This window comes from Strigops habroptila, chromosome 5 (genome assembly GCF_004027225.2).
Source record: "Strigops habroptila isolate Jane chromosome 5, bStrHab1.2.pri, whole genome shotgun sequence".
Classification (NCBI taxonomy): domain Eukaryota; kingdom Metazoa; phylum Chordata; class Aves; order Psittaciformes; family Psittacidae; genus Strigops; species Strigops habroptila.
Window position 1 is genome coordinate 33,750,176 of NC_044281.2, and position 576,716 is coordinate 34,326,891.

At 39.2% G+C, this 576,716-nt stretch overlaps 4 protein-coding genes across 33 annotated transcripts; 1 reads left to right on the plus strand and 3 right to left on the minus strand.

Moving 5' to 3' along the window:
* Nucleotides 1–18,580: 18,580 nt before the first annotated feature.
* On the minus strand, nucleotides 18,581–68,965 carry CCDC6 (coiled-coil domain containing 6). Of its 2 annotated transcripts, none has more exons than XM_030488905.1 (9): nucleotides 68,560–68,965; nucleotides 48,896–49,045; nucleotides 40,949–41,077; nucleotides 35,953–36,056; nucleotides 34,552–34,712; nucleotides 32,561–32,717; nucleotides 29,204–29,304; nucleotides 25,276–25,400; nucleotides 18,581–22,915 (listed from the first exon to the last, which is right to left on the minus strand). In XM_030488905.1, exons 1-9 carry the CDS (start codon nucleotides 68,860–68,862, stop codon nucleotides 22,724–22,726), a joined length of 1,422 nt encoding a protein of 473 aa, XP_030344765.1. In that variant the 5' UTR covers nucleotides 68,863–68,965; the 3' UTR covers nucleotides 18,581–22,723. The 2 variants fall into 2 exon arrangements, with proteins under 2 accessions (XP_030344765.1, XP_030344766.1); XM_030488906.1 differs by lacking the exon at nucleotides 18,581–22,915 and adding an exon at nucleotides 22,963–24,933.
* A 7,460-nt stretch (nucleotides 68,966–76,425) lies between these two features.
* ANK3 (ankyrin 3) lies at nucleotides 76,426–450,092 on the minus strand. 24 transcript variants are annotated; one of them, XM_032919982.1, is made up of 48 exons: nucleotides 449,941–450,092; nucleotides 405,928–405,966; nucleotides 223,837–223,938; nucleotides 223,299–223,397; nucleotides 222,814–222,912; nucleotides 217,810–217,908; nucleotides 213,677–213,862; nucleotides 211,786–211,884; nucleotides 198,677–198,775; nucleotides 190,624–190,722; nucleotides 186,239–186,436; nucleotides 183,937–184,035; nucleotides 181,887–181,985; nucleotides 180,511–180,609; nucleotides 178,135–178,332; nucleotides 177,512–177,610; nucleotides 176,677–176,775; nucleotides 172,948–173,145; nucleotides 170,782–170,880; nucleotides 161,774–161,872; nucleotides 161,586–161,684; nucleotides 161,098–161,193; nucleotides 158,278–158,350; nucleotides 158,013–158,075; nucleotides 150,521–150,644; nucleotides 148,739–148,750; nucleotides 147,490–147,577; nucleotides 141,541–141,647; nucleotides 137,508–137,540; nucleotides 133,690–133,914; nucleotides 130,485–130,639; nucleotides 123,455–123,666; nucleotides 121,456–121,663; nucleotides 120,776–120,872; nucleotides 119,413–119,641; nucleotides 118,712–118,837; nucleotides 117,844–117,966; nucleotides 117,334–117,360; nucleotides 115,503–115,584; nucleotides 103,527–111,218; nucleotides 102,816–102,890; nucleotides 101,826–101,957; nucleotides 100,652–100,795; nucleotides 97,666–98,338; nucleotides 94,604–94,982; nucleotides 82,588–82,671; nucleotides 80,494–80,586; nucleotides 76,426–77,823 (listed from the first exon to the last, which is right to left on the minus strand). In XM_032919982.1, exons 1-47 carry the CDS (start codon nucleotides 449,989–449,991, stop codon nucleotides 80,518–80,520), a joined length of 13,686 nt encoding a protein of 4,561 aa, XP_032775873.1. In that variant the 5' UTR covers nucleotides 449,992–450,092; the 3' UTR covers nucleotides 76,426–77,823; nucleotides 80,494–80,517. The 24 variants fall into 24 exon arrangements, 23 of the variants coding, with proteins under 23 accessions (XP_032775873.1, XP_032775874.1, XP_030344747.1 ...); XM_032919983.1 differs by lacking the exons at nucleotides 405,928–405,966; nucleotides 449,941–450,092 and adding an exon at nucleotides 384,665–385,506; XM_030488887.1 differs by lacking the exons at nucleotides 405,928–405,966; nucleotides 449,941–450,092 and adding an exon at nucleotides 283,648–284,065.
* A 7,161-nt stretch (nucleotides 450,093–457,253) lies between these two features.
* CDK1 (cyclin dependent kinase 1) lies at nucleotides 457,254–466,326 on the plus strand. Of its 3 annotated transcripts, none has more exons than XM_030488157.2 (8): nucleotides 457,254–457,511; nucleotides 458,732–458,782; nucleotides 460,181–460,337; nucleotides 461,468–461,591; nucleotides 461,957–462,127; nucleotides 462,693–462,856; nucleotides 462,987–463,128; nucleotides 465,980–466,326. In XM_030488157.2, exons 2-8 carry the CDS (start codon nucleotides 458,746–458,748, stop codon nucleotides 466,091–466,093), a joined length of 909 nt encoding a protein of 302 aa, XP_030344017.1. In that variant the 5' UTR covers nucleotides 457,254–457,511; nucleotides 458,732–458,745; the 3' UTR covers nucleotides 466,094–466,326. The 3 variants fall into 3 exon arrangements, with proteins under 3 accessions (XP_030344017.1, XP_030344018.1, XP_032775860.1); XM_030488158.1 differs by lacking the exon at nucleotides 457,254–457,511 and adding an exon at nucleotides 457,629–457,892; XM_032919969.1 differs by lacking the exon at nucleotides 457,254–457,511 and adding an exon at nucleotides 458,470–458,590.
* Nucleotides 466,327–490,900: 24,574 nt separating this feature from the next.
* Nucleotides 490,901–546,018, minus strand: RHOBTB1 (Rho related BTB domain containing 1). 4 transcript variants are annotated; one of them, XM_030487406.1, is made up of 11 exons: nucleotides 545,526–546,018; nucleotides 540,813–540,911; nucleotides 515,667–515,868; nucleotides 515,203–515,306; nucleotides 502,623–502,808; nucleotides 499,948–500,915; nucleotides 499,402–499,520; nucleotides 497,152–497,302; nucleotides 495,332–495,420; nucleotides 493,688–493,793; nucleotides 490,901–493,187 (listed from the first exon to the last, which is right to left on the minus strand). In XM_030487406.1, exons 3-11 carry the CDS (start codon nucleotides 515,856–515,858, stop codon nucleotides 493,018–493,020), a joined length of 2,085 nt encoding a protein of 694 aa, XP_030343266.1. In that variant the 5' UTR covers nucleotides 515,859–515,868; nucleotides 540,813–540,911; nucleotides 545,526–546,018; the 3' UTR covers nucleotides 490,901–493,017. The 4 variants fall into 4 exon arrangements, with proteins under 4 accessions (XP_030343266.1, XP_030343268.1, XP_030343270.1 ...); XM_030487408.1 differs by lacking the exon at nucleotides 545,526–546,018 and adding an exon at nucleotides 545,107–545,346 and having other exon boundaries at nucleotides 491,976–493,187; XM_030487410.1 differs by lacking the exons at nucleotides 540,813–540,911; nucleotides 545,526–546,018 and adding exons at nucleotides 526,805–526,944; nucleotides 527,091–527,274 and having other exon boundaries at nucleotides 491,976–493,187.
* Between the last annotated feature and the right edge of the window lie 30,698 nt (nucleotides 546,019–576,716).

Below are 576,716 nucleotides of genomic sequence, written 5' to 3' on the forward strand. Positions count from 1 at the left end.
CCCGGAAGGCAGGAGCGAGACCGCAGCTCCTTCAGGCTCACCGCAGCGGCTTCGAACCTGCTCGGGTACCAAAGGCAGTGTAACCGCTGCAGGTCGCGGATGAGCGCCGGCTCTCCGCCACCATTGCCCAAAGGTCGCAAACTTGCACTGCAACCAGCAATGGAGGTAGGGTACATACAGCACTGCTACCCCAGCCTGCTAGCTCAGGTAAGAGCCACTGCCTTTAGAGGCTGTTTCATTAAAGCCCTAGCCCGTATCAGCATGCATGGCACGTACAGTGCTGTTAGATGTATGACGAGGTAGTTGTCAATTTGTGCAAGTTCAGCCACCTCCAACTTTCACCCTCCAGACTGCAAAATCTGTTGTAGAAGCTGATTGAATACTCCAAGTATGAGGCTCTACCCACTGATGTGTGTTCAAAGTGACAGCACTGCTGCTATCTCTATCCAACTTGGTCAGCTCAGGTATTCACACAAACTGCACATAGAATTGCAAATATTCCCAGAGTTGAGTGGAATTCTGAGAGTTGAAATATTCCTAGAGTTGAAATTCTGAAGCAACCTCAGATGCTTACAGCCTATGCGGTTCCTACAGGTACAGCATAACTCCCCATTTGGACCCACAGTCTGTATTGACTCCATGCAATATTTAGGAAGGTTCATGAAATTCAAGTGTCTTTTAAGGTGTCTAGATCCAGTTCACAGTGTTCAGGTAAATATTAAAATTAATAGTTGCTACTTGAAGGACCAACAGAAGAATGATACAAACTCAAGAGTCACTTCTAAGATATCTCTGAAGTAAAAGGCCTCAGCTGGCATATGGTTCAATTTTGGGTATCTATCTCATTTCAAAAAGTGCAGCCAACTGAAAGGGGTGGGAGGGAGAGAATAAGAACTATCAGAGCTCCTAGAAAACTGGTCCAGAGAAAACTGAAATCAATGACATTTAACCTAGAAAGAAGGCAGTGGGGAAACATAACATTATTCAAGAACTATAAAGGAAAGGAATTAGTAGCTCTGCATACACTTTAGATAAGTAAAAGAAGTGAGTGGGCTTAAACTCCACCAGAAGATACTGCTTTGGATATTAGGAAAAGCAAGGCTAGCTTGGTACTAGCAGACACTTCTTTGGGAGAGGACAGCATTTTGGGAACACACATGCACTGGGTTGCTGAAACAAATGACTGAAGACAGCTGCCCAGATAGTAAAAAGCCCGTTTACTTTGGTCATTTCTTGGGCTCCAGGACACAGGCTGAAATCGAAAGGCTAACTGAACTTCTTCCATAGCCTCAGAAGAAATGGCTGGAAAACCACCATTCTGCGAACAACTGTGCAAGATGTGCTGCTTCCTACACTGCATACAAACTAATTAACATGATAAAACCTTTTTGTATACAAGTACCTATAAAGCTCCAGTTCCCATCACAGCACGTGATGTAAGTGTTCTGCTTTTTGAATTTTACAGAAGCTTAAAAAACAATGTTGTGGGCAAAATTAAGCACAGGACATTCACTCTAGCATCTGAAAAAACAGCAACGAAGAATATTTGTGTATTCATAAGTAGTCATTAGATTACTGTATACAAGAAGATTGGAGTTCATAATGGGATATCTATATAGGAATATTCGGATGAGTTAAGGAATATCAGTTACAATGTACATTGAAATACACCGGGTCTTTATGCAGAGGAAGCGGTTCTAGTCAGATGCAAAACAACTTTAGATCGCAGGCAGCTTTAGACCTGAACAAGAAACCCCACCTGAGAATAAAAATGCACTTTAAATGAACACATATTGATCCTAATTGCTTTGTTTTAACTTCTCTGGATGCCCTCCTGATGACAAGTCCTTGCCTTTAATTAACTCCGCTTTTCATATTAATATGCCAGTCATACCTAAATTTTGAGAGGTTAAACTTTCTGGGAGGAATCAGACCCATGAAAACAAGCCACAGAAAACACTAGAGAAAAAAGTCCCTTTGTGTCTCCTTTGTCCTTGGTTTCATAACAATCAAAGCAGCTCCCTCCAGGTCTAGGTTTCTGCTCACTTGACCTACAGTATTTTGGCAACTGCCATTTGGTTTAGGTTTCAAATCACTGGTTAATCTTCTCATTTCTTCACTTCAGAAACACTTCCTACAGGGCCTTCAAAGGCAAATGAATTATAACGTGCCACAGTCGCATCTTTCACAACCACACTTTTGTCCCACACATCACCAGAAGAATTCTTAGATCCTCACTTTAAAATAGAAAATTAAGTAAAACATTGAATAACACCTATAAATCCCTCCCTCCCCCAGCCTCCGGGCTTGAAGAATCTAAAGGATAAAGGTACTCACGGTAGCATGGCCAGGGATGAGAGCAGCACCTAGTTAAAAAGTTACCTTATTTTGGTAAACCATGGCGGCAGGATGTGTAGTTCTAGGTCACTAGCAGCTGTATCAGCATACAGGTGATCTAGAAACATTCTCTACCCTGCAGACAGTGCAGCAGTAGCAGCCCCTGAGGGTACAGAGAGGAAATTTAAAGGGTACTCATACAGCATCCTGGAAGTAGCCCTTCTGGCAAGGAATGCAGCTGATGTGCTCAACACCCTAACACCGAGGGTATCACCCTGGGCAGGGGGAAGGGGGTTTTGGGGGTTTTTGGTTGGTTGGTTTTCAGTTTTGATTTTGTTGGGGGTTTTTGGTTGGTTGGTTTGTTGATGGTTTTGGTTTTGTTTTTTTTAAGAAGGTACAGAATCTGCAACAAAGGAAAATCTCAAAACATAGAACAATTAAACAATTCTAAGTATTTGATCAACTACTGGCCTGTAAACTGTCGTCCAGATTGGGAAGCATCCTTTTGTACATCTGCAGTCTTTACACAATCTGTGTAGGAGGAAAGACTTTGGAGTGAAAGGGCCAAACTAATATGTCCAAAGTTCACTGTCTTCTTAGGTGTTCCGTTAACTTGTTTGTGAAAAATGTCCATTAATGTTTGAAGGGGAGAAAAGGTGAGGAAAGCAGACAGTATTTTGACTAGAGTTTAATTTAAGCAGATGTATTAAATATATGTGTACTTCCAGAGTCTAAAGGACACTCGTTTGTCTTCAGCAGCCTTAAAAGGCAATACTTCAGTAGTTACAATTTAACCCTTCATGTGAGAGGCAGAAAGAGCGAGGCTTGTCAAATGCATTTGACCACATAAAGCAGGATCATTTTACCTGCTCCCAGATCTCTGTGAAAGGGGGTAAGATCACTTCAGCTGCAAAGAATACAGATTTCTCCCAAGATGCCAATGAAGTACCATAAACCCCGCTGCCGGCATCACAGCTATGCTGGCAGGTAACTTTGCCTACATTATCTGGGGAGATGCAGATCTAACAGCAGAACTGCCTCCCCCAACCCATTCTGTCTGTCAGTGCTAACAGACAATGCAACGCATGCACACCACTGTCTTCTGAGGAGGTCCTATAACATGGGCAAGGCCTGAAGAAGGTGTTCAGATGAACTGTATATCACCAGGCTAACCACTGTCTGACAAAATTTAGCTGCTTACCTCCAAATGCTGAGTTGCAAATCAGTTTTCTTTGTTAGTCTTCAAATCTATATGTACATGCAGAATAAATATCACATGGAAACCTTCTGCAAAACTTGAAGAAAAAAAAAAAGACATGTAGCAGTCACTTAGGTTGAAAAATTATAATCTATAGACTCTTTTTTCACCTTTACATGGCTGAAAGGTGGTTTATTTGTTTTGTTTTGTGTTTTGTTTTGGTTTTTTTGTTTTGTTTTGGTTTTTTTTTTTTTTTGTTCTTAGACTACCCATACAGGTAATGAGAATATTAAAAGATTGCAGGAAAAAGTTATCTAAGAAAAGTAATTTTAGCTACTAATGTGGTTGCAAGGAATGTTCCAGGGTTTTTTTTAAGATTTCAGAATTAAACTTGCTCAGTACAAGTTTGTTGTAACGAACTAGGGACTATGACAATTTTTACATAATGTAATCTTCTGAATCTGCCGCGTATATTTGCATTCTCTAAACTGATAAAGGAACCATTTTGGTTTGTTAAATAATAATGTTTTATGTACTATAGCATTAAGGAAAAAAATCACAATAATTTAAAGCTGTTTTTAAAATCACATATACTTCAACTAATATACAATAGTGCACATGAAATGACAAATAAGTGCTGGCAGCATGAAGTGCATCTGCTACGACTGTGAATTGGAAATAAAATTAGTCTTGCATGTCTAAGCAAAGCAATTTATCAGTTTCACTTTCAGAATACAGAGCAGTACATTTCTATTATTGCATAGGTCTCTCATGACCTCTAGGTTTGCCATAAATTCACCAAGATCAATGCCAGTACAGACCACAAGTGCTGTTTTTACTGAGATAAAAATTTTCTGCTGTTCAACCCCATCTTCCTATGCGGCATTGATCTTGTTAAGTGTTCCTCACAGTAAAGCTAAAACCCAGTTAAGCCTGAGTGCATGTTATATGTTTCCTGGGCTGCATCAAAAGAAGCGTGACCAGCAGGTCAAAGGAGGTGATCCTGCCCCTCTACTCTGCTCTTGTGAGACCTCACTTGGAGTATTGTGTGCAATTCTGGTGTCCTCAACATAAAAAGGACATGAAGCTCTGTTGGAGCGAGTCCAGAGGAGGGCCACGAGGATGAAAAGGAGGCTGGAGCACGCCCTGTATGAAGACAGGCTGAGAGAGCTGGGGCTGTTCAGCCTGGAGAAGAGAAGGCTGCGTGGAGACCTCATAGCAGCCTTCCAGTATCTGAAGGGGGTCTATAAGGATGCTGGGGAGGGACTCTTCCTTAGGGACTGTAGTGGTAGGACAAGGGGTAACGGGTTCAAACTTAAACATGGGAAGTTTAGATTAGACATAAGGAAGAAGTTCTTTACAGTGAGGGTGGTGAGGCACTGGAATGGGTTGCCCAGGAAGTTGTGACTGCTCCATCCCTGGCGGTGTTCGAGGCCAGGTTGGACAGAGCCTTGGACCACATGGTTTAGTGCGAGGTGTCCCTGCCCATGGCAGGGGGGTTGGAACTAGATGATCTTAAGGTCCTTTCCAACCCTTACTATTCTATGATTCTATATGAGGACAGTTCAAAATGCACTCAGTGTTTTAAGGAAAGGATTCAAGTTTCTTTACAGATCAAAAGAAGATTCCTTACAGAATGCAGGCAAGGGTCAGAGACATCTTATATAGGAGTGAACTTTGCATATACAAGTAGGTATGTTTACATTACAGAACCAGATTCCAGTGAAAATATCAGCATATTAAAAACCTCACAATACGTAAAAAATCATATTACTTTTCCAGAAAAAATTAATAAAATATCTTTCCCCTTTCACATCTCTTTCTGAGCTACTGTATATAGAGCACATAAAGTGCTTGCTCAACTAGAGGGAGGCAGACTGGTTTGTGCAACTTCTGCTTTATTCTTTTTGATCAGGAATATCAGATCTCCAAGTTTTATTTTCTATTAGCTTCATGCCTTAAAAGACTAGCATAACAATCTTTATTAAAGAATTTATGATGTAAATTGGTTAAACACATTTTTACCATCAGCAGTGGATGGACAGAAAATAGAGAAGAACTGGACCCTTAGTATTGCTGAAAATCAGCATGAACTTGAACAAAGCAAGTACAAGAATGTCTCCTCTAGTCCCAGTTTACAAACTTCTGGGTGAGGGCTGCAGTAATTGGAGCTGTGGCAGAGGGCATGATGAGGTGGCAAAAATGCATTAAAGAATGTCCTTTAAGAACATAATGACTCATTTGTTACACAGAACTACCTCCAGCTTTTGCCTGTTAAGCACATGACATGGAGACGGCTGTTAGCAACCACATCACAAGCCTGCGAATTTCCCAATGGGATTTAGATCGTACAATACCGTGTCAGTTGTATGCTCTAGAAATCCTCAGTTCCCCTCCAGTGGATAGTTTTTAGTCTTTGTAAAGACTGTGTAAAATACGCTTTTCAAACATAGGACAAATAGATGACTTCATTTCCAGAGCAAAAAGATTACAATCTCAACATATCAAAGGCAAGTATTTTTGTTATGGTAGTCGCCAGGTAGAGAATGAATACTGGAGACGGCGCCTCAGAAGTACTTTTTTGCTTATTCCCCACTGACAATTCATCTACTTGCCGGTAGAGAATACTGAATTTTGATGGCGCACATTTATCAGGGCAGGAAGTAGCATAATGCATTCCTGTGAGACGCTGCAGAGTACAGGCATACACTTTTCATCTTGATTGAGTATTAAGTCATTTAATAGAGTTGAGTTAGCTTTCCCCTCACTTACTTAACTACATTAAAATACTGAGGAAGGTATTTATTTTCTGTCAATGGAGAGGCTAATAGTAGCAATACGAAACAGCCAGAGACCTAAATTCATCTCCGTGCAATCTCATTTCAATGCAAATGTTGTCATTTTTTTTTCCTGTTTAATGCAGTTCTGTCAGTTAAGATGTAGCCTTATTTCTAGTACTGCCCTTAGCCTAGTCTGGGGTCTTCACAGGCTGAGGCTGCGATTCCAAATTACACTGCATTTTTGTAGGTGTGCTTACGCATTGATCCGTTGGCAATATAGCACATGCTAAAGCAGTTCACAATTTGCCCGCAAATGTCTGTAAGGTGTCCCAAAAAGCCTACGTATTTTAATTTTGCACAGCCAAGACAAACTCAGCAAGTGAAGGGACAAAAGGGAAAGGAAGATTCCACAATGGAAGAGGTGTATTTTAAGCCTACGTTAAGCTGCCACCAGGGCTTGTCTAAATATAGATTTGTCCACAGTAAACACCCTTAGTCTGCATTTAGTGCAGACACACGCAGAGTTACTCAGCAATGGCAAGCAGGCTTTACATTCACACCCAGGCCCACAATAACTCTCAATCATAACCAGTTCCTGAAGAAATAGTTTGTAAGAGGGTTTTTTCATCCAAAGAGAAACATTAACCAAGAAAGGCTTACCTCCTGTGGGCATAATGCCTTTGTCATCTAAGCTTTCAAGACGAGAAGCAAGCTCACCAAGGGGCTGCAGCTTTCAGGCCCAGCTCTTCAACTCACCATAGTTTGCAAAGCACAAGTAGTGCAGACACATTTCTTGAGGTTCTGCAGCGGCTCACACACAACAAGGCAGGAAACAGCCTGTGCTGGGCAGGTGTGGGTCATTGCTCTGCCACTCAGAAATCCTGGCATCCATACCATGGTTTCCTGCTAACTCCTGTCCTCCACTTATTAATGCTTGCTGTGCCTCCAAAACATCAATCCTTGTATTCTGAGCATAAATACTGCGCTATACTGAAAACATTTATCTGAAGTACTGGTAATCTCACCACATCTGCAAAGACCTTGGACAATTTGCCATCAATAAATTAGCTTAAAATGTACTTGCTCTGACAACTACGATGTAAACATATCTGGTGTGTTCCACCACTGCAATGTGATACTCTTTCCAAGTTCATGTGAATCATCCCCCCAGTGACTGTGAAAAGAATTGGAAACCACTGTCTGTTTACTGATTATTTGAGCTTGTTTACCAGAAAGGAACAAATACAAAAAGTTATGTCTTCACTGAAACAACTCATGGACACCTCTGTAACTTCCCTGTAAGCCAGACCTAAATGTATAACTGTACCTGTGTTAAAACTTCGTTTGGATTTTGGGCTTTGCTACTTATAGAGTATATGGCAAAGATTGCCAGATAAAAGGATCAACATGCTGTATTTCAGTAGGCCAGCAGCCCAAGATCTGCCAGTGCTGTGTTCTTGTGCTGACCCAGAGTCAGAGTTGTGCAGTGTCAGCATTTGGGATAATTCCGACTTAGTGTAGCAGCTGAACCTAGAGGGGCTTTCATCTCTGATGTATGTCATCTACCAACTAACTTATGCAACTAGATCTATCTTTGAAACCTTTGCAATCTACTTTGAAATGGAATATTCCAACTTGTCTAACAATTACTATAGCAAGTAGTGGAACAACTAGGAAAATTAGAAAACCAAACGGTCAGTAGAATATAAGCTCGTTACATTCTCCTCTCTGTCTTGAAAACAGGCCAAGGAAGGTTTCTTCTTCTCAGCACTGCAAATGGCACTTCCAATGCAACAAATCCACATAGCAAGTCCTGACCAAAGCCCTGCAAGTACTCCTCTGTGATTTTATGAGTATCAGGATTTTGTTTACTTTCCATTGCCATTGTCTGTGTCTTTTTCCCACTTGAGGAAGACTCCATACACACAAGGGGTGCTTGTAAGATCTACAACAGGCCAAAAAGATACATATGAATGAGGCACAAGAGAATACCTCCCTGCAACGATATAATGTGTAGAGTGAGTGCATCTATCATGTGTCGGTTTCCTTTCACCTACAGAATTTCTGGGCTCAAAAACTGTGGATGAAACAATCTGTGCATCATGCATATGAGCAAGGCATCAAACAGCTAATTGTCTACCAGTTTATTTCAGACTAGGCAATTTCACCGTGACAGTGAGAACAGGAGAAAGGCTAAACCACCTGCTCACTGACCTCAATCTCAGAAAACCCAGTGCTATGACATACATAAATAGAAGTCCAAGTGATTGATTTAGGTGGCATTCAGAAATGTCGCTGGAGAACACTGAAGTACACTCTAGTAGGTATAAACGGGTCTACCTTGGAAACCCTGTAGCACGTTCACATTCAATCTAAATTAATTTGGAGAGTTTCTGGATAGAGATTGCTTTGATCCTCTTGCCCCTTCCAATAGCTATTAAAACCTGGGAAGCTTTTGCCTGAGCAGTTATAAATAAAATCACACTTCACATCTATACAGAGTGAAGCCTCTACCATGAATTCAAAAGGCTTTGGAGATTTTTTTTTTTGCTCCAAAGCAAACTCATGTATTAAACGCAAAGAAAACCCACTTCCAGCAGAAATCTAGAATGCTTCCTGAAAGGAGGCAGTCCTACCTTGAGCTGTGGGATTGCACCAGTCAGACCCATGACTGTGACATGAGACTGAAGGCTAAGCCACGGTTCTGCAGTGAGGTGCAACTTAGGTAGGTGAAGGCTGGGCTTGGTGTGAGCTCTTCAGATTCTTTTCTACTGTTAAGGATGAGGCTTGCCTGAGAGAAAGGTTCTTTCTCCATAGATTCATGAGGCTTACTTTTAGGTAATGGGAAATTCCTGAGAAGAGGCATAATATCTGCAAGGATATTAAAAGAATTTGAGAGTCAGGCAAATTAAAAAGTGTTCATTTGACAAAAAAAAACAAAACAAAAAAAAAAAAAAACAAACAAACCCAACCAACCAACCAACCAAAAAAAAACCAAACCCCAAAACCAACCAAACAAACTCATTTGGCTATACTTATTTTTGTATTTTGGAAATAGCTGAGACATCAAAGAAAGTTTGTTTTAAATATCTCTACTGAGGCTTGGAACTTATTTTAATAACACAAAGCATTTCTATACAGTTAATAGGTGTGCAAACTGAAACATGAGTTTCTCTTTCTGATTTCCTCCTAAATTACTGTTCTCTCCCACCCCACCTCCCATATAGTCATTAAAAGAAGTCTCTATACTTTGCGCAAGAGACCACTTGGCACAGAATTCATATGCAGCTAGACAGCATCCTAAATACAGGGCCAGGGTCTTCACAGAAAACGCCACTCCTTTAAGTTGCAGAAATACATATTTTTTAAAAAATATTATTTTATATATCTGCCACAAAGGAGAATAATCTTAGAACATAACCTTAGAATAACCTGGTTAAGAGTTGGGGTAAAACAGGTAAAAAGAGATTAATTTTAAATTTGAATAGGTCAACTGTGAATGAAATTTGCAGTAAATAAGTATTTTCCTTAATGTGAACTTTTCTGCTTTAGGGTAGGCTGACAAGCCACCTTAAGTTTCTCCAGTCCAGAGATGGAAAACATCCTTAATGGCTTCCGTTAACCTATCTTTGAAGTCCTGCAGTAATTATGTAACTGCTCTGGAAACAGAAGAGGCACAGCCAGGAACCCTGCCTCTGAGCAGAGCACTTGGGAGAGGAAAACAAACAGAAAAGTCTTTGCTGAACCTTTGCTCTTTGCCGAGACTTCCCTCCACCTCAGCCTTAGGCCAGCTTGGATGGGAAAGCTGCGGCAAGTGTCAGGCTTTTATTGTCTGTTCTATTTTTTGGGATTTGCTGTAGAGGAAGAAAGCGAAGCTTGGGCATCTTGTGCACAACTTTAATATCAGGCATAAACGCAGCGAGAACAGTGCCCTGGCTCTTTTTGCCCCTGTGGTAGTTACACTGCTGTGCCTTTCATTGAGCTCTGAGGCTTGGAGGAAGCGTTTGGTTTAGAAACCACTGTAAAATGTTCAGGAAGGTGTAGAAGATGTCAAAGCTAATTTTGAAGCCCACTCATCTGTTTGGAATTTGCAACCAAAACTAACTTCTCATTTCTGCTTGTCTAAATCCGAAATAACCTCGCTTTAGTTATTCATCAGCGCAAACAGGAACAACAGCTGACCCCGATATTTAGATAAGTGTCAATTTCAGCCCTTAACAAATCCAAGTATTTTGGGCGACTGATCAAAGATTCATTGATATTTGCCAAATTAGAGCTTAAAAGATTCCTTTATTAATAGATTTTAAATAAGGTCAGGTGGCAATTCATAAACGTAAGTGACACTGCCTTAAAAAAAAAAAAAAAAAAAATCAAATCATTACAAACTCCTCTCTCCAGAACAATTTTAAAAACATAATGTGGAAGACAGGAAGTAACTGAAAAGCACATGAGAATATGGAATTTGTACTGTCAGCAGCAGATGAGACCCCTACAGCATGACTGCTAAGCTTGGTAAGATCACCATCATCTGTGAATTACAGGACATTAGTATCATTAAAGAAAAAATCCTCTAAAATAAAGTTCTGCAGTGGTAAAGGAAAGCTGCCACAGTGATTACAGGAGACTGATGAAATGCAGCATAGACCAAATAGCAAGATTTGCAAGAGAAGCAAGCAGCAGGCAAATAAACCTGGCAGCATGTTAACCAAAAGAAAACCAAACCAAAACTACTCAATCCAAACAATGAAGACAAGAGATTTAAATGTATTTTCATTATAACACACACACACACACACACACAAAAGCAGGCTACAATTTTGGCTGCTTGTGCCAGTATAAACTATTCAAGATGTGAATTTTGTAACCTGAAAGACTGCCTCAGTCATGATCAGTTCTAACAGTGTATAGTTTATTCAACATTTAATGGCTTGACCTAGTAAGTCTTTAGCAAATTTTGAGCAAATTTTATTACAATCATGAGGCATCCTGACTCTGATCAATTAAACATTAGGATTCTTCAGGACAGAATCTAACTTACTGTTACAGTTTTCTTCAAAGAGGTAATCCAGGAAAATGGAGATACCTCCTTATGTTTAACAGAAACTTGAAACAGAGAAGAAATTGCAGAGTATTTCAAATATTTCAAAAGAACAGAGTTCTGTAAAGACTGAGTAAAGTGAAAGTAATTGGAAAACCCAAGCTATTTAACTCTCGCAAAAGTACCAAATCTGGTCCGTTTCCTATTACAAAGCAAGCCGGATTTCCCCCTCACCCAGTTATTAGGCAATGCAAAGCCAAATATTCTGTTCACATTGTGCCCTCTTCACCCTTATTATTCCCCTGGCTCATCCAAATGGTTTTCATGTATTGCACATAACGATTTGTTTCATTATTCAAATCAACATTCTGTAAAATGGAGGGCAGTTAAGTTAAACTGTTGAACACCAGAACAGAAACAAAGTCTTTCTTTCCTTGCCTGACAGTCCTGCCCTGGAAACAGTGCTTCATGTTGAATTTTAAGAGTTCAAAGTGTAAAAACCCTTCAGGGGTTTTTGCTCTTGGTAAATATGGGAAATGGTGTGCACAGAAGCCGGTTATTTCCTTCATGTTTTTCTTTCCGTTTTCCTTCTGTACGGCTCTCCCCTCGGACCCCTTGCACACAAAGATAGGAACAAGCCTGAACCAGTTTAACTGTGAAACAAGAGCCTATCACAAACAGTCTCCACGCTAGTCTCCAGCTTGCATGCTGGCAGTGCTAAAAACGTGCTATAGTATTCAATCCAAAATAGGTTTGATTTTGCCTTTCTTTTATAGATCAGGCAGATGAGTAGAGTTAAGACAGGTGTTAAAACTGGCAGGATATTAACGATACTTTGCATTTGCACATACATGCACACTTCCCCTGTAACATTTCTCTCTAGAAAAAAAAAAAAAATCATTATGCTCCAGACAAGCTTAGCAGGGTTATTGCTGTCAAGAGACCATGTTTTCCCAGCAGTTTAGGTAAGATTTGGGCTGAAATTATAGTTAACATGAATTTTAGGGCAAAGGGCCACCATTTCAATTAAGTGGATTCCTAAAATATATCATAAAACAGAAGTCAAAGTTTTATCATGCAATTTTGACTCACACAAATCATTCTAGCAATACATCATCCCTTAAATCATGGAGTCCACTGGAACAAAGGCACAGCATTCCCAGAGCATCTCTGGGAAGCTCTTGGGTGTTCCAGCTAAAAAGACAGTTTTCCCTCTTAATTCAGATATTAATTTCAGCTACACAGAATCAATATAGATACACTCAATAGCAGGAGATGCTTTAGTCTATACAGAAGGTTTTTAAAGAAACTCAATGATATTTCACAATATGAAACAGTTAACTTGAAACTCCTTAATTACCTTCAGGAACTAACAGCATTAGAAGTCTCCTTAATTAAACATTCAAGACAACAGCCAGGCTAATCCTGGAGTTTCTTAATAGTGTGAGGAATGCAGAAAGTTTTAACAGGTTTAATTCCTTGGTATGCTTTCATGGCTAACACTTGTTTTGGAAAGAAAACCCAGGTAAATAAATTTAAATAAAACTTATGACAGTTACAGTTCACTAAGTTTGCTGCAAGAATCTCTGCAGGAAACGTCACAGGAAATTCACGGGAAAAGTGAGTAGGTGATTTTAAAATTATACAGAAATATGTCCTGACAAGCAAAAGCAACATGAGAATGTATTAAGTTTAAAAGCTTTAATCATTTTAATCACCCATCCACAGAAACTCATTTCTAGCTACCATTTCTGTGAAAATTAAGATTCTGCTGATAGGTAATGCTGCAACTAAGGATTTGATCATATTTAGGAACTTCAATTTCTCTACTGCCACAGCTATGCTATATTTTTTTATTTATATTGGAGCCAAGATAATTGATAGATTAGTTCAAGAGGTAGATCTAAATCTACAAGACATGCAAAACCAAGCAAGAGAGCTGTTGGTCCCAAAACTCAGTGCCAGTCATTTCTTCCCCCATTTGCTAAAATATACACCGATATATACATTATGACTTATTTCAGGTAAAGAAGGATGCTTCATTGACAAGAGGCATATGCAGCCTTTAACACATCAGAAATTACATCCTGGGTTCTGTTCTGCCACTTACTGAAGAGGGGAAGGCGAGGCCTCCAACCTAGTGGGCTAACAGCATGCTTATTTACAGACCCAAGGGCTGCAAAACAACCTCAGCCTGTGCTTCCTGCATGCTTCTCCACACTTAGCTGCACGGGAAGACTCCCAATTGCCTCCGCATCTTTGGATCCACCCCATGGGGCACGAGACACCCGAAGGCTCAGAAGGTCCCAAGGCCATCAATCTACTTTGGGGTAATTAAGCATGGTGCAACTGTCCCAGTGCAGACAGGTATACGGGAAAGGGAGTAACAACACCTAGAGGGCAGTTATTAAAAAAGTAACCATCCAACCCTTTTCATATCACAACTACTGCAAAAATTCACATACAAGCAATCCAAAACAACTTGCCTTATTTGGTGATGCAGATTAGCAAACCTGCATATTCAAAAGAAAGTCAGGTACCAATCTCAGATGAACTGCAAAATTACTTCATATTACTAACCTTCCTTCTTTCCCTCACTAGGAAATAAGCAAAAGTAAATAGCATGTGCTGAAGAGCCAAAGAAAAATCAGGATGATCATAGCAGATAGAAAGATAAAGTACTCATTATTGGCCTCTTCACTGTTTCTTTTTTTAAGGCTGTTGACAGCCAAGACAGTGTTAAGATTCGCTACGGAGTTACAACCTGTTGCATTCAGCAGTAACTGTCAAAATGCACTCAGACCTGTAATGGCAAGAGCCCAGTTCACAACATTGTTTTTTCACACTGGATCAAAGAGGCCTTTAGTTACCGGAGAAAAGCAGAATGTAACTATATGGACTGAGGAAGAAAAGAGGTAGGAGCAGTGTACTTCTGAAGTACAGTCCCCAAAAATACATTAAAAATACAGCTGGCTACACACAGATGTTCTGTGAGGTTCCTGTTAATTTCTCCAACTCATCTCTAGTACAACAAAGAAAAGCATTCATGCTGTGTAGTTTAAATCAGTCCCACTAGACATCAGTATTTCCCTCCTTGATAGGAAGGATGGAGATGGTCACACAACAGATACTTGAGAATCCCACAGATCATTGTTCTGGTTTCATTAAATTCACATGCCAGATTTTGTTGAAGCCTTAGAGAAAAACAATATGGGGCATACTGTACAGCATTTTCGCTAATGCAAAGGATTTGGAACTACACTTGTTCCACTCTGCAAACACAAGACATATCTTGCATTCACTTTTCATTTTTTCTTGTAAATACTCCAACTCTTGCTCTGTATCACCCAAAGCAAAAAAAGTTTGCCAGTTCACTGGTTGACAGGAGGAGACTTTTCCCCATGCAGGAGAAAAGCCATATGCTGATTTTCACAAAGAGCCCTGAGGCACAAAGGCAAGGTTCCCATCTCAGTCTCCCCAATACCTGTATTTAGTATTTTCTGCATTCAAGTGAGCTAATGGTCTATACATACCTTCAGTGTCAATCTGGGAAATACAGGACTGACTTCAACCTCTTCTTGCTTCTGGGCTGAAGGATACACTGTACACCTTGGAACGTATGGAATGGCCTCAGAAGCACATGAAACTGATGTCCAAGCCAGCATCTTTACATACTGGGAAGAATTAGGCTTATTAAAATTGCTTGCTTTGCAATGCATCATCCTTTCTCCTGCTCAGCAGCTTACCAGAATTTCTAATTTAACTCCTGTAATGCTGTCAACTTGCTTTCCCAGCACCAGAAGAAATACGAAGGAACCATCTACAGGCAAAATCACCTGGACAGTACCACCTGAAATTAAACCAATCACATGCATAATTTTTCCCTTTTCATCTGGTCTTCTGAAAGTATTCAAGCAACATATTTCTGTTCAAACAAACATCAGAAAGAAAACACAAGACATGCATGAAGACAGACAGCATCAACAGAGCTTTTTTATCCAGTTCACAGACCCAGTGGCTATGTCATCCAGAGACAGGAAGAACTACTGATTGCTCAGTATTCGCAGCAGCGGAAAGAGTTGAATCATAGAATGGAAGAGACCTTAAAGATCACCTAGTTCCAACCTCTTGCCATGGGCAGGGACACTTTCCACTAGACCAGGTTGCTCAAAGCCCTGCCCAACGTGGCCTTGAACACTGCTAGGGACAGGGTAGCCACAGCTTCACTGTGCTGTGAGGGCAACCTGATGTAGCATCTCGCCACCCTCATAGTGAAGAACTTTTACCTAGTTTGTAATCTAAATCAACCCTCTTTCAGTTTAAAGCCATCTGCAATGCAGACTTTGAATAAAGACATTGTAAGAAATATTGTATGTGTTCTAGAAACACAGTAACATGGGTCAGCTATATTAGCATTCACTGAAGTGTTTCCGTGGCCAAGAACTTGCAGTCACCATAATACTGGGATTTTACTGGTCAAAATGGAATAGCATGCTTTATACTGCATGCAGAGGCCTGTGCTGACTAAAGCAGAGCATGCAGTCACATAGATATGCCTGAGTGGCAGCTAAACAACGAGACAAAGACTTGTTTGACAAAGTGGATTCAACCAATGACTTTAGCAAGACTCAGACACTGAATACAGGATAAGCACACATAAGTGCTACTGAGACCTTAAGATCTAACCCCAGAAACTTGGTAATACAGCCAGATACAGCAAGTAATACTTAAAAAAGCTACTGAGTATGTCACACAGGTGAGCTCCATGCTAAGCTGATGAATGAATGCATACAATAACAAGGTGACAAAAATGGGAGATTTCACAAGGGATAATACAACAAATTGCACAGAATTTTCACAAATGCATACTATCACCTCTAGGCATCGAAAGTGTAAAATTCAACTGTCAATATAAAGTTTATAATTCAACTATAAAACTGCAGTTAGTAGTACACTACGCCTGCTTTTCTCCTCTGTTTCTATCCAAAGACAGTTAATATGATATGCCACTACGAAGAAAGCACTCACTATAATTAACAGAAACATCCACAAATTCACATTGGTTAATGCTTTAATATTGATTATTAAATGCAATAATTGATTAATGTTTAAATAAGAAAATATTGCAAACCAGTAGAAATCATGGTGGATTCTTAAGACAAATCTTGATTAGAAAATGACTGAATCCATCAACGGTAGAAACTACTTCACTGTAATCAGGTTTGATTACAAGAAAAGCTGAAGTAGACCATCAGATACCATAACCTTTATTACTAAAAAGAAATAGCAAAAGCACTTTTTTCCGAACTATAAAATATACAGCATGCACACAGGTAAGAAAGCATTTTTTCCCTTCTCTTCCTTGCCTACTTAATATTAGATCAGAAAAGCAGCTGTACTGCTGCATACTGCTTTTGACTCAAAACACATAGGTTTTCCTGTAACTTTGTGCAAATACACATCTCTGTCCCTGTGAGCTTAGAAAAAACTGGAAAAAAGAAGAAACTGTATATCTCCTAACTCCCAATCATCAGAAAGCATCCTCAAGGTAAGCAGGCATACTAAGACCAAAAGATACTGCAGCTTTTGCTGTAGCCCTATCTCCCCCTGGAAGGCAGCTGTAAAAGGTTAAACCTACATGTTTAATTCAGGGTGAGAGAGATGCTCTGGAATTTTCCCACAACAACAGCTCAAGAAACATAGCTACGTTCTTCCAAGATAGAAGCAAAACTGATAGAGTCAACCATGCGTGATTATACTCTGAATAGTCACCTAATCTGAAGTGAGGAGCATCTCTTATGCAAACCTTATTATGTAACTACGATAATCCCCAGGTTCCCCACTCAGCCATTTAAGCGAAAATACCAGCAACAGCCCAACTAGAATTAAAGTCAGCAAAAATAAAGAAAAACACACATTCTTCTCCGACTCCTAGATCTCATCTTCCTCCTCTTCTTCCCAGTGATGGCAGACTGACAGATAGAAGGAAATATACATCCACCCCATAGTCTTTCATACAAGTAAATACAAAAAAATCAAGTGTTTATTGGAAATCTGCATGAAGGCACAGATGAGCTTGATTACAGACACATTGTAACAATTACAAATATATATGTAAACACCTTCAGATATACAACAAAGCAGTAAAACAGCTAATACAGGAATAAAATGTAACCTGCTTAAAAAAAAAAAATAACAAAACAAAACCCAACTTCTTTGTATCTGAGGTTCTTTCAACGATAAGCTCTGATTCACACCAACACAGTGTAATACTTCTGAAGTCATCACTTGGATTCATGCTCAACAAATCTGCATTTTGACCACTGTTGTTAACCAGTGGATTTAAAATTTGATTCAAATTTGAACAGGCTTCCTTCATGAGGATGAGAAAAACAGGAATAACCAGCTAGACACTCAACCAACCTGTAATGAGCCTTTGTAGATTCTCTAAAAACACAAAAGCAATCACCAAGGTACTGAAATTAAATGTAAGCTTCAGAAAAGCTCAAGGATGCTTGTTCCATTTTTACTTGTATTTGAGGAAATTGTTGTATTTCTGCAGGAAAGAAACAGTCTACAGCTGTCAGGTGATTTTTTTTTTTTTTTTTTTTTTTTTTCTTCCTCCCCAGGAGGCTTAGATTTCATCTGAAACACCTGCCAAAACAAAAGTCAGCAATCACAAACTAAAGTGCCCTGGACAGCTTAGGTTTTACCACTAGAATAAGATACCCTCGTTCATAGATACAGCATTAACTTATATCATGAGAAAACCTGCCTTTGCACATAGAAGACTACTTCCAATATTCCTGTGGAAAGGGCAATTGCCATTTTTATTTTTTTTTTCTTTTCTCTAACGTCAGGAACTTAAAGAACTGCATCACAGCTCTTTTTGAAAGGAAAACACACAGAAAAACAATTGTAGTTTCAGTGGAGGCAATTCCCAGGCCTAGCCAAAGAGTACTTTGAGAAGCAATTTACTACAGGTACACAGAGTTTTCTCCAACTCGACCTTCAACCATCTGTCCTAACTCCCCACTCCTCCTCTACAAAAGCTTTATAACCTCTGGAGCCCAGTTCCAGTGAGAAAAGACTCCTATCCAGGTAATAAATGCAGAACAAAACCTAGCACAGCTACAACATTACTGCTGACCCTGCGGCCACATCATCCCAACCTATGTATGAGGTAGTACTTTTCTTTGGAGCCTAACCAGTCAAATAGGAACAAGCACTATTCTCCCTAATGTAGCAGCTGTCTGCCAATGCAGTGCCAAGCTCCATAGTTTTATCTCCTCTTCAGAGCACACTACTAATGCAAAACCAGCAACAGCTGCTTGAAAAAAAACTACATAAGCACACTTGTATTACAACTGCATCTTAAAGGCCACAGTCTGGCATATTCAGTGACGTTCTCTAGTCCGCAAAGTGGCAATGACTCTTAGCTTCTCTTTGTACTGGGACTAGTGGTTATTACCCAAAAGGAACATGAAGGGTATCCTGAGTACTTCTTACAGTGAGAGGTGGAATTTAAAAAAAGTTAAAATATTAAGAACTCTAGTCCAAATCCAAAAAGGGCTGGGAGAGGAATTCAGCTCCTCAGGGAACTGAGGAAACCAGATTGTCTTTATGCATACAGGCCATTTGGTAATGAGGGGCTCTGCTTTCTCTCTCTTCAAAAGGACAGATCTTCCCCTTCAAGGAGGTTGTTGCAACATATGCATGTATTATAATTTTATAGCTTACACTCATAAACCTTCTGGTTTCTTATGAGATGGCTTGAAATGGAGAAACATGCTCTGGATAGTCCATGCTCTGTAGACTCCCAAGGATCAAAAAGAAATAGACTGCCATGACTGAAACAAAAAGGAAACATCAAAAAGAGTTGAACAGTATTAGAACTCATACTGCTTGTAAAATGAAGCATTAGGATCAGAAAAAGCACTACAAGACTTAAACAAGGTCCCTGGATGTAAGCAATAATCTTAGTAAGCAATAATCAATGCTGAGGATGAATGACTGAGCTTCTCTGACAAAGTATTTGAGGCTTTTTTATTTGTCTCCATGATCAGTTTCTATTTATTAACAAAATATAGAGTCTATATTGTCTCCTGTTAGCAGTGCAACTTGAACAGATCCCAGGAAGCTTCCTCATTGCTTCCAAGACTGCATTTTTCATTCAGCTGAAGTGCACAAGAATTTCATCCAGGTGGGTGGATTCCTGAATGGGAACGTTTTAACAGGAAAGGAATCCTGTTCTGTTCAGCTCCAGAACAGTGATTGCCAACAGAAAAGCACTGACATTTTCTTGAAAAACTCTGATAGCCCTTTCTGCCCTTGGGAACACACTCTCAGAGGAGTACATGTAATTAAAACAGCCTTCCCAGGCTGTTAGCTGGAATAGGATCTCCAAACAGTCCCAACTCTTTTTTCCAAAGAACTTCTCTGGAACAAACTGTGGATAAAATAAACAATGCTCTACAGAGTATCAGCTGCATTCCAGTGTCCGAGCCAGATCCCTTCAGAGAAAAAGTAAAAAGAAAGCTGCTTGATCGTCAGAGAGTATAGCACTGCTGAAACAGCTAGAAGATATATATATATGGGAGTTTTTTTAACCTTTAGCTGTAAAGGGGTACACTCACAAAATGCTAATCACAGCTCAAAATTGCTTCTGTGGCCTTACACAACTAGTGATGATGCAGTGTGCAACTGACAGGCATTAGTAATGAAAAAGATAACAAAAACCCACCCAGGTGCTTCTGCGCTAAAGAAGCCAAGCACTTAAGCCTTCATAGTAAGCCTGGACCTCACTGTCAAGTGAGTCTCTCCAGTCTACAGAATATTGGATAAAATCACAGCTGCAGAATCATAATTCATGAATATAATTCACAAGGAAAACTGAAAATCCATTTACATTTATTAGGAGATGGTTGTGCACAATGTCTCATCTTATTCAAAAAGTCTACAAATAGAGTTTAACACTTCTGATTGCAAGCAAATGTTTGTTCAATGTTCTTAGGTAAGGCCAATTTAGCGCCTTGTTACACTTTCAAGATTTAATATACATTTGTCAGTTCTTTACTTTCCTCTGGTAACAGTCCCACTGAATAGTAAGGAGAGTTCACTAAGACACTTTATAACAGCAGCTGAACTTGGGTTACACAAATTCAGTTTTGGAATATGCTTCAAATGTAAATTATTCTAGGTAATTTTCCATTTTAAGATCTTAAAACAACACTGTCAAAGGCTTTCCTCCCTCCCCCCGCACTCATACTACCACCACTGAACTTGTGGTCTGTAGAGTATGTCCAAGAATCTCAAAGCACTTCAGAAAGGAGGGTACCATTTCAAACAGTGGTATGCTTGGGCTGAAACCCTACTTATAAATGAACATATTTTTTTATTCGTCTTATGTTTACAAAAGGACAAGCGGCAAACTAAATCAATCCTATCCTGGCCTCAGTCCCACCTCTGACTGCCTGTAATTTTCTCACATGTAATCCTACCACTGATTCAGGAGTTCTGTTTAATTACAATGCTCACAGCTGAGTTACCTCTCTGGAAAGGTGAGCATCTGCTAGTCAATTATTTTCAGATGGAAGCACCGGTCAAATTTTACGTCTGTAACAATCTGGAGAATCACTTGATTGGAGAGTCACTACCATAACTAATGTGATTTGATAATGCACTTGATCCCATATTGGTTTAAGAAGTGTAATAGACTTGATATGCATTTCTCTACATTCTCTCAGAGCTGAAACTACATAGCTATCATGAAGAAATTCCAGTTTTGCCTTAAGCGGAACCTTTTACAACATTATTTTAACTTACTATTTTGATTTAGAGCACTAATTTTAAGAAAGATTTTCAGTTTGCAGTTCTTACTGAATAAGTGAGCGGCAAACATGAAAATATATGTACAAGTGTTAGTATACTACAGAATGCTGTACTTCCTTCTTAAAAATGTCCTTAATAAAGCATTAGGCATGTCAAACAAACTTTTGTAAACAAAAGATAAATTACTCATGTTCTGCTCTGATTATAGCCAGATACATATTCTCATAAAATAAACATTCTCTTGTCATTTTCCATGGCCCACATATCCATATATATATATGAGGTAAACCACTTAAAATCATCCATAATGTATAAACCTCAGTACTCAACAGGAACCTCAGAAAAAAATGTAACCAAGTAAGATGTCAATATCAAGAAGTGACACTTTGTTCCACTGCAAAGTGAAACCAATTTATTTGTGCTAAATGAATGGAAAGAATGTATTGAGAATACATTTCTTTTATACATTGTACCGGCTTAGGCTGCTAAAGAAGCATTCATTAGTGCCATGTTGTGCTACTTTCTTGTACTGTTTCTACCAAGCAATACAACATTTTGGCTGTTACGCCAATATATTCCTATATGCTCATATCTTACTTTTTAACAGACTTTTGAACATTTAAAATACCTGTTCAAACTTTGCTTCAGGGGAATCACAATTAATATATTTTAACAAGGGAAAAAATATCATCAGCTGTTCTCTACAATCACATTGCCTTCTGCAGCAAAAAAATAAAATCAAAGAGCACACTTTAATTAGCTATCAGTAACCTGTGGGCAGGACCACACTTACCAAACTTAATTGTGACAGATCACACAGTATGGGCAGCTTACAGGTTAACGTAAATGTCAAGTGAAATCATCAAATCTTAAGGTCCACGAATTCTACATTCCACAGACTCCAACAAGCCAGTTCCCTCACTGTAAAATTCAGACTGTACCATACATTTGAGGTGCTTGTAACAGAAGTATGGATGTGTCCTGTGTGCTGAATTAAGCTTATTTACTACACAGTAAAGTATGTGTCTTCGGCACTGATTAGAGTGTCTGACTCACTTTTGCACTAGAAGCTGTTATGAAACATAGTGCTGATTTTCCATAAGCTTGGTAAACACTGTCATGTTTCAGAATTTATCATAGAGCCCATCATGCCTTTAGTTTTCTGCAAATTGTCATGAAAAAATATAAAAAGGTATCCCTTTAATTTTACAAACCTAAAAGCCAGGAAAATGAAGCTTTGGAGCCAAGCAAAACGACATAATGCCGTATTACCAAACAGAGTAGCAAATGTTCCAGCCAGAGAATGGACATACATGTAGTTCAAGTAAACACCGATGGAAAACTTTGTTAAGTTAGTGTTGTAGACCCACAACACTGGCTGCATTTTATACAAACGTTTACAACACAATTAACAGTGAAGCCTATATAACCTCAGTGCAAATAAGTCAAATCCAAATATGCCAAGTAAGCCTTTGGCTTTTAGTAAACTGCTCCATGTTATGAGTCCACTTCTGACATACAGACTGCTGAGCACATGCACTAAGGCTGAGAGGAGGGATGCACTGAATGTTGAAAAGTGGCTGACTGCGATGCTGCGGATTGGACCGTAGGTTGCACAGGTGGTGGAGGTGGTGGCGGAGGTGGCTGCACTGGGGTCTGCGTGTTTGGAGAAGGAGGAGGAGTGGGACGTTTAAATTTGTCAGGGCTGTTACTTCTTCGTGGTGAAGGCCTCTGCAGAACAAATATTGAAATTATGTTTAACACACTCCTGAACAACATTAGGTGCAAGTCCTCTAATCAATTTATTGAGCTTGGTAAAGGAAAAAACAAAACAAAACAACGAAAAACAACGAACAAAAAAAAACCTGAACAATTCCATGGGAAGAATCCATTTCAGAACATTGCAAGAATCACAATACAACTGTTACATAAAATAAATGCTACTCTGAAACAAAATAGCAAAAGAATGGGGAAGTACTTCTGACAACAAATGGAACGTCCATTCCTTCCTGTCAGCTTGCAGGAAAGGAACATAAGACATATGTCCTGAAGATACGTTCACCTATGATGACCAGCAACCTAAAAAGAAATGAGAGATGAAGCAGAGACATCACCTCCCAGTTGTGTTTGGGCAACCAGTAGGTGCTGATGAACTTTTTTATGCTGCTGGCATATGAAGTCCAACTATGTGGCACCTGAGCATGGGTGGAAGTATTTCAAATGCCAAGAAGTCTGCCCAGAGTCTCTAGCTTTCTGAAAGACTTTTAGCCTGCACTGTGGAGCAAGACCAAAACATAATACAAATTGTTCTTTGGAGAACAAAAAAAGATTACAACCCTTTGAGCTGCAGGAGTAAAGCAGTTATAGAGAGCTCCCCTCAACAGAAACCACAGATTTTCAACAACCTGCACATTTAAACACAAAGATATAAAACCCACTTTATCTTTACAAACCAGTGGCAGGGGGAGGGGAATCTTCGTTAATGTTAGCAATGTAAAAATATAAACTACACTGCACAGCACTAATTTCTGTGCTTTTGAAACCAAAACACTCACTACTTACCTACAGTTAGCATTAATCAAGAACCTTATGGCATGACAAACCACCTGCCCACAATTAGTGATCAACCACAGACGATCAGCTCTGGGGACAAGCATGATTACAGTGCTATACAAAATGTACTACAAGTAAAGACAATTTGTTCTCTAATGGAGATTAAAAAAAAAGTCAAGAATCAAACTGCAGTTTTGTCAAATAATGTATATAACATCTATTTTTCTGTGCAACTGTGCACAACACATTAATGTTCTATGTGAAAAGCCAAGAGATTCTTGACAACTGATTGATGTCTCTGAAACATTTAAAATCATTTATTGCATTTGCATACATCTAATAATACGAAGAGATCCAGTTTCAGTACTGACACAAAGCCAAGAGCCACTTATCAAAACCTTTCTCAAAACAGTTAATATTTTGTCCCGAAGATCTTTTTTATAGTGACTCAATGTGACACCAACTAATTTACAGTTTCAGAAGGAGTACTATTTCACAAAGACTGAACAGAACAAATTCTTTGAAAGACCTATTTATAAAATTAGGTTCCACATTTTCCAGAAGCATAAAGATCTTCTTGTGACTAACTCACATGACACACAGCAGTGGGCTGAACCCAGACCAGGATTTTACCTTCCTGCTGAACTCCAGCTTCCCTCCTGTTCTAACCACTAGTGTAGAGTTCCCACCAATCTTTGCTCAATGAAATCAACAATTATTTTTGCCCATTCACCTAAGCAATTTTAGAAGCAACCATATTTTAGCTTTCTACTAAAAGTGCTATTGAAACATGTTTTCACATCTGAGAATGACAAGTATATGTAAAAACCTCGTAGGATATTTACATACTACCATACCTGTTGAGAAAAATAAAATGGTCTCGATACAACAACTATGAGGTATTTTGCTAAATAGTTAATATTTAGGCTCTGTTTGCTCATTGAGGTCCACAAATATTTAGAATTTACATGATTAAGCAGAAATGCATCAAACATCACAGGTAAAAAGAAATCATTCCAGCTGAAAGGAGAAATTGCCCTAACAAATGTTTATATTAACTTTCTTCTTTGCCAATGAGAACAGAAAATAAGAATTAACTGCCTGTTACAGTGACATGATGGTAGCATTGTGTGTCATCCTGAAGAAAACCTGAGCTTGGAGCAACCTCAGATGACTCATCCGTCAGATGGTGGAGACTAGGAGAAAAATGAAAGCAATGTTTTTACTTCCTGGGATAGGCTTAGTAGTTTAGAACATCACTTCTCACACCCTGCCTGCTGAGCCATAAGATGATACCTATTTACTGTCCTTAAGATGATAATACATCCTATTCTTTTGCAGAAAATAAGGTTCTCCAAAAAGAATCAGTTTCTGAGGGGTGAAGAGGAAAATCAGGATTGAAGAAAGCAGCAAGAGATATCTTGGAGTAAGGAGACAAAAACAAACATTTACAAAATGTTTTGTAAAAAAGCTTAAGGACAAGCAATTATAACTTTCAGAAAACAAACTGACAAGTATTGACTATTTTAAATACTTACTGTAATACCATGGGATGGTCCCATATGTTGTACATGGAGGCCTGGGGAATTGTAGTAAGACATTCCAGCTCTAGTCAGTGAAGTTGGTGGTGTGAAACCAACTGTGTGACTTGCATATGACAGACCTAAAAATGGTTAAAATGAGGTAACATCAACATTCTTGTTTATATTACAAACCAAAGTGTGAAGGCTTTTTAAATTTTTTAGTTCTGAATAAATGACAGGTTAAGAAATGGTAACTGCCACCAGATTAGACATCTAAAAATATTCATTGAACTGAAAAGTGTGATGCAGAATTAATTTCTTCTCCTGTAGTAAACTATGATATGTTACAAAACATACATTACACAAGGTTAAACCCGATTTTTCACTTAACATAAACGATATAAGGCTCCCTTGGTAGCTTGGTTTTAGTCTACAAGCATTTCCATCCAGCCTTCTCCTCAGAGGAAATGGCTCCCTGAACACATACAGTCTGAAGAAGCAGAGAGGTGGTGTCTAGAGAAGCCATCTAGCACTGGGGCGCTACAAGTTTCCACAAAGAAACTGGATGTAGGTGGCTCCTGCAAGGCATACCAGATCCACACCCAGGCTTCCCTCTGTTTTGCCTCAGTGTTTATAGGCAGGGACCCAAAGATCTTTGGGGCTGTGAAGTTAAAACATGCTGGGATTAGTTGCTAGCTGGACTAGGCTAGCAATTAACATTCAAAATTACAATTCCTTTTATCCACATTAAGGAAAGCGTAGTATTCAAAAGTGCAAATATCTAATTTTTCCACCTAAATATTTCCTTTCTCTAAGAACTAATTTATAATAATGCAGGTAAACAGAAACAGCAACTGCTAAGTGTTCAAAATTCAGACCTTGAAGTGTTCTCAACATTTTGAGTATTGCTCAAAACAGCACGTTTTCAAAACCTCTAGCTCATTATTGCTTTCTGATAAAAATGTCAGTAAGGTAGGAGACAAGACTTTTCTCAGCTTAGTTCAGTATTAGACACTAGCAACTGCTTTGGAGAATTATGACCAAGAAAAATGTCTAAATGTGTATTAAACTTCTACAGCAGCACACTGGATTTAACAGTTTTCACACTTCAAAACTAAATCAATGCAAAACAGTGTCACTACAGCTTCAGTACGCACCAACCCCCAGCTTTGTCCTTACCTACATATATCTGTGTTTCTGCCTACAACTGATGAGACAAGATCTTGGAGGGTGGGGGGAAAACCAAGCCTTAGATCACTAATAAAGTCATCTAAGAAAACATACTCCCCTTGCTTCCTTCAATTCAAAGTGTGATTCTGCTATACCTATAATGTATACCAGGTGCAAATTACAAGTGACTCCAATATAATCACTGTCCCTTTAGAGCAGTTAAACAATGCAGCTTAACAAAATTAATCCGCTTTTTGACTACACAATCCAATTGTATGTACAGCACATGTTTTATTAATAATTGTTTTTGTAAGTGCAAGGACAGAAACAAGATAACGTTCAGATAGATTACAATCTGTTGCAAGTCAGAGACAAGAGCCCAAAGCAGTAAAAGGCAGAAAACACACTGTAAATCGCCTTTGCAACACTACAATTTTTACACTGCTTTGGGATAAACCAGCTCCAAAAGTTTTACAAATGCAAGTCTATATAGCAGTCAAAGAAGCAATAACAGAGTACTGCATGTACATCCAAGGTAGCTTATCTCTGCAGCCCAAAATCTCTATCTAGCCCAGCTGAAGAAGCAAAGCATAAACAGTTTATCTACACTAAAGACTAACTGGTAATTAGAGTAATTAATTGCCAGCTGCCTAGAGTAGCAATACTTCCACAATCTTCGAAGTTCCATGAACTGTGCTAGAAAACTCAGCAGTATCTCAGCTTGAAAGAGTCCTCAAAAGCAGCATCTCAAGCCACGCAAGCACAAAGGACTCCGAGGTTCAGGAACCAGAATCTGGCCCATTAAACCTGACCGGCTATCCATATGAAATGATAGCATTTCTAACTGGTTTCAAATTCTGTTTCTACAAATTCAGGAACATCATTTCCCAAAATAAATCTGACAAGTCATATGATTACTAGATGCAAAATACAACTGTTGTATTATTCTGTGCTGACACTTTTGACAGTGTCTTACTGTACTACTTCATGTATCGAGTAGTCTCAAACCCTATGTTTTCACCCTTTACTGCATTCATGTATCCCAGACAGCTGTACAAAATTCCCAACTGATCTCATCAGTTCTCTTAAAAGCTACTGCTTCTATTTTTCTGAAGTCTGAAACTTCCCAACCGTGGATATCAATTTATCAGATGTGAATAATAATGTAGCTGCCTGTACAAAAGTGCTAGCCAGGAACCTTTACTATACCAACATTATCAAAATTGTGAACTCTGTTAGAAACTATCATTTCAGCTGTGTTATTTTTAACTCTGCTTCAGACTGTGTTTCAGCTTTGTGTTTGATCTTTTTTCCTTTGTCTGTGGGATGTAATTTCCACTAGAACACAGCACTGTTCTATCAACTATTGATGGGAAGTAAAGTCCACAGGCAACAAGGAATGTGCCTCAGTCCCAGCGTAGGAACACACCAACAGAGGAATCTTGCACTGACACATCAGCATCTAAACTGGGTCCATTTCTAGGTAATCTAGCATGCAAGCCTATAAGTGACCAGATAATATTTCCTACATGTAGCTTTAATTATAACCACTGCGTGGACTGCAGATACAATGTGCAGTTGAATACTGTATTATTATGAAGGCTGCACAGGTATAACCATCAGCGTCCACAGTAGTTACTCCAGAACAGTGGTTAGCACGACCACATTTCTGTATGTGCAGTTACAGGAAAAAGAAAACATGTATCATTTTCTTGGCAACATACCTTGCAGAACATCAAAATAATGCTCATCTCTAACAATGTAACATGGTTTATGGCCATCGCTAGTTTTTACACGTGCTTACTCCACATGCAACACCTGGATGAAAACTATTTGGAGTCCTTCTGAAAAACTAAAGTCAATCTTGAAAATTACAGTTTAAATAAATTTTATATGTTCTAGCAGACCTGCGCAATAGAACATCTCAATCCCACTGTGCAGAATGTGTCAATACAAAGCACATCTCATTTGCCCTTACTGTAGGACTCTGTCCAACAGGTTCTAAAGGTGAACCTGGGAAAGCAGGACATGTGGGATTCACTTCGTTATGTACAAGTGAATTTGTGATAGCCATACAACATCCACGGCCAACAACTTCCAATGAATGTGCAAGAGCAATTCTAAGGGATTTTAAATTTCAGTCAGTAAATGTGTTAGTAACAAAAATACATTTCCTTTAAACAAAAATATATATATATTAAGTAATTAAAAACTCAGAAAAGGTTAGCTTGCCTTTATTATACAAAGTACTAGACACAGGAATTCTTGATTTTATAGTAATTTATAGTAATAGTAAATAGAAGTAAAAAAACCATTTCTCTACTAAAGAGAAATGGAAATTGACTTTTTTCTAAACACATTTTAAGATTAGACTTCTATAAGAAGTTTTGATTCAGAGCACAATAGCATCCTTATTACTAGTTCATCACCAAACTCTAGAAATCTGTTTGAACTATGCAACCTGTTGAGCAACTTCGGGGAAGGGGAAGGCAGGCGGAGGAAGAAAGAAAGAAGAGAGTAGGAGAGAAAGAAAAGAAATAAAACTTCCAAGTGATAGCTACTTAACTGACCTTTAATATCTGTTCACAGCGCAAAACAGAACCATCCGAAAACATGCTGCACTAGAAGACATCTAAGGCAAAACTATTCTTACATTTATGATTTTTTTTTTTCCGCCAGACTAGCTTTGAAAGGCTACTGACCTAAATACATTAATAGGGCACATTACTATGTGATGCATACAATAATTTTAGAAACTGCGTTAAATATTTACCAGGTGATATAGGTCTGCTAGAACTTGGTGAGGGTGTATAAGGGATAGGACTGGACACAGTGCGAGGTCTTAATCCTTGTGCAGACATCTCATTAAAATATCTGACAAAAAAAGGTAAAGAATGATTAGATCAAACCTTTTAAAATGTGCCATGTTTTAAATGTTTCACTATGTTTTTTTCAATTCCCATAAAAATCACATTAGATTAATGAAGGAACAGTGACCTTTAAGAAGTCATGACAGGAACTCTCATCATTGTTGAAGGTTCAGATACTAGCTTAACTTCCAATGGAAAAAGCTGGACTTATCTTAATCATTTGCAGCTAAAATTGTACAAGTTGTGTATGATTACAATAGTACATATTAAGGCCAGAGGTATAAATCATGTCATCTGATCTGACTTAAACTACATTCTTGCAGTTTACACATCATTTCTACATTGAACTATTCAATAGCTTGTCTGGCTGAAGTCTATCTTCTGAGAAAGGCATTCAGCACTAATCTGAAATCATGAAAAGGGGGGCAAAAAAAGGAATCATTAAAATATTGATATTTTATTCCAATAGCTTATCAGCCTCACACTTAAAAACATAGTCTGTTCCCTACTTTAATACCTCTGGTGTATACGTTTAGCCATTTGCTCATCATGCTCATCTCATCACTGGAAGGGAGACATTTTGAATCGTGGACTTTCTCCCACCAAACGCACTTCTAGGTTGTGTTGCAAGACACCTCCCACACTTCACTGTGATAAACTGAACAGATCAGAACCTCAGGCAAGGCATTTTTCCCCACCTGTAATAATTCCAGTGGTATTTATTTGAACTTTACTCTCTGAATACAGTGAAACTTCATAGCCATCAAGTGCTTTCTACAAGAAGATAAAAATCACATCAATTGCTCCTAGTTGCCACTTACGGTTTTTTTCTCAAAAGTAATTTTATGTATTTTTTTCTACAGCACTAGGCTAGCAGCTTTGCGGTTGACTTGCTTATGCAAGACTCTCCACGTAGGTTTTTCAGTCATTGCCTAGATTAGAGGCTCCCCTACTTGCCGTCTCCTGCACATATGGTTGCAAATCAGTGCACCTGGGTTTATATTATTACATTTAACTGTATTTTATTTACTGTACTCAGTAAAGCAGCAGGCAAAATTAGCTATCTAACAGCCCTCTGACTCTTACTTGCCTCCCCTTTTACCACTATCTTCTCAGAAATTCTTAGTAGCTACGTATATTTCCTGATCACAGAAAAAAACCCCACAACATAAAGCAGCATTAAAAATACTCCTATTCGGTGGAACTCACAATGATGACTACTTCAAGGTCTGTGAGCCATTTCATAAACTATTTGAAACATATTTTGAAACCGCATCTTATTTTTCAAACCACGATATTCAGTTACTAAGCCACACCACTTAACACAGGCATTAAACTGCAGTGATATCAAAGTTGGTTGAAATTTGGGTGGATCAGGTAATACAAGTGGCTGTAATAGAGAACAACACAAAATTATCAAACTGGCAAGTTAAAGTTTAATAAAATTTAAGTTCTCTGAAGAGCTACCGGTGGAAAGGTTAGCAAAATTGAACGGACTAGGCCACCTCTGCAACACAAAGTAACTTGTAATGCAGACAGTATGTGTATTAAAGCAAGGCAGTGGTCTTTGCCATATAATCATATTTTATTCTACACAATTTTCTGTAAGTCTTCCTAGGACCTGGATCAGGTGATAATGGAACAGCATATCCATTTGTATGCTTGCTGTTTTCAGATATTTCCCTACTACTCCACAGAATAGGATGGAGGATTGAGAAGACAAAGCTATTGCTAGTCAGGAGGAAGAAGTTTTGGGAGAGCTGTGTCTTTTGCATTCAGTGAAACATCTAATCTACCCCCATCTACAAAAAATAAGTATCATCAGCTAATAGAATGCAACTGAAAAAATGGATATCTGATCCATCACCACCATCATTTTTAGGAAGACAATGTAAACTGACAAAAATTTACATTTTAAAATAACTACTGCACATAGTTGCATAGTTATTTTGCGTACACAGTTCTCCTAAGACTAACCACTCTAATACCTGCTTCATTCTTCCCTTTGCTTTGTATTATTTACACTGTGAATGCCTGTTTTGGAGTGACTGTGTCATGCTTTTGCAGTACCAAGAAAACCAACACAACAATGAAACTTCTTAGAAGTACAGAAGAGTTAATAAAATTTTCTAGCATTTTATTGATTACCACTACCTACAACTAAGGGGGTGGGGGGAAGAAAAAAAAAAAAAGAAAAAGATACTCTGCAACTTTGGCTTAATACTGGTAATTCACATAGATTCAGATTTTGACTGTATTTATATTACAATGCAAATACTGGCAGAAAAGATTAGGCTAATAAAAGTAGATTCAAACACAAGAATCCTGTGTTTCTATCAATTTATATAGCATCCACTACATCTTAATACCAGATGCTACTGCAACATGTGTCAGTTGCCTAGTATTTCATTCAAATGAAAACACTACCTTGAACTTTCAGTGTGCTCCTTGAATCAAAATATGTGGTACTTTGTTTCTGGTAGATTATGGCTTATATCAAATATACTGATGACTCAAGAAGAAACAGCTCAGTATCAAAAGAATACACAGCACAGGGTAATTTTTAAACTTTCTTTTTAAGGGACCACTATAAATCCAAAATAATGTAAAACAGTACAACAAAAAAAATGAGCATTTAATAAGAAATAAGAATGTTTTATTCAAAGTGTACTTAAAAACCTCTTTCAAGTTACAACACTCTCCTGTGACTATGACATGAGAAAACACTAAAAGGCATCACCAAGAAAAACTCCAGATGATGTGTAAGGCCAGCGCAAGCAATGTAGCTTGCAGTAGAGGAAAAAAATAAAAAATTTAAAAAAAAAAAAAAATCACGGATATTATGGTTTGGAAATCAAACCCTTCTGCAAAGGACTACTTAGGCCTAAGTAAAGATGGTGTGCCTAGCTCACAGAATTCCTTCCAGTTACCAAGTCAGGGGCAAAACAAAGGTACTACAACTGAATTATCCTGAATCTCAACTACACAGCTATATTTATTTCAATATGAATTATCAAAATCCTACGCAATCCTCAGATACAAATATTTTCTTTCTCATTGTTAGAATTAATGCAATTTCTATACAAGTGTAATACAATTCTACTGAAAATATTCCTGAGCCATGATGAAATCTGGTATGTAGATGAAACCCACATACAGGTTATTTCTATAAATACTTATTCTATAATATTTAAAAAGAAGTACGAGTATTGATTAAGAAGCTGAATGACAACATATCTGGATCACTAGAAAATACAAACCTTTCATCGTCCATTTCTAAGCTGGATTCACTTTCTGACAGTTGCCTGCAGAGTGCTTCCCTACGTTCCATTTCCCTCTGTAATTTTCTTTGAAGTCTCAAGTTTTCTTCTCTCATATGTCGCTCCTCTTCTAAATATTGTGCCATCTTCTCTGAATCTGAAATTCAGAATTTTGCTAAAATTTGATTGAAATTCAATTTCACAGAGAAGCAAACACATTGTGCTTAATTTTACTCCAGTACTTCAAGAAGGAGGGTGTAAAAATGCTCAGGATGTATCACTCAAAATTCTAATCTCTAACTCAATAGTTCAATGCCCAATTCCAAACAGTAGCTACTAAAATAAATTACTGGTTGACACTAATTTTGGAAATAAAAGGTAAAAAGCAAAAAAAGTTTTAAGTATTTACCTAAATGAATTTGAAAAAAGAAGGGGGAAAAAAAAAAAGGAAAAAAGTCATGAAGAAAATAATAAAACCAAAACCACGAAGAAGGAAGACAATGATTTATGCTCCATTAAAATAATGTGATTCCATGTTTACAAAGATTTTACTGCAACACATGGAAGAAATTATTTTAAAGATATATTTCCATTTCAAAGGAGGAAGCATAAAACAAATTCTGAAACCCAAACCACTCAAATTTGTATTTAATTGCTACCTTATATGTATTCTATAGCATTCTTTCAATTACACATTTTACCACAGAGGACATGTACTGATATTAAAAGCCAGGAAGTGGTTTAGTATGTACATCAAAAGGCAATTTGAGTTTCCAATTCTAAACAAGTTCAGCAAATATCACTTAAACAGTATTCAATCAGAAGAATATTTGTCACACAATATTCTAAACTATCAACAATACATGGTTTCTCTCTCTTCTGTGGAAATATTACCTCTAAATTTAACAGTATCACTTATTTAAAACTATTCTTTATCAAAACAGTTCCTAGACTAAAAGTGTTTCAGGAAGACTAAATGTAATATCAATATCAGAATTTAGTAAGCAGATTTTATTAAGTACTTATGAGTAATACTGGAGGTTCTCTAATGAACATAATATTGCAAACACCAAACTGAAAATGTATCTCAGTTGCACCTGCTGGCAGGCTAGCATATCCACCATTTCCATCAGTATTGCTATTCATATTGAAGCTTGGTTTAATCTGTTCATGAAGAGAAAGTACTTTTAAACCTAGATCTTATTTTCAACGAGAATTTGAATTTAAATGCTTCTAAATTTTTATTCTAAATCACAGAAATTCAAAGAGAAATCACTTAATAAAGAATACTTGAAATGAAATTAATTATGCTAGATTTGTACAAAGAATACTTTGAATCTAAGACCTTGCTCTCCTCCTGAAGTTCAGTTAAGTAAAGGCTGCAGTGCAGAATTGGGAAGTACAAAGATTAGCAGCCCTTATCTTCTTTTAACTGACACAAATTATTAATACCACAAACTTCTGCACAAGGCCTCTGCAAAATCCCATCATCTCTGTCTTTAGCGAAGGTCACTGCCTCTGGCAAGCTATTTCTCTTAACAATAGTAGAAATAGTCCAGTTAGCCTGTCAAGACCAGCACACCAGAGGGGGAAAACACTGCTCATTCCCCACAAACTCTTCTGTTGTGGTTAGGTGTCTACTTACTTATTAATTGAAATATAATGCCACTGACTCAGAACTAGGCACTAAATAATGAGAACTGATGAAACCCAAATAGAAATTTTAGAAAAAAAGATAAAAACATTTCTTCTGGCCCAAGATACTGAAGAAAAAATTGTTGATTCTTCCAGACACCTTTTTAGTAAAGCTAAAAACCCCCAAACTGCATATTAATACATCAAGAAGCAATAATACTGCAATTATGAAAATATTTTAATCTCAACCTGCCCTATTTTTTCCACTTTTACTTTAAATTCAAACTCATTAAAGTACATATAAAAATCTCACATTACACAAACCTAAAAAGATTTAAACCAAGTTGTTTACTCACGCTGTAACTGTGCAGCCCTCAGCTGTTTCTTCAACCTCTCCACTTCATTCTTTAAAAATCTGATATGCCTCATCATATTTTCTGGAGAATCTATTTCCATTGATATGTCTCTGGGTGATGGTGGAGCAGATACTGGCTGGTCTAATTTCTCCTGCAAAATTCTGTATGAAAAATAGTTCAAATTCACTTTCAGTTCTACTGAAAAGAAACCCTCTTAAATCCCCCAGAAAGCCACTGCAAGGATTCTGACAGGTGTAAAAGAGTTATTTTAACTACTGTCTTTGGGGAGAGAATTTTGGGAGGATTTATAAAGTTATCTTTTTTAACTCAAAAATAAAAAAAGGTAAAATTTGTTGTCTAAGCACAGATGGATTTTCTGAAATACTCAGACATGACACTTCCAAATATTTCTGCATACAGTTCAGAAAACACAAATTCTGGACTATATATGGTTATCTCAGTTCTATACTCAAACACTACTTATTCCACAAAATAATTTCTGATCAAATGAATTTAATCTCTTACGAATTTTTAGATTTATGTTCTTGGAAGAACACATATCGAAGATGAGAAGATGACTAAAGTATGTCTAGGGGGAAACACAAGCTTTTCTGTGTTTCACCATCACCAAAAGAGGAAACATCACTATTTTCTGAAGCATAGTTGAACAGTCTCTTTCCTTTTTTTTTTTTTTTTTTCCCAATCTCCAAACTAAAAGGGATCCTATATAGTCAAGGTTTCAAATACCTAAAAGCTGAAATAACTGATTGTAAATTCAGGAGTAGTGAACTTCTCTTATAATGAAATAAGTATATGGTAGATATTCAGTGTTCTAAATGATTACTTTTGGAGTTAACATATGAAGAATTTTTCAGCCTGAAAGCATGAAACTGTTCTTCACTAGAAACATGTTGATTGGCCATGATGATGACGTCTCTGCCCTGAAGAGCAGGGATAGCACTATGCAAACACAACATGGCCTAGTATTCACTTGTACCATACAAAATGGTACTAAAGCATGGTCTGACTCCACCATAGCTCCTTGTGAGAAGGCACACATTCTGAGATAAATTAAACCAGAAATGGTTTGGCTTAAATAAGGCTTTAAATCTAAGATGTACAAAAATCCTACCAAAGGCCCATCCTACTATGGATTTACCACTGTTGAATATCACATGTAGCTCTTCAGAGCACTTTGCACAGTAAAACAGAATTACAAAACCTGCAGTTCACCCAGGCTCAGGTATTTTCTGAGGGCCCAGTCAAGATTCAGAGTGTCACACTAAGAAAACTGTCCTTAAACATGTAGAAGAAAATAAGGTATTAATCATCTCTTCTCCTCCCAAAAACAAGAGTTCTTATAACATGGCATTAAAGAAAGCACACTGCAACAAGACAAACCGTTTTTCTGCTTCAAGCTTATCCATCCTTTTCCACAGACGATTCACTAGTGCTTCTTGTTCTTGTTCCAAAGTATTTTCAAGGTCAATCTTCTCACGTCTTAACTGGAGATGAAAAACAATCAATTTTTTCCATGGAACTGCTATTAGTAAAGATCATTGTTATAACATCATTTTACATGATGCTCTACAACAGCAAGGAGAAGGCGGAGACAAAAACCAGGCTGGTCACAGAGCCAGTGAAAAAAAACAAACTAACCCAATACACTGGTCACAGAGCAAGGGAAAAGTCAAGAGATTCAGGAGTTGCACAGTTGTCATCTTCGCAACAGAAATCTTTCTCACAGAACTTGTTGCCTCTGGCCAGCATGGGGGTGCTTGAAATCTGGACACACTGATGACATGACAAGCCTATTCAAACACATCTCCTATTCCCCACGTCTCTGAACTTTAAACTGAATTTACTACCCACTACACCAACATTTATTCTTTTGAAAAACTTCAACTTCTCCCACATCCTTTTAGTGGAAGAATCACAGTTCAGTAAGCCAGAAATTGAAGAGAAGCCATGTTTACCTTGTATTAGGCAAAGCAACATAACAAAAATAGTAAAGAAAAAAAATGCAAACTGCCTTAAGTGTTACTGTAGCAACCCTTACAAGCAGAAACAAATGTATTTCTATCTTGGCAAAGGCTTTATAAAAGTAAATGCTTAACTTGACATTATTCTCCTTCATTTACTGTGTGCACAAACATTCCTGATTCTACTGAAAGTTAATAAAAGCAGATATACTGTAGAACCACACATGAAGAAACATATTATTAGCATTTTAGTATAGATACAGTGGAAATATTAATGAGAATACATTAGAATACTAAAAGGCACAGATCTTATTCAGCAACACTGGCAGCTGAACTCCAGAAGTTACCAAGGCTGAAACATGGGGGAATAGATGAACACTTTCACAGGTTGAAAATAGCATGGAGGTATTTTTCCCAGCAAAGCCTTAATTAACACCACTTTCCTGAAGGGCAAATAATGCCACATTACAAAATGGAAAGACTTAAAACAGACTAGGCAATTTCCTTGCACATTTACTGCATCACTGGGTGAGGTGCTATCACAGCACCGAAATCTAGAAGGGCTCTGTCCTAACCACTAAATTAGTAATGAGATACCCAAACAAAATTTAAACTTATGCACTCCATGTAGCAGTGCAAGTTAATTGATGTACAACTTTCACCTTTCAAGCTCAGAGGAATCACCCTAAGTAAAAATAGACACATGCTGATGAGTAATAGGGAACATAATTAGAAAAAGAAACATTGTTTAGCAAATCTATCCATGTCTGAGTTTCCAGTTGTATATTAACAGTTGAGGGAACTTACACTTCAATAAAAGAGATGTCAGAAGTGACATGCTTCAGCCTCACACTAGGGATGAGAATTTGGATCATGACCTACACTTTGTTCCCCATACCAGCAGAGGCTGGAGTGGTATGAAGGCAAAGGGCTCAGCTCCGGTAGGTAAAGGGCACTTCGCCTTAGGGCACTGCTCATGAGCCAATTTGGCCAATGCCTGGGGCTGACAGCATTCAGAGGGAAGAAAGTACATAAAACGTCTGGGAATCCACACACAGTGCTTCTACATCACCAACATGCAGCTCTTCACTACATTGCTTAGCTACCTATATAAACACATGATGAAAAAGGTTTGACTGTGGATCACTACTTCTGCAGCAATGGTTTTTGCATCACTTCAGTGCAGCATAGTTTAGACTCACCGGCTCTGACACAGTCTTTTTACAACCATGTTATTGATCTAGCACCGAACAAATGACAAAAACATACTGGTGAAAATAAAAATACTTTGTTTAATGGTAGGAAGGAGAGCAAAAAGGAATTTGAAAACAGAGTAAATTATTTATAACCTTGAAACATTTGAAAAACCTACAATTACATTAAGTATTATAGCAACTATCACCAAGGCAGTGGAGTCCATTAATTAGAAATCTGCCTGTAGGTGATCATGCACAATGGCAAAACCAAATCATCAGCAACAATATACGGCTGAGCCTTGTGTAGTGCCCTGACATACATGCTCTGATGAAAACACCAAGTATATTGGGTTGTGAAAGAGATCAAAAATTTCACATTTCCAGCAGTATGAAAACACACTGGAAACAAGTATCTGCCTTTCCTGATTTTGAGTGTTGTCTCAGCTCCTCCCAGTGCCAGGACATTAAAGCTCTGAGGATGAACACCTTGTATTGAACCTACAGGAAAAGCAACTGCAGCATCCTCACCAGAGCTATGAATTGAAAGAATAGGTGTATTTTGCACTAGATACTTTCAGGTGTACTTTGGAAATGTAGTCTTAACACAAATCAATTAACTTGTTAGTAACATGATACAGTATTCTGAACTAAAATAAACAGGATGGGATTATATCTCAAAATCAAACCAGAAGCTCTGTAAATACTAGTATCATTCTACATGAGTTCAAAGTTACATTCCAATAAAACATCTTTTAATTTTTACCACCAGAACAGGTAAACAAGGAAGTATTGGTTGCTTTTTTTTTTTTTGACCTTCATCTTCCCTTCAGAGGAAAGGAAAAAACCTTTTTAATCTTCCTCACCATCCAACTGTGTTCCTTGTCCCCTTTCACACATACACTTACTTTACTTCAAATGCAGCTAAAATATCCATTGTCTCTGTATTCCTGCATTACTGCTTGTTCAGTCTTCCTGCCAACTTACAAGCACAACTGTTCCCTCCTGAAATGGAGACCTTCCACATCAATGAAAGTTGAATATGATCTCTGCCTAAGCCCATTCATCCCAAATTTCACTTCTCTTCTGGTCGTCTGCCCCTCCCCTTTGTAGCTTTCATTCTTTGCTGCTCTCCCAGATTATCTCTCCAGGAGATTTTACATTTCATGTTCTTCTCCTTTCAAAGAAGCAGACACAGATCATGATCATGGGCAGTTTAGTTATTATTTCTCATCTCCTAACTGCATAAATTCTAGTTTCTCACTGTAATGTATGAAATAGAAAAGAAATTAAAAAGTAACAGCAAGACTACACAAACTTGGCCTCTGTAGGACAAAACTGACAGCTACTCATTTTCTATCAAACCACTGAATATCATTGCTCATTTTAACTGAGACATTCAATTAATTAAAATAGTCACGTCATAAATTTCCTCACCATTAGCCTTCAGGGAAGAAAGTTCTGCCACTTCAAGCTGACTTAAGAAAATTAAGTCAGATCACATTTGAACCCTAAGATAATGTGAGTTAGTAATGACACTCTATGCAACCATCACAGCTACAAACTGGCTATCCACTCATCACCTGTGGCATAAGCAGCTCTGATGAGAAAAAGCAAACAGGAAGGACACAAAGCACAGATGATTTCTGTTCCATATTTTAAAAATAGTTTAGTGAACATATGTTGTAACTATCTGCTCACTGATTACAGTGATAGATCTAGTAATGCTACCCTTGATTATGTTCAAAGCATTGCTGAAATACTCCTTCCAAGCCCTGTTTAAACATATGTCCAAAAGGTTATGTTGCAGGATCGTGGCAATCTCTCTTACTTAATTCCTTAAGTGTACAATAAAGGCAACATTGCTTTCCTCACAACTTTTGGTTGTTTCTTGCTAGGTATGGCACATACCCCAAAGGCTGTTGCTTCAGCTGGTTAATGAGCTGTTGTGGTTTAGGCCCAGCCAGTAACTCAGAACAATAAGCTTTTTTTAATTTGTGTAAGAGAAGAAATCATGCTCAAGTTCAGAGTAATCTGAGATACACTATACTTTACTGTAAGAGAAAACAAAGGTATATATTGCATTCCATATAAATGCACATGGAATTTCTAAGTAAAGACCGACAGATAAATTTAACATTTTCATAAACAAAGTTAAGTTTTCAAGGTCAGATACTTGAAAGGCCTTTGAATACCCTTGCTTTTTGAACAATCTATCATTGATATTCAAATGTAGCAACAAGTTTCAAATTTTATGATTTCCCAAGTCTATCTGCCCAGAACAATGATACAAAAATAACTACCATTAAGACTTTAGCTCTGGCTCATGCCAACATTTCAAAGAGTAAACAAGCTTAATATGTAAGCTTACTTTGCATTTTGATTAAGTAGCCACCACCACCACCTTGTGGCTAAGAGAGTTATTTCAATTTCATGTTCATTTTCATATTGGTTAAAGACTTGCTGGCAACTACATCGTCCTACCTTTCTGGTTTTTAATTTGTTCTGTAGATCTCTACATACAGAATGTTAGCATAAGAGTCAAGAAAACCCATTTTAACATAAAGACAACCATTAATTAATTTATCCACAATGTCAACAGAAATACGAGTGTCATACAAAACTGGTAGTAATTCAAATTACCAGCAACATGAAAGTTCCACATCTGATGAGAACAGCAAAAAAAGATTAAAAAACACCCCCAAAAAACAGAAACATTGTACTATATTTATACCACCCAAATTACTGAACTTCCACAAGCCAGAAAAAAATGAAGTTCTTTATCAAGCCTGTATATTTCATCAGTTTGCCTTCAGTCAAAAGGACTTCTACTAACACCACTGAGATGTTTTGACGCACATGCCTAAGATTAACCATAAGAGCAGTTCCAATGTCTAAACTTGCAGCAGAAACATGACCAAAAAAAGTGGTGTTTTATTTCTGTAATTTTCACAACTGTCTTGGGAGAAAACAAGTTGGATATAGTCAATTCTCAAATCTTTTTAAGTATACACACACAGCTGACATCTCACAGTTCAAGTCCTATGCAATCCAAGCTGCCACAAAAAGGTGTTTAGATCACAACTAGACCACATGCATATTATCTACTGTTAAGCTTAACCTCCTTAGAAGTGACAGTCTTTCCCACTAGCAGTGTGAGAGTGGAAGCTGATGAATGGCAACAAGAAGCATGACTTAATAATTCTGAAGATAAGGAGTTACCTGCTCCAGGGTGAGCTGCTTTGAAATTGTATCATTTTCCAGTTTTTTGATCTTCTTCATCAGTTTGTTCACTTGAAATTCCTGTTCCTGCTCTAAATGCTGCTCCAATTCAGCCTTCTCATGCTGCAGCTAAAAATTTAGGAGACATAGAAGTATTTTAAACACACAAAAGTATGAAACATTATGCAGCTCTTATATATTTACACATTTATTCTTACTGCACATTAAATTCTCTACTGATAATTCTTCTTAAAAGACTTCAAAATGCACAACCTACCCAGCACCCCTTTAAAAACCAGTATTTTAAACTGTGTTCTATTTTCAAAGCACATGGAAGTAAAATACATTTCCAAATATTTAATAAAGTCAAATGAAAATAGATACATTATATATAACATAAAAATATAGACATTTCAAAAGTAAAAAAACTATCATATCATTCATGGAAGCATTAATTTTAATCTAAATACATCATCTCAAGAGCACCCAAAAGCATAAAGTGCAGGTCTTAGCACTTCCTTCTCCCAGGCAGCTGAAAGCTTAAAATCATAGAATCAACTAGGTTGGAAAAGACCTTTAAGATCACTAAGTCCAATCTTTACTCCAGGACTGCCAAGACCACCACTAAACCATGTCACTAGGGGCCTCATCTACACGTTTTCTGAACACTTCCAGGGATGGTGATTCCACCACATACAGCAGACAGCACACAGATTACCACCTAGCTCAAGGTACTTGCTGCACTTTCCTTCATCTTCATTTTCCTTCATTAAAAAAGCTAGATGCTTTTTTTATTTAATTATTACCTAGCTAAAAATTGAGACCAAAGCCAGTTGCTGTAATCAGCTTATATTTAATTAGCAAATTAAGCTGTGCGAAAAGGCACATAGACAGAATCTCCCACTCAGCCTAAAGCCAGATGCTGCTAACAGAAAGCGTGGTTGGGGACTGCTAGCATTTGCAGACAGTCCAGCGAGTCAGGCAAACCACACAGGCCTGTGAAGGCACCTCAAACCAACTTAACGACAGTTTCTTGCTCTTGTGTGCTTCATGCAAATGCAACTACCATATTACTTAAAACAAATTGAGCTGCAACAGCACAATCTTGCTTGTCAAACCATTCCTTCTAAAACTTGCCGGAATTTCCACCACATGGGAACTGATGAGGCTGCTGTGCAGATCAGGAACTGATCTGCAGCTGCTGTGTAGGATCTACTAAACCTTGCCTCAGGAGTGTGAACATACTTGCAGCCAAAAGACCATTCCAGCTGATCAGCTGCTAAGTGAAGCAAGGACAAATCTAAGAAAACCCACAAACACTTTCCCCTTGAGTGCTAAAAAGGGTTATAACATGAAAGCCCTCTTGGACATTCTGATGAACCTACTTTATTGTGCTACCCCCCTTCACCCTAGTATTCAGAGTAGAAGAAAATTACTAATAGTACATCCCAAAATACATATTAATGGTGCCTGTAACTCACAATTGCGTAAAATATTTTTTCTCTCTTATTTGCCTCGGTCATAAAAACAAACCAAAACACTAGAAACCCAGTTAGTGCTGAAACCCTAACATTGAAAACCAGAATTGCTAACAATGAGAAAACATCCACTGGTAAAATACTGGTGGACAGTGTTTATTCTATGCTTCTATAGTTTTACTTAGTAAGTGAGTATTTTCAAATTGTTTTTAATTATATGCCGCTATAGTAACAACTGTTTACAGATACACCTACAGCTGCCAGCTAAAGAGAAGGAAAAAGCGTGTTAGAATGTGTCACCTTGATGCCAATGTCTTACAGACCTTGAATTGCCCATGAAAACTGCAGGAGAGATACTGCAGCTACATAAGATCAGAGATGGGTTAGGTGCAAGAGAGACAGCTAATATTTTAAAGTGAGAATGGGGCTATCAAATACAAAGCAGCAGAAAGAGTGCATGTGTTACTTCCGCCAAGTCCTATAGAACTACAGTAATGTCCTTCTGTCTCCACTGAAATAAGTTTTCTGATACAATGTAGGACCACATTTATCTTACTTCCTTACTGTACTGGCTTATTCTGGGACAGCAAAAAGATGTTTCATGAAATAATGGAAGTAACAGATGAAGTACCCCTTAAAAATACAACCCTCATTTATCCCCCAGACTATGACCTTGTACATCGTTCTGAACAGCCTATTATTAGTACTCCAGCCCTCAAATGTTGTCCAATTCCTTCTTCGCTGCATCCTGAAAGTCCTATTTATTAACAAATCTGTATCAGCAGTTTGCCTCCTATTTATGTCCAGATGTTCATCAAATAAATGACAGATGAGCTGACTCTGTTTATTCTGCACAATCACATTTGCATCCTTGAGCTGACGCATCATATTTTGGAGATCAGGAAGGGTAATAGCTTATGTTTACACATTTTTGCAAGAATTGTCAAGAATCAGACTTGCATGAGAAACAGTTCTGTATAGCCTCCCAATTACTTAATCTGCCTGACTACACATTATATTATTATCTTGATATGTCAAAACATTTTACTTTAAAGGACAGACACTTGGACCAATTTGCACTTCCAAAAATACAAGGATATTGAAAAAAAAAAAAATCTATATTTGATTTTGAAAAGGAATGATGCAGAATTTAAGGAATAATTGTCTTTGTAAGTTCAAACAATATTAAAATTTAATTACTCTTTTGAGCAGCCTTGTTTCACAAAAGATAAAATTTTCAACATATACTACTTTAAATTTCAAAACAGAATCTCAACAAGTCCTTGTCCACAGCTGCAAGAACAGAGCCTGCACCAAAACACTTCTAATGATACTCTGCAAGATATTATTACCATTCTATAATGACTAGGGATAGAGGGCTCTAAAAATGCTGTTCCAAACTTGCCAGAGACTTCATCAGGTAGGCAAAAATGTCATTAGAGAAAGTAGATGGGAAAATATAGTGAACGTATATAAGGCCTGTAAGAACTTTGTAAGGAATGTATGTGATGAAAAGCTTCTGTCTACTCCAAAAACCTCTGCTGAGATGCATGTGCTCCTTCCTCTTTGCATCATTCAGCCTAGCAAGATAAAAATTATGCTAAACAAAGGAAACTTAATTAGTAAAAGCATAAACATTTATGGTAGAGGCAGTAAAAGGTAATGCCACACAGTTATAAACAGGTATCACCAAGCAATGGAATGGCACCAGAAAGCCTGGCAGAAGGAAGACAGTATTATTCCAGTGAAAACACCTTCTTTTATGTGCTACTGTGTATGTTTAGAATCAACCCGGCATACAGTAAAATGTTTCAAAATTAATTTCTTACAATATTGAAAACCTGATGTAACTGTGTTTTATAATAGCAACGCACATCATGCTGAACTGGGAAATTCTTGTTATGCTGTTAATGAGAAGCATGGCAGCTCATGGTCTGGCAGAGTTTTCACATTTAAAACATTTTACCATCCTGGGAGCTCATTCCAGATGCCACTCAATGCAATGCATAAACCTCTACAATTGTAACAAAGCTCTGACAAAGCAAGTAACACACAGGCACTGTGAAAAAGGTCCCTCTGCTAGGTGGCTTTCAACTGAATAATATGGCAGTAATTTTGACACAGCCACAGACTATGAAAAATTAAGAGACTATAAATCATATGCAGTTTACCAGAAGTACACCCCTCCCTCTGTTCCAAAAGGCAAAGTCTCAGACAAAACAAATTCATATGCATTTTTTTTCCCCCTTAGTCATAAAAAAAGCAGGAAGCCATTTGATGCATGATGTCTGACAGCATGAATTTTGCAAGTCTAGTTTCAGGTCAGACCAATGTTGCCTGGCAAACACAGAGATTAAGAGTTTAACTCCAAATAGCAAAGAACAGTGGAGCAATCAATTACTGCCCACATTTCCACTGGAGATACCGTATTTCTGGATGCAGACATTGGATGATGACAAAACCAATTCAGCTAGAATTCTCTCCAGAGCCAAGATACCAAAAATGGAAGTGGACATTTATCAATTTGTTATTAGCCTCATAACTGCTTCATCAGACTCGCATCTTCTAATAAAAACAGAATTGCTACATTCTAGTAGGTAATGGTAAGTATTGGCACACTCAAATCTCAGCAAAAAATAAAGTAAATTGTAATTACTTTAACTTTCTGTATCTGAAAAACATTAGGAATTTAGCACTACACCTGTGTAACAGGAAGAGTATTCCAAACTAAGAAAGATATCATAATAAATACCCAGTCGACCATGCGATGTGTGCTAATAACGTCCACAAAATGAGATTATTTGTAGTATCAAAAGTTTCTCTTCTTAGACTTTTTATTTGGCAGTCAACATGGAATATAATTTCCAGAATTCATAATTGAAAAAAATCAAAATTTCCAAACAGATAAGCTTTCTGAAAACAAAAATCCATGTCAATATTATTTTCAGTTCTATGCTACTTAAGAAAATTGTCTGCAACTCACCAGTATTCTAATATCAACTTACTAAATCCATGATCACTACAGAGATAGAAAATTATTTTTGTGGAAACATACTCTAATATTCAAATATTTCCTAATTCTACAGGTAAGCTCTTCAGGGGAAAGGACCATTTCCTTTGTATACTTTGTAAGCTGATGAGCATGTTGCTAGTGTTTAGAAGAATATATTTATATACATTTTTTGCATTTCACAGCAAGTTTATCACATCAAAAACATAATCAAGCCATGAAATGAGATCTATATTCAGCATATACACAAACAGAATATTAGTTTTAATATTAAACTGCTTGCTTTAGAACAAACAAACAAGTCCTCCACCTGTACTGCAAGTCTTGAGCGAGGTTTGAAAAGTCATCCGGATGTGTGGACTACAAAACCTGCTGAGCCAGCAGATTCCTTTGACACAGCTTAATTATGCTTTGCACTAGAGCTTTGATATATCCCTTGCCATCCTCTCCTCTGTGCGCTGCAGGTAACAGGTGAACCTGTAAGCAAGACAGTCCATGCCACTCACCCTCATATGTACAACCACTACCAACATCAACAGGATTTTGACACCTGTTCTTTTCTTCAAGTAAGCTGTGTCAATATTTAGATAGAGGTCAAACTCCGAATTTACTTCCAAAAACTGCTACCGAATGATGCTGAGAAAAACTCCACAGTTTTAGGACTAACAATTAGGAACACAGGTGCATTTAAGAATTGTCACCTTTTAAAACCTTCTGGTTGACACGACCATGTTTATCAAACACTAAATGAGACTTAACAGGAAGGCCACGTGAAATGAAGTGTAAGGCTGTAGGCTGAGATACTGTTTAATAACAGCAGGCGGTGGTCAGAATTCTACCTCCATATTATTATAGTTACAGCTATGTAGTTACTTTCTTTCAGCAGAAACTTGCAGCTTGCCTACTGAAAGCTGGATAGTATTTACAGGATAACGTTGAATCCGTAACAGGATTTTTTCCAGGTGCCGTACAGGAGAGAGTAACTTCATCAGTTTTATGCCTGCGCTCTGTTTCAGATTTATGTGCTTCTCTGATTATTTCTCTCACTAGTGAGAAAGAAGTCACACCCTTTAAGAGTCTCCAACAGACAAACAGCAAAATGCCCTTGCATTCATACATTATAACAAGGCAGCCCCTTGGCCATTTTGAGAACAGTAGATTGTTACTTTTTTCCTTCATTTGGGCCAACAGTCAAAGGATACTTTCTGAGAGTCCATAGCAGAAAAGAATAAAAATTAGTTGTAGTTTTAGGATGGCAAGAAGCTTATACTTATTCTTTGTAATGTATGAACCTACTTTGCATAATATTAGTGATTTAAGAACTATTAAAGATACAGCTTTAAAGTAATCTCAATCAAATTCTAGGAAAAAAGGCTAAGAATATTTTAAGCAATTACTAGATACAGCAATTTAGCTGCTGCAGAACTTGTGCAGAACAAATTTGTGTGCAAGGTCATTATATGAGTTCAAAACTCTTTGGCCAAACCAAGTGTAATTCATGCTTTTACTTCAAAAAAGTAAGTTTTACTTTGCTCTACACAATGTATAGAACAGTCCCAGGTAACTGGTTCTGTAACCAATTTCCACTTTCCCTTTCAATTAACTACCCCTTTCAATTAAACAACAATGCCTTCTTAGCTTCAGTCTTCAATGCCAAGGCCAGCCCTCAGGAATCCCTGACCCAGGAGACAGGGAGAAGGGAAGTCTTTCCCTTGGCTGAGGAAGACTGGGTCAGAGAACATTTAGACAAACTTGACATTCACAAGTCCATGGGCCCTGAGGGATGCACCCACGAGTGCTGAGGGAACTTGCAGACATCATTGCTAGGCTACTCTTGATCAACTGTGAAAGGTCATGGCAATCAGGAGAGGTACCCGAGGACTGGAAGTAGGCAAATGTCACCCCAGTTTTCAAAAAGGGCAAGGAGGACGACCCTGCGAACTACAGGCCAGTCAGCCTCACCTCAACTCCCTGAGCCAGGCTCTTTTTGGTGGTGCCAGGTGATGGGACGAGGCAATGGGCATAAGCTAAAATACAGGAAGTTCCACCTGAACATGGAGAAGAACTTCTTCACTGTGAGGGTGACTGAGCATTCAAATAGGTTGCCCAGAGAGGTTGTGGAGTCTCCTTCCCTGAAGATACTCGAGACCCATCAGGACACAAACCTGAGTAAAGTGCTCTAGGTGACCCTGCTTGAGCACAGAGGTTGGCCTAGATGGCCACCAGTGTTCCTTTCTAACTTCGACCATTCTGTGAACATCGCTCAACACATAATTTCCCCTTTTACTGGAAGAGACTTTTGTGGGAAACTTTTTCTATATCGATATTTACATCTTATTTCAATTAGAAAAGAACACTCAATGCCCCTATTTTACTACCATCTGCTTCTCTGTTTTTCATAAAAATGCATGACTTTGAAACCAAATGTATGTCTTATTCAGAAACATTCTTGTCAGTCCCCAATAATAGCAAGGGGAAATAGTAATACTGGATCGAGGATATTTTATCTTCATACTTAACTTACTATGTGATAATAGGCATCAAATAGACAAAGCCACAGACGTACCAGTTTTCAGGAACAAAAGCATTAGATAGGATTAGCTCTAATGTGGTTTACAAACAGCGTATTTCCTAACTGCAGGGCTAAACATGCCTCAAGACTCCAGCTGCAGAACATAATAAATGCTTACAACATACAAATTAGGTTCTTTCAAATTGACTAGTTTTTCATGACAAAGCTTGTAAGTAATGGCATGAAAAAATGCCATAGTACATCACACCAACAATTTACCTTAGTACCCGATCTCCTAAGAGAGAGGCCAAAAGCAGTTATTTAGGCAACTCTATCACAACAGGGCAAGCATGTACAACAATTCCAACAAACACTTACCCACTTTCAAAACATTAGCAACTTTGCTAATGAAAAGAAGTTTCTCTGCCATAAATTGTCCCAGCATCTTCAACTTTTTACTTTTAGCACACAACCGATGTGTTTTAATTCAAGAGAAGCAACTGTTTTTTTAAAAGTATGGATAAACTTACAGATAAAGTCTCCTTCAAGCATCACTGCACATTCTTGTACATAAAGTTTAATATGTTAGGACTCCTGTTAAATATCAAATATTCCAGCAAAAAAAGTGTCTGTTTCAATAACATTTTAAATTAACCAGTAACTCTCTTCTGTAACACAGTGAACACTTACTTTAAGCTACATCCATTTCTTTGCATCTCTGTACCAACTTTCAGTTTATCAACACCATGAGTTTGCTTTTTAAACTTTAAAGCAACATATTAAAAAACGCTTACTCACTACACTTCTTGTACGTTGCTTTTATTAAGCATCAGCTTTACGACAGCTACAACCTGACCACATCACTCTGCAGTCACACCAACAAAAAAGTTCAGCCACCAGTTGGTCCTGAGGCTCCTGGGAGAAACATCAGGAAAGGCATCACTTACCTGCATCAGTTTTCTTGAGAGCTCATTAGTGAGAAATTCCTCTTCCTTTTCATAGTTTACTGCAAGTGTTTCTTTTTCTTTCTGCAGAGCTTGAATCTTCTTAAATAGAGTGTTACTGATGAATTCCTCCTCTTGCTCTGCCCTTGCTTGCTGTGAGGTAAAGACACAGTTTTAGGAAAAAAGGGAGCAAGTTTCCACATTAAAAGCTTCAATTATTGTATTCTCCTTTATAAGCCCTCCCACCCTCCCCTTTCTATTTTTATTTTGCCCACAGTCCTGAAGAACAGTAGGCTCAATCTAAGTGCTGTTACCATCCATCCCCTTTTCTAACATAATAGCACCTTTCTTCCTTTTTTGTTCCCCATCTTTCAACTTGGGAAACTACAGTGGTGCTTTAAAGAGGCTTCTTCCCAGCCAAATGCAAGAACTCCCCAACCTTCTAAGCTTTATAAAAGCACTACTGATTCTCAGGGACCTACTTTTACCTACTCTATCGCTAAAAACAAACTCATTTCTAAATGCTCCATTATGAGCTGAAGCACATCTCTGAGACTGCTGCCTTCAGCACTGTGCCTTCTTTCCAGATCCCTTAGGCTGCAGCCCTGCTTTCTAGGAGTCAAGTAACACATTTATTCTTTCACCCAGATATGCCTTGCTTCTGAGCTGCAGGCAGCATAGCTCTTTCATGAGGATTGCCACCCAACCACCAGACCAGGAAAACATACTATTTCTCAGAACTGTTAGTTCACTACATACAACATCAACTTTAAAAAATGCCATGCGGTAGCTTTACCCTGAGGATTTCTAAGTTACACAAGAAGGGAAATACTCTGGAAATCTTCCCCAGGAAGAATCAGTAGAGAAGACAATTTCCATTTCAGCTCTCCTCTAGCACCCAGGCACCGCTCCACAGAAAGCCAGCCTATAAGCTCACTCCCTCACATTCCCTACAGTTGTTTGCATGGGGTTTTTTAATGTACATATTAGAAACTTGATAAATGGAACACAGAAGTTATCCTTTGGGATTTTGCTCTAAAAGGCCACAGAGGGTATTTCATATGGGCAAACAAAAGATCACAGCTACAAACTGAGAGACAACTCTTAATTCCACAGTCCAAACAGAGCCCACAACAGAATGACAGAAACGCCGAATTCCAAAGCCACCACAAATGAGACAGTGTAATGTTGAGGAGTGTTTTCATCCCCTGCAATAAAATCCACATCACCTGAACTGCAGATTTGTGATTTTCCCTGATTCTAGTAAAAAGATACAAGTTTATAGCTTACAATATGTAAAGATTAGTAAGTTTTATTTCAGTAAAATTTGGTAAGAAGAAAATTTAAGAACTGAAACAGAAGCATAAGTTTTACTAAAAGCTTAGCTTCCATAATCTTCTGCCCAAAGGTGCCAACCGCTGCCCCCCACCTCTTTACACACACTGTACACCAGAAAATACTCGAAAGATTCCACTAATGTCAGTGATCTTTTAACTGAATGATATGTTCCCTAGTAATCCAAGAGACAATTAAACAGAGACACCTTCCATGTTTACAAAAAAAACTACTTAAAGAATATAAATGTCTTTAAATTTGGTGGAACAATAGGACAACTGTAAATCTTCCTCATGATATCACCAGCATCATAAAATCTAAAGCAGTGATTCGGAAACTTCCCCATTGAGCCCTCCTTCCATTAAGTCCTTCTCTTCATATCTTTATCTCTGCCTTCTTGTATCTTCTCCCATCTCTATTGCTTTCTTTTCTTGGTTTACTATCTATCTGCCACCAACTCCCTTATGCCGTTACCAGCCGGGAAGAGAGAAGAATCAAGTGCATTTTATCAGTTTAGGACCTTAGGTCTTGCCCAGAAAACACCTCTCTAATGTTTGTGCATCTCAATGGCAGAGAACTGCTACTCCGGCACATTAGGCATTGGTATTATTACTTGTCACATCAAGGCAATGTAAAGTTGTCCAACAGCTCTGAAAAAATGCTAAGCTGTCAGCTCACATCTCAGAGGATTAAAAGTCAACAAATCTAACATGTCAATAACATCATCTATCACCTTCTAAATGTGGCTTTACTCAGAGCTACTAACAATCCTTTGTCTTCAAAGACATTTCGGAACAGAGTAAACAAGTCAAACTGCAAAGGTTCATTGTCCTCAAATCGTTAAAATTCATGCATGCTGTTCCAAAACCAATTCCTCCATTGCCTTCACTATACAAAATTTCTACTGCTGTCTGCTTTTCAATGGTTCAGGCAATAAAGGACAGTGACACAGACCAAGCTTACCTAAAATTAAATTAGAAAGCACTTGGTGTAAGAACAGAAAAGAATCAGGGTGTTTCTATGTTGATCCCTGTTCATCTCCAACTTGCACAGATTTGTTCTGCTCATGCTTTGTACCAATCAAAAACTCTAAAATCTCATTATTACAGCACCAAGCCTGCACAACACTTCGTAGCCAGATCCTGGTGTTACATTAATGATGGATATTTAGGCCAATGTGAACACAGGCTGCCAAGATCCCAGCCCACTCCTAGCTGAACAGCAATGCCCCTCGTTTGTGCTTGCATGGGTGCTCATGTAGGCAGGCAGCAGGCCAGCACAGGCAGGAGACACCCAAAACCTAATAATCCTTTCCGTTCCTCCTCACATTTTTCCTTCTTGGATCTGCTTCCTTAACAGGCATACCACACTGGCAGAGTGCTGGCACACAGAAACTAAGAATGAACAGCCACAATTTAGACCTGCTTAAATTGCTCCACAACAGCCCCCTCTGCCTACACCATGCAGGACACCGCCTTGCATTCAACCGGCTCAAAGAAAAAGTATGATTACATCTGCCTCCATTATACAAAGAATGTATTTCTCAACTGAACAAAAAGAAGAAACCATATAAATTTAAGTATGAACTGTAAGTTCCAGACATCCACACATCACATTTAATACAATGAATTTCCACTTAAATTACTCAACAGTCAGCAATTTCAACACAAACTTTTTAGTCAAAAGCCATCGTACAATTATTTAGACTGGGTACAAAATCACATAATGCATTACTGTATTTCTTCTAAATCCACGTTTTCTTTCTCAAACTTTCCTTGCATCTTGCTACTCATTACTTGGAGATAGTTCAATTATCTTAATAAAATACTTCACATTTACCTTAATATTTCCTAAAATCTTGAAATCTGTTACTCAGCCCATAATCAAACTGACATTGTAAAGCAGTCATTAAAAAATTCCCAGTTTGTAATACTATTTCCTGCACAGGCTCTGCCACTCCAATATTTTTCTGGATGTGTATACACTGTGTTTCTATATGGATAATCTGCCTTTTTATTAAGCATCTGCATTTGAAAAGAGGCTCTGATATGATCAGCAAAAAAAGAGAAACAGAACATGGAAATCAGAGACAGTAGGTCTTCTATGAGGGTATAGAGTTCTTGTTTCGTCTCTATTATCCATATCACATTCAACATCCAAAACCACTAATGGCAATTCACTCTGTTCTGTGTACCATATTACAAAATAAATTGCTAAGGCTCTGAGTGATATAAAATGATAACACCTGACCAGTCTATCTCTGGAAATCTGAAGCAAGCAATCTACTTCTACCACAGATTTTCTGCGTAACCACAAACAAGGTCCACCCGCCTCCTGAGTCTCAAAACCATGTGCATAGCTAACTAAGAGCATTTCATGGACATATTCACTAACGAAAATCTGTAATTATTGTGGACAAGACCAAAAATGGCAAAGACTTTGCAAGAAATCAAGAATGAAGGGGGAGGGGGAAAGCAACTCATGCACATAAGACACACAAAACCTGTTTTCTAAGAAAAATCCTATTATTTCTAATGTGAAATCCTGATCGCCAGCAGACTGATGCATGAAGTGTTGTAAAAACCTGTCCTTGTGATCTTACAATCCAATGAGCTAATTTTAAAAGAATTAAGAAACATATTTCTCCTAAACTTTATATAGTAACTGAGTATCATATTAGGAATTGAATCTCATCCAAAGTTACTTTTCCACATGCTGCATATACTAGCATAAACAGTGAAAAGTTTAGTGTTAAAATCTTTTCCTGCTCTCAGTTCTTCTTTCTGTAAATACACCTTTACCAGACCAAGTTCACACTGCTACCTTTCCCTCTGCCCTCTTGTTTTTAGTACATGCAGCAGCTTCTGCTTATAGCGGGACACTTTCTTTCGGTATCACTGATCACAACGCACTAGTGGCACTATTTTATGAAGCAGCAAAATCCAGTATTTCCAATGAGGCATCAGCTTAATCACAGTAAGAAAACCCATAACAAAAAAACCCCAAACAAATAAACAAAACCCCCCAAAAACCAAACCCACAACACCAAAGCTCTCTATGCTCCCTTTCCCCGCAATTAGTTCTTCTAGAAGCTTCACAAACCTTCCTGATACTGCCCAGTAAGTAAGCAGGTTCAAGTCACAATTAATACCTACTCCTTAGCATGAGTACACATTCAATGATCTGACATGAACAAGCTCTTGCATTTCAGTTTTCTCACTACAGACACAATTTCAGTAACAACTGTTTCACAAACTGCTCCGGTCACCTACACTTGACCACCTGAAAGCCAGATACCAAGCATGCCTGGTTTGCATGGTAACAAGGCATGACCTGTCTCCAGTAGCATCCACAGTAGAGATGACACTAGATTTCAGGGGATCTTGTTGGAAACAGCCTATCAAGTACTGTTTGATCTAATTCACTCTTGAAGCTCCCTCATGTTTACAGCAAGAGCCACCACAACCTCTTCACCATTGATCTACTTTTTTATGGTGCGTTTTCTGCTGACAGGAACCTATGGACAATAAAAGCCTGCAGATGGAGCTGAAGAGCAGTTTTATCTAGCTGCTGTGCACAGAAACTCAATCTTAGCTACTGAATATAGACTGAAAGGTTGAGGCAGCTTTGGAAAGAGATGATCTCAGTTGCTGCACACGTTACACTCAACTAAAGCTGTCACTTCAGAAAGCAGCCTTTCCAAAAGTCTCACTTAAAAAAAAAAAAAAAAAAAAAAAGAGTTAAAAAGGGCATGAAGTGCAGAAAGTTACAACTACATGATTTTAGAACATACACTTCTTGCACAAAATAAAATTTAATTTTCCAAATTCTTCTGAAGTATATACTCCTCCTCTAGTAATACTAACTCAAGTTACTGCTCTGGCCATACTTTCTGGCACCAGTTGAAAATGATATGGAAAACTACTGGTTTACCAATGCAATATTCCAGTGAGCTGATACTGTACCCTTATAGGAGGAACTTTGACAGTGCAGATCTCCCAGGCTGGAGCTATTTTTTCAGCTGCATCTGAAACGAGCAGACTGCATGCAAAGTATGTTTTGGAGAAGGAGAAACATGAACCACCACAAGAACAGAAGTCAACAGTAACTCAGAGCCCAACGGCTCACGCTACTGCCAACTATCACAACTGCCCAGCAGCACGCTTCAATTTGTAAGGGCTGAAGGACAAGGAAGTTCCATTGAAGTCCCTGTATGATGTGGGTGCAGCTTACCCCCAGCTAAAGGTACTTTTTCAGCTGGGTGGCCTGTCTGCAGAGAAGAGAGAGCAAATCCTCTTGTGGTTAAAGCGGTGAGCTGGAATTAAAGTTCTGGGTTCAATTTGTAGAGTGATTTTCTGTTTAATCTATGGCAACCCCCCAGGGTCACTTCCTCAGTTCGGACATAAAGTACTTCCCCCCCCTCCCCCTACTTCAAGATGCACTTTCAGGAGTAACAGCTACACAAATAGCAGAACCATGCATTTTTATCCTTGGATGTACAGTATCTCATAGAAGCCCCATACTTTTGAAAACAAACCAACAAGCAGTAATACCTAGGTATGTTTCCTTCAGATCTCCAAGCTGTTGGGCTTTTTTCTTTTCAAAAAACACACAATTGTGGTAGATGAAGAGGGAAGAGGTTGGTTTGTTTGTTTTCTAGAAAAAAAAAAAAACCCAAACTTAGGGGCTTACCAGATGGTATTTACAAAACACAGTAACAGAGGAGGGAAAAAAAAAAATAAAAATCAGTATTGAACCTCAGCCTGTTAACTTCAACTACTCTAAATGTTACCTATCATGTAACATTAAAGCCACATGCAGAACTGCCTTGAAACACAATTCCTATTACATTTCAGCTATCCAGCATGAGTTCTGCTGTAAGAGAAGAAAGAAATATCTGGGTTTTATTACAATAATGACAGAATATCTGTATGATAAGCAATTATTTAAGGTGTTAAAATACAGTTCCTTTTAATTTCCATTCCTACTTGGAAATTCTCTCTCTCCTTCGTTCTCCCCACCCCCTTCTTTTTTAAAAGGTCAATTAGGTTTTGGCTGGACATGTCAAAATGCTCCTGTCACAACACTCCTACTGCTAGCTCCAGTCACACCAAGTTTTTCCCTCAATGCCTACCAAGTGATCCAGCACATTGCCATATGAATCTACAACGGCCACACACTCACTAAAGAAATGAGATGAGTCAAATGATGCAAGACACATATTTTCCTTCCAGGTCAGTTTTAACCACGACCAGGTGTTTTCAGTTCAACATCACTCATGCAGCCTTATGAGACCTTCTCCTAAAAATTCAGTTACCTTCAAGACAGTGCATACATCTTGCGGTTTGGAAATCCATGCAAGGAATAGCACTTTAAAAGAGCTCTCAGAATTGACTAGCTCCCTAAACACAAAAGTTTAGTAGTATTAGATGTTAAATAATCTCTTAGCATCAGCAATGAAGTAAATTGTTTGACGGTATGCAATTCCATTCCACTTCAGATTTGTAAACACTTAAAATAGCTTCTCTCTGCATTTTGATGCTGACCTACAAGAGGCTTGCACAACTGAAATATACAAGTAGTGAAAATGAAATAAGCAAATTATAAAAAAAAGGCTCATTTCACAAACATAAATATTCGTAAAATTAATGCATTTGGTTCATTATAAACAAGATATAACAAGCTATATGAAATTCATAATACAATAAATTCCTGAATTTACTTAAATAATTTCAAATTCATTTAAATCTCTTTCTTCAAAACAGATAACAAATGAGTGTACTCTATTCAAGGGGGTTTCACTATACCAAAACACTGGCATTTAATAGTTAATAAAATGCAGCATATAAAAAAGCCACATTTTCAGTGATAAAGAAAATGTCAAGACAGAGTCTAGAAAAATGTATCAAACCCCAAATAACTTCTACTTAGTTTAACCACGACCACACACGGTTATGCAAGTCTTAATGTAATTAAAGACTATATGGTAATAAAGCACCACAAAGGAAAGGTAGTATGGTTGTACAGGCAAGCATAAAACATTTCCTATTCTGAGTGCTCGACTTTACAACCTTAACAATCTGACTATTCATTAGACACATGTTTTATAGCACTTATTTTTCAGTCACTTAAACATCATCATGTAGAACAAGCTCCCAGACCGTTATCAGGGCTGGAGTCTCTGCTTCTAGTGCACAAGAGCTGTAACCTGAGCCAACAGAAGTGACAGGCCAAGGCAGGAATGACCTAGCAGGAAAATTAAACCTAGCCCACAGACCTTTCCAAATGGCTCTGTTTCATAGGGTTGTTTCTCCATCTCATCACTAAGTCTACATTTCCTGCACGTCTTGCATTTTCAGTAGCAGTGGATTTCTGATACACGCGTATGTACATGACTACAGTGCATACAAGCAATAAGCCCAGCTTCCCCAAGTCCTCAAGTTCACTACATATAAGCAAAATCTTTCTTCAAAATACACATTAAAATGTTCCTCAGAATGATGGTAATGACTGCATGCGCAAACACAGCCAGGAAGGCATTAAGAATGGTGCCGTACTACACAGCTCCCCTCTCAGCCCAGCAGAGGCAAGTGACCATTCCCAGCACAACGGTTAGGCAACACCACTCCAGCAGAAGATACACGTGCTTTGCTAGGCTCTTCCAAATTTTTGTTAGTTTGTACCCAAGTGAAGATTCACAGTGACAAAGACAGACAATATGAAAAAGAAAACTACACTGTCATATCAAACACTAAACCAAAGTTTGAAATACCTCTCTGTATTAATCCTTGACCAATGACTACTTGAAAGAAGTTTTTGCTTTACTCTGACTGCCAGTGATGCTGCTGTTCTACTACTGAATTTTTTGTACTGTTAATAGTTTGCTAGTTAATCAATGCGAAAAACAGAATACAGAAGCACGTGGAACAGGTTTAGCTTTTGCTAAACCTCAATATAAAATAGCCTCAATATAAAAACTGCTGAAAAAACATCACAAGGATGTACATATACACATAACTAGATTTGTAGTTTTCTGTTTAGTTTGCCCGAGTTTTTGAACCTGCAGGTTTCTGGACATGAAAGACAGAAAACATGAAATTGCTTTTAGCTACTGCTGTAGCATATACTGTTTTGTTATTCGTGTTTGTTGTTTTGGTTTCGTTTCTTTTAAACTTATTTTCCATGTCCTGCATGATCATTAGAATTACCATCCTTCAAAATGCTGTGGTTTTATCTGACTTGCATGTAAAATATCCAAGTTTAACATAATCTGGTTGTGTTGTGCTACTTTGAAATGGATGATCAACAGCTTAAATCTCAGCAACATCACCACTCAGTACTAGAGCCTACAAGAAATACAGTACTGCAGCAAATTAGTCCAAATAAGTCTGTAGTATCAGATGTCTAATGTATAAATGCTTCTTCAGTTAACATTTTAAACATTTTTTGTCTGTTTTCCACCCACTGATAAATCACCATGTATCTTTGATGTACCCACACATTAACTAGTCCACTTTGCTGGGCTGACCAATTCGCAAACTCAATTTTGTACACTCCCAAAGTTTCAGAGCAGGAAAAACAAAAGAATCAGCAGAAGAACAGACAATTAGGTGACTAATTTACTATACTACTTCTGTTTTGAGGTATATATGTTGGTGCTAACAAGCACTGAGCTTGGCTTTAAAATAACAAACTTCTGCTCAAAACACAACCACAGCAAACTATTGTTAAAAGTAGCTTTGCTGCCACAACGGCTTCTCTATTCAAAGACAAAAAGAGCACAAATAAAAGCAGGGAGCAGAGATTTAATAGTCACACCCCCACCCCTCCAAAATAACCTTCATTAAAATCCTACTTCACTTCATGCAGATCAGGTAAGTCATTTCAAGTATGCAAATATGAAACACTTGTTTTTCTTCATCAGAGTATATAAAAGAATCAAAGTATAATTTTGTTACACCTAGCTTTTCCAGACGGAAGGTGTCAGACCACTGCCGCATGGCATCCCCACATAGCGGCTACTGGCCTGCCACAGGTATCAGCAACTCCCCTGGGCAGAAGACCACAAGTTTCCTCAGCTCTAGACTGAGTTCTGAGCTCAAACAACTGTGAACTCATCATCCTTCTCTTCTAGATCCTTCAGTAAATCCTTCTTTCAGGTTTGTATAACTTGTAGTATATTAGTATACCTATATTGATCGATGTGCCTTTAAATTTATTGAAAGTAGGGAGGAGGACTACCATACCAAAATCCAGTTCTGAGGTTTCCAAACTATAGCATAAGATGCTCACCATGTCATTTCTTGATTCATTTTCTTTGATTTCTTCATTGTTTTTTGTTTGTTTGTTTGTTTTTGCCTCGGCAGTTGGTTGGTTGAAGTGACTGGTTGAAATGCAACTTAGACAATCATTAGGGATGGCAATGTTTTCCCCACACTAGCAAGGTGTCTCTAGTCACTCAAGGTCACCAACCTCTTAAGAGCGCTCTTAAAATCTCCTGTAATTTCCTCTTACACACGCTGGCTTTCTAGAGAAACACTTTCCGGTGATCTAAAAGTGCTAGAGACAAAGCTTACTGATTATAATCGTACCTTAGTCTAAACCAACACAATCACAAAGTAAACACCACACTGTCCATCCCACTGTTAAGACACAACAGCTCTAACTCCATCACAGCAAATAAACATTTCTACTTATCCTTCCTAAAGGTCAGTAAGTGGAGTAATATTCCCCCCCCCTCCCCCCCCCTCCAGTTTGGACATCTTACAGTACATACCACAGTGTTCTAAAAAGCAATTTCCTTTCAAGGCTTTCAAGGCAAGAAACAAGTCTATCAATTTAGTGTATGAAAATATGACAAGGAATATGAAAAACCCCATCCATTGCTCTGTGCTCTCTGATCTCTACAGAGGCCTGTGGGGAGAATACAATAATCCTTGAATATTCGCTCTATGCAGAACTGGATAAGCAGGTGTAGAGAATGTTTTGGGAAATGCCTACCCATCTTTCCACTCCTGGAGCAAGAAATTTCCAGTTACATTGTCTCAGTTTTCACAGAAAATGAAGTGGGTTTTGCAGATCTACATCTCAGGTTAAATTTACTCTTGGAAAAGGACTCTGGAGGCGCCCCTTCTCTTGACCCAACCAGGATTTCAGGGACTGAGGACAGTGCTTTTGCCTAATGAATTGATTCCTGGCAACACTAGCCAGGACAAAATTTCTACTCTTCATTTTTAACAGATGTGAAAAAACACATACTGCTTAAAGCTCTTGAAAAAAGGTGATTAAACCCCCTACATTTTGCAAAATTCACAGTAACTGCTTTTGTTGTTTGTTTGAAAGTGAAGGGAAACAAAGTGGAAATCCCACTACTACCAGAACAAAAAACCTTCGAACATTCTCTGTTGAAAGTAGAAATTAAACTGTAAAGCACAAAGAGAAGCATAACTTCCTAATACAGCCCATTACACATTGTTGGGTTTTATTACGTGTGACTTGTTAAGAACATTTATATTTATATTCAGGACTGAAGTGTATCACTGTGGGAACTATTTATATATGTGGTAGGATTTTTAAATATGATTAGCATCAACACCAATAACGTAACTGAAAAGACTTCAGCTTTATGGTAATATGCAGAAACATCACATTTTTTTACAGTTTAAAGAATTAAAACATCTGAGGAAACTTTACAGCTGGCTGAAACAATGCTAGGCTGTTTCGATCTACAGCAGAGCTGAAGGGATTCCTATCTACCTCACACTGAAAAACACTATGTGTAACCTTAATGCACAGAATACGAGTTTTCAAGCAAAGTCAAATTCAAAGTTGAGAGGAGAAAGGCCTTATCCTAAGAGTTTCTGCAGCAATTAGAGTAAGAGTTGAGCTGAAGAAATATCGTCTTTTCCAGGAACAAAATTCTGCAATGGAAGGCATGATGGGATAGAGGTCTTTCCATAGCTGAAAGGATTGTCCCCATATGCAACAATCAGCCTACAATGTCTGTATTTTAACAGAAGAGTTGGAAAAAAACCAAAACAAAAAAACCACTCAAGTGTCAGGATTAAAAATTGCTTCAATGTTTCTGTAAATCACAGAATCCTAGAATGGTTTGGATTGGAAGGGACCTTAAAGATCATGTGGTTTCCAACCGCCCAGCCACAGGCAGGGACACCTTCTACTAGACCTGATTGCTCAAAGCCCCGTCTAACCTGGCCTTGAACATTTCTTCCATGGATGGGGCCTCCACAGCTTCTCGGGACAACCTGTTCCAGTGCGTCACCACCCTCATAGTGAAGAATACCTAATCTAAATCTACCCTTTTTCGGTTCAAAGCCATTCCCCCCTGTCCTATCACTACATGGCCTTTGCAAAAAATCCCTCTCCGGATTTCTTGTAGGCCCCTGTATGCACTGGAAGCTGCTCTAAGGTCTCTCCGGAGCCTTCTCTTCTCCAGGCTGAACAACCTCAACTCTCCCAGACTGTCTTCACAGGAGAGGTGCTCCAGCTCTCTGTTCACCTTTGTGGCCCTCCTCTGGACTCTCTTGAGCAGGTCCATGTCCCTCTTGCACTGGGGGCCCTGCAGCTGAATACAGTACTCCAGATGGGGTCTCACAAAAAAACTAACACACCTCTCTCCTTCAAAATGTTTTTAAGTCACTAGAGATATACTGAGTAAGAATGGCCATTAGTGTCAGTAAACGTTCAAACTCAACATAAAGCAGTGTTCTTAAAATAAAAGCTGACTACAAGCCAGTTCTGACATAAATTCAAGATACAACCTCAGTGAGACAGTTCACCTAAGAGAAAAGCAAAATTACTTTCTATGCAGAATAGCATACCTACAGTAACACCAAGAACTTTGCTTATTAAAAATTCCCAAATGTACTCTACAATCTCAGTTCTTATTTCACTTTCATCTCCGAAGTAATTCAGAGCAATATACCAGTATTCGTACTGACTGAAGACATTACACCATTATTAAGCACAGGAACATCAATAAAGTAACAGATAAAAAAAGGTAGAGCTGATGTGTAATATTTAAAGGCAAGCAAAACATAGATGGCTATCAGTTTGGTATCAACCCAATGGCAATATTGGAAACAAATTAATTTACTGTGTAAAGGACAGAAATATAAAGAGAGTTACTCAGCATGGTTTTATAGAGAAAAAGTTGTGGCAAATGAGCAAAGATTCATCTTTCAGGCAAGGACTATTTGTAATAAAGATAACTGCAAAGGTGTATGATGCATATATGGCACCTATATGACTTTCTGATTTAACAATACGTCATACATTATTTAAAAATGGTTATAAAATAATCAAAGTATACAGCAGGATTTCCAAAGTGGCTTACTGACTTCAAAATACTAGTCAGTGGGAAATTTCAGTAGAAATTTCACACCAACATGTACTAAGCACGATGTTCAAAATATTCGTTACCTATTATTCTTCAGTAAGTCATTCCTGATAAACTCTGGGAGACTGAGATCGGCAAAACTGTAAAAAAATAATAAGCAGACAGCCACCTTCACATTTTGTTTCATTTCAAACAAATTAATTCCACTGAAGTTGCACTTCTGAAAAAAAGGACCAATCATGCAGAGAATGGTCATGGAGAGAAGTAACAAACACCACCTCTGTATTAGCTCCATGGGTGATGCTGTAACACTTGCTACCCAACACATGCTAGCCAAGAGAGAGTCAGCTCACCTTCTCTTCTGTACATAGCAGTGGTGAAATTGGTAACGGGGGAGGTGGGGGTGAGGGTGGAAGAGGGGAGAAATTTAAGGTTTGGTAGCTCTTCATAATGAAAAACAGAGGGGTTACAGGTGAGAGTCTCAGGAAAAAAAAAAAAAAAAAAATCATAGATACAGGCAAAGTGCCTTTTCTGAGATTACAGCTTCACAATAACCAGCACCAAATCTACTGGACAACCTAGCAGTACAAATCAGACCTGGAAGAGGCACACGTGTGCTACTGCATTTCTGCCACATTAGCCAGAGCACACAACAGTAAGCTCACAGAAGATAAGTGACCACAGTGGATGAAAAAAAAAAACCAAAAAAAACAGTGCATCATATACCCACAACACATTAATCCAGCACATTAGATTTCCAGTATCTCAGAGCCTGAGAGCTTAGTTTAGTTTGTCAAAGTAAACTAGAAAATGCCTGTTACAGCCTGTATCTTTGTAAGGAGAAAGCAGCAGATCCAGGAGACCAACTGACCTAGCCAAAAGGCACAGCACGAGCCAACAGCTCAGCATTGGCAAGGCTGATGGGAAGAACCAGAGGCAGGACACCAGAGCCTTTCCAAGCACAGCGGTTCTTCCCCTCCGTGAGTCTCCAAATTAAAACCAGATACCCTTCCCAAAAACATATTTCACGGTAAGGTACAAGATTCAATGCAGGAACAACTCAGTAAAACACGAAGATGTGACACAAATCAAAGCAGATGATTTAGTAACCCTCTGAAGCCTTGAACCCCCTGAAAGTACAATCATTCCTGTTCATTAACTATTTCAGTCGAGTTTGAAACATCACCACTTTATCTGTAGTTTTTGTTTGGTTTTTTTTTCACTTGTATTGAAGGCAGCCCACACCATAGACAAATGGTACTATGCTGTTTTTCCACAATGTTTATTCCTGGGAACTTGATACGCTAGTGGCTGTGCATAACTACCAAATGGAAGTAGATGATAATATACCTTTCTACGATTAGTCTGCCAGCCGTGCAGCAAGTAGCACTGCTTTTACTATGTTAACCTAAGGCCAAAACAGTTAACGCTAAAGTGCATTACTAAGCTTCCTTTTTCCTTCACAGACATTTTGTAGAAGCTCAACAGAAACTTCTTGAGAATCTTAGGCAAATGTAAAACTGAAGTACGAGACACTCATTTCCTATGTGCCTGCTCTTCCTGAAAAATTCTGGATGGAGTTTCACTGTGCATGAATTTGCTAATCTTAGCAACAATGTTGTCTTTACTCTAAAATCCAGGTAAGCAAAGCATTTCTAAAATAAGTTATTTTTTAGTTAACTCTTTTAATTTAGCCTGGCTACAAACTAAAGTTACAAATGAAAGCCCCAAGCAGGTTTCTTACACCTACAGAAGACATCACAGAACAACAAGACAGCCTCTTTCACAGAAGCAAGACTGACTTTAAAATAAAGGGTAAATAATAAACTTACAGATACCTCTCAAAATATTAATATCTTTCCTTTCTTTGTTTGCTTTTTACCTCTAGCTGCTACTAATTGATTACTTTCTTTCCTACAAGTGCCCTTAAGTGAGCATCTTTTTAAAAGTTCATATTTCAATTCAGTTAGCCTATCCTGCCCTTTCTTCTACTATTAATAGACATATTCTGTTCTGAAACAGGTGTTCTGCTTTGAAATTCCAGTGCAAACTCCAGGAAAGAAAAAACCTGTTAAAAGGCATTTCTGCACGGATTTTTGACAATATAGCACGCCCATTCATTTCCCCCAAACTGTCTATCCAGCCTGACATTTTCCATGAAGACCCACAACAACAGACCTCATGCATACACACACAGAGAAATCCCACCGTGCACTTCCTTGAGAACAAAATGCTAAAATCATATTTATTTCCAGCATCTAAATCTGGTTATTTATTGAGAAAACTGTAACAAGTCTATGATATCACACAGGATTTTTCTGATCTGCAAGACCCAGAAAGCCTGCTTGTTTTCAGGAGATGGCTGTTACCAAAAGCAACACATTTCTTCAGGATTTGTGAGTAGGGGCGAGGAAATAGGAGCTGAGTAAGGTTTTTTTTCTTCCATTGTTTCTCCCAGCTGGTGGGAGACTATTCACATTGCTCTGCAGAAACACAGAGGAGACTGAGAAGCCAGAGGTACAACTGCTCTCTGCTAGTGCTCATGGAATAAAAACAGACAAGGTTAGAGCCAAGGTGCAGAGGCACAGGTTTAGCTACAGAGACAAGGGTAGCAGAGGTCTCACAGTAAAATACTGCCACTTGCAACCCACTGCAGCATGCAGCAGTCCCATGTCCCAATGCTCCTTGCCAGCAAGTGCTGTAGCAGTCACTACCAGACAGCGATAACACACAAAAATCAGCATCCAAGTGTTACTTATGTCATTAGCATTTTGGATCAGACTCTCTCCGAGCTGATGATCCTGTTGGGGATGCACACAGCACCACAAGTCAGGACTTCTAGAATAATTCCCTTCCTGACAAAGCGAACTGCAGGGAAGGAAAAAAAAAAACAAACCACAAAAAAACAAAAAAAACAACCCGAGAGGGAGAGAAGCTGGTCTTTTAAAATCTGTGTTACAAAGGATTAAAACTGCTACAGCATTAAAACTGCTGTATCAAGCATTCTGGAGCAGGAGCTTTTTTAAATTAAGGCTTCTCAAATACAGTAGTTTCATCTTGGTTAAAAAGGATAAACAACAGAATACGGCTTATTATACTTCAATTTTCTAACACTATAGAAGATGCCTGACTATAGTAGGCCAACTTACACAACTTACTGAATCCAACATCCAAGAGTAAGCATGTATGTACCTGTAGCAATCAAGGATTAAAACACTTTGTTATTAAAAGCGTGCTGTTTGTATGAGGCCTGTCAGTTCAAAACAATAACAAAGAACACCAAAATGCTTCAGTATCAGTTAAAGGTTACACGGCTTTCACTGAAATAGTTTGACTTTGTTATGTCAAACACTGAAAAGCAGAAAAAAGAAGTTAGAAATCCAAGTTCTACCAACTTCAAAAGAATTGTCCTGACAAAACATACCTACACCTGACTGAAGTATTTCAGCTTTTGTCACACACAACAATTCAATCTTTTGAAAAGCAGTCACCCCACCACCACCCAGTTCTGAAAGTATCCTTATTTAACTAGAGAAGTTGTGCTGTCCCAAACTTAGTCCATTAAATATGACACCTGCCTGATAGACCTTTTTCACAGAGAGGAGGAAAAAAAAAAAAAGAAAAAGAAAAGTTCACACAGGAAATCCACTCTGGCAATGCAGCACTGTAACCTCACATCTCAAAACTCACTACTTCACATCTCAAATACACAGCATCTCAGATCTTCAGGTGTGTGATTTTTCCCAGCCTAGGCACCGTCCACTCCATTTCCTAAAAAAGACCTTGCAGAAACATACCATGAGATCATACAGTTAAAGATTACTAAATACATATAAATGAACACCCTGCAAATGGGTCAAGTGATCTTAGTTATTTCTTTTTAATGCTTGATCTGAAACTTTGCATCTTGTAATGTACTGCTCTTACACTGCTAGATAACACTTGAAATGTACCTAGCTTTCTCCTCCCCGCTTTGCTCCCTCCCTCACACCTTGTTACCAGTAATAGCAGATGAGATAAAATTATCACATACATTTACTTAATTTCACAGCCTTGTACATGAGCAGCAGCATAATTTTACTTGTGTTTCAGGCTACTAGAAGGAGTAGAGTTCGCACATCTTTTTGGACATACACTTAGTCCAAGCTCATTTCACTAATTTCATATTAAAGCAGCACCTGTTTTTTCACAGCTTAGATGAATGTGCATATGAAGTTAGCAAGCATGCAAGCCTGCCAGGTCAACACCTTTTCTCAGTCAGTTTTTCCACATGCAATAATGTAGGTCTCCTACGCTTAATTAACGCTTATTTTCAATCCTATGACACAATAGTTAACTACAAAATAGAACAGGATCCTATGCAGCGAGCTATTTAAATAGTTTCCAAACCGTAAATATCCACACCAACACCAATAATACTATACACAAACACAAAAACAAAGATGATGATGTCATATTAAAACACCAGCACAGACAAACATGGAAGGAGGTAAAAGACCATTTTCTACCTGGTAAACCTTAAAAGGAAAATACTCAAAACCATTAAAGACAATGGTGGGAGCTAGAGAAAGTGAAGAGTCTCTGCAGCACCCGCACAACAGAGCTCAAAGTACAGGACAACAAAAGGGTCACAGATGAAGAGCTGCCTGGTTGAAGGAGTCACCTTCACCTACAACACATAGGTTTAGTCATTTCACCTTCTATTCTGGCTACCTGTTGGTTTCATTTGTGCTTCACAGCTCATCCTCAACAGTTGATAAAAATCAAAGCTGATTTGTGACATTACAATGTCTACAACAGGAAACTGTATGCAGCACCCATCTGCCAGAACAGCCACATGGCAAGGAACCTGAGCTGGCTGGTGGAGGAGTAAATTGACAAAGGTTTAGAATCACAATGGAGAAAATCAGAAAACTTTCTATTTAACTATATTTACATGCAAAAGGCACAGATTTCAACTTTCCAATAAAGTTCATCTTCAGTCACTTGTGTATTAGTAAGCCACACAACAAAGTATTTTGACTGCAAATGTGTTTATATTATGGACTACGTAAACCACAGCACAAAGTCTCAGTGGCCTGAAAAAAAGTTATGTTTTGCATTCATTATTTCACCGCTTGCTGAATTAGAAGTGGTTTACTCAGTTGTGCACAGTTTAGCATACTAAAGACAGAATGTCTGCTAAATATGCCAGTCTTCCAGACAGCCTACAGGTTGCTATAAAAGTCCAACACCTTTTCTCTCTTTATCCAAGATGTCTAAACCATACAGACTGGGTTTTAGATTTAAGAAAACACTTCCTTTTCTGTAAATTAAAATCTGATTAACACATAAGATAATCAGTCCATAGAGACAGCACCCAAAGAACTTTAATGCACACAAACATTTTTTCAAGTTGTTTTCAAACAATACACCTACCAGGGGTTCAGAAAGATGCTGTGTCTTTCTAACAGGCAAAGAGAAAATGTCTGACTGACAAGATGTCTTAGCCCCTTTCAACATTAGAAGGCACTCCACTGCTATCTAATCAAGACACATTCTCTTCTCGTAAAGTATTAACAAAGCACACGTTTCCTCGACTAGCACTATATTTGTCATCCTTGAATAAATTACTTCTGTATTGTATTTCATGCACTCTTCCGGCCCACATCCTGCTAGACACCGAATGCTTACTACTGGGAACAGATGAGAGGTTTGCCTAGACAAGTTCCATTCCTCTGCTAGATAAACCAACAATGAAAAAACTGATTATCAATTAAATAGCCATTATGCTTGTAATAAAGTAACCCCTGTGAAAATTCAGCTGAGAACGCGCAGAAGCAGGTGGGATCAATCTCTCTTGAGGCATCTCTATCTGCACTGGCAAGGCTGTGGAGGACAGTGTATACAAGTATCAGCATTACCTTTAATCGGACTTTAACATGTTACCTACTTTGTCTGCATACTAGCTATGACCATTACAGTATCTGAATGATCACTCTAACCACCAAACTAGCAAAAAACCCCTTTGTCTAAACTCCTAACTCCCAACTCATAGAGAAGAAAATAAAAAGTCATATTTATTGTATTTTCATATGTACTTTACTGAGGATTGATGCCTAACAGCATCATATAAAATGATGTTAAATATCAAGTTATCCTGGCAGTGCTCATAAACCAGTAGCTGAGTTCTTCCTGGGACAGACTGGTGTGTGTTACTCGCATTGCTTTTAAGGGGTTTATTTTAAATGAGTTTTTAAATAACCTCTTGAAATACCACAGCTAACGAAACGTTACAAATAAATCAAACACTACTTCATGACTAAGACGCTAACCTGCAATTCGCTGCTTCTGCACAGCGGCTGAAGAGCTGACGGCTGACAAGATAATCCGTAATCTCCGCAGATTACTTACACTCAAAGAAAATCTCTACTTTGAGAAACTTCAGGGAACATCCAGCATCGCTCTTCCCCTGCACGGCCCTACCGCTCCTCACCTCAAAACCTCGCCGAGCCGTTCCTTCCCGAGCCCTCGCCGCCCGGACGGCCGGGCCCAGGGGCGGAGGGGACGCCTCTCGGCGGAGAGCCGGGCCGGCCACGCGGCTCTGGGGCGGTGGGGAACCACTTCGGTGCCTCGTCGGTTTCCCTCCCGGTCCCGCAAGGACCCCAGACCGCACGGAGGGCCCAGGGACGGCGCGAAGGGCACGGGGTGACCCCACCTGCCCCCCCCACCCCCCGGACGGGCCGCGGTGACAGCCGGGCTCGCCTGAGGTAAACTCGCCCCAACCGCCGCCGCGGGGGGTGGGGAGGGGAGGGGGGGGAGGGAAGCCGGGAGCGACGGGGCGGGAAGGCCGCGACCGGGCCAGGGCTGCGGGGAGGGCGGCGGCAGCCGGGCCCGCCCTGCGCGGACACCCCCGCGGCGTGGCACCCCCACACGCCCGCCCGTCCGCCCTCCGGCCCGCCGCGGGGCCCGGCGCGGCGCTGCCCGCACTCACGATGGTGACGCTGGCCTTGCGCAGGTCGCGGTTCTCCTCCTGAAGCGCCTTGCACTTGAGCTTGTAGGTCTCCAGCTCGATCTTCAGCACCTTGTTCTCCTGCTGCAGCGAGGCCAGGCGGTTCGTCAGCTCTTCCAGCCGGAACGGCGAGATCACGATCCCGCCCGCCTTGCCCCCCGAGCCGCCGCCCGCCACCGCCGAGCCGGGCCCCGCCGCCGGCCCGCCAGCCGTCAGGGGCCCCGCCGGACCGCCGCCGCTGCCGCCGGCGCCGTCCGTGTCGCTCTCGCTGGCGCTGTCCGCCATCGCCGCCGCTCCCGCCCGCCGCCGCGCCGCCAGGCGAGCAGGGGGCGGTGCCCGCCGCGCGCCGGCGCCGCGGCCTCCCCGCGCGCCAAGAGGGGCCGCCAGCCCGCGCCGCCCGCCCACAGCGCCGCCTGCCGGCCCGCACCGACACCACCGCCAGCCGCGGAGCGCACCGCGCTTCAGAGCGGCGGGTAAAAATGGCTTTATCTTGCGGTAGCGCCGGCTCAGCCGGCCCCGATGGCACCGCTTCGGCGCGGCAGACTTCGCTTAAATATTAGGTTACGGTGGCAAACAGGCTGCAGGCAAACCCCGATTGGTTTACCTCAGTATGTCGGAAAACACGCGCCTCGCTCAAACCTGTGACCCGTGTGGGAAAACCTTGGGCCCACCCGGCAGCGCCGGGCTGGACCCTCAGGGGCTCGTTTACACACAGTTCAAACAACTGAAAACCTCTTATTCTTAAAAGAATATGTCTATAAAAATAAAGCATGAACGCAGGCAGTGCTGCCCAGTGCGGGAGAGGCCACAGGGCTGCCTCATGCCGAGCTGTACCTCTCCACTCCAGAGACCCCTTCGCATGCAGAGCAGCCAGTAGCCCCCCATTTTTGGGCACTGCAGGCAGATAGCGCCAGGGACACCCCAGCACGCCGAGGCAGGGCGAGCCTGGCAGTGGTCCCAGCCCCGGCCCCCTGCCCCGCTCCCCCTCACAGAGTGAGTGACAAAATGGCATGTCAATTCAGGCCTCCGTACATCTGTAAAACTGCTTTAAATTAAGATATATTAACGCCCATCTCTCATTGCAGAGAATGTATTTTTTGATTAGTATGTGCATTAGTTCCTTTTTTAAATTATTATTACTTTGTGAAGCAGCTGATTAAAGGCACAGGCTATAGCAAGATGTAACAGAGAGTATGCACTGTTCATTATAAGGCATAACGTGGTCCGTATTGCTCCTGGATAAATTAGTCACCAAGACTGTATAATTGGTTTCTCAATTATTTATGAAAGGTCTTTTAACAACAGTAATTTTTCTGTTAATGGCAAGTAAGGATTTCGTTATCTCTAACTGCGCTACCTTTTTGTTCCATGCCACAGTAAATTTCAAATTTTACTCTTTTAATGGCTGTAATATATGAAGGAATTCCATCTCTGTAAAGTAATTATTCTTTTTGCCTGCCTGGGAATATAAGTGCAGGTCATTTTATTTTTGGTCTCTTAATCACAAGAAAAGCAGTAAAAGGGCCGTTCCTAGTTTTCAGCAATGGGTACTACTCTGCAATGCCTGTCCATGTGTCTGACCTCAGCATGTTATGCTGCCATGCAAACGGAGCTCAAAATGGGGGATGAGGAGTGGAAATGGGGGTCCCCATTCAGCTCTGTGCCAGCCCTGTCAGGGTACATTGGCTCTGAGCTTTTAGGGCTAGAAAAGGTCCTGCACCACCTGCCTGGCCCTGTGGAAACTGAGCCATACTCCTGCATCCTGTTACCTCTGCACTGAGCTTGCTGAAACCATCAAAATGTAATAATCATCAGCATCAGCCACCTTCAGCACCACCCTGGGCAGCTGTAGCCCTCCCCCAGCTGGGTTTCCCAACCCTGTGCTTCGTTAGGCTGGAATTCCTCCCAAAACATGAGAGCATTGACATCAAGAGATGCTGCTATAGATGCACAGGTCTCCACAGACCAGCTAGACGATGTCCATGAGGTCTAGTAAGACAAGCCCTACTGTCCAGGGCAGCCACCAGCTCCTCTGCCCCACAACAGCGCCTGGGCTGAGCCTCTCTGCCAGTGCGGGCTTTGCAATAAAAAGCCAGAGGGATTAAAAGAGGATTCAACAAATAATGAGCACTGTTTTGGACAGGTCATTACAATTCAATATCATTGCTTTTAAATAGGTCTGCTGGTATTCGGGAAGCTGTCTGAACACAGCCGGGTCGCAAGGAAGCATTAGTCTATGTACACACTCCACAGCACTGGTGACAGCAGGCAAGCTGGTTTGCTCTGTTGCCCCTGTCCGCATGCACACATGCTCCTCAAAGCAAACTCATTTCTGAACAAACAGGTTTGTAACTTAATGTTCTTTCTTCATCCAGCTGACTGGCTTTGATCAGCCAGTTATTTCTATTGCCTTCAGTGGAACTGCTCACGTTTGGGTGTCTTGTTGAATCAAGGCCTAAGTATTTTGAAAACCTGCATCAGCAAAACATGCATCTGCTTCAGGCTAATCTTACCCAGCAAGCCCCACGGCATGCTTAACCTTAAGCCACTTTTCAGACCTATCAATGTTAATCTTAAGTGCTTAGCTGAGAGCACTATAATTTTCCAAAGGACGTGGCCACTGCTCCCTTGGACTAGCCTGAAAACGGACTGAGAGGTGCAGGCAACATCCTCAATCCAGCAACCAGGACAGGTCAGCTCAGGCGGGATTGCATCCCCAGGATCACACCAGTCAGCTGCTGGAGCTGCCTTCAGCAGAACATTTCCAGAGTAGGCAGAAGGTGCTACAGATGGTGGGTACAGAGAGGAGGGATCTTGAGGTGAGAGGAGAGCTTTCCCCTGGCAGCTTCACCACCCCTCTCTCCTGGAGTTGCATCAGAGATCCTGCTTCCAGCCAGCACGCCAGCTTTCATAACAATGAATTTTAACTTGGCACTTCTGTAGCACTCTCCAGTTCAAAGCCATGCTGAAACATTATCTAATTAATTCACACAATAGCCCTGGAAGGCAAGAAAGGGAGGTAGTGAGCTGAGGTACTTGCCAGTGACAAACACTGACTCAGCGGAGGAGTGGGAGGAAAAATCAAGGGCCCTTGATGTTTAGATCTGAGACAGCATCCTTTTTGTCATAACAGCATTTCAGTCGTTTTAAAAACAGCACCCGTATATTTAATTACAATTACAGCCAACTACTCCAAATTAATAGATTAAACAGGAGAGAAAATTTTATCCTAATTAGCAACCCCAAAATAATCACATTCTTTGCACATCTGTAAGATGTTAACCAAACCAATTAAAAAGTGTAACTGTGGTATAAGCACAATTAGCAAAACCCCCTTTTAAAGGCTTAGGGCGTGCAGCATAGGTTGCCCTGCATGGCAGCTTCAGGGCTCCACTGCTGGAGCCCTGTCCCCCACCACTGCATGTGCAGGACAAGGTCCCCATCCTCCTTGCCTCAATTTTTTTTTATTATACAAAAAATAAATGCAAAACTATAAGGGAGCAAGGGGAGGTGTTGGTCCAAATAAAGAATCTCAAAATGTCACCAGCACTGTAATAATAGCAGAGCAGCAGATACTCAAATCAAGAAGCAGCGATAAAAAGGCAGGGCTTTATTCACAGAAACTATCACTACAGGAGGTAATGAGCAATTAGAAACAGTGTTTCATAAACTCACATCAACATATAGAAATATTTGTATAAAATACATTGCTAGGCACAAGGGTTTAGAAGAGGTGTGTTCAGAGATTTAATGTAATCTTTAATGTAGTTCCAGAGGTCCATTAATCAGCTGGAAGACCTTCTATAACAATACAATTTTATTAAAATATTCAGTAGTTATAGTCTGAAGAGAAAAAGACCAACTGAAGCTAATTAACACCAGGAAAAATTCTGTATGGTTCTCAGAGTACCGAGTTGAAATAGAGGGGGGAAAAATAAAGGAAAGACAAAGTCGCATTAAAATGCAATTAATAGGAAACATTGCTAGGAAAATAAACTGAGGGAGTTTAAAAAAAATAAATCATGACCTGTATGTAAGAGAATATTCAAAGGGGAAAATGGAGTGCATATGTGGAGATTTTACCATTGTGGAAGGGTTGTTGAAGGGGAGAAACCACGATTGGAAAGATACTTGTATGAGCAGAAAAAAACCTCAATTTGCTACTGTTGTGGATTAAAGCATCTGTTGCTGCAGGATAAAACATGTTTTCTAATAAGCATTCAGGTGAAAATAATGCCATGTGATTTGCTTTTCTGACCAACAGTTCTTTAATCAGAAACCTGTATTTGAAAAGAACTCTCTGTGCAGGATAGAGTATCTGACTATGAAAAGGTCCTGCACAGTAGACACCCAGTATCTAACACAGCTTCAGCGCTGGGGCTTTAGTTTGTATCCTTGTTCTCCCAGGGAATTTTTTTCAGAGTCTGTACTAGGTTGGTCCTGCTGGTCTGGCTGTGCTGTAATGATATCCAGTCTCTGGAAGCCTTCCAAGGAAGTTGGTGAACAGGGGATCACTGTGCATTGCTTATTTTATGGCGCAAATGGCTCTCAATAATTGAACATTAGTGTGATGGGAGAAGTACCAGTAAAATTTTTATTATAAATCTTTGCCTTCCTCCAGGACTTAGGATCAAATAAATAAAGCCGTGCACAATTAGCATACTGTTTTTAGCTGTTAGGAAAAATGTGGCATATACGTAGTTTTTCCTTGAGCAGCTCATTTTTCTGTCCTTCACTAACCTTTTTCTCTCCCAGTGACAGACTATTTTTCATGTCAAGCACTTTGTAGCAGGGTGGGTCTAACTTTCCCTTCTTCCCTCTCCCTACCCTCGGGTCTGTGTCTCCATGGGAAAACTGCTGTGCTTTCAATGATGCAAGAATATTTTCCTCCTTACTATCACGATGTTTTCTCTCCCTAGCTCACTTTAGGGTTAGAAGGGAGTTGAGCTGGGAGCTCTTCCTCCTCCAGCTCCAGTTTGGTGGGATCTGCCCTGAAAACAGAGGTCCTGTTTGCATCCGCTCCCTCCTGCTGCCCCTGACAATCCCAGCACACAACCCCAGGGCCACAGGTGCAATGGGTCAGTGGTAGCCTTTTCATGTCCCGCATGTACCTAGGAAAAAACCCAAGCCCCTTTCCGATACCCTGCCCAGCATCCCTGTACCCACCTCAGCCAGGCAACCCCCAGCCCTCCGGCTTGCACCCCCTTCCTGGGGAGAGGGCTGGTGGGCAGAGGAGCTGCCCTGAAGCCAGCATCACTGCTCCTGCAGAGCCCTTGGGCTGCATGGAACCACACATAGCTCTGCAGCTCAGGCCAGGGCAGCAGCACCTGCTTTTCTCCAGGCCAAGCTGCTCGCATGGAGTTTGCTGTTATTGTACAGGTTGCATGATAAAAATTGCCACCAATGGACTTCACTGAGTTTCATCAGATTTTATTGACTTGATCAGCCCAAAGAAACCCCAGTTGCAAACTCCTTTGATAGGGGGCATGGAAATGGTTCTGGGGGTGCGTGCCCTGCATGCCAGGCTATAGCAGCTCCTGGTAGAACATATCTTGATTTCCTGCACAGTGTGTGGTATGGACAAAGCCTGTGTTAAACAACCCCCCAGGAAATTAGCATTAATTAGCAGGGTGCTGCAATCCTGCACGTGACTGCCATTTATCCCACTAATGTCAGATCTGCACTATTGGAGCTCTTAGAATTTCTGACCTTAAAACTATTACCGGCCACAAAAAAAACGTAATTGATATTCTTTCAGAATGGAAAAAGTATGGTAGGATACTCTGCAGCATTATTATTAGGTAGTGCTAAACCACGTATCAAAGCATGAAAAGAACACTGTATTTAGCAATCGACTTTATTTTAATACATGCAATAAAAGTCCCATGACTTACAAATTTGCCTCTAAGGGCAACGTTCTCACTGGAGAAAATATGAAAAAAAGGCAAAAGTTGCACATTAGAGGTAGAGCTCTCACTCACTCCAGGGCTGTCTTCACTGTTTGCTAGTACTGGCAAGATTCCTGTTTTCCTTTTCAAATGACCATTTATACTTCAGCCTTCTTTTTCCCAAATATCCTGAGCTACTGTTGGAATCAATACCTTCAGTGCAAAACAAACCAACATCCAGAAAATCCTGTTTCTGCAACATTTAATGTGAAATTTTAAACTCTGCAAATTAAGCTACAGAGTTCGTGTTCCAGCCTTTGTCATCTCTCTTGTTCAAAGCTTCACGGAAGGCAGCAAGCTGCGACATGACCGGCTGAGTTGGAGGACTGGGATCTGCCAGCGGTGGGGACCACCCTGCCTGGGCATGTATGGCACTGTCCTGGATGGCCTGAGAGGTGCGTATCCTGTGGTCACAGACTGTTCAGGCGCTGAGCACTACCCATGGCTGGCCCTTGCTGCAAAAGCATCCCTGGAAGCCTCAAGGTGAGCCAGTAGCTACTCATGTGTGCAGTCGTGGTCAAGACCAACTGCCTGAGCTTGAAGGTGCCACACAAACCACCACCAGTGGCAGAAGACCTGTCTAGATCCCCCCGCACAGCTCTGCTACCTGCACAGGCAACCCCACTTTTATGCCTACACAAAGAGAGCTTCTGCCGTGCAGAAGGCACTGCTCCTGCCTTCCTGCTGGTGGTCACCAGAGCCTTTGCTTCCAGCTGTAAAATCATGATATAATATTAAATACATACATCTGCACACCATTTACTGGAAACATTCTTTTTCATTCAGCTGATCTGGGTACTTGCGAGTGGGAGGGAGGCATCCAGTTGGCAAGGTCTCCAGGAGGATGATCGTTGCTGTTGGACTGTGACCTGCAATAAGATGTGTTTGTTCTCCAGTAGCGCAAGTGGCATTTGCCCTCCAGACTCTGGCATGAGGACCTAGCCATCAGCATCGTACTGGCTGTATCCTGACCTAGGTAAAACGTAAATTGCAACACAGACTGGCTGCTAAAATGACGAAAATCACTTTATGTGCTGTCACTGCTTCAAAAGCTGGCAGCCCTCACTCAGAAATGCTGACAAACCAACCTGATCCGCTCTCCTGAGGCCAAGTGCTTTCCAATACAGTCAAGGAGAGCTTTGCTGACTGACCTCAGGTGATGGCTGCTTCCTGTGTGGGTCAGCAGATAAAGCAGCAGACTGAGCTGGATCTGTAGCAGTGGTGCTTTCTCAGGTACCAAGCTGGGGTAAAATACATCATCGCCATGGTGTCTTGAAAGCCACGTAGAACTGAACCCTGAGTAGTAGAATGTCTTTACTGCACCCTAGCAGAAGCCTGCAACCCAGAGCAGTGTGTGTACTGATGCTGCCTACACCACTTTGTTTCATGCCCATTTGTTATGTCGTGGTCCATCACCTATGCCATACAGGAAGTGCATGCAATATACAGGAGATGTACACTTTATTTACATCATCTACAGTGGGTTAGTTACTGGTCTGACTGATACACACTGGGGAGAAAACTGCTTTCAGTAGTGTTTTTCCTGGGTTTTGATGGAACAAAAGAAATTAGAGGAGGTCCAGCGTTATCACGTGTTGGAGAAGAGGCTGCATGTACCCCTGTTGCACAGGTCCCTTCCCCACACCCATGGCATCTCTTGCATCCCACAAGATGGATTTTCCTTAGCTTTGCTGAGGATGTGCTGGCTGCTGTGTTTTCCTCCTTCTCCTCCACCTGGGGACAGCCTGCCAAGTGATGGCTGGTCACACTGATAAGACAAGGAAGTGGGTCGGACAAAAGAAACCAAGAGGAAAAGCAGCAAAAAGCCAGAGGTGGTTAATAGCTGGCCTTGTGAAGCCACACGGCTTTAGGGTACAAGAACACTGCCAAAAACACATTATCCAAGAGTTTTAACACAATTTATTTTATGCTTAAATAATCAACTAGATCATCCAGTGTTTGTCGTTTTCATACATATGTAATTAGAGCTATTATCAATGAATGCTGTTTCCATATGAATATAATCAACAAATTAAAGTATTTCACCAAAACCCAAATAAAAATGCCCTTTAAAACACAGCAGCCTTAACAACCTAATATTACACTGCTAGGATGATTACAGATGATTGGCTTACTGAAAGATTCTACATCTTATAGCCAGTACACAATACAGTAATAATTTTACAGCGTGCTGCCAGTCTATTAGCTAATAATTTCTCTTCAGTTCATTTAAAAATATCCCAAACTCATGCTCCTTGGAGCACCAACCCACTTCTAAAGCTGCAAGCATTACCCCCGTTATAAAGCGAGAACAGATAGCACCCCCCTCCCCATAATGCAACTACTGTATATGTTATGGGTTTTAGGTCATTTCATTGAAAAATTGGCAACAGCAACAAATATTAGATGAAGGGCTTTGTGTTTACAGATAAAATCTTATTTTTCATGTTGCGGTATAGTGTTTGCAAAACTGGAAAAGATTTAATCAAAATAAGGTGAAACACATGCATCAAAATATTAGTACTCTGAAGAAAAATTTTCACAGAACTACAGAATTCCTCATTTTGGGAATCATTTAAATTTGCAGCAGATTTTAAAGATTTTTTTAAAATCAAGCTAGCGTTTTTGCATATACAAACATTATAATTGCTAATATACAAGAATCTGTGAAGATACACCCAGAATATCCCTGTAGGTGCAGCCGTTTGAGACACCTAGTTTGCTCAATGCATTTGCAATATTCTGTTTGTGATCGAAAAGGCAGTGCCTTATCAACATTTATTCTATTTTGTTAGAATTTATACAGTGTTATTTATTTACAGCAAAACTATTGATGTTTAAAAAAGAAACAAATAGTGTTTTATACCCTGACAGTTTGGGTCCAAGAAAAATAAGGCGAGCTGTTCTGGATTTTAGTAATTTTAGTGTCTTTCCATGGTTTAACCATTTCGTCTTCATACATCCCCTCGGGCCACAGGAATTTATTTCTTTTGAGATGACATCAAACTGCTTGAAAGAAGCTGTTAACAGCATGGCATCTTGTATATACACTGCATCGGTAACTGCGCACCCTCCGATTCTGTGAATGAACGTGAATTTCCATGCTCTGTAAATTGGCTCATGCTAAATTAATTTTTTTCTTTTTTTTTTTCTTTTTTTTTGTTTTTGCATAAAACCCATGCGGTTAATGTGTGGAAGCAGCAAACACACGCACACTTTTATAGGTGAATGTTTAATTCCTGTTGATTTTTCTTCCACGAGTGTCCCTCTAGAATACTGGCAGTAAAAGCACACAGTCCTATGGAAAGAAAAGATGGCACAAATCATTTCAGAATATCTCATTAGAATCCATTTCACGCCTTTCCTTGAGTAAACAGAAAAGTTCTAATTGGCATTGTGGAATTCTGCAATAGGATAAATCACACAATTTCTAGGTAAGTAGGGACATTAGTGGAGCTCCTGGCATGAAGAGAAAACGCAGCTGCAGATGTCCACGTTGCTCGTGAACTGATTTACAAATATGTTTGCAACACACTGCATTTCATCACCCCAGACAAAGTACCAGCTCATCAGATCAAATGATGACAAGGAATAGGTTCTGTCTATAGTGGAAGAAATATCATGCTTTCCAGAATGAGAACACTGCTGCTTTCACAGCACATTTTTGTTTATTGTGCACAACCATCCCCGCAGTGGTGGGAAAACCTGCACTCCTTGCACGTCCACCTCTGCCGGTCGCTCAGGGAACGTGACTGGGAGAGCCAGGAATGTGGAGTCCAGCCTTTAGGAGGCTTGGCGAAGGACAAAACGAGGAAGAGAAGCAGCCCCATCCATCTCCTGCCTGGCTTGTGTGAGTGGCACTGCGGAGACAGGGGGTCCAGCTCCTGCTCTCTTGCCTACCCAAGAACAGTCATGCAGACACGCATGTAAGGAAAGCAAGTTAGTTACATCTGTTGTACAACAGTGATGTCTTGCAGCAAGGAGGCAGGAAGCAGAAATAGAAACACACCGGCAAAGGAGAGCTGGAAGAGCTGCAGGAGCCCCAGCACCTGGGCACAGGGAAGCCTGTTTGGGAGCATGGCTCGCACAGTGCCTGCGGGATTCAGGCTGGCATGGACATGCATGTTTATTAATCAGGTCACAGGTCCACACATACTTCCCAGGAGTGCTCACACTGTCCTTCTATGCTAAAACAATCTGTCCTTGTCCACATCTATGGCTGTCATAAATCTATCCTGTTGCTAAAAGCTGCCTATTCACATCACAGCACTCACGCCAGCTCGCACTGTGCTGTCCTGCAGAATTGCATGCAGAAGTTCTTGGCTTTTCCTTTCAACCTAGGTTTCACAATGGGTTTATTTGCAATGGTGACACAGATGTTTTTACAGTAAAATCTAGTTAACATTGTGATATTTTCAAACGTTCAAAAGAAAAGCAACATCTCTGCCTCCCAAACAAGATTTTTTTTCTTTTGTGATCAAGAAACAAATTGGTTTTCTATAACAATCTCTTCTATGCAAATACATCCACTTCTGTCGTCAAATAAAATGTTTTCAATAGATTCTTGACTGGACTCACAACTACTTAATGCATATTTGGTCATGCTTATCATATCAAAGTTTGGACCACTGAGATTCATCTTAAAGGATAAAGTTTCCCCCTGAGCAAAGGTTTATTATGTAAGGAAGACTATCCAAGTTCCTCAGAGGCTCTAGCACAGAAAAGTTGCCTACTGGAAATCAAAGGAGAAATGCATCAGTGGTCATGGGAGCAAATGTGTTTCTCAGGAACCCAAACTGTGGCTTTCTGAAGGTCAGAATATGTTTCACACATTAGGCAAGGACTGCCTTATTAATGCTACTTAGTGTTAAAATTAAATGCTTCTCCCTTATCCCCAATGTGTGTTGCATGACGTTTGTATGCCAGCAGGCTCTTTATCTGCACTGTTTATGGGATTCAGTGGCCCATCATGCCTTCAGTGCCTTTGGATTCACAAACTTCCGCTGGTTCCCCCCTGCAGATTGGCAGTAGAGAAGCACTGGAGCCGACCTGGGTCACAATTTCATACAAGCAGTGTTTGTATTTGGCTTGCTTTCCTCTGTTGACCTCTATGAAGGAGAAAGGTGTGTCAAAAGAATCACCTCCCTTTTCAGAGCAGCAAGTCGCATGCAGCAGTATTACTCTATTAGTCCACATGGAAGGGCTCTCAATAAAAGCAGGAATTCAGTGGTCATGCCAGGTGGACGCAGTAGGTGATTACCAGATGCTGAAAGCACACCAGTCACCTCACAGAGCTCGCTCCTTAGGGCTTGATCTCATAATGCCCTCAGCTAGATCCCACACACTGAGTGCTGCTGCTCTTAAATGGCACTACTCGTGCACAGAAAGCCTGTACAACCAGGTGGCTTTAGGGGCTACCTTACATTGCAGCAGTTAGAAGGGACTAGTGACTGAGGACAGACTCCGCTTCTGTCCTTTACCTCCACATCACTATCTGATATGTTTTCCAGGTCCTGTTTGCAAATACGGAGACACTTCACTGGCCCTTAGAAGGACGTTGAGTTGCATAACTGCCCTGAGATCACGTGCCCGACAATGGGAGAAGCTTTTCACTCCCAGTAGATTTACTTGTGTGCAGCTCCTTCGCTGTTTGTGTTGAAGTTGACTTTCAGGAGTAGAAAGTGCTGTGCATTCCAAGCACTAGACTTTGTAAAACTCCCAAAAAACTTACGCATGCCTCAGTATTGCTTTGCTTTATGTTCCAAGAAGAAAACCACAGTTTCTATACATGAACTCAAGGCAATTTTCTGCTTACAAGGTCAAGGGCCATATATTCAGCTTTGCAGCTCAAAAGCAGTGTCAAGGTAGGAGAGGCAAGCCATTGCGTGGCCCAGGTGCTAGCCCCCGTGCTGTGCAGCACTGTCCTGGCAAAAGGCTTTAGCAGTAGAAGAAAATTGATCACACTGACCATTCAGTGGTCGGCTTTCAGCTTTCATGAGTAACTTTTCTTCTCCACGTGTCTGACTTCTTTCTTTGTCTTAACCTTATAAGCTTCTCCCTGCTTTAAAGGAAAAGTATAAACATTAACATAGTCTGCAGAGAGCGCTCATAATTATAAACCTGCTTCCAAAACAGGATCCGCATTTTGCTGTAACAGGATAAGCAAAAAGCAGTTAAATCACATCAACACTTCATTTCAAAGGTACACACAACCTACTTATCCACTCTGCTGAGCTGCAAAAGCACAGGCCTGAAATATCATCTTCAAGTAGCAAACACAGGTCTACAATTTCAGCATGATCCTGGGCTGGAGAGTCCAACTGGCAGCCCTCAGCAGAGCCCCTGCCATCAACTGCAGCAAGATTCAGTGCCACTGTCAAGGAAAATCACCTTTCCCAACTAGCCTCCTGGGTCAGCTGGGATCAGTGGACATTTCCAACAGCACAGGCCATGGCTGCTCTTATGATGTTTCACAATGTCTGTGCTTTAAAGTGAGTTAGTAATGGAATAAAGGGAGGGAGGAGGAAAGCCAGCAAAACCCACTGCCACAGCAATACAGAAGTAAAACCAACGACAGTGACAAGCAGTGCAGGTTTCAGTGTCTTTAAAACAGCAAACCCCAAAATAAAGTTCATCTTTGCTCATTAAAAGCAGCTCAATAATCATCTAAAAATAAATACTCCGGTAATCACAAGCCTCATTCACATCAGAGAAAGGCGTCTGTTTACATGTGGTTATCGGCAGAATTTACCCCTTGGGTGATCCGCATTGATGTATTTGTAACTATTTGTAGCTTCCGACTAATTTAATCTGGTGCAGCAAATTGAAAATGTTCCCCCTTTGCTGGGCAGGATTTGTTTTTTCCCTGATAAAGGACTATAAAAGGGGGATGGAAATATGTTTGTTTCAACTCTCCTATTTCTGTATTGTCATCCCTCCCCCCTCTTATTTTTTTTTCTCTTATTTTTTTTTTTTTATTACCAGCAGATAAAGAGCACTTGTTATCTTTCTTTGTTTCTTAATCTGTTTTCACTCAGACAAAAATTCCATTAACCCCAATGACAACTTTAAGGGAGCAAGGACTTCCCAGGGCCATGTGCTGAGGAACAAGGCATGAGCTCCCCTGAAGCCATTTGTCTCCAGAGGTGCTGCCCGTTCCCCTGAAGCCTCCTTGGGACAGAGGACAGCTTGAGGCACAGCCTTCCCTGTCTGCACCTGCTCATACCCTCAGAGACCCCCACAAGATGGGCTGGGATGAACAGGCCTGCCCTTCCCACTGCCCTCCTTTATTTTTAGGGGTGCTAAAGGCTGGGCATAGTCTGGCCCTGGAGAAGGAATTCTGATTTTATTCACCAGGGATGAAATCTTGTCTTGGTGCTTGCCTATAGAGGATGCCATTGCTTGGATACCCTGCAAACCCTCAGTCACTAGCACACAGGTATTATGCATGTAAGTGAGAAGCCGGTAGGGACCAGACTGCAGGTCATTCCTTTGGGCTGGTAAAAAAGCAACACGCTACCCCTACAGGTGTAAGGCACAAGTTCTGCAAGGGCTTAACCAAAGCCAGAGACAGGGCTCATCCTGATGGCACAAACCAAGCCCCAAAACAATGGTTTAAGCCTGCTGCCTGTTATAAAGAAACAGACCTTAATGCTTCTGAAAGAATTCAGAAGCATTGACACAGCCCCTGCCTGCACACAGCACTGACAGAGACCCCCCTGCCCCATTACCCAAACACACAACTTGTCAATAACTGCAAACACCGCACTTTGCCAAGGCTTCTTGTTAAATGCAAACCCCCAGCCTTTTAGCAGCACTTTCTAGCAGTCAACACAACCCTCTGCATCTACTGTTATTTCCTGGTAGTCCCCGTTCCATTACCATTTCACCAACTCTCCTCTCATGGGGGATAACAATGCGTCTTAACACCTTCCGGGTGATCTGTAGGAAGCAATACATGAAAAGTATTGATTTTTTTTCCCCCTCGATTCTAAAGGGAGAAAGTATGTTAAAAGAAGTTACTTGAATGCAAAGAATCAGCAGTGATGTAATTCATTATTACTTTTCTCGTGATGACGTTGCCTTCTTCGTCGGTAAACTGTTCTTCTGTTACAGATTCACCAGGAATGTTTTTTGCTTCCTCACCCTAAAGAACGTGTTATAAGATTAGCAATACAGCCTATATTCTGTCAAACCCACACATACTTCCACACCAATCCAAGCAACAAGCACATGCTAGCTTCAACTTTATATAACAGTTTGCTTTATGTCACACAAATAGTATGAAAGCCTTGCTCATTTAGCATGTCAATACCTGTGCATTTATTGTACAGAATGTGTCCTTAAAACCTGTAGTGAGCTTCTAGCACATTGCTCTTATTAACTAATTCATGACATGAAGCTGCCCGGGCAACAAATCGTCTTGTGGTCCGTGTGACTCCTATGAGATGGAGGCACAAATTCCTGATGATACAATCTCTAATCAGATATCCATTAGTTTTCCCTAGCCAGTGGGTGCCCAGAAACATGGTCTAACACCAAAATAAGGTGGAGGAAATTTGGGATTTAAAAAGCCCTGCCTATAGCTTGCATCTTAAACACACGCACAAAAGACAAGACTTCTGAGTGTTTACAAAATGCAGAAGGGTATCTTATGTGACACTTCCTGGCACGGTAACGCCTGCTGACCTGCTGAGAAGCCCCAGCCTGGTGCATGACTTACTGAAATCAGCAGCACTTCTTGTAGTACCAGCAATTTATAGGACCAGCATAAATAAATGCAAATGCAGTTTCCTAACTGCTATGCTAGTGACTTAATGCCACTACAAGAATTATTGATCAAATTATAAATAAATCACATTAGAGTGTAAGGCTAGCTGGCAGTCATAAACTTATGCTCCATAAGACCTCTGGCAGTTTTACCTCCAAACCTGGTTGCTGAAGCAATCACTGCATTTAATGCTTTGAAAATATCCATTGACTGTGCTTACTTATTTCGTATAAATAAAACAAATATAATCATAATACAGCTGGCCTACATATGAAAAATTTCTACATATAAACAAATAAGCCTTTAAACAAACAAGCAAAAAAATCCTTAAAACTTTTATTCTCTCCTCACCCTCAACCCACTTAGTAAGAAATGGCAACTAGAAAGAGGAAGCAGAAAGAAACATTGCATAAAACATGTTATCTCAATATTAACAACAAAATAATATTTGAAATGAGATTATTACAGCTCAATATCAAGCTTTCATAATGCTTCCACACACTAAGTAGCACAGGGTAAACAAAATTCCTATTTACTGTCGTCTATATGCTACAGTCGTCTATATAAGCTCCTGGCACTGCTCTATAATGAACAAATATAGTGATGCTATGTTTATTTTTTTTTTATCTGTTTTGCCTACAAACACTCCTTTTTCAAAAAGTACATTACAGGAGGTTTGTATGCTATTTCTGAGCTCTAAACTGAATAAATCTTTCCTTTTGTTTACAAGCCATTTGTGGTCTTTTCTATTGCCAAGTTTTCCCATTTTCCTCGCTTCAGAGGGATTGCAGCAGGCAGAAGCCAGAGGGGAGCACTGAGAAGCAGAGCTCTGCCGCTACCCGAGTCCCCAGTCAGCATTTGTCATTATTCGGAAGTACAGAATTTTTGCTTATTTCGTATTGAAAGCTGTAACAAAATCACCGCTTGGTAATTAAGTAATTAAACAGTTTCAGACATTTTACATGTCTTTTTCCCTGCGCTTTCACAGGCTGTGTATAAACTGTAAAACTTCTTGAATTTTGATGCTTTAGTAAGCATCACCAAGAGACGGGAAGTTTCCGCAGCCAGGTGGACATCACTGCGTACGGACATAAGGATGAGGACCTGGATACATCCAGGGCTGAAGGGACCTGACTGAGGTCTCCAGGCCTGGGAATGGTGGTATCCCAAGAAGAAGCATGGCAGAACAAATGGCTGCTGAAACCTTTAGATGGAGCCTAGGCTGGGCCCATACAATTTGTTCTTCAGAAGGACTTTGCTGTGGGGCCAGGAAAGGAGAAATTACATACCTGCCTAAGCATTAATGTCAGCAGGAGGGAAGTAAAAGGCTGCCCCCCTCAGTGAGCGGGGCCCCAGCGATGGCAGCCCACTCCTTCCTTTCTCATGAGCGAGACAGCAGAAATGAGAACGGCACAGGGACTGCTGCTGTGGCAGGGAGGCGGTGAATGGGTAAAGGTTTTGGGAACCGAAACCTGTGGGGTTTCGTAGCCACAATGAAACAGGGGGAAATACTGATTCTGGAGACTTAATACTTTAATCAGAAGCATAGCAGATGGGGAACTAGCCGCAGTTTCTTTCCTGGCCTTGCACCCATGGGCTCAGAGACTGCCCAGCAGGGTTCCACACAGTACCCTAAGGGACAAGAAGGAACTTTGGCTCAGATGTCCCTCCTGCCCCATGGAGATGGAGATGTTTCCTCTCATGAATAGGATCTCCAAGTCACTACAATAAAAACCATGAAAATCAGAAATAAAACATCGTGGCCAGGAGCAAGGTCACCAGACTACCCGGCATGGTAATATTATTTATGTGTACTCGTCCTTTGACCCTTACTGCTGCTAGGAGCAAGGTTATTCCTTAAAACAAGTTAGTGAGAATTACTGTGATCAGCTTTAAAATGAAAAATGTATTGATGCACTGAAAGATGTGTCTTGGGGAAAAAAAAAAAAAAGGCAGTTTTAAAGCTATGATGAATCCTGGTTTTTAATTAGCTACATGCTCCTTTAAGTACAGTTTAAGGATAAACGCTGTAAATACTCAGCAGTCAGCATGCGTGAAATCCAGCTTTCACAATTCTCTTGCTGGTGGGTAGTTAAACAAATTGCAGGTGGGCTCACAATTGGCAGGAGGTAGATCTGAGTTACTGACATTTCTAATCCTATGCAGTTATAAAGATAGATGTTTGTTAGGAAAAAAAACAACAGAACTACCTTATCCACTGTCAGTTTTACTTATCAGATATCAAACCAGCTTTGGCACATTAGATGACCTTGTCAACAAAACCTGTTTTTAAACACAAAGCGGCTGCATCTCTCTCATAGCTAAAGAATAAAATTATTTTTGCTGCATCATACTTATGTGGGCTTTATTTTACCCTCGACCAGTTAAAATCACTGTCACAATACCAAGAGCTTTAGAAAGGCAGGGAGAAAACTTAATACCATGATTACTGGAAGCTCGGTTATATCCCTGGGACTAGACCATACAAAGGCTGCAGTCTGCGAGCCTGAGCCCCAGAACATGCCAGGAAGCTTTGCACAGCAGAGCGCTTTAATGTCACCCTGCTCGCTGGAGTGTAGTCCTGCCAAAACCAGCTGGTATCCTCTCTCTGCTGCTCTCCAGGGCAGGAGAAGCAAAGAGCAGCTTCCTCAAAGTCTTCCGCCAGCTCCAGTGCTTTCTTTAAGAGTTATTTGCAGATTACGGGTGTTCCCAGGGACCTCTAGATAAATAAAGTTATACAGTCAGTGCCACAGTATTGTGCCAAAGTTCGCTGCAGATTTGTCAGAGCTCTGGTTTTCTTTCATGTTTGTTTTGTTACTAGAGGGATAATAGTCCCTTTTGTACATCTAGTGTTGTTGTAACCGTGGAGAAAAAAGGTGCGGCTGGATGTCTCTTACCCAGACAGATAAAAAGAAATTTAAAAGCAGGCGGAAATAAACAAGATGGAAAGATCCTAAATGTTTAATTTCGCCAAAGACCAGAGGCAATGGTAACAGGAGCTGTACAGAGCGCTCAGACCTCTTCCCTTACTGGCCTAAGCCACCACCAAGACATAATCCTTTCAGCCTCAAGATCACATTCTTGTAATGCATGAACAGCAGCTGTGCCTCTTGTCTCCCTGGGGTCTCAAGCCTCTATGGCAGTGGCAGTAGAAACAAACATCTTTCATTAAGGTAATTTTCATTAGTGAGTTCTGCTTACTCAGGGAGACCTTGTTAATCAGATGCCACAACTCAGCCTGTGCCTGACTTGTAGATGTATTGCTAAAGCCATGGGGGCAAGGGGAGGGAAGCCCAACAAACCAACAGGCAAGCCAAGGAGACCTGAAAAGAAATGATGCTGCAAACGGGGCAGGGCATAGTCCAATACTGGGATCTGGGTCATAGGTCTGTTGCTTGTTGCATGGAGGATAACATGATGAACAGAACTTACGACAGCACTTGTAGTCTGTGTTTTAATTTACCTCTGTGTTATCTCACCGCGGCCAGCAGCTCTGACCCTACCGGTCCCTTCCAGGGCGAGGGCACCTATGGAGCAGAACAATTCTGCAGCTCTCCCAGCCTGGCAGGGACTGCAGCAGAGAGGCTGCGGCCAGCTGACTACACAAATGGAAGTGCTTCCCATGTGCCTTTCCTGGGGCACAGGCCCTTAATTCTTCTCATCTACAGGATGGCCACATTTTCACTTTCCATAAATAAGTTTCCTTTGAATAATAAGATAATGAAATCTGCTGGTTCTAGTTTTGACTGACTGCTGCTCAGGCTTCCGTGCCACTCCTGCAGTGCAGGCTGAACCAAACCCTCCACAGTCAGTAACAGGGGGTTTCATGGGCAAAATGCATGGAAAGAGACAAATCTTAACATAAATTGGCAAGAAATAACGAAAGTGCAAGGTAAAAAATGACATCAGCTTTAAATAACCCCTGCTTAGAAATCTATTTTGTTTTCCATTACAGAATTCCACCATAAATGTTTTGGCAAGAATCTTACTAAACAGTTTTTGCCAAAAATTTGTACCCATGAAAGATTTAACAACCTTTGAAAAGGCATGAAAAATTAGACACTGATTTCTGTCATGAGTGAATAAAAGGAGCTTTGGATCCAGCTCTGAATGTGCACATTGTGGCAGCACTCTTATTTTTCCCCTGTGTGCTAATTGCTCACATTCCTGCACTACCATAAAAACCCGCTTATTTTGCAATGTCCCATCCCATCAATGTGCTATGTGAACAGAAGAGGGGAAAGGAAGCAAAACCAAAACCATCTGCACTACCTTGAGGTTAGAATACGATCCTATTACATGTGGAAATGTGCATCAGCCCTTGCTTGTTTGGTTTTATGGGCTCAGCCCTCTGAAGTGCTAAATCCCATGGGAATGTGCTTGAGAGTGCTGAAGACTTGACAGGACTCAGCTCTTGGACTGCTGGGAAAATACCTCCAGGGAAGAGAAAAGCTTTTCTCCATATTTGGGATAGGAGAGAGAACTAAGGTAGCAGTTAAACGGAAATAATAGTGTTAGCAATAATGCAGAGTGGCACTGAAAGGAAAAACAAGTTGGGAAAGAAGAACAAAGGTAATGAAGCAATTCAGCCCTGACAGTAGCTGTGGAGGCACATAGCAAAGCCTTTTTTCCACAGGACTCAATTTATCTTCAAGGTTTTAGCATTACCAAATTTTATCCCTGCAGGGTACATGAGTACCTCTGTTGCTTTTAATGCAACATGCAGGCAGTAATGAATATATGCTATGGTAAAACAACACAGCTTCCATGTGCAGCTCTGCTCCAAGCGCAACTTCGTCCCCTCCACGCTGCTGCTGTTGGCACAAGCCACCAGAGCAGGCTAGCAGCATGGCCACAGCACTGCCATCCATTTGTGAAGTCTGCGGCCAGTTTTTTTCAGATGTTCTAACAGTTCTTATTCCAGAGAATGCAAGCTCCATACAGATTTCTAGGGCTGGCTCCTACGTAACCGTAACATAAGACGGTATAAGACAAGTACTCGCATGGTCCAGGTGTGACTGCAGAAAAGCCTTGGGGCATTTCATCATTAGCGTGTGGCAGGTTTGCTGCCTGGGGGACAGGAGAGCCAGAGGGAAAATACCCCTGCCTCCCACTCTGCATCATCCCCATAATGACTATTTGGCTAGCCAAGAGTGTCAACACAGGAGTAGAAGGAGAGTCCCATTCTCCTCTTACTACTGCTCCATGCAAGCGATGCCAGCCATGCTCAGTGCAAGCCCCAGAGCGGGAGTGGGGCTGTGGGATCCGGCACAGCACCCACTCGCCAGGCACGCAGGCACTGGCAGGCAAGAGCTTGCTGCTCCCAACTGCGGCCTGCGGCCCTGCGACAGAAACACAGGAGTTATTTTTACTCTGCAGGCCGTGAGCATTGCTCCATGACTCTGAGCACTGTATCCTGAAACTTCTTCCCTGAACAATTTACTGTTCTTCAGCCTGTGCATGCTCTTACAGTGATTTCAGTTCACCTAAACTGAACCTTGGGGCAGAAAATTAAAGTCCAGATCCCCACCAATGTTAAAGCTAGATTCTTCCATTTCATACCACCATTTCATGAACTTTACTTGATCAAAATATATTTTATTGAAATGGTTGTTTCCACTACCAAACTCTTCCTCTAAAAGGCCTGATGACTGCTGCTTTGAAAATTTTTCTTGTTCTAAGAAAAATTTTCTGGCAATGCAGAGTGGAGGATAAAAAAGAAGTTATAAATCATCAGAAGAATGACAAAAGTATCGCATGTATTTTCTAATCAAGAGAAAGGTGCAGTTCTAATCCAGTTCAGATCAGGCACGTTCTCAACAGAGCATGTTGAGCTGCCTGCAACTTGCCACGCACACTCTCCCGACTGCATCTGCACTAGCTGCAGGTTACAACACTGCATACACTGCTTTACCATTGCCCTGTTAAAAGTTCAACCCCAAATTACACCACAACATTTAAAAACAATTTTCTGTGCCTTTCTCTAAACCGTGTGGATGTACTTGGAAAGCAAGTGAAGGCTGCCTTTTATACACTTTCTGTTTTCTACTCCGACATTTCCTGACTCCAAACCAGCAGACACTAAAATAGTTCAGACATAAACTGTGTGGAGGACCTCAGCCACAGGCCAACTATGCAGCCGCTAAAACTTTCAGCATATGGACACTTTATGTCTTACCAGAAATGCTCTTAACAGCATTCAAGGATCTGTTAAATCACCCACAGGCCACCTGCCCTATTTGAAAATGGAAACCACATTCCTATTTCTTACTAGTCATGTCTTATCTGCAGAGGGACTTGCTGATGAAGGGTTATACCCTGACCTGCCCAGGGCCTTTCATGGAATGCAGCAGGTTCCGCCTGTAAAGATGAGGCATCAGACAAAACATTCACTTCTACTGAGCTAATTTTTGCAATTCCTGCCTTGTCCCAACTGGAAGCATGACTGGTTCACAGGAGTAGCTCAGGCTGAAGACAGTCAGAAATGTAATCCTGCCTTTTCCGAAAGTGTCTGTATCTTGGATAGATAGTAGCTGTGCGGAGCAACTTATCTGCCATCCACACCATACACAAGGTGCAGTGCCTGTATTGCATTCTCTTCTCCACTAAGCATGCAAATAAGCGTAATACAGATATGTGCAATCAGAGTGTCATGAATCATTACTAAAGTAACAATTCTATCTTAGGCAAACTCAGCTGGTGCTGTAATAGCACTATGGTGGCTGGCTGTCTTCTTCATGGCTTGACTGCATGATTTTCTAATAAGAATCTAATAAATCCTGTAAATTACTGAGGGATTAACATAATGGTTTCAAGTGCAGAATTATTTTCTTATGCTATATGCTGCAGGCAAATCATGCCATACTGTATGACCATAGAAGAAAAAATACAAGGGCAAAAGCAATTCTTTATACAACTGTGCTATTGTTATCAGTATATAAAGTATATTGTGCTGTAAATAAAGGCCATCCGTAAATAAATATACTAAATAAAGCATACTGAAGGCAATGCAAAGATTCTTATTAACTTTGGTAGGTTTTAAATCAGGATCACACGCTGTTTTGAGGAGGCTTGCCAGAACACACTAAGCACTTAGGACCACAAGTTTCAACCAGAGCACATGGCTAATACTCTCCTGTATCCCATTCGTGTCCATTCCCGCAATTTTTAAACTTGTGATTTAGAGATGTTTTTTATTTTTTTAAGAAAATAAAAAAAAATGTCACCCATATCTGTCTGTAATTGATTTTGCTCTACATCAGACCAAAACACTGCATCTAGGTGTCATCTTTAAGATGCCATGCAAAACAGTGGCAGTGAAGGGCACAACATGCCATGCAGCACAGTTGTTTTCCAGCAGAAGACAACCACAGACCTCCGGGTTAAGCAAGGAATGGCCACCTAGCACTTGGTTATAAATACATACTGGCAATGGAAAGCACACTCCCAGAGGGACTCCAGTATGCCAAACCTGACATTCTGACACAGCAGTCCAAACCCATGTACATGCCAAAGTCGCCTCAAGAATGCAAATCACAAAATACCTTCAGAATCAACCGCCGTCGATAAACTCTTGTAGTAATTCTCTGCTCTTCCTCTGAGCTTGAATCACTCTCAATCTCACTCTCACTGTCACTACATTCCTAATAAATGCAGTTTTAGTACATTTGAACAGCACATTTGCAAGACAGAACATGCTGATCAGGACTAGGAGAAGAAAACAGAGGTTATCATGGACAGTGTTTTTTCTGCCTCTATTATGTACATAATGACTCACCATTTTGCTCTTAAAGTACAAGGTGAGAGAAGGCCTTTTTGCTCCTCAGGATGCTGCAGCTTGATACCAGGTATGGAACATCTCAGCAGCTCTTAAGTCTTAGGAAAACAGTATTTGAAATGCATCTGACCTATGGAATTCCTAAATCTTATATAGTAGTTAAAAAATTGTGTACAAAAAAAACCCTCCGTGCTTTTTCCTCCTCAAAAATTAACATTTCAAACCAATTTTATGAATTCACAAGGTATGGGAAGTGAATTCCCTCATACAGTTACACAGAAAGATTTAGTGGAGCACCTTCAAAAAGAAGATTACAAATGAGCATTTTGAAGAACTTCTCCATGTAAATGGCTTTCCTGCTCAGTATTTATCCGCTTTTAAGTAACAGAACTGTAGTGTGAAGTACAATTATTCATTTTTTTAAGAAGGGAACTGGTTCAGGGCAATGGGGAACAGCCTGACACTGGTCTCAGCTTGGTGCTCACAGGTACCACAATTGCATGCAGGCATCTACTTTGTCCTGTTGCCCTCTGACAGCCCCGGTGTTTTCCCCTTCAAAACCTAAGGAGCTCTTCAGCTTTGGGACTGAGCAGCTCCGTGTGCACAAGCTTGGCAGAAGGTTTTGTACCTATGTACATGATGGACAGAGGGCAGAGCCTTTTCTCACATGATGTTTGGCTGAATCAACCTTTTCTGAAAAGAAAAATCTGAAATTTTTCTCTATAACTACTTAATGATAGCCCAAACCTGACTTTAAAGTCATGAATAGTGGATATTGCTAACTGCATATCTGTTTCTCTCTTTGAATCTGGCCCAAGACATCCCAAACAAGAAGCAGTTCTCAGAAATGATGTGTAAAATAAGAGTAGGCACAGGTGGGTGGAAGAGAAAAAGGACTATAAAACAAAAAGCATTTAGGGCAGGATGACAGTATTCATCTGCATGTAAAATCTCCTGCTGTTCTCTGATCCTAACTAAATATATATACATGCAAAGAAATCATAATCCAACCCTATCCAGAAGAAGTAATAAGAAGTAGAAGATTCCCAGAGGGCACAAAGGTTTTGGAGGAGGAGTTCTTTTTAATAAAGATCTTTAATAAAGAGTGGTTTACTGATGATGGAATTCTAACACTGGGAGTCACCTCGACCACGTGGTGGACATCACCTTCTTTAGGATAACAGAACAACAGTGCTTTGCTCCTCTCATTTGAACAGATCACTGGAATCTGATGCTTGAGCATTTGCAGAGAATTATATGGCCTACACCATTGCCGCACTGCTTTTGTAAACTCCTGGGCATTTACCTGGACTTGGTAAATGTCAGAGGCCAACAACTTGTTTCATCCACGTCACTAGGTAGCAACCCAATATCAATCATCTGAGTTTATCTCTTGCTGCAAGCTCTATGCCAAAACATTGACGCAGCCCTCAGCCTGCAGGTGGATGACTATTACTCCTTAGCTCTTTCCAAATGGGTCGCAGAAAAAAATCTCTTACTTTGGGAATTTATTTTGTTTCCCCTTTCTTTCCACAGAAATAAATCTGTTTCTTCCATACTTTTCTCTTTATTGAGCATTTCTGAAGAATGCTTGCCAAAAGACTGTAGTTGAGATTCTCTTTTCTATTTTCATGACGGCACATGAAGTGTCTCACTATGAATTGGACTGTGTTAGCAATTAAACTATTGACTTCAAGTTAATTCTTGAAGGAATATCAACAAGATATTAGAAACAATTCTTGTCATTCTAACAAACACTAGTTTGTTATCCATTCAGGTTTTGTGAGAGATCCACGTTTAGAAATGACGTTATTTTCTGATACCAGTTTATTCAAAGATTATGTCTATAAAAAGACTTGTTATTTAGAAGATAAGATTATCATCCGCTACCAGAAAAGCAGGAGTAGTGCAATAGGCACACGTAAGAAAAGCAAGATCTTATTCTTCCCAATCCATATGGGGTATCCAAAACTAAACAGCACACAAAAGGGGATGACAACTTATCTTCTTCCTGATGGGAATCTGGAGGGTGAAGTGCAGCACTGCTGCACACCCTCAGCATGTTAAAGTGTGCATCTATGCTTAGCCCTGCATTTAAATGTAGCGTAATATAAGCCTGAGGTCTGCCCCAAAGCCTACTGACACTAAAGGAACTCTGCCATCTGCCTTTAACTGCCTTTGCAGAAGGCTCTTACTTACATTTTTAAAGTATTCCAGCAATTAGTGAACATTAGGAAAGATCTTTGCTGTTTTAACTGTGTCACGAACTAATAACAAGATAATAACAATCATATGCTGCATAACTTCTGAGACTGATTATGTTACCATCTAATAAAAGAACTTTTGGTTGTATAATCGAAAGAATAGTTTAAAATGAACTAATTTAAACCTAAATGACTTACTGTAGCCCACCAGAGCCAACATTTTTATTGTGCTACAATAAAAAACCCAACTATATCATGTAGAAGCAATTCTACTGAAATATCTCGCTTCCAGAAGTTATAATCTCCTCCTGTATTACATGCAGGAAGAGACAATCTAAGCAGAGAGAGGAATGTAGAAGAAACTGCAATTGCCTTATTCAGCCTGGTTCCCTGCCGGCCCTGTGGTCTATTCCATGGCAACCCTCCCACTGCTGGGATGTGAGGTGAGCACAGCTACAAGGCTACAAGCCATTTTTTGAATCAACTTAACTTTTAAGCTTCTGGGAAATAAATATAAGCAACAGAGAAAGCTATAAAAATCTTCACTGACAGAAGAAAACTTATAACTGAGGTCCTGTAGTTAAGGATATGCAAGCCAGGCAAGGTAGAACTGAAGGGGAGTCCCTCCACAGAATTTTAAGAAGAAAGAACCACCACCTGGAAAAGTGCTTTACACATTTGGAAATATTTTGATTCCTCTTGGCTGGATGCACCATGAAGCTGGGATGAACAAGGCCGTGAAATAAAAAACATAAGAAAGAGATTAAATATTACCCAAAATTTATTTTTCTGCAAATTAACAGAGTGAAAAAATGCAGGGGGTGTTGGGGACAAGGAGCAGGATAGAGACTGAAGAGTCTCTATCTCTCTTCGCTCACTTCAATGTCACAAAAAGAGCGGAAACCAGTGGCATCACCTTACTGGAACAGATGGAGGACAGCTGAGCTGTTTGGTGCTGTTTGCACAGGTGGTATGTTGGGGCAGGAGAGGTGTCTGTTCCACAGCGATGCGGAACAGCAGTCCCAGAAGCTGCTCTAACCTCTTCCAGGGCTCAGGGCCAGTCAGGCAGAGGATTATGCAGTCCTGCTTGGCTCCTTTGCCTGCCCCAACTGCGCCTCATTCTATTCATACCACAGAATATAGATTTCCACTAGCTTCCATTTTTCTGAATTTAGCAATAAATAGAAAAGGCATAAAGAAGGATAAAAAAAAAAAAAAAGGAACCTTGTCACAAACAACATTTCAAGTCTTACAAAAAATTATGTCAAGCAATATGTCAAGCAATAGGGACTCCTCACACAGCTAATTATTACAGGACATACTGTACCTTCTGTTCAGACATTACTGCTCCCTCCTCCTCTTGGATGCTTGTTCTTGGCTTGCCATCCTCTGAAGTAACCCAGCTCATCTTCTTCACACTGACAGGCACAGATGTTTTGTTGCTTTCTGTTGTTGGCTTGCTAGTCTCTTCCAAAGATTTCTGATACGCTGTTGATGATAACATTTGCTCATCAGCACCAGCTGAAATTTGGGGCTTTGTTTTCAGGGCTTCTTTGTCACTCTGTTTTCCCACATCATTTAAAGATTCCTGGGTGAAGGATTTAGTTTTCGTCTCTGCTGTGGATTCAGATAGGCTTCCATTTGTTTCTGGCTTCCCTGCTTCTCCTTTGACATAAGAGGTAACAGAATCCCTACATTGGTCCGAACTATGAGAGAAAAAAAAAAGAATAGACAGATGGTCAGCACTTGAATCACATGCAGAAGGGCAAAGCACCGAGCCTCTTACTGAGCCTCTGTTCTTAGCACATACATTTCAGACAAAGCAAAATTTTAAATTCAGCTTGCAATCATCAATCTATCAAGGCTATTGCCTTGTCTTCTGCATCTTGATATCTTTTCAGAAGCAATGAGAATATAGTGTAACACTGGAAACAAGGCCAAATGTTTAATGTTAATCCCCTTCCACTTGGGCGTGTGGAGAAAAAAGAGAGGGAAAAATATAGAAAACCTACAATTTCATTTGTATAATCATGAGATAGAGCCCTGAGGCACTAATTCTTTAACCTGCTTTCTAATCAAGGAGGTGATGAAAGTATCTGTTACTGTGCAATTACCAGTAATGGCCAAATAGTTTATGTTATTTTTCACCCAGACTACAAAATCTGTACACCAGATAAGTCATGCCTCTTAAAAAATACTGGTATTTGAAAAGAAATCGTTAGATGGTGCAGATTTTCAATAATACACAAAGCCAAAGGCAAGGAAGGTTGCAACAGGAAGGACTTGGGGGTGTCTGTCGATGAGAAACTGAACATGACCCAGCAGTGTGCACTTGCAGCCCAGAAAGCCAACTGTATGCTGAGCTGCATCAAAAGCAGCGTGACCAGCAGGTGAAAGGAGGTGATCCTGCTCCTCTATTCTGCTCTCGTGAGACCCCACGTGGAATTCGGCATGCAGTTCTGGTGCCCTCAAAATAAGAAGGACATGGAGCTGTTTGAACAGGTCCAGAGGAGGGCCACGAGGATGATAAGGGGGCTGGAGCACCTCCCGTATGAAGGCAGGCTGAGAGAGTTGGGGCTGTTCAGCCTGGAGAAGCGAAGGCTGCATGGAGACCTCATAGCAGCCTTCCAGTATCTGAAGGGGGCCTACAAGGATGTTGGGGAGGGACTCTTCCTTAGGGACTGTAGTGATAGGACAAGGGGTAATGGGTTTAAACAGAGGAGTTTTGGGTTAGATATAAGGAAGAAGTTCTTTCCTGTGAGGGTGGTGAGGCACTGGAATAGGCTGCCCAAAGAAGTAGTAAATGCTCCATCCCTGGCAGTGTTCAAGGCCGGGTTGGACAGAGCCTTGAGCAACATGGTCCAGGGTGAGGCATCCCTGCCCATGGCAGTGGGGTTGGAACTGGATGATCTTAAGGTCCTTTCCAACTCAAACTATTCTATGACTCTATGAAGATAGAAACCTGACTCAAATTTTCTTCAGATTAACTATGGACAGGTTTAACCTCCACTTCTGATGCACCATCTTCTTCCCTTTTGCATTTTTGCTTGCTTTCAGATAAGCACTATGACTGTACACATAAAAATACTATAGCTATTTAGTATCTTATAAAAGATAGCAAAATGAATTAATCTAGCTAGAAATTGATACGCTATCTCCTTAAAGAAGCCTTTTTACTTCTAGAAGTGATGTATTTTACTAATTTAACACAATATAGAATGCAGAATAACATATTTGCTTAACAACAGAAATCGCACCAGTAGTAGATTATGTGCTTTACAGTCCTGAAAGACAATGAGTTTACTAACATCAATGGCTGACTTCGCACTAGATTAAATAAGAGAGTATCTAACGCTACCTGGAACTTTAAAGCATCCTGAGTCACAGCTACAAAGTATGTAAACCACTGACAGACAAACGATCACTCTGCAGATAATCATTCTCTGCTGATTTACAGCAGATCTGGCTCCTTCAATTAGTAATCATGGGAGCCACGTTCAAAACAAAGGCAGGCAGGAGCTCTTCACCCAGTGGGTACCAGTAAGGCTGAACACAGCAACACATACTGTGAATGTTGAAAGCTTATGTAGGTCCAAGGGGAGACTGGAAAAGCTCACACAAGAGAAAGGCATTGAGGATAAATATGTAGAAAGCATCCATCTCAGCAGGTCATTATGCTGAAAGCAAGTGGAGCTTGAGAGAGTACTGAAGGAAAACAGCATATATGTCCACTCTCCTCCTCCCCTGAGCATCCTCTGCAGTCACTGCTGGGAGACAACACATGGGACTAGACGGATTTGGTATCTCCATTCTTACCTTATGTCTTGTAACTCATCTCTTTGAAAGTCTAGTAAATCAGCATGACGTAACAGGCTTGAAGTAAGTGTTGTAAAAATAGTGACAATTTACCAATTGCCTTATGAAAAAAGTAACAACTATCTGAGGGAAGGCAAAGAGATGCAATGAAAAGGATGACTGCTAAAAAGGTACTTGAGAAATAAGAGTAATGTACTATCCTGGTTTCAGATATGGTACATTTTATAGTCCTCGATTCCAGTTACATCTATGCATCGCTTAGACTAATTAAAAATAGAAATACACAGGATAAAGAACACAAAAAGTAGTATTATCCACTAAACATAATATAAACTACTTCTGAAATACCTATATGAAGAATGAAACCTGATAAATGCACATTTTTAAAGACAAATATGTCTAAGGCCAAATCCAGTCAACTATTACTTTTTCTTTTATATACATACATATATACATAAATCTGTGTATTCTCATAGAATAGTGGAACAGCAGCCCCGCCACTGCTCCTGGAGGTAAAAGCAGCATGGGAAAGCTTGCTTGCACACACACACACTGCTATACAAAGGTGCTCACCTATCATCCAAGCGATCTAGCAGGCTTCCCACTATTCTCCGTCCCAAGGTTGATGGCTCAGTGACACTTGATGAGTCAGGCTGCCAACCTGTAATTGAAGACATTTCGAGTTCTGCTTGTTGAACACCTTTAAGAATTGACCATACTCTTTCTTCCGTCATCTCCTCAGACTCAGCTCCTTCTTCCAGGTGAATGTCCTCAAACAGAGATTTAAGCTTTTCTTCTGTCATCTCCTCATCAGTACCAGACTTTTCTCTCTCAGGCTGTTCAGTCCTTACTCCTGTTTTACTAGTCTCTTCACTCTGCTTTTGTTTAGCATCTTTTGATATCCCGCCATAGCTACCAAGATACCGCGGAAAATCTTTAAGGTCCATTTCCTCCAACTGGCTCTCGCCTATGGAAATATCTTTAGGTGTTCCTTCTCTAGGCACTGAGAAGTCAAGTTTGCTGTCATCCAGTGAAGTGTCTTCTTCAGTCACCACTGGCGGTGCTGCTGCTGTACCATCTACGTGTCCCTGGGAGGTCACTAACACATCACTCAGTCTACTGGGAGTTCTAAGGGGTGACTCTAGGCTAGAGGTGTCGCTAAAGAAATCGTCCTGGTGGAAAGGGGTGGGTGGCACGAAACGCAACCCAGTGGGAGTTTCCAGTTCCACTTGAATGGTGGGATAACCTAAGGAAGACAGCACATTTGGACTGACTGGGATGAAGCATGGAGCAACTAATAAGCAAATGTCAAATGATTCATGAGTCACATAAACTATGAAACGTATGGGGAGGTGCAGGTGTATAAGAACAAATGCAGTTCTGATAGATTTCTTTACTTTCTCCTAGATAGATGGAAGAAAAAATGAGTACTGCCAGTGACCAATACAGCGAAGCCAGTACTTTTGACTATTTTGTAAATAGTCTGTAGAGATTTCAGCAATTGTTTTTGCAGCCATTTAAACATTTTCAAGCTATAGTAGATTGTCTTATGAACATGCAATAAAGCAAATGTGAACCAGGGTGGTTGTCCCTTTATATCCAATATAATCTCTTGCAGCTGTATTGTGTAAATCTTTCATTCCCACTTTTTGGGGGGCTTTTTTTTTTTTTTTTTTTGGTAATTTGGAAGTTTAATAAGTAGATTTTAAAGACAGAAGTAGATCATAACATAAAACACCCCCTTTTTTGTCTGGGTGGGTATTATTTCTAAAACAGGTCCACAGTTTTAATGTACTGCTATATAAAAACACACAATACCAGCAATACAATGTTACTAATATATATCTCCAATTTAACCACAGAGCCACAAGAATGGAATAGTTAAAGAATGAGGAACAGAAATGGATCCTGATGAGGGTAGTAAAGAATAGTAGATCTAAATATACAGCAGGATAAAAAAAATATAAAAGGAAGTTAATGAAGGGATAAGAGAACACAAACACAACAAGGGACAACTATATGAATATTTCAGGTACGGTAAAGTTATACAGGTGAGAGGACTGTGATGAGTAAGGAGATCTTGGTGATCTTGGAGAGTGAGGTGATCTTGGTGACATGGGTACAATCAGATACACTGATCAAATAAAGAGAGAAAAGAAAACTTGATGAAAACATGGGAAAACCATAAAAACAGATTAAACTGAATATACACATTAAAATGACAACAAAATCTGAAATTCGCTTTCCAGCAAATAATAGCTTGGCTAACCTACGAAAGGAGAAAAATACATGCTATGGGGTTAACTTGGCATTGTGCTGCCTGCAAAGGGAGGTGCATTAGAGGGTTTGATATTTTATTTCCTGAATCAGCTGAGAGAAAGGCAAAGGTGGTCTGGTCTTGGTGAGGAAAGGAAGCTTGAGGAAGGTTCAGAGAAGAGGAGAGACAGAAAGCAATTGCAGAGAAGCGTATTTTTTTTCATAGAAACACTGAAGCTACTATTAAAAGGCGCAAGCAACATTTCAAGAGCAACTTTCTTAAAATGTCAACAGAAAATTATTTCTGTCATGCAATGATTCAGTGACCAGCTGCTCAATAATGGAGGTAAAACCCTACCAGAATACAGAGAGAGCCCAATACATACTTGAACAAACTACAAAAACAAAAGGAAATGCTACTTAGGAAGGAAAGTAAGCTATTAAGGAGCTATTTATAATACATGCGACAAAAATCAAAGTAAAGAATGTAGCAACCCAGTGCCTCTTAACTAATGTTTAAAAGAATTAAAAACAACGTTTAGCATTTTCAACATAGCGATAAATAACATGTACACCTATGGCAGTTTTGTTTTACAAGCAGAACTTTATCCTTTTAATTTGGCTCAAAATTAACCTGCACAATTCTGTTTTCAGTTGGTACAGCTTCCATGTGAACATTACACAATTCTACCCATTAGTAGACTGAAACAGATACTCTCTTATGCACTAATAAAACATTTTCTTAATTATTTACTGCCACTGTAGAAATAGTCCAAGTGAAAATCCTAAAGTAATTGATGTTCACTTGTCTCAAAGAGACTTGGTAGTAAACTGCACATTCATTTACTTTATGCAATTCCTAAGCACTTTTTTTTTCCCCTCCTTGCTGTTCCTTTTTCTTTGAAGAATTCTTTCTGTCACTTATCGAGACAGAAAGCCAAATAATATATATTTCCAGTAACTTGGAAAGCATGCAATACCAAGTACATCAAAAATACACATGGGCATACATCAAAGCACAACTATTGCAGGATAAGGTCCTTCCTTGTCAACTGACACTGAGGCTTGTGGGAACAAGCTTACTCAGGCCTACGCTTGTGGAATCCTGGGCTTTTTCTTTGAGATATTAATGTGCAACCTACGTATTGTACCATAAGCCTGCTTTATGAGAGGAAAATCCCTTCACATTAAATCAAATTATTTCTGTAGAACTTATTGTCTTTTTTTTAAAGCCTAGTCTATACAATGTTATTGTATTATTGGACATGTCACTGAACTAAATATGACCATGGAATTCAATTACCATCAATGGGATCATGAAAAACGTTATTTTCATCTGCAAAACTTCTGGTGCCTGAAATATTTCCATAATCAAATATTGGTCCTTCCAACAGAGTCACGATATCTATTCGATTAATTTTTGTCAATACAGAAGTTAAGGCATCGGCTGAAAAACAAACAAGATACATCAGAAAAAACTTCAGCTTTGCAAACTGGGTAATTGCTTTTCTCAGCTACATTCACATTGCATTAATTATAAATTGCTGGCATGTTTCTGTCCCAATACCTTTGGTCCTAACAAACCCCATCATTTATTAAGTAGTCATTCTGCTGCCTACTTATTCAAGATATACATCTATTAAAAGTCTTCCCTCCCCCCAAGTATAATTATATTGCAACACAAAAGGCACAAATAACAAGGTCATAGAGTTCTTAAAGAACATATTTACTTACTACTGAAACAAAACATCCTTTTACTGGAGCATAAAAGGAGTATAAAAATCCTTTTACCATTCTTTTTGAGGAACAGCAGAATAGGTAGCGATGTAGGTAATAATGCATATAAGGCTATTCATGCAGTACATCATGATATTTCATTTACAGTAATCTCGTTGTGAGAGGACAGCAACACCGTAAATTACTTTTATGGTGAAAGAAATCGAAGTAGACTCAAATACTATGTAGGAGTGTGTGGATTAGACAACAGTAACAAATGCCAATGACCTAACACAAAAATCAAAACCTCTCTTTCAATTTGAGCAATTCAAGTGAAATGCATGGCCAATCCAGCAGAATTAGAGCGGACTCAGCATCTCCACCACTCCTTACAAAAGGAGGTTTGGTCATTTCTTATAACCTGCAATACTGACTACCTAACTTTTTCAGGCAGCCTATTTCCATGTTTCATGTTACTTGCTATTGCAAAGTTTACTCTAATATTTTCTTTACTGGAGTCTAAGTTCACTACTTGTCCCATCAATTATGGATGTGCAGAATAGATTACTTCCTTCTGCACATATACTGAATAAATATGACATGTTTCTGATTTCTGGTGAAAATACAGCTGAAGCTTTTTTTCCCAGCAGTGGTTTACAAATGACATTCAAAATGTTTTCTTCAATTTAAGCTGTTTAGATCAGGCAACAGATGAAATGGGCTAAAACTTATAAACAACAAAAGTAACTACTTGAACTTACTTGTAGCATTTTTCCCATCTCTGGTGACCCATTTTTTTAATAACATGAAGCTTTGAGCAATAAGAGAATTTGGGTTTTCTACTCGGATTTGGTTTATTTCATCCACAGAAAAATTCAGTTCTCTTGCCAGTTCTATAAAGACAAAAAACAACGAAAAAAAAAAAAGAGAAAAGAAAAAAAAAGAAGGCAGGAAAGAAAAGAAGACAACAACAAGAACACCATACAAAACAAATCCTTCAGTCATCCTGCCAGGCTTAAAAATGCTATCTTTCTTGGGTCACACAGATGTCAACAAAACTACCTGATGCAAGCTTTACACATAACAATGAACATGACGTTATATACTCATACTTTAATTTCCTAAGACAGGCATAGTTTTGGATTTCAATTGTCTCTGTGTGCTATTATTGTATTTATACTCAGTAAGCCACTTAAGCATAGTGAAAAAAACCTCGATGGAAACTACCTCATTACTGCTAATTTATAATACCTGATCTTGCTGGTGACTGTTACTCCTTTGTGGGCTCACTGTGCAGCTCAGCACTGGTACTGTCATCACCTATGCCCAGGGAGAGCTGGCTGCCGCAGCCCTACATCCATGAAGGTCAGCTCTGCCCATCAACATACAGAGGTACACTGGGCATAGAATTGGGCAGCCTCATATATGGCACTGACTTGCTGATGCACTGCTGGGCTACCTGCAACATCCAGGGGCAGCCCTGAGCACAAGTAGATAGATCCTCTCAAACTCTTTTGAGAGTGAACATCTTGAAGCAAGAGCCATTTTGAGTTTCTGTTTGGTTTATTGCAAGACTAGGGGATAATTTTCTATTCGGCATCTTTGCCCAGCAACATGTTGCACGTTTTGGGAGGCTGGGCTCGCTCTGAATTCAGAAGAGCCTGATGTGGCCTTGCTGAGGCTTTTGGTAAAAGACTACTTGAAAATGTAATGGTGAAGACTGATTTTAATATTAAAGCAGGAAAGCTTACCTGTCCAGCTAAGTCCTAGGTGATCGGCTACAATTGCCATCCTTATATCTGTCCGTTCACATGGACTCTGAGGACCTGTGATTTACAATTTCTCGATTAAAAAGGTCTTGTACAGAAAACCACAATTCTGGACAATAGTTTATTATAAATAATAGCTTTAATTTGACTAAGTTGCCGGTGCTTATATTGTTTACTAGAATGGTTGTGTGTCCTAATAACCTACAAAGCAATATTTTTTTACAGCTTTTAGGTTTTCACCTGTGTAAAGCCAAATGTCAAACTACATGATGTCGTGTAATGAAGTCAAACATGCTGACAATCTAGCTGTTAGACTGTACACAAGTTGCTCAATTACTGGTGGAAACCACCAATAGCAGATTATAATCTATTTTCTCTACTTTGACAGAATAAATTTGCTGTCACAAAAGAAATATTTCAATTTCTGAGTTACATAAATTTTTGAGTTACATGAATGTCTTGCATGCTTCACTAGCTTTCTACAGTACAGGATTTGTTTGAAGGAAAAAAGAAGAGTATAAGACAGCACATACAGATGACAATGACAGAATGAACACTACAGTTAAGTCACTCCACAGGCAATCACAACAGTTCATGCACTAGGATCAACAAGTTGAAAGTTTTACAAACTAGGCTTGATCTCCACGAGGTGAGCCATGAGAGCTCCAGAAACCTGACTGCCTTCATTCTCACCAGTCCTCTTACTCCTCCTCCTCTCACTGTCGGCCTTTTCAATCTTTGATTTTATAGATGCTGCCTCTGTTCTCATGTCTCTAGCAGACTTCGATGTAATGGAAGGCTGGTAAACTTGAGTAGCTTCTGATAAGGATGTGTTCCTTGATGTACTGTCTTCTTCATCATCAGAGACCTCTGACTGCATCTTTTTCTCTTCATCAGATAGACGATCCACAAGCTTTAATGTCTCACCACTAATTCCCTTAAAATATTCAATAGAATGTTTACATACCTCCCTAAGCTGATTTTTTCTTACTTTAACTGTTGTCATGGTGACGGAGGTAGATCTTACCTTTACTGGTAATTTAGAAGGAAGCTGTTTTGGTTTTTCTTTCTCTACCTGCTCTTGTTTTGGCAGGGCTGGAGTTCTTCTAGCTAGATTACTCCTATGTGTATTTTTTACAGGAATCCTAGACCTTGCTTCTAGACAGGGAGAAGAATTATTTCGTTTTGCTTTGTCAGGCTTACTAGCCCCTCTCACTTTACTCCCTGTATTGCTTTGGAGATTATTTTGTGAAAAGACTTCTTTTACTGAGCTGGCCTTTACAGGAAGCTTTGATTTTCCTCTAGCCCCTATCAACTCTGTTGACTTTTGCTGCTCTCCGTGTGGTTTTTGCTTATCTCTTACTCTGTGTCCTTGTGTTGTCCCTGTACCTTTTCCTGAAGTGCTTTTCGCTTGATTAGCTTTCTGGAGGGAACATTTCGGTTCCAAATGTTCTTTTAGCACTACATTACGAGTAACATCATCTGTAGGGACAGCAGATGAATCCAAATTGTTGTTGTTATTAAAATTATCTTTTGGAAAATCAGTGTTTTCTGTTTGCCTACAGCTAGAAGCTGAACTCGCAATCACTGCTACATTTTCATTTTCTAATCCCTGACCACTTGGCATCACAGCTTCTATCTTATCTGTCACTTCGCCAGGGCCATCTTTCTTCAGAGTCATGGTGGAAGCGGAAATTCCCATTTTAATTGGTGTGCGCAATTTGGGATCGACTTTAGAAGCGTTTACTGCTGCAGATGTTTTTTCCAGTGAGTTACTACCGAGTGTTTGTTCCATGCAATCTCCACTGGCCTGGATGATGGGCTTATGTTCAACTGCTGTTGTTTCTACTGGTCTCTCTAGGTTTGTTTCTACAGTGTTGTCCCCTGCCTGTGGCTGTGTGATGGCAGTGACTGTATTTTTATCCCCTTCCCCCTTGTCCCCTGACTTCCCTTCAGAAGTATGCTCACCAATCTGAAAAAATTGGAGTCTTTCTTCAACAAAATCCCTCTTGCTCATGTCAATTGCACCACTGCGAGTCATCTCAAACATCTTCCCTTCATGAAATGGGAAGGGGTTGGGCTCGCTAGTTGGCGTACTTTCATCTGTTGGAGTTCTGGCTGGAGTTGTATCAGGTGTTGTTGCTTGAGATCTGTCTTCCACTGCCAGACCAAATGGCTTAGCCTCATCATCCCTTGATTTAGTCTCAAATACTTCATCGTCACCTCGGTTACTGGACCACGGATCAAAATCTAGACTCTTGGTGGCCACTGTTTTGAAAGGTGTTGCAAATTCTTCGTCTACTTTGTAACTGAAATATGTATCAGGAAATACAGTCCTGTCAGGGTGTCTGCCTTCCAAAGTGAAAAACTGTGCCCCTGACTTCTGATCGCTCTTATCTCTGGGTTTTTCAGAAGCTGGACCCTTCAAAGGTGCCTTGTCTTCTTCAGGGCCTACCTTGCCTTCCTCCTCAATGACTTCAAGCTTACTCTGGCTAAAGCAGCGATCAGTTTGCTTTAGAATGCCTTCTGTAGTCCATACGTCCTTTTTGGTTTCAACTGCCGGACCTGCAAGTTTAGAATCACTCTCAGTTAAACCATCATCTTCATCTTGCAAATCATAACCGTCAAGAGAGTCAATCTCTGTTGCATCAGTATCATGGGAGAATTCTGCAGTGGTTGCTATGGAACACTCTGTGACAGACTGGTCATTGTTACTCCCATTTTGCACTACATCATTCTGGGGCGAATCAAGCCCAATGTCAAGCTCATTAGGTTTCCCAGAAGTGGGATGACCTAACTCTTTCTGTTTCTCAATCTTTTCAGGGGCTCTGGGTTTTGAGGTTTCTTTCTGGTCATCTTCCAGTTCTCTCAGTTTGAATGTATACTTTTTAAGTGGAACAGGTTGATAGAGAGATTCGTCATCACTGGAGTCACTGACATCTGCTCCCAGTGGCACAGGAGATGGTGGCTGTACTCTTATGACAGGTTCAGCTAGTTGACATTTGTCATGTTCATCTTGCAAGTTCACTTCTGTCATCTCCATTTCACTCTCAGTGGAATAATGAGGCTTCTTTTCTGAATCGCCTTGATCTGCATCCAGTGGTGGAGGAGGAGGGAATTCAATGTAGGCAACTCTGTTACATTTGGGTCTTTTGTTAGAGTCCTTATTTATATGATTAAGTAATGCTTTGTCAATCTGTGGTTCCTCAACCTCTGCCTGTTTTACAGATGTTGACTTAGCATCTGCTTCCTCCTCTGATTCCTCAGATACCTCAGGTATAGGACTGGGCTTGCCTGGAATATAAGCTATTAGTGAGTCGGGTGTTTTAGACGTAAACTCGTAACTCACTTCCTCTGAACTTGGTGTTTCTGGTGTTAAAGGGCTTTTACCAGAACTATCTATAAAGGACACTTGTTCTAGTGTGTCATCTTCTGGACTACCTTGTGGAGAAGGAGGTTGTTTTTGCTGCCTAGCTGTGTAAAATGTCCCCCTTGTCTCTTGTACGGTCTTACTCTCCTGACTGACAATTTTTTTAATATTTCCCTGTTGCACCTCTTTCTCATATTGCTTTCCTACTTGAACAAAACTGACATAAACAGGTAAGGTCTTAATATCTTTTACTCCTTCAGTGCTTACTAGTGGTGCAACTTTACCCAAGTAATCACTGGCAGCAGGGTCAACTAACTCACTCGAAGGAAATTCCTTTCCTGGACTACATTCTAAAGAATCTGGTGATTTGCTAGGGGATGTCTCTGTTTCCTCAATAGGAGGACTTAGACCTATTGAGCTCTGCTGCTTGGTAACTTTTCTGATTTCTGAATGCTTTATTTTTTCATCTTCCACATAATCAATCTGCCTCTCAACTTTTTCCTTAATCACTGCTGATTGGGATACTTTAGCTGAAAGTTCATAGACACCATCAAGCATGGTTCTCTTCTCCTCAACAATTCTGACTGGAATATGGGACACAGCGATTTCTTCTTTCCTCTTGGATATTTTATCAGGCACTTCACCATTACGTTCCCCCTCCCTGACAACAAATTCTCTGTATAAAACCCTTTTTGAGGGTGATTTTACAGTCAGTTCCTTCACTTCTTCTGAATGAATTCCATTTGTCGCCAGTTTGTGCTCTGTCACAGTGATAAATTCATTTTTTTGGTCAGTTTTAGCTTCAGCATGATCAACATGGTTTTCTTTTACTGTATCTGGAACCAGCACATGTGAAAGTTTTTCTTTTTGTGTCTTATGATTAGGAGTTCCAGGACTTTCCCACGTCCTATAGATTTTTTTGTCCCAGTGTCCCTTTGTTGTTGAGTCTGAGCCATACGCCAGCTCTCTTGCCTGTGGTTCTGGAAAGTATTCTGGCATGCCTTTACTCATCTCAGTTCTTTGTTTTTGTGTGTCTGAAGCATGGAAGTCTTCAATAGCTTTCCCTTTACCTGGAACAAAGTCGTCTTGTATTTTCACTTCTCTTTGTAAAGCTGTGCTTCCATCAATGACCTCTACTTGCTTCGCATGTTTCTCTCTGGAATAAAACTGATACACGGGTAACTTACTTTCTTGCAATTTCTTTACTGGAATTTTGGACTGACCGTCCAGCTTTTTTTCTTCTTGAGGTATGTCCTTACTCCTTGGACTTATACTTTGTTCAAATTTAAGCCTAATTGAACTGAGCTTTGATTGCTTCAGCTGAAATCCAGTCTGTGAAACCTCAGGTACTCCAGTCTGCTGAGCACTTCCTTTGTGTTCCATAGTTTGTTTAGAGTCCTCTGCAGGTTGCACAAATATTCTTTTTTCAGGGCTACTGGGCAAACTGGATGCTTTTCTTTCCTCCACCTTGGGAAAGCATTTCCCATCATGTGCATACTGCTTCACTTTACTCCATTCGTCACCGGACGATGGCAATTCAGAGAGCAGAACTTTCTCAGGGCTGCTGCTGGCAGAGCTCTGGCTAGAATGTATTTCTTTGGTGTTTTTTTTATGTTGTTTTTTCTCTGGAGACTGTAGCTCATCATTCAACTTCTCTGTTTTATCCCGAAAAAACTGCGATACTTCAGTCAGTTTTTCTTCTGCCTCTTTAACAGTCCTGTCCACCCTGTCTTCATATATTAACTTTTCTCTACCTCTGTCTAATCTGTCCTCAGTAAAGCGCATCCACATCGCATGTTTTGGACTACTAACATCTCCAGTGTAGTGTAACACTGTCACTTTATCATAATGATCATCTTTAGATATTTTACCTACACCATTTTCAGATACATCTTTATAGATTTTGGAGAGAATCTCTTTTTTGGGGGCGGTAGCTACTTTTTCTCTGCATCGTTTATCAGACCCCTGTAACTCTGCACTAAGCGGTAGAGTATGGTCAGTAACTGACTCCTCAGTATCAGAATGTGACACATCTAGCTTTTCTGAAAGAAGCATTTTCTCAGCAAACCTGTAAGACTCCCCTCTTAGTTCTGACAACTCATCATCATGGTATTCTATTGAGTGCTGACTCAAAAGCTTCAGTGTTTTGTAAGAGTCATCAGACATGAGTTGAGCAGAACTAGGGCGACTGTCTTCTTCCTGGGACACAGGAGTGTTAACTCTAGAGGATTCCAGATAAGAAGGAAGTGACTCTTCAGCCGTGAGCTCCTCTTCTTCTTGCTGACCTTGTTCATCTGAACAAGGAAAAGCATCATGTTTTTCCAACTCTTTTAAGTTAATATCTCCCCGAGGTAAGTCTTTCTGATATACATACATTTCTTTTTCTGGATGCTTTTTTGTTTCTCTAATAATGACTTCAGTAGGTTCAGCCTGATTACCTTGTTCAATATGGACCTCTATTATTCGCTCCAGTTTGGGTTTCATTTTGCTGTCCTTCTCTGCATGTTGGGGTGAAGTTTCAGTAGACTTGCTAACATCAGATGTTACTGATGATTTATGTTCAAACAGACCTGCTAGTTCTTTGGAAGGGTCACGTCCAGACTGAAAGGCTTTCATTATGTCATGAACAGACATTGTTTCCTCAATTCTTTCAGATGTGCTTTCAGTGCATGGAGTTTTATGATAAACCATCCTAGTTGTTGTAGTGATATGAGTTTCTTCTTTTACTCGAACAGCTTTGCTAAGGACACACTTATGGTCGTCATCTTCGCTGCTGCTGGCTTTCATTTGAAAAGCTTTAACTTTCTCTTTAATAGATCCAGCAGGTTTTTGCTCCAGCTCCGTAAATGTAGGGGTAGGTTTTGACGCTGGCTGCTCCTCTGCTTTCTGCTCTGAAACTTCTTCCGACGATGGTTCATAGCTGCGGATAACATGAACTACTTCAGTTCTGGTTTCTGTAATGACAGGAGGGATAGGTACATCATGGAAAAGTGGTTTTGGCCCTGTGCTTTCAGCACTTTGGGGGGCAGAAGGTGTCTTTTCACTCCTTGTTTCAAAGCCACTGTCAGATAAGGGACTTTTATCTTGATCGTGTTGAGAAAAGTCATCTGGAGACTCTAAAATAGTATCTGTTCCAAAAAAAGAATCTGCAATTTTACATAACTCCTTTTCTGACGTCGAAGGCCTCATGGAGGCTGGAGGCATTTTAAGTTTATGTTCCTGCAAAGCAATAGCTGGTTTTAAAATGCGTTTTTGTCTCTCTTCACCTTCTTTTTTCCCCTCTTCAAACTTGTACTTTATGTTTGTTAACGAACTGCTACCGATATCATTTGCTAAGTAATCAATAACTTTTGACAAGCTATAATCCTTTTCCGACATGGTTTTAGTTTTAATTTGGACCTTCTCTGGAACAGGTATAGGAGGGCTTGTCAAAGCTCGCTGTCTCGCTTCATCAATCTCCTCTGTACTGAACTCTACCCAGTCATCCTCAGACAGGTGTCCTTGATCACTTTTGGATACTTTAGCAGACCCTTTACTTTCTAAACACACATCTTTTTTCAGTATCTCACTAACTTTTACTAAGTCCTCTTTTACTTTCTCAACAATTTTAAAGGGCTCTTCATCATCAATTCTACCCTCTTTCGGTATCTCAGGTTGGAACGGTTTGTCCTCTGTGACATCTGTCTGCAATATTGCAGTCATTCTTATCAGATCCTCTTTCATTTCAGCAACATCTTTCAGTATCTCCTGACTGGAGGATAAGGAAGATGGTGTGCACAATTTGAGAGCAGAGGGTGCTAAAAACAAGGATGATTTTATTGGAGATGAAGTTCGATTAAAGGGAGGCTGTGTGCGTGCCTCTGTAGTCAATGTTTTAATAGGTGACAGTAACGCAGCAGCTGATTTTGTAAGTGAAGACGACTCTGGGAGCTTCTTTAATGCTGGTTCAGACAAAACATTGACTACAGAATATACTGGCACTGTTATTGTCGATGAAGTTACTGATGAGGTAGTTGCAGATAGTGACCCAAGGGCTGTGTACAAAGCACCTGCCGGAGGAGTTCTCATTGACTGGAAAGCTGATGGTGCTGAAGACACATATGACCTGAGTGGAGAAAATGGCATTGTTGTAGCTGTTGAAAACACTTTCTCAGCTGTGTCAGCAACTGCATTAGCAGCACAACTTGCAGAATGTGCAGCTGCAGTGATCTTGTCTTGAAAAATAGCTGAAGTTTTGGATCCATTTATTAAGTTGGCAGAAGATGGGTATTTCAGAGGTGACACAGATCCATTAAGCAATGGTACATCTGTGTGCCCAGCTACATGTTTTGGTGGCGACGAGAGAGACGAGGCCATCATGACTTTAGAGGATGAAACAGCATCAACTGCTGACTTAGCAGGTGACACCACTGACTTTAGAGGGGACGATAAAAGTGAAGATGCTGATGTGATGACTGATTTAAGTGGCAAACTTGAAGAGTACATGTTAATGTTGGATTTGGGGGATGCTGGAGGCGTCATGGTTATGGATGATCTCTCCAAAAGAGATCCTGCTGTAGTCACTGGAGATGTCCGAGAGGGGAATGTGGTAGTGGATGCCAGTCCTTTCAGACTAGCAGCTTCTGTGACTGCGGGAGCTCTGACGAAAGAGCCTGAAGTAACCTGTATATTGTATGGAGGCTGCGATACCACAGTTTTTATTGGTGAAGAGATTGTCCGAAACGATCTAATCGGAGATGCTACATCACTAACAGATTTAACTGAAGATGTGGTAGAAGCTCCTAATGTGGATTTGATTGGAGAAGCAGAAGAAACAGACCATATTGATTTTAATGGGGAAGCTGTAGGAGTGTTAGAGGAAGAACTTGATAAGGAAGTGAAGCCTGATTTAGTTTGCCCAGGCACGGTAATTGGAGCTGTTGTCCATGACTGATATGGCCGTGTTGAAAAGAATGGCTTGTATGAGTAAGTAGCAGGTAGGGATCTTGTAGCTCCTGCACTCCGTTCAACTGTTTCTTAAATTGTTAAATTAAAATCAAACATAAAAATCAACAAAAATGATTGAAAAACAGAGAGACCAGAGAAGAAAATTGGTCAGTAAACGTTGTAATATTACAAAAAGCAAGTACAATTGTTTGCATGAGTTAGGATGAAGGAGGCAAAAGAAGATTTAAAAATGAAAGAAAAAATAGGAATGAGCCGTATACTGATGACTGGTCCAAACCAAAAAGCAATGTGAAATGAAAGACATAGCAACTAAATCTGCAAACAATGAAGAACAGAAAACACAAAGAAGGAATCCATAAGGTAAAAATAAAGCCACATCAAAATTTCTTCTCTTACTTCCTATTGACTTTCTGATGTGCTACTTCTGAAATATTCACATCAGTTCTATTTTGCCTGTTTTGGTATGTCTCTGCTTTGCACAACTATTAGAATTATCCTTTTAATAATTTCTGTTGTTGTTGTTCTATTCAGATATTGAACCTATACAAAATATAAACTTGAGTAAAAAGGACATTATATAGCTAAAATCTTTTTTTTTCTTAAGCCACTCAGAACTATTTCATGCAGAACCCAAAATTCCTTTAAGTGACAGGCAATTGATGTGCAAACTGTGAAGCAATTGGAATAAATTCAAATCTATATCTCCCATGCACAATTCGGATATGCTTCACACTCACAAAGCCAATAAGAGCAAGAGCTTTTCTGAGTCAATATCTTAAAAAAAATAATAAAAAGAAAAAAGAAAAGGAACTTTTGCATTTGTTTCTCATGCGATATTCCTTTTGTTTGGTAAAAACTAAAGTAAAACTTTATATGAAATGATTTTAAGAAGCATGTCATACATAAAATATGGAAAATATGATACATGATAAACGTGAGCAAGCAAAGCAACTGAATCAGGTTTTATTCATGCACAATATATCATGTCAAAACGAGCACACAGATTAATATCTGGTTTTATACTGTATTAAGCACAAATATGTAAACCTTACAAAATTATTTCACAAGAGGCCATTAAAAGAAGAGTACACTTTTTCTACAAGATGTAGTGTCTTGGTACCTTTTGAGGAGATTTCTTGTATCAGCTCAAAGACAGACCTCTTCAACTTTACATTTCTCAAAAGGTAACATTAGAAAAGCAGTCAAAGAACAATATATTATGCAAAAACTTCCTGGCAAGAACAAACCTGTTAACTGTTATCATCCCCCAGAACACTCAGCTTATTCATAGGCATTTCAAAGAAAATCATGATCAACCACATTTTGCATCACGGGAGGTACTTATGCCAGAACACAGTATTTCTGGGAATTCCATTACAATATAGATATCCTCTGATACAGCAATAACATTCAGAGAGTTGACAATGAAGTAACTTAGAGGGCTTTTTAAAAAAAGCTGCAGAAATGGAGCTAAAATAGCCAAACTTATTCAACATACCTTTCTCTGAAGTTATGCTAATAATTTGCCAAACCTGCTTGATCTGTCTTATAGACAGACAGTATCTTACAGTGAAAGAAGCCTAACAAGGCTAATACTAAACTGTTAAACTTAAAGAACTAGCACTCTTATAGAATTGTCAATATTCAGTATACCACAGGTCCATATCCTGCAAGGAGAAATGTGCTGGTCCTATAGAAGCCAATCAAAGCCCAGAAGGCAATGTGGATGGCTGGAGATATGGCAGTATGAGAACTTTTAGGTTGACGAGAGCTTGAATACTAGGCCTGACTGGCACAGCCTATGTCAAGAAACATCCATTTTTCCTTGCAATTTTATTTTTAATTACAAACTTACTTCTTCCTCCCCCAAAAGAATAAAACATAGTGTACTTAATTAAATGAGCTAGATGTTATTATGGACACTAATTAGCAGCAGCTGCTAACATTCACCAAAAGTTCACAGAGTCCCAAGTCAAAGAAACAAACTCCGAGATCATTCTGAAAAAACCTAACAACAAAACAACTTGTTCAGCAGTTTGTGTTTGGAAATGTCTTTACAGGGACCCTGCTGTGCTGTGATGAGTCAGTCTATCACAAGTGGCTAGTAAGGCAATCAAGCCAACAGATTTCCCTCTTAACTGCTCTTTCTCCTTTTAAATCATGGATTCAGACATGTTTAAGATGCTTTTCCTGTGCTCCTTATTGCAGTTGAGAAGACCCACCAGTAAAATAAAATGAAGTAATTTACCAGTGTGTGCAGCTATGACATAACTCAAACAGCAGGCAACTGTGCATTTTTACCATTTTGAAATAGCAAATAAATCCCCACAACCATGCAAGACTTTAGAGTGGGATATTCTAAATATTCTAAAGAGTGATTTTCTATAACAGTCCTTTTTGGCTACTGGACACTCATGGCCTTAACAGTTTCATTACTGCACCCAAGATTTTTTCAGAAAACAGATGTTAGACACTACTGTCTATGCACCAAGCCATACTTGCACCTGTCAATTGAAAGTGTTGAGTGAGCCCATACAAGCGGCCTTGGCTCAGCCTTGCTCCTGCCAGCAAACAGCCAGGACCAGGCATGTTTAAACCACTGCAGCACTCCTCTTCTCTGAGGACCTCACTGCTGGGAAGGGTCCTTTAGGCCCTTTCCCCAAGCAGGGCTAACTGGGGAGTATCCCATCTGCCTCACTTTCTTCTGCATCGGCAGTGTCAGGGGTGCAGAGGAAAAAAATCTGTGTGTGCACATGCACGCGTACATGAGCTTGTGTGAGTAAAAAGAATAACCCCTGCTGCTACCAAAACAGTGGAGCTGTGCCATCAAATTCACTGGAAATAGGTAGAGGTCCATCACTCTTATCCAATCACTGGAGCAAACGCCCTGTGCAGCAGCAGTCCTGGCTCTGTGTTGGGTAATATGTGCTCTCTGAAGGAGCTGCACCTCCAAGATCACATCCTCCCCTCACACCAGCATTGTGCAGGTTTAGAGCCAGTTGCTGATTACATGCTACCTGTGCACAGGAGGTGACGCTCAGGCTGACAGCCAAACCTCTATCTACAATCTTTCCTGGCAAATAAAATAATTTTTGCATAACCTTTTTGAGCTGCTCACAGCCTTAAGTAGTACCCATTGCCAAAAGGGATAGAATAGTTAAAGAATGGTCAGGAACTTTTACTGTGTTAACCCATCGGGGGTTTTTTGAGTTCAGCTCAAGTGGGTTTAAATTTTTTCCTACACATTTTGAAAATGAAACTCAATGGACCTTTGGTGAATAAATCAGGCTACCTTTTTTATTTTCCCCCAATAAGGCCTGAAAAACTAATTGTAAGTAATATACACAGTCATCAAACACCTTTCAAGCAACTTCCTTTCCCTCTCTCTCAGTTCCCATCAAGCCTTTGACAATACCTTAACAGTCCATCAAGATGTCTCAGCAGATCTGATAGCTTCTTCAGATGATATATGCTTGAAGTCTTCTTCCAGGCCTGAGAAGTGTAATATATTCTGGAGCACATCTGATCCAAAGAAGCCACAGATCTTATAGGATAATTAAACAGCAGCCATCCAGTGGGAACTCCCAAGACCCGATGAAGTTTGTCTATGGATTTTATGGAATTCTATCAAAGGGTCTGTTGCAGGGTAGCAACTGAGAAGTCATGAGGGGAAAAAAAAGGCAAGAAAAAGCCTGGGAATGAGGAACAATAGCAGTCAATCTCAGAGAGGAGAGGTGAAGGAAGGAAAGCTAAGCCAAATACATTATTGCATTTAACAGGGAAGGGAAGGAAAGGAATGCCACAGGTCTGGTCAAGGGGAACGTAAGTTTAAGAGGAAGCAATGTGTGGTGCCAGGGAATAAAAAGCATCTGCAAGGAATAGAGGAAGAAGGGAAGGGGAGGAGAAAGAAGAGGGAAAATATAAAATATGAGAGAGTCCATTTTGGCTAAGCATCTAAACATTTAAGTGTTTATCTGAATGGCATTCTCCAGCCTTGCCAAACTTTTGCATAACATTCCCTTCTACAGCAGCTCTCTCTAACCTTTCAAAGGGAAGAGGAACAGACTCTTTTTGAAAGCAGTTTGCAATCCTCCTACTCTGGACCTACATGGCATTTTAAAAAATTATTATATTTTTACTTAACTAACACATGTCATTTGCCAGTCAGGATTCTTCAAGCTCTCACAACACAAGAGTTCACAGACCATCCAAGAGTTTTGGTTTAGATAGCTTTTTTTTCTCTTTTTGCCTTTTTTCCAGGGTGACACCAAATACAACGTTTATAGAAAAAATGTCTCTTCTTATGAAAAATCATCTATATATGCTTTAGTACTTTGGTAAGAGCAACTCACTCATTCCAGGCTCAGTCAGATAGCTGTAGCGCTTACGTAAAGCAAGGGAGACAAAGTTCTGGCGCCGGTCAGCTTTCTCTGTCTGCAACAAAACATCAAACTGTTTAGTGCCTTTCGTATCACTGTTCCCCATTTGAACAGAACAATCATTGAACCTCAGCATGATCGGCTGCATTTTATGGTACACATCCCCACAAGGGAGAATAGATGTTTCCATTCAGCTTCAGGAAGACATGCTGAAGTCAAATCTGGGCAAGCAGGCAGGGAAGAGACAGAGCCGGTCTCCATTCCTGTCTGCCATGTAATGAGCATCAGGCGCTGTGGAGCAGGGAGCGTGGCTATTGGAGGTGGCAGAAAACTGCTGTGAATGACTATCTTTCTGAAGCAAGCAGGGGAGGGACTGCAATCCTAAGAGATAACCCCATGGGTTCATTCCTCCTCACAACGTCTCTGCTTATGAGGTAGAAGAGCTTAGATAGCTCATAATCCTGCCTTGAAGTATCTCAATACCATATTACTGCAATATCACTTAACAAATTGCTTCACACTACTAGAAATGTTATGATATTATTCATTGTCTGTAAAATAAACCACCTTTGGCTAGAAACAGATCAACACAAAAGACTACAGATACAGACATAAAACATTCAGAAGAGTACAACTTAGACTGATCGAATATTTGTCCCCAGATTAATTTGTCCTGAAAGCACATACACCACAATGTACACTGGCTTTAAAGTGAATACATTAAGGACAAAAAAAGGCATGGGAGAGGATTTTTTTTAATAGGCACAAAATGCAAAGATGCAGATTAGAAAGCAGACTACTACTGTTAACTAATAAATTGCATCCTAAGTCGCTGCATTCAGTGGCATAACTGCTAGTGTGATAACTTAGATATTAAAAGTCCTTTAGAGATCATGTCATTTGATTATGTGGCTAAAAATACAGTTTCTTTAGAAAGAAAACTATTGTTATAGCTATATAATAGCACACTGGGAACAAATCCTGCGGAGACAAAGCAATGTGGTTGCTATTATTTTTCAATATGTAAGGACTGTTTTGTTTTGGGTTTTTTTTTTTCATTATTATTATTATTATTATTTTAATCAGCAGGTGGGTACTGCTATTTATTTGCCACCAGGAAGAGAAGAAAACTTTATCAGTTAGATAAATGGGATACATTTATGTAGTTCCTTTTATAAGGTGACCTCATTTATTACTACCTCTAATGAGTAAAACCTACTCAATTTCCTGACAATCTAATGTTGCAGCTTCCTGCAAACAGTGGATTTTTAAGCTGCAAATATCTGAGGTTTATCTGAAAATAGATTTGTACACAATATTTAGAAATGGTTCTTGGCTTTTCTGATTTTTCAGAAGAATCCAGTTTATTTTCAGGAGTAAAATATCATACGTCACTACTGTGGCTTCAGTGATACTTTTCTTTTCAGGGACAGTTTACCAAAGTATTGGCAGTATTACTGCAAGAGGTAAAATCATATCCACTAAACTCGTCTTGATTTTTGCAAAAAATGGACTTGGTCTCATATTTATAATTATATCCTTTTTCAGGGGAAAAAAAAAAAAAAGTTAAATTTTAGACTGCTATTATTCAATGCTTGGTTTAATTTCATAATACATAATCATGTTTCTTCCACATATGTGCACTTCTACTGTTTTGCAACAGACTAAGATGTCGAGGATATAGTTATTCTGTCTGTATCATTCAGTGCCACAGTTGAAAGTAGTTGCCTGTTTTTTCTATAACATATTACTTTTCTTCACTAAATCTGAAGGAAATAAAAACAGAAGACAGTGTTTATATTACCTCATCATCTTGATCTGACTCTGTTTCCTTTTGGTCCCAAGATGCATTGCAGAGACAAGGAATATTATAATGGACAGCAGGGAAAAGAATATCAGGATATGAAAAGGACCAAATTGGGAGCACAAAATGCAAGCTGATTTATAAGGCAAAGCAAATCCAAAATGTCAACACAAAAGAAAAAAAAAATCTTACATCCAATGCAAATCAACACGTGACATTACTGAAAGCATAAACCTATGACTTGCAGGCTGAAGCATGAGCTGTAAACAGAATCATAAAAATTATAGGAACTTGACACCACAGTAACAAGAGACTTTAAAAGCACTCTACATACAGGAAACCAATAAAACATAAATTTAAAAAGCCTTAATCATATTTGAAAGCATTCTCATTACTGGCATTTCACAGGGTATCTTTACCACTAGCAGGAAAATAAAGGACAAAAACTAAAGGAGCAAAAATAAAACCAAACCAACCCTAAGAAAAATGTTTGCTTTTCCTAACAAATACCTTTTTGTGTGCTGGCAGAGTGATATTCAAGTTGCAAACAGCTGTTTGTGGCAGTCCTTTTGTAGTCTTTGGTTCTTTCAAAAATGATAATCGACCACAAGGTTCCTGGCTGGTGTCTCTTACCTAGAAGAGAAATTTTAATACAGTGTAGTAATATGTAGTAATTAAGATACCTAGAGGAGGTTTCTGGAGAGTTTCTCAGAGTTTCTTTCCACAAGAAGTGATCTAATAGGTAAAGACCAATGTGGCTGAGCTGATGCTTAGCCTACGGTGCTGAAGGAGAAAAGGTGTTACCTTGAAAGAGGAAGATCAGCCTGAAGCTCTCTGATGGTAAATCCACAAAAGACAAGATGTTGAGTGAGCCTAACCCAGAGAGTTTCATACAGGGATATCACCAACAGATGTTTTCTTCTCCCCTTCATTTTTTTCTGCTATGTTTTATACATGTGCTCACCAAAATGCTTAAAAACTTCTTTCGCACAGCAGCTATGATAAGCCTATGGAAAGTGAGCACGCATTCATGGTAATTCAGAAATGAACAGCCTGCACACATTTTAGAGGCTGTTCTGCTGTACAGTATGCTATTGAATGCACCTCCTTTGCTTACTCCCTGGGAAACAGTAATCTAACAGTAATATTCTGGATGTCTAACTTGAGATACAGTTTTCATAAAAGGCTGTGAATCCTTACCATAGGTTTTCTGGTCCCAGCTGTTTTGTGGCTTCATGCAAAACACCCTCTCCCTCTTACTCACATATTAAACAACGACACTTACATCCTCAGGGCAAGTTAGTCCTATCAGGCTGAAAAAGTGTTATCAATGTGGAGGGGCAAGTCAGCAGAATTATTTGGTTTGTTTTGCTTTTACCTTGATAGAGAATGGCAGTCTATTTTCTTTGAAAGCATAAAAATTAAAAACAAGTTGCTGTCCTCCTTTAGTCAAAGGGGCCAGATTTCCATAGCAATCAACGTAAATAGGTTTTCCTTCCAGAACCTATCAAAGCAATAAATAAGAGTCGATAAAACCTCTTTTCATAGTAGATTCATGCACATAAGTAAATGATGCTAAATCATAAGTACTCACTCAGATTAAATTCAACAACAAATTAGAAAATCACTTCATTATGGCAAGGTATTATGAGTGCAAGGAGTTTGGGAAACACGAGTTACATGAGTGTCTTTTCTGCAGTAAGAATGCATCATTTCCCTCAAGAAATGGTGTGCTCATGACTATGTATTCACCACAAACCTGCCCTGCTCATGACTGTGTCTGCTGGGTCAATGAGAAGGAATTCCAGGTCAGCCATCTGCAAAGCCCAACCAAGGGTACTCAACAGCAGCGACTGCAAACCCTAGCGCGGACTGTTCTGGGGCATCCATTTGGAGATAAGCCATCATGCTCTCCCCTGGCCTTGTCCTTTTTTGACCTCCTTTCAAGGAATTTTTTGACACAGCCTTGCGTGAAACTTGATTTTTTTGGGCTTATAGTGTTTTTTTGCAGGACCTGTTGCCACTTGGAAAACACACTGGCCATTTACAAAGAAGAAGCTGGCTGAGTAAGAGAGATACCTCAATGTCTTTGCTTCTTGCAACTTCTTCAAAGTTCTCTTGTTGCTCCAAAGTTTTGTCCACTTTGTCATCAGTCATGCAAAAGCAACGCAAATTGGATTCCACAGGGTCATTCATTTTGGCAAATATTACAAACTTTGCCATATAAGGAACGCATATTAATTCTCTATAAAGCTGTGTTGCCAGCCCAACAGTCTCTAGTACTTGATGACAGTCTGCGAGCCAAAATCTGAGTGGGAAAAAGCAAACCATTAAATCAACTTTTCTTTATGCTCAAACATTGCTTAAGTCTTTAAAGAGAAACCACATCCTGTGATCCTTGGCCATTTCGCATGCGTGCTATCGTTGCACACTTCCCAAAGCTGTAATTTTCCTTCTACTTTCAGTGGAGCTTTAACCATCCAAAAATGCGAATACCTGGCAATGCAATATTGATATATATATTTGACCCTTCTCACACTGGTATCTCATAAACCCATCTATTCTTAGCCTCCTTTGAAGCCAAAGTGAGGAAACTGTATTTCTTGTGACCACACAACATATAAAGTGCTGATGATTCACCGTACATTTGATTTGCCAAAACCTCCTTTATAACACATTCATACAGCAAAATCACATCTCCCATATAGGTTGAAGCCAAATATGCCCACAGTGAAGTAGCCCAAAGAGATAGATGTTATACTGTTATTTTGTCATCTTATGATTTTGATGACAATTTTGATACAAGTTATAAATATTTTAATTTGTAGTTTGTATGAGTCTTTTTCACAATATTTCAGCCCTGATTTAGTTGGTTCTTTCAGCAATTCTCTGTCTTTATAAAGCTTTTTATAGGTGTAAATGTTATGTACTGAATGGTAAACGCTTTACCTGGCAAACCACAAATTTTTTCCACTAGGACATGTGAGTTGTACAGATCCTGTTGAATGCCTCTCATCAGCATGTAAGTCCACTAAGTCCATCAAAATTCATTTCAAACCATGATTTTTTGGCAAATGATATTTTTGTGAGAGTAATTTTACATAATTTTCAACTAAAAAGCCCACGGCAGAAATGGAACATCTTTAACTTTTGAAACGAATACATTTTTATGAATCCACCCCATTTTTTTTAATTGAATGAGCATTTTAAGCTTTCCCTTTCTCTTGCTGTTTGCAGAAAAACAAACCCCTGTGTGGCACCACAGCCTTTAGAGAAACAGTATGTGTGATTGCCAGGAGACATCACAGCAGCAGAAAAGGTCAGGACAAATCTTCATGTGCAACCCTAGATGTGTGGGATGCTGATATGTAGTGACAAAGAAGCATCAAAGTATCGCATGAAACCACTCCCTAGGTGCATATGGCAAGCTCTGATACCATACCTGGCTGAAACATTGGTTGTGAATGAGGCACAGTCATTTGCAAATGTCAGTGGAGTGGTGCCTGTGATATCCTCCCACTGTGCAGGTGAAGTACCTCCTACATAAACATAAACCATGGAGATTTTCTTTCAAACACCAAGCATATACAGACTACATAAGAACATCCCTATCTTAAGTTATTTTGTTTCAATCATAAAAAAAGAACCTAGATAATAATGTTCTCCACAGCTGAGCTGCATGTTGTATACTACATCATATGTCACACACCAGAAAACGATGCTGATGTAAGTGAAGTACATACCTGCAAGTCAATAGCAACCCCTCCCCCCCCACCTTGATATCAGCTAGTATAGAATTATTTCTGCCAACTACTTTTACTGACAACCATGTTTAATAGCCAAGGCTGAAATTCTTTACATGGGCTAAATATAAAATAGCATTTAATATCTGTTGGCAGAATTCTTTTACAAAGGCATGAGAGCAGATTCAAAGCCCAGGACATCAGTGGGAGCCTTTCAAATGACCTCAGCTGGCTTTGCTCAGGAAAACTGATCTGAACTCTACTGCACCAAGCACACCAGTGTTCCCTTACTGGAAAGCATGAGTTGTACAATCATGAAAGTGAGCACAGTGGCATTGCTGTCACAGAAACTTTTGCAACGAATATGATTTTCTCTAACCTGTAATGCTACATAAGAGTCGAAGGCTGGGCGTCATGTCTCCTTTGTACCCATTGGTTACACCTTCTCCTGATGGAGGTGGCACAGGAATTGTCATGGTTATTGGCTTATGAAATTTTCTTCTTCTTGGCTCCACAGTGACAATGGGACTGAAAGTTGCTTTGTTTCCAAGGATTTTTTTGACAATCTCCTCTGGAACTGGTTGAGCCTGTCAACACAGGAAAAGTATTTAAACTAGGGCTACAAATTGGTTATAGACCTGCAGAGAACTGTTTTCCAAAAGATAATTCAATTTTCCTTTTATTTTCTGTAGATTTTTTTTTTTTCCCCAGGCAGTCGCCTTCTATAGTTCTCGAGGATGATTATTAATACAATTTATGCTTCGTATTTCTCAGCACTCACGATTTCCTAATAGCTAACTTGTAGAGTAAAACTGTAAACCTCAGAAGGCTGGCTGCAGTATTTGCTGAGTTCTTCATAGCATATTTGGGTTTTTAATTTACATTGGTGGGTCATATTAAATACAATTTCAAAATGCAAAAAGAAGCCTATTCTGCACTTGAGAAGTAAGGACTAGACACTGTCTTGGAGATGCTGAACAATTCTTAATTGTCTGCCAAACACAAATCCATGCTCCTGAGGAAAACTGTGTACTCCAACTTAGCTTTGTATTTAGTGCTTCCAATGCTATTCCAATATTGGTTATTAGGAAATGAATACTTCTTTGGCTCAAATTAATATAGAATGAATTAAGATACAGAGTTATAAGCAAATGTCAGACCTTCTACCTCCATTCTGTGCCTTAAAGGGTTTCCTAACTTTATATGGGAAGAAAGGAAAAATAGCTAATATATGAAGAAATGCTATAGAATTTTTGTAGTTTTTGTCACGTAAGATCCGAACTCAGAAGTGACAGACATCTTATGGGACACAGGGTTTTGCATCCGTTTGCCCTCCCTGCCCACCCCTCTTTTTTTTTTTCCCAATCTTTCAAGTCTGTTTCCATCATCTGACCTGTGACTTGCTGCATTGTTTGAACTGTGCAAAGTATTGTTATGCGTAAGTTATGTAGATACAATGCAATCTCAGCAGTGACAACACTGCATATGGAGACATCGTGCTTCCTTCACACTACAGAGCTCTGGAAAGGTAGCTGTACAACCATAATACTAGTAGAAGAGCAAAACTTCCATTTTCTCAAGAAAATAATCATTAGATGTGAAATACCACTAACAGAAATGTTCCAGTGTGAATTCCAAGCAATGGAATCCAAACCAGCATTCCTATTTCATGAAGCCATCAGAACTGTCAGGTTATTAAATAATTTTAAGTGATAATTAACAGAACTTAAAGAAAAAGATACCTTCTATGGAATATTTCTCCACTTTCTGTGCAGTTTGTTTAAGGAGAGTTTAAGCTGTCTGCTCTTCCCAGATTTCATCCATCACTAGAAACACCAGTGGTGAATGTCCTAAGCTATAACAGACGTATATGGGAGGTCTTGGACCCAGTAACAGCTGGCAAACAGCTGCATGAAATCCTTACCAAACACATTCCTATGGCAAAGGGCAGCCTAGTGACAATAATTACAAGCTGCTACTTCACTGCAGGAGACTGGGACTGCACAGCAGTTGTGCATCTCATAGCTGCTGGCAGCTGAGGCCAACAGGAAGATGGCAGACAATATCACTGAGGCTGTGGTGTGTGTCTTTGCTTTTCTCTCCATTCTTCAGATGCTAAACAATACTCAAAGTAATGATAAAAAGGGGAGCTGAGCTTTTGCCACAGGCAGGAGGACTGCATCACCTGCACCAGGGGGGCACTGAGAGCCAGAAAGCATGCCCAGGCAGACACATGCCAGATCTCGAGTGTGAAAGAACACTGCCCATCTTGCCATCCACTACTAAGGAACAGCAGGCTCTTTAGATGCAAGCCTCATGTATTAAGACCAGTGATGCACTTGTAGATGCTGCTGATACAAACACAAACGCATCTTTACCTGGAGCCCCACGCGGATTCTTTTGGTTAGAGCACCCTCAGGGAAGGATGCCTGGACACGTGGCACCGTCGTGCTGCTCAGCACTCCACCCTCTGGGCCGATCTGGTTACTCTCCTGTTTGATTCGTGAAACCACCGCGAAGTACTGAGGAAAATCCTTTGTGACAATCCTGCAGATACGCTTCTTCTCTAACTCCTCAATGCTGTCCAGCTCTGGTGGGACGAGACATTCAAAACATTCAGGCATTACCTGCCCAGGTTCATACCACACACATCTGTGAGTGTGAGGTTTTGAAAATGCCTAAAATGCTTGAGAAGTTATTTTTTATTTACTACAGGAGAAAAAAAAATATTCACTGCTATTAATTATCAAGATTTTGTTTGCTCTGTGAACTTTTGCATAAGTCTTGATGATGAGGGCCAAAGCACTGGACCCACATATCTGCCAGGACACCTGAGCACTAGGGTGTGACAGGGAGCTCCAACATACAGAAAACCATAGGAAAGCACAGTCTTGAACTATCTAACTTCACGCCAAGTGTGCAATCCAGAGTTTGCCCAGCTAATGCACTTGAGAAAGTTATCTCCCAGACTGGCATCCATATAATCCTGTCCAGACACTGAGCTCTCCAGCAAATGGTGGATGTGACAGAGCTCTGTCTGCCAGCGCTACTAATGAAACCATGGCAAGGATCCCTTCCTACATCAGGCTTTCAGGCATTCAGATACCTGCCCCAAAATAACTGTATTATGGTCCTCAGTTTATAGAGAAATCTAATCGGAACAGAAACAGGTCATCAACAATTAGTGCTCTCAGCCACATTTGCAGCTTGTACGGTCACCAGGGCTCAGAGAGGTGCATGGAGTATCCATACATATTAACAAATTAATAAGTAGATGACGCAGGCATACATGCACTGAGGAAAACTGTGATATGTCACAAATATAACTAAATGTGTGTGTAAATATGCACTAGTGAAACCCCTGTGATATAAACACTATTCACAAATGGATATAATTACACAACTGTCATGCATTTCTCCTATAATTTCCTGCATTTCATCTTTTTAGCTATTGTAACTGGGTTTCATTCCAGCAGTCTACAAGTTTCTATGCTTACTTACCTCCTTAAAAAGGCTACCACATTCCTAAAGAAGAATGTTCCTGGAAAGATGACAATTCTATCAGATGCAGCAAGAGGACCAGAAATGGTACCACGACAAAAGACCCTTGTAAAATTCTTAACTTTATGTGACTGAGACATTTTCCTCCTCTGAACATGTAAGCTCAATTACAGCTCCAAAACAATTATAATATAAATTTGGTAAAATGTCAGTTTTCCATTTTAAAACTTTCAGCAGGTAATTTGGATTAATTGCACAGTGTTGCTCTGGATACTATGTACCTATCAAAAGAGCATAATTTCTTATCATAATGTCAGCTTCCACTTACTTTGACTCAGAGATTGATATCTGAAGTTCTCTAATGAATTAGGTATTCTGCCTGCAGCCCCTGGAAACAATGGCTTGTGCAGGAGACAAACTGGATACTTAAACTACCAGGCAGGTATAATCTTGACTGGTACATCCTATGTATTCTCCTGTTGGTTGCTAGAGACTAAACCCACTGTAAAATGCTCACAGAGATGAAGGATAATTAAAATTCTCTCAAAGTAGAAAATCAGCGTTTTATGTAAGAACATTTCAAAATCTTCTGAGCCTGGCAAGTGCTCTCCTTTTGAGGAGGAAGATGAAAAGATTAGAGTGGCACAGAGAGAAGTTGGACTGTACAGAGTGAGGTTATGTTTGGATAATACACATATGAGCTTCTGTGTGAAGTTGCCCTCTAACAGGAAAAAAAAAGGAAAAGATGATAAGCAACCAAAGCACCTCTCTGACCGCACTGAGAAACGCAGCGTTAGCATGACAGAGTTAATGGAACAGGGAAGACTAGTTCTGAGAGAGGTCACGTTTCCCGAACACACTCATGCATTTTACAGAAAAAGCTATCATCATTACTGTTTTCCTCAGTTGCTGACACTTCATTCCTACGCATGTGTTTTAATTAAAAACCTCGAAGGATTTTTTGTTTGGTTGGTTGGATTTTGTGTGAGAGATTTTTAACCACACAAAAGCGTGCTACACACCTCACCTTACAGAAAGGGATGGCAAAACAGAGAGAGGTAAAGCAGAAAGGCAAGTGGCAGAATTGGGAAGAGTCTCCCTGTATCAGTGCCTCCCAGATTTGTGCTAACAACCCAAAGAACACCTAAGGCCATTAAGTTTTAGTAAGTCAAAAGAAAGGTATTGTGAATACTTTGCATGCGTGTCTTTCCCTGCCACCCAAGTGTAAGGTACACTTATCCTAAGATGGCTAGTGGGAGTGATGGAGGAGAGATGAGATGCAGATAAGAAAAGGAGGGAAGACCAACCCTGCTCTCTCTCTTGTCCATGCTGTCATGTAAGTGTTACATTAAGGTTCCTGGACAGGAGAAGAGAAACCCAGCCATGTCCTCCAAGGTCAGTGAGGGACCTCACATAGGGTGGCTCAGTTCAAGGAAAGCAATCACATCAGTTTTGTCAGGTGAGAGGCAGTTGTGGAACAGATTCATCCCATGTCTAATACCTTTCTTTTTTCAGATAAGGTAACACAGAACAAATATCTTCTGACTGGAAATAGCGTAAGAGAAGTCACAGAACACCTGGCTGTTTCATGAGCTTCGAGGTGGTTTTGTGCGATCTGGAATCTGATTTCCCTCACCAGGGCCTTAAAAGAGTTTTGCTAGCACTGAGAAAGAAAATCTCACCTGTCCTTGGCAGACTGAACAGCTCTTGGTTTTGCGACCCTCTGGCAGTACTGGCTAGAGCCAAGCTGGCCTTGTCACTGTGCACAGACTGAAAGGTGGGACGAGCATAGGATACCAGTTTCCCCCATACACAGATGTGCCCATTAAGAAATTGTTGCACCAGAAGTGGGGCACCTTGGAGGTAGTGCTCGGATGGAGAAAAGTACAGGATATAGATGGAGGCAGAAAGAGCACACGGGAAGGAGCAAGGAGAAGCTGAGGGCAGTGACACTTGTTTTAAAAATGTTGGTAACTAAACCCACCCTCCCAGCTTCAGTATTTCACATACGTAACTAGATGCTCCCAGTGCCACAAGGTCTCACCTTCAAATAATACAATGTCCCTTTAGGTGCTCTTTTGGCTATTTTTGTGCAGCCGCTTATCTTGCATTCACAACATAAAGTTTAACAGCAATATGTTTAAAAAATTTTCTTGGAAATGTGGCAAAATCGCTGTAGAGTGATTTATAGTGGTATTTTAAACTTCAAGCATAAACAATGTCGCACTCTGGTTTGATCTGTAGATTCAAAGTAGTTATGTAAAAACTCCTGCTTCCCATCTGAAACCACATTGTGCAGCTGCAAGCATATTGTAGCCACAAATATTTGCATTTCCTGGCTCACTCACTAGTTTGCAAATGCTTCTCAAAAGGTTAACTACTCAGTGTGTACATTTTTGCCCACAATTTGTCTGCAGGTACCTGTAAAGGGTGCAGGAATGCTAAAAGCAAACACAAGTTATATCTAAAAGAAGCCTGTCTGAAAATGTAACCTATTCACCAATAACAAGAACTTTTTTTTTTTACTTGATTCAAATTTAAATAAATGTAATATGGCTGAAGCTGTGAATTGCTACCTTTGTGTTTGGAACCAAACTCCTCCTCTTCCTAAAATTGCCAAGTTCCCCATATTCTCTCAGTGATGTATTTGCCTAAGCACAGCACCCTCTTTATAATAAAAAATATTTAAGCAGAGACCTGATGGCACCACACAAAAACTGTCTCTTCACATTACGGTTCATTGTTCTTTCATGATAATAAAAGCAAAGTTCTGCTCTTATTTAATCCTGCGTTTAATGCCCTGAAGTGTTGCCTCCTGCTCTGGATTGAGTCTGAGATGAGTTTTTCCAGCAGATGGTGCTGCTTCCAGTAAAGAACACGCACGTTTTCAGCAGTCCCCATGCAGGGTGAGGAGCATGGATGTCGCATCCCCTCTAGCTAAGCGGAAGAGCAAGACAGGAAAAACAAAACAAAGCAGCAAACTGCATCTTTAAAAATTCAGCATACTGCGGAGCTGGGAATAAAAGTCTGGCCTCCTTCACTACACAGATAGGAAAGAATTATCACAGCAGGTCTATCACAAAATGGACCAGCAGCTTATAACAGAAAAACGGCCACACCTGCAGTATGTTATGGCATTTAGAGATGACTGAGCAGATTAATTTTCTTGCAAAGACAAACTAAACTGCTGGAAATGACTACGTGGCTGCTTTTTATAGAATCATAGAATCGTAAGGGTTGGAAAGGACCTTAAGATCATCTAGTTCCAACCCCCCTGCCATGGGCAGGGACACCTTGCCCTAAACCACGTGGTCCAAGGCTCTGTCCAACCTGGCCTTGAACACCGCCAGGGATGGAGCATCCACAACCTCCCTGGGCAACCCATTCCAGTGCTTCACCACCCTCACTGTAAAGAACTTCTTCCTTGTATCTAATCTAAACTTCCCCTGTTTAAGTTTGAACCCATTACCCCTTGTCCTACCACTACAGTCCCTAAGGAATAGTCCCTCCCCAGCATCCTTGTAGGCCCTCTTCAGATACTGGAAGGCTGCTATTATTTAAATAAAGATTGATTCTGCCTCCAGAGTTCATACCTGGAAAAAAAAAATTCAAAAGTTACGGCTTCTGTGATGCAAGAGACTCTTTCAGAGCCAAATCTAACTGTGGTATTTTGTAATAAAACAGTAGAAGTTCAGATGACAATAAAACCAACCTGCTCTTAATTCTACAAATTCATATTTTTATGTCATTGCTCACTGCTTGGAAGACCTTTTACATAGAAAAGGAGTCATTTAACTAGAGCAGAATTTTGTCACGACTCTTGTACTATTTGAATGTAGGGAATTTTTTCGTTCTATTTTCCTAACTAGAAAAGAAGGATTAAGCTAAAATGAACTGAAGAAATAATCAATACAATGCTCTGGGTGTGTCTGCAGTATTTTTTCTCCTTTCCCTCTCATAAATGATTGTCTGGATTGGTAAAAGGCATTTCTGTGGCTTGGCTTTTAAGGTGCCAAATATTTTCAGTTTAAGGGAATAGGCCAGTGTCCATCATACCTTCTGTGATTCACTGGTTGTTCATATATCCACTAACAGCAGTTCCCCAGAAGGGAAGAGCCACCTGAAATCCTCAACAGATCAGAAAGTTGTACTCTGGCTCCAAACCGTGAAGCTTATTATTTTAGGCTCTAAGTACTGAGGGCTGCATGCCCACCTCTCTCAAAGTGTTTTTATTTATTGAGCTCTCTTCTCTGTAAAATGTGAATTTATCCATATGGCACCTCTGGAGAGCTCTTTCACAAGAGACGCAAGTTGAAGCACTTTAGAACAGTGGTTTTGTGCCCAGATTCCCTACCCCCAAATTAAACTATGCTCAGTTTGGAAAGCACATGAAGCAAATAAGCAAACTGCTGATCAGTTCTGACTACCTCACCACTGACAAGGCACCAATACTTCACCCAAAAGCCAAATCATAACTTTCTATCTTATGCTAGTGCACAGAGAAGGAGAGGTTGCTGGTGAGATTTTTCTTTCAGAAAGGCTGCAACTACTGTCTTCAACCCTGAAGCAATTCTTCCCCAAGCAATATTATCCTGGGCCATACTCACTCTTTTGCCTGTTCCAATGCTTTCAGGTACTTTTCTGTGATGAGTTTTATTGTATTTTTCCAAACCCATTGATCCAACATTTGCAGTGTTTCTGCCCTCCTACTTGATTGGTTTTTTGTCTTTATTTAAAAATAAACAGCTACAATAGATCATCATGTAACAAGCAGATCTTTGCTCTTGCTCTGCATTTTCACAAGCTCACATGCAGTTCAAGTACTTTGAAGTGAAAATACTACACAAACCCATCCTGCTGTTCTCATTCCCAGATGACCAGGAAATCAGTAAAAATGCTAAATCTCAGACATCCAGGGAGTCCCTCACAACACCGCTAACTCTCCATGTTTTCAAAGCATGCCTTTTGCTCCTCTTTGAATAAGGAGAGGCCAAGATCAAAGGCAGAGCCTGTACACAGATACCTCTCATAGCTTCCATCCGCAGCCTCATCATTTGCTTCAGATGATTTTGCTGCTAATCAACTTTTTGCTGCTAAGGTCTTTCCTCCTGGTTGTACCCCACCACACTGTGAATTTCCTAGGAGGTTATCCAGAGAAAATCCTACCATAAGCTATTTTCATTCACAATGAGATGCACAGAGCTCAAGCAATGGTTTATCAGAACAAGTACTGAAAAATACTTGCTAGGAAAAGAAAGCAGTGGTGCCAACAGATCACTGCAGCCTTAGCCTGGCTTTGCCCATAATGTGTCTGCAGGGACCATCTGTCACAGCAAATTTTGATGAATTGTGTAAACCCGAGTCTACTCATCTTAAGGGATTTTTACATAAACAGCAATGTCCAAGCAAAACAAGGAAGCCAGACTTCCCAGATGGGGATCAGGAAGACAGGTTGTGTATCTGTGGAAGACAACCTCTAATAATACCATTTCAAAGAAGAATGGCCTATGGGCTGAGGCCTGTATCTGTGGGAAAGTCTAATTTAACTGATATTTACACTTCATCGTTGTTTTGGAATGAACTTTGAGTGGCCTTGCTTGAGCAGCAGAAACATGCTTACCTCCAGCTGGGATGCTGTTCTCAACTTCACGCTGTAAAGCAACTGTGTAACTTTGCTTAAACTTGGCAAGACTTCAGACCAAAACTTACCACTCATTTCAGGATGTCTCCAGGCCACTGCTGAACAATTTCTCTTTACACTCTTTCTGTTAGTTCAATATGTAACGCACACTGTATTCCCTAAAGTCAGATATCCCCTGCCCTGTTTTACTTTAGAGTCGTTGGTCTGCTCATGTTAGTAAGCCTGCCCAAAGGTAAGGCTTGATAAAGCTTTGAGAAAATGTTTACCTTCATCCATGCCATTGAGTATTTCGGTTAAGTCTTCGTGTTTGCTGTCATACTGGTGCTCCTTCCACGTTTCACCATTTTCACTTCGAAGTACGATTAGTTCTCGTTCCTTTCCTCGCATTGACCCAAAATGCGGGATTTCCACTATGACAGGGCTAGAGAAAAAGGAATCGTATTATTTTTTATCCTGTACCTCCTCCTTGCCCTTAATTTCCTATGAGCATTAAGTCCTTAAGAAAACTACAGTCATTTTAAATAGTTAACATTGTTATGATAAAAATGTTTTGTAAAATTGCCAAAGCTGCACAATCCTTTATCATTTAAACTATAATTAATAACTTGAAAATATTAATATATATAGCTCATTTTTAATCTGTAAAACTGAAACAGCTGCCTCCATGGAAAAATAGTTACAACATTTGCTAAGGAGTGTTCTCCCTGCTCATTTATCCCTGGATGTAGGTGATCCAACCTGCCTCTAGCACACACAGGACTGCTGACTTTTAACTGGCATTAGCATAGTCAAAATTGAGATTTGGCTCAAGGGATTGGAAGGGGCAAAGCCAGTCCAGCTATCCAAATGCATGCAACAGCTATTGACTGCAGCAGGAACTGCGCATGCATGTAGGTTTTAAACAACAAACTAAGTCGCAAACTTTTCAAAGCTCTCCCTGGCTCTCTGTTGATGCAGCTCCTGTGAAACACAAGAGGTTGTTTCTCATTAGCTTCACTTTCTGGTTCTCATGCCCAAAATCACAGCTGCAATATCTGCACTGTAAACACCACTGGCGAATGTTTAGATCCTTTCATAATGTATTTCTCCAAGTTAAGCAACATCACAACCACATTTATATTAGTTACTGGCAAACATTTTTGGGGAAAGGAAAGGGAATGAGAAGGTGGTTAATAATACACCTACATCACCAGACAATGTACCTTCAACAGAGAGGACTGCAAGTGCATTACTGAACAGTTATTGTGAACAACCAACAGAAACCACCATTCACTTCATGTGCCATTCCTTAACAAAACAGACACTTTTGCCAAACACTTCACAGGCAGGATATGCATTTTAAAGTATGTTAAGACAAACCGACTGAAATCACACAGTAAGTGAACAATTATGCAGCTTTAAGACATTTAAATAGACAGTATCATTATTTTCCTACAGAGGTTGTAAAGGATTTCACTGCACTGTAATAACTCAGTTAGAAGCAGCATCACATGATGGGAGAATCATGCAGCATTTCTATGGTACTAGACACCTGCAAGGTGTTGGGTGCATTAACCAATTCATTACTTGAGCACGGAAATCACAACAGCCATCATGAGGAAACTAGTTGCAAGTCCAGTTTTCACATTCAATAAAAGGGGGAAGAGTAAGATAGTATTTTTCCCATGAAAATAGAAAAAAGATGTATTTTAGGTGCTTTTAATAACATCCAGGCTATATTAATCTTAATCACAAGTCCTTTAACAAGAAAGGAATGTAGCTGCTGTCTTTCATTGTGCACAGTAAGTAAACACCAAAAATTTAAATACATTGCTTTAGATATTTACTCTCTAGTTCAAAAAGAGTACAAACTGAAAGCTAACACTACAGTACAATCTTTGCAGGCTAATATTTCAGATACTGTCTCTGTAAATATTCAGAAACCACACAATTTTGTGCATGACATTTAACAAGAATACTCAAGTGAGAAGGTATTGAACAGGTTTGGAACGCCAAACACTCACCAATATTTTGAAAACCTAATGCAATAAATTTCACAATATGGTTTGAAAATAACAGCAAAAAAAATATATGGAAACATTCTTACGCTTTTAGACTATACACCGCAGTTTCTCTGGGTAGCATACTTGGCTTTATAAAGTTATTTTAACAAGGTGCCTCTTGCAGGTTGAAAAGATTAGTATTTCTTCAACCTTGTTGAATAAGTTCATTCACTCAATGACATTTTTTCTAAATAATCTTTCGTAAATAACAGACTTGATGCAATCGCATTTTACAAATGCTCTTCCTAAAACAGACTGACTCAAGGCCTGTAAATACCTTCTCTACCACAGGGTTGAAATTAAAGGACTGTCACTGTGTATTAAAATGTATTTGATGCAGTTGAAACACTTTAAATTTAAAAGATTACAACAGCACAGAAGTTATGAAAGCAGAATGCTGGCAGTGAATTTTACATGCCTATAAGCACAAGGTAGTAGCAGAGCTATATTAAATCAAGCCACTATGATTTTCTTTCAGTGACATAAATCAACTGAAAGCTTTAGAAAACTTAAAGAAAAATAAAATGGGAATAACAAAAAATTGGAAACAAAAGAAGAACTGTAGACATTCTGTATCTTTTCCGTACATATCCTACCCAATAAATTTTGTTCCTTGTGGACCAAGCTGCAGGATTCGGCTAACCATGCTCTCGCCCTCATTTAGAGGGGGAGGAGTTTTAGGAAGATGCAGTTTACTGAATAACATCCATGCAGCAGGAAGAGAAACGAGAAGGGGAAATTAGGAACAAGCTGTCATTCCCGACAGAACCAGCAGTTTACACCAGGGTGCCACTTATGGCAACAAACAAAATTTATAATTAGGAAAAAAAGCACCGCATCATAGTGGATTGTTTCCCTTATTTTAAGCTTTAAAAGGTCAGTTCCTAGCATGTGTACTATTTGATGCTCTACAGTTAATGCTCCACCATTGCTCTTGGTGGCTTTGCTCCATGGGTTGGAGACAGGCAGCTCCCAGCAGCTCTGGCAGGAGCCGTGCATGAGCCACAGCACAGGGAACACAGCTTAACATTTGAGTCCTTGTGGGTGACCTTAGGACACTTTTTTGTGATGTTTCTCTGATACTCTACAAGCAAGAGGGTCAAAACCTGTTCTCAGTTTTAGGCATGTGACTCCTCCTGATTTCAAAGGCAGGTTGCATGAGTAGATGGGGGCAGGACGTGGCCTCTTCATGGCTTTTCTTACCTTTAGCTCCATTCTGCAGCCATCATAGAGGCAAAGCTCCCCTTAAAATACAAGGGTGCTTTCTGGAAGGAATTTCAGGTTGGCATTTTTTAATATTTCAAGTTAAGAAGCCTATCTTACATGCTCAAATGAGGTAAAGTCAACATTTAACTACTTAAATCCATATGAAAAAGGAAATGAAAGATGCAACATGAGTGTAAACAATGAAATTCATAGAACAACTCACCCTAAAAATTGTGCCCCTGCTGGCCCCATTTCTACAAGTCTACTTGCTAATCCTTCTCCTTCAACCATTGGTGGTGGGCTGGCCAGCTTATGCCTTTTTACCAAGCGGCACGTGATGCGGGTTGGTGCTGTACACTTGCGTGGTGGGATAATTATTCTCATTCCATGATGGCGACTGCCCCTCATTGAACCCCCACGTGCATCAACCATAAAACTAACCAGGAAACTGTAGGAAAAAGGAAACATGTCAATGAAAATGGTCACAAAACAAGCAAATCAGAAAAAAGTTAACCACTAGTCTTTAAAACATTATTAGAAAAGTCCTCCCGATCCCAGCTAAACTAAAAAGAACATGAAGATTCTTCTAAAACTTATACTTACATGTTAACTATTGGTTATGAAAAGCAGGAATTGTTAAAGGTCTATGAACATCATGGTGAAATGAGTAGGTGCTACTGAGCAATTTGGATTAAAAGAGTACACAGATAGTTATTAATAGTGGTTTATTAGAATTTAAAAGCATCCCTCTGTTACTGTTAGCTCTACTGTCCATAGACAGGAGTAATTAACCTCACATGCAGAAAGGAACCAGACAGTGTAGAAAAAGGAGATTCAAAAATGCTTATTATTTCTAGGATCTCAGTCTTTAAAACCTCCTCACAGCCTCATTTGCAAACAATCCTGATGGTTGACAGAGCAAGTGCTGGCACCATGGGTGACAGTCAGTCCGGGCTACTAAGGGCTTCCACTGATGGAGAATGAGTGCGAATATCAAATGTGTAACTTTCTTTAGGCTACTAGCACTCTGGAGGAAATCATGCCATTACTTGTGTTTGAAGATGACACAAAGCAGTAAAAAGTGACATTAAAGAAAAATTGTGTTTGTCGGTGTCATTCCAATGCTTAATTTTCCATTTAAAAATAGAAGGGTAAGCAATTGTATTTGTAAATGGTGAGTGGTAGATTTTAACATAAAATTCTTTTTATTAGCAAAGGAATAATGACTATTAACAAGAATAATCATTAATAGCCATGGTTTATGCTATGAAATGCTGAAAAGCTGCATACGTGAAGTGTTACTGTCTTTAATGGAAGAGTGACAGAGAAGTGGAGTCTCCTCCCAGAACCAAAACCAGATTTCAGCCTGTTTCAAAATTCCACAGCAAAAATCCTTCCAATTTACATGGATCAAAATATACAGTTTCCTGCAGATCTAAATAGTTCTGGTGGGTCTCCACTGGTGCTCCAAAATACCCTCCCTTTTCCTCTGTACCATGAGCTGCTGAGAGAGAATAGCTTCAGGTAGAAGATGCAGTAACAGATCAGCATCAAGAGGGACACAAGTCTTCATGCCAATAATTTTGTTTGCTTGCTTCTTCTGTATGATATGCAGATGCTGACAAAGCTGGTGCATTTGCTGTATGGTTTCACTATTTTCAAGGCTCTTCCCAAAACTTCCAGATCTTAAGAACTAAACCTTCACATGATTAACAGGTGAATCCATTCAATTTCCTGGTTTCTTACTGTAAACTGAACTTAGGGTAAGGGCCAATAACCCAGGGAGGCCATGAAGATTCTTTAAAAAAAAACCGCAAGTGCTCTGAAGTATGAATAGGAATTTGTGTAAGACTTTTATCTTTGCTTTTGAGACCAGTAGAATATCAAAGGTAAGAGCTGACGTGGATTGGCCGGGCTTACAAATAAGCTGCATTAGGAAGTCTGCCCAACATGAGTGGGAAGAATCTGCACAAAAACAGGAGTGTAATCAAAACTTGGTAGTGGTCTGCAGGAGACAGACGGGTTGGGACACAAGCTGTAAATATATGAAGCACGACAGAAAGGTTGTCCAGCTGAATTCCAGATAAACAAATTGCTACATTGCCTTTCTTCAAAACAAATTAAAATTATTCAGCGAAGAATAATGGAGAGGTGAAACAGGCCTCTAAGGCGACCCTAACCCCAATTTGTAATTTCTTTGTGCCCCATACAAAACTGAAGCGTGGAAGAAAATTCATAATATATCATAGCAGTTTTCATACAAATAATTTGTATCCGCATTTCTCTCCCAGATAAACACACTGTACGCTACTGAATAAATCCAAATGTTGCTGCTAGGGTAGCCCAGTTCCTAATAAGAGGAATTGTTTTAGTGGGACAGGATCTTTGCTTAGTGACTAGCCAAGCACTTTCTAGAAATATTAGATCTATGTCAAAACCAGTATGATCAGTCTGAAAATTACAGAGTATATAAATTATGTTAATCTCAATATTTATAGATCACAAGATCTCTGTAAAATCTGTTGACTGGAACACTTTTCTGTTTGCTAATACCAAGGCTATACCAAGCAGAAACATCAGCTCTAGAAAGCCTGGACCTTCGGTTCCCTCTCCCCTCTGCTCACTGAGCACTATTACCATGTCAGTGTGTTCATGTTGCTTTTTCTCCCTGCAACTGCCCTATATTGTGAATGGTGAAAGCTGATAGTAGGAGGCAGACGCCACTAAGTATGTGGAAGGGTAGTCCAATGGTTGGTCTTCAGAGCTGGCAAGTAGCCAGCGTGTGACTAGCTGTGAAGAGAGTTCAAGACAATCCATTAAAATTTTCTATGAAGCAAAGTAAAATAGTAAGCAGGGCCCCATAGCCCTTGGTCATCAAAGGGAGAATACTGAAAGGAATCTCTTACAGCCGGTGCTTTGGTGGCCTTTTAAAAATGTGCACGGTTTTTGTCTGCAGAGAAAATGAGGCCACTTGAGATTACATGGAAGTGTGCAGGGTGGAGGGGTGGCTGGCTGGAGCATCCCTTCAGGGTTGATGTGCAGCATCTCCTGGGAGGCACATCTGGTCTGTGCACCACAGAGCAAGGAGGGGCCTCAGGGGAGCTTGGCAAGGCTGGGCTGGGCCTGATGGCTCTGTACAAACCAGTGTTTTGGAGAGCTGCCTATCATGTACGTGATTACTGGCATGTTAAACCAGCTCAGACTATAAAAAAATAAAGTTTTAATCTAATGCAAAAATGCCAGAGCTTGCACTCAGATAAGATATTGTCTCTGTATCTAAATAATTTAGATGACCATGTAAGAGTGGATTGCCAAAAATCTCTAGGCACCTGAATCAACTGACTTAAATTAATAATAGTAATAATAGTAATAATCATCATCATAAAAAAAAAAAAATTAATGTAAGTTAAACCTAAGTACCTATAAAAATTAGATGTTAATTTCTCAGGTTCATTTAGGCTGTAGACTTCAAGGTCAGTCCGACCTTTTCAACTTGGGGCTTAGCCTTTTCAACTTGGGGCTTAGCACTGCTAATGCACACTGCTCACAGCAAGGGTAGATTAACCCTTGACGTGAGTCTATGTTTCACAGCAGGAACTAGCCCATTGCAGCCAGCTTTGGTGTCTATACCACACTGTAGCTTTCAGTGAAGACAAAACCTTTAGTAGATCAGCCTTTATGCACATTGGTCCCATATTAAAGGTTATAATTGTCAACAGCATATTAATTCTTTCTTTAGTTTTCAAATTAGTAATTCACTGTTTAAAACAATAACAATAATTCCAAACAGCATTTCATGCACTTTCTATCAAAAAGATTAGTAGCTGATGCTTACCTAAATTAATGTTGCACTAATAATGGAAACTAGAATATGATCTCTAAAACACAACGCTAAATGCTAATGAGCATTTCTACTTGAATATATGGAAGGGATGAGGATGTGGGCGGATGCACTACAAACATCTACACACACTCTGTGGGGAAAAAAGTTTAAAAAAATAAAAAGAAAAGAAGGATTCACAGAAAGCACAGAGTTATCACCTTGAATCATACTGAGGGAGTGGAGAGGAATAGCTGCAAAATAATTTAGAAAGCAAATGGGAAAAATTAATGTAAGATAATTAGAGGCAAGCAACAGAAAATATCAATAATATGCGCAAAGGAAAAGTAACAATCAGAAAAATAACAAAAGCAACACATTTGAAGGCCAACCTTAGAAATTATTTGTCTTTTGCTTTGTGTATTGTGACCTGTGTCATATAAAATATGTTACACATGGAAAAAATCTGAAACGAAGTGTTCATTTAATCAGTCAGCACACGTCCATAATTTCTGTGAGCAATTCAAAAGCACACAGAGAAGAAAAAAGCATTTGCAATTAAATCAGGTCAAGAGAGAAATTACTCTAACACGACTTCTTTATTTCATTCCCAAAACATGCTCCACTGTGCCACAGAGAACCAATTCTTGCACTTTTCTATAGTACTTGGTTTTCCAAGTATAATGTATAAAAGAAATGTATGGCAGGATACTTGAAAGGAGTATCAGTTCATGCCATTCATTACACTGTTTTCAAAAATAAGTTCTTCTGCATGTACAGGATGTTGGAGTAAACTATAATTAATCTGATGTATTCCACCTTGCAAGACTGGATCCAGTTTTTCTGAGTTTCTCAATATGGAAGGCAGTGTGACACATTAATTTCTTTCTTTCAGCTAAGAAAACCAAGGAGTAAAACCAGTCAGCATAAAGAGAGCATACCCATATTTTATTTTGGGGAAGTTGCACAAGTGGGCTCACATCTGAAAACTGAAGGTCATTTGTGTGAAGGGTCCCTACCCTTCCAGAGGCCTCAAGATTCATGACACATTTCAATGTACTGCTTACGATGGACTCTGTTCTAAATATACGCTGGCAAAACAACTTACGTGAACTCAAAAAAGAAAAACATAAAACATTATCTTGGCTTAAAAAGAGGGAAAACCAGAAGAGTTGAAATAACTGCCAAAAATTCCTTCTTTCTTTCCCTTTCACCGCTACATTGCTGGATCTCCACATCCTCCTCCCAAAATTCCACTTCTTCCTCAGTTAAGAAATGGGAACAAAGTTTGGTGCTCTCTTCTGACAGTGGGTAAATGGGCAAATGAGCAACCTTATGGAACGGACTCCAGTGGAGCTCTGCAGCACAGCACATTGCAGAGTCTGTGGGAGGATGAGGAATGCACAGAGCGGTGGGGTCAGGCCCTGGCCTCAGGGCAACCTGGACTAGGAGGGCTGCTGACAGCAGGTGACCCCAGCCTCTAGCTACGGCCACAGAAGGAACTGGGGACAGAGCCAGGGATAAGGCACCATGAACAAGCAGAAAAGGAGTTGCTTTGCAGAAAAAGACTGACAGAAGAGAAGTGAAAAGTCATGATTCTCTGCATATCAGATGTGCTGAGGTAACAGGAAGGTGTGAAGGAAACATGGATAGACTGCCTCTAGATGAAGGTAACAGGGAAAACCAAATGCTATCATACTGTAGCATGGGGCCACAATTCAAAAGAAAATAAACAAGTGAGGGGTTTTTTCCTGTAACAAAGGAACTGAGTCACCAGAGCTTAATTTCTGATGAACTTTATCTGTCGAATGAGAAATGTGACTGGTCAGAAACGCTATACCTGTTTGGAGAATATTTTGGTGCTCAGATCCTCTCCCTCCCCTGCAGCTCTCCCATTTGCTCCTCTGCTACATGTCTGCAGCCCTTCCCTCTGGCGAGCAGCTAAGGCCACCTCTGCATTAGTGAGGACTGATGTACAAAGGGAGCAGATCTAAAGTAGTCAATGTGAAAGAGCCCATATTCACAGAATATGTTTTGAAGGGCTGGAACCATTAGTGAGCATGCTGAAGAACTAAGGGCAGACAAGTACTGTCCCAGAGGACTGGCAGGTTGCAAACATCAGACCTATTTTGTACCAGGATGAAAAGGAACTAGAAAATTCTAGACCAATCAGTCTAACCCAAATTACCAGAAATATTCAGGAATAAATTATCCAACAACCAATCCAACAATAATTTATCCAATTTATCCAGGAATAAATTATCCAACAATAAGGGCCTAAAGGATAATCAAGAGATAACAACTCACCTACCAGTCCTCAAAATAAAAACAAGCCAAAATAGAAGTGGCAAGAGGAACTCATGTCAAATGAATTTAACTTCCTTTGACAGAGTAACTTACTCTGTGGATGTGTGGAAGTACTGTCTTGGTATTTCAGTAAGCAGTGGAAGTACTGCATAGATAAGGTAAGTCATCTGAGAACTTACTTCAAAAGAGATACCATCAGTGCTTTACTGAAAGGAAACTTCACAGGGAGATTACACTGTGCTGTCCTAAGCCAGGTACTAAGCCAATGATTTGAACACTGGACAGAAAGAAGGGCTGAAAAGTCTTTGGAAAATTGGATCAGAATTAAAACTGTCTTGCTAAAATGGAAAAACAGTCTGAAACCAAAAAACCTGCAATACTGCAAAGGCAAACACGAACAAAAGGAAGAAGCCAAACATGTAACCACAAAACAGAAAAAATAACCAGACTGCAGAATTTCAGAAAAGAACCAGGAAATACTGGCAGATCACAAACATCCTTCAACAGAAACTGCAGTTACCAAAATGATAATTCGCACAGTGGGATTGCTTAAGACTAAGTGTGTTGTGTCAGACTGAAGAGGTAGTGATCCTGGCTTAAAAATAAACTGAAGAGGAGAAGGCCAGAGGACTGCATCAAGAATGTGGAAAGGACCACCTAGGAGGATCCTGGGACATTTTAGTCTATAAAAAATAGGATTACAGTTTTTCCAATACATAAAACATTGTTAAGAGACCAGTAAGACATTGTTCTCCATGACTGCTATGGATATGACAAGAAATAGGCTTAATCTTCAGCAAAGAAATTTTAAATTGTGTGTCAAGGGAAGAGATATCGTAACAAAGGATAGTGAACTACTAAAGCTGGGGGATTACAGAATCTGCTATTTTTAGTGATTATGAAAAAATTAAACATATTTCCTTAATGGCTTGACTACATTTTATCCTGCTGTAATGCAAATGGGTGGACTACCAGCTCTCTGAGGTCCTTTGCTGACATATTTTTCTGTGACGACCAACAGACTTCACGTTTTCATACTGCAGTTGTTGATATTCACCTCTAGCACTGATCATACGCAGTGTTTTATCAGGTCAGGACTAAAAAATCCAGATCTGTATAGATCTGTTCAGCAGAAGCAGGTGCTTACATATATTGTGGGACTTGCTGCTGTTTTGGAACTGAAATCTTTTGGTATGTGCTGCAGTAATTTTCATTACAAGAATGTAATTAGACACAAAATGGGGAAGTAAATTAAAAAGGATGTGAAATTTTATGTCCTGATCTTGAAAACTAAACAAAAAATATTTATCGTAGGCAATCTCATATGCAATGATTCCTTTCAGTTACACATTTATTTGCAAATTTTTACAATACACTTTCAAACAGTACTACTATTGCATTTAAATCAAGTCTTTGTGGTATTGTCTAGAAGCACCACAACTACAGTGATGACTCATAAGTAAATGAATAGCACCACTAAAATCAAACTACAGCTATTGGAGAACAGGCAGGTATAAATAAAGTAAAAGGTTAACTTAAAGCCCCACATTTTTCCCTCTATGAAAGAACAGAAATCATAAAACATTGTATCTCGGATTTCCTATTCCAAACAATTTAATACAATTTAAATAAAATCACTTTATGACACTTAAAAGCAAAGCATCAGCAACAGGAAAAGCAAAACAGGACTATTAAAAAGAAGCCTGTGGGATTACAATGTTTTGGCATTCAGAAAATTAAGTGTAGAAGCAAATTTTTGGTTTGATACGCAAAAATTTAGACTGACTCCTGTTATTAAGCATCCTCCTTCAAGTCGGTATGAATTTTGCTACTGGTTTCAACTGGAGCAGGAATAGGCACGTTATCTGCCATTATAGCAGGCTGTATTATTCTGCTAACAATACATTTCCACATTTAAAGATAAAGGAAATCTGTTAAGTGACCTACCCAGAATGGATGGGACTTGAAACAAGGTTAACATTGTCCAAGGTGTCTGCAGCCCAGCTATAGTGTCTGAGAGAATCAGAATCAAACTCCCTTTGAAATGTCAGGTGCTTAAAAACATAATAAAAGAAAAAGATAAATTGAAATTTAAAATTAACATGAAAAACACTTGTCTTAAATACAAGCTTCTTAATATAACTGTATTAAATTTAGATCTGTCTCCTTTCGTCATAACAGTGCTGATATCCCAGGTGTTAAATTACTGGAAATTCTGTAACAGAAACATGAAATCTACAAACAAATTAATCTTACACATCTTCAACCATTCTTTTTGGCCATTTTTCCCACTTCCTCTAGTTACAACTACATCTCTCTGATCTTGCATGTGCAAGGTTAAAAAGATTGAAAACAAAAAAATATTACCTTTGTACTGCAATCATACATCATATACGCAGGCAATACAATATCATCCCTTCCCTGAAAACAGGGGGAACAAGCTGTGAATAACTTCACTGAGAGTTTAATTGAAGCAGTGAACGCATGACCGAGCTCCTGCTGAGAGGAGGGTTTAGTTTGTATTTATACACGACAACCAACATGAACACTGTTTTCTGGAGTGCTGCTGTCCCTACTCATCTCTATAAAAATAGCTTTAACCCTGTGAAGCACTGGCACACTTGTGCTATAATTAACTGTCCCATCTGACAGACATTGGGGCGTAATTTGTTTCTTGCTGCTGCCTATGGACATGTATATGCACACTCATGCGCCCTGTGCCCTGCAACACGTCTCACGCTCTAAATCGTCTTATCTGTGTAGCAAAGCCATTCTAGTAAAACACTCCTTATTACTTGTTTCTTTTTTTCCTAGAAAATTAAACAAATTAAATCTTCAAATACTGTACACGTATATTTCCAGGATTATATGAAAGTTTCTAAACAATTTAAGAAGTGCTGGCAGAAGTTACATCAATAAAACCAAGTCAAGAAGCTATCATGCAATACACACAGACTAGCTTCACCCAAGATGGTGTTAAAGATGTCAGTGTTTCCTGTAAGCAGGTTGTTTCCTTCTTACAGGAAAATGCATCTAGAGAAAGCAGTCTGTTAAGACTAAAACCTCAAGGGCTGTTTTCAAATCAAATTCAGTGGGTTCAAGTCAAACCTGAGCCAAGCACACACTTCACACAGGGAAGTTTTATTATTTACACCTTTTTTATAAGTACTGGCACAAAGGTAGTGAAAATGAAGTATTTTTAATGGAAATATCACCATTAGTAGTAAATCTGGCAAAGGCAGTCATAAACACATAACAATACTTCTGCTGAAAAGCTTCCACAGGGTACGCAATTACATAGTGCTCCGTTGTTGACCAGAACCTAGAACCCTCCCATCACTCTGGGGTTTCCAAAAAACTTCTCTCTTTAGACATTTCTTTTATTTCAAAGGAGCATCACAGGTTTCCCTCCAAACAACACTGACATTGTAATTTACTGCCAGTCGATAGCAATATCTGAAGGGTACAACTTTGCTGTCTCATCTGTCCAACTCTGTGGCATGTCTCGATGCCTCCTTTTTTTGCTACCTTCACTCTTTTATTAGGATCTTTCATTAAGCTTTTTGCTGTAAGATATGTACTTGAGGCTTGATGGTTCAAGCACAGACAACAATAATAACGGGCAAACTTGCATATATTAAACACCAAAATACATCATCAGATATAAAAGATAAAACGAATGCCATTAAAGCAATGGCAATTAAGCAACAGCAGTGGGTTTAATTAGCACCATTTTTGAAAAATGTATCACAATTTAGTTTAATGAAGACAGCTTTCTAACTCTTTCCAGGAGAACACCAGCAATTCTCCTACATTCCCTGAAGAGCCTGCACTTTAGGCAGGAAAGTCATTGCTGTGGATTTCTGCTATTCCAAGTGATATCTAACTTCACAAGAGCTCATACTAAGTACATTATTACTTTTGACACCAAACAGCCTAACATGCAGAGAGTTGGTTTTAGAAGTTCTAGAAATTTAGATAAACAAAAATAAATTTATTCTTTTGCCTGGTGATTAACATTATCGTCAAAATAGGACAAAACAAAGAAACATAACAAATGTGTGAAAAAGAACATCACATTTTAGTGTCTGTCATTCAAGCCGTACCGGTGACACTACACTGAGGTCCAGGCATGCACGAGGACACATACATCAACAAATAAACACGGGATCATGTTTGCTGTAACAGATGAAAAATGTTGAAGTTCCTTCAGCAGTGTGATACAGAAAAATAAACATAGGGCCATGTAATTTCCAAGGAAATACCACCACTCTAAAATAATTTATGTTAGATAGATATGTTACTATGCTTACAAAGTTGCTGTAGGTTTGCCTGCATACACACATGGGGTACCTTGGTCTGTTCCTTTGTCCTGAGATACTGTCTGTGTATCAGGTGACTATATCTTTTGATGCATTACTTTCTGACAAAGTGTACAGATCTCCTGGACATATTTAGAGCCGGAAAAGGCACAACCTGCAGCCAATAGTTTTGACAGAGAAACTGAGTAGAAAAAGCTAAAAGCGGGACACATGCATCTTACATGCAGCACGCATCTGTTGATCTCATTTTGTCTGTCTGTTGAGATTCTGGATTTTCCAGGCAGGCAAAAAAAAAATCTTCCTGTGTAAACTGCAGTAACAGCAATCAAGAAGATGGTACATCATCAATGGTACCAAATCACAGGATTCATCCTGTGTTTGGTCAGGTCCCAGTGTTCTCTCCCTGAACTGAGGGAGATTAAATATGCATTGCTCATGGGCGTGGCATCGTTAGATGCAAATGCATGCATAAAACCACTGATGGTTCTGCTGGCAAGGATCCTGCTGATTGCATAACTGAATATACAGGCTGTGTAATATCAGAGTTCAGCAAACAGAAGAATTTATGTTTCCTCCCAGATGAATTTATCCAGACAGAGAAATTCAGCAAGCTGCTATGTAATGGACAGCCTGATTCATCCTGCCTTTGGCTGTTCAAATTCAGAGGCTGATGTAAATTATTCCATGGAGAAAGTAGTTCAAATTTGTTCTGAGTTGCTGCATCCATGGTAACACACCAGGACACAGAAATTTTAACTTTTCTCCAGCCAGGTTATGTGGCCTGGACTCAGACTTCCCTGTTGAACAGGATCAGCAATAAACCACCAAACGAATCAACGGAGAATACTGAGAGTTCTTAAAAAATTGTTAGAAACTCTTCTCTAATACCTAATGTGTCATGCTGGCAGTCAGGTTCAGTAAAGACTGGTTTCAAATCTTCCTCATTTGACTCTTTTTAGACACCCAAGTCTTCCAGTGATCTTGGGGAGAGGTGGACACGGGATCTTCTATTTTACATGATCAGGAGGTTGACAAACGCTCCTTGCTCTTTTATATACACATATTTGTGATAAAATTACTTCCCTTTACTCTTGGACTTTGCTGTTGACAGGTCTGACCTTTACAAAAGAAGAGAAATGGAATATACAGATAGGCAATGGCTCACTCCTTCAAAGTAGTGTGATACCCCAAACCAGCCTCAACTCACATCAGTTTCCAGATAAACTTTGAGGATACTGGGTTTGACCCACAATGATCTTCATTCCTTTGAATTCCAGTGTTGGAACACAAGGTGGTTTTTTTACCCTGCTTTCTACTGCCATACTCTAGATAATCTAGAGATTATCTAGAAGCCCAGTAACATGCAGAGGGAGGGATGAGAAGAAGAGATGCAGGGGTATTCCCCATTTCCTAAATGCACTTCTCCTGCTTCAGCCAAAGGGCTGTAAAGCTTACCACCATAGGGCTGGGCTGAAGAACACAAGAATTCCAGAGGATGGATATATTTTTTTGCCAGGACTTCAAGGGCTGCAGAACCCATAGCAGGAAATTTTAGCTGGGCTCCCTTTTTCATGAAGATAGTTTGTTGCTTTACTATCATTTATTTTTCAGGGGATCACGGGTTTCCTAACCTCTCAAGACAGTACTGACAGAATAACATTTACAACTAGATTGTCAGCCAGCACTCCAGCCTGGCTTCATTTTACATGACAAATTTGGACCAGCACTGAAGTGCAATCACATGTGCAATTGCACAATCATTGCTGGACAAAAACTGGAATCACAAAATTACGAATACTGTAAGTGCAGTGAAAACAGTGTACACTACTGCTTAGCACCAACACTGGAAGGTTTTCGTATTTATTGCCTTTTCAGCTCAAGAGTCAGCACTGCAAGAAACCTCCAGAAAGCTGAGAGGTCTCTTGTAGAGAATATGAAATTTGCCCTAAAGCAGAGCTGCTGTACATGATGTGGTGTCACTGCAACACCTCCATGCACAGATAGGTAATTCTTATTTTTCTAGTGCAATTTTGTAATGCAAAACTGGTTAGTGATGCGCACTTTGAACAATGTGCCTTAGGAGTTATTCAGTATAGGGCTGGTTTTAAGTCTTTTTAAGTCAAATGTATCCTAGCTGCTAAACCAATGTCATCTACTTTGATGTTAATTACAGAAATGGCCAGAATCATACATACAATGTAATATGTTCTGAGACTGAAGAGCCTGCCTCTCCTCTGAAATTTCCATCATATCAAAAAGACTTAATGAAGGTTTAGGAGTAGGAAGCATCAAGAGTAACTTCAGGTTCTCAGCCCTGAAATACCATTTCTAGTTTCCAGTGCCAGTAGTAGCAGATTTTATTTTCTGACTTCAAAACCAACAAAAGCAACAAAATTACTGCTATGCAACATTCAAAAACTCTCCCTAGCTGGCTGCTGCAAATCAAGGTTATTGGAGGGTTACAGCACTTCACTTGAAAGTAACAACCTAATAATAAACATTCGGTTGCTAAAGACAGAATCCAATTTCTGCCATTGTCATAATGCTACCAAAGCTGTGTGCAATAGCTGTATTAGAACTGGATAATTTATACTACACTAGAATTTACAGACTAATACAATCAAGGCTTAGAATTCGTGAGTCCGGCTCTGTGGACTCGTTCCTCCATGAAAGCATCCTCAGAGATCAATAACCCCCCATGCAGGAATACTTGCCACGGCTGAGAGGTACCTCTGTGAAAATGGCAGCAGAAAACCTTTGTTTCATTACAGTCTACCTTATGGTCTTCCAGGGAATAAACAACAGTTCCACTCCACAGTTCTTTAATTCCCAAGTAAAAATTTTTATGTGAATTTTTATTCAACTTCCTAGCAGATCTCTGGCTTCTGTGTATCAAGAAACTCTTGAGTAATTCATTTAGATTTGAAAATCTGAAGTAGGTCTACTAAGCAAAATGCTGAGGAGGACACAAACAAAGCCTACAGTGCCCCATCATCTCCAGCATTAGCTTTTGGAAAGACTTTCCCACGCCATAATTGGGTCAAAAGATTCTGCATTTGTTGCATTAGTCATTGCACAAACATTTGAAAGATACATAAACTGGCTACTGCATAATAGCTTAATCTTTACAAGGCCAAATTCTTCCCAAGGGTGGCAAAACAAGGACAGCAGTCGGAGTCCCCTCCATGCAACAGAGCAGGCAAACATAATCTCTGGGCTATACAATACAGACAAAAGTTGTTTAGTGTAAAACATATTGCTCCCAGCTTATCAAAGTACTCTAAGGATACACATAACATTAAGCTCACAGATGCTCCCATTGACTTCAATGGACACACTCAAAAAAGTAACTGGTCCCCTAAGACTGTATTGGTGTGGCACCCTATCACCCTGACTCTTGCAGAATCAAAATCACAATGTGGTAAACCCATGATTTCTTTCTCTCAGCTCCTCTCTTCTCCATTTTCAATAATCAAGAGAGCAGTGATAGTCTCTGCAAGCACAGCTGAGGGCTTCTGTGTCATCCCCTATAAATACAAAGCACAAATACCTGGTGGCAGAGACGAGCACATACCTGATCCTTTGCTGGTACCAGCAGTTCTTCAATCATCATGCTGTCTCGGGCATAAGAACTTCTGTTCAGCGTGTAGGACCTATCCGAACTGAAGGAGCGGAGGCTGTTGTATTTACCATATATCATAGAAAGTGCAGGTGACAATGAGGTGAACAAAAAATAAAAATAAAAAAATTAATACATGCAACTTCCAGGGATAGCATAAGATGGCAAAATATACATAATCTATGAAATAAATACAAGGGAAAAAATGGAATAATAAGTATTTGACTATAGTTAAATATCCCCTTCCTTACAATCAATATACCTAAGCAAAATCACAACAGATGTTTAATGCTTCGGCAGTAATGCCATGGATTTAGAATAAATCTAGAAAAGTGTATTCAAGTATTTAGATAAACTTTGATAAATGTCTTCACAGCCTAATCCTGAAAGGAGACCCATAAGGGCAGGTCCTGGGGGAGCTGTGGGTAGGTCACAGCAAGTGCCCATAGGGCTCAGATTGCTGAAGCTGTTTTAAGAGTGAGCAAGTTTTATGTGTGTTCTCTTTGTGGCGGAACCACTTTTGACTTTGTTATAAACACCCTAGTTATTCATTTAGTTAGAAATAAAAGAATAATAATTTTGATATGAAAGAAGAAATAAATTTGTTTATTGATGGTTAAATACAGATTCTAGTGCTTTGGGGATTATTTTGTGCATGTTAGACTATTTGGAATAAATTATGATGACTCTGAATATGTTGCAATTAAACCAACGTAGAAGTGTGTTACACTTAACCCTGGAAGATACATTATGGTATGTGCTAAAAACATGCTGCAGGTCTAGACATGCTTGCTACGTGACAAAAAATAAAGTAGTAAAAAACGTGAATTAATAAAAAGCAACATCCAACAACATGTTACACTTTGAACTAGCAACACTTTTCAGACTCAAAATTCTACAACTTGTTTCATGCATTTCGGAGTTGCTAATCGAACTTTTCTAGTCCCTTAGCACACATTCCTCCTTGGACTAGAAGCAGAAGTGGGATCTTAATTACACGCTGTAGGCATATGTTAAGCAGACTTTTATATGGTAAAGGGCATAAAGAAATCAAGTTATATTTGTTATAACAGAAGGATATTCTCTAAGACTAAGCCCACCACCCTACCAAAAAATAAAAGCATGTCACTTTCCAAGGCTGAATAAAATGAAGATGAGCAATGGCAGCAGCAGAAAGATGTAACACAATGCCATGCCTTCTTACCTGACTTTTGGACTAAAGCAATTTACAGTGGAAAAGAAACAGGAGAAATAGAAAGCAAAGAATCAGACAGGAAAAGCAAGATGTTATGGCTGGATGGCTTATATATTTCATGTGTTTATTTCTTAATGTTACACTCAGAATCAGTAGTAAGATACATCCACAGAATACCTTTTGCTAAATAAAACACTTCACAGGAAAAATATTGTATTTGTCTCCTCTGAGCATAACATGTGCAATGTAAAAAATGAGTTACACAGCAACAAATAGTAACGGCACTGCTAAAATCAGAAGCATGGGAATATTAGATTTCTCTCAAAGAAAAGATAACATAGTTGAACCCTCAAATCTATCTAACATATTTTGACCATGAAATTCTGCTCTCCTATCTGCACAGGGAGAAGTTAGACATGTGTGGGAAGAGTACTGGAATGAGTAAAAGGTGTCCTGTAAATCAGTGCCCAGCTCCATACACAAAGTGCACTCCCTCTCCACCATAGCTGTAGTGCTTCAGGACTGACCACATCTGATAGTGCTGCATAATGACCTTGCTCACACCTAGTTCTATTTAAAAGCAGCATGCTAGCTTTGTTAATTAAGTTTACAAACACATAAGACTCTCCCTTCAGATGTGTTTTGCTGATTTTCTAGCTAATGGACTATTTTGGCATTCCTCGTGAATATTTTATCATATATCCCTTATTAACTTACCTAAAAATTGTAAGTGAAGCAAAACATGGCTCGTCACTCCTAAAGAGCAAATTTGAACTGCATGCTTGCATTTCTAGCACGACCATAACAGACTGAAGGGTAGACAACTAAGCTTTACCTTTTGGGAGTTGCCATTTGCTGTTAGACAATGAACTCACTTTTTAAACCAGATCTTTAAACTACAGCATAGGAAAAAGTCCTCAGGGCTCTGGCTTATGAGGTTTAATTATTAGCTTCAGTACAATTCAACTGACAGTAAGTACACTGCAAATCCACAACTGTGGAAGTAATCTCTGCTCATACAGCTTTAGTTATTTTGAGCAACACACATTGCAGGCTTTAGCAAGATTCAAAAATGAAATCTAAAACGTTGATCTAGAAACACCTGAGCTGAAAACAACATTAGTCAGATATTATATTAAGCTTACAATATTTTATCAGGTTCACAGAAACTTTGGCCTGTTTCCTGTAACCTGTAATCCTGTACCCTGTCAAATGAAACCCTGCAACAAATTTAGGGTAGACCTACTTTTTTTATTTTTGAGAACATTTTTCTTTAATATTGGCTATCTCAGTTGGATAACTCACTAGCACCTTTAAAGAAATAAAAGCATCAAAATAGCAAAATGATTGTCATTCACTTTTTCTGGTATTTACATTTTTCAGCTGAATTAGTCCATTAAGGAACACTCTAATGTGAGTATCAATCTGACCTGCAGTAGTGAAAAAAAAAACTGGTTTTGCTGGCTTTTCTAGATCAGTTTCTAGACCAGTTGCAAACTGCTAGCAAAGAGGTGCCTTGGAGATGTTCAGAGCATGAGCAGTTAGATACCAGAAAAAGTAAATAATTCGTTTTCTGTGTCATTGCCATAAGAAGCCAGAATGGATAAAGAATATGAAATAAACCAGCAATGAACGTATGCTTTAAAGGCGCAGTATTATCATAATAAGGAAGCACACCCCCTCTACTTCATTTCGAAATAGACTCCAGCTCTCCTTGAAAAAGCGCGCTCGGTTTGTAAAAAACTTGTAACTGTGGTGACACGCAAACTCACGAAACAGCAAATACAATACCTGGCAGAGCGGGCTCCCAGGCTAAAGCCCATGTATCCCTCAGCAGGCAAGGAATCATCTCCCAACTCCTTCAGATCCTGGGGTCCGAGGTATTTGTCCGTATCGCCTGTCATTGCATCCTCACCTGTTAGTACAAAAGCCAGGCTGAAATCAGAAGCTCCATGTATTGCAAATGTTTGTGTGCTTAGTAAGTCATAACGCCCTGCTCTGTTCACCAACAAGGAATCAATCCCGTCACCCCCACTTTTCCCTAAGGCTCTTTCCATGTAGCACGTCAATTATCCACCCTCTGAACGGGCCTGAGAAATAATTTTATTGGGGCAAGCATAAGAAGCAAAACTCCACCTTGACATAAACCCATTAAAATTATACGAGGGATGACTTTTGCCCAATCGTTTAAGCATGCTAAAGGCTTCTTCCGTACTTTGCACCATTGCACTCACTTTTGCTTTCTTTACTAACAAGCCTGAGCTGACAAACGAGAGTCAGGTTATTCTGTAGGAAAAACAAAAACAAAAACTTGGCTGTGAGAGACAGCCTGTTTGCCCACCAGTTATGAAAACTGCAGCAGGCTTGAACGGACGCAGAATAAGAGGAGCGGCCCGCCTTCCTCTCTAGGTATTTCTCACTAACTTCTGCACGATTGAATGTAAGAGGGGTTACTTTTAGGGATTTGTTTTGTGATCTGATTCACACCGGCCCGCTGGCGTCCGCAAGGAAGCCCTTCGGACAGACACCACCCCCCCCACATACACAACCCTCCCTCCACGGCCCGGCGGGGCGAGGCAGGCTCGGCCCGGCCCGCGGAGCAGAACAAAGCCCTAAGCAGGAGCCCCGCACCCAAAACCCGCCCAGGCCTTACGGTCAGCCCGTCGGGAAAGGCCAGAGGGCGGTGGGATACATGGACACCGACGGAGGAGGAGACGATTAGTTTTGTTTTCAGAAAAAATGAAAGGAAGGAGGAAAGATAAATTTTCGGAGGGGAGGGCAGGCGCCGCAAAGGGTTAACGGAGCAGCTCCCTCTGGCTGGAGCATTTGCATAGCATTACATCATGCAAACCTACATTCCTGCATTGACAGAGCAAGTCCAAAATATGCCTTTTCCCCCCCCCGTTCCCTCAACAAGAGCGCACTCCCCGCAAGCTCGCTCCTCGCCGACATTCGCGCCCACTGCCTTTGTCGTGACCGCGCTTGAGGTGAGCGAAAGTTGCACAACCCCAAAGTTTCACAGCGTGTGTTCGGAGGTGAGTGACTCCGCGACCCCAGCTACACGTTTCCCACTTTCATTCAAGGAGTTTAGGCTAGTTTCCATTCACTTAACTCAGGAAACCACAGGCGAGCTCCGGTTTTAAACTAACAATCACATCTAAAAATACCCTTTCAGCTACCGCTCTGCAAACGGCACATACACAGACCGACTTTCTCCTCCAGCCCGGCAACAACCGGTATTTTAAGGTACGGTTTAAAAGCCAAAATGTTCATAGTATACCAGAAAGCATTAAAAAAAAAAAAAAAAAACAAAAAAAAAAAACAAACAAAACAAAAAACCAACAACAAAACAACTAAAAACCCAAACAAAAACAAAAACAGAAATAGAAACATTATACATTAAGTTGAACTTTTAAAAGTCTTACTGTTTTGGAAAGCCATTTTCACCAGCTTGGTCTATAAGAAATTTTTCCCTGGTGTTTCCAAGAATTCCTATTAGTCCTATTAGTCCTTAAGCAGTGATTTAAACTCCAAACCAGCACAAGCAAACTAATCCCTGTGGGTCATATTCGCTTTCCACTCAACAACCGAGATCTTCTTAACATCTTGATCTCTTCGTATGTATTTTAGGACATGTGCATCTTTGTCCTCCCAACTCAGATCAAAGTTCTTTACAAATATAAAACAAAATGAAAAATAATTACTATAGTTAAAGAAAAAATAAAAAATCCCCTTTTAATCAGTCTGCAGACATCCCTTTAAAGCTGCTGCTGATTGGATTACAGCCTCCCTTGGCAAGCCTCTTGAATAGTGACATAAATGCAGGCACTCCAGTTATTTGTATGTAAATAAGGGTGCTGCGAGGGTGTAGTTTTTCTGTAACTTGATACCGGGGTTGAGCAGGGAGCGCGGGGCTGCGCTCCCCTCCGCTCCGCCTCCCCCCGCGCCCGTCCCGGGCCGCCCCGGCGCGACTAGAGCCCTGCCTGCCCCCTGGGTGCCAGCGGCGGGGTCCGGGTGCTGCCCCACCTCCCCCTCCGCTCGCTAGCGTGGGATGCTTGTGTCCGGCGGGAAAGCTCGGGAGCTGCAGAAAAATGGACGGCAGCTTGGGAGGTGGGGAATGGCCCAGAGAGGGTGAGAGGTACGGGCAACCTTAAGCAACTACTAACTGGGCCAGTAAACTTGGAAACTTCTGCCCTTACGACACCTGAAGACAAGCGCTGCGCCACTGTAAGGAGCGAATAAGGCATTTTCTTCAGGAGCTGTAAGGAACAGACGAGGCATTTTCTTCACGAGCATCGTTTGTCAAAGGCAAGGTGAAGAATGATTAAAAAACTATGCCAGTTGAGCTGCAAAGTACATTAGATGTTATCCTGCTCTGCAGCTAATCCAGCCAGAGCAGGATTACTCTGATGAAATGTCTCATCAAAGGAAAAACTGCATATAGGAGTGGTAATTTCAAAGAATTCCAGACATTGTTCTGTGATCGTGGGAGGCTAGAGCAAAATGGGTGGTGCACGTTTCAGCAATCACGCTCTGTTTAATTAGGTGCCACAGCCTAATCCTCTGCCTTTCAGGTAAGAGCACGGTGTTTGCTCACAGCACACTGGATTCCTGCAGAGAGAGGTCCCATGGAAAAGTGAAGACAAAATTAATCTCTGAACACAAATGATAGAGAAATGCCCCAAAAAGTGAAGCACCCAGGAAAAAAAACACTGAAGAAAGGGAATACTGCATTGCTTTGCTGCGGTTGCCATCCTTCCCTTCATAATACCTTACGTATTGAAGAAAGATGACGTCCCTGTTAGCACTGGGCAAACAGAGCTATCATGAGTATCAGAAACTGTTCAAAATCCAGGAAAGAATAGCAGCAGGAGGTCAAAGCAAAGGCCCTTCAGTTCTGATATACCCTGTCTCTGACAGCAACCACACTTCAGAGAATAATACAAGGGCATGAAACAGTGGAAGTCCTCTGGGACATTTTTCTACCTGGAAGTGATGTAAGCACATATTTTCTAAACCTGCAAGTGGTTTTTAAACTCAAGAACAAGTTTTTGTGGGTTTTTTTTCTCCTTTTAAAATTCTTCCAGTTACACTTTGAAATCTTGTAAACTTTTTGTGTTCCCCGCACCAAGGATGTGTGCAGGGAGTCACACACAATTCAACTACCTGTTGCAGGAGGAGCAATGCTGGTTTGCCTCTTGCTGGTTTCACTGATGTCCCTTATTCCTGGACTTCTAGAGAGGCTATATGCATCACTGCTCACTTTGCCACCCACTGTTTCATACATTCTAGCCTATCCCTCATTCATCTTTTGCCATTTCCCCCCTTAAGAGTGTCCTACTCTCTTTACTGTTTTCTCTCCAAGAAGCTTTTCCACATCTCTCATCACCTTTGTCACCTCTTTCCATGTTTTCCCCATTTTTCTGGTCCCTCAGCATGTCTCCCACAGCTGGCAATGGCAGGAGTGCAGGGTAGGTGTTCTTTTTAGAGGCCAGCGAGAAATAGTCTCTCTGGCAGCAGGAGGGAAGGCATCGTGTGGCTTGGGAAAAGTCCCAGGCAAAATTTAATCATAGCCTGGGATACAAATAGGCATTTGTCATTGGCTTTGCTAAAGATCTCTGAGGCTTTTGCCTCTCCCTCATCACAGCCTGACCAGAGCTGCCTGATGGCAGAAGAGGTACAGCTACAGGGAAGAGCAAGATACTTCCAGTTATAGCCAAGGTTTTGGTTTCACACAAGTATGAAGAAAAGCCAAGACCAGACCACTGAAACTTTCATCAGTCTGTGAAATTTTATGGAGACAAAGAAACTCAGAAAACTGACCCTAAAAATGTAAAAAATCAGCCCCTCCCAAAATCATCAATACCAGACTTTCATGCACGGGGATGCAAAGGCATTGAAACTGCTGCATCTCAGCATCTACACAGGCATCAGGCAGTGTGCACGCATGTTCTGTTAAGACATCTGTCTAACCTACCAGGATTGATTAGCATGATATTTACTCCTACTAAAAGAGTAATCTCCATTAAATGGGCTTAAACCAGTGTCCATATTTACACCCGAAAGTTTATCTTCTGAAGACCAAATTAAAAAAAAAATAAATTAAAAGCTCAACAATAAGTGTTTCTCATAGAATCAACTAAGTTGGAAAAGACCTTTAAAATGGAATGGTTTGGGTTGGAAGGGACCTTAAAAATCATCTAGTTCCAACCCCCAATTCTTGACTAAATTCTCAACACCCGAACTGGTTTTTTGTTTGGATTTTTTTTCCCTTTGCTGCTCACATAGTCTCACCCCTCTTTGTATCAGATTCCATTGCTTGCTGTCCCTTGGCCTCCAGGACGGCAGCAGTTGGGGAGGGCTGTTGTGACAGAGCTCATTGCTGGGTTGTTGCAGTTGCAGCAGAGTTCCAGCTTCCTCCACCAAATTAAAGCTCTTGCATCCACTCAGGGGGATGCTCCAAGGCTCAGCATGTGACAGCAAAGGAGGGGTTTCCCTTCACGCCTTCAGCAGACTGCTCAGGTTGTGCTTTAGAATGGCTGATCCCCCCACTCTCCACCAGCCCCGTGGCCACAGGGTGCACCGCTGGGGCTCCCAGCTGCACAGGGTGTGGGTGCGAGCTCACATCTGGAGACAGTAAGAGGAAAGGCCCAGTTCCTGCAGTCTCGGGTTTCACATTTGAGAGATTTGCAATCTCTTTAAAAATAAAAGCAGAGGACATGTTCAGTGTGCATTGTAATTGCTCTATATTCTTCTACAAACTTTCTACTACACATGAAGATTAGCCTTCATTTTTTTCCCACAAAATCATATTCATGTCTTAAAAAAAACGCCATTTCTTTTTTGCGGTTTCCCAACATTTAATGTCTTTTGGGCAGACTTGCCAGAGTAGTCTAGGAAAAGGAAGGAAATCTCTCTCCTCTCATCCAGTCTGACTCCAAACCAAACTGTCCTTGCAGGGAAGAGAAATTACACAACTTTCATGTAAATACTTATTTAGTGGGCACAGCAAGCCATAAACACAAGGAAACAGTTTCCTGACTGAAACTCTACTTTCCAAGCCTTAAATTTCTCTTATGAGAGAAACCTTGAGGATTGTGGCATATTGAGAAATCATTAAAAAAGTTTCTCTCACTGAAGAGTTTTGCTGATGACATGAATGTTAGCCAAGTGAGGGAGAACGTGGATTTGGGTGGTAAATTTGTGCCCTTCTCTCACTTGGAAATTAGCTCCCTCACTGTGAGATTTGTTAGAGTGCATTCCCATCTTGAACATATTTATTTTGACTGGTGTGAGTGCATTGTGTATGAATATCCTATCAATATTGAGGAGTTGTGGGGATGGGTGTCAGTATATTGTCTTTACAGATGTGCAAGTCAGGAAAGAGAGACAGGCCAGCGGTTATTACCTCAGAGCCTGTAATTCATTGCATGTCTTGCACACTGGAATACTTCAACACAGATTAATACCTATTATTTGATTTGAGAGCTTCCTTGCAGTCTTAGGTTTGAAAATAACCTTGTTACATACTAACCAGCCTCTTAGCTCCCCTAGTAACAACATGGGTGCAGAACACAGTTTTTAGGTAAGGAATTGATTGCATTACCTGCATTCCTAATTTTCGTTTTTATTTGGGTTTTTTGTTGGTTGGTTTTTGTTGTTGGTTTGTTGGGTTTTTGTTGTTTGGTTGTTTTTATATTTGTAAAACTGAGAGTTAGTGACTATAAAAGCCTTCCACAGATTTGGCCTTAAAAATTATCCCATACATTAAAAGACACATTTCACAACTTTGGTTCTAATATTCATATTTCACATAGGAGTGTTCCTCACCTGTACCTCACCACATGCTGTGCAGTGGGATACAGCAATAGCTACTGCTCTATTAACTAACATGATTATGCATCAGTGTTCCAGTCAGTTAAAACAATACGCTACATATTTGAGCAGTACGATAACCTAAGAGTGTTATTTGGAAAACACAGGTGTATGGTAAGAACAGTATCCATTTGGAACTGCAGCAATGGGAACACAATGACAAGCTGAAAACAAACCAAAAGCCTCAATGCATGAATTAAACAAGAGCTGCACACAATGAACTTGCTAAATGTCTTTTACACCTTACTGCTTAAATGCTATAAAAATTAAAAGTAAATATATCACTAGACGTAAAGAAAGAGAGATTAACCAAAGAAACACAAGAAAATTGAACCCCATCACTTGTTTTCCTACTAGGGAAGAAAAACCTGCAGCTTTAATGCAAGTGAATGGGGACTCACAAAAATGCCTTCAGGGAACTGTCCTCTTCATCAGCTCAAGACCTTCCGGTTTCTGAATGTCACCTGGGAACCTAATCCTGCTGTGGCCTCTGGAAACCTGCAGTTCCTGGAGAATTTCTCACAGACTCCTGCACATCCAAACCAGGGAGGTCTGTCCTAGCAGGGCTTGTTTGTAGAGGGGAGGAAGCAGTTGCCAAAGGAGTTTTAAATACTTGAGGACCACTGAAGCCATATCAAACTTGCTCAGCACTGAGGAGTGAGCTGGGTCAGGCAGGTTGCTAGTGCCCATAGCTCAGGAGACTTATTTAGAAGCACTGAAAACAGAGGGCTTTATTGCCACTCAGTCTGCAGGATGATACAGACGAAATCTCAGCTTCAAGGTACTTCCTTAATACTACAAACACCAACATGTTGAGTCCAATGAAGCACCCTCCTTATTCAGGGCAAAAGTAATCTGATGTATTTTTACTGAATGTCATGACTGAAATATTATTAAAAAAAAAAAAAAAAACAAACCACCAAAAACAAAACCACAAAAAATCTCTGAAAAATACTTATTTCCAGGCTGAGAGAGTCCACTATCAATGTAAATCAACCATTTCAGAGCTAAATTTACATCAGAATTTAAAAAAACAACATTCCTTCTGCCATTCACTTTCACTATCAGCTGTTTCTCCCAAGGTGTTTTGATATCTGACCCTTTTGTCCAATATTTATTTATTCAGTTACAATAATAAAACAATTCTCCACTTTACAGAAGCAGCAGCAGAAGGGCTATTCCAGGAAAGTGAAGGTAAGTTGATTAAAAATTTGGGAGTAAGAAATTCAGAAAACATTAGAGGATTACCAGTAATAGCTCGAAGAATTTTTGAAAGTATTCTTAATTGTTAAACAGAAATTATTGTTAGTGAGATAATAAAAGAATGATCTGAAAGGATTAATTCTCTGACAGACGAAGTGAAAGGAAGAGGGTTAAGTATCACTGCAATACAAAAATGCACAAATACCTTCTTCAACATCTGACAAATATTCAGCATCACTGAGTATTTCAGGGGCATTGGCTTTACGAACTGTATGATTTAAATAAACAAAATAATTAAATAAAAGCATAGACTATCAATGTGTCAACAAAACAATCAATGTGAAACAATAACAATTGTGCAAAGACCATATCCAATTAGTACTGTTTGGTGGTTGTTTTTTTAAACAAACATTTCTTACAACAGCAAAAGACTCTAAAATAAGCAAGAGGGTTTTTAATTTTTTTAATACCTTCATCATCAGACATATCAAGAACTTCATTCATCGTTTCGGGTACATTCATTTTGTGCTTTTCTGTAACAGTCTGCCAAAGACAAAAAAATCATTTCAGAGTACAGGCATAATTTTTCTTAAAACTTACAGTTACTTTAAAAAGTAAATGCAAGGTAGGACATATTTTTATCTGCAGTTAGCAAACCAAGATTTCTTTTTTCTTCTTACTAACTTTCCTTTTTATAGATGCATTGAACTATATATTTAAAAGACTACAGAACGAGGCAATATTATTTGTGTTTTAAACTATATTCACATTTTCATAACAGAAAAACCATGAGCTGAAAGCCCAGAAGATGACAATATCAACAGAAGAAACAAATACACTGAAAAGAGTTTTTTGTTAAGGGGTTTAATAAGAACTCTTGAAATAGTTATCAAAATTTTGAGTGGGAATATGTAATCCCTATTTAAACTAAACTTTCTGAGGGAAGTCCTTTGTCATTAGAAAAATGCTGCAATTTGGGAGCAGGCTTAGTCTATGTGATTTTTTTTCAGAGGTGCCTCAGCATGAATTGTGTGTTTTTCTCACAAATGAGAACAATTGTAACCACATGCAGGCTAAATGATATCCCTTAAGGAATGTGTGCATGAAAGACACTCAGAACTGGTTGGTTGATTTTCATCCTAATGTTTATATCAATTCAGACTCAGAGACCAATATTAAAAAAAAAAAAAGAAAAGCAGCAGAAAAAAAAATGTTATGAATGCCTGAAATCTGTTCCTAGAGTACCTGTGCATCCCATGAATGACACACTTGCGCACATTTTACTCTCCAGCTGGTGTACAGCACAACAAGCACTGGTGAAGTTTTAGGTCACACCCTGCAGAGTTACCATTCAAGGAGTGCAGGGCAATTAAAAAAACCCAAATAAAACAAAAACCGAAGAAAGAACAAACCTCGCACCAAAAAACACTCCTACCGTTATGGGGGTTTTCTATTATATTTATATGTTTAAATATATTTTATATTATTTTTAAACACCATTAGTTCTCATCCTTCATATACAAATAAGAAATTATTAACAAGTTCAGGAGGACAACGTAGCTTTTCCATTTTCATGTATTTTAAAATATTTCAGTTTTTCTCTGGCCTCGTGAATAGTTATTTGGCAGTTTATGTTTCTGGGGCTACTGCCATCACCTGCCATATGCAGAAGAGCTCCTGCATGTTCAAACATCATAAAACTTGTAAAAAACCTCACACTTATTTCATTTTGTGGGAATTACTTGCAAAGATTTTTAACATATTGCCATTAAACTAGCAAAATCCCAGGATTTTTTTTTCAGGCACTTCTGGATTTTTTAAATTGGTGTTTGAGTATAAATTATAATAAAATTAGCTACATTTATCCCTGGTTTCATTAAATTTACCTTTGGGAGTTGTTTAGCCACAAGCCGCAAAAAATAAGTCTCAGCATTCAAACTGAATTTTTAAGACCATTAAATAAAATATATAAACCAGTTTTCATTCTAGGCTTCCAAAGTCCTACAATTACACACTTGTGACTGATAAGCAGCATATTCTGATTTTAATGGAAATTATTTCTGGGCTTCTCTTGAGAACAGGTATTTGGGTAGTACAGAGCTTTCAGCGTCTAACATTTCTTCTAGCATATTTCACAGCCTGACCCACCATCTCCCTACTCTTCTTCATCAACAGAACATAAATGATCAGTCACCTTATGCAGCACAAACTCCCCCAGGTTCTAGGTTCTACAAGCTAAGAATAACCTCATGATATTTAGGGTTCTTAGCATAAAAATGTGGGTTTACTTTTCCTGCAGCTACCTGGTTGTATACTAATCAATCAGTCAAATTTATGCTACCCTTATATATATATATATATCTGTCTCTCATATGCCTAAAAATACATATGTGCACATACTTATCTTTTTAATCAGGAAAAAAAAAAAAAGTTGCAGAAAGAAAAAAGCAAATTTGGAGCAAATGCTCTAAATTATGGTCTTAAGACCCAATTTTGGCTTTACTACTGTGGTGGTACATGGAGGCTCCTCACCTAAGAAAACTGTTTTCTTCATAGAGCAATTTGTCAAAATGTTAGTGAACAAAAGATGTGAGAAATATTTTGGATTCTGTGTATCGCCATTTTACTGATAGCTGGTAATAACTGACCACTGCTAGTCCCTTTAATATCTCCCAGCTAACACTGCAAAAAGCCTTTCTCAGAGGCAAGACAGATGAGCTGGAGTTCATGTATCTGTCAGCAAATGGATATCTAGGATTGCAGGAGCTGACTGTGGCTGCTTGTAGAAGACATCCTTTCACCATCTTTCGGAAGATGCCAGAAACTACACAATGAGTTGCTTTAAAGTCAATTCCAACCACTTCTTAGATTGGAATAGGTCCTCTCAGTCCAAATACAAACCATTATATGACAGTCCCTTGGTAAATGCTCTGAAAAGGCAGAAGCAACTTCTATTTACACAAATGTGTAGGAATGTCTTTTCAACCACAAACCGGCTCATATTCATGTGGTTTATGTCTTAAACAACAAGCTGTGTGGAAAAATATGACAGCTATGACCAGTCATTAACACTGTTGATTTTTTGCTCGGTTGATACTCTTTCTGCATACATCCTAATAGTGTCTACTGCCTTAAAAATATATTGCTCATATTTGACTTAATGTCCACTTTATACTGCTAAAAGGAAATAGATAGAAATTAAGCTGGAATCTCAGTAGACGTGTAACTAAACAAAGCTGAATACACTGGTTTAGGAAAAATTCTTCCATTCACTACCGAACTGTACTTACAATTGTAGTCACGGTCTCTTCTGTCACCACCTTCAATGTGTCAACGACTGAAATGTAGCCAAGTCGCTTTGCAATGGCAAGGGCAGTGTTTCCATTCTAGAAATTGAAACATTTATAGCAAAAGTTGAATGTTAGGAGAAGTGTAGAAACTGCTAATTAACTGTAGAAGAATGCACAATAAAGGCCAAATAAATGTTTGCATGTTGGTGACTGAAAAATATATTTTGGGTAGTAGGATATATAACTAAGTTTTTAACTCTTTACAGAAATGGACGAAAATGGAAAGATTTTCAGATGTTTGCTGTTATAGTTTGGAAGAGATGATGGCGTAGAGGGCGTGGGGGTGATGGGAATAGGCTTTCTCTGCTCTTTTCGTCTCCCACCAGACACGTTTTTTCACATTTCCCTTGCTCAAATGCCTTATGCAGGGTGGGACAACTGAGCCCGAGGGGGAAGCAGTGGCCTTGCAGAGACCCCTTTGTACTTACCACAGTGAGCTCGTTGGGCGACGCGCCGTTCTGGAGCAGGACGTTGATGATGTGGGTATGCCCCTGCTGTGCAGCCTGGTGCAGCGGTGTGTACCCGTTCTGCGGATGCAGGGAAGGGGAAAGGCTACAGTGAGCACAGTGCACAAGCTGCCTCCACATAATAAGTGAGACAGAAGCGGAAAACTCACCTTTGTTTTGGCATTAACTTTTGCAGAATGTTGAAGAAGGAAGTTAACAATTTTTATGTTTCCGTAGTGGCAGCCAACATGCAAAGGAGTGTATCCCATCTAGAATGAACATAAGCAATTAGAACATGTGAATATCCTACACATCCCATAACAAAAAACCACAGATATGAAACAGCAAGAATCCTGTTAAGTTTTATTTTTTCAGCCTATGCAAAAAATCCTCCAACCTTGGAAAACCCCCACACTTCTCATGAACGTGCCTTCAAGTCCCATTTTTAGTGAACCTCTCTGAATGCCTTGTATTTCTGTAATGTTCAACTCGTGCAATGTTGATTAAAGATTTCCCTTCCTGTCCAATGGCCAGACTATCAGATCTCTGGGACAGAGCCCACATTTTTCATAGAATCATAGAATCATTTAGGTTGGAAGAGACTTTCAAGATCAAGTCCAACCCTTAACTTGGCACTGCCATGTTCACCACTAAACATGTCACTAAGTGCCACGTCTTTTAAATACTTCAGGGATGGTGATTCCACCAGTTTCCTGGGCAGCCTGTTCCAATGCTTGACAACCCACAGAGAGTTAGAAGCTGCCTATCATCCTTCCTTTGTACAAGTCCAAGGTCAGCCCAGGGCTCAAGCGCCAACACTACACCACATGCTTAAACTGTGAGGTCAAGGCTGCTAGAAAGACAAAGGGAAAGGCAGGAAGGGAAAACCTCAAAAGTGAACTATTTCCACTAGTGGGAAGTTTCAAGTGTCCATGGGTTTAGACATACCATTTTCTTCATGTCATGTTGCCTCTGATACTACTTCACACAAAGTTACCAAATTTCAGTTGCATTAATACGTGCTAGGATATGGTAGCTGTGCTAGTTACTTTAAATTAGGGTGTGTATTTTTTCTTCAGTTAATTATATACCATTTGCCATCTAAAGAAACTATTAGCTTTGACAACCAGGACGAGTTAATCAGTGCCAGAAACAGCGCCGGATCCAAATTCCATTGGCATCAGCAGAATGAAACTTTCCATTGACTTATGTGATCATTGTATCACATGCCAAATGACTACGAGGAACTTTTCCCACGGAATACTTGTGCATAGTGGTAAGAGCCTAAGCACTAGCTAAAATGTAATCATCACGAACTGAACACTGGGACCTCATCTTACAAGTCATTGTTAGTTTAGGGTTGGTCTAATAGCTTTCTAGCAGTGCCCAGGGTCTGAATTTTATGGAGTTCCCTAAGCTGGCCAGAGTCTTGAGTCTTCAGCAGAATGCTGAGTGTACTCACAGCCATGTACCTCAAACACAGCTTCTATGGCCCCTGCTCCTACATATCCAAAGATAAATTTAAATTGAAACATGACCAAACTATCAAAACAATAAGTGGGGAAAAAAAACCCCCAAACCTGCTGTGAAACCTCCTCATATAAGAACTTAATCCCCTTCTCCCCCTTCAAAATATAGGCCTCTTAACATGACCTGCAAGGTCAACGAAAATCCAACAGCATAAAACCAACTAGTGAGAAGAAATCCAAAGTCAAGGGCCACCTGCTGGGAACCTCCTGCTAATAACCCTAAAACATTAAAATCTGGAGAGTAACGGAGATCCAGTAACAGCTGATATCAACCTTCCCTTTGAAGTGATCTGTAAAGGCTCCTTTCTTTAGCCTGTAACAATGAATATTGAAGAAGGAGCTATCAAATGGCTGATACTTACTGCAGTACAACATCAATTGCCTTCTACAATTTGTATATACAGAGATTTACATGTGGTACCTTCATAAATGGCTAGAGGAATAATTGCTGATGCTCTTTGCCACTCCTGACCAGCCTGCTGTTTAAATCAGAGACTAACAAAAAAAATTTTCTTCCTTCCAGTCCAAATGCATGGTTGAAATCGTAAATTTCTCTGGTGATATGGTCACTATCCTCCCTGTTAGAGCTCTTTGTGTCCCAGAGCTGAAGCTGAAGGAGTCTCCCCCCAAAGCTTTCGGTGCTGCTGGCCTGGTCAGGTATGGCAGATGGAGGAGCATGCACTGAAAGGCAGCTTCTCTGCCACAGGCATTACGCATGTCCCGAGGAGCGATGTAGACACCTGCTAGCCTGGTGGCAAAATACCAGTTTCTTGTCTGAGCTCCCTGGAGGGGCCCGAGAGCTTTCTTTTAACTTTGCCATACCCTGTGGTCATGTCACGTCATGTTGTGTTTGATGAGGCAGTGCCTAATGCAGCACACAGTCACCGACAGCAGAGCGACAGAGATCTGACATGGCGGGTTACATCTCAGCGGGCATATTAGACCTCATCAGCCACCAGAGGACATCTTTCATGTTTATAGTTTGTCATGAAGACATTGGTCAAAACAAAATTAATTAGCAAAATGTCCTTTTAATGCCCAACACCCAGAAAGGATATCCTTTGCTTCTCAGCTACAGCACAGATTCCAGCGTTCACATGTTTCTACCTCAGGAATGTATAATATTTATATATACATATCCCAACATCCTCATGGAAAACTGATATTCTGTGAACTTTTCTGAAACACTCCAACTGGCAGATTCTACAATTACACAACCAAATTAACTATAAAAGTAGTAATTCTCATGGATACTTGAGCTTGCTGCTTTCAATCTCTATAGAATTAAAATATAAAAATATTTTGCTTTGAAAGCCACTAATAATTTAAACAAAAAACAAAAAACCAAAAAAACCCCACCAAAACAAACCCCCCCCCCAAAAACCAAATCCAAACCCAAACCCCCCCAAACCCCACAATTATACACATTTCTGCAAAGCAGTTTAGGTTCAGTTATATTTACTGGCAAAATGCCGAGCGACTTATTAGGCATCTTAGTATTAAAGAAATCACTTCCAGGAAAATCAGGGCTTTTCTTTAACACAGCTCTAACGTGCATCACTTTCTGGCAGTCAGCTGCCATACTGCTTCTAGCTGTTCTAAAGAATGAGCAGCAATATGGGAGTTAGCAGCTGGGAAGGGCTTATCAAAAGCCAAAAGAATAAGTGCCAAAAAAAAAAAAAAAAAAAAATCAGAAATACTGAGCTTTTCAATTCTAATGGAACACACAGAGACAAAGCATCCCTTATTCTCTTGCCCTTAAATTCCTTTTTTCGAGGGAAATTATCACAAGCCTTGTATATCATGTCAGTGAATTACTTAAATATCTCCACTGGCAATAACCATAAATCTTAACAGCTTGAATTACTGCATCTTTCTAGTCATGCTGACTCTCAAGCTGCTCTGTTTTTGTTTCTCTGCTGCAAATGTCAGACAATGAAGCTACAGTGTTATTGTTGATAAAGCTAGAAAATGCTCTAGATCCACAGATCACAGAGGCATCCCGCCTTGATTGAATGAAACAGGCAAATCTATGTGCACATACACACTTCACTGCTTTGCTGAATCAGGGCCTAACATGTTGCGGTACTTTGCAAGGTTCATTATTGCACATTATTAGGCGGGAAATCTCCATGCAAATGTCTTGATAACAACTGAGCATATACCAAGAGCCAAGGGGAGAGATAATGTACCATCAAGATATACTGAAGATATCTGCATATGAGTGTTCTGTATGAAAGTGATTCTTCTCGATACCACTTTCCACCCTCCCAACCTCCTTTCTACCTCTTTCTGCATCTGAAAATTAGATATTACAATGGAAAAATTGGATTGCTGTTACAAACCATTGTAGCACTCAGGCTGGTATGTATGGGGCTCCTGCCAGAACAAGGCAGGCAGACCTGAATAAATCTCCCTGAATAAACCTGAAATAAAAGGCCCAGCTGAACCTGCAAAAGAACATCATGACCTCTCAGTTACCATTATCTCCTACCAATACTACAGTTTTAGGAACAAAAGACAGTTTAATACTGGATTTATTTTCCAGACAGTCATCAACCAGGGACTGTGTGTCCATCAGTTTCCCTGTCAGAAGCCCAGCACCAAATGCAGTGTAGCAACTGTCTGACTACAGTGACCTGCACTGAGATCAAAGCTCCAAATCCTGCTCTTCATCCTTGAATGAACCAGCACTCTTCTCTCATCAAGGTTTCCTTTGCCAGTTCATCGCAGTAACACTGTATCCTACAATAACACTATCCGATGGGATAAACAGTTGAAAAATGACATGTGGAGACCTGCTGAGCCATGAAACAATATTTACCCATGCCAACTCCCAGCACAAAAGCCCTGCAACAAAAGCAACATCACGTGTACCAGTATAACCTTTAAACACTCAACGTGACCACCAGAGAAGGATTATCTGCTTGCAGCCATGGCTTCAGATTGATGTTTTAACTCCCAATACTGTGCATAAGATGAGCATTCCTTAAGTATGATACTGTATAACACAGTTTCAGTATTGAAAACTCTTTAACATACCTAAATTCAGAAACACCAATGTAAAGTCAGAATGCACAAAACCTGCTGCCTTTGCAGGAGGACACTAACATGCCTTCTGTGAACACTACATTCAGTTTTTAAAGCTTTCTAAATGCGAAGAGTTTTGAAGCACCTCTGAAGCTTCACCACCTGAAGTACATTTTAGTGTTGCTATTTTTCCACCATTCTATTATTTGCTTCTTGCATATTAAGATAAGGTGTTTTCTCTGGCTTATCAACTGGAGCTCTGTCTAATGTGGCTAAGCTTAAAACCACATATCAAAATCTCATCTTCAAGTGGCAGGAGCAGCATTGTGGCCCCTCGAGCACTACTTCTGGCACACTAAATCACTGTTGTTTACTCTTCAGTGCTGAGACAGACTCCTGCAGCTCTGGGATTAGAAGCTATTTAGTTAATTGATGCAGCAGAACCAGAAGGATCCCATAACACCATCAATAAATGGACTTCAAATCCAGCAGCTATTCTTCCTTTCATGCCTTCTTCTACAACAAAGTTCAGTAAAAAATTTGCAATTGCTTGGGAGGGAAAATGCCTCAAGAAAGAACCGCAGCTCAGGTCTGAGAGAAATTTTCAAAATGCTCATGATTTTTAGAGCCAGAATTGATCTTAATCATACAGACTAATCTCCCACACAAGAGATTTTCTGTAGTATTGCATCTTTTTCTTCCCTGCAATAGCTTTGAGATACAAAATGTGTTTCTGTCCAATCTTCTCCTCTAATCACCTGAAAAAACCCAATTTCGTACATGGCCCTCAGAAGCTGAGAGGGAGCAAGTACTCCCATGTGTCAGAATTGCAAACTCTAGATATTTTCATAGGGAGTGTAAGTTATATATAAATGATGATTAAAGAACATGTACAAGAGGGGAATATGATAGCTCATTGGTCTCTACTCAAGAAGTTGATTGACCTGCTAAGACACTAAGCGTTCTCCCTCTATTGACAGATACTGTGCTGGAGTGACGTAACCAATGAACCTTAACTTGGGAAAAAGAGAAATATGATAAGGAGAGAATGTAAACAAAGAAAAAGCAATGACGACAACAAAAAAGACTACTGAATAGTCATCTAGACCACAATAATTGAGGCGACAAAAGTGTATGGATGTGACATGAAGAGAAGAAAATAGAAAGTTAGTGGTGATGCTGCTGGTAGGGGAGATCCCCAATGTAATGCCACTCTAAGCTACGCAGATTCACTGACCTTTAAGGCACAGATGGCCACATCTCTGCCATTTTATGTCCAAAGTAATGAATCTGAACTGGACATGCTGGACAGTATCATGCAAACATGCAAGTGTAGCAACAGTGCTTCTAAAGCCAAGTCAGCTGTTGCTGTATCTTGCTCCCCAATGCCTCTGGTTTTAGAGACAGCATGCAGACCTTTTATTCTCATAGAACAGTTAATCCATCTAAACAAGAGAGCTTGTAACTACAGAGCTGCTATTTTACAAGCCAATCAACCAAACTTCACCTGCATAGAACATGAGGTCAGGGTATGGTAGTTCTTACAGCATTACACTTTTCCTCCATTGTAGAAGTTCGGAGCTTGTCAGCTCTTACCCTAGGAACTCAAGATGATCATCAGTTTATCTAGAAACTATTCCATCCTAAATACATGGTACTGCATTTGGCACTTTTCTTATATCACAGGCAGTACTGAGTGGATATCTGGCAGAAAACCTCCATGTGTCTAACTATGTGGAGCCTGGAGGGCTCACTGCTGCACAAACCCAGCAGATGAGACTCTGCAGAAGCCAGAGAATAAACATCAAGCTCACTGCACTCTAACAGAATCCTGCAAGGCATGTAGGCACTTTTTTCCTAAGCAGACAGTCCTCTACAGCAGAGGGCAAATTAGCATGGTAGGCAGGAGAACAAGCCATTGCGGATGTTCTTCACCACAGAGGCCTACCTACAGGATTAATAATGCATGTTTTCCCAGACAGGTGGTTTGTCACACTACAAAGTACTTCTGCTTAATTATACCATGACTTTGTCTGACCTAAGAGCCCCTGCCCCACTTCCTGACAACTATGGGGCAGTCCCATGGAAGCAAATATGTACTGGGAAACTATTCTTTACTGTCACTAGTTCCATATTTAACTGAGGAATGAGGGTGAACAACATGGGACTTACTGTTGGCTTCCTTAAAATGATATGATTATTACTGATGACATGATTCATGCTGCAGACAGTCAAACATGGCTGCTTTTTTCCCTGTGCATGATTTTACCTACCAACTAGTTCAACTGTCAGAGATGCAACTAAGAAATTTAGCTCCCACCAGAGGAGATCTGTGAATTACAAACTGAAGCCCCTTTTCTGTCTGTCTCTACAGTCATGTGCATGCTCCACCACATTGCCACCCTGCCAGGCTTAAAGATCAGTACAAAGCTTGTGCAACTGCACCAGGCTGGCCCTGAGACCCAGCAAACACGCCCTGCCTCTTAGCTGTGAAAGTATCTCAGATGTTTCCGCCATGCTAATGTGACTAAAAGGCCACCAGTCCAGAACTGGATCCTATTTGGACACTGGAGAGCAGCAAAGGGAACATGTGACTGCCTGCACCTGTCCATGTAAATGTCTCCTTAGACTACTTACTATTTGTGGGACAGAGAAGAGTGGGAGAAAGGCAAACACTCACAGGCAAGTTGTACAGGCTAGGAGGCGATTCAGTTCTGACCAAGTTAAAAGAGCAGGTTACGCAATGTCTTGCTACAGAAACCAAAACCAGGTAGGAACTATCTCCAGAAAAGCAACCACATATATCTGAGGAAATCATGCAAAGAATGCACCAGGGCAGACCTCGTCTACTGCTGAGTGATTTAACAAATGATAAGAACCCAGACTGATTCATCTGTAAAATATTGGCTGAGGATATATTGCAAAAGAGTAAAACTGAAGAAGGTCCTGGGATTTCAGGAAAGCTATTTCAGTTTCATGTCAGAATAAGGGCACTGAAATCAGTAGGTGGTACAGATGGAATTACACAGTAGAAAAATCATGTAACAGTGACTTTTCCCTCTACCACAGATTGTAATCAGCTGAGCTGCAGCCAGACATGATGATGGATTAAGCCCTTTCTGAGATGTCAGTGTGATGATAGAATGACAATATTGCTGGACAGTCTGACACACCTGCACATTTATGGAATGCAAGCACAGCAGATGACTTGTGGCACACACCTAACAGAGTTGTGAAAGCTGCTACTCTGCAAAAAGTGTGCAGTTTCAATTGTGAGACTTGATTAATTTAGCTGATTCGATCATCTACAGTCCAAGTATTTGGTTACAGCTGATTTCTTACCCAGCTAAAGGAATGACTCTGAGATATAGACAATGCAAGAAGAATGTATTGTATGATCTCAACAGTGAGATCATCGTCATTAAATGTGGAGCACCGTATAAACCATTAGTGTGCATAAACCCATTTGTACACGAGCTTTTGGAATTTACTCATGACATCGCTCTTAAAACCAATACTGCAGAGTGGAAAGTGTCATTGCTTGGGGTCTCAAAAGCCACCCTGAAGCACCTTGGAAAACCAGGTCTCTTATTTAAAGTCCAAATATTTACTTTAGGCAGAGCTATTTTCAGATAAGTAAATTTGAAACAGACTGTCATTGCATATATGTATTTCATATCAGATAACTGTGATAAAGAATTTCAAATTTGTCCTCAAGAGTTAAATGTTTCATTTCTAATATTCTTTTCGAAGGTAGAATAGAGCAGTATCTGCTGACAACCTAATAAGTTAATGTTTACCATCAGGAGAACAATGGTCTAGTCTGAACTTGGGACAACAGAAAATGTCAGTTCCCCAGAATGTACCCGTATGATGAAATAGGTCACCTCACTATGCTTGGCAAAACAAAGAGGCTTAGAAATTCAGAGGCATCCAGCCATAAAGGCTGAGCCAAGCTGTAGGAGTAGGAGGTAATCGTTACAAATGAACAATGGGTTTACTTGCAGAATCATGTCTATGGATGGCCATTTAATATCAGCTCACGGAAAGGAGACTACTTCATTTCATAAGTCTCTTAAGTCATTGGAAAAAGTGTTAGCCACTTTCTAGCCAGGAATGCCTACACTGCATTTACATTGTTTCTCTTGCTGTAAATAAAGATGTTATAAGTAACTGTTCTCCTGTGTTTTGTTTCTACTGTCAGCTAAATGGAAAGTACATGCAACATGTGAAAAATAACAAAAGCAGGTGAGAGTATGCATATGGTAGAAAATTATATGACTCTCTGTAGAGGGAGATCAAGCTTTTCTGAAAGTGTCCTTACATAAAAAAACAGTTAATCACAATTACGTTCAGTGAAACACAATAGTAGGATACAATCTAAATCTATATTGATCTAAATATTTGGCAAGAAATAAGCTTAGTGCTCCAAGACTGAGTATAACCTACATACTTGAGTTTACATATCTTCAGTTTGCAGAATATACTCTATGATATTTTTTATAGGGAATGCTTCTCTGCTGTTATTTCAGCTTCACCCTGGAATTCATTATTATTCCAGTTTATAGGCTGATGCCTCCCTGAAAGGAAACAATACATGTTGGCAGTGGTTTTCTTACCTTGGTCTGTGCATCAACAGCAGCTCCTTGATTCACAAGAACCTCTGCTACATTGACCCTATCCTCTTGAGCAGCCAGGTGGAGTGGCGTCAGTCCACTCTGTAAATTAGGAGCAACAAGTAATAATCTTTAGAGGAGGCACATGAATACTAATATGCAAATTCAGGTATCAGTAAGACTCAAAACATCCTACTGAATTTAAAGAAATTATAAATTCCTCTTTCACTGTGTAATGTGCTTCCTAATAACATAGGTTGATTTGCAAGAAAGTACAATTTGAAAGCCAGTAAGATAATGTTTCCTTTACACAAGGAGTGTTTCTTCATGCAGTGTTAAATGTAGGATAGCAAATTATAGCACTTTCAGAAAAAAGTCATACAGTATGTTTTTACCTCCTGACTAATTCACTTTCTTAGAATGAGTAATATTTTAAAATAAACATTGAATTATTTTTTACACCTCTACAAGTTTTCTAGAAGTACCATTCACTCAGATTTATCATTACCTTTTAGTCCTCTACTTGGTTGTTTTCAAACACAAACAGAAAAGATAAAACTACATTTTTGTAAGATCAGGTCCATTTCTCTCTGCCCAGGAAGTATAAAGACTTGCTAGATGATGTGTACTGACACACTCATTTTTTGGATAGCTTATTTTTCTTATCTGAAACTTCAGATCTGAAATCCTTAAAACTTCAGAAAGCTGTGCAACTTTCTGTCACATAAAAGACTTCAGGTAAGAGGGTAGAAAACAGAATCTGCTGAGACGATGTTGTTAGAAATGGGAAAGAATATCCTTTACTTGCAAATCACAGCTCTTTCTCTCTCCTGTTCCTACTGCCTCTGGCACCAGTGACACAAGAGCAGCTGGAGCCTGGATATTATGGGCCAAGCCTTCTAAAGAGACTTAACAAGTGCTCAGTGCCCACCCTGGAGCTCTGAGCATACAACTCCCAACCATTCTGTGGATCCTGAAGAAAACAAATGCTCTTTTTATTCCTATTGCAAAATTCAAAGTTAGTGTGCTTTAAATATCTGGCTTCAAATGTAGGTGCTGAGCTTGGAGGAAACGAGCACCCCTCACTGAGTACAAGAGGAACTATTTTCAAAAAGTGGCAGGTAATTAACCTCTGGAGGAATTGAATCGAAATGCCAAGCAGCTGCAATCATGGTCTCTATATTAGCCTCAGCAGCAAAACTGTGATAGCCAATGTGACACAAAATGTATACATGGCAAGTTGCCCTGTGGGGATACAGAGTCCATCCTGCACTGCATAAGCCCACACACTGGATTGAGACTAGAGAGAAAGATCAACATCTGCCAGAGAACCTTCCTGAAGGAGGGCCCCAAAATAACCAAGCTATAAAGTTAGAAACAGGAAAACACAGCAGCCCTTTGCAGCATCACCCATGGCCTCTGAGGACACAGAGTTTTTCTACCTGCTGAGAATAAGAAATATATTCCATGAAAAATTTGTCTCTTGCCTTTCTACTCTAGCCACATAAATCCATACTGTAACCACACTTTACAACATCTCTGATGTCTAGTGAAGCATTTAAAGAATGAAGGCTGCACATTTCCTAGAAACATTACTGTAGAGCAGACTGACTAGCCTATAAATTCATACATATAGAAACTAAAATCTATCAACTTGTCTTTTCTGCCCCCAGGAGAAAGGGGGTGCTCTAAGGAACACCCTCTGGGGAGAAAGAATCACTTATATTAATGAACAAAATCTCAGACAAAGTTGCTATTATTATTCCATTAAAAAAATCAGCTTCCCTTAAAAAGTTAGTTGTGACCACTGTTTAATGGGCAGGCATATACCTAGAGACTCATAAATGACATGCGCCAACCCTACTAACTGCTGGGGAGAGGAAGACATTTTCTCTCTCATCATGTTTTGGTAGACTCGCATAATGTGGAAGGAAGCCATGTGCTATCATTAAAACCCAGGTACTATGAAATACAGTTCATTCAATGTGATGTGGCATGCTGCATGCTACTCTGCTAGAAGAAATGATGATGTGTATTCAAATACCTGCAGTGGCTTTCAAACTGTCTAGAATCACAGTGGACAAAATTTAATTGCAGGCCACTATCCTTCTCATCACCATGTCTGTTTATTGCCTCAGAACCAAGCAGGGGGAACACTTGAACACTTACCTTGTTGCCAAGATTTACATTAGCATTTCTAGTAAGAAGCAATGACACCATGTCCACATGGCCATCTTGAGAGGCAAGATGTACAGGGGCGATACCCTGTCTGGTTACAGCATTGGCATCAGCACCATATTCCAGCAGTGTAGTTGCTATGTCCATCTGGTTTTTCTTGGCAGCTATATGCAGTGGCGTATAGCCATTCTGTCAACAGAAAGCACTTCATTGCAAGCTACTCATTGAGCAATGTGATAAATCACTTTCCTGTACCTACCCAACTCTATGAAAGTAAGTCATTAGTTCTAAAAATCCTGTCAAATATAGTCAAATACAATATTAACTATTCGTACAAGTTAATGTATCAGAGCTTTAAGCAATCTGGTTTTGAAAGTATTCTACAAATAGGAGCATTCTGAAAGAAGCTTTCAAATTTGTGAAAAAATATCTGTTCAGAAGAGCGCAAGACATTTGCTACTTTTCCTTAAATGTACATAAAATCTTTGACAAACAGAAGAGCAGGATGTGTGTTTGTAACTCAGAACAGCTGTTGTTGTTTGGGTTTTTTTCTCATTTCCCAGCGTGAATGAAAGTATTATGTACATAAAATATGGCCTTTCTTGCAGCATTTACCCTAACCTGACAGGCTGTTTTCATTCAGAACAAGGGAAAATTAAAGCATACAACTTTAAAGTCTTGCATTCTTATTTTTTTATTCTTTCTAATATGTGTATCCAGTGAGCCCACTACTAAAAATAAAAATGCATACATTTTATTATTCTAAAATAGGATAAATTTGGCAGAAAATAGATAAATGGATATAAATATAAATAACTGATTAACACAATATACCAAAACAAGGACTAAGCTTTTGGTACAGATTGGGATGCCCATCTAACCAAGAACTTTCTGTCTTTCAGAAATGTATTAGCCTTCATTTTAAAGCAAATGGCAAATGTATACATGTGACTAAGGAAGAAGGTCTGGAAGGGAGGGAATGAGATTGCAAGCATATGCCATTTTATATGGTATCATAAGTACCATGTGCATCTCAGATTACACAGCCCAGTAAAACCTATCTAAAGGCACAAAGCATTCACCTGGCATGGCTCCTCCCTGTGCTCCATGGGGCAGCAGGACTGGACTATACGGGAAGGCAGGTCACAACAGATGCAGGGCAATGCAGGTAGGAGCAAAGAATAAATACATAGGGGCAGCAAATAATTACAAGAGAACTTTAATAGCAATCTAAAAGTGAGAAATGCACAGCACTAACTCCATGTAGAAAAGTTTCTGTAATCTTCAAAATTAAATTCAGATTCAGTTCAGACTGAATACTTAGATACTAAGGTACTTCCAAATGATACCCAGGAAACACAATGCCACAATCAATACGGGAAGTATATGGCCACTGAATTTTCACTTTGAAGATAAAATGCTTCAGGAAAAACAAACACAATCCTCGCCCTTAGACTTCCTGCACAAGACTGACATGAAAAACAGCCATTGCCACATGGACACCTACTAAATCCTAAAAACTACTTGCTAAATCCTGCATATATGCTAAACTGTGTGTATTTTAAATTGAGCTCACGTATATTTTGTAAAATGACAAATGCAGATTTCAAGCCTTTTCCTCAGAAATAGGTATACATTGCTTTCAGTGGAATGGAGAGCAGCAGGTTGCCAAGAGAAGGCAAAAAAAGAGCTGAAAAATAAAAGTTGAAATTCAGCTCAGACTCAGACTGCATTTTCTCCTCATAAGGACTCTGCCACTATGCATAGGTGCAGAAGGGAACAGAGAAGTTTGGAAGGAAGGGTATTGGGTTATTCTGGCTGCCAGGGAATAAAAGGGGAAAAGGGAAAACGGTTAAAGATAAAGGGATAGAGAAAAACTGAGGCTTTGGGGGTGGAGGAGAGAGGAAGAGAAACATTGTAAAGTGGATGCCAAATTAAAATTAGGCAGAAGCCTAATTTTGGCCTCTAAAAAGAAGAATGGTTCACCAGAATAACTGTTTGTATCACACCGCTGTATTATGACATGACCACTTCCCATACCCTTTCATTAATCATTCTTCAAGGCAAATGCTGCCAGGCCAGGCTAATGAGCCAATCTTAAGATCAGTGTTAAAGACAGGAGTGTCACAGAAAAAGCAACTGCTGATGAAACTAACTGTGGAGCCAGTGATGAGATATGACATAACACATTTATTTATTAGACCACATTTACAAAAGAAATGGGAAATCATCTGCTGTTATCAACATAAATTTTCAGGTGACTGCACAGTGGGTGCCGAAAGCAACAAACATGCTACCGTTAATTTTATTTAGTATTGACACTCTACTTGGTATGCTGTGGCTCACTTGCTGCAGAATGCTAACAAATGCTTCATTTTAGGAAAACTTACAGCTGGCCCTTGAAGGCCTGAAGTGGCAGCTGCAAAACTGTTCTGTTACAGATAGGGAAGCTAAGGTGACACACGAGTTTGTGCAATATTATTGCATAGTCTGTAGCGCTTCCACCTTGGTTTGGACAGCCCTGGGACAGTGGATGCTGCAATGCCTCCCCTTACGGGATGCACAGCTTCCACTGACAGTTTCTTTTGGTGAAAACTGGGTCAGGCCTTCAGAAGGCCCTTTCTTCCCCACAGTGGCATTTAAGAGTGCTGTGTTGCAGTAGTAAAAGATCAGAGATCACTCCAGTTCACCTCCTGGGGCACTGCTCTCCAGATTGTCACTATTGACATTATTGATTTTAACCTGTGCTGTTACTGCTGGCTATCCATGTTTATTTAATTTTCCTTTCCTTTGCACTATAAACTCTGGACCTACCATGTACCACAGACTTCATCCTCTTTTTTTAGCCATGCAGAAGGCCTTTAGTGTTATGGCTGTATTCAGTCATGTGTGAAAAGAAGGCAATCAAGGGAAGCTGTCTATCTACGATACTGGCTTTTCCACTAGCTCTCACTTTTCTAGTGAGGGTTTTTTTTTTTAGTGATTTTTGTAGTGATTTTTTTTGTAGGGATTTTGTAGTGATTTTAGTGTCTGGGTTGTTTCAGATGAGGCATTTACACTGCATTTACCCCATCTGAACCTACATGCACTTCCATCCAGTTTTACTGTTGTTGCTGTCCAACTATCGATTGTTCTTTCACACCCCCTGAAATCTTACACTATGCGTTGTCTTGCCTACAGTAATTTGCAATTAAAGCAGGGCTGAGACTACTTGTTTTATTCTCTCACCAGTACATCTACACTGTGGTAGAAGTATTGTGAAGCACATTAATAATTATGTACATTGTACTGAGAAACATATCACACCTCAGAAGTCATCTTGTGGCATAATACAGGAGAACTACACCCCTGTAGCAAGGCATCAACCACAAGCTTGCCCTGCACAGATGTTAAGGTGCAACAATATTCAGTTGGCTGGCTGGGAAAAGGCACAAAAGAGACCAGACAAGTGAAAGCAAGACACATTATTCGCCTAGACTGAACTTTATTAAACTAAAGATTTTAAATATTTCTACACCTATGTTTGCTTTTTTACTGCTGTTTTATTCACCTGTAGAATTATTCTAGCAGCTTTATGTGGTTGTGAGACATTAATAAACAAGGTCGCTGAGCTCCCTGTAATTGCAAGCATATACAGCCTAGAAAGAACAGAAGTAGACAGGGAATAAACTGAGACAAAAAGCCTAAGTATTGTTCCCCGAGAGTGGCCAGTACTTGTACCTTGGCAGATGCATGAGGTGAAGCTCCCTGGTCCAACAGTAGGAGTGCCACTTTTTGATTATCGTAGTGTGCAGCTACATGCAGTGGTGTTAAACCGCTCTAAAAACACATGCAGAACAAACAAGTGCTGTTACAGACCCTCTCTAGGGAAAACTTAAGAGTTTGGAGAATCAGAGGAGATAAGGTGAAAAAACACATTTGTTATTCATTCATATACCCAGAATCTTTGATAACTTTAGAATCAAAAAACAAAGAGAGATTTGAAAATCTTACGGAGCTGTGAAAGCCCTTTTCAATTATCCTAGGGAAGATGAACAGAGAAGCACGTATCTGTGCTGCCCTCAGGACAGAGCACGTAAGGAATTTTGACCCTGAGGTCATACCCTCGGTAATGTTTTTCTTTTACTGCAGTGGATAAGTAAACTGTCCCTTGGATCTGTAAAAATCCAAGCTGGGCTAATTTAAAAAGCTTGAAGTCCTACTAGGCTTTGCCCTGTGTGGGCAAAGAGACGTGGGGGAGAAGAGCCAGCTGCCTGAATACTCTGATAAAGACTGTAAATAGTCTGGGGAGGAAGGTAGGGGAATGGTTTGTCTCCATTCCCCTAGATGGGTACAAAAAGGACATCATTTTTTTGCCAATTAATGACAATAAAAGTCACTCTTGTCAAGAGTTTGCTGGCTCTTGACAGCCCCAGCAGGTACTGGAATATTACACGAAACCCATTCCCAACCTGTGTATATAAGTGTCATGATAAGTAGGTAAAAGGATATTATTAGACTATTATGTGCATTTAAGTACTTGCTGTGCAAGTGGCAGTGGCTTCTTCTGTCCTACCTTTCCAGAAGCATCAGGAGATGCATTCTTCTGAAGCAGGAGATTGGCTACCTCAATTTTCCCATATTTTGCAGCCACATGTAGAGGAGTAAATCCTTTCTGTAAGAGAAAGCAGTTATATAGCAGACTTGTGCACTCTCTTTCAAGGTAAGGTTTGTCTCTGATCTACAAGGGTACTGCTGTTTTCATCCATCCCCTTACATAGTCCTGAGTACAGGCAGCAAATCTGCAGATTACCATCTGCCTGGCAGGTCTGGAGGCCCTCCCTTGCAAGGCAAAGCCTTATCTACATTAAAACAACCATAAAAAGGGAAGAGTCAGTTCCTTTTTTTGCACCACCAAAGACCCAAGGACAAGGCTGGGCAGCAGCTTATCAATTCCTGTTAGGAATTTCTGCCCTGCATTTCTTTCTTTCCAAGAAAATACATGTCTGACCACTGAGATATGTTATACATCAGACTCTGAGGTAAAATAATGAAGCTATGTACCCTGTTAATAATAAAATGCAGCTCGTTCTTACACTATTTTTATGTGTATTCGACTCTTGCAGCATGTAATTCACAAGTAGCACTTGCTACAGGAATATTTTACTATTGAAGCTATCACTTTTGCAACTCCCTTACCTTGGTAATGATAGATAAAGATGCACCATGATCCAAAAGAACAGAAGCTACATCTTCATGTCCTTCTCGAGCAGAAAGATGCAGGGGCGTATAGCCAGATGTTGTAGCTGCATTTGGTGATGCTCCTTGTTGTAGCAGCTGCTGTACTATATCTGCTTTTCCCAGTCGAGCAGAAATGTGCAGCGGTGTTTGGTCATCCTAAACACAAAGGAAACAACAGAGTCCTACATGAGAAAATTGAGGCTCATATTTTGACAAAAAATACTTGCTCTGATTCTATCACTTTCCAAAATTGCAGATGAGCATTAATTCTACTGAGGTCAATAGTGAATATTGCACACTGTCTTTGTCATATAATAAAGATACCTTGTGCTTTGTTGATGCACCAGAAAATATGCCAGACAGGTATTCCAGAGCATTAATTCTACTGAGGTCAGCAGTGAATATTGCACACTGTCTTTGTCATATAATAAAGATACCTTGTGCTTTGTTGATGCACCAGAAAATATGCCAGACAGGTATGTAACCCATAACAGTAAATAAAGTGATCAATATTTTTTTTATAACCTGGATTTGCCTCACTTTGTTTTCCCACTAAGGTGCATAGAGTTTCCAGCTGAATTTGAGACCTTTCTTAAAATGCAGCAAATGCATAGCTCTATTCTTTACATCTAGATCTCATTTATGATTCCCAGCAACATCTAGCAACTTGTTAGTTGGGATGGCCTGAGATGCTTAGCATATTATTGCCTAGTAACTTGCATTGAGTATCATATTTTGTGCTTTTTTTAAAAAAAAGGTAAACAATTTGTTTGGTATTTTGCAGATAACTTTACAGTGGATGTAACTGAAGATAAAGCATGATGCTGAAATTCACTGTTGTTTTCTTACTGGCCATTCAGAACACAGTAATCGGAATAGTTTTAAGTACAGGGGTTGCCTTGTCGTGAGTCTCATTGTTTACTTATTTTCCTTCAGTGAAAACATTGTGGTTGTTTGTGACCTTGTTCTGAGTATTTCTTCCTGTTCCTCATAAATCTATTCAAACACCTTTCTGACCCCATTTTTCCCTGCTGAACTTCCTACCTTTTAAGCACTGCTACCTTATGTCCTGCAGCAGAGTAGTTCTGGGATGTTCTCTGTTAGAGACTTCTGCCCATGCCCATCCTACAACAGTGATTTTACACCTTTGGGATTTAGGATGAAAGTGTCAGGATGTGAATGCTGCTTCTCTGCAGGGAAATTCTGCTCTGACTGGTAGAAACCCTTTATGGTTCTTAAATGTTTCCAGTTTATGCCTGTTTCCCACAAATTTCTCATGGCTGATGTTAGCACTGGTGTATAATCTATTACTTGCATTTAGTTGTTACTTATGATAATGAACTGATCAAAGGCAATAGACGTTTGCACAAATTAACTAAATAGAAAAGATTTGCGTGATTGTGTTTCTGAGTGCAGGCTGTTCACTTTCGAGGCTGTTTTTGGAGATTTACAGATCAGATGATTCACTTCTGTTGTCAGACTGCTTGCAGATATGAAGTGTATCTGCTATAAATAATTAGTCAGAGTTCCTTGTAAGTAGATAATCTTACCAGTAACTTTATTTGTGAGCCAATTCACAGATGAGATTCACAACAAAAAATAGATTTCTTTGAAACTGTATCAATTTAATCACTATTTAAAAAAAAAAAAAAACCAAAACCAAATCCTGAGTCTACCTAATGAGATTGCTATTTATTGCACCCATTTATCTCCTTCCCTTGTCTGTTGCCTGGAACTCTCTTATTTCCATAACTTTACATGTTTCTTTAGTGGCTCTTGACCATTTCTTTCTCCTCCCCCCTTATAATCCTTAGTTGCAATTGTTTCTATAGGTTCTGTTTCTTCTTTCCAGCCCTATGTTACATCCCCTTACTGTGCATTCTTACTTTAGGAGGTGTTCTTTAGCAGTATAACTGGTTTTGAATGCACACAGGCTGATGTTTTAGGATCATGATGGGAGACACCAGCAGCCTAGGATTTACAGTTTTGCAGAAATAAAAGCAGATTTGAGGCGTTCCTCCCCCTCCTTGCTTCCCACCCCAAACCAAAACTCTTCAAACACGCAATAGTTTATGTTAAAAGCTGACCACCAACCCCCCCCCCCCAAAAAAAAGGGCATGGTATCAATTTGAAATCTCCTGTCTTCTCTCTTACATACAGACCACTCATGACTACAGTAAGAGAATACATAACAAAGTATCAGTGGTCATTACTTCAAGGCCCTTGGCTTCATCTCCCTTTCTCTTGCCGAAAGACACATGCGAGATGAATGAGATTCCTTTCTTTGCTAAATATAGATAATCTACGGTTATAATACCTGGACCATCACCTTACCTTAGCTTTAGCCTCCACTTGGGCTCCATTTTGTACCAGGTATCGAACAACCTCTGTTTGGCCAGCTCGGGCAGCCATGTGCAGCGCCGTTTCTCCTCTCTACCATGCAGCAGCAAAAAGAAAATATCATTAAACACACACTGCAGGAAACCCCAACATGTTTCGTAAATACAAAAATACTGGTGACCCAGTTCAGAATAATCTCCACTATAATATTTTGTAGTAGTTGTCTGTGAGCAAGATGGGAGATTAATTCAATATTTGACCTCTTAGATGTATACTACAAAGCAGTTTATTTCAGGGTCAGTTTCCCAAGACAAAAGTGCCTCTGTCACTAGTCTTTTGCTGAAAAGAGACAGTGCAATTTTTGTGTTTACTAGCATTTTACTGAGCGTTAAAATGGACCTCCATTTAAGTAGGGCCTAGTTTAGTCAAACAAAAAATTTATTTCAAATTTTGTATATACAGATACACATATATTTGGCTTTCCTCCTGCTGTGCCCTATGCCCCTACTGTGATTTTTTATCTAACAAGCACTGAGATGAGTGAACAAGAGGAAAAAAATTCATTACTGTGTACATCAATCTAAGGTTTCATTGATTTTATGAAAGAAAAATCCAAGGAAACCAGAATAAATTCAGGAGAAAAACTCTTTTTATATATTTGGACATCAGTATGTCTTTAGCAAACACCTGCTAACTTAAAAATGGTGTTGCATTTTTATATAGCCTAATAGTATTAGTAGATGCAGACCTTAATAAAAGCTTGTCTTCTAAATGCTCCTGTGTATGGAAGGTGAAAGGGAAATTTTAGAGGCCAAACTGTTAAAAAGAATCAACCAGTTTCTACTTTCCTCCTATTTCCCAACTTTCAAATATCTATCTAACAATGACTTCAGTTTGTACGCATGTCCTAGGAGCCTTAGGGCACACAGTGCACATCCAGTACAAAAGCACACTTGTACAGCTGTATGGACACAAGCAATATGTCCTGACAATCTGCTGCAATCTGTTGATAGCAGCAGAACTTTCCTTAAATGGTAGACCCCCAGGGTCCTGGGAAAGCAGTGCTCAACAGTCAAGTACACATCTCAAAAATCACATATGAGGAGCTACAGTTCACATTCTTCACTTCAGAAAATAAAGAGAATAGAGTCAGCTGAACATCAGCCTCTTCTGAGGTTTCCTCAACCTGTCAAGCGTCTCCCAAGTAGGAGTCAGCAGGCTGAACTTCCCCATGACTCCAGTAGGAGCCATGACTACTATGGAGGTGAATGGTAAACACCAGGTTTAGGTGCTTCTTCATGACAGTGCTGCTCCCAGATATTATAATCAATTCGCAGTTCTGCCATGCTGAAAGGAAATGTGTTACTCACCACGTTGGTAGTGTTGGGTGATGCTCCATGATGCATTAGCTGCGATACAATATTTACATGTCCCATGAAGGCAGCAACATGGATTGGAGTTAGGCCCGACTGAAAACCAAACCAAAATCAAACTTAAATACCTACTTCCACATTCCTTTACAAGAATGCCATGGTGAGCAAACAAGCTATTCCAAAGTAAGTAAACCCAAGTGCTTGCTCTTCTGAGAGGATCTTCTCAAAAACGTAATCACATGCTTAAACTAATTGTTAAACTGTTAAACTAAACAGAATTGGAAACACCTATGAGTGTTCTGCGAATGCAAAAAAGATGCAGCGTCCATTGTCCCCACCAAATCCAGTTGCTTTTGGATGAACAAGAAGGTCTATTGAACTTAGTGGTGAACTCCATTCCCACTATTTCTGCAGGAGAAAGGAAATTCAAAACTGTGGCATCAAGCCAGGGAGGCATAGACACAGATGACATGGATTAAAGATAATTCCCCCTTCCCTCAGGACCTTGTGACACCATCACCATCACAAATCTGCTGCACCATTGCCCTTATACAAGATATAAAAGACCAACTGGAGAGAGAGAGAGAGAGGGAGGGAGGGAGAAGGGGGAAAAAGGGAGCAGTCATTTAGCAGGGCATGACCTAAAGGATTTAGCTGTAGAAATCCAATCAATATTTAATATTTCTCCACATAGAATTACCCTAAAGCCTCTTCATAGAGCCTCTTCCTGCTTCTGCACAGCTGTACCAACAGTCAGCCAGAGGTTGCAGAAGGGGGTTTTGCTACCAAGAGAAGGAGAAAGCTCAGTGGATCTCTGGAAATCCCCTGATTTAAGCAGTGTCCTCATAGATGTACACAGCTACAACGAGGGTAGATGTGAGGAAAACACACTTTTGTTCCTTCCTCACACAGAACAGCAAACATAAGCAGGAAGGCAGAATAACTGGTTGAGTATGTTATTTCTTTTACCTGTTTCACGTAATTTAGTAAATGCTTTTAAAATAATAGACTGCAGGAAAAACGTGTGTCATCTTTGATCATAAATACTAACTAATACTAACTAATGCTTTGCATTTAAAGGGATAAAATTGAGTACATAATTTTTCTACTTCCACACTGATTAATACAGAGGACAAGCATTGCATCTCTTCTGTTAATGTTCTTTTTGTACTTCTCACTCCTTTGCTAATATGACTTCACATTAGACTCTGAAAAGTGCATCTACAACTAGGTTTTAAAAACTAGTCTGGATATATGTGACATATAGCAAGTGCTGTCTCTGTTCTTTCTCAAGAAAGTCAAAAAGGAGCTGTATGGTTTGCTACTGAATAATTAGTACAAAACCCCATGCATCAAATGAAACTCCATTTTTGGGAGATGAACTGCTCCCAGTTGTACCTTCTTTGATCAATGGAATTGTTTTTTTATTTTCTAACCTGGCTTCTTCCATAGTGGCCAGACCTTCATACATGTGACCTTTCCTCCTAACTTAGTAGAATATACATACACACAGACAAACCAAATTTTCCATAGGTGCGTAATTAATCTTTAAATTGTGCCAATAACTGGGTGTAGACTATCTCATGTTGATTGAAGTAATAGCATATTGATTTCTGTCTAGCTGATTTGTGATAACCCGTGACGGTGGGTGAATTTAACTTCTGTGTGGAAAGCCAAAACAAAATCTGAATTAAATCACCTTTCAAAAGAGGTCTTGAGTGAAGCACAGTCTTCACCTTGAAGTCCATAACAGGGTGAATTTCAGTGCATTACAGTAAAAAATTGGAGTAATTATAGATATTTTAAATATTTTAATGTTATGTTTCACTTTTTTTTTTTTTCCCAAAGCATATAAATTGTTTGGGTGTTATGATCTATTAGGATAACTGACTTTATTATTCAGTTTTATTATTTTGTAATACCTGGCTGAAAATAATTGTTGACTTGATTGGTACATGTTCTTTTAGAAATATTTAAATAGAATCAATATAGTCACAATCAATTTTGTAGGAAAAACAAAGACAAATGTGAAAAGACCACTTCTTACCTCAGTCACAGCTTGAATTGATGCACCGTGCTTCAGAAGAAGTTCCATTACTTTCATTCTGTTCTTCTTGCAGGCTATGTGAAGAGGTGTGAAACCATTCTGTAAATGAGAAAGAACATACTTTTTGACACTGCGTATGTCATTAAAAAGTAGAATTGGGTATAGAATACATCATAACACATTCCTCTGTTTTAACGAAACACCTCACAGATTTCTTTTGACTTCACTAAATTTTTAATGTAAAAGAGAGAAAAAAATAATCTAAAAAGAAAAATACATATTTTATAGATTCATAGAATGGTTTTGTTTGGAAGGTACCTTAAAGATCATCTAGTTCCAACCCCTGTGCCACAGGCAGGGACACCTTCCACTAGACCAGGCTGCTCAAAGCCCCATCCAACCTGGCCTTGAACATTGCCAGGGATGGGGCAGCCACAACTTCTTGGCATAACCTGTTCCAGTGTCTCACCACCCTCAGAGTGAAACATTTCTTCCTCATTTCTAACCTAAATCTACTCTCTTCTAATTTAAAGCGCCTTGCCCTATCTCTACATGCCCCTGTATAAAGTCCACCAACTTTCTTGCAGTTCCCCTTTAGGTACTGGATCTAAGGTCTTCACATATAGCCAGTTTTAATGATGAAACATTATATTATTTTATAATAAATATATCCTACTCCAATATATAATGATTTTTTTTTTTTCAAATTTTCAGTTCACCTAAAACTAGCAAAACCTTTATTTTCGCTTAACATATTCACAGTTAACTGGTTGAGGGTTTTTGTTGCAGTTCCTAATAGGATCTTTTTCTAAACTAATCTTACTTTTTTTTTTTTATTCATTACCTGACAGTTTACTATAATTATTTTGCCTCTTCTTTAAAAAAAATTCCATCTTATTTAGTGTGAACAGGAAACAAATAAAATGGGAAAATAAGCTGTCCATAGCATGCACAGCTGGTAACATTAGTGCACTGAATACTGATGCTGTTCTGTATATTCGTCAAAAAAGCATTTGCAGAATAATTCTGAAAAGAGCCAACAGAATCAACCCCTCAGATCTGATCAAAATTAGCACTTTTCTACATACCATATAATAAAGAATATTGTATGCTTTTGTAATGTGAGGTCAGTGTAATTGTCTGTTCCAGTTTAAGTGTGAGCAGCTCTCAACTCTCTCCTTAGCGGTGGACAATGTCCAGGGTAAGCTTAGATGTGTTTCAGGGAAGAGTGAGCCTGAGCTCCAGACACTGCACTCAGATTTCTTCTACTTAATCATCCTGAGTGGGGATCAGGACAGAATAGAAGGAAGCACTAAAAGATTTAGGGGAAAAAGGAAAATTGTGGCTGCCACTGCCAGCAACTCTGACAAGCTAAACCTGATGATGATTTGATTATGTCAGAAAGTGAAAATATATATTACAGGCTTACAAGCCTCCCCCCTTGCTGGTTATAGTGAACAAATCCCATATATCATAATACTTTGACCAAAGACACCTGAAGACAGGTTGATCTGACACAAAACGGAGGGGCTGAGAGAAGGAAATCTGTGGACCCTGGGCTGTTTTCAAGAGAGTCAATCCCACCTGGCTTGTGAGGGTTTCAGGAGCTCACATAATATTTCAAGAACTGAATAAGTTACTAGCGTCAGGGCTCTGAAACCAATAGTCAACCCAACTAATGTCAGAGCCTAAATTTGTTACTGAAGAACAAATCAAAAAGACATTTTAAAAACAATGGATTGCAAGTATAATTTTGAACAAAACGCAATAATGCATTGTTTGTATTACAGTAACAGATTTTGTTGCTGAAGTTGTTTTTAAAGTGGAAAGGCAAATTACTTCATTGACACAAAATACCGCAAATAGTTATGTTTCTTATTCCTACTTTTGACTGCTTCAGGTATTTGAGAGCTAATAAAAATTCTCTCAGTTTTAAAAGTTACTGTTTATTTTCTCTTTACAAACATTTAGAAAATGAGAATTCTCTCCATACCAAAAACTACACCAGTTATGTCTGCAGTTGCTTCATCTAGTCAGAATCATAACAAGATACCAGGAGGAAAAAGAGCTCTAGTTACACTAGAAATTCATAAATCACTGCTGATCGTCCATAAGCAAAGGTCTACTCTGATTGCATGATACATTATTAACACTTTGAACCTTGAGCATCCTCTCTTGGGCTGTAGCAATACAACATATCCTCACTGTTAACCATCAGCAGGCAGAAAATAACTCTCAAATAAGTCTCACTGCAACTTTGGAAGAATGTTTAGCTGTGAACAGTAACTCGCTGTGTACTTACCAGTGCTTTGGCATTAGGATTAGCTTTCTTGTCCAAGAGAACCTTGGCAACTTTATAGTGGCCACAGTGGGCGGCAACATGCAGCGCAGTCAGATAGTCATTAGTGACATCATCTACAGGCACGTTGTGCTGAATCAGAAGCTGAACACAGTTTAGATGATCTCCTTGTGTTGCCATGTGCAATGGAGACAAACCATTCTGTGAACAAAAAGACCCAACATTGATGGGTTATAGAATGCTCAGAGAAATGAAACTCCTTCACTTTGTTTTTAGAGCATTTGTTGTATGAAGAATTTTACAAGCCCAGAGAGCACCCAAAATAAACTTAACATGTTCAGTGTAACAACGAGGGTTCTTACTCTGGCAAAAGCTATGTGGAATTTGGAACTTATTTGGTTAAGAGTTTGTAGGCAGCTCAACATTAAAAAACCATTCGTACCATACCAGCAATGCTCTAAATGTAGCTTATTTCAGCCAGCATAGCTCAGATAAATTGCTCAACTTAGATGAATTGTGTGAAGAACAGTAATTTAGGACTTCAAATAACCTAGCGAGGAAATTTTCTGTTTTTAAAAGCTGCATTAAACTCACCACTCTAATGTAGACTGCATATTCCTGGCATGAGAGAGTAGGTCAGAGCATCACTCAGTAATCACTCCAACCTTTCCTCATCCCTCCATTAGTTTTTTCCTGAATTTGGGTTGTACGCATGCCTTACTGCATTATACACCTATGGAGACTACTCTTCCCAGACAACATCAGTACAACAGCAAAAGTTTCAAGTGCAACTGGGATAAAAATATATGAATGAGACCACTGCGATGTGACCTATCAGTGGCAGTGGTAAAGCTCTGTTTCATCAGGGAAACACCTGAGAGAGATTCATGTTTAGGAACAAAACCTGTACTAAGAATTGTGTCTGCAGTGCTTACAATAGTTAATCAACAAGCTACCGACATATATTACATTTCCAGAGTAAAAAATATGAGATAAAATTAACATAACATCTATAAATGACTGACAGTACACTGTGTTTGCCATCATGCAGAAAGTGAAACTTTTGCTCACAGATGTAGTGCCCTCGTGTGACGGCAGTTAGCAAAGACGAAGTAGCAAGGTAAAACCAGCTGAGATCTCAGGCTTTCTGAAACAGATGATTTCTTTCTTCTCCTTTCCCATACCCATATCATAACAGTAATGACAAACATTCAAAATAAAGATGGATATACACAGTGAAATAATTTTTTAAAGAGACAAGGAAGAAGGATGTTGAAAGCAAACAAGCTAATACTGTCAGAATTTGAAAGCAGTTTACATTCAGTACTGAGAAGCAGACATTCTTGGATACAGTTATATCTTTCAAGATCATCTCATGGGCATCTCACTTGTGATTTATATTGGCTTGGATAAGCCTCTCTCCCATTCCCAAAGGCTACTATAGGAATTATCTGCATGGAAGCTTGATACTAGCAATGAATTTTAAATGTTTTCACTGTCTTCCAGCGTAGTTAAACAGTGGAATAAAAAAAGATTAATTTGCCTTAGCCACCAAGCCCTCTTGATAGCAGTTTATAACTAATGATGTTTTTTAGGTGATAGTAAACATATACTGTTCTGTTTGATTTTTATAAGAAAGATCCTTCAGGTGAAAAGTGTCATTCTTCACAACAAGGGCCAATAAAATCACACTTATTAATGGAGTAAGAAATTGGAAAGATTATATGGGAGTCCCTTCTAGGAGAAACTGATACAAAAGAGGCTGGCAAGTGAAAAGAAGGGAAGAAGCAGAGCAGCCACATGTCAATTTGGGAAAACCGGCAAGATGCTTGACAAAAACCTGTCATGGATGAGAAAAGTCCAGCAACTAGCCAGACTTTACACAAAAGAGCAAGAGACAAGACTGGATGCTGAAAAAGTTCATGAAGATAAAATACCATTGGAATATTGGCTTTTGCTATGATCTAAACCAGGCTTGCTCTTCATTCTGCTGCAGTAGAAGATACTCTGCAATCTTACACAAGTCAGTTAATATTTCAATGCCTTCTCATTTTTAACATAAAAATACGACATGTAACAATGTTCTCCTGTCCCATATCCTTGTTGTGAGAGACAATTTACCAAGTCTTACTGTAAGAAGTAAGGACTGTAAGAAGATTTGGTACTTCAAGATGGAGTCACTATATAAACATTGTTATCTTACTGTTTTTATGAAGATTGCCAAGAAAATACTAAAAGTTGAAGTTCAAGATCAATCAAAGATGTTGACAGTCACATGATACCTTAAAAAACCCAACCAAAACAAAACACAAAACCCCCCAATAAACAAAAAACACAAAAGACGACCATGGAGATGAAATAGAGTATTAAATGCCTGACTGGGTAAACAACATTATCAGTGGTACACAGATTTATTTTGTAGCTGTGTCAAAGGACTTTAATCAGGGAAAGCGTCATTAACTCTGGGAAGGAAGGGAAAAAAAAAAAAAAAGGAAAAGAGCCAAACAAGCTGGAAGAAGCAGTAATTAAAAAAAGATGGACACTGATACACAGAGATGTCATTTCTCATACAGAAAATCACTAGCATACTCAGGACTAGAGTTCGAATTCTTTCAAAGATGTGCCCTATTTCCAATAATGTATGATTTAATTTAAAGAGAATGGAGACACTTATTTTTGCAGAGGACAGTACCATAGTTTAGTGCCAAATGAATGGATTCATTTATATCATTCAGAGGTATTGCTACTTCTTAGCGTACTTTCTGAGAACAGTAGAATTAACACACCAGAAGGAAACTCAGGAAGCGCTCAACTTTCTTCTATTCACTTTTTAACACATAACATTATTTTCCTTCTTTCAGAGAGGCTCCCATTTTGCTGAAGGTGCTTGTATAAACCTCTGCAGATGAACATCCAAAGTGCATCTTTCAGTCCTGGGCTATTTCAAACCAACTATCCCATGTTCTTGTCTGCCTGATTTTGGCTAGTGAACTCTGAGCCAGGCTGTGTGAATCTTCTTGGGAAGATGAGCAAATTAAAAACCTACATGCCTTGAAGAGCGGGTTAAATTTAGGGATAACACCTGACAATACAAAATCCATATTGAAAAGAAATGTAGTTCCTTAGGAGAGGTTCTCATTTATGATGGTGGAAACCAAAGCAATAGGGTTTATGGTTTGTTTGTTTTTTCTTTAAGTAATTAACTGAGCTACCAGAGAGTATGGAAGAGCCTTAGTCCCTGGAGTATGAGCTCTAGGCTCTAAGAGTGGCAGTGGTGTGGAGATGTGCCCGAGAGGCACCTAGACAGCCCCTTGCTCTCTCCCCCTGCTCGTGAAGTTTGCAAGTCAGGGCTGTGGGAGTCCACGGGTACTCCACATGCAAATGATGGGTGGATCCTGTCTGTCAGATTACCCATGACAGCACTTGCCAGTGACTCACTGAGCAGAGGAAAGCTGGTGCCAACCTTCCCAAACAAATGCTAAATATATTCCAGTAAGGGGGGAAAAAAATCCAAAGAAGAAGGAGAACTGCAGAATATAGAAAGGTGCTGAGACAGAACAGAACAGGATGACAGAAGAGAGAAAAGAAATAATATAAGGAAACAAGAAAAGTTGTTGGAAATACGTTGCTTACAGATGAAGAGAAAACATGTAGTGGAAGGTTATCTTGGGAAAGAACCTCAACAAATTGCACAATCCAAATGTCAGCCCTGAATGGGAGAGTCATGGATTGTAAAGGTGCTACATAGCAGGCTGCTGCACTGAGATTTAAAATCACCAATAAAAGCACAGCAGAGACTACTACCAGAAGAGCTCTGGCAAGTACATGCTTCAATGCCAACCCTTAGGTCTAAAGCAATCTGTACATGCTGGCATAGGTGATTTGAAATTCGATGAAGAATTTTGTGTGATAAACTGTAGGGAGATAGAAATTGGAGAAACTGGTAATCAGGCTAAGTTCTAAGGAAATATGAGCTGTCTCTGCAAAGAGACATCGCTCTATTTTTATCTCTTGTCTCTACTCTAGCCTTAGGGTAATTTGGTGCAAGCTGAAGATATATTGTAATCACCATGTATTTATTCCAGGACCGATACAGAGATTTTCAACTACTGAAATTCTGAGGGGTAAGGTTACCATACATGCCTTTTTGGTTGGCACAGAAACCTTTTCTTCTGTATCTCGATTTAACACATTTTACATATGCAGACGTGCGCTACATACGGCATTCACTTTGGAGATCTCCCACACAGTTACTTTAAATAGCTATAAAATAGGAAAGTTATTGTCAAATCCTTAAATAAATGAGACATGCAGAATTACACTAAAAAAAAAAAAAAAAAAAAAAAAAAAAGTACAAGGATTATCCCAGCAGAAAAAAAACCAGTTACCTTGGTTTTGGAAAGAATAGGGGCACCACGATCCAGCAGCATTTCTACAACTTGTTCATGACCACTTCTTGCTCCACAGTGGAGGGGGGTCAACCCATCCTGTGGAACACAAGTATTATAATCAGTTAGTTTCAGAGACAGCAGTAAAATCTTGTGCACTTTCTTTTTAAGTCCTATGATATCTTAAGGAACTAATTAATTCCTACAGGATGCTGCTCTTACACAACTGAACAGCTGAACCTGTTTATTCAAATGGACAGCGTACATTTTGACTCTGATTTTCTAAACATGTAAATAGCCATATCAAATTGGTGCTCATGCAGTGGGCTACTTTCTGGCCCTCACTATACACACAGTAAAGTCATAAGTGCACATATAAGAAAAAGATGAGATTGCATTTCAGGTACTTTTCGCCTGCATGCTTTTGAGAAAACTGAGTCTTTCTTTTGTCAGTATGCATCAAAGTCAATGGAAAGTCCTTCAGTCTGAGAGGAAAAAAAATGTTTCCTACTTAGACTTTTTTTTATTACACTGATTTTGACAGGTATATATTAGATGAGAAAACCATAACCCCAGGTGATAAAAGTGTGTTGGATTAACTCTGTCTCTTGTCTTGTAGACTGTACGTGTGTGAATTCCAGCTGAATGACTGGTCTAGAGTCAAGGCATATTGCCATTATCTCTTTCATAAGAGTTTGCTTAGTAATAGTTATAATCACATTAGAAATACATTCCTTAAATAAGAGGAAGACTCTTTTTATCATTAACAGAGTTATTCCAAACTGATTTGATTATTCTTTAACCTGTACCCTGTTTACAATGCTCAAGTAACCTACTGTACATGAATGCTACAATGAAAGGTAGCACATATGCCTTGAGTAACTCTGAGTAAAGTCACATGGAGCTTTTCAATGCCATACAACATAGTGATTGTTACCAATAGTGATATTATAGTTTCAAGAAAAATAAGGAAGAAAAATTAATGTTTTCAAAATTAGTAAGAGCGAACATTTGATGTGGTACAAGCAAAACAAATATACAGGAGATAGTGTCACACAGAAAAAATAGTGCATTTTCACTATGTCAAAAGAGGAGCTTTTATAAGAAAGGTTGAAACTAGTAAAGAAGAAAGATAAATACTTATTAGTTTTCCAAATACAAGTCATAAAGGAAGGGGCCTTTTCCCAGTGCCTTTCGGCACTCTTACAAACACACACATCGTACTATTAAAAACACATATGTTGTATTGTCTAAAATATGTACGTCACATCTTTTTTATTAAAAGGATTATCTAAAATTCCTTCTCACATCCTGTGCTCAGCAGTTCATGCACATGCATTCTGTTCATCTCTGTATGATAGCAAGATACCTTCTTAGACATATTTTCCATGTGCAATTACAATATTCTTTCTTGATAATTGCTAAACTATTACACTTTACTAGAACATCAGCTTAAGGACTGCAAAGCGTAGAGGGCAGCCAGGGAGAAGGAGAGAGACTTACGCTCTCCTGCTGCTACTTTCTTGCCCTGCCCCAATAAGCCTATGAAAGATAGCAGACAGAATCATAGAATCACAGAATAGTTTGGATTGGAAAGGACCTTAAGATCATCTAGTTCCAATCCCCCTGCCATGGGGAGGGACACCTCACACTAAACCATGTCACCCAAGAAATTGTTGTGCTTAACTTTTTCTGCTAGTGTCATTTAAAACTTGTATGGTTCTTGTGCATGTTCTTCCACTTAAGAAGAACTTCTTACTTAAGAAGTAAGGCATATGTTTTTGGCACAGATGAAGAAAAGACTTTGTTCAGACTCAACTTGATCAGGACTTGGAGTCATTTGTTCATGCAAGATGAACACAGTTTAGGACACTATGTTCTTACTGGCATCTCTGGAGCTGATGCTATTGTCATTTCTGCTTCTTTCTGTTATTTCAGCCCATGAAGTACAGGGAAGGGCATCTTGTTAAAATGATACTACACAAAGTAGAGATGTATTGCTCAAAAAATGTAAGTAAAGAGAAAGAGAAGAAATATTAAAACCCATGAGTGGTATATTTATCAGCTGAGTTATAAATGTGTTGCCATAGCTTCACAAGTGTTTAAAAAAGGTAATGCATATTTCCCATACAGTAGGTTCCACAGGCAAGGGCATAGCAAGTACTGAGCAGAACACAAACAGCTAATATAAAAATATTGCCTACACACACACATTAAAAAAAAACCCATGTATGGGAAAGAAAATAAAACCTAGCAAGGCTAGGTAACTAGAGAACTGTAGGCAGGAGATGAAGATCATGAACATTAAGTTGTTAATTCTTTTTACTTCCTATAATTATCACATTCTCCAGGAACATCAAAGAAAGATACTCAAGATGATCATGCACAAAACTGTAAGTTAAGGAACATTCTCCAGATTTTATACCCTTCCAACTCATTCCACCAATATACCAAGGGCAGTACATACCAAGCTCACAGAGGATGAGACACATTTGATCATCTTCACAAACTAGATTAGCTCCTTAAAAATTACTTTAGTGCTTCCCAGAGCACAATGTCCCAACTGTCTCATGGTGCCTACCCCCCAACCCCCAGCTTGTGCCTATGTCTGACAAGGTTCCTGTAGCGCAGGAGGCAGCAGGCAGTCGTGGTTGGCCAGCTAGAGCTTATTCTAGTCCACACCGCAGTCACTACCACCAGATGTATCACATGGCATGACACAACATTACAATGCAATGTAGGTGCTTGTTGGGACAGCCTAGCTATAGCTATAGTTAAGATGATGTCAGGACTCCCACTGTAAAGAGCAAATACACTTGAACACAGCTTATTTAGCTGCAGAGATCTTTCTTTTTTGTGTCCTGAAAAGACACTGTCTATTCACCTGGCTTGGTTAATTGCTATATGACACTTAAAGCATGTAAAGAAATATGCAGAGGCAACCTGAAGAACAGATCATAGAGAGATTTTGTTTTAAAAAAGAGAATCTGAGATTAAAAGAGACTGCTCTGAACTCAGAATGGCTTCACTGATTTTGTCAGGAGACTTCCTAGTTGCTTATTTACTGTTCATATAGACTATACTATGTGAAGCATAAAATATGGTACGTGTGTTAGGCAGCAAACTTGCCTTACTATGATAGTCTGCAATGGCTCAGAAAAACCATTACAAACAATTATGACAATAATCTGCAGATTAAGGACTCTATGCACTGACATGATAAATCATATCTGTATTATCTATCCCTCCAGAGAGCCTGAAAGCAGCTCCAGCAAAGCCAGGAGGACAATAGGAGGAGTTCTGCTTAGGCACAAGCTTCCCGTAAGTATTGCACACCCATCTTGGGGGCTGCTACTCTTTCTTTAGCTTTTATTTCAAACACATACCACACCCCTCCAATAAATGAGATCTAAGCGCTGTTACTGGCCCCTGTTGAGACTTGGATACCTGTGTAGCTTCCTGATCTTGTTCCTGGGGTCACAACTGGCTTAAGGTTAGCAGACGATGGTGCTGACACCTGAGCACCCCTGCTGCAGTGTGTTTCCCTGCCACCACATGTGGCTCTAAGGGACCCCTGAGCAGCATGTACAAGCACAGGTCAGCCTCCCAGTGCTCCCCAGCTACCCCTTCCCTGTCAGTGCTCACCTAGGATTTCCCTCACATAATGGGATCCTCTGGGCTGTACCCCAAATCCATGGTATCCTTATTACCACAACTCTCACATCAGCAAGCATCAGCTTCTAACCTAGTATATAAGCAATGAAATTAAGAACAACACTCAGTAAAAACTTTACTGTGATGCAAATATTCAGCAAGGGCTTGTCAGACTGAGCCAAATGGCCTTGGCAACAGGCACTCCAATCCCCTGAGCCAGAAGTAGAAGGTGTGCTTCCCCAGGGGTGCAATTACTGCTGCCTCCAGGGTTCAGCATCCCTGTTGCTGCTTAATAAGTCTCTGTGCATGTGCTTTAGCCTAGCAGAGCTCTGTATCTCATGGTCCCTCCATGCTCTAAGTCTACTGAATTCTTCACTTCATTGTCACTATTGCAAACTGCCTCTTCAGTACAACAGGGTGACAAATGAGGTTTGCTCTACATGCTTTTTGCATGTGTAGGAAGAGTGCCAAGTCAGCGTCATTCTTGTAGTTATTTTATATCTTAATATATGTGGCTTTTCTGGAGCAGCTTATGTATGATCTGATGCGCCTTAAAAAAGCATATCCCACATGTTTTCATGTAGATATGAGTGTTGGCCTGTAAATTAGCTGCAAAATCGAAAGAATGAAGATTATAAACACTGTTAATCCAGGCTAAAATTTGCTTGCTGCCTGCTTCAGACACAAATTCACTTTGGCATATACAGTATTAGACAGCCAGAGCAAATGAAGCTAATTTAACCAACCTCTCTAAACTCTCTTTTTTAAAAAGCCTTTTTTGGAAGATATAGAAAACATAATCAGGGCAGCATTCAATAAACATGTTACATGAGGCATTAATAGGTCTTTGCTTAGAATGTTAGTTAAAAACATGAACAATAAAAGCTGCCCCGTATGGACAAAAGCAGCACATAGGTTTTGAGGAGTGCCCTTAAGAATTTGGTACAAAGCCCCCAGGTACCAGCTGCTAGACATCTCACACACAAAAAGGACAGATAAACAGCTGGTTAAAATAAACTAAACAACATAAGCATGAACTAAAAGAAAAAACCAAAACAAAACCAAACCAAAACCAACCCAAAAATCATATGGCTGGCTCTCAAATAGTTGTAAGATCATTTCTGGAAATAACCTCATATGCTTACACATTATCTCAACTCCTAGCTACAGTTTGCAGATGTGCAATGATATTTGTGGTGCTCATCAAATCCTAGCCCTAATGAATAGAGAGAAACTGGGAGCTCATGGATGACTTTTACAGTGATTTAAACAGGATAAGAATTTAGCCCTTCACATTAACCTTTTGTGCAGTAGTTCGGCACTGCAGTTTTTAGGACCATCTGCCAGCAGCAAATGCAAATGCTCTTGGAAATGACTAAGGAGAAGAAATAATTAGTCTAACTTATTTAATACTCAGGAAAGGCTTTATGAATTTGTCTATAAAATAAGAATGTTTGTGAAAAATAAATATAGATATATACATGGAACATATTTCCAGTACCCCATATAGAGAATGGATTGCAAGAACAGAACACAAACTGACAGCTGAATAGCTAAAAATGTCACATCTAAGAGTCAGAATAGCAAATCCTTGCATTGTTAGTGTTTGGTCAACAACACAAACCAGTATCTTCTGCATACTCATTTAAAGGTGAAATACAGACCTCATACAGGAGAAAAAAAGGCCTAGGAATTTCTGCCTCCAAGCAAAACAAAGCAGCAATTTTCAAGAATTTTTGTCCTTTCATATGGGTACAGAACCTTTGCCATTCACCTTTATGAAGGTATTTTGTGTTCCACAACCAACATTTGCGATAATACCATGGTGTCCAAGACAAAATTTTAACCAAACAAAACAAAACAAATCTGCCCATCTCTTTAAAAATCTCTTGAAAAAGAAAGCATTCTCACATTTATAAATCTGGTAATAGGAGCCTCACTTCTGTCCACGTGCAAATCCCACCTATTTGTCAAGTTGCATGTGCACTTAGCACCCACACCTGCCTCTCACAGACCACCACAAGGCTGGGCTCTGACTGGGGTCCAGCTGATAAGCATGACTTGATACATGTATCAGAAAAGGTAGCCTTGACTGCCCTTTGCCTTACAATGCATTCAGTACTGGTGGTGATGTTGCAAAAAGATATGACTTAAACTTTGTCACCCTATATGTTCGTAACGCCACTCCATGTCTGTGACATTAAAAAAAAAATGGTGCCTAAAAAAATGAAATGACTGCAAAGTTGACATACCTCAATTGTTCTGCATTGGAAAACAACATTGCGTGGGGTAGGAATAACAAGAGAGATTTAGCAGGAACATGTGTTATAACAGCTCACAACAATTAATATTTGCTATTGAATGTGAGAACTAGGCAGACACTCCTGAAACATTGTCCTTTTTTCATCTAGCAACACATTACTTTCAGCCTTCCACTGCTTCTCCTATTGATTTGTAAATCCTCTCTGATCTGCTCCAGTGATGCTCTTCCCTTTTCTCAGCAATGCAGCTGCCTGCTCAGTTCAGTGAGCCTCCTCGGCAGAGGCACACGCTGCCCAGACCACAGGCTGGTAAACCCTTGCCAGGATGAGTCAGTGATGCCAGAAGCAAAACTTCCACTTAGTCACTAACTGCCAGAAAATGATGCCTCTGGTAATGCCAGAGAAGTGCAATGATGAGTGACACATGTACAACACAAGCAGGAGAAGTTATGCAAATCCCTTCTAATTTATGGAGAGGACGGGTGTTTAGGGAAACAGGCAGTCTCTGGGGGAAGTCAGAAAAACAAACCACCGCTTCATGAAACACACTCATTCATTGCCTTTCACCTCACTGTGAAGCTCTGCCAGACTTAGGAGCTGTTAATGCTTCTGCCCTCTTCCTGGGTCCTGTTTCTGTCCCAGCCTATATTTTTTAGTTACATAACTTATCCTAATGTCTGACCCATGAGCAATGTGGTATAGAAAACTAAGCAGATCACAGATTTTTGTAACTAAAAGAAAAGAACAAGCTGCAGTCCAACTATTTAAAGTAGTGGTCCCCAATGTTTTGGCTGCAGTGGGCCATATAAATACTTGCAGAATCCCTTGCCATGCCCCTTTCTCCCTGCTCTGGCCAAATCCACATCTGTCATGCCACCAAAATGTGTCCGTCCCCACTACATGGTAGACCCATGCCCCTCAGCCTGGCAGACCCCATGTAGCACATAGAAGACTGGTATTTTAGCCCAGAAATTATTCCCACTGTTCACGTTATCCATGAAAAGTCATCTCTTCCATATTCCCTAATTAGAGAAATGAGAAACATTTTACAAAGAAATCATGAGTGACTTCTAACGGTAAAACAGAAGAACAACTAAAGAAAAATGTGGAAAGAATGAAGAGATGACAAAATAAATTGACCCAGTTTCTGAATTTGCCACAGAAATAACAAAATACAACTATGTCTAACAAGCACTGCTGGAAATCTCAGAAACTGCTGAAACAGTGGAAAAGCAAACAGAAACCTGTGGATACAGTAATAGCTGTAGGAAAAAAATATTCTTAGGGTATTCCTTTGAGTTGTTTAGAATGATTCTGGTGGAAGTTTAAAAAATGTAAGATGGTTAGGTGATAAGCTAATTCACGAAAACTGTAACTGTCAAAAAGCTCCAGGTACAGCTCCTGAAGGTTACCTCATATGTGCAGGAGCCTGTTGCAAAGCCCACAGTGCCACTAGTTCTAGCTTTACTTCCAAATATTTGAACCTTTTCCTTCTCTTTTTGCCACTGTGTAAGCAAATAAAATACCCATAAACTGGTTTGATTGGGTTTTAGCTACCGCAATTAGATATAACCACATACATTGAGCTTCTCAGTCACTCAGTGGATAGAGTTAGGTGTCAACCTGATAGAAACTGTCACTATACCTGGCACACTTGCTGACAAATCTGAGCCAGCAGCTGAGCACCCAGTTAGAAAGAGGCTGAACTGCATGAAACTCATCAGCAACATTGCGCTCTGTGGAACTGCCCTGTGGATAACAAAAGGCGAACACACACTGCAGTTCAAAGTTACGTTTTTAGCATTCAAATTCTGAAATATCTGAATTGAATTCTTGTCTTTTAGTATTTTCCTGTACATTCACCTCTATCCTCAAGTAGCTTGAAGTAGCTTCTGATGAAATGTTCTGCAGAGAACATGGAAAATTGTTGGTTCTGAGCTTTGCCATACATGGTGTTTCATACATTGCTTTGAGAGATCTAAGTTCTTAGAATCCTACTGCAACCATTTTATAAAAAAGAAATGCAGTGCAGCTATGGTAGCCTGCCAGGAAGATGAATGATTTAAGCTGTACAGCAACTAACAGGTCAGAGGCAAGAATTCCACAGAGTCACTCACAACATTCACACTTAAGCTTACCCTCGTTTTGGCATCAATTTTAGCTCCTCGATCAAGTAGGAGTTTGACCATATTTGCATTTCCCCTCTTCGATGCAACATGCAAAGGTGTGATATCATTCTGTGGAAGAAAAAACATGAAAGTAAATATCCATATATCTTTCTTTCATGAACTCTATGATCAGTTTGCTCACAGAATAAATTATGCCCAATTTGCTAAAGCATAAGACAGTTTTGTTTCCCTGGGAGCACAAAAGCAAAAGGAAGTGATGTTAATCCACACATGTGAATTCCTGGCCTGATACTTTGACATACATATTACGAAGACAAACAATCAAGTTGTGGTTGGAATTATAAGACGTGACTGTGCCTCAGTTCTCAGCTTTTGTGTAAGGGTTAAATTTATGCAATTTTACTGACTAAACCCTAGCAGTTTAATTCAGCTGTGGTTGTTTCTGAGCAGGTTACAATAAGGATTCATACCTCACGATTTCATCTGCCTTGCAGGAGCCATGGAAAAGATACAAAACCATTGCATCTGTAGGTCTAATTCAAAAGTGACAAGATGCCAGTGCTATTTATTTCTGAATATCATCAGCAAACTCTGAAACCCTTGTGATCACCTTCAATTCAGTTACACCACTAATTTTGTCTAATGAACTTGTTCCTCTAATTGACGTAATATTGTACTTGAAGAGAGACTGTAAAGATGTATATATGCGGTGCCTTGGCAGGCCTGCAGCATGCAGCAATGCCGCACATCGAGGACAGTTACATAACCAGCATGTGCACATGCAAAGACACTGTTTTAACAAAATTTAGCTAGGATGTTTTCTTCATGCTCTGATGAATCCTTTATCTTGTGGTGTATGAAGGCCACATCCTGTATATATTTGATCATATGGAGCCAAGCAAAAATAAAAAGGATATAAATAGAGCATGCGGCTACTGTATGAAGACAAATAGAATTTTAAAGAACGTGTTTCTGTGTATTCAGGGACAGGCAAACAGCTGTCTGCATAAAACAGCTTCCCTGTGGCTGAGCAGAAAGCGGTAAATTTTAGTGAGCATGTGTCCTATGGCTGACTGAATCAGAAAGGCATCCGTAGCCTTGAATAGCTGGAGAGCAGCGCAAGCATCTTACTTGGCCAACAGACTGTTAACAATGCTTCCTCAAAACTGCAGGTGAGTGGAGTGATAGAAAACCAGCAGTGAAAAAAGATCCCCCTCAGATGTGACAAGCTGACTCACAGCTTAATAATAATGCTGAGTATCTAATCCAGTATGCTACATTTTCATTTACACAAAATTTCACTATGAAGCTCTCAGCTACTAGAAAGTACTAATTAATATTATCACAGAGGTAAAATACATTTTAGCAAGATGAAATGACAGAGCTTCTTTCTCCAGTATTAATGATCATTAGAGCATCAAAGTAACTACTATTCCAGGATAGCTTCTAATTTCCTCAAAAAATGAGGTAAAACTAAAAGATGCTTAGCACATTAAACAAAAAGTATGCTAAGACTCATCCTTCCAGGGATGTAAAACTATGTGAATGCTTAACTTATAATTTGTGAGTTGGTTTTGAAATAAAGAGTTAATTCTATTTGACTGGGAGTTGACACTAGATATAATATGGGGTCAGTATATTACTGTATCAGCCACAAATAGGACAGAAGAAGAGAGCAGAAAAACAATTATGAGGAGATACTTTCTGCTTTTCCTCTATTCTCAAGAGGAAAGATGTTACTGAGGTCAGAGGGAGAGAGAGATTAATTCTACTCTCCTGAGAAAATACGATAAAGGAAATAACTTTCACATCTTCAAGTAAACAGGTACTGCAGCTAATTTAGTCTGAAGGATCACTTTTTTCCACCAAAGAGATTAACTCAGTCTAATAGACTTCAGGGCTCTCTTAATACATAAAAATAATTCAGAACTAATAAATTACTATATCATACACAGACAAGAAGTGCCTTTTCTAACCATCAATAAAGAAATGGAAGAGAAGGGACAGAATTACAAAAGATAGAACAAATACATATTTAAAGTCTGGTTCTCATTCATCTTGACACTATGCAAAATCAATCCAGCACAGCACAGGGGAGGGTATAAGTGCATAAGAATGTGCACTTCGGATCTAATTGTTTGCCAGCCCAATAGTTCAAAGCTTCTGTTGCCTTAAATGAAGGAGACTTAATTTTAGAGTAGATGGATAAGTGCTGGCAGATAGACACCTCAACTCCAAAAGAGATGACTTCCACTTAGCAGTGAGGTTTAAGTCATACCATTTGCTTGCAATGGCAGGGGGTGTGTGGGAAAATTAAAATATCACTTTCATATTTAAAAAGAAGTCCTGTTCAAATGACCGTCATATTTCTGGTTAGTATTGAAACTATCAGGAGAGTGTTGTTCTCTCTGAGCTTTTGAGAGGGGCAAGCACCTTGGCTGGCAATGTAGGGAAATTCTCCAGCACCGAATGAGAACTGAGCTCACTTCTGCAAGATGGAGCAATCTATCTTTCCTCTATTTGATCACCCGTCTTTATGAAAAACATATAAATTTAATGTCTCTAGGATCTTGAAACCTTGAGTTACATTTGGTTGAAAACAGGTAGCAAGTTCATATTAGGAAGAGATAGATGGATAAAGGATGTGATCACACATTTGACACAGTTTGTTAGGAAAACACAACCACACACAAATAACCTGAAATAAGAAATTGAACAAGAGAAATCAAGCAAATGAAACCTTATATGCTCAGTGAAATATCTGTCCTTATGGGTGATCAAACTCAGTTCCCCTTTCCTGGGAAAAGAGCACTGCAACACTCACTCCCTAGGAAGGAGGATGCAGTTTTCACTGTACTCTACTAACCTATTCAGACAGTTCATAAAAAGAACTAAGAGACAAGGAAGAAAAAGTGTGGTTTAGCCTTTTTAAGCCCTAACAGTGCAGGAAAACACTGTGGGGAAATGAAGGGAAAAAGAAAGGGGGCAGGTCTGTATTCAGAACTTCATTTTGCCATTTAGCTATTCGAGCTTTTACTGGTAGCAAACAATATGAAGTAATAATTCTACAGACTGAGAATTCTGACTCTATACAGATGAAGAGATGCATTATGTGAATGCTTGAATAATTGTACACGGAAGTTTAGGGCAAGCAACTTGCCTTTGATTAATACCGTGTTGTGCCAAGGCTTAAAGAATTATACCTAAACATATTACACATATGGCCCCTTCCTGTCTCTCATCTGACAAATCAGAATGTGAGCTGAGAAGTGAATAAATCTCAGACTTCATTATTAGTGTTTCTGATGACAAAATGTAAAGCAAGCAATGCAAAATCGAGTTGTTTGTACATGTCACAAGACACTAGAAATAAAAAAAGCTTCATAATATATGCAGCTTGCATGTAGGTTATTAACACTAAAACTGTGGTATCAGCAAACAATATAGCTGCCAAATGTAAGGTTCTGAATTCTCCAGTAAATCAACAGCATCTGCTGTCTTCTCAGTCTATTTTTATCTGTTTGATCTTCTATAAATTTCTCCCTTTGTTCTTAAGATAGAATGGTAAATCAGGAAACTTTTGAACATGTTTCCCTGCAGTAATAAAGCTGAAATGCCTTCAAAAAGTTGCCATTAAAAGATGTGGTTCAGATCTAGAATGTTTGTTGGAGTGCTTCTTGCTCTCACTGTTGAAATAACAAATGCTGGATAATGTCTCAGGTAGATCCCTCAACAATGAGATCTGACTTGCCATTCAACTTGAGAGTTAACAGATTCTACAGGGAATATGAGACCTAACTTGTGAGACTAGCAACCTAAAACTATGCAATAAATGGTCATAGGATTATGAACCAGCATGTAGGCTTTCCTTTCCCTCTTGGCACATTTCCTGGGGTATATGACTTTAAGTACTTTGAAGCTGCATATAGCTCAAAGCGTGACAGATTAGACGCATGCAACTTTTTTTTTTTTATTCCTCACAACATTGTGGATGGCTGTTTTTCCTTTATCTCTATTCATTGTCTGCTACAGCCACCACCCTCTCACGCAGGGCCCATGCCTTCCTTTGGAGCCTCACAATATCCAAAAATATGATGGGTGAAGAGTGACCTGCTTTTACATTCAGTGGCTTTGCCTGTGTTTGATCAGAGGAAACACTAAGCTCTTTCAGCTGCAGATCTCTATCTACAGCTTCACAAGAAAATTCGAAAAACTTTGAGTTATCCTGTTCTAAGCAATAAGCCACCTACTTTTCCCATCTGAAATAAGATCAGCTCCCCTTTGACACATGGCATTCTCAATCACAAGTCACAACAGTAGTCAGAATTACTCCTTACTGTTACAAGTTAGCACCACAAATGGTTAGGACGTCAAACACAGTACATCTTATAAGTTTTATTTTAATGCATTTATAAGAATTCCCCATGGTTTCTGGTATGCTATGCTGTCCTAGGGGATTGCTTCTCTCTCCCATCAGACAGTCTGAGTTTACAAGCATAATGATGTTAATAAGAAGAAAAGTAAATGTTTGCACTTACAGTGTATTTGGCTCTGAAATGTACCTTTGAAAAATCGCACACAAAAAAAAGGGGCAAAACTTTCCTAGTCATGGGCTGCATTGTTTTAAATGCTGACTGGCATTGGTTTAAATGCAGACTGAAGAGGTGGGCCTGTGCAAACCTCAAAGTTCAACAAGGCCAAGTGCAAGGTCCTGCACCTGGGTCAGGGCAACCCCAAGCACAAATACAGGTTGAGTGGAGAACGGATTGAGAGCAGCCCTGAGGAGAAGGGATTGGAGATGTTGATTGATGAAAAGCTCAACATGAGCCGGCAGTGTGTGCTCGCAGCCCAGAAAATCAACTGTATGCTGGGCTGCATCAAAAGAAGCGTGACTAGCAGGTTGAGGGAGGTGATTCTCCCATTCTACTGGGTTCTCGTGAGACCCCACCTGGAGTACTGAGCGCAGTTCTGGTGTCCTCAACATAAGAAGGATGTGAACTTGTTGGAGCAAGTCCAGAGGAGGGCAAGGAAGATGATCAGAGGGCTGGAGCACCTCTCCTATGAAGACAGGCTGAGAAAGCTGGGGTTATTCAGCCTGGAGAAGAGAAGGCTCTGTGAAGACCTTAGAGCAGCTTCCAGTACCTAAAGGGGGACTACAAGAAAGTTGGTGAAGGACTTTTTACAAGGGCATGGAGAAATAGAACAAGGGGAATGGCTTTAAACTGAAAGCAGATAGATTTAAATTAAACATTAGGAAGAAATTCTTTACTATGAGGTGGTGAGGCACTGCTGCATGTTCCCCAGAGAAATTGTGGATGCCCCATCCTTGGAAGTGTTCAAGGCCACGTTGGATGAAGCCTTGAGCAACCTGGACTAGTTGAAGGTGTCCCTGTCCATGGCAGGGGGTTGGAACTAGGTGATCTTTCGGGTCCCTTCCAACCCAAATCATTCTATGATTCTACAACTGGCAGATCATGTAGATCTGGCAATGAGAAGACTCATTGTCAGCATTACAGGGACTTCATATTTCTCCTCGCTACCAATGAGAGAACTTACTTCCACCTCTGAACTCTCCTCCCATCCACTTGGTGGATTGTAGTTTTAATCAGAAATAAATCACTTTATTTGATTAAAAACCAAACCAAACACCAAAATCAACATTATTTTTTTTACAGAAATGAAATTTTCAGATTCATTTGGAATTTAGTAAGATTGTCCTTCTCAGTTCTCAAGTGAGAGCAGACTCTGGGAAGAGCTTAATATTGACAAAGTATGTGTGAATAAAACAGAGCTGAAAATAGACAGACTGCTAAAGAAGAAATTTCCTATATAGTCTGGAAAATCCCTCTATCATTACGGGTTTTTAAGGAAAGAACATAATGTTGGTTGTTGGTTGTCATATACCGGAATTGTCGTCAACAACACTGCATGTATATTACTGCTATTACCAGTTCATAGAGGTATGGGAAGATTATGCTTTGCACATGAAGACTGTCATATGCAGCAGTGCAGCTACATCAACATGTTGTATATGAAAACACTCAGTATTCTCTCCTGTATTTTTCTGCAGTTCAGAATTGGAGCTATAACACAGCAGAACCCCTGCAAAGTCTTAAATAGCAGTTACTGGGATCACCGAGACTTGTATAAGACTTTCAGAAATTAAAAAAATTATAGGTATAAACACACGATCAGATGCTTTCCAGGAAGCCTTACAACAGTGCATAATTTTTCAGCTTTTTTCTCCTCTACTTAATAAGTCTTATATTGTGCTAATTTGGTTCTTGTGGGCTTATATACTTATCTTTCTTCAAGCCTGAGATGTATAAAATGAATCCTGGAAGAAAAGAAGGAAGAGGATAGCAAGGAGCTGTTATGGCAAGCTACCACCAGGGAAGTAAAAAGATCTTTTTCTTTTATGTTACTGTCACTTACATGTTGCCTGCTGGTTTTGATGGGCTAATGGTGTTCTGCTTCTCCACCTCAGGGCCGTTATTAATGCATGCTGTCCTCACACCACCCTCTCAAAATTACCAAATCCTTTTTCAACCTTCCAGTAAGCAAACTTTCTGCAGGCAAAGCCCACTCCCAGTGGAACTGAGATCTCCTCTAGAATAAGGAGTGCTGTGTATCAGGAAGGCTGTTCACAGGGTTGGATGAAGTTTAATGGCACAGTGACTACCTACTGTTCGCTTTGGCAAGAAAGATATGGGCAGAGGTCATCTTCATGTAGAGGGTTCCCTTGCTACCTGAAACTTCTGACTTCTTCAAGTACAAAGTGGATGTGGGGGTCACAGAGGTTTCTTTCAGCTGTTGCTCTGGAACCTGCGGAGAACAATTTCTTCCTTCCTTCCTTTCCTAACCACCTTTCTCCTCAGAGACAGAGCTTCAGAGGCATTTCCCCACCTGGGCTAGACAGGTATTTCCACTGGAAGATAATCTCAGACAGAAGAATGGTATCTGAAGAGTCTGTGAAACCCCCTCCCCCCAAAATAGCTTTTTCCTAACTATAATTCACAGAAAATACAGTTTATTCAAAGCACCTTTCTCACCTTCCTGGTCTTCATCGCAGCCTTAGAGAAACAGTGATTTGCACATTCCTGTTGCTGAATTAACATAGGGCAGTCTGGACACACATCTCCATTGCAGCTGGCTGGGAATTACAGCAGATAAAACTGCCTGCCCTCCCTGTGCACTGCTCAGGGATACCCAAGCGAGGCCTGAATGGGAAAGGGCGGGCAATCTGTGGGGGCCTGATTTATAGCAAAAAAAGCTTTCTTGCACAGGATACCAGAGGTATAATCAGACTGCTAAGGAAACTGTTTTCTCATTCCTTGCAATGACTGTTACTTGCTTTAGCATGTATGTGGATACACCTTTCCAAGCCCTAGATATTAAAGCGCAAGGCAGTCTAGACCAAATTTGAAGGGATCAGTAGAGACAAAGAAGACGAAATCCTTCTGTGACCTGTCCTTTTCTCCAGCATCCCACCCACCCTTAGACTGAAGATGACCTGATTCTTGTAAAGAAAGTCAAGCCCGTGGCATGAAGCCCCTGCAACAGCACCCAATTCCAGAAGCAGCAGCTAAGATGGGAGCACAGCAGTTTTCACTATGCATATGGCCACTGTATGTCAGCAACAGATCTCTTGAACTGAAAACCTGGAACAGGAGAGCCCACTTGGTAGATTTCACTTCTCCGTACTAATCACTAGGTTAATAGTTACAGAAGATGGAAAGTAGACAGCAAATTTATTAAAACTCTAGGTAATGCACCAGATACAGTTTGATTCAAGGGCCAATGAACAATATTTTTATTAAAATAACAATTATTTTTTTGTGTTGAAAAAATTGATACAATAGATTGACTTAAAGGTCTTTGGCCTTTCAGTTTGTAACTAGGATTTATCCACTTCTTTCCAATGTCAGGTGCCATTTCCAGCTAAGAGAATGGTACCTGGAATTGTTGGGATCCTTCAAAATCCAGGTAATGACTGCACGCACTTTTCACAGTTTGGCTAAGAAAGGACTTACTTCACGCTCAGTTACCCTTAATTCTCTTCCTCCACTTCTCTAGTCCATATGTGATTGCCTCCCAGTTAAGTAAAAGGGAAATATAGTGATGCAATAAAGGGATTTCTTTAGCTTTGAAGGGTTTCAGAAAAGCATAGACACACACGTGAAAATGTACTACAGAAAAAAAAGATGATGAATAGACATAAAATGTCTGTTACTTCTACACTGCATATCCTGCCAGTAACTGTGGCAGGTTTATTGCCAAGTTTGAGCCCAAGAAATCAAGCAATTTGGAATGAGTACTTTTCCTTCATCAGAAAATGGCAAGCATCCAGCCCAATAGGAGATCTTGTTTCACTTGGATGCAGGTTATGAAGATTTCGGACCTTCCTCCCTGTAAACAGGTAGAATCAGGGGTACCACAAGCCCATTTACTGAAATGATCTCTGTTCATCTCAGAGGACGCTTTCTATGTTATGCCATCTTCCCTGCACTTGCAGCAGGGCTAGAGAAGAAAGCACAGACACAGAAGCACTAATGAGATTCAGTAGAAGAGCTGACGTGAAATCAGTCACTGGGCTAGAAAAGCACAAACCAAAAGCAGGTACATTTCTGACCCTACCAGCCTCCGAGGTCAGCAGGTACACAGGCTGACAGGCACTGTAATACCTGTAAGAGCTCCTGGAGCTATGCCTACTTTTCTTAGATGCAGTGAAAGAAGGAAACCAGTGAGTATATGACAGCTGAGAGGCAGGCAGGTGTATACCGGTGGGGGTGAGGGTAGCAGTTGCTACTGCATCTCTCTGGAGTCATAGTTTACTTACAGTACAGCAACACTGCTCACCTCCTCCCCAAACACGGAAAGCTGCCATCAAGCTCGTGTCTTTCCCTGCCTTCCTTGTTGGAAGCTCCTTCTTCCCTCAGGCCTCTCGGAAATGCACTGAAAACACAGCAGCTGAAGAGATCTCCTTCGCATCAAGTCTGCCCTCCTTTTTTTTGCATCCTTTCCCCAGCTCCTCTTTTTACCACACTTGCCCTTGTCCTTAAAGCCCAGAGTTCTGTCTTCATTCTACACATCCATTCACATTTTGTCCACCCTTCCCCACCTTCACTGCATTGATGGTGGGAGCTGGCGATCTATCCTGGACTCTCACAGGCCTGCATGTTGCCCCTTCCACACAAGCATCTTCCGCTACCATAATCCTCTGCTCTTGTTGAAATCTCTCCCCAGAACTGATATTTGCCTAAATAGTTTAAACATAAATTGAGACGTAAACAAATAGTGTTGATTCATATTTATTTAACAAGAACAAAGGAAAAATGGTTGATGGTTTGCAAAAGCACAAAGTGCATTTGATACCCCCATCCTGCAGTTTGCTCTTTGTACTTCTGAAAGCCACAGTACATACACGCAGTATGTTTTAGTTGGGTTACAGCCTTTCCGTATCTTTGCTCTGTTGCTTGTCTTAGATTGTCAACAGCTCAAACAAGGACCCTCCTTCCAGAAGGGAGACAGCATATCCTGGATAATGTTTGCAGAAATTAAAACAACAAGAGGCAATGAGGTGGCAGTGGTCCATGAGGCTGTACCTGTGGGTCATTTTTAGGACCTGTTCTTGTAGTATGGGTAGTACCTCTACCTGTTTTGCATTTGGAGGAATCAAGAATCAAGCAAGGGCTCTGTTACTTGGTGTTGATAATTGTAATTTACACTCAACTTATACTGGTGCTCTGTTTGCGTACAAATTCACTGCTCTACCAGAATCTAATTCACCTTTCTGTGAAGCGCTTTCATTACCTGCCATCTGATAAGCACTAAAGAACAAAATTCAACTCCATATTGCTGTTATTTATGCTACAATTCCTTCTGTCACTGCTACTTTATCTAGATTTGCAACCACCATACAGTAGAGATGTGGTCTCTGGATGCCCCCACCCAGCTATCACAAGCGCAAACAAGCCGTTCAACGCTCTGAGTCACAGCATCGGCCCACTGCTCTTTCAGGCCGATGCCATTGCATCTGCCCTTCCCCGGCTATCTGAGCAGGCTGCCTTTCTCTCAGGGAGGGAGAACCTGGAATTTCCGTATCTTGAAGAGAAGGGGAGGATGGCCTTATTACTTTGGGTGTGATCTCCATCAGTGCCCCTAAGCCAGAACAGAGGTGGCTGCTGAAACCTAAGATTTATTATTGGTGATTAAAATAAGCAAATAATGTTTAGTGGTACTGGTATTAAATGCTGCTAATTGCTGATGTAGTAACATTGCTAATTCCTAATCTTGTTTCTGAGTGGAAAAGAGTGACCCAAGACCTCACTCATCTTGCTTGCTCCTGTGATTAGTCTATCAAATACGAACATCAAAGCTTGCGACCATTTGAAATGCCTTAATTTTCTAATTTCGTCAGTTTAAGGACTTGGGAATAAGAAGGCAATGTTATTAGTGAAAGCAAAGCGTGCATAGATAGAAGCTTCCCAGAAACCTTTAACCCCCAAATCTATTCTTAGCTTGTGAACTTCATATGGATCCAACCTAGGACTCCTCTCTTGCCAATAATATGAAATACATTTAGTAATGAATGTGATTTAGAAAATAATTTATGGGCGATACATGAAAGCTGATCCTTACCTTTGATACTAAACTATTAGCTTGAACCAGTATCTGCTAATACTCTTCTCACCAGCGTTAGTAGGTACTGGATCATGAGTTATAACAGTGTCTTTTAGCTTTGGGGATCTAACTTCATTAATAAATCACTGAATGATGTTATGTTGAATGAATAGTGGCCAGTACCAATGCTTTTCATCTGCACTTCTACATACAGCTTCAGGAAAACATTCTGGGTCTGTCTTTGTTCAAAATGTCTATTCCTACTCTATCACACCCTGCACCAACTCACCTTATTAATTACAAACAATCTCTAAAAAAGAAATATTCAGTTGTTTCGGGATTTTGTGTTTGGGTTTTTTTTTTTTTGTGGGAAGGAGTGCTGAATGTGACAAGTCCTATAAGAAAATAAATAAAAAGGACCTGTTGAATTATCCATGACACATAATTCCCCTAATAATTAAACACCATCTTGAATACACATTGGGATTTTTTTTTTCCTTTTCTACTTTAATTGAAAGGTTGCTTCAGAATCTCATTATCAATATTTAATATTAATTATTAAACACTTATTAAACAATATTAATTATGAATACTTAATAGTAAATATCTAAAATTCTAAACATTTATTCATGACCACCTTATACCTATTTACTCTTACGTTAGCATTTGCTTTCAGTTTGAATGCCTCTTGCCTCCTTAAATTTTTCTCTTTATTGTCCTAGAGACTACTACCACGTCTCCTCCCTGGCTTTGTTTTGGTAAGATTTGGTGAGCCAAATCCTTGCACAGACTCAGTTTGTTTTGGTGGGGTTTTTTTTGTTCGGTTTGGTGGGGTTTTTTGGTTGGGTTTTGTTTGGTACCTTGGAAATCACATTTGCTTTTTGGGCCTTATTCTTTTTAAAACCATATCACACACATAACCCAGTGAACAACTACTATAGACACGTCCTCCCCTCTCTTGGTTGGTAGATTACTGCAGAAACCAACAGGAGAAATATGTGTATTCTTTACGCAAGTTTGACCTGTTTTCTAGTACAAGTTCCAACACATTTTCACATTCTGTTGCATACTTTCTGCACTGACAACCATTCCTGGCTGTGTGTCAGCAGAAATTCCACGGGCATTTTCTTATTCATACAGCCCAAGCCATTACTGAAGAAGCTAAGAAGCAAACAAGTTTTTTTTTAAACTTCAGTATGAAGTTCTAGCTTCAGCATTTTCCAATCCTAATCTATTTTAAATGTTAGCCCCTTTTCTATTTATCTGTATGCACCTAATTATTCTCTCTGCTTTTCCTCTCTTAAATCTTTGCATACTTTCATGGCATTTACTCAGCTTTCTGCCCATATCCTCTCTACCCTGCCATTCTCTAGCCCTCCATCCCAGTTCATTAAATTTTGTGTTACCTCTGCATTTGCTTTTCTTTTGTTTCTAGTCTTATGTCTGGCACAATGTCTTTCCCTGCCCTGCATATTACTGTATCCTTGTCCATATACATTTATTTATTTTCTTGCTCTTTCAATGATAACTTCCCTCTGTCATTTTCTGTCCTTTACACTTCTCCTGCTTACATTTTGTTGTTCCCACATCCTCCCAACCCTGACCACACTCCTTCACTCCAATATTCTTCTATGGTCTTCCAACAGACCCGACCCTTGACAGCAGATACAGTCAAACTTTGTCCCAGGCTTTAAGATTAAGCCCTGCTGGCACCAGGCTCATCCTTCCTGCCTGTGGAAGGATAGACCCACTTCCCAAATAAAACAACGCAGCTAAAGCCACCCATCAGCTGCTCCCCACCTAGGCCAGAATGAACCAAGGGGGCCCTAGGAAAGCCCATAACATTTCCTTCCTGGCTCCTAGTCCTTCTTCATACATCTGAGAAACTACCCTGTCCCTCTGTGGGCTGTGTCGTGAATTCTGTGCACAGCTTACAGGGTTAGGAGGGTTAGTTCTCCCACTCTTCTATGTCTTCTGCCCCATTATCAACTCCCCTCTATTTCTATACCTCATTTCCTTTTTTTACCTCTCCAGTTTCTCAGAGCTCCTTTCAATGATACGTTGAATTAATACATATTAATACATATTATCTGACTCTCATATACGCATAGAAGGCACAGCTGCTTTATTCACCAGTATACCTGCACTTTATGTTCATTGGAAACAACTGCATATTGAGGACAATTTGTCAGGGACAGCACTCCTGCCATATGTTAAAGCTACAGGTGGAAGCATTTATCTCACCGAACCCCAGCCTAGCTTTTGCAACACTGGAGCTATGAAAGGAACAGAAGTTTTGCAAGGTGAGGACTAGAGCTCAAGTTCAGTTCAGCAGCCCAGGGAAACTCCCTTTGCACTGTATGATAATGGAACAAGAGCAGTCAGGCCAGGCCCCTTGGCTGGCAAAAGCAATGTACCTTTCCACACTTTTGTGGAAAAAAGTGTTTCAGAGTGATAATTAAGCAAACTAAACATAATCAAGATTTCACACTTACCCTTGCAGTGAAGTCCACAGCAGCACCCCTATTCAACAGCAATGTAGCTACGTTGATGTTTCCATAATGAGCAGCTATGTGGAGAGGAGTGAACCCACTCTGGAAAAACAAAAGAAAACCAATAGATACTGGGTTTTTTTATATCTCATTTCTACTCCAAAATTTGCACCACATCACTGACAAAAGCTAGTAATAGGAGTATGCTGCAAGTCACCATTCCAATTCTGTACTAGTTTTCAGTCACTGACGTTTATTTATAGATTCTTAAAGAGTCTAAATAAAATCATATTGTTATGCAGGAGGGAAAAAAATTAATGTAATTATTCTAGAAGACCAGAAATCGGATAAAACTTTCAGTTATTCCATAAAAACAACAGCAAAACATTTGAGTATTAAAGCAATGATCTGTCTTCTATAAGAAATTGATTTCTAACTAGAAATATCTAGCTGCTATTGGTATTACGTCAGTCTTGCAAGTCAAATCTCTTAGAGATTCTTTGCAGAAGTTCAGATACAAATAATTTAATGATACTTGCTAACAGTTTTTTACAAATTCAAAGTAGATGTAAATGAAAACAACATCAAAGACAACTTTAATTATTAATATGGATTTTTTTTTTCAAGGGTTAGTACCATAAAGATCAGTCTCCCACTGTGGGCAATCACACTGGGTTATGTTCAGACACCACAAGTTACCACCCTAATTAGAAGATGCCTTACTGATAAAATTACTTCAGCAACTTATTTTCATATTTCAGTAGTTTCACTTCCTTTTAAAAAAATGCTAAAACATGCAGCAATTCCATCAGTCCTGCAAAATATGAAACCTTATGGGAACTAGATGCATTTCTAAATTGTTAGCAAGCCATGCTAGCTGCCACTGCCTCGCTTTGGGAGTTTTGCAGGTATAAAATCACTCTCAGATCATTCTATTTGCTGACACCATCAACGAAAGTGTCATGCAGAAGCCTATAATCAGACCTGAATGCACAACAGGACAGGGTTGTCTGCAGCTCTTAACACATCTGATAAACACATGCTTCATAAGAAACCCTGAAAACTCCATCTTACATAATATGGCTCTTTTATGATGGCAGTTAGTTCTTAAGAATGCTTACTCTTACTTTTAAACCCTAGTTTCAGCTGCAGAAAGCCCTGGTATCTAAACTACAGTCTTCTCTAGCACATGCTAATTCATTTCATCTAAAGCGGGTATCTATCCTATAAAAGGCGATGCAAAAAGAAGGAGGAAGAAATGATGCAGCAGCACTAAGTCATGAAGGAGTGATGATGCATATATATATTTATATATACCTCTGTTGTTCTATTCACCATCATCTAGGTTAACACATTTGGAAGCAAAGAGGGGGAAAAAATGAACGGTTAGTTCACCACTGGTGATATGGATGCAAAAAGCTTCATGATTGCTACATGGCATGGCAGCTCAGATGACAGCACAATCTGCACACAAAGGAAGCTCGACTGAATGGAAGCTGAATGACTGAGTATTTTGAATGTTAATTGTTACATGTTTACCAAAGTTCTTACAGTAGCAACTGCACAAATAACTAATCAAATTACTTAATTGTACAACACCTATAGCACACCTCTGCAGTAGTAATTTTCATTCGCAAGATAATAATTATAATAATATTTTGCTTACTATTTTCCACCTGCAAAGTTTCTACAGGAGAAATTAACCCCAATTTAAACAAAAGGGGAGAAAGAGGCAAAGGAAACAAATGAAATGTTATTCTCAATCACACATTAGAGGAGAAAGTCATGTGTAACTCTGCAGCAAAATACTTCACACTAAGGGAGATCTTCACTGAATGCAATACGTGTGGTCAGCACTTAATAGCATCAAACCTTTCTTGTTTTTACAACTGACCTTTGACTCCACATCAGCATTGTGGTCGTTCTGCAGGAGCAGAGCTGCTGCCTTCGTATCGTCCTTGCGAGCAGCGATGTGAAGGGCAGGAAGACGGACTTTTCCCTTTGTATCATTTTCAAGCAGCAGTGAAACCACCTGGTCATGACCTTGCTGCAAAGCTACTGCCAAAGGCGTGAAACCATCCTGCAACATACAACGGGGACCCTCAACACGTTACAAGCTTTCCAGGGGGTAGAAAGGGGAAGGGTAGAGATCTCAGCATTAGTAAAAGTACTCGCTCAAATTCAACTGTGAAGTGAAAATTGTGCTAACTAAAAGTACCCTGCAATGACATTGAAATTGGGGTAAAGAGTTAGTGAATATTCTGGGTTTGATCCCAAATGCTCAAAACACCTTTTTGGCACCCCACGTTTAAACATAAAATTATAAAAAACAAGCAAATGAAAATGACTGAGACTTGAGAAAAAAAGTGTGAAATTACTCATGCACTAACAGTTACATAAATAAGTATGTGTACAATAAGGTGTATAATTATATAAAAATGGATAAAAAGATGAAATATTTAAATTACAATTGTTAATGGTATCTCCATAAGAAATTATTATCCATTTCCCCCACAGCTACAGGTTAAAATCCATGGGGTTTAAGGGAAAAAAAAAACCCCAAGACTTCAGCTCTACCCTGTGATATATTTTATATGTGGATTTGAAATCTAATAATAGTTGAATACGAATACGATATTCCCCCAATATATCAATTATTTTACTACAACTTCCATTTATGAAAATTTATACAGATGTGATGGAAAATCCTCTTAAAAGTAGAAATTATTTCCTTTCAGACTAGCAGATAGCCAAAGTAGTAAAGAATACAAAAACCTGAAAAATAGGCGATTTTTGCTCAGCAGATTTTAGAGCGGATTCCTCAAATACATGAAAGGTACAGTCTGAGATGTTTTTATAATTTTATTTTTATGGATTTTTAGAAAACTAAAGAATGAAAGAGTTGTCATTTAGATTCTGCTCCTTCTCAAACATTTAAGTGGCATTCCAATCCAGGAACACATTTAGCTTTGCCCAAGAAAATACCCATGAATCAATCACTCAGAAAGTCACAAATGCAAATTGCTTTACTTGGGATATTTATTTATTATATTTGACTCTCAATCAACACATCCAATGCTTATATTACCAAACTTCATTACAATTGAGTGGTAAACACCTTCTTTCAGTTTTCAACTACTGCTGTCATGATGAAACTGTATCAGTGTAAAATGAAAGTGCAGCAATGACACAGAAGAATGAAGATCCTCACCCTATGCCAAAATTGTAGAGTTCAAGTGTTAACTTTTTAACTTTTGGAACTTAAAGGAATGTTTTCAATAAGGATTTTCTCTCTCTGGCTTACCAAACAAAGAACACTCAATTTAGGAGGAGAAACAGGAGGTGTTCTGAAAAAGAGCATTTATTTTTTTTTCCCCAAAAAATTTTGGAGGGGAAAAAATTAAACAAACCAAAACAAAACAAAAAAACAAACAAACAAACAAAAAGTAAAATCACTGAAATTTCTTGGGTCCTAACAAGCCTTTTCTTTTCTTTTTTTTTCCCATGAATTTGTTAAAACTCATTTAACCACAACCTTCCTCTTTGCCTCGGGTTCACCACGCTTTACCAGCGGGGTTGGCTCTGAGCTGTGAGGTCCCCAGGCCGTGAGCGTTTCTTGGGGTGAAACAACCACACAGCCTCAGACTGCAGGCAGAGGGCGGCACTGAGTGTGAAAAGTGCTGTGTGGCTCTGAAGGCCAAAATAACTCATGAGCACCCCCACAAGACGGCTCTGGCAATATAGCTATGCAGTACCTGCAGAAATGGAGGGGCTTCTGCCTGGCAGAACGCTGAGTGTGACAGCTTTCACCTTAGTGACCCAGGATGTTAGCTTCTGGGTCTATTTATACAGCATTCAGCAGTGGCAGTGCTTCACAAAGAAAAGTGCTTTAGCTATCTACAATGCCTATTCTCATTGGTCTTTCTCATCTGCTAAAAATGCTGCTAAAAATAACATATATAATATATTAAAAAAATAATCTTAAGAATACATTTTCTCCTTTTCGTTGGGGAAAAGGGAGTGGACAAATGGTGAAGAGAGCACTTCATTTCAGTTCCAGGACAGCTACCATCCACTATACCTCCAGTTTCCTAACTCTGATGAGAGCTGCCCATCATTTCAGTGTGCGCAGAGATCACTGTACCAAGGCCAAGCAAACTGCAATGAAGAATATCAACACTAACAAGAATGCATTTTCACCACATGCCCTCTGAAGATGCCAATTCACAAAAAGCAATTGCAAGCAAGTACTGTGGTATCAGTACTAGAATTAGCAACTGCATTTCAAAACATAAGGCAAAGCCTACTCCAGAAAAAAAAAAAAAAACACAACAAAACAAAACCTCCACAAACTAAAAACAGTGTAAAGAAAATAGTTGGTTCTACTTTATTTAGATTAAAATACCTTCGTTAGAGTTTCATTTTTAATGAATATTTAGCTAAGTGGCAATTGTTTAATAACAAAGGCTTTTGCACTTACAAAGATAAAGACAGATCAGATTTTTACGAAAACTTGGACCAAGAGAAAATAAAAAAACACCCATAAGCAACTTTCACAAACAAGTAAGGCAATAAAGGCAACATTGTTTTGTAGTCTGGTATCTTCAAAGGAATTCTCCATGGATAAAATTAGATTGCACCTTATCATCAAGCTGAATTGGAGAAATGCTCAACCTACACTGACATCCAATGCTCAAGGAAAAAACAATACAAACAAAAAAAAAAAAAAAAAAAAAAGAAAAAGAAAAAAAGGCAGCAAGTACCCATGCATATTTTTTATTTTTTTTTCCCAGAAAAATCATACAGTGGCAAGAATATTTTCAGAAGTCTGAATCTATTGCATATATTTGGGGGCCCCATGACTTCATTGTTTCCAATTTTTTACAAAGAAATTGAACTGTTGTGAAAACTATAACTTTGAATTAATTTTCCAGATTTAAAATATTTAATTTTGATATTTCTTGGCTTTCATCTCTTTAAGCATTTCCAGAAAGTAGTTTCTGATGCACACTTCTAGTTATAACTAAGTTTTAGTGTTTTGAAAACATAATTTTGATCAATTAGTGATTCCTTTTTTAGTGTTGACTTCAGAAGAAAAAGATTACACACACCCTCCCCATTATACAGTGATACTACGAGGTATAGTGATGTAATAAACTAATTTTGCATTGAATTTTTTTGCGAAAAGTAGAACTTCTTAAAATAAGCATTATTTCCTTCCTGGAAGTAGTTCAAATAGGACAATCATAATTAAATATGTATTAGAGAGAGCACATAATGAAATACCTTTTTTTTTTTTGGTAGCAAGATCTTGGAATTAAGACAACTGAAAATTCATCCGATTGAAAACCTATCTCAATGTAGTACATTTACAACTATTAATATATTTGCCTTTTTTTTTTCTTTCCTTCCAGGTTGCCTTTTCTGAGTTAGACTTGCTTTTAAAAATAAGAAATAAAAAGTGTTCTTCTAGAAAGTTCAGGGAATTTCATCTTTCTGTCAGCTTGAAATTGTCAGTGTAGGACCAGATGGAATAACTAGGTGCTACAGAGAAGATATCAACATGCTAGTTCAAAAAGCAGTTCAGAAAATGCTCCAAGAAGTAAGTAACCCTGGGTTTTCCCTAATATCCCACAGCTGGCTCCAAAGTGTAGGTACATGGTTGTTCTTGCTTTACCGTTGTCCTCCACATTATTCACTATTTTTAATGAAAGCACAGGGAACATTTATATTATGCACACAGCTTCCCTGTTCGAGCACTTAACCTGAAAGATTACCAGTTATGACTAAGAATGCATCTATTTTTAGAACTGTTTCTAGTTAAAGTAATTTTTTATTTTAGAAATGGAAAGAGATTGTTTAAATTGCTGAAAAGCCAGTAACTTATACTAATTAGCACACTTTATAGAGAGAACTTTTATTGCTCTTTAATTTTGTATTTAAAAGACTAGTTTGATATAAGGTAGAAAGAATCAATACTGAAGCACATTTTACTTTGCTCAGAAAGTGTGAAATTCAAACTTTTACCTCTGTGGCAAGGCTTTGACTGGCACCATTGTCAAGAAGAAACTTAACAACCTCCAGGTGGTTTTCTTGGGCTGCCATATACAGTGGAGTGAAACCATTCTGAAATAAGAAAACAAGAGTGTAAACACTCCACAAACATTTCATAGACCTGCTAACCTCAGGTAGATTAGGAGAAAACCAAACAAACTGTGTGCTCACATGCTAGATAAGGGCATGATGTCCCCTGATTTAAGTGAAGATAGGAGAAGGGTAATGTTATTTAAAAGAACACAGTGGAATTTTTCAACTGACCAGACACAATTCCCACAGCTAAGCGAGAATACTTCCACTTACATCTGTTGCAAAGTCAAACTAAAAACCCATTTGGACAGACAATTTGGTAGAGATGAGTTATAATTCCCAATAAATGCAGCCACAGCAATGGAAATGCAAAATGGGACAGGGAAATACAAGTCTGCAGTGAAAGCAAGGGCAATGGCTCTTCAAAATACTTTCCAATTTTTTCTCTTTTTTTCTGTTAGCTTTGACTTCTCTTTCACTTGTGCCAATCGTTATGCCTTTTGTCTCCCCAGAGAGCTGTCTTCTGAGCACAGCCTGCTTGTGGTCACTGAACTACTTCATATTTCAGGCACCAGGAGATCTCAGTAGTCTGAGATAGAGGCTTATCGGTGTTTCCGACCACATTAGAGCACTTCTCAAATTATGCTTAAGTGAGTGATTTCAATCAATGCAATACAAGCATTAGAGTCTGCAGAGCTTAACTCATTCTTTGGCAAGTGCTTTCCTCTTACTGTCAATGCTTTTGTCTTTGCCTTAACTGTATACAGGTCACAGCCTTTCAGGAATTGAATTGTTGGGGACTAACATTAAAGCAATGTATTTTTTGCTATTGTTCTAAGCATTTCTGAAATTCACAGCTTTTATGTCACTCACAAAACCAAAACAACAAAATGAAGTCATGAAACCTGTCCTGGGATCAAGATACCTCTAACGGAATTTACAGAAGTTGCTGATTTGCACCTGAGATTGCTTGGCCTTCATATAGTACTGCACGTCCCTCAGTCCAACAGAATTGTGAACTTGTGATAAATACATTTTACAGTAACAACTTAAAACATCCATATACTATTGACTGAGCAGTTTGGTACTGCTGAAGCAACCAAAGCAGCATCAGCAATAAGAGCAACAATCCCCTTCTCCTCTGATCTACCATGATACATGTTTTACCCTTCGTACTCCAGCATTCCTCTGCCAGACATACCACTTCTGGATTTTGCCTGATCCCTTTCCTTATGGTACCACATGGATGATGATACCATTATACGTTTTGGCCAGGAGGTCACTGAGGTTTCAGTGGGCCCTGTCTTTCTTCTCACTATCTTCCAGAACTCATACTACTGGGATTTCTGTGAACCTCAGACTTCTTTAAAGCAAACTTCACACAGAGTCAGTTGCAATGGAGGCAGCAGCTTCCCTCTCCAGCTACTCAGTCCTAAGACATCTCACTCTACCACACACCACTTCTGGTCATTACAACAGAGGGTAGGAAGGACAAGGATGAAAGGAAATACACAATAAAATAGGAAGTAAGGGGTAGTTGAAATTAACGGGTAAAACAGGAGAAGGATTTCATCTGGCCTAAACAATAGGTAAGTTCAGGAAATGCTTCCATATAACTGGGTTTTGCTGAGAGCATCAGCACTCTTATGTCTGCAATGTGGCCAGCGCACACATTTCAGCAGGGTGGAAGGCACAGTGGAAGCAGCTCAGCAATTCAGCTACAGCAGTTACAAAGGACACTGACTTAGATTTTGCAGGAAACCAATGGAGCCAGCAATCAGCTGAGAAAAGTTTGGCCATATATTTGTATCAAAGGAAAAACACCAACATTCTGTGCTCTGGAGAGATGAAGGGGAACCATAGCTTAAGACCTATAGCAGTTAATTTCAGCTGCGTTATAGTAGCCGCAGTGAAAACAGCTGAGAGACATCTGACTGTCACAGCAATGTGGCAGAGTTGCAGGGCACATGTCCAACACAGAGCACACAGGAGAATGCAGTTGACCTGAGGCCGAGCATGCAGGCTTCACTGGCAGCAGAGACAAATAGGAGGTCAGAAAAAAATACAGTTGGAGAGGAAATGGCGTGAACTGTTTGTTTGATCCAAGAGGAACTTTATCATCAACAAGACATTGAGCAGCTGTTGAAGCCACATGTTTACAAGGCTTGCACAGGCTGCAAGGTCTGTTGCTGTTCCAGTATTTTGATGATTTGGTCTCTATTCAGGAATGCATCCCTACAAGCATAAAGCAGGCGTTGAAGTTCTACTGGAGCCAAAGCTTAAAGTTAGCAATGTGTTAATGCACTCTCCAGAACCAATATCTAACTGTTTAGTTACTGTACAGTCAAAAATCTGCTTAATGAAAAACAAAGAAGCCAGAAAATGCCTGCTAAAGTACCTAATATGTCACATTACAGGTTGTTATTTTAGTGAACAGCAGTGTGGCATTTTTTCCTATCATTTCATGGCACATTCAGTATCTATTTACTAACTCAGCTGGAAACAAAGATTAATTTATTTTTTTTTTAGTTTCAAACATTTGCATTTAGAAAGGAAGCAGGAAACTATACCTAATTATTAGTTTCAGAAAAAAATTAATAGGCAAAAATTCTCAGAAGCAAGTATTATTAGCATTTGGAGACAGAGGAGAACCTTTTCTCCTATTTTAAATTACTGTATGGTTTTCAACATCTTTTCCCCCATACTTTGCTCTTTTTCTCTCTTTAAAAAGGGGATGAAACTGCCAGAGAGCCACAAGCCTAAGGAAAACATTGTTTTCCATAGTAATAAATAGGCCTTAGAAGAGGTACAAAATTCAGACTCAACAAAAATTAACTTTTTTTTTTTTTTAAGACAGGAATTTTGGGTAAAGAAGGCCTTGCATCCCTAAAACTGGCACTGTCAGCAGTGTAGAGCTGTTACCCTCAAGGGAAGAGGAGATAAAGTCAAACTCACAGAAAACAGGGCCAACATAAAAAATAAACACAAAGCTAAAAAAATCTTTGGCTAGTGTCTTTGTGGGTACATAAAATTCAGCAGAACTTTATTCTAAGCTTTAGAAAGGCTCAAGTGATGCTCAGTACCACAGACAAAGCTGATAGAGGGGCAGGGAGTTTCAGGGACCTCCCCAAAAGACTAATCCCTACTTGGGTACCTCACTGTCAGGTACTGGTATGGAATGGCCAATATACATGTCTCTCAAGCGAAGATGTCAAAGGCCTCCATAAAGGGGGAATAAAATTGCAATCTTTAAATCTCATATATTAGCAAAATAAGGGTAATGTGGCAAAACCTTGGGGTGTATGGACAATGCAGTTATATAAGATGTTTACAGTCTCTGATTATTTTTAGTTTCAGGGCTGAATACACAAGTTCTCGAACATAAGCAGAAAAGATCCTTTCAAAGCCATCTTCATTTCTTGAACAGAAAAACACTGAAAATATTGCTGCTTTTTTTTACTTCTCAACAGTCATAAAAAATTTTACTTAAAACTGCTTTTTGTTGTTCTCTTTAAATTCAAGTTACATGGTGCTTGGAACCAAATATTGCTGTATCTAAGTAGTATAAAAGAGTAAGAAAGGAGAACTGAGCCACAGGTGTAGGAAACATGAAATACAGATCACAATCAACTCACATTCTTGAAACAGATTGTATTAAACATCTCGTTCATACTATCTGAGAACAATTAAAAAAACATGTTTCTTTAAAATGTAAATTTTTTAATTTCCCTTTTTTAACAAACATTTTCTATCACACCCATATCTTTATAATACAGAAGAACAGCAATACTGGGCCAGATGAGAAGATCATCTTGTAATCTGATCCTTTTTCTGACATTGCCTGCCAGCCAGCCCCTGAGCAGGGAGAACAGCAATGGGGCAGGCATGAAGGACATCTCCCATGGCACAGCCACCTGGCTTTCAGCATTCTGTGGTTTATGCATTTAATTAACCAGAGTTTTACCTGTTTCATTTTACTGCTTTGCTCTTAAATCCAGCTATTTTCCCTTATTTCAAATTTTCTATAATTGACCTAAATATCCATTCAAAGGACTTGATCAAATATAACAGCTCTGCATATACTTGCAGTACCCCCTTGTAGAAGGAAAGGGGATGAGCTCCGTTAAGCCTGAGGCACTGAATTACGTGAAACAGGAACCCCTTCATTTGAAAAAGTTCTCTCCCACTCTCCTGTTCTATTAGTATCTCTTCTGACTTTGTAACAATTAGCAGCTGGTAGGACACCAGAAGGTAGGCGCTCAAGGTTACATGCTTTGCTGTGCTGCCTCTTACACAACCACGTCCAGTATCTTGCAATTGCTCCTGGATGTGCCTCCACATTCTTCATCACCAAGGGTGTGCATCTGTGTGGCTTCTGGACAACTTAAAACACATTTACACTGTTGGTGAATGAGCTGGGCAACTCAGTTAATCTCAACTGATGGTTGACATTGTATGTGGGAAAAGATCCAAATACAACTCGGGATTTCACTGCACTGTCATGCTTATAGGGCAAGACAAGACTTGATATGTTCACGATGCCTCTTGGTACACTCTGACCACATGGCAAATGGTAGGGCAGAAGGGGGAGAGCTGGAAGCATTTAAAGTTTTAATCAAATGTTGAGTTACAAGGTGAGAATTAACTCAGCACTATACTCACTAAAATGCTGGCTTCAGTAATAAAATGGCAGCTGTGTGTTTAAACTTTGTCTTTGCACCTGTTGTCAGTTACCTACGTGTGTGGAACAGCCAAGAAAGAATGTTTTTTAATATGTTCACAGGATTACATTCATTTTACTGACTCCATCAAACCCTGTTTTCAAAAGCCAGCATTAACATGATGAGATCTACAAAATATACTTACTAACATTATAGTTTACAAGGGAAGAATGTTTTTAATTCCAGCAAAGTTTTTGATAGTACCAGAGAAATATTACTTTACCTGAGACTGTGCATTGACATTGGCCCGATTTGTAACCAAGACTTTGACTACTTCTGCTTGTCCAGCGAGGGATGCTATGTGCAATGCTGTGTTTCCTTTCTGAAATGAGAGACAGTGATATTTCAAAAGAGTACAAAACCTGAGTTTGAATACATGACAATACTATGAAGAACATATTCCACTTTAAAACATAAGATTTCTTGCAATAAACAATACTCTTACGGGATACTTCTAATGCGCAAGTTATTCTAGAAGACATGGACAGAAACAAAGACAGGAATTTACGATCTGTTCAGTGAATCTCATCCCTTGTGTGACATTTACTATAATCTAAAAAGTTTCTATTAGATAATTATCGAAGACGACTACACCAGTGGAAAATGGGCAATTACTGCTGCAGTAATGTCTGCTGCAATCAGTTGGCCGACACCTTGTGCCCATGCCATCACTGTGAACAAGAGAACAATTAGATAGGCCTGACTGACCTTTGTTGCTGCATCCACACTGGCACCTCGCTGTATCAGTTCAGAGACAACTTCTACATGTCCTTCTTTGGAAGCGAGATGGAGAGCATTCAACCCATTCTGATTAAAACAGATGGAAAAAAGAAAAGCAATGGGAAAGACTGCCAAAGGTTTTTTCAGCATAGCAAACGTATCAGGAGACAAATTATTATATCCAAGTGAGAGGACTGATTCCAAAAACTACTCTTATGTAAACTTTACAAGAACTGTATTATAAGGAAAGAGTATGAATTAAGTCAGGATATACTAGCTCTGGGGTCTCAAGTTCTGTGTGTTGTCCCATGATCTGATGTAATACAAATGGAATGAAAGATAACATTAAAGAGCACAATATTGTGAAATGGTGTCTTGGTAAAGGGTAAAAAATAAAAAGTTTTAATAGATAAATATGACTCATCAAAAAACACAAAAGTTATCATTGATATGAAATGCAAAGAGAGATTAGAGAAATAGTGAGAAAGGTATTTATCCAGCGAATCTGATCAAATTATTCTTTAACCTGATTTGAAATATTGATGTCCACTCCATTTTTTAAGTAGTCGAGAGCCTTTTCCAAGTTGCCAGCTCGAGCAGCTCTCAGGTAACTTGCATTTGCATCAGACTGAAACAAAAAAAAGGAAAAGTCCCATTAGAAATTACAGCACAGTCTAAAAATATAATCCCTTGGCAAAGTTACTAATGATACAACATATTGTACATACATTTAACCACACATGAAAGGACCCCAAACTGCCTTATCAAATATGGACCAAATCCTGCCCTTCCTCATGTGTAAATAGGCTGTCCACCTAACTAGGAAGCACAAGATTTGACTTCATACATAAACATGAATTATGCAACACTGTCTAACATTTAAGTCTAGTAGCCAGGGACACATCTGGTACCCAGCACGGAAGACAAACATGGTGAGGCTCGGGATAGGGCTCCATGGAAATCACTCTGCTTTTTCCAAAAGTGCCACACCACCTTTAATGTCGAACCTGAACAGACTGGACCAGTACTGTGAGATCTCACATGACAGATTTTAAAAAATAAAAAATACTAAACACTGGACTGTCTGAATGAAAAAAACCCATAGTTTTACAAATTAAGGCATTTTAAAATCTAATGTCTGATTACATTTTGATTTATTGTCTCCATCCTCCCTTATTTTATGGCACATCTTATTTACAATACTGTCCACATTCGATGAAGTAGCCAGAAATCCCTAGGTACAGTGCCGTTATCTAAAGTGCATTTTTTTCTCAGATCTTGCTTTAAAGATAGCTGTGCAAATTTCCTCTATAATGACTTCAGCTTGAACATGAGGATGGCAGAAAAGATGGTTAAGTCATGAAAGAATCACTGAAAGTAATTCCTGTTCCCACAGGATTTTAACAAGTTATGCAAATATCCACCAAGGACAGTTTAGATAACGCTGATCCTGCCTTGGAGCAAGTGGAATGAACTGCATTAGCTTTCAGGAGGGACAAATGGTGTAATGTTTGATTTTACCTGTGCCATGGCTTTCCCTGGCATCTTGGACAGTCAACACTTTTTTTTTTTTTTTTTTTTTTTGTGCCCTCTTCGTCATTTGGTATAACAGGAATTGTCTTTTTGTTGCTGTTTTGTTTTGTCTTTTTTTGCCTTTTTTTAATTCGCCTCACAGCATCATTTCATCACAGGCTTACATCACTAAAACCTTAAGTGCTTTATGATCTTCTAAGGTTCTAAAAGAGTGCAACAAATTACTTTTAGAGAAAAAATTAAAGGCAGTAACTGCTGAGAGAAAACCCACCCTGGCACCAAAAGGTTATCCAGTAACTCTTGTTACTGGATAAGTAACTGAGTGAGCAAAAAATGTTTGATTTTTTTTATTTCTCATTTTCTGGATATGCTATAGACTTCCCTCCTCTCCTGTCAATGCAGCCACTTCAGTGCATGTTCTTTTCAAGCACTGTTTCAAGACCATCTGAAATCACTTTCATGCGCAGGATGAAGCAATCTGGGGGCATAACGACAGCAAAATGGTAAGTAGGTGCAAAGTCTGCTTTGCTCTTTGTACCAGTACAAGACTATTTTACTAGTATTTTCAATACAATAAGCTCTCTCTTCCAGGGAGAGAACAATTACTTATGGACTCTTCATTTTCTCCCAAGTTTTGCACATATGGCATTCCACCTTGTGGTGATAAATTACTGGCTTCCAACCTTCCCTGTTCTTAATGATTATTTTCCAAGCACGCCACACTGGTCATTACAAATCAACTTCTGTGATATGCTTCCAGCGAAACAGCCCATGTTTTGCTGGAATATCAATGTTTTATTAGGCTTTATCAGAAACAAGGTGCTGCTACAAACTACATTATCAGAACTGTACAGACTATGGAGAAGAACAGCTGTCTTGAGAGGTGCAGCAAAACACTTTCATGTGGAAGATCATCTGAACTGTGCAATGCAGATTATTACAGGAGACAGGTCATATTCTCAGTGCTTAGCAACAGCAGCCACTGGGGTAAAAACCAGGTCAGCGTTTTATCAGCATTACTAAAGGTACGAGGGAGGACTTAATAGACCGGGAGCCTTTTTTGTCACAGTGTAATGGCATGTCTGTTTGGCACAGTCAGCAGGTGGACGATAATTAACATTAGCTGTTTACAGCTGCTTCTGGGTGGGGAAGGGATGCACCAGAGAAGCTTGTTATGGAAAATCAGTTCCCCCCAGTCACATTAGTGCATGCCAGGCAAGAAACACTGCTCATACTCAGAAACACTTAAACCTTTCTATTTACTCAAACAAAATGGGGAGGGGGCAGGGAGAGGGAAGGCAGACTGAGTGATAAACAGCTGATATTCACATTAATAGCTAACTGCTGTTTCACTGTAGGGGGAGAGCAATGCCTTTTCAGGACTTCTCTTGGAAGTCCTAGCTTGCTAACGGGAGGAAGGACAAAGGTTAGGTCATGCTTCCAGCCTGGGTATGTACAAAACTGTTTCATATCAAGCTAGCTCTGGTGCTGCTAAGTGATGCATAAATCTATTCCTGAAATCCCTCAAGCAAACAGCATGCCCTCCTTTGCCAGTCACCACTCAAAACTCACTCCTCTTGATCAAACTGTCCAAAAACATCAGTAATACCAGCAACTAGGTTGTCTCCTAAGTGGTGGGGTTGGTGGGGTGCTGGGCACAGTGCGCTATTCACCCATCAGCCTGGGATCTCACCACTTAGAGAGGGACAGGCCTCCAGCATGAGGGGCCCTGTACTGAAAAAGCAGTGCCAGCACGTGCGGGCACTACAATAGTAACTAGGAAGCACCCAGAGAAGCTGCCATTTAACAGCACACCGGGAATAACACAAAATCTCCCACGCTTCAGCTGATCTGAGCTGGCGCTTCCAGTTTCCACGTTACTGGTTTCCAATTACTTGAACATGATGTGAGCTAGTGTATGAAACTGAAGGAGCTGCCTTAGTAGCCAGGGAGTAACACATCCCTGTGCACTGAAAAGGGGAAAACTTTTTTTTCTGACCTTGGCTAAAGCTCCCAAGCCCTCACACAGAGTTAACTCACCTCAGGCTGGTTAACTCACCCTCTCTGGGCCACCATACACAACCATTTTGAGATTTGCATGGAAGGATAACAGACTGAGGTTGTACAATTGTGCAAAAAGTTCAGTGGGGCTTTTGGGATTCTCTCTGTCCATTACTGTCTCTGCCATAAGCAGAAACAAGCAATACATTAGAGAGAAGGAGAGCCAACACCTTTGCAAAACAAACAAAATTCCAGCATCGCCAGCTTTCACTTCTCCTATAACTAAGGCATTACTTCAGGCCTGCTCAAACAGAGAATAGACTTTCAAGCTTTCTCTACCTTGAAAAATGCCTTGAATGCCCTCATTTTTAAGACATTCCACTTCCAAAACCAGAAAAAACAACAAATGCTATCCAACTTTTATAAAAGCTAACCGTAGGGGTCTGCAAAAATTCCACATTTCTGAATCTAAAATTTTCTCTATTTTACATTTCTATTTCTATTTTTGGCCTTTTTTTTTTTTTTTTTTTTTTCTTTTTAAGACCACATTAGAGTAGAAAAAAATGACATTTCTAATTGGCACTGTTTTGTTCAAAAGAAAGCCTCTTGGAGTCCCTGATAGAGCCTGTAATTGCCTCTGTATTGCACATACAGGAGCGGCATCAGAGCCTAGGCTGAAATCACTGAAGGATTTAAAAGATCAAACAAGAGTAACAATAACGTTAATAATTAATCTGGATTGCCATCATGCCTGGGAGTCCATATCAAAGACCGATCAAGGACCTGACATATTAAAAGCATTAAAAACACAGTAGAGGAAAAAAGGATTTTAGGTTTCCAGCCATGGCTCAGGACACCCACACAGGTTAAGTGCTCCCTCTGTGGGTAACTGTTCTCCAGATATACCCACTTCTACCTTCCACACTAGCTGGTGTTTGAAAACCCACACACAGACAGCATGTCTACAGGCCATTCCCTTAACAGACCTAATAAAAATCTTCTCCAATAGTAATTACTTAGATCTCAATATTCCTGATAGAGACATTATGTATGTTATCCATCTACTCAGATCCCTTTGTTTCTTTTTCTGGGTGTAATCAATCCCAACATGAAATGAAGATGAAAATCCGCTTTTGATTCTCCACTGTCTTGACAAATATCAAGAGAACAGTGGGCATGGACACACATCAAAGCACCCTGAATCTCAGATGTTCTTGAAGTCAGCCACAAGGACTGCAGCCCTTCCTGTGCATTTGCACAGGGTCCCTGTTGTCAGGCTATATCCCCAAAGCCTTTCCCTGCTCCCTCTTGAGTTCCCTGGGGATGCTACCTTTTCAATCTCTATATTCTGACTCAAATTAAAAATCAAAATTCTTGCAAGTATTTTAATTCTTGGAGAGACAGACCTCAGATCCTGTATACAGCATTAGTTCTAGAATGGCTATTCAGACAATATTTAACAAACAATGGATGTATGAGAGTACTAGTACTATTTCTAGTTTTAAGAAATGTGTAAATACAGATGATTGACTAATGAAAGCAGGTTTTATGCAATGGGTATTTCTTTTAAGTTTGTATGTTTCCCTTTAACGTACCGTGCTATAAAAATAGAGTTAATGTAAAGCAGGCTGATAAGCTTGTGGACTGTGGGCTGCCTTCAGCCCACAACAGGTTTTCCGGTCTGGAGCTCATTTCAACAGCCTTCATCCCAGAGACATCTCTGGAAAGGGCTGAGGTTGAATAAGCCGTGTTGGTAGCAGTATTCTGTTTCTTAACTCTTCTTTACCCTAATGTACTGTAGTCTGACAGATGATAGATGGCAGAGCCTGTGACATGTAGGGGTAAGACCCAAGAACCATTTCCCTATTTTGAGGAAAATATACATGAGTTAAAAATATTTCTATTACAGAAAAGATTAACTCCTAAGTCACTTGGATATTATCTTAAGCCTCCATTTTAAAACAGAAAATGCTGATGCTAACTCATGCTAGCAAATATGGATTCACTGCCATTTTCTCTAAGTGCTCCCAGTGAACTAAGAGACTATTAAGCAGGAAAAAAAGCAAAAACTACTACGAAATTTGCACTGACTGTCAACCCAGGGTCTGGCCTGGCTTTTGCATGTGATTAAAGAGGCTCCTCTCAGAAAACAGAGAATATGTACCAATTAGTGAACCCTCAAAAGTGCAAAGCCATTATTTCCAATGTGCACAAGCTCCCTCCCATACTGATGGTATTTTTATTATGTTCATCTCTCTCTTTTGTGTTCTGCTTACAGTGGCTTGTTTTTCAGATTAAAAATCCAGTCTTTTTTTCACATTGGGAGCAGGGTTTTGTTTTTCACTCCATCTTTAACAGTAGCTGTTGTGAAGGGAAACCCCCAGCAGATTCCCATTGTGCCAGAGCAGGGTGCATTCTGGCTTGAGTCCCAACAAAAAGATGCTAACCATGCCTAACATTTGTTGTGGGGGGAAACAATGACCTCAGTTTAAGGATGAACTTATGTTACTTCTATTTGGAAATGCGCTCAACAAAACTAGTCTTGAGGCAGCATGAGATGATCTGAAGAAACAGATTATAACATTTTTGTTTATTTTCATAAGGGTGGGCTTACTGCACCTTATGGCATTTCTTTTGCAGTCAGGCTCAACTCAGATGGGCACTAAGCACTACATGGCAAATTGGAGATAGTTGGCATTACTTAGATTTTGCTCCTATGTTAATTTAGAATTGTCTCCCAAGCAAACTCATGCTCACTTGGTAAGGGATGAGATTTTATTTCAAATACACTATACTGGCCAGTTAACAGCAGTGTCTGAACCATGTGAAATAAACCAGCCATATCATTTTCTCAGAGAGATTCTTTATCTGAGACTCCAAGTGGCTGTATCCTTTGTACCTCCCCACTACCTCATAACTAAATCTGTATTAAAAAAAAAATCACTTGTATCTTCCTTATTAGAAAGAAGGTTGGTTGCACTGGACGAGAAGGGGATCTTTGTGCAAACAATTACAGCTGTACTCATGCTTTACATACCATATTATCATACATGTTTTCTTCTGATAAGAATGTGACAGCCTGGGGCCAACTGCTGTCTGCAGTTCTGCTGTTAATTATCCTTCAGAGAGATGCTTTTGGGATCACAGCCTTAAACACAACCACAGGGCAACAGGAAAAGCTCCATTCCAACTGCCTGACAATTCAAAGGAAACATCTTTCAGCTAGAAAAGGCCAGCTATTTTGAATATGATTGCAGAAGGAGAAATTATTTAATTATTCATTGAAAACAAACAAACAAAAAAAATTCCTCTAGTTGTTTGCCCTATCATGAAACTTAATTATCAGCTTTCTTTGATCATATTATTGTATTGTGCATGATAAAGTAGCCAAAAATATTATTTTGTTTGCAATGTCCTCATACCTGGCCATATTCCAACTATGTAACTATGATATATTTTCCGCAAGTTAAAAACTGCACTGGTTTCAGGCTGTGTGAAACCCCTCTACCTTGTCACACCAGCAGAGACTAAATCAGCACATATTTCTGAAAAAATTGCACGTGAATCTATAATCAACTGTATTTGCAACAACTGAGTCTCTATCCCTGTACAGTAGTCAATCTTAACATGCTTGTAGAGAAAATAAAATGTTTCCTGAAAATTACACATTTAGGCAATTCAAAACAGAGAGGAAAACATATTTTAGATTCAGCTCCTTCTTCCCAGAAATTCTTGACCAAACAGGAAAACATCCAAGAAATAAGACTCTTTCTTTGCTAGACCACAAGACAAGGTAAGTCTCTGACGTGCAGGTTTAGTATATACCATTTTCAAGATCACTCACATCACTATCTCTGTTAGAGTCTGCCTTGGCAAAATGCTGAATCTGCACTCTCAGCACTGAAAATGAGCCACCTCTATTGGAGTGGAAAATGGTTGAAAAGGGCCCAGAGCCTGAGATCTTAAGGCTGGTACATTCAAGAGCATTTCACAGCTTCCAGTACAAGAGGTGTTTATCACTGCCTTTAACAGCACCAAGAGTTCTAGAGCGAGCTGTTTGCTTGTTTGCAAACATCTCCTATGAAGCTCTCATGCAGCTTTCTTACTGTATTAGTTGCCTAGATTTTACACATTCAGTCTTCTTTAGCAGACTATGAATCTAGCCAATCCTGTGACTTATAATACAACTAAACCAGCCCTTGGTGTTTTTAAATGCCTGAATAACTGTTCCCTAAGAAAGTTCAAGCACAAGATATAAACAAAAAATAGCTGTTATTCTTTTGATTTTCTACAAAAAGCAAACGAGATCGTGATTTCCAAGGCATAAGAAGACACAGAGCTAGTTGGGAAACCCTTGCTTAACAGTCACATGTAACACGTATAACATGCTGAACATAGCATCCGAGTTGAAAATGCCCCTAAAGCTGTCATTTCCATATATTTACTTATCACCACAGATATCCAATAAATACAGAATGATTTAACTGCAATTCTAACAAAATTAACATCTGACAACCCAACAGAATATACCTGAACTGAGAGCACACCCATCCCATAGGAACTATGTTCAGACAGGAGATGAGTGTCTACACTACACGCTACTTCCAATACTCTTTGCCAGTTCGCACAGATGCAGTTTTGAGATTTTGAAACGCAAGTTTGATGTCAGCTTCACCTGAAGAATTTATGAAAACAATTACTAGTATGAATGTGTTAAATTAGTAACACCAAAAACAAGATTCTAATTTTCCAGGACTACAGAATCAATGTACATCTGTACAACACACACAATGTTTCTAAGTGTATATGTACAACCAACCATAGAATCATAGAAATGACTAGGTTGGAAAAGACCTTTAAGATCATCACAAAAATTATTTTCTTTTAACAGGAAAATAAGATTCCTTTAATTCTAACTTCTCAGCTATCAGACTACCCTGTATGAAAAAACAAACTTGATTGACAAGGTAAATTGGGACATACATTTCAAGATCCCCAAACCAATAAAATCACTGGTTTCACCAGTGAAACATGGTATTTAATTAGAAGTCCACACTCAGACAAAGAACCAAGCCGTTTATGACCAACTCACATGTAAAAAGGGGCTTATAAAGAAAATGGGGAGAGACCCAAGGCCTGTTGCAATAGTATGAGGAGTAATGGTTTTAAACTGAAAGAACGTATATTCAGGTTGGATGTAAGGAAAAATTTTTTTACAATGAGGGTGGTAAAATACTGGAGGAGTTGCCCAGAGAGGTGGTAGATGCACCATACCTGAACACATTCAAGGCCAGGCTGGATGTGGTTCTGGGCAACGTGATCTACTTCAAGATATCCCTGCTCATTGCAGGGGGGTTTGACTGGATGACCTCTGAAGGTCCCTTCCAACCCAAACTATTCTATGATTCTATGATAATCAATGAGAAGGATCCAATACAGTTCAAGGCAAAAGATTTGAGCATCTAAAACTCAAGATTCATTCTTCAGGCTGACAGACTCAACTAGAAGTTTATTTCAAACTCTGCGAAGAAACTTCAGAGCCTGTAATGACTCATCTCTCACTCTAAAGTTTTCCTATCATACACTTACAAGTGAAAAATAAATCACTGGCTTTCATAACTGCTACCACAGTCACAAATAGCTAGAGAAGGGCTGGATGTGCTTCAAGGGTTTCTTCTTATGTTTATATTCACCTGAAGATACTAACTCTTATATGTCAAGCTAGATGAGATGCCATTGATCTCCTCTCTGCTATTTTTCCCTCAGAAACTAACCTGTGAGCATGGAAATAATTTCAGCATATCTCAGACTCAAATTTAAAACCATTTCCATGCTAAAGTTACATTCTTCAGGTAACTGTATGAATTCTATCAGCCGGTCCACCTCCTGTTCTCTGTGTGCATCTGATTTTAGAATCAGGGTCCAGAAAGGAGAGGAAAAAAAATCAGCAGCCCTCTTCAAGGCATTTTTTAAAGTGTATTTATCCATCTATAATTGAAGATAGGGAAAAAATTAGCATTAACCTAAATCAGATAATATTGCTGATTTTAGGGAAATAAATCTTTTTCATTCAAATGAGCTGAATCAGATGTGGTGAAGTAGAAGTTACTGGTAATAACATGGAGCAAACTGCATGTCAGTGGAAGAGTAATAAACAAATATCCCCTAAAAATACTATAGTAAACAAGCTATACAAACTATAGACAAGCTACATATCCTCTTCTGTAGCTAGACAATCTATTAAGAGCTTTCAGCACAGTGAATTCAGAAGTTTCCTAATCTCTTTTTCTGCCTTTCCATTTCATTCCCATTCTTTAATGCATCCCTCATTCAAAACCAAAATAATTCTGCCTTAGAAGTTTGAACATTATTAAATTGAAAGACTGTTTGATTATAACGAGTCAAGCCATTTCTGTGGCAGCAAAAATACATGCAGAAACACACCAGTTTACACTGCAAGTATTGCAAATCCCATACATACTTAAAGTTTACACTTCTGTAGGCTTAAGAGGCACTTGAACAGCTAGTTTTAAAGCTACCTACTAGACTTTGGGATTGTTTTTTGACACATTGTTCAGGATTCTGGCAGGAATTGCAAACCTTTTTCAGTTTATAAGTGCCATAGGTTTCCATAGCAGGGATTATGACCTCTGTCAGAAGCAAAGAACCTCTTCCAATTTACACACCTGAATACCCTGTTGAAGAGAGTCTTTGTCTGGAAAAGCCTATGTGGCTCATGTGACAAAGAATCTGAAGGGTCAGTGGAAATTATCTAAAGAGCTTTTAAGAGAACTCCTGAATTAAGATTTGCAACACAGGCATAAACCTGGTAGCAGTCAGTTGTGCAGGGCTGGTTAGAGGCATCACATGAGCTTTGTCTTTGCAGTTTACCTTAGGACAGCTTGTAACATAATAGAACAATCTGTCCTGACACCTCTTTGTGGACCTGCTGTGAAATACATATGCCCTGGTGCAACGAGAAAGAATTAACAGAACCAATAAACCAAAGGATTCAAACATCGCCCTAGAACCAAAGACTGGCTGAGGTAGTTTTGGTTGTGCAGGAGGAGAAAAAAACAACCCAGGAAGCACTTCCCAAACTCACGAGGGCAATTTCACACAAGAGACCTAACAGTTCTCAAATGCAGGAGCTGAGCAACCTGCTAGGAGACAATTTTAATCTTGGTCTGGAGGTGCACAAGACCTGTTGGAGAATAACATCAATGAATACTCTGGACTCTGTTGGCTTGGCCATGTTTTTCTACAGGAGCTGAATTTCCCTGCCAACCATAACCTGCTGTATATTATTTTCCATTTGATTCTGCTCTCATGGATATGACCCAGTAACTCTAGATCCATTCTGTGATCCACCACATTACTATAAACCACAAAGGCAAGGCAGAGCAAACCAGAGAAGTTGTTACACACATATTGCTCTTGGTTAATATGAGAAACATTGAGGAAAGCTTGTCCTCTTTCTCCTGGACATGATGTCATATTACGCTGGCAACAGCACTGTGTGGCCTGCACAGAGCAGTGGGGCCGGACACAGGAGAGTCACCAGCCTCCCCATTTCCCAGCGCTCCCTTTCTCCTCTTCCGCCCTGATTATACACTGACATTCATTGTTGTAAATTTGTGCGATGGCACAGAAAGTTCTGTAATAGCATTTGTTGGGGCTGTCTGGATGAAATGTATTCAGTGATGTACACAGCAAATGTAAATTTGTTTACAAGTGGTTTGCTCCTCACTCCACATGTTCCAGGTTAGATTAGTTCAGATTCCAAAGGAAAAATTGCTTTTCCCAGCCCAAGCACCAAAATCTGTGAGCAAAAACTACAAATCAGAGCCCTGCTATTGTTATCAAGAATTTTAAATTAGAATCAAATTCTGACTCTAAATACAAGATTCTGTTTTGAAACAAAAGGGGTCTAAACCACCACTGGGGTAAGACTAGGACCAGGACTTGCAGGTACAAACAGGACGACAACAGTAATAATGAGAACAATCTTAGCTGTAGAGGGTCTTTAAGAGTAACAGAGGAGGGAAAGAAAAGACAACATAGCTCAGTTTTATTCTTAAAGTGAGAAAAAAATTTACTAAATATATAGATAAATAACTGTAAATTTGATGGTGCCATTTTCACATGGTCATTTTTCAGTTACAGAACTGAACTACTATTTTTCTGGGTTTCAAAGCCACTGTACACCAGAGAGATGGAATTCTGTAGCAGAACCATGATGACATGAACATCTCAGGAAGGACTTCTAATTTTTTGCCAAAAATAAAACCAGCAGAACTATTTAAATATTTGAATTCACTACTTCACCTTAACCAGACTTCATAGTTTATTTTCATCTGAAAATTACCACTGTTTCTTAACATCAGAATGGAGCATGTTTGGAAAACAAATAATTGTTTAATCAAACAAAATAATGATATTTTAATATCATTAATAATATCATTTATTTTATTTTAATAATGAATTATAATTTCATTATAATGAATTAAGACTTTCCAAACTGGACTAAAAGACTTTACCTTTACTGTTTTAATAAATACAGATTTAGTATTAGTTTTTAGTTTAACCATTAAAGTGAAGATCAGTTTATTACACACTTACTGGCCAACAGTACTGCCTACCAGCCCTATGCAGTAAATTCCACTGGCATTTGATGATCAAATAAGCCATTACTATACAATATTAGTTAAAGTATCACCTCTGAACAGCAAATTTGCAGGTTTACTTCACTACACAGTGAAGTAGAACTTGTTTCTCCCCTACACCTAAAGCATGCATGGCAACCTATAGGAGATTTAAATATGCATAGAACAAAACCAGAATTTACTGTAAACAGCATTAGTAAGAAAAAGCTTACAAAACAAACATATACTCTACCCCTTCTCCATCGCTCCACTCCATTTCGAATAGCACTACACCTTCAATAAACAATATATATACTAACAGAAAGACCAGTTTCTATGCAACTTCTAACAACCCCCTGTAAAGCAAGAGTAAATACCATTCCGTTGCAACACAGCGGGGCAGAGCATACCACAGACCAGCACATTGCCAATGCCACAACTCGAGGGCGGCCAGATTTGCTCTACTCAGTTTGATCTACTTTCCAAACTGTTGCACACGGAAAATAGCAGGGCTGCATCAAGTTCTATGCTAGTGGGGCTCATACAAAGCATCAGCAAAGATGTTTATCACCCTGAAGGTTGATACTGTTGTGCTAAAAAACCCCAGGAGAGAGTAAATAATATTCTCAGGACTGAAAAAATAAGAGTTTAATCAAGTGCCACAAAAAATCTGAATCTAACAAAACCTTCTACAAGAAATCATCTCACAAAGAAGCCCCCCCCCCCCCCCCCCCAAATAAATGCTTTCATACTTTTGAAATAACTGCTGGAAATGAATTTACAAACAAGAATAGCATCACAAGAAAACAACCAGAGTTTCAAAGATGGTTTTTAACAGGGAACAACAACCCAGTCCTGTGTTGACAGCAAGTAAACAGCAACATACATGTTTAAAAGAACTCACTGCAGTATTTTTTCAGAGCACAAAGCTATTGCTGACATGGAAATTAGCTACTAAACTGCTGGGTCCTAACATCAGTAATATCTGTAACTAAGAAGAATACTGCCATTAATTGATGCTTCCACAAAGCTTGGCACTCAGCAATACTAACAACATGATACCACGCTTTCCTGGGAACCTGATATTTTAATTCTGCAGTAAAGCAGCCTGGAGAAAAATTGTTTTAAATTTGTAGGTTTTAACTGATATGAATAAATCAAGCTATTGAAGAACCTCAGAGCCTAGTGCACAGAGTACAGGGATGTCATTTCACTGCAGCTTACTCACTTGAGGAATTTTTAAATCACACAGAGAGCACCATGAAGGTCACTGGGACTATCCCTGAGAGTAAAAGTGATACAGGTCCCTCCTTTCAGGTCACTACTAGCATACTACACTACAGCAGGTTCCTTTTGAAGTTTAGTTGACCTATGGATTGTCAGTAGAAGAGGTATGTTATTTGATAAATACTCCCTTTAAAGCATAGATTTCCGCTAACTTTTTTCAAAGTATGCAAGATTCACTAAAACATTTCAGTGAACAAAATTCTTATGTATATCTAGGTAGTTATGGCCCTGATCCCAGAAAAAAACATTAAGAAAAGTTTCTGCAATTTTAATCAGTGTCTTCTATGGAGTATCCTGAACAGAATGCTGCTATTGGTAAGGACAGAGAATAAATAATTCCATATAACATTTGACTGTCACTTCAGCCTATACCATAATCCAACCATCACAAAATACACCAAACAAGCCGAAACATACCTCTTCCTACATCCAGCTTTGTCTCATACAATCCAACACTTAAAACACTAATACAAGAGAGTCGATATGCAGATTTCACTCTTATTTCAGTATCCACAAATGCTTACTTGTTCTGGAAAGTATTCTCCCTCTTCCACTGCCATTTTCTGTGGCCAGATATGAAACCTGATGAGTCAATTAGTTAACACTTTGGACACCGCAACATTGCTAAAAATAGCAGCCCCAGGAAGTGGTTGTCTTTTTTTTTTTTTTCCCTTAAAAAAAAAAAAGAACTAAGCACAGTCACTTGTTAGACTTCCCTTGGCTATTTAAATGGCAAAGGACAAACGATTGTAAGACTATTAAGTTAGTAACAGAGCGTGTCCCAGGATTCCTGGCTCACTTACCATATTTGCTGCCTCCAATCATTCCCCATGTATGAAATCATGATCTGTGGAATACCCAAAATAGCTGCAGCATCAGCTGATCAGAAAACCACTGCTGCTCGGAATCACTCATGAAACAAGCTTTTGTCATTCTGCTTATCAGCTCTTTCTAATGCAGACTACTTTGAACTATTTCTAAAGGCAACAATAACATCATTTTACACTCTGTGTGTTTTGAATACCACATATGCCTGCCTCCTACTCCATGGTAATTTTATATTTATTCAGATTTTCTGATGACTAATTATGATAGATTTGTGTTGTTGGTTCTAGAGGCTATCTTCCAGAACTAAAAAGCTTTCCAAATACTTTCAAGTTCCTAAACTTGAAAGACTAAAAGCAGTATTAAGAGCAAAATCATTTTGCTTCAGAAGAAAGACCAGAGAGATATTCATGATTTCAGTAAAGCAGATCTCTTCCTTTTCTTCCTTCAATGGAAGCTATCACCAGCAGCAAGAATTTTCTTCATGGTTCGCTATAGCTACTTACATTAGGAGTGGCTTTAAAGAATGTCCACCTTCTGAGAAAGGGAATATCGAAATTTCTTCAATGCACCACAAGCACATGCACAGCATGCGCTGCTCTTGCCTGTTTGCTACACATCTCACCTCACAAACATGAGTTATTCATGGATATTCACTGCTAGAGAACAGCAAACGGTAAAATAAGCAGAAAAAAAAAATAAAATCAAGGTCTAATATTTTTGTCAGACAAGATATGCCAAGTATCTCATTTGCCTATGAAAGAACATAAGCTACATTTAAAATATTACAAGGATAATTTTAAATTTTCAGGAAACATTTCTCCGTGTTTGCATCAACTAGAGCCCAGCCACGAAGCAGTAGCTCCGTGCTTTTGGGTTCTAATGCAAAACTTGTTGCTAATTATCTATGTGAAATCTTTCAAAAGTTGCAAAATTTGAGGTTCCAATGCATCACTAAACAAATAATGCAGGCTGTATACTCAGGTGATCTAGCTTGAAATGACTTCATACATGTCACTGATGATGCACTTTATTAACTGCTTCTGCACATTTTTGCTTATGGCATTATAGTATCTATGCTAAGAACCACTTCTGCCACTGACTAAATACAGAGAAGCTTGACAGCTGTCTGCAGGGGTGGAAAAGCCTCCCACCTCAATTTAAAGACAAGATGATGACCAAGTCAGTTTAAATAAATTTACCTTTTTGACATATCTCTGCAGAGCTCCCTGTAGCAGAGATTTCGATCATCTGCACCACGGCTACCTTGGCAATGTCGTTATTGCAAGCTGCTATAACAACACGTAGTACCCTGAAATAATAAATTTCTATAGCTGAATTTTGATTTAACATTACTATTTGTTTAGAGGACTAAAAACTATAATTTCAAAACAATAAAAAGAAACATCACAGTTCTAGAAAGCCAAGAGCACAAGGTTACTATCCCGTAACTGAAGAGGGGTTGGCTCTGAATAAGAACCAGGTGCCTGAATACCTTTCTTCTGCTTTTGAAAAGGTGCTTGAGAACAAAAGAAAGGAAATATGGTGATTTCTCTGATGGGATTCAAAGGAATCACATGAAATTTAAAACTTGCTGAATAGTTCTTTTTGTAGATAAAAGGATTAAATTGGGCAGTTTTATGGAAACTCACAAGAGTCCCTGCAGAAGACCAAGCCCATTGTGTGATGGCGTCCCCATGCTGCTGGGTGCCCTAAACTGCAACCTCCTATCAGGGGGTAGTGACTGGTGACACAGAATTGACAATTTGACAGCTATCCTAAAGCTGAATTACTACTTGTTTGGAAAGGAGGAACAACACGTTTAGAGACAAGGATTCAACACAGTCTCTGCATGTGTCTCCCTTAGTGGCAGGCTGTGCCCCTTGTCCTCCAGGACCTAGGCAGCCCAGGTCCTGTGGACAGTGCCAGCATGGTCTGGGTGACAGCCTGCTTCCTCCAGGAGCGCCTCTGAGACTGCTTTCCCCTATCCGCTGCTTGCTCATTTATCTGCTAGAGCTTCTTTGTTTTTCCAGTTACTGGTTCTTGACTTTTTGAGTTCACTTTAGTATGATGAGACCAGTGGATGATTGACCCAGACCATTGTCTATTAACCTCCACAAAACTGTCCTGGTTTAGGTTGTGACATTCCCACAAGAGAAGTTGTCCAATTCTCTCTCCATTAATTTTAAAGATCAATGATCAGAATTACAAAAGAAAAGCACTAAGAAAACTTAAAATCTACCAGCACCAGAAAGTCATCTTAGCACATCCACATCCATCAATTCAGCTCTGATTACTGAAAGCTCACATCATAAATCATAGCGACGCTATATTTTTTTTAACCTTGTGGATCAGTTTTACAGCATTCAGGATTATTTCTCACATGCATGCTGTTAGCAAAGGGTAATGAAGGAAAGACTCAATACTAATGGCAAAATCAATTTGTTGTAGATTTTGTGTAAAATTTGCAGGATCTTTTTGTTATTTTGTATCCTGAATTAGAATAGGCAAATTCCTGTAGCCATTCTTAGCTTGGGAAAGAGGAAGGGCCTTGGACACAATCACATAATGAGTAGATATGCAAGGAGGAAAAAAAAAAAATTAAATATCAACAATCAATCTCCTGCCCTCTTTGAAAAAGAAAAAAAAAAAGGGGGGGGGGGGGAAAGAAAAGAAAAAAAAAGAAGGAAAAACCCCCAACCTTTACAATCTCATTAAAATGGCAGATTTGGTACAGATGGAGGATTCTTCTAAACAGAATAGTGGAAATGTCCTTTTACATTATCACTACACTGCTCCCCAACCAGATGGAGTGCTTATGATTACTGGCTTGGAAGTGACTTGCAACAAAGCAACACATGGCAGAATTCAGCAGAAAGAAAAACATGGTTTGACATGAGATACAAACAATATAAAAATTTTCCCAAGAATAGGAAAGACAAGCTGAAATAATTTAAACCATAATCTGGAGTTACTGATCCAGATTTTGCAAGAAGAAATAGAATTTCTTTTCTTTTTTTTTTTTTCCCCCTTGAAATTGCAGTGGATGACATTTCATACAGTTCAAAAAGCTGAAGAGTCAGCTGAAGCCCACCAGAGCAGGGGATTTATAGCTCTGTGTGTTTCAGGCACCCTTTTCAGAGAGCAAATGGTTGACAAATAGCACCAGTACAGATATGTGCCTATGCAACTTACATGTAACAAAGGGTCCTCAGTTTTAGAAACTTCCTCTATCACAGAAACCAGTGGTAGTATCTGAGATATTGCATATAATTATCTAAAACATTGTTCTGTCATTAAAATAATGGCTAACATGTGACCCAACTGAGACTTTGAAACAGCAGTTCAAATGCAGACACTGCAAAGGCCACATACATCAACAAGATGTGCACAGAACTGTTATCTAAGACACACAGGACATAGGTTCACATGTGAAGCCAGGAAGGATGTATACTGCATACAGCAAGAGAGGCATAGTGAAGCTCATCAGACAAGAGACGCCCATTTCTTTCCATCCAAGAAACCCCATTACACTTAACCTCTATGGATAGCTACCAGGCTTTTAAAAAGCTCCTACCAATAGAAAAATGCACATTTACCCATTTTTACTTTAACTTTAAATTGTTAAAATTGTTGACACTGAGCCACAGGAAAAAATTTCCTTGCTATAAAATGCCAAAACAATCAGCTTAATTTGTGTATGACTATTTTTTTAATCTGCCTGTTCAACCACCATCCATCATGAAACTATTATGTTTGCTATACTACATTCAAATGCTGCTAGCTGAGATCATCTGCTAAAACATCCACAGAATTAGAAATCTATAGTCCGAAGCATACATTCTCTTTCAATGACACAAAAAAGATTAAATATGCTGATAAAATAAGGATTGGAAAATAATAGTCCCAAACATTAATTAAGTTGAGGTCACACAGCAAGATGACAATACGCACACTTTTTTCCCCAGAAAATCTGCTTTATGCTCTTGTGCAATCTATTGCTCTTGAATAGAAAGTATCTACAAAATCTGTAAATCCTTTGGTTTTTTTTTTCTTCTTAAGGAATATTCATCTACCATCATGCCAGATAATCTAAAGCTCTGCAGAACTAAAAAAATAAAAAAAACCAACAAAAAAGTAACTTCTGCTACAAGATACTTAAAATTTCTCTTTAAAGGTTTTTCCAAATGAGTGAACAAGAAGCTTGTGGTCTCATTCTATTCTCCTTCAGCAGCAGCAGCTCAAAGGCTGAAATGCAATCACTTTTAAAGGATAGCCTGCAGTAATTTTTCAGAAGTCTCCAAACACTTCCACACAGCATGCCTCAAAGCCAGCCCTGCTGTGACCTGTGAAATTTGGCACGTTACAGATATTCAAAATGTCCATGAAAGACACACACTGAAGTGCTGCAGTGTTTATTCTGTCAAGATCCGTAACAGCTCCTGTTACCTCATAGTCAGCACCTCGCTTCCCCCCTATATGCTGCTTCCAATAGCAGGGCAAGGGGCTCTTGGGATTACAGACTAAAATAAATGATACATGCATGCTATGAGTGGTATGCCCAAAGCATCTGAACTGCTATCTACAAAACCACTTCAAATTCCATTTCTTAACCCTGCATTGTTCCCTTAAGCTATCAGAGCAGATTACGGATTTCCGGTCTGCCCTGCTAATCACCTCAAGCTTTCTGAAAAAGCACTTTTTGTTTCATTTTCATCTAGTAACTGAGGTTTTCATGCCCAAGTTCTAAAGCACTTTTAACTTCCAGTGACCCTAGGGCTAAAAAATCAGCAGATTCTTCCCCAGAATAACCCCATCCCCTGGGAATAGGAACAGTGTGACCAAGTGGAATACAGACTGCTTAGATAAACCTAAACTTCCTGTCCAAACCAGACCATATATCATTCAAGGCTTCCACCAATGAGACTTCAGCAATTTCTTTTTCTCCTTTAATACAGTTGCTTTACATGAAAAAGGTGTATCTTCCACCTGTATCCTAAAGAAAGGTAATTTTGCAAAGCCACTGCCACAATATCACAGAAATCATATAAACAGCTGCTGTGTGAAAATGGAGGTTAAGATACTATTTATCAAGGCAACTTCTTGCTGTCAAGACCACTCTACACTCCAAATCATAAAGAACTAAAGAGAACAGCAGAGTTTCATTATATCGTCCTGTAAGCACCAAAAAAAGCAGCTTCACTTAAGCCAACTAAAAGCCCTTGGCTTTATGAAGTTTTCTTTCTCTCCCACTGACCACCTAGAAGACACTCATGCCATTGGTTTCCTACTGGCAGCACCTCTGGAAAATCCTGAGGTAAAAAAGCTGCAAGATGGAAGAAGCATTTACATAAGCATTGTGATGAAATTCACGTGATCGACTTCTAAGCAAATTGACTCTAGCATGCTTGAAAAATAACTAGTAAAAGCCTATTAAGAAGGCAAAACCCAGAAGTCTGAGACTCCAGGAAGACCAATGTTTAGTCAAACTACAGACCTCACATGAACTCTCATGGAAACAAAGGGAAGAGCAGGGGCAAAGAACTATGTCTGGAAAGCACAAGGAGACACAACAGAAGACCTTCCTATATCATCTTGAAGCATTGCTGATGTTTGCAAATTCTCTGCTGATTAATCAGACGGCTTGTTGCATGCGATGCATCTTGTTCCAAGTCATCATGAAAATTGGGATTTTGTACAAATTGAAAACACTGACTGCCTTACTCCTCCTTTGACATATCTCACTGGAGCATAGGATAACAGAAAGCAGAAATTATTTGGATATGAACAGCAGAGCTCAGCATTTCACTGAATATGGAACTTCTATTTGTTAACAGAAAATAATACTAGCAGGCTAGCAAAATCACTGACTGTTGATGGTCTCCGTAGGTGTGTAGGTATGTACACACATAGATAGGGAAATAAAAAAATCACATGCTAACCTTATTATTGCTACACAGCACAAGAAAATAATGAACAGTTCAGAAATAACTTCTTCATTTTTTTAAGAATATACCAAGAAACCAGTTGAAAGTATCAGAGGAACGTTACATAAAGTATACTATCTATTTGTATATGGCATCCATGTGACAAAAAGTTGGCTCTCAGTCTGGATCTTATTTCTAACAAATATCAATATTCCAGGATTGCCAGCAGCAAAAAATTAATCATTAAGATTCATGGCGACAAGAGCAAAGTATTTCGTATTTCATCCTAAAGTTGAGTTAAGCACCAGAAATGTGACTGGTGGCAAATAAGCCCTTCCAAACACTTGCTCTCTCTGTTGTCTTTTAGGCTTACTCTGAACATAACTGAGATATGAAGCCACAGAACTGCCAGATGGTTTCAGAATACTCAGCCATGGTTTCTGCACAGAAGAAGAAATTTCTATCATGTAATACGTTCCAAGAGCAATACTGCAAAAGGAATAGCTGTCTAGGATACCTGAAAACTGACCATCTCTGCAAGACCTTAGGCAAAAAAAACCCAACCCACTATTCATAAAATACTTGACTAAAGATCTTGATTTTGTTCATTCCTCAAGAACCATATAAAGGAACAATTCAAATGAAAACTGAAGGGTGCTGAATTAAAAGAGAAGTATCAAGAAGAGTATGCAAATGTATCCATTCATCACAGGCATATGAGGATGTCCAATGCCCTGTGAAATAAGCACAACCTAGTACAGCTCTCATATAGTTTACAGTGGTTTACTAATCTTCATTTATAGGTGGTGCAGGGCATTATTCAATAAAAGAAAAATGGAACCACTGAGCTAACTATAAATAATCCTTTGAATCTGTTCCCAAATGCAATGGAGACAACTTGATGGAACAATATTATGACCATGGCTTTTAAACAAAGGTTAGCCTGTTACTCACTCCACCATACAGGCTATGACCAAATTATTACACTGTAAAAATGTGTGCAGAAAAAAGTTAAAACTTTCATGAGAAAACTAACATGACAATAGCTTGCCTGTGAAGCGATGGGATTTCTAACATGTGCAGGGTTTAAGAACATTGGACAAAAAATAGAATAAAAGTAGGAAATTGTCAGGAAGAGATTAGCAAAGACTTTTACAGGTGAAGGTAGACAAAGGGAATTCTTGAAATCATACCCAACCCTATTTTCTAATGATTCTGTGCCATACAAGAGTATTAGAGCTCCTTTACTCAGCATCAGAGTTGGTGGGAGGTTAAAACAAGATGCAACTGAACACAAGCCCCTGGCCACGTAAAATCAATCTGAGCCTTGCTTACAGACACTGTATGAGAGAACATGCTGCTCGCATAGGGCGACAGCCTGCTGTTCTTCAAGGCGCTATCAGGACTGCTGGACCTTTCATCCTTTAAAAGTTAGCATTTAAAAATACTCTAAAATTTCTTCAAATTACACTTTGGAAGGACTTTCAAGGAAAATTGCAAGTTTAAAATCTCTCATAATCATTATAACAATGTAAAAATGTTACAATGCAATAAACCCCAAGAAAAATGAGTGCAACTGCCAGATTTCAGCATCACTCAAAAGTTACCCCCATTCTCAGTAATCATTCATAGTTATAGGGTACTATTCCCACTTAAAATATTAACCTTTATTCGCTGTGGAAAATGACCAAAATCTAGTTTTAACCCCCAATAACTGCTCTGTTCAGTAGGCTTCTCCCTATTAACTTCCTCTCATAAGGTGCTATTATTTTCAAAGGAAATGTGCGTGAAGGAGAAAAGACCATGAGCTACACAATCTTAAGTGCACTGTCCCTCTTCAACATAGTCTCAGCAAAATCTCAAATGATTTTTCCTACTCACCTTTCACTCTGAGCCATTCAATGGGATAAAATCAAGATGTGGACAAATTATAAACCAACATACAAAAATTCACTAAATATCCAGCTTATTAGAGGTAACTGCTCTGATCAGGTACAAGACTGTCCCCAGAATTAGCTCCACATTGAAATGTCTGGGAAAATATACGAGAAACTTCCACAAACTTTTCCTCCTCAGATTTTAGGCAGGGCAGTAATACTCAAGTTATATTGCCTCAACTTTATTCTTGCAACAGTGCTGAGGCTGCGAATAGTGTTTTCCAAGAACATGGAAAGCATTCAGAGGTAAGGTGTAATAACCTCAAGATGTATTACATTGGGAAGGGGTAAACATTATTCTGCATTGGGGTTATGTAGAAATTTCCCCCAAACAGAGAGAAAATTAATAAAATTTGAAAAAAAAAAAAAGTGATCTCATCAGGATAATTTCTGACACGCTGCTGGGGGATGAGGACAGCTGTGCAAACTGCGTTCCAAACAGGTCTTACATTTGTCAGCACAGAGGTATGAAAATGTCTCAGTTCTCACTGTAGTGCTGGCAGCTTGGCAAAATATTAATGCTGTCCTGGAAGCGCTGCTACTGCTTTTGCTTCCCTTTATGTGTATTACACACATGAGATGCTGGCCGCATTTAAGACAGATGCTTTCTGAAGTTGCATTAAAACTACAAAGGAAGAAAAAAGGGCAGTTTCAGAGACTGCATCAATGCTCATATGGCTCCCTAGGAATTACAGATGCGAGGGCAAGAGGAAACTGTAGGATGCATAATTCCTAAAGATAGAGCTGAGTTTTCAAGATGTATAGCAATTTGATAGTGGATCATACTGGGTTATAGTCCAACACTTTCCAGCTCCACTGCAGGTGTTTTAAGCTACATGAGAAATTTTGTTGTACAGTAAAGCAGTTCTCCTAAAACTTGTTCAAAAATATAGGGTGCCGTTTCCTTTTTTATATGCAAAATACGAGAGTCACAACTATTAATGGTCTTTATGAAGGACCTATGTACCTCTCTTTGCACTGCCTTAACTTATATACATCACACTTTGTATCTGATAGTCATGCTATACTTACCAAAATGTATTTCAAACTCTACGAGGTTAAAATATTACTAGGTTTCACCCTGGCTTGCATAGCTGTAATCTGTGCTACATCAGTGAAATAGTTTCATGGAACTTCTGACATCTGATTTCACACCAAGCATTTTGAGCAGATGCACAAATACACCTTGGAATGGCTTCATGAATAATGCAGTCAATTGCAACAGCACACATGGCCATGTTTTTTTTTTTTTCTTTTTTTTTCTCCTCTATCCTTAGTTAGCATTGCATCTCTTTTTCTTGGGAGAACCTTCAAGTCTGTAGCTACTGTTGAAGCTAGTTCTCACATTGCCTTTCTCTCTGTGAACTGTTATTTTTTATCTGATGTTACATAGCTTTCACAGGACTTCTAAAATTACTGTATAGCAGTAGTATTTCTTATATCTGTATCACCTACATGATGCTTAATGAAAAAGCAGTCCCTTGGCAGGACAAACTAGCTAGTGTTCACACTGCATTATGGAGGAGGCAGCAGCTGCTATATTTAGAGTACTGAATATCTTCTCCCATTATAAATCTATTTATTTTACAGATCTCAAAACTCACTGGTACAGTTGCGCCTTTTCAGATTGATGAAAATCCTGTTTAACTTTAATTGACAACCCAATCATTAAAAAGTTGTCATTTTAGCTTAGTAAAAAAAAAAAAAAAAAAATCACCCAAAGGAGCTGGGCTCCCACTGCAGCAGCATCACTGGCTCACTGTGCTGGCGATTCAAGAGGAGCCAGCACAGGGAAGGGTGGCACCCTGCATACCGTCTGCAAGGCTTGTGGAGGTTGGGGAGTCTCCCAAGCACTGTGCCAACAACACTGGGGCAGGAACCCTGTGGGGTGTGCAACCTGACTGCATTCATCAGTAGCAGCAGAAGTGTACACTCTGGTTTGGGGAATTCAAGTTTTGCTGACAACACATGGCTAAAATCACATAAGACTGAATACTTTTATCTTTTTCCTTGGAATAAAAAAAAAAAAGAAAAAAAAGAAAAACCAACACAGTTTTTTTTTAAACTGCTACAAGAATATAAAATCGAGCATTTAAGATGTTGTCCCAACAGCCTCAATTAAATTTTCCTTTGGCGAGTACATTATAGTTCCACAGACAAGAGCTTCCTATTTTTCCATAAAAATCTTTCATTTTCTGAGAAAGACATGAACAATTAACCTTCCTGAATAACACAGAGATGGCACTTTCTAATCCCTCCCCCCCAGCAGACATTGGTATTTAACATAAGTTTAGTATTCAGTATTTTATATTGCAGCCCAGAGCTTTATCCAAAATTATTATTGCATTCAAATAGCATGCTGGATTTTCCTAACTGAAAATGTAACTATCTCCCATGAACTGCCAGGACAAATTATCAATCCTGTATTATTCACCTTCTGTGAACAATCCCAGAGTCCAACAGTTCTTCCTTTTTTATTTTATTTTGGTTTTTATTTAATTTTTTTTTAATTATTATTATTTTTTCTAGTCTACATTTCCAAATCCTTCTCCCCAAGGCTAACTACTTCTAATCATACTGAGGCCATCTCTGTGTTTTTTTAAAAGACATCTAAAATACCACATATCACCAATCCAGTTTTTGTTTTAGGAAAAGTAATCTCTCCAATAACTTACCTATGCTTTTTGTAATGGTAAGAAGTGTAACAAATGTTTTCAAAGATTTATTTCTGTGTTTAGAAAAAAAATTCTCTGCACGTACACACACACACACACAGAGTCCATGTTTGTTAGATATCTATAAAAATATTCCTAATACATGCAGACAGATAGCTGCTGAAAACTGCAGAGAATAGAGTTGATCTTGAATTTAAAGCAAAAGGAAACTATGGAATTAACTGGAATTTATTGGCTTTAGCAAAGAGGAATAGAGGAGTAACATGCTCCTGAGGCACAGAGCAGTATAACCACTAAGTAAAAGACATCTTTTTCCCCATTAATAAATGAAGACTGCTTAGATTTGCACATGTACTACTCCTGCTCAAAGTTAGAACAAGGCACTTATGAATCTGAATACAAAATTTGACCCAACTCCCACATAATTTATTAAGGAATCTCATTGTTAATTGCCAGGCGTTATAAATTATTTTACTGAAAAAAATGAAAGCTACAAACACAATCCAAAGGGAAAATAAATGCACCAAAACCTGTACTTTACTAACGTACTCTAGTACCTGTGATTTAAATTCGACATAGTTTTTCATGCTAACAAATATCACGTATTTTGCAGCACGCAAGTACTCTCCACAGTAACAATAGATGTCATTTGAGATTTAACAGCAGAGAATTTAAGAGGAGGGGAAATACTTCCATTTTGATTTGAGTTGTAAGCACCATCTCGTGGAACTACAAAACCTGTAGATTAGAAGAAAGATGGGTTTATAAACTCCCCTCATAAACTAACAGGGATTGCTACCTGGACATAAAACAGAGAACAAAAAAGAACATAACTAATTCTCTCTCCTCCTCCAGACCCACAATAAAAATGAAAAGAAGGTCTTCTACCCAAACCAGTAAGGCAATCTTGTACCTACCTACCTGCATTCAAAGCCCTATGGACAGCAGAGCTGATCCATTTACTGACAAAGAATGGCAGATCAGGATTCCTGGGGCTATAATGAGAAACTACAGTCCCTCCATAATGTAGCATTCTGCTCCATTTTCCCCTCTTCTCTTCCCTGTCTCATAGTACTATTATAAACTGTCGTTTCTGATTTACAGAGAAAATCTCTTTCTCCTTAGAAGAGGGTACTTATCACAAAAGCTCAGCTCAAGCACTTTGCAAAATATTAGTCTGGTAAAATGAACCTGCATTGTGGATGCATAAAGCTAACTTTCATCAGGGGATATGTTGTGTCTGGGTTATGGAAGATGCCATTCCACAGACTGGATAGAAACGCGTTCTCCTTTCAGATTAAAATAGCAATATATGTATTGTAAATGAAGGAAAAATACACAGCTGCAGGATTTTATAGAGTAAGGCACATGCAAACTTCTGTGATCTATTTATTTCCTTAGTACGGCTAATGATATTATTAGTAATATTACTGTATCCATCAGCACTCAGCAGACAATTCTCTTGCTCCCACACAATTCCATGGAATTATTTGAAATGGAAATAGAAAAAGCAGAAAAGCTCTTAAACAAGGGCTAGTTCATCTATGAATATTAAACTAAAATGAACCCTCCTGGGAGTTCTGACAGACTGCTCCAGAATGGAAAACCATGTCATTACTGACATGAATCGTATTACATAAAATTAGTGGCAAGAGAGTGCTCTTTTAAATAAGCACCATCCACATGTTTAATATCACATCAGTATGTCTGACAAAATGAAAATTCATTATTCTCATCCTTATTATTAGGGGTTTTAGTAGAAATACAAGTGGAATGCAAATAACTAACATTCTGTATTTTTGTTATCAACTGCTTTAGCACTTTAATCTTACCATATGCATATAAGGATGAAAAATGACTTCTTAAAAGCTTACAAAAGAAGCAAAAGCGGTGGGCAGCAGCTTTGCCTCTTGTGACAATAGTGCTGGTGGATGTGCTGCTCCTCGTGGTGTCCTTCTGCTTAATTTAGCCCATCATGTAAATCCATACTGTATGAGAGTATTAACTGTGATATCAGGAAAATCACTGCACTGGAAAAGAATGATTAAACTGCAAAGAGGGTGGGATTATTAGGATGATACATACAGCCTTCAAATATCAGCAAAATTTGAGAGTTAAATTGTTATTAATTTGCAAAAACATTGTGCAAGTGCAATGACCATTTAAAAACGCACTGGATGTTAATTCAGTACATGCCTGTCACTCTATAATAGAATCATTTGGATTGGAAAGGACCTTTAAGATCGAGTCCATCTAGCACTGCCAAGTCCACCACTAAATCAGGCACCACATCTGCATATTTTTTAAATACCTCCAGGGATGGTGACTCAATCACTTCCTGGGCAGCCTGTTCCATTGCTATCACATCTGTAAGAGCTTGAAAGGATCATAATACCCCTTAGCACCTTATAGTCTTCAAAGATCCCAGCTTGCCTTTTGCAAACTTAGAGGTAAATGGATGCATGACCAAATTCCAGTTCAGGGAATTATGTTCTCCTTAACCCAGTTCCCAAAGCAGTGGCAATTACCTATAATCATTGTCTGCTGACTTCAGCTTAGCTATTGCTACATTTGCTGCTAAACATTAGAGGTTTCTTTTCTTTTTTTTTTCTTTTACTTTTCATGCATAGAAAAATACCAGATATAAACAACATATAATGAATTATTCAGTTAGCAAAGTCCTTCAGGATACTTCAAATGAAATTACACACTTTTTTCATGAAAAATATAGTGAAATAATGGTAGAAATCACCAAGGAAAGATGTAAATGAAGGCAACAGGTAAATGTTACTATACATTCATAATCTCAGGTCTGCCTGCAAAATTAGTGCAATAGCCTCACATGTTTGACTCACATTTTCCATTCTTTTTCAACTTACAAAACACTCAGCCTACTTTGAATACATACAGTATGATCAGAAATTATGACTCTGTAACGTCAGTTAAAACAATTAGCCAAGAAACTAAATACTAAACCTAAATGGCTTAGATTTTTAGCAATAGGGAAGAATGTACCTGGTATTTTTTGAAAGACATCTCTAAAGCTATGTAATATATAGAAGCCTAGGGAGAATATGGAAAACCTGTGAAGATGAAATGCAAAAATAGAGTTCCTTCTCCTTTTGGTACAGTTTTATTAATAAGGTCTCAAGAACTGCAGAATGAAATACAACTTCATAAGAGGGATTCGGTTTCCTCACACATACTCTGCAGAAAGTGCAAAATGGAATTTTCAGATTCCCCACCCCCAATATAGTCAGCTGACAGTGGTTTAACTAGCATCCTTGCCTACCAGAACTGAGAGTCCTTCTGCTCAGGCATTTACTTCTGTTACACAGGACAACAAAATGATAGACATAAATCACAATATTCTGATAAGCTCCCCCTCAGACTGGCATGGCCATAAGATACCTGCTGAGGATAGGATTTGACTGCATGGCTATGAGCTGTCACAACTTGGACACGGGGAAGCCGAATACCAACACACACAAAAAAGCAAGGTCTGGCACAGGCAGACAGACCAAGTTTATCTTGGACAAGCCCAAGTCAGCTTATGGAGATGTCACTCTCTTTCATAGATTATTGAGGGACATGAGGGTCCTAATTCAGGTGCCATGAATCTGATCCTAGTGAAAGCTGAAAGCTAGGTTGACCTCCTCAATTTCAACATCAAAAATGTTCAAAACAGTCCCTTTCCTCACTTTTTGTGAGCATGAGATGAACATCTGAACTGAGAAAGTACCCAGCTTTCTCTCCATCTACATTTTACCTGCATCATAACAGCAGCAAATAACAAGTGCTGAACTGAAGTATCTCAGGGATTTACAGATTTCATTTAACAGTCACTTTTAACTGTTAAATGACTAATGGCTAATTCCCTCTTTGGCACAAAGCCTTTACTCAGAGAGTATGTGAGACTTTGCAAGCTGTTTTTAACAAAAACATATGGGAAATAGTAAACTAGTCCAGGTTATGTTTAAAATAGGACGTTCTGTTGGAGTAATATTTTAGATACTCCGTTAGAAAACAAAAATCAATCATGACAGGTTTTAATGTTCTGTTTTGGACAGCAGCAGAATAAACATAATAATGATTTTCTTTTCTTCCTACTTAATCCTACTGTTTTCCCAACCACTGGATCATTACTCTCCTTTGTTACCAAAATGCTCAACCAAGATGCTGATTAGTGTCTCAAATGCTTGATAACAGGAACAGCAATCAATATCTCTGCTTTAGTCTGTTTGTGGTGGACATTTTGTTCCTTTACTTCTGGATACAGGCTCTGCTACTGTGATCCATGGCTTTAATACTGCCTCTAGAGTGGATTAGTGCAGAGCACTCTTCTTTAGCTATTCCTTATCTTCTCTTAATACACAGCATCACTGTAATAGAGATGTTGCCTATTTGCTGAATTTGGAAGTGCTGGTTTAAAAAGCTAAATCTCTAAAGTGTTTTGGATCCCAAAGACTTCTGCAGCTATCCCATAGTACTATAGGGAGCGACCAGAGCTGCAGCCCTCATCTATGGAGCTCGTGTATTTGAACTGCTGCCACTTGACTTGCCCAATTGCTCTGGAGTTTTAGTGGGGTTTTATTTTATTTAATGGTTTCTTTTAAGAGCCACAGTAGAAAAATACTTACTTTCAGCAAGTTAAGAGTGGACTTTCCTTTGGGCAACTGTAATACTGAAGATTTAGATTTTTCCCAGAGTTTTGCAAATAACACCCTGCACATGCTTAGCTTTTAAAGACATCTCCCTGGAGCTTAACAACAGACAGGTGCAGACACACTTCAGCCAAGTCCTAGTATTTACTTCCTGGATGTTTAATTTATAAACATATTCTGTATTTGTGCTCCATAAAACAAAACAAGTCTCTTTAAAAATCTGTTTCATATAGCTTTTTTTAAAAAAATACTGCATAGTAATAACACAGTGTGACTACAGCTAAATATATCTTCTACATTGCAGCTTTTACTGCATTATAAAGGCAGCCAATTTGAAGACAACATCAATAATTTAGAAACTCAGCTATGTGCAGCAGCCTAATTAGATTATCTTTACTTGGCAATTTTTTCAGTAAGACATTAGCTTCTTTGCTTTTATAGGAACGCATCGATGGAGGTCTTCCAGTAAATCATGTAACAATCAATCAATAGACATAAACTCACATGCCATTGTAAAACATTTCTTTAGCAAGTGCTTATCTTCTTCTCACGGCTTTGGTAAAAGGAGTGTGCTGTTCAAGATTAAGCTAACATAGTAAATCAGGTTTTGACACAAAATATCTCTGGAGATAGAGATTTAGAAAGCCTTCTCTAGAGACCTGCATAGCGGCTGCCAGCGCCACCACCTACAGGCACCAGAGAGCTGCCAGAACACAAGCCCTGCATTTCTGTAATGGAACTCCTCATGATACTTGCCTTCAGGAAAGGGCACTTTTAGCTCCAACTGGTTGAAAAGGTCCTTTTTCACCAGTGAGCAATTGGGGGTGAGCAGAGGAAAATATCCTTTTTTCCTAAGCTACATTTTGTACAGTGTAAGCAATAAAAGCAACATGATTTTGGACTGAGACAATTGCCTCTTGGTGACTAGAGAAAAGGCAGAAGAGGCATTAAGTCCCCAGGCCTCATGTGTCAGCCTGGATCCAGCCACAGCGAAGGCAGCCAGCCAGCAGCAAACACTAGAATCAGAGATTTAGGTGGGATACAGACTGCCTGAATAGAGTACAAACCAAGAGAATCTTGTGAAGTGCAAGGTCCTGCAACTGGGTCATGGCAATCCCAAAAACATTTACAAGCTGGGCAGAGACTGGACTGAGGGCAGCTCTGAGGAGAAGGACTTGGAGGTCTTGGTTGATGAGAAGTGCACACATGACCCAGCAGTGTGCGCTCACAGCCCGGAAAGCCAACCATATCCTGGGCTGCATCAAAAGAAGCGTGACCAGCAGGTCGAAGGAGGTGATCCTGCCCCTCTACTCCACTCTGGTGACACCACCTGGACTACTGCATCCAGCTCTGGAGACCCTGAATATAAGAATGACCTGGGCCTCCAGAGGAGGGCCACAAAGACGGTCAGAGGGCTGCAGCACCTCTCCTAGGAAGAAAGATTGAAAGAGGTGGGCTTGTTCAGCCTGGAGAAGAGAAGGCTTTGGGGAGACCTTAGAGCAGCTTCCAGTACCTAAAGCGGGCCTACAAGAAATCTGGAGAGGGACTTTTTACAAGGGCCATGTAGTGACAGGGCAAGGGGTAATGGCTTTAAACTGACAGAGGGTAGATTTACATTAGATAGTGGCAAGAAATACTTCTATGAAGGTGGTGAGATGTGGGTGCTCCACCCCTGGAAGAAGTCTCAAGGCCAAGTTGGATAGGGCTTTGATCAACCTGACGTAGTGGAAGGTGTCTGTGCCCATGGCAGAGGGTTGGAACTAGATGATCTTTAATAATGTCCCTTCCAACTCAGACCATTCTATGATCTTTTTCCCACAGAAATGTGAGAGGTGCTAACTTTTTTTTTTTTTTTAAAGAAAGTTGCCATCTCTTAGTCACCAGAAATGGATAGATATTAGGTTAATTGTGTGCATGAGCACCAATGCACAGTTCTCTTATTACCCCTGACATTTTCATCCAGTGCAAACAGGCATCATGAGGGAACCACCACCAGCATCACCAGGTGAGTAGCCAGTGTCCATCTGGTTAACTTCTTCTTCAGATGGAAGGTGACCCATTCCAAAGTCCCTGTAAGTTCACTGATTCAATAAGGAAAACTGTTGTGTTCAGGGATAATCCCACCGGGAATGGACAGGCCTTCTTTTGTCCAAACTGATTCTCTCCAGATTCAAGCCTACTCCGTGTGCATGTGGGCTGCAAGCCAGAATCATTTGCCAAATCAGGGGGATGAAGCTGTGTATTTCTGGGGGCTGATATTCTCTTCAGCACAGACAGGGGAAATGTGGAAAGTCCCTTCATTGCCTGAATCCAGAAAGGATTATTTGGGCCAGAGATTTTAATTACAACTGACAGTGCAGGCGTCCTGCTGATGGCAGCCATTTTACTGATGTGACGGCATTATCCCTAGTGACACTGGCAGTAAGGAATAGCTGCCAGTTGGCCCACATTTGGAGGTAGGACCTACTGACCTGAAGGAGACTGCTCAAGCCCAGCATCAACTGGGTCAAATGACTTCAGAAGAGCCATTATGGAGAAGAGATTTTGGTTAATATGCTGACTGACGTGTGTTCCTGGAGCTCCCGCTTTCCCTAGCACAGGTGCAAAAGATCAATACTGCCTCCTGCACTAAGCACCCGCAGTAGATTGGGAGCCCGGCTTCCCCAGGCTGTGAAAGGGAACCATTTGTGCTGCCAGGTCTGCAGTTCCAGAGCCCTTGTATTTCAATAGCACCCTGATCGTGGAAGCAACTGGGACTGAAGGTAGTTTTCACTGAAGCCTGTCTTCTCAGACAGGGGACAATGCGTGTGACAAGGACTGCACAGTGGTGAAGACAAGTTGCACAATCTGTCCCTTTCAAGCTCATGGTCAGGTGATGGCAATCTCTCATTTGAAATTATCTTGTTGACTCTTCTCCTTTTTATTGCACAGATACTCTATGGGTGAGTATATAGCACACTATATAGCAATTACAGAAATCAGGTATTTTCTACTTATTTTCATTTAAAGCAGCAATGAGAGGGAAAGATCACCTCAGCAGCAAATACTCCATGGACCTCTAATGGTTCACTGATGAGTGAGCGAGAGCCATTAATCTACAGACTCCATATGAATTCTGGGTAATGGCAGGAAGACATCAGTAGAAGTTTCCGCTACAGAGCATTTGCAGATCTGGGCTTGAGACTTCAGCTTCTGAGACTGTGATGAAATGAAAAGCCAGAGTTCATACGACAAGAAAAAAGCCTGGTTTTGACAGATGCACAGCTAGCACACAAGGATATGTCTTAACATCAAACTGCTACCTTACAAAATGCCCTAAGGTGCACATACTATACACAGTATGCTATTTAAAATGCCTAGCAATGTATTCTGCAGTATCCTCTCTGACTTCTTTCCTCAAGCTTAAGGGCTCACATGGAATCCCATACATAAACAGTGTTACCAGAAATGCATAAAGACCCACTGGCAGAGAAAATGGGTCTTTTATCTTGCCCCACTTCCACCCAGTTTTTTGAAAAACAATTAACCTATTTTTAGGAACATGGTTCACTTTGAAAGGTTGCATCTCAGTGCTGTTTTCTTGCACAAAAGATAACAGAGAACCATGTTCCCAAGAGCTATATGATACTGCTCTGTCTGCTATCTTGCATCAAACCCTAATGGCCTTTTAGAAATTTTAAGATATTTCTTGGAAAGATACTGCAGCGGAAAATTATCAAATACGACACTCACATCCACACTGTAGATTAGTATGCCCCAAGACATTTTTGAAGATTGGAAATTAATTCATATTCAAAATGACAAGCTCCATTATAACTAGTAGAATAAATATTTGTAATTAAGATTTTCACAGGGCAATTACAGAACTTTAAAAAAATAATATTCTTTTAAAAACAAAATGGAGCTGAAAGTGTCTTCAAAGATACACAAGTAGTGATGACACTGAAGCTCCCAACCATTATGATGATAAGAAGCAACCAGCGCACAAGTGGAATATTTTTATCAAATGACATATCAAGGGTGAAAGCCTACCATTCAAATAGGTATGTTCTCATAAGACTATTAGTAGTGTTTTTCTAAGAGCATTTGACTTGGCATACCTTTTAATATATGACTTAAGTGTTCTATTTTATATATAAAATAGAACATAGAGCTAGCATGTAGAGGGGATAAGATCATGTACAACTAAGACTATTAGTAGCGTTTTTCTAAGAGCATTTGACTTGGCATACCTTTTAATATATGACTTAAGTGTTCTATTTTATATATAAAATAGAACATAGAGCTAGCATGTAGAGGGGATAAGATCATGTACAACTAAAGAAATGACCCTTGATATTTGCTTTTCCATTAAAGGAGAATATATTGCAGGAACAGAAGTGGATACTGTAAACCCTGTCACTGACATTGCCTCCTGAGGAAGTCAGAGGGATTCAATCCCAATGCCATGAAGATACACACTTTAAATTCTAACACACTGCTCTGTATCATAAAGAACATGCTCTTCCCTAGACTAAGTCCATATTAAAATGGAATTTCTAAATTTCAGTGAGAGGAAACATTAAGCTCAAAGATATGCATGCTTTGTTGCATGTTCAATGGCCTGAAATCATCCCTCCTCTCTCTTCAAGTACAGAGAAAAAAATCCAGCAAATCCAAATGCCATCCTTTTGGCCTATCCTTATTACAACTGGAGATCCCCTTCTTAAAAGAAAGGCATTCAATAAAGAAAAATGTAAAAATGGAAGACAGGAGGAATGAGAGTGGGAAAGATGGAAAAGAGAACCAAGTACTCCCCACATCACTGACACAAGTTTTGGATGTAAAAAAAGATAAAGGAAACTAGACAAATTGTGGAACACACACCCTGTCTTGTCATTGAGATAATCGATATGAAATCCTCAAGATTAGCATAAACCAGGTTTTCTTCCCATTTTATTACTACTTAGTACTGAAGCCAGAAATAGGCACACCTGCTACACGTGCACTGGCAAAATACTAAAATCAGCAAGGGTTCTATTGTATCCCAGATCTAGGGTTTTTGGGGGTTTTTTTTCCTCCCCAAAATTTCATCTGCAGTTGTAATTTGTTGTCATTTGTAAAATGAACTGGAGCCCCTGCACCAGCCCGAGAGAGCAGGTGTATTACCAGCACACAGGAAAGCATCACATCTGGCACTGTGACCTAGGCAGCCAAAGTGGAAACAGGGGAAAGACTTGACACCATTTGCTGCTTTGCTCCTCTCAGTGGCCTTCACACACAGGGAACAAGATACCTCTCATGGTCCTAGATTTACACATAGATGTAGATCACAGAAAGTCTTTGAACATCTGAGATATCAAATTTCACTTTGCAGCTACTCTAAAAATTAATTCCAATGTTTATTGATGCATGGCACAGTAAGAGAATCCTTTTAAGAATCTTTTGCAAGGATATCTTGGTTTTCTTTAAAGAAATTAAGAGGTTGCTGGCATAAACGTCTTTGGATGCAAATCTCCAAGAAGTAGGACCTGCAATGTATCTTAGAAGACTATTATTTTGGAAGACAACTAAAATATTTGAGAGATGTCAAAAGCTGATTTCTAATGTGACAAATGTCATGGAAGAAACACTGTGGAATACTCCAGAAATTAGGTGAAAATTAGAAAGAGGTGGCAGCATCTTTCCTTTTTCCCTTCCAGTCCAGTATTTTCAATAACTAGTAAATAAGTCCCCAGATGCACTAATGGCTGCCATCCAGGAAATGCATCTGCTGTGTTTATGAGATCTGCAGTTCATAAATAATTGCCAAATATAGAATTATTCACTTCAGTGCTATCAGAGGCTGTTTTATAAGAAAAGAGAATATACCAGAATTACACTTATGAGGTAGATCAATCAGTTTGATTTAGAATTCATGTGCGTGTGTGCCGAAGGTTAACTTTTGTGGAAAAGGACCATTTACAGATTTTACATTAACTGTCTGACTGGCAATTGAAGCTTTCTGAGCCAAACACACTGCCACTGGTCCTTTAGACATCAGCATCCCTATGTAGGTGTACCTGTGTGAGTACGCTTTAGTCCTTCAGCTTATGAAAACCCTAACCCCATTTTGTCAATGATTTTTTACATCCTTGTGCTGTATAACAAAGGAACAGTTTCCAGGTTGTACATGCCAAATACCACATCCTGCCTTTTATGGCTCCAGACAGAAGGCTAAGGCTCCAGTAGCCCAGAATGACCTGATATTGAGAATCACCTACTGAGGTTAGTGCAAAAAACCTCACTGACTTCCTCAGGGACTGGATCATACCTGAACTGATCCAGGAATGCACAGGTACAGCGAAGGTACAGCTGCTTGTATGCTCCCACATTTAAATAAGAAAGAAATTTTCCCACTTATGACCTTCTATAAGGATTCAAAAGATGATGCTGAAAAAAAAAAATAAAAATCAGACCAGAGGAGGGGTGGAAATGTACTGAAGGTACATATGAAAAAAGAATGACAACTAAGAGAAAAAGGTCTAAATGCTTCATAACTGAGTACTCTGTCCCCAGTTTCCACTTCCAAACTGTGTTTATATCTATGCTTACAAAAGCTGGCCAAATTGAAGGGTGGGCAATCTTCTGCAAAGAAACCTATGCTGTCTTCACCTTTGATTTCAACTGGTTGGACCTGAATAAACTCTGCTGTGAAGGCCATCTCTTTAGATGCTGCTGTGCTCCTAGCACGGCTTTCCACATGAACACCACCATTGGCCATTGGAACACAACTCTGCCAAGACAAAAAGCTACACAGATATAGTCTACAATGCAGCCAGAAAGCTTGAGTAAAGACTTTACTCACAAGTTTCTGGTCCCTTCCCGGCTACTAGGAAAAAGCAAAGTTCTTAAGTTTCCTGGCACTAAGATACAGAAAAACATTTAAACCGAGAGGCCAACAGGGGTCAGCCCTGGCCTAGTCCGGCACAGTAACGCACCACTTCCATCTCCGCAGCCTGTGGCACAACACAGGCAAAAGCCACACAGGGCTGGAATAATTAATGTTGTGAAGTGATGTCCAGCCATGAAAAACCAATGAAACATTTGGCAGTGGGAGCCTTCCAAAGGAAGCTTCTAAGATCTCTGACATTAGTCCAAATTCCTCTCAGTTCTGCAATTTTGTACCTGAAAGAAGCATGGAAGAGATCTGGTGGGCTCAGTTCCCTTCTCAAATGCTCGCATGCATTCAGAAATAGAGTGACATTCCTTGTTTGCATATCACATCTAGTGGCTTTAGCACCACCTGGACATGGCAGCTGTAGTATTTTCTGTCTCCCCAGGGATGGCCCTTCCAAGACAGGCTTGGTGTGAGTATTCAAGGTTTCACCTTCAACAGTTGTGAGCCTTACACTTGCAGGCTCAGTACAAGACAATCAGGGTTTTTAATTAAAAAAGTCATATCATGAAAAAAGGAAAGCAAGAAAATCCTTTCTTGAGGAAGACTGAAGGCAGCTAATGGATATGTCTAATACCACCCTCAGGCATCTTCCACCATGAAAAGCATGAATGCTGCATGCCAAGGACTACATGTGGGCCACAAAAGCATAAGACAGAAGCTCAGACACTGAACTTAACACTGCTACCAGCTGAATATATAAACAGCCAAGAAGTGGCTGTGCTTGGCTTGGATGTCTCTATTGCTGTTCTAATTTCAATGACAAAATGCTTCAGATACAGCAACATGCCTCAAGCAGGCACGCACAGCACCCACTGATTGCGGTAGGAGCTGCACGGGCATGCTGAAGAGGAGAAAGGAACCCTTTGTGTCGTACCAAACACTGGAGCATCCACCAGATGATCTACTTTTTAGTCACACTTTATCTCATGATCAGCTGGGCTGAAATACTAAAGACATTGTCAATTGTTCAGTGACGGTAAAAATAAAGCTGCAGGCTGCAGTTGATATTTACTAAGCTGTTGATGAACCATTAATTTTATCAGGGCACAAAGCACTGCAGAAGAAATGCTGGAAAATGTAATCAAATGATGAAAGGTACTTAACACTATTTCTATGTCATTGTGACTGTGTCTTTTCATTGGTACTTTGTGACAAATATAGAGCATACCCAGTAACTTAAGTGTGTGTACACATATGCACATGTAAACTTATACAAATTGTAATTTGTGCATTTAAAAAAACATTTATTGTTTTAAAAAACTGGCTAATGCTAACCCTCAAAAGGAGTATAAATATTATGGTTTGCCTCAAATTTCCTTTGCTTACTGAAACATTGAGAACTGAATATTGCATGTATATTCCATACACTAAAATAACATCAAAGAGAAAGATGAAGCAACCCTGTAAAAAAAGTTATAATTAAATTTAAAGGAAAACCAAACAAAAAACCCCAAACAAACAAAACCCCAAACCAACAAAAAAAACCCCACCAACCACACAAAACAAAACAACAAACAGCCACTGTACTGGTGATGTGCTGAATTCCATAACAGTTCTGCAGCCAAAATGGTGTCCCAAGATCTGATACTTACTCCTACCTTCTGCTCAGTCTCCTGAGGAGCCACAGGCAATAAATAACACATTACCCATACAAGAACTTCAGTACAACATAGTTTCAAACCTTCCACTTTCATTCTAAAATGAATAAGTTAACAAACAAACCAAAGCAATTCCAGAAATCATTTTCTTGTATAATTACCAGAAGACCCTAGATCAGGGTCAATGCAAGAAAGGCTTCCAGATTAATTTCTGTCACTTTCATTTTCAGTTTCTGTAGTCTTTAGAGTTTATATGTGCTTACCTACAAAAACATGTCTGATTTTACTGCTTCACTGTGTATACTCTCAAAAATTTACATTTGAAAGTTGCTTCCTTATCATACTGCAAAAAAACCACCAAACCCCTAGCCTACACAATCTTCTTCTTTGAGGAACCAAGGAGTCGGTTGTTCCTTTGAAAAAATGATAATGTTCAGTTTCAAAAAAAAAAGGTGCAACTGGAATGAAATGTATTGATTCTTCTTCATACAGAGAGCAGTCTCTGCAAGCAACTAGTATACTCTATATAAGCAAAAGAAAGTTACATGGTTGCAAAGAAATCACACATTCCAGTTGATTCTAAGTAATGACAAGAAATCTTCGTATTTGGCTATTCTGATTCTTCCTTGTCATGTATATGCTTACTTGTAGGCCTAAATGGAAAACTCTTAAATCTTTCTTCCTTGAAACATTAAATAGGATAAACCTGCTTGCCAGGGTCTGTTTCTTGGAGGTTTTATACACAGTGGAGCCACTTACATCTGAATCAAAAGAGGTGAGAGACTAACCATCAACAGAGCCAAATCTTTCAAACAAACAGATAAATAACCACATAAAGTACAACATAAAAGTCTAAACTTTCCTCTCCTTTAATAAAAATAACCCAAGGTAGGGGGGATTTTTAAACCACTGCTCATGGTTTTTTCTTTTATCACAGTTAAGAAACCTCAGTCCTTCCTTCTGAATATATTTTCAGACACATTCAAATCTTTGCTTATGTTAAAACATCATTAAAGAGAAGAGCATTAGCCTATCTGTCAGTTTGCCACAGAAGAGCATTTTCTGGCATTTGGCAAGTCATTCGGCAAGTCATTCCTAGAGGACTTGTTCAACATATGGCCAAATGTTACACAGAAAGTAAACCATCATATGCTCAGCATCATGGAGGAAAGGAGAAGCAAAGCAGAAAGTATTGGTAAAAGTCAGTCTCTGATAGCATTCACTTCATTTTCCACAAAGTATCAAGTCTCAAGATTCTGTCTTTGTCTTCAGCTCTATTGCATTTGTCTGTAATGCAGGGAGAACACTTAGACCTACAGAGTCTGTAGCTTTCTCTTGAGCTTAAAACTCCTGATTAGTATTCACCGCACAGTCAGCCAACATGCGTATCACACCCGCTTTTGCCTCCTTCCAGCACATTGTTTGTACCTTAGCAAATGCTTTGATGTTACCGGTACTATGACCCATGCTTCATGTGTAGCAAAAGTATACCATCATGAAAGTTTTATCAACCAGCTTTTTTCAGTTTCTTCTTAAGAGAAAATTAAAACATTTTAATGTTAAAGCTCAGAGATTTAATGGTAACATACCTTTTAGGGTCAGATTTTCAAAATGCATACTGCTTTTTCACAGTTACTTCTGGGACCAAAAATGCAATCAAGTTTGTGGAAACAAAGATAACTGGGCTTTAAAGTTCTGACACCTGCATAATCCACCACAGCACAGAAACAAAAGAACAGCAGTGAACCCTAAAGCTAAAAGCAAATCACTGACAAGCCACAAAGTTCTGGGAGTTGGGTTCAGCAATGTTTTCTTTCTGTTTCCTTATAATTGCAGAAAAAGATAAGCCAGGTGATAGGCTGGGAACAAAAGGAGCTTTTCCAGTTGGATGTTTCCTACTAGCACAGGTAGTAATTTGAATTTCTGATGACAATGGGGAGAAAGCAGAGCCCGAATTGAGCCTATGGAAGTTTCACTCATACTTCTAATCAAACTGAAGCCATATTGATCACTCACACACACAGTTATAACAGATAAAAAAGACTTTTCTTTCTTCAAGGATTTTATCTGTTACCATCAGTAAAACACTGGGTGCATGCCAGGCACCATTTTCTACTTGAGAAATGTTGTCCTGTTAGTGATGAGGTTATTGAGAAACTGGAGATGTAGAAATGACAACTTAGTAACAAAAAACCCACAACACCTGTAGGCTAAACAAAGACACTGAGTATGTGTTTTGAAAATGTATTCTTTTTACCTTACATTTTTACAACTGGAACTACCTAGAGCTACAGCACAATCTGTGATCCAGTTAAGTGTTAGAGGTTGGATGATGGTTTTACTTCCATTGAACAGAAAAAACCAAGCCATAAGAATTCTGAGGGTGCATTTTAATCTTAAAGGTAAGCTGCAAGCCAAGAAAGGGTGCTCATGCACTGTGCTCTGCCTCTTCCATGTGCTTCTCATTCCCAGGCACATGGAATGAGTGCACCAGGCCAGCACTGCTGCACCCCTAAGTCCCTGATGTCTCTCCAAAGGTGAGTTGAACACCCGCAATACTAGCAGACAAATGCTGGGGATGGTGACATGGAAAAAAAAAGGAGAAGTTAAGCCCTGCAGCTTTCAGTGACAAGTGGCAAAATGAGTCTAAATAGCCTGTAGTCCAAGAAACATCCGGCCACGCTCCAAGATCACACTGAGACTACAAGTAGGCCTCTGACTTCTTTTCATCCATCTTAAAGCCCTGTTGCTTCTCCAGGATCATCAACATGTTGTAGCTCACAGCATGGTTACAGATATTGTCTGAAAGCCAGAAGATAGATGAACTGCTTTGCTGAAAATTAATCTATATTCTTGTTTCTTAGCACACAGTATTCAGTTCCTCAACAATCAATGCCATTAGTTATTACTGGCTGAGGAACTAATGTTGCCGGTTTCCTTCAGCTGTATTGATCAACCCTTTCTTGGTTTGGTCTCCAGACATCCACATTTTATCTGGAAAGGCTTCTTACAAAAAGCAAAACACATCAAGCCATGATTTTTATGAATTTTATCATAGAAAAGAATATCACATGTCCTCTGCAATCATTTTGCTTCAACTACTAACTATGCTGTTCATCACCTAGAATTAAAAACTTGCATCTGAAGGAAGATACTCCTCCAGCTGATTCAGGAGATTTAGTTCAGTTGTAACACCTTGCATGTTACTTTGGCTGGTAGAAGTCAAAGAGCACATTCCAGACTTCATGCAGAACTGGATCAAGGACAATCACATTAGCTTTGAACAGCCTAGTGCGTCCACTGTGAACAATGAAAAGCCCTGAAGAGAGAGCTGTATAGATCCTGGAAGCAGAATGTGTGCATTAGGACAGCAATGTCCTAATTATAGCAATACAAGCCTATGGCAAAGCTGCTATAACTAGATTCTAAGCAGCAATGGTCTGATAAAACTATATTGTTTCTGGAACAGCCATATGAAGAGCCAGGAGTAGGGCTCTCTGTCTAGTGACCAGTGTGTAACAGACATCTACAAAGGAGAAGGAATCTTCCTTTATAAAGATTTCCATTTTAATCTCATTGAAACAGCAGCTCCCAATTCCCTTCAGAGTTGGACCCTTGTCTTTGCTTACGCAGACTCCAGAAACCAACAAACCTTCCATTCTTGACCAACGAACTTTCAAACCTTACTTCTTGCAAGCTGTCTGATATTGTGAGATGGAAGAAAGAAAACCTCACTCTTTCATAACAAAGGTAATAAATCCTTTCTAATAGCAAGTTGTCACATCTACAACCGCTGTCAGAAACTGCTCAAGGCAGAGCAGCCAACAAAGCCAAGTGGCTCTAAAACTAAACAGGTAGGAGGGGACATTCCAGACCCAGGGAGCTGCTCTCCTCCTCAGGGCTCAGTCCATAGAAAGCTGAAAGCACAAAGAAGGGCAATGCCTGCTACCTACTGAACATACACTCTTGCACTCCCCTGCGCCTTCACCCAAAGCCCGTTACATTTTCTCTCACCCACTTGAACGCCACTAGCTGTCTGCAGCCAGAGCATCATGACCTGCAGCCAAGCTTCTGAGGTCATAACATCCACCCAGGGACTGTGCTCTGTGACCTTCAAACAGGAACATGATCCCTCAGAGGCGCTTTGGCCCCTTTATATTCATTGCTAGCCTTTGGTCAAAGCCACTTCATCTACATACCTACAACTGCTGAATGCCTATACAAAAAGCAGATAGATTTCACACACACCACATTTACCTTGCAAAGTGGAGAAAGGCCAAAGCCTTTAGTACCTAATTATTTAGAAAACACTTTCTGATTCTTAGTTAAAAGCATTTTTATCTAAAGCATAGTTTCATAATATGTATCTCAGGTTATCATATTAGGGCACAGATAATGGGATAAATCATGGTTTAAAATAGAACATACTAAGAGCAAAAGACACTTGGTAATTGAACAAGTCTCACCACAAAATCCATGGATTTAACTCCCTAACTCACATTTCTTTCCATTTGTACCTGGGCGCTACTCAAACTAGTTAGTAATGCAAGATAAGAACGGATGAGAATTCGATAATGATAATAATGATCCTGCAAACAAAACTATTATACTAATATTTCATGTCATGAACATGAATAACTTTGGAATTCTGAGCATTTTGCTAAAACCCCTCTAAACCAATAGCTTATTGTTTAACAGTTTGGGTGCACAGTGCCCACCAGCATGGAATGCTAGTGGCAGAGAACACTTGATAAGCATACTAGGGGATATCCAAAGTACCATTTGAACACATCTTCGTGTAATTCAAACAAACTATTTTACCACTTACAGTTTTGTATCTGATTGAGTTGTTTCTAGTTCAGGAACAACTTTTTATCATTTCAAAACGAATTATTCAGACATAATGGTCTGTGATTAAATATCTGTTCTGTAAGTTACTGCTAAGCATCTCTCAAATATACGTATTTTGAGAAACATAAATGCATACACAGTATACACATGTAAATTCCCACCTTTCCTTATATAATAGAAATTTTGCCTGCTTTCTTTCTGCAAATGAAATTTCATAGTTTCAAATGCATTGCCCTTGAGGGTATCGAGTAATGTGATAAAATAATGAAAGGTTTCTGCTGTTACAATGAAGGTCAGCATACAGTGGGCCATTTATTTTGCCTCACTTTTCAGGATGATCAGAGCACTGAGGTGATATAGGGAAGCTAGTGCTTTTTATGTGATGCAAAATCATCAAGCTGTATGTCCAGCCATTGCCTGGTGCTGCAGTGCAGCTCCTGAAACAAATCCTCGCCTGTCCCCAATGACATTAGGAGAACTCAGGGCCTGCTTTTATTTTAAAATGACAGAAGCATTTTCCCTTTAAGGTTGAAAATTTTCTTGATCACAGTATCTAACGTTATTGTTTTGAAAGAATCATCATAATTTATAATGGTATTCATTTCTTAAACATAAACATGTGGAAGTTAAATAAAGTGACAGGAAAAAAGTGTAAATAGTATGCATGGAGCCCACTGTGAATGCAGATGGAATTTCTATGGTTCACCTGTCTCTTGTCTCATTTAATGATGACAGTAAATTGCACAGCACAGTAACTGCATTCCACACTGCATACACCACCATGCAGCCGCTGCTACTGGGGACAGATATTCCCTTCCAGCTTTACAATATTCTCTCTGACTTAATCACCACATGGGATATTGGAGAATAGTCTCTAGGATATGGGAGGAAGTCTGTAACTTAAGCATAGCAACTAAACGGATAAGAGGAAAATCAGCAGGAAAAAAATCTTATTTTCCTCACCCCTACTCTCCCCACACATAGAAGTTAAAGAATAGATTTAATTCTTTGTCTGGTTGCCATGAAAACTAAGAGACGTAGCCTTACCTCAGAGGAAATGATGTTATGCTCACACAATGTATGAGAAATGAGAACTGCATAGTCCTACCTCAGCAACATAAAGCTGAGTCAAAAGAAAGTCTTTCTAAAACCCAGGCATGTGTGGATTCTAATCAGCTCTGTTTATAATGTCTGATAATAGTTAATTGTTCATTAATTCCACCATGTCATTTGTTCAGAGATTATACCCTCTACATAATGAATGTTTTGGGGTACTTTCCAGCAGAGGAAATTAAAATAGATAATAGCTGTGATTTTAAATAGTCTTCTTAGCAATCTTAGGTTTGAATTCATTGACCTAACCAGTTTTCAAAAAGGTTGGAAAACATTAAAAAATTGCCTATTCTCCTGAAAAAGGAAAGAGATGTGTAAATCAACATGTCTACAGAACAATGAGTTCCTCTCTAGTACTGGGCCTCACCCTGACAGCCACCTCAGTAAAAAACCTTCCCCTGAAGGGGATGGGAAGATGGAGAGCTTCAAACCTCCAGGTGCATAATTCACCCCCAGTTCAGCAGGCAGCCCAGATTTTAGTTACTTGCAGTTAGTATTAATACCATCACAAATGCTGAATGGAGCAGTCACTAAAAGAGCACACAGCATGACATACCTGTATTAATGATAATGGAGATGCTCACATTTCACTCCTGGATTTAGGAAGACACTTCAGTAAATTAACTTACTCTACTTTACAAAATGAGACATACTCATGCAATGTCACAAAGAATATGATCATCTGAATAACACCAATAAAGTATTTTACTACTTATTTGAGTCTCCAGAATCATGGATGTGACAAGAATGACAGTACATGCTTAACTGCCATCACCAGGGGCTTGTATTTCATTTCGCTTGCAGTCTTAGGGTAAGTTGATCCTTAATAGTTTTCATGAGACTGAATTTGCCACAGGGTCCTGATGTATTTGGAGGGCTGCAGCAGAGAGCGATGTTAGGGATTGAAATGGCTCTCTTTGCTCATAGGGAAAACGGGGGGGGGAGGGGGAGCTCACCAGATTATACAAAAATTAGTTTAGGAATCCCTTGCTGAATATAAATGACATATTGTAATCAGGATTTTCAGCTTTCTAAAACACTTGCAAATAAATTTCAAAACAAAGAAAACATTTAAAATAAAATCCTCTGGTTCAACATGCCAAAATAAATCTTTCAAGTGACTGTGGGCTTTTTCATTTTTCTAAATTGTTGGTTTGGTTTGGGTTTGGTTTTCTTCTTTTCAGAATGTGTTAATCTTGTTATTGACTTAAATTTTTGCAGAGTTTAAATCGAATTTGTGATATTAAGCATATTAAACTCTGCATTTTTCAAATAAAGAAACTCTTAGCTGAAAAAAAATGCCTGAATTAGTTGCTAGGCTTTGGACAGTATGTTCCAAATTTACATTAGTTTGTGGCATACAAATAACTGCCCAAAGGAGAATGTATATACTTACACTTTATATATTGGATTAATACAGCTGTAACACCAGCCATATAATGACTGAATTAGCTGCTTAATAACCATGATTAAATCAATAATACGAGTGCAATGATCAGCTGTGACTTAATGCTAGGTGGCCTTCCTTGCCTTATTTAATGGATTTATTGTTTTCATCTTCAAGGTTTTCTCACTGTCAGTGTTTGGCCATTGCTCACTGATGTATAAATGCTGATGACACGGGTGTTTTAAAAAGCAGCTATGAAGAAAGCAATGTCTTCGAAATGTCAAATTTTGGAGTTGATTAGAATCCCCAATATTTCAATGTGTTATCCAAGGTAAATGATGTCATCTCCAACTCACAGGTGTTCACACTCAACCTTGTTTGCACAGAGCTGGGATAACAGCTTTTCAGGATAGACCTTTTCTTGTAAAAATGCTCTCTACTGATGGGTAAGCACCATGGCCCCCATTCAACACACCACTTACGACTGGCCTAGGCTTTAAGCACACAGTGCTCCCTCTATACTCAACTGAATTACAAAGAAACTTAAATTTAAGTGCATGCTTAAGTACATTGTTGGATTAGTGCCAGAATATTTAACACTTTTGACTAACTAGACCCATGACAACAGAAGGAAAGATATTGTGCAGTTTGCTTAGTCATTTGTCAGCTTGGAGAAACAACAGTGTACCTTTTTATTGTCTCATTTTCTGACTGAAAGCAGAGGTAAAAATTAAATAAAAATTTCAAAACCAGAAGCTGCCCAAAGTTCTTCTTTCCTGTCAGCCCAACACATAAAGCCGATCAGCCTATCTAGTTGCAAATATTTTGCTTTCTGAAAACTGAAATCTCTAGCCAGCACATGGCATCACTTTTCCCTGTGCATTTCAATTGCAACAGCAAATACATCTTTTGAAGCTAGAGGTTTTTAAAATCAAAGCAACAAAACTTAATTCTCTGGAGGGAAAGATTTATTTAATTTCCTCTTTCTGACGAGATAGGTGAGTTCCTCTCATTTTGTAGGCTAAGCTACAAGTAGTTTGATTCCCTCCTACATGGCACACTCCCATTGCATCTGGCAGCATCATTCAGGAAAGGCAACAATGCTATGGTCCATGGGTCAAACATTTTTAAAAGTCATTCTAAGTACACTGTAACAAGACTTAAGTCATGCAGCACCTTTTAAAGTGCAATCTTAATGTTTGTAATACATCAGAATAGAAGAAAAATATTGTTTAAAATACCAGCACTACCTTAACAACGCAGGGCTGAAGGACCAGCCTTCCTCCACTAACTTCACTGGATTGTTAGTATGCGGTGTCAGGACAGCCATCAAGTCTCCCGCAAAATATAGCTGTGTTCTTCTCATTACAGATGGAAGTCTGAAATCCAGCATTATTATCACTGCTCTGCTATTGAACATTCTGGTTTTGCTATTTACAAAAAGTACATGTCATTATGAGGCTGGTTAATACACTCCCTCTGAGTTACCTCTGACCTTGTCCTTTCTTGCCGCTACTCCTCCCCTAAGCAGCCATTAATGTGTCTTCATCAAACAGCAGAATGTATCAAAAATAAGGTTGCTATATATTAAACCTAAATTGAACTGCTAGAAAATCCTCCCTAAAGCTATGCAGCCCTAATCTGTAACTGCCAAATACAAGAACTATAGACAATCACATTTATTGAATCACAGTAACTGGTTACCCATGAAATCAAACTGATTCCAGGCAGCCCTCATGTTAATAAGACTTCATATATTAATTCAATTTCTGTTTGCATGAACAAAACTATTCAAGAGGCAAAAGACTGAATATTCATGTGACAATAAATGCATAAAATAGCTGATACTAACAAAACCGACTGCCATCAGTTTCTAAAAATATGTATGTTAAAAAAAAGCAAAAAAAAAAAAAGCAACTGTTTTGAATAACTAAACCAGACAAAACTGAACCCACAGGAACATCCAATGTATTGCAAAGTTCCAGTCAGAAGCCTCCAAAAGCTCTGGAAGGGATTTTGCGAGATCTCCCCCCACTCTTCCTCCAGTTTTGTTTTTCGTCTTTGTAATTTCCTCAATCTTTCCTTAAGACACTGTTACATTTGAATACGAACGTAATCTGTGACTTTATTTTTCCTTTAGGGATATTATTTTTTCTCATCTTTCATGCAACACTTTCAGACAACTATTGTCTAGGAATCAGGAATGCGGTCATAGAGAGCATGTCTTGCAAAAACTAGGATAGAGATTCTGACTTGTCAAGAAAATGTGAGAAAATTTTACTGCAAATGAAAACTAAACACAAAGACATGCACATAGAAACACATGAAGCTAAATTTTGTTTTCACTCTTAAACCTTAAGAATTAAAATATATATGTATTTTGGTTAGAAGACGCTATTTTTGCAAACAATTGCTATTTTCTAAGTGTAAATGAATTGTTCATTTTGTAGCAAAAAAATCTTTAAACTGACAAGCCCTGATTAATTTGTGGTTACCTCTTTGTATGTGGACCTTGACAAGGCACTAAGCTACATACCCACAGTATAAATTCATGCAACCAGATAATGCATAAGAGATCTTATCTTTTCAAGGACTTAATCAGATGCAATTTCTTGGATGTCCTCCAATCAATTAAATTTCTCACCCTGCTATATAAAGCTAGAGGGTTTTTATCTTTTTGCCTACTTCGATGCCTGAATTTCTCCCCCTAACAAGCCAGCATCTCTGTCGGGGGAAAAGGGGTTCACAAGGACAACTGCAGTCCCACAGCAGCAATGCAATCAGAAAGCAGCAGCCCTGCATGCAGCCCTGTATTTGCTTGCTTGCAGTACAGCTAATGCTCTCAGGAAAAAAAGCAACCCTTTAGCCATCTTATCAGCCATACATCACCTTTACTGATCATGGAGCTTATCTGCACTGTCCTGAAAGGAATTGCAGGTCTTCCTGGACTCAGCAGGGTTTGGAGCCCAGTCCCCAGCAGGGACTGAATGTTTGCTAGCTTTGTCCTATTCTGCTTCCTCCCCTCCTGGGTTTTATCTACTGATTCAGCCTGGGCAAAACACTGTGGGTTAATAAGGAGCTCCTCAGAATGAGGGTTCATTTCCCAGCAGATAGTTACAGCCAAAATAAAACCAAACTTCTGGGTCAGCTGCCCCAGTCACTCCTCCTGTATCTCCTGTTTAATCGCTGCTCCCATTTCTACACCAAGGCCCTTTCTAACATTCTCATTAATTTTCTCATCTTCCTTCAGATTGACTTGTTTTAAAAATGCACCATCTTTCTTTGCTCATTTGCATTTGGTAGTAAACAAGGAGAAAGAGGCAGCTTTGCTGTTGAGAACAAAGAGCTACGGTTTTGAACAGCTTCCCTACAGTTCTTGTTTGGTTGCATCTCTTGTGACCAAAGCATTTCTTGGCTTTCTAACCAAAGGCAGATTGTGCATGTGGCCTTTCAAGCTGAATTTATTGCCTATGTTCAGTGGTTCTTCTAATTGGACCTGTGACTTGACCACAATTCAGTGAGTTTAGCTTCAAGGATAACAGGCCCGTAGGTCAACAAGATGATACACATGACATTATAAAATACACTACATTTAGCCATTTTAGATTGAACTCATGCACTTCTAAAAAGAGGGTTTGGACCATTTTCCTGTATACTGGGTGGGATAAACCGAAAGAATTCTGAAAGAGCTTTAAATAAATCTTTAGCAATAACACACATTTCTATCACTTAACTAGCATGATCAGTCATTCTAAAACAGCCTTTAGCCAATGGCTTGGTGTACTATATAAAAGAAAATTAATATAGATAACAGAAATTGGATATTTATACTGAATATCAAGGTCCGTAATGAGAATAGTTACCATGCATGCTTTCTCCCCACCAAAAGCTTTTTTAAAAATCACATACTTCTTTAAAAACCACATTTCTCGTCCAGAATTATGGCAAGACACCAGCAAAAATGTTTCTGAGAGCTGTGGACACAGCCAATAGGTCACACACCAGGGCAGCACTGAGCAGCTCTGAGGTCCTTAAAAATCTATAAACCCTGCACAGGCCTTATTTTGTAGCAATGGTCCTTATGAAAGGCTTGCAAAATGCATTTTCTATTAAAAATAGAAAAACAGTCAGTGCTTGCCATTTGAAGAGAAATCCTTAAAATGCATGAGAAATATGGAGATATTTTACAGAGAGGAAAAACAGGGATTAAATAAACTGCTTAAGATCAAACTGAAAGAGTCAGTGAAAGAACTCCCTACCCTTTGCTTGTTGCTTGGATGACTTGGAAGTTTGCATACTTTTATCTTTTGTGTGGGTAGTGTGTGCTGAGTGTGCAAAACATTTTTTAAACTTTCTTTAAGCATAACTAGACATTCTAATATTACAAAAAAGGTAGAGAGAAAAATATCAGATAGGAACATCAAACAACATACACTTTCCCATAACTGCTAAAAAGCGTTGGCTGTTCCTCAGGCTGCCCTACTTAGAAACTTTGATTGTGCACCCACTGTCATGAGAGATGTTTTTCTCTCAACATCTTTTTAATCTTTTCAGCCTGGTAGAAAACCAGCAGTCTTCAGTTATCAGAATTTTGATGTTTAACAGCTTCAAAGTGCTGGTGGTTTCAAATTAAATCAAGTGGTAGGAAAAACTAGGACTGCAGGTATCCAGTGCATTCACTGATTCTCCTTGAAGATGCTTTATTTGCTTAGATGGTGAAAACGTAATAAAAGCAGCCTTTCCCACCCACTTCTCCGCAATGTTTCACTACAGATGTTTTAACTTTTCAGATTCTTATATAAGAAAAAGGAAACTGTATACCAGCCACCCTCCAGAACATACTGTCTGCTGGCCAAAACCCGCCTCTTTTGAGAGACGCTTCCTCAGTACTACAAGAGAATGATGCATTTACTCACACTTAGATTGAGGCTCTTTTTTAACTTGCTGCACCATGAGGTGTTTGGTACACATATATCTCCTCTTGGGGGATCTTTCCCCTCAAGCATGGAGAGAGCTTATTTGCCTGTGCTTCAAGGTCCAGTCAGCAGTCTATTTCTGAATAATATCTGCATAAATTTTCCTAAGGTCTGGGCATGAAAACATTAGCCTCAGCACCAGAGATGATTGCTAGAGTCACACAAATCCGAAGGGGCAGGAGAACAGGTTTTAGACCCAGATCACACAGACACTGATATTTCCTCACAGGCCAAAGGTAAATTCAGCTGATGAGATGGTTGCAAATGCTAAATATTAAGCTAGTGATTACTGAATGGGAAATGATTGCAATTTCAGAGATACCATGGTAGGGTCCAGAAGAAGCAGTGATGCAGTTATGAGAAAAAGAAGAGAAAAGCTGTGTAGGAGAAAATAAAATTATTCAACCTATGAAGGAATCTCACCTAAAGCTACAAATGTCTATAAGATACTCTCATTAGAACCCTGGAAAAATTACTTGAAAGTAACACATAGGTAACTACAGTCAGTGGCTCAGTTCCACCTTAGCCTTCTGTTAGTAAAATGCCCTGTAAACTTACATTGGGAAGTGGAGGCAGTGTCACCCAGTGGATATTATACAGCTCTGCTTTTCTACATGTTCCCAGAGAACACTGGAGACCACCTCCAGATGGATAAGCTTGGGGACAACATACAGGAGATGCCACTGGGAAGGACAGCTAGCCAGGCTACCTGTAACAATCTTGATTAAGTGAAGGAAGTCAACAACAAAGTTATTCTATATCCTGACATTTAAAAGTAATCCCCCAGAAAATTAAACAATGTGCTGAACAGAAAGTTAATTCAACAACTGTATCTTCCATCAAAACCAAATAAGGCAGGTAAAAGTATGCTTTATTAGAGGGTACAGACAGGATAGCATCACTGTGGTTTCTCATTTTAGTACAGCCTTTAAGGAAAGCTCTTTAGAATATGCAAGTCGGTGGGAGCTAACTGAAAGGTAGATATCAAGAACTGCACTGACTTGTGAATTGTTCTGAACTTTGTGAATTCAGAATGTGATGCAGAAGTGGATGGTGATGCTGTCATCTAAAGAATTGCAAAAGAAAAGTGGCAGAAGTTTGAAAAAGACCATTTAACTTTTTATTTATTATATCTAATGACTTCTGCTTTCAAACTGTCTTTTCATTAAAAAAGGATTTATAATGCCTTTAGGAATCAATGACAGCAATGGAACAGAATCACACTGTAGGTTACACAAAGAAAAAAATTATTTATATTCACCCACACAGCGTACACTTCTGACAACACCACTGACAACTTTGCAGACAGCTTCTCCCTAAGGACCCCACAGCACTGGTGACAGGCTGAGCCTGGCTTTCCAGGAGCCACTGCATGGAAGCAAAGGGAACATGCTTCCTCTGAAGTTAAAGACCTTGCAGCACCACGCAACCTCTCCCTGTGTAACTAACTTCTCCATCTCCTAACACAGATGGAGAATTGCTGTGGGAAGCAGGCATGCTTTGGAGGTACCTGACTCGGGGCTGTGGACGGACTGGTGCAAGGCACAGGGAGTCCATCCTGTGCTCCCCCCTCCTGCTCTCGCCCTGCACACATACCAACTCACTCACACAGTACATGCATTAGATATATGTTTTGTTGTTTATAAATCCTTTATTTGCAGGGAGTTTTTGTACTTAGGCCAAACTCTTGAGCAATGAGAGCACAAAGATGCCATGCAAACAGCTGTTTACCACAGCATCATTCCCAACTTGGCAGATCACATCATCATTAAAGGAGAAGAGTATTTGTGTTACACCCCATGGTTACTCCTCAGTACTAGTGAACTATGACAGTATTTGAATTCAGATTGGTTACTAGTTTTTTGTAGTCTATCAAAGTTCAAGGATTTGCATAATCATGGTGCTTATTTTTAAAATGTGATTATGCATAAACAGCCACTTCAGCAACTCCAGGAAATCCTTTCATGGCACTCAAAATTCAGCAACTACCTGTCTCCTGACTTCCCTCCCAACTCTCTTACCCCAGCAGAGTCTGGATACTTAGCAACATCTTATTTCAAAAGGCAGAGGCCGCAGGGTTAAGGATGAGGCTGTAGCTCAGAGCTAAGCTGACGAGATTTCATAGAAAAAAAAAAAATACACTTTTCTGCTTTCAAAAATACCTTCATATTCTACAAAAATAAAAACAATTGACATGCCCTCATCCCATCTGTGCATATGTACTTAAGGGGATATTACAAATGAGTGGGTAATACATGAATGCAATTCAAGCTTGTTTAGTCACCAGTGATTTTCCTTCAATATGCACCAAAACTGGGAGCTGTTTGGAAATCCACTCAGAATCTACTAACCACAATTTTCTATGAGCCATCACAGACTTCTTTGCAGAAAGCAGGCAGTGATTTCCACTGACATTGGATCAGGTGTCAAAGTCATCCCTTCCTTCACAAGGGATGCAAGTGACATGATCACAGAAGGGTTTTGTATTTACTAATTATTAATTCTATGGGTGGAGCATGAGGCACATCTGTGATCCTGTCTGGCTCCTGGTACTAACAGAGATTCTGCTGGGATACCCTTCACTAGGCGCTGTGATACATGTCATATTACACCCATGACATAAATGCAGACATTGTGTCTGTATAACTTGACGTGATAGGGTAGTGAATACCTGTTAAGGTACAGATTTTCATTTCCTGCTTGTGCTCATGAGCGATCAGTATGTTAACAGAAGCCTTGGTACTACTACTTTTATCAAGTAACTACTTCTGTAAAGTCCTGTAAAGTTCTGTTAATTCCAGTTGGATAAATATGGAGTAAGATATATTCTGCATAAACTAGGATACCAGAAACATAAAAGTGAACCCCTTCTACCTTGTATTTTTCTCTTCAATTATGCATTATTTTCCATGAAAAAATAGGAAGATACTGAAATGAAACTCAAACTGAGTTTTAAAATTGATAGATAAACCATAATGACACAACATAAACAGAGGAAGTTTAGATTAGATATAAGGAAGAAGTTCTTTACAGTAAGGGTGGTGAAGCACTGGAATGGGTTGCCCAGGGAGGTTGTGGATGCTCCATCCCTGGCGGTGTTCAAGGCCAGGTTGGACAGAGCCTTGAGCCACATGGTTTAGTGCAAGGTGTCCCTGCCCATGGCAGGGGGGTTGGAACTAGATGATCTTAAGGTCCTTTCCAACCCTTACGATTCTATGATTCTATAACATATAATACATTAGACACTTCAGCTGCCCAATAGGCTAAAATCCAAAACTGTGAATGAAACATAGCTGAACAACCAAAAAGGTAAAATACATCACTCAGGTTGTTAAAACAAACCATTAAAACTTTTCTAAAATAATGTTCAGCTGAAGGCGACTATGCAGTACAACGTGTCTTGTGTCTTTCTGCAACTACAAAGGCAAAATAGAGTTTTAGTTCTTGTACACAATACGAAGGCATTAAACTGCTTGTGTACATCAGGGAACTAACAATCTTATATGGGTCAAATTCACATTAAACAGTCATGGCTTTCTAAATAATGGAGAATTCCAGCTTATTGGAAAAACTTTTTTTTTTTTTAATAAATATATCCCAGAGTGAATTTTCTTTTCCATTAGCAAAACAATCTTCTTATTTCAATCTAGTCCTCCTGTTCGCATTAGTCTTGAACAAATACTAAAAGAACATTCTGTTGGATTTCCCTTCCAAGTCACCATACAGTGATTTCAATCGTTATAAAAAGTAAAAACAAAAGCTGACCTCTTCTGTGGAGATCAGTAAGTAGCCACCTTGCTGAGCGCTGGCCAACAAATGGGAGCTCCATACAAATACCACACTCAGGCAACAGACATACAGGAAACATTTTTAAATGCTTTATACAATCCCAAACATCCACCAGAGATGCCAGGGATTGATCTGCAGAATGCCCAAAGCTCTCAGCTGAAGCTTCAGGGCTGGAGGATACTCGATACCTTTGAAAATGAGGACATTGCTTTAACTTGTCTCACACACACTGTACATTATCCTCTGAAGGCATCTACATTTTTCCATTTAATATATAGGGCTACAGCCTGACTCCTGAAGTCACGAACAATGTGGGGCAGAGGTATCATCTCAATTGAGACCCCACACATCCCAATCTTACAGAGAGGCATTATTTTGTAAAGTTGCTAAAAGGCCTAAGATGTTTCCATCTCAACAGGTACACTGGGCCTGATCAAACCCTTAAGGCCCAGTTTATGCCTTTACAAGTCAGTTCAACTCAATACTTGCCTCAGTCAGAAAATCCCTGTTCCCACTCTACCAGTGACCTAAACAGCTGTACAAAGTACTGAATAGCAACAAATCCAACCCTTTATTGTCCAAACTTCCATTCAAATCAATGTGGGAATATATCTGGCTTTCCATGGGGACTAAGTAATTTTTTTCTTTTAAATACAACTTATAATTCAGACCTTTTTTCTCTATTCCTTTCCTCTACCCAGACCACAGACACCAAGAGCCTAGTTCTTACCCTTGTTTCGGTCAAACCAAGTCTGATTGAGTCTAGCACTCCATTTTAACAGGTGCTCAGTCAGTTCCACTAGTCCATAAATATTTTGCCTCACAGTAACAAACCTTTAGTGAATGGCCAAGAGGAGTTGTATCAAAGTATGCACGACTTCTCCTGAAGCCATCAATTTAAGCAAGTTAAGAGCTTGAAATTAACAGTGCTTTGACTTTTGGTACAGGGCTGAATGTTTATGTCCTCATAAAGAGACTTATTTATTTATTTTTAAATCACTGTTCACCAACCATCATCTTTAAACCGAAACATCATCTGTAAACTTCGGGTTTGCTTCAGAAGCATCCATTTTCCTACAGAAGATAGATTTCCCACTCTCCCTCAGCTCTCCCAGAAAAAACCCAAATAAAACCCAGCCTCACTGGAAAAAAACAGAAGGATAAAAGACTATTAATACCAACCAGGTAGTTGAAACAATATTGATTTACACTCACTGAGAGTCCAGCTCTAGACCTAGTCACTGAGCAGGCTTACAATGGTGAGCTCAGCCATTGCTAGTCCTCCCTCTTCCCCACCTCCTCCCACCATGAGTTGGTAGCATTAAGCATAACATGGTTTATAACCCAAACTGATATTTGCATAATAATAATGGCCATCCGTTGTGATGGCACAATCCTGAGGCATCAAGAAGGGGAAGAGAAAAAGGTGAATTCTAAACTTGCCTAAATAAAAATGTAAATGTATAACTGCAAAATTTTTCCTGGGTTTATAAACAACAAAGTAAGACTGAGCAGTGCCCACTTCAAATGATGCTGTAGTGCTACCCACACAATACAAAGCAATCTTTTCATCCCTTTGGGGGTCATCTCCAAGGAAGGAATTGTTTTTCCAGCTGAATAGAAAAACCCTTTCATCACCAAACCCCATGCTGTTAAGACTTCAACACTGCTAGTAGATATCCCATCCACCAGTGCCCATAAACATCTACCAAAACCATCTTACATTTATTTAGTCAGATTTGCCTCTGACAGACCATCATGTCCAAAATCAAAGCTATGACTGAAATTTTACTTGCACCTAGGAAAAAAATCACGGATATAACAAGTTTTCCTTCAGGCCCTAAATCTACACAATGTTTTCATTTATCAAAGGTCAATGTTAGAGCAACATCTGCCTGGTTGTGCCTTAATGCTAATAAGTTAAGGAACAATTATTTATGCCCAACCTATCTACTACCTACTTGTGTCAAGTTCAACTGTTCAGAATCCATGAAACAGATCTCTCTAATCCTGAGATATGTTTAAAAATAATGAAATTAAAAATTTTTAAAAATAGATGGCGATTTGTACTTGTTATCTGAGTTAAAGGCCTTGAAGTTCACATTTCAAGCTTTAATTTGATAACTGGTATTGTTTGCGTGTCAAAACTGCACCAATTCCAACTTGAACTGCTTTGTAAAACCACAGGACAATTCATTGTAGGAACATGTGCCTGTCAGAGGAATAATTATCCCTATTTACCTTCAACCTGCTTAACACTGTAAGCCAAACTGAACAAATCACTTGCACTGAGGCTGGTCTGCACACAACCCTTTGCTTAAGTTAATTGTGTTGGTGAATTTTTTCAACCTTATGAGACTTGTACTGAAACCTTGACACAGCTGACTAAGATCCAGAAAACGTTTGTCAGCCCCAAGAGAGCTGAGGGGAAAGGAAACAGTGGGAATCTCCCAGCTAGGATATGATGATGCTCTCCTAGGGTCCTGCTGCCCCTGGGAGGTGTTTCCAGCTCTGCTACCTTGGGCAGTCCAAGCCATCTCCCACAGGCCCTTGCAGCTGGGAGCAGAGCCCAGCCCAGATGATGCACAAACTCCTCAAAGCCATGTGAACAGCCACACGCCTACAGCTTGATCACCCCTGACACAGCATTTCAAATTATACCCATTAGGAAATTGCAGGGCATTTTTTTCCAGCATACCTGAAAGTTAAGTAAAACCTTATGTGAGGCTTATGATGAAATTACCAGGATTTGCAACACTGGCATCCATTACTTTCCCTCTGCTCACAAGTTTGCAGCAGCAGAGGGTGTGACAGCAACAGCCTTTAACATCTCAGAGATGGCAGCAGCCAGGCTTTACATTACGCTCAAGCTATTCTGTGTTCCCAAAGAACATGCTAGCTCCTGAGCACTACATGCAAATGGAAACCACTTCAGTCCTACTGAATATTGTATACAACATAAATCATTGAGTATGTGCCAAGACCTGCCCTTCTCTTCTACTATGTACTGAACAGAGAACACAAAAAAAATTTCTGAGATTTCACCTTTATTTTAGGATTGGCACTGACTAAGCAGCTAATTTTTTCCCAGACATTGTTATAGGACAAAAATTTTCTAGTTTTCACAAACCAAACTATGCATGACAAAGCTGCATTTTAAAGAATCAAGCAAGACATCTTATCAGTCACTTATTATTAAGGGTGGCTTGGCTTTTTCTATGGTGCCATTTAAGGCTTAGGCCTGCCTTTGGGTGTACTCAAACTATTTGCAGTGTAGGACACTGCACAACCATCCAGAGGCAGAACTGCTTGAAGCTGTAATATAAACTTGAACAAAACTAATGGGAAACTTGTATAGTGCAGACCCTTCACTGTACTCTGTTCACTTGCTGTCCCCATCCCTTTCTCTTGCATGAGTTAAACTAGGTAAGCTCTGAACCTTCAGAAATGTCTTGAATTCAGGCAAACAGAAAGAGCGTGGTAGGCCCATAGGGCACAGAAGCACAGTGTCTCTACAGAGCAGTTTGAAAATATCTCACCTTGAAAATAAATGGAATTGAATATAATAGAGAGTTTTGTTTTGTGTGTATTTTTAAAAAGGTCATTTCTCTCCTACAAGTATTGAAGCAAGCCTTTACAGAAACATTATTACACTGTGAATTGCTTAATCAGTCAAAACCAGTGAAATATTACCTTCAGACTGCAATCCTCAAACTAAATAGGAACATAAATCAGCATGACTGCTGCTGGTATCATGAAGTCTAGGACACTGGGTGCTTCCACCAGCCTTACTTTCTAACCATTGGCTGCCTTGGTCTCCTTGCTGAATAAATTATCCAGAAACATTAGCACTTTGTTGTTCCAATGGGATTGGAAGACCCTAAAGGATATTTCTGTATACTGCTTAAGCGAAGGGTTAGCTTTGTGCAGTATCATGTGATCAAGAAAAAAAACCCTGAGTACTGCTTGCTTGTGGGTGGTGCAGAGGAACAAGAAGTGACTCACAACTCATAGTGGAAAAATTGGGGGGAAAATGTTTTAAATAATCAGGAAAGTACAAAATGTCAAACCAAAATTGTTGGACTTCCTATGCCTTATGTACTGGGTAGCAAAACCATGTCTTAGCTATAAGACTGATGGCTAAATGTATAAACGTTACTGGACAAATTGCTGCTTTATGCTCAATTCTCCTAGTAGAGAGAGTCACTACATGCCCTGAATCCGCAAAGTCCTGAAGAAACCCAGAAAGAAACTGCAATAAGTTACTAAATTCCAGCGTGACGTGAAGGGGTTGGGGATGGGGGAACCCCCAAAAAAGCCTCTGGTGGAGCATAAAGCTCTCTCATTCTTAAGATGCAGAAATAAACCACTGGAAAAAATCTACACATTTGAGATTAATAGGCTGATATTTCTCCATGTGCCACTCCGGTTGCTAAGAGATTTCATTTTTACAGCACAGTATTGTATAAACAATAAAGCATTTTTGTCCACAAAGCAATTGTCTCACCTCACTGAATCAAGAGCCTCTCACTGCCACATCCCTTCTATATTGTTTTAATTACAAACAGTGAGAAAGCACCCTCACACAAAGACAGTATATGGGTATGGCTGGGCAAGCTATTGTTAAACTTGAGCACAGTAAGTACAACGTGGTCTTCCTGCATCATGAGTAGAGTTAACTGAGAGACTATACATTTTAGCTCACAAGTCATAAGTAAATATGGGTTGACAGGCCAGCTCCTAAAATTCTTAACTGCTGGGGGGAAAAATCCCACCCTGATAGCTACATTACAGACCTGCACTTACCCAAAACAGCAAACAAGAAAAATAGTACTAATTCAGGCCAGTTTTAAACAGCAGCACCTCAAAATTGGCACCAAAGACAGAACCTTATTTTCACACTTTCTTTATATTGGCAGATGATTTGGAAGATCTGTATTTATACATTCACACAGAAAAAATACCTACAGTTAACATGCTGCAGTACATTCGCTGCAGCCATCTAAACAGTCTCCTAGTGTGCTCACTGAACAGAAGGCAGTGGGTTTTTTAGTGCTTTTCATTATGTATAGTACTGCCATGGCAGAGAAAAAAGAGAAAAGGGCAGAGAAATGCTGACTCTTACCCAACCAAAAGATGCACATATGTTAGAGGAAATCTACATGTCATTTAGGAAGCACATGCACCACTTCTCTGAGCATGTGAAGATTATCCAGTGCCCCCTTAGGGGGATTTCACAAAGGCACACAGAAATACTACATACCCAGGTTTCCACTAAGATAATCGGCTTCTTGATGTGTTCTTGAAAAATCATAATAAAATACAGCCAAAGACAAGAAGCCATAGCAGGGCCTTATTTCTATGAAGCAGAGTACAAGGTGTCATTTTTAAGGACATATCCAGAGAGCTGCCAAAGTGGCTGGCCTCTTTATCTGTCATTATGCCACAAACCATAACTATTTTGCTTCATACCTTAGAGGGAGAAACTGTAAGACTGGAATCACACAGAGGCTCCCTGACCTGAACAACGAGCAATGCAGTGCCTGCCGAATTTTTCAGATCTTAGTTTGCTGGAGGATTTTCTGCAGCTAAGACAAATCTACAGCAGAGAAAACCAGGCTCTGTGATCTCAGTCACATATCTCCCTAACAAAAGAAAGTTGCTAATAACAGATTGTTACAGCTCAATTCTGTAAAACAGCTCACACTTAGGAAAAAAGAGAAATATCATAACAGCTTATTTCTGTAACGTTATCCCAAAAATGGATGTTTCAGAAGCCAAACATGCGACACAGTCCCAACACAAAGAAAAAAAAATCTGCCTCCACACACATCCCTTTTAAGTACATATATGTAAGGCTAAACTATTGTGCTCTTAAACCTAGGAAAAAGCTCAGCATTTAACCTCACATCATGGTTACAAACTATTTTCAACTCACAGACAGTTTGCATATCACAGTAACACAAGTGATTTATCTGGGAAACGAATGTACACCTTCTGCATCATCACTGCAATCAACTAATATCCAATTAAACATTCAATTGCTCTGCAAACCCCACAGCCATGGTTATAAATGCTATTTTACAACATTAACAAATTAGTCCAACAGCTACCAAGTTACCTGCAAGAACAAGCCTTGATACTTCAATTGCAAGGTAAGAAAATTAAAACAAAAGAACCCCTGTCAGAATTTGGCACAGATCTAGATACCTTTTTCTTCCGATCCCGGGATCTTTTCCTGTGTTTTCTTTTTTTCTCATTTTCTTCCTCAGCAGCATTAATTTCTAATTCCTTGTTTTTCTTTAACTGTGATGCTGCGTGAGCCATAATGCATTAAAAATCCTTTACAACAATGCTCCCTTGTAAAAGGTGATTTCCTCGGGCACCTTTAGCCAGCCCTTACAGCAAATGGAAGGAAGTCTGTGACCAGAGCCAGGAACACATTCAGGATTCAGAGATCTCACAGAAGCTTGCAGTCACTACAAAAATACATAGTTGCAGATTTCTTCCTATACCTTTCTGTACCTGAACCTGTACAAAACAGTGCAGCCATCGTAATACATTTACTGTAATGAAAAAGACAGCTGGGACAGAGAAAGCTGTATTATGGCTGTATCCCCTGCCACCAGCTGGAAGTGTCTAAGTGACTCCACTGAAGGGGGAATGCTGAAAAGGAGCGCTTTCTATTAAAAAAATCCAGAACAATAACATATGCTATATTGTATTTTCTTCACTAATCCTAAAGCATGTTTTCAAAACCTCTTGAAAAATGCAGTGTTAATGATGCACATTTCTCAGCTGGTTTTGTATAGTAAGCTATTTAACCTATAATGAAATGGAGCAGCTCCTACTTTAGGTTAACTGCTGAGGGTGACAAAAAATAAAATAAAAATTTCTTCTTACCATGGAGACCCTGACTGCATTATGTAGAAAACAATGCATGCATTGCCATATCTTAACAGTGTGCCCATTATACTCATTTTTCAATTCCAATATATTTTGGGAGAGAGGATTACAGAAAGCCCTGTTGTCTTCCCCCCCCCCCTTTTGTTTTAAACATACTTATTACAACACATCATACAGAAAGAAAGATGCAATCACACTAGTGTGAGAAACAGGCATTTAATTCATGGGAGATTTGAGATTTCCTGGCACTGTTCTTTTACGTGGTCAGAAAGGGAAATCGGCACTATTTCCATGTAGTTGGAAATGTACTTTTAGGCTTTTATGTCAAGGCTTGCTTCAATCATCTTACTATTTTTGCCACCTGAGTCCTCAATGACTGCAGCTTTTGAATATTCATTATGGGAGGCAAAATAGCAGCAGTATTAAGGCCTGCAGGAGGATCTTTTACTAGGATGAACACAGAGCAAGTATCTAGTAAATAAGGAACCATATTTTTTCTACGCAAGTATGAACAATCAGCAGCTTGCCTCTAGACTGCTGTTTTTAACCTTTCCCAGTATTCCTAGTAGTATACTTTGCAGTAATGAAGATTAGCAGTCTGATTTCTTTCAGATAAGAACCAAAAGTCTCTACAAGTGAAACCAGTGTATTTTACAGGATACTAGTGTTTCTTTACAGATGAAAAAAAAAACCAAAACAGATTTTGTTGTAAAAATAAAATTCAAATTTGAAATGCAATTAGCCAAATCATATTGAATCTTTAGAGTGTAGCATAAAACCCAAGTTGTTGAGGTCCAGTAGGTGACATGCATCCATCGCTTTAATTTTCATGTAACATGGCTATAAGTAAAATAACATTTTAAATCTCCAAAACAGAAACTACTTTGAACACTCTGTGTGTTATCCAAAAGGCAGAACACAGTGCACTGTTTGTCCACTGTTCATGGGCTAACAAACTAGGTTTAAAAAGTTGCTTATTCGGGAATGACTTTTAAGAAATGCTCAGCGATGGAGACCACAGTTATGTGGCCTTAGGGACTTTTCTTCCCAGTGCAGTAAAATCACAGGTTCTTGCCTGTACCCAAAACGCCCTGTACCTACACACCACCGTATACCTCTCCCTACTCCTCCTCCACATCCGAAAGATTCCTGAAGACTCGTATAATGCTGCCTTTGTAAAGCTGTGGAAAGAAGAATGTTGTACTTGGGCAATGCCTAGTTTTGAACAAAGCAGCAGCAAATTTCCACTTCTCCATGTGCTACAGAAGCTTGAATAAACATATTTCTGCTTTTAAAGATGCAAAGAGTACACCCGAAGGATGTCCAGAACATGCTTTCAACTATAAGGCATAACTGCAAGCAGTGAAAGGCCACATTCAGGCAGGTAGCTGGAATTTGGCCCAGCTCTTCAGTGAAGCACAGGGCGGCAGTGAGAAGACTATTCTACTACAGAAGCACTCCTGGAGAGGGAAACTGGGCAAAGTTGCTGACTTAAGAGGGCTGGGGAAGGTATCTCAAGGAGGCTGGTGGAGAAACTATCCAGTTTCAGCAGGAAATAGACTGCCTTGTGCCTAGCTAAAAAAAAAAGGGGGGGGGGGGGGGCACAACAAAAAAAGGCAAAAAAAAAAAAAAAAAAAGGCAAAGAAAAAGCACCCAGGGCTTCACTTTTCACTTTCTAGCTGCCTGCATGACCTTGGAAGTTATTCTGTCTGAAGCTTAGTTCTTTCTCTGTAAAATAAAGTTGACATTAGTTCCCCTATCTGTCAGAACACAGTTATTAGGAGGAAAGTGCTTAGAAAATACAGCAGGACCAGAACTGAAAATGGATTTAAAAAAAATTCAATGGAATTTTTTTTGAAAGAGGATCCCCAGCACATATCCCTCTGTATTTGGAAGACTCATGAGCCCTTGCCTTAAGAAACCAAGTTCTTAATCAAGCCACAAGTGACTGTCATTCACCACTTGCTAGCTAAACCTTTTAGCCATATTAGCCTGTAATTTCTGCCTAAATAACCTCATCAGATGGAAATACAAATAATGAATTATAAACTGGTATATGTTTAAAACACTTGAAGCATACTTTTTAAAATGTTAGCACAGAAAGCAATATTCACTTATGCATCTTAAAAGCCCTAATACCACCTTATGCATAGGCCATATTCTATGCAAGTATAAAGCAGACCAAGCTTTTATTAATGAGAATAATTCTAACAAATGAGGATAAGTGAACTCACCCAATCCCTTGAGATGTGCATAAGTGCAAGGATTTTATCTGTCAGCCAAGGCTGCTCCATCCCAAGTATCCTTTCTGCCAATTAACTAACTGGACCTAACATTTAGATGTTTTTATTATGTGGACTACAATCGCCACTTGAACTGCAGAGTCCAAACTCCTCATGAACTAGACTTCAGGAAGAAAAAAAATGCCTTTTCAAACTGGGATTTTGAGAAATTAAGTCTTAGTAAAGCAACACTCAAAAAAAAAAAAAAATCCTTTATAGTTGGAGCAATACTAACTAGGGATAGTTTGTGTAGCTTGCAGGCTGGAACAGTCTCAAACAGAAAAGAAGTTACAAAAAAGGTGTGATTAAAAGATTCAGACCCCTGTGGCAAAGAGACTGAATATGTACAACCTCTGCTTTTGGGGAAATGGTGAACTGGCATCACTCACTGGAAGGTGATAGGGCACTGCCAGATGAAAGCTGGATGAAGTGTGAAGGTTTTCATGCCAGATATGTCATAACTCACTTCATAGAATCATAGAACCAAGGGAATTATGTACTGGAAAACTTCACTAAGTACTTCTTTTCAGACTTCAGTAAAATAATTAAGCTATTTGATTTCACCCTTAATTACAAAGCTAATGAAATGCCAATGAGTGTTTCAGCACAATCCATAAGGTCCTGATAAAGGAATATAAACTGTATCTTACTTGAACAATGGGAAATTTACACTTTCTGTTAGTGCAAAGATAATGTCTACTTAGTTTCATCTACTCATGAAGTTGTAATAACGGCTGGGAAGAGATGTTATCAACTTGAAAGTGAAGTGTGTCATTTGGTTTAGTTTAAGCTGCTAGTCCCACTTAAAAGTAAATTCAAGAGAGACTGCAAAATGGCATTAGCACAAAACATTGAGACAGATCTTGAAAAACCGCAAGTTACAGGGGGGTAAAAAAGTGTTTGTGGTCTAATTATTGGAGTTAATTTATCAATTAGTCAGCAGTTTATGGAGCAAAGATAGTACCATCACTTTTACTTTTTTCTTTTTTTTAATAATTATACAGTGCAAAAAAAAAAAAAAAAAGAATGAGACAATCATGAAAATATTGGTTTGCTAAGAATATGCTAAAAAAATGGATCTATGAAAAACTAAGCTCTTTTAGGGAAGATGGAACACCATAGAAATATTCAATATTTACTACTTAGATCACTATGGATCAGAAAAGGCGTATAATCACACACCATGCTAGAACGTCACTATGACAACTCTTACTGGTAAACAAAGTATCTTTACATTTTCCCAAAGATAAAAAGAAGCATTACATGTAGAACAGAAATAGAGAACAAAGGAAAGAAAAACACATGAAGAAAAATAGAGCTAATTCTTGTTAGGTTACACTTAAATCTTCATTTCTGAGTTATCTGATACAGAACAAATTATTAAAGGGGATAGGAGTCTATCTTTCTGCCAATATAGCCCTGATCTAGATTATTTTGTTGAGAAAAGTGGTAGAAGTGAAGAGAGAAGAAAGAAGAACATGACATACTAGAGAGAAGGGTAATATTGATTTACCAATTTATGAAAATAACACTTTGAGAGTTCTGGTTTAAATAAAAAAAAAAAAAAAAAAGAAAAAAGAAAAGCTATGTGAAAGTGAACCCACAAAAGAACCCTTAAAAGGAATCTCATAAGAGCTGTCTGCTCATATGTTGGAGTAGCAGGCCTTGTGTCTCAAAAAACAAACAAAAACCCAAATAGAGTAAACAACATTAAAAGCTTACTTAGCATCTAGTTTTACTTTTGTCTCATTTTCACACATCTGATGTCAGGGCAGGATGGACCCACCTCCAAACATGCAGAAAATAGAGGTCCCTAAGTTGCAAATGAATGGAAAATAAGAAAAGTTAAGGCTTGTTTTGCCTTTCTGTTCTGTTGCACTGAGTTAGCACCCTTCCCCTCCCTCCACACCCTCCCCTCACCTGCCTCTTCTAGCAGAATTCTGCTTTGGCAATAATAATCCCAGCAAACTCTGAGGAAACATGACAGAGTCAGAAAGGGATGCATGCACCACACAGAGAGAAGGGAAATACCTAAATTGCATTTTATAGACCACTTCTACAGTGCTTATCCATTCTTTGAACTTACTGTGTAAACTTTGGAATTTTGTTGAGTTATGTTTCATTTCTGATTTGACTTCTTTAGGGCACAACAGATTAAAAAACAACTTTGGAAATTACACAAATTCACAGCCAGATATTTGAAGCTGAGGGCATTTGTACTGTCCCACGAAGAGGCTTACTACTTCTTAAATGATCCTGCTGCCCTCACCAGGAATTTAAGTAGAAATGGTAACAAATGTAATTGCGGAAACAAACGAAGAAACAAACCAAACCAAAAACCAAACCACAACCTGAATGAAACAACCCACCCCAAAACCACCTCACACACACTCCCCCTCAAACATCCACACAGAAAACAGTCATGGAATTTGGTTTTCACTACATGCTCTCCAGAGGAATCACCTGTCTTCTGAGCTCAAAGCAGCGGTCACATTCAAGCTCTTAGAATTAAGTGCAAAATTACTATTCCTCTACGTAGGGATGACAGAGTTTGTCTTAACTGATGAAGTTAAACCTTCTGCAGTCCAGCACACTTCCAAAACAAGGATGGCTGATGTGTCTGTGAATTCATCACTAACTTCCAGTTTGAGGCATGACATTTAAAGAAAACCACTGCTTTCAGTTTGCCTTTAAGACTTAAGTTGTAAATAGGGACAGTTCAAAAGCTGACTCAAGGCTCACTCAACCCGTGGCCTCAGAGGCAGAAAAAAATGGGACAATAAATCTTCAGCTGCCCCAGGCCAGCACAGAGGCATGGTAAATCTGCCTGCAAACAGAGAGAGAAGCAATGTGCTTATGCACCAGCAGAGGAGAAAGTGCGACTATAGAAGACTGCACAGGACCCAGGACCTGGACATTATTATCTCTGACTTTCAAAACAGGATAATTTTGTTTGAGGCCTGTACAGAATGAAAGGGAAGTAAGAGTGACAAATTAATATTAACTGTTCTGCAAAGATGGTGTAAAGAGTTTCATCTATGACTCATAACAAACTAAGAAAAGGATACTGGTGTATATTATTTATAGATCCACACTAATTGGAAGATAGATTTTGAGTGGGTTCGTGGATGGAATTGCTGAGGAGTCTGATGCAGGGACCATGGTAAGAGTAAGATACATAATCTCTAAATTGTTGCTGAACAAACACTCAAAAAACTTTCTATTCTTCCTCCATCAAGAATAGTATTGCTAAAAAGCTATGTTTAATGGGAATGACTTAAATAATACAAGTATGCACTTTTAGAAAAAGTTTTTCTACATTTTTCCCTGCAATTCAAATAATAGACTACAACCAGGACTGAAATTCACATATATAGTATTGGTGTCTCAGGGATGCTGACAAAGACCACTCTAGGAGATGGTAATAAATTGGTTTCAATCATGTTAAGGGGTGGAAGTTATATCCCGGACTGATATTAGATCCTAGTTAGTGACATATTTCCCAAACCTGGTTTGGAACTACTTAGTAATGTTCTGAAACCATAAATTCAGTAGATGAACATTCCCCAGATTCCTAGTTTCACAGTTACTCTCTACCTAGTCCACCATGCTCTCCTAGTTTTGCTACTGCACATCCCAGTACACCAGGGGGACTAGGAAGTAGCATGGTGCTATGTGGTACCATCTGAGAGTTTTGATCTGGGAATTGTTAGATGTCTCTACAAATTACACCAACACAACCAGGAAAGTCTATCCCAGTGTATAGGATTATATATACGTGCAAAAGTAGGCTTTGTATCAGCTTTGCACTCCCACACACATAACTTGAACACTGCCTGTGATATGATCGGAGGATCTATGCCTTCCTGGTGAGCTCCAAAAAAGAAATGCAAAAACCCATTCATCAGGACTTTATGGTTCAGCTACAAATTTCACCCTGAGTGGACAACTAATTACTGCTGAATCTGTTAACTTCTGCTTCAACACATGAAAGCAGTAGCCAATTTGCTAATACATTCAGCAAACATCGAGCCTGTGGAGGGGTTTCCTTCAACATAATGAAAGCAGATATCAAGGGGGTCCAGTGTGGCTTTCAGAAGTGCCTCTGTCAGGCCATCCAGTCCCCAAAGAGATATAAGAGAAGTTATTATTCGCTGCTCATCTCAGATGGAAAACTCCCTGTCTCAGAGTGTTTCAAAAATAACCCAAACCAGCAGCAGGAACCGTCTTTGTGGTATTTCAAGTTACTCGGCATCAAGTCCCTGCCTGCTGTCCCTTTTTAGAGCACTAGCAATCTCCTAATAGTAAAAGCTTTACATAGCCACACCACTGCAGAACTGCAATACCTGCAAAGGTGTCAATAAGTAAATTTGCTTAAGGAAATGAAGCTGCTGAACGAAGAATGGGATGGGACTAACAGTCACAAATAGATGTAACACCTTTGCCCATAATTAATAGATAATTTTCCAATACCCTTTAATTAGAGTCCTTTGATTTTTGTTAGGTTTCAGTCAAAAATATATACTTTAGCCTAAAACAAATCTTGACTAAGTAAGCCTCTACAGAAATCATTGCACAATGTATATCCAGGGCTAGTAAGCTCCTTTGCCTTAGGAAGATACTGTGACCATGAAAATATTATTTTACTTGCCCTACCATGACAGCCACAAAAGGAAAAATATGTGTAACTTTGGACAAAGGCAGCACTTGACTGCCTTATGAAATGGGTTATTTCCCTCAGCCGCCTTCAACAGTAGAGAACTGCCCTAAGTGACCTGGTGCCCATATATTTTCCTGCTGCCAAGCTCTGCACATCAAGTGCAGCTTACTTGTTGTTTTGTTTTGAAATAAAAAGTTGCTGAATAACAAAGGACCCATCTGCAAAGGTCACAGAAAAGGCTTTCTTTGAAGTTTCCAGCATTTCCCAGTTGCCCTGAGACTTTCAACTGTAATTTTTTGTTGAATTCCTGTGGTGCAAAAATACAGAAAGTACAAGGAAGAAAAATGGTTCCTTTGCTTGTTTTGCGTGGCAGCTATTTTTAATTTTTCTGAACTACTTTCATACACAAAAATCCACTACTAACTTCCAATATTCCTAAGACAAGGAAAACAGGTATGTGTGGTGAGCCAAAGAGAGCTGCAGTTTTGGTTCCTTCCCTGTTCAGTGCCACACTCGGATGCTGGACCTAGGCTCACTTGAAAAGCACAGAGGACATATTTACTAACTGACTTCAGCTGCAGACTTTCTGTTTTAGCAAATCTAAGTGCAGAATTTTCAGTGAAGACCTTAATTCCTACCAATATACATACAATTGATCAAGTTTTAAGGAAATGTTTAAAATCAAAATTAAAAAAAAAAAAAAAAATTAAAAAAATTTCCCCAATCCACTCCAGCATAAGAAACTCATTTGACTCCTTAATTATTCATTATTCTTTTTCCTATGTTCAAATGACCATCTTTGTCTCATCCCCAAAGGATCCTCTCCATAATTAAGTCAGGGAATCATTAAAATCTCAACATGCTGTCCGGGTAAGATTTCAGCAATAAGTGTTCTGCACATTCTATGCAGCAATGAATTGACTTTTATAGAAAAAAAAAATGTTAAAAGCAGGAACATTAACAAGCAATAACAAGAGGCAGAAGGTTATCAAATGCATATTTTTCAGCTGATGTTTTTCTTATTTTCCCATAAGTAAATTCATATATCAGTCTTAAAATCTACAAGTTTACACTTAAAATAATAACGCGAAAATTTTCAGTTTTCTGAAAGTAACAAATAATATTATAAATCACTCATTTTACATTTTATTTGTGGGAAAATAAATAAATGGATACTAATTACAAAAAAAAAAAAAAAAAAAAGTCCAGCTATTAGAATTTCACTGCTAAAATTCTGCTGAAACAAATCCCTGGTGCAAGAAAGATCACTACCAGAGGCTGGTCAAAAGCAAAAAAATTTCACTGCACTACAAGGATTCAGAAGTGTTGTTTATGCATAAATTTCCCATAAAGCTATTAATGTCCACAGGAGGCCAAGTTCCTTCTTGGCCTGGCAAGAGCAAGCTAGCATATGAAAAAACCACTTACCTGCATAATAATTATAATTATCACAGAATAGGTGCCTTGATGTGACTCCTGAAAACCCAGGTAATATTAGTGCCCTGTTCAGAACAACGTAGTAAGAGGCAATTCCTGCCCTAATCTGTTAGTAAGCTAAATACACAGTGTACAGGGCGTGAGGAGGAATGTGTTACTCCTGTTTCAGAAAGGGGTAACTGTGAATTGGATATGATGAGGTTTTAGGGGGCTTGTTTTGTTTGTATGTATGGCAAATGGAACATAAGTTAACAGAAGACAAATATCATACTGGGGATGTAAAACCAGAAGTAGCAGCCTTGAAGACATAGGAAAGAAGTCTCTCTCTCTTACACAGTTTTGCCTGGGCCTCAGCTGGAACACTGTGTCCTATTTCAGACACTAAATTTCTAGGAAAAATTTGTCAGCTGGAGATGTGAAGAATTTATTGCTTTAACTCTGAAATCACTCTTCTTCACAAAACAATGCTGAATGCTTTTCTGAATCTGTGGTTAGCAATAAATAGCTTTGGACATGCTATTTACATGTCCAAACACACACTTAGCAAAGACAAGTATCAGTCAGCACTGCAATCTTGCTCATTCGCCTGCCTCCCCCTGCTCCCACTTTTTTACCCCAAAACCCATACAACTGGATGCAAACCTACAAAGAACTAAAGATGCTTTTTACTTTTTTTTTTTCCTTTATCTTTCAGTTCTTGTGTTTTGTTTTATTTTACAATAGTTTGTGGACGGGCTGTGAAGGAGGAAGGTTGAATGGAATTTCTATTTGGAAATAAATACCTTGTGTTTCTTTTCTAAAGATAGCATAAATTCTACTTGAAATGTTTGATGAACCTAAACTTGAAATAATCAATACTACACAGAGCAGAAGATAAGAAAATACAAGAATTGTGATCCTAGAACAGACGTGGAACGGCTTAAAGTGTACTAAAATAGATAGGTACATAACAACGAGGTGAACTCCATGCAGTTCATGCTGGGACAGTTGAATTACACAGGCTGAAGATAAAATTCCAGCCAGTATAGCTTTTTGGGTTGTTTCGGGGTTTGGAGGGGTTTTTTTGAGACTTGGGAAATAGGCGATATATCAAGATTGTTGAAGGGCAAACTTGGTTCTAAACTTGAAAGAACAGGGTGCAGAAGGAAAACTTGAAAGAAGAGGAGGTAACAAATTGTACACTGGTCCAGTTAATTTCCAGTCCAAGAAAAACTCTGTAGCAAAGAATTTGTCATCACCTGGAAGGTAATGGGATAAACTGCAATCACTGGTTTTGTCAAGAGGAAACTATATAAATTAATTTAATTTTGTTTCATGAAAGGGTGACAGGTATTAAGACAGAAGAAAAGCAATACTTGTACTAGACATTCTCATAAGAAAAGTGACATATGTTGATGAAAAGATTGTTAGATTAATCCAAGATCTGGTAACTGAACTCCAGAATGAGATATTAACATTCATTGTCAAAATGGATATTCTGCAAGCATCTGTTCTGACTTTGCTTCTCGACAGTGTTTTCATAAATGACTTGGGTAATAGAAAAGGAAGTTTGTTACCAATGCCACCAAAAGGAAACTACAAGAAATGTATGCATGCTAAAGACAGATCTTTAAGATCAAAATGATAACTGGGACCAGAGTAATGGTTTGGGAGTGGAAAGGGGGAAACAACAAAAAAACCCAGAATTTCAGCGAGAATGATGAGGTGGGAAAACCCCCACACTTGCAACAGGCTAGGGAACAAGTAAAGACTTCAGCAGTCTGGAGGATATAACATTGCAAGTTCAATATGGCACAAAAGACAAACAGCACAGTAGAATGTAGAAGTATAGCCTGCACAATAAAACAATCTTCTTTTTAGCATTTGCAAAGCTGCAGGTATACTGTGACTGACTTCTGCTATTCTGCTTCCAGACAGATATGAATGTTTGGAAAACAACAAGAGTAATCAGAAGTCTGTAAAACACATCCTCATTTAGCCTAAAGATGACTAATAGAACATGGCAACAGTCCTCAAGTCCATCAAAGCCTGCCAAAATGCAGAAAGAAATAGTCTGTTCTCCAGTATTACTATGGATAGAAATAGGAGTAAAAAGTATAATCTGCAGCAACACAGATTTGGTTAAGATACTATGAACATTTTCAGCAGTAAGAATAATGAAGTTCTGCAACAGAATGTAAGAAACTTGACAACTTCATTATTGAGCTTTAGGAAAGGCAAATAGGATCCATACTACAACAGAAGCTCATGAAAGTCAGCAGGACAATATCAAAAGCAGTAACACGTGTGCATAGCTGCTTTGCAGAAGGCAAGTGCTGAACCCTATCAAAATAGTTCATGCAGTATGTCCAGAGTTGGGAAATCAATAACATAGCCTGTACTTACAAAAGAATCATAGAATAGTAAGGGTTGGAAAGGACCTTAAGATTATCTAGTTCCAACCCCCCTGCCATGGGCAGGAACACCTTGCACTAAACAAGGCTCTGTCCAACCTGGACTTGAACACTGCCAGGGATGGAGCACCCACAACCTCCCTGGGCAACCCATTCCAGTGCTTCACCACCCTCGCTGTAAAGAACTTCTTCCTTATGTCTAATCTAAACTTCCCCTGTTTAAGTTTGAACCCATTACCCCTTGTCCTACCACTACAGTCCCTAAGGAAGAGTCCCTCCCCAGCATCCTTGTAGGCCCCCTTCAGATACTGGAAGGCTGCTATGAGGTCTCCATGCAGCCTTCGCTTCTCCAGGCTGAACAGCCCAAACTCTCTCAGCCTGTCTTCATACGGGAGGTGCTCCAGCCCCCTTATCATCCTCGTGGCCCTCCTCTGGACTTGCTCCAACAGCTCCATGCCCTTTTTATGTTGAGGACACCAGAACTGTACACAGTACTCCAAGTGAGGTCTCACGAGAGCAGAGTAGAGGGGCAGGATCACCTCCTTTGACCTGCTGGTCACGCTTCTTTTGATGCAGCCCAGGATACGGTTGGCTTTCTGGGCTGCAAGCGCACACTGCTGGCTCATGTTAAGCTTCTCATCAACCAACACCCCCAAGTCCTTCTCTGCAGGGCTGCTCTGAATCTCTTCTCCACCCAACCTGTAGCAGTGCCTGGGATTGCCCCGACCCAGGTGTAGGACCTTACACTTGGCTTGGTTAAACTTCGTAAGGTTGGCATTGGCCCAGCTCACAAGCGTGTCAAGGTCCCTCTGGATGGCAGAAGAAGGGAAAAAAAAAAAAAAAAAGGAAAAAACCACCAAACAAAACCATACACAAACTCACATACACACACACAAAACAAAACCAAAGCACAAAAGCAGCCCTGAGTCTGTGTCCTGTGGGTCAGATAGCCTGCTAAATAGCACTCTGAATCAAGATATCCCTGTGCCCTAAATAAACATTCGATCTACTTAATGCAACTTAATACATAAGTGAGCATTAGGAGACTAACGTACAACTAATTGTCTAAAACATAAAAATAACAACTAAATTATCAAATGTGTAAATGTTTATTAGAAACCTCCTATCTCCCTGCCTACCTGCCAGACTAGAAACCTGAAGGAACTACATATTAGATATTTACAAGGCTAGTTATCTAGCTATTTACAGACAAAATCTCTGCAATATAAAATTCTAAGTATGACTAGAATGGAAACTTTAAAGCTTTCCCTTCTGAAATATATATTTGGAAACATTTAGCAATATTTATGTTGGTGACACTCATCCTATGACCACCATACCAAGAGGACCACAGACATCCCAACTTCCAAAAGTCTGTTCTTAATTCAACCTTATTGTGACAGAACAAAACTATTTTATTGATTTCAGTGTTGCATGCTTTAGTAAGTTTGGACAGTTAGAAATATATTTTCAGTTCCTAATATAAAAATCTATGACCATTAGCATGCTTCATATTATCAGAAGCATTTGCTGCAGACCTCCAAATGAAGATCCAAATCAAAAGAGAACAGTGATGTGTCTGAATTATTCTGGTGAGTTTGAGAGTCTTAAAAATGTATTTTCAGTGTATCTAAAATAGAATAAAAAAATAAAATAGAATAAAAAAATAAAAGCTACAGTTATTTCGTAGGTTTAAAAATAAAGAGGAATTAAACACAAGAAACTACATAGAAATATACAATATACTAAGAAGTCTGCTTTAAATTACAGGCACATTACAGAATTGTACTTTCAAGAAAACGATGGGAGCCCATTACTTGTCCATTTAAAACTGAGCTAGAAAAATACAGAAAGGAATTGTAAAGAGCAATTCTGCATTTCCAGGATAATGGCTAAGATGATCTAATAGGCTTTTTCCATCTCTTATCATCGCATTTTGATTACTTCATCTATGGGGTCCATCTGTCAGAGAAGGGAAAGAGCATCTTTGGTCATAGGCTTGCCAAGCAGGTGAAGAGGGCTTTCAACTAAAGTTGCTAGGGGAGGAGAACCTCAATCCATCCCACTCCCACCAGTTTGATGCCAGTGCCAAAAAGAGATGCCCAGAGCCTGCAGAAGGATCACAGGTCAGCAGGAGAGCACCTGAAGAGCAGCACAAAGGAATTCCAGCCACTCCAGCCCCTAAGCCAGCTTCATCAGGAGCCCAATTTAAACGCCTGTATGCAAACACACATCGCATGGGGAATAAACAAGAGAAGTTAGAGTGTGTGCACTCCTGCAGGGCTATGACCTTATGGAGACGTGGGGGGATGACTCCTACGGCTAGAGTGTTGGAACGGAAGGATACAGGTTCTTAAGGAAGGACAGGCAGGGAAGATGAGGAGGGGGTGTCACCCTCTATGTCAATGACCAGCTGGAGTGCATGGAGCTCTGCCCAGGGATGGATGAGGAGCCAACCAAGAACTTATGGGTCAGGATTAAAACGAGGGCAGGGACAGCTGACATCATAAGAAGGACAACAATTTGTTCTGTTTTACCACACACACAAAATTGCAATTTTATATGGACTCTTTATAGAGACTATAACATTTTTGGTATTAAATTGCAAAAGCACTACAGAAAATTCCAGCTGTTTAGAGATATCAGAGTAGTTAATAATATGTCTCTTCTAAATATGTATTACAGAACTTATAAAAGCAGGAAAAATGTTAAAATTTAATTTGTAGCCTTAGAGCTGCTTTCTAGAGTTAAATTATATATTGTGAAGGGTATTCTCTGGCTGCATGAAGACAGGCTAACCAGTATGCAAGTTACAGAGGCCACAATCCAGTACAAATGCAGTTTGAGTAGCTGTGAAGTTGGCAGATGATACGGATACAGTGATAATGAAAAACAAGTTTTGGACTGCATCACAAGAACTGTGTGTTTGTGAACAGTAAATGAACAATTTACATACTATTTGGTGAAAAAAAAGAGCAACACTCATCAGAATCAGCTAGTTCGCATAGGCTTCAGTGCGTAGGCTGAATAATTGTCTCATCATGATAATAGCCTTTATGATAACCATGATCTCACCATTGCACTCAAAGATCAAAATGCTGCTGGTACTCCTACACCCACCACAAGGCACACTCAATTTTTGCATTTGAAGAATATCCTACCCTTGGCGGTAAAGCAGGCAGGGTGTAATCTTGTTATATTTCATGCCTTTGCTTTTAAAACACAGAACCTTTAAACTTTTTTTACTAGACAGAAAAGCACAGACTGGAATTCCTATTGTTATGAAGTCACCTCCCATTACCCCATTAATTCAAAACAAATAGCAGAGTTCACAGCAGTAATAAAAACTAGCGGTGTGCACCTCAAAGAAAATAAAAATTGAGATACAATTTCGTTTTCTGTGGCTCATTTTTTCTGCCTGCTTTCTGCTTCAGAAAAGCAGCAGGTTACAGTGTATTCTGCACTGGGACCAGAGGATAAAACATCCCTTCTGTCATCACCACCTCCCTCTCCATCCTATCTTTCTGGAGACCTGGAGCCATCTATTTGTAAGTATAGTTATATTGTTTTCTCTAGTTTAACAAAGCAGTGAAAATCAACACTAACCATATGTCTCATTAAGCATGCAAACCCAGGCAAAAGGGAAGCAATCATTCACCAGTGTTCCATCAACAATATCCAAGGCAAAATCCTAGGTATGAAAAAGAAAATCAGATGACAGTTTTCCATTCCTGATGGATAGAGGCAGGAAGAGCACCCATGCTGCAGTGTATTCACACTATGTACTGACATGTGGTCTGCGTTTGTCTCTTCTAAAACAGGGTGGAAACTACTGTCTCCATGATGTGTTACAAACAGCATATCCACATAACTGAAGCATCTCTTTTTACCTTAGTAAGGTATTTATGTTCTTAGTGGTGTAGTAACTGAGTTCACCCACAACGATAGGCCAAGGCAGAGAGAAGCACTTTAACTTCCAACAACTTAAAAGCACTGGACAAGATTTTTCATGAAAGGCTGTAAACTACTGCCAGCTGGATTTCTACCCTACAGCCTCCTTCACTCTCTTTCCCACCTGCTTTAAGCACTGGATACTCAGCCAGTATCCAAAACTCAATCACCATCCAAAACTTTACAAAAGTGTATCTATTCTGTTTAGTTTTTATGGCACATGAAGTCTCAGAAGGCACAGTCTTACTGCAGAAGGGAACATCTGCCACAGTGTCAGCATGTGCCAGTTCCTGGAAGGCTGCTGGAGCCAACTCTGGGTCAGCCCGACCTCCACAACAAAGGCTGGCTACTGCTGACTGTCTACAGAAAAAAGAAAAGCTCTCTGGCAGTTTGTTGCTGTGCTGTCTAGAGTATGGACAGGCCTGCCAGTACATGAAAGATATAACTAGAACCCACTCCGAAGGATACACTTAAAAAAGGAAGGATATCCTTAAAAAAAACCCTAAAATCATTACTATCTGAATTACGCTTTCAGTTGGATGTGCATGTTAATTCATTCCATGTGTATTACACATCATTTTTCATATTTAAACAAGTTGTTCCCTGAAAAGTGGAGCTGATTAGGTTTGATTTTCCATATCACCTTTCGATTGTATGTCTCCTCATTACTCCTTGCACAACTTTAGGTCCCTGCCATTTCATCTAGGCTGCTGCCACTGCTCCCCTGCTGGTCCCTTCCAGCCCTTCCCCAGTTGCCAGGTTACCCACCCTCACCATGCCTCCGGTTTCTTTCCACATCACTAAACCACCAGAGCTTGCAGTCCTCTTCCACATTCCCTATGGCTCTCAAGATGCCTTTTATGATTGTGTAACCTTCACTTCCTTAGGAAACGAGTAAAACTAAACACACACCACAAGCTGAAAAGCAGAAGCACCATGGAAAACCTAGATCTTTCGTTAAAAAAGTAGAAAAAACAAGTCTTTCTCTGTTCTTCCATACTTCACCACTACAGCACAGTTACAGCAACAGTAGGGACAGTTTGTGGAATAATGGCTCTCTGCATTTTATTTATTTATTTTAAAATTAATTAGCCCAGTAATATGTAAACAGGAAGATGAATTTTCAATGTCTTGGATAACCTTCAGAACAACTAGAAAAGATCGCAGTGAGTCAGGCTGCAGCCCTCAGAGTTCTCCAGTTAGCAGATTATTGGACAGATCTTCATTGTCTCAGTGGGGCGACTCCTATTTTCCAAGCTCTAAGTATGAGAAGTAACTTTTGTGATGCCAGAACTGGAAAGGTCCAAAGGGGATTTTGAAGCCAAAACGTATGGAGATTTAGAATAACGCAATCTCTCTTCTAAAGGAAAAACCCAATTTATCAATACAGTCAATATTGCCAGGTCATATGAAGAAGCTGATAAAAACCCCTACCTACAAAAAGGCACTCTTTCCGTGTTCTCCATACATAGATGCTCTCCAAACGGAAGTGTGGAAACACAGATGATCACTGCCTTTCAGAACACACCATTAAAAAGTGCACTTAAGTCAAAAAAAGATTTTATCAAACAGAGCTAGCAAGACATCTCTCCCTGACCCAGTAGAAGAAAATAACGATAGCCTTCTACATTGCTTCTTGTGATGCTTTCCTATATGATGTTTGAACATGTCAAAACCATTTTAAGAACTTCCAATTACAATTAGTATTTAAAAAAACCGCGCATATACAAGAGACCCCAATGTACAAAGGGGTCCCATAGGAATATCTGAAGAATTTTTAAAATTGCACAGTAAGGTATTTAATACATGGGGGGCAGGAGGGGGGAGGTGGTTTAAGGTCCAAGAACAAATCAAAGATGCTCTTCACCCTTGTTATGAAGTGTTATCAAGTCTACTAAGGAAAACATCCAACTGATAGACCCAGATGTGGTGAGTAGCCGCCCAAGTATATTGATGAGGACACAGCTTAATATCCCAGCAATCTGATCCAGGAACATAAACCTAGAATTCTGTGGAATTTTAATTTCCAAAGTCATAAAACACTTTTGATTCTTTCATATTTGTTAGCATTTAAAATAATCTACTAGGAAAAAAAAAAATCTCATAAAGCCATGCTTCTCTAGACAGTTTTTGATAACCCTATGCAAAAATCTGGTGAGTAAAAGAACTACAGTTTAGAAAACTATTTAGAAATTTGGACAATTACCAGCACCAACATCACAGAGAAAAAGATTTGGCTAAATTATATGCTCACTCACAAGAGATGGTTTTATGAGCAGCAAATATTGAGGCTTGTGCTATTCCTTTGTGCAAAATCAAGACCTTTAAATCAAGGGAGAGGAAGAAAGAGCTAGCTAGCATTTTTGTCTGAATTTCTTTTACAAGTAAAGAAGTAGGTGCCATGTTCAAATGGTTTAAATTCTATCTACATGCCTGCACCTAGTATGCCCTTCCCTTTAGAAAGGCCTGACCAAGCATGATTTTATGATTTATCTAGAAGGGCTGGCAATCTTTGGTCCTTTCCATGGAAAGGAAGACTAATGTTGATGCTTTGGCTTCGGTGTCTGACAAGTATTTTCAAGGCCTATGAAGAATGAATTGAATCTGTTGGATTCAAAGGGACAAACACATCTACAAAGAAATTAAGTAGGCAAGTAAGTCTGGAAGCAGAAATTGCTTTTGGAACCACAGATACTTTCTAAATTCAGAACTGTGCAGCAGTAAAATCCACACTTTAACTGTACCTTGCACATGGAAACAGTATTTCCTTGAAATTGTAGAAAACACTAGTGATTCATTCCCTGCGCACATTCTCCATGTCAGGCATGATTTTATTCACCTTTATCATATTCCCCTTTATTCATTCCTCCCTGAGCTATAGAGATTTAGTCTATTTAATTTCCCCTCATACAAGAAGTGATTTTTTTTGCTATTTTTTAAATCTATTCTCATTTAACATTCTTTTGGTGAGGAGACATGAGTGATGGAGCAACAGAAGCTCTTCTTAATGCAAGAGCATTGCAAAATAATGAAGAAATATAATTTTGGTTTATTCTCTCTTCTGTTCTAAATTATTCCCAATGTCATTTACCTTTTTGATCATTGTCCTGGTTTCAGCTATAACAGTTATTTTTCTCTTTCCTAGTAGCTGGTGCAGTGCTATGGTTTGCCTTTAGTCTGAGAACAATGCTGATAACACACCAATGTTTTAGTTGTAGTTAAATAGTGCTTACCCTGACCAAGAACTTTCCGGTTTCTCATGCTCTGCCAGTGAGGAGGGGCACAAGAAGTCAGGAGGAAACAGACAGGACACCTGACCCAAACTAGCCAAGGGGGTATTCCACACTACAGCATGTCATGCTCAGTATATAAACTGGGGGGAGTTACGCGGAAGGCCAGATCGCTGCTCAGGTCAGGCTGGGTATTGATCAGCAGAGGGTGAGCAATTTTATTGTGCATCACTTGGGTTTTCTAAGCTTTCATTTTCTTTTATTATTTTCTATTATTATTATTATTATTTCTATTATCACTATATTCTACTTTATTTTAGTTATTAAATTGTTCTTATCTCAACCCATGGGGTTTACATTTTTCTGATTCTCCTCCCCATCCTGCCCGGAGTGGGGAAAAGGGATGAGAGAGATGAACAGCTGTGTGGTGCTGAGTTACCGGCTGGGGTTAAACCATGACAATCATACTATTGGACTGTGAGCAGACACATTAAGAAGGTACCTGCATGTTCTAAATTGCTGATGCTAAACAAAGAAGTAAATAAATCCAAAACACCAAGGCTCTGTTCAAATACTGAAATGTACAAGGAAGACATCTATTAATGGACCCCCAGTTCCAGGAAGAATTATATGTTTGTATTTCACCTGCTTTATACAGGTGTGATTTAAATGACTGAATCTTACTTTTACCCCCAAATTGCAAGGCAATTTCCAGTAGTACTCAGACTCTACAAAGGATATGAAATTGCTGGAAATTCTTATATACTTCTAGGCACAAAGGATACAATTCTGATCTCACTATAAGGGTGTAAAAATCTGGAGTCATCCTACCAAGGCCAATGAAGTAATATCTAAGTGACCGATATAAAGTAAAGCAAGCCTAGAAGGATGTCCTGAAAAATGCCACGAAGTCAAGAAAGAAGTCATCCGCAGAAGTCATATTACAGAAGAAAGGCTGAGCAACAGACAAATGAGCGCTCATTCGTTTCAGGACAAGTCTGAGTTGGAGTTTCTGGAAATGAAATAACAGAAGTTAGTAAAATCTTGGCGGAGGCATGAGCAACAAGATATTCTCTGATCCAGGACTTGGGCAGCATCCCAATACAGGGCTGTGACTTGCTTGTTTGATTGTTAAAACCATCACTTAAATACAAACCAGCTGGAAATTCACCTTAAAGTTTAAAAGGCTTTTCCCAAGGATCATCTGAAAGAGGCGGCAGGGCACATGATGTCTAAATAGGAAGGGTTAAGCATTTCAAAAGTCAAAGTGACAAACTTTGTCCTCTATTCTACAGAAAATCCCCTAGCTTTGCGATAATCTGACTTCTGGATGACTGAGCAGAAAATCATTGAGTTGCTTCCGGAGAGTTATGGTAAGTTGCTGCAGTTTTATGTTAATGACTTTCTGCATTCTTGACCAGCTATTTTCTTAAGGTTTGAGATCTGTCTTTTCATAACTGCAAAAACCAAAGCTAACTGATGCCAATACCACTGGGAGAAAAAAAAGAAAAAAAAAAGGTGAAAACAGAAGAGGGCTGACACTAATTATTGGAAAAACACAGCTATAACTGGGTAGGACTTGCCTTGCTTAAATTAATCTAAATCTTCACCAGCATAAGAGACAAACCCAAACTACTGCTTTGGCTGTCTTTTAGCCTTTACAATAACCAGGTTTTTGTTGTTAAAGTTCTATGCAGTCACTTCTGATTTGACCGGACTTACGTGTCAGCCTGATGACTGCTGAGCTTACCCCTTAGGTCCTCTCTCAGGTACAAGAGAGAAGTCATTCCTTGCAACTACACTCAAATCAGTCTGAACTCAGGTACCTCCCTTCTGCCTTCGCCAGCACGCACACTTGTCACAAGCCTAACCCTAAGCACCACAGATCACAAGACACAGGAAACTTCAGCTCCATATTCAGAATGAATTAATACAACTCAGAATTTATTCACCTCATCAAAATAAGAAATAAAGTTATTGTCACGACTGGGATTTCAAATTCCCTTCATAAAAGAAGGCACTGTAGTAAGAAATGCATAAAACCAACTCTCTTTTGCTCAAATTTCAAGGCAATATTTTGGGTTGTGTTGTTTGGTTCTTTTATTATTGTTAAAACAAACTCACCCAAACTGGACCAGCAAGAACAATGGTCTTATGTTTTACTGGTATTTTAAATATTTCTCAAGGAAGTTCTGAATAACCTAATGCCTCATTTCTTATCTTTTCTTTGGCAAGGAATAAAGTTATAGCACAATTACAAGTCCAGCAGCAGAAACACTAATAAATTCAGATAGCCTAGTGACTACCACTATCTTATACGCATCTGACAATGGAAAAAGCTGACCTGACCCTATCCTCTGGAGTATTTGACTTTTCAGGTCACCTGTTTGTCATGGTGCTCCTAGGATTAGAAAGTGAACACTAGGGGTCAAAAAAAAAAAAAAAAAAAAAAAAAAACCACCACCTAAAAAACCCATAAAAGAGATTAAGTTCCCCCAAAAGACAAGTCCTCAATTTTCAAGGTGCAAAGCCATTGTAAGAGCAGAGATTAAGTTTCAACATAGCCACTCAAATCCTGGCCCTAAGCAGAACATTTCTTCCTCTTTTGGATCACACTGTTTTTAGGACATGCTGTTCCCATTGGCAGCTGCAAAGGGGTTGTGTCATACCTGGCACAGATAAAGCCATAGCCAAATAGTCAAGGCCATGTAAGAAGGGAGAGGAAGTGGTGAAGGGAGTCAAGCATGTCAGAATGCGCCCTATGGGCATACTCGCTGAAGAACTACATTAACAAAATATTTCCAGTTGGTACTGTAGATTAACCAAAAAATAAGAAATTCAGTGTAATTTATGAGTGACAATGATACAAAAAAAAACCCCAAACAAATAAAAAAACCAAACCAACCAAACCTGGTTTTACCATAGAATACTCAAAAAGACATATTAAGAATGCAGTAAAAATACATATTGTACCAACTATCCTCTATCAATACAGATTTCAAGATACTTGTGATCAAAAGTGACTTTTCACTTTGATGGTTCAGATTATTATGACATTTGGCTGGAATGAGTAGAGTTAAGTGACTGTTACTATTTTCAATACAGACTATTTTATGCCTCAATTGCTCAAAAAGAATTTTACTTTAAGACTAGCCTTGGCAGGCAAATGCTGTAGCCAAACGTGGGTTAATAGATTTGTCAAAGTGAAAAACATCTAACAAATGGGAAAAAAAAAAAAGGAAAACGGAAAAAGCTCACAGCAACATCTGATACTAAACCTATCCACAAAGTTTACGTTTAATCCAGTTATGACCTATTTAGGGAGATACAAAATGGTATTTATTAACCAGCTTTATTGTCTCACTTGTACATTATCCAATTCACCAAGCAATCCATTGCTTTTTCTTTAAAACGATAAACATCCAGGCAGGTCTAAAAATTAGCATTCTTGTTCATGTAATAGTAGAGGTAATAATCACATTCTTCAAACACCGTGTCCACAGGCTTTGGGATCACTAGGACACTTCAGCTCCCCAAACCTGCAACACCAGCCTAAGCAGTCTGAAGACTTAAAAACTTGTGCCAGCCTGTGGCCTTTGAACCACCTGTGGAGACAGCCTGCCAGCTGCTTCCATGTAGTTGTAAGAAAGGGTATGGAAAAGCTTTCCCTACAGCATGTATGGCCCTGTCCAGCCCATTGTCCTAGTTTCAGCTGGGATAGAGTTAATTTCCTTCCTAGTATCTGGTGTAGTGCTATGTTTTGTCTTTAGTCAGAGAACAACATTCTCAGTCATAACATCAGTTATAATGCACCAATGTTTTAGTTATTGCTAAGTAGTTCTTACTCCAAGTCAAGAACTTTTCAGTTTTTCATGCTTTGCCAGTGAGGAGAGGCACAAGAAGCCGGGAGAAGCAGAGACAGGACACCTGACCCAAACTTGCCAAAGGGGTATTCCATACCACAGCACATCATGACCAGTATATAAACAGGGGGGGAGTTACACGGAAGGGGCCAGTCACTGCTTGGGTCGGGCTGGGTATTGGTCAGCAGGTGTTAGCAAGTATATTGTGCATCACTCATTTTTTTTCTTGGGTTTTACTCCTCCCTCTCTTTTTGTTGTCTCCCTTTTCATTAGAACTATTATTATTAAAATATTTTACTGTATTTAAATTATTAAAGTGTTCTTATCTCAACCCTTGGGTTTTACCTTTTTCTGGTTCTCCTCCCCATTCCACTGGGGTGGAGGGGAGTGGGGAGAGAGGTAGGGAGTGACTCAGCAGCTGCATGTTAACTTAGTTGCGGGCTGGGGTTAAACCATGACACCCATATAAATTCTCTTCTAGAGCAGCAAGCTCAGCTGCTTGGAGAAATTCAAACAAATGGCAAGTTGCTGAGAGGGAGGCAATGCCCTCAGTTGACGGGAACACTCTCAGATCCCTGACTGAACAAGACTCAATAGGACACACTGCTTTAGGACAACTTAATTTGACAGCTCAGCAATGAAGCTGTCAGCCAGGGAGCTGAGAACAGTGACCATTCATAGCAACAATGCCCACTCCCATGCTTCTCCTGCAACCAAAGACAGCTGGAGAAGGCAACTCCAATCCAGGAATAAGATGGGATTCCTTTTCTCCATCTCCAGGTTAGATAGAAATCAATGCCACTTAGACTCAGTGGACACCCAGAAAAGGACAGAGGTGCATACAAGTCTGGAAGTACTTGCCCCTCTAATTATTCAGGAATTCTTCTCCATATGGCCATACCCCGTATTGTGGGACTCCTTTTCCACCTGCAAACAGGTACAAGGGTCCACCACTGTAATCCTGAAGATCAAAGAGGTGCAGACTATGAAGAAAATAATTTGACTCATTCCTGAAGCATAATCATCAGCCAGTGACACCTGCATGGATCTGTCAGGAGAGCTGCACTAAATGTCAGTCAGCTAGTTTATCCCAGTTACTCACAGCAGCTAAAAACATGGATGGGGTGCAACCATAACACCAATGACAAGATGCTGATTGACTTCACTGGAGTCAGGAGTCATGAGAAAGCCAGACTTAGCTGAGGAAGGCACAAGAATGGAAGTTTAGAAGAACAGGAGAAAACAGGGGTTTACATCTGTCCGTCCATCCATCCATCCATCCATCCATCCCAGAACAATGGCTTCTAGGAAACTAAGCTGTAAGCACATGGAATGGTCAATAGTGTTTCCCTCACAAGTGGAAGCTGCAGTCAACAGAAATTACCAGTCATTCCCTACAAAATCTTGCATGCTTATCTTGATTTCAGAGAATTCTATGAATATTTTAAAAGTTAATATTTTGGATGCATAATAAAAGAAATCAAGTAAAAAATTAGATTGTTAACATAAAATTTTCATCAGTAAAGTTCTGACACACACAGTGTGTAATAGGGGAAAAAGTGAAACTGGACAGTAACTCTCCAAAGTCCCACCAGGTGCCTGGAGTGTAATTCTTAACTGCAAGCTTTACTTCCAAAGGCAAAAAATAGAAACCCATCTCAGAGATGCATACAGCCTTTTGAAATGATGTCTTTAACTGCACCACAAGCATTAATAGAAGTTACCCTGATAAATTCCAGCATATCTACTTTCAAAATAAGGTAGCTAAGCCCACAATCTTTTTCTTTTTCTTTTTTTTCCTGTTGATTTGCCAGCAAAGTGAAATCAGATTTAAATAAAGGAAAAATATTACACAGCATAATATACAGACAGAGACATAATTTTGGTACACTACCATCTTGTGGACTATCTAGGAAAAACAGTAAATGGAGTTTTACATATACAACCAATTCACATTCAGAGTATATACCAATCTGTGAAGAGAGCCCTGAAACTGCATCGGGTAATTATTACATAGAACTAGGAAAGGTTCATTGGTTTCTTATGGTTTGGCAGATGGCATCACACCTCTTTTTGACAGCTTAGTACCAACAAGTGATATCACCACCCTTTCCTGGGAGAAAGCTCTCACCAAAACTGCAAGATTATACAGAACAACTGCAGAAGGTCCGGGAAGCACTGTGCTGGATACAGCTCCACTGCTGTACAATTCCACGCTTTCCCCTGTGCATGTGAGGGAGTTTTCCCTTGTGACCTGAAGGATAAAACTATAGCCCAGCAGCCAATGCCAATATTGAGGATTTGCTTAGGTTGGTTAAGCAAGGTCTTACAACATATTTTCATGTATATACATGTGAACATATATATGTAATATTTGTGAAAATGCATAAAGATATTGTTTACATATTGTGAGTATACAAACATTGTGTGTGTGTGTACACATATATATATACACCGTATACATCTGAAATACGATAAACTGCCTCTATCATGTCTGCAACCCATTATTGTGGGTATTATACAGTGCCTCTCTGTAGTATAGCTAAACATCCATGATGAATCATTCTTCTGCATCTCTCTTTCTCTTAAGGTATTTCTTGTGAGTATCAAAAAATATGCTAACAAATTTTAAACTGTGGAGAATGACATGATCTTTGAATTTAACTCAGTGTAATGAAACAAGTATATAAAGAACAAACCCACATCAGACTTGGTTCACTACCTGGTGATATTCAAGCTTTCCTGTTAATAGTGAATCAAATGACATGTTTTTTAGAAGTGCTAAGAACATTAAATACCTAATCATTGACATGATCTGCACAAGACAGCATATTTAAAAACATATTATCATGCCAAAGTCTGGTTGTATTTCTGTAACATCAGTAGCGTTAAAAACACAGCAGTGTAAAGAACAAAATTATTTGCACCACGTTCATTCAACTGCTATGTACAATTACGTGGTAGTACTTGAAAAGTACCTTGAAAGGATACAGAATTAAGCAAGACATTTCACTCTCTAGCTGTGAAAGATTAATCACCAACAAAATCCAAAGATTTCACAGCATCAGTGCCAACTAAGAGGGCAATTGCCAAAGCTCTTTAGGTATGCAGTGATTCAGCACAGCTCCTCTTTGGGCTTTGCTGCCCAGTACTCAGCAGAGCCCTTGACGCTTTCTCTGGGACAAGGCTGCAAGGATCTCATTGTTACAGGAAAGCACAGCTTACCTTTGATTTATTTCACTGAGTCTGCCTCTCAACAAAGCAAAGGCTAAGGCAGATTCATCAATACTGATTAAAAAAAAAAAAAAAAGCCCAAATGCATTTACACTATTTTCTTTAAAACTGGCTACACCCCTTTCTGCTGAAGGTTAAATTATGCTTCCTTCTGGTGCATCTCTAACCATCCAGCAGCCTCCATGAGGCCACCATTCAGGCTCACTTCTGATATCTCACATAAAGATGCAAACAAGTTATTGCAGGACTAGATGAATTTTGGTGAATGGCACCAGTTGGCTCTTCCGATCAAGACTAAATCCGAGATCAGAGCCACACCACCTGCGAAGGCAGACCACACACATGCACAGATGTCTCGCTCACTCCTTTGACAGGGCTTGGTGGTCCATGTAAATGGACCACAGCCACTACCAACAACCTGCTCCCCACTCAGCAGCCTTAAAAATCAGCATCACATTCAGGAATATAACAGAGGCAACTGTTTCTTTTCCCAATGTCAAGGTGATAGCCTAATCCTTTATCCTTCCATGATGATCCCCAGACCTAAAACTTTCTTATTATTCCAAGTATCACTGTTCGGTTCCTCATCAATTTTTGAGAAATACTCTCTGGTTTCCCTCTCACTTCATTTGTACAAAGTCCATTGCTAAACCTTTCTTATCCTACTTGCCATGATCACACTGTATCCTTGAAACCCCCCACCACCCCTCCGCTTCCCCAAGCCCCATTTCAGGGGAAGGGGAGATATTAACCTTGAGAACAAGCAAAATCTCCAAACTATCTACCTAGATAACTTATATTAATCAATACAAGGATGCTGGGGAGGGACTCTTCCTTAGGGACTGTAGTGGTAGGACAAGGGGTAATGGGTTCAAACTTAAACAGGGGAAGTTTAGATTAGACATAAGGAAGAAGTTCTTTACAGTGAGGGTGGTGAGGCACTGGAATGGGTTGCCCAGGGAGGTTGTGGATGCTCCATCCCTGGTGGTGTTCAAGGCCAGGTTGGACAGAGCCTTGGACCACGTGGTTTAGGGCAAGGTGTCCCTGCCCATGGCAGGGGGGTTGGAACTAGATGATCTTAAGGTCCTTTCCAACCCTTATGATTCTATGATTCTAATACAGTACAACAGACCTTTTGTTGCAAATTTTATAAAGCTGGTCACCATGATATCTTAAACTACAGCTCTAGAATTGGAGAACACACAGTAGATTCACAAAAAAACCCCAAAATAGTCTTGTTCAAAATCACATCACCATTGCAGTAGCACCACAGTTTCCTGTAGCTATAAGACAGACACCTTAGGACACAAGAAATTACTTTAAGTAGAACAGTGTTCAGCTCTGGTGCCCCAAACATAAAGACATGGACCTGTTGGAGCAAGACTGAAGGACGGCAAGAAAGGTGATCAGAGGAGCATCTCTTCTAGGAAGACAGGCTGAGAGAGCCTGGTTTGTTCAGCCTGGAGAAGGCTCTGGGGAGACCTTAAACCAGCCTTCCAATACCTAAAGGGGGCCTACAAGAAAGCTGAAGAGGGACTTTTGGCAAGGGCATCTAGGTATAGGACAACAGCGAATGGCTTTAAACTGGTAGGGTTAGATGTAAGGAACAAGCTCTTTACTGTGAGGGTGGTGAGACACTGGAACAGGTTGCCCAGAGAAGTTGTGGCTGCGCCATCCCTGGCAGTGTTCAAGGCCAGGCTGGATGAGGCTTTGAGCAACCTGCTCTAGTGGAAGGTGTTCCTGCCCATAGAAGGGGTTGGAACTAGATGATCTTTAATATCACTTCCAACCCAAACCATTCTATGGTTCTACGAAATTCTGATTAAGAGTCTCTGATCAGAAAGGAGTGAGGGGGAATGAAATACCATCCTCTACAGTTAGTATAAATCCACATAGCTTTCCTAGATTTGCATCCTTTCAGACTGTCTAAAAAAGAAAACAATACCTAGCATAGTTTTAGTAAGAAAGAAATAAGCATTACTTAAACAGAGTTGAAGCTTGTAGGAAGAAAACGTTAAAACATTCATAAAGGAACATGATATTGCATCAACATAATGTGGTTAGCTTCTACTTACTACCAAAAATAACACAACAAAAATTTTATTTCGGAGTAAAATGAAATTGTTCCCAAAATGGCATTTAGATCACATTGCAGAAATGTTTCTCAAGGCCATAAACACATATCTGGCAGCCCTTCCACAGTATGCAAATATTCTTCTAGGATTATCATGTGCAACAAGCCCTCTGACAAGTCCTATAACTGATAAAATGTTTTTAGGAGGCACCCCCGTCATTAAGTTACTCCTATATATGATATTTATAGGAATCACCATTTCTTATTAAGGTACTGCTACAAATGCTAACACACAAATATGGCTTTCTACTTCTAGTGATGGGCTGAACAGTAGTAAGTGTTAACGGTCAGACTGATATCACAGATCAAAACTTAGCACCACCTTAATGATTTTTCAGTTTATTTGCAGGAAAGTAGAGAAACAGCTCAAAATACAACCATCACAATAAGATCAATTCTGATGCAAGTTAGAAAATGCTTCGATTACTCAATTATTTTTTCGAAGAGGAAAACTTTAAGAAAACTTGATATATGGATACTCATAAAGGAAAAAATACAGCCTAACTCCTAAGCCTTACCCAAGGCAGAAAAAACATTAACAGTTGACTAACAAGACTGAATCAGGGGAGAGAGAGGGGAAGAAAAAAAAAAGACATTCGAATCCACCTATTAATGAGCAAGTGCCTACAGCACTTACAGATAAAGACCAGAAAAGATAACCGGCTCTCCAGACTGAAAATTGCAGATGTGAAGACAACAAAAACAGCCTGTCTAATCTAGTCAGCCTGATTTTCATCCAATTTGAGATGAAATTGCTGTTCTTTCTGGCAGGTTTATACCTGATCCAAATTGGAAGATGGAGCCGGGTGTTAGCAGTGGAAAAGAAATGCTGGGTGGCCCATAGGAGTTTTTACTGTTCTTGGATGTCTTGGACCTGTTTTGTGAATCAGTGCAGCAAGACAAGCTGACTTCGAAGCACTGGCTTGCTCTTGCCCATGTTTTACAGCACCATCAACTGAGAATACTTCATGACATGTCATAAAACCACAGTTTTATGGGGGTATCTTTCTATCATATATGTAGGCGTCTAAAAGATATAAAAGCAATTTTTCACAGCTCAATGATTAATGGAGAGTTAACAACATCTGCTTTCCTGAAACAGTTTCTGAATTCATAAAAAAGAAGGCAGTTTACGGGCACCAGGAACTATCCATTAAGTGAGAGCTACGGCAATGAATGTGATGGCTTGTCCTCTAAGAAACTATGTCACAACCAGCACCAAACATGAGAGAGACCAAACACGTATGAGAAGCCCTTTTTCATTTCAGAAGACTGTAAACACAAGTACGCACAGTCACTAAATTTGATTTAGCTGTAGAGATTTCGGGAAACACCACTGGAATTTAAATTCAGATCTAATGGAAAATTACATGTAAATTTTAGTTTGGGATTTGTATCAGGCTCTTGATTTGATTTCAGATTTTCACACTGTTCTGCTGAGCTTTGTTAATGGAAATGCCCTTGAACAACAGAAACAACTGAAGTAGAGTAGGTTCATCTCAGTAGTTATTCTAGTCCCTTCTATACTAACATAGCTACTGTAACATGGTACATAGCGCAGACAGACTTGGGATTTTCTTAACAATTAGATGTTTCAGAGAAGAAAAAAAGAAGACTTTTTATTAAAAACTTTGATTTATGAAAAAAAAATTGTTGTTTAGGGGTTTAAAGTGAAAAGTATTTTCTCTGTTGAACTTTGCTATCTGCAACTTTCCACTTTTTGCAAAATGTTATATTTCATGCATTAAGTCTGATCTTTTAAATATTTTTTTTAATTTTTTTTTTAATTCACTGTATTTTAAACAAATACAAAATAAATTGCGAGTAGGGTCTTCAGCCCCACAGTTTGCATTAAGTATTATCTTACAGCAATGAAAATTTTCCAGAAAAAAAATTCACATATGGCATCATTTATGCATCTATATTCAAAACAAAGTACCAGCACAAGAGGGCAGAAATTTTTCACCATTAACCCCAGGCAAATACAGATATGAAGATTTAAGAGTTTTCAAAGAGCTCAGCTCCTGTGGTGCTCTGACATTCAAACAAAATGGTTGAAGTTTATATTTAAAGCATTGGTGCATATTTGTAATGCTTTCCTTTTAGAAATATTTTAAAAATATACCTTTGAGGGTTTTAATACTTAGACCAGTCAGGGGTTTAATCATGAATATACCATAATGTCAACATTTGATTACAAAAATCCTATAACAATAATTTCCATATTTTTCATGTAATATCTGTCTTTAGAGAGGAAAAATGAATTTTTGGCTAGCTCAAGCAACAGTAACATAATACCAAAAAAAGAGAAATGTGCTTGCTAGTAGACAATGAAAAACAATAAAGAAAATAACTTTCATTGTGAAATGTGAAAATTTTAATGCCTTTTAAAACTATTTTTATGAGATATTATCTCACTGTTGAAAAACACAAAATGTTCCAGTGCCGATTAACATCTACTTCAAAACTCACGCAATTAATAATTAGGAAAATCTCCACAGGAAGCACATATGGCAAGCACATCCTGACATCTGACAACTATTCCAGCCAACACAACAGCCTCGCTTACTGATGAAACCATCTCTCCATTTGAAGGAATATCAGCTCTCAGATGCTAAGGGAGAAGAATGGTCGCCAGAGGGAAACCAGCAAAGATGAGTAAGGACGGCAGGAAGCAATACTGATGAATCAGCAGGTGGCAAGCAAAGCAATATCAGCACACTATCAGCATGCTGCAAGAAAGGTAGTCTTTTGGGGAAAAAAGGAGGAAAAAAAAGAAATCAAGATAATTTAAGGAGCTACGAGAGATAAGAGGCTGGCTAAAACCTAGGGTCTAGCTAAGCACCTAAAGCCAGAGTATTGGCTGAATCAAAGCTGCTTTGGATGGAGTCATTAACGTTTTATTTGGTTTAGTTGTGTCTTTTAACATTACTTTTGTATATCAACAGATGTATTTTCAATCTTCAACTGTAAGTTCTAATAGCAATTACATTTAATTCATTCCTGTCATAAGCATTTCGGTGAAATTATCATTACAGGAGCACAGTAGCAGCAAGCTCACAGATAGCATAAGTTCAGAGAGGAAGCTGTGCATTTCTAATGCGTGCAAATAAATCAAACATGACTTGTTTCCCTACAAGGAAAAATTCAGTGTTCCTTATAGCACACTTAACACACCGTCACATTACAGCATTCAAACATACAGGGTTTTATTAGTGATATTCCTAACAAGAAGTAAGTTCTTTTTAGCAGTAACCAAAACCATGACATGACACATTGACAAGTAAGGTGACAGCTCCTTTCTAATCAAATGTGCTCAACATAAATAGCGATTCACTATGTCTGTCATTTGGTGACAGGCTAAGAAGTACTTAACAGCAAAAGCAATGCTCTAAGAATCTCATCAATACATTTAAAAAATAACTAATGTTCTATTTCCATCAAAGCTTGCCTGTTCCATAATGTGAAATCTCTGTTCTTCTCGTGCCACACCACAGTTCAAAAGCTCTCTCTTGCTCCTCAGGTACATGTACAGTCTGTCACTAGAGGGTGCAGTTGTTCTGGTTTTCAAACCTAAATTATTAATAAAATGCTACTATATGACTAAGCTCTTTCAATTATTTTGTAGAGCCACATATGTACTGCATTTTTAATTTACATTCAGAGGAATTATTTTCATTCAAGCTCTCCAAATAACTAAACTGTGAGACAACATACAATCTCTATAGCAAGGGTGATATCTTGGTTTAGATTCAAGCTGATTTTAATAGTCTTGATTTTATATAGAGTGACAGCTAAACAACTGCAAAGGCAGAAGTCCCACTATGTGATTTACCAAATTAGCCAGGCTCAATCAGGTGCTGTTTACATGTTTGTTTTTACAGCAGTTGTGTGACCTTTTTTCTACTACTTCCACCATTTTCTGTTCTAAAAAAATGTTATGTTTTATCAATAGCCTGGCTTTGGCCCTAGACCTGAAAACTGCTTCCATTGAAGTGAACGTCAGAGTAGGTAGTAAACACCGACAACTGCATAGAGTTAAAAGACAGATATCTAAGCAGCTTATCTTTTCATTTCTCTGTCTGGAAAATCAAACAGGTGAGTTCAGAGAGTCCATGCTTTACCAGGATGGAACTTCAAATGATTTGAGAACCAAACCACTGACAAGTTTGGGGTGGTGGCAGCAGCTGTGTGCTGAGAGTGGGCTTAACACCCCAAGGCTGCAAGAATGCAGAAGTGGAAAGTTGCTCCTTGGGCAGGGAGAGGTCATTGACTGCCCAGAAGCTTTGCTCCAGGACTTGTAAATGGCACTCCCAAACTTGTGTACTTAGAGGGGAAGGCAGGAGCCTCAACATCCTTCCCCAAAAGGAAAAGGGGGTGGGAAACTTCTGCTAACATCTTAAGCAGATGAACATCTGTCCAGAAGAGCAGCCCCAGTGCAGGGAGAGGCACCGGGTCACACTGAAGGTAGAAAGAGGCACATCCTATCTGAAGCTAAGGAACAGGTTAAATTGGTCATATGCACAAACTGTTTTCATCAGTCTTTCAGTGGAGGTGCGCTGCCAGAATTAATACAGGAGCAATACTTAAACAAAACCAACCACAAGACCTTACTGTGGCCTTTCAATACTTAAAGGGGGCTTATAAGGAAGATGTAGACAGACTTTTAGTAGGGCTTGTTGAGACAGGACAAGGGGTCATTGTCTTAAACTAAAAGAAAGTAGATTTAGACTACATATAAGGAAGAAATTTTTGATGGTGAGGGTGCTGAAACACCGGAGCTGAAACACCGTTGCCCAGAGAGGTGGTAGATGCCCCATCACTGGAGACATTCAAGGCCAGGTTGGATGGGGCTCTGTGCAACCTGGTCTAGTTGAAGATGCTTATTGCAATGGGAGTTGAACTAAATGACCTTTAAAGGTCCCTTCCAACCCAAACTATTCTGTGACTCTAACATACTTCCAAAAAAGTAAGAGAGCTCCTAAGATCACAGTCTATACAAATGAAGTACCCAAAGGGTGCAACAGAGCCCTAGGAAGCAGGGATGAATGAGGAAGAGGAACGATGCTCAGTTAATCTGGGGAAGGAAAAGGGAAGAAGAAAGAGACTAAACTATCATTTCCATTAAAAGTAGACTCCCCAAAACTGAAAGCTGAGTATTGCCTGGGGGGTTCTTTCTGATAGAAGACCCAATCCATTGTTATGATGGCAGGTAAAATGCAAGTATTTTTTTATTTGTTTGGTCCTTAGCCTGGTTAATATTTGCTTTAATAATTCACCTTGTGAGTTTGCCAGACTGCTGCACTCAATCATGTTACTTTCCACCATTTATACAGGTAAGTGTTTGGAGATACGCTTATAGTGTACCAGCCCTATCTGAAGGCATGAGAGCCTGTTAAGAGAATTTATCAGGTAGATACAATAAACAGCAATATTCAGTGTGTCTGGTTTGAACTACATAAAAAAGGATAAACTTTCACTGTTAACTTCTATAACAAGAACGAGCTAAAAAAACAACTAACACTTTGAGAGGAAAAAAGGAGGGAAGAAAAACTAAACCCTATGTTTTGCTTTTAAAACCAGCATACATAAAGAACAATTAATGACAATATGTCAAGTGGGAACATTTTTAAAGTTCTGTGAAAATTATTCATACCTAGAATTATTACAGTTGTCGATTACAGCAAACTGCCTTTTTCCAGCAGCATTTAATAGTTAATGTGGTCTATAAAATTCTTCAGACAAGAGGTTGTTAATAACTGAGGAAACTAGCAATCCACTGAGATTTTATGACAAGCCTCACTAACCTGTAAACACGTGGTCATTAAGGCATATCCATTAGGTGTGGGTGTTTTTTCACAGAAATGTCATTGGCTTTTGATGAAAAAGCTATTGAGAAAAGCATCTGGCAATGCAAAAAGAGAGCCCAATTAACAGGTTTTATCTAGTTTTTATTTTTTTAACTTCTCCTGGATATGAATAGGTGTTTGACTGTTACATGCATGTAGTAATCTAAGGTTGCAAATTATTCCTGATTTTTTTTTAATTGTTAAAGGGGCAGTATAAAACCCACTGTCCGTGTTCATAATGTATGGAAAGCCTATCAGAAATTTCTCTTTTTAAAAGTTATAAAACACCTTTTAAATACACATTAGGAAAGAGAAAAAGTGAACTGAGAAAAATCTGGAAGCTAGTTTTAAAAAATGGCATAGATGAAAACAACTATTTTTATCATGTTCAACTTCATTTAATACTTCTTTCTACAAAGCAGTAGAGATGAAAGCAGCTGATCAATATTGTAGATAAACAACCAATAAGGAATAATCAGCATTTGAATGAGCACAGCTAAAAGAAATTGTGAGAAAACAAGAAACTCAGACTGAAATATGGAAAACATTGTTAAATACAAATATTGTCAAGAGCTGTTAAGAAGCAAGACAGAAATGATTCATGTTCATCTACAAAAAAATGCAGAAAGTCAGTTTCTACTGCTTTAGTTTCTTTTTAAAGGCTGGCTATGCTGCAATGAAAGCTTTCTTTTTATGTTAAAGTGTCAGAGAGGAGAGCTGAGCTCAGTCATCAGGTTCACAAGGTGTTAGTGACATGGTTTCTGCCTTCAGAAGACAGCCATAAGGGCTGGTCTGTGGCCTCCTGGGCTTTGCTGTAGTGTTGGAGCCAAATGTTTGAGGGGGCAGGTGGCAAGAGGAATGAACACTAGATTCATTCAAGAGCGAAGTCTATTCATCTGCCTTCCAAGCAGCACCCTTGATGAACAAGGATCTAAGCCACAAGCGTAACTGGAAGGCAAAACATTTAAACTCCTTAAGTTATATGTTTATAATTAAAGTTTTCTCCTCATATAAAACAAAGCATTTGATTAAAACAGAATAAAAACCTGCAGCAAAGCCACTGCAAGCACAATCAAACATTGAAAGTAGAAACCCCCAGAAAAACAAAAGGAAAACACAGATAAATCAGCCCCAACATTAATTACAAGATAGCTTGTAGAACAGAAGAAATGACACAGAAAAGTCCAGGGGAAGTGGAATCACTTCTACAACCACAATAGTTGCACTACATTTTTAGACCCTTTATCTAAAAATGACAGAAAGAAGCTGATAACACATCTTCACATTCATTTTGGGGAATTTTCACAAATGTCGTCGCTTGATATTTATAACCATAAATATGTTCAATTTTATATTGAGCAGGATTACAACAAAACCGTCATTTCACACCCCTGACTCTCAAGAAAAACATTACAAGCTTACAATAGCAACCAGAAGATGTTTCAGAGATTTTTAATAGAATAAGCATCTGAAACCCTCTCAGCAGAGTTTACAAAGAAATCTATTCTGCACTTTTTAAAAAGAAAGGGGAAGGGGGAAGTGTACATGGCACCTAAGGGCAACTCATAAACAGCAGAGAAATGCAGCTGAATTTTTTCATTCCTTTCCAAAAAGAAAGGTCACAGGCTAAGCTGAGAAAAGGAAAAAAGCTACAAAATGGATGATGGAATGCAATCATGGCCTTTGACTTTCCTTCTAGGACTTAAAATTTAAGATTTAGATTTCTATCCCCCATCTCTGTTTGCAAAGCAGGCTGTGTCACAGCTCATTGCATTAAAATGGGGAGAAACTGTGGAAATAATGCAAGACATAAAACAGATGAAAGAAGAATTTGTGTCCATTTCTAGAGACTCACTTTCTCTGAAAGTAGCTCAAGACAAAAATCAGCATGTTTTAAACCTATTGCTTTGCTCTACTTGGGATTCATGAGACTCAACCATAGAAAAAATAAACAGAATTTTTAAAAACATGTTGGATATCTAAAGCAATGTATAACTATTTTATAGACTGAGTTAAGAGGTCATCACACATAAGTCTGAATGCTGATCATGAAAAAATTTTTATTTTGGACAATAAGGGTCAATATGTTTGAAAAATCAGTAGATTTAATCCCTCAGCAATATCCCTTTCCTCAGGAAAAAAGAAAAAGCACTGACATTTATAACAGGGCAATCAATTACAAAATGAACTATTCAGACTAAAAGATCAGCTAAAAAAACCCAATTACCATAGTTTAGAACTTCAGCATTTCTACACCATTATGTTTTCTTGTTTCTGTGAACTATTTATTAACTTCAGCTACAGGTAACCAGACATAACAGCTAAAGGCATCTCATTGTTACAGATTGCTCCAGGGAACAAAACTGTTGTGCACAGATTTTCTTAAAATGATGCTATCAGCCATCACCTTTAGCCAGCATCAGATATTTCAACTGCTAACAGGTTTCTGCATGCTGATATTATTTTTATTTTTTTTCTGTAATAAGTCACACAGAACTTTACTAATATTAGAAAATAACCTTTTTTGATAAACATGATTGTTTGCTACACAGAGCACAGACATCAGATTGCATGCTACAAAAATCTCTGTTGATATATCTTCACCAGAGAGGAGTAGCTGCAGGATCTGAAATGACTGGACAGGAACAAAGCATAATACAAATAAGAGACTGCCTGAACAACAGTTTGACAAGTGAAATAAATCTGACAGTCATTCTGGGATGATATGACATTGGAAGGAGAACAGCATCCATGCTTATTAGGTGGCTGTTTTAACCCAAAGGATGATGAGACCCTATGAGTGTGCACTCTAATAGCCAGCCTTCCCGTAGGCTGGATAACAGCCACTTGGTTTTAGATACCAAAATGCCATCGATACCAAATAGTTGTGTTTGCACACTAAAATCTACTTTGGTGTAATACATAATACCATTCATACCATTCTGTAGTACATATATTACCTTACCATTCTGCTTCTGAATTTTTATGAACACTGGTTTATGCAGGTTTTTGTGTGAGACATTGCATGAGAATATTATTCAATACTTTGAGTTCTGTGAAATTAAACAGTTACAAGTGTTTCAGGTGCACATCCACTGGTGCATCCATTTTCATTTTTTCTGGTTGCCTATGAAGAAGGGACTCCTTGATCCCACTGGAATACTTTCTGATAGTCACATTTTGAAGTGTGGTTGATTTGGTTGGTTTTTTTACCCAGGAAGTTTGCTAACCCTCCTCAAGCTGCTTGCAAGTCAGCTCTACCAGCTATGACTGACTGCTTAGGGCTTCAGCTCCAGGGTCCCAGAGAACTAAAGAAGACATTTCCCTTTGAGTTCTGCTTTTGTAGGATAAGAAATGCAACAGCAATTCCTAACAGCGATTCCACCTCAGCCTCCCAGTTACCAAATTGCTTATGGCAGCAAAATCCTGAGCTCCTGGTTGATCTAAATAAGCTATGCAAAATGGGCATGTGCCTTCCAACATTTTTTGTTCTAGTTAGGACTACAACCAAAGCTGCATTTTGTAACTATGAATTCATTACTACAGCTCTTGCTGGGACAGATTGATAAAAGTAGTATTCTCACCACCATCCCTCTTTGTATTGTAAGAATTAAAAATATGTGCAAGAGAGTTGAAGTGTAAGTGCCATTTGGCACAACACATTTTTTCACTTTTCATATGTAGATTGGTCCAGAACTACAGTTTTTCTTTCTCCCTATTAACCATAAGTCATCACCCCAAGACATCTGCATTCATTACAAAGCATGTTTCAGTGCTCTGCCATACTGTTTTCATGGGAATGAATCATCCATAAGAAGGAAGCAGAAAGCAAACCCCAAAATAATGGCCAGCAGCATTACATTTCAAGAGATACTGACACAGTTGCTGTGACACAGCAGTAGCACAGGTCAAAATTTGAACACTGCGTGGAAAGAGTTTTATCAATCTTTGGTTTACTGTAAGAATGTACTTAATAATTATGGTGAAGTATCAAATACCTACCCAAAACTGCAAAAATGGTTATAATCATTAACACATGCAAACATTAAATTTAACAGATTGAGACAAGTTGGATACAGCTTTAACTGGAGATACCCTAATGTCAATTGAGCAGTGTTCTTCCCTTCAAGCATGCTGATGGAGTCAAATAGTTTAAGTGGATCAATATAGACAAATGCTCTAAAACCAAAACAATCACAGAAAGCACTGTTTTCTCATCATTCAGATTGGGCTAAAAAAATGTGACTCAAATGGCATCTGCCCAAATGTTGGTATCCCCAAAACGCTTATAAACGAATAAATGGAAATTAGAATAAGAAACATAACATTTCCTTCAGAATGACTACTCCATTATCCCTGATTTTTCTAGTATTTCCTCCACATTTCAGAAAAACTAAGAAAAGCAGGATTCATCTTCCCTTTTTTATTCAAGATTCCCTTGCTTTTAGGCAAGATACAAAACTGGGATCCTGTCTGCTGATGATTCGTAAGAAAAAAAACCCAGAGACATCTGTCAGGACAGGATTTCCAACCAACACTCCCCTGTCAGTTTGAGAATCAATTCTGTAAAGGAACAGCAATCCAACAACTGGATCAGAATGGACAGTGTTATGAATACAGAAATTTTTGTTGTTTCTGTGGCCAGGGTCTGGGCAGAAGGTACGAGCAATGAGGTCACCAGTGCCAAGACAGAAATGTATTTACAATACATAATGCTTTAATATTTGTGAACCTCAAGCCCAATCACCCCCTTCATGTTTTTTATCATGCCCACAAAGCTATACAGACAAATGAGACTGCCTCAGAGTAAGTCTGTTTTTCATGAGCAAACATCAACTTGAATGCCCTACAGATAACTGGAGAAGATGAAAAATAGTATTGTTATAAAACAAATGAACTGCAGTACAGGAGCATTATGGGTGGCTAGAGGGAAGTCTGCATCCATTCGACAGCAGCAAACTCAGAAAAACACACGTCCACAAGGCAGGGACCATAACACAGCCATGCAAAAGCTGTGTGCCTTAGCAGTCACGGAGCCAAGCTCTGACCTTCCCAACTCTTTGTTGAAGGCAGGAGGTGCACAGCAGAAGCTGTTACACACATTTGTGGTCAGCGCTGGCTCATGGGAATAACACCCTCACTTGTACAATGCTGTTCACAATTAATTCATCACTGGGCTACTTTTCAATAAAGAGTAAATAAAGAGTTACTTTTTCAAACAGGTAGCCTGTTTCCTCCACTCAGTGAAACCTCTAGTTAATACACAGACAGCACAGTAGGATTACAGGCTGCTCACATCTGGTACCCAGTCAGCACAGTAAGTCAGGCATGGCAAAAAAACCCCCATAGTCAATGAATCATTCCTACTCCATTTTATAGGTTGTAGGGTTTGGGGGGAGAAGAGGCTAGTTTGGAGGTTTTGTTGGGAGGGAAGTGGGGTGGTGCTACTTGGTTGTGGGTTTTTTTTAAAAGGGAGATAGGAAAAGAAGGAACAAGAAGAGAGAAAAGATGGTATTTATCAGCATTTAACCTGTACCTCCAAGGACAGTTCTACCACATGCTTGCAAAGAACATAGCAGGGAATTGCCCTCAGTATTGGACTGGTAAGAGAGCTTCTCTGAAGTGGTCACTGAGAACAGCAAAACGCTGATTTCAGATTTATTTTTTTTTTTTTGCCAATGCAAATTTTAACTGTTTAAAACGCTACAAAGACTATGGATTTGTGTAAATAACTTATTTTCATTGATTTTAGCCTCTCCCAGTGGTTTTGAAGAAAAAAAATAATCATGCCATACATTTTCTGTCCACTGGGGGGCAAAAATGAGTCGCTCTATAGAAAAAAATCCTTACATTTCTAAACAAGTCTGTAATCGTATGCAGCTTTTCTCCCCTCTATTTTGTTTCCTTATTTCTAATCAGGAGAATATATTATCCAATTTTCAAAAGTACCCTTGGCTCTTTCATATTTCATATAACAGTGTGATAATACTCTCATCAAGCTACTACAACTAATTCAAGTGTTTTCTTCACTCTTCATAATGCTACTCCTTCCTCTTTTGTCTTTCTACAACTTCTGTTCATGGAAAAAGAGCAAAAAGGGTTTCCTGAAGTTGTCTTTGAAGTGTTTTAGCAACAAGACCTGTTTATTAAAGGCTTTAATAACCCAGCAAGGGTACAACACAACCTAAACATATATAACATTTTTGGCAGGGCTTGCAAAAATATACTGGATTTACACTGCTGTATATCCTGTGATCCAGTTCAATGAATTTCACCTTATAGAGTTTAAAGACTGCAAAGAACACTTCTCTTCAAATGTCTGCTTCCAGCAGGCATTAATTTTTATTTTAATTCTTTTTGTTTTTAAAAAGATTAGTCTATCCAGCTTTAATCACACATCTATAGCTGCACAAAAATTAAAATGGTTAGTATCCTAGCTATTAGAGTTAGAACTGATCTACTGGGATTTCTGTCCACTCTTGTAGAAATGAAAGAAGATTCTCAAAAACATATTTACTAGCCGTCCTTGAAAAAAATTGTAAAAAATTGTTGCTGATGCTAAGATAAAGAACCAAAATAAAAGCAGGCTGAAATTTAAGCCACCCATGTTTTTCACTGCACAGTGCTACCTGAAACTCACACTGTATTACACGATGCTAGGTACAATACGGTACCAGTTCACGATGTTGTGGGATTCAACAAAGGATGCTGTCCAAAGATCTCAAAGCATAAAATGTATTGCAAAGTTAAATGAAGAGCACAAAATCCTGATTAGACAAGTAACAGCTTGCCTATTCACAGATGAAAGTAACTAGCTGAAAAGAAAACAGTCAACCTCTGACAAGAGAAGAATTCCAATCTCTTCCTACCGGACGATACTCCTCATTTCAGGAAAAGAAGATGAGATAGCCAGAGGTGAACTTGTTTGCTTGCAAGCCTATTTATCAGAGTACGAGACTAAGGGTGCGTTATTCATGACCAGTTTGAGAATTACAGCAAAGTTATTCTCAAAGAAGAAAGGAAAGAATATTCCTTTCCCACAAGGCAGTGACCTTAGTGTTCAAAACCCTTATTACTTGTAAAAAACTCCTCCAACTGCTTGACCACTTCACCAGGTCCTAAACTGGTATTCAGCCCAAAAGTTAAACAACAGCCCTAAAATAAGGCATACTGCTTTGTAGTTGGAGCACAAAGACCAGAATTCAAACTCTTAAAAACAGTTAATTTACCATTCTTCCATGAGCACTTGTCCACATACAGAGCCAATCTGTTTCATCAGTGACTGTTCACAACTCAAAAGCTCTTCCTCTGACTAACCTTGGTCATGCTTTGGACAAGCAAATCCTTCTGGGTTGACCATGTCTACATTCCCTGGAATATTTGTGGAACTATCAGGAATTCAGCAGCAAGGGCTTTAAGACAAAACTAGCCACAGTCAAGCACCATGAATCCCCATTAACCAGATCTCTAAATCAGGACAGCTGATAGCACAGTCGTCTGATGGCACTAAAAAGCCAAACAGAGTTGAGGCATTTTGTAAGACTGAGTTTTAAACACATCTGCAGTCACCATTAATCCAGACAGTAATATTTCACTGTATTGTGGCTCACAATGAAACATGAAGATGTATTATCCTAATCATCATCTCAGTAAACTACAGGGTACACTGCTGCATCTTGTCAATTTACATCATTTTCACTGACATTTCTGGTTAGCAAGAAGTAGTCTTCAGGCAAAAAAGCACGCTCACAGAAACGTTGGTTATAACAAGCATGTGGCCATTTTCCCTGAAGACCTAGCACTATCTAACCATTATATTTGTTCAAAGCATCTTTTCCCTGAATTTGCTTGAAGGAAAAAAGCTTGATCTTCTTAGTGACTTCTCTGATCAAGTTGCATCTAGATAATTTTTACATGATGTGTAACCACTAATTTTACTGGATTGTTCAATATCTATTTTCAGCACATTTCTTCAAATACAAAAGAAAGTGCACTTATCTGAAATGTATCCTACAGAATTTTGACTCTCTATTGCAATGCTCAGTAGCATTAAGATTTAGCACTAGCAGAATAACAGCATTTCAGCTGTAAAACACGAAGTAAACATAATTGATACATGATGATTAGACATCATCATGGGTTCACCTTAAGCATGCAGTTTCTTTCAATTCCCATAAAAATATTTTGAAGTACAACTGACAAAAAGAAAAGCACTTAAATATGTAAGTGTAAGTGAAATCTGTTCTCTGCACCCAAGCCATAAAACAGTAGCAGCTCTTCTATGAAACCTAGGCCTGTGAAGCATTATTTACATACAGCATTTCATGTGGTTTCTGCACTTGGAAATCAGTGGGATTTCCATACACCCTTAAGGTGTCGTAACAGTAAAGTCTACAGGGAACATAAAAGATGTTTTCTGAGAAACATATATGACAGATCACAGGTAACAGCCATCAGACTTGCTCGCTCAGGCTTCCTCCTCTTCCATTGCTCTATCCACATTTAGTTCACCTGCACAATAGAACATTGGAGTGCCAGAACAGCAGAGAGGCTTTTCATGGGTTCCCCACCAGGATGTACCCTTCCCTGCAACTCCACATTCAGCGCATTCTCACAGTAGAAAAAGGGTAAGAGGTTCAAGAAGAACAGAAAGGAATGAAAGGTCAGAGAGAAGTCCAGCCCAGCTAAAGACCCAGTCAGCACAGCAAAACACCACAGTACAGAAACTCTATACATGATGTTCACAGTTTTGTACTGCATCTGAGATCCCCCAGAATAAGATCGGGAGTCTGGTGTCAACCAAGCCACAGGTAAATGGAGGTCTAAAATAAATCAAGACACTTTACAGCTACATGAGGACTATGAGAACTACAGCAAATTATGTCATTCATTCAAGACAGTATGTCATTTCTTTCTGCTGTTGCTGATCAAGCTTCACTGCTGGATGTCTTAATGCAGGTTCTTAAGGTGTAAGTTTTCCATGATTGGACTTCACATTTTTTAACAGCAGAAAGGGAAAAATACTTTGTGTAGGCATATAGCGCCATTTTTCAGCTTGTGGTCCCCCAAAGCCTAAACTGTTTTTAAGGGGGCAGAGAAAAGCAACAAAGAAAGCGCATTGTCTCTACAGGGTACTCACTTTCAAGTGACAAAACAGGGTGTAGATTAAGAGCCTAATTAATCCCTCTGGTAGAAGAATACTTGCATGGAAAAAAGAACACAGAATCTGTCTCATACTTCTGTTTCAACTAGCCTACTCCCCATTGCCATAAAAACCTAATGTTCAGGGTTTGGTTCTCCCAAAAAAGTGAGACAACATGTACTTTTCTTTCCAGAACAATTTGTGACTGAAACATTTTAGACATTGTTCTGCTAAAGTTAGCTAAGGCATTACTGTACACCAATACCAGACTGCACTTCAGTGGCTTGCTTTTGCCAAGTTGCCTTTGACAATTTCTGTTCCTTAAGAAATGAGGGTTGAGATATTTTGCCCCATTTTAGAAGAGATAAGCAATTTCTCTTGTTCTGTAACTCTATTTTATATCTAGCAAATAAGCTATTAATTATTACTTTGCACCACAGCATTACATAATTAGCTGGATCCTACAGTCAAACTAAACCATGTAACTGTGATACTAATAAAGAAGCTACATAATATTAATTAAAGTGTTTGAACAAATCCTGTTCTCCAAAAGGTGCTCTCTCATCTATCTTCGCTATAAATAAAATATATCTGAGTTGCAACAATTCCTGAGTTACAACTCAGCTGAAATTTTACCACTATTTTTGGCCTCTCACAGTAATTTAGTACCTGTAAAAAATTGATATCTCAAAACGCAAAAAGAAGTCTTCTATGCCATTTGGATTCCTTATCCAACATAGGCTATACATACTGAGAGCGGCTAACAAAGCAGTCCAAGGGCTAGAATTGTTCCCAGTCAGCCATCTTGAGTGGGATAGGTTGCCCCTTAAAAAGGTGCCCCTTAAAAAGGTGCCAGGAGAGGGAGAAGACAGAAGCATCATGCCTGAAGTCCACAATTAAAGTTACCCCTTTACAAGTCAAATATCAGTTTCAGAATGAACTGAGCTGCCAATCCTTTTCCTGTCTAAACATTCCTTATCTTGGAAAGCAAAGTACAATCAGAAGAGATGATAGGTTTCCATGGAGCAGAAGCCAAATGCATCCATGCAGCTGCTTAGCTTGTGCCCTGTGCAGTACCAATAAGGGCGCATTCTACCAATAAGGCAGAAGTGGCAGAGGGTCACCAGGAAGGCGAGACTTACAAACACAAGTTGAAAGACTGCACTCTGTTCTACTTCTTATGGACAGCATAATATTTGGGTTTCCTTCCATAAAATCTATCAATATTTCCTAAAGAAGACATGACACTGTCTTTCACCCAACACTCAACATTTCTTTTTTTTAATCAGAAGCCCTTGACACAGAGGAAAAATCACACTTGAGGCCACTATAGTACAGTGGGTTTGTTTGTTCAGTCTCTGTGCAATGCTGAAATATATCAAACTGGGGAACATTTTGTCACTTGGACATAGTGGATTAAGACAATAAATTACAGAAATAGTGTCTACACACCTGTAAACTCTGCAGATATCCAGTAATACCCTGACACACAATTTTCCTACCCAACTTGGTGCCCACTGATACCTTTGTTTAAAGGCCCTATGGGATGTGCCATGGAAAACACCAGACATGCAAGACTGAGCAGGATCAAATTCCAATCCATCTTCTCCCAGTAGCCAGTATCATTTTCCAAGACACATTTGGCACTGCAGTGTTCACAGAAGGAAATAATAAGAACAGGGTAAAACATCTACATACGTAATGGTAAAGGCAGCTGGACTTGGCTTTCTCATGTGAATAAGCTTTCAGTGCCACATACCAGTAACAGAAGAAGTGGCCCAGAGAATTTATCTCAACAGCATAACAGGTACAGCACTGCTGCTGGGCTCAAACAGCTGAATAGGCTACAGAGGGGACCATCAGTAATGAGGAGATTTCAAGAAGTCTATGTTTCTCCAAGCTGCTTACTTAACTATGACTTGGTTAAATGATTTCCACTGCATGCCCATCAAAGTGGTGAAACCTTGCTGCGAATGTAACAGGTTAGCAGAAAGTGAACATTATTAAAAAAACATTGCTGAACAGTGATACTCAAAACCTGTTCACAAATAAACCAGCTGCTTCAAATTCACATTTTGTAATCACAAACTGTCAGAAGTATGATCATTTAGTTTACTTTTTGCTTTAGCCTTTTTTTGTCTAAACACATTCAGGAACAATTAGAAAGCAAATTTTACATTACCCATTTTGAGGCAGAAGATGCAAACATGGTTGAACAGACTTAGGCTGAGTATGTTAACAAACACTGCTTCTCTGGATTAGAACCAAACAAAATGCATTAAATGCATTTTCAGCAACTTCACTAAAAGAAGACAACACCTGTCTTTCCAGAAGATTTTGTGTGTGTCAACATTTCACAGGATCAACAGTAACTTGCATGACCAGTTTCATAGGGTCCTTTCTTTAGGAAGAGTTAGCTCTGCAAAGCCATTTTTATTAATTCGGAGGAGCCACTATAAGGAGTGGGAATGTAGAAACTAAGGTCAATAACAGAAGGATGTTTTGAAATTGTCATGTAGGGACGGATGTTCCACTCAAAAGCTGCAAGGAGAAGGGACATATGAATTTAAACATGATTCACATTAAATATTATACATTCTATTTACTCATCTTGCTATATTCATGTGTATCCATATTAAAAAAAAAAAAAAAACAAAACAAAACCAACTTGTGCTTATTTTACAGTTATTGTGTGTCACTATATCTTTTTCATATACTAGTAGCTCTTGGAGACAGGTGGCATTTACTAAATAGATACATAAGGGAAGCCACATATCGCATATGACAGTAAATTCATTAACCTTAACTCACAGATACTACTATATACTGAATCATAGCTGCAGTCTCTTCAGTAGTTATGGACCTGCAGTAGTTATTCAATAATATTGTGGCTTATCTCTGTATTCAGAATGTATAAATGCTCAGGATAGGAAAAAAATTATCTAAAAGCTTCAGACATTTTCATTATTAATGTTATTTTATATTCGGTTTGGTGCAACTATATTACTTGATTACTTGAGACACCGATAACAGCTATGCATGACAAGGGCATAATTTTCCAGCAGAATCATTTTGGTGCTTTTCCTTTGACTTTGATTGGGGTAGGCCCAGAAATCCTACCAGCAATCACTTCTAACAAGCTGTCTGAAGCAATCAGAACTTCTGGGTATAGAGCATTGCACATATCACAGCTGTGTCAAACACAACTGTCTGCAGCGGTCTGCAGTACTAAGCTGTCACTTTCACCACGAGAAAGAGAAGATGGTGAAATGTCACAATTATTCTAAATTTGCCTGAAAATTAGTTCCCCTCCACACTATCCCCCATCCCCTACAAACAAACAAACAGCAAGTGGCTTTGTCCTCCTTCCTGCCCTCTGTCACCAGCCTGAGGAGTGCACTGAGCTGGAACAATAAATTGATCAACTGAAAATTAAGCAGAAAAAAAAAAAAAATTTTTTTTTTTTTTCCCCCCTAAAGCGGAACAAAAAATGAGCTTTCAGCCTGATCAGTTCCTTCACCTAATCCAGTGAGCGCACAAAGAGCAGTAACAGCATAAGGAAGGCAGGAATGAGTAGTTGTAAAGCGGAAGAAGAGTAAAGGTAGAACTGCCTTTTTCAACAGTAGCCAAAACTAGTTAAAATGATTGTGAAACTCCAACGTGAACATGTCTGAAGGAACAGAAAGAGTGAAGGTTCTGCATCTGGGATAGCTGCAAGGAAGCAATACACAACCATATTGAGCTGCAGGAGACAATTATCTTCTATGGGGATGTGACAACCTGAGTTATGGACTTTTCCCTTCTCACTAGGTCTTCAGGTTTATCAGTAGCAACTGTTAAAAGCATATCTCTCAGTCCCGCCTCCATAAGCAGAATGTCATTCACAAAACCTAGAGGAGAAGCATAATATTCTCTCAGCAGATGTCAAACAGTACCTCCCACAATATCCTACATATATTAGCTCCTCTACATTTTTAAGCCTATTTCAAAGTAAGCTCCAATAGACAAAACACCCAGGAATTGTTTAATCATTGCCTGTGTAACTTTATTCTCTGACCTTCTCCATAGCCAAAATATTAGGTAAAACACAAGGGAACACTTCCCTGACATAGAGTCAAGTATTCTTCATCATTCAGGATGTCCTAACTGCTTGTTAGCACAGGCTTAGCTCTCCCGAATACATATTCACTATAATGCAACCTATTTCTTTAGAGCTACTGGACTGGACCAGAGAAAAGGAATATGTGACATCAAGAGCTCTCAGAATCGTCATGGGGAAGGTGAAGGTGAGCTAGCTGGAGTTAAGGAACACAAAAAACATTGCAATACAACAACCTATCCTCTTATTTAAATCTTTGACTTCTTTCCCTCCCCAGCAAATTTTAACGAATTCCCACCTCATTCTAATACTAGTTAAAGGATGGAAACTCCTTTATTTTGTTTGCACAGGCTTTTAACAGAGTGCATGTCCACAAAGTTTCCCAAACCCTGAGTAATATTCAAAGAGGAAAAACAGATTTACCAGCCCCTGAAAATTATCCTTTCCAGCTCAGTCACTGCAGAAATAAAATTCAATGTATTATAAGCAGGAGCTCAAAAGCCCTAGATAAAAGAACTAGAAAAGAGCAAACAGAAGGCATAAAACACGTGACATGCATTTCCGAAAACAACTCTGATGTAGAACACTGGGCATATGGGAAATAAACCCTGACGAAGAAAGGGAACAAGAGGAAAGACAAATACTGCAAAGAAGAAAAAAGAAGAGCTAAAGGATTTGCATCTAGAAGAGAGTACAAGAAAGAAGCCTCAGGCTATTGCAAAACACAGAGAGAAAGCAGGGTGGAGCTTAGCTAAGCCACAGTGAGAAAGAGAAGATAATTCAATTTAAGCAGAAAGAAAAAATAAATAAAGAAAAAAAAAAAAAAAAAGGCCACCAGGCCTTCCAAAACAGACCTGGATTTTATAAAGCACAGGAAGAAGCAGGACCATGAGCAAGTGATATGGGAGGATTTTCTGAAATTGAAAATAAATTGGGATCAAAGGAAAACAGGCAAAGGCAAATGGTCAGTGTTTAAGCATTAGACAAGAAACAGTTAGGCAGTTAGGCATCCAGGTAATACTTCTTCCTTTATGGATATAATTTTTTGTCATTGAACACTTCACATCTTCCAAGATTCTAGATATTAATTCCCCCATATATATCCTGCTGTATCCTTCGTTATAGAACTGTCTATTCTATTGTCTCTTCAGTCATATTTGAGTTTGCCAAATTAATCACAAAAACCATAATCTTCTTTAATATTCTATTCTATGTTCTTTTAGTATCAATCATCACTTTACTTATAAAAATAAAAGTTACAAATCCTAAAACGAATGAGAACCTGGATCCTTTCCTCTGAGTCAGAGAGATCTGCTTTGTCCTGCCCTTCTATTTTACAAAACAACATGTATATATTTTTGTTTACTTTAAAATCAAATGTTTTCTTGTGAAAACAACACATCTACATGCTAGTGTTCCTGAGTATGCAAAGTTGGGATATTTTTGTTGTGGTTTTTTTTGTTTGGTTTTCCTTTTTTGGTTGGTTGGGATTTCTTCTATCATTCACTGCTTCCTGTAAGTTTCTCATCACCAGATATTCTGTGGTTTTCAGCAGAGTAAGATTTTCACCAAACTTGAATATTTCACCACATTTTCACATATTTTCCCCATGACTCTTCTATCCATAGCAGGTAAATTTTATAAGTGCAACTATCTAAACTTGTCTAAAATTAACTAAGATTTACCTGTTCAACATATAAGCCTTCCTTCTATACCACTTTTAGAAGTAATAACGTGACCCAAACAGCAACCTTTAGGTGTCATTTGGAAAGATAATAGTTTCCTGACGATACCCAGCTTCAGATATTTTTCTTCTGTTTGGCGATTACCTTCAGTTGCCAGAGGCAGAATTTTATCTTTCTTTTTCACACAGAGCTTTCCCTATAGTGTTACTCACAAGAACTTCCAAGGGAGTGTTTGATGAACTGATTCCAATATAGTTTCTCCGCTTTTTGAAGCTTCCTTGAGGAGGACCATTAATGATATTAATAGTTCCTTAACTGTTTGAGTGGTCATGGCAAGCTGATCTTGCAACATGCCCAAATTCCTATTCAAAGACAAGCTCCCTGTAAGAAAATTAGAGTTGATTATCTGAAACAGCTTGCCTGACAATTTGCTTGTCTGCCTGATTTTTGGTGCTCACAGTGTCACTGTCTGATGATGTTTTCCAGAAGTCCCGGTGAGTCATAGCCCCTCTCTAGGGACAGCCCAGAACGATTCGCAGGCAAGTGTTTGGCTACCTCTGTATTCATGGTATGAGCAATCGCTTCTGACATCAGCTATTTTCTCCTCTTATGCGGCAGAAACTTTCTCCTTGATTTTCGGGCACAGACACTATCTTCAGTTCAGAGGTGTCTCTGTTCAACTGCTCTGCTAGGACTGCTAGCACTGCTCCTAGCCACTGCTTCAGTAGAAGGAAGCCATCACACATTTCTAATTGGTCTGGTTTTGCTTGCTTTCTTTTCTTGCCCACTGCTGAGGAAGGCTTTGTAGTGTAGCATAGTCATGGATGCCCTACTGTGTCTTTGGCATTCAATTTCCTGTTTGCTTGCATGTCACTGACTTGTCATTGAGTCTGATGCTAATCTGAGCTTGACAAGTCATTTACTTTTTCTGTTTTGAACTGCTTTCATGTCACTTATATGCTATCTCATCCTTGTGAATCACTGCTTGCCTCCTGAAAATAAGGCAGTCCTCAGTGTAATGATTTCTTCTGCCACACTCACTCTTCTTTTCTACTCTGAGGTCTATCTTCTACTATAAAACTACTATGTTTTTCTCTGCTGGACCCAGGTGCCAACATTTTCACATTCTTCATCTGTTTTGCTCTGTACTTGTACTTTCACAAAGAAAAAAAGTCATGCGGCAGCACTTTCATCCTCATCCTGCAGTATCTTGTGAAATTCCTGTCTGCCATACATACTTTGTGTTTGTTGTACCTATTGTGTTTGGCTATAGATTAAGTCCATAGCTTTACTCTGGTGTTCTTACTCAGGAGCTTCAGCATGATTTTCATTTACTTTCTCAGTCATATTCCTGAATTTTTCATCCTTGTTACAATTTTCCGTTAATTACCTCAATTTCATCAAGATATAACTGCCTGAAACACTACTCTGTCCAAACCAGGCAATATAGTGATCCATTTTTCAGTTATAGATTACAACATTTCAAAAAAATACCTGTCATGTTTACAGTTATATAGAAGTGTGTATTTTGTCATGAGTTTTCTACAAGACTCTTTGAACACTATCTCCTCTAATATTAAGGCATTTGCTGAAAGCTTCTTGAACTTTGTAAAGCTTCTCCCAGCCTACTGCTTGTGAATCATGCACCAACTTTAATCTATCTCAACTAACTGTTCTTATTCCTTCTCCTCCTCCCAATCCACCAGAACTTCCTAGTTCTTGCAGTTTGCATTGCTCACTCAGCTATCAGGGACTGATCTACAACATGCTGCCTGCATTAATTTCATTGATGTGTTTTGCAAAATCATCCTTTTTAATTTCACAAACCTTTTTTGGGAGCTAAAGAACACCTGAAAAGAGCATTTGTTGTGCTACAGCTTAAAAAGTTTATTACAAGAAGGATAAAACATTCCTAGATATACTACTTAAAACTTTTCTTTTACTGGTTGTTACAAACTTTTACAGAGTGGCAACAAATGCAAAAGAATAAGTATAAAATAAAATGTTTCCAAATCACAGCAAAAGCAACATTACCAAAAGTTTGTACTTGCGCCAATAATCCAAATTATTATGTTTCTAAGCAAATATAATTTCCACTGGTAAGCCAATTATTTATAAAGGTTTAAACATTACAAATTGCAAGTTTAGCTAGTTTCTCCATATGACAATTCTCTCTACTGTTGGTAGGTACAATATTACTGATGTGCCACTATGCTAACAAACATTGCTCAAAATAGTGATTGGCAGCCAGGAGGACAGTGTTAAGGATCCAGCAGGCTACCTCACCACCCATGCGAGGCAAGCAATTTTGATTCACAGTCACCATTCTTGGAGTACAACTCATGCACTTGTCGAGATAAACATAAATGTATTCTTAGCTCCATGCATAAGTTATCAGCTTCTGTACAAACCCTCCCAATGTTACAGAGATTTCAGTGGTTAGAAATTCATGGCTCATCTCTGCTTCCATCAAAGGTAATGAGGAAGCTGAAAATCTGAATGAAAACAGAACCAGATCAACCAGGGAAGCATATTAATCTAAAATGTACATAAATCTTCGGGGAATAAGTATTTGATAATTAAGAAGATGGCACTGAACCATCACTAAATTTAAGCTAAAATGCTTTATATTTACATTGTGTTGCCTTTTGAATCCTCTCCCTCCCCAATTTATATTTGGTCCTGGCTCAAATACAAGGAGGCAACATAGACATTTTAACACAAAAGGGGATGGCCTAAACCTCTTGTAACAGTACTTAGGGAAGTCCAGTACCATTTCCCCTCTACAGACTAATGGAGACATGAAGACATAAATATGAACCTACTTTTAAAGAGCAAATGTGCCACACTGATAACCACATTCATTGACTATAATCCTTATCACCCAAATACATATGGTGCAAGCTGAGACAAGACCACTCTCCTGCACTTGTGTATAATTTTGTGTTGAAAAAAAATCATCACACAGTAGCCATGGTTACCCAGAGAAGATAAGAGCAGCATTTTTCATCCAACAATGTCAGAAATGTGCATAAATCCAAGATCTGCACTTGATGTTTTTTTCAGGCCTCCCCATCTGCACATTTATTTTCTGCTGCCTGTGTATATCCTTTGACATACTAGGATTCTAGATATTTCAAGGAATCGTTCTTTTTTACTCAGCTTAATCTAAAAAGCAGATTTCAGTTATCCCTAAAGGACAAATTAACTGCAAACCTATTCTGAAAATCTGAATCTAAATCTATGGAAAAGCTTTCAAAACAATTGCCATGCTCATAATAAGGCAGCTGCATTTAACATTCGACACTTATTTAGTGGAAAAGCTATACTGTCGGTGGTACAAAACAGCTTTCTTTTGTCTTCACATTATCATAAATTAAAAAACAAAACAAACAAACAAAAAATGCTAAAAGAATCCATTAACTTATTTCTTCAACCCAAAAATCTTGTTGCATTTCATGCTCAAGTTATTTAGTGAAACTTAGTGAAACATGTTGTTTCATGGCCAAACTCTTCATACAGGTAAAATGGAAACAAAACATTTGTGAGAGATTAAAACCAGATTAGCCTGTGGCTAAATTTTACAAAGACACAAAGCGCAAGTGTCAAGTCAAATGCAGCACTGCCTTAGCTGCGAGTGCTGTTTGCAAATGTGGGACACAGGTCATATGCTATTCACAGAAATGCTGCATTTGCTCTGTAGTGTTCTTTCCCTCAAAAATAAAAATCTATTTCACCAAAAGCGAAGACATCTTGCAGAAATGAGCACTGCAGTGACCACTCTAGAGACAGGTTAGAGACTGTCTACTGAAGAAACATTTAAAATATTACCTGCCACAGAGATCTGTTAGCAGCAAACTCCAACCAAATCCCCAGTTGAATAACTGGGAGGATCACCTTGAAATATAACTCCCAGTGTTTCTAAGAATGTCTCATGCAAACAGGATTCCCAGGTTTTGCTGAAACATACTGACAGTCCTATCTCCATGTGCATCAACATGCCAGGGACACATAAGCAGCTGCCCATGGTGATGGATACAACACATAGAATAGACTACTTTGCCAGTTGCAGGAAGAAACTCTTCCCCGCTCCCACTTTTGGGATGGCTTTTGTACCTCCATGTGCTACACGGGTGAGTATGGGCTCTTCTGCAAGTGTTTTGGGATCCCTGGGTACAATGAACAGAATATATTTAGCAGTGTAGTACCACGCAGCTGAAGGATTTAAAGCTATTTGAAAGATGTGGTAATTTAAATCCGAACAATTCAGCTTCAAAGGGATCCTTACCATACGCACATTATTCCGTGCCTATATCAGCCAATAGCAGCAGGGAACCAAAGCAAGCTGCTGCCTGAATAAAGAATTATTAGGAGTGAAAAAAAAAAAAAAAACAAACAAAAAACCAACAAATTTTATGCCTTATCTAAGCTTGACTGAATAATTGTAAGTACTGGTGGGAATTAAAGAAAAAACACAAACAAAATTAAGCTGTCTCAGTGAGATACACAGATATAAACTAGCATGTGACTTGGACGAAGACAGCAGGGTCCAATTAAGAGAGAAAGTCTACAGTCAGTATCATTTACCAGACAAAAAGGGAAACAGCCCAGTTGAGCCAAGACAGACCCTATGTACAGCAAAAATATATCAGAGAGATGCATCACACACCTCTGGGAACCTAGCATGCAAGAGGGCCTCTAAGGAGATCCTACTGTTATGCTTTCCACAGGAGAAAGAGTTGTCCTCCCTTGTGCAGGGCTGAAGATGTAATCTCTGGATGTTTTGGAAGCCAAAGACTGAAATGCTGTCTTGAGAATAGATGTTAGTAGAATTTCACCTCAGAATTTTACCTTCAGGAAAGTAATGATGGTTATAGTACAAAGCTGCTCCCCTAGATATGGTGATATTTTCATAAAATATTATTTTCTACATCCTTTTGTGTGGCCTTCTGTTTGTAAAAGACTCTGAATTCTTCCTACACTACATTCAAGTACATATTGTTTTATCAGGCCTACTGAAGAAAAATAATTTTTAGGAAGTCAAAACAAAGAATATTACAAAAAAATAATTTCCATGTTTTAGATATGCTGGGAGAAAAAACAAAAAAAAAGTGTTTCAGGGATATCTACTTCTATTTTAAATTTAGAGTAATCATTGCTGAAAGAGAAATTAATTCCTGTACAACATTCATGCTCCATCTCAACAATTTTGAAAGTCAGGCTCACATAGCCTATGGGATTTGTTTTAATTGAGCAGACGTTAGTAAGAGCCAAATATTTATAAATTACTTTTTTTTAAATCAAGATATTCATAGTCAAAGTTTAAACTCAGGCCTAGCTGCATTCGTATCTGGCAATAATGAAGACGCAGACAAACACAGGATGGATAAGTATGAGTGTTATCATACGTACTTCAATTGTGCTATTCATGTACTTTCCACACAAAAGAAATCTTCAGCATAGGAAACCACTTACATTGTAATCACTACATCAAATAGCATGCTGTTGTCAGAATGTGAAACACAGCGTTCACAATAATTTTTCACACACACTACCAACTGCCTTAGTCTTTCTCCATTCATACTGCATTTTCGGCAATGCCTATTTTAGATGTCTGCAGAGATCTCCTGTATACCTAAGGACGGCATATTCATAATTCAAATTACCTTGTGAGATTTTTTCTTCAATTATAGACCTTTTATTTTCCCCTAAAATATTATCTGTTCAGGTTAACTCTTCAGTTACTTAAGATAATTACTTTTATTATTATTATTGTGCTGATCTGTACAGTCTTATAATAGGTCTGTACTGGAAATTATGTAGGAGACAGAAAAACACAGCTTATTGAGGTGTTGGTAGACCAGAGCTCTTAGCAGCCTAAGCATCCCTCTCTAAAATGCCAGAGGGAAAACAAAACACATTTGTGCTTCTTGAAAGCTGACTAATGGTATTTATTACTGTAACAATGGCATTACACTACTGAAATCTGACAAAGGATACCTAAAGTGAAACAATAATGGAACAAATACTATTTTTCTTTCAGGCACAGCTCTTTAAGGGATGAGTCAAATGATTAGCTAGTCTGATCTTTTTAGTGAACAAAAGGCTCTTTACTGACTCCCATTGGAATCTGCTGCCTGTGTCTCAACGGTGCGCACACACATACACACAACAATGGCAGATCTAATCAGCTGTCATGGGCTTTGGCACAATACACTACAGAATAAACTTTTATAATCTGCAACAATATGTGTATATTAGAACGTGATCATCCCCCAAAATACATTGTGTGAGCTGAACAAGCAACTTGTGTAAGGCACTAGTTTGCAGCAACTAGAAAGCAGCAAAAACACCAGCAGAACTGCCTGCTCCAGAATCAAATCCTATTGGCTGGAGGTGGAGAGAAAGAAAATATTTCATTGCAGTTTGTCCTGTATAAATTGTTAGTAGAATATCTCTAATAGATCCAAAAATAGTTTGACGATGCAACTTAACACATTCTTTAAAGACCAACAGGAACACAGTACAATAAAATTATTTGTTTTTTTCTTTTACTTGATAATTAATGTCAGTTTATCTGAATCGCCAATCAAGTTAGGCTTTCAACCTCATGTTTTTGTGTTGCCTCAGTATTTTCCCGTATCATTGCTTTTTTGTACACTTTCTCACTAATGGGCGTATATTCCTACAATATTCTTAGAAACATGGACTTTTACTTGCCCAAAGTAAAGGTCACCATTGACAAGCAGTTACTCTTTTCCATTAGTGGACAAATTTTGCCTATATCTTTTCTCACAAACACTGCATATTCTCTCTGGGTACTTAGCAGGTCTCTAATATATTTAAGCACTACACAGATACTTGTATCAGGAGATATTTTACTTAATACGTCCAGTAGATTCCATCCCTGCTACAAAGCATATTAGCCAACATTACAGCTCTGAAAACAACTTTAGGAGATGTTATCACAACACATTCAATAATAATGTTACACTGGACGTCAAAAATATAATCACAGAAGTTTCTTTAAATCAGTGTTTCTAAGACTGCAGTTACCTGAAGGTGTTTCAGGCATGTATTGAAAGTACCAGGCACTTCCAATGTGACTCACTGCTATACATCATGGTTTACTGCTTGTCAAGCTTTATTTGTCAGAATCTGCAAATACAATAGTCACAGTAGAATCAAATGTTATGCAGGAATGAGTCATAATAATGTCAGAGAGAATGACCTCAGTTTTTCTTCTCTACAACAGGTCAATGGTGACTTTTTTTTTATCCTGAAAAGTTATTTCCGGGTGATCTGATTGTTCAGGAAAGCAAAATCATCCTCATCCGGAATGACTGAATTGGGAATAAAGTGTCTGAATGTTTACAAACAGAGCAGTATCTGGAAGGCAAAAATAATGATTAATCAAATATGCTTAAAACTATACTAATATGTGTTGTGAGACTGCCTCCCTGAACAGGGTTATGCTGGGTTAGTGTTGTAATGTGGCTTGGAGGAATGCCTGGACACTTAAGAAAACTGCAAGTTAGTGCTGAACCAACCAATTATCCAGCGTGTTGTCAGCATAACTATCCTGCTGCAGTGGTAAATTAAACACAAGACAAGGTCCTGACCATTTGTGATCATTACAGATACTAGTTTCAGTAACACAGATAAATTTCAGTTTGGGAAATTTCAACTGATTTTTATACATACTGCAGTTTAGTTAGCGTATAATATTCTTTTTCCCTTCTTGTTTGAGATTAACATGTTCAATGCCACACAGAGTGACAACAGATGCCACATTTTTGTGGTGAAGTCACTACTATATATAGCTTGCAATCAGGCTGTACAGCATCTAGTCAAAGGATGACACACATAAGAGGTGTTACAATGATTCCATTTTCAAAGAAGTACCATGGAAAACCAGCATGATAATATTTAGCAATTTTCTTCTTGCCTCTATTCATCACAGAAGAATCATTCTATAATTACATTATTCAGTTTTATAAATCTCTGCTGATGTTTTTCTAGATTTTTTTTTCTTTTTAAACTGGATACATATAACTAATGTTTCAGGAAACCACCTTCTCAACATCATGCACAAGTAATCAACTATAAGGCAGTTTGGAGAGAATTAATGACTTTTAGAAATACGGCATAACAATTACATACAGAACTCGTCACCAAAAAAACCCGCAAACTTACAGGAAACTGCTAGAAATATAAAAGTTGGTGGTGGTTGGTTTTTTTTTCTTATTCTAAGAACCAGAGAGCATTTTCCTAATGCATCAGAAGGTACTAAACCTCAGGGCTCAGAAATACACAGGGCTACAAGACAAAATAAAAAGTTGAAAGGTTGGCAAAGGTTTTATAGATCAAGAGCAACACCTCAAAACCATTCAGGCCAAGCCTCGCTGGCTAAGAACTTGAGTCATATAATTCCAGTTGGCACAAAGACATACAAGTTCAGCATTTATAAATTGCAAAAAACTGATTGAGATTAGTGGGAAATGTACACTGAAGGCAAAAAGCTCTAAACCAGATCACAGCAAAATACAAATCAAACATATACACAGACATATCAACTTTCATATAAATCCACAGATAAGGCACAAGATCTCTATTAAAATGCCCCGACTTACACTAAGAATGTGATTCATCCCATGTTACAACTCCAGGACCCTGGAGACCGTCCCCTAGAGGAGACACTGGGGGGTAAAAGGAACAGTAAGCTGAACTGGATTTTAATGTATACACTAAAATGTTTCCACATAATTGGCTACATTAAATTTATATCCAAACAATTTCTACTTTCAAAGGAAAGTAAGCATTGAAATGTTGTTTCACCCCCTCGATTACATAGGCCAGATTGAACTTTGTTATTAGTTCACATGCTCTAACAAATATCTCTGTCGATTCTTTCTCAGTTTGTTTGCCTGCAATAATTAAGGTGCTTTCTCTAAGCCACTAGGCCCAGGAATTACATGGAGTTATGTTCTATAGGCTAAATACAGGACATTGCCACTGATCTGGTAGCAAATTTTAAGAGTGGATCATCCTGACCCAATTAACTCGTCCTGTAAGACTGATTGTTTTTGCTGAGAGATGCAGACGAGAACAGCTTAAGCCAAGCTGCACAAAGCAACACGTGCTGGCACCCTTAGCAGTAAGGATTAAGAAAGAAATGCAGAAAAGCTCCATGTATTTTACATGTCCCTTAAGGTCATGAAGGGAATGTCCCACTCAGCCACCTGAATAGTAGAAAACTATAATAGGCAAACTCCCAGGCTGTGTTCAGTTTTGCAGTTCCACAGCAAATAAGCTTGTCTGTCCTCCCTTCTGTCAAACTGCCAAGCAGGTTAACTCATACAAAGCAGGAATTCTGTTACACAGTGGTAGATGTGAGAAAGGGAGGCAGCTAAACAGCTTATTTGTGTTTGGCAGGACACCCTGAAGTCTACATCTGAAAAATACATACAGGAAAATAGTACTCACTGGGCATGGAAAGCAACCCTGGGGGTTTCTTACTCAGTGTGTGCATATGCAAGAGAGGATCTTGCTGTGTATGCCAAAGTTTGGTTTACATGGAATGTTTCTCCCGCAGATGTTTTCAGCCCCAACTGCAAGAGTTATGAGCAAGAGTCAACAACTAGTGCAGTTGAATGGGGCTTAAAATGTATTTTCATGCAATATCAAAGGAAGAACAAAATCCTAAGACAGACTCTTAGTTGCTATAAAGTTATCTTTGATCTACTGACTTCACCAATCTTGCACTTATTTTAAACTTGATTAACTCCTGAATCTCCTCCTGCTGCTCTCAGGCAAAGAGCAGTGATAACACCCATGGAAAACACCACTGAAGGAACTAAGCACAACCGGTGCCACAAGTCAGGTAACTGCTCACGTATAACTCAGAAGTTTACAGTGGCCAGGAATACACAGACGTGTGATGCTCTCTATGCTGATCAGACCCGAGACAAAGCTACATAAGTACCACGACGTTGCTGGCAAAAAACAGATTTCAGTCTTGCTCTACCTACTGCATGCTCTGATGCTGCAGGCAGTGCTGCAGAATGGACATGCTGGTGCCTGTGCAGCCCCACTCACAGTGCTGGCTCTTGCCCATGCTGCACCACTCAGACAAGCAGAATCAAGAATTCAATAAACTTCGCTCAAATCAGAGTTGTGGGGAATCACGTAAAAGGAAAAGGAGATCTGACTCCTTTCCCAGATGCACAGGGTGCCTGCAGGGCTGAGGGGGTGTCTCTGCAGCTGGGGCTGTCCCAGGCAAGGCATGGTCGGTTCTGGAAGGTTCCAGCAGCACCTCAAGGGAGCAGAGATAAGAGAGAAAATGCCACCAGGAGCAGGGGAGAGGCAGAGGAGCTGAGAGCAAAAGAGAAACTGAGATGGGGAAAAGGGGGATCAACAAGTGTTGTCTGTCCATCCCTGCCACTTCAGGTATCATCAGGAGAGTCGTTACAGATAGATGACAAGAAATTCTGTCTCTATTCATTTTGAATCCGGGCTTTTTCAAAGGCAAGTGGCATATGCCATTTCTATTTTACATTTTCAAATACATTTCTGAACACCAAATGGAGTACACAGGAATTGCTGAGGGTGGAATTTTTCTTTCTGGAATAGAAGCCTATTTTTAAGAGGTGAGAAAAGCTCCTTGTGGATTCATACTTACATAGGGGACCTGAGAACAAGTTTCCTAAACAAATAAAGCCAACCCTGACAATAAAAATACCTTATTCAGCATGTAAAAATCAGGGAAGCAATTAGCTGAGCATTTAAAGCGAAAGCAGATATTTGAGTAAAATAATACCTTTGAGGTGGCAAACATTTGAATTTCCCTTGTTCTTTCTTCCTCAAGAAAAACCTTGCCAGCACGCATACTACTTTTGTTTCCAGAGTAATAAGACACAGAAGATAGTAAAAAGCCTTTGTGTAAATTTGATTAATGATACCCCTTGTTAATGTCTCAATTCAGAGCACATGTGCCTGACAAAATTACAACACTGAGGGTATCCCAGTAACAAAATAATTTACCAAAACATGTAGTGAACTCTCCATCACGTGAAACTCCAAATGAAAGTTAACAGTCTTTATAAAAAATAGCAATGTCTACAGCTGTTATGTTCTGCTATGCAGAAAAATCAAGATAGGCTGAATACAATGATCTTTACCAACCTTAAGAAAAGCATTCAATCTTCTGAAGAAATACTGCATCCATTTTCCAGCATTGGCTGACAAACTTCAGATTTTCTAATGTTAACAGGCAGTCCTTTTACCGTTGCCCTCCTTCTCACTTTCTGCTGCGACCTGTTGCCCACTTGGTTTATAAGCTTAGATATCATTCCATGTCAGTTTTAAAAGTACAGTGGCCTTCCCTCCATGAGAGGGAAGCTGTGCAATTTATAATAAAAAACTCAAACCTAAATTCTCAACACCCTGGAAAGGCCAACAGTGTTCTTTTTGGGAAGTTTAAGCCTCAGCATTCATAAAAATAGATCCCTCCAGTGAAGATTCACTGCATTTTACCTTCTCTGCAAATGTAAAGGTTATTTTCACATCCACTGCATTTGCACCTTATTGAGAATGAACCTTTTACAGTATTTTAACTCATTCCCACAGCTAAGGAGGATGATTCAGAAAGCACAATATTCCTTCTAGTTTTGCATAAACCTTCTGTTCTGGATGACATCCCTCCAAACCTCACTGTACGTCTTGTCCATTACAAGTTTAGTAGTAACAACAATGTAATCACATTAGTATAAATACCCTAAGGCTACTTACTCTAGAGTTTTCCCTCATGTCTGATCAGGAGCTTCATTCCACTAATCCAAAAGAATAGCCATAAATAAGCATGTTTCCAGCACCTTCTTGCAAAGGACTTACTCTTGGTATGAAGTCAATAGAGGATGTTTTGCAATGCTCTTCATGACTATTGATTCCCCCGTTTTGTTATACTTGCTTTCTAGCAACAATGAAGAAATGCTGCTGTCATGAAAACATACCTTATAAGAACAATTCCTTGAACTTACATTTTTCCAGCTAAGCTAACTAAAGCATCTTACTGGGATAACAATACCACATACAAAGCACTGTAATACTAAAAATAAGACATCTGTATGGATATGCCTCCTCCACTTAGCTGCAAACAAGATTAGCACAGTGTATAACCAATACAAAACTGTGTTAGCTGTACAGACCATTTTCTACCAAGGTGTAGCTAAATGCAAGTACATGTTTCATTGTAAAATCTCTATGCTTTTATTTTGACACAATAGAAAATGCTATGCCATCATTAGAAAACTAAATTCTTTGCACAGTCAGAAACAGTAGAATATATAACTGAGAAGCTGCAGCAAAAAGATAGACAAACAAAACCAGTTGCAGCCTGTAGTTGTGCTAATTAAAATCAAGTTAAAAATCACAAATTAAGATGGTGTGATACAGTAGCAAGACAAGAACTGCTTTAATTAAATAGTTAATGGTGAGGCAAAATTCGACAAAAACTAACAATTAGAGTCATAGCTCTCTCCAGTACTGGAACTGAATGCTCTTCACACATTCGATAGGATTTTTCTAAACCTCTGCAAGGGAGTGCCTACTGTTCCACTATAGTGGTGGTTCTCCTCTGCGGGGGATCCACCAGGGAACCTCCCAAGTGTGCACCCTGGGACAGAGCTTTAGCCAAGAACAAGTCAGCATGAAGAAGCAGAAATGCAGGTAATATGCTGCCTTCCCTCCTAAAAGGAAAGATCGAGCATTAATTCTTCTTCCATTAAATGCATTTTCAAACCCATCTGCCATTACACCAAGGAAGCCATTAGCACTGTGCCTCAGGAATGAGGGGAAAACAGAACACAGAGCCCCAGTGGCCAAACACCAGGTTATATGTTTCTAAGCCTTGCCCTGAATTTCACTTGGATTCCCAACCTACACAGCACAACACTCACCTTATCTGCTCCCCAGTCTCATAGGGTTGAGGGAGAGACTGGAAGAGTTCGTAACTTTGGTTCTACCCTAACTGCCACCAAAGAAACACAACAAAGAAAAGCTTTTACATCTACTTTTCTATAATTATCACCCAAATAAGCAGAATATATACACACAAGTTTCTGAGAATATACAAGTCATACCATCATTATGTAGTTTATAGCCAAGATTTTCGCACTTCAAAAACTTTAGCAAACACCCATGTGATTCACAAACAAAGATTTGCCAGTATTTTTATCAGGTGCTAGAAGTTTACTGGAAAACATGCTGAATTGCCTAGTTTCTGCTTTTATCCTACAGAAAAACAACAGGATTGAATTTTTAGTATGGGCATTCCCCTAGTGAAATAGCCAGGGTACATAGTAGATCTGATCACAAATCATGATAATATTGTATAAGGAAAAACCTTGAATATAATGGAAAACAATCATGAAGTAACTAACTACAGACACACTTTAAAACATAAGATAACAATTAAATTCAGCTAAATGGAACATTTTCAAAATACCTAACCAGCCATTTCCACCTGGAGAGGGTTGCATGTTATTTTTCACTAAAACGAAATTTAACTACTGATTTATTTGCTTGTCTTTGAAAGATCAGACTCTGGACTGGGGCCTGGTTCTCAGTCTGCAAACTTTGTCCTGGAACTCCAAATTGAAAATAATAAAAGAGGAAAACAATGAATCACACAAAACCTAGCCTTAAGGGACATGCATGACCATGCATCCACAGTAATTCACCAGCTACAACACCAAAAGTCTCAGGTAGGAAACACATTGACCTCAGTGAATTTTCCCCTGCTGAGATAGTGTTGTGTGTTTGTGCATGTCACCTTAGAAGTATACTTAAAGAATAGATTTATGAATAAACTGGTAAATTCAGAAGCAAAGTACCTAACGGGTATCTAATATACAGTTATAAACCATACACAAATGGCACTTTACACCCCTAAGAATAGAACATGGACATAAGTAGACAGCATGTGGAGTTTCAGAAATAAATGCTTATTTACAATTCTTAATGTAAATAGTAGCTTCTACTAAGCTCAAGTTAATTAGTAAAAATTAAAGCTAAGCTAATAAATGCTTTTCACAAGCATAAAATAAGTCAAAGAGGATGAATACAGACTCATTTTCAATCTAAGATTTCAAGTGCATTTATACATATATATATAATGTCATAAGGTCAAAGCTATATGCCAAGTTACCATGAACAGAGCAGATTACCAGGTGGCTTATTTTCAAGAATCATTAGCACCGTTCTAGAGGTAACTAATAAATCGTCAATGAAATATTCAATGTATTTATCTATTCTAACTTGCTACAGTGTACCAGTCGTACTGCAGTTCAAGAGGTTTTAATTTATACATATTAATAACCAGCTACTTTAGGAAACTGGGGGTTTACTAACCTGTATGTAACCCACACCTCCTGACAATTACAGATTCCCCAAAGACCTCTGACTACAGAATGGGAGACATGACAAGGGAAAACTGCAATGTTGAAGAGATATAAAACCATTTTAGGCCTTCTGTGGGAGGATCTCCTTGCAGTTTTAGATCTACCTGCATCTTGCGAAGGTTATCTGACAAGAATACCAATTAATCTTTAACCTGGTAATATTTTTTCATAATTCAGCCACAGTGTTTACAGGAGCTTTGCAAAATTAACACAGAGAAATCCAATCCTCACAACATCATGTCAGACTGGTCAGACTGTCAGACAGTCTTTATTCTAACAAGCTACAGGAGAATATGTAACTTAGCCATTCAGCCTAAAGGAAATGCAACCTAGAAGAGCCAGGGCATTCATGCAATTTTCTCATCTTCATATTTCCCTAAGTTCTTGTTTTAGTTGTTTCTGATGAGCCCAACTAGTTGTGCTTACTGCTGGGGTGAGAAAGGGAAGAGATTCCCGAGGGAGCTAGAAGTTTCCTTGAACAGTACAAAACCAGTAGTTCACCCATCCCTGAAGATTCAGTGAAAGTTAGGACAGACCAGTATAAAGTTTTGTTCAAGTGATCTATCACTTTGCAATATCCTAATAAGAAAAGCAGAGTACTTGTAAGACATTGTGACAACTTGGACTTCAGATGTGACAGCTTGACAGGTGAACCAGTGATGCTCACCAATGTAAGCTATTGAAATAAGCCTGAGGTACAACTCCCTGCAGCTTGTAAAACAGCCGTATCAGCTAGAGCAGACACAGATGACAGTACCTGAGTAACAGAGATGCTCTGTCAGGCTGGACCTCACTACAGTTTCCACCATTTTTTCCAGTTGCTTCTCTCCCTTATAGTACTACCTCAATCTTCTTTCTGCTGATCAAGCCAGCTAGTTTTCATCCGAAAGTCACCCTCAAATTGCTTCAATACATCAGGTGTTTCCAGCTTGGTCCCAACGCACTTGATAGTGAAACAGCTCACTTTTCATTGTAAACTCTCCCCTTGGCCTGAGGTACAGGCCAAATAACAACAAAACAGCTTGCTTTGATATCTCATAGGAGAAGGCAGGGGAATAATTGTCCCTAGCTATGTTTACTTTTCTCCTCCCCTCCACTCACTCCCTGTTAAAATATTAAAGAAATGAGCATAATCCAAGCTTCAGAAAAAAATCAAGGTAACGTTACAAAAGTGATAAAACAGATTTTTCACAGCCACGATCAGTCTCCAAATCTTTGCTGTTCTCATAATCCTGCCACAGAAATTACTTGTGCATGTAAGCAATACTAAAAACAAAATCCCAGATATTTTAAAGCATTTTGTGAATCATACAGTTTGAACAACGATAGATCATAATAGTGAATACCACAACCTACCATATAAACTACCTATTCAACAGATGCAAATGATATGATTAAATATTCTGGAACTATGAATATTATTTCGTGTATGTTCCACAGAATGGTTTAAAGACCACATTTGTACAGAAAAACTAGATTATGTGAATATATTCATACATATATATGTATATTGACAGCAAAAATAGTTTTATAAAACAAAAGGTTTATGAATAAATAATTCTCCCAAGAGAATTGCCATAAGGCATTCAGGGGCAATGAACCCAGGTATTTAGTATCTATATTTTTTTTTCTTTATAATCTTGAATCCAGGACAATTGTATATTATATTTGATACTCTGGTATTTTAACTCTCATAAAGCCTCTGGAAAATACTTACGTAAGTAGTTTTAACTAACATTGTAAACAGGTTTTCAGCTGTTTTGCTATATGTTAAAGATGGCAGAAGATGTTACAACAAGCGATGAAATTCATTCACAAAGAGAAAGCCCAAGAATTCATGGAGTTTTATGCTCTAAGGGTAGGAAATAATTTTGGCTCTCTCCCAGAATGAACTGTTTAATCAGAAAACATGTTGCACTGAATTAACTAGTAGTTCTATGCAACAAATCTCACTGACTTTTCCCATCGTCGAAATTCTCAACGGATAAATATCTTCTCACTTAATTCATAGAAATATGCACATGTGCAGCTGTGACTTAAGGCTAATCAATATTGTGACAAACACTAGTGTATCCATATTACAGGAGTTTCTTTTAACCTTCTGAAAATAGCAGGAAAACTCCTCATTTGCCATTGCCACTAGACTGTGAAGAAAGTATCACAGTAATGAGTAGACTGGCTTTTGGGTCCTCTGCAAACATGAAAGGCAGTGAGGAGCTAGGAATTTGTACCCCTTTGAAAGTATTTTGAAACACCTAGAATACCTGTGAGAAAGCAGGGACTAAAGGAGACATTACGTTTTAAAGGAATCCACTCAATATTAATGCTTCCAGAGATACTTAATGTAAAACATGTTTACAATAATTTAAGTAGACCTGCTCAAAGGCATTCATATATCAGACTATGAATAGATGCTCCTGTAGAACGCAAAATACATTTTGCCTTCTCTGAAAATGCAGCATAATACTGAGCTCACTTGGAACTCCATCTGCCTTAACACTGAGATGGACAAGCTCATTCTTTTATTTTTCCTTTAAACATCAGTTGACAGTGGTATATTTCCATTCCACTGAAAATTTCCCCTGCATTGTGCATCTCCTTGAGCACAATTAAGTACCTGTAAAACCTGACTAATTTCCAAATTATAAAAAGTAATGCAATTATCTTGTTCAAATTAGATTTAATTAAAAAGCCTCTGAGTGGTCTAAAAATATTTTCTTGATACATGCTCAGCTAAAAACTCCCATCATTTTCAACAGGGTACACTATATCCATTTCTGATTGTGTATCTCTTCTAGTTTGATAAGCTATGGTTAATTGCACCATCCCTGGAACATCTTTTCAAACGGTATCCGCTTTCCAAACTGAAACATCCAAATCCAAAGGAAAAATGCTAATAATCTTTCAGAGAGAAGCAGATCCAAACCCCCTTCAACCCAAGAAAAAAAAAAAAAGTAGAAAACTAGTATCCACCAATCCAACAAAGCAGCTCCCATTTTATCCTCCTTTTAGCAATGCCACGTAGAGCTGGTTTCCAAGAGCACAACAGGCTGCTGCTAGATGTCAGCAACAAATTAGTAAAAACACTGTCATGATGTATGCAAAGATGGAAAACATCCCACTTACCATCTTCCTCAGAATATATACTCCGATAGCATCCACAGTACCTGCATCTCAGTATTCTCCTATTGCCTTTATTGTTTTCATCCCATAAATTGGCATCAGAAATTAAGAGCCAAATAAAGTGACAATAATGTAGATATGTATGCTCAGTGCCACATTCACTTACCTGCAAAAGGAAAAGGACAAGGTTTGAGCTCACTAATCACAGAAGTTGGCTAATCTTATTAGATGGATGCTAATTACCTGACACAAAGAAGGATTACATGAAGCAGGAAAAGAAACAGTTTTTAATAGACATGGATTGGTTATATTGGGGAAAGAAAAAAATATTATAATTTATCCAGAGATTATAAACATTTCCCTTTCTGTTTGCTGACGAGCAGATGTGACAATGAAACAGGTGGTGGAAATATAAAACCTTCTAAAACCTCCAGGGTATTTTCTCAGGAAGTGTCTAATGATTGTCACTAGATCTATTGCAGCGCTTACTTTATAGGCTAACATGGTGCAAGTAGTTGCTGGGGTTTTGCCAGTGATCTCCTAGGCAACTGCCTGCTCACAGGAGCCACAAATAGAAGCAGTAAACCCCACTCCTGATTTCAGTCACAAAGCAGTTTGCACTTGTAACATTCACCATGCAAGAAAATATACATTCTAGAAAGACACAGGTGGTCAGAAAAGCATCCATTCCCTGTCTTAACATACTACAGCCACAGATGCTGGGAATAAGAATCAGGTTTGTGTGACAGATATGAGAAAATAACTGAATAGTTTATTAAAAAAATGGTTCCAATTTGATATTTTACCAAAAAAAAAAAAATCTCAAATAACAACAGCACAGTGTTCACACACACAACTTAATAATATGAGGTACTTGTTTGGGCTTCTCAGGCACCAGAGAAAATGAAAATTTATTCCTGTTTATTTTAAAGATTTATTATAATAACTTTATATGGTTACTTATTTCTGTTTAGCCTACGATACAAGCATAAATTTATTGAATTTAGTTCACTCATGCATTTTATTTAGTAAGACAATAAATAGCAAGTGAAAACCTAGAAAGAGTAATTTGCTGTCAGCTGTTCTGAATAACTAGTTCATATATTATTTAATTACATCTCAAAGAATAACAATTCATCATTCATGCTTGCTTATTAAACATAATTTTTAATTTCTCCAGAAATATTCTTTGCAACTCATTTGTAAAAACGGTGAGCATTTTCTTTTATCAAGAAGTATTAGAATAATTAAAAAACTATTAGAGTATCTACACAGCGGACTTATTTATATCTTAGTTTCCTCTGTATTTATACAAAATTATAATATATTAGAGAGAAAATTAGCCATTCTCTGGGAAAGACTGTGGAAAGAATCAAAGTTCTTTTGACAAACTGAATGAATTCTAGTTTTAAAATGTATTTCAATATAAAATGTGAATGTTTTCAGAAAAAGGTATTCCCCGAGTTATTGAAACACAGAGTGCAGATGTTAGATAACAGCAGGTATAGATTCACCAACAAAGTAAACACAACCAAAACATAACAATATCTCATGCTCCTAACTAATGTGTCTCACTGATAAGGTCAAAAATTAATTTTAAAGCCTCCTACAATCTCTTAATAGAGAAAATACCCAGGAAATACACAAGTAAACACATTATATTACTCATATAGAAACCTTTATGAACAGTCACAAGGTTACACTATTTTATTGTTTTTATTTGAACAAATACATAGCCCAATTTTAAAACTTCAAACAGCTTTGCAGTCATGTAAAGGTTTCACTATATAAAAAGTGTCTTACAATGTCTTGCTTAGGCTAAGTTCAGAGTTTTACTGTAATGTGGAATGTACTATTTACATACGAAGATGTCTGGTTGAAAAGGGACTCACACAGTTCATACTGCATGATGAAAACAAGAAATTAAGATGTACATAAGCCAACCCAAGTATCAGAAACAGCCTAGGTACATTAAACAAATGCCAAGTTTAGTGCAATCTACTTTTCAGTTTTGTTGCTTCTGAGATAACTCGCACAGTGATTTCTGATATGTCTGCATAATGTTGATTGTGTCACACAGACACAGCCAAGGTGACTTATCAGATTATCTCATTCAACCTCTATCAACACAGGGTATGTAGCCTCCAGATACACAACATACCTGGAATTATACTGCTTTATAATGCTTTGCTGCTGAGCCAGAAATCCAATTCTAAGTAGATACAGTCTGTCTTCAGCTGTTCTTCTGTTCGAAGTGTTGAGTGTTAGGAGGCCCATCTTTATCCAAGCAAATTAGTTAACAGTCTGTTAGTGAACAAGGCATCTATCTCTTCAGCTGATGGAGCAACCAGCAACTCATAAGGTCATTTCCTCCCTTCTCTTGAAAACTCCTTTTTGTTAGGAGTCCTAGTGGCAGTGCACAATTAATCTCTGTTTAACAGCTCATATGAAGGCTCCCGCGGCTGCTAATGAAGGATCTGGGTAGGTTGAGAGGAATGGGGACAGCCATTACCCACTGAGCCTTTGAAGAGGTCCCATAAAAGGTCTCAGCTGGACAAAAGCAATGGCTAAGGGTTTTGCAAGCTTGGCCTCAAGTGCACAAGGTGGCTAGTAGCAATTTTGCAGGTATCTACAGGTTTTTCTGCAAAACAATATGCCCTGATTCAGCTGTAACAGTTATTTTTGTTCTTCCTAGGAGCTGGTATGGTGCTGTATTTTGGATTTGTCTGAGGATAATAAGACACCGATGTTTTAGTTGTCGCTAAGTAGCGCTTACCCTGATCAAGGACTTTTCAGTCTCATGCTCTGCCAGTGAGGAGGGACACAAGAAGCCAGGAGGAAGCAGAGACAAGACACCTGACCCAAACTAGCCAAAGGGGTATTCCGTACTACAGCATGTCATGCTCAGTATATAAACTGGGGAGAGTTACCCGGAAGGCCCAGATCACTGCTCGGGTTGGGCTGGGTATCAGTCAGTGGGTGGTGAGCAATTGTATTGTGCATCACTTGTGTTTATTGGGTTTTTTTTTCTTTCCTCTTTTATTTTTATATTCTCTTCCCTTATTTCACTTATCATTATGATTAGTAGTAGTTTTATATTATACTTTAGCTATTGGACCATTCTTATCTCAACCTATGGGGCTTACATTCTTTCAATTCTCCACCCCATCATGCCCAGAGGGAGTCAGGAAAGGCGGAGGGTGAGCAAACGGCTGTGTGGTGCTGAGTTACCAGCATTAAACCATGACACAATAACAGACCTGATCCAAGACCTTACAATCAACAGCAATAGCTAAGTAAAGGACTAAGCGCACAGATATTCCCTACACCCTTTTTGAGAGGCAATAACAGCAAGGAAGGCTGAAATGCAGAAAAGAAAAACACAACAGCAGCAGCTGTGCTGAAGGATATAAGGATATTAGAAGATAGGGGCAAATGGCCTTCTTCAGTATTGATTTTAACCAGAGTGAAGCAAGACCACCTGCATTAGAATTCTTCCTTGCATGGACAATTTTTGCAATATGTTGTTAGACTGGAGAGAAGAACAGCTACCTGGGCAAATTACGACACAACATTTCCTCAGTGTTTAAGACCAAGTGCCTGTGCCATTCCTACAAAGAGTTATGAATGGTGAGTTGTTGTTCGATATCAAAGTTCTGTTATCTGAGGAAAACCGTAGCATTAAAAAAAAAAAAAAAGAAAAAACCACACAAAAAACAAACACCACAGACACAAAAGGAGTATTGTCAAAAGATGTTCTGAAGGACAGAAGAAAATGTACTAATTAATATAAGGAGAAATTTATTAAGAGACTTTACATTTTACATTGTAAGAGACATTTACATTTACAAAGGTACCAGTAATGAAGTTCTTCGCAACTTCTGCGTTTCAGGGAACAAACTACATTGCAATTTTGGTACAAAATTATAAAACTGAGGGGCTCAGGTTTATTTCTTTAGCTGCAAGCAAATTATCACAGAATAAATGAGCACGCTTCCCACAAAAGACAAATCAGGAATTTTCCTTTGCTTTCCAATGCCCAGTTTTCCCACAGAAAGATGACAGTGAAAAATTACACCAAGTTTGTTGCATGAGTTCACCTGCCTGAGTATGTTCTGTAAAGAAGATGAAAGAATCAGAAGAGCTGACCCCTGTTCTGAAACACAGCCAGCAAGATTAAGAGGGGAGGGAAAAAACAGGCAAAACCTATTCAGCTAAGGCTTATGCAGGAGACTTCTGCTAAGATCCCTGAAGGCATGAAAAGCAGAATAAAAGATGTTTCATCAGCTAAAAAGACAGAGAATGGGATGGAGGCAGTGACTGAGCTGGGCAAAAGTCTTAGAAATCAGGATACACAATATTAACTTCATGCAGAAAGACAGAGATGAAGAAAGCAGCATGGCAAAAGCACATGCCAAAGACCAGGCAAGTCCGGGAGTTAAAAAGGTAGTCAGAGCTGATGGAAGAGGGATGAGCTTACAACAAACCTAGCCAAGAGAAAACCATGGCATAAGCCAACTTCACATCAGTAGAAGTGAACAAAAAGTGACAGATTTTAGAACTCTGCAGTATGAAATGCCAAGCCAAGAGATGATAGGAGAAGGAAATGAGAAGGAATACTTCTCAAAGCACAGTCAAGGCTGGCAGAGGATCGGTATGAAAAAGGAACACATTACTCCTCCCCCCACCTCCCATTAAAAGTTGAACCACTATTTTACAACGCGGTGGTATTAAGAAGGCAAGAAAAACTGCACCTGGATAGGCAAAGCACAGTTATTTAAGGAATCCAAAGAGAAGCACTAGTCAGAATAGATGTAAGGAAGAAAACATCGGAAAAGAAGGAAATCCAGTAGAACAAGTATGAAAAAGAACAAAGTACTTTACAGGATTTGAAACTAGGGTAAGCAATTTCTGTAGAATATGGTAGGATACGAGGTGGGAAGGATGGAATCAAACAAGGTTTTGAATATCATGCAAAGGCAGCATGAAAAAGTCTGGTCAAGTGACAAAGTGTCCTATCAATGTTCAGTGAAGGACTTTGACCTCCATTTAGGTGTTGCATCCAAAAGTCAAAATAATGCCAATAGCATGGTACCTTCTCTGAAAATGTGTAGGATTCTGACAATTGGAACTTTCGGCAAGATAAACTGTGCTAGCATAGACAGATCCCTTCAGATCCCTGAAGCAAGGAAAAAAAAAAGAAAAAAGGAAAAAGAAAAAACCTGAATCAACAAATTAGAATTTGGATGAATCTAATTTAGGGAAACACATCATCACTTCCCACTCTATATGTGTCCAGTCAAACTTTGCACCAGCTCTATGCAGCTCTTAAGTTATAAACCTGTTGTCTTAAGTGCTGTTCTTCAAATACTGTTACCTTCTGCTGCTAAGAAATTCACTAAAACCAAAAGACTGATTTTTCTCTTGCATACAATGAACGGCGAACCGAAAAAAAAAAAATCAAAAATCATTACACTAAATGCAGTAAGATACTTTAATCAGCAAACCAGCAATTCCACACATTGTGTCTAAACCAAAGAGTCTATAAAAGAATATGAGGTTGTCTGGTCTGCCAGGAAGCAGGTGTCAATGGAGGCTTGCATCAGCACTTCAGTTGAGACTCCAGACACCTCAAAAGAGTCACGATCTGCTTTCCATTCAAGTTATCTTAAAGGAGCAACGGTTCTTGTTTCACAACTGGTGACACTGCTGATAGTCACCATCACCTACAGGAGCTGATAACAAATTCACAAGAACTCTTCTCTCATTCCACTAGCAGGCTGGGTAAGGAGATAGATGAGTAGAGGCCTACTTGAAGTCCCTGAAGGTAGTATAAATCCTTCATCTGAACAAGATTAACCTCTGCCCCACAACATAAAACATTGCAAATACCAAGGATCAGTGAATTTACATCCCTGTGCATCAGCTCCTACTGTCCTATAGCTAAGCTGAGCAGAGGCCTAGTGTTTACTCTGGCAGGGCAAACTGTAAGAAGCCAACTACTAGACCTTGAAGCATTGATTCTCACACAAAATTTGTCACATGCTTTAATGAAACTGAACAAAACTGTTGATTCACTAATTAGATGTTGGATCTGATTTCTACCAAATAAGTTACATTTCCTTCTGTTCACTCTTTCTGATATTATGACATCAACAAACAATATGGTTCCAGTTTTTCCTGTCTGCAGTCTGTGAAAGAATGTAAATCTGGGAAGTACTTTTCCGTACAGAAGTGAATAATACTAATATTGTGAAATGACCCTTTGCTCCATTTATGTTTCAAAATTTTAAAAAAGATCTGCTACACTTTCCAGGCATTGTTTTCCATGCCCTGCAATTCACTGCTTAGAAACAAAGACTGTTGAGAAATAAGGAATGTCTAGAAGACTACAAGACACAAAAAGAAAAACCTTTAACACTTAAAATGACACATGACTATTCTGAAACAGCGATTTTCATCAGTAGAGGAAGACTTGCATTCTTTTGAAAAGTCTATATTACTTTTAGGAGCAGGTTTATCTATAAAATATGATTATTATTCATCTCAGGAAAGAAACTTGGAGGTCATGTAAGTCATTCCTTCCTGATCACAGCTGTTGGAAAAAAAAAAAAAAAAATCTTCAAATAGTTTTGTTGCAGTCAGATAAAAACAAACAACTAAACTAAAAATGACTGAGGCAGCTGTCCATCTGTAGTTAACTGGTCTCATGCCATTGAACAGTTTAGATAGGCTGCAGTTAAAACATAGCCAGCCTAAAAAGCCTTCTTAATCAAACATGAACATGTTCACACAGACGAAAACCACAAATGCTCTACTAAAAATACCTGACACAACATTTTATCCTTATAGAATATAGGTTGGTAGCTCATGAGTGCTGTAGTCAGTCTAAAGGCAAAAAGCGCCACCCCACAGGAAAAAAAAAAAAAAAAAACAACACCAAACCTAATTCAAACTAAAAAACAAACAAACAAACAAAAAACAAACAAACAAAAAAACACCCAAACAAACAAAAAAAAAAAACCAACCACCACCAAAAACCCCACAAACCACACCACCACAACCAAAGAAAACCTAGAATAATTCCCAAAAACAGAAACTCACTCCATCATATCTGAAGGGGGCCTACAAGGATGCTGGAGACAGACTCTTCATCAGGGACTGTAGCAATATGACAAGGGGTAATGGGTTTAAACTTAAACAGGGGAATTTCAGGTTAGATATAAGGAAGAAGTTCTTTCCTGTGAGGGTGGTGAGGCGCTGGAATGGGTTGCCCAGAGAAGTGGTGAACGTTCCATCCCTGGCAGTGTTCAAGGCCAGGTTGGACAGAGCCTTGGGCAACATGGTCTAGGGTGAGGCATCCCTGCCCATGGCAGTGGGGTTGGAACTAGATGATCTTAAGGTCCTTTCCAACCCAAACCAATCTATGATTCTGTATAGAACTACTTGGGTAGGGAAAAAAGAAAAATAAAAATTAAAAAAAAAAAAAAAAAGGAAAAGTCAGCAAATGCTTTTCTGGAGGAAAATGCTTTCATTCCAATTCACAGTGAACAACACAGATAGAAAAGTGGCTGTCCTTACTATCTGGCAAAAGTGAAATACTTTTTCTGCCCAATAATCCTGTGAAGGCAGATCGCAGTAACAGATGTACAAACTAAACCAGAATGTAGTGGTTATCTGCTGGAGTTTAATTTTTTTTAGTGATTGCAGATGGCTCCAACTTTAGTTTATGGAAGGTTTTAACAAGCTGGAACTATGAGAAATTGGGACACAAGAAAATTTATTTCACAATAAGGTCCCTGAAGCGCTATGCATTAATTTCCATTTTAGCAGAAATTCATCATCTGACCCTGTCACAGATATCCCCCACCGACAGTCTATCTCTTCTCTTCACTCTTGGCTAATTATCTTTAGGCCAGGAGAGATGGAGGCATTTGCTAAGGTTGGACTGAAATTGAAAGATTGAAGATAAAACTCTTGCTGAGATCAGTTTTTCCACATGATCACTGCATCAGTCCCAAATGGTTTCTGAGCAAAGCTGGTGCATTTTTACTAGGTGTCTCTTAAGGACAGTTTGGAAAGGTAAAGACTGAAAATGTAGCGTGGGGGTCATAAAGGATTCTCCAAAACTCACACATATTGCACATGCTGACAGCAGCCCTTACCTGAAAAGGCTGATACTAAACATATTTCAAAATTTGATGAAAAGAATAAATTTTGCACATTTGTCAAAGTTTTCCCTCCTACACTTTCTTCATAATTTTTCAGAAAAACAGTGGCCCTATAGTAGTTTTAGCGCTTTCTTCACTGAAATAATTTCTATTGCTTTTGATACAAAGCCAGCTACTTCCAGAGCTGAAAAAAAAAAAATAACAAAGAGCTTGCTTTTGATCCACTTCTTATGTAACGGAAAGAAATACTTACCCTTTCAGTTACAACACAGGCATTGTTTTCCATGAAGTACTATGCCTTATTTGGCATCAGGACAACACTTGGCACTTTATCCAGAAGTACCAAAATCTACCTCATGTGAACTGGCATTCACAAGTGTTATATATCCCACAATTATTTCAATAAATACCAAGTCAACCTCATTAAACAGCATGCACAAGCACATCGTAATAAATTACACTACTGCCAGAATACAAAAAACCGCACCCAACTGACACTTTAGGGAATTATTTAGTGGAAAAGAGTGATTAAAAAGTACAATACATACTTGGAGAATTTTCAAAGCAAAATGAGATACCTTTCTAAAAAACATACTTCTGTTGAAGTTATAGAGCTGGTTAAAGAAATCAAAGTGAAATTCTCTGCCTCGTGCTGTAGAAGAGTTTAATCATCATGGTTCTTCCTAGCTCCATGTGCTATGAATTTATGAATTTCAGATAAGCATGCTTTGCAGATCCTGGAAGAGACCGAAAGGTTTGCATGTATTAGCCCTAATACCGGGGACCAGTGGGAGCTCTGGCTGGTGCTGTACCCATCTCATAAGCTGCAATCACAAAGGCACCAGACAGAAAGAGTGGGCTGACTGTACATGGGCGCCAGTGCAAGGATCCTACAAAACTGGATTTTGGCATCCCTATACCTCAGTTTACAACAATCTTCCTAAACATTCCCCAAAAAACATTTATCAGCATCAAAAATCCTGTTGAGATGTTATGAAGTATACAGTACATGTGGTTTTGTGCTATTGCGAAATACACAAAGGCCATTGTACAGCATACTAATAGTGGGGTTTATAATTTATTGACCATATTTTGCCCATGGTTACCTGGATTCATAAACTATGAAACAGGAAGTATTTATTTTGACGCTGTAGGAAACTTAGGAGAGTAATATTCAATACTGTTGAACTAGACTAAGTAAAAGTATTATATGAGCACACTGGAAGCTGCTTTGGGAAGCCCAGTACAAAAAAAAAAAAAAAAACCCAACACAAAACAAACCTGGAAGAGCTGTGCAATTTAGGAAATTTGGAGTACCTTTAATATAACTGTGCTGGAAAAGTCATTTAAAAATAAACCAGTGCTTGCAATTGCTACAAAAAACAACTTAACTAGATCTTGTATTTTCAACCATGATATATATTCCCATATGCATGAAAATGACTGCGGAATTTTTATTATTTCCTGTACTTCGTGTATCAGTTTAATGTTATTTATTCTGTGTAGATTAATAGGTAGTTACACACTTCCATCTCTCAATTCTCATCTAGGTTGCTATCTGGTTTAAGTTATTTAGGCTGTTACTTGTGCTTACTTTTGTACAATAGGAGAAAGCAACACAAGTTCAGCAATAAAAGCATTCTCCAAATGAGGTTCAAACTATTGGCATTGTAAATAAAAGGTGCCACATTACTCACTGTGCAGTGTGTCACTGGCAAATAGTTTTTGAGTGAGCCAGTTAAGGGCTCTGCACAGCTCAAGTGATCTCCACCTGGAGAAAGAACACACCTCCTTGGCCTGCCAGGCACCATCACAAAAAGATTTTGCCAAAAGTATGGTTTGAAGCCATTGGTAGAAATCATACCGAAGTAAAAAGATAACTTAAAAGTTACACCAGACTGCACTGACACAGCTGCAGAATTTCCATGCTAGAACCAGTTTTCCATCAGCCAGCTCTGACTGAACGTAGAGCTGTCTGCCCCACTCTGTGGAGACATACGCATAGAGTTCTAAAAATGAATTATTTGAGAAGAATTAAAATGAGAAGATAGTGAAGGGTAATAAAAATCATAAGGCTGCACAGATTCAGCTCCCTATGTCACACTCTTATTCTGAAAGTTGCAAAGGCTATTTGGGAAACTCCATATCATGTTCAAGATGTATGCTCATATATACCAAACCCAGCATGCATTGCTTCTAGAGAGACCTGGCAAAAGGCTTGCATGGAAATACAAACACAAGGATACCATTGCAGTAGTCAATTCCAATTTATTTATAGTAAAGAAGAAAGTGTCATTGCTTGAAGAACTAACTTTCATTCTCCTAATAGCTACTGTTTCACTGATCACAGCTTGTGAAACAGCTTGCTTTTCAGTTTATAGCCAGAATGTAATTCAAGAAGGGGTAATGTAAGATTTCATATGAAAACTACAGCAACAACAATACAGGGAAAATTTCTGTCCCCCATTTCCATCCTCGCTGGCAACAGAGAGGATAGAGCTTTCTCAAGGGCTCTGGAGGTCAGGTCAAGGTCTGCTAGGTAAATGGGAGCAGACGTTTGCCTAGAAGCTGCATAAAAGATGGAGAGAAAAAATAAAAATATCTAGGGAGTTCCTCCATCCAACAGACTCCCTTCAAACAGCCTAACATAATCCTCTGCATTCTGAAGGAAACAGAGCTGCCCTCAGCCTGTCGAAATGCCAGGATAGCAACAGTACCACAGTGGTCACTTTACACTGAGCTCAGCCCTTCCCAGCTGCTGGTCGACAGTTTGCTCCTCCTGACCCATAATTGTTCCACCAACAGGTTTTCTCCCTACTTGTTCTCCATATTTCACATTTTACTTTTGTTACTATTACTGTCTCTATCCTAACAGGCCTTCTAAATTTGTGTCTTCTACACAAAAGATAAATAATTACATGAAAAAATTTAGAGACACATGGAACCATCATAGTCATTCTACTCCCCTTGATCATGTATTTTGCTCCTCAATTTCTTACTGTTTCGATGGTGAAAAGGTTGAAGACAAGGACCAGGTCCTTACCTCATGCAGTCTGCAGCATAAAAGGGCTCTGATTATAATTGTGGCTTCTGTGCTACTATTGAGAAACAATTCATGATCATACTTTACTGAACAGGAAATTCTCATCTTAGATTCTTTCACATCCCAAAACAGCAACCCAAAATGAAGGCTGTTATTTTTCAAACTGTCTTCCCTTTCTTGACTGCTTTCTCACTATAAACACACAACCTTTTCCTCCCAAAAACATCCTTGAACTATTGCTGCATTGACATTTAATATTTCATGATGGCTGTCCAGTGAACAGCACGTATGCGCAAGATAACCATGACAACAAATAATTAGCAGTTTTCAGCTGGCTGAACGCCACCTGTGAAGAAAACAGCAATTCGTTTCCTTACAAGAGACAAAGGAAAAGACTGAAGGAGCTCTAAAACATCTTGCATTAAACCATTATACTCCTTCCCTACAGTGTAATTGCTTATTTAAACACATTAAGAGAACTAAGAGTTTCTGTACAGTAAACAGAGAGATTGCCCCTTTCACATGGTTTTAAAATCAGCTGAAATAATGCAAAAGTAATTTGAGTGATAAGCCAGAGCTATGTTTTATTTCTTTTTCAAATTAAGCAGTTTCAGCTCTAACTGGTGACAAAAACTGAATTGGGTTTTTCAATTTCTTAGATCGTCATCAGTTGCTTTTTCGCTATTGCGTCCTTTGTGGTCTTCCTTCATTTTGCCTGGACATGACTGAAAATTAACTGGAACGCAAAATGGAACTGTTCTTCCACTGTATTAGGAGCATTTGCCTGTCTTAGCTGGAAGTTTGCATTATCTCTCTGCCTGTTATCCCCACATACTGACAAAAATGCTTTTATCTCAGGCAGGAACACAGCCCTTCTCCTGTGAGGTGGCATTAATCCATCATTTCCCTTTATTGCATAGCAAAGATCTAGAAACCCACTCCCAAATCCCACTGGCTTGTGGAACTGACAGAAGGAGAGGACCTGGGGAGCAACCCACTGCTTGTGTATTATAGTGATCCCCTATAGTTTATTCTGTCACTGACAAAATGACTTACATTTCTCAAAACTGATTTGAGATTTTTCAAAGCTGTATCAGAAATACCAGCAGAAAACCACATAATTGACTAAATTCTAGAGGTCCTACTATCATCTTACTCTGGAGCCCCAAACCCAGCAAGACCATTCAGCACTACAGTGGGATTGAGCAGGAGGGAAAAAATACCCTGAACACAGAATTTTCCTGAAATTCGGCCTGCACTGCCTATCTCAATTGATGGAATAAGTGATTGCAAACCAGCTAGGCACCTCCAAAGCCAATGCACATAAAATCAGGAACCACCTTTGTCCACAGAGCCAGGACAGGCAGTCACTCCTCTGTGCTGACAGCACAACAGCACTAGCCTCCATGCCAGCCCCCTCCACCTCACACCAAAGTGCTGAGTCAATGCATCTGGGACAAATAAAAGCAGAAATTTTAGAGGAGTTTTTTTGGTAGGCAAAGATCACACTTCTCAAGATTTCCACTCCACTGTTAGGAAGTAGTGTGTCAGAGAGACCCAGTGAGGTCTGCAATTCAGAGTTGGTAATTCCAGTTTCTCAGCAGCCATCACGCCTACAGCATAGATGTTATAAGTTCTGGCACGTCAGCCACTTGGGGACTGTTCACAAGTCACATGTGGATCTAGAGAGGAGCCACTTTCCCTCAACAGGAAGGCTAAGATTAGCTTCCTGAACTTAAAATGCCTGCCTCTGAGATAAATGGCATGCTTTAAGACATGTAAATGAAGAAAGAGGCTAAGTTGCTATTTAAGTGCTGAAATCTCTCCTATGAACTGTACTGAAAAGCATTACCTTTACATGGAAGAAAGAGAGGTGTTACACGACATTAAGACTACACTAAAATTGTGCGCAATACTGAAAAGCAAATGGAAGCAGCAAATCAGAGAAGTGAGAAGATGAGCAAATTGTTACTGAATACATAAACACTGCAAAGTGTTAATCAAGTGTGTTTTTACCTATATCAAGTTCATGGCATACAGTACAATATAGCGTGAAAGTTTTCACACGAAGTGCTCCTCATTGTGAAGAGAAAGCAAGAGATTTTGTCTCCAATGAGCAGGGCCTTTTTGAAGCATTTACATCTGACAACATATCAGTCGGAGAGAACAAAATTACTCTTTCCATCCTCTCCCATATTTCCATACTTACACATCCCCAAAGACAGACAGTCATTTTCAAAATGTTTCCAGCATTAATGTACCTGATTCATTTAAATAAGAAATACATATGTATTAGTCACATAAAAAGCTTTAAAACTATACATAAAATCTGCAAAATCTATAGCAACCCATGCTTATTAGCATATCTCTGCCAGTTTAAGTGGATGCTATTGATTTAGCTCATCAGATAAACACATTTACCACCAGTTATGCTTCTTCTATATTTCCAGTATGAAGCTCAACCACAAATACACAAGAAAGAGTCTTAAAAAGGACAGAACAAGCACTGATGACTTGTCATCTATGATTTCATGCAGAAGCTTCCAATTCTAAGCCCTCATTTGCATAAATTCACTTACAAATATAGGAGTTCTAAGAGTAACTCCCTCAATAACCAGTTCCTCACTGTTGCTAGTTTTCGGCAGCAAAATAAACATTGTTATCCTCACCTACCTCATCATAGTCCTGAGGAAGATGTGCAAATTAACTTACATATTCTGAAAAATAGGTATAATTATCCTAAAGTTTGTTTAAATACATTATTTTTTCCTTCGAAAAGTCCACTGAAAGTGACAGACAAAATACAGAGGTAAGTAGTACACAGAACATTCAAGGAGTTCCACATTTTTCGTTCAACTTTTTCTCCCTTCTGAGAAGACCATCATCCTCTAGCATTTCTAGATTAATTTTTGAGGTATCAATGAGGGGAAACAACTAATATCCAGCTTAATCGCATGAATGCTGGAACCTGCAAGAGAAGACAACGGGGGCAAAACCAGACAGTATAAGTTCAGGTATTAACCTGGCACAACAGGGATACAGCAGGGTAGCTAAACACGCCCCGAACACATGCAGCAGGTCATTTTGGCTGCTAATTCTGAGATGGTGTCAGTTTTTGGTTGCTATGAAACACATCAGTGCTTGAAAGGTTTTTGTGTCTGGCCTCATTCTATTTTGCTGCAGCTAGGCTAGACCACAGTCAGAAATCCCTCCTACCAGTTTTCTTTCGATTCTGTTACCTTTTCACTTACCCAACTCAGCCTGCTTAACACAGACAGGATCAAATGTACCTGTCTAGATGGTGACATTTAAATTATAAGGGGCTTGCTACTGTTAAAATATATTCTTGCTAGAGTACAAATATAATCAACTTCTTTCAATGTATACTCTTACAACCCTATTAAAGACTAAATATTTTGGAAACATAAGTATGCTTTATATTATTTATACTGTAGCATCTTACTTTAAGGACAGTAAACTGCATATAATGGCATTTGATGCAGATCTCAGATGCAAGAAACAACTTCACTACAAGCTCTGAAATACATTACCTCCAATATTCTGCACTACCTCTGAAACTGTCAATCATGGAACATCTCTGATGGTTGGTTATATTATATACAAGTAAGAGTGGTTCAGAAGTTACAGTATGACACTACAAATCGATCATTCTTGGGTTTATTCCAAGCTTTGTTAGTGATTTACAGTGAAACAAGTAGTAGTACTAAAGCAACTCTAAACTACTCTACCCAAGACCTAGAGTACAGAGACCAAGCAAGGTACCCAAATTGCGGAGCACTGAAAATTGTAGCAAAATCAGCATTTAGGTATCCTGGCTATTGGTTACCCTATAAGCCTCAGTCAAGCTGTGTAAGTTGAAGTCAGACACATTGAAATGTGCATCTTGTTACAGCACTACAGAGACATTTATCAATGGCAACTTTACAACACTGGTAGAAAATTACTAAGCTTATGCATGATGTGTACTGCTCAGATCTTTGATAGCAAGTAGTATCCTACATTTTATATTAATGTAGCTAGGATGCAAGTTTCTTCAAAATTTTAACTTTTTTCTGGTGTTAGCCACTACTTTGTCTCTCTGTTTTGATTGTGAATTGAATTATTTTTACTTCTACCACATCAGCTCTAAGCTTCCTCTTGCTGTCTTCTTGTCGCTCTTGTATTCCCCTGATTCTCAGTCCCTTAATCTACTGCCTATGCCCTGCCATTTTTCCTTCCTCTATTCTCCTGGAAATAGATTTGCCATATTTCCATTTCTCTGTGCCCTATCACCTCTATCTGAAAGTCCAATCTTTTGTAAAGTCCAATCTTTCAAACACAGGTTAGTGCTAGTAGACTGAAGACAGCAAGCTAACTAGTTCAAAACTGTGACACTTTAGCTCAGACAATTGTTGTTCCACCACTAAACAAGTCATACTTCATTTTCACTTTGGTTTTAGTTGACTTTGCTGTCACTAATGCATTTGGCAACTAAGACAAAATTTTGAGGTTTTTGTAAATTTTCTATGGAACGAAGTAAGTATTGTCATGGAAGCACTCAGAGAAGACAAGACTTTGGTAATATTAACTCAGAAATATTAAATATGCTTAAGTCCACAAAGGCAATAATACCTGTTGTGTAATCAGAAACAATTTATGCAACTATTTAGCCAGTATGCAGAAACTTCACTTGAAAACACTCTTTCAGGCTGATTACAGATGCACCTTAAATTTGTCAAGTAACTCAGCTGGAAAAACAGTCATATTGGTATACAAACATGTTTTTCTTGCCTTGTCTCTCTTTGACCTTATAGCTCCACGTCCTACTCATGAGGTTCCTATGGTAATCTATACAGGAAAAAATACGCACAACCCTTCTTTAGCAGATTTATATTACCCCAATCACACCCTGTAATGGCATCTCTCTGAGGCAGACTAACCAGCTCTGCTTTCTGCCTGCAGTATATTAGGTCATCCTTCCCCTGATAGCCCTGCTCTTTAGTCACACAGGGTACTTCAGATGGACAGCAAGAAGGACAAACCTGTTGTTCTCCAGTCAATCTATATTAAGAGGCTTACACTGCAAAGCAAAAGAAGTGCTGAAAGAGGATACAAATAGATTAATATCATTAGAGCTTCTAAACGATCTTAAGAAATTAAAACTGTCTGCTTGAAAACATAAAGAGACAATGTGCTACAGACATCCTCCACAAATCTCACCATAGTAACCAGAATAGCCAAAATGTCTGCATCTGTTAGGTATAGTGTTTATATTCAAAAATATTTTCCTTCATTTCTGTAACACATCATTTTGCAATTGATGAAGGACTTCTAACAGCAGGAAAAATAGTAATCAAAACCTAAAGAAAATATCTTTTTTTTATACAGAGTGAAGGAGAGAGAGAGAGGAAAAAAAATATTGAGTGCTGTAACCTGATTTCTTCACACATTAAGACCTTCTTGCTACAAAGGTATCTTAATAAATAGTTACTCTGAACAATATAAATTTTGCATTCTATCACAGATCATAGCTATTTCTGTATCTGTGTGTAATGAGATCGTTTATTTTGGTAGATAATTTATACTAGCAAAAACACTAGTCTATATTTAGATATTATACTGAAACACCATTTCCTCAAAGTTCTCATATTTGAAATGTACATAAATAATCAACAGCCAGTAGCCAAAATAAACAAGTTACAAAGACAAGTCAATATAGTTCTGATTTTTTTTTTTCTTCTTTTCAAGCTTTGTAGTAAGTTTTCATTATAGACCAAGTTGAGCAGATAAGTATGATACCTGATGTGTTTGTAACTCTAAGTTGAACACACTCCTTTAAGCTCACTCTGGAAGGTCGGGCTTCAATCGCATCTTTCTGGCAGCTCATGCATATTACTTTGAATTCCTCAAAAATAATGCTCTATTTTTTATTTGCAGTTCTTTCATGATACTAAAGCTAGCAAATGTAAGGATGTACATTAATAGCTGTACAACAATCCTGTGCAGGAAAGCATAAAAAGGATCACCTTCTTCATGTCAGACGAGGGAAACAAACCCCAGGGATCATCATCAGACTTTCTGGATGTTACAGTAGATGCTGTACATTAGAAATCCCATGCTGAGGGCTGAGATCAATGCCAAGCCCCTCTAGCCACTTCTTGCCTGAATGTAGCTAGCATCATGCCTCTACATAGATATGCAACTGAAAACATAGCACATTTGCATAGAAGATTACTACAGTCCAGCTAAGACATTTTGCAGTTAGAAGTGTTTTTATATGCTGAGGGTTTGGTTCCTAAATTTCAGCTGAAATGGAATGTACCTTTCTTGCTTCTCCATAAGCATGCAGAACTTATAATTTTTCACAACATAATTCATCATAAAAGATGCTGCCAGTACTGCCACTTTGTACTGCCACAGAAGATTTTGCTGAGATAGCCATTAGTGCTAATGCTTATCCTGGCAGTGGATCATGCTACTGAATAAATTTGCTTGCTTTAATTATTTGAATTACTTAAAATTAGTGAAGTGCCAATCATTTTTTCAGCAGGGAGATGCATACATTTCCTAGCGAAAAATCCAACCAAAGCTGTCATAGCCAACCAAAACGGATTCTTGCCTTTAAATTCCTGTTATGGTTACAAAGCATTTAAAATTAAAAGCCACTTGGGCCTTAGTTAACTAGTCATTTAAGAAAAGTTCTAAGGGATGCGGTTTTAAAATAGTGATTATGAAAACCTCTTATAAGAATGAATATGTAGCAATTGTAAACAAAGATGTGCAAGTACATAACTCATACAATTCCCCCAAACTACTATAGTTCACTTAGCACTATTTAGATATTCAACAACCATTGATATGTACTAAAAATATAACACCTGGAAAGAGTGACTAAGTTTTGCACTATGATTACCACCTTTCACTACAGCCTGCATTGCCTAGATACACACCCTTGACCCTGTGAAGCAACGGAAGTGTTGGAAATAAGTCAAAAATGTAAATCCTCACCGGATGAACCATCAGCTGAGTTCAAACTCACTCTGGTTATACACCCTCATATCATGTTTACAGGTCATAAGAGGTCTTGGCTGCAAGCAAACTACTATTTCCTGGGTGTTTACAGACTCAAAAAAACTGCAAGGGAAAACTCACAGATTCCTCAGCATACAGCGAGTGGTTGTTCTATATTCATAGCAGTTGTTGAATTCTCACTTTTATGGACAGTTCAGATATGAAGGCACATAAATATTGCAGCATAAAAGTTGCAGAGTTTCACTGACCCTGTTAATTTCAAATGAACACAACTATAAGAAGGAAAAGCTTCGAAGCTTTTGTAGTTTGTAGGGTTTCGAGGTTTTGTGACACTGTCACACTTCACCTGAATTGAAGGGAACCTGTTAAAAAGTTTGTTGCATCTTAGGTTATACATCAGATATATTACCAAAAGCGGGGTATTTTTTGCCTCAGTGGCACAAATATAAAACTGTTGCAGACAAGTACCATTTAAACTCATTCTGCAAACTGTGGATATCGCAATCACTTTCTTGCTGTAATGGTAGTCACATTTCTCTTTTGGCAATGCAAGTATGACAGTTGCCCAAGGTTTGGATTTAGTAATGCTTTACTACAGGAAACACTACAGTCAGATGCAGATAAGGAGTCAGGTCTTCCATACTTTCCTTCCTCTCCATTGATTTTCACAAACAATACGCTTCTGAGCAAAGACTGAAGCAAAGTTTGATATCCAAGTGTCTATTCCATTACATGCATGTTGGTTTTTGTTGGAGTTTTTTGTTTGTTTTCTGTAGGAAGCAAAACAAGGACAGATTGCCCATCTCTCCTTTTGAATCACAGTTAGAATAATAGCTCTGTATTTATTTTGTTGTTGATGGTAATAATATTCGCATATTCTAGACATGGTTCTTGTTTAGGGATAAAGACTCATTTTTCCTTTAAATTATGTGTTAAAGGACTGAACGAATGATGTGTTTATTTGCATCACACTATCATTTTATGAAAACCTGACCTTAGGAAAAATGTGTAATAATAATATTGAATGAATAAGATGACATTTGCTTATTTTTTGGACCACTTTAATTTCTGCATTAGTGACTACATCCAAGCAGTGTAGAATATGAATCAAGGTATGATTCATTCTGCCATGAATTAATATGCATTAACTTAATGAAAAAAACCCTAAAGGTTGTTTAAAAATCCCACCATGGTGCACATGTTCCAAGGACAAAATTAATCAAACTACATAAAATTTCAAGACAGTCTCAATCCTGCAATACAATTGTTTTCAGCTCTTCATTACTTTGGTTGAGTCACAAGAGCTGAGTGCCTAGTAACACTTCACCTGGCTATTCTGTCCATTTTTTATAAGGAAGCAGTAATTCTCACCAGGAAAAAAGTCAGGATTTCTCTATCCAAACCCCTGAAGGTTTGATCCAGATCAGTAGCATAGCATGGCTTGTTTGGATCCTTGAACACATGGAGTGATACTGGCTCCCATGTTCAGCCAACAGCCAGCATGTGACCCATGTTCATCTTCAGGAGGCCTGGGTTCCCCTTGCTCAATCCTCCTATGCTATCAGTAGCTTACCACTACCCTAGGCTCCTCAAAAGCAACAGAAATACTCCTAAAACATTTTGATAGTTGTAAGTAACTCAGCACAGGGTGGCATCATTTTAAATACCAACACTTGGGAAAAGACCACAGTGCAACCAAAGTTGAACTTGCACTCTGCTTAGCATGAACAGCCCTCACCAATCACCATATGAACTATAGGCTCATTTACTATTGTCATTAATACAGCACCAGGAAGTTATTTACTTAAGAAATATGAGAAAATAATGCAAGAGACTACTCCCTTCTGTACAGTCCTGAATTGGCTACTTATATCCTTAGACCCTAATTAACCTGCAGAATGAATTAATTATTTTGCAGTTTCATTTCATTATACATTCAGCATCATGCTTATAAAGTGGGAACAGTTCAGATATGCAGTCGTTAGCACAGCTTGTTTTTTTAATACACTTTATATATATGCAGGCCTATATATGCAGGCATATACACTTTAAATATCCAGGCCTTTAAGACACCATCTTTTCTGCTGAAATACACACCCCAGTACAAGATAAAAAGTAATGTTTACTTACAAGACCACATGTGATAGTGGTGGAATACTTAAAAAAAAAGTTGCTAAAATTCCTGAAAAGATCAAGCCAACACTATGACTGATTCCTTCAGCCTCTTCTATCCTTCACAGATGACTATCTCTTAACTGTAGTCAAGATCCTGATTCAGTTTATGAGACAGATGACTGGTACAACAGAGTAAGGGGGAGAGTTACTCCAGGGATGGAAGCCGCTGTGAGAAGAGGCTTGTCAGAACATTCCATCATGCTCTTCCCAACAGACTGAGCACAGATACTGCTTAGCTCCAGATGGACATATCACAGGTTTTCAGAAATAAAGACATTCAGTGAAAACATGTTCCAAAGAGCTGCTTTTTCTACTCCCTTCCCCCATGCACTAATTATAAATCCACTCCTAGTTTTGTTGGGTTTATCTCTGCATGCACTCTGCAGTATGCCCGTCATTATGAATGGCAAAGAATTGCATAATGGCATTGTTAATAGTCATTCACAGAAGTGTGCTGTAATGCATTTAGAAAACCACACAGGCTAAGTCGGGCTAAACAAGTAGCCTGATTTTAAAACTGCTGAACATACAAGCAACTCCCACTCTGCAGGGAAGCTGCTGGAGCGCTCAACACTTGAGAATTAAAGCACTCTGTAATCTCTGCTCCTAGTCTGCCTTCAGAAAATTTTGGCTTTAGACAAAAGTCTATTAACTACTAATCCCTTCCATGGGAGTAAAATAAACAAACACAGCTTTTGATAGGAGTCTGGACTACCCTAGCTTTGTGCTAGTTATGGAGCTTTGACTGGAAATGTGATAGCAAGTGCAAGGGGCAAAGATTTGTGTGCTCACTTTAACTGTTATGACACACCTGGATTCTGCCTATGTTCCCCTACATCATATTAAGGTAACCTTTGGAAAAACTATCATATACTCCTGTTTCACCAGACCTCTTGACTGCAACCCTTTAAATTCCTGATCTTAAACAGTAGTTAATAGACTTTTTTGACATTCTGCACCACAAGTACAGCCCCTTATGGATTAACATTTTGTTTCCTATTTTAGAGTGAGTCCTGTCCCTCCCAGCTGTGAAACAGCTTCAAGCAGAAGTAGCAAACATCAGAAAACAAAACAGTAACTGCATTTGACAAAGCCCTCAAACTATATTTTATAATCTCACAGGCGAAGTGATATTGTGTTATTTATTGTCTAGATTTTAAGTTTTAATTAAAGAGATGATATTAAAGATATGATAACAGAAAAACACTGTTCCAGAACTCCTAATTAGACTGCACAAAATATTTTATGTACCTAAATTCCTTTCTTATTTCCAGACTTGGGATGTATTCTGAAAAATGAGCAAACAGAAAAGATGACACGTACCTGCTCAGTTCCTGTTTCAGTCAAGAGCATAAACTCCTGTTCTTATGAACTTTTGGTCAATAAAAAGCAGTAGTATTGTGAAGATAAACATGAAACTGGTAAAATAATGCCATTTTCTTCTGGAGTAATTTTATAAAATTAAGTTTTCTACAGGAAAAAAAAAAAAGAAAAGGCACACCAACCCTACATAAAGCTTGAATGAGTAACAAAGAAATGCTGACATTAATAATTCAAAGTAGTCATGCTGTTTTCTTAAATTTGCTGTCCTTTCAGGTTGCCCTAGAGAGACTTGTACAAGATAAGAAAAGGATATTATTTCAGGACCACTAAGATTGGAATCAACCGCAACCTTGCAATTTTGATTTCTCAGTGTAATTACAGTAAATTCAAAAGGTGAGAAAAAGACCTAAAAGGCAATACACAAATTTATTCCTGAACTTGCTGTAAGCCATATTATTACTCTGAGTATTTTTTTATATGTACGTATACTTTAAACCTCAGAGACTACAATAACGTAACAAACTGATCTAGAAGATCTATTGGTGTCTGAGACCAATAGAGGAAAAAAAGGGCTGTAAGGGATATGCTGACCATTCCATACCCACATCCTTTGCAAGCAGATTTACCCTTCTATTTTGGTGTATACTATGAAGTAAATGAGTTTGTAGTATTAAAGTATATGCAATACCCAAGAAGGAAAAGCAATAACAAAAGCAGTGAGTTGAGCACTGTGAGAACAGAGGGCTCTTGTCCATATACCCCATCCTATTACTAAGAACTACTTGGTCATTTTAATAAGTAATGGAAGTCTTTAAAAGGCACAAGGATGATGGTAGTTGTCTAGTGTCTATTCCTCCTTTTCCACAGCGCCCTTGACTGAAGCCACAGCCAGCAGCATTGCAGGTCAGAAAAGCACCGCTCTTACTGTATTGCATTGGCCTGCCAAAACATGGAGTGACATATCTCTTCCAGTGTTTTTAAGATTCAAGCTAGGCTGGCTCTCTTTTTGAAGGCAGCCAGCTTGCCTGCTTTATGCTCAAACTTATCTAGATCACTAGCCTCCTTTTTCTTCTGCCACTGACATTTGTTGGTATGCGCTGGAAGTCATCTACCAGTATCAAGGAGATAGGTCCCCTTCACCAAACCTAATTTCCAGAAGATGAGCCATGTTTAGCCCATATAAAATTAGTTTACAATTACGTGTTGTAAATACCATGCTTTGCTACCTGCTGATAAAAAGACCCAGTCCAGAGATTAGGCAGAATCTGCGCTACCTTCCTCTCGCTCTCAGAGCTTCCACTACAGGGAACAGTTTGATGCTGCAGCCACAGAAGCTCTTCCCATCAAGGTCATCGCGGAGGGCTGATGACTGCCCCTCCAAACTGGCCCTGCCAACTTTGCATTTAATTTGACATTAGGGTCAGTTCTGCCACAATGGATCTTCCTTACAAATACATATGTATGTGTATAGAAATGAAAAACATGATGAGCCACATCTTTTGTTTTCAAGATATTGTAGGCAACCCCTAAAAGCAGAATTGTGAGTATAGAAGGCAAAAAGGCTGTCTCAGAGTGAAACATTTCATCATAAAGACATCTTTTCATTTAACAGAACTGCAGATTTTCATGGGATTTAAAAGTCTGAAGCTTGAGGAGGAATAGGAAGAACACCATTCCCTGTTAAATACATGTTTGTGTAATATAAAGGAAAGGAAAAGACACGGAGAGAGAGAAAATACCTATATTAGTAAGTCAAGCCATGGATATAACTGAGATGCCTGGAAAGGGTTAGGTAAATAGAATATTTGTAGTTGTGGGCTCCAACTTTATATCCAACTTAACAGGAAAAAGAGGGAACAGAAGCATGCAGTTAAATTCGTTAAGTGGTATAGACCTAGGATTGGGAATAAATACAAAGGCTTGGCACACTGAGAAAAAAATGAAGGTAGAAACAAATAACTTTTCAGCTTTGTTGCATTTGGGTTGGTTTGAGTTTCGTTTAGGTTTTTTGTTGGTTTTTCATTTTAAATGAACGCTAGAGGGCAATGCAGAAGGAATCTGCATCCTGCCCAAGCTGGGATCGCTTCACAGCCCTGTTCGTGCAGCACACATGGACTCATACTTCTAGGGCTTGGGAACTTCTTTAAAGAAAATTTCAAAACTCTCTCCTGAAAGATATTTTACTGTTTCCAGACGATCATATGATTTTTAATTTTTTTTAAATAGTAAATTGCTTTAATACAGTAATGCTAACAGGCTCAGCATACCTCTGGTTAGGTTAACACATGGCTATGGCATACTGAGGGGTACCTTTGAAAGCTGGGTTAAAACAAAGGTTGTGGTTCTTCAGTTGAACTACATTTCTAAATTAAATAATTATGCTCTTGTTTAAGAGTTACCCTGAACAGTCAGCCTTGGATTTTCTCTTCAATTTCTGTTGAATAACATCATCATTAGAATGTTTCACTTTCAAAAGTTCAGCTTTCAGACAAATCACATACAGGCTTTACTACAAATATGATACTCCATTACTCTATATAGTTTCATCAATACCTGTGGATGAACAGACATCCTATTTGTTTAGGGTTTAATTGTCACCAGTTGATCTTCAAATACTTTCATTTATTGTGTTGCTAAGCTTATTGCATTAGTGGGTACAAGGTTCTCTAACAAAATGTTTACACATTTTTAAAAGCTCTTCAGAATTTTCACTTTTTTAGAATATTTCTCTTACGCTATATTTAAAAAAAAAAAAAAAAAAAAAACAACACAAAAAACACCCAAACAAAAAAACCCACACATCACAAAAACTAAAACCATCATACAACCTGGTTGCTGAAATCTGCTTTAAGAACAAGACTGTGAAAACCCTATTTAACACAAGCTGCTTTGAAACCTTTTCTTTCAAATACTTTGCTTGTAGGCAATTACACTATTATCACAGTGAACACCACCCTTGATTCAGATACATATCTTCCTTGTTATATACATTATCTATCTGGCTTTTACTACTTCAAACTATCACTGTGCTTATCCTCACACAGTACTTCCAGCTTTTCTTTGGAAAAGGCCAATAATATCCTGAAATACTTCCTGGACACATTCAAAAATACTATAAAACTTTATTTCCAGCTGGGACTGCCCCTCTCCATATATGAGGCACAATTCAGACACATGATAGAACGACTCTCCTGGCTACAAAAGCAAAGCTACTTACTGATTTCACCTGCCTAGGAAATACTTCTTGCTATTTTTACCTTCCAAAACTATTTCAGCTGATGTTTCTAATGACAGAAAATTGCTTCTTACCAGGTGGCAAGAAAATGCCAAAAATTGTATGTGACTGGTGTGGAAAGAGCTCTAGCAGGAAAAGACACAGTGTAGCATAGGTAGAAATGAAGGGAAAGAGGATAATTTTTTTCCATTGTCACTTGTACTCATCAGTTCATTCATTCTTTTGAAGGAGCTGTACAAGATTTATGTAATGAACACATATGAAGCACATTAAATGTTCCAAACTAAACTGGTTTGAAAACTGAAGGGGGGGAGAAAAAAAAAGTAATTATGTAAAGAAACCACCCTGTACCAAACAGGCTTAAATTTGTGGCTTCTGGATGACTGAAATAATTGAATCCCACCATGGTTTAGGGTGGACTCGCATCCCCTTTTTTAGATTTTTATATAATAAAAGGACACTCAAATAAAACCTCTCTGTGATGTGTCCTTCAGACTCAATAGAGTATGAGTGGAACCAGCCGTCAGAATTACCCAGACCATTTTTAATAATTTTCAGTTGGAAAACTATTCAAAGTGACACTGCTGTATTTGCTAAGGCTTTCCCCTGTGATAAGTCCACATTGGCATTCTGTTGCAAATATTAATTACTAATTAGAAGGATACTTCCTCCCAACCACATACAATAGTAATTAAGTAAAAGAAATCAGAGGTCCATTTAGGGGAGCAGGGAATAGGGAAAGAGTCCTTTGCATCACTTGCATAGCATTAGTCCCATCTGACCAGGGTACATGTGAAACCTACAAGCACTCTACCCGAGGCTTGTATATTCTGCATTTACATCCTTCACACACAGCTGAGATTTTGCCTGAGGATGGCCATCTCCATCAGGATAAATTTCATCCTCAACACATAGAGCACCTCCTCTTTTAGCGTGTTTTTGCAAACATTATTTATTCTCAGAACCTGCAAGATCAGTATATCCATATGCTTTTATTACGCAAACAAGCCCAGGCACAGCCCCAGAGATAGCCAGCAACAAAAAGCTGGAAACCAGCAGAAGAGGGGAATGCCCTGGCTCTGCTTCTGCCTAAACACACATAGCCCTGGAGAGATCTTCTGAAAAATCTCACTTCCTTCATCACCTTCTACTTTCCCGGATTCTCCCATTCATTCCCCCGATACAAACTCCAAGATAATTACAAATTTCCAGCATACTGGGGAAAAAAAAAAATTAATAAATCAGATTCATAGGGTCTTACATATGTTCAGGATCTTCTCAGAAAGATTCTTATATTCTAGTTTAGAAACCTACTAATAGAAATACGTGATGTGACCTTGGTTCAAAACATCAACCACCCCTTTACTAAGAGGGTCTCCATAAAAATACCATTAGAAGAAATTAGACAAATACTAGGTAGTACAGCAAAACTGTTGGTGTTCCTTTTAGCTTTTGTTTTTCATAATATTTCATTATGAAAGAAAAAAAATTCTATAAGAATGTTCACTACAGATTATTCCATGAATGACATATCCAAATAGAGAAGAGGAAGAGGAACACAGTTTGCAGTGATCAGTTCATTTTGACATTGATATAAGCTTTCACCAAACTAGAAGAAAAGGCCACACACACAACAGTAATACATGTTTATATAACCATTATTACCCCCCAAAAAAATATTATTTCCCCTAAACTGCAGTTTTAAACAAAACTATGAAACAGACTTAATGGTGAACATCATGAAGCACTACATTGCTTTATATTATTCCCTTTCACAATACAATGACACCTTAAAATTATTCAGATAAATCAATCCTTGTTTACATTCACAAATTGCTAATGCCTTATAGAGAATTCTCAGCAACCAAAATCTCTTTCAAGCACATACCTGAAACAAGTCTGTTATGGTAACACTTTACATTATCTTAAATATACTTAGCTATGCATTCAATTTAGATAAGATACGGTGCATATTATGTATCAAAGAAATGCTAAAGAAAATATACCATGTGTAGTTTTTCCCCATCCAGACAGTTCATTGCTATTCTTCAACGCTAAGAGAAACAGGCCAGCTTTGCCAAGGAAAGGACTGCAAAGTTCATGCCTGTTTCAGTTTATCCAGAAAATACTTTCAGCTGTCTGACCCAGCACCTGGTAGTCAGTGGAATGCAACAACCTGCACCTCCATTAGCAAGCTAGAAAATAACTGGAAGACAACATGGAGATTATTGTTACTTCTGTAAAGTATTGAACTATTGCTCATATTCCAAACTTGAAATCTGAGATGTTTAGAAGAGTGACCAAGGAGAATTCATCATATTATTGGTTTGATCAAATACCAAAATATTCCTCACTTTAAATAAGGACCTAACACTCAGCAATTTAATAAACTGGTTTTATATAGCATTAAGATTCAAAACCTGAAGATGAACCCGCTTGGCAAGTGAAAGATCCAACAGCTAGGCATGGTACCCTGGCTCCAGTGTTTGCAATGAATATGGAGCTTCAAAATGGTAAGAAAAACAACTTCTATTTTTTCAGCTTAAAACCCTAAATTGCCTACTTTGGTTATCTCTTCCCGGCTAAGATATTTTGGTGTTTTCAACAAAAAATGTGATTAAGCTAGTTCCCTCCTAGCAGGGTATTTGTTTGCTCTAGGCTCTGAAACTCTGCAGAGCAGCATCTCCCTCTCCTGCCTGAAGTCAGCTAGAGGTGAAGAAAAGCTGCAGGTTCTACCACTACCTCCACAAAGTGGAAGCGAGGTAAACAGACTGAGGAGCAAGCCCATGCCTCAAAAGGGTTACACAGATATACAGGCACTTGTTTGGAAGTTAAAGGGGGATGTCCAGACGCATTTGGTTTCCTCAATCTAACTGATAGATTGATCAAAGTATTTTTAAGACATAACCGTTGCATAAATGTAGTAAGCATTTTCACACCTTCCAGACCTATCACTAAGGCCTACTGAATTCTTTAATTGCATCAGTTACAGGGTTTGGAAAAAGGAAATCCCTGATGCTAAACAAAGACCTTCTGGGTTCTAAGGAATTGAAAAAGGTTTCCCTATGATTCAAAATAAGTTGAAGTTGGAGCCAATTGAAGTTTACAGTAGTTTAATAAAAACACTATTACAGAAACTTTTATAATAACTTTGTGTCCCACTGACAACTGCAAAACTGCAATATGTAACTGAAGCTGATCCACTGCGTCACTTGTAGCTCAAACCCACTTTCTGTACTCCAATCTAACTGTAATGTAATTGTACATAAAGCAATTTACTGCAAAAGAGACAACCTGACCTGGACTGTAAGTGTCCAGCTTATGGAATAGGAGACACTTAGAGTCCTCCAGCTGAGGCACCAGGCATCAGCAACGACTCACATGCAAGCCATCCTGGAACACAGCCCTTTGTATTCACGTTCTGCCACAGTTGCACCCGGAAGAGGCCACCAAGGACCCAGACCCTGTGTGGGCCCTCAGTCCTTTGAGTAATGAGTGAAAACATATGTTTCTGTATGTTTTTTTAATGGAAACCCATTATAAAGTGTCCAGTTCAACATGAATGAAGTATTGAGAGAAGATTCAACCGAAGATTCAACGCAAAAATGGACTCAAGGCCACCAGCTTCGTGACAGAGGATACATAGCAACAGTATTCTGTTGCCATTCAAGGGAATAAACAGCCCAAAAACAGAGTCAGGAAATGCTGAGAAAGAAATGGAAGGAAAAGTCCATACAGGCCTTAGAAAGAAGGCAACACTGGGAAATGACTGCTCCTGTAGCAGCTGGGAACATGGCTCATTGAAGCAAGGGGAAAAACCCCTCAACCAGGAAAGTAGAATTTGGTAAACGAAGAGGAAATAAAACCAGCTTAAGCCCTTATCCACAATTGTACTTCTACTTCCTAGAGCCATCCTTCAGAAGGAAAAGAACTATCCACACCTGAATTTTCTAGAAAAAGCTCAAAACTGTAGGATGAACTTATGTCACGGGATCCAAGAATCTCCCCCAGGTTTCATTTTCTCACAAACTGCAGGATTCCTCTGTTAAAAATCATGGTTAAAAATAAAAAAATAAAAAAAATCATTGTTCTTTCAGCAAGAGTGGCAATTTAGCAGCAAATGGATTGTCACTCAAGTTACAAGTTCTGTCACTTATCTAGAGTGAATTATGTTTAAAATTCAGTACAATAACATACCTTGCTGTTTCATTTAAGACAGACTATGACAATAACATCTACTTAAAATTTTTTAACCATATATCTCTAGGAGATAGAAGCTGTTGACTAATACTACTGAAGCTAGGTCATACCATTAGATTTTTTTTTTTTCAAGGGAAAACGAACATTTGAAATGGCTCATTTCAAAACAATAAGATGCTTAATTTGTCATTACATATGCTTCATTTTGTTCCAGTATGATAAAAGGAAAACAATGATATTACTATGTACCACAGTGATTCCAGTCAAGGTGACAGGAATCAATGTATTTTAATTATCTTGTGTAATTCAGAAAATTGTCGATGGCAAGAAAATGTTAATGCATTTGATTCCAGGGAACACTATTTTAAAGCCTGAAGTTTTAGAACAGAACAAAGAATAGTCATAATGATTTGAAAACTTCTTTATTCTACTGTTCTTGGGCTTTTAATATTTGGACATGCAAACAAGAAGTACCTTCCAGAAGTTCCGGGGTCTTTTTGTAATTTGCTTATTCTTTAATATATTTGCTCAAAGTGAGGTGAAGGTGAGGTGAGGTGAAGAAGGTGAAGGTGAGGTGAAGAAGGTGAAGAAGATGAAGAATCTTTCACAATAATAAAATGGACGTTAAAGCTGAATGAGTAGAAATTGGCAAACAAGGCCAAAACAAATCTATATCACACCGCTAAATTAAATTTTCAGCATAGGATGACCTATTAAGGTTTAAGACCATCACCATACAGTCACATTTAAATCTATAAGAACCATTTCTCATCCACAGAAACAATGTAGTGTAAACCTTATTTACCAAGACAAGAAGAGAGGCAGTTTCCTTGTGGAGTCTTTTCACATTTTATTTCACAAATCTAAGTGGATTTTAATCTTTCAGCTTGTCAGGAACAAACCAGATTTAGATATCAATTTACACTCCAAGTAATAAGTTGATTTTATGAATAAATTAAAAGCTACAAAAAATTTTAAAAAGTCTACCATGAACATTTTATTTACCACTAGCGATGAGTATATTCTCTGCTAGGAGCAAACAGCAGTGAACATTCTCCCCCAGCAACCATAATGTGTATGAGAACTGAATAAAACATGGTTCATTAAAGCAACCCAATCAGTAAATCTAGTTGGTAAAAGATAGCTTTGAAAGAAGTAGGTATCTCCATGAATCTCAAACAAAACGGCATTTCTTATCTTGTCATGACAAAAGTTGGTCTTCACAGGTGTTGAGGTATGATCACCAGAAGTCTCGCTGTAATTATACAGACACAAATGAATCATGTGATGATATAAAGATGAAATGCCAGGACCTCAAATTCCTTAATATTGTCCCCGCTGAAATCAGTGATGCTATTTCAGTAGAGGCAAGTTTTGCCTATAAAGGACCTGAGCCAGCCACATCAGAAACAGTGACAACCCTTCTCCCAGACCACTACTGATACTGCATTTTTACAACAGTGCAGGATGGTTCAGCTCTGACCTCTCAGCATCTACCCCCAACACAAACGCCCCTTGATTTTTTTCACCCCAGTAAAAGACACACTGCTGACCAGATTTTCAACCGTGTGCAACAACAGATGAATCCCCTCTGGAGACAGCCACTAGTGCTGCTGAGCCGAACCTTGGAGTTAAGACAGAGCAAACACTCACTGGCAGAAATTAGGAAGTGTGTTTCCCAATGTAGTGAGCCCAGGCTATTGCCTCAACAGAAGTGGATTGAACTAAACCTCCTATTACTCAAAAAAAATCATAATTTTGGCTACCCTAAACATTCTGACCCCAAGCACTGATTTTCAATCTGCTGCATAAGCAGCTTGCTCCTTGAACAGCATATTCATATTTTACACAAAGCAATAGAACACAATGCTGAAATTATACTACAGTGATCAACTAAGGCAGTGAAGTGGATTAATAACCAGATTATTCTAGAATCACCCAGAGTTCAGGGTGAGCTCTCTCCTGTGTACATTTAAAAATAAACTCTTTTTACACATTCCCATTAGGAGCTTCCATTACTGATTTATGCTATGCATATTCTGAGAGACACAAGAGCAACATTATTTATACAGGTTGTCTGAAGATCTTGGAGGAGGCAGGGAGAGATGGGAATGAAAGTCTCCCCAAACTAAAAAGCATTTCCAGAACAGCATCTGTTAGGAGAGCTTAATGTGACATTTCCTACTATCCAGAAGTTACGAGTGTCCAGCAAGTAACTGTAAAATTAAATTGGGGAGGGAAAAAAAAAAAACACAAACCCACACAAAAAAACACCCCACAAAATATTTTTCACCACAGAAGTTTTGAGCTGGTTTAATTTATTTCTTGTTCATACACTCCTGATTACCTTTTAAAGCTTCAGATGGCCACAAGTATCTTCATAGCTAATTTCATTCTAGTATTTTTAAGGAGAAGAGGAATGAATGCTTCTCTTTTGTTCAAAATCAAAAAACATCTTACATCTCTAGTGACAGCTGAGTTCAATGCTCTTCTGTAATTGAGGTTCCAAAATTTACTGAAAAGTGATGACACAAACATACAAGAAAGCCATTCCATAATGCCTAGGGATTAAATTTATCAGTTTCAAAACATTCACTCTGTAAAAGCATGGCTGGAAGTTGCAGGACAACTGAAGCTCAAATGCAAGAGGCACAGGCTGCTGGTAAAGAGGAACCCTTAAGGATGGAACAGAGAAACCAATTAGGCTTCCTATGCCATTAGAGCTAACTCTGTTCAGTGTGGCCTTAGCAATAAATATTGACACGATACCTTTACCATCCTCTGAAAGCTGTAACCATGCTTAATATCACAGTGCTAAACACAGTATAGTTCTGCTTTAATCTAAATTGTCCATCCTTCAAAATAAATCCCAGCAACACTTCCCAATTTGTTTCCTGTCTTCATCCTCTCCATCAAGATGGATATTTTCAGCATACTTGTGGAAAATCTTCTCCTTTGGCCAATCTGTTCTGAATATAGTTATTGCATACCTTTGTGCTCAAAAGCAATACACTGTTTAGCAGGTTAGGGTTAGGGCTTATTTTTGTGGCATGTCCTAAACATACAACTCTGGAAAATTGAACACACACCACTGGCTGTGGTTTCCCTATAGCAAACTGTGTGACCTTTCTATCCCTGTCCTCCTCCTCTTTCTGTATCCTTACTTCAGAAATTGTGTAAGCACAGGAAAATCCAGAGTTGATGAAGAAGTAACAGGATATGAATGAGTAACTCAGCAGTCAAAGAGCAGAAGGAAGACTTGCCACCACTCAGCTCTGAAGATAAATGAGACAGAAGGCGAGGGAAAGGCTAAATATGGAAAAAGCACAGCTGCCAAGAAAGGAACTATCTAAAGAGAACAGGAAGGCAGCCATGGAAATACCCATTTCAGGATACCTACTTTTAGGATGGACAGGTGGTGTACCTCACTGGAATCCCAGACCCGGTTAAGCTTTCACCTGGCTCAGGAGTTTATAGCCAAACACCATTTGTTTATCAAACTCTTCTTGGAAAGCATTCCTGAGTTAACTAAGTGTTTCTTCGTTGGCCATTCAGAGATCTATCTTCTGCATCAAAACAATAAATTTAAAACCTTCCCCCAATTAACTGTGAAAAGCAGGAGAAATTTCTACTAGTACCAGCAGAAATGGTTGCTCCCTGTTTAAAGATTAGTTCCCTTTCCACTGGCCATATTCTGGCCCAAGCCTGTGTTTAACGCTGACATGTAAGCAGCATTAATGTGCACTAGTCACAAGGGACACACCTCAGCGTGATGCAGCATATCCCAGCAGCCTCAGTGATTCCAAAAGCATGAAGAAAAATCAGACAAAACAGTGAAACAACACTTTCTGCAGGTTTAAAAAGCCCTAGCCACTTCATGTTGAAATGCAATCATTTGCAGTCACGCCCTGCTGCTAGCTACAGCTCGTGTAGCGAAGGCTCAAGGCACGTAAGGGTAGGCTTTACCATTACCTTGCAAGACATCAACTGAGTGCTGTGCCACTGGCCTTCAATGCTCACAGCAGTAGCTCACAAGCATAAACACGTCTAAGAGTTTCCTCCAGCCACCTCCCCTGAGACCAACACCACACTGTACAAGTCAATAAGAATGGATTTGGACTGGGCAGCTGTAGCCTCCTGCCCACATAGAATATCATCTTTAGAAGGTGAATATACAGGTAGATGGTCAGCAGCCACTGCTGGAATCATAGATGAGACTCCAAACTTTGCTCAATCCTAAATCACCTGAGCTGCTCTGTCTTGTTGGCTATTGGGTTCATGCTCTAGAAGACATGGATCTATATGAGCTTAAGCCATAAAACTTGGTGTGTTTCAGAACCACACAGCTGTAGAACCACAGCTATATCACTGAATGCCATAAAAATTATTTGCATAACATAGTAAAAATATTAACATTGTCAAAATTTAAAATCCACCCCAGAATTTAGTTGTAGATATATCTTCTAGTCCTGAGGCAATCTATCATGCCTGACAGGAGTATTTTGCATTGCAGGAAAGTATCCTAATTTACCACTAAAAGTGATTTCAATTACATTTTTTTCTGCTCCCTTCCAAAGCTTCTCACTGCAATTCTGGGAGAATAGAGAAGCAGATCTAGTTTAATTTGCCTTTTCAACAATCTTTACTGAATCCTTCACCAGGAAAATGGATTAACCATGAGTCTGTCATACACTTTCATATGGTAGGAAGACAAACATACTCTCAGAAAATAAAGGGTGGGAATCTAAATATATTCTCTACAATAACAATAAACCTTTCAGATGTCATCTTCTATAGTGCTCAAGGAAATTCACATTATAGCTTAACATACTAAGTTAATATTTAAAATGAGTTAGAAAAACCTGAAGAAGTCAATTTCCTAGATTTAACAATCTGATTCTTGAGTGTAAACACACTAAAATCATCCATTTCAAAATGGGAGGGGGAAATTAGATGGGTATCAGGAAAGCAAAAATTGCCACATAAAAGGTAATAATCAAATTCATCTTTTTAAGTACAGCCTCAGGCAAAAGACTTACAATGTAACATAAGCTAGTTCCACTGACACTGGAATTTTATTCCAGAGTTTAGTTTAACCACAGTATTTCCAATCCCCAAAATATATAAATCTGATTAAAGTGGCATACAGTAAAAAAAAAAAAGCTGTTTAAAAATAAAAGCTTATTGTAAAACTTGCTTTTCTTAGTAATGTCCATAATATTCACTCACAAGAGCACATGTTGATTACCAGTCTCTCCTTTAAAAAAGGCTTCATTTAGATACCTGTTTACTTGTTAATCCTGTGTTTGGAATACACTATGAAAATTATAACCACATTGAAATTCTGGAACCAACATGTATTTGAACACTGGAATATTTAAATAATGCAAAACAACTGAGTTCTGATGGTATTACTGATCCTAGCAAAGAACACACCCATCAGCATCTAGCATAAACAAAACCATCCTGATTCTAACCATTATCCTTATTCTAAATAAATTATCAAACCAAAGCCACTCTACACCCAGAAACAAATTGCTAGAACACAAAATTACTAAAAATAAAAAAGCATTACAGCAGACTGTCTATACAGGGAGTTACCTTTTTTCCTTTCTTTTTCCTGTGAGCTGGTTTAGTATTCTTCTCCTTTGCTTCCTCACTCATTTTTCAGCAGGTAAATACACAGGGGAAAGGGAATAAAAGAGATCACTGCTTGTATTCCAACATGCAATGCCACGGCAAATATTCACAGCACTGAAGCCAAAGTCCATCTGCTGACGTTTCTCAGACAAGTAACAGAATAAGTGCTGTTTAAAGGCAGTCTCTGCTCCTCCTGCACAGCCTTGAATTGCTCAAATCCTTGCTCCGGTTTCCTCCATGAGAAATCATGTATTCTCACATCAGTCCAATTCTTCTAAGGAAAAGAAAAACCGTTTTCCTCTCTCATTTTTAACTAGTCTTTAGTCCTGAGATAAGATCTTGTCAATGCTTTCTAGCTTGGTCATCCACGGCGCTTCCAGTCTCTTAAATGGGGTTGATGAGCCACACAGAAATTAGCTGCAGACAGCTGACAAGCCTGAGAAGCGTTCACCAACGGATGATTTGCCGTTTCTTGCAAACAGAGAAAGCGAGCCTGAATTGCTCTGACTGCTGGTCGCGTACAATACCGACATGTGTTGAATGCATCAGGGCATACCAGAAAAGGAAGCCTCCAAGAGTGATAAAAGATCAGGTTACTGGATCTAAAAGCCACTCCCAGGCAGATTCGAACAATAAAAGGCACAACACACTGCTGAAGAAATTGCTAGATGAGATGTTTACGTTATATCCCTATCCAAAGGACCTGCAAATTGCCACTCTGAGTAATATGGTTTATAACATTAATTATTCATCTCATAAAAGGAGCAACAGTATTTCAGCAAAACACATATTTACAACTATCCCTGCCTGTGAGAGCTTGCTCCTCCCTTGTACGCCGGTTCCTATGACAGGATTTGTACAGTCTCCCACAGAAGTGTTACGTGCCTCATGTATGTGCACAGCTAGCAGGCTACAGATCATGTTTCCACATGCTATGACCTACTCCACAGAATGCTTTGGCTACTTCCCTACAAGTCTCACAGAAAAAAAATCAGGAGAGGTCAGAGACTTCATTGCAATAATTCTCTCCTCTCTGTGCCCATTAGAACACATTACACGCAACCCACACATTACCAGCAGCCATGACAGCAGTCATGCAAGACGTGTCTAAATTAAGTCATTACCACATTTAAGGCTGTGTATCTCTGTTTAGGTACACCTACAGATTGCTATATTGACCTTGCCCCTTAGGAGCATTACTCCCTCCCCACCAGGCTAGCTGGGGGAGGGTAGGTGAGAGAGTGGAACAGGTATCAGACATCATGCAATAGCCCCACTACTGCACTTATACCACAGACCTCAGAAAGCAAAACACTAATTTGCCCATTTCTGAGGACACCAGTCACATCAGAGGTGCCAAGTGACAATGAGGTGGTTTCTTTTGTTGTGGGGTTTTGTTTGTGTGGTTTAGTATTATTAGTAGTAGTAGTAGTAGTAGTATTAATCAGTCAACATCAAATTAATACATGGTTTGTTGGGGGGGGGGAGGGAAGGGGGGAGGAGGAGGGTTGAGGTCCATATCAGGATCCTCCTGCCTCCCATCTTTTCACATCTTCCCACCCTTCACCTTCATTTCAGCAGCATTTCACTCATGACAACCAGCACGCACACATATCACAGGCTAAGAAAAGAAGATGTAATGTACTGATTCATAATGCTATTTGCCTCAAAGCTTTTTGCTTGTATTATTCCCTACAAATGAATTTCAGCGAGCAACCACAACAGCATCATCACATGGAAGCTCTTTTTCTATATGTTGGCAACAAGTCCTTCCCCTTGCTGTCTTCATGCACTGGCAACAAACGAGCACCATCTGAACCTGCAGCTCCAAGCTAGGGAGATAATTCTCTACATCAGCCTGGTAAGGCTGATATTTTGAGGAACTGTACCTCATAAGGTGCAGAGTTGACACTATCAAGAAACTACTGATAATATGTACCCTGAATCTTCACTTAAGTCATTAGCATACAATAAAATTTATACTTCTAAAGCAATACTTTTTTTTTTTTTTTACAAAACACACTGTTGATAACGCACAAACCCAGGCAGTTAATTTTTACAGGCAGTTTATAATGGCTGTCTCAGAAAGCAAAAGAAGCCCAGCCTTTCCCAATTTCACATTTTTAATAGATATTATGTTATAAACTAAAGTGCTCTCTGCTGGTTAACAGTGGGTAAAACAATTCTTGAACACTCAAAATACCATCCTATCCTAACACACATGCAAAGCAAACCTCCTTCCTTCAAGACTATTTTTTACTATATGCGCATGCCCCTGGACAACACATTGTTTTCTTAAATAAATCTGAATAAGTAGAGTTCAAACACAATTCAGGTGTATCTCTAAAAATAAGTTAAAGCTTGGATACCTTAAACTGGTTAGCTAAAACAAAGCCTCTGCAATTTGTGCCATGCTTAGCTAATTGTGTGAATATAAAGTCATTTTGTATTGCTTTTTAAATTAAAAAGTAATAAAGAACAGCCGTGCTTCTTAAGGAATAAAAGTAAAAAAGATGCCTCTTGCCAGGGCAACCTGTTAGCTGTTAGGAAGCTGATACACTCAAACCATTCACTGAGCTTAGGCATACAGATAGATGACCATCACAGGTTCCCACTGAACTTCAGCTATTTAGAGGTACTGAACTTTGACTATTTAGAGGTACTCATAGTACCTCTGAGTCGTGTCCACAAGATGGGAACTGTTTATTTGGTTTTAGGACTCATGTCCTGTTCCTAACTCACAGAGCACTTAGTTATTTCTGAGCCATCAATACCTTCCATGGCTACCTGTTTCAGAACCTCTTTAATTTTTCCCGTTTTCTCTCTCATTTTCACAAAAATGAGTAATCTCCCAAGCACTGGTATATTTAGAACATGAAGGAAACATCCAGATTAGCAATAGAAGAATTCTGTAGTCACAAGATGCTCTGAGAGGTAGGAAAAGCTCTCACACTCCTCTCCCCCCGAATTGCTCAGCTAACCATAGCAACCCTGCTGAAAAGAAACGTAGTGAGTCTATCTTCCACCGTTCGAAGTAATCATTCATATGTCAAAATTTAGACCCTTTTATGAGTTTTTCTTCATGTCCTCCTTACCTCAAAAGGTTCTTTTACTCCAAGTGAAGCCACTATGACAGCAGAAGCTAAGTATTAGATTTAAGAGTACTTAACAGAAACACAAGAGATTTTTCGGAAAGGCTATTAGAAAAAAAAATAATTAATTCTTCAAATCATGCCTTTCAATTTTATTCCTCTGCAGAGCCCACAAATAATCTTTGATAGTAAAACTTCTATCAAGTGACTGCTGACATCAGTCCATCTCTAAATTATACTACAGAAATTATTCAGATTAACCTTCTTCCATCCCCAGGCTTTCAGCATACTCAGTGCAACCCTGCATATTTAAATGCCTAAGGTAACTGAAGTGGAAGGAGAAAAGTCAAACAGGACTGCCTGAAAAAATTAAGATTTTTAAACATCTAAGAAAAGTCTCTTATGCATATTAAAGTGCTGCTACGAGCACAAAACCTGAATTAAAAAAAATTATAAAAAAAAACCCCCAAACAGCCAAAACAAATAAGCACAAAAAACCCCAACAATAGATATCAAGGCAGATTTAAAAACTTTTAGAAGCAAGCTCCAAGCTGGGGGGGGGGGGGGGAAGTGGACAGAATTAAGACAGAGCAATACCAAAATTACTGCAGAGCTGAATTACCTTAAATATGCTAAGGAAGCATTCGCATTTGGAATCCATGCTTAAACATACTACAACATTGCTATGAGCAACGCAGGAGTTCAATAAATTACACATTACAGTTACTATCTACTATCTAGGGAGTCCTTACAGAAACATTTTCTTTCTTGTAATGCTCACAACAGTTATTTCTTTATGGAAGTGTACATGTGTATTTTGGGTATGTTTTGATAAGCTACAGCAAAGGAACAACACACAGAAGTGTAACACTTTCCAATTGCACAGCTCTTTGAAAACTCAAATTAATACCACTGTACTTTAAAATCTTTAGATTATTGATGAGAATATGCACACTACTCCTTGCAACTTACTGCTTAATTACGGTAGTGTCTAGAAGTGAACTTTCACAACCTCGTTGATACATATCAGTTCTAGGACAGTTCTATTTTTAAAACAAAATAACTCGCATAAGAGGACAAGAGGATAGGCCAAGTTCTGTCTATCAGTACAGTTCTATTTATAAATTAGAGTGACTTGCATGCAAGAAGCAAGGGGTATGCAACTTGTTATTGGTAACCTGTTTTGTAACTGTGCAGTGGGTTTTAAAAAGAACAGCTCTGACAGCTATTTTACTTAAAAAACATCCAAATCCAAATATCCAAACAACTTCAAAGACTAACTAAAGGACTAAGAGTGTGGAGAAAGCAGGGCAGACAAAAAGCCAGCTTGCTCTTTATATGTCTAGAAATTCACAAGCTAATTTAACAAAAGCTTGTTGCTTTTCAATGTTTACTACAAGACCACTTTGCAGACGGACCCCTTAGTACTTCCTTTTGCACTTTAAGCAGTATTCTATGCTATGATAAGCAAAAATTCAAGGTTAAATCAAGTATTACCTAGACAGGAATGGAATTTGTGCTGAGAGAATGGAAAGCAAATTAACTCCTCTTTCCCTAATAAAATTAAAACCAAAAGTCATCCCCCTTTTATGTACAAGGTATATTTTCCTTTCAAATATGAAAGCAACCATTCTGTGGAGACATTAAAAGCTAGGGGGAAAAAAGTTTTGAGGTCAGTCTTGATTCCCTTTCAAACTCCATAATTTGAACAAAAAAATGTCAGTTTAAGAATTCAAATACTACCATTACTGACTTCATCAACCTATAATAGGCTTCTAGCGCAGCCTATTTACCATCCTGCTCTTGTTTGCAAAGGTGCATTTGTGCAGAGGTGCATTATCCCATGCCAACATAAAAACAACCCAAAACCCACTTATCTTTAGAATAAGAAGAGAATGATGATTATCACTTAGTAATCACACCTAGTTACTGGCATGGTTCATTACTGACTCAACTACCAACCTGAAGATTTTTTTGGCCTAAAACGTGCTATAGGCTAGTATAGTCCTACTTGATCTCCCTCCTCCTTTGATATGGAGGCATATCATCAATGCAGACCTGGAACGACAGTCTAGGGTAGAAGCAGAAGTCAACTAAAGCCATAAGAAGGGAAAGCCTTCTGATGAAACCCTCAATAGAGAGAGCTGCAAACTTTCCTGTGCTGTCAGAAAAGAACTTACTACAACTCCTTCAGTAGGACAAATATCTACATTGAAAAAAAGACTTATTACAATCTTAGGCTAACTGAGAATTAAACAGAAGCAAAGACAAGGCAACCCAGGTTTTAACTTAGGTTAACAAGTTAAAATTAATTATTGAAGTCCAGGGCTGAACATGAGATACAAACACAAATCAAAATCAACCTGTGTTGTCCTCACAATTACTTTAACATACGTTAGCTAACCGAATTTAGGAACTTCAAGGACAAACATATGCCCTGAGGATGGAACTGAAGGGAGTCTGGGGGTGAAGCTCAGAGTGGCTGAGAGGGTAGTCTGAGGGAGGGAGAAGGCCAAAAGATTAAACTCCTTCCTTCACTCCCTTAACAGGGTAAATTAGCTTGCCTTCAAATACCCCTCAGCAACTGAAGTTTGTAAGAATTCCAGTTCATTAACAAAGGATACAAAACCAAAAATAAGGTAAGGAACAAAGTCATACCACAAAAGTCCCACAAAATATGTTCGTACGAAGTTAACACTCTGCAAATGGTGTTTCAAAATAGTTACACACAGAGAACATGCTTTGTATCTAAGCTCTGTAAATTCCTATTTACCTGCTGAGATAGAATCTGGTTTTGAATTCACTCTTTTTATATTTTGCAAGACTTCCCCACCTGCCCCCTCCCTGTTATTTTATAGAGGTTAAGTATAAACCTAGAAAAACAGACTGTTTTACTAAACTGAGATGGCAGGTTTTATACTAAGCACACATACTGCTGTCAGTAAAACTTTGCAGAGGAAGGATGGGAGCAAGGGCAGCCCATTTTGGACAAATTCCCACAGGACCACAGTGTGGGTCAAAGAAACCCCACCCTACAAAGCAATAGTTTAGACTGTGTATTTCAAGGTCCCTTTACATCAGAAACCAGGGCAGGATTTGGAATTTTACCTGCCAGCACAAGGTGCTTCCTAACATGCAGTGTCTTCCCATGTTTACACTCAGAATACAAGAGGACACAAACCAGCCAAGGGGCTGCCTCTCCTAAGGCTGGTTTTCACCAGGCTGTGTAGCAGCACCATGGCCAGGGACAGGTGTGTGTCACCTTTCTTCAGCACTTCCTTTACATTGAGCCATCAGGCCAGGTGTTGTGTCATTACAGGGGTTCACCAGTTTGGTTATCAGTCAACAGTGCCCCAGAACAGCACATCTCTGCAGCTGGTGCACATTACATCTGGCCTAACATCAACCCCGTTAGGACAGGTATGTGGAACAATAGAAGGTAAGAGACAGATGAAGCAGATCTATACATATGTGAAAATGCAGCCTCTTTATTGTTTTGACAATCACAGAAAAAAGGACAGTAGCTTCACAAGCCAAGAAAATGGTATAAGCGTTCATGACAGATTATTCACAACCTTACAAATTCACTGAAGTAGTAAGTGCTGAACAACCCAAATTTAGCTTTGATTCTAAGACCTCAGGCTGCAAGTTTTTTTAAGCCAGACACTCATCTGAGTTTTACTGCTGATATCACAGCAGCAGCAGTAAGAAAAGCTGTTCTTTTAAACACTGGGGGAAAAAGTTATGTTGGAACAACTCCCATGTTAGAGCTTTGGGACCATATTTGGAATGTAACAATACAGTAAGAGTATCTATCAACTTTTCTCCCTAATTGGGGAGAAAAACGTGCTTCATGGCATTTTGGTTAGGTGACAATTTCTTCATCTCTCACCTTTTATTTTGAACCATGATATTATATGTACCCACTGTAAACACCGATTTAAAACTGCAAGAAAAGTATTAAGTTGTAGACCTAACTGAAAACTGCATAACATGCAAAATTAAAGTTACCACGGAGGAATATAAAACCAAAAATTATTTCTAGTCTCATGACTATTATGCCCAACAGTGCCTTAAGTGTGTACAGGAACTGACATTTGAGTCTCTGCCCAAATGCCTTCTAAAGAAGAAAACCCCCAAATTTGATGAGATCTAAAATATTCTGTAACAGTTACTCTAAGATTGTCCACACAAATCTGCTTCTATTTGTATAGAGAGCTATACTGCAATATATTCCTGAGGTTAATCAGTTTATATAAGATATCAAATTACAACTTTTCCCCTCCAGAGGGGAAATTTTCCAGTTCTTTTGCAATTCTGACAAAAATATCACCCAGAAAAAAATATCCAGGGGCAGGGGCCAGGAAAGGGAGGAGGTTTTCCCGCTCCTCTCTCTCATACAATATCTTTCTCCTGCTGCTCCATGTTTTACGATGGAGAAAACATTGAAAAATAAAGCTGTTTTCACGGTAAATAAATGATTGGTTTGTTTGGGGGGGTTGGGGTTGTTGGGTTGTTTTAAATCTCCAACAACAAAAGCAGCGATTTCTTTGCCCAGCTATACCACATGCAAAAATAGGTGAAATGACAGTCATAATTATTTCTGAGCACCAAATGACAAGCGATATCATAAAACCATATTTACATTCAAGGCTGCATGCTGGCCATGATTAGATTTCTCTCATTAGAAGATATATGGCTGAGAACAAATTCACAGGTAAAGGAGAGAAAAGAGAGCCTAGATCTGAGAGACAGCGTAAGAGGGTCAAACAGGAAAATGCATTGAATCTGATCGCTGGGTAATATAAAAACAGATACATGGTTATGTTTATTTTCTCTCTGCCACTGTGCCCATAACTTGAAGTGTCCCAGAGACCTTCAGCATTTAATAGCAACAAATTTTTTTTTGCTTTGGTGTAATTTTTTTTTTTTTTTTTTTTTTAATCTCATGTAAGCAGTAGAAGCAGTTTGGAGTTTCATCTCTTCCGAAAGTGACAATATATACTGTATCTACTAAAAAGATTTTTTCTTTACAAAAATCAGCAATTTGACAGAAACATGCTGCCCTAGGTCAGTGCCCATCAATTAAAAACGCTCACTTCTACTTGCAATTATGAAAGCAATTTACATACATCTCCAAAGGAACAGCTTTAGTCTATGAAAGTCTGTCAAATATTTGCTTCAACAGAACTGAATCAAAATTAAGAGTTTCTTTCTGCAATTTGTTGATCTATAACACCATAATAATGTAGAGCTTTATACTTAGAATACATTTAAAGATTTAAAACAAAGACCACCTGTACATTTGGGGTTTCCTATGTCTAAAGAACTTCCAAGAATCTTTTTAAACCTAGAACTACAAAGATTGTCTGTCAAAAACAAACAAATAAAAAAACACCCCACAGAATGAGCACCAACTAAAGCCACCTTTCTTTAAAGGTCAAGCTAAGAAAAAAAAGCCCACAAAAAGATCAGTGAAGTACTGGGATGGCACACATGACTGTATTCTTGTCCAGTTTCTGTAATCAGAAATCTAATCTGTTATGTGGAATGTGGATTTTCAATTTTAGCCAACAATCAATGTAAGTTTCTAGGTTGTTAGTAAATTAGAATAGCTTTAAAAGAAAGGGAGATTTTCAACTTCTCATAAAATGAGCAGAAGCAGCTTCATAATTAAGTAATTAATTCATGAAGTCTTATAATTGATGCTATGGCAACTTCAAATGGCACTTGGCATTAAATATAAAACACAACCGAATATAGCAGAAGGTATTAAAAGTATCAAACTTCAGCTTCTTGCAAGTTGCAGGCTCCAAAACTGCTCTCTTCTATTCAATGTATTTCAGGATAATATTTTTTTTAATCAGTGAGAGAAAAAAACACCAAATTAAAGAAAACTTCTCCAAGTCAACTAAATTCTAGAAATCCACATAATAATATAATTCTCTATATAATTCTATAATCATTATATATAGAAGTTGCACACAATATAGAATATTTTCCTTCAATATAATATAGATTTTTCTCATACTTTATATTCAAGACCCTGAAACCCTGAGTAGCTTCATGTTACTATTATACCAGATTGAAACAAACCATTTTGGAGAGAGTCTCTTTCATTCTCACCACCCAACTGTATTTCATTAGTTGGCAAGAAATTAATTTTTCCCAGCTCATGACTGTTTTACCTATGATGGTAAGTGGCAAGTTGTCTCCAGATCTTTATCTTGTTCCACAAACTTTCTCACCTTAGATTCATCTCCTATCCTATTGAGGAGGAGGAATGAGAGAGTGGCTGGGTGGGCTGGGCTACTAGCAAAGAAAGGTGAAGCCACCACACCAGAGAACACCAATCTACAAAAATCACTGCTGTCTGGAACCATTGCACAGGCCTCATGATAAAAAAAAAAAAAAAACAGTTACCCAAGCTGCAACAGTGTGCTTTTTAGAGTTGCACAATACGAAGAAAAACTGACATGCATTTAATCCTTATGATAAAAATTTCAGATTTTGTAAATTAGGAAATCCTGAGGAAACAAACCAAAAAAAGACCCTTAATATTTGGAAGGATCCAAAAACTGAAAGGAAAACAGTCAGTAAAAGATGATTATCACTAAAATGTTCTCTTTATCCCAAGTATATTTTCCTATTCCTCTTCTCAGCTGAAAGATGAGTGGGAGAAAGAAGACATCATTTAAGTAGCTAAAACGTAAGAGGTGCTCTTTGTCATTATGACATATAAAGCTTACACATGCAAAGTGATGCTTAATGTGCACTTAAGGCCTAGAGTTCCACATCTGCAACTTTTACAGCAATACTGCAGAAATGCTTAGCGTAAGTGAACATAAACAGCAGAATAGGAAAACAACTTTGTCTTCCTGAAGCCATGAACCAGCTTGCATAGAACACAAATGAACAAATTGTAATGATTCACATCTTGCAAATGTTATGGCTATGACATGAGTTATACAACTGAAAGGGACAGTGACTATGATAGTTTTGCCAGGCTACTGGAAGGAAGCTTACCTGTGCTGTGCTTTTAAAGTACAATCTGCCCTCTTCCGGAAATGCTTACATTCAAGTACTCCAAAAACTTGCTGAGTACAGCTGAAAAGCTATTCAGGAACAGAAACGATACAGCATGAGTCTGCAGAAAAAAGTCCCTGGGGAATATCTCCTCTCACATTATCCACACACAAGAAATAAACCCTGTTGCTGCTGAACAGCTATTTTTGTTTGGGCTATTTTTCATTTCAGATTAATCTATAAGGTTACAAACATGAAAAATATAGTAATTCTAATATAGAGAAAGAATTTAAAAACATAACTGAGCACCACAGGATTCAAAGAACCTTGCAAATTATGCCAGAAAATTGAAAATAAATAAATAAATAAATAAATAGAAAGCACAATCCCTGAATCTAAAAGCCCAGTAGTTATAATTCAGATCTCTCCAAGAGAGTAGGATGAGGAGGATACAGTTTATTTTAAAAGTACCCTTCATGATATTGTATTATTTAAGTGGCACTGATCAAAACTGACATTAAGTAATATCGATGCATTACTGGTTTACACATCCAGAGACCTCACTGCCAGGATTCCAGACGCTGCAGACTCTGAAAAGAATCCAGCATTCCTTTTAGAAAATACCTGAAAGGGTACAGTACCGTAGCCAAAATCTGAGGCAGGAAAAGGTCATACAACCAGTTCTTACAATCCCATTGCCAACTCACTTCCCTATTAAGGGATAAACACCTCCAGTTTCAAAATATTTTCAGGGTTAAAGAAAACTTGAATATCTCTACTGCAAATGCTAGGTAACAACACACTTAGTAGATAAAGAAAAACTAGCACCAAGGCACAAAGAGATATTAAAAGAAACCCCTTCTGGTCAGGAGTTTCCACATAAAAACACTGTTTGCTTTCTCAAACACCAATCCACAGTTACAGTCTTACACAATGGAACATATTCTTTTCCCTAGCACTTGAAAGTGTATTTTACTTTACTGTATAAAATGTTTAACCAAATACTTTTCAGTGCTCACCAATTATCCAAGGGATAAGCACATGAAGCTCTCTTGGAAATTTTCTGCAGTGCCAGTCCTAGGTCAAACAGAAGCACTCTTTCAGTGAGAACTCTGCTGCATTGGCACCATTGAGTATATTCTTTTAGCCTATATATTGTTTCATCACACATTTGTTTGATTACACACCATTTGCGGCATTGTTAGCCTCCTATGAGGTGGCTCTTGATGCTTATAAGCACTAGTCAAACACACTTCAGCCCTTTTTTTGTTGCTGTTTTCATTAGGAGTTTTTATTTGTTTATCCAGACATCATTCTTAAGCTTGGTACTTACATCCTCTCTTTGAGGCTCTCATTAGCAGTTCCAATCATTGTACTGGTCTAAGAGTAGCTGCTGGAAGAACAGGCACTTTTCCAAAGTACAGAAAAAAGAAAACAAAACTGAACATGAGGACAATATGCATCATCTAAGCCCTTCAATGGGCTAGTGGACGTCAAGGTCTGCTAAAGTAGTAGCACAACAAACACCAGCTCCCAGATAAGAAAAGGAAACTGACTGGAAAGGTAAGCAAGAAGCTGAAAGGCTTTTTCTTTCTCCCTATCTAAGGATCCTTTGCTTTCTTTGCCTCCAAGGGTTTTACACTATCTTGCTTCTGTATGAAGAGCTGCTAACAAACATCATTGCCTGCACCTCCTTAGTCATACCAAATAGGATCCAAACATGGAATATTCCAAAAGATCTGCTCCTCTGGCCTCCAAACAGCATTTTCCCATCACATTTAGTGTCATTTTCCACTGTAGGTAAGTCACAAGGGTGTCTAGAGCATATGTGAGCATAATTTTCAGCTTTCTATTCAAAACTATTAAAAAGCTGTAATTCACAGTGCAAGTGACCCATATGATGGCATAAATGAAAACACTGGTACTAGTTTCAACACCACTAATGTAGACTGAGTTTGCAAAACCAACACAGTTGCACTGCTAACCTTTAATGCTGCCCCATCTTTCCTTGTTAAATCAAATGGGTGTGTTCACTTTCCACTACTATTATAAATGGCCTCCTTCTCTAATGATGTTTAGCTTTGCAAGTTAAAAAACCACAGTTGGTCAACATTCAGATTCAGGATTAGTTTCCTCAAAATAAACACGACTTTTCTAAAACTTCAAATCCAGGAAATTAGCATGAAGTTTTTCCAGCTCAAAAGTAGGTGAATTATTATAGCCATGAAAGCATCTTAGAGCAAAAAAAAAAAAAAAAAAAAAAAAAAGCTCTTTCCATCCATCAACTGAAACTGCCAGAGAGCATTAAGAGACCTACAGATATCATTTTCACTATAACAATGACGAACTGAACAAGTTCTTAAATTTATTTCCCTATTTTTCTCATTTCTGTTCACATTTTTGACTGATATTACCATTAACCTGAAAATTCTCAAGAGAATCAGGCCCTCAATAGAAGCTTTGATCTCACAAAAAAGTAGAGATGTCAAATGAAAATCTCAGTAAAAGGTTTAGTTTAATATACATTCTTAGTCTAATCAGGAGATACAACAGCAAGAAAAGACTGAAAGCTCTGACTTTGACCTTAACAAAATTTGTTTTAGTATCATGTTTCATTTCAGTCACTAGTTAAGTCCTAATGATTGAGGGGGTCATTATGAGAAAAAAAAAAAATAAAATCCTACTTTCTTGATATTATGCTGTGCCACATTAACTAGCATTCCTGCTCAAAGAATCTTTCCAGCTCAGTAAACATGCCCTCTGGCTTTTTCTCAGACAAATCCTTACATGCCATTTCTGCATTATTTATATAGCAACACTTACAACACCTTCTTGCTGCAAGGAGGACCACAGGAGTCTTCAACAATAATGGCAATACTTGTTCTGAAAACAGGAGACATTAGCAGGAACAGCTTCCCATATGCTGCGTTAATAAGGTTCATATTTCAGTATCTGCATGTGACCTTGTTCTTCAGAACAAGTTTCAGCTTCGATTTATACAATTCTGATAGCCAGAGAAGCAGTTTAACTTTCATTACCATGGCACACAAATATGAATGACCATTAGCTAGAATTGTTATACTTAAGAAGTCCGTTTTCAAAATCTTAATGGCTGACCAAATGAGCTGATTAGCCCCATCTGATTATTAAACTCCAGGCACATCATAAATGCTTCATGGAGACATTATTATTATTAACAAACCTTTAAAGAAAAGTAAAAGCCTGAAGTACATGCAGCGTATGTAACACTTTTTAAGCACTGAAATAACTCCAATTTACATAACAGTTCATTTTCAAGATGCAAGAATTAGCTATCAAACAGTTTCAAGCTGTCAATATTTTTTGTAACTTAAATATTAAGGACAGTAGTGTTCACTTTCTGTAACAGCTTCCCAGCTGATTGACTAAATCTGTCATGCCGAACACAGACAGAAGAACTGATTGATGCCTGGCAAGATCATGGACCAGATCCTGCTGGAAGCTATGCTAAGGCACATGGACAATAAGGGGTTGATTAGTGACAGCCAACATGGCTTCATGAAAGGCAAATCATGCCTGACAAATCTGGTGGCCTTCTATGATGGGGTTACACCATTGGTGGATAAGGGAAGAGCAATTGACATCATCTACCTGGATTTGTGCAAAGCATTTAACATTGTCCCCCACAGCATTCTTCCCTCTAAATTAGAGAGACGTGGATTTGACAGATGGACCACTCAGTACATAAGGAATTGGCTGGATGGTCACACTCAAAGAGTTATGGTCAACAGCTCAATGTCCAAGTGGAGACCAGTGATGAGTGGTGTTACTCAGGGGTCAGTATTGGGACCAGAGCCGTTCAATATCTTTGTGGGTGACATGGACAGCAGGATTGAGCGCTCAGCAAGTTTGTTGATGGCTCCAAGCTGTGCGGTATGGTCGACACACTGGAAGAAAGGGATGCCATCCAGAGGGACCTCAACAGGTTTGAGAGGTGGGCCCACGTGAACCTCATGAAATCAAAAGGCCAAGTGCACTGGAATAGGTTGCCCAGAGAAGCTGTGGCTGTCCCATCTCTGGAAGTGTTCAAGGCCAGGTTGGATGGGGCTTTGAGCAATGTGGTCTAGTGGAAGGTGTCCCTGCCCACAGGGGGGAGGGGGGTGTGGAACTAGATGATCTTCCTTGATCCATTCCAATCTAAACTATTCCATGATTGTATGAATTACTCTGGAAATACAATCCCATCTTTCGCTTTGTTATGCTTATCCAATTACATTATATGCATAAGGAGTTATATTTAGCATCTCAGGTTTTTGCTGCTGCATAGTGAACGTTCTATTCTTTGCAAAAGCAGCTTAAAAGTAACTTTGTCACTTTTTCCTTTTGCTCTTCCTCCACATCACTCTCCTTCCCCTTCATTTTCAGTTTGAACTACTGTTATTTGCCACTCTCTCTTCCACCACTTCATCCGCCTCTTCCTGATTTGTGTGCACAATGTTCCATCTCTCAGCACAACCATTGAAATGTTATACTGGCCAGTGAATTTTGACATGAACCCCTCCCATTTTTACCCAACTCTTCCATATATGCCTTCTATATATACACATCAGCTTCCTCCACATGCCACCTTGGTCACACATCTGCCTTTTGCATGCATACCAGCCTCTGGGATCATTCATCCTACCATGAAACACTCATGATTTTGTCTTAATTTCTCTACCTATCCACTTTTCAACTTCTTCCCCCTCTCTTCCTTGCAGTTTTGAGAGCTCCAAGACTTCCCTTTCAGATCTACCATTTAATTTCTTTCTAGGCACAGATGAGTACCTGCTCACTTCCAACTTACATTTTTGGTCTCCATTTCATTCTGTGTAACGTAACAGCTAATTCATTCTCATACTGCTACCACCTACCTTAATTCATATTGTGTCTTTCATGATCGTTTTATACTTGCTTTTTCACTTTCTAGTCTAGTGTTACCCTCAATTTCTTTCTTCCCATATGTCTTCTGCTTCCAAGATCTTTCTTACCATCCACACCCACTTAACCCAGCATGGCTACTTCTTCTAAGTTTAGTTTCCAAACAGCCTAACCAGTTCCTTTTATCCCATACTCCGTATCTTCCAGGTCCTGGGGAATTTTTATGGCACCTCTGGAGGTGACTTAAACACAGGTTTGTGCTTAAATATTAAAAAAACCCAACCACCACCACCACCACCACCAAAAAAAAAAAAAAAAAAAACAAAAAACCCATATAATAAACAATGTATTGGACAGTCCTATCGCCATAAGCAGGTCTACAAGGAATCTGCAAAAATGCTTCAAAAGCCAATTCCTTATATATATTTGCACCAGCACCAATCTTGTGAGCATTGCAATGGGACATCTCAGCCTAGTGCTGGGTTCATTCCTTAGTACCAGCTGCCCAAATACTGGCATTACATGATCACTACAAGACAATGCTGTGGATGTTTTTCCTTTCATCAGCAAAGGAGATTTCACTTCTGTGCAAGGAGCTGCTCTGTCTCTAGAATTCCAGCTTACAGCCAGTTCAACTCCTTTTGCAGCTGGACCTTCTTGCCCTCCACTGCAGATCATTCTGTGATCACATTACCATTGCCAAGCAGTTACAATTGAAGTCTCACTTCATAGCCTCCAGTGCTTTTGGTTCATCCTCTCCTAAACCCCTCTGGGCCATGTTCCTTCAGTTTCTCAAACTCTGGATTACTAGCAATCTTATTGCTCACCTTTGTCTTCAAAAAACAGTAGGAAGGGATGAAATCCTTTCACAATTCTGACCTGACTGGAAAAGAAGATTTCCAATAAAAGCTACACATTCCATCACAACAGCTTCTTCTCTATACTCTCCCATTTCCTGCTCCAAGGAAGTCAGGCAGTTCTGCTACTGGCAGGATGTTAGAAAATAGGTTGATTTCTATATACAAGAAGTACAAAGTCATCAGCATTTCTGAAGCAAATGGCTTCAATAAGTAACTGGTACCCCAGAAGCTTCAGGCATACTCCACTAGTTTTCTTTAGTCCATCTTTTGTTTAAACTCTTGATGTTGCTAAAGATAAAGGTTGCTTGAGTGCAGGAGTTTTCCTTGTCCTTAGCTGATTGTTTCTGTGAGTAGCCATTACTTGAAGAGAGGTTTCATTTATTGCCTCCAACAGGTTCTGTCCAGATATAACAGAGCAATCACATAATGGAAATTTGGAGATAAGCCCAGAAGGCTTCCCATCTTCTGCCGAGGCATTATTTTGGCATGTTACTTCGGAAGCCAGGAAAACATAATGTTGGAACCAAACCTCCTTCCCAGCACTTTGCATATAGAATTGCTGCATTAAGAAAAAAAAGCTTTCTTTTTTTTTTTTTTTGTAATTAGAGGAGAAAACTTCATAAATGTAATTTGTTTCAAAGGCAAAAAGCATTAACAACTAAACCCACCACTTTTCTACTGAGGAAAAAAACCAAAAGTAATAAGAATACATAAAGTAACAACCAATAGAAACCAGTTAACTTAAAAAAAGTTGAATAAGTAAAAAACCCCAAAACACACAGTTCACTGATGCTAGGAGAAGTTAAATAGTTAGGATTTTACCGATTGCTGATCTTATCCATAACCACTACTACCATTTCTGTGGTATTTATCAAAGGACTTTATTAATTTTTCTTTATATTTACTATTTTATTGTCTGTTTGCATGGAGTAAGACAAAACTGATCTAACTAAAATTTGAAAGAACATCCTATCTTGCTGAGAACCATTATTATGATTTAAGTATTTATGACAATGTTTTAAAAGAAATAGTGTACAATAGGTTCCTAGCTAAAGCAATATTCAACTGCCAAAAATAGCTGTACTAGCGGACTGGTTTGTATTCCAGAAGAAGGGAAAGAAAAGCTTACTCTCCCCATGGTTGTGACTTTTCACATTTATACAGCAGACAAAACTAAAATTGGAAATCCATATTATGATATACTGTTTAAAAACACATAATTGTGGAATATTCTCCTGCTCTACCACCTAGCGCATTGCATCCAAATTACTTCACCTGTCCCAATTCTCACACATCTGATTTACATACAATTTTGTAAGACGTTTATGTAAATTGTCCTTTTTACATCAAGTGAGGCTCAGATTTTTAAACCTAAATCCTTAACATTGCCTCTACTATCTACCAACCAGTACACCTTTGTCTTCTGACTGCAGTGCTTTGCTTAGAACTTTACAGTTTACAAAATAAAGGTTTATTTTTACAACTGAGAAACTTGGGTGTAGTTTTTTATGTATAGAAACATGTGAACACCCTCTGTATTAAAATAATGCCCTGGAATTTCTAATAAGCATAAGCACAAGAAGGGTAGAAAACAAGACAGAGTTCATTTGACACTCATCCATTTGCTATATAGTCAACATTATATTTTTATCTTCATAGAGAAGCTCAGAAGACTTCCAATGCGTATCTTGATGTGCATCAAGGCTAAACATGAACGCAGCTAAAAAGTCAATATGAAGTGCACACTACTATAAGCAGTTTTACATATCAGCTGAAGAACCAAAGCTGACATACTGATTTTTATTTTTCTTCCCCCCAACTGGTTGACCGTAAAAGTCAATTCTTATCTGGAGATCAAATTTTGGAGGAGGGACAAACTATTTCCCAGGCACAGATTCTAGCTGTAAGACATTAAGTGAAAAATATAAGAGCCAAATGGTATGTTTTCATATAAGTCAACATATTTTCCTGAAAATTATTTGGACAGGTAGAGAGCATGCATGTGTGCCACAAAATCCTGCACAGAGCGATCAACAGGATCCTCAGTTACTCCAACGTCATCTGCTAGGTGCAAGATTAAAAAAAAGCTTTGCACATCCAAAATTCAAGGATCTGGCACTGCATATACATGGATCAGCAAACACCGTGTAATGGACGCAGTTAGGAGTGTTTAATCATTCTACATGATTTTTGTAATCCTCCCGCAACTTTGCACTTACCATGTTGTGCATTACTGACCTAGTGTCGTGCCATTGTCTTCCAACTGAGAGAGTCTCAGCCTCAGAGTTTGGTTTGGGTTCCTTTCCAGTCCTTACATCTGGCTATTTCTATTAACTCAATTTAGCTTTAAACAAAGAAGCCTACAGATGCCAACTTTCTTTTCCAAGCCTTTATATCAAAGTCCTGACCAGACAGATAACTGGCACATAAGACTGAAGTGGTGAACTAGATTTCTAAAATGCTGCCATCTGATTCCCATTCTACACAAATATGTAATTTAAGTAATGAAAAAAGCTTTCGTCTCAAACATCAGTTTGTTCAAAGCTCTTGAAATAAGTAAAATGTTGGAATTTGGATTGAGTCATGACAAGTTAAAGCTATAACAGTAAGAAATAACCTTCTGAACGACAATAAAAAGAACATTCTTAATGTCAAGCAGAAGAGAAAGCAATTACACTTTCAGACAAGGACTGTCAGTTTAAAAATATGCAATGTAAAGAAACAGTGGGTTTAGCTCTCCACAATTGGATTCTTCACATATTTTAAGCTTCACCTTGTTTATTGTGTCTTTATATTCCATTTTTCTTTCATCACAAAAAAATCCAACTAGTTTGTTTGTGTAAACTATTGTTGGTGAAATCTAAAGGAAAATGTATTTGCCTCAGCTATTAAGACACAAGATAACTCACACATTTGTGTAATTTCATTTTAAGTGCGTACTTTAAATATGCACTACACTTTAAGCCTATAAAGGAACAAAAATAGGAACTATATACTACAATAGAGCTCAGGAGGCACAAAACACACAGGCCTCACACATGGTGACAGTGTGGATACAAGACTTAAGGAACATGGTCATCATTGGTCACTACAGCTTGGTGATTCCCTTTATGTGCGCTACTAGCCAGCTGTCACCACTGTTCAGTGATAAGAGGGGATAAGCAGGAAGGGCAAGAGAATTCTCAGCTGAAAGGGAATATTTCCTGCTGTTTTCTGGAAAATCCCACTGTTCCTTCCTTTCCCCACCACCACCATGAGCAAGGCAGGGTTAAATTTCAGGTTGGGTATGAGTGCAACACAACAGGGAAACAGCAGCCCAACTTAAATACATAGCAGTTCAGCAGGTTTGAAGCTAGCAGCTAAATTGAATTTCCCTAATTCAAAAACTTTGTTCCATAGAATCAAACAATTGGACAACTGGCCTTAGCAAAAAGAATAAGGTTTTCCTCTTTCTTCTATCTTTTCTCATGGGCAGTGGATTACCAAAGCACCCAAAGAGTCTTCCAGTCCCAAGAAGATTAAAAACCAAGAGCCATGCTTCTTCGACTAAATATGTTAAGATCAGCAGAGGGCATCTGAGGATGTCCCAGTAGGAAAAGGGCTTAAAGGCAGGTAGTGCCAGCTTCAGCCATTTACTTCTCTACCCTCTCATAATTTCAGTGTAGATTTTCCTGCTTTATTTAAATTTATTACACTTTTAAAAGTTCTAATGGTGTTGCCAAGAGACTTCTGTACCAGTTTATGTCCTCAGTCACTGGTCACAACATCAATGTGAGACCTTAGTTCAGCCACCTGGAAGATCTGGAAGTGAGTATGATCAAAAATATTTCTTTTCTGCCAAGATGATGACAGTTTCAAGACTGTTGTTCTCCATCAAATCACAGCAGTTTTGATGACAACAAATTACAATGCTTGTAATAGCAAAATTCAAAGCATTTCTAAACCTTGTCATTTAAAACACAAAAAAATAGCATGGGAAAATGGGTGACTTGTCCATTGAACCTTTTTGCATTATTAGATACTTCAAACATGTCACAAGGTCTAGCAAATCTGACACTTCAGAGGGATACAGTTCTGCCAAATGCTTTTATTGGAAAAGAAAAATACAGAAGTGGACAACAAAAGGCATGTGTTTTATTAAACAACTTTTTATATATCCTGAAAGTTGAATTTCTACACTGTAGAGGAATAAAAACAAAGCTGAGATATGCAGTCAGTGTAACGTTCTGAATAGATGATACCACAGATCTTCAAACATCTAACTCCAGTATCCCCAGTGCTCACTGTTGCTTCCACAGATGATAGTAACAACCAGGAGGAACAACTTCCGTCCAGTTGCAGTACAAAACCAGAGAAACTTAACTCAAAATGAATTATTCTCTGTGCAATGTCTTGCCTTGTAACTCTTCAATGACTACATCTAAGACAAATGTTACATGGGGGGGGGGGGGGGGGGGGGGGAAGAGGGAAAAGAAAATGAAAGTAGCAGCAAACACATTCTTGTCCAAAACTTCCTGGAATCTGGCTGTTTACCTTATTCTAACCTCACATAAGAGAAAAAGGTGTACACCAGAGCATTACTAGACTGAAACCAAGTCAATTAGTAGGAAGTTGTACACAGTTTGTAGCATCTGAAGGCTATAAATTCCACATGCAGGTTTTGGGTGGTATTTTAGAGGGAAAAGAAATAATGATTCATATGCCAGCACTATACACTGCTAATACAGGCATAAGAGTACAGCATGTCTTAATTTCTCATTGAAGTGATGCATAGTTGAACGTTCAGCTCATGAGGACACAGCTAAACCCTAAAGTCTGCGTATCTGGTATTTTCTAACAAAGGTCATGGAAAAAACTTGTTTCAACCACAGGTGAGCACAACTCAAACAACTGACAGATTTTTGCTTGTTAAGAATAAGCAAATTTTGTAACAAGTGGTCTTTAGTCAGGAAGCTCTTGTCACATCAAAGATGTGTAAATTAGCTAACCTAAATGGTAATGCCTTTCATGTGATTCCATGTGAAGAATTACTGTTTATTTGCTCACCTAAACAAAGCAACATCTATGATAAGGAACATGAAGTGCACAACAGCAATACAGATGCTTAAAGAAACACACGAATTAGAAGGGGCTTCAAAGCAGTGAAGACAAAACTGTAAGACTGCAGATAAACACATTCTCTACTAATGCTCAAAAAGATCACAGTCCCAAAGATTTTACAGTATAGCATTCTCTGCTTTTTCCAGTGATGAGCTCAGTATTGTAGCAATACATTCAGAATAAAAACACAACAAACACTGGCATGTAACCCCAGGGAATAAACAAAAGCAGAATTTTAAGGTTTTACCTTTCTAGGGCTTCCTGGAGGGTAGCATTTATGGTATACCTAAAAATAAAGAAATTAAATTGAAAATAATTAAAACTGGTAGGTAAACAATCTCAATGGTAGTAAAAAATAAATATAATGCTTACATGAAAAGATAACATTATTAGGGAGCAATTTGTGGAGCAATCCAAAGACCATCATCACTTTGTAGCAAAGATCCCAGGAATACACACACTACACTTCACAGAAAATACATCGTACAGCATCAGCATCAGAAGTATGAAGTCACAATACAGGTTACAGTTGACTGATGTCACAAGATGTGTTTCACATCCCACAGAATGATGATGTCTCACTGGTATATTACAGATGATGTCTACTGGTATATTACACATACCAGTTGCTTTCAACCCAGGGTCTTACATAAAAAAAGTCTGTGTGTCCTGGAAATCTGTTCGTACAGTTTTTCTAAACAAACCTATGTTGTCATGGGGCAAAAGATTAAGTCCCTCAAAAAGTAAAAAAAGAAAAAAGGCAGTGAAATATTGAGATGCTAGGCAGAAGGAAATAGCAAACCGAAAGCCTGCAAAGCACCACAAAGAGCATGATATCCCTTCAGTTCTGCTGAAACCTACAGATAGGTAAAGAAACAACAAGATGAAGCCTATGGGGAGAGGAGGGTGAAAAACATACACACAAAAACACCAAGCAAAACAGTAGAGGTATCTTCTTTGTCTACTTGGAAAATAACAAGAACAGAGACAGACCGTGTTCTTCAGCACACTTTTATTTTAAGCATCTTGGTGGCTTTGCATTTGAGGCTACACCCACAGTGCTCGACCAAATGCTTTTCACCAAGGAAAGTAGTCAAAAACATGACTACGTAAACAATGACTTCTTGGCAGGGGTTGGGAAAGATGCCAAGCAGTTTTCATGGAGTTATGACACAAATCCCCAGAATCTTCCTTAGATCTCTACAAAGTTAGGACTATCCAACTTGAGAATTGAAAAAGAAAGAATTAATGCCAACACAACCCAGTAAAGAACGTTAGTCTACTTGTTCTCTTAAATCTATTTGAAATTTTTAAAACTTGAGAAATGTAATATCTATTTCTCATGTATTTGAATATAGATGTAGTTGATCAGTCCAACTGTTAACATGAAAAAGCAAAGTTTTTTGATTTAAGAAGTTATTTGGAGGTTGGGATTTTTTCGGTTGGTTTGGAGTTTTTGTTTTATTTTTTAAATTTATTTTTCAAATAGAATTGATGTCTTCCCACAAAAGAGTTGCTAACTTTAGGGCACTTAATTTCCACAAACATTACAGAACATTTTAGCTAAACTTTAAATTGCAGTCACATCTGTTTTCTTCATATATAAAGCATGTAATATCACAAAATTTAGTTGGAATATCCATATGCTTGTACTGTCACTGACTGTCCAGACCGAATATCAGCAAAGCAAACTTATAACCTTTATTACAGAAACAGTCCCACTGAAAGAGCACCACGTAGAACTGTTCATTTTCTACTCTTCTTACACAAGTTACTTAAAATCTCTGTGAGAAATTAAGCTCAAGAGGCATACACTTTCTTTTGGTTTTTTTCACAGTGGGAATGTAACTTTTTTTTTTTTTTAAACAGTGGAAATTCACAGTGTCTATGCAAAGCTCAACAAATTCTTTGTATATCATATGAAAATACAAATTTCTATTTCCTTTCCCAAATTTTCCATTTCCTTTCCCAAATAAATGTATTTTGTCCAACAACCCCAGTAATGAAGAATAAAACATTTTCACAGCATAAGTCTCAAGTTCTTATTCCAAGATTTAACTTGAACACGAAACACTTTTCTAACAATCAGATAAAAAAAAAAAAAAACAAAACCAAAAAACCAGAAAACAAACACCACCACACTCCCCTCCCCTCCCCCCAAAAAACACACCAGCAAAAAACCAAATAGGAAATGGCATCGTTGAACTATGCATTAAATTTTCTCACCATACAGTCAAACCACATGCCAGTTCAGTAGCTATTGGGCTATAATTCTAAACAAGCAACAGGTTCTGCCTCTGTAAATACTGTTCTGGTTCTAATTCATAAGTTATGCAGAATATTACACAGATCATTCAACAATCCATCCTTAATGTATCTGAAGAGGACTTCACAATCTCTAGTGAATAATTCATGTTTCCATTTTGCCATTCTCTTACAGTATAGCAGGAGCAACTTTAATTCATGTGTGGCTCTAACTTTGAGATCTGAGCACCACCAAAGAATTAGCAAAAAGCTCTAGGAGAAATCGCTTTACAAAGCAAAATGTACTTCCCAAATGCAAGAACTAAATTGTCCTAACTATATCTGAAATAACAAACCAGCAGCTGAAGAGATTGGCCATATGTTAAACTGCCACTCTCCCATACTCAGTGATGAATTAAGATGCTAGTGTAGCTGGCTGCTTACTACAATACTGTACATGTTACTCACACATGTTGCTTTGGCAGGTATCACAGTTTTTTGTAAACTAAGCAGTACATTAGATTTGAGAATTACAAATAAGCTAAAACCACTCAATTCTTGACCAATTTCCATGGAACAGGAAGAAACGCTACCAAAGACTGGAAAGATATGAAGGGTAATTGCTGTACCTTTGCAATCTGCATGATGGAATACATTTAAAAAAAAAAATCAAGACAGCTAGACAAGAGTCCAGTAATCAGTGGTTTTTGTAGTCTATGCAATCTGTGCAGTTTTCTGTAATTTGCGTGTGATACTGTAATGCCTATGGTATTGTAAAGAGAATGTTCAGAGGGAGGAGAAACATTCACCAATAGCATTTAGGGAATATATAACATTAATTTAACTAGCTAGTTAGTACAAACATGTCACTGATGTAAGCACTGGAGCTTTTCTCCCTACTTAGCATGCAGGTAAATTATTTAAAGTAATTAAAGAATTGTCACAGTGGCCTAATAAAAGAAGATACTAAGAAGCTGCATGGTAAACTACATGAAGAATTAAATGCTTATAGGAGATTTCTATACCTAGACAAGACTGTGGTTACTGAAGAAATTTGTCTTTACAAAACCAAGCAAGTCAATCCTTGGAGCATTGGTATCAGAGCAACAAATTTTCACTGTGTGTCTGTAGTGGCCAGAAGGACAAGAATACCTTGCATGTTAGTTTTCCACCATACTTCTTACACTCTGCAGTAATATCAGTCTCCATATTCCCCAGAATATGCATTAGGAAAAAACTGTTACTTTGATAAGAACTCTTGAATTTATAAGATTTCCAGCATTATCACAGTCAGGCATTTACAAAATCTTTTCTGATTAGTTACAAATTGAGGGATTTGGGTTGTAGATTTGTGGTGAGGGAAGAAGTGGAATATGTCTGTATTTTCCATAAACATAGAAGCACAGAAGTATTTGTAAGGTACAAAGAGTCCTCTGAACAATGGCATTTTTAATAGGCTGGACTCTTCTTGTTCTTGATTCGTTTTCTCATTTTCTTTTACCTTTAGGCTATGTGGACATTTCTATAAATGATATTACTACAACACTCAGTTCTTTCTGCAGCTTCTTGTGTGTCTTGCTAATATACAAGCAGTTTGACAGAACACGGATGTACAGCATCTTGGCTGCCATGGAAATACTTGGCAGCAGATGGTTAAGGGAAAACACCACAGTACAAGTTTATGCCCGCAATTATTCTATTGACTGGTGTTCTAATACACATGTGCACATGTGTCTAAATGAAATGTTTCTATGTGCATATATAGATCTGCACATGGTTGTATGCATTGTTTTGCGCAATACTGATATTAGGTTGATACTTATGAAAGGGCATCTGTAAGTCTAGAATAATAGACATCAGTGAAGATGTTAGGCTATGATATCAGGTAGTGCAAATAGCATTTTTAAGAGGAAAAAAAAAAAAAAAAAATTTTCCAGCTTTAGAGAATTTGGCTCCAGGATAGGCATTACGAACAAGGTCTACACTGTCATTTACTCCATGATCAGAAGGGATTAGAAGTACCAGGTGTTTCCCGTTACCTGGAATAGTTGCTACAACTTCCATATGTGCCAGCCACTACCAGTTATACTGGAATATCAATGAAAAAAATTAACAGAAGTTCTCAGGTACAAAAATTTGGGGACCTACCAAACTACCATGCATACTTCAACAAAACCTGCCTTGGTAATGCATCAGGCAAGCAGTACAAAAGACCTGTTATGCAACAGGATTATTCATCTTAATGAGTTGCTAAAGAGAATCACAAGATACCAACAGCAGCAGAAGTGCATTACTACAGGGCAGTCAGAAATGTGGTGACTAGTAAGTACTAGCTAATGATATGCAAGCAGATATAAATACTTTCAGCAAGAGTAGGAGTCCGCTCAGTCTCTCACACTGAGGCAGAAATTTATTTTCTGCATTCTCTAAAACACTAGGTTGAACTATATGGACTCCACCCAATAGTTCTGATGTGAGAGAAGGAGAAAATGAACATAACATTAAGGGTTATTTTATAACTCAAACAAAACACAACAATACACATAGCCACACACAAAAGCTTTGCCAATCCAATAATGAGAAGACCAATTTGATAAGAGGTTTCTGAAGCTTCACCTTTCAGACACAGACAAGAAAAATATTCATCACTTTCAACAGTGATTCAAATTTGGGGGGGGGGGGGCGGAATTTGATCTGATTTGTTGGTAGAACTCCTGAATTTTTACGCTAAAGTTTCAGAGAATCGTTATTACTGCTGCATTTCAGAAATAATAAAATGCAACGGCGTAACACTGCTGGGAGATGTTTCAATATTCCCAAGTGCCTTTTCTCAGGGTCATACCTTCCAGCCCCATACTCCATCACACACCACATTCTTTGTGCTGAAATCACATGGGAGTCTTAGGGGCTCAAGTTACTCCTACTACACGCTAACACAGTTAACCGTAATGCAGAAAACAGGCACAGATATTAGCAGTTCTTCCTGAAAAATTTGCATGTTCTACAGAAGATTACTATTTTCCTTATAAATGGGTAGCAGCACCTTCAGCTGATCTATGAATTCTGAGGAGCTCTTTATCACTCAGAACTGGTACATTTTAAACATTGAAATGATGTACCTAGTCCAATTTCAACACAGACTTCTGTAGCATTTTAATGCCTTGCCATTTAGGAGCTAGAATCCAGCAAAAAGAGATAAAAGTGCTATTACTGGTAGCTAATAGATATGCTTCTTTAGCTCAATTGCTGAACTACATTTTGAATAAAGCACTCAATTCCCAAAGGGAAAAACCTCCTTTCATTACTGTCCAATGCTTAGACTAAAGGAGAATTCTCCACGAGGGGTAAGTAGGGGCAACATTTATATTTCTATTTCTAGGTTTCCACCTATTAGATGATAAAGGCATTGCACAATACTTAATTTATGTGGGTCACATCTAATAGCTCAGGTTCTATAGCAGGACATATTTCAATATACAGTCCCTTCATGTTCCCATTTTAAAACTACATTTTATTCAAAGCATTCTTCTAGAAAAAAATACACTTAAAGACTACATAAAAACAGCAGAAGATGTTACTTTTTTTTAACTGTCCCATTCAAAATGGGCAACTACCTCCCAGCTTTGCTAGCATGCTCATACAGTTTGTGTCCACCTTGGTGACCTGTGCCACATGCTGCTGCACTCCCATTGCTTTTGACTGAGGGCTGCCACACACATAAACAGAACAGTGCCAGTTTTTACTCAGCTATCTGCAAAAGCGGTAAAGCCCCCATCTTCCGTACATAGTTCAAAGGAGCAATGCTAGCTCCAGAACCGAGAAAGCATATGCTGTAGTTGAGTACCAGACAGAAGTCACATCCTTGCTCAGTTTTCAGGGTTCTCTCAGCAACAACAACAAAAAAAAAAAAAAAAAAAACACCTCAGATGATTATACTCTTTCGCAGATGTAGAGACGCCTCCACAATGCAGCTTAGCACTGCTTTAAAGCAGGACTCCTGAAAGATTATAATCACTCCCACTATATCTCTGTATCCACGCTTCACCTTAAGAAAGGGTAAAAAGCAATGTTGGAATGGTACCTACTTAAGCCACCACTGACTGGAATCAGAAACGCCAATCCTATTAAAACTAGCTTCAAAGCATTGCTCCTCTGCCACATGTATGCAAGTCTGCAACTACTGGCACAACCGCAGAATGCAAAGTATTTTCACTCAACCACCACTGCTGAGTATATCAGTGTTACTGGAGATACACATCAGAGTTATGAACATGAGTCATCCATTTTCTGAATTCTCTCTACATAATCACATGCTAACCAATGACAGATACCCTCAACCCTTTCTTCTATGTCCCTTCTATTCCTTTGAACATACAGAGTAGAACACTTCCACAAAAGTCAGAGCCTAAAGTCCAGGTCTTGGAAATGACTTCATTTTTTTGCAATACCTAGTGCAAGCCACACTTTTAACCTCATCCCAGCAAGGACTTGATAAGAACTTGGCTTGTTCAGGTCACACATTTTGGGGGGGGGGGGATGCAAAGTGGGGAAGATAAATATTTCTATCTCAGGACTGGTCATCTAGGAGACCATGCAAACCATTTGAAGACCCACTAAAGACACCTGTATACTAGCCAGTACTTACAGTTGTTGATGCCTGTCTTCTAACTTGCACTGTAGCAAGTCTTTTTTTAACATGGTTAGTATTGTAAGACTATTGGTGAACTGGCATTATTGCCTTAATTACCACTTTACCAATAGAAAGAATTTTCGCTTATGAAGACAAACAGTAACTTCTGTCCAGTACCATAACAACAATACATGCATGTAACACTTCTCATTTAACATATCACAAGATTACATTTCTAGCATGTTATATGGTTGAAGTTGTCCAGGTTGGCTTGTTTTAAGCTCTGTACCTTTTTCTCTTTCCTCATTTTAATTCACTACAACTCTAGTATATCAACAACAATAGAACACGCTACTAGCTTGGATTTAATAGCTCAACTGAAAAAAAAAAAACTTCAAGATTCAAGCTGTTGCCTTCCTTCACAGTAATGATTTGTACAGAAGTGCTGTGTGTATTAAGCAATCTACATGTTTGCTAAGTTAAAGACCTGTAAGTAGGCTCAGCATCCAGTTTAACATTTCATTGCAATCGACTGGCATGTTAATTAATGGCTCATCAGAAAGCTCCTAATAAGTATACCAGATACTACTTAGATTCACACTCAGTATTTTTAAAAGCTAATGAATTACAGCACATAGAATGGTGAATATAAATCAAAGTCATCTCATGCCACGCAATTTACCTCAAATATTTTTGCAGAAAAGAATAATTAGCTTCTACTTGCATGAAAGTATCGTTAATATTAAGACAGCAAAAATAGCAGAAAGCACAAAATTCCATGGGTATCACTGCATAAGATTTATTTTACTAAACTCCTTCCCTGCTGCCCATGTATAAAGTCCAAACATTTCTATTAAAACAAAGAGCTTACATAGCATGTTAACAGACTATGTCTAATTTCACGCAATTAACTCTGTACTCTCTCAACTGAAATGTCTGTATTTAGAAATGAGAGGAATAAAGTCCATGTTTCATTCATTGCTGTAAGGAAAGGAAAAAATAAATCAAGAAAGCTGAAATAAAACCCAGAAAATGGCTTGGCAAGCAAACAAGCCGCAACTGAATGTTGAGCACTTCTGTCAAAGATCTGGATAGTGTCTTGATCACATACAACTTCAACTACATCCATGACTTGCCTAAACAGGCTTCCAAGTTCAAATCATGGTTATCACTCCCCTCTCTTTAACAGTAACCTGACTTTTTGCCAGCCACTGGGGAAAAAAATTGATAGAAAAGAAAATGTATAAAAATGAGCTTCCCATCACTCTTTACTGCTCAGTTCTAGTTTTATATAAAAGAGCTGCTTAAATGTCTCCTCATATTAGCACGGTTCTTCACTGTGCAAATCACACTGCACTTCCTGCCTTTACTTTTTTTATAAATCAGTGTTTTCAAAAAAATACTTTTCCTTTGATTACAAGAATTCTATCTACAAAGAAGAAGGGCCTCCATGAAGAATCAGTGGTAACCAGGACAAAAGGAAAGCCCATACTGGTCATTGTAGATGCCCATCTCCATACTCACTGATTCAAAGGAGCCATGCATTTATCTGCTGCTACACCTACATACAAATTACAGTTACTAAACAAAGCTAGCAGGTGCTTTCTGAAAGAGATTCTTATGCCACTGCAAAACCAATGTTGAAGTAAAAAGATATTTTTAAAATGCATTAAGAAATTTATAAAAAGTACATTCCTTCTCCCTTTACACACTGCAGTTTTCTTAACCAAGTGCTTAAAAGCATGCTTATTTATTCAAGTTAAACAGTACTGTGAGATAGCATTTCAGAACTACTGGTGTGATTCAGGCCATGCAGTCTGACGCAGTTTGAAATCAAACCAAATTTGAAGAAATGTAGAGAAGACAAAAAGCATTAGCTTTCCTGGCTGTCATCTTTCAGTATGTTGAAAGACAGTGTTGCTTGAAAACATAACTCGGTTTTTTGATTATCAATCCACATTTAAGTTTGTGTTCTCTAAGCAAGGGTATCAAAAAAGGCTTTTTCAACACAGACATTTGAATAGTGAAACAGCTTACAGAAAAAGGACCCCAAGAAAATCTGAAATTCTAAATGCAGTTGGGAAAGAGGCCAAGGGATCTGTGCAAATCCACTTTAACAACTTAAAGCAAAAGACTAAGCATGAACTGATAAAATGATTTCTAATGTTTAAATCTCTAAATAATTTCATTCAAATTAAAAGTTTTAAGTCACTGTTTTTATCTGCTGACCACTACAAAGAAACAATCAGCACCATGACAGAATTAACATACCCTCTAGGGCTGTAGAAAGCCTTAGGCTTTATGGCTGAGCAGAACGGAATTCTTCAAGATGCATCAAATCACCACTTCTCAGGAATATTGCTTTATTAGTTTTTGATATTTTGTTTTTAAAAGCATCAGATTTCTACATTCCATCCAATTGTATATTCTTCTGCTTCATTTCTATGACTAAACAACAGATACTGGATGAGCACCTGTGCAGGGACCAATCAAGCTGTCCTGTCTAAACAGACTACATAAGCATATTCCACTCCTGAATGCATAGCACTCCACATATATTAGAGTATTTAAATAAAAATTTCATTAGCTCCTTGACTGGGTACATTACATAACCTAAAAAGACATACAAAGAGAGAACAAAATTTAAGACAATTAAACAGCCTGTCTTTAGCAAGGAGTTGACAGATGTTATTTGTCTTCCACATTTCTAAACATGTCCAACATCAAAACAAATTCTCTAGCAACAGATAGAAAACTTTAGTGATACAAAGATAACCATCTACACTGCTGTTCCACACCAGCAATAATACCTTGCTGCTATGAGCCAGTAGGTAATTTGCTTTCTCATCCTAGAAAAAGAGAAAAAAAAAAAAAAAAAAAGAAAAAAACCCCCACCCAAACCCAAACCCTTCCAAACAGCTTCAAAGACCTCAGGTGTGCACAGAAAGCTTGTTACTGGTGAAGGTCATTCAAGGCAGGAGCTGCAAGCTCTGAAATGTTTTAGTTTCAGAACCAGACACACACAAAAACATGTGAAAAATGTAAACAGCTTCAACACCATAATTTTGTCTTAACCTCTTTCGAGGTCGAACTATCCCCTGCTGCTGCTTTTTGAAAATGATTTTCCACAAGTCCAAAATCGCATCGTGTTATACGGATGCAATGGTCCATATTAACATATAAAATATGCTTGCAACGCTGATCACCTAGGGAGAGGATGGTAATGTTATTTAAAACATTAATGCTACCATAAGATCATCTTAGATTTACCCAAACAGATCTGCTAGCAGATCTGCTGAAGGTACATAATGGTGGAGGTTGCCATGGGAACACAGTACAACTACACACTTCACCATGACAACCAGGCCTCCCTGGAATACTAATGAGTGCCCATGGCAACGCAAAGCTAAAGACAAGATGTCTGGAGACCAACTATTTCATGTATCATTTATAACAAAAACTATAAATATATTTGTACATTTCCTGTGTGAAATTCAATGTTTTCTGGAACCCTGCAAAACGTTACATATGCAGCAATATTGCAAAGCATAAAAATTATACGGCAGTGGTATAAACGGAAAATCCTATTTCAAGGTAATGTTAAGCTTGAAGTTCAATTCCACAAAGAACAAGAAAATATCTGTAGTCAACACACCCAAAGTTTGCATCATCTTGCACATAAACACTATTGTCAGCCCATGATGTAACAGAGTTATCTGTACACAATGCTTGGTGTATTCAATGTCTACCAAAAATGTGCTGTTCTTACCCAGTGCAGAATATAGTACTGAGCACCTATCTACGCTCCATATGGCAGCTACTGCAATTCACGTCACAAGGACAGAAAGCATTGCTTTGGTATTTCAGAAAAGGCTCATGACAAGAGATCCCTGTTACTTTATAGGAATGTTCCAGCAACAAAATGTGTGAGAACTGGTTTTGATTTATTTGTTTACAGAAAAAGGGTCCACTATTGCAAGTTACATAAAGTGTTGGTATTAAAAGTGATAAAATTATCAGTTAAGCAACATCTGGTGAAAGTTTTTGCTTGGGGGGGTGGTGGTGATTGGTTTGTTTGTTTTGTTTTTAATACTCTAAACGTTAATTTTAAAACACTTTCTAGATATTTTACACAAATTATCAAATTTTTTGATAATTTTCAGGTACCCTGCCAGCAACCACCTACCATTTAAAATAAGAGGTGGCAGCAGCTGGAAAGCCAGTGCTTCTTGTCCCAGAAGCACTGTATGTGATAAGTCACATCAAGGGACAGCAAAATTTAGGTCACAGAAGACCTCCCAGGGATTACAAGTGCCAGGATTCACCTCACACCAGCAGCGAGGAAACCAAAGGTTTCCCTGAGGTTTTTCCTCATGTCTTATTATCTGCTTTTATAACCTAGACTTTTTTGCATGAGCTCAAAAAAAAGTAAAAATCAGGTAACCATTAGATATAAGATTTATTTTCTTCTCTCTCTCAATATCCATGCAAGAGCATCCAAAACATTATCTAGCATGTATTTATTAGCCACCCTCCAGGTGTAAGTAGATCAGTTGCTGCATTTCCTAAATGACAGAGCACTGAGGTCAGCAATAAGGGATAAAGACATGTGCTTCCTGCAAGATACTTCACAATAATCTCATGATTGCAGAGCTTCCTAGGTAGCAGATTCTCACTGCTTTTGAGTGACTGCAACAACTGATGCTATCCCAGTGGTAAAAACCCCAAACCACTGTCCTTTGAGCAAATCTCTTCAAGCCTAGAAGAGACAGCCCCACATGACAGAAGTTATCTTTCTGACCTACAATAGATGCATCAGTTATACTCGCCCATCTTCTAATCTACTTTCAGCTTTCAGAGGTCAGAAGGAATCACAAGTACACACATTTAGGAACTTCATAAGATAGGATACAAAAAGAGGTCTGCATTCACTAAAATTATCTCACAGCGGTAACCCCAGCACAAGTCATTCTCCAGTTTGCTGCAGGAATGTCAAAACCAGGTAAGCTGGAATGACTTTCTTCATCTGAGGCCAAAGCATTACAGAATAGATCTATCTCAGCAGCAGCGTAACCTATGAGACTCACCTGGACTAATCTCTGGAAAATTCCTCTCCTGCTTCCAAATACTGCTGGCTGTGGCCACAATGGACTGAATACGTGCATACAAAGACCTAATATTAAATCAATGTAATCACATTCAGAATTATTATATTAGTGTAAGCACTGGGTATGATTACATTAAGAGTTTTCAGTGAATTGCAGAAACATGTTACTTGGCACATTTGGAGAGATCTGAGGAAAAGGTGTGTGATGAAATAGCACCAGAAAACGCAGGCCATGGCACTGGTATTGAATTTAGTGTGTTTCCTTGAAATAGTATCATAGAACAACAAGTAATTATCAAGTTAAATGAACGTTTTTGTTTCATAAGCTTCAATTAATATAGATTAAGTCATTAAAAGAGAAAAGGCAAACTGGGTTTTTTTTTTAAGCAGTTTAATACACTACAAATTAACAAGTTGCAACAAACATAACCCATGGTGGGCCTTCAGGCAATAAAGCTTTCCACAGAGGAACAGAGCTTGCATTATTTTTGTGATAACACACAGCATTACTCAGTGCAAAATATGTGCTCTTTTATCTAACCTGGTTGCACAGGACTGAATCCAGTTATTAATTTTTAACTACTTTAATATCACTAAATACTGCAGTGCCCAATATACAACCCAGCCTTTCTTCTGTCAGCACTTAAGAGATCTAGTTTTAACAGGAACAATCAGGATCAGAAAAAAGCATTTGCATTAAATTGCAAGATTACACAACAGCACACCTACATGTGTTGCAAAGACTTCTTTTTTATTCCAATCCCTATTTTTCCATGAATATTTTGGGTTGCTCCTCTTCCCAAACTGATATTTGTCACTATTATTCTCTTGCATGCCTCTTTCTTTGGAACCACTTTATGTTACATGAGGGGACATGATGGGTAGTTCAAAATTATCTTCTACAAAGAAAAATACAGTATTCAATTGTTCTGAGGTCAGAAGTGGCAATTATTAATTGGGGAGGGAAGGGGATGAGAAATGTTCACTAGCACACCTTATGTCATTTGCTAGTGAATTAAAGGAGAAATGTTGGGGGAGAGATGTTGCTGGGTTGGTTGTTTTTAACAGACTGTGCCATGTGGCCACAAAAAGCGACAGCTCCCCTCTGGCAGCAATAAAAGAGAAACCCTAGGGAAATGCACAACATAAACCTTTTTTACTTCACCTAGGAAGACCATTAGTCTTGAAAGCACTCCTTAACCTGAGAAGGTTTAGCAGGATAGACAGATCTGCACACAAAGCTGCAAGACCAACAAGCAAGAACAAGCTTTATTCAATCAGTGCTCAGTACAGCAGATTTCCTCATCTTTTTCTCGTTCCCTAATCTGAAGCACAAAGTCTTTATTCACACTAATGGTCTAGTGTACTAGGATAGTGTTGTGGTTTAAGCCCAGCTGGTAACTCAGAACCACGCAGCCGCTCGCTCACTCCCCCTCCTTCTTCCCCTTCCTGCTCCCAGAGGGATGGGGAAGAGAATCAAAAGAATGTAAATCCCATGGATTGAGACAAGAACAGTCCAGTAACTAAGGTATAATATAAAACTATTACTGCTACCACTAGTAATAATAATGATAAGGGAAAAAACAAGGAGAGAGAATATAAAACTAGAAGGGGAAAAGGAAAAGAAAACAATAAACGCAAGCAATGCACGATACAATTGCTCACCACCCACCGACAGATACCCAGCCCAAACCAAGCAGCGATCTGGGCCTTCCGGGTACCTCCCCTCAGTTTATATACTGGGCATGACATGCTGTGGTATGGAATACCCCTGTGGCCAGTTTGGGTCAGGTGTCCTGTCTCTGCTTCCTCCCAGCTTCCCCTCCTCCCTGGCAGAGCATGAGACTGAGAAAGTCCTTGATCAGAGTTAGCATTACTTAGCAACAACTAAAAACATCAGTGTTTTATCAGCATTGTTCTCAGGCTAAAGTCGAAAAAACAGCACTGCACCAGCTACTAAGGAGGAGAAAAATAACTGTTACAGCTGAACCCTGGACAGACAGGCACTAAGTGAAGAACTCAGAACATTTTCTCAATGGATACAGCTGTCTTAAGAAAAGCCAGTAACTTCTGCATGTCTGGGGGTGGATGCCTAGTTCCATATCATAGAATCATAGAAAGGTTTGGGTTGGAAAGGACCTTAAGCTCACCTAGTTCCAACCCCCGCCATAGACAGGCACACATCCCACTACAGCGGGGTGCTCAAGGCCCCGTCCAACCTGGCCTTGAACACTGCCAGGGATGGAGCATTCACAACTTCCTTGGGCAACCTGTTCCAGTGCCTCACCACCCTCACAGTAGAGAACTTCTTCCTTATATCTGGACTTTCCATTTCTCCACAGTAATAAATGACAAGTAATAGTAGTTACGCTGTTTATAAACCAAACTTACACAATTCTTGTTGCATCTAAAAGTGTGAAGAGCCTCCCCACTTTCCAGATGAGAAGCAGAGAATGCTATTACTTCTGTGTTTCCACGAGAACTGAAATGTCTTGCACAGTGTCTCTGATCAAGAAAGCTCTTCCACCTATGCCCTGCTACATGGCATGACCTTTATGAGGAACCTTTTGACCTTCTCCCACTGGATGGCACTGAGCATACATAACATTTGCAAACCACACACCACCACATACTGTTCATTTCAGTTCTTGCATGTGAGGAACATTAGGAGTTCCTTTGAAAAGCCACTTGGGTCATGTACAGGCAGGACTGATGCACACAGAAGAGCAGTCTTACATATGTGGAATGCATGTGCATGATGTGACTAATAGTCTGTATACTTCTCTGTATTACTCCGGAAAATACAAGTACTTGTCTTATACAAGAAAGATTGGCAGGACTGCCAAAGATGGTACTCAGGAAAGCAAGTTAAGAACATTAACAAGATACTATTTACCAAATATACCAAATGAGAGTGTCTGAGTAATTCCTCTTTACATAACTGAGATAATTCTAATAATAATTAAAAAGATCTCACCTCCTGGAAGTTGGAGGAGGTCTCATGAGTCCCATTTAAGAAATACACATCAAGATCTTCACCAGTCAGTTTGGGCTATCAGGGCCTTAAATCTTAATCTTTCCCACACTACTATTTGTGTTTTCTTGCAAAAAAAAAATTACACCTTTCTGCATTTTTTTAAACTCCCTCTACTCAGATAATACACTTAAGTTTATGATGACCTCTTACTTCACTCCTGCCCACTCCCCACCCTACAGGTATTGAATAGCTGTCGCATTTCAGGGACAGTCATAAATGTGAACAATAGTACTTGAACCTGTTAAACTGATTAAATGCTGGAAGAAAGAATCAATTATCAGAGAAAGGCAAGCTAGGGGACTATGCATAACACGCTGCAGACAGAACAAAGAACTAGTACTGCCCCTGCTTAAACACATGCTGCATCACAAAAAGGTGAAGTAGTATTATTTTTAAACGTTTTCTTTATTGTGGCTAAAGGTATTCATCTTAGAGCCACATACTTTCAAAACAAATTTCTCAGAATGAAGAGGGGAGAGAAAGGACCAGCACGTTTCAGCAGAAGCAGATGAGCTTTGGTCTTTCCAATGTTTCATTAAACACCTGTCTATTCATTAGGACATTAAAAGCCTATTAGTGATGCATTTCAGATAAAAGGCATTCAATTCCAAAAGTCCTTGTTTAAACGTATTCAAAGGAAAGCAGAGGAGCCCACACAAAGGTACAACCTTTCCGAGTGTAGAGCTACCCAGTTCAGCAAAGCACTTGAAGATTATACACATCCTGGTTTCAGCTGGGATAGAGTTATTTTCTTCCTAGTGGCTCGTACAGTGCTGTGTTTTGGCTTTAGTTGCAGAACAATGTTGATAACATACCTACGTTTTAGTTGTTGCTAAGTAGCTCTTACCCCAATCAAGGACTTTTCAGTCTGTCGTGCTCTGTCAGTGAGAAAAGGCACAAGAAGCCAAGAGGGAGCACAGCCAGGACACCTGACCCAAACTAGCCAAAGGAATCTTCCACAACATAGAGCATCATGCCCAGTATATAAATCAGGGAGATTTACCCAGAAGGAATCGATTGCTACTTATGACAGGCTGAGTATCGGTTAGAGGGGGGTGAGCAACTGTATTGCCTGTCACTTATTTTTTCTGCATTTTCATTTCTCTTTTTTTTTCTCTCCATTGTTCTCTATTATTATGTTCAGTATTGTTATTGTTGGTATTATTTCTATTATCATTATATATTATCACTATACTGTTATTATCTCAACCCACTGGGTTTCCATTCTTTCAATTTGGAAGGGGGATGTTGAGCGAGCAGCTGCATGGCACTTAGTTACTGGCTAGGTTTAAACCACAACAACACAGGAATAGCCCTTTATTAGTCTAGCATATGCTTTAGAGCAGAGCAACAGTTTCCTTACTTTTTAGACATGGTGTTCTGTAAAAAAACCTAGCCAGTCTAAAAAGCATACCATTTTTAAGCTGGAACACAAAACAAAAACAAAAAACAAACAACCAACTACAAACACAACAACACACCAAATAGACAAACAAAAAAACAAAAAAACAACAACAAACAAACACACCACCCCACAAACGGAAAAAACCCAATCCACAAAATTTGTCTCTATCCAAATGGAATTTCCTGATTCTATATAATGGCCTGATGTTATTCAACAGCTTTTAGGAGCAAAATTATGTCCTCTCTAAACTACTTGGTATAACACTTAAAATATATTCGTTTAACCAAGATATGCATCTAAACATGCAAGTGTCCAAAGTGGACAAATACAGTCAGGCCACCTGATCCTGCAACTCTGAGAGTACATAGGTGATTTTGACAGGCTAAGGTTTCTGCAACTGTGGGGCCTCAATGCCATCTACTGGCCATTTGTATTTGCTACTACCATCTTTTTACAAGCTAGTAGGTGCTAGGCTGTCACGGGAAGATACGCTCTCAAAATGCCTGAACGTGGGCAAGTATCTTCTAATTAACTATAGCGTGATTGAAAACACACTAGTGTTAAATGGCATTCCTTTCCACAGATAGGGATGTGTTTAAAATATATCTCTGTATGCCTGCTCAGAACTGTGGTAGCACAAAAATTCTACGTAAATGTGGAAATTACAATGCCCTATTGTTCAATTCTATTCCTACTGTTTTCACTTATTCAATTAATTATTCTTTCCCCTACACTTCTCATTAATTTCCCAAAGACACCAACTTCAAAGCCATTATGAAGTTATAAGCTTCAACAATAAACCAAAGAGGTATTATCTTTTCTTAAACTAACCTATATAGGTGGGCTAAGAGAAAATGAGAAAGACATTTAATACAATAAAAACCTTGTACAGTTTCCTCTGTTCCTGACGTATTATAAAAGCCAAAGGTTATACAAGTTCAAGACCTTTTCTTTTTATATCTTGAAACTACTACTGCTAAAACACTATCACTGGAATTACTACCACCATCCACCCACTAGTAGCACCAGGACTCGGGTTTCCTTTGCTTTTTCTTAGTATATGTCTCCCAGCTCCAGGATATTTGTTTTGAGATGAGTGGTTGGCACTGCCATCATACAGAGAAACGTCAGTTGCTGTGGTGGTGATCCCCACTCCCCACCCTCCCCCTCATCTCTCCTTCTCTGGGCTACTCTACCATCTCAGAAATTCCTGTAATTAACAACTTAGGTTGTGGCCAGAAAGGAAATTTACTAATGGCTAAAGCAAATCATCTTGCAACCCTATAAACAGTGGTCCTAAGAGAGACCCTTTGAGCTCTCCTGGACCACAGCAGGCTGCAACCAGCATCTCCCTTACCTTTTGTGCCTTTGGTCTCTGTATCAATCATATTTAGCTCCATTTTACCTCAAATTTCCTTTGTATGCAGCTGTGCAATATCACAAGTGATATTTAGCAAAATTAAAACTGTCCTGTGACACTATAAAAGTATGATGCGATTTATAACACTGTTACAGCCACCGAGGAGGGGGTGTTGGTAGCATGCACTGGCAAATATGATTCAGAGCCTTGCAGAGAGACATAGAAGCAAAAATGGAATGAATTTGTAGCACACACTACAGACTTGACGAACAAGTTGCAAAATAATGTTAGGCAGAGGGAAAAAACAGGGAAGTGAGGACTGGTAAACAGGAGTCACCAAGTTCGAATTTATCTTTCTACTAGTTTTTTTTCTTAAGATCCACCAAATACTGACCAAGGGTCATGATAGTCATGCACGTTTTTTCTTTGATCTTTCAAAAGCAGTAAGCTGGTCACAGAAAGCTAAATGTCTTAAAGGGAAAAAAAAAAAAAAAAAATACTAAAATGCTTGAAATAAAGCAATAAGTACAACCAATAACTGGGACATGATACTCAGGCTAGATTTCAGTTCTTGTCTGGAAATGGGTATACATCTCTGTAGTCATTCTGCTTGACCAGAATCAGTGAAACGTGGCAAAACAATACCATACAGTGATTTCTGGAAAAAAGTGATATAATGGGTGATTGCTCCTAGCAAATATGCAGGAAATAAGAGTAGCTCCCTTCCTCTGCTCCCAAAAATGGCCTGAGTACACAGAGCATAGCTTAGAGGAAGCACTTAAGCAGCAAAGATTGTAACAGGATGCTTTGATACTGACAGCAGGCAGAAAATACACAGAAGTGAAAGCATTATGAAGGAATAAAACAAGCAATGAACTTGGTTTCTGGCAAGTAAGGCAAGCTACCCATGTAATTCACAAAAGGAAATTTGGATCTCTACAGAAAAAGTGTTATAGAAAAAAAAAAAAGAGGAAATAATTACCTTTTTCCAAGCATTGCTCTACAATAGTTTAAATAAATCCTAAACACAATTGCAGTAAGCATATTCTTTTGTCCCACACTGGGACAATGCAGGCCAGTATGCTTTTTAGCCATGCACAATAAGCACAAAGCTTTAAGAGAAGCCCTGCTTCATGCATTCTCCCTCACTGGTCTGTGCATATACAACGGCTTTGTGCTTTTCAGAAAGCATCAGGCGAACAGCGCATACTAAGAAATCTTCCCATGCGTGCAGCAAATCCAGTAATTCTGGTTTGCATCAAACCTTAATGCGCATTTGCAGAAAGGTGAAACAACATCTGCACTGCAAGTCTGCTGCTTCCTAGAAAAGCTGAACTTACCACACAAAGCTATAAATACTCATATTTGTATTTCTTTATAGAAAACAGCGCTCTACATATACTTCTGCTGGAGAGGAAAGGCATACATAACGCACAAGAACCATCATATCCAACAAGATAGTTCACCATTTTGACATAGCAGGCTGGATGGTCAGACTCCAAGCAATTTAAAGCTCTTGGTCATAATCACGAGCTTCATAAGCTTCTTACAGACTTTTACACAGTTTTGAGAAGACATGTCTTCCAACTGAAAAATAGCACAAAAAAATGAAGTCCACAGATTTTAACTATACTATTAAAAGACTACAACAAACTAAACACACCCTTCTCCCTGATTTTCTTTGTTGTTGTTGTCGTGGGAGGGGATTTTTTGGGTGGTTAAATTTTTTTTTTTTTTAATTATTATTTAAAATTTTATTTTATTTTGCTAATTTAGTCAGGTCAGCTAAGGATGACTGACTGGTTTCAATGAAGGTCAAAAATATAACACCTCAGGTCATTATGCAGTAAGCTTTGTTGCTGTGACCATGCAAGCACATACCAGACGGTGTAAAAGACCTGAATGTCTAAAAGCACAAGAACAGGTGACTAATGCTAATACTTTTATAGTAGTAAGAATTTGGAATTAAGGTATTTCTGCTGACTGCCATTCTCCAAGACTCTTCTCATTTCCTGAAGTCACACGGTATATGACAAAGCTCTACAACATAATTATTCTCTCAAATATGTTTTTAAACTACAAAGCCCATTCAGTGCAGAACACCAAAGAACAGTGTAGATGACCTTTCAAGTACCAACGTATCCATCTTAAGTCTACAAACAATACCTTCTGCCTTAATGCCCTATGGTTCATTAAAACATCATGTTACAGCACTGTACACAGAGAACAGTGTATTGGTTAGTGGTTTTGTGCAATCATAGTTAGAATGCATGCAAATATAAGCTTATCAGGACAGCCATCATTTACTACTGTCGGCATCTATTGCTGCTAGTAACAATTATTAGAGATCCAGATTTTTTTTCGTTAAATTCTATATTTTGTTATATTGAGTTGTATATTTACGTTATTGAGTTGTATATTTTCTTAATATTTTCTCAATGGGTAGAACCCTTGGTTATCTAATGAGAAGCCTCTTGTACTAAAAAACCTTTCCACGAAGTTCCTGTGCATTTACTAATGTCCCTCTCTCTAATAAAAAAATTGCGTCAATCACAAAATGACAAGTTTCCTGCAGAGAATTGTGATATGCTCTGTTGGGATGATGATCAAGCATACGCTTATGACTATTTAAAAAATAATTTTAAAATTAGGGAGTTAAATACCACTTCTAGCAAAATGAAGTTTTCTGAATAGCGACATCACTGCTGTAATTCATTGCCCTTACAAAATGTGAATATGCTTTTGGATATAGCCACTGACGTATGCCTCACATACCAGGACTAAATTCAACCATACCCAGTATGAAAAGGGATCTTTCACCATTTATTTCACAATTCTAAAGGTCTCCTTATACTAAATCAGCCAAATGTTTTGTTTGGTTTGCAAAGCTATCGCAAAACAACAACTGTTAACCCCCAGGCTAGTAGTCAAGACACTAGACACTTTGCAAAGAGATCTATTCCTCACACACAGGAAGGGAAGGATCACTGTCTTTCAGATTCCTGGGAAGAGAGATGCAGTTCCACCTGGAATTGCTATCCGGAGGTAGAGGTGCCCCTTTGCCTTCTTGCAGTGTTACTACCTTCCCCTAGCACTCAGTAGACCCTCTGTAAGCCTTTTCAACTCATTAAAGCAGCAACAGGGCCATTACACATATCCCCCTCATCCCCCCCAAAAAAAAAAAACCAACACAAAAACATAAAAAACAACCCAAAGACCCAACACAAAAAACCTCCTCCACAACTGTCTGCTAGATTTGTTTTCTGTCATTTCTCTGAGCTATGCCGGCTAGCAAATGCTGAGATGGCATAAGGCCATTAGGCCAGAAGCACAAAATCCTCCCTCTAGCAGTGACCTCTGTGTGGCCAACTGCCTTTTGAGAAGCTTTCAGCTGCATACCGCCTCACCTATCCCCCCCCCCCCCCCTTTTTTTTTTTCCCCCTAAACTTGATCAGGCTAAAGCAGAGCTACATGCTCCTACATCACCACTGAGACACAGTGAAAACCAAACCCAATCTCCGCACATTTTGCTCTGGTAGACACGTACATTCATCTACCTGGAACCGTGCAAAGCATTTGACATTGTCTTGCGCGACATCCTTGCATATCTAAACTGGAGAGACATGGATTTGACAGATAGACCCCTTGGTGGATAAAGAATTGGCTAGATGGTCACACTCAAAGAGTTGTGGTCAACAGCTCAATGTCCAAATGGAGACCAATATCAAGTGACGTTCCTCAGTGGTTGGTGTTGGGACCAGCACCGTTCAACATCTTTGTCAGCAACATGGACAGCGGGATTGAGCGCGCCCTCAGCAAGTTTGCTGATGGCACCAAGCTGTGTTGTGTGGTCAACACGCTAGAGAGAAGTGATGCCATCCAGAGGGATCTGTTGAGGAAACAGGCTTGAGAGGTGAGCTTGTATAGATTAGACATTATTAAGAAGTTCTTTATTGTGAGAGTGGCAAGGCACTGGCACAGGTTGCCCAGAGAAGCTGTGGCTGCCCCATCCCTGGCAGTGTTCAAGGCCAGGCTAGATAAGGCTTTGAGCAACCTGGTCTAGTGGAAGGTGTCCCTGCCCAGGGCAGCAGTGGTTGGACCTACACGATCTTTAAGGGCCCTTCCAACCAAAACAATTCATATTGTGTATCCTAGCACCAGAGAAAAAAATCACCAAAAAATATGCAAGTGAGCATTCTACCATGTACACTGCACTAGTGTTTTATTCAATTTTAAGACTGAACTGGTAGAAAGTGCAAATAAAAGTTAAAATCAAAAGTATGCATCACTGTCTTCATGTGGCATAGTTTTTTCACTGTGGTTGCAAAGATGGCAGAGGTAATTCTAGTGAAAATGGTGCCTAGCAAGTTTGTAAGGCTATGTAGTACTGAAACTCAGGTTATGGATAAAGAACAAGAAAAATATTTAAAGTTAGGCTTATAGAGGGCTTCCAGGGCAGTAATAGGGAAATAAAATAAGATAAAGATACAAAAGAGCATGTTTAGCAATACTGACATTAGCATGCTCTATAAAACCCTAGTGCCTTATTATCATTTGCAGTACAGCATTTAAATTAGGCTTCTGAATCCAAACTTAAGGAAACCATATTTAAGAATTTTGACTAAGAATCTATAGAAGTGTCCATTCAATAGAAAGGCTACAAATACATTTTAAAACCATCATTTAACCAAATAACTAAGCTTTAGCATCACCTTGATCTACCAGGTAGAGCTATGGACTTACTTAATGCAAATTGATCGTTTAAGTTTCAAAAAGCAAACACATGGGAGACTGAATAAATGAGTGCAACCAAAACTGCCGGAGGCAGAAGCTCATACCATAAGTTGTTCTTAAGCTACAACAAAAATGTAAACCTAAAAGGCAAGATGTGCTTGTGCTTTCTAAAACTGTGTACAAAAAATGCTTGTATTTTATGTAAACATCTTTGGTTACTGAACATTCTCATAGTTAGTTTTTATCTTTCTCCTTGACAACTGAGCACATACAAACACGCTAATCAAAGTTATCACATCAGTGTATTTAATATCAAATATAGATCCACACTTTTTAATGTTTCCAACGTCTTTGGAATTCAAAGTCATGCTTAAGTGTTATAGCAAATGATCACAAAAAAAATGGATTGCAACTGCACTGTTGATCTTTTATTTAATGGCCATTTGCCGAAAAAAGTAGTAAAAACCACATTTGTTTCAGTTCAGTCCATTCATTTCAGCATAGTTTTAAGCTTTATCTCTGATATGCATGGTTGTACTATGAACAGTGTAAATACACACTATTCATTTTCTAAAAGCTCAGTTGTAAGCACATCTGCCTCTCAGAGTATAGTAAGAGGTTTCCAAGCCTATCCATTTAACATAAAATGAATTTTTACTATTCTTCTTGTAAGTTCCACATACACATTGCCTTTACATATTTTAAATATCCAATCCATATTCTAGGATAACATTCACAACGTGACTCAAGGCACAAAGCCGGTTATGGATAAAACCAAAAATTATGTGAAAAAACACAGGTCCTTCAAGTGAGTTTTCACAACAGCCTACAAGAGGCTTAAAGGAAAGCTCATATTAGACAGGCTTCCCAGCTCACTAATAATTAACCACTGTTTAACAAAATATCTCATTGTAATAAATACGCAAAGCCTCACACCAGTCCAATCTTTCTCTAAATTAAAATCCACTTCTGTTCTTTGGCAGGTAGGAGGCTGATAATTGGCCTTTCAGCCAGAGATAAACTAAGAATTTCTGTCCCTCCTCCTGGCACACTGCATACTTGTTTCATTCCAAGGTTGATAACCTCAGGGACTTGGTATTCTCCATTGCTGAAGCACTGTGTCAGTTACTCCACTTGCATGTTCCTGCTGTGCATCCAAAGGACTTAGTCCAATTTCTGAAGCAATCAAAGGCCACTCTGTTTAAGGCCCTGCACTTGTACCAACAGTTACTAATCACAGCTTCAATTTTCCATCTGCCCACAGTGTAAAATCACCTGCCCAGTTGTATGGATGGTAATTGAACTACCAAGTCAAGGGGAAAAATCATGAAGGCAATATTCCTGAAACACCAAACTAACAAAAGTAAATCATGCTTTCATTGACACAAGTGGAACAAAAGCACAGACAAGAGGGAGCAGAAAGTAACAAGCAAGGAAATGCAACCATTGGCAGGGAAGTGTGGTGGAAACACACACACCCCAAAACAAAGAGCTGATCCCCAGTTGCTTGTTGCAAAGCATCATTAGCTCCCTATACAGGGAAGTCTGGAATCTGTAGGCAGTACTGGCTTAGGTTCTACAGTGGCAAAGCTACAGGAAGAGAAGTCCACAGGCAGGACCATGAAGATCCCATTATTTCTGTTTAACTTTTTAGGGGTCCCTGGCTATGTCATAACCCTATTTTCATGAAGGTAAGAAATGTGTTCCCATTGAGTGCATGGTCCTAGTAACCACATAACATAAGGGGAACAAAAACCTCTTTGGTTCTTAAATGTGTTTCACATGTTTGAACAGAGCCTCTGAGCTGGTTCTCAATTTTATTTTTGGTAAACTTTAACAAAGGTTGGTGCTACAACTGTTTTATAAGCATGTGACACAATTAAGCAAGCCATTTTGTGAACACTGGAACTTACCCTGTCTACTCCCCACCCCAGTTAGATTCTTTGCTGTGTAGTAATATGGCTAAACTTGCACTACAGTGGGTAAACCAGGAATGTGAATTTGTCTGCTAACCTCTTTTCATGAAGCTTGTGGAAAACTAACTTTGAATTCTTTCTGCTCTGTCAAAGTTAATCAAAAGCAACAGAGAAGTTCAAAATGTCTTGAGTGTCAGTAGGGAGAAGCTGACAGAAAGGATTACTGTGCAGGAAAAACCAACTGAAAAGTACGTTCTCTCACAAAAAACATTCTGTCAGCTCATTGCAGAGTTATGTATTTAATAGGTCATACCGTAACACACTCGAATGAAAATATATACATGGTTTGACTAGGATATTCATCTTCTCAACTAGCTATCCCCATATGATTACATTCTGTTAGCAGAATGGGCAGGTTTAGGATTTCAGCTTCTTCCCATACTTGGCTCTGCTCACAGTTTCCATCTCACTTTGCACCTGGCAGCTCCTACCAGAGTGCTTACCAGCCAGCAGAGACCGTGAAAACAAGAAATAGGACAGCAAGTCATAGTAACTCAGTATTGCACACTCCCTTTTACCCTTCAGCTTTCACAAGCTCCTATGGCTGTGGCTCTTGCCTCCCCAGCCAAGCTGATGACAACAGCCAGGTGAACTGGAGGAGGCTGTGGGAAACAGCAAATCTGCTGGACACAGACAACAGAAACAGAAGCAACTACCAGCCAGGCTGACAGCTTTTCCCCTCAACCTGCTCACAGAAAAGCTGGGTTACCAAAAAAGCTCTTTATACCTGCACAACTTCAGCCTCTGTGGAGCACTTAGCAAATAAAGATACTTTGCATCTCAGATCCCATACATTAGATCAATCCATACATCGGTTTAGCACCAGGTTTAGAGCTGAATCAATTAAGTGTACATGGAAATGAAATAATAGTTCTCCTTCAACCAAATACAGAAGCTTAAACAGCTACAGATCACACCCTTCCTTCAATACCTTCACTGCTTTACCAAAATATTTCGATAGTATAAGCTGTTTATACTTCAGAGGCAAGTGCATACAATACGTACAGAAGTTGTTTTCAACACAGTAGAGAAATAATTACCCTGAACTTTCAACCTCCCACCTGCAATTCCTCCCTGAAAGAAACAATTGCAAGGCTAAACAGTGATTTAGCTGAATGGCTGTATGTTGGCACTGTGATTCAACAACCTACAAAGTATTCACATGAAGCAGTTCCTCTACATACCTAATGACCAACAAAACTTATAGCAACAAACAACAATAAAAGGAACTTGTAATTTCCAAGTCCTGGAGCTGTTCAACCTGCTACCTCTGGAATAATTTATGCTTTGAGAATAAAGAGTAAATTCTCTCCTTTCATTCTCTGCTGGAAAGATTTAATAGCAAAAATATAGTAGAGAACTTTTCATGCCTATAATACTTAGTTGAACCAAACTTCCTTATGGTAACTGATTAACAGCCCTATTATTCATTAAGTGAACTCTGCACAACATTTGTGCTTTAACTTCAGCTTTAAGATTTCAGTTCAGTTTTATACATCTTACACTGAATCTTCCAGGAAGACAACAATTGACACTTGTAACACTGCTACTAATTTCTGGGTCCAGTTCAGGAATATATCTCTGTTCTGGAGAACAATTCATCAGGTGCTACACTCCAACAGAAAGCAAATATTCTCAGGTACTTTCCTGAAAGACAGCCAAAAGCAAGAAAACAGCATGATATTAGTATTAATTGGGTAGCAATTCTTTTACTCTGCTATTCTTGTCAGGAAGTAAGCAGCTATTTGTACTGAGGGATGCTGCAGAAAAGAGTAGAAAGTAATCCAGAAGCCATTAATTTCAGTGTAAAATTAAGCATCCACTCCAGGCTCTGAATAGTTATTCAGGAAACAATACAATAAACTTGAATGAGAAAAATCAGGTTAAAAAAAGTGGAAGCTGAGGCAGCATTTATCCTGCAGTTTATGTTTTCACCTAAAGACTTAGCCCTGCAAGAATGCTGGTGGCTCTGTAGTTGACAATCCACACTTGATGACTTCTAGGCAAGAGATCATGATCATTAAATTTACACATAAAAATATAGCTAAACTCTTCAGATGAAATTAGCCTGCAAATAGAACTGTAACAAAAAATACAATCTACAGAATTTTCTTAGATCATAAAATCTTCAGCATACAGAACTGTCCACACAGGTCCTGAAAGAACTTACTCTATTTCCGACGCTTGGGGATGTCATAGACATTGAGTTCTGTAAACCAAATGCAAGATGTTATTTGGGCTTACATTTTATGAGCATTATCAACAGACCCCCAAAGAATTTGCTTCTCAAATCCCTTTCTATATTGTATTCCTCTTTGCTCACTTTCTCAGAAGAGTGAGACCCAAAATCCTGTGACTAAAAGGAATAAGATTAGCCCAAATTAATTACTGGGGAGGTGAGAATAGTTGGCAAGTATAGAAATGCATATATATTATCTTCTTCTCTCATAAAAGCTGATTCTTGGAAGCCTGACTTGACAAAGCATATATAGCATTCGTTTGAATCACTTCTGGTGATATGCCTTTTCATGAAGCTGTTGGAAGGAACTCTCAGCATTATTTGGAATTAGGTTAAATTATATGAAAAATAGACCAGACCTAATATAGCAAGATCCACACACAGTAAAATAGCTTAAGGCCAAAGTCTTAAATTTAGGATAAAATAGCTGTTGCCATCTTTGCAGTTTTATGCCAAAAATAGTTCCCATTTTTAAGGAACCTTGTCTCACCGATACATGACAAGCATTTCCCATTTTTCAGCTTCTGTGGCCTCTGGAGCAAGATAGTTTCTGATTTCATTTTACTCTCAGGGTGCAGTCAACCCCCTTCACAGAAAAATAAAATATCCTACAGCAGTCCAAAAGAAACAAGGCCTCATATTTGTCCTCTCACTTCAAGATATACACTACAGAAATGAGTATAACTGTTTACATAAAAACTTAGGGATTACAACTTCCTCTTTGGTAGGTTAGATGGCTAAATTTTTAGCCTTTCCCCACCCACTCCTTTATTTAAGCTGGCATTCATCAGTGATCATGCTGAGTTTCTTCTTATCTCTAATTCAAACAATCCATACGCTGCAGAAACATCCAACTATTTTTACAGGTTCTCCTTTTAGAGGTCTTCCTTATCCAATTATTCACCAAGAAAGTGGTCAAGATTTGCCAATACTAACATCATTGATGTTCTTTTGTTTAGTAACACTATAGAAATATTAAGAAGATATAAGGAAACCTTTTACTTTGTTTGTCCCATCCTGATGACATTGAATAAAACCACTTATTTTGAGCAAAGGAAACAGTTTTGGAAACACCCTGGAGAGAAATCATGTACAAGACTACTAGACACCAAAAACAGACTAACAATTTGTATTTCTGCTATTGCACAAAGATCCAAACTACAGAAGAACCTCCACACACACACAGAAGAGTAAATAAAAGAACTTCTCCCTACTCTATAAAAAGACCGTAATGGGCAAGAAGTCTTGGAAAAGAACCGATTGTCTAGGTGTGCATACAGGAAAAGGTCAGTTTGCGAAGAGGTAAAACCTGCCTTCTTCCTAGATCCAAGCCCACCTGCAGCAAGTCATTAATACCTGATCATGTAGCACAACTTTAGATTCTTAAAATTCAAGCCAAATGGTCATTTATACCTTAGGAACAATTAGGAGTAGTGTATGTTTACACACTTAAATACACACATTCACTTAGCCGTATCCAGTGATGTCTAGAACTACAGGACAAAAAGGAAAGGGAAGGAATTCACATCATAGGACCTGAGCCCATGCACTGCACTACATGAAGTTAACAGTGGGAGGAAGGATCCTACCATCCTCTCTCCTCTAGCAAATTTGTATTGTGACTTAAAACGAAAGAAGCTTACTAAATGACAGTCTAGGCAAAGCTTTAGTTTCATACCAAACACAATTTTCACAAAGTGACTCCAGAAATCTGGAATCAGATTTATATAGTTCTGCCCACCACGATTTTAGGTGTTTCTTTGACCATACTTACTTTGAACAGCAAGGTCTATTTGCAAAATAGGACTCTAGTCTGTCTCTCTATTGACCTATTAAATAGGGTTAAGATCAGCAAAAAACTTTCTTAAGGCTTGATAAACAATTTAAGCCAGCAGTCTCAAGCATCTGTCTGTGATATAGTTGCAAAGTTTACCACAAGACATCATTTAATGTTGTTTATTCTCTAAATCTTAAGGCTGAAGTCCACCATGACCTGATTTACGCCAAAACTGTAGGTTCTTGCTTTATCCCTGCTGCATGTCCTGTATCAGGCTGGCTCTCAGCGCACAGATTTTTCTCCTCTGGCTGTTCTTTTAGGGCTGCCTGAATTCAAACAGACTGTTGAGACAGAGGGAGACACACACACACACAAAAAAAAAAAAAAAAAAAAAAAAAAAAAAAAAAAAAAAGAAGCCCGGGTCCCATTCCCCAGGTCTGGGATTTTCCTACTTCTTTTGGGTTGCAGTTACCTGGAAAGTTCCTCATTAATATCACATCCATTGTGTTTGTCACTTCTAAGGAAGTGAAAGCACCCAAAAATTGTCAGGCCCATTTGCATTTGCTTCAGACACTATTTAAACATCAATGAGCATAGCAACTCTATTCTTGCCATGGAAATTTAAAGTTCAAGGTTTGTAATAGGCTTACCAAACAAGAAAACACAAACTGGGGCTATAGTTGACACCAGCTGCTCTTTCAGTTTCTTTTAAGGCATCTCTCAGAACATTCTGCTTGGATTCTTCTCACCCCGGTACATCCAGTGCATTGGGGTAGCAGTAAACTATGAAATCTCTGACACACAATTTGCAGGCAAAATCTTAAACTTTACTTCCCACATTACCACAGGAGAAACTCATTGTGTTCTGCCTTTCAAACCTGAGTGTTAGCAAAAATGCAAGTAAAACAATGTTGTTGCTTCTCTCAAAACAGCGCCTCATTTTTTGATGTGGAAACTCTAGGGTTCCTTCACAGGAAGGAATGCCTAGAACCTCCTGGTTTCTCAATCAAAGAACAAAGTCCATCTGCTAATCCTGAAGTGTTTCACCTTGGCTGACAGCACATCCTAACACTCAATCACCTGTATTTTAAGTTTAAGTTTCATTGGACCAGAAACAACGTGCCTAAAAAAAAAAAAAAAAAAAAAAAAAAGAGGAAAAAAAAAAAGGACAAAACACCAAAAACAAAACCCAACAAAAAAAACAAACAACCCACACACAAATAAAAACCAAACACTCTACACCACATTTTCATTTTCCTAGACATTGGTATTTGGATCTGACTTACACTGCAAAATGCTAGCTGGGGTGGGGGGAGTTGCTAATCTCAGTATTGCATATGATCCAAAATCAGAATGCAATTAAAACATTTCAACAGGAACATATCACAATCAACAGCTCTACAATAGAAGACCATTAAATTAAATCTTCATACATATGTTGGCTACTATTTTAAACTTATGTCAAATAGAAGAAAATCCCATAATGTCGATGATGTTAGAGACCAAGTCACACAAAAATAGAACCATGTCTTTAAAGGGCTCAAAAGACTTCGACCTTGTCTTACACATCTGTAAAGGTCCAGATAAGTGTCAGGCTTGCCAGATGCTATCTGGACAATTTGGCCATTGTCAAACACAGGTGCCAGGAGACCAAGACCCAGCACATGAGCGAGATCTAACATGAAGGAGTGTCTTCACCTACAGTTGCACTCACAAGTCTGATCTTTCTCCTCCCTGTTACAGTTCTCATGCTCCCTCACACCAGTCAAGTCCTGCTTGCGTCCCCTGCACCCTACTTTATAATACCAGCTTTGTCACTTACTGGTCTTTAGCTTTGTTTCTAATCTTACTCTTGCCTGGCACATAACAGGTGCAATTCCTTCAGCATTCCAGTTCCATGCCTACAATCTAAGTCCCATTCCTGTGGTTGACTCTTTCCTAAGCCTGCTTCTAATCAGTTTGGTATGAGCTTCCACACACTAGTCAAAAATCCCTGTAGGCACCTAAAGAAGCATTGCTACAGATGAAAGGTCCTCAGTTACAGAAATCAGTTGAATGCAGAGACACACAGTTTATCCCTAGGAACCCTTGGACTTTGAGAAGTATTGGTACCTCTATGACAGTGTGGGATATCTATTGTTAAGATAAAATTATTGCTTTTAAGCACAAAATGTTTAGTGATCAATTGTAATTTAAGACAAACTCTGATCACAGGGATTTACAGGGCAGAGACCCCATCCAAGATCACTCTCAGCTATTGGGCCACAAAATGTAATAAATTCAGCATTAAGGCCTGCAAAATCTTCAAATCTTCTTGTAATCTGCAAAATCCTTCTGAGGAATAAAAGCAAGAATATTTGACCTAAATATCCAGTGTTCTGACACAATAAGTTCAGATTGCCCTGCAATCATGACAGAGTGAGCATTAGAGAATATACCTGAGCAGTTTGTGACCATAAACATCATTGTGTTTAGGCTGTTGTAATTTGTGCCCCAAGGCACCCTGAAGTTTAGAACTCAACTGATGTTCAGCAAGTCCTAGAAGCTATGGAAAATATGCCAAAGTTAGTGCAGTCCTGGATAGTTTATTACTCCTACCGAAACTATAAAGATCCTAAAGAATCCTGAAGAGACTGGGAAAACACATAACATGCCAAAAGCATTTGTTTGAACGTGATACTCCCTAGTAAGTGTTGGGGTGGGAGGGGATAAGCAATAAGAAGGGAGAGAATACCTAGGATATTTGAAGTTCATACATTTAAAATATTTCCAAACCAGAAACTGAGTGCAAGTCTCCAAACATTCCGTAAATTTTGAATTGCAAGACTTATTTTCACTTGTTCACCTAATTAAGCACAGGACAAGAACTGTTTCTATACAAATGCAAATTGGAGAACTTTCTGCTAGCAGCAAAATACATCATAACACATGTTTCTTCCATTTCAAAGCATTTTATTACAATTTAGTAAAGATTAATATCACAATGTTACCCTCTTCAATTTATTTTTCTACTGAGCATGCAATTTTCTACTTGGCTAATCCTTTAAACATGAATGCACACATCGCTGAGTCCCACTTGAAGAGCACTGTGCTCATTTATTACCAGTTAGCCATGTCAAAGAAATGAAAGCAGATAAACAAGAGTTTTACTGCTGACTAACATCAAAACAAGGCCAGTTTTGATATAGATCCATCCCTACCCAAGCTGTGAAAGGGGACAGGTAAAGGAGAAAAATTAGTGCAACACATGCTTTAGTAATTGTTATTTAAATATAAATCACAATTTTCATAAGGAATAACAACCTCTGAGTTTGAATACAGAGTAAAACATCCTTAGACTACATTAAGACATACATTAAAAAAGAATAAGCAATATATTGCTACCTAATTTCTTTGCTCTTAAAAGGTTTAACTGGTAGTGAAGTGGAACCATTTTCAAATTAAACTCATTTTTTACAGCTAGCAGGTGTGCAGTATGGTGGCTTTAATAAAAGCATTTGCTCATTATTACATATTCCAGTGAGTCTGTCCTCAGTGAAGGAATGTTGTTCGTTTAGTGGCTTTTGTTTTGTTTGTTTGCTTTTGTGTGTGTGTTTTTTTGTTGTTTTGTTTTTGGTTTTTTTTTTCCCTTCTTCTGGTTGTTGTTTTATTGGAAGGACATTCAGTGGGTTTAGGAAGGTAAGACTGTATCTTACTCCACTGAGCACAAGTGTTGCATTTCACTAGAAGCTGGTGGATTCCTAGCAAAACAAATTCAAGGATGGCCTTTCTCAAAGAGACCTCCACCAAGCAGCGCAAGTTTTGTCATTACCTACCTAATAGTTATGAAAGTGAACAAAAAACTGATGTTGAAGTAGAAAAGTTACTATAATGTCAGATAAAGAGACACTCTAGCACCTATAATCAGGTTTAAGATTTCTATCAATGTCGGCAGGTTTTTGAGCCCAAGCTTTGTTTGGCATAGTTCATTAAATATAAGGCTATTTCTTAATGACCAGCTTTCTGTTCCAGACTAATTGTAGTCACAGCCAAACACATTTAGGTATACAGAGGAAACAATAACACCTGCATCACAAGCAGCAAAAATTATCAATAAAGCTTCCATGCGACCACGGAAGACAGCATCTGTATGGGACGGACCTTGCCAAAACCAGCAACTGAACACTCAGGACCTGACAGAAGTGCTAGCAAACGACATGCTCAGAACTGCTGAAGGTACCACTGATAGACAGGAAAGACTCAGATTAATTCATCTTCTACCCCATCTTCTGCTGAATGTCTCACCTTCCAGAGGCCATGCTCCACAGACCCCCTCCTTCCCTTCCTTCCTTAACAGACACCAGTATTCTAGGTTGAAACTCCTGCAATGTGGCTGACAAACATGCAAGCCAACAGGACAGATAGCAGCACATGGAGTCAGAGTTTCAGGCACCAACATCATTATAGTAGAAATACTTCGGCTGCTGGGACCTCCTACCAATATTACTGTCCTAGCATCTGGCCACATGTACTGACTAGTTACTTGCTCCTTTTGTTTCATGTCTCTGTAACACTTCTTTCCCAGTTGTTATTATGCAAACCTCAAATACATATACAATTTAAAATAGATTTTACATATAAAAAAGTGTGTATATATATTAATCACTTATTCTTCTAAATATTTCAACTCTATAATTTCAGCTCTGACAAGTTGCTCTACATTTCATCCCATTCTTTTTTCCAATCAGCTCTCAAGAGAGGCATGAATTAAAATAAATAAATAAATAAATAAATAAATCTGTCAATCCTCAATACTGCCACCACTCTTTTCCCTGGCCATTATAACACCTACATTAGTATTCCACTAATAATAGGATCTTATAGTCTTAAGGTCTGTTATTAAGAGGAACCACATATTTTCAAACCCTGGTGACAGCTACTGCCGTTCATCACCTACAAGAGGTCAAAATATTTAGCAGCTCTGCACACCCAAGGGATAGAGCCAATTCTATTTCCTTAACCATACAGACTCTGCCATAGTACAGAGTAGAGGAAGGCATAAACTAGTGACTGTGGCAAGTATGGATGACAACAACTAAAGGCCATGATTCTATTCAATACAAATATGCAACTTTTTAATAGAAATATTGCTAAGAAAAAACAGGAATGTATTTTTTGTTTCAGCCAAGAGAAGCGATCACATATAGCAGCAGTCACACAGCACTTTCTTTTCATCCTCTAGTTGGAGACAGTTGCAGGAGAATTGATTACTATTTCTCAGCTGTTGCGCTATTGTTACTTTAACAGAATCTGCTATACGAAACTCACTAAAATGTGTGAAGGTCAAAATTGTTCCTATATTATACTTAATACACAACTTATATCAGTGCTTCCCAAGGTTCTTAAAGTTTGGAGTTCTACTGAATAGTATTGCATATTGTTTTAGCTTAAAACAAAAAAAACACACACAAACACACACACAAACACACACACAAACACACACACAAACACACACACAAACACACACACAAACACACACACAAACACACACACCCCTAACGATGACTTTGAGTTACTAGTACAGCTGGATTTGCTATGCTCACATCAGCAACAAGTGTCACAAAAACACATGGGTTTTACATAATAAACCAAAACATTCAAGTGGTTTATTTACACTAGTATTGAAGGGTTTTTTTCAGATACTAGTGTCTTTCATGCAGAAAGCATAACATGCTTATCACGCTAAACTGCCAGAATCATCTGTAGTATGTGGAATTGGCACAAAAATAAGCAGATGATGAAATTACAGGTGCCCAAGAAAATTACTTCTTCCATGGAGCAATCTGAATGATACTCCTTTTTGTTGCTTAAATGTCACAGTCCAGTTAAACACACCGTGCAGCTGACTTAATAAAATTACTTTAGACTCTTCCATTTTAATACACTAGTTTTGTTAACTGTAGTAAAAGCAAGACATAAAAGAAACATTAACCATAAAATGCACAAGCTATATGGAATTTGCTGTTACTTATTAGCATCTTTTTACATTTACATATCCTCTTCTCTATATGTTATCTATAAAAGAGGTTCTGTTTCTAAGCTTTTTTCTCCCCAGTATGTAACCTTTGCAATAATCATATTTGGCATATTCTCCCCTCCCCCCCCCCAGCAGGGAATATATTTGAGCTCAGTATGAGGTTAATGATCTTTGTACATTTGCTTTTCAAGCTGAAGATCACTACTGAATATTATATTTTCTTTTGTTCCAGTTTGAACAAGGGAATATTGTTCAACAACGCCACGTTCTTTAACAAGTTCTTTAGCAAGATGGACACATTAAGGACAAGGGAAAGAGACTGCAGGAAAGAAACAGGCATTTCATTAGAATTATGATGATTGGAACAAATGCAACATAAAACGAAAGGTCCTTAATCTTTTCAGAGGCATGTTGTTACCTACTTGTATCACCGTAACAAGCAATTCTAAACTGCTTATAACAATCCAGTATAACTCATTTGCAGAACAAAGGACACTTCCATTTCAAAGCTGTTCAAATTTAGCCAAAAATGTAGTTGTTTCTATCTTGTAGAACCAAAGCTGTCACAGTGGAACTATACTAGTATCAGAACAAATACAGCACAATCATTAAAGCGGGGAGAAAGAGCCACGCAGATAAGCAACAATTTTAAAGCTGTCAACCAGGGCAAGACAACTTTTAAAGGACAGTTACAGAGAACCCTGCCTAGAATTACGATTCTCTTGAAGAAAAACTGTTTCTTTAGCTGTGCCAGACTTCTTGATGAGCACATAAGTGTTGATAAAATCTGAAAATACTAGTATGCCAGCAGTGTTGGCATTCCAATTAATAAATCAATTCATAATAATCATCAAAAATAGGCAGCTGAGTTATTGTCCAGATGAGATGCAGACTGAGATAAGTATTTGGAAGAGTGATTACAAGCAGCACAAAATTCCACTGTCCTCTCCCACATAAACCCAAAGGACTGATGTCCACAGAGAGCTGCTGATGGTGATGGAGAGGGGCAGGAGGAATGTTAACAATCTTCCCCTTTTGACCCACATCAAGACTAAGATCACAAAGCAGTTTTGCTGGAATGGAGTCCATGAAAAGAAATGCAGGCCTCACGTAGGAAAGTATGCTGAACTGACAGACTGATGCATGTGCATTCTTCCCTCGCCCCCCCTTTTTTGGGGGGGCTTGTTTGATTTATGACTCAATTAGAATAATAAACTGTATATCTTATCTTTATATTGAAACTATCACTGTTTTTCAGGACTTGATAAAGCAACTTCATTTAGGACTTACTGAGCCTCTTATTGCTAGCCTCAGACATTTCCAACCAGTACACCAAACACAGGTAAACACTATTCTCCATACCCTTCCAGAAAGATACTGTTTTCCAGTGTGTTTCCCTAGAATGCAGGATTAGCTCCTACATAAGGATCATTGGAAAAGTGTATTAGTCTTTAGACATGTCACATTGTTTCTGAATTTATTTAGCTTGCTACCTCTGACATCTGAGTTTTAAACAACACAGTGCTTATTTACAAAACATTACATCACTGAAATCAGAGGAAAGTCTCAATGTTTTTACATAACATCTTCTGCAGCAACGAAAACAGGTAGCAAAGCACTTGCCCTGCTCCCTGCCACAACTTTGCTACAGTCCATCTCTCCCCAACTTCAGCAACAAAACACTTCTCAAAACTGCACTGTAAGCTATAACACCAAAACTACTAAAGGCTGAAAAATCTGTATCAATATAAGGAAAAGCAATAACTTCAAGAACAAGACTACCCTACTGAATTAAAGTAATTTCACAGAGTAACTGAAGTAAGACAGTAAACAGATGGGGTTCTCACAAAGGATTGCGAGGATAACCAGAGCACAGTAGATTTGATGCAGCAAAGGAGAAGGAACGGGGGGGACAGGACAACAGAAAAAGTGCTCTACTGTTTTCAGGTATCTGGAATTAAGGCACTGGAACCAGATGTTGAAGCTATAGGTTGAGTTCCCAACCAAGGATACAAGTACGAAGTCTCAGACTAAGCAAGTCTCAGGTTAAGCCTTGTGAGATACATATGCTCCTCAATGTAAAACCCCTGCACTGGTTGCTGCTGTTCTACAGAGAAAATTTTTAAGAGGCAAATGCCATTTAGGAGGTTCTTGATTTTCTTATTCGTTGTAGCTTGTTCCCATCAGAGGCTCCTATCCCAGGGTAAGTCTGACTCACGCATTTGCAAAGTCATGACCTGTGAAACAATTTGCCTTCTCAGACACATGCTTATGTGCTCTCTCTGCAGTATTCTTTGAACAGGAGCAAGCAGAATCAAGGCATAGAGGAGAATAAGAAAGGAAATTGGCTCTGCCATCCTGTGAGATACACAAAATATTGAGTCACACCAATAGACTGTTCACCTACAAAATGGGGTCATGTCTGTGGCACAACAAGTCGTTACTTGTAAAAATGAATATCACAGAGCAAATCCACATCCTGAAACATACTGGACCTGTGCCCAGTCTTTAGCAGGTTGCAGGTACAGTAGCTTGTACCCTAAGAATTTGACCCGAATTCCCCAAATAAAGTAATAGAGGCTTATGAAGCTGTGCAGAAAAAGAGAGGCAGATTCTTACACAAAAATATGAATGTGATGAGGCAAAGTATGCCATTACAGAGACTGAGGTTGAATAAAAACCAAGATGCCTATGCTACCTCAGCCAGAGCATAGAGCAGGTGCTCCACATTATACTAAAAGGACACTGAAAACAACAACTTTAGACATGGTACAGATTAAAAAACACATAACAAAAGGTTTAAGACAAGACACTTAGAAGCCACATGAATATTCAACTTTTCCTAATTTAAAGCCCAATGAAACTTTAACACAGTATCTTAGTAGCTATTATGCTTAAGATCTCCAAAAACTTTAAGAGCAAGGCTAGGTGCATGTAATATTCTCAAGTGAAGTGTTTTAAGAGGCTGTTAAGAATATCTTCCATCTTTGACTTCCTTTGCCTCACCACTTAGCACACCTTAAAGGCAGCTTGCCTTTAAGGTTCTGCGTGATATATGTGCCAGTTCATGTACCTCAGATATTACACAATGGAGTCATATGAGTTGAGATATGTGGCAATAACATAATTACTGTGCCTGAAATCTAATCTCCGATGAGATAGTCACTTACAGAAATGGCCTAGGATAGCTATAAAAACAAAAGAAAACCAAAAACACCACCAAAATAAAACACACCATGCACACTATGTAGTTTCTCTTTTTAAATAAATTTTAAGACTTATACTGTCATGTCCCGTCCCCCTTTTTTTAATTTAATTTCTACAGTTTTGTAGTTTTTCCTTCAAAGATTATTGTAAAGTCACTACTACTCTCTCTGTTTTGCCAAGTTAATTAACCTCTCCCTTAATGCCCATCACATAATTACTACATATTAACCAGGGTTTTTTTAATATTATGGTATACTTCTACCTATAATTAGAGGACTCTCTTTTTTTAGAAGTCTTTTTTCTTTCCCTGACTACAGTATTGATATTAGAACAGAAGGCTGGCTGACCCACCTTTTATGTTCAGATTTTAGTGTTTTATTATGCCCCAAAGACGGAATTTAAAGAGCATACTAAGGTCACTTGGCCTTGTAAAATTCTCCCTCCCCATTTACAGGACTCATTCTTTACCTCCTCACCCAACTGCCTCAATAAACTTTACACCTCAATCCCCAAACAGCTTCATAAAAGGGTCAGTCCTGCAGTACAGAAGCAAAACAGTCTGCTTCTTGGGATTCCTCCACAGCACAAACAGAAGGCTCCAAAATAAGGCGAAAGTAGTAAAGAAACAAGGAAAAGTTTAAAGACTCAAATTAACTGTACTCAATAAGCAGCACCTGCAGTTCTGCTGCTCATCCCCTCCCCCATGAGCCTTGCTTTCCCATTGAAAGAGCCTGACTTTTCTGCTTTTAAAATCTATCATAGGTTCTATTTATAGATCAGACTCAGCAAGAAGAGGGAAGACTAAAACTAATGATCAATTTTTCAGCTTTGTCAAATCTGTTCTCTGGCATGACTCAGATTTCTCTGCCCATTAAGTCCAGCAATTTCAGGATGAATATTCCTTGACCCAGTCCTACAGCTAAGCAGCTGTTTTGAGGAAACTGAACCTGCACAGAAATTGGTCTGTTGCCCGAGGCTGCACTAAACTATTAAAGTGACAGAAATGAGTCTGAGATTACAGGGTGGGAAAGAGAAATTAAGTAAAATCTCCCTCCCCCTAAAAAATTAGGACCGGAAACAGAAAAGCAGGTAATGTTTTAAGAGCGAGAGACATGCAACAAAAATCTACAGAATAGTAAATAGAGGCAAAACCAAACGAGTCATTTACATATAATGTTTTTATGAAAATGGACACTTTTTGGGTGGTTCAGTGTCTCACCCATTCTGTGGCGGGACAGAGCACTTTAGACTTCTAACTTCCAAATCCAGAAGGAAAATAGATGCAGCTGCCTGAACATCCTCCTAATGCTAGATGATTCCTTACCAACTGCATAATCAGTACCTTCAACACAGTAACAGGCAGAAATTCTGACACCACAAAAAATAAAAGCAGAAGAACTTCTGTTGATTATTAGGTCAGGGTGGGTCATTCATAACCTTTCTACTCTCTAGTTTTTCATAAAGCAAGCTAGAGAATCTGTATTCCTTTATTTAAAAGAAAATAAAAAACACATGCTTAAAAATAGTACTATTAACAGTAGCAAGCAAAGATCATAAAACTAACTTACTTTTGTTCTACACAAGTTATCTGAAAATAACCTCTATTAGGATTGCTTTAAAAAACTTTCCAAATAGATGCTTTATCACAGAGGCTTTAAAGCCTGAAATCAAGACTCTATGAAGACTCTCAATAAGAAACAAGTACTCATATTACATGCACATGTTACCAACTACTCTGCCATTGCAGAATGTTACTTTAGTTTCTCCTACTGAAAGGAGCTGTCATCACAACCTGTTTAAAACAATACAGAAAATCAGTGCAGAAGCTCAGCCAGCTCTTGCTTTAGCACTAGCACTCAGGGCAAATGGGAAGGTTTCAGCCCATGAATGCACCCGACTACAGCTATACTACACAGAACTCCTTTCATTAGCTCATAATGTTTTCTAAGTCATTATCAGAGAGAATCAATAATCCCTACTAATAAAGTCATGATGCATACATCAGATATAACATGGAAACTTCGAACAATTTCTCCTTTGAAGGGCACCAACCTAGGTATGTCCTTGGAGAATAACTTTCTGAATTTTAAAGAGATTGAAGGAAATATGGTACCTTTTTCTCTTCAACAAGTCAGTAGGAACTGAAGTTTTACATGGATTTAACAGAAGAAATTACAATCATTAAGTAGCTAATACTAGATTCATTTTTGTGGGATATCACAAGAGAGTGTAGAAGGAAGATAATCCACTACTCCAAGACTAAACAGGATGGGGTTTGCTCAAACCTGGGCAAAGACTGTAAGAGTAAAAAATCATTATGTGAAAAACGAGGCAGTGACTGACACAAGCAATTCCTCAGAATTTCACCATCACACTAGTCAATATTTTAATAAAGAAATTTCCTTTGTTCTCTTCTTTATCCTTCTCACCCATTATTCTCAGCCTGAGCCATATCCTCTCTACAGAGACATACTGCATCCCAAATGGCAAGGATGACAGAAACATACAGTGCAAGCAACTATTATTTCCTATGTATTTTATGTGAATGCTAATTAACAGTTGAGAGAAAAAGGTATTAGCACCAGCCATCAGACAGTACATTCAAGTTACCAAAACAGTAGCAAAGTTATGGCATTTCTTAACTACTGAAGATGAGAGTAACAGTTTGGAGTTCCTTCTTTTCCCCCTGCCCTTCCCTAGGTTAAGAGAGAAAAGGCAACATTATTTCCTATTTTGCCTAATTTTTTCAGGGAAGAAAGGCATGGAATCCAAGTTAGCTTTACGACATTGAAGTACATTTGAAGCCATTTTGAAGTATTTGTTTCAGAAAATTCAAACTTCAAAACTCTTCTTTTCCTTCTTAGACATGTCACCATCATAAATACCTATTTAACGTTATGCATTTCAGAATGCAAGCATAAAACCCACAGAAGTATTTTCTATTACCTTCACATCCCAGGTTCTATGCCACTCTCTTCCTATCTAGAAAAAGTTAACAAGTGCCATGAGCTTTTTTGGGGTTTTTTTTTGTTAAAGAGCTTCCTTGGGCCAAGTCACTGTCAAACTCTCTCAAAGAGCTAATAAAACTTTGCCTGAATTAAAGATTGCAAACCCATGCTTTTCCCAGAATTAATGCAACATGCCACATCCTATTTTGTCATACCGAGAGCCATGCCAACAGAAGTACAAGTAGCATTGTCAACAAAACCTAATATATATGGGAAATGTTCACACTTCAGACAACAGAGTGTCAAAAATTATTTTGAATGTGTAATCAACCACTGCATTCTTATGTCAGCAGTTTCTACATGGTATCAAGATTGCTGTATTTTGAGAAACAGAGTATGTTAGAACAGAAATCCAAGAAGCTTGGTCTGGAGGAAAGGAAAAAAAAGGCAAATTTAAATTAATAAAAAAGTAGGATAAAACCAGAATAAAGAGCAGTGGCAGGAACTTGCCTATATTGAACATTTATCTAGAATTGAGACTCAGGTAGTCTGGTCTGTATACTATACAGACAGTTTAGGGACTTGGGGGGTTGATTGTTTTGTGGTTTTGTTTTGGGGGTTTTGGTTTGTTTCTGGGTTTTTTTAACTACAGGACTACCTCTTCCCAAATTTTTCAATGGCTGAAGAAAATTTAGGGTTATTATCATTTTTCAGAGCACCCATGGTTGGATTTGTGGTCCTACAGATCACACTTGAAAGCCTATTCTGTGTAATAAGTTTTCTACTTCAACAGTACATTTTTATGTGAGAACAACATGACTTTCATATTTGAACGGTTTAGGTTTTTTCTTCCCCTGCACAACCATATGACCACTGTCTCCTCTTTTCCCACCAATGCCCCACTTAAAACTAAGTTTTAAAAAAGAAAAAAAAAAAAAAAAAAAGTAAAAAAGCATAAGTTTCTTATTTCTGAAATTCAAAGTCAGATCTCCTAGAAGCTGTAGACAATCCCTTTCAGTACTGTAAACTGATCAGACACACGCACTTCAGAAAACTCATCGGTGTCAATGACCTACAAGCACAATGCAGGGGGAGGAAGGGGGCATGTGACCAATAAATTAGTATCCAGAAAAGATGGGAGAGGTGATAATTTTTTCAGTAACAAAAATCCCCAATCTTATCCGCTGGCAAGTATCAACATAGCAACAGCCCATGATAGTACAGTGTAATTTTGTAATAGAAGTCAAGCAATGAGCATTAGCAATTTTCCCACAGGAAGTGTCTAGGACATCAGAGCGAGATTTGTGACAACATAAAAGCTTTTTGTGAACTCACTAAAAACACTGTTTCAAAACATGTCCCCGTTTCCAACACTGGGCATGAATAGTGTCTGAACATCTGAGCATTTTACACACTCCCATCCTTTGGTGGGAGGGGAAGTGGCTGAAAAAACCCACCACACAAAGCAACACCCTAAAAATTTAAAGCCTGACCTAACAGTCTTCCCAAAACAGTGGGAAATCTGCTGCCCTTGATGGTCTGAAAGACCAGAGTCCAGAGGACAAAGCTGAGCCTCCCCAACAGTCCTGAGGCTACTCCAAGCCCAAGATGTAACATCTGCAGTTTGCAGACAGAACAGTCACCTTCTTTAAGGACTCAGTGCTTCAAGGCTTTCAACATGGCCTAGATTACAAATCTTTCAGGATAAGCCTGGAAGCTGCCCACTTTGTGAACACTCAAGAGGTCACATTTTCTCCATTTATCCTTGAGCCAACTGTTGAAAAAGATGAAGAAAAAAATGCCTAGAGCAACAACACCACAGTAAGAAGTGCTGTCTTCACATCCTAAGAGCTCTCCTTCAAACACAGGTCTCGAGAAATGAAGAAGTTACGAGTAGGGGGAATGGCAGCTTGTTGAGCCAGAACTTAAAGAGGACCTGGCTGCCAGAGCAGTGCTTTGCTTCTAGTTGATCAGTCCTCTTGTGGCATTAATTTACACTCCATTTTAAAGCATGAACACTAGACAGATTTGAGGGAGAAACATGAGAAATCATAGTGCTCTACAACAAAGGAGACAACTGGACAGAGAAGATGGGATATTAAATGTTTCAAGTAGTAGCAAAAGTGGCATTAAAAGCAGGAAGGTTTAATGATTCAAAAGATACCAACTTCACAAAAAAAAAATAAAAAAGATAAAGCTTATGCACCCCTGATTAACTATAGCTTTAATCTTAGTTTTCAGTTTTAGTTTCAGGAGTTCTGGCCATATAGTCCAAAGAAAAACAACAACTAAGCCAACAAAAAAACCCCAAAACAATCCCTCTCACATTTATCATACTTTTGCAATCCCTTAAAACTTGCTTTTACTGGGAGAAGTGTCATTTTGCTGGTCAGACATTGTGTAACAGGCCAAAATATACTCTTTCTTTGCCCCAAGAACACAGTTCTTCACAGTTAAAGTTGATTATGCCATTTGTATTCAGCTGGAAAAATGTCAGACCAGTCCACTCACTCGTGACACAAGGCAGCATTTGTTAGGACGATAACCAGAAAGTGATCACATCAAATACCTAAGGGACACACAACACAGTAGCAAAGCTCCTTCGCCTGACCCTGGGGCCTGGGACTAGCCGCTGTGGAGGGAGGACAGGGAGAAAAAAAAAAACCCATGGCCACCCACACCACACTGCAAGGAAGCCTTCCACACCACCTTCTCTTCACCTGCCTTGCTGCTGGCAAAACCAGCACTGGTTTGACACAGATATGCCAGCTGACAGGGTGTAAGCCGGCCACCACATTCCCCACCAGCGACCCGCAGGATCGGTGTCCAGGCACCACGCGAGGATGGAGGAGACTTCAGCCCTCACTCAAAAGGGTTCTCAGCCTCCATCCCACAAGCGCATGGCTGATTCATAACTGAGATGTGAAAAACAAGCAAGCCAGACAAGCCAAGCACATGCAGTACACTAACTCGCTACCAGCGAGTCGAAGCACTTTATTCCTAACAGCACGAGCGTTAACGTGTGGTCACGCTGCTGCTTTAAAAGATGCTTTCGACATCTTTGAGCCCAGGAGAGGCAGAGCAACGCGACCCTCCCGCCCGGGTAGGGCGGCCGCCGGTCCGGAGCTGGGCAGCGGGGCAGGCCGGGCCCGGCCAGGGGGCTTGGGCACCCATTCGCGGCGGGGGAAGACGGCTCACCGCGCCAGCTGTCAGCCTTCACACCTGGCCGAGGCGGGGACCGAGCCGGCCGCGCAGCGCCGCTCCCCTCAGGGCGGGCTGCCCCCGGGACGGCGCTGGCAGGCGGCGACCGTTAGCAACCGCGGCAGCGCGAGCCACCTCCTCCTCGATCCGCGCCGCAGCCCGGAGCCGCCGTCGGTGTCGCCGCTCGCAGCCCGGCGGGCGCTGGCCCCGCTCTGCCCCGGAGCGGCGAAGGGGAGGAGGCGAAGGGGAGGAGGCGAAGGGGAGGAGGCGAAGGGAGGAGAAGAAAAGGAGGAAAAGCAGAAGGAGCCGCCAGTTACCGGCGCCCCTGCCCTCAGCCCGCCCGACGGCAGCGGTGCGGGGCCGAGAGCTGCGCGCTCACCTGGTCTCTGCCGCCCCGTCCCGCGGGACGGGAGGAGGAGGCGGAGGCCATGTTGCAGCGCTCCCAGGCACCTCTCCTCACCTAGCCCAGCGCGGGGGCAGAGCCGTCCCGGGCTCACCCCCACCGGCGGGCGGGCCTGCCCCTCGCCGCCACCACCCCTCTCAGGTGGAGCCGAGCCCCGCCGGTGCTTCTCCTCCCGCGGCAGGCAGGGCAGGGGCGGGCTCGCTCGGATCCCGGGCCCGGCCGCTCGCTCCGGGGGCTGCCGCCGTCCCGCCCCGTCGCTAGGCAGCGGGGCGCGGCCTGGCGGCTGCGGCCCTCGACGGTAGGCGCGGCCGGGCGCTGCCGGCACTCCTGACCGCCCGCACCGAGGTGCCTTGCCGTGGGGGGAGCGCCGCGACGTCTCCCCCGCGGGAAAACCGGAGGGCGGCGGCTACTGGAGGGCTCAGACGGGCCAGGGAGCACCCGCGCCCTGCCGGAGTCCCCCAGCCGCGGCCGGGCGGCCTGCAACTGCGGCTTACCTGGGAACGGCGGCCTCCGGCTGTGAACACCAGCCCCGAGGACAGGTCAGGCGGCGGCTGCTGCTGCTCCTTCCTGCGCGCAGATCGCTGTGGAGGATGCGGTTTGGGGACCCCAGCTGAAGTTTGTTAAGCAAAATTAAAAAGCCAACCAAATCCTCTAGTTTGGCACTAATGAATTGCTTACCATGGTTAAAGCCGTTGGGTTTTCAGAATGAGTACTACAGGTGTAGTGTATTTACTGTAATGTAAATCCAAAGTTGCTTACACTTGAAAAGCAACAGGAGAATACCTCACCTGCTGAGTGCAATGGGGAGCTGCTCCTAGGGATGATGATCAGCTGGTATTCATAACGCTCTTCAGCCTGGCGGAGTCAGTCTGGGTGGTGTTCCCCCATACCAGTCTAAGCCGACGGCTATGCAAACCCCACATATGAGCTGCTGCATTGATCAAACCAGTAGTTCTACTTGTACTTTTTCTTAGCACTGAAAAAATATTTGAATCAGTCTTATTAAAGTGTGCTTTATTACAGGACTTGAAATTGTGAAAGTATTGCAAAAGTAATTAAGATTTAGTTTTGACTTAAATTACTTTATGCAGTCATCTTACTTCTCTTCCCTGCCTGAAAGCCTGTTCTGATGCACCAGCCTGTTTTTCTCTTTTCATTAGAACTTGATTTATCTGTTAGCAGTGGCTAAACACAACAAATGCTAATTTACCTACAAACATTGCTCGTAAGAGCTTAACCCAGTTACTTTTTACTACCGGGGGTCTTGGTGCTATAGGTGCAATTTACAAAGGAATACCCAGCTGTATAAACTGACGATAGGCACTTATACATCTTGATACTATGTAACTAATAACTTGTCACTTTCTCTATAAGATGTATACTTTTCTTCTTTGTATATAGAGCCAAATAAAAATATTTAACCACAGAACTTGGCTGTGTCTCATACGGAGAAGCTAATTCCCCAGCATGTCTTTATCCTGCTTATTTTGGATGTGACTCATTTCCTCGGCCCACTCAGGGAACCCGGAGCCAGAGAAGATGGGGGGAAAAAAGGATCACAACCCCCACATTGGCTACAAGAAAGCATGAAGCAAAGCTGGTCGCACTTACCAGCAAGCAGTATTATCACTGGCAGTGGCAATTAACAGCTCTGTGGCTGGGCCACGCCCTATTTTTACATGGCTCACATACCACACTGCATACCACCTTCCACTGCTCTTTGGGAAGGAAAATTATAAAGACTGAAAAAAAATGTGCAGATTATAAAATAACACCTTAAGGAGAAGAAAAAAAAAAATCATTTTTACTTGAAAAGTGTTTTGTAATTCTACTCTCACAATTGATAGGAGGAGGAATTGTTAAATAAACTCAAGTGCAACACATAAACCCAGAGTCCATTTCAACAGGCTTACATACCTCACTCTTCTCATCTCTGTTCTCACCTGGAGAGGGTATACCTTCCTTTTTGGCAGCTAGAATGATACCCAGAGGGAAGAAAAAGTTAACTTCCATTACTTCACAAGAGTTTTCAAGTCAGGCTTCCCTGCTGGAGGCTTGGAATTTAAATGTATTATTGCAGTGCACTTGATCTGATAGAGCATAGTAGCAGGTGGTTGTCGTAAGACAAGAAAGGATAAACGGATCAGGAGCACAGAGAAAACCTGAGGTAATTGGAAAAAAGAGTGTTGTTGTTGAAATTAAACAGCTATACCAGCAAACAGATTTTTAGCTAGCATAATTGTCTCCCCCTGAGGAAGGCTGCTGATAGAATTATGTTGCTGCAGCTGTACTGGCCTTAAATTTGGACAGAGCCTAAGCGAATGGGCCTTGAGATTGCCTTGTTCAGCTGGAGGGCTTTGCTAACCAGGCCTCCATGTTTAATTCAAAACCAGCCTCCTACAGCCTGGTCAGTCCAGTGGGGGACTGCTTGCCTGCGTGCGGGCTGAGAGCTGAACTCCAAAAGGAACGCTGAGTGCACCTCTCCTGCTCTCATGCATCCAAACAGCAATTAAAAAGCAGTTTATTGGCTTCTGCCATTTTTCTTCTTGGCTTGTAAACCATGTGAAATGCAAAAACTAAAATCAGGAAGCAGACATCCTTTCCTAAGGTTGGCTTTATAGGGATCAGGAGTGAAAGCTTTGCCCAGCTCTAGTTAATGGGAGTTTTGCCAACGACTTTGGTGAAGTCTGGCTTTTTGCCCAGATGCTGTAGAGAAACAAAAGACACTTCCTCCGCTTCCCCCCCAGCTTGGTACACATGCCCTGTTCACCTTTGTCATTTAATTACAATTATTAAAGTCCAGGTTGCGCATTTGTAGGTATTTCTCTAGGGGTTTGTATGCAACCAGCTGTGCATCCCACGATAAAGGCAGATCTGCAGTGACAGTGAAGCATTCCCTACTGTGGGGCAGGAGTTCAGCAAAGCCAGAGCTGAGGAATGGTTTCAGACGCTACATCCAGTGATTGCACGTTTTGGCCCCTGGATGCCAACCCCAATGCGCTCACTGGGGTCCGTGCACATCCCTCTGCTCCCTGCAATAAGCTCCTGCGCACGGCGCTTTTGTGTCGCTCCTCTTCATGTGCTGCTGCAAATTTCACAGTAAAACTTCCTCTGATTTCAAATTCAGCCAAGGTTTCCTCCAGGAAAATAACCTGAATAACCCATGAATAACCACCACACTGACATTTGCTTCTATCTGCAACTTCATTATTTGAAACAAAGGGATGGTTCATGATATTTTCATTATTGTAATTCTATCAATGTTTGGGGTTTTTTTGGTAAAGTGGTTTAGTGCATTCCACACAATATGCTACAGAAAATGATACTTTAATATAATTGAAACCTAAATTAACGTACTTTCAATGCATTTAAAATATTTATATTCATACATTCAGGAAACAGTGACTGATTTTTGCTTAGCAAAAAAAAAAAGCATCCTTTTGCTTTATTTCCAATAGTTCTCAGGATTTTTTTGCTTCCTTGCATCCTGTCAACATGCTAACTCATGATAGGAACAGCAGAAGGGTTCTCTATGTTTCTTGATACTGGGAACTATCCTGCATAATAAGAATTTATGAGCTATACATTGAAGAGATATCATCCCTCTAATATTATCTTGCTTTCCTAAATGCTACTAACTCTCTCCGACTGTACTTTCGCATTGTCATATTAACGAATTAATATTTTGATTTTAATAAATAGTAAAAGAAGCCAATCAATGTTTGTATTTGTCTGCTTCTGAGTACAATGAACACAACCTATCTTAGATACCCTCATTGATATTCACGAGCCAGTTGACCTTTATTAATCACATCATTATGTAAAAGACAGAATACACTTTTTCTCTTCCATACAGTGATGTTGTTGCTGAGGAGAACATGATTAATATACAAAAGACAAGACGATATTGACTGTTGCAGCTGCCCTTTTCTCAGCATAGAAGGAGTTCAGAGTTTTACACTGGGTTCTTCGCCATGAATACAACTGTAATACTCTCATCCAAGCTAGGCATTGTAGGTCTGCTCCTATATGCCTTGCCCAAGTAGCACTGCACTTCAAGCAAGCATAAGTTTTGGATGTCGAAGAGGTTTTAATATATGTGCCCTTTGCCCATTTATATGAATAAAATGATAACTAATGATGTATTGTCAAGGTCATTTATCAAGATCATCCAGGTTCCTTTGCTGTTTCCCTTTGAGTTCTCCCTCGGTTTTGCTCTTGGATCCATGTTTTGCTGTAAAGGGGAGCAGCAGTCATAGGGATTCCCACATCCTTACATCTCTGTTCATCTGTTACTCAGTTGTCTGCAGGCTCACTGCTACTATTTTTAAAAGCAGAACGGTAAATCCCTTCAAACACAAAAGTCAATACAAATATAGTTGTATCACTCGTTTCAAGCAGTATCATTAGCTACTGCCATGTCTAAAGCAATGATCAACCTGAGATAAGCCCTATCTAGTCAGAAAGGAGACATGATTTATACCCTAAGGATAGGGAAACAACAGCAAGAGGGAGGAAAACACTAGGTAGACAGAACTGGCAGACTGATATTTGACAAATTAATGCTGTGATAGGTCTATTCTTATGTGTACTCTCCCTTAGAAGCAAGTTAGCTAGAGCTTACTGTTAAATAAAGAGGGACAGAGAAAGTGAGTGTGGAGAGTGTGGTCATGGAACACATAGCACTCTGTCAGTGTTCACAGAGTTATACTATGCACAATTGTGCTACAGAGGGACAGGGACAAGCTGAAATTGGTGTAAGCTGCCTTGGGTCAATACCCACTGTCATGGCCACTGAGCACTCTTAGCATGCACTAACAGAAAAGCAAGCTCTGCTGTTCTTAAAGGAAACCACTGCACACAATGGCATTCTCCATTGCTGTAGGGTGTTGGTACATGGCTGCTAGTCCACCCAACGTGGGGACCGTAGCAAAATAGTTTGCCTCAGCTGCTTACCCGTGATTAAGCCAGCACAATTTGTGCACGGAGGCAGAGTCACAAAAGCAGATGTGAAGGGAGGAGCAGTTATGCTGGTGTTTGGGTGCAATGGCAATCAGACAGACCTCAAAGCCATCCACCTCCTGTATTTTTTCTAAAGGTATCAGAAAAGGCTAAATGGCTCACCTCAGGCACTGGTCAAGAGGATTACTGCCTCGCACAGATCACAGCATTGTATGCTGCTGGCTCATGGAGCAGTCTGCTCACATGTAAAAGAGAAGTAAGGCTGCCAGACCCCTGCATAAGAGAGCTGTTCTCCTTCAGACAGCTTTCCTTCTAGTGCCTCCTGTTCTTCACCACTCTCATGAGGCAAAGGGGTACATGGAAAAAGATGTATTCGCAAAGAATTTGAAAATTCAGTGAGCACTCTGAGAATGAGCGGTAAGTGTCCAACAGAAATAACTGTATGAGCACAACTAAGAAATATTTGTGTATATTTAAAGAAAAACTGGTTAAAACCTGAAAAAAAAAAAAAGTCACTTTCAAGAAAATCCAGATCATTGTATTCAGTATTTTCAGACACAGTATATTTTATATATAAATATAATCTGTATATATTTTAACCTAACGTATTAGTTTATATTACTAAAAGTTCACGATACTCCAAATCGCTTCCCCCCCACCCCCCAAGTTAACTAAGGTTACCATATGTCTGGGATTTCCCAGACATGTTTTCTTTTTATCTGGAGGAAAAGGTAGACTTTGGCCACCTTCCTAAGGTCTCTGGATAAGGATTAGTCCAGCAGAGTCAGCAGCAGTAGCTCTGCTCCTGTGCTGGCTATAGAAATCAATTCGCTCAAAGCTGTAAAGTGTGCACAGCCTGAAGGTGCTGGTGGTCAGGCTTGAGGGACATCACACACACCTCGCTGCGTCAGCTCACATGCATTACTGAGCCTGGGCTGTCCTGGCTGTGTTGGACTTGATAGATACACAGGGAAGAGTTTCTCTGTGGCTGTGCAGGGCAGAGCATATCAGACTTTTTCCTATGAATTGCAGAAGATGTGAAGCTGTATTTCCATCTGGGATTTCCCAGAGATACAAAAGCCTTGTTCTGTGCAGGTAAATCCCCTGCAAGTGCTGGGAATACACGATTCAAGGTAAACAGAAACCTGTGAACACATGCACTGTATGCTGCAAAAATTCCCCAGGAGGGAGGGAAAAGTGGAGGACTTTTACCCCTGAAATGTATGTGTGTTAGGGGGGGAGGAGTTGGACGAGCTGCCTCTCGCTTTTGCCATTGGCTAGGGTAGAGAAGAAGGAAGTGCACCAGAAACAGTCCTGCCTGCTGTAATTGCCCTCCCCAAAAAATTGCTTTTAGGGAAGAAACTGTACGTTTCTGTATACAGCAGCCTGCCCCGCTTACGTTTAAGGGAAGCAGCAATGCTGTCCTTCAAAGATGTCGTAAACTAGTGCAATGAAGTAATTAAAAAATGCAGTTACTTCACCGGTGTGGAGTGGTGCTTGTATTGCACTCCTGCAGGGTCTGCAGGTTTCCACCGGAGTGTTGGCCCCAGGCTGTCAGTGCCAATGAGAAATGGATGCCAGAGTGGGTCAGCAGCATCACAGAACCCACAGTGAAACTATCCTATAGGGGGAAGACCTATAAAACTGTAAATACATCTGCTTTGCAAAGCTATTTAATACTGAAGTTTCAAAGTAGCACTTTTTTTGGCAATGTTTGGAATAATATTTTCCCAGGCCAATTTTTTTTTTTTTTTTTTTTTATATGTGTTGCATTACTACTTCCCCAGGTACTGATGGACCAAGGTTGAAGCTGCTAGAGGACTCCCTGGGCAAGGTCCACATGTTAGTTATGTCCCGACCCTTCTTTGGAAGCCATAATAGCATAGGGATTAATTAAAGATTCTTAATCTGGGAGCAGTGACACAAAACTTTAAGTTGTCTACAGACATATGTCTTCGCTTTTGGGGAGTTAAGTCACCCAATGACTTTTTATTACTGTGTGTACTTTAAAACCAGCTTCAAAAATCACAGTGGTACTTCACAGGTCAACATCCTTACAGTCAGAATTAACGACTTTATGCTTTGGCTGGCCATGGCATCCAGATCTAAAAGACTTGCTTGATTAGAAGGAGCAGCTGTCGTCACAAGCCTAGCTCGATCCAAATATGATTATATTCCCCATACCATGCAAACAGCCTAATATATTATTCGAGCAGCGACCAGTTCACCCACTGTCGCCGTCCCAGCACAACCTGCTGCGCCAACGCCCTCGTATTTCGCCACTTGGGCAAAAAGGCTTTAAACTACAGGGAACCACCCGCCCGCACAGACCGCGAACCAAGCGAACACTCGGCGCATCCTCAGCTTGCCGCGCCCGCCCGCATCATCGACGTAGAAACCGCCTTTAGGCCTCGCTTTGGCGCTGCAAGAGCGGTGCGCTCTGATTGGTAGCTTTGAATAATCTCGGCGCGGCACCATTGGCGGAGCGCGGCGGCGCGCGGCTAGTTCGAATGCGTCGTGCCCGCCCCTGAGCGAGCCTAGGGTCGTCCTTGCGGCGGGGAGCGGGCTCGGCGGCAGCTCCGCAGGTGAGGGGGAGTGGGGCGGCGGCGGCGGGGCGCTCCCCTCACTGAGGGGAACGTGACTGGGCTCCAGCCTAGGCAGGCGGGCACCGGTCCCATGAGGGCCTGGGGAGGCGCTTCTCTGCGGCCGTTGGTGTGCGCGGCCGCGTAACGGCTGGGGCGGTGGTGCTCTCAGGTTGGGTCGCGGGCTAAGCCCGGTGCTCTCCCCTTCCCCCGGCCCGGCGGTGGGGCGAGCGGCTGACAGCCTCGTGTGGGGTCGGCGCTTTCTCCGCTTCTGCTGTGCTTAGCCCTTGTTCCGACGGCTGGGCGGCGGCGAGGCCCCCACTCCGGAGTGGGGCCGTGTGCTGGGGCACGCTGCGGCCCCCGTCCCTTCCCGAGTGGGACAAGGTAGCCCTTGAGACCTGGGAAGGGAGGGAGGTGTGCAGGGCGGACGCTCCTCGAGCGGGTACTGAGGGCTTCTGCCTTCGCTGGGCTCGGCACCGGGCGCGGTTTTGAGGTGATAGGGCCTGTGACAATGGGGCAGGAGCTGGACCCCTATGGGAGCGTACTCCTGATCTCGCCTGCGCGGTAGCGGGCTAGGGGTGAGCGCTCGCTTCCCTCTCCCTCGCTTAGCGACTGCCTGATTCGGAAACCTCCTGTGGAGCTGTAGGTAACTACAGATTCGCTCGTTACCTCGTAACGCTTCTGAGCTTGGTAATAAAGCTCAGCTCTGCTGAATGAAAGCGGTCAGGAGCAGCACTGGAGGTGTGAAGTGCCAGTCCCCCGCGGTGCTAATGCCTCATACGATCTGGTGCCTGTCAGCGTAGTTTAGGTTTGTAGCTCTGTCCTGTGTACTTGTCAAATAACATGGGACTGGTGTTCCTTTATGTTGCTAACATCAAACCCTGTGATTTTTAGATAGTAGGACTCCTGCTAATAGGTAACTATGTAAAATTTACGAATTAGATATGTTTTTTCAGTTGTTTGGAAGAGCTTTTTGCACAAAAGCATCTTTCTCCTCTGAGTTGGTGCCCACTCATACTTCGGGATGTAGTTTTTCTGGTTGGAACCCTGAATAAAAACTTTTGTGTTTGTTGAAGCGAACGGTAAGTCTTCCATGTTAGATTCTAATTATGTAAGATAAAAGTAGCTTCTAAAGACCTGGCACAATTTCAGTGACTTGGCTGTGTTTAGGACAGCAACCATTCATGCTCATGGGGTTCTCCTTGTTTTCCTGTTCATTTCAGGGATAACCACAACAATGGATGATTACACAAAAATAGAGAAGATTGGGGAAGGTAAGTATACAGAATGGAGCCTGGTAATGCTCTACAGTTTGAGTTACCAAGTGCCACAGAAGTTCTGTGCACTGGCGATTAGAGAAACAATTGATATTCAACTAACTGGAAAAATAAGCTTGTGATTTACTGCAGTAATTATCTCTCTGTGTAAAAACTTTCAGACTGCCTTTCTTCTGAGAATGACATGGTCTATTTGAAACAACCAATCAGTGTTGAGAGGTGTCTGCCTTTATAGTGATGGCTAATGGTGTAATTTTCCTCCAAGAGAGGGAAAAAAATATGTCCTGAGGCCTGAAACCAGCTTTTCAGCTTAGGAAGCTCCTCCATTCCTCTGTGTATAACCTTGCTTATTTTGCTTGGAGCTGCTGGTAGGGAGTAGTGGTTTGTAGATTGGGTGCTCTGATTACATCTGGTCACTGTGCTTGTCAAGAGACAGAGCAGATTGTAAACCTCTGTAGAAGTGAATTTTAACAATTCATTTACTATATGGCACTAAGAAGATTGCTTCAATGCAGGAGTTAGTCACAAACCCCCTTTCACCAGAAATCGAGCCTTTGTTAAATGTTGAAGTCTGTGTTTTAAAATGCTTTAGCTTTACGTAGACTGGAGAATTTGTAGAATGCTACTCTGAGAAGGTACTCTCTAAGGTAATAGCAAAATGTATGGGCTTAGATCTAAAACAAAGCTTTGTAATTAAAGCCTTGTGCAAGAATCTTTCTTCCTGAAAGAAACTGGATTGATTGAGTTTAATCTCAAGGATAAATGCTTCAAGAAAGGTGAAAAGAGAATGCTTAAGCTGTCTTGGTTTGTTAAGAGTTCTATTCCTGTGAACACTGATTACTAAAATAGATTATTGATTTGGAATTTACTACTGGTTCCAATTTTAGCTTCTGCTTAGACCTACAGCACTATCTTCTCTCCTGCACTGAAGATTGTGGTAGAGGTATTTCTACAGATTTGACTAATGGACAGTTAGATCTCTGATTGCAGAGGGAGCACTAAGTTTTTTGTAACTAAACCTTTACCATTTTCATATGATGTATTGATGGCAAAATCATAACTCCTTGGGGATGAAGAGGTATAGTGATCTTGCCTGAAAGTTAATCAACTTGAAACTCAAATAGTATCTGATTTCTACAACTGCATCTCCCAAATATTCAAGCTTCACACTCAGACTACTAAGTACCCTGTCCTAACAATGATACTGTTCACGGATGGCACGCTTAAACAAAACTATTGTATAGTTCAACTACCAGAACTAAGTGGTAGTTCATAATCAAGCCAGAGACTTAAATTGCAAGGACTCTTGCCTATGCTAGCAATTCTTATTTGCAATGACTTATCTGTACCTGAAGCTGGTATGTCCTATACGCGTTTCACTGTCTTTTTGTTCAGGTACCTATGGTGTTGTGTATAAAGGTCGGCACAAAACCACAGGCCAAGTGGTTGCAATGAAGAAAATACGTCTAGAAAGTGAGGAGGAAGGTGTTCCAAGTACTGCTATCCGAGAAATTTCTTTATTAAAAGAGCTGCATCATCCCAATATAGTCTGGTATGCATATACTGGTATTTAGCTAAAGTCTTTGAAGAGCACTAGGTCCCTTTACATAAGAAATCATTTTTCTACAATTTAGTGAGGTGAGAGCTACTCTGTTTAATACAGTGTCTGCTTTGCAGCAAATTGCTATAGTCCCAAATCCCATGTTTATGGCAGTTTTCTAATTAAGAGTTCCTCATGCTGCCACTTCATATTCTAGGAATTTAAAAGTTTTTGTTGATTTTTTGTAATTTATGTAGATTATCTTGAGTGGTTACTGTCAGAGAGGAGACAGCATACCTCATGAAAACTGGTTGAAGCTGTTACTTTAGTCTCCGAGTTTTATTTGCCACCTTGGAATAGACCATTTGACTTTAGTGTTCTTACTTGAGCCTCTGTCATCAACCACTTCTCTGCTGTTTTGTTGCAGAGATTTAAATGTTGCATTACAATGCTGTCATAGCTGGCACATCTGAGCTACTAGTGAAACTTCCATCAGTGACTACTTGACATGTAAAATTGGTTGCAGCTATTGTCTTCCCTGCAAAATATTTACTTGCTCTTTAGTGCTGCAAATTACTTTGTCTAATGTTCTTTAAAACTAACCACCTTCCAGACACGTAGTGTCTCAATGTATGTATGCTTGTGTTTAGGATCCATTATAATCTATTAAGGATGAAGGAAATACTTAAACCTGTGTAAATCCTGCTGTGCCTACTAGATTCCTATTATAATATTTCCTTAAGCCCTCCTAGTAATTCAGGCTCTGCTGTAATAGGTCAGCTTCAAACAGAGGGTCAACACCAACACTCAGTCCTTTTTTCTTTTTTTTAAAGGCAACAATGTGTTGGTTTTTTTTTTTTTTTTTTTCTTTCTCAGACTTCCTGTGTCTTACACTAGGCATGATGGAACAGAAGTTTAAGAGGAAGCATTTAGGTTTTCATCTGTATGATACTATTTCAGATATACTTGGTTTTCCAGATGACAGTATAACTCACTAAGTCTGTTAATCTTTGAAGATTGAAAACTTTTTAACACTTTCATAATAGGAACCTGGAATTGTCAGCTTATACCCCTGTTGAGAGGGGAATCGTAACTGAGTCCATGCATTTTGCAATGGAGTTGATCGTATACTCAATTTTTAGTCTTCAGGATGTTCTTATGCAGGATTCAAGACTGTACCTCGTCTTTGAATTTCTTTCCATGGATCTCAAGAAATACTTGGATACTATTCCATCGGGCCAATATTTGGATCGTTCACGTGTTAAGGTAATGAAGACAATTTCTTAATAGAAGAGAAATTAATCTAATGATGACCTACAAAGCTATAAGCAGCTCTTAGTTTCAGTAAAATTAACTCCTTGACGTGAAATGAAAGGTTAAAGAGGCAGTTGCAGATAGTAAGATGAATGTGAGTTTTGCTTTCAAATGCCACTTCAAATTCATTTAATTACTGAAATTAAACTGCTTTGAACTAAGCTTAAGTGAAGAATTAATTTGTGTGGCTTATCTGCAATGCTTTGAATCTCCATTTCCTACCACTATGTGTAGGGACAATGTAAGAGAACAGCTTTATGTTGCAGAACATTACCTTGTACTAAAGGTTACTTCTTTTTCTCTTTCATCCTTTCCAGAGTTACTTGTATCAAATCTTGCAAGGTATTGTCTTCTGCCATTCAAGAAGAGTTCTGCACAGAGACTTAAAACCTCAGAATCTCTTAATAGATGACAAAGGAGTGATTAAACTGGCAGACTTTGGATTGGCTCGAGCCTTTGGAATTCCAGTGCGGGTATACACTCATGAAGTGAGTTGGAACATCGTCTTGGTGATTTGGACAATGCTTACTAGCTTCCTGATAACTGAATATGAAACAATTGAAAAAGAATCATGGAGTTCCTGAAGTTGTAAACTAACAGTATCAAAAAGTTGTATTTCAGTTTTGTTTTATTCCATGGCTTTCCACATCCCTGGCTGTGGTTCTACTCTAAGGTTCCAAACATTATTACGAATCCCACTGTTACCTTGACAGTGAATCAGATGGCCCAGAACTTGTTGCTGTCTCGTAAGGGCATATTTACTTCACAGAGTACTCAAATCTGAGAGTTTTAGTGGCTAGGTGCAAAAGCTTTCCTGCTCTTTGAGAAGGTAGTGTATGAAACTGCTTCACCTTCAGCGGAAACTACTGCAATGGAGTTTATGATGTTTGTCTATAAATGAAGTTTGAAACCAGTGTTTTCACTAGAATGCCTAGCACCAGTTATTACTTTAACCAAAAAACTTTGATTGCTGCTTAATGATGAATGAGCCATTGTGTGTGCAATTAGATGGCCTGTTTCTATAAACTTATAAAAAATTTCCTTGTTCAATAGGTAGTGACACTGTGGTACAGGTCTCCAGAAGTGTTGCTGGGATCTGCTCGTTACTCTACTCCTGTAGATATATGGAGCATAGGTACCATCTTTGCTGAGCTAGCAACTAAAAAGCCTCTTTTCCATGGGGACTCTGAGATAGACCAACTCTTCAGAATCTTCAGGTATGTCAGGCTGAACCTTTCCTTGCGACTTGTGCAGCATTGCACAACTGTGCTCTGTTTTTACTAAAACCGTAGTAGTGCATACAGATTTCAGACTAAATTGTTAAATATGTTGCTTATGCTGATATAGAGCTTTAGGGACCCCCAATAATGAGGTATGGCCTGAAGTGGAATCCCTGCAAGACTATAAAAACACATTCCCAAAATGGAAACCTGGCAGCCTTGGAACACATGTCAAAAACTTAGATGAAGATGGACTTGATCTGCTGTCTGTAAGTAGTCTTTCTTAAACTGCTCATCAAGAAACTGAACAGATCTAAAATAAGTTTACTAATTAGCTTTTTCTAAAATAAAGATACAGAGATCTTCAAACTGTCTTCACTAGTATCGGCTGTCATTCTCGTAGAACTGATGGTTTGACATTCACTCACTACTTTCATAAATAATAAATGACTAGACTACTAGTCTCATTAAGCAATTATGCCTCAGCTTTTTTTCTTACGCTAGTAAGCCAGGTACAACTTGAAAGTGAGGACGAGCTTTTACAAACAGGCTTAAGTGAAGGCTCCTGCCCACAAACTGTAGCTGTCACCTTCCTGGTGCCAGCACTAATTACCATATGGCATGGGGATTAATCTTGCCTTTAAATTAAGTTAAAAGATTTTTGGCTGTGGTAAACTGACTTTTAATTGGTATATTTTGTGTCTAGTGTGAGTTTACTTTAGTTCTGTGGTCGTGCAGTTGAACTGTCCCACTAAGCTTTGACTTGGCAAGCTCTTTATCAGGCTTTTCCATTTAGTGCTGTCCCAGCTCATGTGCTGCTGGTGTGGGCTGATTTAGATCACATCCTAGGTGTGATCTTAGATCACATCCTAGGTGCACCTAAGTATAAGAATGTACTTTGACTTATCCTTTGGCTCTCCTAAAGCTGCATTTATGCAGTGCAGATTTGCATATGAGGGTGTGGAGTGGGTGCTCTACAAGTCTTAAGGTAAGCTGAAACTTCAGAAGCATCTTGGTACAAGGGGAATCTTGTACAGCAGTTACCTGTGTAGTTGGCTAGTGTTTTTAAGCAGTCAAAGTAGTTTATTGCCATGTCTGTGGCAAAATACTTTGAATGAAGTGGTACCCGAGAAGCTCAAATGACTGCAATTTCTCACAAGTTTTCTTCGTGAGAACTGAGCCACAGTTCAGATTGACAACCTGAATATTTGTTAAACATAGTCATCCTGGATAGCTCTCTGAACCTTGTAGCAGTATGAATTTACAGAGATAACTGATTTAAGCTGGGAATAATTCCTCTGAGTCCACTGATGACAACATTATTAAATCACTTTGAAGTAGAATTGTCACTGATTTTATTTACAAACTAAAATCAAGTGAACAGGCAAGTGAATCGTTGATATAGTCACGTAACTGGCTAAGTACTCATCTGAGCTTAGGTATGGCTTCATTGTGTAAAACCAATGTTTTGGGATGCTGCTGCTAAAGGGAAAAAAAATATTAGTTCTGTAAATGGTGTTAACATATTACTAATCTCAAAGCATATTAAATTCTGTAAAATTTTATATAGTTTTACCTTAATGTTGAAATTTAAGCTTCCTGTTAATGCCTGGTGACAGGGGTATGGCTGAATTCTTAGGCGTCTGGAATCCATTTAAGCTTCCCATAGCACTTGTAAGACTGAACAAGTAATAGAACTTTAAAGGCAACAAAACTGAATATTTTGTTCTGTAACACAAGCACAGCATTTCAAAGCACTTAATGTTTGCCATCAAAAGCTTTGGTCTGTCAGACACTAAGTTCCAGGAAAAATTTTTCCAGACTGCTCAGACAAGAAATGGTCATTTAATCTGTCCACTGAAGTACTGTAGTCTCTATGTGCGGCATCCCTTTTCAGAGAAATTTGCCCCTTTTTGTCTGACTTCAATTTTAAGAGAACTTTTGATATCAGTGTTAGCTATAGGATACTGTTGTTCTGGGGTATAGCTAATGGGAACTTGTCTTTAGGTAAAATTGGACATGCAAGGTTAAATTTACAGAGAGTGTTGCATTTGGCAGGAGTTCAGAGAATATAAATGCAAATTCAGTGATTTAAATCAATTTGGAAGACTCCCTGTAAGATGAAGTCTAAAGATAACTGTCAGGACTGGTAGGGTAATAACCTACTGGGCAGGGTAATACAGGTTAAGCTTTTTTTTTTTCATTTCTGTAAGAAGTTTGTTGCGGGCATGGGAAAGAAGCAGATGGTAGAATCTTGATTATGTGAATTTGAAGTATATTTTCTCCTTTAGTACGGAGAAATAAAAGCAAAACCACTTTGCGGAGACAGTTTTAGCTGTAGTACAAAACTGCTAAACATTTCATTCCTATATTCTTTTGGCTCCCTGTTGTGTGATATAAAATGTAGGGTTGGATTTTGGTTTGTTTTTTTTTTTTTTGTGGTTTTTTTAGTTTTTTAACTGCTAGAAAAACAAATCTCTAGCCTTTTTTTTTCTTTTAACTTTTAAGTTCCAGTGTGCTATTCTAGTGACTACAGCATCCCCTTTATTTGCTCTAATCATCTAAATCTGAACTTTATTATTGAAGTCTTCAGCTGAAGTAACTTATTGCAAAGAAACTGAAGGTTTTAAAATGCTGGGTTACTTCAGTTCTACCTGCTCATAATACTTTCCTCTTTGGATTCTGAAACAGTGATCACTCTCATATTTTAACTGTAAACTGCTGCACCAAGCTGAGTAGAAGCAATTTGGCACTGGTTTCTTCAGTGTCAGTTTAACAAAACAAGCAAAAGACCACTTGTGTTTGTAGGCATTTTGGGCTTTAACTGCCTGAAGCTTATTTATTTCCCTTAGTTGAGAAGCTGAGACTAATTATTGCCACTGACACATGCATGAACTTGGTTATTGAACAGGAGAAGAAGTATTTCTTTAGTTTCTGAGATGTTATGCCCTACTACTGATAGGTAGAAATAACCTCTCCATCTATGAAAAATCACGGAACATAGGAGAAAACTTTGTCTTTATGGTTACTTGATTATTACTATGGTGAAATAGCTACCTGTTTAACATGATTTTAATTACCACTTCATGAGGGAGTAAATGTGTTTCTTTTCTCTTCCAGAAAATGTTAATTTATGATCCTGCAAAAAGAATTTCTGGCAAAATGGCCTTGAACCATCCTTATTTCGATGACTTGGACAAATCCACTCTTCCTGCTAATCTGATTAAGAAATAATAGGCCTTTGGACTAAATCAACCACCACAGTGAAATAATTGTGATTACTTTTACTATTAAGTCTGTCTAACTTTTATGTTTGTCTAAAACTGGCTGTGTTTTTAGTTTGTTTTCGTTTAAATGTTATCTACATGTAAATATTTACCTATTAGTGCTGAGTTCAAATGCAATGCAAATATTGCTGCCATGAATGCAGTGAACTTCCTATAAATAAAGCTTTAAATATAGTGAAAGACTGAACTCATTTCCAGACTATGGCTGACCTAAACTACTAAATTGCTGCTCTTGATATGATAGGAAGATACAATAGGAAATTCCCCTGAAGTTTGAGTTGTTCCGGTATAGTGTCAGTTAAGATTTTACTTAAGCATGGCGATCAGTTTCCCAAAGGATATATAAATCGAGGTATTTTGAACTGAAGAACTGCAGCTTACTAAAGCCAAGTAGATGTCCCAGTTTTAAGCCTTGAGTTCTTGAAGGTATTTAGAAATAAGCATTTGGAAAAATCCTTGCTCTGTTTGCTTTTCTGTTATTACCTTAAAGGCCCAAGAATTTAACTAGATGTTAGCATGTCATCTTGTGAATTGGCATAGTTCCAGTTCTTGGACCAGTCAAGATATTCTAACTTAAATTTTACATGGACAGCCTATATAACAGTATGTAACTGCTTAACAGGCCTCCTCCCAGTTGCTGATAGTAATGAAGATCTGTGATTCTTGCTAAATGTAAAGCACCCTGGATTATGCTTGAATTTGAATACTAGTCTCTCATCATACAGGAATAGTCAAGTAAATGTTGACTTAACATGACTGCTAGGAATTGTAATCATAGACTGAGATGCCAGATGTCTAGAGACTCTCCTATGATTAATGCAGGAGCTTTCTAAAGCTCCCCAGCATTTCTCTTTACAGGTAAGAGTATTGTTAAAAGTCGAAACGAAATTCAAAAGCATGTATTAATAATTCATGGCATGTTTGATTTCCAGTTGCTACCTCTATTCTTGGCTTTCAAATATGTCAATAGCGGCAGGGTTCAAACTCTGTTGTGTTACTGGATCTAAGTACTACGATGCTCCTTTACTTCCTGGTTAGAGGTCAAAGCTTGCAGCAAAGCATAGAATAGTAATGGAAGTATTTTAAGTTTCTAAATCAGGCACATGAAAGAAAATGAACTTTTCACAAATGGTGAGGTAAGAGCCCTGTCCTACAGTTGCTGAGGAGTAAGACTTTGAAACAAAAGAAAACAATGGAGATGACATCTTGTCCTCCAGCTGCTTATTGACAAGTAGCTGAAAGTATTAATGTCAGACCTAGCTTTTGTAAACAAGTAACATTTTTAGATGTAAATACCACTTGGATTGTTAGCATTGTTCTCTGTAGAGTGGTTCTTAATCTCTAGAAGTATCTGGATACTGTCAGCTTAATGTAATCACTTAGCAGCTGAGAGCCAGGGAGGAGAGGTTTTTCTTTAAAATTGCTTATTCAGAAAGTTACTACTTAATTGAAGGCAGAGGGAAAGAAGATTGCTATGGCTGGCTCCTTTATTAACAGCAGTGATAGGATGCAATTTCAAGACAAATTAAACTAGGAATCTAATTTATCTGCTTATGAATGTAGTAACTTGACATGAACCTTACAGCTCAAGGGATAATATTGCTGGTGTTAGCTGGCTTACCTTGGTGTAGAAAAAAGGGGAACCTGCTAGCAAGTACTCTAAAAATCGGATGTTAATCCAGTCAAGCAAATACTAGGGGCTTATTTGGTTTGTCTCTTCATAGTGGGCAAACTTCAGTTCGTTGTGTGGGAAGACTACTTCAGCTAGGCAAACTCAGATTTTTGCAGCTTGCAATACAGGCAAAGCCCTATTTTTGTCACAGAAGTACTAGTGTCTGTTTCATGTGATAACAGTGAACGCAGCCTGTCTTAACTTAAAAATTTCAGTACTAAAATTTCTAAGGAAAGCTGCCTAAACAATAATTTACTGCAAGTCTGTAATCTATCTTGCTTACCCAGGCACTCTTATGGCTGGTGGTGTAACAGCTAGCATTGTAGTTCTGAATGAACTATTATAGCACTTGTACTAAAGAGAACAGAGAAAGGAACAGAACACAGCCCATTTGTGTCTGAGGCTAGATGAGGTGGTGAATATCATACCCAAACACATGACTCATTTCAATAGCTCCATTTTGAAGTACAGTACCAGGTTATTAATGATGCAAATAACTTACCTTAAGGAAAGATATATATCCTCTATACTTTTAACTGCCCTGCTGTCTAGATCTAGTATGTGGAAGCTCAAGTTGAGCATCTTTGTGATGCTCAAGTTTTGGCCATCTGAAACCCCGTTTTGTACTGGCAAAAACATGAGGTCCCTTGTACTTCTGGGATTTACCCTAGTGCATAATAATTGGCAGCTCTACTTATTGATAGTGCTTTGATTGTGTATTGAGAGTTGAGTCGCTATAGCACATTTGTCCTTCAGTTGAGGACAGTGTAGTGCTTGGGTTTGCTGGTTCCTAATTTTTTATTAGGATGTTTAGACAATTGAATTGTACCAGAGCAACAGTTGGATATGGGCCCACCAGGTGATAGCCAGCAGATTTTTCATAGCTGCAGATGGAGAATGATTAGCTGTAAATAGAAAACACTGTAACTTTTCTGAAGTGACTAGAAGTCCATGTATTAAGGGTTTTCCCTCCCACTATAGTGCTATAGATTTAATACTAAGTTACTTAGTAACTTAATTACTAAGTGCCCACTTAACTGTTATTACTAGTAAATAAGTTTAAAGTAACCTTTACGGACTTCTGTAGTGATAGTGAGCATCTGTAAAAGCTCCACAAGTTTGCAGTAGCTTTCTTCTGAATGCTGGAAGAACTGGGGTTAGAATTACTTTATTTAAAACAGTCTGCTCTTGGTTAAAGTTCCATAATGTTGTACCAGTATTACCTCTGGTGCTATATCTGCCACTCAGTAATGCGTGTTCTACTGCAGCACAGGCACACCCTAGCAGGGAATGATAAACTTACTGTTTTACTTAACTTGCTTTTCTTCTATGCCGTTAAAAAGTAGTGCAGATGAGAGTTTGGTGTATTCGAGAATAAGATTTTTACAAAGGATGAAATCAGGGTTTCAGTGTTTCTTTTTAAAGTTTCCAAGTGCTAGCAAGCTTTGTTCTTTTCAAAATAGCCAACCACCTACTAGATACTTGTAGACTGAGCTCAGCTGCTTTTATTTTACTCAGACATAATTTGTTTTACTTAGAACATGGTATTACCATCTGCTGCTTTTAAAATAGATGGTTCTTAAAAATAGAGATTTTCACAGGGAAAAAAGAAAAGAACAAACTTTACTTTTTAAGCCCTTGAATGAGGTAAATACTGTAGCATCTTGTGTAAAAAGAAACCTGTACCTCTTCATGTGCTTGTGCAGATGTTGGGGTCAGACGTGGTCCTTCCTAGGCCAGTATTTCTAGCAATGCCTTTGTGCACCTGTACTGCAGGGGATCGACTTCTGCTCCAACCAGACTTGTTCCTAAAGCAGTGCCTGTTTACAGCCTGGTCTGACATGACTGTTCTGAGCCTGGTCAGCAAGTTCCAGCTGCTCTGTTGGCTCTATTAGGCCATCTGGTAATATTTGGTTTAAAGGAGAGAAACAAAACAACCCCCACCCACAATTTACCTACCTACCTACCCAGCTCTGAAAGCGTAAGGCCGAGCATGGTAACTCATAATCCCTATCCACATCCCTCACTAGGTGGATTACACCTTTGATAACATCAGCCTCAGGTGCTGTCTGTCATAATCCAGGTTAGAACTAGGTGTAATTTGTCAGTACTAGGCAAGAGTTGTTATCAATTTGAGCTGCTAAAGAAAAACTTCAGCGCTTAATGCAACTGCAGTTACTAGAACCAGAAGAGTGTATTTACTGCAACTGGTGAAACAGTCCACTGGAACACGACACAGTTTTCCAGGAAATGAGAATGTGACCTGCCACTTTACACTGCCTGCAGTTAGTGATGGAAGGAATAAGATTATGATGTGTGTGACAAAAGGAATGTGGTTAATGATTAAAAAAAAATCTTTTTAAATGAAGGAGAATGCTGCACACCTCTGAACAATTGAAGTTGGAAAATGTCCTTTATGTATAAGTTGGTTTCTGATCGAAGACTAAAACTGTTGTTAACTAAATCACTAGAGCAGCTCAGAGAGGCACCAGGTTTTTCAGGGCTGATGAGGCGCTGCCCTGGGATGGTCCTGTAGCAGCTGGTAAATGCATGTTTGATCTAATTCCTAATGTGCTAAAAAAAGATTGACTTTAGCTTTTCACTGCTGTGTGATCTCTTTTCAGCATCTACGTAATAGGTTTTCTCCAGGAGGGAGGGGATGTCAAGCTATTGTGACACTGCCAAAAAGGATCATGTAAACAACCTCCCCTTCTATTAATTACCTAAGGAACCTCCTGCTTGTCCTGGAACACGCATTACAAGTGCTTCTTTGCTACTTCCTCTGTGAAAGCATGGGGTAGGCCTATTGGCTTAGACAGGATGGGAAATGTAGCTGCTAGAGTCATAAAGATGTCTATTCAGCCGGATTGCAGCTGTATGCTACAGTTAAAATAATTACTTTTAAGCAGCAAATTAAACTTCTGCAGCAAATGATTGAGAACTTACTAGTGTTCCTATATCAATATCTGGGGTTACTTCTGAATAGCCAGTTTGAGCAGCAGTATTTCCTGCTTGGTGTCTACAGACCTGCATGAAGACAGAGCACTACTATTGGCTCTTTGATTTTATTTTGCATCAGCTTTGTAAACACTGAGAATAAGTAAATGCTGATACAGAGGCCATAAATCATTAAGCCTGACTACTCATTTTCAACCAAGCTCCTTGCATTGTTTTCTGACAAGTTACATCAATTTATAGGGTAATGTAAAAACTTCCTATTGCTTTGAACACCAGCTGCTCTGGTTTACATCTGTGTCAATAGCTGATTTCAGGTAATGACTCTTGGTTTCGTTCCCGCTGTGTATTCCTGTATTGTCTCCTCACATGTAGATGTCAGCAGGTGTTCACCTCTGTTGTTGGGCATATTTTACTTGAGCATGATCTGCTGATTATTTCAATATATTCTCATTGTGTTTGAATCAATATCAGTCTCTATTGCTGCTGCTGATTAACTGACTAATCTTAAACATATATAGCCAGTATAGGTGGCTGTTTGTCTTTAATAGAAAAATTGGAAGCAGTAGCTGGTCTCTCGTAGTTGCTAAAGCGACAGGTATTCTGCCTTTGGGCATAATTAGTAGCTTTACAGAAATAGTTAATTCAGTTCTTTGAATTTACTAAAAGCCTTTCTGCTGACCTCTGTAGGGTTTAGACTAGACTGTTGGAGCAGGTTGTTTAGGAAATACTTTCCCAAACTATTTTAAGTGGTAACCTATTAAATTAATATGTAAAAGGTCTTGCCTACAATTCACAGAATAACCAGTATGTGCAAGGCAATGCGTTTGGGACAGAGCCAAAATCTGTGATCTTGGTAATTTCCAGCATGGATCCTTAGTCCTGGCTGCATGTGCTTTGACTTGCTTAGCAAGCAATGCCCCATGGGCTCCTTCTAATCCCAGTGGGGCTAAAGGAGCTTCCCTGTTTTTTATTTTCTCTGCACCTACTGCTTTTCTTTGTACAAGACCCATTAGCTGTCACATTTCCTACCAATTGTCAGTCTTTCAGAAGGGACATTTTTGCCTAAAAACAAAACAAAACAAAACAAAAAAAAAAAAAAAAAAGAGAGTTTATGCTTGGATCATTAAAAGTCCTCCCTGCTATTCCCTCCATCTCCCCTTCAGTGCTATTTTTCTTCCCCTCTGTTATCTGAGTCTATTGACTTAATAGGCATCAGAGATTGACGTTTTTCAAGGCCATTCTCTTTGCCTGATGCAAGCAGAACATCATAACCAAACCGAGGGCTGGCTCTGCCTGTCTTGCTTCCAACGGGGACTAAAGAAAATGAGGAGGGTTATCTAATACCTGAGGTTGCCCCATCTTGACAGGAGAGATCAGGTTCTAAAATGCTTCCAATTGGTGTCATGAGGGGTTAAAAGGAAAGGTCAGGCCTTTTCACCCTGTAGGCTCTCTTAATGGATCATACTGTGAGGAGCTTACTGCTGTGACCTAGTAGGTCTTGAGATCTGGAGGGATCAGAAAGGATTTGACTAGTTGAAGGAAGGCAGGCAATAGACTAAGTCTCCTAGTGTCCTTCTTCATGGGTCATCTTTGCTCCCTGCAGGATCTTGACTTTTTTGTGTTATTGGAGAACAGTCACTTATCACTCAGTGTTTAGCAAGTCCCTGAGCTTCTATGCTCCATTTCAACCCCTTGCTGTGTAAACTGTGGACAGTAGTGTAAATATTTCACAGCTGTTTGCTGAACTATATTTGCTCTGGACTCTGAACATATACTGTACTACAAATGTGCCTGACACCTGCCATTTCTCACCCCCCCTGACCAACCCCTCTAGTGCACATGCGTGTTTCTGAAATATCTTTTAACTCACTGGCTGCAAAAAAAGAGGAGGAGTTCTGTTAGATTGGTCTTGATTTTATTTTAAAACTGTAATCTGAGGATGAGGAATTACAGCTCCTATGAATTACCTCACCCTGCTCAGAATCTCATCCTGAGATATACTGGGACTATGGACTTGCTGGGAAGTTAGTAGTTGCTTGCCATCCTCTGGTGACAGGCAGAAGGATAAAAGAAGTGAAACAGTGTTAGAACATACATATAAAATTGGCAGATGGACGAGAAAGCTTTAACTATTTCATGTTCCCAAAGGGAAAAAGACTTATGTCTTTCTTAAAAGTTTTCTGAGAAATAATTATGAATTTAATAGTAAAGATTAAAAAAAATTTAGGGAAGTTTCTTGGATTTTTTTTCTTTTTTAATCTCATTGCAGAAATCTGGTACTCTTCCTGCATCAGTAACTAACACATTTTATTTTCTTTCTTAGTATTTGGGGCTTAATACATAAATGGGTACAAATAAAACCAATGGATCTGTAAGAAACATTAGTTTAGATTAACTATGACATAGTTGTCTTGGGTTCAGCTGTAACAGTTACTTTTCTCCTTCCTAGTAGCTGGTGCAGTGCTGCTCCAGTAAACAATCGGGTTTACCGGGCTGTGTGGATCAGATGGCCTGGCACATCAGTCCCACAGGAGTATAAGGCTCTAATAGATACTGGTGCACAGTGCACGCTGATGCCATCAAGCTATCAAGAGGTGTAGAAACCATTTGTGCTTCTGGAGTGAGAGGAGGATCCCAAGAGTTGACTATACTGGAGGCTGAAATCAGCCTGACCAGCAAGGAGTGGCAACAGCACCCCATTGTGACTGATCCAGGGGCTCCAAGCATCCTTAGCATAAAATATCTCAGGAGAGGGTACTTGAAAGACCCAAAAGGGTATTGATGGGCTTTTGGTATCGCTGCCTTGGAGATGGAGAAAATTAAGCAGCTGTCCACCTTGCCCGGTCTCTCAGAGGATCCTTCTGTTGTGGGGTTGCTGAAGGTCAAAGAACAAGTGCCAATCGCAACCACAACAGTGCACCAGCGGCAATATCGCACCAACCGAGACTCCTTGATTCCCATCCATAAGCTGATCCGTAGACTGGAGAGTCAAGAAGTGATCAGCAGGACTCGGTCACCCTTTAATAGCCCCATATGGCCAGTGTGAAAGTCTAATGGAGAGTGGAGACTAACAGTAGACTATCGTGGCCTGAATGAAGTCACACCACCATTGAGTGCTGCCGTATCGGCCACAGTTCGCTTTTACTTGGAGGGGTGTTCAATGCACTTGGAACCGGCTGCCCCAGGGGTGGAAACACAGCCCTACCGTCTGCTATGGACTGATCCAGACTGCACTGGAACAGGGGCAAGCTCCAGAACACCTGCAATACATTGATGACATTATCGTGTGGGGGGATACAGCGGAAGAAGTTTTTGAGAAAGGAAGATAATCCAAATCCTGCTGGAGGCTGGTTTTGCCATAAAATGGAGTAAGGTCAAGGGGTCTGCACAGGAAATTCAGGTTTTGGGAATAAAATGGCAAGATGGATGTCACCAGATCCCCACAGACGTGATCAACAAGATAACAGCAATGACTCCACCAACTAATAAGAAAGAAACTCAAGTTTTCTTAGATGTTGTGGGGTTCTGGAGAGTGCACATCCCAAATTATAGTCTGATTGTAAGCCCTCTTTATCATACGACCCAGAAGAATGATTTCAAATGGGGCCCTGAGCAACAACAAGCCTTTGAACAAACCAAACAAGAGAGAGCTCATGCAGTAGCTCTTGGACCAGCACGGACTGGGCCAGATGTGGAAAACGTGCTCTACACTGCAGTCAGGGAGAATGGTCCTACCTGGACCCTCTGGCGGAAAGCTCCAGGGGAGGCTTGAAGTTGACCCCTTGGCTTTTCGAGTCAAGGATACAGAGGATCCAAGGCCAGCTATAGCTGGGAAGATGGGGAAGTCTGGTGTGTACCTCAAGGGGATTTAATTTTGGGTGAAAACAGCCAATGAATTCAATTATATGCTGTTGCCTGCTATGTAATACCTCTATAGCTCATCAGCTAGATGCCCATCTCCACTGCTCTGGGCTTTGAAAAGAAGATATGTGCTGTCATGATCATCAGCAGAGAGTAAAGTCATGGGAAAAGCCAGCAGCAGCAGGAGTCTCCCAGAACTGTCCTCAGGTCACCATTGCCTGAATCTGACTTCCCTCTGATCATCATCCCAACAAAGAATGAACTTTGAAATCAGGCAAGGTCAGCAGTATTGACAGCAGGCAACAATCCAACAGTACACACAGTCTCTCCTGCCCTGAAAGACTGCTATGACAGATGAAGCCTGGCATCATGGACTGAATTAACTCAGTGAATTTTATAGGGATGGTCCATGGACTAAGGAATGATACCTCTCTGTGTTGTGGGCATATATATATATATATATATATATATCAAGAGACAAAAAGTGATGGTATATTGGAAAATGTGGGACCTTAGTGTGATGTGAATGGCATGGAATAAGGGGTAGATACTGTCCTGGGTTCGGCTGTAACAGTTATTTTTCTCCTTCTTAGTAGGTGGTGCAGTGCTGTGTTTTCGACTTTCGTCTAACAATGGTGATGACACACCGATGTTTTTAGTTGTTGCTAAGTAATGCTTATCCTGATCAAGGACTTTTCAGTTTCATGCTCTGCCAGCGAGGGGGGGCATGGGAAAGCAGAAGGGAGCAGAGACAGAACACCTGACCCAAACTAGCCAAAGGGGTATTCCATACCACAGCACGTCATGTTCAGTATATAAACTGAGGGGAGTCACCCGGAAGGCCCAGATCACTGCTCAGGTTGGGCTGGGTATCGGTCAGCGAGTGGTGAGCAATTGTATTGTGCATCACTTGTGTTTATTGTTGGTTTTTTTTCCTTTCCCTTTTTAGTTTTATATTCTCTCTCATTGTTATTTCCCGTAGTAGTTTTATAGTATACTTTAGTTATTAAACTGTTCTTCTCTCAACCTCTGGGGTTTACATTCTTTTGATTTTCCTCCCCATGCTGCCCGGAGGAGGGAGGTGAGCAAATGGCTGCGCGGTTCTGGGTTATCGGCTGGGCTTAAGATACAACAATAATAAGTCCTGATGTGTATTCAGTATGAAAAATATGTTCTCATTATTCCTAAAGTTTCTTTGTTTTGCCTCCCTCTTGACCACGAGGTGTCACTCTGGTACCTCAGCACTGGCAACCACTGCAGGGGGGGCAGGGAAGAGGAGAAAACTCTGACTCTCGTGGCTCCATGAAAAATTGAAGGGTATTTATTTTCTGGTAGGCAGCCAGGCTGAAAATACTATCTGAATTGAAAGCCTTTCATGAAACATCTGGGCAGTTAAATTTTGCTAACTTCAAAGATGTCCATACTGACATACTGATTTCTCTCTCCAGTGAAGAATCACTTAGGCTAACACACAAAAGCCTCCGTAAAACTATTTCATGTTGAAATTAATGATTGGAATGACTATGCTTAATAAAGCAAATATCACAGAAGTGCCAGTCAACAGTTAAACTACAGCAGGCTCACAATCAGTAGCACAAAGCCTTATCAATTTTCCACAGTGGCCAGTTTTGCAGTGGGCTTTTTTCAAGTCTGCATGCTTACTCTCTAGATTTCCCATTTGGTATTTGATGCGTGTGTGTGAGATTGTGTCTCTCTTTGTTTTGCAGCCTGTCACTTTCTAAATACCTTTCATAAGCTTGACTAGATTCTCTGCTGGTGAAAAAAAAAAAAGGAACCACCAATAAACAAATAAATAAACAAACAAAACCAAACAACCAAACCCAAAATAAAACCCCAAAAAAACCCCAACAAAACCCCAAAACAAACAAAAACCCACCCAAACAGTCAAGCTTATAGCAGTTGAGAATGTGGTTCTCAACACTGACTTTAAATACAAGGTCTTGTTTTTACTTGTTGGTATGGTGTTCTAAATGCAAAAGCTTTTGGCTAAAAGCAGAACTATGTAAACTTCCCAGATGACTCAATCTGCTCTCAAAAGCATGGGATTATACAGTCACATGCCTGATAAAACTCACCCCAGTGCTGATACATGAAGCATTAGGATTGTTTTTTTTCTCTCCTCTCTCAATGTACAGAGTGATGTACAGGTACATAACTAACAAGTTTACACTAATAGTTCTGTTCACTGTGCTGCTTGAGACAGAAATGCAGGTGCTAATGTGTAGGAGATGTACTTTGATAGTTATCCTTGGAAATGGAAAAATACACTAATTTCCCAGTTCTCATTCAAGTGCTTATAATGTGGTCTAGGTATAAGTGCATTTTACACATAGTTAAAGAGCATAAATAAATGTGAATATATAGCAGGTATCCTCTCCTACAACATGAGGCCCTGTCAAAGTACTTATTCTGGTAAATGGGGAAAAATACTAATGCTGCTGCTTTATAATGGGGTGGTTTTCAAAGATATGTAAAATCATATTATAACATATCCATCTCCACAAGCAACATCAATTCTAAGGACAGAGAGTGAGTACAAACTAAATGAGAGTCCTTAGTAAAATCTATCATTGGCTTAACTCAGAGAGTCGCTAGACATCTTTCTGCAACTCAGGGAAACCCTGCCAAAGATGGGCTCTGTGATTTAACTCTTCCTGCACATCTTCAAAACCCCAGGCAGTAAGCCAGACTGTGCTCCTTTCCAAAAGAAATGCTTAAACCTTGCAGCTTCAGGTGTTCAGGTCGAGAGATGTGGTCTCAGTCACAATAGGTTGCAGTGTGATGAACATCACACACACACCCAGAGGCAGGTGAGACACTAGCAAGCACTGCAGGTGGGAATGACCCTGTGTTTGGGGACCATGAGTACATCATGCGACTTCATACTGAAAGGGTACAGGAAAAAAAAATCTATGGAAAATGTTTTTTTCCCTTAGGAAATTAAATGAATCACAACTGGAGCCCTCTGACTGCTTGTGCCATGTACTATATAAATTAGGCTGGTGTCTTCAAAGCAAAAAATTTTAGAGAAATAAGGTGGAGTTTAATTTGCCTTCATGTCAGTAAGAAGAATAAATTTTAGCTCTAACATTGTGGTCTTCTGCAATTAAAAAACATTTCATACAGGTGAGTAAATTGCTTTGTATAATTTTCTTATGTAATGCATGTCACAGAGTAGTCCTGGCTTAGAAAAAGGCAAGTTTATGGATAATAAGAAGCAGTGCTTGGCCAGGTTTCCCCTTCTTCAAGCTTTGAACAAACATCAACTGCTTTAATTAACCTTCAACACTTTTATATTGTCTTTTGAACTGAAATAGAGTGCATTCTCTGCACATATCAGTTATTTTAAAATGAGAGAGTATTTGCAAAGCGGAAGATTGTATTTTTCAATCTCTCTACAACCAAGCAACACGGAAAAATGCTTTTGCTTTGGTTCCATTGTTTGATTTTATTTCCTTAATTCTTAGGATAGGAGTAAGTGGACTTAAAATTCATTTGGTATTTTGGAATATGGAGAGTACCTTCCAGCTGTCAAAGCCACCAGTCTCTGTAGATGTGATTTAGAGAAGCCCCTTAGAGTCTAGGCAAGATTTACATTAGCCATGACTTTGGGCTTTGGTGTTTCTAGCACCATTTCTGCAATGAGTTTCATGTGAACATGACTGTTTGCCAGGTGAGAGCCAGAGTCCGGGGGAAGCTAAAACAAAGCTGCAGGCTCTGGGCCTTCTATTTATAGACCACGTATGCCAATTTTCCTCCCCAGATGTGATTATTACATTCACAACACAAATCGGAGCTGAAACCTCAACAAAACTGGAAGCTAAGCTGTTCAGTGTTACCTCCAGCAGAGAGCAAAATAAACACATTCCTGCAGTGTGCTTTTCAATGGCCAGCCTCAAACTTCGCATCAAACAAATCTAGCGAGTGACATATTGTAACACATGACTTTAAAATACGAGAGAAAGGAAAGCTTCTTCAGCAGCAACCAGAAAAACAAAACCAAACGAAAGCCCAAAAATTCTGAAGAGCCTCAAGGCATGTTACTGAGGTATTCGAGGCAGCTGTCAGTTTGGTAGTTAGCCCCATTCAGCAATGGTCATTCTTCCAGTTATTCTTTGTGTTTGAATAGGGACTGTCTTGCTGCCTAGCTCTTAAGCCCTATCCTGAAAGTCTTGTTACTCTTGGGGGGAAAAAACCCCAAATGAAACTAACATACCACTGCATTTCAGTTCTGGCTTGCTAAGATTGAGGAGGAACACAGAACAAGGAATAAGCTCTCAGGCTTCCTTAATTTACCCAAGGCATGACCAAATAAAAAGGTTATTCTGGGATGTGACATTCCCACGAAGCAGCTGGCCTATACTAGGTGATACATGCTTTAGCCCATGAGAAATGGGAGAAAATGAAAGTCTAATTCTTACAAAAAAAAATTAAAAAATTTAAAAAATCATTCAGGTCACAGTAACTGAGCCTTCAGAAAGTTCCCTGACCAGCAGGAAAGTTTCTCACCATCTGCCCCTACAATTTCAAAGTGACAGGCTCACAGCATTTGCTATGACTTTGACAGTGCTTGACTTTGCCGTTTTATTAAGTTGGCTTCCAAAGGAAGGACCCAAAAAGCCTTTCACCTATTAAGGAGTTAAAGTCAGCTTTTTAGGTTTTACCTGTGGGATTGTGTAATGAGAGTATGGGACTCATTCAGAAGGGTTTCAGGCTATAGGAGTTATATGTAAGCTGGAAGAATCAGTCAGTGTCAGAAAGATTTGACACTAAAGTAAGTGAAGGTTTATTGTTATTACTGTATTATAATTATTTTAATAATTCCTGGCTATAAAGGTATGAGCTTTGTGATCTCTATTGGCCCTGTAAGACTTTCTGACCAGTAACAAGAGCCAAACTGAGATATCAATACTGTAGACTTAATGTCCTGTGGCTACATGGGATTATCAGCATCTCTGCTCTCACTTAAAAGGCTTCTTGTTTCATTTTAAAGTCTCTAGGACTCACAGAGAGACTGAAAGATGAAAAGCCCCATAATTGTAACTAATTGTACCAGATTCGGGCTTGCCAACCTGGACCTGCTGGCAGGACACAGCCACTGCCTTGTGAAAAGCGCCTCAGGTACCGCACTGATGAGCAAGCCCACAGCCCCATGCCAGCCCTCTGCAAGGGCCTGAAGAGGAGGGCATGAGGCTTGGCCCAGCTGTGCTTGCACTGGCCTCCCCAGCACTCGAGCTCTGAGGTTCACAAGCAGTTTGCTCCCAGCTGCCACTTGGGACTATTTCGTGTTTGCAGCACCACTGTGCTCTGGAGGCCACTGCCCCATTGGCAAACCCCACTTTAAGTAAGAAATGGTGGCAGGAGCAGGTAGAGGGAAGAGGTTCAGACAAACCCACACATATCTGTTTCATACACCATCAAACCATCACTTGCATGGCAGGAGGCACCTTCCCTACAGCAAGTAAAATTACAGCATGAGGAGCATTCACCTACACCACATACGAGATTGACAGAGCGTCCCCGAGAGCTTCATCATGCTAAAGAAAGCATATAGCACCAAGAGAGTCTCAGATGAACACATCTAAAGCATGTGAATATCCCTGGTATTTTGTTCATGTATTTAGTCCCATGCATATATCCCGTATAAACCATAGACTGCTAACGAATGCAGTGTGTAAGATATGGGTATATAAAGCATCAAAGGAAATGCTTTGCTGAGGAAGTGGTGAACCCACCACCTGTGCAGTAGGTCAGAGAACACCATGAAGGATTATCTTTCTTTTATTGTGCAAAGGACAATGACACTGAAACACACTTTCCCCCCAGATTTTGGTGCCTGATAAAACCAAGGAAAAAAGGTTCTACTTGAACAATTTCAGGAAAACTGAGGGAGGGAGAGAGGAAAAGAAAAAGGAGAGGAGGCTGCAAAGGCCTCTGGGGAATAGGAAGGCAATAAAAGCTAAAGCATCAGTAGAGCTGGTCATTTCAGCACCTGATGGAGGGTAGTACTGAGAGCTAAAGGGAGCAAAAGGTAAACTGTTTTACATGCTTCACACTTACCTGGCTTAAACTGATATTTTTCTTCTGTTGTGTAAGTGTAAACTGGAAAATGAGCTCTATATCTTCTAAGGTCTATAGGAATCTTTCTTCCTTTGCATGAAACTTCCATCCCATGGCACACCAGTGCTTACATGCTGTTAGCAGTTTAGGTGCGTATTTGTTTAATCTCTTTGTTTGCTCATGGACTGAACTAAAGGCTCCTTTACAGCTTCCCCTGTCCTGTTTCAGCATCCAAGACTTTGGTCAGCTAGAAACCTTCTTCTTGTGGTTTCATTGGGGTTGGCTTGCACTAGTTCATAACACTGCAGGATGCCTCTTGTAAGGAAATAGTTGTAAGCTCCCATCATCTTTAGACTTCAGTCTCTGCTCCCTGCTGATACACTACACTATTGTGCTAAAGAAAGAGGTGTTTAATTAAGGAACGAGTAGTAAAACATCTAATAATTGTATAGATGAGTTGCGATGTGGGATATCTTGACCACAAATCCTAGCTGGTCACTAACAGCAGGGAAAATACCTTGCTTAAAGTTATAAAGGATATCGTTGCTGTAGCTTCAAACAATGAGCAAGGACAAATAGGTGTGGGGATCCGTGCAGCTGATGTACTTACAATTAGCTCCCACAGAATATTTTTATCTACTACTTTTTCCCTATTCAGTGGGGTAATCCACCTACTTAAAAGAGGTGTTATGGTTCTAAATTAATTAATCTTAGAGATATGCTTTTATAGCAATGCCTCATCTGCTACGCAAAAGTTAACGATCAGCCACTCCCCTTGCTTGAATTAGGCTTTCAACAGCCCATTCAGCTTTTAATTTCCCTTTTTTAGATGTTGTAATGCATTTTTTGTTCGACACATTTTCCTCTGCTCCTGGCAACGTTCAGAACCCTCAGCAGGCGGGTAAAATATCCCAAAACAGGGGAAGTGAGCCTTATATTTATGAGGGAATGTGATGCTCTTTCACAACTGGCCACACAGCTATATTCTAGCTAGCTATACTAGGGCAGGTTTGATCAGAGGCAGGCTCCAATATGTGCAACTCCGTGAAAAGCAGAGCCAGAAAAAAGCCATCTGTGCAGGTGGCACATGTCCATAGGGAATGGTGTAAAGGTTATTCTAAGGACTCACCCGTGGTACTGCATATTGAGCTGCTCCAGTGCGTTCCTGCAGCTGGAAGTCAGAGGGTGATGGTACAAGAGGAAGGACTGGGAGCTGAGTTCATGCATGAGGCCTGCAAACACCAGTCTTAGCTAAGGTGAATGCAGGTGAATCCACTCATAGTGATTATTGTGCATCTAATAACAAGACTTGCTTTCTTCTGGCATTGCCTACCACCTACTCTTCAGCCTCCTCTCTGTAATTTTTTCCTCTCCCCAGTTCAAAAAGCAGTGAAGTACACACAGTATTTCCAAGGGCCTAGTCTGAAAAACAGGATGCTACTGATGCAGAGCAAGAACGAAAGATGCTATTCTCTCTGCACTTTAAATCCTCCGGACCTATTTTTAGGAAAAACTGTGGTTTTTATTAACCAGTATAGTACCAATACACTCAATGTTTACTCTATTGACCAATGTAAGTGTTCTGCCTAAGGTTTGGATATCTAGTGAAAAAAACCACTGTCCTTAAGCCTCGCATAAACATAGTTCTTAGATGAACCTGGGTGTTTCCCAAAAGGCATATTTGACAACTCAAGAGATGTGCTGTGACTGCAATCTAGTATCATCATATCTAGGAAGAATGTGTTGCACCTTCTTTCTTTCAAAAGAAATGGTGAGAACTGGATGGGGCTTTGAGCAACCTGATAGAGTGGGAGATGTCTCTGCCTATACAGGGGGGGTGGAACTAGATGACCTTTAAGATTCCTTCCTGCCCAAACCTTTCTATGATGGCTCTGACTGTGCCTTGGTCTGTCCTACCCAAAGTGCTGCCTGAACTCTTCATCACTAAAGGCACTTGTACAAAACTGAGTTAATTTTTCCCAGTGCTCTGATGTGAGTATATCCACACATCATCTTTAATCACTCTCAACGCCCGCACTTTGCTACATAGCTTAAGAAAAGCTTAAGCTACAAGAGGGAGGAGGATGTATGGGAAGGAAATAAACATTTCAATTTTAAAGGCAACAGCAGGCAGAACCTAAACTTATTAAACTATATATATAAAATCTATGGATAAAATATGCAACTTAAACTAAGGGCATGGAGCCAGAAAACCAAAGGATAGCAGCTCAGAGGGACAGTTGAGGCTTGTTTAGCTGCTCTGGACAAAAGTGAGAAGCTCCCACTGCAGGGAGGATGCCAGGCCCTACACTTTCTATCTGGAGCTGAGAATCGAACTGGTGGTTGAAGTGGCTTGAGGTGGCAAAAGTCAGAAGTTTTGAAGGTGAAAAATTTTTAGGTGAAAAATTGCACTGTGAAAGCACAAAGGTCCAAGAAAAAAAAAAAAACAAAACCACAAACACTGTTCCACTAGCTAGCGAAGAACTCATCAGAGACATATAAATACAACTTCACACACTTTAACGTGTAAACCACTCAACAAAAAAAATTGTGCTACGCTGGCAAAATGGTAAAAGGCCGTAAGAAAATTGAAAAAGCTTATAGTGATGAAAGACTATTCCCAGAGCAATAGAAGAAATGTGTATCACAGTAAGTGATGGTGCTTTGTCAGCCTCGTGTGAAAATCAGCAAAGTGAGTAGGAAGCAAGACAAAGAGGGTAGGCAGAAGTGGTGGCTGGACACAGTATTGTAGACCTTGGCGCTCTACATTCAGCAGCAGGCTGATGGCTGTGCTTAAGGTAAGGCATATCTCCATATTTCTCTACTATCACTATTAGCATCATACTATTTATTTTTTTTGAATATGGTACTGTGCAGCTCCAGAGCTGGAAAGTGGTTCATTCCCAACAGGCAAAATGGCCTCCTAAAGAGCAGGGAAGCATAGGTGACTGGGGATCACAACACAAAGAGCTGAATCTAACGTGTTACTTAGATGCTTGGTTACATGAAATGAACGCTTTAAAATGCCTGGCAGACACTGTATTCATACTGTGTATCGTCGTGTGATTTAGCATCATCCGGAACAACCACGAGCATTTGCTGTAGACCGCGAGGCCTGATTTAATTTTTAAGTATATTGGTAAGGACTATATCTCACTCACAGGAGTTGGCGCCTGGGTTTGACTCCTGTGCTCAAAGGGGTACCTGTTCTGCAGTCTTTCTGTCTGTAGAGACAATCACTTCATGCATCTGACCTCTTCTAAAAGACTCATCCTTTGCTCAGAACATTGCAGGAACACTACAATCTTCCAGGAATGAATGAAGGATGAATCCCCCTGCCTTCCTTCCTCCCCCTTCATGGGCTGAGCTTATACTTGCCAAGAGGCAAGTGATGAGCTCTTGAACTGACACCAGATAGGAGACCAACAAGGGACTCTGCCTGCAGCACACAGTGGGGAAGAGCAGACTTGGGTATTTCTGCAGTGAAGTAGGAGTGTCCTTACCCAGGGTCACAGGAACAGCCATGGGCTGATCACCAAAGGTCTGCTCAGCCCCAAATCATGCCTCTGACAATGGACAGCAGCAGATACTTTGGGAAAGATAAAGCAAAGGTAAGCATGAAATGGTACTTGGTAGTATACTCCCAACTTTCAGTGCCTTGGACTTAAGTCCCTGAAGCAGAGATGGTGATCTGGTTTTGACAGCTTTTCTCCCCATAGATTTATTCTGGGAGCTGTGTGAGCTTCCAGTGTTCTCTGGCAAGAAATTTTGCAGCTCAACTAACACTGGTGTGGAGAGATGGTCTTGGTAGTGAACCTGCCATGTGCTACTTTCATTTGATGCCATTCAACCCTCATACTGTGGGATTGCTCAGTTACTTCCTGATAGCCTTTCCACCTCCCATGAGTTTGAGTATCTCCAGTTGCCTCCCTGCCCCAGGGTAAACACAGCCCTTAATGTAATACACATGCCTGCTTTCTTAGCAGTCTGGAAGTACTAAAACTCTTCCTGAAGACCCTTCTGGTTTCCTAGAGTATGCCACTCCCTACAAATGACAGCACATTGCAGATACAGTGATTGCGCCAGTCTGCCCGCCCTATGCCCAATTATAGCCTATATAAAAGAATGAGGATGCTCATGAAATGTCAAGTAGTCATATCAAATGGTTTTGCCTTGATTAGTGCATCACTCAAATGCTGCCAAATCGGAAGATGACTGTAGCTGACTGCTGAAGGGACAAGGGGAAAATGTTGTGGCTGCGTTTTACTCCCTAGGTATTGCAATTAAGATCAAAAGGGAATTCAAAGAGAAGATCTGTCTTGTACTGATGGTTCCCTGAAAGAAAATAGCAGTAAATGAAGCAGTGAGAGAGAGCAGATTAGTTGAACTGTAGCTTACACCTGACAGTCTGTTCAAGAATTGATTATGATTAGCTATGTACCTAATGGAGAGAGATCAGGGGCAGATCTTGAATGAATCTGGCAAAACCACTTCTGTTTCAACTCTGCTGCAAAATAGATAACAATCCAGAGCCAGTATGGTACAGTTTTTGGATAAACATCCGGGAGATGTAAAGTGTGCTAGAGCGGTTATGGATTCTTGTCGATGGTGTACAGCCTGCCAAGACGTGGCTTAGTGAATGGGCAATAATCCCATTAAGTGCAGGTGGTGCAGTATAGGCACATTGAAAAGCTGCATATTAACCTGTAAAAAGCAGACAACTGGTTTTCTTTTTTTCTACTTATGCTACCATCAATGCCACCTAGATTTATTATTAGCATTTATAACAACAGCATAAAAGCATCGTGAGGACTTCCAGTAATGGAAGGTGATCAGGAAGATAGCATAAAAAGAATCCTATTAGATAGCTATTGCAAAAGAGCACGTGGATAGGTGGGGAAACGCCCTCCCCCTGCACTGAATCCTTCATCCCAGTAGTTTTAGAGCACAGAGGTCAGCAGTGCTGGGTCAGATCAAGGATTCATCTGTCCCTTATACTACCTCTGACAGCGGCCAAAACCTGATGCCCAGAGAAACCAAGAACAGCATGGCCAGTTAGCGATACCTCTTCTGAGAACTCCCAGCTATTTGTTTGCCTTTGAAAATTACTCAGTGAGGCATATTTTTCTATGTATTTATTAACTCCCAGTATACCTGTTATCATGAACTTTTCCAGATTACCTGGGAATTTGTACAGGCTATTCATATCCCCAGTGTCATGTGGCAAGTTCTGCAGCTTGATTGCAGGTTGGGCAGCCTGGCTGACAAGGGCTGAAAAACAACTTCGAAGGAACAGGGGTGCAATGGGCGGATCTGCTTGATTTCTGTTTGGTGTCTGTGTACCCAGATTCAAGGAAACAAGATTTTGAAGCCTGCGGGGAGAATGTACTTCTAAGAAGTTACCTCCTGGCCCAAGTCACACCCTGTGTTAATGCACTGGGAGGGTGAGCAATGTGAAAATAAAAGCCATGGATCTGAAAGAGAATAGCAAATTTCTCAAATGCTGCCCTTATAGTTGTAGGTTATGCAGCAAGTGCCTGCCTTTTACAGGTGCATGGCACATGTGCTCCATGTACCACTCACTGCTCTGTGCAGGGCACAGAGCCCCACAGCAAGCTCAGGCCAACACCACCTATTGTAGTGTCTAGCCAATGGGTAACAGAAAAGATTGAAGGTGAGTCATTTTATGGCTTCTAACAAACTCTGAGGCACCAGCCTTCTTGCCAATTTGCTCAGCTACAGAGGAGCAACCAGTTCTATTAACAGTGAGGAAAATTCTGCCCAGCAACCCCTGCACTGACCTTCAGTCCCTCCTCACCTTCAGACGTACTGGAGAGGCCTAGGAAGAAAGGAAAACAAGCCTTTAACCTAATTACCCAATTACCTTTAGATAATCACCCAATTATCTTTTGATGCAGTCATTTCTATTTCTTATTCCTCCTATCTTCTTAACAAATTAGCTTCCACAAAACAAACCTTGCTGTGACTACCGCAAACAAGCAAACAGACCCCCCTGAGCAGATGATAAAACCCATTAAGCACAGACATCAGTCTCTACAGCTCATTACCTTTTCTAGCCTTGGAAACCTGAGAAAGGAAAGGCTGTGCAGCTGTGGGAACTACAGTCCTTTACTGGCCACAGCACCTGCCACAGAAATGCAGCAGGCCAGGAATTAGTTCTGCATATTCAGACTTTATTGCCCTTGGCCAGCCAAAATGAAGGGGGGACAAAGCTGGGAGAATCCGCCTCAGCAGACCAGCCTGAGGGAGGCAGAAAAAGCTCTGCATGCCCTCTGGAGAGCTAGAAAGCAGAGGTGAATCTTGAGCAATAAGTGCGTGAATACTTACACTTGGTTGAGGTTGTTTTACAGAGTGCTGTTGGATGTCTTACAGACCGCAGGACTAGTGACACTTGATCACATTCCCTGCAAGCCAATGCAGCTCTTCCCATGGACTCTGCTGTGCAGGAACAGGGAGGATTCAGAGCTTCCCTGGCCCCAGAGAGCCCCCAGGGGGTCCTTAGAAACCCTCTTTCTTTATATTGCTTGTGGGAAAAGGCATCATTGTCTAACAGAGTTTGATTACAGGATGAGATCTGTTAAATATTTTAAAACTAACTCCAGAAATGCTATGATTGAAAATGTAGATGTGAAAATGTAGATGTGATATGATTGGCATAGAGATCCACAAAAATTTGCAAGCAGGCTCTAAGTCTAATTAAGGACTCAGGAGAGAAATCTAAAGAAATTTCTTTGTAATATGTAGTGCACAACTAATATTTATAATAGCCGGGAGGTGGGAGTAATCACATCTGATTATCCAGTCAGAATGAACAGCTTATATTTAATGACTAAAATGCAAATTTAATCATATACTTTTAATCTGCTGCTAATTGTAGGTTTTTCTTTTAACCTATGAGGATAACTTGACTACTCAGAACTAATACCAGGGATGCCATGTAATCCTTATTATACAGCCATAACAGAAAAAAATATTAATCCCCATGGGGAATAAAGAAACGTTTTTAAAAAATGTTAAAGGCAAGAAAATTTCTGAAGAAAATCTTCCCTGTGAGGTGTCATCACCTGGCTGCTTATCTAAAACTTCAGAGCAGCCAGAATGGGGGGGGGGGGGGGGGGAAATAAGACAATCCTGCAGTGTGACTGCTCAGACCTGTGCAATACAGAGGGATGGTACCCAGCTTGCTAATTGTATCTAATGGTGAAGCCTGCTTTTCTTTAAAGCTGAAAGCCAGAGCTTTCCACAAGGAATCTGCCCCTCCCCAGTTCAGCATCTTTATAATGGTACCTGAAATAGTGCTGACCAGGCTGTCATGCAGCTTGTCCCTGTGTTCTGTGACTTGGTCTCTGGTTTTCTGAGTGTTTTTTGAAAAGTGATTAACTTTAATCTTTTTATCTTGAAATCCCTAAACAGGCCAATACCTGGCAGCCACAGACCTTTATTTTTCCACTGCCTGCTGTCCAGTGAAGACTGGCTGGAGATCCTTCTTACATTGGGGTAAGGTCCTTGTTGTTCCAGAATATCCTTCAACATGAGACAAAACCAGACGTACCATGTCCAGGAGGTGGTACTGGGCTCCTCTGCAGGCCAAAGGACAGATTGTGGGGTACCAGTGCTGAAAGGACTTGAGGCACACCAGCAATATAATGTTTCCATTGTAACCTGTGCCCCCCATGTGGTGGGGGTGCGATGGAGGGAACAATTGTTCTGCATCTGGGAACAGTTGTTGCTGCAGAACAGCGCAGTGGGATGTTGTAGCTATATGGCCTTGTTACAAATGAAACAGTAAAGCTGAACAATTATAAAGAAGTCATCAAAATCCTGTTGTCCCATGCTAACTTCTCTCTCTGAATCACACCATTATCTTCCCGGTTTGGTTTTCTCTAGAGCTGTGATACATTAGCATAATCATTCTTCTTAACCTCCTGCAGCCTTGATCCAAAAGGTTTTCATATTTCTACCAGAAATCAAGATTTTTATGTAAGCAGCAGTGAGGGATTTAGTTTGCATGTATAAATATACAATACTCTCACTACTCTGGCTGCTAGTGCAAAGTGAATCCATGACACGTTACATTTCTTAGCTAAAGGCAAAAACATAAGTTAATTGACAATGAACTATCCTATTGTAGAGCCTGCAGGATGGGGATTATTGCTGCTAACACACAGTCTTATCCTGCATGAACTACACAAAGCAAACTTCTGTTACCAGATTTGGAACACAGGCAAGTGATAATGTGTAAATTCATTAGGTGGCACCTCTAAGTGTGTGTGTGTGTTATCTCATCCATTTCAATGGGAATTTTGCCTGCAAGAGAAGTAGACTCAGTTAAATGCTGTTAGATTACTTTAATAGACCAAAAATCTAAGGGGATTCAGGAGTGGCAAGCAGCCACCTTAAAGACACCCCACTGCATAGTACATACTTTAAATTCCAACCCAGAGCAAATAAATGCTGGCCTATCCAGTGAAAAGAGTATAGAGATTGTGATCTAGAAAAAAAGGGACAGAATAGGGACAAAACTGTAGTTTCATCTGACAAAGCAAATCTCTTCACTAGACTAATTTTAAAAAGTCTGGAAGAACTGAAATATTTCACCATCCTGGAGTTTAGGTACCAAAATTAATCCTATTTCGTACATTAGACCTTTACCTAAACCTCTCTGTACAGATGATGGAAGACTTGGCCCTCAGAGAAGGATTTCCAAGATGCCTTCACCTGGTATCCCAGTGCTTGTCATTGGAACACGGGGAGAAAAAAAAACCCAAACCTGATTTTACAAAGCAAACACTTCTAGGCATAAATTATTGTGAGAGAGATCTGTGGGTAAGTTGCTGAAGAATTAGGGCAATAAAGCCCTGTGCTGCTTTTCCCTTACTCTGTCTGGTACAATCCTACTTTTAGTGCTCAGAAGGGATGTCTAGGTTAGTCTCTTCTCCTAGGCAGCAGCCCTTCTTAATGTACCCACATATGCCATACTATCTAGCATACCTGTGCATGCTTTGAGGCCTGATCTGACTAAATAACAATGATGACTAGGTTTTCAGCGAATGGAATTGAGTTGTGGTTGAAGTGTGGCCAAGCCCATCTTACTCACAAAACACTTCTGTTTCTGGCTTTGGTGTGCTATTTGTGGGTGGGAAGCCACAGAAACTGGTTTGCGTTGTGGTGCAGAAGAAATTGCTCCCAGAAATTCTGTCTTAAAGAAAAATAGAAAACCACTGTTTCTAAGAAGCTGAATGAGACTCCCCAGGAACAAAGGACATACAGCTTCTTCTAAAGAGTCATATTATTTTAAAAATATTGTCCTGAAGAGCAACGCTTCTGATTTGCTCTTTCCTTCCATGCTATTGGTTTTACAATAAATAAGAGAAACATTTTTACCTCTACTGTTACCACTTTTTCAGTTGAGCCCATTAACTTTTCTAATGGTAAGTTCAAAGGAATAAAATTTTCCCTGCAAAAATAAATCACAGAGATATGTAACATTCTCATAAATTACTGCTTTAAAAAAAATGCACACTGCATGCTGAATGTGCTTAATTTCAATGTCCTTGGCATTGCTTAAGAGCTTTAAAAAAAATTGCAAACATGGCATTCTTTGCATGACATCTTGCAAAAATCCTCTAGAAAAGCATCGGCTTTCTACGTCTATCAATTGAATAGCCTATATGCATGGAGGTAGTTGCTAAGAGTCTACTAACAGGTAATGAGGGATTCTGTAGAATGGTTGATAACTAAGGAAGTGAGAAAGTAGGGGAAAGAATGTTGTACAAAGTTTAGAGCATACTGAAAACCATACAGACTTCCTGCTGTTTACCTGCATTTTTCTTCCCCATGTCTGTCATGACTAATTAGTTTTATGTCCCTCGGGTAATATAATTCTAATTAAATATCAGAAACCATGAGGAAAAGTGGCAAGAGATTTTTTTGCTATGTAGTTGAACAGTAAGTGACAATCGCCAACCTTCTACCATCACATACAAACACTGTAGGATCTCCTTATGACATTCCCAGCCATAAATCCTAATCTGCCATTCAAATATCAGTTCAGCAAAATTCAACAAATGATACCACAACTGGATGCTTACAAAGAGCACTAAAAAGTGCAGCACCTAATGCAAAACTTAGGAAGCTTCTTCAAAGAGCTGGGAGACAATGTGTAACTAAATGGTTTTATTAACTTTCTTTTTTTTTCCAAAATAAAAAACACAAAATAACCACCGAGATTAAAGGCCGTAGACAGCATTAACCAAATGAACCAGCCACTTGGTTATAGTAGCTGATAACTAGAATAACTGGATATTATTGCATATACCTCAAGTTCATGTATACATCCATTACAGTTTGGCAAGATTACAATCATACAGTAGCTTTGGTTGTGTAAAACCTAGTAGCAATACTTAGTTAAAATGTGACTGGTTAACATTTTATAACAACAAATATTTCTCATCTTATTCTCGACACATTTTCTCTCATTAATTCTTCTCCACACTATACATTATCACTGACCAAGAATTAAGGAGACATATTTGCAACCATCATTTATAGCCCTTCTTTATCACCATACGGTGATGAATCTTATAGGGGTAGGAATCTGTCGCCTGCTTTCCTTATAAAAATTTGTAGAGCAGCAACTCTTTCCATGCTGGGTAGCTTTTACCATCCTGTGGTAGCATCCACCAAGAATTAGTCCATTCTGAATGCAAATACGTAGAGGTGTATATGGCTTTCAGTCCAAAGCCTTTCCTGACCTACAGTACTGGGGTTTGACTGTACTGCCTTGCCTTCAAATACAGAAAAAAAGACAAATAGCTTTTCACATTGGTATGCTGAGCTGCCAGCACAAAACAATATTAATGAACCTAATACACAATACTACCTTGGTTACAGAATTGTGCCTGAGACACTGTACAGGATTGCAAGTGTATGTTCTATAGTCTATGTATTTCAGTTTTGGTCTTTTAAAAAATGCTCTCATCCTTACATAACCTAGTGTAACACTGCAGCTTTAGAGTAACTCTTGATAAAAGGTTGTGAATACACAGGCTATTTAAAAACACTGGAGGCTTTTCCTTTTCTTGCACCGCTTGTGCAGAATTCCTCTTTTCTGCCGTCATTTTGCCCCCAGCTTCCTGGGAATACTTACTTCCAGGGGAAATATATAATCTACTTAATTAAAATAATCTAACAGTTTGAGTTCTACCTGGGAAAAGCTATAAAAGATTTTGGATCAAACTGAAGTGATCTTGTGTGTGAAGACCCTTCTTCATTTACAAAATGCTGTAACACTAGATAACTCCTTTTCACAGCCCTTTCGTTTGCTTGCACTGAAGCAAAAGGAATTCAGCATAAGGAATGGCTGCATGGTTAAGATCCCACAGAACAAAGTAACTGCCATGCAGTAATTTAAATGCAAGCAGTGTAACTGCTTTTTGCGCTCAGATCCATACTTGTATGAGGATATAAATTAATAAGCCCTTCTAAATCATTTTAGAAATATCCTCTTTGATCTAGACATATAAAACCTCTGAATGCTTAGAATCACTAGATTTCACGTGGCCCACATAGTCATAATTATTTGCACTTACATGGCAAATATTAGAAATACATTTGCCTGCGGTTGAACAGGTAATTATACTGCCTATTATTCAGCTGAGCAAAGATCAAGCACTCTATATCTTACAGTTATTGGATCTTATTCTAACCCTTTGCTTTAGAAAGGGGAAATAACCATCTAATTATATTACCAGTGCACAGTACTTAGTCTAAAAAGACAACATATACTAGGCAACTAGATTTTTTCCTAAGATGACTTTTTATGAGATACTCTAAAAGTGGTCTCTTATGACTGAAGATTGTCTATTTCACTGTACTCGCATAGTAAAAATAGTTAAAATCTAATTACAAAGCTGCTACATGGTTATTTTGTGGTCTGTAAAATAAAACAGTATCCAGAATTTTATCTGAACAAAATGCACCAGACAGTATAAAAATATTTCCCAACTGGAAACTGAAATATTAATGCTGGACTTTTTTTTTTTTTTGTATAAAAAGAAATGTAATAATGGTAGACATTCACCTGCTTACTAGCCAAAAATATACATATGACTTCGAGGAGCTGTTCCAGGCTCACTTTCAACGAGCTTGTGCTTTTGACCCTAGCGTAATAAATGCACACATGGAACAAAGTTTCCTGACAACCTGAACTGTATCTTATTTCTAACAATAAGAGTAATTTTTGACATTGGCTATAGATTTCCCCTTATCTGCTTTGTTCAGGCAACTACAGCAGAGGAATTCCAGAAGCACCACTTCCGCTTTGAATGGTGTTTGTTCAGGGCAACATCTTCCTTTTCTCTTTCTTTTTTAACTCGCTGGTAGTGATCTTCTTCCTTTAAATACCACACAGGCGGCCACCGATGCCTCTCAAAATATTCTTGATTATCTGATTAAAAAGAAACAATCAAAAAGCCTCCGAATAAGCTAATAAGATACATAAATCCCAGAAATGTCTTGAGTGCCTGCAAAAAGCTATGCAGCTGATCATTCACCCAGTCTCTACATTAGCTGGTTTATTGGGGATTCCCCGTTTCCCCATATGCTTTACTTACAGTGTGAAGAGACTCTGAAAGTGGTTACACACAAGAGGCCTTAGTCCACCAACGTGTAAAAAAGCAAGCCCTTTACAGAGTGTATTTTTCATTGTGGAGACTGAAACTACCTCTGTTCCTTTTAGCATCACTATAATAGGTAAAGAATGTAATGCTTGCCCAGGAATCAGGCTAATGGTTATGACCTTTCTTTACAGATAAGAATTTACTAGTGCTACTCAGGATAACACAGAGGTTCAGTCTCATGATTTAGCTCATCTTTGTCTTCATGTTTATTCAACTGGGTGGGGAGAAAAAGGGAAACCTCATGAAAACTGAGGAAAGTTGCCCATACCTGAAGATTTAGCTTTGATTTCCTTGCGGAATTTGGAGCAAACACTGTTGTAATTGGTGCAGATGTAGTGCAAACACCAAGCTGCCAGCTGGTTAGCATTGTGAAACTGTAAAGAAAACCAAAGAGCTTATTCCATTTCCTGAGGTTATCATTCGTTTTGCAGCCCCAATTAACAACTAAAGCTAGAACGGCCCCCAGTGTATCTGGCAGCAGTCTCCCAAGCATACAGGGGAGCTTTTGAGCTGAAGTGGCTTCTAGATGCCCTAGACCTTGCCATACAATTGTGCTGGAACAACAACTGGCCCAAAAGGCTCATGAATAGGTGTTTAGAACGCACAGCATCTGGCGAATTGCATCCAGTCCCACAGAGGATCTGAACCCAAGGCATGCTGGACTTAAGTTTTCTGCTGTGATTGTACCAGTCATATATCCTTATCAATTACTGCAGATCCTGCTCTGAATTTATTGCCTGGGAAACTATATAAATCGTTTAAATAAATAGACAGAAATAAAGTATTACTTGAAAGCTCAATACAAAATCCTGTACAAGCTTCCTTTGGTCATAAGGAAGCACAGCTATAATGCAAGTCTAATTGTATAGCATATGTATTTATTTTGACATTATGACTGTCTACTATGATCTTCTCAGGCTTTAGACAGATCATAATGATGTAAGTACTGGGCGCAGAGGATATCCTACCAGTAGTTAAACATATTACTTCTGTTTTCAAGCAGGAGACAAAAAAAAAAAAAAAACCCACCATGAAAAAAACACCCTTCATAAAATCAAGTTTAAGTGAAGTGAGCTGCCCTTTATTGGTAGGGGTTCAGTCCTGGTTTTGCAACAGCATTATAGGTATTGCAAGAGAGGTACTTGAAAGCAGCTTGGTGCTCTTGCATGGTGGCTAGCTTGTGCTGTATTTCAGTGCTGCTTAAACCCCAGACTTCAAGCCAAGCTGCAGCCAGATTCATCATCCGTGTGAAATCAAGAAGAATAAAATTAAAAAAAAAAAAAAAAGTTTTATTTAGTAGTACTCCCAGGTACTTTATCTGGGAGACTGCTCTATCACTCCTTTTGGAAAACAAAAGCGTGCAGTTTAACTGCGAGCTGGACGTTTGCTCTCTTCATGGTTTCCAGTTCTCCAGAAACATTGAAACGTTTGAACATAATATAGCAGGATTTGCACTCACTCTGAACTATCAGATGACTTGCTCTGAGTAGCCAGTCTAAGTGTCAAGACTAAGAAACCAAAAAATGTTGTCTTTACAATACAGGTCTAAATATATATACAAGAACCGAATTGAAAGGAAACACCGTTACAAAGCTGAGCAGCTTCATTGTATTGCATTTCATGTTACTGAAGCATGGCCATGAGAACGTGGAGCTTGGAAGCTCCACAATCAAGAAAAACTAAAATACGTATTGGAAAGAGAACTCCTCTGAGATTGCTTACATAGATGTTTCATCTTTGAACTAATGGAAAAACCTTCTTTAAAATGGAAGATAAAACTAAGTTTTATTGTCAGTCACTCTCAGAAGTGCAGACCTTGAGCCACTGAAAAGCAATGCTCAGAACCAGTAAGATGCTAAAAGCAAGTCCTGCAGTTGATGAGAATATCTTTAAAAAAACAGTGCACACTGACCTGTGCCAATTCCAAATAGGATAGTACATCCCCATCTATTGCAGTGCCACTCATGGAGGCTTTTGTCAGCTCCTGTACTGCATGCTGTTCTGTTAGAGGAGAAAACTTGTCACTCACACAGGAAATGGTCACATATCAAGGTCAGGTCATCCACAAGAACCAGGAAGGAATGTTCTGCCTCCTTCTCGTGTTAACTCCAACATTATCAAGTGGCACATTCTCTCAGATATCCTGAGCAGATTGGGATGAAGTCAAATTCTGTCCTTTAGAATTGTGGCTGGAGGTTCTGCATCACAGGTATAAACTGCTTGCTCCAATGGAGCACAGTCCATATGAGGATTTACCCCTTTGCCTCGAGTCAAACTATTAATTTCTGGTTTCACACACAACTCTTATCTCTTTCTTACAGAGAGCAAGCCTGCAGTTAATAACCACTTAAAGGAGGACAAAGTTTAGCATCCACTAGTCTCTTTCTGGCAGAATGGACAGGTGCAATATTCAATATAAATTAGAAATATGGATCAGCTGTCTCTTTTGGATAATACAAAAGCAATAGCCAAATTTTTAGGCAACAGCGCACTTGCCATTGCACTGTAGATTTATTGACGAGCATACCCACACCACTGATATAGAAAGTTTACTTAAGGCCCCTTTCAGATTCTCAGGTTAGTTGTTCCTAGGGATCCAGATGAAGGCTGACCAGCTTCTCAAAAAGTTACTTCACTGCAAGAGTCTCCTTAACCCTTTGCTAGAATCTTAGAGATTTGAGTATTTTTTGAGAAATGTTGTCAGCTGATTTGATTCTACTGAGTTCAGTTGTTAGCAGTAGCCTTTGTACTCAAAATTATTTTATTAAGAATTAAAGGGAATGAAATATTCTTAATACTATATGTATGTTTATGCCACAACTACTTAAAAAAGTAACCAAGACTTCAGTTAGAGATGTGTGTATAAAATCAGGCAATAAAGATTTGGTCTGTCAGAACCAGTGAAGAGAAGGTACATGGTTCTGATGTACAGCTGACGGAGAGCTAGGATTTGGTATGTGATTAAATTTTGCCCATATGTTGTCCTGTAAATATGTTTAACTTTGCTTCATCTGTCTCTGCGTGTTTGCCTTGGCCATGTCTTTAGAACAATGCCAAGTTACATACATAAAGAAAAACAAACAAACAACAAAACAAACCAAAACAACCCCGGAGGTCTGGGGGGGAGGGGGGTGTACGGATTTAATTTTAAAACTAAGTAGTATCCTATCCCGTAATTTTTCTCCAAATATGTGATTTAATTTTTTTTTCTTCCTGAAATTAGGTTTAAATCCCCATGTATATACCAAACTATTAACTTCTTATCTAGGCAGTGGAAAGGGATCCAGGCATCATCTAGATCAGTTTTGAATTGGCTCAGTTACTCTCTTCAAATAGAAACATATAACGGAGCACTTCATTCATTACAAAATGGAAAGCCTGGGGTCCATCCTGTTTTCAGATAAATTAATCACAACAGAATGGACATTACAAACCACAGGCATTATTATCAATGCTAAAGAGAAGGTTTACTCTTTCTGTTTTTAAAGCACGGGATACTTTAATGTCTTGAGCGGGTGGCATAAAACTAATAAAGGCAGGAGAATGGCAAATACATTTTTCTAGGAAGGGAAGTATCAATTTTTATTACAATACTCCTTGCAGAAAAAATAAAATAATTAAAAAAAAAAAAAATTCCCTAGCGCTTGAGAGAATCCTGTGTGTTCCAAAACCGTTAAACCTGTTTCAGCCATTGCAGAAGAAACTGCTTTGGACAGGGCCACAAATTCTTACCTGCTAGCGCAACCAGGTGAGGAAGGCAAAACCTATTTGCCAATGCAATTAACTCCAGTGTGTCCAGTTCCTGACTGGAGGACAGTTGCTTGGTATACAAGTAATCTAAAACTGCTTGCATGGAAGTCTTGTTTATGTTGGGAAGAACTACCTGGAAAATATATTTAAGAAAAGAGTCTCTAATAATTAAGGTACTTTCATATAGAGGCCATATATCATTTCTGTCACTTTGCTGGACTGTCGCTTTTTCTCTTCGAGTCATTTTAGAAATGCAGGGAAAACTAAAGGATAACTGAAAAAACCCAGCCCTCTCAGTCTGTTTATAAATAACTAAATTAAGTTAATGATGGGAGGGGAAGGGACTGAGAAATGAATAAATGAGGCAAAGAAAATGTAAACCATTTTTGCCACACAAGTGTAAGTAATGTAACCACCATGTAATGAAACTACCAAGACTAGGACAAAAGCTTTCTAATTTTTCACCAGCACAACAGTAACTTCATTGTGCTGCAGTGAAGCCTGAAAGAAAAAGGACACTTAGGAAGCCTCACTGTAACCTATCACTTCAGCATCTCAACTACAGTTTGTACACTCAAACACTCCTCTAAACAACAGGATAAAACTGATTCTTGCAGGGCTCAAGGTTGCAGCAGTTTAAGTCTGCTTCCAATACCCAAGCTAGTCAATCCCATTAATCACCAGTCTTCAAAACTCAAGGAAGAGATGCTGGCACTGAAGAATGCACAGTGGTATTGTGAAGAACTTGCAGTAAAAAATGACAGAGAAGAAAAACAATGATAAAATTGTGATGAGGAATCAAATGTACATGCAACTTAGTCTGAGTGCTTGGGGATAGTCAGCACATACTTTGTGTTAGAAGGGGATTAATCGTCACATAGCTGTTTGTTAACCTTCGGGGGCTTGTGTATTTTTCTTTCAGCTCTACCTGTATGGGTGAGATTCAGAGCCTGATCTGTTAGTGCTGAAGCACGAACTTCTTATGCATATCAGCCACTCTGGGAAGCGGCTCAGTTCTCCAAGTAAGAGAAGCTAGTTCTGAAATTCATTCATTATTAATGTATTTTTGTTAGTGCAGAAAACTTCAGTGAATAAGTCTATATATCTGCCCCAAACACACAAAAAGTAATAAGTAAAAAGTAGATGGTTTTATTTTTTTGTAAACCAGTCAAAGGAAACCATTCAATTTGTATCTGCCTATATTTTAAAACTTCCAAAAGCATTACTGAATACTTTAAACTTTACAAAATGGAAGCTAAATATTTTAAATTGGAAAGATGAGCTAAGACAAGTTAATCATTAAAAATAGGCTGATAGAAAATAAATGCATATTCTTTATTGCCAAATGTTGCTTACTAGAATCAAGCTATGTACTTTTAATGAACCACTTGTTGAGCATGCCTCTGGGAAAGGAATTATGTTTACAGCTGTATTAGAAGAAGCAAGAAAAATCTAAGTAGAACAAAATCTTCCAGAATATTAAACACAAAAACCCCTCTTCATATGAGCAAGACCCATGAGTATGGAAAGGAATAAGAAAATCAAAACAAAAATCAAAACCTTGGTATGGGTAAGACACAAGAAAAAATATATAAGCAGAGTGTTTAGAATTTAAAACACAGACCATGAGGGCACCTGAAAATACAAGGCTTCTGCTGCAAAATATTAATTCAAAGCTTTGAGATATTTTATACTGTACTTCACACCTGCTTTACTCAAGAGGACAAGCTGATGCACCAGAGAATCTAAGCTTAGTTTCTATTGAAGTATGTGAAGCCAGCTCCTTCTTTTAGTTTAACACTCCATGTTCTTTAACCCTTTTCCTCCTTTAATTCTTTCATCAATGCCCCTGCCCCAAGATTTTTTTGTGATGCTTCTGATTGTATAAATACATATTCACACAACTTTATAACTTATTTTAAAAATTTCATACTTAGTTTCTCCCTCTTTCTCTGTATTTAATATTTTAAAGGATTTCAGGTTTAAACACATGCTCCACATTGGACGAAGTTTCATGCCTTGCAGAATATCTGTTATCCTCCTAGGCATCTTAATTATTAAATTAGCCTTACGGCATTACCCTTAAGAAGAAAATCATCGCAGATCTGCAAGGGAAGAATAAAGATTCATTCCAGGGGTTATTGCAACCTTTCAAATAGATACAGAATGGTGCTTCCGTCACCCTAAATCCATCAGACATTATAAGCAAAATGGACAAAAATGGACATATACCTCACTATTGGAGCTTTCAATAAATGATCCTCCAAACATAGCAGACATCCATTCACAGCTACAGATCAGCAGTGGCTTGTGGGCATTTATGGTTCCGTCATCCAATTTAAATGTCACATCTGCCATGGGAACAAAGAAACAGGCATGCCGCAAGTCTGCGTTTAAAGTGAAACTGTGTCTCTAGAATGTATGTTTCACTTGCTCATTGTTAACCAAGGACTTCTTTCACTTCCCATGACCCTCATCCTAAAGATAACGCTAGTGTTTTATGTAGTTAAATAAAAAGCCTCACTTAAATGAGGATATTGGATGTTCAACACTTCGGAAAATTGGGTCAGTTATTTAAAAGGTTTTGTGTAAATTTTAAGAAATTAAACTGCAAAATCACAGGTTGGAACAGTAGGCCCTGAGTAACACTGTAATTATAGGCTCATCCCTCCTCTCAGAACAATGTAAGTTGTCACAGTTCTTGAAGTCTGTGAAGTGACAGTAACTCAAATGAGAAAAGAAATAGTGCTTTTCCTGTTAAAGCATGTATTTACTTACCAGAAAATGTCCCTTTGCAAAGGCACTCTTTTATCCGGTTAGCTTTTCTGAGATGAAATGCTTTAGTAATCTCTTGATTCATGAAGGCTTCTTTATTCATAATATTCTCCACCATCATTCGTAAATCAAATACTTCCAAGATTTCAGCAATCTGAGCCAGTCTTGTGAGGTCTTTTTCATTTTCATCCAGTTGCCCTGTATATAAAAACTGCAAAACAGTTTTGAAGGGTCCAGCCTGCACAGATGAATCCATTTTTACCACTGTTACAGGACATGTCCTATTCGAGACAGGATTTACTTGCATTTCCTTATGCATACTAAGAAACCCCTTACTCCAGGATGACAGAGATCTTGCTGCAGAATTTGTTTCACCAGGTTCTGGTTCTAGTATGTTTAAAGAGTCAGTACTTTCTGGTGAAGGAATTTTAACATCAGCAGATTTTAAGGATCTCTCATCACTGTCACCATTTGTCTCAAGGTGACTTGTCAGAACATCCTTATTTGTATTTCCTTTATTACACTGTGTTTCATCTAAGTCTGAACTTTCTTCACATTCCATTAAGAAAAGGTCATAAAACTTTGAAGAAGAGGTAGCTAGGTAAATCTTATGAGCAAAAATGTAGTCCTGCTCTTGAAGAACAAACATAACATCTGCACACAGTGGGCTGTCCAATAAATATCCAGCTTCATTCATGCCTGCTACAGGACACTCAGGAATTTTGATAACCGGAGGAGGGGCTTTTGGAGGTAGGAATGGAGCCTGAAGCAAAGGTTTTTGGACCTTCTTCAAATGAGATTTCCAGAACTGCAGGTGTCTTCTGGAGATCAGGGCAGCTCTAATTGCATTGTCAAACACATCTTTAATCCCAAACTGGTCAAATACACTGGTTTCATAGTAGGGTATACCAAGTTCCTTGGCAACCTCTCTGCCTCTTTCCGGTGGCAAAATGTCTCCTCTTTTTATTGGCCTACGGTTAAAAAAAAAAAAAAAGTAAACCTTCACACACATGTTGACCATCACAAAGTTACTCCAGAAAGGATGGAATTTTATAAAATGTCTCAGCACCAATTCTGAGATAGCTATCATTCAAATAAAACAAAATATAAAATTAAGCCTACAAGGCCCTTAGCAAAGATTAGCATATACTTGTAATTTAAGCTTGGTGGTGTCTTTGCAATGCTACTAAATATATGTAGAAATCATTTGCACAAAATGAAGCAAGCCTTTTCTCTGTTAAAATGAAATCTACAGTAAAAAGAGTTTATAAGATACTTGAGAACTTTCATTATTTAAAAAACCTCCTACCATCCCTTTCTACTCAGATATTCTGTCAGTATCTTTCTTCGTATCCATCATTTAAACTCAAATGGAAATTCTCATGACATAGAAATACCACAAATATAGCTAAATATGAAATGAGAAATATTTCCCAAGCTCATGCTTTTTAAAGAAATCATAGTAGCCTATGACAAAAGTGTAACTGAACACACACTTCAAGAGATAGGCCTGTTTTGGCTGTAGAAGCAGTATGTGGGAACTCATGAATTTCCAGAGCAGCTCTAGCACATGACATAGGGTAAACAAACCAGAAAAAAGTCTGGGCTAGGATCCATTTTCCCGACAAAAAAATCATCTCACCAGAAGACATGACCCAACAGTGTGTTCTCTGAGCATACCATATTGGGCAGACAGAAGCTGGCACAGACTTAATACACTCCAGACAACAGCTTGCTTTAGTCGCAAGCTAATAATCAGTTCAGGTGTCAGAAGTCTGTGCTAGACATGCAGAATACCGATTCAAACTTTATTAATGGTGAAATCAGAAAGGAAGATTAGAGCAAAAGAAGAATTTTGAGTTTTGAAAAACATTTCCTTTTAAAGAGTCAACCAAAAAGCCCACCCACCCAAAGCGAAGAAATGTTTAAAAAAACCCCAAACCTATGAAAATCATATTGCCGAGTCAAAAAATTGAATGTAATTCAATGCAAAGTTTTCTAAGAGCCCATGAAATATTAATTCAATCCCTTTATGGAAATCTGTTACAATACAGTCTTTAACTGCATGATCATGGACATTATTTCCATTCAAATTCACATAAAAGGAGGAAATCAGAAGTGAGCAGGTAATTGTCCGACTGTTTTGCCCAAACATGTGAATGGCATGTCTTTTGAATGTGGCTTCTCCAGAATGACCCAAAACTCTATTCAAATCTCAGAACTTTAAAAAAATTAATTTGCATCCACTTTATTTTCTGCTATGATCTAGGACTACATTTACAAAAACAAAAATATTGAGTATTAAGAAAACTTGAGTAGAATCTGTGAGTTTAAAACAGTACCTGACAGTAATAACAGGGTAGGACATGGTACACATGTTCAGATGGAGAAAGACATATACGAAAACCTCCAGGAATCACTATGATCTCTATATTATTGTAGTGTTCCGGCACCAAAACAAGTTTAGATGTCCAGTGTGCAAAAATATTGTGGGAAACATACAATAACTGCGTCTGTTAAAGAATTAACCAACTCAGACAACAGAATTAAAAATAGGAAAGCCCATATATTCTCATTTTACAAAAAAAGGAAACTAGGCTCTATCATTTCTCTTTTGAAAGTACTGTACCTGATTACAAAGGAGATATTTTTCATTCATATTTTTATTTAAAGTTTACCTTGCCAAAGGCCTTCTGGCTCTGTTAACAGCCTCAAGATCTGCATAGCGGAGATCTAGTTGGCAGCCCACCAGAATGACAGGTGTGCGAGGACAGAAGTGCTTGATTTCTTGATACCACATCGTTTTCACATGATTCAGGGAATTAGGATTAGCAATTGAAAAGCACAGAACAACTACATCAGACCTAGAAAGGCAACAAGAAAACATCCAATTAAACCCCAACAAACATGCTTTCTGCTGCAGCTTCACCTATTTTTATTACTTCAGCTTAAAGCTACTCACTCTACACTTTGAAAAATGTGCTGACACCCAGATGTCAGAATACATGTTGATCATGAAGAGGTCTGATAGAAGCTACACATTTCACCACAAAAGCACAGGAGCACAAAGCCACATACCTAAGAAGCACCGCCCCTCTATGCTGAGAAATGACTCCCGCACATATGAACAGAGAGCACTGAGAGGCAGGGCTTTCCATTCTTTACTTTTACGCTAAAGTTATTCGCAGGCTGCCATTGCTCGAGAAATAATTGCGTATCAATTCTCTGGCATCTTTACTAAATAATCTCTTAGAAGGGCAAATTACAGCAGAATGACCACTTCTACAATATAAGCAAAAAATAAACATGATGAAAATAAGGTTAGTCAAATGTAGAATAGGACATTGGCTTAAATCACAGTAAGCATGACAGTATTTGCAGGTTTTTAAAGATTATTTTTAAAAAAGTATTTCACTATATAAATTTTCTTTAAAAATTGGAAGTATGAGGATTAAGATTGACAGTTCATCCATTGACCCACGACCTTGTCAGAGCTAGCACCCTAATGCAGAGAAATGCTTCAATACTTGTCTCAGGACAGTCCTAACTTGGGGCAATTTCATTATTTATAAACTGGGATGGGATGCCACAAAGCAGTTCTCAAGCTCTTGGGTCTCTCATGGGAAAAAAGGGAAAGAAGAAAAAAATTGAACTCAAAAAAAATTTTGAGGGGAAGGGGCATTTTGAGAAGGCAACTTATTGCTACAGAATTGTCAGCAGGATAAGCTTGACAATACCTTGTCTATCTCACTTCTATTATTCTTTAATTTAGCACAAATGTGTCTGCAGTTTGTGTAATGTATAGAGCAGCTGCAATGAAACTTAACATTCACCTTTTAAATAATGAAATACTCCTCAATACTGCTGCTTTCTACATTTCACTGAGGGCACAGATATATCCAGCAAGCTTGTCTCTAAAGATAGCTGCCTACAATACGGGTGCTGCTGTGAGCATAAATTTAATGCAATAGAAATGCTCCTGCTCCAAGTCTGCGTCTTAGATAAACTGCAACATATCTGTCATATCTAGAAACAAGGCCTCGTCAAGCTGGAAAGTTACCCACTAAATAGCAAAGGGATAAGCAGCTAATACACTGGTCTTTACGTAACTGAGGCAAACACCCTTTAAACTCAAACTTGCTCTGCTCAAGGTCACATAAGAGTAAAACCTAGGCCCCACCAGACATTTGCTTAGCTCCCTGAGAGGAGAAATCAATGTACAGCTAAGGTTAAAAAAATTGTGTTACACATATTGTAATCTGGCCAATTGATGTTTAATTCAAGATCTTCAGGACTGCTGGAGCAGCAAGCGTTGGCTGTCTGGCATGTCCTAACTATAACTAAGCATCTTAGAGAGACAGACTGTCTTGTGTCCTTCAGAAATTAATACCTAAGCCAAGTAATTCCAGTCACGAGTATCCAACCCTCCGGACTCTACAAACCACAAGACATACATCACATCTCTCAGAGAACCAAAAGGAAACAGAGCTCCAGCAGGACTTTACAGGCAGATGACAACAACAGCTTCCCCACAGCACTGCTGCTGACCGATGCTGACCACAGATCTGGGCTCCTGAGAAGAGCCAGTGATGATGTTTGCCTGGACAGGACATGCCCAGACTGTCCAGCAGACTAGCCCCAGCGCACCTCTGCATCTGTTACAGCCTTTGCCAAGGGAGTCTCACGTTTTTTCCACAGAGCTGCATGTGGTTCTTGAACAATTCATTACCTCTGACTTGGGCAACCATAAAAACTGAGCTGGGGAAAGCTGGTTTCTTTACCCATAACTCACAACACACATAGCATTGCACTTCTGAATAAAGTGAAAACAGAACAAAGAGGTAAAAAAATGTGACTTGCATATTATTCATCCTGTGTTAAGACCTGGACTTCCTCATAAAATTAATATTCTTAGAGTTCTGTATGAACAGAGAGAAATAACTGGCCCTGTGCCATAAACAGGACACGTGGGAAATCAGTGGGTAGTGACAGAGTTCACATGCTGAACCAGCACCACAGCAGGGTCTGCTAGCTCACAAAATACATCCACCTTATCATAATAAAGTTTTCATTCAAGTCATAAGCATGATCTGCAATATTAGTGCAAACTGGAGACACCAATGTATAAGAAAGATTAACTATCTACATAGGAATGTGAATATTTGGGGAAAACTGTCCTCTGAAAACTTTAATTAAAACATCTACAATTCCTTTTAATGTCAAAGGCACATTTACAACTTTCCAAAGCCTCAGTATAAAGTTCGATTTAACATTTGTTCATAAAAGCCAGAACTTGTCAGGTTAAAATAATGCATTAATATTTCCCAAACATTAAAATCTTACCAATGTTATTTTAATATTCTCAGGGAACATAAAAGGATAGGATTTTTTTAAAAAAAAAACCCACCCTAATTTATTGCCATTTTTGTGCGATTTGGTTACTTGGAGAACAAGAAAGGATGAATCAGGTTTACTTCTGTTTTCTTCTTTCTCTCTGCAGCAATATATTCACAAATACAAGCTGCTTTTTTCTAAAAAGAAATTTCATAACCATTTCCCAGTAAAATTCAGGAATGATTCAAGAAACATTTCCATAGATTTGAATAACAAAAAGTGCTTTAGAATGTCTCCATCACATTCCTCTAGAGCACCATCCACTTGAGCTGGGCAATAGATGAGGCAGTGTATGCATCCACCTTTATTTAATGCAAGAAAAAGTGTATGATTACATTTACTGCAAATACTGATGTTTGGTACTGAAGTATCATAAGAAACAAAGAGAAGTGTTATAAATAATTCAGCAAAGAGAAATGGTAGCTTGGCTATTCAACATACTATCTTGTAGACTTAGTGGTACATCTTGGTAATGCACAACTGATTTATTCTTACATTCTGCTTTTCATAGGTTTATCAGGAGAAATTGTGACTCATCTGCTCTTATTATTCGAAACATCTGAACATCACCAAAACTCGTAACTTCCATGTGACTTACTCTAGAGTGTGATCCCTTTTTAGACTTCAAAGAATGAACAGAAACCCTCCACACAACCAAATCTCTGGCAGGAATCAGCACATGGTGTGCTGCCACCCTGTGAGCTCCTAGTGTGTGTATCAGATGTACAGAGAACCATCTAAGTCACTGCCAAACAGCAAACAGTACAGCAGTCACAAAGACAACTTGAAATTATCAACCTCAGACTTCAGCAGTAGTCAATCTACAGGTAACAATTATAACCATCTGGAAGTTACTCTGCAATCACTACAATGAGAAACCTGTGAGGTGGAGGAGAAAAAGCAGTATATTAGCTATGTAACAAGCCTTTCTGATGGAGCTGTTAGGAGTAGCAGAGAAGTTAATGTCTTCTAACTAGAGCTGTTTTATTTAACAGAGCACTCCACTGGTTTGGGACTGAGACTTTGAAAAACTCATCTGCTTACATGCTATATGTGTTCCAGAGTTGGTGTAATGAGCTGCACAGCAGATGTACCCATACACCATGCTGCTGCTCCATCTCTCAATAAGAAATTGCTACACATTTTCCATTTTCACTAATAACCTTAGGCGTAACTTCAAGGAAACAGTAATATTAAATGATATCTCATACATTCCATGGCAACTGTTTAAAAGTTTAACATTTCATAGTCTGAATCTAGACTTATAAACTGTAATGATAGCTGCAGATATGCTAACATGGGTTTATGTCTCAGTAAAGAAACAGGCCTTCTGAAATGTATACACTGTATTGCCTAGGAAGAAGTTGTTGCCTCTAGTTTTGTAATTTACAAGTTACTGGGAAAAACTGCTGCATGCAAGAATTGCTGGGCATGTGTAAAAGATATCATCTGCCATACTGTCACAGAATAATACTGTTGGGTTTGGAATGCGGAAGAAATAAAGCAGTGAGGAATACAGTATGTGAAGACAAGATATCTCTGATCTGGAAATCAATGTAGGGGAGTGGGAAAGAGGAAAAGGAGGAAGACTGAACTGTATTGCCATGTTATCTTCTCATCTTTCTAGAGAGCAAGTAAAAAGCACATATTTTGTTTTGGAGAGCTTAAACGAGACCCAAGAGTTAAATCTGACAGAATCAGCTTAAGGATAAACAAATTATATTTTTGCTGACAAGAAATCTGTTGCACATATTGAATAAAATCAACCTTTAAGAATAGACTTGGGAGGGGGACGGGGGACACAACAAACAAACAAGCACTGGATTTCTCCTATTACAGTCTTCAATTTTCCTTATTTGTAGATATCAGCTTTCTTTGAGAAGCAAGGTTAAAGTAAGGGAGTCTATTAAAATTCTACAGAGTAAATAATTTGGTAGAGGTTCATCTTAATTGTTAACTCTCTTTATTTTACCACAACAGATAATCCTTCGACATTTATCAATAAAAAGTTGTTTTGCTTTTTCTCCTGCCCTCATTTTTTCCCCTACACACTTCCCATAATTTTCCCAAGATTCCTCAGAGACCTGCATCACAGCTGAACTTAGTCCACTTGAGACCAGAATTTGAGAAGAGCTCTATAGTGTTCACTTTGAATAGTCCTTTAACCACCTGAAAGACTGTGTAGAGCAGCAGCCTGAATGCAAACACCATCTCCAAGTTCCCAAACACAATAGGTTCAGGCAGTAGAAGGACATCAAAGAATTAAATTGAGACTTTTGCTTATGGCTGAACAAAATCCTGCTACATCTCCATGTCAATCCAGATGCATTTTGGAGACAGAGATTCACTCAGTTATATGAAATTTCTCATGCATGTATCTCGCTGAGCCAAAAAAAAAATTAAAAAATAAAAAAAGTGTGCAGATAAGCAAGGCTGATAATGGTTTTAGTGGGCTCAGTTTTTAGTAAATGCAGTTGCAGCCATCACATGAAATGAGAAGAAATTCATTAACTGATGGGTGAGCATAACAAAATGACCTGAAGACACACGACTTATGTGCACACACTCAAAACAGATGAGAGGCTAGGAAGACTAAAATGCAGGGAGTGTCTGGTATGTGAAGAACTGAAGATATCCAGGTAAGGCAGGGCAAGACCATGCAGCACCCTGGATGTGAGCAGGAGAATCAATTAGTTCTATACTTTACCGACAGCTGTGAAGCTTCTTAAGCACTGGTGTAATGTGCGAAGCTGTCGAAATGCTCTGAAATATATTCAGATTTTGTGGTGAGTAGCATGTAGATCCATTTCTAAAATTTCTGTAACATCATTTTTAGCAGGAAACAACAGTAACAAAAAGAAGATATGGATACCTTTAGAAAATTTCATATTTCAAGACTGCTTCAAAAGTGGAGTTTTCCCAAGCATTCTTTACAAACAATACATCATTCTTACATGTCAAGCATTTTAAAATCTCTTCTATTTCCTTTGATGTATTCATGGGAAAACAGTGGTGGATTTACAGACAATGATAAAAAATGTTTTGATATCACAAAGAATGATTAAAATATCTCATTTTCTATTGCAGAAATGTGTAAGAGCTACACTTATTGTACAAATACCTGACTAGAAATAGTGCTAAAAAGAGTGGTGAGGTTGTGTGGAACAACATAACAAGAGGAAAACTTTTTTTTTTTTTTTTTTTTTAATTTCAAGGACTGCTTACACAGTCTTGGAATTTGGTTCATTTTATTGCTGGCTCTAAGAAATGAATTCACCATAATTCCGGTTCAGCATTTACATATGAAAAATTCCATCTTAGTGCTAAATAGAACTTTGCAGTTGAAACAGGCTGCCTGCAAGGTACACAAGCATGATTCTGGGCCAAATTTTGCCAGTAGACTCCGTAAAACTATCTTTGGAATCAGCTATGTTTGCAGTATACGTATCCACCATAACATACCAATATGTGCCTCTGTCCCTTCCCTGGAGTAGAGATCTCAATTACTGCATTTCTAATGCAGGAACAAAAATGCTATGATAAATAGAATTCTAGAGATAGTTAACTGAGGATGAAATACTGAAATATTCTGCATATGACATGCAAAGTAGGGGTTTATAAAAGTAACACACAAAGCCTGAGCACCAAATCAACGGAGAAGGATAAAAGAAAGTGATAGAGCAAGAGAAGATACAGGACTAGTTGGAACACATCGATCCAGGACGAACACCAAAACTCACAATATCATACAAAGGGACTGATTAGAATATAGCTAAAAATGCTTTTGTAAGATGTACCAGCTGACTGCTGACTCCAGACAGTAGTCAGAAAAATAAAATGTGAAATAAATTCACAAAACAATGGAGAAACCAGAAACAGGGAAAGGTGGGATTTTCGAGCTTATTTTCTGTTACTGTAAGAAGGCAGCTTACAGATGAGAACTACATGCTATCTCACTACAGAGAACCAATTAACATTCAAAGATACTGCAGAAAAATAAACACAAGAAGAAATGAACCCTTCTTCTACTCCTACACCCATCCTCTGTGATCAATGATAAATCAGAAAAACATACTGAGTTAAAAGAAGTAAGAACAGCTTTAGTTAAAATATCATTTGAAGCAACATGTTTAGAAGAAAAAAATATTATTTCAGGGTAAGGAAGGGATGTAAGGATGAAGAAAAAAAAAAAGGAAGATCCAAAGCTAGGTCCCAGAATTCAGTAAAAGCATGATTCCTTGTAAGTTCTGATGAAGAACACAGAGTTAGGAAGCCAGAGACAAGACAAAGAGTGAGGTAAAAATCCAGAGAAAGAAGAATGATAGGGTTTGGTTTGCATCTGGTATGAGATTGACTTCTGAAGCCACGGAACACATGAAAACATTAACAGATGCTAGATGCATCTCTTTCTCTGGGCAGAAAATACGGACTTTCACATTTTTTGCTTTCTTTAGGCTAGCACCAAAACCAGCCGCCTCCTCCTCTTTTTTTTTGTTAAAAAAAAAACCAAACAACAAAAACCCAACAAAAAAAACCCACCCCAAACAACAAACAACAACAACAAAAGCTGTCAAGAAATTTTAACTGGCAAGTTGCTGTCACAAAGTTATTGATAACAGTTTTAAACAGTGATATATGGTTGTGCAGAGTGGTTTCCATATTCTGACATATATATGAGGAAATCCAGACTGAAATACTGAGATCCTTAGAGTAGAAAATGACTCAAGAAATCTACCTAGCATCTATTCACAAGGAAATAATTCACTAAGATCAACATTTTGATGTAAAGTCACTTCCCAGGTTTAGCATTTCCAAAAGATTTTGATGTTGCCTTGCAGCCTTTTAGGATAGAACCCAAACATCATTTTTCTACTCAGCGACTTCTCCACTGATGAGAGCAAGGAAAAATGAAAAATGATGTAATACCACAAATAACATTTGATACATTCTTTTTCAGTCCAGTCAGTGAAGGCTTAAAGCATTACAGGTCTCTCAGATAGATATGCATCAAATTGAGGCTCAGACTACACTAACAATTGTTTGGCACATACCTTTTCCAAGAAGGAAGAATTCCAAACAGCAATTCCATAGCAACCTCTTTCTACTCACAACCTGGAACCATGGTGGGATGCAGATAAGATTTCAGTGGTTTAAGTATATAAACCATATACTTTCCATCAACTGAGTGAAAAAGCCTCAACTATTAATGTAGATAATGAAAGAACAAAAAAACCTAGTGCATACACACACCACATCAGGATAAAATTACTTAAGAATGCTATCTCTCTGTGGTACTCTCTGCTTATTGTAGTCTTTCTTGGAGCTGATCTGAGTCAAACTCAAAAGCGAAAAAAATCATAACAAGTTATAAAAAAGATTTTTAAAGGAGTTCTTCAGGCTTTCTTTATGAAGAACCTGAGTAGCTTATAAACCACTGTAAAGTAGATGGGAAGACTTACAAATTTTGGTATTTGAAGATGATTTGAAGATACTGCATAGCATGTTTTGTGGCAGCAAAACATATCAAAAGGAAGCAGCCAAGGTAGAGACATCTGGAAACAACTGGATTCTGCATCAGCTGACCCTTTGCTCACAAAGGAAAGGGCTGTCTTGTGTCTGTTAACTGCTACTGCTGTGAAGACATAGCTCTGATGAGTCTCTCCAACCCATGCCACTAAATGGCTCGTAAGGTATGTGAAAGATGGAGAATTATTGTAACATAAAACAGGGATAGCAAGACTGCAGGGGAAAATATGGGCTTTTATTCAAAGCACTTCTGAAACCTTGGACCTTTTCTGAAAAAAGGAGACGAGCTGCTGAATGATTCTCAGCCTAGGCACAGGCATGGAGTGACAGAAGGCACTGATTTAACTAAAGGCAAACCAAGTAAATCTGTGAAGACACTCAGCTCACTCAAATCTCACTGAATTTGCTGAATGCAAATACCGTTTTACATCAAAGCTACCTGTTTGTTTTGTTTGCTTGTTTAATAGAAATATTATCATCACTGTCCTTTAGTAAAAAGAAACAGAAAATAAAACAGCCCTAAGGAGAACGGTGGAAGTCTTCAAATATCAGTGATAAAATCCTATTCTCATGGACCTTTTTCAGTAGCGTTCAGAAGGTCTATTTCTGTGGATTCAATTACATTGAAGTAACTGGTTAAGGAAATTGTAATCACACAGAAAAAGATGAATGCATGTGTTCCTCTGTGTACATACAATACCCACAAGTCTTATGAAATCCATTCACAATAGCGGAAATACTCTAAACATATTTTAAAAGGCTCTGTCAGCAGTCTCACATCAAGGCTCATTCAGATTTGTAAGTCACGAGGAAAAAGCTGTTTTCTGTCCATGCTGTATGAACAGATTTTGTTTGGTCTACAGCTCATATTTAACTTGCAAGTAAATAAATCATCCTGGCTGAATTAGCTGACAAGCCACATCCTTGCTATTGAGAATAAATATTTGATTGGGACTGAATTAACTTTGCAGATTTGTGCTCATGTTTACACATACTAGAGTTGCATGTATAAAAAACCAAGATACACAAGATATTCATCAAATTGTAGTCAAACATGTTTACCTGAGAAAAATTAAAAAGAATGCAAAAGCAAAAGAAGTGAAAGCCAGTCTTTTTCCCATGTTGCTTTTAGAATTAGTTTGAACACAGTATGCTGACACTCTCATTCAAAACCAGATTGGACAGGATGATAGAGGATAGTAAACCTTGACAAGTTGAAATGTAAATTAAGATCTTTTCATGTCTTTACACATGCAATTTTGTGCTTCCCAGGGAAACTGGTATGTAACAACAACTTGAGCTTTATATGAAGCTTCCACTTTATTTGCAGGCTCAGGGAATACAATAGCACTGAGACTAGATTGTTATTAAACAAAGAGATGACTAGGAGATGGAAATCAGTATGCCAATCATAACAAAGACATTGTCATTTTACAATGTTTTGGAGTGATTTTGCTTCAGATGAAACCTTGTGAGACAATATCAACAAATGACTGTTTGGCATCACATAGTGCCTAAGCGACACTGAACAAGAAACTTCCAAAACTAAAGCACACACTTTAGTTTAAGGGAAAAAAAAAATCCAAAACATGTAATGCTACAAAACTGCAACAAGTATTTCCACAAATTCCTCCAGCCACATCCCTCTCTCTCTCTTAAGCTGTCAGAAGCCATTTCCCAAAGCTCTCAGAAGATTATTATTAAACTGAACACCACACTGTAGAATGCAGGCTGGATCTCACTTTCCATAGCCCCATTTTAAAGGACAGCAGCAAAAACATTAACTATTCCATCCTCAGTGGCATTCAAATATGTTCCTCTCTTTCTGCCACAAAAATAGTGGAAAACACATTCCTTTTGTCATTCTTTCATGTTTCTATCTGTGAAAAATAAAGAATTAAGAAGGATTTATTGTTGCTGCAAGTCCTATTAACTGTTCACCCTGTCATCTATAGCATAATCTATTTATGAGACATTTTCTAAAACTGCATGGAACAATCTCTTCCAATGGGCAGCAGGTGAATTAATGACCTGCTGGTTCTTGTTACATCAAGTTCAGGACAATTAGAAGTCCCGGCTGAATGTTTGGCTGAAATAAACCTTCCCCTGCACACGGGGCATATGCATAAAAAAATTTTGAAGGGAACCAAAGGGTTATATTATTATATGATCCTTCAGATAATCAGAAACATGGGGCACATGTAGGTGTAGCCTTGAGCAGTTTGGTATAAAATGTGCCTTCCACTGTACTGCAAGATCTGACTCAGCTATGAGTAGACTGTAGTTCAATGTACAGAAATGATTTAAAATCAATTCCTATAAATGTGAACATTCAAAATTGGAAATCTCTTTTTAAAATGCTAAAATAGATAAAATACTAAACAGTTTTAAAATACTAAACTTTTAAATGAAACACTAATATCTTTCAAAACAATAAAGTACCTAATCAGTACTTTACAATTAGAAAATTTTACAACTAAATTTCTATTTATAAACCAGTTCCTTCAGAGTTTCCAGTTGTTACTTTCTGCATTAACAGACTTGCAGAAAAACACAACAGCAGGTTTCCAGAACAGCCTTTTTATGTTAATCAAGGTATAGCAAACCTTATTTTACACAGGCTCAGTTCTGCTAATATCACAGGTGAATCACTGTGTTCATATGCTTAATCCCACGAGATCTCAAGTTATACACATCCTCCTTGGCATTTGCAGGATTAGAATCTAAGTATGTTGTTTCCCCCCTCTACTGTCCTACCAGTAAACGTGGGATCAGAGTTCAGAACATGCCTGATTTTGTCCTCCTAATCTCTAGTAATCTTCTCAGTGACACAGTATCTGTTGCAGAATTATCAGGAGGCCATATCACAGAAGAACAGTTAGTGAAAACGTTAAGTTACATCTGTGTTTATCAAAGTAGGCTCCATATTCTGCCTAAAGGTAAAAGAGTATCTATTCACATAGTCAAGTAGCCCTAAATATTAAGGCAAATATTACCTTAAAGTCCGTAACTTTCCTCACTCTCAAAGCTGATTTACAAATGGTACAGGTTGTATACCCACGTGTTGCTATAGCTTCTGACACAAAAGTCAAGGTAATTCATGACGCTGTGAAAACAAACTAGCAGAGAGTTGTGCTACAAAGGAGGGTTTGCCATGCAGAATTGTGCAGTGTGAAAATTTAACTGGTGGGTTCAACCAACGGAACCCTCTCCAGTGGTTCTAAGGGGTAGAGAATAGACTGGCATCACTCCAAGTCACTTGTTTCATCAGGTAGTACAGAGAGAAGGAGAAGAGTAAGATGGTACATTTTGGCAGCATGGAATGCAAAGCTTGGACAGACACTCTACAAAGGGCACTCCCAGGTGGAAAAAAAAATCCAAATTTTTATCCAGCTGGACATAAAAGTCTATGGAAGTTTGATTAGCTGCAGTGACTGAAGCAGATAGGAGGATACAAAAAAATTCAAGAAGGTAAAAAAATGTGTGAGGACCAAGACCTCGTTCAAATGTCAGTTACGAAAATATCTGACCAAAATCCACCCTCAGCTCAGTATTTGCCCAGTACAGCTAATCTGCTCACATTATATATATATGTTCAAATGCCTGTTACACAGCTGTTCTGCTGTCTGTACTTCCACAAGCTAGATCTAATTACCATTAAACAAAACAGAAAGACTATCACTGGCTTCAGTACTTGTTGAACTATGCAGAAGTTATACATGCTGGAAAGATCCAGATTACTTTTTTCTTTTTTTATGAATTTCCAGGGTTAATTTATTCACTGGCAGACACTTGATTTTTATAGATGAAAAAAACCTTTCTTTCCTCAGCTTTAATTAAGAAAATACAGAAAAGCATCACTTTTCATGAAATTGGCTCTGCTTTCAAGGGGTTAGCTACCCATTCAACATCACAGGTTTTAATAAAATAAACATTTAATCGAGTAAGAGTGATGTTTCCCGATATCTCTCCTTGTTAGTTGCTTGTTGGGCTACTATATCAGACACGGCTTATACAGGCAGGGAATGCTGATGTTTAATTTTGTAAAACTACAATCTTATTTTGGGGAATGTTCTTTAAAATTTGAAATAGGACAACAGTTGTTGACAGAGCTTAGCAGACTGTTCAAGGAAATGTAGCATAGTAAAACTATGCTGCTTTTTAAATATTTATATCTTTCTAATCCTTGCAGCAGATAATCCTCTTTGCAGCAGGCAGGAATATGAATACCCTCGATTGTTTTTAAGTCCTTGCTTTTCAAAATTAAGATTTTCAATTTTTTTCTGCCCTAAAATTTTACTACAAGTATTACTTAAAATTTTGCTTGGATCAATTTACCTTCCGTAAGCAAAGCGCCTGTCTTTGTGGTGGTCCCCAAATGTATCCCATAGCCTGAGCGAAACACTCACTTCATCCACAACATCTCTTGAGCGTTCAAGGACCTAGAACAGAACACATATAACATTCTCTTTCCCTCCATCAAACAAGTACATTTCTAATCTGTCTTTTAAGAAAATCCAAAGCATATTAGACTGAGTCTATCACATATATGTCTATCACATACGGTTTTATATTTTATAAAACAGGCAGAATATGCATCTTCCTAAAAATAGGTTTGATAAAAAAAGTTACTTTGGAACGAGAGACGTGGAGAGATGCATATCAGACCACGGCTGCAGTAAAGACTGCGCACAAAATACTTGTGAGTTCATTGCTGCATCCTGACAAAGGCAGGCTTGCCAATAAATAATAGTACAACCTCACAGCATGTGCTCCATATTTTGTACACCTGCAGTCCTTACCTCTTGGCAGACACGATACTGATCAATGGCCCAGACAGTTGGTACGTGAGTTGCCAGCAGCTGATACTGAGTCAAGGTTGTATTGCATGCTCTTGCGCAAATTAGACGAGTCTTTCCCACTGCATTATCTCCAACCACCACACACTTGATAGTTTCAACGTTGGGTCTTTCGTAGTCCATGTCAATGTCCATTTATCAAAAACTGTAACAAGACAGTTAAACTTGTTTTCTACTGCTGTGTAAAACCGATGCTATTTAGAATCAGAGCCTTCTACTTCCACTTCTTGAGAGATGCCTGAAGAGGACAAACTCTTAAGGAAAAGCTTGTAGTAAACTGTACCAAAGCAAGCTAGTGGTTGCTTTAAATACCACACAGTTATGCAAATGTACAACTATTTTGACCATGGTCGGTTTATGCTGTTCACATGCTATTTTCACTTTGGTTTCTGTAAACACAGGCCTGTTTGCAGAAGATGATAGGTCTTGGTGAAACAAGGACAGCTAGCATAAACTTACCTCTCGCTAACACTTTTTATACCAAGACAGAAGAAAGACTGGACATCGGTGTGTTTAACCTGAAGGACACCAGTATAAACCCGCCTTCCGTAATCTTGCTCATTCAGGATTTGATTTAGGTCTCTTCAAACAATATTACTAATAGCAAGTCACACAGATGGTTTTAGTTATATGCATACAATAAAACTGACTTGTAAGATGATTCCAGAGACTCTGTTCTCTACAAACCACAACTCCCATTATATCCTTCATGTATCACACACTCTTAATTTTCCAGGGAGAAGTGTGTACAAATCATGTACTAAAATGAAACCTAACAGCCCAGCAGGAACTTGCAAATATACTTATCTATTATATACAAATTATTTTTCACATGACAATAGAAAATGAAGACATTTTTGAAGATACTACCTTCATGGAAAGTTATTATTGAAAGTATTGACTTAAATATTCTATGGCAATATAATGAACAAATGCCTGGATATGAATGTAAGCTGAAAAAATTTGATATTTGAAAAACTAAAAATAAGTCCTGTAAGTTCACTACAGTATGTCATTTTCATATAAAGGAATGTGGTATTTTCATATAAAGTAATGCAGGATCATAGTTTGATATATCTGATTTTGATTTTCAAATGTCTAGTAGTCTGCTGAGCAATCTGGTCTCTGACAGAAAATTATAGTCAAGGAGGAAGAAAAGGGAAAACACAAGGTACAAACATGTTCAAGAAGGCTTGCCTAATAATTATTTCAGCAAGGAAACCTACAGCACTCTAAATAACAAAACACAAGTCATCATCTAGAATGATGGTGTCCTTTTTCCTGAGAGGAAAGCACTACAAATAAAGAAACCAAGTTATTTGTTTTAATACCTTTTTTAATATCCATATCTCATTTGCACATAAATATAGAATACATATTAACTGTCAGGCTGTTTAAAATAATAGATACAAACTGTTCTGGTGTCCATTTTTCACTGTCAGAGGCACTATGTTCTGATTTAAGAATAAGCATGCTTAGTAACTACTAGCCAAACACTAATTTTAACTGCATTCTTTCATTATTTAAAGTGATGTAAACCAAGACACAAAAGTCAGTGTTAGAACTAAATGCTACCCATTTATTTAAAATTTTGAACATAGATTGCATGCTAATAGCTATAATGGCTATGGTATAGTTATAATCTTTGTTTACTTGTGGACGGGAGGAATTAGGGGCCACATAGACAGCAAGGTGCATGGGTGAGTTTATGCCACTACTGTGTTACACTGATGTTTTCACAGACATTGGATGCTTTTGGAAATGTTGCAGCACAGACTAGCATGTAAGAATGTATTTTAGAGAGTTGTCCTACCCTAAACTGAAACACAGGCCCAGAACTTCATCCTGGCACAAGTACATGGTTGCACAACTGGAGCTCTACAATTTGTCGAATGTAGAGCAAATAACATAGCTTCAAACATACATGTGAATACGTACTGCAATGGAAACCCTCACGGCCTTGTGATACAAACCTGTTATGTTGGCACAGAGGTTTTAGCTGATAAGGAAACAAAGCTATTAAGATATTGCCTTTATCCCTTCATCTGAGTTGTAACCTGCACCCTGAAGGGTTACTAGTCTTGAGGTAAAGGACTACAGAGACTTTCAGTTACCTGTCTGCAATCCAACCTCAGCTACTTGTTGGATGCAAGCTCCCATGAGGCTAATACCTGGAATGGCCCATCGGTTCTGTATCATCTCCGTGAGTCCAAATACAAGAAAAGAAGTGAGAGCTAACTCCTCTTTCCTCCTCCACATTCTTTCCAAGAATACAATAAAGATATAAATAAAAGTACAAAAACAATATGGGGCTTTTTCCACATTAGAGAGAATGAAACATATTTGTACACCACAGCCTCAAAGACAGGCCCCTTGAATACGCAAGAAAAACTCCAGAAGTTTCAGTATGTGATTTAAAAATGTCTCATTTCAAGTCTGAGAATAAACAGCACCCCCTCACATAATATGTGGTATTAAATTACTTCATATTTTATTCATGCATGGACTAGACATCACAGATGGAATGTGGAAATATTTACAAGGCTGGAAAACAAAATGAAGGAGTGTGGCTAGTCAGTGCGTCTGGTTGGTTTTAAACTATCAAGCAAAGAGATGCCAAACCAATTTTTCCTCCAACCCAATATTCCATTAAAATGCTGTTACACAGATTAGCCGAGGTATTATATAACAATCTGATTTAAAAATTCTTCAAAAGTTCTTAAATGGTAGTTCTGCAAAAATGCAGTTCAGTCAGCCACAAAATATGCATTCAGTACAGAGTCTGGAATTTTAAAAGAATTTCCAAGAGGATAACAAAATGAGTTAAAAATTAATAGGCAAATCCAAATAAAAGTAACAAGCAAAATCAGTGCAATTACTTGAGAATCCTAGAAAGGAACACATGAAAGTATAATTTAATTTTATTTTTGTTTTAAATTTCCTATATACTTACTAACTTAATTAAAGCAAAGTTATCACAGAACTCAGACACAGCATGACTGAATGCCCTGTTGTAGATCAATGGCAGTCTAATGAAGATATTTTTAGCATGACTCAATACTGCACAGGACAGAGATTAAAATAAACTGGGAATAAAAACAAAAGTAGAGCTTTGAGACAATATTAAGGGAACTCTTAAATCCACTCTAGTATATATAGAGTATCTATGTATTAAAAATGTAGTCATTTTAATTTTTTTCACTAGTTTTCAGGAAGTGATTAAAACAGCAATAGCTCCTGAAGAGGCTGACAGACAGAAGCCTGCACAGCTATTTAGACACCTCAAATAAAAACAGATGCTAACAACAAATTACAGTATAAACCATTAGCAAAACATGTGGATTAAATGCTTACAGATGTAGCCAGAAGCTTTCTGACTACTGGAATGATTAAAGCCAGGAATATGTACAAGACCTTGAAAATACAGCCATGGTTAGTTTTTTTTTAAGGTAGCCTCTAGGTTAAGCTTGTGCTAAACCCATTATATAATCAGACTGATTAAAAATGCTAAACATGTATTTACAAAACTTAGATGAAAAAAAAAATCTAGATTTGAGTTCTGAAAGACTGGTAACATCTGGGAAGACCAACTGGAACTGAAACAAAACTGGTTAGACAAGAGCAAACCAGCTTAATTAAAAAAACAGCATAAAATTCCAAGACCAGTGAAAAACTTGCTAAAACCAACCTACAACCTGCAATAGTTTAGTTTACCAAGAAAACAAAATAGGTTAAAGTAAGAGGAAAGTTACTGGAAGTGCAACCAGTCTCAGAAAGGACACTGACAAAAAAGCCACAGAAAGACAGAAAGGCTATCTAATAACAAGCAGCAAGAAACCTACTAAGGAAAGATCTGATCAAATATGGCTGTTCCCAAAAGAAAGCAGTGAAAGGTTCAGCTGCTTAATCCAGTTCTAAAGAAAGATGAGCAGATGGATGGAAATGAAAAAAGATACCCTCAAGAATAACACAGGATCTCAAAAATCTCTTAGGATGTTTCTATTTTTACATTGTCACCTGTGATTGTTTGCAGATGAAGAGGAGACAGAGGCAACAGAAACCAGGAGATGTGAGCAGACTCAAGATCTAAGATAGAGCCACTTAATTAATTCAATTGATTAGCACAAAAGAACTATTCTAAATAAAGCTGATTTATTTCCAAAGAAGTATAAGGTTGCTGTTCTGAACCATGGCTTGCAAATGGTTACAGACACTGATTTCTTTCTCTATTGCTTCACCTCAAATTGCTGTAGGGTGCTTGTTCTTTTATTTTTTTATTTTTTTTGTGTAGTTTTACCTCATTGCTGAATGAGTTGTTATTATTATCACTTAAAAACAGTTGTGATTGCCTTAGCATGCAGATCCTTCTGGCTAGTTGGCCTCAGTAATGAAACCACCTTTCTAGACAATCTGTAGATGAAGCATATCACTTAACCATCTAGTCCACTGGTACACAGATTGAACACAAGACACATACAACCTCTCTCTCTCTCTGTATTAATATAGGTGTATTCATACACAAAAGATAACCAGATCCTAACCATGAGCTTGTCTTCGTTTGAGAATGAATTTTAATATATTTAAAGCTATAATTGCACTTTGCTGGAAAGAAAGTAGATGAAGATCCAAATCCAACAGTGACTTCCCTGTGCAGGATCAGGAAACCACTCATGTATCGCGCTGCCTATACAGCTAAAAGCCCATCCTGAAATTTCTAAATATTTTAAATCATATACAAAACAATACCAAGATTTTTTTCAAAGGCCGGTAGCTAGTTATCAACCCTTTTCTCTTCAGCAAAACACCACAAAGCACTAAGTATCTACATTAATCAGTGATTATGGAGTGATCCTGCAGGCATTTACTTCTTAGCTCAGTACTTAAACATGCCCTCTAAGACTGACATAGCACCTTTTAGCATAAAAACAAGCATGCATGTTACTTAGTTCTTGTGTTAAGAGCAAACCCTTCAGCTGAAGGTTCAGTTACAGCACGTAAGAAACTTGCCAGCTCAGTAGTTTTTCTTAATAATTTCAACCTGTCTCAAGTAATCTGGCCAAACATACAAATCAGGAAGTCCTTCAAACAAAAGCATGCCGACCTGACAATTACGAAGCCACAATTTTATTAGAGGAATCTAATGGAAAGAGACACTGGAATCTACCAGCATTTAATATGAATCGTGCGTGTGGAAATAATTTGAAAAACTGAGCTCACCAGTAAGGTAGTAAGACCATCAACATTTATCCCTGAAAACCACAATCTGTTCTGGAGATGTACTTTTGAGTATAGTTTGGAGTGTCTCCTTCAGAGAGCCATTACACAATAACATATCAAAAGGAGTACAACAAAAATTTACAAGACAATGCAGTGCTCTTACCTCCATCTCCAAGTTGAAAAATTACTGCTTGCAACCATGGAAACGAAAAGGAGATGCAGAATTCCAGTTCTTCAGGCACTGAAGTCAGTACTTTACACTACAGAATCCTAAGGCACCAGCATGCTGGCAAGGACCAAAATGCACATGAGCCAGAACAAGCGTGTGAAATGTTCGTTCTCAATATATAACCTGCCATGTGTTGTTTCAGAATCTTAATGGATTAACACATATATGCCAGGGGAGAAAACAGGAGGACTTACTGTTCATTTGTGCAAAAGCATAGAATTCACAGACAGCTCTGATTTAGGGAAAGGTTAAGGGCCAAAAGGCTGTTTTGTGATTTGGCTCAATTTAAGCAATTAATTTAGGATCCTGCCAAATGTATTTATGAAATAAATTACAAGTAAGAGATAAACTATACCACCTGCTGAAGGACCATCACAAAACATTTTTCACAAAGTATAAATTAATATTTTATTAAATTTTATTAAATTGCGGGAGGGTTGATGAGGAAAAACTATTCCTTGTCATCATCAAAGAACTAGCTGATGACAAAGGGTAATAAGACTCTAGGTAGGATTAGATCACTAGGTCACCAGGGGACAAAGGTGGGCATGATGCATATCAGGCATATCTCATCCAGGATAAAGGGGCATTGCCCTCTTGTCATTATTTAAAGTTCTGGCAGTTTACATGGAAAGACTGAAAATGAAGAGACTGACGCAGGAGGAAGAAATTCAAGATTAGCTATGGAATTTATAAACTACTTGCCCTACCTGGCCCATTGACAGAAGACAGTAACAGGGATTGGGAATTGAGAAAATGCAGAAAAGCCCTTATATTCTAAAGTTAACCTGATCTCAAACGTGAGAACCTTGGATCTACCATGGGTAGAAAGAGAAGGGTAGATGACTGAAATGTTGCTTCATTGTATGAGATGATGAGATAACCCTGGCTGTTGTTGCCCACAAAAGGAGAGTGCAGGTCAGCAGGAATAGCTTTTTCAGCTATTCTAGGATAGTTGGGGTGTTCCAATTTATGGTTGGCATCAACAAAGAAATAAATCCCACAGAACACTGCTAAAATTTGATACAGCTGAAGAAGGTAAGTACTGAGGCCGACATCAAGACAGACTCCACTTAGCTTGCCTGAACCAGCTTCTTTCATGGCAGCCTTTGGCTAACAGGCATCAGATTTAATCCTGGACACTACCCTTTACTTTGTATGCTTTGCTGGAAGAAAGAAGTTCTGAGAAGCCTTCATTCAGCTGCCTTAATCCCTGCTCTATCCCTCAAGTTTAAAAGGGAGCAAAAATTTGACCACACACAGAAAAGTGTGGTCAAAAATGGCCACACACAGAAATGAAAGAAGCAGCCTCTAAGGAAGATGCAAAGTTAAAGACAAAACGTGTGTCTCTACATTTACCTAGAAAATTTCTCAGTCAAATCATCACCACAACCTTTGTAGAAACTGTAGAGGTGTAATAACTCATGGCTTGTAGTATCAGAAGCCTGTCAGTTTGCTCTTTCTCAACATGCTTGACTCCAGATTTGTCTCTGAAGGCTAGTTATTATGACTCTGTCAAGCCCGACCTACCTCTGCGATGACACAACACCTTTTGATCAGTAAAAGTGAGCACTTCCTCAGATCACCAAAAATCAGATATAGTAGCAAAATACAAATTCTTCTTTACTGTATAAAACAGACTGCCTTGAAGCTCAACGGCTGAGCAAGAAAATACCTAATTTTAGGTACAATAAGTGGTTCTCTTGAGCCTCCTGAAAAAGTGCAGTCCACAAGTACCTGTTATAGGCATTTACAGTTTATCAGACCAAATAGGGATCCAAACACAAAGCTCAACATTAGACTTGAGCTATGTCAATTTTCTGACAAGTTCTGGAAGACCTGAACGGCAAAAATCAACAAGCTGATTACACTGAGCAGCTTATGTATTATTTTGACCTGCAACACACCTTGCAATATCTTTTGTGATGTGATCATCTCTCTAGAAATTAATCCATACAGCAGGTGAAGGACATTTAACTGTTTCAGAACCTCGTGTGTGAGAATCCTGGATGAGTGTTTTCTGTATGGTGGGAGAGCCTGCAACACTGCCACCCTTCCCTTCGCTGATTTTTCAGTCTACCTCAAGAACAGGCCACAGTGCAGGGCAGTCCCTTATGCCTCCTTTTATTTCTTCTTTCTTGCTGTGCAGAGAGATATGAGGAAGGGTGGCCACACTGGACCCATCCCTGGAAAGAGGGAAACAATCCATAGCTGGTAAGTGACTGATTTAAGGTTCACACTTTCGCTTTGCAGATGCATTTTATTAGGATTACAGATACAACTGGCTACAACTGACTATTCTTGCAATTTGCTAGAGATGACCAGAGCAGACTAGGCAGTGACCAAGATCTGGCATTGCTGTGGGTCATAATGTGTCATAACATCACAAACTGAAATTTACTGTGGCTGATATTAATAAAAGTGGCTGAGAACCAAGTAACTGAAGAATGGACAATACCCATTGATGGCGATAACCATCACCAAACAGCTGGTACTTTATAAAGCAGACACCCATAAATGCCACTGTGCACTGAGTCCTTAGATTGGTCCTCCTTCTGCAACAAAAGATTACGCTGCAGGAGCAGATTAAGGGTGCACCTCTACTAGCACTTTAGTTCAGATCAAGAACACATTTTTGAAGGAAATATTCCATGCTTTGGTTCACATCAGGAGCAGCCAGAGTGTACAAACTGAATTCCTTTCAGATGAATCTGAAGTGAAAGATGTGCCACCCACCACTAAGGAGCAAGCACTCAATCCCTAGGACCAGATTAAAGCTAATCTGAAGTAACACCCTTTGCCCCTGAAATGTGTGCAGTATGGACACTGCACACATGGTCCTCAGCACCAACTTTTTAATCGCCAGGTCCCCTGCTACTGCATCACGTGACCTACTAATGTACATAGAGCAGCAGATGCTCCGGCTCCTAGTTTGCTATTTGGACCAGCATAACTGGGGCAAAGCTGCAGCTGAATCCTTAGTGACTGCAATGCTCAGGAGTATCTGGGATAACATATAAAACTTGAGATTAAAAGGAGAAGGATCATTGGAAAAGCTTTATTCAACACTACTGGGTTTCATGGTAATAAACTACATGAAAATCCCTGATTTTACTTTTACATAATTAACAGCATCAGAAACTTGTACAGCATTAAATTACTGATACTCTAGCATAGGTTGTTACTGATTTTAGCCATTTCTAAGGACAGGTGTTGACGTGGTATGCTGTTTGGTAACAACATTACTCTGAGCAGTTTTCCCAACGGTACAGAAGGAAAATCAATAAATCAACAATAACCACCAAACAAGGCATTCCCCCAACTTTTGTGCATTTCTGTGGGGAAAATATTTATCAAGTTTTGCTAGAGCTACAAAGAAAGAAAAATATTCCAGAGACACTGTTGACCTTCTAGCACAGAATACTGTTGAATTCACTTTCTGTGCTTGTTTTCCTTCCAAAAGAGAGAATCAGGCTCTTGTTTCATTGAACTTTATGTGACATTTCTCCTACATTCTCCTCTTTGTTAATCAGGGATGTTAGAAAGATGTGACATGTGATTTTATTGACTCCCACATGTGATTGCTACAAGGAAACTACATAAGGAGAGTGAGACCTCATAATGACAGCAGGTAAAAATCCCCCAAAGACCTAAACACTGACTAAAAAAGTAAATACTTCAGAATAGCAGACTTCAGATAAATGCTACTTTCAGATCTTGGGTCAAGCTCTGTATTTATGTCTCAAATGCAAATCCAGCAACATGAACTGAATTGTGCAGGAGGTGAGTATATGTGGAGTTTACTTGTAATGTCTAGTGCCACACAGATCTTCATTCATGAAGAAAAATAAAAAATACAAAAAAAAAGAAGAGAGAAATTGCCATCTTGTGTCTTTCATGTCAGACAGAAAGGAGGGGAAAACAGAAAAGGAGAATGGTGTTGGATGGGATTCAAAGGGAATCTACAATTCACGAACCTACCCCTGGTAATAAAGGGCCCAACTATAACCTCCCATACTGCAGGCTGCAGCAATTCACACAGTGTGCCACCATTCACTCCTTCAGCACAAGGTTTTGAGCTCTCTTATAGAAATACAGTCGGTGATCCAAGGGTGCATTCTCACCAGTTGGACTATCCTTGCTATGAGCTGCAAGTCTGCTGTATGCAGCAGACGGTTCAGCCTTGCCTTCCCTTCCCTCCCAAGCACATACTTTGTCCTACAACATTTGCATGCTCTTCTAGCCGGATAGATGGGAGCAAGGGAGAAGCATGTCAAACACCTGTTGCTCTTTTGCTTCTCCTGTTTCAAGGCTTCTCTGTCCTTTCATCTCCTTTAGCACAGGACAACATCTGGATGCAGGACTTAAACATTTTTCCACTGAATAAAATGTATTAGGAAAGAATGAAATGTTGGGATTTACTGGTCAAGTGATCAGCTCTTCCTCTCAGCCTAATGCTCTACAGCATTTGTGAAGCTTGGAGTTTTAAAAGGGCAGGAGTTTTAGAAAGCTCCTGCGAGCTAAAATTGATGTTTGTTTCTTTTTGGACAAAAATACTTCCACGTATCTAAGCCTGCCACAGATCTTATGCTCCTTAAGTCACTTAAAGAACCCTAGCACATATATTGAAGTTACCAAGGGTTGTGCCTTTTCCTCTCCGTCCCCCCCCCCCCCCGTTAATAGTGTATAGATACACAATAGTGTACATACACAATGGATACCTAAGACATAGAATCTGGCATACAAATCCAATGTGCATATAAAACAAAATCATAATCTAATGGGAGAGGACCTCAGAAAAATATGGAAAAAAATCAAGGTGTTCTGTTTCCATGTACTGTGACTTCCAATCTTGAAATACAGCCAGTACAGAGAGATGTGCCACTCAACCATTGCTTAAGTATGGCAAGTCTTAAACATAGCCCTTACAACAGTGTTTTTCTCCCCACGTGCTTTATTTTTGCCTAGAAAGACCAGCAGCTTAAGAACTCCCCTTAAGCACACTGAATAAAGTAATTTCCACCTCAGCTTCTATTACAGCTCAAGCTGAACATTTGGCTTTGAGTCAGCTGTGTGTCCTAAAATAGTACACAAACTGAGGATGAACAAAGTCATTGAGAATATTCTGGCATCACTTCCTTGCTCTTGCTGTGACCATATGCAGAGCTGCAAGGGCTTTCTTTTATTATTACCATTTTTTAAACAAGTATATTGCTGCTTTCCGAGCCTGAGTAGTGCCCCGATTGATAGAAGGCAACTTGGAGCTCCCAGCTAGTCTGCCTCAGTCTCTCCAATGACTGATTTATCTTTGCTTTACATGTTGGATGCCACAACACCCTCTAAAGGTTGACTTAACAAACTAAAGTCCTACTGTTTGTCTCTACAGCCCTTTTCTATGGCCCCAAACAGGTCCCGGCACAGACACCTCATAATCTGTGCGCTGCAAGACCCCCCAGCAGCCTCCTGCTGTTGTCACAGCAACCCACAACAGACTCCACAGACGCAGCAGGGGGAAAGAGAAGAAGAAAAAAAAAAAAAAGGAAAAAGGGAGAAAGAGAAATCCTTCAGGTTTTTAGTAAATGACACTCATAAGTACCAAGTGCTAGGAGGTTCCTGCTCCCCATACGCACCGTACCTCTCTATTTTTGCCTTGCATCTCGTGGCCTCACTGGAAAAGGAAGCCAGACAGATCAGCTTCATGAAGGACTCAGCCTTCTCCGTCCTCGGGGGAAGGGAGGATGCCTCCTCCTCTTTCCCGACGAGGCGGGAGCGCACCTGCGGGGAGACAGGACGCTCAGGAAACCGCCACCCGCGCCCTGCGGAGCCGCTGGCTGCCAGCCCGACACGGCCTCGCACACGCAGCCCCGGAGGGTGCGCCCGCAACTTGGAGCACGATCGCGCCCGGGGGACGCGGGACCTACCCGGGAGGGCGGGACGCCCGGCAGGCGGCCGCCGGGGTGCACGCAGCGGGGCTGGCCCCCCGGCCCCGGCGGGACGGGAGCGGGGTGGCAGCCGCCGTCGCGCCCCTTTCCCGCTGCTCCTTACGGCGGCGGGGCAGCGCCAGGAGCCAGCCTGACTTGGCAGGGAGGCTGCATGCCGCCGGTGCTGCTCTGCCCGCCCGGCCCCGCGGCGTGCGGCGGGCTCCCCCCCGCCCCGGCCCACCCCGCGGCGCTGATCGGGCGGCGGGGCGGCAGCAGGGCCGGCGGGAGCCGCGCGCATTGTGACGTCTGCAGCCGCGCGTTCTATTTTTAGCGCGCCGATTGGATTTCATTCATGAAACCGGGGCCGCGCCTAAAGGGACGGCGGCTGGAGCCGCGCCCGCCGCCTCCGCCCTGCCCGGCCCGTCTGCCGGCGGCGGGGGAGAGCGGAAGGGCGGCAGCTCAGGGGCGCACCCGCCTTCTCTACCCCGGCACCAGAGTACTGGGGGGGGCTTTCGGCCGCGGCCGCGCACGGGAAAAGGTCGGACACGAACCGAATCAAGAATAAATGAGTACCTCCCCACTTGTATATATCCACAGTCTATAAATGATGTGTTTGCATAAACAACGCAAAGGTCCTGAAGACCTCATTGGATAATCCCATATATTGGGCACACAGCTTTTTAGTGCAGGTACTGGTGTTGTGTTTCAAAATTACTTCTCTCCATTTTCGCTAATATTTTAAGCCTTCATGTTAAACAAACATGCACAACTGAACCACACCCCCTTCTCTTAAACTGGCAACCTAGCCTTGGAGTTTTCCAAACAGTGAAAATGGCTCAAGGCCTTGTATGTAAGTGGGAAAAGCACGCACAATTCAGACCAGGCTCCCTGCTATAACACTGCTTTGCGGCTCTTCTATTTACCACCTGACATCAACAAAAATGTAATAACCAGTAAGGGCCATGGGCACAACTCCTGCAGCTAAGTGAACTTTTCTTAGTTGTGACTGTTGGAAAGAAAATACCCTCTTACAGCAGCCTGGACTCATAGATTGCAGAGTCTTGTAGCAATAAGAGTGTAATTTTTTAAAAAACCATGTTATAAAGTAATTTTAAAAACACCACTTCCAGTCACAGTTAACAATACCAATAACAGGTTGACAGCATCCAACAGCATTTGGTTATAGTCAATTACATACATTTTTCAAATACTCAGAAGCCAAACTTACATTAAGCAGGTCAGACTGCAACAATGTTCAAGTGAGTAGATCTACCCCAGGAAAAAATACAGTTTGCAACTTCGTATCACAGGAGGTAACTAGGTGCGGAAGTGTTACTTTCCTAACTTTGCACAGTTTGGATGTACAAGATAAATGCATCAGAAACTAAAACAATGCTCACTCAGACAACTGCTTTCGAGCAAAGAAATATCTAATTGATAATGCAGGCAACAAAAAGTAAAAAAATTGTCAACAAATTTAAAATTTATAGCATAATTACCTTCCATTTTTTAAGTTTTAAGCTCTACATGAACTATTTTTTCCCCACAAATGAGAGCTAAAAAATTTCATTCTATGCAAGAACAACCATCCCTGTGTATTCAATTATTTTTAGGACATGCAACTTTTAGGAAAACAATAAGGGCCAGGTTCATCCCACCTAATTCAGGGGGGCTGAGCAAAACAGAGTGAAAAAAAGGGTATTCCTGTTACTTGACTGCTTCAGTAGGGCAAATCTTAATTCCTTATTGGTACCTTTGTTTTACAGCCTAACTGGTCACTTTCTGAAGACAAATCACAGAGCTGGAGCCCCATGTCTCTATGAAACACACCCAGGCTATCACTGCTGCAGAGTGAATGTTATTGTCAGAACAGGTAAGTTAGCATCCTGTGGGAGAAAATTGAGACAAAGCAACCAAACTCGCTCTGATACTGACTCAAGAAGCATTGGATTGTAATAAATAACCCAGACCAAACCAAAACAAAACCTCAACCTTTTGGATCTGCTTGCAAGCTTGTTACAGAGCTTGTCTACAGCAATAAAATAAGAGGGCAGGAGGAAAGGAGAAAGTGTTATTTTTAGGGTGCAACAGTAAATTTAGCAGAATACAGCAATAACAAAGAATACATAGGTGGTTAAAATGGAAAAAAAGAAACAGGGCATTGTTTTTGATAAGGATAAAGGTCTCAAGATTCTCTTTTTTTTGTTTTGTTTTGTTTTGTTTTCTGTTTCATCAAACAGTACCCAGAGCCTGAAGGCTTCTGCAGCTGTGGAAACAGCTACATGCTACTATGTAGTTTCCATTTTAATGACCCTCTACAGCAACTTCTACCATTCAGTGTTTTCCCACTACAAATGTATAACTCCTATAATTTAGACTTCATCTTTTTCAGCAAAGTATAAAATAAACCCCCAGGACAGCTAGAAGCTCTCTGCTCTCTAAGACATAACTGTATTGAATCATATTGACCTTTTCCCAAACTTTTAAACAAACAGTTGAGTTTTGGTCATAAACTTGAGTGTCACAAATGAGAAGTGGCTGGAATGCATCTCTAATTGGGTGTAGAGCAACCAACAGCTTCTAGGCTTTGGTACAAGCAAGCACAGTAATAAACCACAAGTATTCCCACTAACTTTGCACAAGCATTAAAAATATATGAGTGGTAAAGCTTTACTCAATTAAATGTTTAAGTATTCCAGGTAGCCAACTTGGATTTTTCTTCTTTATTTGTTTTCAAGGGAAAAGTACAGCTAGAGGGAAAGGGAGAAGGAAAAAAGTTCCATCTTTGCAAGCAATCCCAAAGGACAAGTCATTGGACCATGGCTAGCATTTAACTACAGTCTGCTTCTGCCAAGTCTATACAGACTTCCAAAAATGATTATGGGCTACCAAGTGTGCTTCATCATTGCATTTCCATTATGTGCTTTTAACACTATCACAGAACTTAGGAGTAACTGGATAAAAAAGAATAAAATAATAATTTAAAAATGCATTCACATCCATTGAGAATTCTACTTACTTAGAATTATTTTAATATTGCTAAATCACAAAATTCATTTGGATGTGCAAATGTAAAGGTATATTTCCATATGCTACAACATCTTATTTGTTACCCTGGGGCTAAATTAACCTTTTGTTTTTGAGAATATATTTCTCAGATAATTAAAAAACATCAGGAGAGAACAGAAGTTGTGCATAAACCATAACTGAATTTACAAATAACTTTTCTACTCCTGGATCTGGAGAGTTAGTTGAACTTCAGAGGCTGATCTAACATGCAGTGTAGCAAAACTCCTTAGAGAGCTTTCTACCAGCTCAGAAATGCAGAAGCTCAGTGCCCTCAGGCCCTTGCATCCTCTGTATTCTTTTGACACCAGAGAAAGACTCAGGAGTAGATAGGTTGAAAAAATACCAGTCCAGGATAACAGGAGGTGCAGGAAGAGGGGACTACAAGTATTTACTTCACTTCTTTGTCAAAACTCTTCTGGAAGAGGAGGAAATGGTCTAGCCTGTGCTTCTTACAACCTCATCGCGTGTTGTAATTGCATAAGAATAATAGTCTAAGCATGGTTAAGTCTGGGGTTTAGTTTTTATATTAGCGTTTACCAGTCTTCTGAGAAAGTCTACATCCTAGACCCATCCAGATTTGTGGCCATGTGGAAGCAAGGGGTTCTTCTCTGTATTGGAGGTCTAGGTAGGATCTATCATGGATGCCTGCTTTAAAAAAAAAAAAAATAAAAAAAAAAATCCAGTGATGTGGCCCCTTGCTCCCTCTTAGAGGACTCACTCAAGCTTTATTTCAGGGCAACTGAGTTTATTTCCCCTCTGTTTTAAGTAGCAACATCCAAGCCTGAACACAGTTTCCTAACAAGTTACACATGCTGACAACAGTCATCATGGACAATTACAGGACTGGGCTTGAGTGTGCACTGAGAGAGGGTGGATCTGATGTTGCAGAGGCTGCCTGGCACAGTCCAAAAATGAGCTCAGTACTACAGGACAAACTAGAATTTCTCTGTCTCCCTTATCCCTGAATGCAGGGGACCTTCATATTAGAAGATTTTAAGAGCATGTTAATATTCAAAGACTTAGTGGAAATAAGTTTAAATGCACTAGAAATTAAGCAAAACAATGTAAGTTAAATTATCCTCTATGGGTTCCATGTTGCATATGGCAGTCTCACAGGAACAGAAGGTGCTCTCTAAAGACCATGAAACCCGCTTTCAGTAATCCAAAAGAACATGAATGAATGATGTACAATCAAAATAAGGAAATATGGTGCTTCAGTTGTGGACTTCACCCTCCACCCATTGTATGTGATATATGTAGTCTCAGCCAACTGGCAGCATGTGAATCAAAAATATCAGAATTACCCAGCTCTTGTCACTGAAGCCTGTTTTTTCCCCACAACTAGGCTTAGAGGCTTTAATTAATATGGGTAGATAAAAATCATTTCTAACTACTTCTGTAACGGATTAGGATATATTTCATTAGATTTTATCCACTAAAAAAATCATAAAGAGAATAAATGCCTTGAAACAACTATGTAAATGCATATTCTATACACACTGAAGAAAAATTCAAGTAATTTCCTGTGAATACAATTTTTGTATTAGTGGGTTTGCATTCAGAACTCTAAAGTTCTCATGCCAAATGCTTACGCATTCACAACTAGTTTTCTTTTCAAAACTATTATATACTGTACACAGTCCTTTCTTCTCTTTGCTGTAATAAGGACAGAGCCCAACATTTGACGTAAGGTGCTTCTATTTAGTGATGTCAACATCTATTCTCAGCCAACTGTGCAAATTGATTAGGTCACTTGCATCCCTTTTCATACCATCCCGCACAATTGTCTCAATTCTCAGAGATGGAGGCATGTAACATATACAATGATATCTTCATTGTGTGTGTGCATTAGTCACTAACTACTATGCCTTTATTTCTTAGAGGTTTTTTTCAGTTATTCATCAAATGGTAAATACAGTGCAAGACCATCATCACTTAAGAAGCCTGCAGTGCCCCAGATTTTATTCAAGTGTTCCATGAATGATATATAGCACCAGTTGTTTGTCTTATGAATTGTATTTCTACATTCTTTTTCACTAGCAGAGGATTATAAAATGCCTAATATATGCATACATTTTAAATTGGCTAAACAAGAAAGGGAATACCTAGAGAAGGAAAATGCTGATAATTATAATTTGGACTAAAAAGTATATACCTACCACTTGTTCAGAGTGTTATATTTCTGCAATGCTTTAGTTTTTAGTCTAATCATGTGTAAGATGTTGGCTTTTGCCTTGTCTCGCTTCCATATTTAAACTGTTAATTAGAAGACACTGCTCTCCTCACCTCACCCCCCAACAGAATCACAATTTAGGTGGGAAGGGGCCTCTGGAGGTCATCTAGTCCAACCTTCTCCTCAACGTACAGCTAACTTCAAAACTAGATCAGGTCAAGGATGCTATGATTAGGTCAAGGATGCTAAGTTCCAACCTGCTTGTTCCATTGCTTAGTCACTCACTATGACAAAGTTTTTCTTTACACTGAGTGAGAATTTACCTTGCTGCCACTTATGACTGTTGCCTCTTGTCCTTTTGTTGTGAAGCTGTGGGAAGAGTCTAGTTTCCCCTATAACCCTTATTAGATACCTGACATAGTAATTAGATGCCCTCTTAGATTTCTCTAGGCCAGATAAACAGCTCCCTCATTCTCTCTGTGTACATCTTGCGTTTCAATCCCCTAACTGTATTAATGGTCCTTCATTGAACTCTCTGCAGTTGGTCAATCTCTTCAGTACTGTGAAGGCTGAAATTTGGCACAGTACTTCAGATGCAGGCTCACAAGTGCTGAGTAGAGGGGAATAATGACTGCCATTGACCTCCTCACTACACTTGTCCTAAGGCAGCCCAGTACATGGTTAGTCTTCGCTGCTGTAAGGGTGCTCTACTGAGTTAGTATGTCTCAGCCTATTCACTTGTGCTGTCTGAGTCTCTCCAGTGAAACCTTACAAAACTCTATCACTGCCTTTGCTACTGCACTTCTCTTTCTACAGGCTGTATAATCTGGTCTTAAAAGGGAGAGGACTCATTTGAATAGTCCAGTCTGCAAAGTTAGGTGTACCACGATAGAAATAAGCAAAGTAAAATTTTGGCTTAATATGAAGAACAGCAAGAGAAACAGCTGAGAAGTTATACAAGAGTGTCCCAAGGGAAGAAGTGGCAGAGTTATGGCTCACTGCATTCACAACCTGGAGAGGACAAGGCTGTATTAAGAATTTGTTATGCAGCACAGTTTTGTATTAACGGTGTAATTCTTTAAAAAGGAAACAAGTTTGCAACAGCTTGTATTTGCTCTATTCTCTGCTTCTAGATCCTCAGAACTACAAAATAAGTAAGAAACATTTAATCAGCTTTTAAAAATAATTCTAAACAGAAACTAAATGGGAGGAAGTGACTAGTAGGAGGATTTCTTCTTGAATGTGTATCATTTTGCTGTTTAACAAGGAAATGAAACTGGAAGTGATTGCACCAAAGTGTCATAAGACTTTTTCCCAACTAGCCAAAGGATGCCTGCTTTATCAGCTATTTCCAGTATTAAAGTTTTTTTCTAAGGTACAGGAGATTCATCTTCGAAATCAATGGTTTGCCCTCTAGGGCAATCTATCGAAGTGCTATATTTTATAAAGCTCATTAACCAAACTAAGGGTAATGCTATGTTTAATCCAGCTGTGAAAGTTTGACTAATACAAGAAGAATTATTATGATTTCTTGACAATTCTGTCACTAAGTTCTGTCCCTGATCTCGGACTGGGACATACCAGAAATACATTTTGAGCCCAGAATAACCTTTTATTGCTATATCATAGAACAACATTCACACATACATATAAAATACTAATCCCAGGAGCAAATCCTCACATTGAAGAACTGATTTCATGTCTGTGCCATGTTATCCAATTATCCCACCTGTAGTGCTGGCATCCTCATAACTGTTAAGAGTTTCTTAAAACATTTCTGCTATCTAATCAGATGTTAACGGAATGGAAAGAATTTCTTTGTGAAATGAAATGAGAGTCATAGCAAAGTCAGCTGGGGAAGATTTTCTGTCTGTTTGACCTTCTGGCTAACTGTCAGTCCCCATCCCTCTTCTATGTAGATCAGTCAAAAAGAACTTCTGTCTGAGTACTGAGTTTCAAAGAGACAGTGGTACCTTGGAACCCCTTTATACTACAAGAGGAGTTTTCAATGGCGATCACAGTCTTTGCTTCTCACTCTTAACCTGAGCTATTGAGTTTTAAAAGCCATATATAAATGGATCAGCTCTCATTCTTTAAAGCATTATAAATGCTCTCCCTGCCTTTTGAGGCTTACAAAAATCACCTAATGTATTAAAAGCCTAGTAGCTTTATATGTAGAAGGATACAAAATATAGACCAAATTTTAGAAGCTGAAATATTGGTCAAAGATTGCATAAATTCTACAGGAGCGAGAACATAAATAGAGACATACCATTACTGCTCTGAGTTTCTTATACTGGTGCTGTAAAGAAATCACAAGGACAAGTCTTGAACACAGATCTCTGATTACAAGAACTGGAAGATGTATGGTAGGGGTAATGAGGGGAAGAGAAGCAAAGTGGATTTTCTCTCCTTTTTCACAATTGCCAAAGACTAGTATTTTTGGTTTCTGACTCAATGCTTATACACAGGAATAGCAGCCAACAGACATATTCTGATCCTTATAGGGTGTCAAACCAACAGAGCAGGAGTAAATAGTAGAATCAAGGCCAGCTTAATCTCACCACCATTAATCTTTGAGAAACAGCCTTATTAACCACAACTTACTCTTCTGCACCTCTGTCCCATAGTTAGCTAGACAGGAAAGTAGAAGACCCCATTTATGGTGTAAGAGCTTGATATAAATCCTACTGAAACTGATGGGGAAAAGCTTCCACTGGTTCTTCTGGGCTTCAATTCAGGTGATAACTCAAGAAGAAAAAGTCCATAGAATTAGCTGCAACATGCTTGTCTTAGAAAGATGAAGACATATAACTTAAAGTAGCTGAAACAAAACTGCACTGAATGAAACACCTATCACTTTAATATTTTTTCCACTAGGTTGTTCAAAGAATGTACTGGTTTGGATTACAATCCTCCCCCACCTAAGGTTGCAGTACAGTTCTTAATTTATTTTGAATAGTGTGATTCTGCATTGTAGAAAAACTGTGACTTTAACTATTCAAGATCCAAATTAAAAGACTGAAAATTCTGTTACATTTTGCACATTCTCTAATTTTGACCCATATGTTTTTTGAAAGAGAAAGCTTTTCCAGGAAGGTAAGATCTTGTGCCTCTTACAACCATTTACACCAGTTTAATGACATAATTTAGTTACACTAGCACAGATAAGCTTGCAAAGAGTGCACTTTTGCGACACGAACCTAAATCCTGTGGGTTAGATTGGATTATATCAACACAAGAGTTCTACTGTCCAAACACTGCTCATTTATTTTTGTGGTTTGCTTCAGCATGTCCAGGCAAATCTAGTACCACTTCTTTGTTTCCCCATTGAGCCAAGGCCTTAGATCATATGCAGAAAGAACATTACCAGGGTTGGTTCTGATGGATATCTTTCTGCCATTGAAACACATTCTATAAATTCTAGCAAAACTGTGTAGTTGAAGGATAACAGTAATTGCAGAAATGGCAAATGAATGCGCACAAGTGATCCAAACTAGCAAATGCACGCAAGTGATTCCAAGTCTAAGTAGTATGGAATGAAGACAGTCTGCATGTTTCACCACAGACAGTTTGATAAAACTTTCCTAAATTATGTTTATTAGAAATAGTTACCAAAAATTATTCTGCCACCATTCAAAAACCATGAAAGCACATATTTCTTGCACATATTTACAGTTTTTATAGAGGGTATGGGACATACTACCTCCAGAACCTGTCAAAATATCATTGTTACAGGTTTGAAATACAGATTAGGCAAAAGACACGAGAGCTTACAGAATTGAAGCTACTATGTATACTGTGGGATTTGGAACGTATGGAGAAAAAGACATCCCTTTCCAATTACACATACACAAACAGATAACTGCAGCATTTAAATATGATGAGAGCAGATTTACCAAAATTAAAACCAAACTAGAACCACCAGGAGTGGTTCTGAACTTAATCAGGTATTCAGGGACCTTTAACAAAATCAAAAGTATCTCAGTGCCTTGAAATTTCTCATGCACTCATTGCTTGGAATTCATATTGCCAAAGCATCATGAATTCTACTAACAGGTTTTTTTCTTTTCAATAAAGTAGCAAGGTATGTAGCTTTTCACTTTTAAAGAACCCTTCACAGTCTTTTCTGACTCAGGCAACAGTCCTTTTCCTGGGTAAGGATAGAAGAACTGCGAAAGTATTAATCCTATTTGCTCCCATATATCTTAGCAAAATTGCTAGAGCAAGGTGCATTTTGTAGCATAATAGAAGCCTCAAGTGAACTGAATGCCTCCCCCCAACTCATTTCTGAAATATTTTTTCACAAAAAAGTATGACTTATTTGCAGAAGCAACTGCCTATAAAATTTTGTCAAACTGTGTTACAGAAGATCAACATTTCTCCACCACTCCAATTTAAAATAGGCAAACAGCACTTATTTTTACATTAGGCTTCTAGCTGAAATTAAGAACTATAGCTAAAATACTACTGCATTAATATCATAAGAGAAATGTTGAGAGTTCCTTAATTATAGTGCTGACAGAGGGAACCACTGTTGCAAACACACAAAGAAGGGAGGATTGAAAGAATGAAATTCACCCCTAGAGAAATTTGAATGGAGACAGTTGCATTGTGCCAAGAAAAGACTGACCAACACATACTTCCTTAGAAGACTGGTAAGTATTTTTTTAAATGTTCATCTTTATTTAGTGACCAATAATCTACATATGTGCCTAAGCACATATGCCAGTTGAAAACATGTATCTGAAATAGAAGAGATGAATATAAGGAGTTCAAGTTTTTAGCAATAGCCATAAATCAAGAACTGAAACATGGATATTCATAAGGGCCACAACACATATACATGTCTCAGGTGTAAATGGTACCTGTTGCTCAAGACAATTATTGGAATATCTGACCAGTAGGAGCCTACGTAGAAGCACATTTCACCACTGACAAAGTGGTGAAAACAAGCAAGTATCTAAAGTTCAGATACTGTTACTATACTAAATATGTTCCACTGTTGCAAGTCCTCATCTTGAGAATGCTAGGTCCTTTCTTCCAGAACTGTGAGACACAGGTAATTCCAGTTGGCAAGAGGATGCTCTCAGGTGACAGCACTGCTTTTATGTCGCAACTTGGATTTCTTGTGTTAGGTACCTTCTTGCTTTAGCTCCCTGAATTAATGGACATTTCAGAACTGCACCATTTCTTTCTTCATTTCCCACCTAACAATAACAGAATTGTTTCCTGATTCTGCATAGGTATTATGAGAATCATTTTTTCTTCTTCATCAAAAGCACAGAAAATCCCATAATGAAGTTTGAAATGTGCTTAGTACAGGATTTCAACAGTCTTTGAGAGACAGTGCTAGATAATTAATTAGTGTAATTAAAATAAATTTCATTACAAAGATTAAAAGCAACAAAGAACAACACTGCCCCTTCCTCCCACACCAACCACAGACATACTGCTGTCCCCCAACTTTTTAATCTCTAGTCACAAGCAATCACAAACTTATGAAGAACTAGCTCAGGCAGTTTTAAAAATTAAAATTTGCTCTGCTACATTTAATTCTACTGAAGGTTACTGTTTCACACGCACACATCTCTCTGTTGGTTTTGCACAGTTCAGAGCTTTGTTTTTACCTGTCTAAATTGTCATCTAAATTACTTTGCCAGACTCCACACTTTAGCTGCTAACTCACATGTACCTATTTTATTCCACTGAGTGTGGAGAAAGTAATTTCTGAGAAAGCAGTAACTTCTTTAACCAGAGAGCTAAATTAACTATTACTCATCTCATAATGCCTCGAGTGACACAAAAGCCCATAAGCAAGTAAGCTGTGACCAGGATATTAAAGAGCAAATAACACCTCTACAAAGACATGCCTTCTACAGATGTAGCATTTTCTGACTGAAGCACACGACAACATGTAAATTAACTTTTGCCCAGACCTGCAGATATGTTCTCTTCAAGAAGTGAGACCCAATCATAGAAGCAAGAGAAACTAGTGTGGAAACAGTGAGTTTTCAAGAACGTCATTCTGTGACTTAACTATATAAGCTATGCATGTTATTCAGAAATTCATTTAAATACAGAAAATCTGGCTGGGAAGGGAGACTTGACATTGGAAGCAAAGGTGAAGAGAGATATTTGGGTTCTTAGGTGTGCCATTTGCCTTAATGAGTACTTTGTGATGTTGAGATCATTCTTGGTATATATTAAATAATTCATAGCATCACTGTCCTCATTTCGGCTGGGATAGAGTTAATTTTCTTTCTAGTAGCTAGTACAGTGCTAAGTTTTTGGACTTAGCATGAGAATAATGTTGATAACACACCGATGTTTTAGTTGTTGCTAAGTAGTGCTTACTCTGATCAAGGATTTCTCAGTCTCTCATGCTCTGCCAGTGAGAAGGGGCACAAGAAGCCGAGAGGGAGCAGAGACAGGACACTTGACCCAAACTAGCCAAAGGGGTATTCCATACCACAGCACATCATGTCCAGTGTATAGACTGGGGTGAGTTAGCCAGGAGCTGCTGCTTGTTACTTGGGGACTGGCTGGGTATTGGTCAATAGATGGTGAGCAATTGTGTTTTTTCCTTGGGTTTTATTACTCCCTGTCTTTGTTGTCTCCCTTTTCATTACTATTATTTTTATTATTATAATATTCTTATATTTTATTTCAATTATTAAACTGTTTTTTCTATTTAAACAGGTTTTACCTTTTCTCCACTTCTCCTCCCCATCCCACTGGGAAGGGAATGGGTGAGCGAGGAACTGCATGGCACTTAGTTGCCAGTTAGGGTTAAACTGTGACAATGAGAACTTGCATACATGTAATATTATATACTGGCTTTCAGGAACTGCATTACCTATGAAATTACTTCTATTTTTGTTCACAAAGTATATATTTGTCTTTGATGATGTGCTGGATGAGGCTCATTAAATTACTAATGTAACTATTAAAGCTATTAAATTACCAATTTTGAGGGATCAATTCAAAGCACATTGAGATAAGCATAAATCCAAAGTAAACCAAGTGCCTGTTCACTTCAATGACCCTCCTATGAGGCTCTGAATTCCGAGATGTCTTTTTCCTGACAGCATTAACCCCTTCTTTGTATGACCTTCCCCGGCCAAAACACTGAATTATTTCTAGGGCTCACAAAACATTCTGTTTGGTAGTACATAATGATGAAGGGGAATGCTTGGTTTCTGTTTACATTGAGAGCCCAGGAGAGAATTTGCTCCCTAAGCTTCCTGACGAGATGCTTATTTTTATTCACATTGTCACTGTGTTTTCCCATGAACAAATATTTATACTTCAGAGGAAATGCTTCAGTAACATGTGTCAGTCAGGATAAGCAATGTATTCACTTCCCTTTATTATGAGAAAGCAATTTTGCTTACATGAGGAAGTAAATAAATAGATTTCCTAGACATGCCTGGGAAGGGGTCATTCTTGCAGCAAAGCAGTCTTGAAAATATTGGCAGCATGTCACTGCATTAGATGACCTGTAGAGGTTTCATTTGTAATTGCAAGAAATGAATACTTCAGAGATTTATTGTTTCCTTTGTTCAGAGAGGCAGACCATTATTGTGCAATCCTGTCTTAATTAAAATGTTTTCCTTTCTGACAAAGTTTAGTAGCATGTTATATCCTTATCTGCATTATTATAATGCACATTTAGCACATATGGCAAGATATAAATCCACCTTTTGTTAATGCTTCTGAACATATAACGGACTGCGAAGGCCAATGGGTGAAAACCTAATTTCATTGACTACTCCAAATTTGAGCAGGTAGCTTTGTATAGAGGTCATAGACATCCTGAATTTTCCTATGATCCTAAATTAAGGAGATTTATTTTGTTTTACTAACTTACATGTATGAACCTGTGAATATCTGCATGTGGGACTTGGCAAAAGCATTATTAATATGCATCTGTAATTCAGGCTGGCAACAGCCCCACCTTTTCCCTAGGTCTGCACAGAGCAGGAGCAGAGAAAGCTGCCTGGTCATACAGAAGACTACCTGCGTATTTTTGGTACAAACTCTTTCTTTATCCCAGGATCTCACTTTTTTCCTGCATTTTCAGTTACTCTGAATAAGTATTCACTCTTGAAAATTTGACTTCACAGCTTCAGTTTCTTTGATGCCTTGAAGAAAAGATTGACATTGGGTCAAAAGCTACTATGTGCAGAATCCGCCCATTACACTAACTCTGCAACAATGCAGATCCTTTATACATATGTTTTTATCTACTCAAATATCAGAACAAGTCTGACTAATCCTGTAAGCGAAAGGATTAATTCTGGGACTTTTTAGTTAAGACTTTCAGCACAAAGCTATCCAAGTCACAGATGCTTTAATTTTAAAACACCTGATGAAAAGCTGCTGGACAGAACAGCAGCAGTGACAGACAATGCCAAGTGAAATTAGCCAGTTTTTCTTTTTTTCTTTTTTTTAAATTTCTCCCTAAGAATACTTACCTCACGGGAGAAAATAATGTTCATATCCATTTTTAACAGCTTGATCAAAAGCAGAATTCCATTAAAGATATTTCAAGTCCTTCTCTTACTGTGGCACTCCTGAAAGGAAAAGGAGACAAAAAATAATTAAAAAAAAAAAAGGGCAAAAAAAAAAAAAAGAAAAAAAAGAAAGAATAAGCCTTACTGTTTTCAGCCTAAAATTACAATACATGCAATAGCAAAGACATTTCTTATGATCCGTTTTATATTGTAAACCAGGCCTGCTTGGTCAACAAAACAGCCTTTCAAAGTTTCAAACAGGTAAATTAAATATCTGCATCTTCACTCCAATGCAATGAAGAAACCATGGGTAGATAGACGAGCTTTTGAGCATAACTGGAGATTGACACAGCTCTGCCAAACAGAACTTGTTCTTGAATAGTTTTCCTCTGGATTTAGGGAAAAAAGAACAAAAAAAAAAAAAAATCACCTTTCATGTCAGAATCAAACGCTGTTTATCACAGTTAACCAGTTTTTCATAGATTATCTAAGAGACTCTGAAGAGGGGTTTTTTTGCCCACAAGACTCTAAAACATAAGATGCCAGCCTGATGACATGTGAACTGGGACTTCTGTGTTGCTTTCACCTTTAGTCACAAATGAAATTAATCATACAAGTGTGTCATTTGGTTTGGTAAATGTCTGCATTACTGTGGCTTGGTTTCCATCCAGGAGCAAGGCTGAGGTTTTCCAGGAACCTAAGGTGGGAGCAACATTGATTTCACCTCAGATGCTGCCCTAAACGCAACACTCAATGATACAAGTAGCTTTTGGATGTTTCATGCTAGCTTAAAAAACAGAAGCCAAACACAGATTCTCCGCTGAAGAGGCTGGAATCCTGCTTATCTTTTCTAGGCATTTCTCCCTCCTTATCAGCAACATTTAGGAGTTGAATTTACGATTCAAGTTAGTTTCTCACAGAAATTCCCATCTTCTGTAGATAGTCTTCACAAGACAACAGTGAGGGCAGACAAAGGAAAATGAAGTAACACCTCCCTCATTCCGTCTTTGTGGACCAGGCAAGCCACTGGAATTGACACTAGAGCTAGAGGCATGATCTTTACAGACATTTAGAAGTCCTTCCCTTCCCTAGAAGCACCTTTGCTACTTACCCATAACCATTTTAGTGGCCAAGACCATATCAGTCTTCCTTAACTGCCATGTTTCATGCAGCTATGACTTTTGAGACTCTTCTCACCATCTTTTCTATTGTGTTCATGGTGACTTTCTGCAAGGCAGGCCTTTACAGTCTCCACACATAACTCCCTTTGTGAGCCCTTCAAACAACAGCCTTATCCCACAGTGAAACAAAACCCCAAATAATGAATTTAATAGTGGCATTAGCACACACAGGGCTCTCAAACTATTCAATACCTATTTATGTGATACTTTACCATTCATGACTGTTCATCTCTTTCCTCAGTACTGATGGCAGATTAGAAGTTATTTACAACTTCTTTCAAAAAAAAAACAACCAAAAAAACCAAAACCAAAAAAAACCCCCAACAAAACAACCAAACAAAAAGGGGATCTGGTTCATCTGATCATGAACCTCAGAGCTTTCTCTGTTTTTATTACACTGAGACCTCATACATTTCAACCAGCCTTTCTCTGCTTTGCCCTCATTAAAATCCACAGACATGGCCTCCACAGATACCCTGAGATCCTTCTCACTCTGAAACAGGCATGCAAAGCCGTTCTACCAGCTCATTCATAATTCTTATTCAGAAACCATTAATTATTTACATTACTGTCCTCTTAAAGGCCACACTGAGACTCCTGCTTGCTGAGACTTTTTTAATTGTTATGCTGTAAAGTCAGACCAGTTGTTGGAAGAGTGTAAACAGATAGAAATGTAGTTAAACTTGATTTTCATAATTTCTAAAGTTATAAGCCTAAAAGTTCCACTTCACAGGAAAAAAAAGTTTCTGGCTTCCAACCCCCTGCCCCTCAATCTTACTTCTGCTTTCTGGGTTTGAAGATAATTGGGACCACAAAAAAAAAGTCCTAATATTAATTAGCATTGTGCTGCATGATTACAACTTCAAGTCATAAACATCTTCCCTGCCATGGTAGTGGAAGATCTTTTATTTCTACAATGCAGATCTGCACTCAGAAGAATATAGCAGTTAAACCTTACACGCAACTTCCTTTTCTGAGTCTTGAGGAGTTCACAGCTGAAAAGAGAGCTGGCTTTATGTGACTCTTACCCTGTGTGCCTGCACCAGAGAGCACCAGTTCTAGCTATGGCATTGCAATTCCCTCTCTCTTCCATCTGCTCCTCACTCAGGCAGGCATTACATGAACTAATGCTCACTATGGTGCTGTGTGCAGGACCTGCAGTAAGGTCACCATAAGCTGAGGGAAACTAAAGTCAGGTGCAACAAAGAGTAATTCAGTGAGGGATGTATCTATATAGTCTTATTCTCCAAGGTGAGGAACTTCCTTTAAACAGGCAGGAAGAGGAGGAGCAACTGGTTGTTCCCACAGGTTGGCAGGTGATACAACTGCAGTGCAAGCCAGGCCCAAGTCTCCCAGGAAGACAAGACCATGTGGAACACTGGGCTCTCTGAATGGCTCCTTTGCGCCAATGCATAACCAGTCGTGTGATTTTGCTTAGAAGCTTCTTCTGCTCTGGACAAGTCATTCCGCTAACACAATGACACTAGAGAAAACTCAAGGAAAACTCCGCCCAATTTTCTCCTCAAATCCACCTCAGCTTCACCTCTGGGTTGTTCAGTCGCCTAAATTGATCCAGCCTTTTTTTCTCACCCAGTCGTAGGATTATTACCAAACTAACAATATTGCAGAATTTTACCCTCTCAACCTACCTAAGAGCTTCCTTTTACTTGCCTATCATCTCTATGTTTCATGTTTCTGTAACATCACACACTTACAGTACATCTGCCCAAAGTGTCTTCAACAAACTTAAAGGGATTAGGTGGAAGAAAAGTAACTGCTTATAAGCATAGTGTTTCTGTTTTGCATAATATGGCCTTACTTCAAGCTTTTGCTTTTTAAAAGTTCAAATATCAGAAGAATTTCGAGTAAAAGAAAGAGCAGTGAACCTTAGTTCACTGTTGTAATCTTTACTATGACACACCTCACTTGCTGTACATTACATGGTTGAACAGACAGGAGAAATTTTACCTCCCATTGATAACTAAACCAACATTTCCTCTCAACATATTTTCAAACCTTTAATATTCCAGAATCTATAGTAAATGCAAGTGTTTTGCCCTTCTTACTTCAGTTTAGGCAAGTGTGCTTTTTCTGGTGTGTCCCTTAGTGATAAATTATTGTTTTCCTGTATTAATTACACAGACAAAAGTAACTGATGATGTATGACGCAAATATTTTTATTTAACCAAGTACAAATGATGGCATTTGGTAAGAAGTTGTCAATCAGGTTCTAAAAGAAGACTGGATACTATGATTACCACTAAAACCTACCTTAGGAGGACCCACAATGACTCAGTTAAACAGCTGCTAAACAAAAGTATATCTACTAAAGCTCTAATTTCCTGTGCTCCCATCTCTGAAAGGAAAAGTTTTACCCTTCTACAATTCCTCTTTTCTGAGAGTTGCTAAATTGCCGGGCTGGGTATGGCCCAGCAGAGGTTCTCAACAGCTGTAAGAACAGCAGGGGCTCTCTAACTTCTTCTTGCTAGTCTTTTTGGACATATGTGCTTCTTCATAACCAGCTCCTCCTGTATCTGGTTCTCTGTGCGCATTTGCACTCTGTACCAATTGCAAATTTCATTCATGTAATGCAGAGACCCATTAATAATTTAAGATTAAAATGGAACCCAAGGGCAGGAATATTCCATTTTTGCCCATGTGATAGATGTTACTTTGCTCGTACGTCAGCTCAAGTTATCTTTGTGCATGCTACATTAATTCAGTAAATTGCTTTTCAAACAAAGTACATTTAGAAAGAACTTGGAGAATCTATATGAGAGGAAAGTTTAATTTTTAGGTCAAATGTGCCAGATCAATATCTAGAAAGTAACATACAAACAGATTTTAGATTTGTCCATTGAGTTTTCAAAAAGAGGAGGTAGACAGAATAAATAAAGAAGCCCTCTGCACAAACAAGTAAAAGTCCTATCAGCTGTAGTGATAAATACCGCAGCACACTATTTACACCGTGTTCAACAAGAGAATAAATACATCTAACGGTATTTAACAACTCAATAGCGTTGCAGCAGGACCGCCCGCACACCCAAGGGAGCGGTCAGCAGTTTTAGCCTTACCGGGGAAGGGAACGGGACACCAGGTCAGGCCAGGCAGGTGCCGGGTCCCCGCCAGGGGCAGGACGCGCCCCCGCTCAGCGCTCCGGAGGAGCCGCGGCTCCTGTCAAGACCTGCCCTCTCAGACGGGCGGTGGTGGCCGGCGCACCCCGGCCCGCTGGGCAGCGCCGTCCCGAGCCCCGCGGTGGCTCGGCCGCCCGCCGCTCCTTTCTCCGCGGTGGCTTGCAGAGCCTCCCGCGTCCCTCGAATCCAGCGGAGCTTGCCACCCCGCCCGGCCCCGCCCCAGCCCCGCTGGGTCACCTGCGTCCCTACGCGCCCGGCACGGCAAGCGCCTCAGGAGACTCGGCCAGCGCCCAGCAGCAGGGGCGCCTGCCGCTCTCTCTCCTTGCCCGCGCGAGTGCCACCGCGGCCGCGCGTCTCACCTGAGCGCGGAGGGGGACCCGCTGAGGTCAAGGGCAGAAGTGCCAGCCGCTTCCCACAGCGCTCTGCTCTGCTCTGCCCGGCGCGGCGCGACTCACCTCCCCAGCTGTGCGGTACCGTGTTGTACTGCGCGGCCCGCCCTGCCCTGCCCTGCCCGGCCTGGCCCGGCCCGGCCGGCGGGGAGCGGAGAGGCCGGCGCACCTCAGGCAGCCAACCAGCCCCCCGGGGCGGGCTGCGCCGGGCTGTCACGTGAGCGCGCTCGAGCACGCGGTGCCGTTACAGCCGCGCGCGCCGGCGGCGGGAGGAGGGCGGGGAGGGAGCGGCGCTGCTTGCCGCTGCGCTCTGTGGTGCCGCGCGCCGCCGCACAGGTGAGGTGCGACGGCTCCCGCCGCCCCGGCACGGGTGTAGCCGCGCCCCCCCTCCCCGGGGCTTCTCGTCCCCTCGGGCAGCGGCGCGCCACCCTTCCTGCCCACGGGAGAAACCGTTTCCAGGAACTGAGGGGCTGCTGAGGCAGGAAATCCTGCGGGGCCCAATGAGGGGGGCGGCTGCGCTGGCGGGGCCGGGATCGGGCATCCCCGCAGCGGGGAAGGTGCCCTGTCCTCCCTTCGGTATGACTAGCAAGGACACCCACGACCTGTGTAAGCACATGCATGAAGAAGTGTTGAATCCGTTGGCAGGATCAGGGTCTGTGTGTTTCTATGGAGTGTGTATACTTCTGTGTTTAACATTTCTGTTTGCTGAGTAAATTACACTGTGCTGTTCACCTCAGTTTCTCCACAAAGAATTTTCATGCTGAATCATAGCTGAAAAGCAACATTAAGCCTGTTTTCCTACCAGGATGCTTCCCACTTACACTGCCCTCAGGGCATTTGACCTCTCTATCAATAATACAGTAACAGAACTCTTGAAAGAGAACAATAGTGGGAAGTCATAAGTAATCCACCACTGTTCAGTATTTAAAAGGGTTGTAGAGCATGTTGCCAAAATGCTTAGCTAAAGTTTGAGGAATGGCCCAGTAGCCTGGTATTAAAGGAATTCTCTGCTTGCTCAGGGTCTTGGACTTGATTTTCCACCCTAGATCTTCCTGTTTGTGGGTTCAGGAGGAGTTTTGAGGACTGTGGAGACCAGGCACTGCACAGTGCTTCATGTCACTCAGCAGTGAGATTTAAAGTTAGTTGTGGAGAGTGTCTGACAACATAGCTCTTCTAGGCTAAAGAAAAAGTGATACAGGGTCTAAAGGCAGCAGGAGCTGGCAGTACTGCAGGTAGAGGCAGGCTGGGCTTGCTGTCAAAGTGCTCTCCTGGTTGAAAGGCAGAGGTCAGGCAGCCTGCCTAGAACTAATGAATCTAGCCCCCAGATCATGAAAGCCAGAACAAAAGTGGTGTTCACTGAATTTGCTTTCTTCTTTTGGGGATTTCTATTTCATGTGCTTTCCTGTGGAGTCATGAAGGCCTGAAATTTACCTGTAACAGTGCTGCTGTACACATGCATATTGTACCAGTACATGCTGTACTAATATGCTGAACTGTGCAGCAGGGTGAATTAGCCCATGTGTAACTCCATGCTGCCATGGATAGAATGCCTTCAGCACATAAATCATCCCTTTTGAGTACTGTCAAGCACCAGCATACCCTCTGCTTTAACTTTGTAAAAGAAATGCGGGATGATAATCTCAGGATTCCAAGAACTGAGCCTTTACAATAAATGACAGTTGGTATTGTAAGCCCCTTATTAAGGAAACAAAAAGAAAAAGTGTGAACAATTTGGGTAAATTTTGAGATTTGGAATAAGTCCTGAAAAAGAATGACCTTTGCAGGTGTGGTACCAATGGCAAAGGAAGATTGCTAGTTATTCCCTAGGAATGGAAGAATTATTTTGTTTGGGAAGAGTTTATTCAGAGTTCTGGTAACTCATATTTAGAGCCCCAATGAGGAAGCTTCCACAGTGCTTCCACAGCATTTGCGTGCAAAGTGTGTAGTTGGGCAATTCCAATTAGTACAAACAAACAGTCTAAATTCCTGTAACTTGTGCTGGAAACACACTACACCAAGGCAATTGGAGCAGACAGCTGAGCTCACAAGGTTATCATCTGTATCTGTCCAGAAGACAGCCTCAAACCTTGTATTGGCTAACATTTTTAGCTCTGCTAACTAAATCCACATGAGATAAAAGTCAACCCATACAAGAGGTTATATAGTTTGCTTTCAGTCAGCTGCATTTTGTGAACACTGAATGACTTGCTTCTATTTCATGTATTTCCCTTAGCATTTCAAAATGAATTTAGATTGTGTGAGAACGTTCTTGACTGACGGTTTTGGAAATTGAACTCCCATGTTTAATCCCAGACTGGGCACAGCACAAGGAAACTTCTCAATGCTACTAGGGAGGAAACTTTTTGCTAGGCAGAGGATAGTCCCATTCACTCACTTTCCCATACCAGAAAATGAAGGATTTCCTGTTTCTTCACTGCCCTGTAGTTACTGGGTCTAGGATATTTTTGTTACATTAAAACTAAGCCTTAGATACTAAACCAGCATGTTTAATTCCAAAAAAGCTAGTCTTTAGTAAGTCATCTGCTTTTTAAAGTATGATTTTTCTGTTTCAGCCTTAAATTAGTTAGACAGTAGTATGGAAAGCTAATGTCTTTTACAGCACACTAGCTCTGTTTTCACCAACTTTATTTTATTGTCTTTACTGATTTTTGCAAACAAACTTATTTCTGCTTTTAAGATGCAGCTTATTTTTGTGTAAAATTGCAGGTGTTGAAGCTATAAGCAGAGATGGAGAGTGTGATATTGCCATTCAAAGTGCACATGGAATAGATGAGGAGAAGCTGTGTAAGTTCTAGGCTTCCAGGAATGGATGCCAAAGCATTTTATTAAATTTGCTGCTAAGAATAATTGTTGGCTGAGAGCTGTGTAACTTCTATGACAATATCTCTTGACCCAGTCATAAGACAGACCGATACCAGTCGTGATGTCAAGACTGTGATTACATTGCTCCCCATTCACAGAAGACATTGTGGTCACAAAAATGTTTATGGTCGTGAGTCTTTTTATTGCTCCACCATTGTATATGAGCAGCAGTGATGTTATTCTGACTATAGTAGCACCAGATGACTCATATCTTCCACTATATGTCTGGGTTCTTAAAGGATAACAAGAATGGGAGAGGTTTTTGTTCTGCAGAAAAGTGATGCAAAATCTATTCTGTGATGATTGGTTCATTTGTCCTCTTCAGCACCCACTAAATATATAGGATGGAGATAGACTGCCTGAGCTTTCCCAAAGTCCTAACACCTGTTTTCAAAGAGTGCCTCAAAGCATTAGCTGTCACAGTTAACAGAGTGTAGGCCTTTGTGCTGTGGTGGATAAAGAGTGTTTGTGCACTCAGTTCTGCTAACTGAACTGCGGTGACAAGGGGTTCATATGGGAGGTGGCGATGAGCAGGTCTCTGGCCTTTCCAGATAGGCCTGGAAGCCAATGGCTCATTATGCTGCAGTTTATTGAGATGATTTAATATTTCACCCTCTGTTGTCACAGATGCTTTTATATTTTACTCTCCATTGTCTTAGGGTTGTGGCTGGTTACTGCAGCCCTTTACGGCCACATCGGAGAGGAACAGGCTTCAAATAGTGGCATTCCATCTCTGAGTATTCTCTGCCTCTGCCCACAGCATCCAGCAGGCTGTGGCCAGCTCTGGCTGACATTCCTATTCACTGTCATTTGGTGTAAGGGCGGGTGGAACTCCTGTTTTCCACATCTCTGTGTGGCAAACATTGTACCGGCCTTGTTGCTGCTTCTTTGTCCCAAGAGACATCAGAATTACAGTGACTTAGATACTGGGGGGTTTCAGAGCCTTTCTTATAAGGCTTTACTATGGCTTTAAGCTGTAATACAACAAAACATTACAGAGTAGCGGGAGGTTTTAGTTCTTTCCTATGAGATTTTGGCAAGCCCACACCTAAACCACTGTCCATAGTTCAGTGGAAGTTGTGAACAAAGCAACAGCTGAATAAAACGTCAGAGGGCATACTATAACCTTTTGCTGAAGGTTTACGTCATCTTTATAGGCTGTTATAAAAATATTATTCTAAACACTGAAGCAATCACCAATGTGAATCATATTGTGCTCATTCTAGACAAATCTACGTAAGACTGGCCGAGTTTTGTCTGGGTAGATACTGGCTTGGAAACTACATGAGAGAGAAGGGATTTCACTGGCAGATTGTTGTAATAGTGAAATATTTTAGCCTAAGCAGAAATACTAGTTAGAGTGTGGAGATGCCAAATCATACTATATAACAGTCATGCAGAGGGAATCCATTCTTAATTTTAGCAAGCCTACCTGAATCTCCCATTGTGTTGGGACTCAGAAATAGTAGGAGTTAAAGGACAGCAGAATTCCTGACATGTAGTGGTTCTAACAAAAAAACTTTTGTTAACTCTGCTCTGATGCACAGTTTCTGTTTATCCAGCATCACTCAAAATGGTCTTCATACAGCTCCTTCTTCTTAAATACATCAGTTCAAATGTAAAAGAATTCTGTAGAACAAACTGGAGCTGCAATGCTTGCTCCTTCCGACCCCCCATTTATCTTGTTGATAAGTTAGAACAAGCAAATAAGGATACAAACTTTGACTTTGTTTCTATCTTCACAAATAGTGCTCACAGTACCAAAAGGCTTTGGCTAAAACAAGCCAGTCTGTATAATTACAGAAAAAACAGTGCCTTCTGATATCTCAGATTATGATGTGCATGCAAACATGGATACACACATGTCTGAAATGGCAATACTGGCAATTTTTCGAGTTCTGAAGCTATGTTACAATATGTTACTGTAATTACATGCAGTTGTTGAATGTTTGAACCTCATGTAAACACCCTTTTCCAGACCTGGTAAAGCTACCATCCATACAGGGAAAATTAACTATAAATAGTATTTCTTCATGCTGTTTAATCTTCTAGTCTCTTAATTTCTTTGTTCTTTCTCCAATTTATCAGTTAAAATAAAGGTTTTAAAAAAAAGTCCTTAATGAAATCAATCACTGTCAAAGCTTCGTCATGGTTTCTAGATATTGACTGCTACTCTGCTAGAACTTTCAAGAAACACCAGAGTATTTGAAGGATCATAGTTTGAAATATTCCAGGAAAATTCAGATGCTTTGAAACCTGAGGAAGGTACAGACCAGCTGGTGTAATCAGTGTTGTTACTTGTTATTTGGCTACCAGCTCTTAAGCAGGTGCACTGAAGTAAACTTTCAACAGTTCATAAAGAGTTAATGTACATATTCATAAGTATGTAATATTTTGGTTGAGCCATTACAACTGTAACTCTTGATAATACTTTTTTGTCCATGATATGCTTTAAAGGTATATTAATAATTCAATGAACTTTTGAATATTATATTTGTATTTACCCCTTCAATTATAATCTATTATGAAGAACAACACCTTTAATTTCTCTGTTCCTCATCCAGTAGACCTCCAACCACAAGTGTTGCCATTTGACTGACATACACAGTTTAGAAATATTTCTTAATGTCTCACCAACTTGAGTTTTGAAAACTTCTTGACAACTTCTGAAGAGAATTCTTGACAGTATTTCCATGTTCTGAAACTGCAGAACAAGGTTTATGATGTGACTAGCACTAAAACGGATCAATAGATACTTGTATCTCTCAACACAAGCACCATTTTATTCAGTTGTGACTGCACATAGCCACTAGCCAACACCTAGAAGATACACAGGAAACTAAAGAATTAAATCTGGCCACGAATACTGAAACAGCAAAATAATCACAGAATCGTAGAATGGTTTGGATTGGAAGGGACCCTTGATGGTTGTCTAGTCCAGCCTCCTCCCCTGCAATGAGCTGGGACATCTTTAGCTAGATCAGTTTGCTTAGAGCCCCGTCCAACCTTACCTAGAGTATTTCTAAGGATGGGGCATCTACTGCCTCTCTGGGCAACCTGTTCCAGTATTTCACCACCCTCATTGTAAAAAAATATTTTCTTTACATCTAGTCTAAATCTCCCCTTGTTTAGTGTAAAACCATTGCCTCTCATCCTATCGTAAGAGGTCCTACTAAAAAGCCTGTCCTCATCTTTCTTATAAGCCCCCTTTCAGTACTGAAAGACCACAATCAGGTCTCCCCAAAACCTTCTCTTCTCCAGGCTGAAAACCCCAAGTCTCTCAGCCTTCCCTCACAGGAGAGGTATTTCATCCCTCTGATCATTTTTGTGACCCTCCTCTGGACCCGCTCCAACAGGTCCATGGCTTGTGCTGAGAAATCTGAAAGAAGAGTCCTGCCAGTTTAGATGGCAGCAACTAGAGTTGCAAAGAGAAATTGTTAGAAGTTATTGATATAAACTTCAGTTATTCCCAATTTCCCTAAATACAACTTCTGAGACACAAGGCCAGAGGGGTTTTAAAGCTGTCAGTGAATCTTCAATATACAGTCAGAATCCCAGCTTCAGGGATGAAGGCCTGCCAACCCTGATACAACAATTACCAGCAGGGCCTACAGGGCATCAAGATTCAGTTCTATCAGAAGGGATTTGAACTTGCAGCAGTGCAGTGACATGCACTTTTCCTACCAAGTACAGAAAAGAAGCACTTCTGCAGGGTCTTATTTTGAGACTACTCATCGCTAAGTCATGGACCACGTTACTGGTAGGAAATCAGTTGCAACGACCTACCCTAGCAAGTCATAGATAGGAAATCAGTGTCAGTACTTCTGACTAGAGGAAATATACTTCCTTTCCACCTCTGAATCTATTTTGGCTCTTTGAAAGATGACATGGCAATCTGTCCTATCTGTTCTATCACATCACTTGTACTGTTACATATTGTGGCTCCCAAGAACAGAAAATACAGTGGAAAAACTTGACAAAATCCATAGTTAAAAGCCAGGTTATTTTTATATTTTGGGTTTGTTTTGTGGAAAATATATGACTTTTTCATTTCTTAGGCAGAAGTTGATCTCTGATGTAAAAAAGCTGTAGCCTCAGAGACGCAGTTTGCTTTCTGAATTATTTGGCAAGGGCATTTGTATTTTGTTATTAAACTGGGCCATTAGAAAGAGAACTAAGAAGTAGTTTGGGATTGGCCACTGTAAAATTGATTAATAAAGCATATACATTTATCTGAAAACATTCTGGTTCTTAGGCTGTATTTATGAGCTTTCAAACACTCTTGTTAATTATTCTTTGATAATTGATCCTGTTAGGAATTAAAAGCAAAGAGCACTCCTAACTGGATCGTGAGAATAATATGGATTCATACCTACCTTTTAGTTGGAGAATGAAGTAATGAAAGTGAAAAAGCCTGTGGCACAAATTGGTGGAACTCTGAGAAATTCTGCAGCATGGGGATTTTTTGTCTGGAATTGGTATCTTTGATAAACTCAATGTCTTGAGTATGCTTTATCACACACCTGGAGAACAGAGCTGTAATTTTTGCAACTAGAAGGCTACCAGGAAAGGAAGTAAGTGAGCACTTTGGTGGATCTGCCAGGACACCTTGTCTGGTTTATGTCTGTTGAATTACAAATAGTTCTGCAAGTAGTAGAACTGAGGAAGATCCAATTTAATGTTTGCGTTTTCTGGGGATCTAATAGTGTCTGCACCATGACCAAAATTTTCCCCACAGCTGGGGTATTCATTGGCTGAAATTGGGCAGATACTAGAATTGGGCTGGGTGTGTGCACATAAGGAAAGTGTCATGCCATAAGAGTGATTATTTTTTAAGGCGTTCTTTTCTTACTAGCCTGGATTTCTGTAAAAAATGCCATGTCTTACTTCTTCTCTGCTACGTGATGGATTGGGCTTTTTTTGGTTTTTTGTCCCCTAATACAATGTAGTTTAGTTATCAATAAGGATATTGCCATAGGCTCAACTTGCTTTTAGCTCAAATGCTGTCTTGGGCTGATGTGGTTACATTGCTTTCGGTTCTGGGGCAGCATAGGCTTCCTGGGTATGTGTGGTGCTGATCTCCTGTCCATGTTCTGTGGGAATAACTGGACCATTCTTAGGGCCTTTATCTTGATGCACAACTACAGGCATTGTCCTAGCCCTAGCAGATTCAGCAGGGCAGCTTCCTTAAGGAAGGATTTACCAGTATGAATCAATGAAATATGTTTGGTTTGTATGAATTCATACCCAGACTTTAGAAATTAGATGTGATGAAGTCACTGTGTGTTGAAGGTAAAATAAGGTGTAACATAAACAAGGACTTTGCTGTTTAGCAATGCCTGCATATATGGAGCAGTTCAGTTCAGTTCGTTTTAAGCCTGTTCGCTTTTCCTTACCTGCAAATCATAGAGTGACTGTTTGAAGAAGATCATGTGTCTCAGAGTGTGCAGGTGAATGGAAGGTTAAACATTTTGACTGTCATTCAAGTGACTCTTGTGCAATCAATTTCAGTGATACAATACTCAGTCAAAAGAGTGGACAACCATGGGGAGAAGAAAGGGGAGGAGAAACGTGAAGGAAAGGCTTTGAATATGTTTTCCAATGTTGCATTAGGAAAAAAGGACCTGGGCTTTGCTTCTTGGCTACAGCTGGGCCCCTAGCAGGTATATGAGGACACGCTTAATGCTTGCCCAAGTGTTCAGAAATGCAAAGAAAAGGGCTGGAACCCAGAATCCCTCTTCACATTCTTCCTGAGGTGATAGGCAGATGGAGAGAGCTGGGACATTGGCTGTATCCTATAAAATAGTGACTGTTTCCCCACATGGTCATAGAAGAGCCAGATATACAGCTTTATACATTAACACGAAAGAAAATTGAATCCTTTTTCTGCAGTAAGATGCTGAAATGTGTCAAAGATTTTGATATTCATAAATACACAAGGTAGCCAAAGTTTAGAGAGTCCAAAGGTGGTGATAAGGGTGATTCTGAGATTCTTTTTGGCATGGAGCTCAAGGTTTAATGGGCCACTTTTAACAATGTTATCCACACAGGTATCATTGTACAGTTGCTAAATGAAAATAGTTTAAACCTTAAGCTGAGAGGCAGAGAATCTCTGCATTCTTTACCAGTTCCTGTTTCAGTGGAGTGCTCTCAGCATATTGGTATCCACTTAATGGTTTGCACAAAGTTCATATTCTTGCCATTATGATTATTGGAACTACTTTTTGCGTATTTTGCATATGATGTTCCTGAGAAGCACTCAGTCAAGTGCACTTCTAATTACAAGTTTATCCACAAACCACATTTGTTGCTTCACTATTGAGGATTTCTTGTAGTGCTAGAACATTGGTTTTCCTGAAATGACTGGGCTTCACCCAATTTCTGTTCTTTCTGGCTGCACTTCACGTAAAATTGGGTACCACTATCCCTTTTGTAGTCTTGTAAATCCAAGGTGTATAGGTGAATGCCAATTTCTGTTATCTTGGAGTTGGTGATATTAGTTAGTGATATTCAAGGTCTTGAATGTCAAGGCTATTTCATATCATAAAGTAATGTCTGTTATCAGAGGGCAGGAATTGCATGTTGTGTCATTATATCCAAGATACCTAGGTGTAAATTCTTTCTTTTGGACATGTAGGATATACGATGTTCGTGCAACCTGGCTGTTGCACATTAAAAACAGCATGGTAGAAAGGAGCAGATCAAATAGTTTTGTACGACTAATGTTTAGAAATGTATACCTCATTCATTGGAAAAAAAAATAGTCTTTCTGAGGGAGAGGAGGTGGTGGAGGGAGTCAATAGAAGGGGCATGTGACTTGAAACTTCATGTCTCCATAGGCCTTTAGAATCTGAAGAGAGGTGAGACACAGTGGCAATGAGGGAACTGTGGATGGCAATGCATTCCTAAGCAGTTCTGCAGTTCTATGCAAGGAGTAAAAGATACGAAAAGAAAGAAATGTACAGAGGCAAAGGAATGCATAATCTGGTACATTATCATCCTAAAAGAGGACAGCCTGTTCTCTCCTTTGCTCTCTAACTTGCTGCAGCAGAGAGTGCAGTTTCCTGAGTACTTTTGCTGCCAGACCTGGCAGACAGTTACTGAGAGAACAGTCAGGATCCAAGGTCATTGCACACCAGACACAGGGGAAATGTAAATACAGTTTATCTATCTCAGAAATACATTAATGGTCGCTTACACCCCTCAACCTGCCCTGCCTTTCCCCACCCTCCAATAAACCACATACCTTTTTAGCACCAGGTACGATCACAGGGGGAGGTCTTTGATTATATTTTTTATTTAGTTGCACACAGTAACTGGGTGCAGCACAGTAGAAAGCAGATATAAATTAACTAGGGGAATAACATTATCCTTCTTTGTATAGGTGTCTGGTGACATCTGCTATAGGTGTTGCTGTATCATGATTCTAAGGCAGCCTTATGAAAACTTCTGTCTACTCCAGTGGACACAGCAAGGAAGAGAGTTTCCTCTAGATATAGAAGCTTCCAGCCACCAATAAAGGTATCTTATGTAGAATTTAATTTAGAATAAAGCACCATTTTCAAGGTTTTACTAGCTCATTGTTTTTAGCTGCAGTCATGCCATGAAAACTATGGAACACCTGACTTTTGAAAGCCCAGTCTTTTTAAGATGTCTCAAATTTGACACCGCAAAATTAAGGTACTTTTCAGAATGTAGGCTTTTGTCTGTACTATGTCCAGGTGACCCCACATTACACCATGGGGAATTTCTTTATGAATTTCTGGTTAAGTCTTAACTCTCTCTCAGGCAGAGCTGTTATTATTATTCCATTCTGTATTAAAATACAAAACCACATTAGCCAAACCTAAGGCAGTGCTCACAAATCCAGACTGAACCCGGCAAGTTGACTCCATAAGTTTGAAATTACATTCCAAATCCAAATTTTCCCAAATGGTAGTCTATAAAACAGGATGTAAGTTCCTTACACATTTTGTACTTTGTGATCCCATGCAGAAATGTTACATGGAAAGAACCTATTTCAGAATAATGAGGAAAGGAAATTTTGCAGTAATAGGTCAGAAAACACGTGTGGCTGTGTGGGGATCTCTTATCAGCCTTATTTTTTCTCAGTGTTATCAATCTGGATAAAGCTAATTAAATATCTTAGATGCACTAGAGATATATAGAACACACATATGTCTTATACCTTTAGTAGCTTTACCTAGATCCTCACTTGCTTGATTATTGATACTAAAGTATAATCCTTCAGACTCACAAAGGCCATTTTTATGCAAAAGAGGGAATTACTTTGAGCCCAGGAGCAGAATGAGTGAAATAACAGCCCTCCAGTGAAATACTCCAATAAACTACTGTATTTGGGGTCCACTGGGAACAGGAATGTCAGACTGACAAGAAGATAATTTATACTTTTCCTTGATATGCAGGTCTTGCATCTAACTCTGTAAGGACTTAGGTTGACCATCTTCTGTCCCTTCCATAGTGAACAGGCAATTTGAAAGAAAAACACTGAATGAGATCGTATAGTTTTCCTCACCTCAAAGCCTGGCTGCATGATCCCTTGATACTGATACAATCACTAATTCCTGGCTGTGATTCTTAGGGTTTATTTTATATGCCTGGCTCTGTCAGTCTTTGTATATGTGCATACATGTTCTGTGTTTGCCTGTATGGAATATCCTGCCATATTTACTTGTGGTTCCACTACATACACTGTTATGTAGAAATAGACATACCATAAGATCTCAACCACATAAAGCCTTTAAGGGAAATGATATAGAAAGACATACGTCAGTGAGCAGGCTAAATTGTCAAATCAGAATTTGGGTTTTGTGAAATATTGCGTGTAGCTGCAGATGGCAACTTCAGCCATAAAACCTACATTTCAGGTAATTATGTAATGGAAAAATAGATCCACACAGAGAGAATCAGTTGCTTCCTGGAAAAAAACACCAGCAATGCCACACTTTTCATCTGCAGATTTCTATCACTGTACTCTGGCTGTGCAGGTGAGCCGTAAATCATTCCTGACAATCCCGCCTACTATGATTAATATCAACTGAGTATAAAGGAGAACTGGCTATTTGGCAACTTGCCAAACGTTGCAGCAGGGTAGTCCACAATCTGGTTGAGGCTGGTAGAAAGCTCCACTCTGTGGCTGCAGAGCTGCAGCCATTCCAGTGTCAGGCTGGTCACTAGCACACGTGGTAATAGCCTTGGCCCTTGGGATCTGAACCAGCAGAGTGCACATTGCCTTCTCCTGTCTGTGCCTCTTGAAGAGGAGATAGCGCCTCGAGGAGATAGTGAAAGAAGCTACTCTGACAGCTCCATGCCCTCTGAGAATTTCCTCCCTACGACAAAGATCACTCACATAGTCAAATTCAGCAGACTTAATAATGCTTTGAGCACACAAGAGAACAAGTTGATCGGTGACCCAGTTCTTCCATTCCATTTGATTGCTTTACTGAGCCAGAATTCCTAATGCCAAGGGAATCCCTGGGGTCTGATAGATTTGTTGTGAAAAGAGATGTTCGAATTAAGCACTTTATGGATGAAGAGGGCACAACGGCTCAAACCAACTTTAGCTATTCCCGTTTCTACCAAGAAACTGCAGTAATATTTGGAGTCTTCCTGCAGGTTTTAAATGGAAAATCTGTTTTCTCTGCTGTAGCTTGAAATTTCGTACATAATATATAGTAGGTGTACAATGCATTGCTGATACTGTTATTTGTAAATCACCTTTTGTATGCAGAGCTAAAGGAAGTTCCTACTCCTATCAGACTTGTAATTCAAGGAGTATCCAAAACCTAACAACAAAAAAAAATTTGCAAGCCTATGAGTAGAAAGAAGCTGTAGGATTGTGTCCTGCACACTTGCAGTGGGATTTGAGAATTTTTCTTTTTTTTTTTTCAAATGAGATGAATGTAAAGCCTTGCACTTGTATTAGCGATGCCCATATTTACTGAACAGTACATTTACTGGGTTCATTTCTGATGTCAAATATCTGTGTCTTGTTATTGTAACCCCCAAGCGTGGTTCATTCTCCCTCAGTTCACCAAGGCCCCCTGAAAGCCTCTGACACAACTGCTGCTCTTAGGAAATCTTGTTTTTCTTTTTTTTACCTCTATTTGTGCTGTTCCCTAACATTCAATTGCACTGAGTGTAGACTCTTGCGAGTATGCTCAGGAAGTAGCTACAGTATTATGAATACTACTGCAAATTACCAATTTCAATGAAATCCTCAATAATTCAAATGCATTAGTGACCTTATATATGTAAGATAAGAGTAGTCCCAGTTGAGTGAAAATAAGAAGTCATAAAAGGTAAGAATCTAGTGAGGTCATTCACACAGATAAAGTGTATGTGACCATGATCATGATCATGCACAACCCCAGCTTTGTCAGAAGTTCATTGTTCTGCCATCAAAACCTATGAATGCATCCATAGTAATTTTCTGCAGCAAGCACTAGCAAAGGCAGCAGTTTGGAAAATTGGTTGAAAAGCCCATTCTGTGTCTTGGGAATGTAAGAGATTATATCAGTCTGGAGGTTTCTAACGATTACACTTAACAGTTGGAAACTCAAAACTTATGGTTAATACCAAGTTATTAACTAATCACAAATGCTTATTGTTGTCAGGCTTCCCTGTGCATTGCTTACAGCTTCCCCTAATTCTTCAGGACTTACTCATGGATGACTTACAACTCTGTCATGGTTTAACCCCAGCTGGCAATTAAGCACCATTCAGGCACTCGCTTACTCCTCCCAGTGTGGTGGGGAGAGAATTGGTAGAGTAAAAGTGAGAAAACTCATGGGTTGAGATCAAGACAGTTTAATAGGTAAAGCAAAAGCTGCACACACAAGCAAAGCAGAACAGGAATTCATTCACTACTGCTCATCAGCAGGCAGGTGTTCCGCCATCTTCAGGAAAGCACGATTCCATCACATGTGGCAGTTACTTAGGAAGACAAACACTGTAACTCTAAATGTCCCCTTCCCTCCCCCCTTCTTTCTGCTTCCCCCGGCTCTATGTTCTGAACATGAGGTCATATGGTATGGAAGGTCCCTTTGGTCAGTTGGGGCTAGCTGCACTGGCTGTGTCCCCTCCCAGCTTCTTGTGTACCCCCAGCCTCTTCACTGGTTGGGTGAGGAGCAGAAAAGGCCTTGACTCTGTGTAGGCAGTGCTCAGTGACAGCAAAAACATCCCTGAATTATCAACGCTGTTTCCAACACAAATCCAAAACAGCCCCATACTAGTTACTGTGAAGAAAATCAACTACCCTGGACAAAACCAGCACAAACTTGCATTGAAATGAACACCAGGTACAGGAAATTACAGAAGAAGATTGCACAAGGTGCTTCTTCCATGATGTAACTTACATTAAATTGTTAATCATAAACCTAGGGCTACTCAGATTTAAATAGCATATACAGCTGTTACACAGATGAAACATTTGAGGAGTCTGGTGAAGTTGATCTGTTCTTACTGACATTCGTTGAAAGCCATACTCTGCACATAAACCAAGAAGAGAGAAAAACCTTGCTTCAAAAATGAAAGTTTTGTGTATGGGAAGGACACTGAATTTTGAAAAACTAATTTATTTTAGCAAGGACGTGTTTTTATTTTGTTTTTTCTGGACACATGGCAAAACCTAACCCTAAGGGAAATCATTTGCTACAGCTTAGTGGTGTGTTGTAGTATTTTCTGACAAGATTTGTTCACTATGTCAGTTTTAAAAGCAGTTTATAAACCAGTCAGGTAGATCAAAACCAGAAAGCTCAAATGTTCCCAAACATTCATTGTGAGAGATATTTTTTCCCTTAAAACAAATCATCTTTCCTTTTTGTTACCTTGATTAACACAAACTTTTACTATAATGATGACTTAGGTAATCTTTTAAGCTGAAGTTGTACATGTCAGCTGGAGTGTACCATTCGCATATTGTTATTAATCATAAGCCAGTCTATAAAACAATACTATGTTTCTCTGCATGAGGTACACTAACTAGTTTGCAATTTCACTGGCTTTAGCCTAGACTTGGTTCTCTCTCTTCAAGTAATGCCCATTTAATTCCAAAGAGATGTGTTCATCACATCACAGCTTTTTTTTATTACATCTTTTTTTGCTCTTTTGACATTCTTGTCCTACTGTAAGTAGTTGTTATACCATGTCTATGGAAGGCAAATGGACAAACTGTGTAATGTTACAAACTACCATGCATGCGACAGTATGATAGTACAGTACCTTACAACGTAGGGAATCATGAGAAGTACAGGGGAGTGGTCTAGATCAGTTCCTAACAACCTCTATGTGCAACTGTGAACCTAACCTTGCTAGATAGTAACTGCTTCTATTTTTACTGATAACGTGACCAAAAATCTTCTCTTCCTCTTAGATTCAGTGCTCATGCAAAAAAAAAATTCAGATAATTTTGAAGTGGTTTAAAATCTTTCAGGCATTTCTAGGCAGATCTGTATATTCTGGTTCACCCTCATTGATATAAGTGCTACCCCTCTATACATATTTGGGCTTCTCCAAAGGCAGCAGTTCTCTTCTTTATGCTGGGCAGGCAGAGACCACATGTAATTGCAAAATAATAGTACATTGTATACTCTTTACGCCCAGTGGCTGTGCATTCTTTCTGCCATTGTCAGATGAGGAGCAAAGTTTGTATTGTGCATCTTGCTAAACCTGTACAGTGGACTGAATGGAGGATTAATAGGTCCAATGTTAAAGGAAGATTTGTATTATGATGTTATCTTACAGCCTCATAAGACAAGGAGACATGTCAATTGTGGTTTAAAAAAAGGGCTGGATGAACAAAATAACATTTTGTTAAATCTGTAGATCCCAGGTATAAGGGCATGCCTATGAAAATGAAATGAAGTGCAAAACAGTTACACTTTTTAAAAATGATACTCATGACTATGACCAAACTGTTTCCATAATTCATGCACAAAATTATACTGAAGGGAATGAGTGTCACATGTCTCAGTGTTTGCCATAAAATCTTTAGAAAGGAAAAGGAGAATTCCATTTTGCAATGTAGTGGTTCTATATTTGTGAGTACTGTGCCAGCTTTGAGTTACAAAATATGCAAAGATGTGAACCAACCCCTATGGAGTTTATACTGTGCAGAGGCCAGGTTTGCCAGGCCAGGTGCTTCATGACACTTTGACGACAGGTTGCAGATCAAAATTCTTTGCTACCGTGAGTTTTCTAAAATGTCACTTATTTTCCACAGCAGGTCCTCGCAGGCTGTGCTGTTTATCCACAGGACTACGGGAACTAGTTTGAAGTAGTCCATGGACAAAGTCCTTCTGGCTGTATTTCTCTGAAGGAGACTGGCAATAGTTAATGGAGTGGTAGATTCTTTATCAAGAACCACATGCCTGCTCCTGTGTTTTGCAAGGCCTGGTAGAGAGCTTGGAATTCTTGTCTCTGCTTTCAGGATGAGGATATGGGAAGTGGGATAAACCACCTCCTCCTCTGTACTTACATAGCCTGGCAGAGGGTTGAGCGCTGGCAATACCCAAACTAGCTAAATTCAGAAATCAAGGATTTTAGACAGTAATTAAAAATTCTTGTACAATAAATATATTTTAAGAATCCATTCGCAGAGGGAGCAGGTTCCACAAGTTTTCTGTCAACAGTTAACTATGGTTGAAACGTGCTATTTCTCCTTTCTGTCTCCTGCTTTGTGTTGAGTCTTCTTTGCTAGCGCACCCTTACCTGTCAGTCACTTCCCCAGGAGGCTTAGGCAGTGCTGAGTCAGACCTTAGCTTGCAAGCCCATGTCTAGAGCTGTCCCCTTGTGCCTTTGTCTGGCACTGGCACATTTAGCCTGGGGCTACTGGTGGCTGAACTCTGTACTTGATGACACGGTGGAAAGAGGCTTAAAATATTGCAGTAGGTGCAAAAGTCAATGTGTCACTGCTGATGCTTGTAATTACCTTACGTCAGTAGTGCTGTAGCATGCCGTGCTGTTTTACTCTGCTGCAGGCCATATATAGCCTGTTACACTTTGATCTGCTCAGCAAAACAGAATGGATTCCTTTTGTCTGTAAACAGCAGTTGAGTGAAAGAAAAGGGTAATGGAGCCTGAAGGTATTTGATGGATTGGTGCTAGCTTTGAATATATTTGCTGACAAGATAACAACCCATATGTGTATTGCCAATGTCAATTTGGTCTGTACTTCTTATTGCTTCTAGAGTGCAGTTGTGGCCTAAACCAATCTGTTCCGATTTCACCTTGGTAGATACGATTCTGGAAGGAAAATGTGGCCTGGCTAAACTGGTGTGGTGTGCCTTCCTGTGACCATCTCATCACATGAGTTGTTTCAAATCAGACTCCACTTGCTCTTGACAAAAAGGACATATTCTTTGATAGGTAGCTTCATGTCCTGTTACTTTCAAATGTGGATCTTCACATTTAAGGAGTTCCTTCTATGCAAATGGACTTGGTTTGTACCATTCATCAGATGCAAAGATGATTTAAAATTAACATATGGAGACATATAAAAGGCTTATACTGCAGTTGGGTGTGTCTGGGGGTCAAGGAGGACCAACTAATTTAGAATGAATACTTGCATTTTAAAACATCTATACTTGACCTGGGGCAAGTGTTCATGAAGTTTGAAAGATAACATCATCTCATCCCATCTCATCCCACGTTTTCTAAGCAAGTTCACCTCTGCTTTATTTACTGTCTATTAGATTTACTGCATTCTTATCATATATTAGAAAAGAAACATATCTTCAGACAAACATATGGTTTTAAAATGGGATTATAATTCCAGGGCCTTCAAACACTCACATTGCAATGAACAAAAGCAGACTTGTCTGCTTGTCTGATTAATTTTGCAAGGCAGAAATGGTTGTAACATAGCTCATACCTACTAAATCACACACTTAATAACAAGTATAGATTGTGAATGCAAAATTGATAACTCTTACAGTAAAGTGTAGAGTGTGAGACATATTAAAATTCTTAGCGTACAAAAGGGTGTGAACCAGATTTGGAAATCTGATAGTCGTTTTCAACACTGCTTTTAAAATTAGGTAGATGCAGAATAATCTAATCAAGATGTATTTCCAAATTATGGAATGAAATCTACTCTGAACCCAACTTCTCACATTCAGGAACTGCACATCCATGAAGTTCTCAAAGAAAACAAAGTACAACCTAGGTTTCTTCCTCCTAGTGAGCAGAAAAAAATGTGAGATATTTAATACTCTAACAGAATGCAAACGCTGTGGTTTTGTAAAATTCTGCTTTAAAAGTAAACATTGAAAGGAATTGCAAGTGCAGAGGCAATCATGCTGTCTCATGTGCTATCCATTCACATCAAGTCAGCTGTTTATGAGTAATTATAAACATGATTCTGATTATAGTAGAGAGCCAGGCCTCACGAAGGCTTTGTGTGGCTTTGTGGATTTGCAAATGCAAAGTGTTTGAAACCACTTTAGTGACAGCAAGACTGCTGCAGGACACAAACACAATATGTTCTACCCTGTGAAAATAAACGCATTCCTCAGTTCTAACCTAAGATTGTTTTGATTCTGGTTAAAGTAGATTGAAACAAGGCAAGCCCTTTCCTTAGCATCCAGAGTAGGGAATACTGAGGAGAAAAGCAGGTTTTAGGATAGAAGTGGTTTGGGAGAAAGGCGTCCTTTTGCCTTCATTGCTTTCTGTCCTTTTCTCTGTGCCATCTTTAAAGCGTTAACCTGAATATGTTATAACATTATGTGCTTATCCTTTGGCTGAAATTTCTCTTATTTAATTTCACCTGCTTCTAGTTAGACATCTATAGCAGGAATCAGTGGCCTAAACAAAGATATGTAGTGCCATTTCAGACACCCTATAGCATCATTTGAAATGCCCTACTTTTTGTAAGATACTGGCATAGGGCTGGCAGGTATGACACAGGACTTAAAGCAAATCTTTGCACTTCTGGAGCAACATTGGTTATGCTAGGGCCTCTCACATGGTACCCTTGCATTTAACCCATAGCCTAAAAAAATTATCTTGGCTCCTTGTGTGGTCAGAGAAGAGAGATGATGGCTCTTTCAGAAAAATGGTTGTATGTGCCTGTTTCAAGTATCTAGACAAGCCAGTCATCCCTTCAAAATATTTGTCTCTTCTTTTACCAGGGAGCTCAGGTGACAAGGTAAGTTTGGGATTCTATTTTGTGGGTGGCAAAAGTTAGTTATAGTAAATCATGTCTTTTGTGAACAAAAAATATGGAAAAGATGGGCTTTTAAAGAGTTTGATTTAATAGTGTGGCTGAAATTTATCACTTACAGCAGAACTGAGGATGAAACTAGCTAAAACTCATGTGAATTAAAGGTGCAACTGAAAACCTGAATTACAATGTTTTTCCTAGAATTAGTATCGGTATACATAGGATTGGTATTTAAAGAAATAGAGAAAAGCTTTTATTTGTTTAATCAGCCAGGGGAACTGTACTCCACAGTGTTACTGGAAGGTATACCTATCTTCATCTTAAGCCAATCCTCCCATTTTTAAACTGGCTTGTTAACTGACACCTGTCTAAAGTTGTGATAGTCTGGGGATACAAATGAAGCATGAATTCTGAGAGGTAACACTATATTATTTTTTATTAGACCTGCTACTCTAACAGGAGAAAACAGAGGAGCATTCAGCACACAACCCATTCCTTTTGGGTCTTCAAGCTTCTCTGTTTTCTGCTATTATTTTAGTACAGCTACTAAAAGATACTACTCCCCTTACAAGACTAGCCTCATTTATTATTGTCTGAAGGAATGCACATCTATTAATAGTGGAAATGAGGTAAGGAGGTCAGGATATAACCTTTAGAGCTGTCTCACTTCAATTAGACTCAAAATGATAAAAAGATTCCTTTGACATTCTAAAGCAGCACAAGAAACACAGCAGTGCAGTTTTGTGTGATACAGTTTCCAGTGCCATTTGAATACCAACAGGACGATTCTGAGGTTTGGCCAAGTTATTCAGCACAAAGATACAAGAGGGAGAAAAGCATTATTTATGTCACTGTCATATGTCATATAGGATTCACATAGGAGGCAGGGTAACACACACACATCCCTTACCAGAGAACTTTCCCTACACTGTCTTATGGTGCAGGTGGAGGCCTGTGGAATGCAAAGCACAATAAAGTCCAAAACAGAATCTTTCCCAATTACACAAATATAACTGCTTGCATAATATTATATATACCTTTTGTTTGCCCTTTTAAATATTCATGTATCATTACTGATACAGAATCCCTCACAGTAGTTTTAGGAGATTCTGGCATTTTGAAACAAAATGAGGGTGGAAGCAAATATATTTCTTGGTTTTGAATTTAAAAGCTTAGGGACCCTTTTTAAAGAAGTTTTATAGGAGATAAGTGACCAGCTTTTGGGTTAGATCCTCTAATAAAGAATTTGACAGTGAAGAGACTGAAGGCGTTTCCTGGGGTGGTCCATCCTACAGCAGTGAAAAAAGCCTGTACAAAACCATCTGTAGGATGTTAGATGTTACAATGAGTTTTAGTCAACATACAAATGACTTAATAATGTTCTGTTGGGTTTGGGATCTGAAGTGATTTCCTACCCTTGGGTTGTTTTGGCATTGGTATTTTGACTTTGGTGTTTTGACTCTAGTATTTTAAACATATGCAATGATAGTGTTACTCCCTTTATAGTGGGAAATCTTGTGTACAATAGCCACAACCTGTTGAACTTTGAAGATTTACTATGTTTGTTTCTTCCCTGTGCTTCTTTGCTTGCTTCCTTGCATGTGTGGGAATATGTATGCATGGTTTCTTTGTTGGACTTCTTTTGTACTCTTTTCATAGACTACTTTATGATGGGTTATGGTCTGCCAGTGATCTCTGGACCATGGGATGAAGAACATTTTGAGTCATGAACACAGTCATCTACGTGCTGTGGAAAGGCTGAAAAACATAATTTGTTTTGTTTAAATTAATTTATGATATGTTTTTCTGTTGAAAAATCATGGTCACCTAAAACTAGGATTTATTCATAGAAGTGTCAAAGTATGTAAGATAATTAACAGATGAGATAGGATGCAGTCCACTGGAAATGTCTCATCAGAAGACTTCTTTGAGGATTTTATGCCGTATTCTTCTGTTGAGGTAATAATGGTGAAGCTGGATAAGAGATCTCCAATTGCAAGTAAGAATGAAAGATCTGCAGAATCCTTTGCAACTCATTTCAGAGCTGGAGTGTAGCAGCCACCGTGTGAGAGACATCAGTGACTGCACGGGACCACTGTTTTGAAAGGCAGTTTGGTGTTCCAGGTCTCTGTGTACTTAAGTGACTATTATAGAAAGAAGGTTAACCATAGTTCTTTATTTTAAAGGTTACCCTGGGAAAACTGAATGAATTAATTAATTATCAAGGCAACGTAATGTTCTTAGCTATACTAAGCAAAGTAACTGTTGTTCAATGTTTGTTTCCATTGTAGATCTCAATCTGAAGGACTTCAACAATGTATGATCTGGTGATAAAGTATGTGATGTTGTTGTCTTCATAAAACTTTCAATCACTTTTCCTTAGATATCAGAGTTTTCCAAAAGTACAAATGTTTGCTTTGTCAGCTTTGAATACACAGAAATGTTGAGGCATGTCCTCACAAAGTAATTTTGTACATTAGGTATGAATAGCTTAGTTTCAGTTTCACAATGTGGTAGGTTTTTTATGATGATCATAAAATTAGAACAATCTGATACTACCTGTGCTGACATTTACAACATTCCACATTACTTGAAAGGTAAGTTTGCAAAAAATAATGAATGATACATTATTTCTTGTAATTTTTTAATAGAGAAGTTAAAAAGTTGAAATATATTTTATTCAGAGTTCTCAAACACCTGACTTTTATTTTTTATTTTAGTGAATAACATTATCTTAGCCTGATTCAGCTAGTCCCTTGAAGAAAGCTTTATGTTTTAGAAAATTGTAACTTCATGAAAAAGAAGATATGGATTATTTGAGGATTATTATATCCTGAGAGATTCAGTAGAATGTGTTCTCACACTTGAGGAATCTTGGATTAGAACATGACCAAATGTTTTATTGTCTCATTCTCCACCTTCACATCCTAGTCCTTCCAGTTAATTATCATTTGAAGAATTTCTTCTGTTGATTCCTACATTCAAACTCCACAGCTGAAAGACTGTTTTCCACATATAGGCAAACTTGGGCCTGATGATAGATAGATTCGGTTAAGTCTGAGGTTCAGATTAACGTTTGTATGTATTAAAAGGATAATTGTTTAGATAAAAAATCAATTATAAAATTGGTTTCAGTTCTGTGAAATGAAGAGATTCAGAGATTGTTTTGAAAAGTATTAAAAGCTATAGTAATTTCAATTTTAAATAATAAATGATAGGTATGAGTATGCCTTATGCACTGTATCTTTGAGAAATATGCAGTTGAGATGACAACATATGGCATGTTTAAGAAAATAATACTTCCCCAAATATGGCATAAAAGAAAACATAATTTATTATTTTTTTATCTGGCTATTTACATGGCTTTTATGGCTTATACGTTTATATGTATTTATATAGCTGTTTTCATAGAAGAGATTTTGTGACCATATCCTATCTTACGTACAACTCTTAGAGAATAATCCCTGCTGTGGAAAATATCTAAGAAAAGTGATATATCTTTAACATGTAACCTTTTCAGGTGAGATCATTGCTGTGCATCTGAAAAGTCTTACAAATTAATTAAAAACAGTAACGGGAAAAATGTTTAGGTGAAATAATATCTAGCTTTTTGAATAATAAAATAATGATGTAAGTTTTCTGGTCCTGTTATTTCTTCCCTGCTTTCTCAAGCTGGGACATCTGATCTCATTGATTTTTCAAAGAATGATGCCTTTCTGGTGAAGTCTCTCCTTCAGCATGTAGCTGTAGTGCTTCAAAATGTCAAGAAAAACTACATCAGGGCATGAGAATTTATATACAGCCACTCTAAAAGGACACTGCAGAAAAGTCTCTCTGTAGCATACATGGGAAACATGTATAGGGCAGATTTGCTGTGGCAGGAGGAGGTTTAACCGTGGAGTAGTGACTGTATTCATACAATTTATCTTTTAAAAATCAATAAGTTTTGATCCAAGGATAGCATGACTATTTGCATTATAAGGTAATATATATGTATTGCATAACTGTGGAAAATTTGCTGCTTGTATCTGAATGTGTTAAACTAGTAGTTCAAACAAGTTAAAAACAACTGGAATTACAGATTTTCATTGCATGTATATAAACTTTTGTCAGTTTTTTGTTTTTAATGTTCACCCCATGACCTTAGTCAGACAATACAGTGAAATCTGCAAACGTATTGACATGGGTTGTGTATTGCTTAGGTAATGTTCATTTGCTGTCTTTGGGAGAAGTTAATAAATTAGACCAATGGCCAAATGATCCTAGCACATAATCTGCTCGTAGCTCCTAAAGAGCTGTGTGGCACTTGATCTAATGCGCTTCCTTCTAATCCATGGTCCTGTTTACAAAGGGTAAAGCCAAGCAGAAAGTTTGAATTTCTGCGGAATCAGGCAGATTTAAATCAGTTGCATTTATCATGCAACTGATATGTTTTTCATATATATATATTTACATTCATATACGTATACATACATATGTAAGTTATTTTTCATTTTAGAATGCTTGAAACATATGATAACTGATGTAATGCCTACTAATACTTTTAATGTCATAAATATCTGTTGGCACAAAGAAGATCTTTATCTCATTGCAATTTCTTGGTAACAAATGTATCAGTTAAAACCTAGGAGTCTTCAATGAGGTTCTACTCCTGCAAGATGAGAACAAATGTATTTCTCTGATCTATGATAGTAAAAGATCACTCAACAGTGACACTGAAGCTATTATCCACCATCTTCATCCAAGTCTTAGGAGGAAAGGTATAAAAATCAATGACTTGGTGAGCTGGAAACAAACTTTAAAAATGAAAGTGCGTCAATTCTAGTAAAATACTAGGTAAAACAATGGATTCTTTAACTCTTGGTATATTTAATCAAGTCTGGATGCCTTCTGGAAAATATTTGGATGAACACCAGTTTTGTCAGAAATATAGATGGGAAACCATATGATATTTATTTCAGGGACCGTATTAAATGATCTTTGACTCCTGGAGTCAGGTTAAAGAATAAGTTAAAATTAATCTAGCTATTTTTATCCATATTGCTACATATGAAATGTTTGTGACTTAGTGATTCAAGGCTATAAAATTATAAAAATGCCAAACGCCTCCAAAACCCCATCATCTCTTCAGTGAAGAGTTCTGTGGCAGAGTCGGGTGCCTGCCAGTGACTATGTCACAAGGCAGCAAGGGTAGATAGGAGAAATGGGACTGGGCACAGTGTACCTGTGCCCGGGGATGGTGTGAGTTGGAACTCATACCCCAAATACAATACAGATCTGCCTTATGCACTTGGAGATTTTGTAGGTTCTGGAGGGCCTGGAGTGGTGAACTCTCAGTGATAAAACCTTACAGCTAAGGATTTACAAGCCATTGTCAGGTCTTGCATTTTCGGTGTAGTCATTTGTGTTTATTGTATACTTGTCTTAAAGCATTACATGTCCGACTTTTTGTAGTCTGGTGGGCAGCCATCCCATGCCAGGTTCATGGAAACTGTGTAACTGCTTGCTGTCTCTAATTTCCTTTGCAGACTATAAAAATTAAAAGATTGTAAGTCGTGAGGTCCATCTCCTTGCTTGAAAATGGCATCAACTGTAGAAACGATACCCTTAAGAACCATGCAGAATTACTGGCTGAAAGTAGGATGAAAAGCCTGCAAAAGATGCAACTATTCTCTTTGCTTTACAAAAGGCATTTAAATCCACATTCAGACAATTTTGTATGGCTTAGAACTGGGGCAGCTGCATATGCACCAGCAAATTTAATCGCAGCTCTGGGTTTGTTTGCTCAGTTGCTTGTGGAAATCCATCAGTATCTGTAAAAATGCACAGTAGTGCAGCAGGTAATATAGTACAGGGCAACTTGTTCTCATTCATAACTGAATATTCCCATGTATCATCATCAAAAACTCATGGGCATAATAGGAATAGCAGGAGTCAGAGCTTATCACAGAGCAAAACCATGGTCTTGTGGTCATGAATAATAAACAACCTGTATCAGAGCATGTGAGTCATATCTTCTGCATTTAGCACTGCAAGATAAGTGGTTGGTTGCATCATAACAGCAACTATATAGCCAGAAGGTACTAGAAGGTACTAACTGGTCATCTTAACAGCCACCAGAATAATGTGGGTTTTTTATGTGCTGAAGGTGCCAGCAGAACTGTGTTTAGCTGAAAAGTAATAGGCTGTGACATGGAAGGCAAGACTGAGTGTAATTACTTTTATTTAAAACTTATGAAATATGAAAGATAGTGTCGAAGCTGTTCATTTTCTACAAACAGCAAACGTTCTCAGTCTGCCTTCATCAAAACTTTCATATGCTTAATGCCAACTGTTAGGTTACTGGGCTAGTTCTAGCAAAAGCTATGTCTTGTTCCTTTGTGTATGATTTGTGCAGATCCAGGAGTTTTTCCAGAGAAGTTCTTTTTCATGATGGCTGTCATGGTTTAAGCCCAGCTGGTAACTCAGAACCATGCAGCTGCTTGCTCACTTCCCTCTTCTTCCCCCCTGCTCCCAGAGGGATGGGGAGGAGAATCGAAAGAATGTAAATCCCATGGGTTGAGATAAGAGCAGACCCGTAACTAAGGTATAATACAAAACTACTACTGCTACCACCAATAATAATAATGATAAGGGAAAAAACAAGGGGAACAAATATAAAACTAGAAGGGGAAAGTAAAGAAAACAATAAAGACAAGTGATGCACAATACAATTGCTCACCACCCGCTGACAAATACCCGGCCTGACCTGAGCAGCAATGTGGGCCTTCCAGTTAACTCCCCCCGGTTTCTATACTGGGCATGATGTGCTGTGGTATGGAATACCCCTTTGGCTAGTTTGGGTCAGGTGTCCTGTTTCTGCTTCCTCCTAGCTTCCTGTGCCCCTCCTCATTGGCAGAGCATGAGACTGAAAAGTCCTTGGTAGGAGTAAGCATTACTTAGCAACAACTAAAACCATCAGTGTGTTATCAGCATTGTTCTTGGACTAAAGTCAAAAACACAACACTGCACCAGCTACTAAGAAGGAGAAAAATAACTGCTACAGCTGAACCCAGGACAATGGCGTGATTTTTTAGTGTCTGTTTGCCTTCATGGCATTGCCAATGAGATAAACACCCTTCGGGTAGAATTCAGATAGGTCTTTGTATCCTGTTTTTGGGTTTTGTTTCTTAAATTTTTATGTATTCTCTGTTTTGGTTTTCTTGCCACTGACTGGGAAACCTCAACTCTTCCAGTGACAGCTATGTTGTCTGGAGGTTGTTGGCTGCACCTGCCTGAGATGCTTGCAATGTGGGGCTGGGAACTCAACATTGTGTGAAAGTCTCCTCAGTACTTTAAAGGGAATTTCCTCTAACAGGAAAATCAGATATCTATCCCAACTTTATGCTCTCCAGCAGAGGGTCATTGGATAGGGAGTGAAAGTCTACAAGACTGAATCAGTATTTGGTTTGATTTCATTTTCTACGTGAGTGTAGAGTTTTTCAGAAGAACAGCCAAAGACCAGCCACATCGTAATAGTCGATGATACTGGTTCTTAGGGCATCCTCTCAATTATTCCTTGTCCTATAAACAGTACCCAGTATCTTTCCACAGCACCGTGCTTTTGACCAAAGAAATATAATATTAGTATAGAAACAGTTCCAGGAGCTTACTAGAAGTGGCAGATTTTTGATGGCTTTAGTAGTATGTACATGAGTTACATATCTATACAGTTGCTTTACTCAGTGGCTTTACTTGGCTGCAGCTAGCAGAAGTAAAGATTGCTGAATGCTATGCCAAGTATGTTTGAATTAATTACTTTCTCTAAGGGACCCATCTCTGTATTTATATGCAAGAATTGAACCAACCTTTCCCATAATATCTCAATAAGAAAAAATGCTATTTTTCTGTTTATTCTCCAGCTGTACATTGCTAAAGATGTTATTTGTAAGTCTGTGCCTAACTCTTGCCTTTAGGAAAAATTTCCCCCTTTCTTTTACTGTTACGTAGCTGAGAACCATGGAAACAAATGAAGAATACGTTTTGTATCCATTCTCCACTACTCAGATATTCATTTTTGTAACATGCTACATTAATTCTTAAGGGTTGGGATTCATTGCACTAGCAAGACTTGTTATAAATGTTCCTTACTGAGTATTTTTTATCTTTTGTATGTATTTCATATGCATGATGCATATGCAGTATGCCTATACATAATTTATGACTAAAGTATAGATGCCCTGATATTTCGGATTTCTAAGATACTTGGAAATCCAAGGAAAATCATATATTCCTAGTAATATTACTTCGTCTATTTCTATGCCTTACAATAGATTGTTATATTGTTGGTGTTCCACATTGTGAAAACAGTGTATATTGCATAGGCATCTGCTGCAGGAATCAACTAAATGCAGATCAGACTGTCGTATCTAACTGCTAAGTAGAAAATAAATGTAGCCTAATCTGGTGGGTTGGCCCTGGCTGGATGCCAGGTGCCAACAAAGCCATTCTATCACTCCCCTCCTCAGATGGACGGGGGCCTTGGCCAGCGGTGGGTCCATTTTGGAGCTGGCTGGCATTGGCTTTATTGGACATGGGGGAAACTTCTTGCACCTACTCACAGAAGCCACCCCTCTAGCCCTGCCCACTACCAAAACCTTGCCATGCAAACCCAATACACCTTGTTAAGCAACATTCTGGTAGAAGACAATAATAGTGTTGGCCTTTGGTCTTGAATTTATTTATTCTTGTTTTACCAAGAGACTGCACATCAGAGAGGTTCCCTCCACGTGCCATCTGTTTCCTTGCAATTGGGAATGGTAGAATAATTTTCTGAAGAATTGCTGACAAGATGTGGCAAGGGAACTGTAATCCATAAGGATGAGATTTCTCATTAAAGTCATTCATGTCATTTCTGATACAGCAAGCTCTTAATTTACACTGGTCATCTCTGGAGGAGGGAGGACAGTGACTGGTAAGTTACATTTCTTGTTGCACAGGCTAATGGTGAGGTTCTTGACAGTCACTGGGATCGCTGTCAGATCAGTTTTCACGGCCTAGACACACTTATCTAAGTGAGATTATTCCAGTTAGACAGTTTGTCATGATAACAGATGTGACCATAGATGCCTCTTGACCTTAGTTACTTCATGAGGATTTAATGTTGGCTGGCTGTTGTCATACCATTCCTTAGGCTTTTGCTATTAAGGGTAAGTGGACTGCACAAGGCCCCTCATGAAGTAGAGGAGAGCTCTCTTTTTGACCTTGTGGTAGAGATCTTTTTTTTTTTTTCATGTTTTGTTTTGGTTTTTTAACATATGTGACTCCTGGTCTTCTCGCATGGACAGAACTTTACTGCAGATTGCTGCTTCTGCTCTTGCTGAGTGGCCACTTTATGGCATACTGGTACAGCTGGACATGTCAGCCAGCTGACAATAGTTGCAAACAGGCGAAGGAAATTGCTCTAGGACAACTTACAAATTAAATACCTGCCTTAAAACCTTGGGTGGAGTGGAAAAGGCAAGGAATAATATAATAGACATGAGAGGAGGAATCAAAGACATGGTGGTCATCTAGACCAGCCTCCTGCTTAAAGAAATGCTACATACCTTGGAGGGCTGAGAGCACATATACAGGAAGTATACATGAACTAAACCAGAAAGAGATGTTCTATTCCAGCTGAGGAACCATGTCTTTCCACAGTAAAATGAACTTTTAAGTTATGACCAGCTCTTACCCATCCCTCTAAATCTATACATCAATATTTCACAATAAATAGCAGCTGTCTTTTCAAGAGGGTCCTCAAAGTACTTCAAAGTACAGAATAAGTTAAACCTCTATATAGTGTGATAGAAGAACATATAATGTGTAGAAAAGAATAAACCATGTTTATTGTGTAAATCATTGACTGGAATAAAGGAGTTATTTTTCCTTTTCTGTATAAGGAGCCTTGGGACAGAGATCATTTCCCACCTTACACAAATCTGAGTAAAGTAGTGTAAGAGCTACTCAGCTTTCAAGAAAAATCATGCCAATATTGCCAGATCTCTAAGTCTGTGTTCCTTCTGGCTTCTCCATTGTTAACAGGAGAAAAACAAATGAAAAATCTAAGGTTGGCATTTCAGCCCAAGCCCTGAAAAAACCAAAAGATGTCTTTAGTTTCATGTAGAAACGTAGATAAATGAGATAAGGGCATGATTCTAGCCCAATTTATGTGGTTAGAGGAGCACTTCCTTAATTATCTATGCTGACACTTAATGATGGGATGCTATGCAGCTTTAACAGGAGTAACAGTCTGCTAATTGTCGTACCTGGCAGATCTGAAAAATAAATAATTTTTCACCAGGTTTTACTCCAACTTTTGATTTTAAAAGTTGTTATTCTACCCCTTCCTTCTCCCACATGCTTCAAGGAAAATGTGAAATTGCAGCTGGAGACTAAGAATATCAAGATCACAGCACAAGGTAGAATATCTAAGTGGACTAGCTGTTTGGTAGGCAAAAGGGTACATGCCTTCAAGCAGCAAGAGCCCCAGCTCTTTCATGAGGTTGTGGATGTACTGACCAACATTAAGTGGGTTTTGCTTTGCTTCTCAGCAATGCACATTTACTTTGATTTTGTTGCAAACATTGTAGTTGGGATCATCTGGAAATAGGAACCTAGAGAAACAGCATGACTGGCTTGAAAGATTATTTTGTTGTGTCTGCTAAATAAGCTGCACTCTTCCACCAGCTCACCATGTCAGATTCACACAAGCATATTCCAGTGCATAAGCACACTTGTAAGATGCTAAATTCAGCCAACCATGTCTTCAAGGGCTCAGATAAAGAGGAGCGTGAGTGGTAGATACTGAAAGAAGAGACTAGCAGATCACAGAAAGCCAACCTAACTGCTGAGTTCCGAGTCACTTAGTCAGAAACACTTAATACTGCCTTAATAATTCTGTAAGACCGCCATGGTCTGAATGATACCATGGAAAGTACTCTGCAGCTTGAGCACTGTAAAACTTTCTGTTTACAGTATTTTCTTCTTAGTTGTTCCACTGGGTGGCACAACTCCTACATTGCCTTTTTCAAAGATATCACTCAGTATTTGAATATGTTAAATTATTTTGCTGTATTAGTTTGTGCTGGCAGCTGCAGCCTTGAGTTCTGATTACATTGCCTACCCAGATGAAACAGGGACTAGTTGGAAGGCAAGCGCCACTGTAGTGTCTCTAATCCAAGACAAACTCCATCTCCTTACCCCCCCACTCCCTACCCTACTTGTTCTAAACTGTGGTTATCTGAACAAAATCTAATGTATTAGGAAAACATGTAGCTCAGCACTTAGAAGCAACTGAAGCTTTCCACAGACAAAGCACTTCCGGATAAAAAAAAGTGTTTACTCCCTTCCTTGGAACTGCTTGATGACCTATATTTTAAAAAATTCTTCTGAGACCCTCATGCTTCTCAGGGTGGAAGCAGTAAGGAAACTGTCCTGCACTTCAGGTGCACCCACCCACAGTCTTTTACTAAATCCTTGCCGTTGGCAAGAGAGCAATCCTCCAAATCCTAGCTGCTCAGAGAAATGTCAATTAGAATTCATGGCATTTCTCTCCATGTGGTTGCTTTGCTGATGAAGAATATCTGGTTTTGACCTTCAATGTTAGAAAATGCTTTGACAGACTAACAAGACCCAGCTGTTATTTGTTCTCCAACCCTTCATCTTTTTAAGGCTTTTCCTTAAAAAAAAAAACAACATCATATTCCCCATAAACTCTGCTCCGAAAGGTAGTTAAGCCCACTGCAGTTCCCATTTTTAAACCTATAAAGACCTTTGAACATTAGAACTGGTTGACTGCTGACATGACAAGGCTGGCCTGTTACCTCAGTTTGTCCTTAGGCAGAGGACATACAGTGGCAATAACAGCACAAGCATCTCCTTTTAAGTTACGTTTGCTCTCTCTCATTATGTATAACTATGATTAAGGAAAGAAATTCTGTGATGTTTAAATGAAGTGTTTTGTTACAGTGACAGGGATTCTGAGGTACCTCCAGATGTTAACTTTTTTATTTGTAAGTCTGGTGACCAAGGAAAACACTTCCATAGTGTAGTGATTGTCTCTCTCAGTTCTG

Coding starts and splice junctions, on each gene's coding strand:
- CCDC6 (XM_030488905.1), bottom strand. CDS start 68,862: ATGGCGGACAGCGCCAGCGAGAGCGACACGGACGGCGCCGGCGGCAGC. Junction 34,713..35,952: donor AAGCTTGAAGCAGAAAAACG/GTTTGTCTTGTT, acceptor TTTTTCATACAG/AATTTTGCAGGAGAAATTAG. Junction 32,718..34,551: donor GAGGGCTGCACAGTTACAGC/GTGAGTAAACAA, acceptor TCTGAATTTCAG/ATTCAGAGAAGATGGCACAA.
- ANK3 (XM_030488887.1), bottom strand. CDS start 283,764: ATGGCTCACGCAGCATCACAGTTAAAGAAAAACAAGGAATTAGAAATT. Junction 222,913..223,298: donor GTGTGGATGCAGCAACAAAG/GTCAGTCAGGCC, acceptor CTCTCATTTCAG/AAAGGAAACACAGCATTGCA. Junction 190,723..198,676: donor AAATTGATGCCAAAACGAGG/GTAAGCTTAAGT, acceptor TGTGTTCCACAG/GATGGGTTGACCCCCCTCCA.
- CDK1 (XM_030488157.2), top strand. CDS start 458,746: ATGGATGATTACACAAAAATAGAGAAGATTGGGGAAG. Junction 458,783..460,180: donor AATAGAGAAGATTGGGGAAG/GTAAGTATACAG, acceptor CTTTTTGTTCAG/GTACCTATGGTGTTGTGTAT. Junction 460,338..461,467: donor CATCATCCCAATATAGTCTG/GTATGCATATAC, acceptor CTCAATTTTTAG/TCTTCAGGATGTTCTTATGC.
- RHOBTB1 (XM_030487406.1), bottom strand. CDS start 515,858: ATGGACATTGACATGGACTACGAAAGACCCAACGTTGAAACTATCAAG. Junction 502,809..515,202: donor AGGCGCTTTGCTTACGGAAG/GTAAATTGATCC, acceptor TTGCCTTTCTAG/GTCTGATGTAGTTGTTCTGT. Junction 499,521..499,947: donor TTGCAAAGGGACATTTTCTG/GTAAGTAAATAC, acceptor TTCCCATGGCAG/ATGTGACATTTAAATTGGAT.